At 37.3% G+C, this 566,869-nt stretch overlaps 9 protein-coding genes across 18 annotated transcripts in view; 4 read left to right on the plus strand and 5 right to left on the minus strand.

The window, feature by feature from the left end:
• Window positions 1-8,688, minus strand: part of dcaf13 (ddb1 and cul4 associated factor 13) — a 20,080-nt gene extending 11,392 nt beyond the window's left edge. For both annotated transcript variants that reach the window (XM_030159215.1, XM_030159214.1), the window contains exons 1-9: window positions 8,508-8,688; window positions 6,538-6,737; window positions 6,344-6,451; window positions 6,145-6,234; window positions 4,702-4,857; window positions 4,520-4,597; window positions 4,344-4,426; window positions 2,354-2,518; window positions 394-529 (exon numbers count right to left, since the gene is read on the minus strand). In XM_030159215.1, the coding sequence (XP_030015075.1) occupies window positions 394-529; window positions 2,354-2,518; window positions 4,344-4,426; window positions 4,520-4,597; window positions 4,702-4,857; window positions 6,145-6,234; window positions 6,344-6,451; window positions 6,538-6,737; window positions 8,508-8,577 (1,086 nt within the window). In that variant the 5' untranslated portion in view covers window positions 8,578-8,688. The remainder of the gene's footprint in view (window positions 1-393; window positions 530-2,353; window positions 2,519-4,343; window positions 4,427-4,519; window positions 4,598-4,701; window positions 4,858-6,144; window positions 6,235-6,343; window positions 6,452-6,537; window positions 6,738-8,507) is intronic.
• Window positions 8,689-10,487: 1,799 nt separating this feature from the next.
• Window positions 10,488-28,751, plus strand: LOC115436178 (mitochondrial folate transporter/carrier). The gene is made up of 7 exons (XM_030158941.1): window positions 10,488-10,924; window positions 14,280-14,430; window positions 14,523-14,608; window positions 18,673-18,827; window positions 21,317-21,430; window positions 21,612-21,757; window positions 28,031-28,751. The coding sequence occupies exons 1-7, from the start codon at window positions 10,750-10,752 to the stop codon at window positions 28,155-28,157; spliced, it is 954 nt and encodes a 317-aa protein (XP_030014801.1). The 5' UTR covers window positions 10,488-10,749; the 3' UTR covers window positions 28,158-28,751.
• Window positions 28,752-30,552: 1,801 nt separating this feature from the next.
• On the minus strand, window positions 30,553-42,672 carry LOC115435736 (collagen triple helix repeat-containing protein 1). Of its 2 annotated transcripts, XM_030158336.1 has the most exons (5): window positions 42,466-42,672; window positions 40,845-40,925; window positions 35,787-36,005; window positions 33,290-33,506; window positions 30,553-31,019 (listed from the first exon to the last, which is right to left on the minus strand). In XM_030158336.1, the coding sequence occupies exons 1-5, from the start codon at window positions 42,577-42,579 to the stop codon at window positions 30,877-30,879; spliced, it is 774 nt and encodes a 257-aa protein (XP_030014196.1). In that variant the 5' UTR covers window positions 42,580-42,672; the 3' UTR covers window positions 30,553-30,876. The 2 variants fall into 2 exon arrangements, with proteins under 2 accessions (XP_030014196.1, XP_030014197.1); XM_030158337.1 differs by lacking the exon at window positions 40,845-40,925 and having other exon boundaries at window positions 42,466-42,667.
• Window positions 42,673-42,865: 193 nt separating this feature from the next.
• On the minus strand, window positions 42,866-61,222 carry fzd6 (frizzled class receptor 6). The gene is made up of 8 exons (XM_030158861.1): window positions 61,088-61,222; window positions 58,690-59,133; window positions 51,650-51,846; window positions 50,056-50,641; window positions 48,174-48,593; window positions 46,744-46,892; window positions 45,485-45,904; window positions 42,866-44,457 (listed from the first exon to the last, which is right to left on the minus strand). The coding sequence occupies exons 2-8, from the start codon at window positions 58,873-58,875 to the stop codon at window positions 44,286-44,288; spliced, it is 2,130 nt and encodes a 709-aa protein (XP_030014721.1). The 5' UTR covers window positions 58,876-59,133; window positions 61,088-61,222; the 3' UTR covers window positions 42,866-44,285.
• Window positions 61,223-70,011: 8,789 nt separating this feature from the next.
• On the plus strand, window positions 70,012-122,825 carry klhl32 (kelch-like family member 32). 4 transcript variants are annotated; one of them, XR_003937773.1, is made up of 12 exons: window positions 70,012-70,172; window positions 72,336-72,457; window positions 76,143-76,323; window positions 81,774-81,881; window positions 99,197-99,295; window positions 104,142-104,357; window positions 110,019-110,745; window positions 114,114-114,172; window positions 118,506-118,698; window positions 120,692-120,786; window positions 122,039-122,326; window positions 122,440-122,825. XR_003937773.1 is itself a non-coding variant. In XM_030158803.1 (11 exons), exons 2-11 carry the CDS (start codon window positions 72,435-72,437, stop codon window positions 122,198-122,200), a joined length of 1,863 nt encoding a protein of 620 aa, XP_030014663.1. In that variant the 5' UTR covers window positions 70,012-70,172; window positions 72,265-72,434; the 3' UTR covers window positions 122,201-122,825. The 4 variants fall into 4 exon arrangements, 3 of the variants coding, with proteins under 3 accessions (XP_030014663.1, XP_030014662.1, XP_030014664.1); XM_030158803.1 differs by having other exon boundaries at window positions 72,265-72,457; window positions 122,039-122,825; XM_030158802.1 differs by having other exon boundaries at window positions 122,039-122,825.
• A 2,616-nt stretch (window positions 122,826-125,441) lies between these two features.
• mms22l (MMS22-like, DNA repair protein) lies at window positions 125,442-147,476 on the minus strand. Its single transcript, XM_030157016.1, has 26 exons — window positions 147,396-147,476; window positions 145,927-146,124; window positions 145,664-145,789; window positions 145,394-145,446; window positions 144,874-144,961; window positions 144,554-144,731; window positions 144,324-144,417; window positions 143,533-143,663; window positions 143,062-143,175; window positions 142,799-142,975; window positions 141,760-141,822; window positions 141,527-141,646; window positions 140,933-141,168; window positions 138,657-138,873; window positions 137,498-137,793; window positions 133,268-133,446; window positions 132,534-132,684; window positions 131,504-131,643; window positions 131,209-131,351; window positions 130,745-130,901; window positions 130,319-130,464; window positions 129,922-130,133; window positions 128,739-128,905; window positions 128,431-128,527; window positions 125,960-126,127; window positions 125,442-125,793 (listed from the first exon to the last, which is right to left on the minus strand). The coding sequence occupies exons 2-26, from the start codon at window positions 146,097-146,099 to the stop codon at window positions 125,718-125,720; spliced, it is 3,702 nt and encodes a 1,233-aa protein (XP_030012876.1). The 5' UTR covers window positions 146,100-146,124; window positions 147,396-147,476; the 3' UTR covers window positions 125,442-125,717.
• Window positions 147,477-147,636: 160 nt separating this feature from the next.
• Window positions 147,637-460,922, plus strand: LOC115436361 (endoprotease bli-like). 4 transcript variants are annotated; one of them, XM_030159218.1, is made up of 21 exons: window positions 147,637-147,705; window positions 148,341-148,388; window positions 155,483-155,658; window positions 178,880-178,972; window positions 196,842-196,923; window positions 204,050-204,153; window positions 217,721-217,826; window positions 326,318-326,355; window positions 327,087-327,166; window positions 332,271-332,359; window positions 341,490-341,662; window positions 344,502-344,717; window positions 345,436-345,539; window positions 370,173-370,286; window positions 419,266-419,376; window positions 419,645-419,738; window positions 421,137-421,322; window positions 437,588-437,711; window positions 452,698-452,867; window positions 455,871-455,951; window positions 457,915-460,922. In XM_030159218.1, exons 3-21 carry the CDS (start codon window positions 155,488-155,490, stop codon window positions 458,125-458,127), a joined length of 2,349 nt encoding a protein of 782 aa, XP_030015078.1. In that variant the 5' UTR covers window positions 147,637-147,705; window positions 148,341-148,388; window positions 155,483-155,487; the 3' UTR covers window positions 458,128-460,922. The 4 variants fall into 4 exon arrangements, 3 of the variants coding, with proteins under 3 accessions (XP_030015078.1, XP_030015077.1, XP_030015076.1); XM_030159217.1 differs by lacking the exon at window positions 147,637-147,705 and having other exon boundaries at window positions 148,219-148,388; XR_003937806.1 differs by lacking the exons at window positions 147,637-147,705; window positions 148,341-148,388; window positions 457,915-460,922 and adding exons at window positions 154,359-154,484; window positions 449,727-449,809.
• A 4,596-nt stretch (window positions 460,923-465,518) lies between these two features.
• Window positions 465,519-466,790, plus strand: pou3f2b (POU class 3 homeobox 2b). Its single transcript, XM_030158580.1, has one exon. The coding sequence runs from the start codon at window positions 465,645-465,647 to the stop codon at window positions 466,788-466,790; it is 1,146 nt and encodes a 381-aa protein (XP_030014440.1). The 5' UTR covers window positions 465,519-465,644.
• A 46,289-nt stretch (window positions 466,791-513,079) lies between these two features.
• On the minus strand, window positions 513,080-536,499 carry LOC115436098 (F-box/LRR-repeat protein 4-like). Of its 2 annotated transcripts, none has more exons than XM_030158825.1 (9): window positions 536,196-536,499; window positions 534,008-534,640; window positions 532,374-532,710; window positions 529,130-529,374; window positions 526,473-526,686; window positions 520,871-520,942; window positions 519,624-519,748; window positions 519,060-519,247; window positions 513,080-516,731 (listed from the first exon to the last, which is right to left on the minus strand). In XM_030158825.1, the coding sequence occupies exons 2-9, from the start codon at window positions 534,502-534,504 to the stop codon at window positions 516,568-516,570; spliced, it is 1,842 nt and encodes a 613-aa protein (XP_030014685.1). In that variant the 5' UTR covers window positions 534,505-534,640; window positions 536,196-536,499; the 3' UTR covers window positions 513,080-516,567. The 2 variants fall into 2 exon arrangements, with proteins under 2 accessions (XP_030014685.1, XP_030014684.1); XM_030158824.1 differs by having other exon boundaries at window positions 536,103-536,205.
• Window positions 536,500-566,869: the final 30,370 nt, after the last annotated feature.

The following is a 566,869-nucleotide window of genomic DNA, read 5'->3' on the forward strand; positions in this document are numbered from 1 at the left end:
AAAAACACTAACAGTATTGGCTTTTTTTATTAGTTTATCTTCTGTAGATGATTTGTCCAACAGCTGCACAAGCTTGAGTTTTTTAACTCCCACCTGGCCTTGTGCCGCTGTGCCAGTTGGTACAATGTACTTATTGAGAGTGATTCTACCCTAAGTCAGCATCCATCAGGGCATTTGGCACCAGCAGTTCGCTACCTCCTGGCACCGGCGCCCACTTTCACCCTGCCTATGTGGGCAAAGGGCCACGGCCGTGCTGGAGACTGCAGCTATCTCATAAGATGCAGAGAGATACATTATGTCTGACACATTAAACATACGGAGCTGAACACAACGAGTTAACCGGGCGGTAAACCGGGTCTCGTATCTGCATAGGGACGAATACGAGGGACTCACCACTCCGAGTTTCTCCGATGCGTTGGCTTTCCACAACCGGATGTTCATCTCGTCCGAACCGCTGAGGATGTACTTGTTGTCTGATGACCACTTTATGCAGATGACATGCTGCATGCGTTTGGTGTGGTAGACCTCCCTGATTTAACAAAGATATACATCAGGTGAGGCGTTTAAAAGGCCTGCGTGCAAATTCTGTTTAGTTTCATTATTGTTTTTCAGTAATACAAGGTGCTTGTTCTTTATCCAAATAAAAATTTCTAACTTTTGCCAAACATTTTCAAAACTGCTAATTTTTTCCCCAAGATCTTGACTTTGGCTACATTCTGTAGGCAAATGTGGTCCAAATCCATTTTTTTTTGCCCATAATGTGACTTGTATCCGATCTGTTAAAGACAGTTTGAACAGCACAAATCAGATTTTTTTCAAATCCGACCCAGGCCACTTTCATATGTGGTCCTAAATCCAATACGTATCTGATATTTTGCACTGCAGCTTCAGTCTGAACGGCCAGGTCGCATTTATCCGACCTTTACGTCACAATTCTGCGCCGACACAAGATGCCTCCATATTTACTTCCATTAACACAGTGCGTGCCTGCATGGTCACGTATTACATCAGGACCTCTTTTGCACATGCGGGTCACTTCAGGGTCACATTCAGTACATATTCAAAACTGAGAGAAGTTGCATTTAATGTGTAATATGAATAAGCACACACACAAAATCAGATTTCACCAAAAAATCCAAATTGTACATTAAGACCTGCTGTCTGAACGTAGCCTTTATGTACTTTTATACTTGCGTCCCTACTTTTTTGGTTCAGATTGTACCTGTTGTGTGCAGAAGAAAAGCTCAGTTTAATAAATGTATGAATGAATGAATGAATGAATGCATAATTCATAGTAAATTCTATTTTTACTGACAGAAACTTTTTCAAAACACATGAAAGTCACACTTTTTGTGTAATATTTACTTCCTAGATTCAGACACATGACGAATGACGACCTCCTCAATTTGAGGGTTCATACACATTTTTCAAGGTCAAATTCAAGCACTTTTAAGAGTCATTTTCACCTTATCACTGGGGTAAAATCCATATCGACAGGAATACATATACTCAGGATTATTTTTTTCACTTTTTATCACAATGATGTACATTGTATTATGTTATAAACATTTAAAATGATGTTTCGTAATAGCAAAAAGCTTAGAAATTAAAACGAGGCCGCAAAATTTGATCCAAAAAAAGGGAAGCTACTTGGCATTCTTCAGACACACTCGCACCGAGACAAAGAACAACATAAAAATGTACCTGGAGTTGACCTGAGAACACCCACTAATTTTCTTTTTTGAAATTAAGTTTTATTTTTCTAAATGCATCACTTCTCTGTAAGTAGCTTTGGCTTGGCATCTAACCTGGCAGAGTTAATATTAAAAATAAATAAATAAAATATGTCACAGTTATAATTGCAAGCACTTAAACTAAAATTCAAACCCTTTCCAGACCTTGAAAACACAACATTGAAATTCAAGCATTTTCAAGGATTTCAAGCACCCGTACCAACCCTGTCAAGTTGAACCCGAAGGCTTCACAAGCTTTTATTGGATATCATTCCAGTTCCGACCGGTTAGCCAAATCATATCACATTTTTTATATGTTTCTTCATGTATTTATTATCTTACAAGATTATGTGCCCTTGAATATAGGCCTACACTAAAATTCGACAATGAGAGAAACTTTTTTCCATACTTTATCAAGACTTTCACACAAAATTCCAGACTTTTCAAGGTCTGGAAAACAGCATTTCATAATTCCATACTTTTGAAGACCCTGTAATAGTAATGTGTATCAGTCTAATTCTTGACACATTCCTACACCGATGCTTTTGGGAAACCCCAGTAAATCAGAGTAAATCAGAGTAAACCTGTGTCTGACTGGCAGCTTTAAGGGTCACACTGACCTGCTGTGGCCTCCGTCCTTGGGGAAAATCCGGATGGTCTTGTCAAAACTGGCAGATACAAACTCCTTCCCAGTAGGAGAATAGTCAACATCCAGCACCGCCGAGACGTGGTCCATGTGGACTGTGATTGGCTGGTCAAGGTACCTCATGTCATATGTGTAGAGACTAGCGAGACAAAGGGAGACACAGGTTAAGGTTAAGAAGAGATCACATGATGATACAGTTGATGTTTGGTAATTTGAAAACAGATTATTACTAGGACATTGACTTGAATGCACAAATACTATCATTTCTTTAGTCATGTAACATCTGGTTTTCCTAAAGAACAGGGTTTCTGCAGGTCTGTAAAGGACCTACATGTAAGACTTCTTCAGGTGACGTTCACTGATGGCAGTAGCTGATATTTATCTGTTGTTGTACGAGTTCCCTGTCCGATTACAGCTCAGGTTTTACATCTGACAACAGCTGTGCTCGGTTCTGTTCCAGTATTACCAGGCCCAGATCAATAAGCTTCCGATAGCTGTTGTGTTTCCCCTGAATCACCTGTGGCTCATGTTTTGTGCTCATCTGTGAGCATCTCTAACACTAAGCGTGGAAACTAAAGTAACTAACTAAACTGAATACCTAATTTAAGGGAAGTTCATTGGTACTAACTGTAAATTTAGAACCTCTTAGCCCCTGGCTCTGACAACAAAACAACTTGAAAATACTGAAAACAAACAAAGAAACACCAGGATAAATTTGAGCTTTGGTCAATCTGTATTGGATTCATCCCAGAATTTCCGGATTGGTCTATATTTAACTGAAACAATTTTAACCCATAAAGACCCAGTGCTATTCTGGTGGCAGTTTCCAATTAAATTTTTGTCTCTATTTAACCTTTCTGAAGTGATTTATCATCATTTATTAGAATATTATCCTCTGTATTTAGCGTTTTTTCAGCGTAAATGAGGTATTTTCCTATATTTGTTCCCTTGATCATGTTGATGTTCATTAAAGCTCAGAGTAAATTCAAAGCTTTTCATGTCAGAAACAGAGAAACTGAAGAAAAAGTGTCATTTTCAACAAATATATCAATAACTGAGCATAAAACAAATGTCACCATCCACTGTCATTGATCCAACTCCATGGGTTTTAATGGTGAATCAATGTTGTAGAAGATGACGGTGTTTCCATGGCAACTATGGAGCCTCTGAAAGCCCAAATGGGTCATATCTGATGACCATGAAAAGATGACAAACTGCATTTTGCACCAATTATTTACATGTATTGCATATTGCAATATTTTATATATTATATATTATTTATATTATATCATTATTTATCATATCATCAATATCATCATTATTTATATTATATCAATTGCAATATTACATGGATTCTGTTGGGTTTCTGTAGAATTGACTTAGAGTCTGGTTCTGACCAACTCTATATATAAAATGTCAAGAGATAACTTTCTTGTGATCTGGCGCTATATAAATAAAATTTGATTGATTGAGTGATTTAATTGGTTTTCCCCTGTAAGTCGCTTTGGAAAAAAGCGTCTGCCAAATGCGTAAACATAAACATAAACATAAACATGTATTGATAGGATTAGTGGATCATCAGCAGGTACTAAAGATTTTAGATCAGTAGATGCTTTTGGTTTCCAGTGGCTGTTTGGGTCTTTATGGGTTAAATTAAAGTTTAACAAGATGCCACATTAGCTCACAGCACAAGATGACACTGAGAGTGTTCTGATAAACTATGAGACCAAATTAGCAACTGTAATAATACACATTTACTAAAGTCACATTTGTAATCCGAGTCGTCAAGACCTGTCACAACTGTATGTAAAAAAAATATTGAGGTTGGATTTTTGACAAATAGTTAACAGATAAACACAAAACTTCCATATTTTAACACTCTCCTCAACATTCTATATATCAGAGAATGCTAATGTTTATCTATGTAAAATGAAAACACAGCAGTAACACCAGTTTCAACTCACTTGTAGTCTTCATTTGAACATGTAAAGTGATAGGCTTCCATTGGGTTCCAGCAGACTGTGTTGCTCCTCATTGTCATAATAACCTGAAGCAGAAAGTGAAAACACACATCATATGAAAGCCCTATAAAGATATTAAGAAAAAAACAAAGTGCATAAATGAGCTACTTGTACGTTACCTTTTTAAGTGGGGCTGACTCTCTCATGTCATACAGAACTATACTTCTGTCAGAGGCACAACTTGCAAGAAGCTCAGTCTGTGAATTGTGAAAAACCATCATTAAATCTATCAGTTAGAAAATACTTTACAGTAGTGTTAACATGACAGCTGCTGACAGACTGAGGATGTTCCATGTTTTACCTCCACAGGGTTGAATCGCACGGAGCTGAAGCTGTCTACGCCCCAGGTGAAGGATCGGATGGGGCTGCTCCTCTGCTCGTCCCAGATGTCCACCTGCTGGCCACATGTCGCAAACACACCCTCCTTCTGGTGATGGTCAAGCCCTGTGAACACAGTCTGCAAAAGACAAGAGCATGCACTTCGTTTTAATACGCTCTCATTAGACATAGCGATAAACTGCATTCAGAAATAATTTCAGGACCTCATTGAAAAACTGTTACATTTTTTCTCCACCTTGAACGAAAAATGTAGAATCTACGAAAATGGTTAAAGTCTGAAGCTTATTGGCCAGGCACTGGTTTTTTGATGCTTCTATAATTCATGTTCAGTCTTTGTGCACTGACGTCTTCACGCTTTCACGTTACACTGATACAAGTCACATCTTAGATCAGGACTGGGTCTAAAATCTTTGTAATGTTTTTTTCAATTTAACCGTTATTTAACCAGGTAGGTCAGTTGAGAAGCAGTTCTTATTTACAATGGGGACCAAAAGGCAGCATTATAGGCAGAAAAGTAAAAACAAAACAAAGAAACAAGTTAGGAGCCATAATAGTGCTAAAAGAGAGCAATATGTACAAAATTTACATTGATAGAATGTTACAAATCCTGCTAAGTCCAGCACTTACATTTAGATTTTTGGTGAGAATAGATCAAATGGATACAGATGGATGGGTAGGTGTTAAACTATATAAACCAGTGGTTCCAACCTTTTTTGGTTCGTGACCCCATTTTAACATCACAAATTTCTGGTGACCCCAGACATTCAAAACAGAGACATTTTTTGCTAAAATTAATTTGTTTTGGATCATGTAATTGTTTGCTATACTATGTTGCAAATAAACATTAATTTTAGATGACATTTAGTCTATATAATGTATATTATTATGGATGGAGGCAGAAAAGCCAGGTGTAGATTACTGCACAAAGGGAGAGTTTTATTTTCCTTGGTCAAGATATGTACAGTCAGTCCAGCTTGGATTTACAAGGCTGACAATTAACACTGAACAAACAAGAACTCAAACTATGAATTATGAAAGAGCTGCAGCATCTGAAACCGACCACAGTGAACATTTGACAGATAAACAGAAACACAGTAATTCAGTTTCAGCTTCACAGTTTGTCATGTCTTTTATGTATTGGGATTGTCTCTCTCAACTCACCATATATTTTTTTAATTAGAAGTTGTTGGGGTTTTTTTTATCAATTACTAGAAATTTCAGGTGACCCCATTTGGATCCCAAGTGACCCCAAGGTTGAAAAACACTGATATAAACGCTAAATAACAAAACAATAAATAATTCTATGTAGTGGCAATGAAATATGACAAATGCCTTCCATCTTGTTTCCTACATAGTTCATCATAATTTCATAAAAACTGTATCTAAAAATACCTGTCAAACATACCTTGCCTAAAATAGTGTTTAGCGGCTCCTCTTCCTCTCCGTATCCTGGTGCCTGCATTTTCCATTGTTTTATTGTTTTGTCATCACCAACCTGTCACGGAGAACATGCAATGTTAATAAACAGAAGCTCCTTTTGTGTTGACATATAAAACCCTGATTTATGAAAACAAGTCTCAGGCGTGTTGAGGAACAGCAGTCACCGTAAAGAAGGACGTTCCACAGAAGCGGACAACCATTCCTCGGACAAAACCTTCGTGCGCTTGAAGTGTGCGAACACATTCACGTTTGGTGAGGTTCCATATTTTCACCTGAGGATCAAATTAAACAACCTGTATCAACATCTAGAAAAAGGAAACTGGGCTGTTCCACAGACGACCTCTTCAGTAAACGTTACCTCTCCATCGCAGGAGCCAGACAACAGAGTGGACAGGCTCTTTGTATGCTTTGCCATACAGTTCACCCCATCTCTGTGTCCATCCAGGGAGGCCAGGAAAGGCTTGGCAAACACTCGTTCCAGCTTGGTGGCGTTCAGGGCCCGGGTGTACTCCCTGCTCACCTCAAATGGGTGGAGGTTTGGGTCATAGTTTCTGGGAACTAAAGACAAACAGTAGTCAGTGTCCTGCATTTCATAAATATAACTATCACAACATATTTATAGCTAGTGATGTCTATTCAACACTCACCTTTTAATAGTTTATTTATAGTGGGTTTATTTTATCCTCTGTTAGACTAAAAATCACTGAATATTGAAGAAAAGTTTTACTGACACACTACGAAATATAGGTGATATACCAGAATAAGAGTAACATCAAGGGCCCATGAAGGTATACTTTTTGTCATAACTTTATTCTGCTGTATTTATTTTATCATTCCGATGTTTCATGACTTTCCATCATAAAATGTCTATCACTTATTCCCTAATTAATGCATATGACTCTCTTCTGTTAATATTTTAGTTTGCACTGTTTAAAAGTAAAAAGCCAACAAAGCAAACACTTCCATTTCCACATACCTAATGATAACAAATGAAGCTATTTATTGAGTTTATGGTTGTTATGAGCCCTGATTTAACATATCAGTGTCCGTCATTTTTAAGAAGATGGTCACAATTTTCCTTGTGTGCTCTATCAATAACATTAAATACACATCTTTCAAAGTAAACACAATATTTAACCATTTCATACACGAATTATGAGAACCTTAATCAAAAAATTTTCCTGAGAGTTTTTATTCCTCTATAGGCATGAAAAAAACAATGCAATTGAAAATTTTTTTCTGAAAAATACATTTAAAAAAAATAATAATTTTAAAAATTCAAAAATACATAAAAATAATAATTAAAAAAAAATTCTTATGAACCTATTTTTCATTAAGTTGCAAAAATGTCCACTCAGCAGGACACCACACGTTTAATTTTTGACGCACAGAAACGAGAATTTAGTGATAAATTGTGTGAAAACTATGGGGAGGGCTTGTGATTCTGGGGGTTTATGCTCAGGAGAGATCTACATAAAGTTACCAATTCATGTCAGAAAAGATATGTAGTGTCTTAAAACTTTAATAAAGATATGTGTAAAAAAAAAAACAAAAACGAAAAGAACAATAAAATCCATGAATATATGAGAGAACAGCTATAGAACAGCTGTCCACTGGAGTGACCAGTATGCATGAAAGGGTTAAAATAAAAAATATACAGAATATTACATAAAAGGTTTTTTCTTCATTTAAAGTTAAATGCTTCTATTCTAAAACACAAGACAAGACAGTATAACAGTGTGTCCTGCGTACAACTGTTAGGCTGGAAGAGCATAATCAGAACATAATGTGTGAGGGGGAAAAAGCACAAATTTAGCTACAAAGGGAAGAGGAAATGATGTATAATTTACTTAAAGTATCAGCCACTACATTAATGATGCTTTCAGAGGGAAATAAGACAACATCATGCTGTGAAGATTATAAATAACATTAGTTTTCTCTTATTTGGGCCACAATCTGGTATTAAATATGTTGATAAAATAAGGGTGAAATCAGAATCTACAGGATGCATGCAGGATGACCTGTAACAATTAATATTTTCCGGGCACTTTTTTGCAATAAAGTCACTAGTTCTGTAATTAAATGACAAAATATGAATATGAAATCACTTTTACAGTACTCAATCCCATTTAAGGCTTGAATAAAGTGATGTGAAGCAGCTAACGCAAACATTTTAAGCAGTATGAACTTGATTTAGGGCATGATAATATCTTCTGTTTACAGGTAAACAAACTGGAGCGACATTATCCACGTTTGTGTTTTGCAGATGCTAACAGCTCTACTAGCAAACACCACTTAGCTTAGCAGCGTTTAAAGTTTTCCTCTTACCGCGTTGAATATCGTGTTTTGTCTCCCGGACATAATCATCCGGATTCCTCGATAGGACTTTAACTTTCATTTGGCGGCGGAATGAAAACAGAGCGTTGCTGAAAACTGTTTTAATTTTGTTCAAAACATGTAAATGATCAGTAGGAACGGCGATGAGCACCCATGTGTTGATGAAGAAGACGCTGAACATCAACCGCGGTGCATTGTGGGACGGCCAGTCCTCCAAACGACGTCACTACGATTATAGAAACGAGCGTCAAGTTCTAAAAATAACCACGTTAAACCCGGAAGTTTAGAGAGTTTGTCTACAGAATAAGATACATGAAAAAAGAAAAGCATGGTTTGAAAATTTAAATGAATTTTGTTTAAATTTAGAAAAAATGGAAATAAATGCGGAAAAGCAACTTTAAGAAGCACAGAAACTTGCGAAATCAACACATTCTATCATTTCACTTTGCATTTAAACAAGAGCTGAATGTATATAACATTGACTTTTACATTATAGGAAGTACATATTTGAGCAACTTGTATTGAGTATTTTACATTTTATGAAAATATACTTTTTTACCACTGCATCTTAAAGACAAATGTACTTTTTATCAAGTGCAATGGTTTCAAGTAACATTAGTCATTTATAATTTTGCAAAACCAATATACATATCAATATACAATTAAAAAAAAAAAGTTAGATACAAGAATAAAAATTATACCCAGTATTTCATTATTTAAAGAAAAACATCTCTCACAATACTAACATAACAACTTTTCTTTAACTTTACAATCTTTTCTTACAATTTGCAACTATTATAGAGTCCACCAGCAAGGTGCAAAACTTTGCTCTATTACATATATTTTCTGAACTTATTTATTGTTACCAATTACACTGAGCAGTGGTTTTTATATTTTTGCAAAAGCATTCTATACATTTTATATTTCTTATTTGAATCTGCACTTTTACTATTACTATCGCTATGCTGTTGTAACACAGGAAATTCTTTTCACTCCTTTCATTCATAATGAGGGGCATTCTGCTGAAATTTAAAAAAAAAATAAAAAAATCTTACATTAATTTCTGAACTTATCACTAAGGTTTTATTTTAGTAATAATGAATCTGTATCTCTTCCAATGCTGCTGCAACAATATAAATTCTTCCTGCTTCTTTTCATTCATAATGTGGCCATTCTGTGGTGTCTTTCTTTCTGCTTTTTGTGTTTATTTTAAATAAAACAAAATAAAATAAAATAAAATACAACAAATATCTTGTCTTATCAATGAATCAGTATTTTAAGTGATGCGTATAATTCTGATATACACACTTTTGAAGTATATTTTTTATATTTCCAGTCAAGGTTTCAAATGCATGGCTTTGATCACAAATAGAGTAGTTTCCAAATTTCACATTTTTACATCCAAGACAAACTTTTTTCTTTAAGACTTGTGGGAGTGGGAGTTTTTTTTGTGTAGCTGCATTCCAGTCATGATGCAAACAAATTTCAGTGTTTTTGCTGTTGTACTGCTGTTTGCATCAAAGGTGTGCATGCCCACTGTTGGGTCTCACAAGTGTAATTTCCAAATCTCATAACAGCAAAAAAAAAAAAAATAATAATAATAATAATAATAATAATAATAATCACCAGTCACAAGTGTTTGCTCCTGGAGGATTCTGTTGGGTTTCTGTAAATTGGCTTAGAGTCTGGTTTTGACCAACTCTATATATAAAGTGTCATCAGATAACTTTTTTGTTGCAATCTGGCGCTATATAAATAAAAATTTGATTGATTGAGTGATTTGATTGGTTTTACCCTGTAAGTCGCGTTGGAAAAAAGCATCTGCCAAATGCATAAACATAATAATAATAATAATAATAATAATAATAATAATAATAATAATAATAATAATAACTCACATGTAAACCTGCTCGATATGCTTTTATTTTGAAGGTTTTCCACCGGAAGTGCTTATAACTCCAGAATAACTTCACCTGTTACAAGGTCAGAGTTGCAGTTTGACATTTTGGATACTGCTCTGGGTTTTTTTTTATTTCTGCCTCATGTCCAAAACGTGGCTCCTTCCTCAATGACGCAGTGAAAATGGGAGCCCGTTCTGCAGCGGCTCTTGTTCGGATGTTCTGTTCAGATTGTGCCGCTGCTTCCGCCGGGTGTCATCGGTTCATGTCCGTGAAGGAACCGGAGCGGTGCGTTTAGACGGCGTGTGGAGCTAACTGTTGTAGCCTCCGTAAACATGAGCTCTGCCCCGAACCACGGCTCCGGCTCCGGCTCCGGGCTGACGGTGGTCGGACACATGCGCCAGGTGTTCAGCCACGTGAAGGTGGAGAACCTGCTGGCGGGTCTGAGTGGGGGGGTGGTGTCCACACTGGTTCTGCACCCACTGGACCTGGTCAAAATCAGGTTTGCAGGTAATTACATTACATTACATTTACATTTATGCATTTGGCAGATGCTTTTTTCCAAAGCGACTTACAGGGGAAAAACAAAAGTGAAAGAAAAATACAAGAATAGATTAAAAACATAAAAGAGCTGTACAATTAACAGTGTGTAAAGAAGAATAAAAAGCAAAATAATAGACTAAAATACAAGAATAGATTAAAAACATAAAAGAGCTGTACAATTAACAGTGTGTAAAGAAGAATAAAAAGCAAAATAATAGACTAAAATACAATAGATTAAAAACATAAAACAGTATCGTACAGAAGAATAAAAAGCAAAATAATAGACTAAAATACAATAGATTAAAAACATAAAACAGTATTGTACAGAAGAATAAAAAGCAAAATAATAGACTAAAATACAAGAGTAGATTAAAAACATAAAAGAGCTGTACAGTTAAAACAGTATTGTACAGAAGAATAAAAAACAAAATAATAGACTAAAATACAATAGATTAAAAACATAAAACAGTATTGTACAGAAGAATAAAAAGCAAAATAATAGACTAAAATACAAGACTAGATTAAAAACATAAAAGAGCTGTAGAGTTAAAACAGTATTGTACAGAAGAATAAAAAACAAAATAATAGACTAAAATACAATAGATTAAAAACATAAAACAGTATCGTACAGAAGAATAAAAAGCAAAATAATAGACTAAAATACAATAGATTAAAAACATAAAACAGTATTGTACAGAAGAATAAAAAGCAAAATAATAGACTAAAATACAAGAATAGATTAAAAACTATAAAACAGCTGTATAATTAACAGTGTGTAAAGAAGAATAAAAAGCAAAATAATAGACTAAAATACAAGAATAGATTAAAAACATTAAACAGCTGTACAATTAACACTGTGTAAAGAACAATAAAAAGCAAAATAATAGACTAAAATGCAATAGATTAAAAACATGAAACAGCTGTACAGTTAAAACAGTATCGTACAGAAGAATAAAAAGCAAAATAATAGACTAAAATACAAGAATGGATTAAAAAAATAAAACAGCTGTGCAATTAACAGTGTGTAAAGAAGAATAAAAAGCAAAATAATAGACTAAAATAGAAGAATAGATTAAAAACATTAAACAGCTGTATGATTAACAGTGTGTAAAGAAGAATAAAAAGCAAAATAATAGACTAAAATACAAGAATAGGTTTAAAAAAACATTAAACAGCTGTACACTTAAATAGGGGTGTTAGAAAATATTGGTTCTGCAATATATCACGATATTTCATTTCATAATACTGTATCGATATTAAAAAGTACTGTATCGATATTTTTAGGTATTTATTCAAATGCAGATATGGCGGAGGTTCATTTTTGTTTTTTATTTTTCTTTATTGTTTATATCTTATTTATTATTATTTAACCCTGTTTTATTAAATAATGGTTATTTGAAGCATCCTAAAAGCACTTTTTACTGTTTTTACTGAGAGTGGCAGATGTTAGTTCCTTTGGAAACTAGGAGAATTAGAAAAATGTTGTGATATAGTATTAGATCCTGTTCTGATTAAATAAAAATGTGCTTAGTATTTGTGCATATTTCTGACTTAATTCAATTCTTCCAGGAAATAATCTTAAAAAAAAAGAAAGAAAACAAACAAAAAATTGCCTTTTAAACAGTATCATGATATATTGTGATATATGGTATCGTGACCCTAGTATTGTGATTTGTATCGTAACGCCAGATTGTTGCTGATACACAGCCTTACTAACATCTGCCGCTCTCAGTAAAAAGTGCTTTTAGGATGCTTCAAATAACCATTATTTAGTAAAACAAGGTTGAATAATAATAAATAAGATATAAACAATAAAGAAAAATAAAAAACAAAAATGAACCTCCGCCATATCTGCATTTGAATAAATACCTAAAAATATCGATACAGTACTTTTTAATATCGATACAGTATTATGAAATGAAATATCGTGATATATTGTGATGTGATTGCTTATTTATTATTATTCAACCTTGTTTTACTAAATAATGGTTATTTGAAGCATCCTAAAAGCACTTTTTACTGAGAGCGGCAGATGTTAGTAAGGCTGTGTATCAGCAACAATCTGGCGTTACGATACAAATCACAATACTAGGGTCACGATACCATATATCACAATATATCATGATACTGTTTAAAAGGCAATTTTTTGTTTGTTTTCTTTCTTTTTTTTTAAGATTATTTCCTGGAAGAATTGAATTAAGTCAGAAATATGCACAAATACTAAGCACATTTTTATTTAATCAGAACAGGATCTAATACTATATCACAACATTTTTCTAATTCTCCTAGTTTCCAAAGGAACTAACATCTGCCACTCTCAGTAAAAACAGTAAAAAGTGCTTTTAGGATGCTTCAAATAACCATTATTTAATAAAACAGGGTTAAATAATAATAAATAAGATATAAACAATAAAGAAATATAAAAAACAAAAATGAACCTCCGCCATATCTGCATTTGAATAAATACCTAAAAATATCGATACAGTACTTTTTAATATCGATACACTATTGTGAAATGAAATATCACGATATATTGTGGAACCGATATTTTCTAACACCCCTACATGTTAGTTCTAGTTTTGCCTTATTTTCAAGTTTTGCCTTATTTTTTCACTCAAAAATGCTGAAGCGAGAGTTGGGGATACTTGGATAAAACAGTTTATTTCAGGGGGTACTCCACTGTAAAAAGTTTGAGAACCACTGCCTTATTAAATTCAAATTTTTATAACACAGATGCAAAATATATATCTAAATATATGTAATATGTTAATAATCAGTAAAAATGCTCCATGTAAAATATTGTGACACGTGAAAAGTATTTGTGCACATAATCAAATCTAGAAATATTCGATATATTTTTGCGTACGATTTCAAGACTTTCAGACAAATTAATCATAAACAAGTTAATATTTCTGCCGCATACAAGACTTAAATACATTTTAAATTTAGACATTTACTGTTTACTGTAGTGGCAGTTCACGGATGTTTGAATAGAAGTTTACAGCAGCAATAAAAACAGATGAGATAGTGTAGGTGTGTATCAGTTACTCTGTGCTTCTGTTGCCTTCAGTTTTTGAGTTCAGAAGGTTAATTTAGGTCACAGCAAACGATATTTCCAGCCAGTAAAAGGCAGCGGCAGAACCACGCTGTAATATTTGAACATTTATTATTTCATTCAACACATGCAGCTGTTTGAGATCTACTGAATGTGTAGTAATAACCCAGTTAAAGTATGTCCTGTGTACAGTCAGACACAGGTCATGACTTACTTGGTTGATTTCAGTTAACGAAGTAATTTTATTTAATGTCCTTTTTTCTGCAGTAAGTGACGGTTTGGAGTTGAGGCCTAAATACAGCGGGATCCTCCACTGTATGAGGAGTGTGTGGCAGCAGGAAGGGCTAAGAGGCCTTTATCAAGGAGTGACACCTAACGTCTGGGGGGCCGGAGCATCCTGGGGTCTCTACTTCTTTTTGTGAGTCAGTCCGTTCCCCTCTGTGCTGTTCCAGATACCCACCTCCCTAACGTTTGTATTAATATCTGGTCGTATTTTCTGTCATCCTGCAGCTACAATGCAATCAAAGGGTACACGAAGGAGGGCCGTCAGACTGAGCTGAGTCCTGCAGAGCATCTGGTGTCTGCAGCCCAAGCAGGTTAGCGTCTGTGTGTGTCCGTACCTGCCCTGTTGACACACTTATTAAATCAACAACAGCGGCTTGATAACGCAGCTCTGAGCCAGCTGAGTCCGACACGAGGCCGATGCAAAAAATCTGTTTGAGTCTCACAGTCACATGTTGCTGCCTCATGCTTTTATATTACATTAACCCAGTGTTTCCCAACCTTTTTTGAGCCACGGCACATATTTTGCATTAGAAAAATCACAAGGCACACCACCAAACAAAAATGTCACAGAAAGTATATTTACTGAAATATAATACAAATCTAGTCTCAATGCGGGCGACACGGTGGTGCAGTGGTTAGCACTCGTGCCTCACAGCAAGAAGGTCCTGGGTTCGATTCCAACACCAGTCGACGGGGGGTGGGACCTTTCTGTGTCTGCGTGGGTTCTCTCTGGGTACTCCGGCTTCCTCCCACCATCCAAAGACATGCACTGATAGGTTAATTGGTTAATCTAAATTGCCCATAGGTGTGACTGTGAGAGTGATTGTTTGTCTCTATATGTTCAGCCCTGTGATGAACTGGCAATTTGTCCAGGGTGTACCCCGCCTTCGCCCCTATGTAGCTGGGATAGGCTCCAAGCGACCCCCGTGACCCTAGTGAGGATAAAGCGGGTTCAGAAAATGAATGAATCTAGTCTCAATGTACTTACACAATGTGAAACCTGGGCCTGTTTAGTTGAACACAAAGCTGATATTCTTGCAGGAATTGAAGAAAGACACACAAATCTTCCTCAACAGCTCTCTCTCTTTTTTTCGGGGGTGGGGGGGCACACTGTCACGGAGCGTTTGGAACAAGAAGGCTGAGAGGGGTTCGTCAGCGACTCCTTGGACGAACCCCCATATTGAAGTCCGTTGTGTAATAGTATGGGAGGCATATCCCCCCTGCCCCAACCTGATACCCGGGGTTAGCGGGTAACTCGCTAATCCGTGCGTCACTAGTGAGGGGGGGCTTTATCAGCAGAACGCGCCGCATCGGGGCTGGTTCATTTTCACTTTTATTTTTGTTTTTGCAAAGGGAAACAGGAGACTGTTGAGGTTGAGTGGATCATTAGTGCGTGCAGTCGTATGTATCTGTATCACGCTGCTCTTACAGTACCAGTCAGGTGAAATTGGATAATTTTCCACAGCACACCTGATGATTTCTTGCGGCACACTTACGTGCCACGGCACATTGGTTGGGAAACACTGCATTAACCCATAAAGACCCAAACATCCACCTGCGACCAAAACCATCTACTTATCTAAACTATTGATCCACTAATTCTGTCAATACATGTAAATAATTGATGTAAAATACAGTTTGTCATCTTTTCATGGTCATCGGATATGACCCATTTGGACGTTCAGAGGCTCCGTAGTTACCGTGGAAACACCGTCATCTTCTACAACATTGATTCACCAGTAAAAGCCATGGAGTTGGATCAGTGCCAGTGGATGGAGACATTTGTTTGTTTGTTTTTTTTTTTTGTTTTTTTTTTACACTTTATTTATAAACATTTTAGTTAGGGATGCACGGATACCACTTTTTTCCAGACCGAGTATGAGTACTTACATTTGAGTACTTGCCGATACCGAGTACCGACACAAGTACTTAATAATCCCATTCCAGTTCTTAGTTCCTTTTGTAAATGTGCTTTATTGTCGTTGTCATTAGTCTGACTGGAACCAAGTGCTGCTACTGACATTTAATGTGTTGGAATGAGCATTTCTCAGTTAATCCACCAGGGGGCGCCACTGTTAATTAACCATACTGGACAAATACCACGAAAAAGAGTAAAGTTTTTTGAGAGGAAGAAGAAGAAAGTCAGTAATAACAAACATGGAAATGACAGAGGCAACACCAATGTGATACTAATATTGCAGCGTTTTCTCTAGTAAGGTTTAACAGCTTAGTTTCAGCAGGTAGAGAAAAGAGAAATGAGTGATAAGTTTTGTTTTCTCTTCCGCTGGCGGCGGTCCGCACCGCTCCTTACTCCCAGTGGTATTCTCTGTCTGGGTACGCATCCGCCAGCACCTGGAAAACGGATGGAATGTACGCAGAGGACGGACAGAACGCTGCGTCCATATCTGTCTGTGTCTGTAATGTTACTTACTGTCAGCGTTACTTTTATCACCATCATTTATTTTGAAAAATCTCCACACTCTTCACACTCCTCACACATTATTCCACCGCCGCGTACCTGCTGCACTGAACTGTGAATGTCACACGGCCATAAGTGGTATCGGTGCAGTTGTATCGGATTACTTTTACGAGTATGAGTACACACACTGAGTATCGGAGCCGATGCTGATACTCGTATCAGTATCGGTGCATCCCTAATTTTAGTTATACAAAACAAGAACTTGAAAGTGGGTCTAGGGATGACAGTTATAACATAAACATGCCTACAACATCAGCCATTTTTAATTAGTACTGTCACCGTTTTAGAGCTGCAACCGATTAATCAACTCAGAGTGATCTAAAAATATCATTCAACCACAATTCTCCTCAATCAAAGCTTTGTTTCCTTCATTTCTCTGCTGTTAAACATTGGTTCCACTGTTGTGTTTCACACGGACGCTTATTGGGACGCACAAAGAAGCTTCAATTCAGGAAAACTGGAGTAGAATATTTATGTATATCAATTCGAGTCGATTAATCAAATCATGAATTTTTGCATTCGCTTCAAGCATCTAATCGATTAATTGGTTGCAGCTCCCAAGTCCGCCTGGAACCGCAGGGTGAAAGTCATGCGTTCCATCAGCCTAATGTTTTCTGTAATGCAATGGGGGCAGCCGTGGCCTAGATGGCTGGAGAGGCGGCTTGTGACCAAAGGGTTGTCGGTTCGATTTCCTGGACTGGTGGAGAGTTGTTGGCTGATATGCCCTTGAGCAAGGCACCTAACCCCCCCCCCCCATTTGCTCCCTGGGCGCCTGACATGGCGAACCCACTGCTCCTAGTATAGAGTGTGTGATGCATGATCTAGTGATGGGTTAAAGGCAGAAGACAAATTTCGGTGTGTGGTGCATGTTTATGTGTGTGACAAACTACTACTGACAAAATAAAGATTTGATTCTATTCTATAACATATATAAGGCCCATTGCAGGTGGCTCCTTCTGTAGCCAACATTTTGTTTTGCTTGGGCACACTTGTTTTTACATTTAAATAATTATATATTTGCTGAAAAAGTCACTTTTTTTTCAGTTTTCTCTGTTTTTGATACAATAACCCTCAATTTTAATCTGAGCTTTTATGAACATGTACATGATCTGTGAATTAAATGTAGGAAAATACCTGATTTTCAAAGAAAACGCAAAATACAGAGGATAATATTAGAATTAGTGGTAATAAATTTTAAAAAGTTTAAATACAGTAGATCAATAAATTTAACAAAATATGGGAGCCTGTTTTACACTATGTGAATATGTTACCTGGCCTGGAACTGTAAGTACATTTTAGTTGTTTACATTGCGATTGACCTGTTTGTTTGTTTATTTATTTTCTTTCCTTAAATGTACCAGAATGCACTGTCTTGATTGTTTTGTTATGTGTGTTTTGTTTGTATTCCCTTTTTTTTCCTCTATGGTTTCTGTTTGTTTATCATGTCCAGTGTCAATTTTTGTACGATGAACATATAACTTGAACTAATAAGTGTTATATTTGTTAAACGTTGAAAAGTTCTATAAATGTTGAAAAGCTCTATAAATAAAGTTTAAAAAAAAAAAAAAAAGAAAGAAAGTTTAAATAGAGTGAAAAATTTATTTAGGAATTGCCACAGTGGTAGCACTGGGTCGTTATGGGTTAAACAGGAAACTGAATGAAAACATAAAACTGTTATTTTTATCATTAACACATTTCAAATATTAGTATTTTTGGCTCATATTGAAATCAACTTAAACTCAGTATAAATAAACCATTTCTACTGAAACGTGACCATCCATAATCAGATAATCAGTGTCAGGACAGATCTGCTGTTCCAGTGTCCTCTCCTGCTCATGTGGATCTAATTAAGTGGCTGAACTCACACACTTCCTCTCCACCCTCTGCTCTGTTTAGGTATCCTCACACTCACCATAACAAACCCCATCTGGGTGACCAAGACTCGGCTGGTGCTGCAGTACGACGCCGGTGTTGGCGGTAAACAGTACAAGGGGATGGTGGACGCTCTGGTCAAGATCTACCGCCATGAGGGAGTGGCTGGACTGTACAAGGTCACACATACAGCAATGATTTTTTTTTTTTTTTTTAAATTTCCACTTATACCTTCATATTCTAAATTTTAGTTAAGTTCATTTAGTTATTTATTTATGTATTGCATAAGATAAAAGAAAGACACAGAAAAAGAAAATCTGCTTTTACATGCCGGCAAAGTGGCCAAATTATGAGCAGAAAGAAGAACAATCTTATATTTTTCTGCCTCTAACAAAATAATTATTACTTTTAATACAATATCTGCCATCACTTGCTGCTGTGATTCATCTTTTGCCAAAAAAAAAGGAAGAAATGTTACAAATAGTTCTTTAATTTCTCATTTTCTTTAACAGCCAAGCACTTTAGAAAGACAAAAACTGAACAGAAAAGCTTAAAACAAGCATAAAACATGCAAATAATAAACAAAAATAACATTTCAGATTAATTTTGGCTCCAAGCTTATACATTTCCTCCAAATGTACATCTGTTCTAAATAACGGTCTCTTTGATTACTCATAATCAGTACAAGTCGACCCCAGCGTTGTGTAATACCACAGTCATTGTTGCATCATGTCACTTATGGCTGTTGTGAGGGTGTGTATGTGTTTCCACCACTAGAGCGCAGCAACAGCTTGGTTTAATGGAGAACACAGACGCTCACATCTAAAGCTGCATTGTGAGTGATAAATACATCAGGATTTTTTTTCTTCCTGAACAACAGCCTGCCAATGGGTTGGTTTTTTTTAAATTAATTATTATTTTCAAGTGTCCTCAGATGCTCTGCTGTCTGCCATACTGCAGATGAAAGCATGTTTATTTAAAGCACATCAGAAATCAAACATAAATGTACTGTCAGACATAAATGCACCATTTTTTAGACTTTCAAAGATACACACACTGTTAATACTATTAAAATTCTAAATATTGTGTCTATTAATATACCTTTTATCTATTCTTATTCTATTCTACTTTTAGTTATTTAATTCTTATTTTATTTTGTAAGATGTTATATTCTACTTTCGTATTTTATTTTTTAGTTTTCAGTAAGTTTATATTTGCTCTATTCTTGTTTGCTGATGTATTGTTTTTTTTTTATTATTTATATTGTTTGCAGTGACTGGAGTAGCTCTCTTTCTATTCTTTTTTTTTTTTTCAATTCTCTTTTTATTAGAATTTTCCATGGTTCACATGTTTATTCACATAACAGTTCACCAGTCTCATCCATTCATCTGTAAATTACAACTGAATCACAAAGTAATACACATGTGATTCCACAAACAATACAGATAAGGATGAACGGTCCTTCCTCAGCAATACAAAAGAGGAAATTTATTCAATACAAAATTAAGAATTAAACTCCCCAGAACAGGAATGCTGGGGTGCACATTTGTGATATGAAAAAAAAATATATTGATATAAAAGGGGAAAAAGGGGTGAAATGGACATAAGACATGGCCTTAGATTAATGATGGTCGAACTGGTGTGACAGACCTAATCCATCTTTTCAAAAACAGACCTTGTTGTAGTTTTATTGCAAAAGTGATTCTTTCTATCTTAAAAATGTCATAAATGATGTCAATCTAGTCCTCCACTGTAGGTTTTTCTAGTTTTAGTCACTTCCTTGTTATGGCTATTCTCTTCTACTCTACTCTACTCTACACTACTCTAATCTATTATATTCTTTTCTGTTCTGTTCTACTCCTCTCTATTCTACATTACTCTGTTCTATTCTATTCTATTCTATTCTATTCTATTCTATTCTATTCTTTTCAATTCTATTCCATGTTACTCTGTTCTATTCTACTCTATTTTTTTCTGCTCTATTCTTTTCTGTTCTATTTTATTCTATTCTACACTACTGTATTCTATTGTACTTTAATCTATTCTACTATTCTCTTCTACTCTACTCTATTCTACTCTATTCTATTCTACTCTAATCTACTCTACTCTATTCTTTTCTGTTCTATTCTACTCTATTCTACATTACTCTGTTCTATTCTATTCTATTTTAATCTACTCTATTCTATTCTATTCTATTCTATTCTATTCTATTCTTTTCAATTCTATTCCACGTTACTCTGTTCTATTCAACTCTATTTTTTTCTGTTCTATTCTTTTCTGTTCTATTTTATTCTATTCTATTCTATTCTACACTACTCTATTCTATTCTTTTCTGTTATATTCTATTCTACTCTATTCTACACTACTCTATTCTATTCTACTGTAATCTATTCTACTCTAATCTACTCTAATCTATTCTTTTCTGTTCTATTCTACATTACTCTATTCTATTCTATTCTACTACACTACACTACTCTATTCTACTTTATTCACTTTTCTGTTCTATTCTATTCTGTTCTTTTCTGTTGTTTTGTATTCATTCTATTCTATTCTTTTCTGTTCTATTCTGTTCTATTTTATTCTATTCTATTCTTTTCAGTTCTATTCTAAGTTCTATATTCAGTGTGAATCACTGACAGAGCCTGTGTTTTTTTGTTTTTTTTCTCAGGGTTATATTCCTGGTCTGTTTGGTACGTCTCATGGAGCGCTGCAGTTCATGGCCTACGAAGAACTCAAGAGAGACTACAACAAATACAAGAAAGTGCCTTCAGATGCGAAGCTGGTGAGTCAGTGAGCCCCGGAGCCACAGAGAGTCTGGAACATGTTCAGTGTTTAATGTGACTCCGAACGAGCCCACGGTCGAAAACCAGTATTTAACTCAAACAAGTGACTCATCAGTTTTTCCCACTCTGCTCTTCTCTCCGTCTCCCCCTCTCTCCCTCTCTCCGTATCCGCGACAACAGAATCCTTTGGAATATATCACAATGGCTGCATTATCCAAAATATTTGCTGTGGCTACGACGTATCCCTATCAGGTGGTTCGAGCTCGCCTGCAAGACCAGCACAATAAATACAACGGGGTTATTGATGTTGTCAGACGGACGTGGAGGTATGACCCACTCACACAGACCAGTTTATCTGCACACGAAGAAGAATGTGTTCATGACGTCATAGGCAGCATTCACATTGTAGACTAGGGGTGGCAAACAGAAGGCCCGTGGGCCAAAACCGGCCCGCCAAAGGGTCCAGTCTGACCTGTCGGGTGAATTTGTGAAATGCAAAAATTACACTGATAATATTAACAATTAATGATGTTACTGAAAGGTCTCTGTGTGTGTGTGTGTGTGTGTGTGTGTGTGTATATCTGCACAGTTCTGAGAAATTCAGACATTTTTAACTGGACAATTTGGTACCTACAGTTGAGGAATAGTCCCATGTCCATATTAAATATCTCGGCAAGTTGATAGGACCAATATTTTGGGAGATATTAGTCATTTTGGAGTACAGTAGCCTTATAATCACGTTGCTCAGTTGACCGGAAGCGCAGTACCACACTGCATGATGCGAAATGAAGTTAAAAACAGGAACAACGCATTTACTAACTTCAGTCCCTAGATTATCAGTTTTAACACACTAGTACTATTATAAAAACCTATAAATAATGACGAATCTCTTTGTTTCATTGTAAAAAAAAGTAAAGTTACATGAAAATGTTTCCATTTACAAACTGTCCTTTCACAAAAAATGTCAATAACATGAATGTCCATGAACTACCTGAAACTTCTTAAGAAAAATAAGTGCAATTTTACCAATATTCTGCCTGTTTCTAAATGTTTAGTGTATTTATAGATCCATTGTGATCTGTAAGTTGAAATGAACATGTGTAAATGATGAACTGAGGCAGAATATTGGTACAATTGCACTTTTCTTAAGAAATTTCAGGATGAATGACTGAATTTATTTCGAAAGACTGTGTCTAAAATTGAGAAAAATATATATTAAAAGAACTAATAAAAAAATATATAATATACATATATTGTATATTTATATTGTATATAAATATATACAATTTTATTGTATATAAATATATGCAATTTTTTAAAATCTCACATTAATGCCGTTTTATTATAACTCATTATTCTGCCTCTGCTTGTGTGCGTGTAGCGATTAGCTGGGCAGATAGACAACCGGTTTCCCAAGAAAAGCCGGACGCCGAAAACTTCTCTCCAAATCTTTTACTTGAGACTCACTGTAAAACTGCAACATACGTACAAAATGTGTCTCAGTTCTGTTCATTGCCTTAGTACATTTACATGGCATTATACATTTAAATGAATGGGAAAAAGATCGCTAGCTCGATGCTAACTTGAATGGGAAAATCCATAGACACGATAACGATTAGCATTTACAGATTCACTTAAGATTTACAACGTCTTTTTATCCAGCAACAAAGGTTCACATCAGAGATATTTTATGCTATTCATTCTTACAACAACTGAACATAAAATACTCACAGGCAAACGTTTCTCGGGCCATACAAACAGAGTGACAGAAACGTCTCTGTTAGTTCCTTCTTATGTCCGAACTGACTACGGGAACACCGCAAGGATAAAACATACGTTAGTGCAATTTGTTCCGACCACTACAGGGTCCCATTTGCTTGCTTTGAACAACTGAACATCACATATTATTGGGCTGATTAGTATTATTACTTAATAGTGAGCTTAAGACTCCTGTCAATCACTCACAAGTGGAAATAAACTGGTGTGGACATAAACATGGAGAAAAGTACCGGTCTTTTCCATGGACGTTTTCATTTTAAATGTCTTCAGATGGTGGAGTTGAGAAGGACAAAGTTGTTTGTAAGCACTGCAATGTGGAATTATTTTATCATCACCGGAGTACTTCAAGTCTGAAATATCACTTAAAGGCAATGCCGGCAACCCCCCCTTATAACTATGCGATTAATCGTGATTAATCGCAGAAATCCACGCGATTAATTGCGATTAAAAATTTTAATCGCTGCCCAGCACTAATAATAATATAAGCATCATCAAATCATAATATGAACAAGTTCAAAAAAGGGGGTTGTTTTTGTTACTCATGTTTTTTAAGGATAGTTTGTAGATGTAAACATTTTCATAATTTAATTTGACTTTTTTCACTTTAAAACAGATAAGTTTGGAGTTGACATTATTTATAGGTTATTATGTCATTATTTTACTGGTCTGGTCCACCTGAGATCACCCTATTTCTACTATTTTCTTGTAACGTGGCTCAGAGGATGTGCAAGAATCCTCCAAAGTCTGCCTCAAACAACACTAACAACCTCCAAGCTGCAAATATATGATAAAAGTAGCATCTGGCTCTTTTTATTTGGCATCGTCTTTTGCAGGATTGAGTCATTTTAACACCACCGCTCATGTTTCTACATGCAAATGTTCCACCAAAACAAGTTTCAACCCCAACACTAATTTGTGAAGGTTCTGTTGCTGCATCCTGCATTCGATTACACATGATTCCCTTAAAGAAATACAAGCTACCAAACCAACCAGCCTTAGGTCCCATGGGGCAGAAGGGGGCGGGGCTTCAGCTCTTTATTAAAAACCTCACCTGGCATCAGTTTGCGTTACATTCTTACATAGAAATTTATGTGAAATGCTTTGCTTTACATCAGATAGTGTCAGTTCAACATTTCAAACTGCAAACATATGGTGTTTTCAGGCAGCAGTCAATATTTCTATGAAAACGAATCAGCAAATTGTATCATAGCAATTTAATGTAATTACACTTGGGTCTCCCTTGAGGCAAACAGCTGCTTTCAACTAAATGTATATCCTTATTTCATTTTTGCTCATAGGGAACTGCTGTAGGATACGTGGCATGATTCAGCTGTACCTTAGATGTTAGTTACAAAAGACAAGAAGATGTCTATGATGCATTTTTGGTGTGATTTTTCAGTACATGACAAGATACGTCTAGTGTTGTACCGTGAGATTTGTCAGGTGTTCGTCATTTGGGTATCCATGTTCGACCGCAGACTTTCAGGTTTGTCACCTACTAGAATTTCTTCCAGTATCTTCACTGACAAAACCACTGGTCGGATTCATTTGAAATTTTATATGTAGCTTCCCTGGGACAATGTCTACAGAGTATGCTTACAGTTTTGAGAAATTTAGATTTTTTAAAATTTTTTGGTGAATTTCTGAAATATAAAAAATTTGCAATCAATTACAACAGGCCATATTTTAATGTCTTATAACATATAGATAGTTAGAGATGGCAGTATAGTTACTATTGATAGGAAGGACTGATAGGAGGTCATATATGGACTTTCATTTGGGTCCATGACCTTTAACCTTGAGTGACCTTGAAGGCTCAAACTCAAGGCCACCAATGTCGACATTTCAACAATTTTCTTCTCCAAAACCATCTGTCGGATCCTACTATATAATACAAGTTGTGTTCCATCGATGTTGCAGCACAGGAGGGCGTTTGTACGGATTTTCCTCAGCCTTCACAGGCCCGATCGCCACCAAACTCACCAAATGAATAGAAACATTACCTGACTATCTACTAGGCACAATTTTATGTCCGTATTCAAATGTTGTGAGGTATGCTGGGCAATTTTAGCCTCTCTCTACTTTGAATTCTTCATCCCTGCCACCATTCTCCATTTTCGCCAGTGTTTATGCTGCCGTTCATGAAATTTCTACTGCTAGCAGACAGTGCTACAATGTGAAGGCTGCAGTTCACTACCGCTGTATGAATTTAATCATGCCTGACAGGCCAAACAAATACATGCTCTTCCCTTCATGCCTCACATGTTGGCTCAAATTATTACCTGCACAATGCAAGATTAAATGGTAGTTTACAAATGGATAGTGGTGGCACACAAGTTCTACTTATCATGCTATCGTACAATGGCAGCACGGGTACAATGCCGCTAGTTCATTTCAATTTTTATATGTAGCTTCTTGGGACCAATGCCTACCAAGTTTGTTCACAGTTTTGAGAAATTTTGGTTTTTGAAGTTTTTATGAATTTTTTTAAATATTAAAAATTTGCTCTTTACTTATAATGGTCCATATTTTAATGTTTTATAACATGGAAATTGTTAGAGATATTAATATAGTTACTATTGAGCACTGATAAGAAGTCATGTATGGACTTTCATTTGGGTCCATGACCTTTGACCTTGAGTGACCTTGAAGGGTCAAGATCAAGGTCACAAATGTCTACATTTTAACAATTTTCGTCTCCAAAACCACTGGTCGGATTAATTTCAATTTTTATATGTAGCTTCCTTGGACCAATGTCTACAAAGCTTGTTCATAGTTTTGAGAAATTTTGGTTTTTGAAATTTTTATGAATTTTTTTGAAATATTAAAAATGTGCCTTTACGTATAATAGTCCATATTTTGATGGTTTATAACATGGAAATGGTTAGCGATATCAGTATTGTTACTATTGAGCACGGATAGGAAGTCACATATGAGTCAAAACACAGAAATGTTCTGTCAGAGAGGGAACTTTAACTGATTGCCATTCCAACATTTATTTCAATATAAAGCAGCTTCTTGGTTCGGATAGTGCCTTATGGTCCAACTAAAGCAAAAATGAATTTAAAAGTAAAAATGTGGGTCATTTAGCAACACTAATCTGTCAAATTGTCTCTAAAATGTCCCGTCAGAGAGATTTTGAGTACCGTGTTTTGACCCATAACTCAACTAATTCGAGTGGTGTAGAGGTTAGCACTGTCCGATAATGTCCTGGAACAGGGGTGTCAAACTCATTGTAGTTCAGGGGCCACATTCAGCTAAATTTGATCTGAAGTGGGCCGCACCACTGAAATAAAAACATAATAATATATAAATAATGTCAACTCCAAACTTTTCTCTATGTTTTACAGTGAAAAAAGTAAAAAATACATTATGAAATTGTTTACTTCTACAATCTGTCCTTTCAAACAATGTGAATAATATGAACAAACTGAAAAAAAAATTGTAATTTTAACAATATTATGCCACAGTTTATCATTTCCACATGTACATTATAACTTACAGATCACAGTGGATCTATAAATACACAAAATATTTAGCAACAGGTGGAATATTATTAAAATTGCACTTCTCTTAAGACATTTCAGGTTGTTCTTATTTGTTCAGGTTATTCAGATTTTTTTGTGAAATTATTATACTTTGTTTTGGTCTAAATACATGAAAATATCACTGGTCTACAAGGAAAATGTTTCCAGAATAAAAGTAATGAAATTTTACCACATGAGAGTCACTGATAAAGAAAAATCAAGTAAAAAATGCTGGCTGGTTGAACTTTCCAAGATACAGCCTTGGGTCAAAATGTGAAATTCAAGAATTAATGAGAGAATGGGTTTGACTCAAAAGGAATATTTGTCTCAGAGCTACAAGATCTACTTCAAAACACTGTCTGCACATTAGAATACATTCACTTTACAGGTTCTATTTAGTGGAGGATTTATAAAACTATTATATAAATGTACATAAACCAATATATATGTGCAATAACACTTAATCATATACCTTGAAAACATCAGCAAACCGGCACTTTTGTCATTTATTTTCCAATTAATCTTATTAAAATACGTAACATTTAGCACATTTAATCTCTGAAGCAAATCATTTCTAAAAAATTGTAGACCAGTGTATTTACATTTACAAAGAGAAAAATTTGGAGTTGTGAGTATTTATAGATTATTATGAGATTGAATTGGTCTGAATGTGGAACCTGAAATAAAAGGATTGTTAATATCTTAGTGTAATTTTTGCATTTCATAAATTCATGCCAGGGGCCAGACTGGACCCTTTATTGGGCCGGATTTGGCCCCCAGGCTGCATGTTTGACGCCTGTGTCCTAGAAGGTCCTATCTCTGAGAGAGTGATTGGTTGTTGGTCTCTATATGTCGGCCCTGCAGTGAACTGGCGACTCATCCAGGGTGGACCCCGCCTTCGCCCACAGGTAGCTGGGATAGGCTCCAGCACCCCCCCACGACCCTAGTGGACAGATAAAGCATAGATAAACCTAGGATAAAGCAGGTTCAGAAGATGAGTGAATGGTTGTTTTCTTTTCATTTCTGATTGTGCGTTTGTTATGTTGATATCAAAAATGAAGCATAATGTACCAATCAGGGGATCCACCCACTACCACCACCCACGTCTTTTGGGAGATTGATCTCTTGCTTCCAGACCACAGAACCTGACAACCTCGCAAATTCAACTTGTTATTGATTCTTCTCAGATATAGGGCCATTGGTTCTATATTTGTCATAACAGGTGTGACAGTAGTAGATTTTGGACATTTCCGACACAGCCGTTCATCATCATTTTCCCTTTTTCCTCCACAGAAACGAAGGCGCCATCGGCTTCTACAAAGGCATCATCCCCAACTTGATACGAGTCACTCCCGCCTGCTGCATCACCTTCGTGGTCTATGAAAACGTGTCTCGCTTCCTTCTGGGCCAGAGTCGCTGAGGCCTGGACAACAGCAGGGACTGTGCGCACAATGACACATGGGTGGCATTCACAGATTCACAGAACAAACCGACCCAAACTGGGATTCATCAGCAAGTGAATAATGAACTCAGCGGACAGTACATGGAAATGTGCTCATGTGAGAGGCATTCATTTGCACTAAAAGGAACACGGAGGAGGGGATTTTCCTATAAATACTGTCGGTTAAAACAGTCTGAGTTTGAAGAGACTGATATTAAGTCAGTGTTAGCGTTTCATCTGATGCTTTGTTTACATTATGTTTTTTTTTCTGGCAGCACAAAGAGACAGACGATTAAATGTGAGAAGTTTCTTCATCAACACAAAAATGTGAGATGTAATATTCTCAGGTTTTGCATGTGTTTTTTTTCTTTTAAATTATTGCCTGTTGAAAAGTAACAGTCGGAAAATGCCTTTAGTTAAAATACAGCCACACATTTAGCCCAAAATTTGCTGTTTTGACTACTTAAATTTGAATTATTGCATCATTTTATTATCAGATTTCAACTATGCTTTCATCTGCATTGTCTCATCATGTTCATTGAAATCCATTAAATATTTTACTGGACAACCAAAGAATCAGATTTGAGGATATTTTAATATTAATAAGCCCTTCCACTGTTTTTATGGTGACTTCCAATTGCATTTCTGTCCTCGTTTAAGCCTTCTGAAGTGATTTATCACCATTTATTATAATATTTTCCTCTGTGTTTTGCATTTTTCTATGAAAATTAGGCATTTTTCTGTATTTAATTTACTGATCATGTAGATATCATAGGAAATTCAAAGGTTATTATATAAAAATAGAGAAAAATTTTAACTTTTTGTAGCAATGTATCATTAACTGAGCATAAAAACAAACATTACATCCACTGTCATTGAGTCTGTTTACATAACCATAAAAGTCTGATATCTGGGAGTAATCAGATTATTGTAATAATCAGATCTAACATTTACATGCACTTAAGAAATGCTATAATCGGAAAACCCTGGTTTAGACGTACGTAGTGATAGTAGACTTCCTGTTGTCTTCCGCTCATGTTTGACTACGTAACATCCGCTCTCTACTATTTTTTAATTGTGTTTACACATGCACAGACATAAAAGAACAAAATAAATCAGATAAACTGTATACATGCGTGACGACATTAGAGTATAGGAGAGAAATCCAGGTGTGTTAATCCAATTTCTTATAATCAGATAACTGTCATTATCGGATAAAGCCTATCAGATTATCCTGGTTACATGATCACTTGAATAATCTGATACCTCCAGAAATCGGATAATGATCAGAGTATTGGTGCGCATGTAAACGGACTCATTGATCCAACTCCATGGGTTTTACTGGTGAATCAATGTTGTAGAAGATGACGGTGTTTCTTGGCAACTACAGAGCCTCTGAACGCCCAAATGGGTCATATCTGATGATCATGAAAAGATGACAAACTACATTTTACACGAATTATTTACATGGATTGATAGAATTAGTGGATCAACAGTCAATATGGGTGCTTCTATGAAACCGGTCCTAAAAACAGGACAGAGGGGCTAAAAATTCAAACCAGATGTAGACTGTTATGAAGTACTTTGGGTCTATTTTAAAAATAAATACTTACTGAGATAAAATAAATTATTTTTCAGATAAAACACATTTTTATATGGTTTTACATTATATTCATTACAAAAATCTGCATGTAACACGGTAAAAAGGACACGAAAATTGCGTGCTACTATTTTTTTGAATATCTCTTTATTCTCTCGCAGGTACATTTTGGGAATTGAACTAATTATGCAAGGCAGAGTGTTTCACAAAAATGACCACTGTTACAAAATCATTCGTGATTTTAACGCGTTTAAATGGGCAGGTTCTGCATGTAACACGAGTGGACACGATGGGTTACACGCGAAATCTGGAATGAGACTGAGATTTATGAAAAACCCGCGTGTCTGGATTAGAAATAAAACTAGGATCATCAAATTTAACACGGTGTCTTTATTTATAGCGCTATATAAGACTGTTTCAAGCCATGTTTCCAGATCAAATGCACTGACACCTATAGGTAGTTTTTCATGTCCCAATTTTGGTCCTATTTTATGCCCCAATGTTTTATTAAAAATCATTAATTTTGGGATGGCTCAGAGCAAGAGTATAATTTTTTTTTGTATTTATCTGAGGTCATCATTAGGTACATCCTGGGGGGAAATATGTCTAAATTTCTCTTTTATTATTGGGTCTAAAACAGCTGGTAAAGTGCCAGATACCAAAATAAACCCAGTTTCATAGAAGCACCCATATACATTTTATATATTAGTAGATACTTTTGGTGTCTGTTTAAGTCTTTGAGGGTCAAAGGTCACATTTATTGAGTTCAGTTCCTTACAAAAAAGTTGATTTTATTAACAGTAAATGAACATGAACAGGTCTGTCACGTTATAATGTCTGCACCCACGAGCAGAAACGTTACAGTACACGGGTTGTTTCTGGTACACAGCACAGTATTCTTGTTTATAGGCCTGTCATCTAGTATAGTATTAAAAAAAAAACAAAAAAGAAAAAAGCACATTCAAGTTACCATGAGCGACGCTGGGCCGCCGCCTCAGCCAACCACACCTGATGATTTAGGAAGACCAGATAACACACTGTAACACTACCAGTTCAGGTCCCTCCCTTTCACTGTGTGGACTTCTTTAATTTTAATCTCTATTTGGGCAGTTCCTCGATGATAATCCTAGATACTGAATTCCACCCTGTAGATGCGTCGCCTCTGGGATAGTCGGCGCAGGTCCCCACCCAGACCGCCACATCCACCAGTCCTGATTTGACGCCTTCACACAGCCCTTCAACTGGAAGAAAAAAAAACACAAAAGACAGACTTCAGATGTCAGGAAACACCCAAACTGAGTGACTGCCCAGATGAATTTTATTGTCTTGTTGTCTAACATAGTGGTAAACTTCACAAAACCTAATTGCTTCAAAGTCTCAAATTTGTCAACAAGACTTTCCAGGCTCCAGTTTAGTCAAAGTGGTGGCAGTATTACTCCCATAACTCTGGCTGAATTTTATTTACAGCTGGGTTTCTGTGGGTCCTTAACCCATAAAGATCTAGTGGTGCCTTTGCGTCAGTTCCCAAATGAATTTTTTCTGTCTATTTAATCTTTCTTCAGTAATTTATCACCACTTATTATAATATTATCCTCTGTATTTTGCATTTTTTTTTAGTTAAAGTCTGTTATTTTCTTATATTTAATTCACTGATCATGTAGATGTTCATAAAAGCTCAGATTAAAGTTGACGGTTATTATATCAAAAACAGAAAAAACTGAAGAAAAAGTGACTTTATCAACAAAATATATCATTAACTGAACATAAAAACAAGTGTCTCCATCCGCTGTCATTGATCCAACTCCATGGGTTTTACTGGTGAGTCAATGTTGTAGAAGACGACGGTGTTGCGTATTTTATTCATTTTCTTCAGTTTGTGGCTTATTTTGTAAATGTAACTTATAATTTTGTTGATTTATTATTAATTTTTCTTCATTTTATTTATTACTTTGCCTCTTTTTGTTCATTTTGTTACTTATTTTATCCTTTTTTTTTTTTTTTTCTTTTTTTTTTTTACATTATTTTAGTAATTTTTTTTGGCTTATTTTTTTCCACATTTTTTATTATTTTGTCGTTTTTTTCTTCATTTTTGTTAATTTTATCCACTGTCATTGATCCACCTCCATGGGTTTTACTGGTGAATCAATGTTGTAGAAGATGATGGTGTTTCCATGGTAACTACGGAGCCTCTGAACGTCCAAATGGGTCATATCTGATGACCATGAAAAGATGATAAACTGTATTTTACATCAGTTATTTACATGTATTGATAGGATTAGTGGATCTACAGGTATTAAACAGTTTAAATCATTGGGTGCATTTTGTTACCTATTTTATTGATTTTCTTCAATTTTGCTCAGTTTGTGGCTTATTTTGATAATGTTACTTAGTATTTTGTTGATTTATTATTAATTTTTGTTTATTTTATTTATTACCCTACCTCTTTTTGTTAATTTTGTTGATTATTTTATTCTTTTTACTTTATTCTAGTTATTTCCTTTGCTTATTTTTTCACTTTTTATTATTTTGTAGCTTCTTTATTCATTTTTGTTCATTTCATCCACTGTCATTGATCCAATGCTATATGTTTTACTGGTGAATCAGTGTTGTAGAAGATGACAGTTTTTCCACAGTAACTATGGAGCCTCTGAACGTCCAAATGGGTCATATCTGATGACCATGAAAAGATGACAAACTGCATTTTACACCAATCATTTACATGTATTGATAGGACTAGTGGATCAAAATCTAAACATTTTAGATCATTGGATGAATTTTGTTACCTATTCTATTCATTTTTTTCAATTTTGTTCAGTTTGTGGCTTATTTTGTTAATGTTACTTGTTATTTTGTTGATTTATCATTAATTTTGTTCATTTAATTTATTATTTTGCCTCTTTTTGTTCATTTTATCCTTTTTTTTTTTACATTATTTTATTTTGTTTATTTATTTATCTATTTTTTGCTTATTTTGTTTTTTATTCATTTTTGTTCATTTTATCCTCTGTCATTGATTCAACTCCATGGGTTTTACTGGTGAATCAGTGTTGTAGAAGATGCCATTTTCTTGCCTATTTTATTCATTTTCTTAAATTTTGCTCAGTTTGTGGCTGATTTTGTTAATGTTGCTTATTATTTTGTTGATTTATCATTAATTTTTCTTCATTTTATTTATTACTTTGCCTCTTTTTGTTCATTTTGTTACTTATTTTATTCTTTTTTTTTTTTTTTTTACCTTATTTTGATATTTTTTTGCTTATTTTTTCACATTACTTAATATTTTGTAGGTTGTTTATATATATATATATATATATATATATATATATATATATATATATATATATATATATTTTTTTTTTTTTTTTTTTTTTTCTTTTTTTTTTTGTTAATTTTATCCACTGTCATTGATCCAACTCTATGGGTTTTACTGGTGAATCAGTGTTGTAGAAGATGATGGTGTTTCCATGGTAACTATGGAGCCACACTCTTCGTCTCCTGCTTCCAGTCGTACCTGAGGACGTTCTGTGGATGTTGATGGTTGAGTTGAGTTCTGGACTTCCTTGGTCCAGGTAGATGATGGACTCTATGGGCAGGGGTCCTGTGCACTCGGCTCCGTTGAAGGTGAAGTACCACCGCTGGCAGCATGCGTTCTTACACTTCAGTCTGAGGGAACCGCTGAAGAGGACTCGGAGGGCGCTGTCCGAACGCATCTTGGTGAACGTGCAGTCCTGAAACACAGCAGAACAACCAAATATGTATGGTACTGGTAGAAAAGGGGGGTCAAACATATAGCCCGCAGGCCAAAACCGGCACACAGGATCCAATTTGGCATGTGGGATGAATTTTTGAAATGCAAAAATTACACTGAAGATATTAGCAGATATTGGTCAGGAGTGTTAAAGTCATTTTAGTTCAGGGGCCACAATCTGAAGTGTGTTCAACAAGTAAAATACTATCATAATAAACTATAAATAATGACAACTACAAATTTTCTCTTTGTTTTAGTGCAAAAAAAATAAAATTACATGAAAATGTTTGCATCTACAAAACTGAATAATAACCTGAACAAATATGAACAACCTAAAATGTCTTAATAAATGTCATAATCTGTCAATATTCTGCCTTTTACCAAATGTTTTGTGTATTTGTACTACAAATATGCGGCCCGAGCCGGGCTTTACCACACTTTACCACCCCCACCCCCACCCCCACCCCCCATTAGGGCTTAATAATAATAATGGATTAGATTTCTATAGCGCATCGCCAGACGGAGGCTATTTGCACAGTACAGTGACCGACCAGAGACTCAGACTTGCCCTCATGAATATTCATACAGATATGGTAATTGAAAGCATATAATATATTTCTGAGTCCATGAGAATGATACGATAACCTTGTTTGAACTAAAATTGATTTAATTAAAAGAAAATGTTTTTTTCCAGACTATATTGACCAGATTAAATAGAATGGCATGACTAAAAGGAGACTAAAATAAAATTTTCTTTGACTAAAACAAGACTAAAACGTCATAAATTTTTGTCGACTAAAACTAGATGAAAATAGTCATGTATTATTCTGACTAAAATATGACTAAAATGCTTTGAGTTTTAATCAACTAAAACTTGACTACATAAAAAAAAAACTATGAACGAAACTAAAATTAATAAAGACTGAAATGAGAGTTTGGCACAAAGACTAGACTAAAACTAAAATTAAAACCGGCTGACAAAAACAACACTAATTTGTAGATCCACTGTGATCTGTAAATTGTCGCACACTTGTGTAAATGATATAAACTGAGGCAGAATATTGTTAGAATTTCACTTATTTTTACCCCATCCCTCAGAGGTGAGGCAAGGGGTATTGTTTTTGGTTCCATTTGTTTCTTTGTTTAACATTTTAGCTGCAAAACTCTTGGTTCAATTCATACCAAATTTGGTTCATAAATTGTCAGTGACCCAGAATCAATGTCATTACATTTTGAGAAAAGTAGGTCAAAGTTAAAATTTTTTATGAATTTTTAAAACTTTCCCATTTACTTATAATGGGCAATTTTTTCTTTGTTTGTTTCTTTTTTTTTTTTTTTTCCCTTTAAACTTGTCTTGTCCAGCATCATAACAGCAGAATGGTAGTCTGGCTCCTTTTGGTGCTGAACAAATTTGCTTCGCCAAGGGAAACTTCATAAAGTATATGAGGCTCCCCTTGATATTCTACTGTCTTTATTTTGAGTTTCATTGAACCACATGTTGATGCTGGACCAGACATGAAGGAACAGGGGTAAGGAGAAGAAAGGGGGAGGAGAGAAGGAAAGAGTGAAGGGGAGAGCAAAAGGAAGAAGAAGACGACAAAGACCCTTGTTGTGCCTGGCACCACTTGTTTTTAAGAAACTTCTGGTTGTTCATGTTGTAGGTGTAAATATTTTCATCATTTAATTTTACTTTTCTCACTCTAAATCATAGAGAAAAGTTTGGAGTTGTCATTATTTATAGGTTATTATATTATTACAGGGGTTGGACAAAATAATGGAAACACCTTCACCTCAAGATGATAATGCCCCAATCAATACAGCTAGAATTGTTAAAGAATGGCATGAGGAACATTCTAATGAAGTTGAGCATCTCGTATGGCCGGCACAGTCCCCAGACCTCAACATTATTGAGCATTTATGGTCAGTTTTAGAGATTCAAGTAAGACGTCGATTTCCACCGCCATCGTCTCTAAAAGAGTTGGAGGGTATTCTAACTGAAGAATGGCTTAAAATTCCTTTGGAAACAATTCACAAGTTGTATGAATCAATACCTCGGAGAATTGAGGCTGTAATTGCTGCAAAAGGCGGACCTACACCATATTAAATTATATTTTGTTGATTTTTTAAGGTGTTTCCATTATTTTGTCCAACCCCTGTATATTAATGGTCAAACTGGGCTGTATGTGGCCCCTGAACTAAAACCACTTTGACACTCCTGTGGTAGAAGATGCAGGCGGATGCTCTGAGTTAACGTACTTACCGCTACTTTACCCAAGTCGATCCCATAGTTCAGGGAGTTCCATGCACACTGCTTGTAGTTTGGTCTCCACGGCTCCTCGAAGATCTCGCTTATGCATTCCCCTTTCTCACCTTTGGGCCCATCGCGCCCTGGGATGCCAGGGGTCCCCGGGATGCCGTTGGCTCCAGGGTTACCGTCTCTGCCGGCGGTTCCTGCTGGGCCCTGCAAGCAGCTGCCATACTGCAAGAAACCAGAGGAAAGAGAAGAAAGGTGGAGGTTGATGATGGAATGCATGCAGATTCTACTGTTATCTGACTTCCCGTTTCAGGTTTTCCTCCGTCCCTGTTAGGGCTGCATGCACCCAAGACACCATCCATCCACACTGCAAAAATGTAAATCTGACCAGGTGTATTTTCTTCATTTCTAGTCAAAATATCTCATCACACTTACAATAAGACATAATCACCTGAAGAGTAACTTTTCAATGAGATATAAGAACTTATTTTTAGATAATAGATCTTGAAAATCTTATTTCAAGAAATGTTCTTAAGATAATTTTCACTTGTTCGATTGGCAGTTGTTTTTTTTTTGCTTGAATTAAGCAAAAAAATTCTTGAATTCAGCAAAAAAAAAAAAAAAAAAAAAAAAAATCTTGATATAAGCAAAAAAAATCTTGAATTAAGCAAAAAAAAATTTTGAAATAAGCAAAAAAATTGAATTAAACCAAAAAAAAAAAAAAAATTTCTTGAATTAAACAAAAAAGATCTTGAATTAAGCAAAAAAAAAAAAAAACTGAAATAAGCAAAAAAAAAAAGTCTTGAATTAAGCAAAAAAAAATCTTGAGTTAAGCAAAAATTTAAATAAGCAAAAAAAAAATAAATCTTGAAATATGAAAAAAAAACAATCTTGAATTAAGAAAAAAAAATCTTGAATTAAGCAAAAAAAAATATTGAAATAAGAAAAAAAATATTGAATTAAGCAAAAAAGATCTTGAAATAAGCAAAAAAAATATTGAATAAAACAAAAAAATCTTGAATTAAGCAAAAACAATTGAAATAAGCAAAAAAAAAATCTTGAATTAAGCAAAAACAATTGAAATAAGCAAAAAAAATCTTGAATTAAGCAAAAAAAAATCTTGAATTAAGCAAAACAAGATCTTGAAATAAGCAAAAAAAATCTCGAATTAAACAAAAAAATCCTGAATTAAGCAAAAACAATTGAATTAAGCAAAAAAAAAATCTTGAATTAAGCAAAAAATATCTTGAATTAAGCATAAACTACTGAAATAAGCAAAAAAAAAAAAAAATCTTGAATTAAGCAAAAAATAAATCTGCCAATAGAACAAGTGAAAATTATCTTGGTAAGATTTCTTGAAATCAGATTTTCCAGATCTATTGTCTAAAAATAAGTTCTTTTATCTCACTGAAAAGCTACTCTTTAGGTGATGATGTCTTATTTTAAGTGTGATGAGATGTTTGGACTAGAAATGAGAAAAATACACTTGGTAAGATTTAGATTTTTGCCGTGCATTCAACCATCACACACAAGCAGTCCCATTATACACCATTTACAGGACGCATAAACAAAAACACTGGCTTTGGGCTGATCCTGGTTTATGAGCAGGGATAATTGTGGAAACAGATGTGATCCAAATGGAGGCAAAGCAATAGAACCAGCAGCAGAGTGTGAGCGACAGATAAAGCGTTAATGAGGAACTGAAGGCTCGCTGACAGTCTGAATTAGTAGGTGTCTGGACACACAGCTCTGGGTGTGATTCATTGTCCCGCTTGATCTCCTGCTATGTTTAAACAGATGCCGCATCTTACTCAAGCTGAGTCAAGCTCACACACTGAGGCCGAGGAGGCTGCCAACACCGCCCGACCACAGACGCACACACTGATCTGAGAAAGCAAAGACACAGTTTCACCAAAGGATCACAAAAGCCGTTTTTAGCTGGTTCCGATTGTACTTAGGTGATTTGGAAAATGCCATGGACCCATTCCCTTCAGCTGGGACGGTTATAAACTGACACTAAGGAGTGTGCGTTCGCCCTTAAGCAAACACTGATTTGGCAAAAAGAAAAGGGTTTGGGTCTGTTTTGTGTTGGGTCATTTCTGCACTTTTACTCAGCAGTTACAGGCACACATGGCCAAAACATATTAACCCATGAAGATCCAGTGTTACTTTTCTGGAAGTTCTAAATTAATTTTTGTCTCTATTTAACATTTCTTAAGTGATTTATCATCATTTATTATCATATTATCCACTGTATTTTGCATTTTTCACTGTAAATGATGTATTTTCCTGTATCTAATTTATGTAATTTAGATGTTCATGAAAACTGACAGTAAATTCCAACGTTATTATATCAAAACAGAGAAAACTGAAGAAAAATGTAATTATTCAGCAAAGATATCAACAACTTTTTTTCTTCAATTTTGTTCAGTTGGTGGATTATTTTGTAAATGTTACTTATTATTTGTGTATTTTGTGGTCTGGAATTTCCCCTTATGGGACTAATTAAAGGCATATCTTATCTTATCTTTTTTGTTGATTTATTACTAATTTTTGTTAATTTTATTTCTTTATTTGCCTCTTTGTTAATTTTGTTGGTTATTTTATTCTTTTTTTACTTTATTTTAGTACTTTTTTTTTTTTCATTTTTTCACATTATTTATTCTTTTGTATGTTTTTTATTCATTTTTGCTCATTTTATTCACTGTCATTTATCCAACTCCATGGGTTTTACTGGTGAATCAATGTTGTAGAAGATGATATTTTGTTACCGATTTTACTCTTTTTTCATCAATTTTGTTCAGCTTGTGGCTTATTTTGTTAATGTTACTTATTATTTTGTTGATTTATTGTTAATTTGTTCATTTTATTTATTACTTTGCCTCTTTTTGTTCATGTTGTTGCTTATTTTATTTTATTCTTTTTTCTTTTTTTTTTTTTTTTACTTCATTTTAGATTTTTTTTTTCACATTATTTATTCTTTTGTATGTTTTTTATTCATTTTTGCTCATTTTATTCACCGTCATTGATCCAACTCCATGGGTTTTACTGGTGAATCAATGTTGTAGATGATATTTTGTTGCTGATTTACTCTTTTTTTCATCAATTTTGTTCAGTTTGTAGCTTATTTTGTTAATGTTACTTATTATTTTGTTGATTTATTGTTAATTTGTTCATTTTATTTATTAATTTGCCTCTTTTTGTTCATGTTGTTGCTTATTTTATTCTTTTTTTTTAAACTTTATTTTAGATTTTTTTTCACATTATTTATTCTTTTGTAGGTTTTTTTTTTTTTATTATTAATTTTTGTTGATTCCATCCACTGTCATTGATCCAACTCCATGGGTTTTACTGGTGAATCAATGCTGTAGAAGATGATGGTGTTTCCATGGTAACTATGGAGCCTCTGAGCATCCAAACGGGTCATATCTGATGACCATGAAAAGATGATAAACTGTATTTTACACAGATTATTTCCATGTATTGATAGGATTATTGGATAAACAGGTATTAAACATTTTAGATCATTGGGTGCTTTTGGTTGCCAGTGGTGGTTTGTGTCTTTATGGGTTAAGAAAAAAAAAAAAAAAAAAAGGAAAAGTGCAGAACAAAGAGCTTTTTACCACAACTTCAACATCTTGTCCTGACTTGACTCTCAGGTAAAGTACCAAAGTGATTTCACATAATGAGAATTTGGAAAATGCCTAAATGTAGACACAATTACATTATTTTACAGTCAGCTGCTGAGAAGCAGATGGTTAAGTGACGAGCCTATTTTATTAATTTTCTTCAATTTTGCTCAGTTTGTGGCTTATTTTGTTAATGTTACTTAGTATGTTCCTATATTTAATTCACTGATCATGTTGATGTTCATAAAAACTCAGATTAAAGTTGACAGTTATCATATCAGAAACAGAAAAAAAAACTGAAGAAAAAGTGACTTTATCAACAAAATCTATCATTAACTGAACATAAAAACAAGTGTGTCTGTCCACTGTCACTGATCCAACTCCATGGGTTTTACTGATGAATCAATTTGTAGATTATTGTGTTTCCATGGTAACTACAGAGCCTCTGAATGTCCAACTGGACCATATCTGATGACCATGAAAAGATGACAAACTGTATTTTACACCAATTATTTACATGAATTGATAGGATTAGTGGATCGAAAGGTATTAAACATTTTGAATCATTGGATTCTTTTTGGTTGCCAGTGGTGTTTTGGGTCTTTATGGGTTAGGGTTAGGGTTAAGACAAAAAAAAAAAAAAAAAAAGGAAAAGTTCAGAACAAAGAGCTTTTTACCACAACTTCAACATCTTGTCCTCACTTGACTCTCAGGTAAAGTACAAAAGTGATTTCACATAATGAGAATTTGGAAAATTCCTAAATGTAGACACAATTACATTATTTTACAGTCAGCTGCTGAGAAACAGATGGTTGAGCGACGAGCCCGCAGCCTGTTTTATCCATTAAGTGGCCATTCTGGAGAGATCTGACATCATCTTTATAGGAAAATGAGAAGCCTGTGATCAAACCAGCAGACAGTGGGTTGTAATAGACCTGGAATCTGTTCTCCAGGGAAAAAGCACCTCAACTAATAGGTGGTAAAATGTGGAAATGACGTAAATAGCACAAATTGTTAATGGCTCATTTATGAATGAGAGTTTTAGTGGGTTGGGTTGATATTTAGAAAATGTAGTGTTTTATTAAGGGTTGGATTTTTGGACTGTCCTCAAAGCGGGTTAATGAATGGAACCTCTGTCCACTTTGCTACACAGCTGACTTTTATATTAGCTTCCAGTATAGCGGAGCTGGCTGCCTGCATGAATTACGTTCCAACCCTGCTGAATATTAGTAACACAGTCTTTTACTGTAACTGAAGCATAAAGGCTGCATTCGCCCCACAGTGCTGAGGAACCAGCAGAAGGCTATTTCATGCATTAGTCAACACCAAAGCATGGGCTGAAGCTCTCCTGGAGCATGCACAGCGTGGCACAGCTTAATGCATGGCTTTAGCACATGGGCAGCTTTTTAACCGGATGCAAAAATAAGGGGTTTACCATGTTTTTCAAATAAGCAGATCTTCCCTCCTCAGAGTGTTTAGTACAGTTGTTGGGCTTTTCTGCATCATTTCCAGAGCACTAGATACAGATGGCAACATAACACGCTATTCATTATTTTATTTCACTGTGGGAGGAAAAAAGCTGCAGCTGAGCATTATTATTACTGAAAGGAATCATGAGAAGCAAATGCTGAAGCTCTACTCAAAGTGGGCTGTGCTGGAGTCCCTGAAAGGGGTTCCGCATCAAAAATAAACATTAGATTCATTTTCATTTGACTCCCAGGAGAACGGAGGGACAATATGCTCATTCATTGCCCACCTACAGCACAGGGTTATGTAATTTTGTGCAAATATAATCTAAGGTTAGTGACAGCAACGGATTTAGTAAATTATGAGCAGCTGAGTTGAATCCTGTTGAAGTTATAAATTCAGAAGATTTTACGAACAGTGTAAACGGATCAGACACCAATTTTCAAGCTTAAAATAAATATAGGAAGGAGATTAAACTTTAAAGTGCTTTTTATTGTTGTCAGACAGATATCAAAGCAGAGACACAGACAGTGAGCCAGACCCTAACTTCCTGTTTGGGACTTTTTCTGTCGACTCAGTCTGCTGGAGAGAAGCCAATCCTAGAATAATAGGAAGCCAGCTGACTATACAACAGCTCCAAAATGGCTTTTTCTTATAATCTGCAGCTGGAAACAGGCGGTTTTGGTGGTGACCATGACCTTTGCATTGAAAGACTGCATATGGATGAATCAGCATCTTACTTTTTCATAAATTTCTGTAGAATTCAGTTATTTCATCACAACAACGAAAAGCATTGAGTAAATAAAATATATACAGTAGTGTGCAAAAGTTTTAGGCTAACTTTAGTTTTGTTGTTTCTGTATGGTTGAAATGAAAAATATGTGCACAGCCTTAAAAGACACACAAGAAACTGAACTAAATGTGTTCTAAAGGTTAAAGTCACTATTTAAGGTGACCTCTGACCCCATGACAAGAAGCAGCACAAACAATTAGAAACATCTGACATGTGTAGAACAGGAAATATGTGAACAACCATTAAAAACACACACACACACAAAAAAACTAAATGTGTAGTAAAGGTTAAAGTCAGGAACATCATTGGAAACATCTGACGTGTTGAATAAAACCTGGTGTGAAATATCAGACAATTAATGCCATAAATCTCTTTTTTTTTTTTTTTTTTTTACAAAAAGCTTAAAGACATGTTAAGTGCAAAGGGAGGTCATACTAAATATGACCAGTTTGCTTTAAAGAAGCTGCTTTTTCCCTGAAACTGTTTTTTTTTTTTTTTTTACTGCACATACTTGACATATATCAGATTGGATCTAAATACAGAAACAAATGCATATGTGTGGACATTATAAGTTTACTGAAAAAGGAGGAGAAAGGTGTACAAATAAAAAAAAATGCTATAATATTCAATTAACTTTTAACAGGTATTAAAAAAAGAACACAACGTGCTGTAATTGATAAGTGTAACGGTGGTGCGTTAACGGACGCAACAAAGCGTAAGATTTTTCAGTATGCATCGCTGCTGGACATTTGGAAGTAATTACAGCAGCTACCCGGTTCATTTTAATCTCTCTTACCTTGTCGGCGTCAGGATCCTTTCGGTATCCTCTATTTCTCACCTTTTCCACGCCATAAAGCGGCAAAGCCAAGCAAATGAGCAGCAGCAAACGGGCAACGAGAGGAGACATCATACAAAAATCACACAAAGGAGCAAGTGTGCGTTCACGGACGATCTGAGGAGACAGTTTGACTCCAACTCCAACCACTTTGGAGTCCAGAGGAGGGCAGGACGAGGGGGAAGGAACCAGTCAACGAGCAGGAGCCTGGTGAGGAAAAAAAAAAAAACACTCAGAATATCTCCATATGACTTTCATGTGAAGAGCAGAATCTGCTTTTTCCTACTTTTGACATCTTTACATAGGAAGGATTATGGATGTTCTAATGCCATTTATTAAATAAGCAGTGAAGACACACAACCAAGCATCAATGCACTTTTTTTTATTCAGTATTTTATCAAAATTAAATGGTATTGATACAAAAATTTTGCCAGAAATACAGGCTACAATAAAAACACATTAAAAACAGCTCCATAAAAACTGGTCTTAAACTACACTAGGTCTAGTTTTATCATCAGCAAGATCTCCTCTCAACTGCAGAAGACTAAAAATATTTCCCTTTTGTTTAATTAGTGTTATTGGGGACATCCCGAGACCCTCAAATAGGCCATTTAAAGACTTTTAAGGGAAAAATTCAACCCTTTTTTACAGCAAAACAGATAGTGCAGCATGACAGAGTGTGAAGTAGTCACAGAAGCAGATGTGGAAATACAGAGATATATGGTCCAGAACCCATATGTTAAATAGAAATCCTGAATAAAACCCCAGATATTCAGTCATTAGGACAATTCACACTTAATATTTAGTGGTTTGTGCTTCTGGTGAGAAATAGTGCAAAGCCCATTTGACTGGTTTCCTTATTTAATTGTAAATCTATGAATTTAACACCTACACCTGCAAACCATGTGTAGGTTCACGAGGAAAGGCACATTCTTTAGAAAACTATAAAGCTAAACTTGATCCAGATTCATAGGATGCGTCTTTATGGGGAGCAGACTCTAAATAAAAAAAATAAAATAAAGGCTTGAACAACAGAAAATAGCAGAAAATTGAAATACACAAAATGATAGAGTATTTTCTGTAATAAAATTTTTTTTTTTATCAAAAATCAGCATTTAAAATTATCAAGTTTATGAGCATGCCTTGTTTAAAATAATAAAAAGTACACACGATGTTTTACTAACAACAGACATTCAGATAAAGTTTACCACAGGAAGACTTTTTCCTTAGATTAAATGTTTGGCTTTATCATGACCTTTCTTAAAACCAACAGTGTAACGACTAGTCCAGTGTAAGACTTCACTTCTAAAAAAAAAAAAAAAAAAAAAAAAAAAGAAGAAAAAATGCAGGTTTACATAAATATTGTTTTCTTTCGCCTCTCTACTATGATCTACCAGTCTGAGTAACTGTAGACCTAACATTTGTACTTTAATGCTGTTGGATTTCATATACACATGTGCTGATGAAACATTCACGGTTTGACTGTATGGATATAAGCTCAGTAAAGCTGACAGACACAGGAGTCGCCCAAAGTCAATAATGTCACCCCGTTAAGACTCCACTAAAGCCAACACATTCTGGTCCAAACATACCACATCTGAAATGCATGAGGTACGCTGTATTAAACTGGCAGCATTTAAGACAATCATATACTCAGACACATGCAGCTGATATAATATATGCCAGGAAACACAAAGGGATGCTGGGATTTCAAACAGGCGCCACCATTAAATTCAGGGATGGACGGCTGGTTTAGTGGGAAAACTTTAGGGTCCAACATCTCAGCAGTTGCTGTCTTTTGCCTCCTTGCTCTCCTCAGGTGCCTTGTGCACCAGTTGGTGGGTGGAGTCTTGAATGCTGCTGCTCAGTGATAGGTTTAAAGCTGGATGCTGCTGCTGCTGCTGTCCACTGGAAACCTGCCTGGCTTCGGACAGGTCACTCCTCGGCGTCATCCTGAACCAGCAACAAGACAACAGAGGTTAGAAAAGAAAAGAAAAGAATAGAATATCATCATTGTCACAACAACTACAACGAAATTAAAAGTGGCATCAAATCTTATCACATGTAAAACCAACTACAAAAATACAAATAAAAGCAGCTAAAATAAATATTATTATTAATATTAATAGTGAAGTACAACAACAGAGTCATAATTTCACAAAAGAGAAGAACTGGTGATACAGAGCCTATAGCTTGTTCCATCTGTGTTGCTATGGTAATACTACATGATGCTCGTAGAAATATACACATTTTGTATATTCATGTAACCAGTAGAACATCAGCTCAAAGCTCAATGAAATGCATTTTCGGAAAATAGATTACAACTCAAACAACAAGCACTTAAATGGGAAAAAAATCTACAACAAGCTAACAGTCTGAGACTAGCATATGTCATGAATAATAAAACAACAAACCAATGCGACAAACTTTGCAGCACTAAGCTAACAGTAAGCAGACCCAATAATATAAGTAATATTTCTCTACTGATAAAAATCACTGAAAGAGACAAAGAAAAGCAAAAACAAAGGTCGCGTTATGAAGCGATGATAATGAATTTTGTCTTACATTTGCTGTTTTCTGATCATAACTTGATTTTATACAAATAAAGCTTCTGCTATCGGCTAATCCATTGTTTTGTGTTACATTGGAGGGAACATTACACACCGTTAATATTGTGTCTATTCATATTCTATGTCTATTTTGGTTATATTCTACTTTAGTTCTGTTCTTACTTTACATTCTGTAAAATTTTATATTCTATTTTCTTATTTTACTTTTTAGTTTTTATTTTATTTTTGCTCTATTCTTATTTTCTGAGAAATTGTTTTTTTATTCATATTGACTGGAGTAGCACTCTCAATTTCATTACATAAACAATGATAATAATGGGTATTCTATTCTATTCTATTCTATTCTATTCTATTCTATTCTATTCTAACATTCAGACAAACCCTAATAAAATGTATTGGACATGTCTTACCTCCCATCTGGGACTCTGAGTAAACTCTCCGAGCGGCTGCTGACCTTACTGGAGCTCCCTTTACTGCGTCTCTCTCCCCCTTCCTTCTCCCTCTCCCTCTCCCTGTCTCCCCGCTCTCCCCGCCTGGAGCTCCTGTTCGAGGTCCCACGGTCCAGATGATCCCTGGCCGACACCTCAGACAGGGAGCCTTGTGCGTGAGGCCCGTGATTGGCCAGAGCTGACGTTCCTTGGTTAGAAGCGGTGGTGGTGGAGGCGTTAGTGGGTGCGCCCGCCACCGTGCTCGTGCCCATGGACTTAGAGATGACCTTGAGCTTGTGCGAGTTGGGCTTGTAGTGCTTCTTCTTGTGCTGGACTCGGCTGTTGTGCTTGAGGAAGAACTCGCAGGATTCCTGGAGAACCCGGCGGCTCTCGCTGATGGGACTGAGGGTCAGAAAACATGAGGATTCAGTGAGTTTACACGTTTATGGCTCATGAAACTTAAATGAACTTAACCCTTTAACCCCTGACATGTCTGTGGTGAGCGTTCTGAATGTATGATTTATTTTAAATATTCATCAAAATTCAACCATTTGCTCATTAGGAAAAATTTCAAAACGTGCTAATAGAATAGACCTGGTTTATTCCATAGACATCTGAGGATGCTCAGTACACCCCCCACTGCCTGTGTAATAGAGGGCAAAACACAGAGCAGTGACTGAGACCGACTCACTATAAAAATAGTTTGTTTCATTTTTTTTAAACCATTTACCTTGTTTTTTTTTACTGTTTTTTGCAGCATTGTCATGATTTTCCTTTAACTATTTATTTATTTACAGTGTTTTTACTGAGTTTTGACTGTATAACTACTTTTTACAGTTCAACCAGGTGCCAAAAAGCAGCTGAACTGATTTAGAAAAAGAGCCCAAAACAAAAACGACTGGGCCCAAATTCAAATCCTTGTTGTTTTTCATTGTGTTCCAGTTCACAGTTCATGTTCAACATCCTAAATCTTTTATTGATGTACATTCTGAGTGCCTTATTTGGTCAAAACTTGTCAAACTTCAATTCCTCTCTTTGTCTTTTTCTGTTATTCCACCCTGTTTTGACCCTAAAACACACAGTAAAGCAAAACCACTGAAGAAAAGGAACATGAGCAGCACATACTCACAGCAGCTTTTATGAGCCTGAAACAGAAGCAGATTCACAGCAGAAGTAATGTCTCAGGGGTTAAAGGGTTAAATGAACTTTAACAACCGGGAGGACAAGATTTAGGGTCTTACTCCCTCTTCCGTGTCCTGTTGAAGAAGTAGGCCCACTCGGAGCAGGTCTTTTTGCTGCTGACCCAGAACACGGCGGATATCCCGACAACTAACGTCATCAAGTATTTGACGAGAAACAGGGACAGGTCTGGACGGTTGTTCTCTGTGGTCTGAAAGGAAGAGACAAACACTAACTAAATTCTGATCTGGAATAAATTAACAAATTAGATTTTGTAGCATCAGCTTTTTTGGGACTTAATGTCATTAATGTGTTATATCACAAGTCCACATCCCCTTGTTTTTCACACTGAACCGTGCATTGAATCATCTGTCATTCTGCCATAAATTAAGTTTTACAATCCGGCCTCTTTTCACTTTAAAACACTGTCGACAGAACAGAAGAATGGACTTTCTCACCTTATGCCATATTATTTATTAACATCATACAGTAATAATTAATGGTTTGGTTGTTTTAAATGTCAAGTATTTGTGTTGCATTTCATTAGATTCATGTTTAATCCTTGAAGATGGAAATGTCAGGATAGTGGATGCTTTAAAAAGTCATTTAGTTGATTCATTTAACTTTTTATTACTGCTGACATTCTGATTTGATTGTATTTATGTTTGTCTTTCTGTATTCTTATATCTCTTTTCATGTGAGAACATAAAACTTTCTTGGGATTGTGTGTTTAAATGTGCACACTCTTAGTCATTCTGAGCCAATGACACTACTTTCAGTGTAATTTTTTTCAACACTGTAACCTCATAACTATAATTACACACAGCAATATTTTTGCACACTTATTTATCTACATTTCTTTAGTCATCATATTGATCATCTCTGTCCAGTGCATTGCCGTTCTGTGTTTAATGCAGTGTTTAATATGTATATTTGGTTTATTTATATTTAGAGCTCTATAGATGTGTGAATATTTAGAGCTTAATATATACTAGTGATATTAATACCGATATCTAGATCTATCTAGATATCTTCCCATCAACCATCACGGACTGAAGCTAGTAAATGCAGCGTTCCTGTTTTTAACTAAATTTCCCCATCATACAGCATGGTACTGTGCTTCTGGTGTACCAAGCAACGTGATTGTAAATGACTAATATCTATCAAAGTATTGGTCCTATCAACTTACCGAAATATTAAATGTGGAGATGGGACTATTCCTCAACTGTAGGTACCAAACTGGCCAGTTAAAAACATCTCAATTTCTCAGAACTGTGCAGATACACACACAGACACTCTGAGACCTTCCAGTATTATGATATAGATAGTTTTGTAGTATTGATAATTTCTTTCCTGCTACTTTATTTATACTTGCAGAGTAACTGTAACACACAAGAATTTCCCCTGGTATTAATAAAGTATTCTGATGATTTTCATCTGCCTTCCTCTGGTGTTTCACTCGATTCCTTCTGACTTAACCATCCAGGGCTACCTTATAGGAGCAGGGGATGCTGTACTCCTGACAGCGGTCGTTGATCCAGGTGGTCTCCCAGCTGCTGCGGTGGCTCTGTTCGTAGGTGTAGCAGGCCAACAGGGTGACCAGCGGAACCAGGTAGAGGCAGCTGAACACACCGATGCGGATCATGAACTTCTTGAGCTTCTCCTGGTTGCGCTCGTCGTGTTGAATGACCTGCCTGACGTGGTTGAGGGAGACGATGCCCGCCAGGAGGAGGAAGAGGCCGACTATGACGCCCACGCACAGCGGGGCCAGGACGAAGTAGCGCAGGGCATCCAGGTCGTAGAGTCCCACGAAGCAAACCCCGCTGATGTTGTCCCCTTCCACCTTGTTGAGAGCCAGGAGCATGACCGTTAGCGCCCCGGGGATCCCCCACGCAGCAGAGTGGAACCACACCTAAAGACAGAAGATCAACAAATATTTTCAACAGGGAGCGCCATTGGCAATCCTGCTGCAGTTGACATAGTTTGGAAATTTTACATGAAGTCCCATTAATTAACCCTTTAGGGCACACACACATATACATATGTATAAAACACAGATAGACAGACAGATAGATAGATCATGGATGTTTTTCTCTTTCTACAGTTACAACAGAAACTATCACACAGGCAAAAAATGACTTAAAATAATGATAAATAAGAAGCTATAACATGAAAATAGAATGCTCCAGACAAAACAAAAATGTCTGAGCACATGTAAAATAGTTGAAAGCTTATTTTTTTTAAATGTCATAGATTTTCATTATGAACATTTAGTCCCTTTTTTGTTCTTTGCTATAACACACTGTTGTAAGAATTTCATTCATTCATTCATCATCTGAACCTGCTTTATCCTCACTAGGGTCGCTGGAGTCTAACCCGGCTACTTATGGGCGAAGGCGGGGTACACCCTGGATGAGTCGCCAGTTCATTGCAGGGCTGACACACAGACAAACAAGCAAATCACTCTCACAATTACACCTATGGGCAATTTAGATTAACCAATTAACCTATCAGTGCATGTCTTTGGATGGTGGGAGGAAGACGGAGTACCTGGAGAGAACCCACACAGACATGAGGAGAACATGCAAACTCCACACACAGAAAGGTCCCACCTTAATAATTTACTACATACAATAATGATAATTAATGGCCAGATATTAAAGGTTCTTGGAAAAAATCAAAATCTAAACAAGTGCATTTTTCTCATTTCTTGTCAAAATTATGTCATCACACTTAAAATAAGACATAATCACCTAAAGAGTAACTTTTCAGTGAGATAGAAGAACTTATTTTTAGACAGCAGATCTGGAAAATCTTATATCAAGAAATCTTACCAAGATAATTTTCACTTGTTCCATTGGCAGATTTTTTTTTTTTTTTTTTTGCTTAATTCAAGATTTTTTGGCTTAATTCAAGCGAAAAATCTGCCAATGGAACAAGTAAACTTATCTTGGTAATAATTCTTGAAATAAGATTTTCAAGACCTATTGTCTAAAAATAAGTTCTAATATCTCACTGAAAAGTTACTCTTGAGGTAATTATGCGTTATTTTAAGTGTGATAAGATATTTTGACTAGAAATGAGAAAATACGCTTGGTAAGATTTTGATTTTTTCCAGCGCAGAAAAAAGAAATACTAAAGAATTGCCAAAAAATACATTTTCTGACACTTGTTTTGCAAAAGAAAACAAATAAATGTAGGCAGCTTGTTATAATGGTACTCCTTATGGGGTTAAAGTGAAAAAAACAAAGCTTCTTTTCTCTGCAGTTCTATTTCATTTACATTACTTTTTGTAGTCTATGTAATTTTCACTTTTCTGTTTGTGCTGTCCTGTTATTTTAGTACAAAAAGAAAGAAAGAAAAAAAAAACTCACTGCTTTCTTCTCTATGGCCTCACAGCTCCACTTGGGACCAGCGGCTAGGAACCACGTGATGGTAAGAATGACCCACCAAACGATACCAGCGATGGAGAAGAAGTAGAGCAGCATAAACAGCAGAGTGCATCCTTTACTCTGAGAGCCCAGCACCACAGTGTCCACGCCTGAAGGATGAGCGGCTTTGGTGCAGGCTGCGTTGTTCCCCAGCAGGAAGCCGATAAAGTAAATGAGCGAGACAAAGCTGTAGCAAACGGCGTAGAAGATTATGGGACGCTCTGGGTAGCGGAAACGCTTAACGTCGATGAGGAAGGTGAGGAAGGTGAAAAGCGTGGCTCCCAGGCAGATGATGGAACACACGCCGATGAAGCTCTTTGCAAATTCAATGTCATGGGGTTTGAAATACATGTTAGAACAAGGCGGAGCACAGTCCTGGGCCCCCAGGAACATGGAGCCCAGGCCTGGTCTGGTCTTTAACTGCAGTGGACACCAGAAGCCGAGGTCCCTTTTCGCCGATGATGAGGTCTCGGGGGTTGTTACAGGAGGAGCTGACAAAGAGTTGTCAAACAGGTAGCAGGTCTGCAATCTGGAAAATAAAAACCAGTCAGTAACTAAAACAATCTGCAAAATCCTTTAATAAGGGTTTCACAAATGTAAGACTTTTAAAGACCCCCTTAAGAGCATTATGAACACAGTCAAAGACCTGTTCTGTAATCCTTTTACTGCAATAAACTCCAGATTTAATAGAGCCACCAAATGCCCGCTGACTTTACCTGTTTTAGAAAGCGTTTGCGGTATTTGCAGGGTTCATACACATTCTTCACGGTCAAATTCAAGCACTTCTAAGGCTCATTTTCAAAATTTTCCAGCACAGCACCTTATCACTGGGGTAATATACATATCTACAGGAATGCATATACTCATTATTATTTTTGTCACTTTTTATCACAATGATGTACATTGTATTAGGCCATAAACAACTAAAATTATGTTTCATACTAGCAAAAAGTTTAGAAATTAAAGGAGAACACAAATTTTTATCCAAGAAAAAAGGGAAGCTACTTGGCGTTTTTAAGGCACACTTGCATCGAGACAAAAATGAAGAAAAAAATTTACCTGGAGTCGACCTGAGAGCGCCTGCTACTTTTCTTTTTTGACATAAAGTTTTGTTTTTCTATATGTATCCCCTCTAAGTAGCTTTGGCTTGGCATCTACCCTGGCAAGGTTACTATTAAATATAAATAAACAAATCACATTACAGAGTTATAATTGCAAGCACTTAAACTAAAATTCAAGCACTTTTCAGACCTTGAAAACACAACATTGAAATTCAAGCATTTTCAAGGATTTCAAGCACCAATACCAACCCTATGTTTTACACACACACACACACACACACACACACACACACACACACACAAAAGAATGGGAGAACAAACCTCTTCAATCAAGCACTAAATCCAATAAAATACTTGTCAGTCAAATCATAGAATATGTTAGATTCACATTAATTTACTTTAGACTTTACAGAACTTAACATCTGTATAATAGACTAGTTATGAACCTTTGGAGTGTTTATTTGTGCTTTTCTTACTTGTCACACTGCAGCTCAGGAGGCCAGGTGATACCGAACACTCGGATATCCTCTGCACAGTCCGACAGCACCATCTTACACTCTTCTCGACATGGAAGGATCACGGTTTTTTCCTCGGTGCATTGTGGGATAAAAGCTTGGCACAGGAAGTGGTGGACACTCGGGGAGCAGTGTAGGTTTACCAGGGGCATAAAAGGCTGGAGGTGGACAGAGGAGAGATGGGAGATCACTGGGAGGCTTTGGAAAAGGAACTTTGAGTTTGTTTTTGAGACACACCTTTTTGCTAAACAGGAAGGGGCATGTTCATATTTACATACTCAACACTATGCTGTAACTCAGGGGTGTCAAACTCATTCCACATTCAGCCCAATATGCTCTCATGTAGGTTGGACCAGTAGAATAATATTTTCTTAATTTATTCAACCTTTATTTAACCAGGTAAGTCCTTAAAAACATTCTTATTTGCAATAATGACCTGACAGGAGGAGGGGATCATATAACAACATAAATATGACAAATAACATGACAAAAAAACACAAGGCGATTAAAAAGACACTAAAAAAACAGACATAAAAAGTATGTGTAGCAGCACGTCTGTTAAAATGTCCATTATACTTTTCTTAAATGTAGAAACTGAAATAAAATTGTCCAGTTTCAGTGATTTTAAAGCTCATTCCAATCTTTTGCTGCTGTTTATGAAAAAGATGATCGACCAATGATAGATTTTACCGTGGGTATTTTCAGTGTGAGGAGATGTGATTTAATAACATAATAACCTGCAAATAATGTCAACTTCAAACTTTTCCCAGTTTTAGAGTGGAAAAAAAGCTCAATTACATTATGAAAAGGTTTACTGTACTTTCCAGACTATTGGCTGCACCTGATTATAAACTACACCCACGCTTCACGCTGATGTCTCACCATTGAGTCGTTGATGCCAAGCTTACGTGCAGCAGTTCTATTTCGTTCTTCAACAGCCGGATTGATTGTTAGCCCGTGAAACATAAATTAGCCGCATCATTGTTTGAGCTGCGAATTCACAGCATGTGAAAAAAGTAGCGGCTTATAGACCAAGAAATTATGGTATATCTACAAACTATGTTTTGAAAAATATTAAGAAAATTAATAACCTGAAATATATTAAAGCAGTGTAGGACTTTCATCACAGTTTTTTTTTTTTTTTCAAATTTGTAAAACGCGAGTGATATCCTAATTATCACCAATCCATTAGTCTTTCTGTGCTTTCACACCTGAATTACTTCCCTAATGGTGAACAACTTTGAGGATGACTCCATCATAAACACAGTCTGTTTGTTTACATAACAAACCAAAACATCACTTGGGCTTTTTTGGAAATTTTGTCGCAAAGTGCATTGTGGGAATGCTGACCAAGCAAAAGGGGTTTCTCACAGATTCTGCAAGAAAATGAGCCAAATCGTTACAACGTAAAATTCTCCGGTCCACCAGGGTGCTTTTACAGGATGAGTCTAGTCGGTGGATGGAGGTAAAGGCCACATTTGGATTCAGCATTCACAAAGAGATAGTGAAATTGCTGCTGCATAGAATTGGCATTCCCACAATGCACCACTTCGGGACAAAATTTCCGAAAAGGCTCGAATGACGTTTGGGTTTGTTATGCAAACAAGCGGACTGTGTTTATGATGGAGTCATCTTTGAAGTTGTTCACACTGAGGGAAGTGATTCAGGTGCTGAAGCTTGGAAAAACTAATGGATTGGTGATAATTAGGATATAACTGGAGTTTTACACATTTGAAAAAAAAATTTGTGATCAAAGTCATACACTGCTTTAAGATAAATAAGTGCAATTTTAACAATATTAAGCCTCATCTTATTTACATATACTCATGAACTAAACTGATTTTGACACCACTGACTGTTAATATCCGAGTTTAGTTTTTGCATTTCATAAATTCATCCTCTGGCCCAGATCGGACCCTTTGGTGGGCCGGTTTTGGCCCGTGGACCATATGTTTGACACCCCAGCTGTAACTGATATGTAAATAGTAACTGAGGATGAGAACAGATATGACTCTTTCATAACATGGGTAGTTTCAGTTGTGGAGCTGCAGCGTTCTACAGCGCCACACAAAGGGCCCATTCAGTGGCTGGGAAACATACTCTTCCGTTTCAACAAAATGGTCAAGAAGTGACGACTGAGGAGGGGGATGCAGTAGAGCTGGCAGGAAATGAGTGCATGGACGTTTGGAAACACACAGCGACAGGCCAGGAAGGCTGGAATACACAGAGCTGTTGATGGGTGATGGTGGTCGGGAGACGCCGAATGAATGAGCTTGAAGCGTCAGAGACAGTTTTTTTGTTTGATTGTCCTGATGACGAGAACGTAAGGCTTCTGCTTGGCCTTGAAGTTGAACCTGAGGGAATCTTATTTGTTGCCAATTTTAATCTAGTGTCTAATCACTAAAGCTGTTGTTTTTGACTCCTGTGTTTCAAGCATTTATTTTTAAAGAGGAAAACTCATTCAAATATCTTTTACACTGGCATCCTGGTCTACATAAGCAGCAGCACAATTAACAAGGTTTCAAACCAGGTTGGAGCCGTAAAAACATACATAAACATCATAAGGCATGGAACACAATCAAAGAAAATAAAAAGTAAAGAAGTTAACATGTAAATGAATTTGGTAAAAAATCTACAGCCTGTAAAATCATGTCTACAGAGTTTGAGAGACTAACATTTACTTCATTCCAAACTGAAGTCCATGCAGGTTTAATGCCTTTTTCCCCATTTCAGTGCAAATGTTTGGAACAGACAGAAGGAATAAATCTGGGGACAACAGGCTGTAACTTTTCATACTGGCTCCTTGTTTGCATGACATGAAAACCAAAACAATACTCCTTGTAATAAAACTACATAAAATCATGTTTGTCCTACTGTTATTCATCTATTAATTTTAAATTATTGTACTCTTGACTGTGTCTAAGTCAAATTTATGATTTATTTGTTCACCCACAACTGCTCTGTTTGTTCTTTGACACGGCCAGATGTTTCACCACAGCCCAGGACTTGACTATTATCAAACCGTTTTGTGTGGGCTGACTAATATTTGCTAATATTTGTATAAAACACATATATCCACACCAACAGAGCCCACTGTTGAATGTTTGCTCTTCTCTTCTTTCCTGAAATCCAGTCTGGCAGTGGGCCCACATCTCCGGGGCCTGGACTTGCCCCCTCTGACAGTACAAGTCCTTGTTTCTCTCCTGTGGAGGTCCTGGACTCCTTCTCACTGGTCTCACTCTTGCTCAACAATCTGACCTTTATTTGCTTTATGGCAAAGATACTGTAACAACAACTGCCCCCGTTTCAGAGACCTTCAATTGGGATCAGCAGTCGAGCTGACTGCAGGAAAAAAAATCCTCTTCTCAGAATTTCTACTAAAGTACTTCAGGGATTATAAGAGTCAAAAACATGGTTTGACGCTCGCTTTTAAAACTTCTGCCTTAACTTTAAAGACTCAGAAATTTTCTCCCCGTTACAGTATGTCAGCTACTTTTAGCATTCCCATTGTAGCTTCTAAGTTATTTTTACAAAGTAGCTGGACGAAGCCTGCATCAAGGGCGGGAAAAGGTTATGCCTCTACCGGAAAATCCTACTGATAGGCTGGACGGCACCCAACTAAAGCCAATATTCTGCTTGATTATGGTGTCAGGTCTTTCTGATAAATCCCTGCACGTTTTCTAAGAAAGCAATGCATAGTATGTGATGTTGTATGCAGGCCAGAAAGTGTTATCCTGTTACCTGGGAGACAGGACCGTGGAGGTAAGACTGCACACGGGGGGAAATGAGTGAGTGATTAACAGAAGCAGAATACTCTTTGTGGTATGCAGGCTGGGCTTTGTGTGCGACTGGGTGTGTCCCTCCCCTTCCTCCAGAAATCAAAGGCCTCACACAACAAAGTCCGTGAAGTTGCCTGTGGCCAAGGTTGCTATGAAATAAGAAGCCTTTACCTTTGCCAGATGCCACACAAAAGATTCCTTCCACAGATCAGTGTTCACGCTCAACTCTAGCATCAGAATGTGCGTAATCCAAACCCTGGCCTGCAGGAATGTCAGTTCACAAGAGGCGACGACGACGATAGTGGAAGAAACACAAGAAGATACTCTGAACGCACATCAGGATGAGTATCTGTAGCCGAGGTGAGAGTTTGAGGGGTAAAAATCACCATCACAGCTCTTTAAATACACTATGCTTTTGTGAAACAGTAAATCTGTAAGTAGGGACAAACTGCGAGTACTGTTTATTGGTAATCAAGAAGACTGATATCTGGAGCCAGTATTTGTGTCAACTTTTATCTGATTAATCTGTCAAATCAAAGAAGAAAGTACAGCTCGATGACATTTCTGGACCTGGAGTAAACACTAAATAAATAAATGTTCTCTCCTCATTTCACAGGCTACTGGTCATGACTTGTAACTGAATAGAAAAATGAAACCAACAAAACTAATCTGTTTATTTAACCCATAAAGGCCCAGTGTTATTTTTGTATCAGTTCCAAAATATTTTTTTTTCTCTATCTTCAACTTTTACTAAGTGATTTATCATAATTTATTATGACATAATCCTCTGTAGTTTGTGTTTTTTTTCAGTGAACATCAGGTATTTTCCTATATTTAATTTACTGATCATGTAGATGTTCATGAAAGGTCAGATTAAGGTTGAGGGTTATTATATCCAAAACAGAGAAAACTGAATAAAAAGTGACTTTTTCAACTAAATATATCATTAACTGAACATAAACCCATTGTGTCCATTCACTTTCACAGATCCAACTCCATGGGTTTTACTGGTGAATCAACGTAGAAGATGATGGTGTTTCCATGTTCACTATGGACCCTCTGAACATCCAAATGGGTCATATCTGATGACCATAAAAAGATGACAAACTGCATTTTACATAAATTATTTACATGTATTGAAAGGATTAGTGGATCAACAGGTATTTAACAGTTTAGATCAGTAGATGCTTTTAGTCACTGGTGGCTGTTTGGGTCTTTATGGGTTAATCAGATTAAAAAAACACTGATAGAACCCTCAAAATGTGAAATGATAAGATCTAAGAGTTGCTCATGGCTCATAAGTATAAACTCAAACCACCAAGCATAAAAGACAAAATAAGAGCATTTTCTGCAGCACACGTCCCATCATCGCCCATGATTTCTAGTCCAGACATTCATTAACTCCTTATATCTCACCTTTTGATAACATTTCGATTTACATCTATTGGAATAAAGTGTCTTTCTCAAACAAGCTTCAGTTGCAGAATGATTTAACGCAGCCTAAGCAGCATTCAGACCTGAGAGTATGACCTTCCTGGAAGCAGTGCATTGTTGGCTGTTGCTTCTCTCTTAATGCACTTTTCCTGTTAAAGGAACCTTAATGCATAGTTCCAGTATGAGGGCATCTGTTTTTTCCACACTGTAATTCCCCTAAGCTTTCATTTCTTCATCGTTTCAACATTTTATTCATTAGACAGTGTTCAATAACAATCGGGTGGGATTTGTGGCGGGCACTTTGCGTTTAGTTGTTGATGGCCGTTACAAAATGGTAATTATGGCTCAATCAATATGCGTTTCTAAAGGCTGATAGACAGTGACATTTACAGACTGAAAACACTAATAGCGTTCAGAACAGCACTAATAACAGCCATTGTATTGTGATGATATTCATTATCTACAACTGTGACTTGAATTATAATTTTTTCGCAAGCTACAAACATTTGTTTCACTACAAGCAAAAGTCAATCTAATTACAACTCTCCACAGAAATCGAGACTAATGATATTTTTAAGGTGGGTCAGTGGCTGTTTGGCTCATTAACATGCAATCTGCTTCCAGTGGTTAGTCAAAATAAGCTCTACTGAACGACAAACGTCTCTAATGGATTATCACTAAATTCTGTGTGAACATTCATGGTTTTCTAAACAACATATCGAGCCTCTGTCAATCTCGTGTTCGCACAACCACCACCGTCTTTGCATGAAACGCCGCCATCGTCATGATCAATTATCTTTTTATTGAGCTTTATCATCAGGTTGAAAGGTGTAAAGGTTTATCAGAAAAACATGCAATTTTATTAGAAGCCAGTCAGGGCAACTTTTACATGATGATGTTATGTATCTTGTGTAAAATTCATATCAATGCACTTTGTTTATTTCGTTGTCACAGTCTTTCCGGAAATATGTTACGTCATGTGAATGAAGCAGAGCTGTAAAATGTGCATGAAGGCAATGCAAACAAATATGGAGGAGGGTGAACATAACGTAAATTGGATCAGGAAAAAGATGTGGGAAGGTGGCATTTGTACCTAAAAGAGGGGATACATCTGTTGAATGGATATGTTTTAGATAAAGAAACGTCTTACATTATTGTCAGAAAAACAGACATGTAAGATGATTATATGTATCTTACATAAAATTCATGATCATTGTTGTCCCACACTTTCCATAAATCATGTGGTGCTTTGTATGCAAGCAAAGGTAATGCGAATGAACATAGAGAATGCATGGATGATGCAATGATAAGACATTCATACATAAAAGAGGCGATACTTCTGTTGCATGGAAGTGTTTGGGGAATGAAAAGTGTGACACAGACAAAAAAACTGAAACATGCATACAAGCCAACACGACAGACTCAAAAACCATTAACCTCTGTCACCATTTATGCAAAAATCATGCCAGTGTGTAGAGAGCCACAAAAGTGGAGCTGAGTGATCAAAACAAAGCCTCGACTACAGTGTTGAAGAGGAGCATGAAGCTAGTAGGTGACAACAGCTGCTACTGCAAAGGATTTTCATTTTTCATAACCTATTTACTCACTGAATTATGTGAAATGATGCTATGTCATGATATGTATGATCATCTGGAAATTAAATTACTTATATTGGAATATGAAATTTTGGATCACAGCGAGTACAAGCCAATAACCCACAAGGTCAATACTGGAACGATAGAATAGCAGTGATAAATAATTTTTTGAGGTAATGTAATAAGGACTCACCTCCATATTACTGGCTGCAATGTCCTGGTCATAGTGCTCCATCATGTTGGGAAAGAAGGTCATGTTGTAGGGCATACCCAGACATCGATGTACTTTGATTGGCTCACAGGTAAACAGGCTGTGAGCACTACAGCTTCCTACACATAACAGCGCCAAGCACACCCACAGTGGTCCTGGGATCAGCATGGTGATAGTTGATTGAGTGTCTAGGGTATTTCTTTTTTTGTGTGTGTGTATAAACTAGGAACAGGTTTAATTCTGGCTCAGTGGGAGGATATCTTGGCCCAAATTTCAGATTCCCCTGGCTCACTCTGTCATTCGCGTTCCACTTCTCCTGGGGTCACCTCAGTGAGGCGGGAGGGTGAGGCAGCAGGTAAAATTTTTCCATCAGCTCCCAGTTTGGGTCAGATGTGCCTCAGGGTCAAATACAGGAATCCTACATCCCTGAAAATAAAGAGAGGATACAGTATATTACAGAATTATTTAAAGGCAAGAAGCAACTATTCCTTTTATTCTCAACCGCAGCACACATTTTGTTAAGATTTTCTTCAGAAGCCAAAGTTGAAAAGATAACTATAGCTGATTATTACTGTGTTTCAGAGCAGACGCAGACTGAAGCTCTGTCATCAAAACAGCCTCTCACACAACCTCTCATTTTGCTATCATCTCTACAGTGAAATTAAACTACAGCTCTTTATTTCAGGCAGTCTTACAGGTCCCCTGAGGTCCACAAGCTCCAGCCTGAGAACCACTGTTTTGAGACATATCAGAAAGATGGATTTAAAGGACCAAAACCTGGCCAATCCACATGTAGAATCTCAGTGCAAGCATTAACTTGGGGTGGGGAATGCAGACGTTGAATGAGTCTCAGCTTGTTGATGCACATTAAATTTCATGTGCAAATGCCAGAGTTTCACATAGACACATGCATAGTGACTAAAACACAGAACATGATACTTTCTCAGTGAAAACAAAGACATAGTATCAGCTAGTTTGGGTCTGCTGTTGGTGTACATGACCAGAAACTGGTTTGGTTATTCTAACAGTGTACTCATATCAAATGATTGAGTACTAACGACATACACATACCTACAGTCGTGGAAAAAATTATTAGACTACCCCTTGTTTTTTTCAATTTCTTGTTCATTTTAATGCCTGGTACAACGAAAGGTATGTTTATTTGGACAAATATGATGATGACAACAAAAATAGCTCATAAGAGTTTAATTTAAGAGTTGATATCTAACCATTTTCCATGTTTTTCTAAATAATAACCAAAATCACTTCAGGTCTTCCATCAATATCTATGGCATTGTACTGACAAAAACTGTGCTTTTAGGTATTCCATGGTTTCTTTTCTGTCTGTTTTAGTCACATGATACACACAGGAGTTAGTATTTGATTGCAAAACCATTGTTTCTGATGACTTTGGATGATCTAATAATTTTTCCATAACTGTATATCAGACACTGCCAGTGAATGTGTGTAATGTGTATGTACTCCTTATGAATCAATAAAAATACAATAAAAATGAGAACTGTATAAAACGCTAATCCACCTGTTTCTGTAGATGCACTGATAACATTTATGTAGACAGTTTCTAGTAGCTATTACCTGGTATTTAATTTTGGACAGTTAACTTACTTTTAGCTGTGGTCCCTGTGTGTTAACACATCCATAAAAAGCACATAAAACACAATAATAAAGAGCAACAATACTAAACATGATAAAAGCACACTTCATACACCACATTCCAAAAAGGCAGCTGTACATACAATGTCTAAAAGATATAGGAAGTATTTGCAGCTGTTTGAACAATGTAGTCTTTTACCAACAAAGATATAACCCATTATGATCTAAGTGGGTGATTAAATTCCTGATGATTATTATGCTGATATGTTAGCTGGTGGTAAGTTTATCTACTGTTACCACATCACTGTTTACATGTAAAGAAACCATCACAGATACTATTGTTGGCCTGTAAATTCCTGTAGCTGCTTTAAAGTCATATTGATAACACTATGAAGGATTATTAAAGTTAATAACTGTGTTTTTGCAACTGTTTTAATAGACTGTAAAGTAAAAACAAATGTGACTCAACAAAGAGCAACAAGTTGACACAACCAGATGAGTAAAATATCTTCCCAGGAGTTCACTCACTATAAGACTTAAAACACGTGGAAGTAATCAGATACTAAGTGTTTTTTTACATTATACCAGTCAACCCCCAGCTGTACCGCCCGTGTCCGGAAATAAGACGCCAACTCCGGCCACAGAATACAATCAAGTCCGCTGCTTCGGCCGCCTCCGTGGGACGAGGGCCCGACGTAACTTCAGCACAACAACAGAGTTAGGAAACTACAAAAAAAAAAGACAAAAACGGAACACAAACACTTACCCCCAACGTCCCCGGAGTTCGTGAGACAGCTGGCTACATGGGTAGAGTCTGGTGTGTGTTTTAGTGGGGGTTCTGTGGGGGTTTATTGACGTGTTTCGAGGGAAAGATCCAGATCGGTCCTCCGATCTGTCCCAATGGAGCTACACTGGAACAATGCTGCATTCAAGAGCGGTGGGAAATACCAAAACGTTATTAACGCAGACGAACAGACACTGCTGTATAATTCTGCAATACGATTAAAAAAAGAATATGATACAATATAAAATCCAAAGAAAGCACATTAAGATGATGCAAATCTGAATTATAAATGTTTTTAGATTCAATAAACGGTTGTATTTCTTTTTTAAATATTTTTGTGATTTGCGTTTGATCGCATGCCCATATTTGTTAAAAGTAAACTACGTAGTGCTACCCTATCATATCAGTACATTAGAACGCTAAACTGAAAAACTAACAAACAGACAAAAAAAAAAAAAAGAAACAGTTGGCTGTACTACAAATAATAGTCTGTTTGACGGTGCGCACGTAAACGTAGCACGCTAATGAAAGGATGCGACAATCAAAGCAAGTGTAGAAAGAACCAAATTGAGTTAGTTATATTCAGTTACTTTCATTTTTTATTAATTTAACACGGTTATTGTTGGATTATTTTGCACAGCTTTGGATTCAAACATCAGCAGGTGTAATCATAGAAGATAAGATGCAGGTAATGAAGGGAAATTTTAGTGTAATAATAGTAAGTGCAAACCTGGATTAGCGGAATAAGGTGGGTGTATGTATGTATGTATGTATGTATGTATGTATGTATGTATGTAGCAACTGTCACGGTAGCTACATCAACATTCAAAGGCTATAGCAGTAAACAAACATGATAAATATAGAGCTAGAAAGAAATATTTTACCATTCCAAATCTTCTGTTTTACTGTTGGCTGGAGTTACAAAATACTTTTCACTGTTCATGTGGCAAATTTATCTTATCTTATCTTATCTTATCTTATCTTATCTTATCTTATCTTATCTTATCTTATCTTATACTTAATGCCCATTTACATGTACATTTAGGGGTGTAATGGCTTGATCCTGCACACCTAGGACTCACGAGGGAGAATGTCCAGAGTAAAGAGAACGCAGATGTTATTAATTACATTAATGATGGAAGCCTTCAGGTACACATGTTTAGCATGAGGCACTACACGTTTTCTTTTTCTTTCCTCTTCCTTAGTAGTTCAATTGGACTGGTTTTGCTCTTGAAAACATTTCATCTATCATCCAAGAAACTTAATCAGTTCACACTTCAAAACTTGGCAAAGGAGAACTTACAGACTTCCTTTTGTAATTTGTGTCAAAATGTGATTGAAAAGCAACATGTACATCACAGAAAAAACACTAAAGCCTAAAATGTCATACCTGCTGCCAGACAATAGTCTGGTCTTGTCTGTCTTTTATGTTTTGTTTGTCTCTTCCTGTTTTATTTTGTTAAGTTTTCCCTCATGTGTCTTGTCTGTCGTCTTTACTTCCTGTTCCCCGCTCATCCTGACCTCTGTCCTGATTACCTGTCTCCGCCCTGATTTGCTTCGCCTGTGTCTAGTTGTCTTCCCTCCCTTTTGTGTATTTAAACTCTGTCTTTTCCCCTTGTCAGTCGCCAGTTTGTAACTCCTGTAGTTCAGACCAGCGTTTTTGACCTCGTTTGTTCGTTTGCCTGCCTGTTTTGGATTCGTCGGTTTCTCGTCTTCTGCCTGATCCCTGTCGGTTTTTTTCTGCCTCATCTGATCTGGTTTTGACCTTCTTGCCCTGACTACCGGTACGTGAGTTTGCCTTGTCCTTATGTCCTGTTGCTCAATTGTTAGCCTGCCTGTGTATGACCTGTTTCCGTCCCTGACCTCCCTTTGCTTTTCCCCAGTCGGGGAAAGTACTCCTAACACCGCTCGGGGAGACGGGCTGCTGCCCTCGATCCGGAGGACGAATCAGAGGAGGAAATCTCCAACCATTATCCTCAAGATTCTGTCTCTCATAATATTTTTTCACCTGTGTGTGAATAATAAATCTTTTGGAACTAATTTTTGTTGTCTGAGTTCTGCATTTGGATTCTGTGGTTGTACTAACGTTATCACAGTACAAACTGGCCAAAGTATGAATCCAGCAGAACTCACACAGGTCAAGGAGGCTATTCAGTCCCAGGGGCACAGGCTGGGGGGACATGAGAAGGCGCTACACTCCTTGGTGGATAGGATGACACAGTTAGCCACACAGGTTTCCCAGCTCACCCGTACCCAGGCTGTGGTTGCAGCTGTGTCAGGCGAGAGTCAGGCTGCCAGCCCGCATGTTCAAGACTCGGCTGAGCCGGACATTCCGGCGCCATCCAAGTATTCTGGTAACCCCGACACCTGTCGAGACTTTTTTTACACAGCTTCAGTTAATTTTTGATTCTCAGCCTATTCGTTTTGCTAAAGACTCTGTAAGAATTGCCTATGTGGCTAGCCTGCTGGAGGGTCCCCCTCTCAGTTACTTCAACGCTCTGTTTGAACAAGGTTCTCCTGCTGTTCAGTCTTTTTCGGCTCTGGCATCCGAACTTAAGAGGGTATACGATCACCCGGTTCGGAGCCAGTTCGCTGGTCACCAGATTATGAGGCTCAGACAGGGAGAAAAGCCTATCAGGCAGTATGTGAGTGCATTTCGTTCCTTAGCAGTGGAATCGGGGTGGAATAACCAGGCCCTGATCACTGCTTTTCTGTCCGGCCTTAATTGCTCTGTTGGCCGTGAGATGGCGCTCCGTCAACAACTTCACTCCCTAGACGACGTCATTACCGAGGCCATCCGGGTCGCTGACCAGGAGTCTGTTTGGCAGTCAGTGGAACCAGAGGTCAACTCTCCGTCCTGTAAGGGACCTGGTCGTGAGACGCTACGCCTTCCGGTGGCAGAGACTAAGTGTAACCGGGAGGAACCTATGCAGTTGGGACGAACTCACATATCAGCAGAAGAACGTCGTCGACGCATGACTGAGGGTCTCTGCCTGTACTGCGGACAAAGTGGACACAGAGTTAGTAACTGCACTCTTAGACCTGATGCCAAGACAGGGGAGGGGTCGCTGTTGAGCAGAACTGTGTGTTTATCTACTGTCACTCGCCCGTTTCCTGTGGTTCTTCTGTGTTCTAACTCTCTGTCTCTCCAGCACCCCGTCCTGATCGATTCCGGGTCCGACGCTAACCTTATGGACCAGAACCTGGTTAATAAACTGGGACTCATCTCGACTCCGGTTCAGCGTCCGCTGGAAGCCCGAGCCCTGGACGATCACGTGATTTGCCACATTACTCATTGTACTGAACCAGTTGCTGTGCAGTTCCTGGATGGGCACTCTGAAAGCATTAGCTTTCATGTTTATAATTCTGAGACTCAGCCACTAATTCTGGGTTACCCATGGTTACAGACTCACGAACCATTTATTGATTGGGGCACAGGGGAGGTTATTTCGTGGAGTAAAGATTGTGAGACTCGTTGCAAGTTTGTTGAATTGCCTGTTTGTCCTCCCAAAGTGTCACAAATTTCTGTAGCCCCAGTTAGTGTTCCCTTGGAGGAAAATAAGGATTTTCCTGCACTAGAGAAGGTTCCATTGTGTTACCACGATTTAAAGGAGGTTTTCAGTAAGTCCAAAGCTACGGCCCTGCCTCCTCATCGTCCTTATGACTGCTCCATAGACTTACGCCCTGGTACGTCTCCTCCTAAAGGGAGGTTATATTCTCTGTCTGGACCAGAAAACTTAGCCATGAAAAAGTACATTGATGAGTCCCTGGCTGCTGGGTTAATTAGGCCCTCTTCGTCGCCTGCAGGAGCAGGTTTCTTCTTTGTGGATAAAAAGGACAAGTCACTAAGGCCATGTATTGACTACCGGGGGCTTAATGATATTACAGTCCGCAACAGATACCCTTTGCCACTGATGTCCTCTGCCTTTGAACTATTGCATGGTGCTAAGATCTTCTCCAAATTAGACCTTCATAACGCCTACCATTTAGTTAGAATCAGGGAAGGAGACGAATGGAAGACAGCGTTCAACACCCCTAGTGGCCACTACGAATATCTGGTGATGCCCTTTGGTCTGACCAACGCTCCTGCTATCTTCCAAGCCCTAGTCAATGATGTGCTCAGAGACATGTTGAATGTATTTGTGTTTGTCTATTTGGACGACATTTTGATTTTTTTTCCCCAGACGAGGAAACACACATTCAGCATGTGCGACAGGTGCTCCAAAGACTCCTCGCTAACCAACTGTTCGTCAAGGCGGAGAAATGTGAATTCCATCAGCCTTCGGTGTCATTTTTGGGCTTCATCATTTCTGAAGGAAGCGTTCAGATGGACCCTGAAAAGGTTAGTGCTGTTAGGGAGTGGCCTACTCCAACGTCCCGGAAGGACGTTCAAAGATTTCTAGGATTTGCTAACTTCTACAGGAAGTTTATCCGGGGGTTCAGCAGCGTGGCTGCCCCCCTGCATGCTCTCACTTCTTCTAAGTCTGTGTTCAGGTGGAATCCTGAAGCGGATAAGGCCTTCAACCGCCTTAAGGGGGCGTTCTCCACAGCACCCATCCTGTCCGTCCCCGACCTGGCTCTGCAGTTTGTGGTGGAAGTCGACGCCTCCGACTTGGGTGTGGGGGCGGTTATATCGCAACGCTCTCCTTCTGACAACAGGCTCCACCCCTGTGCTTATTTGTCTAAAAGACTGTCGCCTGCTGAACGGAACTATGATATTGGAAACCGTGAGTTGCTGGCCATCAAAGTGGCGTTGGAGGAGTGGCGCCATTGGTTGGAGGGGACGGACGTGCCGTTTCTCATCTGGACAGACCACAAAAACCTGGAGTACCTGCGCTCAGCTAAACGCCTCAACTCTCGTCAGGCCAGGTGGGCTCTGTTTTTCACTCGTTTTAATTTCACCCTGTCCTACCGTCCTGGCTCTAAGAATGGGAAGCCAGATGCCCTCTCCAGAGTGTTTTCTCCTGACACATCTTTTTCTGAACCTGAGACTATTCTGCCCAGTTCTTGTATGGTGGGGGCTTTTCAGTGGGGTGTTGAGAAGTTGGTCATGGAGGCCCTTAATAATTGTGAAGTTCCGGATGGCGTCCCGCCAGACCGCCTGTTTGTTCCTCCTCACCTCCGTTCTCAGGTGATCCAGTGGGGCCATGCATCTAAGGTGGCGTGCCATCCCGGAGTGAAGAGGACTCTGTTTGTGCTGAAACAGCGCTTCTGGTGGACAGCTATGGAAAAGGACGTCGCTGAATATGTGGCCGCCTGTCCTGTGTGTGCAGTCAGCAAGGTCTCTAATAAGGCTCCGATGGGGGAGTTGCGTCCGTTGCCTGTCCCCAAGAGGCCCTGGTCGGACATCGCCTTGGACTTTGTGACTGGGTTACCTTTATCTAACGGTAACACGGTTGTACTTACGGTAGTGGATAGGTTTTCTAAGATGGTGCATTTCATTCCCCTACCTAAACTGCCTTCGGCTAAGGAAACAGCGGAGGCACTGTTAACCCATGTTTTTCGCCTGCATGGTTTTCCCAGAGACGTGGTCTCTGATAGAGGGCCCCAGTTTACTGCCAGTTTTTGGAAAGCTTTTTGTTCTCTTGTTGGTGCTTCTGTCAGTCTGTCTTCAGGTTTCCACCCTCAGACCAACGGCCAAACGGAGAGGCTGAATCAGGTCCTGGAGGTGGGACTCCGTGTGCTGGCCTCCCAGAACCCTGCCTCCTGGAGCCGCCAGTTGTTATGGGTGGAGTTCGCCCACAATTCTCTGCCCAGTGCATCTTCAGGTTTATCACCTTTTCATGTGGTGTATGGTTACCAGCCGCCATTGTTTCCCTCGCTGGAGAAGGAGGTGGGCGTGCCCTCGGCCCTGGCTCTCATCCATAGATGCAAGAGGACCTGGACTCGAGCTAGACAAGCCCTGCTGAAAGCGTCGGGCCGTTACAAGACCACGGCTGACTCCCGGAGAAGCCCCGCTCCCATTTACCACCCGGACCAGAGGGTTTGGCTGTCGGCTAAGCATCTTCCTCTGCGGATCGAGAGTCGCAAGTTGGCACCCAGGTTCATAGGCCCATTTCCTATCTCAAAAATTATTAATCCTGTTTCTGTACGTTTGAAGTTACCAAGATCTATGAGGATTCATCCCACATTTCACGTCAGTCAAATCAAACCGGTGAAAGAAAGCCATCTGGTTCCGCCCACCCAACCCCCACCTCCTCCATGGATGATTGACGGGGATCCAGCTTACATGGTCCGGCGGTTGATGGCAGCTCGTCGCCGGGGAAGAGGTTTCCAATACCTTGTGGATTGGGAGGGTTATGGTCCTGAGGAGCGTTCCTGGGTGCCTGCGTCCCGTATTCTGGACCCTGACCTGATCCGACAGTTCCATCGCAGTCATTCTGATGTCCCTGGTCCGTCTGGTGCCGTCCCTAGGAGGGGGGGTACTGTCATACCTGCTGCCAGACAATAGTCTGGTCTTGTCTGTCTTTTATGTTTTGCTTGTCTCTTCCTGTTTTATTTTGTTAAGTTTTCCCTCATGTGTCTTGTCTGTCGTCTTTACTTCCTGTTCCCCGCTCATCCTGACCTCTGTCCTGATTACCTGTCTCCGCCCTGATTTGCTTCGCCTGTGTCTAGTTGTCTTCCCTCCCTTTTGTGTATTTAAACTCTGTCTTTTCCCCTTGTCAGTCACCAGTTTGTAACTCCTGTAGTTCAGACCAGCGTTTTTGACCTCGTTTGTTCGTTTGCCTGCCTGTTTTCGACCTGTTTTGGATTCGTCGGTTTCTCGTCTTCTGCCTGATCCCTGTCGGTTTTTTTCTGCCTCATCTGATCTGGTTTTGACCTTCTCGCCCTGACTACCGGTACGTGAGTTTGCCTTGTCCTTATGTCCTGTTGTTCGATTGTTAGCCTGCCTGTGTATGACCTGTTTCCGTCCCTGACCTCCCTTTGCTTTTCCCCAGTCGGGGAAAGTACTCCTAACACCGCTCGGGGAGACGGGCTGCTGCCCTCGATCCGGAGGACGAATCAGAGGAGGAAATCTCCAACCATTATCCTCAAGATTCTGTCTCTCATAATATTTTTTCACCTGTGTGTGAATAATAAATCTTTTGGAACTAATTTTTGTTGTCTGAGTTCTGCATTTGGATTCTGTGGTTGTACTAACGTTATCACATAAAATCTTTCTCCTCAGAGCCTTGACATCCTACTAGGACCCCTGGCAGTGGCGGCACCAGGATTTTAAAAGGGGGGGGGGGGGGGGGGGGGGTCAGCTGGAGGGCAAAGAGAATGTTGGGGGCGGCGGGCAAAAAATTTCGTGCATAGTGCGAAATTAACGCTTTGCGCTTTAGCGGCTGCTATATATATATATATATATATATATATATATATATATATATATATATATATATATATATATATATATATATATGTGTATATATATGTGTATATATATATGTGTATATATATGTGTATATATATGTGTATATATATATGTGTATATATATATGTGTATATATATATGTGTATATATATATGTGTATATATATATATATATAATGTGTGTATATATATATATATAATGTGTGTATATATATATATATATATATATATATATATATATATATAAATATATATAATGTGTGTATATATGTATATATATAATGTGTGTATATATGTATATATATAATGTGTGTATATATATATGTATATATGTATATATATAATGTGTGTATATATATATAATGTATAGCCTATCTGTTACACTTTTTTATAGAAAATTTTTTATAGCAAATTACTTAATGTATTCAAGGTATTTGTTAAAAACTACAGGATGAACAACACAGACTTTCTGTTATGATTATTTAATAGGTACAATCTACTGTCACATATTTCTCTTAACACATTAGAAAAACATGCAGCAAACAAACAGCAATGCTAATGTAAGCAAGTTAATAAATATTGAAAACAAAATAAAACTAATAGCTTAACCAACTAATTAAACAAAACGTATGTATACAATGGCTTCCACTCCATGCACATGTATAGAATCACTGACAACATCTGTAGGCTTCGGTACACTTTCATACCGACCGGTATAATCTTCTAGCAGAAATTTAAATCGAGTGATAAAACAGACCTGAACAGTCAACAGAACTATTTGTAATTAATAGGTGGGTTCAAACATAAAAAAACTAGTCCTTATGCTACTCCTGCTAATTCTTTGCTTTACATTTCTTATGGAGAAGAAAGATGAATGCAATACAAGCAGAAGTATTAATCCATTCCAGAACTGAAGGCACACATATCATTATGAACCTATAACTACATGGTGTCCCATAAGTCTCCATACATAGGAGACATAATACATTCCATACATATATGGTTCTAACATGTATTTCTTTATATTGCTTCTTTATAGTTCTTCAGCAGTGGAGGACATACATTGAAATGTGTTCCTGACAAAATGGCAGTCATATAGAGCATATTATATAAATGAAAATGGTTTATGTCAAGAAACGTTTATTTTTCCTATGTATGGAGACTTATGGGACACCCTGTATATTATTCATAAGAAACAACCTCTGCATGTCTGCCTGGTTGAAGTATAAGTGGATCAAAATGTGTTATGTACGCTTTCATTGACGGATTTTTCATATTTCTTTGTTGCCCGAATTTTCCCAAAGATTTGCCCAAATCTGGGCGGGCAAATGCCCCCCCAGTTGCCCCCCCCTTGGTACCGCCACTGACCCCTGGTGTCCCCGCAGACGCCTGTTGGAGGATCTGCACACGCACACACACACACACACACACACGCAAGCGCATACGCACCGTTCCCTAATTATCCGCGTGGGGGAGCTCTCTCCACTCCACTGTGTCCCTGTTCATGTGACCGCCGTGGAGAGGCGGGGTTAGAATGTAACAATTTAGGTGCTACAGTGAAAACCAATAAAAGTGTCCGTGATAACTGAGCGCATCTCTCCTTCCCCTTTCGCTTCGGATGTGGAGGAGACCGACCTCGGACATCAGATGACATTTGCACCGGAGGCGTCGCGGAAGAGGAGACCACTGACCCACAACACGTTCATATTAGGTACGTAAGCTTGTGTTACATGTTCCAGGCATTACGAGTACATTCTCCCCAAAGCCGTGAGGTGATCCGAACAGAATTTGGTGAGGTTCGTGGGTGCGCTCCTGGAGGATGCAACAGGATTATTGTGCTCGTACGGAGGAGGAGGCTGTTGTTCGTCCCCATAGTTTGTGGACCGGAGGCGCTGGCCTGTTGCTAGGAGACACATTGACAGCTGGGAGCTTTTTGGAAAGTGACAGTTAATGCACTAATGGTGTCTCCTTATCTGGAAACCCAAACCTTTCCTCCTCCCCAGTCCAGTCCAGTCTCCTGCGTTCTGCTGGTGCGTAAATCCTAATTGTCTGTTGCGCGTAATAGACAACATTTACCACCGGGCTTGTTTGCAGTCAGCAGATTACAGTGTTTTGCGGGGAACAATGGCCTACTTGTTGTGATTATCAGCCCCTAAATATAACCACCTTCCGGATATCTGTAATCTTTAGAGAGGTAAAATGATTATACTCCTTATGTCCATACCAGAAGCTGGAAAAAAAAAAAAAAAAACTCTTAACGTGTTGCTGAAATTCCTTAAACTTTAAACACATTCCAACTGCCTCTATTTGCTTTTCACATTTTTTGCCTTTTTTTTTAAAACTTAATATTCTAAGCAAAAAGTCATACCATCACGCTATAAAACTGTATACAAACTAGGGATGTAACAATATGAAAATTTCATATCACGGTTATTGTGACCAAAATTATCATGGTTATCATTGTTATCGTATTATTGTTGAAATTGTGCTCAAAATGTTTAAAAAGTACTTATACACACACTGAAATAATTTAACCAAGTTGTATTTTGAAAAAAACAAAACAAAAACAAATAAAACAATAGGCACAATGTACTTTCTGTTGCAGAAACATTCAAATATTAACCTATTTTGTCCGTTTTTCAGTACTTCTGATTTTGCCTTTATATACTATATAAACAAATGTTTACTATACCCATGTTTGGTATATTTTTTCAGCACAACTTCATCTATATCATCTGCCTTTTATTTTTTTTCACTAACCTACAATATCAACATAAAAGGACAAAAAACACAAAAAAATATAAAATCTGATTTGAAAAATGTATATAATTTATTACGTAAATAACACAAAAATGCTAATGAACCATTTCAAAGACTTTAAAAGTGAATATTGGTTCCAAATATTAGGTGTATAAAATCAAAATTGTAATAAATTAAACTGTACTCAAATATTTGACATAAAAGTGTATCTTTACATAGGCGTTTTCTCCGGAAAACTGCGGTAATCAAACACGGTTATCATGATAATTAGAATTTAAACGGTAATACTAACCGTCTGCAATTTTACCGCAGTTTATCGTTATACCAGTAATCATTACATCTCTAATGCAGACATCAGATGTGTGTTGTGTGTGGAGACTGGGCTACAGTTTAAGCTCCTTCTCTACTTCATCAGTCAGAAGCACTTGCCTGTGGCCATGAAGGTCACTCATGAAAAGATCAATAAAGAGATCTTATGGGGGACTACTCTCAGGAGCAGGCGGTGGTGCATTGAGCCAGACTTACACTTGAGGTGAACTATACATAAATATACATATACACAATACATAAACAAGATTTGCTCTCTATAAAGCCATATGGGGGGACAGGGGACGAATGATTGTGAGTGAGTGAGTGAGAGAGAGAGTGAGTAGTATTTCAATCTACTCAGAGCAGCTTGGATTTCAGATTGCCTCTGTGCTGACCTCTGTTTCTCTCTTGTGCTGCTGGGTATTATTTTGCAGGAGACGGTGGGAGATCATATTCAGGTGTGTAGCACATTATGTCAAGGTTGTAGCTACAGCAGAAGGACTCGGTGTAATTCGGACTCCCAGCTTGTTTTGTGAAGTGTCTATTCCTCGCTCTGAAGTACAGCTGCCTGTAGCTGTCACACTGTGGCGGTTTCTCCACAAAAAGGTTGAAAGAACGGCTTATCCTGTAAGGAAAAGTGGATTGTCAAAGTCAAAACCCGGCGAAAAGCTGAGACAAGGGAGATGTCGGCGTTGAGCTTGACGCGTGGTTGCATCCTTTCACACTTCACACAGGAGGTTGTCACGCTGTAGCCGGGTCAAGTGGATGGACTGAGTAAAGCTGACGTGCTGTTCTGTCCTATCAGGCTGATGTATCTGCCCAGTGAGGAGACTGCAGCCCTCAGGAGCCACATAGCAACTCCACTTCACCCCCACCATCATCTCCTCATCCTTTCCCAAGGGGCATGCCTTCTGAACCCAGCCTCAGGTACGTGACCTTATAGGATACATACACTGCTCAAAGGTCTGTGGTCAAAACCAAGGCTATAATAGTTTTGGATTTTTCATTATAGTTTAGTTTTATTTAGTTTTGACTTTTTTTTCTCTAATTCAGTTAGTTTTAGTTTGTTTTTAGAGCAGGTTTGCTAGTTTTTATTAGTTTTCATGTTTTTCTACATGCTTAGTTTTAGTATTAGTTTTAGTTTTTTCATATCTTTTATCTTCTTCGCCGTCATTTTCAAATAAATCCCAGACAGGACTCTGTTGTTTTCTCCCAACTTTAGTCTCCATGTTTCCAGGTGGGTCAAAGTCACGCGGTTATGTAGGGAGTGCCCGACTACATTTTATACTCTAATTCAAAAAGTATTTAAGCGAGAGACATGAATATTACATCATTTTAAAGGTATTAACTAGTACTTGAAGCTCATAAAAAGAAACAAAAGCTATAGTGCCATCTTTTGCCATAAAAATTTGAAAAACTGCATGGTTATGTAAGGAACAAAAATTAACATCTAAATTTTCCTTTTTTTCTAAACGTTTTAAAAGTGCGGTTGCAAGTGTCTCCTAACTATGAAAATTTGCTGAGATGTTCTTTAAGGTGTCTATTTTGATAAACTATGGATGCATTTTTTATTTTTTGAATGTAACTATGAGTTTTGGCGAGAGTTTTAAAGAATGGAATGGTTATGTAGGGAATTAGGAATTTCGGTTATGTAGGGAAAGAAAAGACAGGTAACAAATTTATACGTTTTTATACATATTTATGACTAGATATACAAAGAGTGGGGACCAGAAGACGACTCTAAACCACAAGTGACCACAAGTGATGGACCGTATGGTGCCGCTAGCTAAAATTTCTAGAGCAAAATAAATCGATTTTGCATCAATCCGACATTAACAAAGACAAAAACAGGGAATTTTATCCATAATTTTTATACGTTTTAGTTTGTTTTGTAAGCACACAATACAGTTTCAGTTAGCTATGGTTTTTTCTTTCGATTGTAGTTTTTATTTATTTCAGTTAACGAAAATGCTTTTACAATTCTAGTTTTGGTCATTTTGTTAGTTTTCGTTAACTATAATAACCTTGGTCAAAACCGGACAGTATTTACTATTATTTACTATTATTTAAGTATTTACTGCATATGACGACAGGTGAACGTGCAGGGCCGTTTCAGTTAGACACAAGCATATGGGGCTGAAAGAACCACTGTATTCCTTTTTTTTTTGACCTGAGGGAGATCTCTGTAAGATCAATATGGTATTCATTAAAGGTGCTCCCAGTGTACGAGCTCTACACAGCCTCTTTAAAACAGCAAATCCATTCAATATTGTTGTTTTCTATGTTTTTAAGAGCGTGTAATAGAGCTTACACTAGGGAAACTCACTTAGAAGACAAGGGCGTATTTCTGATTGTGAATAAATCCCATGATAAACAATGCGATAGTCCTTTTCATATTACTTTGTCTTGTTCCTCCTTTCATTTAGGACGTTTCTGTTAAGGCATTGTGTCTTGTGAGTCCTCTTACTGTATCAAAATGCAAAACTAAACCACTGAAGTACCCTTGTAAATGTGTGATCAGAACGTAATCAGCAGCTTCGTACCAATGAAAGCTGTTGTGCGACATTTTTGTCCTTATATTTTAATGGATTCATCATCTTCATTATCAACACAATCAGGGAATCAGACGTTTACATCCATCCCTCAAGTCCTCGTCTCCCTATCTGGATGGTTTAAGTCTTTCATTTCCTTTCATTCTTATCCAGCGTTTGGATGTTTTGTCTTCTCTCCCATGGCTTTCCTTCCAGCAGAATCTAACTACCAAACAAACAGCCTGACTCATCATTCATTCCACCTCTGGCCCAACCCTCGTACATGCACACACACCCATTATTTCCTCTGTGTTCCGCCCATCACCATGAAGGTGACAGAGCAGGCCTCCTGGCAGACTGCAGCATTTAGAGTGATGGGCCGGACTGGAAGTGGACGGAGATGGATTTGGATAGATACGGATTTTGTGCTGATGTGTGGAGAGGGACTGAGGACAGGATAAGAGAGGGGGCAATTTAGTTTCTATTACGCATGTTTCAACGGGAAAGCATCACTCAGATAGAGACCTGTTTCATGTTTCAGGGATGGGGTGTAATGTAAATGTCATTTGTAGTATAACAATTAGTCTGAATAGTACAGAAACAGTTCATTTAATTATAGATGCCCCAAGAAATTATTACCCCACCCCCTGAAGGAGAGGCAAGGGGTATTGTTTTTGGTTTGGTTTGTTTCTTTGTTAACACTTTAGCAGCAAAACTGTTGGTTAAATTCATACCAAATTGGGTTTATAGATTGCCAGTGACCCAGAATAGATGTGATTACATTTTGGGAAAAGTAGGTCATAGTTAAAATTTAAATTGAATTTTTAATTTTTTTTTTCCTTATTTACTTATACTGGGCCAAATTTCACATGTCTATAAAAACATCGATTTTCTTTCAATTTTCTTCAGACTTGACACATATATAGAGGCAATTGTTATACATCACTCTGACATGAAGCAATGGCATTGGTATTTTTTCACATTTTAGGTACATTTTTTCAAATTTTTTTCCCCCACCATTTACCTAACATTGTAGTACTCGGTCATTATAAAGTACAGGGAAATCAGTCAAATAAAAGCATCCTTAAATTCGTCATTTATAAACAACTACTTCTGAAAAAAAAGTTAACTTGTTTTAATAAATGAATGCCATTGAGGAACTGATTAACACAGACATGATGACTTCCACTGGATCGATGCCAAAATAAGCTACAATAAGTGCGAGGGGCGGGGTTTGTTGTACCTGGCATCACTTGTTTAATTATATTTTTACTAACTGTTGGTTAAATGTAAAATTACATAAATGTGATCAAATTGTGATTAGTTCATGAATTAACTGTTGTTTTGGGGTCTTTTTACATCCATGCTAGCAGTTTTTAGAGCTAAAGGCTAGTCCCAGTATGCTCTATTATAATCGGCCTATATTACATAATATATTCCCCACCACATTTTAGCATTGTGGCTGCAGAGTATTTAGTTTGGTTAAGTTTATTCAGCAGGAACCATGCAACAAAAACAGTTTCATAATTTCATAAGTGACAAGATGCATTGTATCATTTACTTTCTACATGGTTTTCATTTGCAGTCTGTGGGCAGATATGGATAAGAGTAACTATAAAACGTATGCATGTCAAAGGTATTAAACTACAGTTTATAAAGTACAGCCCAACTCCACACTATCATGGATCCGTAAAGTCATTAACACAAATAATTTCCACATAAAACGTGTGTATGATTTCATGAAAACCATCCAGTGATCTGAGATATTTTCGTCTGGACAGTAACCATCCAACAGTGTGACATTAGCATCCTTTGAGCCATGCTGCTGATGGCTTAAAATAATTTTTGGCTGAATCATTGTCCATTTGTCTTGGCAGAAAGAAGGCTAGTGTGTTAAAATGTTCAGTGGTAGTTGTGTTGTAGGCACAGTGGCAGTGGAAGTGAGAGTGAGCACCAGTAGTAGCAAAACTACAAACTGGGGAAGAAGAATTACATTTATCGTCCTTTATTATTGCTGAGCTTTGTCCAGACTTGTGTCTTCATATTTGTACGTTTGTGTATTTGTGTGTGTGAATGTGCAGCAGTAGGGAGATGCTGACAGGACAGAGGCTCTGCCAGTCCAAGTCCCACCAGGACTCGGTCCTTTCTGCCCTCAACCAGCAGAGGAAGGACGGCCTCTTGTGTGATGTCACCCTGGTGGCCGGCGAGCAGAAGTTCCACGCCCACAAAGCCGTCCTGGCAGCGTGCAGCGACTACTTCCGGGTGAGTCACATACTGCATTGTACACAGATAAGATGTAAAACGTCCTGCATTTGAACATCTATGGTGGAAGATCCGGATACTTCAGGTTGGAGATGAAAAAGATGTCAGATTTGTAGTATGGGCTGCAGCACAGTTAGATGGATGTAAAGAAACTTATCAGAGTGATAATGCGTTTCTAAAAAAAGAAGTCAGGCAATTGAGCTTGGTGCTGATGTGACAGCGGTGACAATATGAAGTTATGTAACCCACTTTACAGCTGTGATTGTTAAACCTACTGTCTCATCCCCCTGCTGCCCCACCTGAAAGAACCTCACTAGCACAGAGTGTTAATGCAAGGTGACTTCACCCATTTTCAGTTTAGTATTAGGGCAAACAATCTGACAGGAACCACATTGTGAAAAGTGCATTTTTCCAATTAGCTTCAGTTTAGATCACAGGTGTCAAACATATAGCCTGTGGGACAAAACCGGCCCGCCAAAGGGTCTAATCTGGCCCGAGGGATGAATTACACTGAAGATATCAACAGTCAAAGATGTCAAAATCATTTTAGTTCAGGTTCTGCATACAGACTAATTTGATCTAAAGAGGGTCAGACCAGTAAAATACTATCAGCATAACCTATAAATAATGACAATAAATTCTAACTCTTTGTTTTAGAAACAGAATTGTGTTTACTGTCATGTAAGTAAACAGGTTTCACATTACTAGGAATTAGCTTCAGTGGTTTGGTGCATACATAGAACATGGAGTAAGAAAGAAGCATGCAGTAAAAAATAAAATAAAACAGAATAAAATCAGTAAACAAGTAAGGTAGCGAATAAACAAGTAAGATGAAGTTTCAAAAATATATAATATACAATATACGTAAATTACGCCTTTATTAGTCCCACAAGGGGAAATTCCAGGTTTACAGCAACAAAGCACAAAAGCACACAAGTGCAAAAGAAGTGCAAAATTGAAATAAAGATAAATCAAGAAAGCTTTATATACTATTTACAGCTGTGCACATGCTGATCATGTCACAGGTGTTGGTGTGTATTTATATGTGTGAGCATATATACAGATATTTTATTTTGATTCACCATTGTGAACATGGGCAAGTGTGTATTTTTATGAGTGGGTGTATATATGGGTGGGGAAATATGTATACAGTTATTAAGTATAGAGGGGTATGTTTTTGTGTTTTGTAACGCTTTGTAAAATCTCATTCAATTAAATAAAGGTTATTAAAAAAAAGATAGGAATATACAGTGTGGACAAAACCAATGGGTTTGAGTGAGACTGTAATGATACCGGTTATGGTTCTGTGCAGATAGTGCAGGTAATTAGCAGTGCAATCAGCAGGTGGATAAAGTGACACTGCAGTGTATTTGGTGTTGGTGTTATTTAGAATTCAGGAGTTTAACAGCAGAGGGGAAGAAGCTGTTCCTGTGGTGTGAGGTTCTGGTCCGAATAGATCTGGATGGATGGATGGATGGATTAGTGTAAAATGGTAAAATTACATGAAAATGTTTACATTTACAAACCATCGTTTTACCAAAAATGTGAATAGCATGAACAAATATGAACAACCCGAAATGTCTTAAGAGAAATAAGTGGAATTTTAACAATATTCTGCCTGCTGCTAAATGTTTTGTGTCTTTGTAGATCCATTTTGATTTGTAAATTCTAATGTACATGTGTAAATAATAAACTGAGGCATAATATTGTTAAAATTGCACATATTTTTCAAAAGACATTTCAGGTTGTTCATGTTATTCAGACTTTGATGTAAACCTTTCCTTATGTAATTTTACTTTTTCACTGTTATTACTTTTACCGATCCGGCCCACTTGAGCTCCTATTGGACTGTACATGGAACCTGAACTAAAATGACTTTGACACCCCTGGTTTAGATGTACACATGGCTGGAAATATCAAGCTCTTAAAGCTTGAGGAAATTACAAATGGTGCAGAAGATCATCCTTCACAAGCCCCCCTGGAACGGACCCGAGTGTTCCCCTTCGCATGGTCTCTTCAGTGTGATTCTGGTAAAGCCACAAAGGTAGCTTTAGGTAGACTCCTGCTGTCAGACAGCCAGACAGGAGATTTACGGAGATGGGCTGCAAACAGAAAAGTGCACCGATGAGATTTGATTTGGGGACACTGAGCAGATTAGGAAGAAGAAATTAATCCCTCTTGAAAATGAGAGGCAGATTAAATATGTCCAAGTTTCCTGGGGATTATTCATCCTATGTGAGAGTGTGTGTGTGTGTGTATGTGAAGGTTATTTTTACTTCCCTCCACAGAGAGTTGAGGGTGGGCGAGTCGCACTCTACTCCTCCTTTTGTTCGCCCTCTTCAGTTTTGTTCTCCTTTTGTTCTCCGGCTCCATTTTTAAATGCCGCTTTTTCAAATCCCAGTTGAGCCGAACATCTCTGTTGTTCCAGTACTTGGATTATTAGATCAGCCTGCTTACTGTATGCAAGAAAACTCGGCCTGCTCCCATGTTCCACTGTCGAGGCTTAACAACATTATCTTCAGTTTGTCATCTGACTCCACCGCTGGGTTTCATTTAGTTCATTGACTGAGGAGATGAGGAGCTTCAGAAGGTGCTTTGCTTTTCTTTTTTTTGTCTCGCTGTTCCTCTTCGTTTCACACTCGGTCGGACAAACACCCGTGCACGCACACTGTAGCAGTGATTATAACACATTATCATGCCCAGTGGACATGAGTGATTGTAATGAAATACCTCTTCAAGCGTGAGCTGTTTACCTGGGACTTGTCCTGAATGTGTCACATGCCTCTTCTAATATCGTCATATTACTAAGACGCACGGACAGCTCGAGGAGATGTGGACAAATCGGTCACACCAGCATCAACACAAGAGCACAGCCAGCTCTGCCCTGTTGTGTCTTCAGGCCCTTTATGATGACCACTGTTTCAACATGTTTTGTGACGCGTTTACAGCTCATTGTGTGATTCGATTATTGTGATATATTACACACAAACATACACATATTTTCTACCTTTCCAAATATGTATAACTCATTAAAACACAGCAGCTGAGAGATCAAACTGTCTATAAAGATGTAAAAAATGCACTCTTTCAAAAGAAAACCCCTTATTCTCAGACATGAATCCCAGTCCAGTGAATATCCTAATATTTCTTTGAATGCATCAGTGAGTCACAAGTCATTTCTGGTATGATCACACCGAACAGAGACCCACATTCTGCCAACAGGCATGCTAGCTGCAGCGCTGCGTCCCACTGCAGCATCATGTGAACGGACTGCAGTGAAGCTCAGAGCATCTTTGCGCCGGATCTCTATCCCGGACCGAAGGAGCCATCAGTCACCACCAGGCCTCCCTCGGCGGCTGCACCAATGTCAGGACCATTCACGCTGGAGGCGAACAGCTCTGCAGTCACACACTCAGGATGCCCTCTCCCCACTCGCACTCAAACACACACATTAAAGCAGTGGTTCTCAACCTTTTTTGGCTCGTGACCCCATTTTAACATCACAAATCTCTGGCGACCCCAGACCATTTTTTGCTAAAATTAATTTGTTTTTGGTATGTAATAGTTTGCTATACTATGTTACAAATAAACTTTAATTTTAGATTACATTTAGACTATATAATGTATATTATTATGGACAGAGGTACAAAAGCCAGGTGTAGATTAATGCACAAAGTAAGAATTTGATTTTCCTTGGTCAGGATATGTACAGTCAGTCCAGCGTGTGTTTATGAGGCTGCAAATTAATACTGAACAAACAAGAACTCAAACTATGAATTATGAAAAAGCTGCAGCGTCTTAAACCAGCCACAGTGAACATTTGAAAGATAAACAGTACCACAGTGCTTCAGTTTCAGCTTCAGAGTTTGTCATGTCTTTTATGTATTGTGATTGTCTCTCTCAACTCACTATATATTTTTTATTAGTAAGTTTTTATTTTTATTTTTATCAATGACTAGAAATTTCAGGTGACCTCGTTTGAATTCCATGCGACCTCACGTGGGGTCCAGACCCCAAAGTTGAAAAACACTGCATTAAAGCCTGGATGAAGCCTTGTTCTTCCAGCCTGTATCTCGGTCCAACTTCGTCTGCTTCATGCACAGGCCCACGCTGACCACATCTCAGCCACCAGGACACCCCAGGTCCTCCCACAGGCCTTCCTGTGCTCAGTGGACCAGTTAGTTTTTAATTAGCACAGTGGTGAATCAACGGGGCTCAGCTCTGAGGAGAGATGTGCAAGCTTTGGTTAAAACTCAGCCTGGCCTCAAGTCGACCCTGTCCCGCATGTCACTGCAACAATGCAGAGGCCCGTTAGCAAAAGCAGGCCAGCGGAGCCTGGTCAAAGTTAATGTGTGCTCTTAATCACTGAGAATTGGATGAGTTTTTGTAGCAATGAATGTCTCTGTGATAAAAGGTTGCGCTGTGCTAACTGGACAGCCTGAAGGTCCTGAAGGCTTGTAATGAAGTTACACACCAGTGTCTGAGTGCAGATAGTACGGAGCGACTGGTGCGCCGCTCTACTCTGATGAAAAAGGACACATGAAATCGCAAATTAGCAAGATCACTATCCTGAGGCAAAAGAAACTGCAGGAAATGGATATTTCTACAGCAGCCAGAATGAGTTTTCAGCAGTCATCATCTTTCCCATTCCGAACAGAGAAAAATAGAAACCATTCTTTAACAGACCTTATAACCTTGTTGTCGGTCGTGACAAAGTCGACAGGTAGAGCTGTCCTTCATCATAACCACATTTGACCCACTACCCTCCACTCAGTCTTACCTCCCCCTCTGCTGCGCTCTGCTGGTCGGCTCTGATCGATGGCTCTGTCATCCCCCCATGGTGTGAAACCAGTCAATACCTTTGATTAGCGAGCTCCGAGCTGGACCCGCACACAGCAGGGCCCGACTGCAGACGCCGCGCTCACTGCTTTGATTTCACATGGACCGACGTGTGCACATACGTCTGAGTGTGGGTCTGTGTGCGTGACCGAGGTAGGGAAAGACACAGGGGTTGTGTAACACAGAGTACTGATTGTGCTGTTTATTCCTGCTGACCTCCGGGGCCAAGGCTGGCAAATCAATGAAGGAGGGCTCTAGGATATTGCGTCTGGCAGGTTTTGATTATGGTGCTGTTTTTCCACACACACACACACACACACACACACACACACACACACACACACACACACACACACACACACACACACACACACAGAGCCCATGTCTCAGCCTGTTAATACTGTAACAACTTATATGATCAGAGGAAACCGTAAAAGACTGGAAGTTGGATTGATTTTTCCATCTTTGTCCTCGTTTATCTATTTAAAATACAGTGTCTAGATTGGACTGTCCTTATTTTAACTCAAATTGAATTAAGACGTTTATTTTCTAGCCAGGGACTGAGTGGTGTTCCCTCTGCTGACCCTGCTGCTGTGATTTTGTGTCATCAGGCCATGTTCAGCCTGTGCATGGTGGAGAGCGAGGCAGATGAGGTGACTCTGCAGGGGGTGACCAGCGTTGGACTGAAGCATGCCTTGGACTTCGCCTACACCGGACAGGTGAGTGACACCCCCACACTGGGAACAACGGGTCAAAACCATCTAGACATCTGGATTTTTTTGTTTGTTTTAACCAGTAAAGACCCAAATATACACCAGTGACCAAAAGCATCTTCTGATCTAAAATGTTTAATAACTTTAGAGCCACTAATCCTATCAGTACATGTAAATAATTGGTGTAAAATGGAGTTTTTCATCTTTTCATGGTCATCAGATATGACCCATTTGGACGTTCAGAGGCTCCGTAGTGAAGGTGGAAACACCGTCATCTTCTACAACATTGATTCACCAGTAAAACCTATGGAGCTGGATCAATGACAGTGGATGGAAACACTGGGTTTATATTCAGTTAATGATATATTTTAGAGAAAAAGTCACTTTTTCACAAGTTTTCTCTGTTTTTGGTATGATAACCCTCAAATGGAATCTCAGCATGATGATTTAAGTACATGATCAGTAAAATGAATATAGGAAAATACCCAATTTTTGCTGAAAAAATGCAAAATGGAGAGTATTATATTATGATAAATGGTGATATATCACTTAAGAAAGGTTAAATAGTGAGAAAAATTAATTTGGGTACTGACACAAAAGTAGCTCTGGGTCTTTATGGGTTAAATTTTTGTCCTTTTGTATTGTAACAAGTGGTGTTTTTACTGCACATGCTAAACATAAACATAGGACAGTAAATGTTTGTACTTAGGCAAAAAAAGGACTGTCATTAAGGTGGCTGAGGAGGTAGCGCCAAGACACCTTTCCTCCAGTGTCACTCGCACTGGTGGAGTGTTCGGTAGTCGGAAAACGGATTGGCAGCCATGTTTCCATCAGTCTGCCCCAGGGTATGTGTGTACAGATGTAATTTAACACCAACAGTGTGTGACTGTGGAGTGACTAATTCAATTCAATGTAAAGTGCTGTGAATGCCTGGAACAGCACTATATATATAAATCTATTATTAGTATTACTTTCATTCATGAACAGTGGCAGAGATACGATTGCATAAAATGATGTGAGGAACTCATAAACAAGAGCTGCTTCCAACCAGGTAAATTGTTCACGTTCATATTCATTTTCACTGGAATCGAGTTTTCTCTGTTTGTGCTGCATGAGCACCTGCCCATGCGCCAATGTATCAGCAGGTGTTTGTACTAATACTTAAAGGTTAACTGTGTATATTGTATATGTGAACTAATGCTATGTAATGTGTGGGTGTAGCCTTAATTACCTCCTCCAGGAGGTATTGTGATCACTGTGCTTTGTGTGTTTGTTTGTTTGCGTGTTTGTTTGTTTGTTTGTTAGCAACTTTACGGGAAAACTATTCCAACCATCTTTACCAAATTGTACCCACAGATAGGCCTAGGCCCTAGGACTAACCCATTAAATTTTGGGCCAAGTAGGCCAAAGTTCAAGGTCACAGCAGAGTCACAAAATCTCAAATTTTCTTATCTCTCATCATTGAGCAATTTTTGAAAATTCATTAAAAATTCAAAACGACTCCGATTAGCCTCCAATTTGATAAACCTGTAGCTTATAACAATATCTTGTATCTGGCACAACATTGTCCACACCCACTGTGGAATGCGGACTCTGTGGACATTTCAATTTAACATTAAAAAGCCAATTTATGACACATTTTTCATTATAACTCAACAAATATTCATTGGAATTTAATATAATTTCACATCCACACAACTGGTACCAAGCTTCAACTTTTTCTGCTGTATGGAACAACCTTGAAACTGTTTAATTTAAAAAGAAATAGTTGATCCACACATGCACACTGTTCGGGATGCTTGGCGGAGGTTTGTGATCTCTGAACACTTGTTTTTAAAACGTTTCTAATTTTATGAATGCTGGCACTTTACATCTTACCCAGGGACAACAGTTGAAAAATAGCTTTTTTGCTAATACTGGCACATTTACAGAAATGTTCATTAATGTGTACTGTCCCTGATAGATAGATAGATAGATAGATAGATAGATAGATAGATAGATAGATAGATAGATAGATAGATAGATAGATAGATAGATAGATAGATAGATAGATAGATAGATAGATAATTTTCATTCTACATGGATAAGTATATTTAATGTCCCTAAATGATGCAAAAAGGATAATTTTACTACTATGTATCTTAGAAAACTATGTTCAAAGATCTGTAGCTGTTTCCAGAGTTAAAAGTTCAATATTGTCCTTTGAAATTCAGTTGAGGTCAGAAGTTTTTGTGCACTTTTCTATGCATTTAATATTTAATTTCAATTTACCCAGCCTAGCCAATGGAAAAAAACCCTCCCATTTTCTAATCTTTAACTGGCTTTGATTACATCATACATCCACTAAGGTGTCATTTCATTAACCTTACGCAATATCAAAACAGTGATTTCTTTTTTTCTGGACACAAAACATTGTATATTTAGTCCTGACCTACTGAATCAACCCCAGATCATAACATTGTCCCCATGGGGTTGTACTGTAGGCACTAGGAATCTTCTGCCTCTGGAACAGGGTCAGCCTGGACTCACCAGACCACATGACCTTCTTCCACTGAAACACAGTCCAGTCTTTATTTTCTCTACAAATTAATGGGTGATTAAGAAGTGAGAAGCTCCTCACTGCAGCAGTTAAAGATCTGAAACCTATTAATCACTGCCGTAATTATCCAGTGGAAGGATCCTATTCAATTAGTAAAGTCCAACTGGGGACTTTATCTTGACTAGTGTGTTTTAGTTCAGTTAGCAAAAGTCTTTTATTTTGATGGTGCAGAATTTTTCACACACGCAGTTGTACAGTACGTACCCAAGTCAAACACGTTGACACAAAACACTCTGTTGTTTAGATTACAATCCTCACCTTTATTTTATGTCCAACCATGTGTTTTCCTGTCTCATTGGACCATAGAACATTCCTCTAAAAGGTCTGATCTGTGTGATGTAGGTAGCTCAATCCATGAGGAACAGACTGTCAGATCCCATCTTTAATAATATTAACAATAAATTGCATTTATAAAGCACTTTTCATTCAAGGGAATCTCAAAGTGCTAAAGAGAAAAGAAAGTCCTTGGAGAAATGCTTAAAAAAATGTAATACTACCTGTAAACCAAGACATCATAGTGGGCCGTGAAAACATAAAAGTGTTTAAATGATAAGTTTTTATGAACACAAATATGTTGTGACACGGGGACAGCAGTTTGTCACTTTGATCAATAGTCAGAATAAAAGACAGATGCAAATAAACTTTTATTTAACATAAATATTATAACTGAATTGATATAAATATAGCTAATAGCAGAGCATATTTTACAAATAATTGGATTGTGCATATACAACCTTTCTACATTCTTGAGGATTCTGTTGGGTCTCTGTAAACTTGATTTGATTCTGTTTTGAATTGATAAAGCACTTTGTGACTCTGTCTGTGAAAAATGCTCTATAAATAAAATTTACTTACTTACTTACTTGTACTGTTGAATAATTAGTTCCTACAGATTTACAGACTTAAAATATCACTTATATAAGCAAGAACAAATATTATTAAAGTTAATAGTGCCTTTACATATTTTAGTCCTTTTTATGTTTCATTTTATATTGATTATATCTTTAAATCTTTTTTTTTTCTGCAAGTGATACTGAAATTTTGTAAACAGTCCCATAAAATGGAGTTCTTAACTTCCTAAGACCCACTGTCCACATTTGTGGACAAGAGTTTCACAACTTTATACAAAAAAAAGAAAAGAAAACTGTCCACCACAAAGGACATTCCATAAAAAATTTAAAAACTGCATCTGAAAAAACTGTTGCATCGTGATGTTTCCAGTGTAGGTACTTATTTAATAAAAAACAAAAAAGCTTGTACTTTGCTGATATTTCCTGGGTCTTAGGAGGTTAAGCTAAAGCCATAGCCTATTTGAGGAATGAAAGGTGAAACTTACATTTTTTGACATTGATGTTCACTTTCGCTTGATCTGGCCCCATTTGTAGGTGATGCAAGCTGTCTTATAGTCAGTTCTGGAGGTGATGGGGAGCTAGTGGAGCTTATGGAGAATTAGTGTAATGTGTTCCCGTTTATGGACTCTTGTTAGGACTCTGGCAGCACTGTTTTGGATAGATTGCAGTTTTTGGAGCCGTTTCCTGGGGATCCCATAGAGAAGGGCGTTACAGTAGTCGAGCCTCAGAGGAGACAAAGACGTGGACGAGCTTTTCTGCATCCGAAGCTTACTTTACCAGTTCCTGTTGCATTAAAATATATCCTCCTGAGACTCAGGAAAGTAAATGATTTGGCTTTTTTTACATTAAATAATTGTCTTGATTGGAAAACGCATAATGCAACAGTTTTTCAGTCACAATTTCAATTTTTATTTTACTTTTTTATGGAATGCCCTTTGCAGTGGACAGGATTTTTTTCTAAGTAAAGCTGTGAAACTCTTGTCCCCTACACAGGACAAAAATACAGGAGGATATGTAAAATTAGTTGCTGCTTTTCCAGCGGTGCCAAATATGTCACTATAGAAACTCAGAACATGGATTTCACAGATTATCACTTTAATCTCAGCGGCAGGATGACTGTGTTCAATCTGTGTCCAATTGAAGCGTCCATCTTTCCTGTCTACTGAGCACCATTCTGTGAGACCCAGTGTTATTTCTAGGCTGAAGCAGCACTCCAGTCATGTGAGTGACATCCCCGCCGCTGTTTTGATGTTATTACAAAAGCCTCGCATTTCTCACACCCTGTTAGCGAAGTATGAGCGTGCGATGATTTCTAATAACCTTCCTTGTCCTTTTTTTAAGTGCCAGTGATGCTCAGTCCAATAAGCAGCTGAGCAGCTTATGCAGTACACCGCGAGGCCAGGAACTTTGTAATTACTCCTAATTTTATTTCCACAGTGAGAATGAGCAAAGAGTGACTCGGTTAGGCGGCGTAAGTAGGTCAACAGCAGGCTCGCAAGCCGCCCTGCTTTAGTTGGCTCAGCTCCTGTCTGCCCAGAGGAGATGATAGCAGATGAGATGAGGGCAATATGCTTATCCCCTCACCATAAATAATGACCTACTAAAATCCTTCAGCCACATGTCATAGGCCAGAGGGGTGAGGAGGCGTACGGCCGCAGGATACGCTCCGACAAGACGTGAGTCAGGAAGTTTCACCGGAAGACAACTGTTGACCAACGCAGAGGGTATTCCACAGTGTTGGATTCATTACGCACAGATGTGATGTTTGACAGATCCGTAACTGTGCGTTTTTGCGTGTTTGGTATCAGAGATAGAAGGAGAAGTGATTAGAACACAGGTGTCAAATTGAATCAAATCAAATCAAATCAAATTTTATTTATATAGCGCCAAATCATAACAAAAGTTATCTCATGACACTTTATACAGGGTGGGGAAGCAAATTTACAATATTTTGAGGCAGGGATTGAAAGACAGTGTATGACCAGTTAGTTTATTGAAAGTCATGAGAATTTATTTGCCACAAGAAAATTTACATCATAGAAAATATTTTTATTCTATGTGTCCTCCTTCTTTCTCAATAACTGCCTTCACACGCTTCCTGAAACTTGCGCAAGTGTTCCTCAAATATTCGGGTGACAACTTCTCCCATTCTTCTTTAATAGTATCTTCCAGACTTTCTGGTAATAGTTTTGCTCATAGTCATTCTCTTCTTTCCATTATAAACAGTCTTTATGGACACTCCAACTATTTTTGAAATCTCCTTTGGTGTGACGAGTGCATTCAGCAAATCACACACTCTTTGACGTTTGCTTTCCTGATTACTCATATGGGCAAAAGTTTCTGAAAAGGTATGGATAATAGTGTTAGGTATGATTATGACGTCAATATATGTTTGGTTTCAAAACAATTGACGTAGTGCCTGCTGAGAAAAAACAACTAAATGTTCATTGTAAATTTTGCTTCCCCACCCTGTATATAGAACCGGTCGGAAGCAGATTCTTAAGACAATTTACGGAAACCCAACAGAATCCTCTAGAAGCAAACACTTGTGACTGGTGACAGTGGAAGGAAAAACTTGCTTTTAACAGACAGAAACCTCGAGCAGACCCAGACTCCTGGAGGATGGACATCTGCCTTGACCAGTTGGGGTTAAAGAGAGAGGGTAAAGGAAGAGAAAAAGAGAAAGAGAGAGAGAGAGAGAAAAAGACTGGGGAAGAAGAGGAAGATGGGGAGGAGGGGAGGAAGTAGGGGGAGACACATGGATGCAATTGATGCACAGATAACTGAACTAGAACTGTCAAAAGTAGATCAGCTGGTGGAAGCACAAGCACACCAACCAGAACAAATGTCCATGACAGTTGATACTACTACTACTACTACAAATACAAGTATTAATGCTGGAACGCCAATGGGTCCAGTCTGGCCCATGGGATGAATTTGGTGACTTTATACTGACTATATTAACAATCAAAGGTGTCAAAATCATTTTAGTTCAGGTTCCACATTCAGACCAATTCATTCACAAGTGGATCAGACCCAGACTGATGTCATCAAATCGTTGTTTATGTCACACCAGTTCTTATGGCTTTTGACGTGCTATACATATGAATTTTCATCCTTTAGCGTGTTCTTCAATGCCATTTGATCACGTGTCAATGTATGCCAAGATCTTTGGTTTACATGTCCGTAACCGCTAACCATTGACCCTAACTGCTAACCCTAACTGCTAATCGTGTGGTATTTGTCGCGGCATGAACATACACGCAAAAAGCTTATAATGCGTACACATAACGCATCAATTAAAAGTGGTGTGTTATGTGTACGCAATTCAAGACATCACATTGCATAATAACCTATAAATATTGGCAACTCTGAATTTTTGTCTTTGTTTTAGTGTAAAAAAAGGAAAATTACATGAAAATGTTTACATTTACCAACTTTTCCTTCCCAAAAAATGTGAATAACCTGAACAAATATGAACAACCTGAAGCGTCTTAAGAGAAGGAAGTGCAGTCTTACCAATATTCTGCCACCACTGCCACTCCACTGTGATCTGTAAGTTGTAATGCACATGTATAAATGATAAACTGAGATATAATATTGTTAAATCTGAACTTATTTTTCTTAAGAAATGTCAGGTTGTTTGTGTTATTCACATTTTTTAAAGGAGAGTTAGTAGTTGTAAACATTTTCATAATGTAATTTGACTTTTTTGCACTAAAATAAAGAGGAAAAACTTGAAGTTGTCATTTTTGTAGGTTATTATGTTATTATTTTACTGGTCTGACCCATTTAATATCACATTGGTCTGTGTGGGGCCCCTGAACTAAAATGAGTTTGACATCACTGGATTAGAATCTTGTGGACATGATAGAGATGAGGAGTGACAGAAAATATTAATATTGACAGTAATAATTGGTATTTCATTAATATCTATGTTTTAGTATTTCACAGAATGATTGCTCATGGAGATATAGAAGATCCAATCTGTGTATGTTAGAGGGACATTAAATTAGGATTTTATGCTCTTTTTGGACATTGTCATCTCATTTGTCAAATTCTGCGAAAGTGACACCAGTAAGTACATAAAAATAGTTGTTTTTTTTATCTGTGTTTTTACATCTGTCACGATAACACGGAGCAACAGCAATGAAGGCAAAATATGTGGACTCATCCGGACTCAATCAGGCTGATTCCAAATCTGTATTAGATCAGGGTTTCTCCAGGACATCAGGGTTTTGAGTTATGTGATCATAAAAAAAAAACACAGTTTATCCAATTTTGCGCCAGCGTCTTTTATTGTGTAATTTACAATCTGAAGATTACATGAGCTTAATTTGTCAATTTTTTTCTATGAGCATCAAGGCCGATGAAGAATAAGCCTCATATTCAGAGCCCTTCAGCTCGCCTCTGAATTGTTTTGAATCTTTCAGACACTGTCTCCTGTTCTTGTTGGCTGTGACAGTTTTCTGCAGCAGAACCAACAGTATCACCGTCATGTTTGGACTGAAGCTCCTCAGTGCCTGGTTTCCATTTCAGAAACATCTGGATGAAATCGTCACTTGCATTACACAAACTGGATGAAAAAAATTAAGGTGCGAATGAAGGATGATGGTTGACTGGTATTCTACAGCTGATCTGTTCATACAGATACGTAAAAAATTCTTAAACCACCCCTTGTTTTCTTCAATTTCTTGTTCATTTTAATGCCTGGTACAACTAAAGGTACATTTGTTTGGACAAATATAATGATAACAACAAAAACAGCTCATAGTAGTTTAATTTCAGAGCTGATATCTATCCATTTTTCATGTTTTCTTGATAATAACCAAAATCACTTCAGTTCTTCCATCAATATCTATGGCATTGTACTGACAAAAACAGTGTTTTAAGGCATTCCATGTTTTCTTTTCTGTCTGTTTTAGTCACATGATACACACAGGAGTTAGTACTTGATTGCATAACCATTGTTTTTGATGACTTTTGATGGTCTAATAATTTTTTTCTGCAACTGGATGCTTTTATCAGGTCCTCATTTCGTTAATCAGATGTTGGGGCTCTACGGTAGACCAGTAAATGTTGCAAAACTTGGACACTTAATTCTAAACTTAGCTCTATAGCTGAGTTTTGAGGGGAATATGGGATCTTCAGTGAATTCTCCAATCTGGGTTCATCTTTAACCCACAAAGACCCAAACAACCAAAAACCATCCACTGATCTAAACCGTTTAATACCCTTTGATCCACTAATTCTATCAATGCATGTAAATAATTGGTGTCAAATGCAGTTTGTCATCTTGTCATGGTCATCAGATATGACCCATTTGGACGTTCAGAGGCTCCGTAGTCACCATGGAAACACTGTCATCTTGTACAACATCGATTCACCAGTAAAACCCATGGAGTTGGATCAATGACAGTGGATGAACACACTTGGTTTATTTAAAGCTAATGATAGATTTTGCTGAAAATTTCACTTTTTCTTCAGCTTTCTCTATTTTTGCGTATAATAATCCTCAACTTTACTCTTGAGCTTTTATGAACATCTACATGATTGGTAAATTAAATGTAGATGATCCCTGCTGCACACTGAATTTCCTTTCCTAAGGATAAATAAAGTAGAAAGCAGGAAAATACCTGATTTTCACAGAAAAAAAGACGATATTACAATAAATGGTGACAAATCATTTAAGGACAGTTGAATATAGAGAAAAATGTATTTGGGAACTGACACAAATGTCACATTGGGTCCTTATGGGTTAATGTAATTTACAATTATTTATTTAAAATTCTAAATTAATCCCTGACTAGGCAGGGTATCGGTGAGAAGGAGGAGCAGGGGTATTAGTAAGATCCGCTTAGTTTTTCACTAGTTACATATTAGTTGAAGTTTTATTCAGTTAATGCGATTAATGATGTGTCTTTTTTATTTATTTATTTATTTATTTATTTGACAGGGACAATGCAGCTGATGTGGTGCTTAATAGAGTTTATAGCTAGTGCTAATTCTCAACTCCAGTCCCCGGTTGGGCTCTTCCACAACACTGCAGTACAATATAAAATATACATCCTTTAAAATGATCGTACCATACATAAAAATATAACATATATATAAAATATGTATCATTTAAAACGATCATACCATACACTTCGATAATCCAGTGTTGCGTTTATATATTTTTTATTTTGTTTTTATTTTTATGCCACTGGTGTAACATAAACCTCACAGTGGCTCATTTATCAACACACAGTAGACCTAATGAAGAAGGAAAACATTTATCGGCATTGAACACTGAAACACCTTCATAAAAACTGCATTTCTGTTTGTCCTTTAGGCTTTGCGAACAAGAGCTGCATGAGCAGATTTGACATGAACCTAAAACCTAAAATATGCAAAGAAATTAGTGAAATGAAGTATTGAAATATGACACTTTCGCTAGTTTCATCCAGGTGTTTCTATACACTTGAACAGAGACAGTTATTCCAATTATGCAAAACATTTGGAGTTCGCTCAAATGCGATTATGTAACACTTGTGAGAGGTCGAACTGTGAGACCATACCATCATCCTCCACATCTAACGTTGTTCATTATATCCAAACAGCGTATCAGGAGCAACTCAGTGATCCTCAGCTCTGTCAGACGAATCCCATCATAGGAGTGTCTTCTTTCATTTCGTCTGCTGCCCCAGGTGAAAACTGTCTAGTAGCAAGTGCAATAAACGGCGGTTTACACAAGAGCTTCCCACACTGCAGCGGGCACAGTGTTATAAAAGTGACTGGTGCTGAAGTGCTCTGACTGAGGTGGGCTCTGGAGTGGACAGAGGAGAGCAGGGCATGAGGAATGCTCACTGCACATTTATTGCAGTTATTATTTTGTGTCGACTGCTTCCAGCCTCGATGCTGATTGAGTTAAAGCAGGGCTGTCAAACATACGGTCCATGGGCCAAAACCGGCCCGCCATAGGGTCCAATCAGGACCCCTGGGATGAATTTGTGAAATGCAAAAATTACACTCAACGTATTAACAGTCAAAGATGTAGGGGCGGCTGTGGCTCAGGTGGTAGAGTGGGTCGTCCAATAACCGAAGGGTTGGCGGTTCGAATCTTGCTCTGTCCTAGTCAGTCTGTTGTGTCCTTGGGCAAGACACTTCACCCTCCCTGCCTCCAGTGCCACCCACACTGATGTATGAATGTTTGGTGGTGGTCAGAGTCATGGGTCAATAATGTAAAGTGCTTTGGGTGTCTAGAAAAGCGCTATATAAATCCAATCCATTATTTTAAAAATCATTTTCGCTCAGGGGTCACATACAGAACAATTTGATCTTAAGGGAATCAGACCAGGGAAGTGTATATCCTAATAATGGAAGATCTCAGGGGCGACACGGTGATGCAGTGGGTAGCATTTGTACCTCACAGCAAGAAGGTCCTGGGTTCGATTCCAGCACCAGTCGATGGGGGTGGGAGTTTGCATGTTCTCCCCGTGTCTGCGTGGGTTCTCTCCAGGTACTCCGGCTTCCTCCCACCATCCAAAGACATGCACTGATAGGTTAATTGGTTAATTTAAATTGCCCATAGGTGTGAATGTGAGAGTGGTTGTTTGTCTCTATATGTCAGCCCTGTGATGAACTGGTGACATTTCCAGGGTGTACCCTTACCCATAAGTAGCTGGGATAGGCTCCAAGCGACCTCTGTGACCCAAGTGACGATAAAATGGGTTCAGAAAATGAATGAATGAATGGAAGGTTTCAGAGCGTCTGTGTGAGTGTATCTGCACAGTTCTGACAAATTGAGACATTTTATTTGGTACCTACAATTTAGGAATAGCCCCATCTAAGCAAGTTGATAGGACTAATATTTTGGGAGATATTAGTCATTTTGGAATGCATTACTGGGCCTTACGATGCATGACAGGAAATGAAGTTAAAAACTGGAACGGTGCATTTACTAACTTCAGTCCCTAGATATCAGTGTTAATACGACCCATGGTTCCCCACGGGTCAACATGCTAAAACTATCATAATAATTTATAAAGGACAATAACTCCAATTTTTTGTCTTTGTTTTATTGTAAAACAAGTAAGATTACATGAAAATGTTTACATTTACAAACTATCCTTCCGCAAAAAATGTGAATGACCTTAACAAAATGAAATGTCCTAGGAGAAGTAAGTAGAATTTTAAAAATATTATGCCTTTTATTAAATGTTTTGTGTGTTTGTAGATCCAATCTGATCTGTAAGTTCTAATGTGCGTGTGTAAATGATAAAGGCAGAATATTGTTAAAATTGCACTTATTTTTCTTAAGAAATTTCAGCTTGTTCATCTTGTTTACATTTTTTAAAGGATACTTTGTAGATGTAAACATTTTCATAATGTAATTTTACTTGTTCACTGTTATTATTTTACTGGTCCAGTCCACTTGAGATCATATTTGGTTGAATGTTGCCCCTGAACTAAAATGAGTGTGATACCTCTGAGATAAAGTAAAAATCCACAGTGTCTGATGTTTTGTCACCTGTTTACAGTGTTTTATGTCCATCTAATAAAACCAGGAGTGGAGTTTCCTGTTGAATCCATGCCCAGAACATGTTTATAGTAGAGCTCTCCACTTGTTAATTGTATGGAAGGTCATAGAATGTGTTGGTGGTTCAGTGGAAGGAAATAGATGGATGTGCAAATGCAGCTAATTACAGGAAATAGCTGGTTTTCCATAGAAAATACTGCACTTCATCATGTTAAATTAAATGCTTTATGGCTTCAATAGAACTGGTCCAATGATGTGTGTATTTATATGCAGAAAACACAGTCATTGACTTGAATGTTTTACTGCAGGGGAGTCAAACTCATTCTGGTTCAGATTCCACATTCAGCCCAATTTGATCTCCAGTGGGCCGAACTAGTAAAATAACAACAAAATAACCTGTAAATAATGACAACTCCAAGTTTTTCTCTTTGTTTAAGTGCAATAAAAAACATTAAATTATGAAAATACTCACATTTACAAACTATCTAAACAAAAAAAATGCCAATAACCAGAAAAAAACCGAAATTTCTTAAGAAAAATAAGAGCAATTTTAACAATATCATGCCTCAACATTTGTACATATGCATGTTACACAAACATTTGGTAACATTTTGTCAAAATTTGGAAGGAATTTGGGAGTAAAAGAATTTCTACAATATTATACCTCAGCTTATTAGTAACACATAGTGGATCTACAAATGCACAAAACATTTAGTAACAGGAATAATATTGTTAAAATGGCACTTAATTTTCAGGCTGTTCACATTTTATTGTTATTGTTATTGGGATCACATTGGTCTGTATGTAGAATCTGAACTAAAAGCAGTTTGACATCTTTGACTGTTAATATCTTCAGTGTAATTTTTGCACTTTGTAAATGGGTGCGTCTATGAAACTGGTCCCTAAAAGCAGGACAGAGGGGCTAAAAATTCAAACCAGATATAGACTAATGTTATGAAGCAAGTTTGGAAGCACTTTGGGTCTATTTTAAAATGAATATTTACTGAGATAAAGGAAAGTATTTTTCAGATAAAACACATTTTCGTTTGACGCGTGCGTACAAAAATCTGCATGGAACACTGGAAAAAGGACCCGAAAATTACGCGCTACTGTGTTTTTTGAATATCTTTTTATTGTCTAACAGGTACGCTTTAGGAATTGAAGTGAATATGCAAGGCAGAGTGTTTCACAAAAATGACCGCTGTTGCAAAATCACTTGTGATTTATGTGTGTTTAAATGGGCAGGTTCTGCATGTAACACGAGTGGACATGACAGGTTACACACCAAACCTGGAATGAAAAACCAACGTGTGGATTAGAAAAACACTAGGATCCTCAAATTTAACACAGTGTCTTTATTTATAGTCTATATAAGTCCATTTACAGCCCTGTTTTCCAGATCTAATGCACTGACACCTAGGTAGTTTTTCATGTCCCAATTTTGGTCATATTTTTGACCCCGATATTTTATTAAAAATGCATTAATTTTGGGATGGTTCAGAGCAAGAGAATAATTTTTTTGCATTTATCTGAGGTCATCATTAGGTACATCCTGGGGGGAAATATGCCTAAATTTCTCTTTTGTTATTACGTCTAAAAAGCTGGCAGATACTAAAATAAACCCAGTTTCACGGAAAGACCCAAATTCATCCCACGGGCCAGATTGGACCCTTTGGAGGGCCAGTTTTGGGCCACGGGCCACATGTTTGACCCCCCTGTTTTACTGCATCCGTGAAAAGTAAACAGTTTATTTGACATTTGTATTCTGCTCCATCCAGACGACATGAAAAAGGCGAGCTGCTCCGTCTGTATTACAGAATCATAAATAATGGCCGGGTTTTAGCAAAAAAAACAGCACCCATGAGTGCAGCTAAACAATGTTCAACCCACTACTGTATCAACAGCAGTGAGAGGCGAGGGAGACAACTGATGAAGTCTTTTTTTTTTTTTTTTGCACTTTCTCTACTGATGCAGTCACGGCTCTGTGGTTATGTAGGGCAGAGCCGCTGAATGGATTATCACAGGTTTGTTCCAGTCTTTTAAAACCAAACTACACTGTATTTAAGAGATGGGGACCCCACTGCGGAAGAGCTAATTGAGCTTTTATCCCCGATTTATTTATTGATTTTTTTTTTTTTTTTGCAGTTTTTTTTTAAACTCCACATGGGTCTGCACTCGCTCTCAAAATAGACAAAACAGCAGGGTTTACCTGGCTCCGCTCCTCCGAACTTATAAATACACACTGGCTGCTCTACAGAGCTTTATGCTGCATATGGTCGACTAATATGGAGGAAGCAGAAGGAAGCTTTCAGCAGATAATTTCAGCTGTTGTTCATTGAGCTAAACAGGAAGCATTTATGAGGTAATAATTGCCCGAATATGTTGCTAGGAAGGCGGTAATGGGGAATCAAGCACATTGGAATGGAGCAGTTGTTATTGTGCTTTGCAATCTGTTGCACATACTTGCCGTGTTTTTACTGCTAAAACTGGAAATTAAGTTAAAGGAAAGAGTTGTACTGAACTTATATTCCAAAGAGTCACAGTGGTTTAAAAAAACAAAACAAAACAAAACAGAAAAGAGTCAAAAATAAATGTGGTGAGGTCTGTCTAAGCTTGTGACTTAACCCTTTTTTGACTTTTTAATCATGTGATGATGAATATTCTGCTATTAATCACATTCTGTTTCTTGTTCAGTGCATAGTTTTAACCACATCTTTTGCTAAAATGCGACCATGACCTTCATTTTACACTTGAAAGAACACATATTATCTTACTGTAAATGGTTGAAATAGTTGAAATGCCATTTTCCTATATCTGCTCGGAGTGTATAACTGTTCAGTGTCCACATCCTAATCAGTAAAACAAGTACAGAGTTAGCTTACACATCTTCCTAAAGGCATTCCCAAGAGCTTCAGGCTTCCCCTTCTGTCTGCAATTCACAAACTGGACCAGTTTAATGAGGATTTAATGTTCAGAAAATTTGTCGACTGCTGCTCCTTAACAGGAAACATGTGCAAGGAGGGATTTTCTGACGCTTTTTGGCTTTTTCTGAATCAGTTAGATTTAAAGAAACAGGAAACAGCATCATAACAATAGCACATTTATTGCATTAATCACTTTGTTTTTCATCTGTTCAATTAATCATCAATCAGAAATAATCTACTAATCAGACTGTTTGATGTTTAATACCTGTTGATCTACTAATCCTATCAATACATGTAAATAATTGGTGTAAAATGTAGTTTGTCATCTTTTCACAGTCATCAGATATGACCCATTTGGACCTTCAGAGGCTCTGTAGTTACCATGGAAACACTGTCATCTTCTACAACATTCATTCACCAGTAAAACCCATGGAGTTGGATCAATGACAGTGGAATGACACACATGTTTTATGCTGAGTTCATGATGTATTTTGCTGAAAAAGCCACTTTTGCTCAGGTTTTCTCTGTTTTGATATAATAACCTTTAATTAACTATGCTTTTATGAACATCTACATGATCAGTGAATTAAATATAGGAAAATATCAGATTTTTACTGAAAAATAGTGGCAATAAAACAACAAATAGATTATAAATTCATTTGGAAGTCGCCACATACTGTATATAGCTGTAGGTTTTTAAGGGTTATAAAATAAATTACATGAAGTGGCTAAAGTGAACATCTGGTTCTACAGCTTTAATGTTAATATAAATAAAATATGCACTGTAATGCACCATTGTCTATAAAGTTGACTTCAAAATCACTGTATCTTTCTTTCGAATCCCGCTCTGTCTTAGGCATGTGCCGTTGTGTCCTTGAGCAAGACACTTCACCTTCCTCACCACCTTGTGTGTGTCACTCACACTGGTGTATGAATGTGTGTATGTTTGATGGTGGTCGGAGGGGCCGTTACCACCAGAGAGTGAATGTGAGAGCGAATGAATAATGGATCAATAATGTAAAATGCTTTGGGTGCCTTGAAAAGCGCTACAGAAATCTAATCCACTATTATTTAGGGGCGAGGTCAAGGGCGTCGCGGATGGACCGCCCACTACTTTTTGATTCATAACTGTTGAACCAGACAAGTTTAAGACAAATATTACACATAATTGTAAAGGTCTACATGCCATCTTAAACAGACTCAAAGGGCAAATTTTAGTTTCAGATATTTTTAAATGAAAAATATCAAAAACTACTGCGTCACAGATGGACAAAAAAATCAACGTCTATTTTTTTTTTTTTTTTTGCAAGAATTACAAAGTTGTCAAAAGTGAAGTTCTCATGACATTTTCATCCTAAAGTGTATACCTTAAACCCTCTATTTTACAACCGAATAATTGGTTAGAGGAAAAAAATATTTGATCATACCTAAATAGCAAGAGTTTTGAAAAATGGCAGCGTCACAGATGGGCAACAAAAGTAAATATCAAATTAAACATTTTGTATTTCAATTATCAATATCATATACATTTTTTTTTAAAACAATATTTACAACATACAAATAATATTAACATTATATTCAAAGGTATTTTGCATAGATGTATGCATTTATTAATTTTAAACTCTGTGTGTTTAGAATATGACATGAATTGTATAATCGTCAAATATTAATGTATTTTATAAATGTAGTTTATTTATGAGAGTTTATAAAATGAACCCAGAGTGACAGCACAAAACTTTGTCACCTTCCAAACATTCACAGTCATAAACTCCTTAAATTTTTTTTTTTCACCATTTTTTTTCTCATTTCAAAATATATATTTCCTGAAAATATAAGTAATTACCTACCTTAGTGTTTTAAACAAAAACAAGCTGAGGAATGTTGTTAAACAATTGGCACTGGCTTGAATGACCTTGATCATCTGTATCAAGCCAGAGCCACACAGAGGTTAAAGGTCATTTTGGCAAACCCTCTCCATCCTCTTCATGCAGATTTTCAGCTTCTTTCAGTTAAGAGAAGACACACTTTTTCCCTGCAGAGCCAAACCAAACCGATATGTCAAATCATTTGTCCCATCTGCCGTTAAGTTTTAAATAGCCTGTAGGCTAGCTTTTTGGAAACAATGCACCATTAACTATGATGACTTATTTACTGTATTTATTGTGTTATGTGAGATTGATTTTTTTGATATGTGAGATATGTACACTTCTGTTGCAAATCAAATTGCTTTTCAGGGATGTTAAGGATTTTTCAGTTCAGTTCAATTCAGTACCCAAAAAATATAAGTTTGGTGTAGATGATTGTAATTTAATTTTTTTGACCAGATGTTAACCTTTGCTCGACCTCACCCTTAGGCTGAAGTCCACTTACACTGTACCTGAAGCAGAGCCAGGCCTGGTTTGACCTTGTTTCTCCCCTCCGCTCAGATTCTGCTGGAGCCAGCGGTGATCCAGGACGTCCTGTCTGCAGGCAGCCACCTTCAGCTGCTGGAGCTCCTTGGCCTCTGCTCCCACTACCTCATCCAGGTACGTAGACAATAGCCGAGCGCTGGACAGATACCACGAGGCTAATGGAAATCCTGCAAGATCATGTTATGGTTTAGGGACGTGTGTTGTGTTGCACTCAGGGAATATTAAGGAACATTTACAAAACAGGCATGTAGCATGAAGTGGAGGAGAACCTTACTGTAGAGGGTTTTTAACAAAATACAGATATACACTACATGGACAAAAGTATTGGGACACATTGACCTTAAATTGTTATCTTTGTTTCCACAATGCCTCCGAGATCGTTTTTACTTAATTTCTTTCAACATTTTGTTGTGATTTTGTTTTTTTTATCACAATGACTATGATTTTAAATGTTCTGCCTCTAAATTAACCCATAAGGACCCAGTGTGACCTTAGTGTCAGTTCCCAAATAAATACATTTTTCTCTCTATTTAACCTCTCCTAAGCGAGTCATCACCATTTATTATTATAATATTATTCTATGAATTTTGCATTTTTTCCAGTGAAAATCACCTATTTTCCTATGTTTAATTGACTGATCATGACGATGTTCATAAAAGCTCAGAGTAAAGTCAAAGGTTATTGTATTGAAACAGAAAATAAAAAAAAACTGAAGGAAAGGATTTTTCAGTAAAATCTAGCATTAACTGAACATAAACCCAGTGTCCATCCACTGTCATTGATCCAACTCCATGGGTTTTACTGGTGAATCAGTGTTGTAGAAGACGACGGTGTTTCCACGGTAACTACGGAGCCTCTGAACGTCAAAATGGGTCATATCTGATGACCATGAAAAGATGAATAACTGTATTTTACACCAATTATTTACATGGATTGATAGGATTAGTTGATGAACAGTTTAGATCAGTTGATGCTTTTGGTCGTCGTTCGATGTTTGGGTCTTTATGGGTTAAACTAACCATCTACTTTCAAATCAATTCAATTCAATTTTATTTGTGGAGCCCTATATCACAACAAGGTTGCCTCAGAGGGCTTTACACAATTAGTTGGATATGAAAACAAACAACGGTCAATAAACAGTCGATGAAGGAAATGGATTAATGTCCCAGGTCCTTAGACCCTCCTTCTCAGCAAGGAAAAACTCCAAAAACCCAGTGGGAAAAGAGAAACCTCAGGGAGAACCACAGTGAAGGAGAGATCCACTCCCATGGACGGACAGGCTGTAGATGCACCAGGACTGATGGGCGTCCGTTTGATGATGTAGTTCCAGTCTGTAAAGATGCAGTAGGGTGGGAGTACATGAGGGGGTCCATCTAATCAGATGAGACAGGGGTGTGGGTGAGGGTCACATCTCACTGAGAAAGAAAAATCTCCCATTAAACATAAAGGAAATGTTGATGTTTATATGTCAAATGAACAGGACATCTTACGAGCTGCAGCCATGATGTGTCCCAATATGAATGAATGAATGAATGAATGTTTTTATTATTGTGTTTTGCATAAAAACATGCCCAGCCCTTCCATGGGCTTATAAGACACCAAGAATACAAACCAAAGATCAAATACCAGACAATAGGCACAATAGATAGGAACAAAACAATGTACTGACCTATTTAAACAAACATATCTGCTGCTTTTTCCAGGCTTTACAAACAAATAATGCTAATTTATATACATTTGAACTAAACAACCATTTCATCTTGTCATCATCAGTGCTCCAGAACATATCAGGATGTGTCCTAATATTTTTGTCCATATAGTTTATAAACATACGTTTTAGATCACATTGGGCTGAATGAAGTAAAATGAGTTTGACACCCCTGCTTTATATCATTTTATTTCTGCCCTCTCGGTTATTTGCGTTAACCTTCATTTCTGCAAATGTGTTTAACAACAACAAACACTGATCCTGGTTTCGTCTGGAGAACCTGTAATTAAGTCGTAGCGTTGCGACTTTCCTCCCCGGAGGGAAGCGGAAGGTCGGAGTCAGCAGCAGAAGCTATTGAGCTGCTGCGTTTTCAATCTTTTGCTCAAGGACACTTCAGCGGAGTAAAATCCTGTCAGCTAAGGTGTCCGAGCCCAGACTGGATGTCTGCTGAAGAACTAGGCCACCCCGCTGCTTATTTGCTGTGTTTTATCACTGAGACCAAGATGGATCGGTCGGAATGGTGGCACAGACAGCCGGCCGTCCTCCGGGTGTACGCCAGAAGCTGCAGCAGCGAAAAGCAAATCAGGTTAAGGTTGTTACAGGGCAGATTTCCTGAAGCCGTCTGATGTTTTAGATATGACAGGTTCACCTTCAGAGTACATCCATTTCATGATGCTTTTATTACATAATTACATCATCACATATTATATTTACTGCTATTTTTATTTACATTTTAATCCCTTGCTTGGTGTTCTCAAATCCCCTCACCCAGACTGTAATCTTTTCATACAGTATTTTACAATCAGTCTGAAGTGACAGCACAACCTGAGCTCACGTCTGCCACCTGGTGGTAGGTCTGGGGTTTTTCTAGTGGTCCACATTTATTACCCATGTCTCTAAGAACTAGGGCTGGGCAGTGCATCAAAGTGGACTGATTTGATCTCTGAAATTTGCAAAAAATGTACAAATTGCTAAATTGAGATTACTCCTCTGGTGATCTTTTTCGCTGAACAAATAATCCAAATGCAAGCTGTTTCTTGAAATGTTTTTGCTTTCAAACATGGCATATACAGTCGTGGAAAAAATCATTAGACCATCAAAAGTCATCAAAAACAATGGTTATGCCATCCAGTCTTAACTCCTGTGTGTATCATGTGACTAAAACAGACAGAAAAGAAAACATGGAATGTCTAAAAGCACTGTTTTTGTCAGTACAATGCCAGAGATATTGATGCAAGAACTGAAGTGATTTTGGTTATTACCAAGAAAAACTTGGAAAATGGATAGATATCAGCTCTGAAATTAAACTACTCTGAGCTATTTTCATTGTTATCATTATATTTGTCCAAACAAATGTACCTTTAGTTGTACCAGGCATTAAAATGAACAAGAAATTGAAGAAAACAAGGGGTGGTCTAATAAATTTTTCTGGGACTGTAGTTTTAGTTGAGGAATATTTTTGAGTTATGCTTTGTTCTTAGTTCATGTAGCCAAAAAACAATCTGTAAATCATTCATAACACTTAAAAAAAAAAAAAAAAAAATCATGATTGAATTTTTTGGCCATGTCATCTATCTCTATATCTACCTCCTAAAACAGTATTAGGAGAAAAAAAAGGCCTTTTTTTCCCTTTTTTTTTTTTTTTCTTTTTTTTTCATATCTTAACCTGTAGAACACTCAAACATCTAATCTATCTGTTTATGAAGGTAAAGGAGATTGATTACCACTATTCTCTTCAACAATATTAGCTCTAAAAGTCAAGTATTTGTGCCTGTGAGTAGCATTGTTATTGTAGATATTGATGTGCACAATACAGTCGAATGAAGATATATGTGATCAATATTGCATCGGCTACATATGGAAATCCATTAGAATTTCATTTTAATGAGACATTTTGTCTTGATGCTGTTCTGTTGTTGTTAATGAAGACTTATTTTTATGTTTTAATCCTTATTCAGGTGATTTTCCACTTGCTATTTATGTAAATCACTTTATTTTAAGCATAAAACTCTAATATTGGGATTTTCAGTGCTTATTAACAGCAGAGGAAACAACTGAAATCTTCCTGCTGATGTACAGTCGCTGAATATATTATTAGACCATTAAAAGTCATCAGAAACAATGGTTATGCAATCAAGTACTAACTCCTGTGTGTGTCATGTGACTAAAACAGACAGAAAAGAAAACATGGAATGTCTAAAAGCACTGTTTTTGTCAGTACAATGCCATAGATACTGATGCAAGAACTGAAGTGATTTTGGTTATTATAAAAAAAAACAAAAAAAACATGTTAAATGGATAGATATCAGCTCTGAAATTAAACTACTATGAGCTAATTTTGTTGTTATCATTGTATTTGTCCAAACAAATATACCTTTAGTTGTACCAGGCATTAAAATGAACAAGAAATTGAAGAAAAAAAGAGGTGGTCTAAGAATTTTTCCACAATTGTAGTTTTAGTTAAGGAGTATTTTTGAATTATGCTTTGTTCTTTGTTCATGTAAAAAAAAAAAAAAACAATCTGTAAATCATTCATAACACTAAAAAAAAAAGAAAAAAAAACAAGATGAAATTTTTGGGCCATATCATCCATCTCTATACCTACCTCCTAAAACAGCAGTAGGAGATTAAAAAAAAAAAAAAAAAAGGCCTAATTTTTTTTCATCTCTAAACCTGTAGAACACTCAAACATCTAATCTATCTGTTTATGAAGGTAAAGGTGATTGATTAAAAAAAAAAAAAAATCAAGATGAAATTTTTGGGCCGTATCATCCATCTCTATACCTACCTCCTAAAACAGCATTAGGAGAAAAAAGGCCTAATTTTTATTATTCATCTCTTAACCTCTTAACATTTAAAACACTCCAACATCTAATTTATCTGTTTATAAAGAAAGAAACAGAAGAAAAAAAAGTGAGATGTTCCTACTGATGTAGGTCTATGGTGTCTTTCCTGCAGCAGCCACAAGATGGCAGTCTTATTCCACTTTACAGATATTCTCTTTTCTTTATCATTCACACTTTATTTTCTGTATTAATTTGTCACCTTTTTTTTTTTTTTTTTTACTATTTTGTATTTTTGTCTTTTAATGTATACAATTAACAAATATGTGTAGTCATATACACTGACAATTTAAATTCATGCCTAGAGATAAGAAAAATCTCCTCCAATTTGTAAGAATTAGATCTCACAACAAGCCTTTCAGCTAAAGATAATGGTTTATCTGCGTGTTTGTTCATGTGCTGCTTTCAGGAGCTGAGCAGTGTGAATTACCTGGAGCTGTACCGGGTGGCTGACCTGTTCCACCTCCCCGCCTTAGAGGAGGCTGTGGTGGGCTTCCTGGTCGAGCATCTGTCTGAGCTGAGCCAAAGCCGGCAGGATGAGGCCCTGCAGCTGCCCTACCGCCTCCTCAGGGAGGTACTGAAGAGTGACCGGCTCACCTCCCTCAGCGAGGAGGAGATATGGAAGGTACTGAAAGACACCGCGGGAGGAGAAGCCACAGAGTTGAGGTTTTAAATTGCGGCTTTACGAGAATATTTTGGTGGGGAAAAAGGAGAGTGACAAACTAGCAACACATGCAAATAATGAGGTAGAATTGGAAGCGGTGTGTCATCTTTTCATGTTCAGAGCCTCTGTAGTGAACGTGGAAACAGTCATCTTCTGCAACATTTATTCACCAGTAAAACCCATGTAAACTGACAAACAACAGCGGTTTTATACACCTGTCTTATATCCAGTTGATGTATTTTGCTGAAAAAATGACTTTCGCTCCAGTTTTTTTGTTCCTTTTCTTGTTCAGTGCATAGTTTTAACCTCATACTTTCCCAGCAAGCTACAACGACATATATAATCTCCCACTACGGAATGAAAACGGTTGAAATAGATGAAATGACTCCTTTTTCAGAGTGTACAACTGTTCACAGCATCCACGTTGTAATCAGCAAAATGAGAATAACGTTACACATCTTCCTAGAGGGATTTTCCCAAGAGCTTCAGGCTTCCCCTTCTGTCTGCGATTCACAAACTGGACCAGTTTAATGGGGATTTAATGTTAAGGAAATAGTCGACTGCTGCTCCTTAACAGGAAACGTGTGTGAGGAGGGAGTTTCTGATGCTTTTTGGCTCCTTCTGAGTTCAGTTCAATTGAAGGAAACAGGAACTTCCGTCAAAACAATAGCACATATATTGGATTAATCAATTTGTTGTCATTTTTTAAATCCATTATCACACAGGTGTCAAACATGTGGCCCGGGGGCCAAAACCAGGCCGCCAAAGGTTCCAATCCAGCCCGCCCACAAAATGCAAATTGGGGCATCAAACTCAAAAATAATAACATAATAACCTATAAATAATGACAACACCAATTTTTTTCTCTTTGATTTAGTGCAAAAAACATTAAATTATGAAAATGTTTACATGAACAAACTATCCTTTAACAATAAAATGTGAATAACCTGAACAAATATGAACAACCTGAAATGTCTACAGAAAATTAAGTGCAATTTTTACAATATTCTGCCTGTTATTAAATGTTTTGTGCCTTTGGAGATCTGATCTGTAATGCATATGTATAAAAAATGAGACGTCGAGGCATAATATTGATAAAATTGTACTGATATTTAAATTTCATTTTTTTTCAGGTTATTCACATCTTGTAAATTTCCCTATGGGATGAATAAAGTATCTATCTATCTATCTATCTATCTATCTATCTATCTATCTATCTATCTATCTATCTATCTATCCATCTATCCATCTATCCATCTGTCCATCTATCTATCTATCATTTTGTTTGGATAGTTTGTAAATGTAAATATTGGCATAGCCAAATGTTATTTGTTGCACTAAAACAATTGGGAATCGTCATTATTTATTGGCTATCATGCTATTATTTTACCGGTCCAGCCCACTTCAGATTAAATTGGGCTGAATGTGGCCCACGGAAGAAATTGAGTTTGACACCCATGCATTATCAGATGTAATCAGACTGCATTACACAGAACGGTGAGTATCTTCAGGTTAAGATAATATTTTGGCGCAGGGAAAAAAAAAAAAAAAAAAAAAAAAAAGCCATGAGAAACTCGCACCTCTGCTTGCAAATTTGTGCAAATTGCAGCTTGGCGCCAAACCAGTCAGCATATATAACACACACGTAGAAAATCCATGACACAAAAAGCGGCGCACATAGTAAACAGGCAGACTAATAACCAACAAATTAAACTCCGCCATCTGCAACTCATATGCTGTTTGTTCATATTAACGAGGATATGAAGTAGGAAAGGAGTGAGTTTGAGTTACTGTGAAAGTGTGCGATAGACTCCTGTGTCAGTCCGTGCATCCGTGTGTGTGTGTGTGTGTAGATTGTGGAGTAAAAAGCGGCGGTGCAGGGTGGGGTTTTGACTGTTCATTTGCACCAATCAGCCTCCTCCCCCTTCCTCAGACTCCCTCTCTCTCTCTCTCTCCCTCTCTCTCCCGTGCTCTTTCTGTGTCTTTCTCCCCTTCTTCTCTCTGATTAGGCCCACCGCGGCTCCATCAGGGCCCCAATCCCCCAGCTGTCACTCGGCCGCCCGTCTGATTGAAAACAATCAGGCCTCTGATGGCACAATTACCCTGACCCTTTAGCCAGCCGCCGCCGCCATAATCAGCCTCTGATTAGGCTGCTTTGGGCCTCCTTCACTTCACCCAGAAGGTTAATTTGGCCATCAGACGGAAGCGAACGGCAAACGTCGTCCGAAAATGTGGGGGTGGAGGTGGAGGGGGAGTGGGCACGCCAATACCAGACCGATATAGCTTAGCCGTCAATCATCGTCACTCGGAGTTTTCTTAGACTCTCTCACGCTCTGGAAATCACATTTTCTCCGTCTTTGTTTTTTCCCCCCTCTCTCTCTCTCTCTCTCTCTTCTTTCTCGCCATCCTCTGCTCTGCCTTTCTGTCGCTCTCCTTCCCCCTCCTCCCTATCTCCCTTCTCCGTTCTTTCTTTTGTGGTCTCTCCCTCTCTCCTTTTTTTTTTTTTTTCTTCGCACACATACACTCACACTTTCTCTTTCAGTGCAGAGAGGGGAAGGAGGGAGAAGGAGTTGATTTATTCTGTGCCCTGAGGAAGTTGTGTGATGCAGCGTGACCTTCACAGTCAGCTGCCGTAGCGCACGCACGCACGCATGCATGCACGCACACGCACGCTGTCACTTCAGAGCTACGATGAGGCGAAGGGAGGCGGGTGGGGTGCAGTGGGTGGGGGGAGCGATGGAGAGAGGGAGGCAGAGACAGGAGAGTGGCACAGATACAACAGAAAGCAGAAATCCTGACTTGCATGTTTGTTGCATATTTACACCTTCGGAGCGGATTAGAGGAGAAATAAAGAGAAAGGAACGACGGCTTTGTTTTGGTTTAAAAAAAAAAAAAAAAAAAAATATATATATATATATAAGCAATGAGTATTTATCACACTCCGTCGACTGTGTGAATTCTTTTAGATTTCCTGATCGTCATTTCCTAAAGGCAAACAACTATCACCTGTTAAGTTGCCGGTATTGTACAAGTTCTCAGCCTCTGCACAGATTACGGAGCTTTCCCGCTAATCGTATCTGTGATCTCCAGTCATCTCGCCCACATTCACACCTTGTCGCAGTTAAATAACCTTCCGCTGCTCTCCAGTTCAATTAAATCCCATCCCTGCTCCCCGGTTTGCCTGCATTAAACAAAGGAAGTGTGCCTGTGGATATTTACAGTCTGCATATTGAACACTCCTGATTAATAAACGCTTGCATGTATGGATGTTGTGGACTGCTCCGGTCCTGCCACAGTAGTCTGTGTTTTTATTGTTTTCATCCTCTTATTTGGGTCTGTTTGTACTGATGTGTCGCATTTTATATTTTTGTCTTTTTTACCTGAACGAAACCCTAGATTTGTTTTTCTCACAGGTTCTGTTGCCATCACATTACCGTCTGAGAATCCTGCTTTTGTTGTTTGTCATCTCTGTAATGTGTTTTGTTTTTTTTTAGAGGTGCTATATATGAATCAACTTTGTCAGAATCAGAATCACTTTATCGTCATTGTACAAGTACATCAAAATTGAGGTAGAGCTCATCAGTTTAGAGCAAGAATTTCAAGGCAACAACAAATAACAGTAGGAAGGCACACTTAGTTACATTAGAAAAAATAAAAAATTAAAGTATTGCCACTAGGAATGTTTGTAAAAAAAAAAAAAAAAAAAGTAGGATTAAGTAGTGTATGTAGCATGAGAGTAGGGATGTAACGATATGAAAATTTCATATCATGGTTATTGTGACCAAAATTATCACGGTTATCATTATTATCACGGTATTGTTGAAATGTGCTCAAAATGTTCAAAAAGTACTTGTACACATACTGAAATAATTTAACCAAGTTGTATTTTGAAAAAAAACAAAACAAACAAAAAACATATAAGATAATTGGCACAGTGTACTTTCTGTTGGCAGAAACCTTCAAATATTAACATGTAAACATCAAACATACAAATGTGCATTAAAGATGGAACCTTATGGACATTGTTTGACCACTTTCCATATCAAGTTTGAGTTGTTTTAGTTTCTTTTTCATAGATAGATAGTCTCTCTTTCAAAATGCGGTAATCAAGCACAGTTATCATGATAATTAGAATTTAAACGGTAATACTAACCGTCTGGAATTTTACCACAGCTTATTGTTATACTGGTAATCGTTACATCCCTACATGAGAGTAGTGCAAATGAAATGAGAAAATAAATATTGTGGGATAAATAGTGCGAAAAGATGAAATAATATGGGAGACTGAACATTAGTCTGCGTTTAGTATTGTTATTCATTTTTTAATTTTACCTTTATTTAACCAGGAAGTCCCATTGAGATTAGGAATCTCTTTTGCAAGGAAGACCTGGCCAAGGTAGCATCCATACAAAGTCCAAACAACATAAAACACATACATGATACACACAATGAACAATAAAACACAATGACAACTATTCAACCATAACGGCATCAAGAAAAACTGTGACATTCTGCCTTAACTGCATTCTCCATGATACTTTTAAAATCATTAATAAAAATGAATGTATGTAGTTTTATAGTTTTTTGAAGATTAATGTATCTGTCCAGGAGCAGCTATAATTAGCAGTCTTACATTAATTGTCTAAACCGGTGTTTTCAACCTTGGGGTCGGGACCCCACGTGGGGTCGCCTGAAATTGCTAGTAATTGATAAAAATAAAAAATTTATTAATAAAGAATATATGGTGAGTTGAGAGAGACAATCACAACAGTAGTTATTATTTTGTGTCAACTGCTTCCAGCCTCCATGCTGATTGAGTCAAAGCAGGGGTGTCAAACATGCGGTCCATGGGCCAAAACCAGCCCGCCATAGGGTCCGATCTGACCCCTGGGATGAATTTGTGAAATGCAAAAATTACACTCTACGTATTAACAGTCAAGGATGTCAAAATCATTGTAGCTCAGGGGTCACATACAGAACAATTTGATCTTAACCCTTTAACCCAGTGTTTTTCAACCTTGGGGTCGGGACCCCACATAGGGTTGCCCGGAATTCAAATGGGGTTGCCTGAAATTTCTAGTAATTGATAAAAAAGAACCTTACTGATAAAAAAATATATGTTGATTTGAGAGAGACGGTCACAATACATAAAAGACATAACAAACTGTGAGTCTGAAACTGAAGCACTGTGGTTCTGTTTATCTGTCAAATGTTCATTGTGGTCGGTTTCAGATGCTGCAGCTCTTTCATAATTCATAGTCTGAGTTATTGTTTGTTCAGTATTAATTGTCAGTCTTGTAAATCCAAGTTGGACTGACTGTACATATCCTGACCAAGGAAAATCAAATTCTCCCTTTGTGCAGTAATCTACACCTGGCTTTACTGCCTCCATCCATAATAATATACACTGTATAGACTAAATGTGTCTAAAATCAATATTTATTTCCAACATAGTATAGCAAACTATTACATGATCAAAAACAAATTAATTTTAGAGAAAAAAAATGTCTACGATTTGAATGTCTGGGGTCACCAGAAATTTGTGATGTTAAAATGGGGTCACAAGCCAAAAAAGGTTGGAACCACTGGTCTAAACTTACTCTTGTGTTTCTCTGTTTCTAGTTGGTCGTTCTGTGGCTGGAACACGACTGTCGCTACCAGTACACTGAGGATCTACTGCAACACGTGCGCTATGGCCTGATGGACGTCCCCACGCTGCACCACCTGGCCCGTAACCACCCGCTGGTCCAGTCCAGCCCCACCGCTGCCTCCCTGGTGGAGGAGGCCCTGGACTACCACCACGCCACCTTCGCTCAGCCGCTCCGCCAGTCGGCCCGCACCAGGCCTCGCTTCCAGTCCCTCACCCTGTACATCGCCGGCGGGAGGAAGCGGGAGGTGAGCAGGGTCAGGGAGCTGCGCTATTTCAACCCGGCGGCTCAGGACCATGTGCGGGTGGCAGGCGGGTCGAACTGGAGCGAGCTGGCGCCCATGCCCACCGGACGCAGCCACCACTGCGTGGCAGTAATGGGGAACTTCCTGTTTGTTGTGGGCGGGGAGGTGGAGCACGCCACCGGGAGGACGTGCGCTGTAAGGACTGCCTGTCGGTACGACCCCCGCGGGAACCGGTGGACTGAAATCGCCCCGATGAAAGTCTGCAGAGAACACTTTGTCCTGGGAGCTCTGGGTCAGTACCTGTACGCTGTCGGGGGCAGGAACGAGCTGAGGCAAGTGCTGCCCTCTGTGGAGCGCTACTGTCCCAAGAGGAACAAGTGGATGTTCGTCCAGGCCTTCGACCGCTCACTGTCCTGCCACGCCGGCTGTGTGGCCGACAACCTGCTCTGGGTCTCAGGTAAACACACATTCACACATGCACGGAACACCTGCCTGGACACGTCTCCCAGAATGCACTGCTTCATGTCCAAAAAGTATAGAGGGCTTCTTTTATATTAACCCATAAAGACCCAAATGCCACTTTTGTGCCAGTTCCCAAATGAATTTTTTCTGTAGTTAACCTTTGTTAAGTGGTTTATCCCCATTTATTAAAATATTCTCTTCTGTATTTTGCATTTTTCACTGTAAATCTTGTATTTTCCTATATTTAAATTAGATGTTCATGAAAACTCAGTTAATTCAAAGGGTATTGTATCAAAACACAGAAAACTGAAGAAAAAGTGAGTTTTTCAGTCATATACAGTTGTGGAAAACATTATTAGACCACCTTGTTTTATTCAATTTCTTGTTCATTTTAATGGTAGGTAGGTAGGTAGGTAGGTAGATAGGTAGATAGATAGATACATAGATAGATAGATAGATAGATAGATAGATAGATACTTTATTAATCCCGAGGGAAATATTCAAGTATTCAGCAGCTTTGCATACAGCACAAGAAAAAAAAAACAGACCAAAACAGGTGGGTTTGTAACCAGGTTGACATTAAGGTTAGTATATATACATGAAAAAAACTTGGTAAAGAACTTCCTCTGAAAAAGCTTCCTGTACAATACTGTAAATAAAGACTTCTGATTGTATTTACACATTTCAACACATTACAACTAAGGGTACATTTGTTTGCCAAATATAACGATAACAACAAAAATATCTCATAGTAGTTACATTTCAGAGCTGATATCTATCCATTTTCCATGTTTTCTTGATAATAACCAAAATCACTTCATCAAATCACTTCGGACTGTGCAGTTTGACCACCCGTTGTTTTCTTCAATTTCATGTTCATTTTAATGGCTGGTACAACTAAAGGTACATTTGTTTGGACAAATATAATAATAACAACAAAAATACCTCGTAGTAGTTTAATATCAGAGCTGATATCTAGCCATTTTTCATGTTTTCTTGATAATAACCAAAATCACTTCAGTTCTTCCATCAATATCTATGTCATCGTACTGACAAAAACAGTGCTTTTAGGCATTCCGTGTTTTCTTTTCTGTCTGTTTTAGTCACATGATACACACAGGAGTTAGGACTGGATTGCATAACCATTGTTTTTGATGGTCTAATAATTTTTTCTGCGATTGTACATCATTAACTGAACATAAACCCAGTGTGTCCATCCACTGTCACTGATCCAACTCCATGGGCTTTACTGGTGAATCAATGTTGTAGAAGATGACGTTGTTTCTATGGTAACTACGGAGCCTCTGAACGTCATATACATACATAGTATAATATATAGTATTGAGTATATAGGGGTATAATTACAGTGATCAACAGCAATTGCACAAGTTAATTATTGCCAATAACAGCGTATCATGTCAGGATTTTAGTTCCATAAGTGATCCAAAGTCAACACCTGAGAGAAAAATTTGGTGCAGAGCTTAACCCATTAAGACCCAGTGCTAATTTTGTGGCAGTTCCCAAATGAATTTTTCTCTCCATTTAACATTTCTTAAGTAATTTATCACCGTTTATTATAATATTATCCTCTGTATTTTGTATTTATCACTGTAAATCATGTATTTTCCTATGTTGAATTTCCTATACTTACACTGGTCTGCAAGGAAAATGCTTCCAGAATAAAAGTAAAGAAATTTTACCACATGAGAGTCACTGATAAAGAAAAATCAAGTCAAAAATGCTGGTTGGCTGAAGTTTCCAAGATACAGCCTTGGGTCAAAATGTGAAATTCAAGAATTAACGAGAGAATGGGTTTGACTCAAAAGGAATATTTGCCTCAGAGCTACAAGATCTACTTCAAAACACTGTCTGCACATTAGAATACGTTCACTTTACAGGTTTTATTTAGTGGAAGATTTATAAATCTATTATGTAAACGTACATAAATCAGTACATATGTGTAATAACACTTTATCATATACCTTGAAAACATCAGCAAACCAGCACTTTTGTCATATGTTTTCCAATTAATCTTATTAAAATACGAAACATTTAGCACATTTAATCTCTGAAGCATATAATTTTTCAAAATTTGTAGACCAGTGTTATTGTACTTTCCGGGCTATAAGGCACACCTGACTATAAGCCGCAGGTGTCCACGTTGTGACATGAGATATTTACACAGAAAGCTGGTAAACAGAAAGATTATTTAAATATTTATTTCCAATACCTTAACTGCTTTTTTCCAAACAGTGCCTGTAACACGGCTGTAAAACGACAGGAACACGGCTGGTTCAAAAACCCAGAAAAGTCATTGATCGCTATCTTCATCTTCCTTCTGCTCATTGAAACCACTGCAGTCGTCTTCTTCAGTGTCAGAGTTGAACAGCCTCAGAAAGGCTCCGTCACACACCTTCTACATCTCTCCTCCGTTGTTGCTCAATGGCACTTCCATGCAGCCGCTCTGTTTCCTTCTTAGACAGATGCATCGATTGCTTTTAACCTAAAAGCTGCAAAATATGCATTTCTTCATGTGTTTTCCATGATGAGGGTTTGTGCATGACACGCAAAATGATTGTTGAAAGTGAAGGTTAAAACTTCTCCTCTTCATCACCTCTTCCACCTGTCTGTCTCACTTTTGCGCGTCCTGCTAGAGCGCCCCCTGGTGGCCGTTGGCCTGTAAAAATCTATATTTGAGCTGCATCGCTGTATAAGCCGCAGGGTTCAAAACGAGGAAAAAGTAGCGTCTTATAGTCCGGAAAGTACAGTAATTTAGATGTTCATGAAAACTAAGAGTAAATTCAAAGATTATGATATCAAAACAAAGTAAACTGCAGAGAAAGTGACTTTTTCAGCAAAGATATCAACAACTGAATGTGAAAACAAGTCTCTCCATTCAGTGTCATTGATCCAACTCCATGGGTTTTACTGGTGAATCAATGTTGTAGAAGATGACAGTGTTTCCACGGTAACTACGGAGCCTCTGAATGTCCAAATGGGTCATATCTGGTGACCATGAAAAGATGACAAACTGCATTTTACACTAATTATTTACATGTATTGATAGGATTAGAGGATCAACAGGTATTCAACAGTTTAGTTCAGCAGATGGTTTTGGGTCTTCATGGGTGAAGTCAGTTCTTGTGATGCACCGATATATCGACCGTACATCGCTATTAGCCAGTATCAGTATCACCATATCAGATGTCTTTTTATTGATGGCAGTGTCTTGAGGTTTTTTTCATAAATGTGTATGTTTTCACTCATTCTTCTTCTTGTATTATTCTTGAATGGAGCAGCTGTAACACACAATAATTTCCCTCTTGGAGTAATAAAGTATTCTGATTCTGATTTGTGTTACAGGTGGGGTGACAAACACAGCTCAGTACCAGAACCGTCTGATGGTGTACGACCCAGAACAGGTAACTATGGGCCAGAAGGATTCTCATGGGACTTCAGTGGAAAACATTATTTATAAAAAACCTTTTAGTGATTACTTACAAGGCACTGATGACTTTTTTTTTATCAACTCTCTTCGAATTATCAAACCATCAGAACGCTTATTTCAACCACAGGATTAATGAGGATTAATTTATTAATGCATTTAGAAAATAATCATTCTTGATTAATTAAACCTGTAAGTTCTGACCTATTTTGATAGAGATGGGAAGTGACTGGGGATGCACCAATAGTACAGTTCAGGGCTGATGATTATATTGACTTTACTTTCTGTTTCTATATTTTGTTTTTGTTGTTATTTATCTCCTCTTAACAAAGAATAAATTCTAAATATAAAAATAGTTCCTGTTTTAAAGTATTTTTTATTTGTACATTACAAACAACAATAAGAAAAATAAATAAATTAATTATGCAAGTAAGACCATTGTGCAGGCTCATATAAATACCTCCCCAAAACACACAAAAAAGAAAAAAAAAAACCCAAAATTTGACAAAATAAAAATCACTGAAAATTCCTTGTAAGTGTGAAGCCCTGTACTTAAGAGATATTTCATGTGATAACTGGACTCTGAAAGATAAAAAAAACTGTTGTTAATGCTTTTGGCAGTGAGTAAAAAGACTATCACTAGAAAATGGATAAAGCCTGAAGCACCCACAACTAAAGAATGGATCGATATCGTACAGGACATTTACATTCTGGAGAAGCTGACATTTTGTTTTAAGGGTCAAAGGGAATCTTTTTTCCCTATTTGGTCAAAATGGACAAACTATGTAAAACCCGTAATTGATGTGAATTGAATATATCGGTTATGTGAAAACATTTATATGATATACGTTTCTGTTTGGGTTAGTGTAAACATACACTCCTGAATGTGTCTTATCTTGATGATGAAGAAGCGGAGCAAGCCCTCTCCTCCCGCCCACTTGTTATATTTGTTCTACATTCTACTGGAAAAAAAACAAACAAACTTGGATTAGCAGCTCGCTCTTTTGTTCACATTCGAGGTGTGGACATTGAATTGTACCCGAAAGGGAAGTTTTGTATGATCTGCTTCTCCGAATAAACAAAGAAAATAAATAAATAAATAAATAAATAAAACACTACAATTTTTCATAAATTAGAGTCCTTTTCAGTTGCTTTTAAAAGTATTTCAGTCCTTCATTATATTATCTATGAGTGACCACAGATTAAAACATTTACATTTATGAAAAAACCTCTAATAGAACAAGACATTAATATGATGCTGATACTAATATGTGGTTGATATATCAGTACATTCACTAAATACAGGGTGGGGAAGTAAAATTTACAATATTTTGAGGCAGGGATTGAAAGACAGTGTATGACCAATTAGTTTATTGAAAGTCATGACAATTTATTTGCCACAAGAAAATTTACATCATAGAAAATGTTTTTATTCTATGTGTCCTCCTTCTTTCTCAATAACTACCTTCACACGCTTCCTGAAACTTGCGCAAGTGTTCCTCAAATATTCAGGTGACAACTTCTCCCATTCTTCTTTAATAGTATCTTCCAGACTTTCTGGTAATAGTTTTGCTCATAGTCATTCTCTTCTTTCCATTATAAACAGTCTTTATGGACACTCCAACTATTTTTGAAATCTCCTTTGGTGTGACGAGTGCATTCAGCAAATCACACACTCTTTGACGTTTGCTTTCCTGATTACTCATATGGGCAAAAGTTTCTGAAAAAGTATGGATAATAGTGTTAGGTATGATTATGACATCAATATATGTTTGGTTTCAAAACAATTGACGTAGTGCCTGCTGAGAAAAAACAACTAAATGTTCATTGTAAATTTTGCTTCCCCACCCTGTAACTCAGTATAAAAGGCCCAATACAAAAGATCCAACCTGAGAGCATGTATAAATAGATTACTGACATTTAGGGATGCGCCGATACTGATATCAGTATGGGGTATCAGGTCCGATACTCGGCATGTGTACTTGTTCTTGAACTTGTAAAAATACTCCGATACAACCGCACCGATACCACTTACGGCAGCGTGACGTTCGCAGTTAAGTGCAGCAGGTACACGGCGGTGGTGTAATGTCAGCAGTGTGGAGATTTTTCAAAAAAGACAACAGTGATAAAGTAACGCTGACCGCAAGTAACGTTAAAGACACGGACGGATATGGACGGAGCGTTCTGTCCGTCCTCTGCGTACATTCAGATAGAGGATCTGTTCAAAGAGCCACCGTGTGAGTTAGAGAAAAACTACTGACACATCTAGGACAACTACCCTCATCAATATCTATATCAACATTAGTATCACATTAGTGTTACTTCTGTCGTCTCCGTGTTTATTATTACTGACTTTCTTCTTTTCAAAAAACTTTACTCTTCTTCATGGTATTTGTCCAGTATGGTTAATTAAGAGCAGCGCCCCCTGGTGGGTTGATTGAGAAATGCTCATTCCAACACATTAAATGTCAGTAGCAGCACTTTGTTCCAGTCAGACTAATGACAACGACAATAAAACACATTTTCAAAAGGAACTAACAACTGGAATGGGATTATTAAGAACTCATATCAATACTCGGTATCGGCAAGTACTCAAATGTAAGTACTTGTACTCAGTCTGGAAAAAAGTGGTATCAGTGCATCCCTAATTAAAGTATTTCAGTCCTTCATTATATTATCTTTGAGTGAACAGAGATTAAAACGTATACATTTATGAAAAATCCTTTAATATAACAAGTCATGAATAGGATGCTGATACAGATATGTGGTTGATATATCGGTGCATCCCAAAAAGTGACTCGATATAAAAGATCAAACCTGAGAGCATGTATAATTAGATTACTGACATTTATTAGCTGTACTTTTAACAAATAAAAAGGATAAAAGTAAAATACTACTGTTACATTTGTGATTACTAACTAGTATCAGATTAATTCTCTATGGCTTTAATAAGTTGTTTGTTAACCATTATTAAATTCCAAGTTCTTTATGAAAAAGTGCTGTTATTTATTCCCATCCTTTTGGCTTTCAGTCCCATTTAGTCAATATTTAGGTTCCACTTGGTCACATTATGACTTCTTAAGCGATTTGACTTTATGTTATACAAATTAAAGCTGACCTGGCTCGACTTTGAGCGGAAGGTCTGCTTTATTTCTTCCCTAAGTAATATTAGTGTTTGGAGGCCGCAGGAGGGACAGCAGCCTTTTGTAACATTTTGCACTTAAAACTGCATTAATATGTGACAATAATGGAACTCAGGAAAATTAATGTAGACCTTCTGTTCACTGTGATGGATTACACAACAGGCAGGTGTCAAGAGTCCGCTAATTGATTTTCATACCATATGGAAATTAATAGAAACCAATGGCATCTTTAGAAAAAAAAAAAACAGGGAAAGTACGTGAGAATTTCAGCTTTTGGAATACGACCGGCTGTGTTTTATCTCTAATAGGTGGAGGAATTCTGTACGTTTAGGATTGTTTTAACACATCCGATCCGCGAGTTGTACAAAGAGTGCGTATTTGCATCCGTCACTACAGCGGAATGCGGATCAGGTTTCTGTTTGTGTATGTATATGAGCCAGCTGCTAAAGATGCTCGGATCTTGTTAAGGCTGTATATAATGTGGGGGAGTGCAGTGTGTGTATAGAGTGTATATGTGTAAGGTGTATATCCATATGGGTCTGTGTTTGTACACGTCGGCGTGGAAGCGAGGGAACGAAGAAGCGAGCGGAAAAAAAAAAAAGAGAGGGAGAGTCTCATTTGTATTCACCACGAATCTACATTCACCTGCCAGAGCAACAGCAACCCCCCACCCACTCTACCCTCAACAGATGGCCACCCGTCAGCTCCCAGCAGACGCACACACATACATACACACTCTGATTCTTTGCCTCAATCAAGCACTCGCACACATACACACTCTGACACAGAATAAGCTTCGACACACTTAGTGAAATGAGCAGGGATGCTCAGTGTAAAATGGAGTGGCTGAAACATATGATTAGAAATAGGGAGGGAAGTCATTAGTACAAACCAGAGCTCCAGTGTCACGTTATTTATCTAGCACTGAGCATACATCAATTACCCATGCATGGATATGCTTAAATATTAATCTTCTTATTCATCCTCCTTTCCCTCCTCTTCCCCTGCCACCCCCTCGATTTCTCTCTCCCTCCCTCTCTGCACTACATCTCACCTCCTTCTCATCATTTTCTTCTTTCTATCCTTCCATCTGCTTCCCCTCCTCTATCAATCACTCCCCTCCACCACCTCCACCGTCCTCCCTTTCCTTTCCTCTCCTCTCCTCAGGACCAGTGGTTGGCCCGCAGTCCCATGTTGCAAAGGCGGGTTTACCACGTCATGGCGGCGGTGAGGAGGCAGCTCTACGTGCTCGGGGGGAACGACCTGGACTACAACAACGACCGCATCCTGGTCCGACACATCGACTCCTACAACATGGACCTGGACCAGTGGACCCGGTGCTCCTTCAGCCTCCTCACAGGTCTGAAGCCCAACACATTTTTTCTGGTGAAGACACAAACAGGGCGAATGTATCTGCGAGTAGAACATTCCCATCGAACTGAGCCGCTGTAGAAAACTAGTTCATACAGATCGTGACAAAACAAAATGCATTTTACTCCCAAACATGAGACACTGAGACTCCACATTATGTAACGACTGGGTTATAGTTCACTGCACTGTACTGGTTTTGAGCATCTTTAGCATTTTAGATTAGATTACAGAGAACTTTATAGATCCCTTTGTCAGAGCCCTCAGGAAATTGAAGTTCCAATAGTAGCACAAAACTGAATGTACACATAAGAAATATTACAAGACAATGGTAATAATAATAACTATAAAAACAGGCAATTGCACACTGGAAAATAGAGACGATAAATAATAAAGTAGTAATAATAATAAATAAGTAAATAAAAAATAACTAACTAGAAAAGCACTCGGAGACTGCAGACCTTCGCCAAGGCAGATCAGCCCAACCCCCCCCAATCACCACCAAAATTTAATCATTTGTTCCTTGTGCCAGTATCAACATTTCCTGAAAATGTAATCAAAATCCGTTCCTAACTATTTGAGATATCTTGCTAACAAACAAACAAACCCCAATGAAAACATAACCTCTTAAATAAGGTAATTACATGATCTAATAATATTCACAACATGTATATATGTGCATTTATATATATATATATATATATATATATATATATATATATATATATATATAAATAATTATATGTTACAAGTTATAATGAAGTGATAACAGTAGTAGTAGTTCTAACAAGAAAAGCACTCAGAGAGGGCAGACCTCCACCAAGGCAGATCAGTGGGCCCCCGTGGCCCCCCCACCCACCTCCAATCACCACCAAAATTTAATCATTTCTTCCTTGTGCCAGTATCAACATTTCCTGAAAATTTCACGAAAATCCATCCATAACTTTTTGAGTTATCTTTTGTAACAAACAAACACGCACGCACGCAAACACACAAAGCAAAGTGATCACAATACCTCCTGGCGGAGGTAACAATGATATACAATAGAAGTAATAAGTAATATAAGTATGTAAGCAAGCAATAATAATAATATGCAATAAGAAAAATAATTTAACAATGATAACAAACAAACATTGCACACTGGATACAACAAATAAACACTGCACATCATAAACTGCACAGTCCAAAGTGATTTAATGAAGTGAGTTTGGTTTTTATCAAGAAAACATGGAAAATGGATAGATATCAGCTCTGAAATTAAACTCTTATGAGTTAGTTTTGTTATCATTATATTTGTCCAAACAAATGTACCTTTAGTTGTACCAGGCAATAAAATGAACAAGAAATTGAAGAAAACAAGGGGTGGTCTAATAATTTTTTCCACAACTGTACGTATTTAGTGACGGTAGATTCAACCTTCCTGTTATTGTCCTCTGCTAACATTTGACTATGTAACTTCAGTTTTCAACAGTTTTAATTGTTTTTACACATGCGCAGATGGAAAAGAATGAAATAAATCAGATTAACATGTATACATGCAGGAGGGCATTGGGATTGGCATTTTTTTCCGTGACTGTATATTCAGATTCTTTAACACAAATTTATTCTGAATACTGTGTGACCCAGAGGTTGACTCTAGCTCTCTTCCTCCTTCTATTACATAAGTTTTAGAGGCATGATGTGATATGTTTTTATGATATAACACATATTGTGTCATGCCTCTGATGGTGACAAGACAATATGTTCATCAACACTTACCTACCAAGGACCACTGAGCCCACATTTAGTCCAGGCACTGGCCGCTCTCCTCTAGTTTTATGACCCGTTTCTTCCTATTAAATCTGTAAAAGTTGGACACAAAGTCACACACACACAGTCATCTTTCTCCTCTTGGCTCTGAGTGTCTCGGGGGATGTGGAGCTCATATTGTCAGGATGCCCTCTGCTTGGCTCGCTGCTGCATCATGTCTTCTCTGTCCTCCCCAGGTCAAAACGAGTCCGGAGTGGCCGTCCACGACGACAGGATCTACGTGGTTGGTGGATACTCCATTTGGACCAATGAGCCTCTGGCGTGCATTCAGGTGAGAGGACGCGTTCCCGCTCGGCCTCTGATCTCACACACATCGGAATAATCACGGATAACAGATACGGACACAATGAAGTGAAAACATTTGGACGAAAATATTACTGTGATAGGAGAAGGTCTGACGTTTGGGTTTAACAAATGACTTACACTACATGGACAAAAGTATGTGGACACGTTGAATTCAGGTGTTTCTTTTCTACAAAACAATAATAACAAATGTCAGAATATAGTTTTATACTGGGATAAATATCATTGCGTTGGTTAATTTGGTTTAAATTGTTATCTTTGCTTCCGAAATGCCTCAGAGATGGTTTTTACTTAATTTCTCTCAACATTGATTTTTTTTTTTTTTTAAATCCATAACTATGATTTTAAATGTTCTACCTCTAAATTTCTGAAAATATTTTTCATGCTTTGACTGTAAATAATAATTTTCTACCACAATTAACAATCTACATTCATCACATTTCACTGAGGAGGAAAAACCTAATATTAAACTTTAAGGAAATATTGTGTTATTGTGTTTTAACAAACTGCATCACAATACATTTTGACAAAGCATATTACAGTCAAATTAAAGTAAAGCAAAACCCCCACCCTAAAAACAAAACACAGAGTAACAACATTACATAAATGGGATATTAGAATAGCTTAGCATCATGTAGTAAACATAAAAGTTACACTGACATTCCTTATGAATAAATCACCTTCAAATTTCTGGAGTTTCCCCAAGTTCACAGAGAATGAAAGAAAGGAAATATTGATGTTTTTATATCAAATCAGCATGAACAGGACATCTTACAGCTGTATCCATAATGTGTCCCAATACTTTTGTCCATGTAGTTTATAAACATTAATATTTCCTTAAAGTTTAATGATGTGAAGAAAGTAGATGGTTAGTTGTGGTAGAAAATTATTATTTACAGTCAGAGCATGAAAAATATTTTAGAAATTTAGAGGAAGAGCATTTAAAATCAGTCATGGATAAAAACAAAACAAAACCAGTGTTGAGAGAAATTAAGTTAAAATCATCTCTGAGGCATTTTAGAAGCAAAGATAACAATTTAAACCAAACTAACCAATGCAATGATATTTATCCACAATTTAAAACTATATTCTGACATTAGTCATTATTGTTTTGGATCCCAGACCCCTGTTAGAAAAGAAACACCTGAATTCAACGTGTCCCAATACTTTTGTCCATATAGTGTACATCACTAGTTCTCATATAAATGTTCTTCTTCCAGGTGCTGGATCTGAGCACAGAGGGAAAGGAGGAGGTTTTCTATGGACCGACACTGCCGTTCGCCTCTAACGGAATCGCGACGTGTTTCCTCCCCGCTCCTTATTTCACCTGTCCCAACCTACAGACGCTCCAAGTGCCCCATCACAGAATAGGCGCCGTTTAACCCCAAACTGACGAACAAAACGCCACAAACACGAACCGCCCTCCACTCTGGACCTTCCACCCGGTTCCAGAACCTGGCCTCCCCGTCACATGGTGGAGCAGACTGGGATTTCTTTGAGACCCAAATGTAATAACAATACTTTTCTGATTTAAAACAGCTGTTATTTTGCAAGCTTCTCAGAAACTCCGAAACAAGCAGATGTGACAGTAATCCGTTGTACCTGTTGTATTTCCCCAAAGACTGACGCTCTCTTCCTGATGTCCAGAGAAGACGCAATGAGTAAGGAAAATTACTTCAGAGGAATAATTCCCAAAGAAGAGAAACAGAATCATCGAACCAGCTGACTATGATGATAACTGGTTAAAGAAATGTCATGAAGACCACTGGAGGTTGCACAGACTGTACCTTCGTAGCCTTTGTGGGGCTATAGGAGGTTTTTTTTAGTCCATATCACTCCTTCTATAGTGACGTTGGTGGTGTGGAAAAACAACAAAAAGAATGAAATCAAGATGTAAAAGAGTTTTATGCACTTTAAGCTGGCGGATTGCATCAACTGGTGTCAAAAACCTAAAGCAGAGACGCGCAAGTGCATAAATGACCATGCATTTTTATTTAATTCAAATAAAAACCAGTTACTCGATTTTACTGCATTAGCAGTGACATACTATGAGTGTATGTATCAACCTGTGTAAATGTAGCCTGGTCAGCCATCCGTCTTTCTCAATGAGAAATCCGTCTGGAATCGCAGGGCTTGAATCCAAATATGAAGGCGGGACTAACTGGCGCAGACTAAACCAATCACAGATAAGACAGAAGTGGCGTTTTTGTCGGAGAAACTTCAGAATACAGGGTGTAATCTGTAATTCAGTCCTTATTTTTGAATCAAGTAAACAGCTGACAATAATTGTAAAGAGATTTGCAGACTTGGAACTGACTTTGACTCGCCTGTTAAAAGGAAGTTTTTCCTCGCCTTGAATCCAAATATGAAGGTGGGACTAACAGGCGCAGAGTAAACCAATCACAGATAAGATGGAAGTGACACTTTTGTCAGAGAAACTTGAGAATACAGGGTGTAATCTGTAATTCAATCCTTATTTTTGAATCAAGTAAACAACCAACAACAGTTGTAAAGAGATTTGCAGACTTGGAACTGACTCTGACTTGCCTGTTAGAAGGAAGTTTTTGCTCACCACTGTCACCATTCACAAGTGTTTGCTCCTGGAGGATCCTATTGGGTTTCTGTAAATTGGTTTGAGCGTCTTGTTCCAACCGGCTCTATATGTAAAGTGTCATGAGATGAATTTCGTTATGATTTGGCGCTATATAAAATTTGATTTGATTTGAACAAAAAGAAGTTGGTAAGTATGACGCATTGTGAAACACCCACCCCCCAGACTTGTGATTGGTCAGTATAGAATAGATTGTGCATATTTCACAGCGATTGGCCCAATTTCAGACTGTTTTCTCAGTACTGAATACACTGAGAAAAACGGATGGCTGAACAGGCAAGTGTAAGTGGTTTCAGATTTTTTTTTTTTTTTTTTATATGCTCAGGACCTAAAACTGTTTAAGTTCACATGAATGTGTCTGCTAATTGTCATTCAGAGAATATCTTCTGAATATTCTCCAAAATGTGTAGGATTTAAAAAAAAAAAAAAAAAAGCTGTATTATGCTGATTTTTTTTTTTTTTTCAGTGTTGTTTTACTTTGAAAAAAAGAAGACGTGATCCCTGCACTTCCCTTGTCCGTCCAGAGCTGTGTTATGTGGAAGAATACACAGAAAGATTTCAGAATAAAGATGCTACGTTAATAAATAGCACCAGGATGTACTTATGAAGCTACAGCAGCGCAAAGTAGGTAGAGTGACTCGTGTTCCCTGAGAATTATTTCACTGCTATAGATAATTGAACACTAATTTAAGGCTTCACCTCTGCTACTACCCTTCTGCATGAATTCTCCAGCACCTCTGATAGTGTTGGAGAAAAGGAATGCAGCACAGCAGAAAGCTCAGATGAAGGGATGCATTGCAGTTTGATGAGGCTCGAAAATGACTAGCAATGACAGAAAATGGGGCTGGGTGATTGTGGGAGACAGGAGTGAGACTTCATGTGATTAGGTGCAAACTAAAGTCGGATTGCAAGAGATTGCTGTGACTTGGAAAAGCAAGAGAGAAATGGAACAAACAGTACTCTCTCCTTTACTCCCTTCTTTTTGCTGCTGAACTCTTTGGGTTCGCCCACAACTGTCATCAAATCTGTAATTCGGTGCCAACTGAATAGAGACAGATCCAGCACCTGATGATATAAGCACAAATAGCCTGTACTCGCTGCGGCGCTCACATTCCCTCCTGTCTTGCTATGGAAACTGATATGAAAAGGCGTAAAACCAGTTTGAGCACATTTACTTTCACTATTTATTTTCATTAATAATGCACATCCTGATTTTTTTTTTTTTTTACAAAATGTTCAATATAATACAACTGTGTTATTAGGTATCTAGTCCATGATTAGAGTTAATGGTAGCAAATGTTCTGTTCCAGGTTTTATCATTATAAGGGCTGATACTCACATTTTGTAAAATAATCGTGTAGGCAGCTGTACTTTGACAACCAAATCAAGGAATTTGGCAGAAATAGAAAAAGCTGGGTATGACTAAGAACAGATTCTTGAGACTGACTTCAGGTCCTCGAGTTGATCTTTTTTTTTTTTTCCTCTTTAGTCCTCTTCCAGAGTGGTTATTTCTGCCTGCCCACTTTCGAAACTTGACATGAAAAGGCGTAAAACCAGTTTGAGCACATTTACTTTTAACATTTATTTTCATTAATAATGCACATCCTGATTTTTTTTTTTTTTTTTTACAAAATGTACAATATATACAACTGTGTTATTAGGTATCTAGTCCATGATTAGAGTTAATGGTAGCAAACGTTCTGTTCCAGGTTTTATCATTATTAGGGCTGATACTCACATTTTGTAAAATAATCGCATAGGCAGCTGTACTTTGACAACCAAATCAAGGAATTTGGCAGAAATAGAAAAAGCTGGGTATGACTAAGAACAGATTCTTGAGACTGACTTCAGGTCCTCGAGCTGATCCTTTTTTTTTTTTTTTCCCCTCTTTAGTCCTCTTCCAGAGCGGTTATTTCTGCCTGCCCACTTTTGGAACTGACATGAAAAGGCGTTAAACCAGTTTGAGCACATTTACTTTTAACATTTATTTTCATTAATAATGCACATCCTGATTTTTTTTTTTTTTATAAAATGTACAATATAATACAACTGTGTTATTAGGTATCTAGTCCATGATTAGAGTTAATGGAAGCAAACATTCTGTCCCAGGTTTTATCATTATAAGGGCTGATACTCACATTTTGTAAAATAATCATGTAGGCAGCTGTACTTTGACAACCAAATCAAGGAATTTGGCAGAAATAGAAAAAGCTGGGTATGACTAAGAACAGATTCTTGAGACTGACTTCAGGTCCTCGAGCTGATCCTTCTTTTTTTTTTTCCCTTCTTTAGTCCTCTTCCAGAGCGGTTATTTCTGCCTGCCCACTCTCCCCAAGGAGGCTCAGCAACTTCTTATATGCACTCCTGTTACACACAGAGATTGTAGTCACTTTCAGATTTCACATACAGCCATGGAGAATCTCTGGTTCAGAATGTAACAGCCGCTCAACGTCTAGACAACTTAAAAATAGTTAATGGCGGTGAACGCTGCCTTCGTGGCTTCCAGGATGTGACTCATGTGCTCGCTCACCTTAACGCCGCGTTCTTGCCCAGGCCTCTCTTGTGTTCGGTGTTCCTCAGACTCAGAGACAGGTCGGGAATGAGAGCTCGAACCACAGAGGGATCCAACACAGACACTGACTCCAAGACGCCGTATACCTGCCTGTCGTAGACTCCTGCATTCTTCTCCACAAACGACCTAAGAGGAGCAGAATTATACAGAGTGGGAAAAAATATAGAAGTATTAACTGGTCCTGATAACACTGGTCTACAATTTTGTAGAAATGATCTGCTTCAGAGATTAAATGTGTTAAATGTTATGTATTTTAATAAGATTAATTGGAAAACATGACAAAAGTGCTGATTTGCTGATATTTCAAGGTATCTGATAAAAGTTTATTACACATATTGGTTTATGTACATTTATACAATAGATTTATAAATCGCCCACTAGATACAACCTGTAAAATGAATGTATTTTAATGTGCAGACCAAGGTTATTATCGTTAATGAAAACAACAATTGGAAAAAACATTTTCGTTAACTGAAATAAATAAAAACTATAATTAAAAGAAAAAATTATAATAATGAACGATATGAAATCGATTTATTTCGCTCTAGCAATTTTAGGTGGCGGCACCATATGGTACTTCATGGTCTGTTACTTCTCGTCACTTGTCGTAACTCGTCCCCACTCTACCTGGAAACACTAAGACTAAAGTTTGGAGAAAGCAGCAGAGTCCTCTATAGGATTTATTTGAATACGACAACGAGGAAGATAAAAGATTTGAAAAAAAAAACTAAAACTAAACTAAAACTAAGCATTTAGAAAAAACGAAATCTAATAAAAACTAGCAAACCTGCTCTAAAAACTAATTAAAACTAACTGAATTAAAGAAAAAAATGTCAAAACTAAATAAAACTAAACTATAATGAAAAATCCAAAACTATTATAACCTTGGTACAGACAGTGTTTTGAAGTAGATCTGGTCGATCTGAGTGAAATATTCCTTTGGAGTTAAACCCATTCTCTGGTTAAGTCTTGAATTTCACATTTTGACCCAAGACTGTATCTTGGAAAAAACTTCAGCCAACCAGCATTTTTGACTTGATTTTTCTGTATCAGTGACTCACACATGGTAAAATTTCACTACTTTTATTCTGGAAGCATTTTACTTAGACCAGTAGACCAGTGTAACCTTCAAACAGCATCAGTGTATGAAACATTCTTGTCAGTATGAACAGATTTTGCACCATGCAGGGTTTTTATAGACCAGGGGTGTCAAACTCATTTTAGTTTAGGGGACACATACAGCCCAATTTGATCTCAAGTGGTCCAGACCAGTAAAATAATAACCTATGATTAATAACTTAAATTTTTTTTCTTTGTTTTAGCACAAAAAAAAATCAAAGTGCAAATTATGTGATGAATGCAAACAATATTATTCCTCAGCTTCTTATTTATACATGTGCATTACAATTTACATTTACGGATCTACAAATACACAAAACATTTAGTAACAAACAGAATATTGGTAAAATTCCACTGGTTTTTCTTAACCCATAAAGACCCAAACAGCCCCTGATTCTCAAACCATCTACTGATCTAAAATGTTTAAAAGCTTCTGAACTACTAATCCTATCAATATATGTTAAGTAATTGGTGTAAATTGCAGTTTGTCTTTTCATGGTCAACAGATATGACCCATTTGGACGTTCAGAGGCTCTGTAGTGAATATGGAAACACTGTCATCTTCTACAACATTGATTCACCAGTAAAACACATGGAGTTGGATCAATGACAGTGGACAGAGACACTTGATTTTACATGAAGTTATCGATATATAAAAAAGTCACTTTTTCTTCACTTTTCTACATTTCTGATGTACAATCCCTCAATTTTAATCTGAGCTTTTGTGAACATCTACATGATCAGTAAATGAAATACAGGAAAATACCCGCATTTCACTGGAAAAATGCAAAATACAGGGGATAATATTACAATAAATGGTGATAAATCACTCAAGAAAGGTTCAATAGAGTAGAGAAATAATGAATAAAAAATTCATTTGGGAAGTGACATAAAAGTAGCACTAGGTCTTTATGGGTTAAATTTCAGGTTGTACATGGATGTTCATGTTATTGTCATTTTTTGTGAAAAGAGAGCTTTTTAAATGTAAACCTTTTTTAGTCACCTAAGTTCACTTTTTTTCCCACTAAAACAAAAAAAAGATGGTTATTATGCTATTATTTTACTGGTCTGATCCACTGGAGATCATATAAGTCTATGTGGCACCTGAACTAAAATGGTTTTGACACCATTGATTGTTAATATCTTCAGTGTAAGTTTTACACTTCACAAATTCATCTTGTGGGCCAGATTGGACCCTTAAGCGGGCTGGATTTGGCCCACGGGCTGCATGTTAGACACCGCTGTTCTACATTGCAATGCAGCTCTCACATAGCTACAGACATTTACTGCTAGATGTTATTGTCAATTACCGTAAGACAGTGATCATCTGCTCACATGGTCCCTCTAAAGATGCAGCAGCGCATCGTTCCACCACAAGCTGTAAAGCATCTGTGCTCGTCTTCCTCACTGATCACACACAAAAAATAGAGATATCATTAGACAAACCTTGTTAATTCCTATTATGAAAAACTTGATTGCCATCGTATGTTTTTCCTCTGGTTAAGAAAAACCAGAAGTTCTTTTATATCTTTCCTGGGACTCGATTTTCTAGTCAGCGTGCAGAAAAATGACACTTTGGAAACTTCAGATTGTGTCTGAATGCACGTGGTGATCGTACCCTGCGGCTCATTGACCAGCATCACACAGCGCAGCACAGGGGGGAGTGGCAGAGTGAGGAGGGTGGGGTCTGTGTCACGGTTTCGCCTAAGAAGCTCAAACAGGAACATGAGGACTGATGCCAGGCGAGGAGGAGGGGCGTGACCTTTGAACTGCAGAAAGCTCTCACTGAAAAACAAGAAAAGACACTGAGCCTGTTTACATGACCATAAAAATATGGTAAGTGGGAGTAATCAGATAATTGTAATATTCAGATCTAACATGTTTACAGAAACGCGATAATTGAAAACCCTGGTTTAGATGCTCTAGTATATTATCGGATTTCTTTTGGAGTATGTACAGTCGTGGAAAAAATTATTAGACCATCAAAAGTCATCAAAAACAATGGTTATGCAATCCAGTACTAACTCCTGTGTGTATCATGTGACTAAAACAGACAGAAAAGAAAACATGGAACACCCAAAAGCACTGTTTTTGTCAGTACAATGCCATAGATATTAATGTAAGAACTGAAGTGATTTTGGTTAGTATCAAGAAAACCATGGAAAATGGATAGATATCAGCTCTGAAATTAAACTCTTATGAGCTATTTTTGTTATCATTATGTTCGTCCAAACAAATGTACCTTTAGTTGTACCAGGCATTAAAATGAACATGAAATTGAAGAAAACAAGGGTTAGTCTAATAATTTTTCCACAACTGTATGTACTTAGTGACGGTAGACTCAAACTTCCTGTTTCTGTCTTCTGCTAACATTTAACTATGTAACTTCAGTTTCCTATGATTTTAATTGTTTTTACAAATGCGCCGATGTAAACAAAAAATTAATCAATCAGAGTAACCTGTATACATGCAGGAAGACATCAGAGTATTGGGGAGAAATCCAGGCGTGTTAATCTGATTTCTTTGATAAAGCCGATCAGATTATCCTGTTTACATGATCACTTGAATATTCTGATAACTCCAGAAATCGGATCATGATCGGAGTATTAGTGTGCATGTAAATGGATTCAACTACAAGAACAGTCAGTGTTTCAGAAGCTTTGTTTGAGAATATCTTACTTTAGCAGTGATCAATGGGTATTTGAGGCACTAATGACTGTTCTTATTCACGTTCAGTTTACACTATTATTAAATACAGCCTTCATTGATACCGACAAACCACATCCACGCACTGGACCTACCACAGCACTTCAATGATAGTTCTCCTCAGTGCTACTCCACGGGGGCTTGGACTGGACTCGCAGGCGCCCAGAAGCACTGGGTGATTGGCGATGATGCCCATGGAAGGTGATGCAGGGAGGAAATGGTCCAGATATCTACGAGTAACGGCTTGCAGCTGCTGCTTGAGGTTGGCACCCGAAGACTGAGACACGCTGGAGGCTACCAACAGACCCTGTTTTCAGGAGAATTAAAGTCATACAGGAAACATCACGACAAATAACCAACACACGATGGACCGCAGGGTTTTCATAATTTGGAATTCATGTGAACACTTTGTGCTACGAGCTCCAAGAATCCCAACAGTCCACGACTTATTGTATGTGAGTGTTTTGACATGTGGTAGGTGGTTTTCCTGACCTGTAGATACAGTGGCAGGCTGTCCCTGAGTGCTTTGTCCTGCTGTGTGAGGTGGTGGGGAAGCAGCAGCCCGTTAACAATGTTGAACAGAAGGGTCTGAGCTTTCGAGGTGGCCAACAGGGGGCTCCAGTGCTTCACTATGCAGCCTGGATTACACAGCACGGACAATCACAGAGTCAGCTGGAATGATTCTTTACTCCAGAGGAAGACTTAGACTTCACTCTAAAAATAGTATTTTACTGCAATATCTGTCCTATGTGATGTAATAAGTGCGCACATATTAAATAGAAACTAGTCTGTAAATAAGATACACAGACAAAAAAGCAGTGCTTAAATTAGAGATTACAGATTTCATTCGCTGTTGATTTATTGAAACCATACTCCTGACGTTTTCAGTGTGTTAAAGTGTAAGCGCTCTGCACCCACCAAAAGCCCAATAGGTCAGCTGTAAAGTCTCTTGGTTCTTGCTGACCAAAGAGGGTTTAATGTGTTTCAGGGTATCTCCAATGTAGTCTAGAGCTCTGGAGACCATAGTGGAACGTTCAGAGAGAGTCTGCAGGCCACAGTACATGCTGCCGACAGCCTGACAACAGTAGACGGAAGACGAGGAAAGAAATGTGTGAAAAAAGCAATGCAGAGGATACATCACATCCTACGTATAATAAAAGACCACAGGACTGTATGTCACGCACAAACGGAGGGAAATTAAAGATCTTAAAAACAGATGGTGCAGATCATACAAGTCCTACAGGACCTAATTTCAAACTGTATTGTCTCCCGTCACAGTAAATCCATGGCTAAGGAATATTAAAATAACAAATGTTTAGGGTTTACTTTGTTGACGCCACTAATAAACTAGGCTGCATTTGTCACATGAGAGCATGTGTTACCTTGATAAACATCTCCAGGGCTACACTGGGCTCTAGCTTGTTGGCTGTGGGCTGCAGGCCAGCGTTCTGCAGGAGAGTGTCCACCTCAGGGAGCCTTAACACAAGCCGGGTCAGTTCACACAACTGTTCCTCCACAGTCCTGGCTGGAAAAGGCATACAGACACGAAAGGCTTCAATAATAATAATAATAATGTAGGTTTTCTCTCCGATACCACAAACATGTACAGTGAAATGACATAGTAGTAATCCTGCATTTGTTCATTGTAGGGTGGAGCTGTTGGTTCAGTACTATCACCTGTTCTACTGTCAGATCCATCTGGGTTCTTGTGAAGGTGTTGCTGCAGAACACAGCGGAACCAGGCCCTCACTGACAGACTCTGTGCTGATCCTGGTACAGCAACGCCGGACTCACTACTAAGAGAACTCACCAGCTCACTGGATGAAACAAAAACGGGAATTAAACACAGATATTACTAATGTCTACTGGGTTTACTGGTCTTTATTGCTAATGAAGATATGAAGGTATCAGGTATTTAATATACAAGCTGCAGAGTCACATAATAAAAGATAAATGTGGTTGAGAAAGAAGAAAACGAAAAGATACGACGGTAAGACTGTATCAAAGTTAAAATTCACATTTCATGCCTCATCCTGCTGAAGTGGTGAGTTTTTGATTTCTGGCAGGGAAATGTCTACGTCAACATACCAAGACATAAATCTTGTTAGCAATTTTCATAAAAAAGCCATAAACACTGAAGCCCACTTGTCTTCAAAATAAATAATTCCTGAAGCCTTCCCAACAGATGCATTTAGAGTTGACATATAGATGCGTTGTGTTAATTCTGTTTAATTTACGCTTAAATAAAACCATTACCTCAGTTTATAAATAACATATTGGTAGTGATGTGAACAGCAGTGAAAGGAGCCCTGGCAGCCTGGTACTTATAAACAATAAATTAATAAATAACTGAGTGTCCTTGTTCTGCCTTTAAATTCAGGTACAGCTACTTCATATCACTTGGCAGTGCTTTGAAAGGCCTTTGAGGCTGAAACGCTCACGTTTTCCGTACCCTTGAGCGTATTTTTGAGGATGCACTGTTTTTGTATTCTGCTTAGAGGCATAGGTGGATTTTTTTTATTAAAACATATTTTCATAAACCAAGGACGCTCCCAGTCTTATTTATTAATTAGATGCTTCCCCAAACACCATTTGGAAACTATTTTGTCCATCAACCCCATCTGACCAACCTGATGTTTTCCCATGATGCATTAAAAAAGATGTTTGTAAATGGAGTTGAGCGGTGGTGGCAGATCTCAGAGGATACCTGTTTTGGAGCACATGGGGAAGATAACGTGTTACTAGAAGAGGATGAACCGTGTCATCCCAGCCAAAGATCTGTATGATGGACTGGACCGGGTTGGGCTGGAGGTCCTGAGGGGCGGAGCTGGGCAGGTCGAAGGCCAGCAGGGTGAAGCCTAAGATGGACAGACGGACAGTTGGCTGTTGTGTGAATTACGAGTAAGTTACATTCCAGAAACAGTGCCCTTCTTTTACTGCATCTGTCAGTAGGAGTGAACATTTAGTCACAATATTACTGAAATCTGAAGATAGGGAAGTGTAATATACATGGGAGGAGCTGAAATTTTTGATTAAGGTAAAATGTGCTACAAAATGTTGCTGTTAATTAAGTTTTTGGCTACTTTAGAGATGCTCTAGCCTACAAATCATACATGCTCCAGATGTAAAGAAAAAAATGGTTTGGTATAGTACAATGCAAAAAAAAATACATTACTATTCAAATTTGGACTCATATTGTACTGTCATATCTATATCAGCAAAATAATGACAATGACTTTTTTTGCATATCATTTAGCTCTGTTAGCCAACTTCTATTTCTACACCCTGTCACCCCCTCATAAATTCCCCAATAATCCATAGTAACTATATCAGTTCGCAGTTCTCATTGTGGATCATGAAGGATCCAGTTTGTCCAAAAGTCCTTCTCTCTTTCTGCATCCTTTGATTCTCTCCTCTCTGTGTCTCATCAGTGTTTCTGACCTGCAGCAGCATCTGCCAGCTGTGGCGGAGGGGTCTCATAGAGGCGTCGACTGCGGAGGAAGGGGAAGAAGTGTGCCCACAGAGCTGCTGCTACCGCTAGGTGGCGCTCTTTCATCACATTGGCCTTGGGAGCCCAGCCCAAGGTGGGTGTTAAATGGACACTACGCTGATGGACCCGCCTGGAAGGACACAGACACACAAACACAAAGAAAGCAGATAAACAAATCTATCTGACGCGAAATCCAAACATAGCACTCTCTCTCTCTCTCCTGGGTACAATGCACACACACACACACATACACACACCCTCCAACTCCGCCCTCTACTTTCTCAAATTCTTTTGCTCCCCTGTTCCTCTCTTTCACTTCTTCATGTGTTTTCCCTGTCTTGTCTCCTGGGGGATTACTGGGTGCGGCGGTGCGCTGCAGTGTGGAGCACAGCGGAGTGGAGGTGGAGGTGGGGAAGGAGAGGAGGATATTACAGGCAAAGAGTGGAGCCTAATGCTGATCCCCTGTACACAGACTATACTTTGGCTCTTCTGGCTCATCCCTGGCTCTGGCCCCAGCCGCCACAGCAGCCCCACAGTGGCTGGCATTAGCCCAGATAAGCAGCTGAAGGAGCTGTAATCTCATTTAGACTGGAGATGATCCTCCTGTCCCCCTCATTCGCCCAGATGGGGGTGTGAGGGTTGAGGTGTGCTGTGGAAGGAGGAAAAGATACAGCAACTAGCAACCCCCCCCCCCATCCCCACTCCCAACCCCATCCCATCCTCAGCCATGCTTTCTGTGATGGTACACACACACATAGACGCACACACCTCAGTGGTGCCTTCCCTTCCAGCAAGGTTGCATCTAATCCAGAGAGAGCTGAGACAATCGATTAGAGTCTGAATTCATTAGCCTCGTTACTACTGCGGAATGGGCCTTTCACACCCATCAACCCTCATTGTACAAGACATTGTCAGAGACCCCACTTAATCCTCCTCACTGCAGTGTCTTACAATGTGTACACACAAACACACACTCTCAACGCCAAGACACTGATAGAAACCCTGTTTAACCCTTCCCCCCTGCTGCATCTAACATATACACACAACGGATTGAGACACTTCAAACACAAGTGTAAAACCTGGCTCATATCGGCTCCCTCTGTAATGTTACCATGTTCTCTTTAAATAATAGAGGTGAGACCGTCACTAGCTTCATGATTTCATGTGATTAAGACTCACTGATCAACAATTCAAATGCAGAAATCCTTTATGCGTCACAATGTATCACTTCCCCGTTTTGCTACATTACTGCCCAACCTGCAATTAATACAAGCAGTCAAGTACATCCTTTAACTGAGTGCTTCCAAAATCTGACTATAAAGACTATAATATAAACAGCTGTATCTTTTCAATGCCAGTATCTGTGCAAGTCAATTTAGTGCATAAATATTTAAAAGAACACAGAAATCCCTCTGCAGTGCATTACAGGTAGAGGTTTGAATATTCCCTGGCATCATTAAAATGTGAAATGAAATGGTATAATTACTACCTACTGTCTAATAAACATTGTACAGCTTAGAAAACAAAATAGCAATTGTTGAAAGACAGGCTCAGTGTCAATGTCAAATGAAATGAATCACCATGAGGCATGTGTTTGATCAAACCAAGGAGATTGGGATTAATTGTTTGTGTTGAAAACAGATCCAACATGTTGTGCCAGTGCCAGCTCACCTCATCAACCAGAGGTACCCAAAACCTCCGGCAACAGAGGGTCATGGGAAGGAATAAAACTGAGGAATTATGCCTGGGACTGGCTCCTTGCCTGAGTACCATGGCGATGGCTATCAGTAGTGAATGTTCGAACCCTCCACTGCCTCAGCCATTGGCAGAATAATTCTCTTAATGTGTGCAGATTCCACACGGCTCTTAATAGACATAATGATGCACAGGCTAAATTTGCCAGGCTACATAATTACCCATTAATTGTGTCACAGAAAAGGCATTAATCACAAAGAGATACTGAGAATCGCCAGGCCGAAGAATTATGTTTAATTTGGTGGGACGGATTGGAAAGAGGGAGCATGGTATTTTTTTATTTGGTTAAATGGGTCAGTGTGGTCCGGGCCATAACACACAGGGCCTCTGGGAGTTCTCTTCTCTCTCTCCTTGGCCATTAATGTGCAAATGTGTGCCCTCCAACCCCGAGATCTGAGATGGGAAGTTTGGGAATTAGCAAAGCTAACGAGGTACTGTGTTATGGGAGCCAGCCATTGAAATAAGAGAGGAGTACACTTAGGTTAGTGTTTCACTTTTGGTGTGTGGGAAGGTGTGCAGGTCTGTGTGTGTGTGCAGGTTGGAGAGGATGGAATGTATACTCTGGAGAATTAAAGCAATCACACACCTACATAAATCAGTCAGAGGGCCCGGTAACACTTAACTTTACAATGTCCTTATTCTCACGTTTCAGCTCATTTATTAACCTTTTGTAAGTGGTGTAAGTATAAAGTGTCAGTGGCCGCAATCAGTATTTCTGCAGGTTTCAACAAGTTAAATTTAAGACTTTTTAAGACCATTAGGAAAGCAATTTAAGACCTATTTCATGTCCCGCTGCGCTGGGGCTGGACTTTGGTGATGCTCCCAGTGTGAATACAGAACAATACTGGGTGATGGCTGGCATTTGCTAGGTGGTTTTCATGGCTGCTTTATGCTTTTCTGACTTTTTATGTGACTTTAATGCTTCTATAGCCAAAGTTACTGATTTGAAGGTTTTCTTGCACATTGTGCAATGGGCTTCAAATTTATCATTGTCAAGAGCCTTAAACCAGGCACTAAATCAGTCAGAAATAATAATATGACATGAACACTGATAACATGGATCCTCTTATATTACTGAAAGTATACAAAAATATTCCTGTTCAAAGGAATGTCTGTTGAGACATTCAGACACTGTACATTTCACCTCACTGATAAAAACACATCATAAGCCTGTTATTTTGATAATGCACCAATATTTGCAACATTACATTAGAACTACGTGACCACAAAATAAGCCTGTACAGTATGAGGAAAATGTGTGATGGGCAACATCTTCAATATTGACAATATAATCTAAGTGTGCTCAGGTGCTATGTCTAGATCCCAAAACATCAAAGAGCCTAATTTCAAGAGGGAAATGAAATCCCAACAAACTGGCATTAATTAATCTGACGGTATCAGGTGATTGGATTGGCTGCTTCTTTAGATTGTCTGGATTATGAGAATGCATCCAAGGATACATGTGATGGGTCAAATGTTTGCATGATGGGAGTAAACACATCGCACATGTAAATAAAATGATTTTTCTGGTTCACTGTAGTTCAGCCGGTCTTTTGAGGCATTTATCACATATTTTCATAAGACTCTGATGATGAAAACACAATTTAAATTTATCTTCAGCACCACTGAAGAGCACTTATTTTACATATGTTAAACATCACAACATTCAGTGTCCCACTCTTTCATGTAAGAGTTCAATGTAACTTAAAGGATTATTGCTAAATGCTGGTGACTGAAGTGGCATTTAGTTCTTTAACAGACATTTAACTGACAGGAATCTAGAGACAGATCCTGTGTCATTCTTGTCTCCATAACGTTCCAGTCTCATATGACTTCTCTGTACTGTTCCCTCTGTTCCTGCCTCAGAGTCACCACATAAACAGACACTGTTTCAGCAGAGGCTCTCTGACCTTCAGCTGGGGTCGTTCATGTAACAAACACCCGTGTCCTGCAGCTGAACCTGTCCTGACGCCCTACTGACCATAGTCTCTCAACACACCCAAAGCATCGTCCCCATGACGACAGGAGGGTCCATGGACGGTCCCCTGAGCCAGTAACCCTACTCATGGCTTCACCAGCACCTGGTGAGGGTGACCTGGAGGCCACCAGTCCTCCTGAGACTACCAGGGGCCTCAATGCAACACAAGGTCTTTATAGACACTTGGTGCTGCTGACATTACAATCCTCCTATTGTCAGCAGGAGGAGAGAATGGACTCTGGGCTGGGTTGGGAAAAGTACAGATCCCTCCTCCTGTACTGGAGCCACTTATCAGATTTTAATAACAGCTTAGCGTGGCCTTAGCCGGAGAACATTGGTCTGAATCAGTATCTGTGAGGGAGGAGCTATCGGTGAAAGGAAAGAATGAAAGAGACTGAGAAGAATAAAGAAATACCTGAGCTGGTGAATATTTACACCGCTCTCTCACCTGAGCTGGGCGAGTACAATCTGCAGGAAGCCCAAGGCAGAATTCAGCTCCGACTGGCGGTGGCAGCAGGCAGGCAGTAACCAATCAAAGCCTTCATTAAGCAATTTTTCTTCTGAAAGGCTTAGGCTCGTGCTTGTCTCAAACACTTCTGCCACACCCTCCAGGTACGAGCCAAGGGGCCCCCAGAGGGCTAGTCTGCGAGACACCTCGGTATTCTTATTGTAGAACTCTTTGGCTGTGTCATTAAAGGAAGAAGCAAGCCAGTTAGCCTGGGCCCCAACATCCAGACCTCTCTCCTGGAACAGAGATCAGACCATGTCAAAATGGCAGAACTGGCACAATTTGCACAAAAAAAAAAAAAAAAAAAAAAAAAAATCAGCTCTGTCAGAACTATGTAATATAGTAGATAAAAGTTCAGTATGCAAGATTCTGGCGGATCCATCTGCTGAAATTAATTTTATTTATAATTATGTTTTCACTTAGGTGTTGTGTTTTCATTACATTAGAATGAATTGTTTATATCTACAGAGCAGTGTGATATGATAGGTTTGTATAATGCTGGAATATTGTGTTAAGTTAATATATCTGTGCATTCCTAATTTGGATGCTTTCCTCTGCTTCTTCTTTCCAGATGTTACAGTTGCAGGAAGGGATACATAAACTGCATGTAGGTAAAACGATCAAACACGGAATTTAATTGCAATAATGATTTATTTATAACAATTTATTTGCAACTATACAAGAAAGGTTTGATCTATTTACGTTTTAACACTAATATTTTCGATTTTCTTAAGTGCTTGACTGAAAATTTGGACATTGGCTCTATATTAAAGACAAAGCACAATCAAGTAAGTAAGTAGTTTTGATTAGTTGAGTATATAATTGAAAACACAATAGAAATCAGGCCTCGTGGTCATTTTTTTGAAGACATATTCATTTAATTTACAGAAACTGTGCTGTATTGTGGTATATATTATTTGGAAAAAGCACCACCTCAGAGAGAGCAGATCCTCTTTCATGCGGTCTGCGATGTTACTACAGCAAACATTGGCTCTGGTGACGGTGCTTAATGTTTGTAGCAGCAACCTTAAGTTCTCCTTCTCACCTCGACCTCGACAACCAGCATTCAGATGTTTTATGTTACAACTAACAAGCATACCTGAAACAGTAGGAGTAGTGACAGCTGGCCCCTCCAGACCAGGGTGCGGTGTCCAGGGGGGCAGTTGGAGGGGAGGAAGCCCAGCAGCTCACAGGCTCTGCCGGCCACGTCCTCCAGCTCCACCTGTCGAGCCACCACCAAAAACAGCAGCAGGAAATTCATGAGGCCTGCTTCGGACAGTTCCTGCATCTTCTTTGAGGAGAACTTGGAGTAAATCCTGAAAATACAAACCGACAACATGAGAAGTTTTAAAATGTGGTGAACAGATGAGGAAAAATAGAGAGGGTAACTTCTGCTCTGTGTAGTACCACTTAACTCAAGGGAATACCATGAATTATTTTAAATGTGATTTTGATTATTCCTGTACTTTCACTGTAAACACGATTTGTTCTTCTGCCTCCCCTGACTTTAAATGCTGACTAACTGAACTTTCACCCCCCACTGCACACCCCACCACCTGCCTCCATCACCCTCAGCTCCAGGGGCGAGGCTGTGCTGCCCAGGCTGTGTGTGTTCATGTGTGCATCTGTGTGTGTGCGGGGCTCAGAGAGAAAGAAAAAGCGAGAGAGGGAGTAAGAATAGACAACCACCCAGCACGCTGTTAGATCCTGCGGGCACTGTGGAGAAATGCCTTTAAAGATCATGTTAAATGTCAGAGACACTCAGACACACAGCAGTAGGCGCTTGGTCCCTCTCTCTACAGCCAAACCAATTTACTGCAACACCAGAGAGAGATCAATAAAACCGCACACACACACGCATTGCCACACAACCAGCTTGCTGTTTGCTCGCCAGGCAGGAAAACACAGAAGGCTGGAGTAGCCCACCCCATCGCCTCCACCCCAAACACAGATGCAGCCCACACAGGTGAGTAGAGCTGCTGTTTGGGTCAAAACACAAACAGCGAGCATCCCGAGACAAACTCAGTGTAAGAAGTATGACTGATATAAAGGAGTGGAAAAAATGTGAGAGGAACTGAGAGAGACCAGGTTAACACTGAAATCAGCTTAGTTACACCCACAGAGGACTATAAAAGAAGAGGCCGGCCAAGCATACAGTCAGAGTGTGAGGGGAGGGAGATTTAAATAGATGAATGGGTAATATGTAACAGGGATATAAGCAGCGCACTGGGAGGCAGCAGTAGGGATTTTCTGTGTTCTCCCAACCTGTCTGTCTGTTTGTTTATTCCGGACAGCTTTTTTTTCCGCAGGCGAGCAGATGCTCCTAACTCCCGGCGTTGGAGATCAACATGCTCGCAGTCGATCCCATTAATGCGGCCGTCGCGGGTGTCCCGCAGAGCCCGGCCAGGAGTGGGAATGCTGCCGAAATGTTGTAGCAATACAGACAGCATGCCTCGCACCTCCTATGGGGGAGGAGGTGGTGGTGATAGTTCTGGTGAGGGAGTGGAGGGGGAAATCTGGACCGGTCCCAGCCCAGTCTGCCTCTTGCCAGATTGCCCACCATCCCCCATCTTCCCACCACCCAAGCTCCCCTCTCTATCCGTGTTGGAAACCAACACAGCTTCGTTAAGGCGAATTAACCGCCACGCTCGTTAGCTAATTAGCCCCCATGTCTGTAGAGCTACTGAGCACATTCCAGACAGAGGGAAGTCATTAGGCGGATTTATCTATGGCTGCCTCTCTCTGGCTCCCAGCCGGCCTGGGATATAGGATGGTCCAGCGCTCTGTTCAGATGCACATCAGCATGTGATCCTTCCTCCTTCTGCCTTTTCCCTCACAAAGACACACTTTGCCTCCATCCAATGGTCTCACACACTCTGAAACCATGTCACTGCTCTGGGGAGCAGGTGCAGAGTCTGTGTGTATGTAAATGTATGTGCACATCAGTAGGAGGCTCCTTGGCTCTGGTCTGAGCTGAAGAGCAGGTGGTTGACTCCTGAGACACCTGCTCCACTGGGGGGCCTGAGTAAATATCAAAGACGCACTGGGAGACTGTGGTGCACCTGGCACACACACAAACAAGACTGAAATTCATGACAGTGTGCAAACACACATGCTGTGTGTGTATTCAGGTATGCACACAAATCCAAACAGAACGCTGAACACACCACACCATCACCCAGAAGATCAAGGCAGAAGCCTGATTAGAAATTATTAGAAATGATTTCTCAAAGCCTTCGACCCATGTTTCTCTATATAGTGTACAGTGTATACGGTGCTCAGTGGACTGCCCGGTGTGAGACCTACTTTTCATTGTGGGAATTAAAGTAAAGGAGCAAGAACTACAAAGCCTCCATGACTTCTTTGAATGTTTACCTTCCTTTGATCTGCCTCTGTGGAGCTCCACCAGCCCTGTCCTGGGCGAGGCACAGGGCCAGAACACGCAGGAAGATGTGGAAGGAGTTGGCTGAGCGGTACAGTTGGGTGTGTCCTGAGGAGTGGAGGGGAGAAGGGCAACAACAGCTGCGGGCCTGTTCTAACAGAGCTAGGGGCGTCTTGCACAGAGTGCCCAGTCCAGACACCCCGAGCCACGGCACAGTGAACGAGGCGCTCTGAGGCAAAAAAACAGAACATAATGTACCATAATGTGAAAGACTCAGAGACAGAGAGGAGGAAACTGTACTGCAAAATGTGTCTTGACTGCTGCACGACTAATTACAATGAGTAAGAACTGAAATCTATGATTACATTAAGTTAAGACTGAAAGCAACAAAAATTGGAATTCAATGTACTGTTTAAATATATTCCAAAGTACATCATCTTAAAAGATAGTGACACATTTATATTTCTTATAATAACTGAAGCTGCTCTATTTGTAGTAGATTTGCATAAAATTATTAATATCAGTTTGATATTTGTTTCATACATACGTCATTATCCACAGCATCTTATCGGTTTGTTGTTACTCACCAGATTTTTGCTGTAGTAGTCCCAGAGTGTGGACACAGCGCTGGTGCTGGGTTCCCACAATAAACTAACGCTGAGACAGCAGTGGACATGCATTCTGATCTGCTCCTCTGTCAGACCCCCCTATTATGTGGAAACACAGTATAAATTAAAATACAGGTCACAAAAGAAAACTTCTATATTCTATTTCAATTCATTCATCATTGACAAAAAATGAGGGACTCAATATTACTGACCTTCGGATTACAAGTTAACTTGAGCAACTCTGCCACAAAAGTCCAATTATCCCCCAGAGGTTTCTGTTGATGAATTACACAAGGTAAGTTAATTTGCACAAAAAAAGCACCTAGCTCAATCATTTTATATGCATTTACATGAAAAGAAGAGGACAACAAAATTAATCTACTCTTTAAACTAAATTCCTTTGTGTCAGCCCCATCATCCTATATCAATCTCCTTTGTTTTTTCTTTATTTACTGGTTTTACACTCTCACTGTGAATGACAAAAATAGTATCGACAGATCCTCTTCTGCTCACCTCCTCACCCCACCACCAAAACCAAGCCCCGAACCTGGGGGGACAGAGGTTTTTCTATTGCTGCTCCAACCGTCTGGAACTCCCTCCCTCCTACCATCCAACACTGCTCTGACCTCAACACCTTCAAACCCCTTTTAAAAACTCATTTATTTAAGATTGCTTTCAATGTTTAACTGTTTTATGTGTTTGGTTTCTGTTTTTACCTGCTGTATGTAAAGTGTCTTTGAAGACCACGAAAAGCGCTATACAAATAAAATGTATTATTATAATTATAAATAGTATTGTTAAAACCTGCACTGAGGTATTTGGCTTTAGAAGTCTGGATTCTGTCTGTAACTAACAAATCCTTCAGAAAGCAGCAAGTATCTTGTTTCCTGTGTAAAACTATTTTCTCAGTTGTTCATCTTCTCTGCACTTATTGTAATTTTTGCCCACTTCTTTTTATCCATTTGCTGTTATACATGCCTAGCTAGGAACACCTAGCTTTCTTAATGTTCTGCGTTGTGTAGTTTGTGTATAGTAAGCTGCTCCAAAGAATTAATGATTCATGGGACTAAGTTTTTTGCACTGTATATGATATATAGGATGAATATGAGCATAAATGTGTGAAATGTCTATAGAATATTTCCTATTGAATAATTCAGAAGCATCCTCAGCAACCTGATGTCCAGGGTACTATTTTATGGCATTGGCAACATGCCAAAAAAACATGGCAACATTTTTTTCTCAGTCTCCTACCTCACTTTGGATCGTGCCGTTCCGACTGTATTGTCCTAGCATTGCTAAATGTGTAACCAGCCACCATGTGAATCCCAGAGGGTCTTTACAGTGTGTGGGGAAGCCGCTAAACTGTTCTGTTGCTGGTTTTCCTGAAACCAGAGGCCTCAGCAATGAGTTCATATAGCTCCAGAAAGACTAGAGGGAAACACATATTGGTTAATTTAGGGAAGAGCAGGGTGACATTTTCTGTGTCGATTTGGACATGTGTTTATTTGTGTTACCTGTGTGTGCAATACTTTACTCCTATATTCCAGGAGGTGCATGAGCAGGACCCACAGCTCTTTGGTGCAGGAGCAGAGGTAATGATGGCTGCTCAGAGCCTCCGTAGGCCTCACCTAGAAGCCAACAGTATTTATGCACACTGTGAGTTCACCACTGGGAGTTTGTACTAAAATAACAAAAAGGTATTGCTTTGGGTCTGTTCCTGGCATGAAGATTATATGTGTGTTGCAGCAACAAGGCTTTAATATTATCATCATCCTTCCTTTGCTGGCTTTGTTGTTCTGAGATAGATTTAGGAGATATGAAGGTATATACCATGTGACAGAAGAAATGTGTCTATTAGCAGAAAAATAAGTTACTCCATGCTTGTACAAAATGTGGTATTTTATGCATTTAATATCAGTTTCGTTTTAACGCACCACTGAAAAATCTCAACAGTAAGATATAATGAATTGCAGCCAGCCGCCTACCTTTCCGTATTTGCCAATGGCCAGACCAGTGAGGTCGCACAGCAGACTGCACAGGTGCTCATCAAACAGACTAGTATCGGTCAGGTTCTCTCCAGTCAGATTCACAAACTGGTGGGCGTACACCACCTGGCCTGAAGAGAAAAGCAGGTAAAATTACAAAAAAAAAGTCTGTGCACATGATTATGACTCAGTATGAGCTGAAAGTTAGAAATGATTGCCCAGTGTGCTGGCTGTTAGATCTTGCATACAGTATCAGTCTTTGAATAATCAGTCAAACAACCCTGTGTCAGCTGTATCTAAATGGATTTCACTGAAGCAAATACAATTGGTGTATCTCTAGACTACAACCAGGGTTTCTAGAGGTTACATTTACAACCTGAATACCATTATGAATACAATTTAAGACCTATTTCTCTTCTTGAGCTATATATCAGTGAACATAATAAAACAAAAGTATTGTTAGTAAAAAGACATTTAATATACTATGTATAACCAGCTGATTTTTCGATATGAGCTTAGTCTACATACCACATCACAACACTCTAGTTGGATGGTCTCTATCTTGATAAATTGCAAAAATGCTAAGACCAAACTTTTCCATTTGTGATTACTGGTTCCATGTTGGAATCAGACAAATCCCATTTTTAAGACTGTAAAAATTCAAGCAATTTTAAGGCTTAAAATTAAGATTGTTGTGGACTTGTAAAAGACTCTTCCATTTTGTTCCTTTTTTTAATACAAAATGTTCCCATTTTTTCTGCCTTTACTTTCTCCTTCAAGGACATGCGTACCTTGCATCTTATGACCAAGTATGTGAAGAATCTCCAGTAAAGACCAGTGGATGTCAAGGTGAAGGTGTAACAAATGCCAAGAAGGAGGAAAAATCTGTGGGCGGAATATAGACCTCTTAGTCAAGGCTTATTAAATATACGGTGCTCATAATATATTCATTGCCTGATAGCTGTGCATCACCTGCCTTACATGACATCTGGGGTCAGGACTATCTATCAATTAGCAGTACCTTTCCCTGGTTCTGTATAGTGAAGGCACTCTGAACGTTAACAGGCAGATCTTTGAGACGTCCTATGAGGAGAGTGATGCTGAAAAGTTCCTCAAGAAGTGCAGAGGGGAGCTGAGCTTCCAATTCCTCATAGGGGTGTAAAGGGACTGCCTCTAGTGTGCTGGGAGGCTCCAAGTATCTGAGGAGGAAAAAAAAAGAAATGCATGTATAAAACAGAAGCAACCAAATGAAATAAATACATTAACAACCTTATAGCAGCTATTAATAGCTTTTTAATTAAATTAAATTGGTGTACTGCTGGTAATATCATAATTAATTACCTGTGCAGAAAGACTTTCACATACTGAAGGAATGAAATGCACTGTTGCCTGAGGTCCTCTGCTTCATAGTGGAGGTTGCCTGCTTGACCTTAAACACATCAATTGCGGTTGAATATTATGCAGTAATTACATTTACCACTAAAAACAACCCATTGAAACAGATCTCAAATATGAGTCCGACTTATTGGTTTCTTTCTAATCACAGCTCTTGGAGTGCTGCACTTGCTGCATTTTCCAACATGCTTCCTCCAATTAAAATATGAACCAGCCCATATATATGTACTGCTTTAAACATCTACAGTATATGGTGTTTGGCAAGTTAGCCTCAGGTTACACCCACACATTAGCTTAATTGTTCATAATTTGAAACTGGTTGCATAAGAGAGCTGAGGCAATCACAGTCTATCTTTTAAAGATTATTATGTTTTAGTTCTAGAATGATGTTAAAAACACTACCTGCAAACCCGTTTAGAGTGATATATTATTAGTGAGGTTCCATATTGTGTATATTGAAGCTTACCAAAGTCGTGTGAGCTGGACTGCATCAAGGTCTCCAGCCTGTAAATCTTTTGTCTGAAGAAAATATGACAATGTAAAATAGGTGAATGATTGAACACAAAAACATACCCTACATATGTAGTAAAAATGCCTAATCTCAAACAAATTGTATTTCTAAATCTTTCCTGTAGCGGAAAAGGTTCATTATATTAAGGCAAGAGTCTCATTATAATATGTTTTTAAAAAATATTTTTAAGAACTTGACTGAGATATGTTTTAGATCTGTATTTACCTAAACAGCCCAAAGAGGAGCTTTGTAGATTCCACCAATGCTGTCTCTGTCACCCAAGAGAAGCCAAAGATCTCCACTGTGTCTGTTTCATACTCTGCAGGGGCTGGGTCCAAACGTAAGAGTAACCTATACAATGGACGCAAACACATTCAACAAAATTTGACTTTGTCTTTGGAAAAAAAAAAAAAAAATGCCTAGGGATGTATGTCTCTTAAACCATGTCCCCATTCCTCAGGATAAATGCAGAGGCTTCCTATGACTACCGTTTCAAGGAGCCTCTCGATGCATATCCATCTGCAGAGAGGGCCCTCGTTGGATCCTCCTTTGTGTCACAGCAGCTGAAGCATGGTGGCTGGGCTGGAGTCAAGTCACACAGGCTGTCTGGTGCGAAGGGGGAAACTGGTGGGGTGAGGGACTGGCTGAAGTCGTCTGCCATGTTGCCAGCGCAGAATCACTATGACCTTTAAAAACAAAACACAGTGGGAAGATGGTATAGAGTGGTTAGACAAAACAGAGGTGACCATGGGTCAGTGATAAATGTAGCTCAGCAGCACTCTGCAGTTTCTAAGGGGTACTTACAAAGGAAATCTGGATAAAAGTATGACAAAAAAATTCAAAATACAGCTGTAAATGATCACAACTGCAGTGTCAGCCCATGCAATTATATAACAGCAAAAAGTTTCAATGTAAAGATCCAGTAAGTGCATGATGATGATTTTGGATTCAGTGACAATAAGCAATGGGAGGTTTTAGAGTAAATGAGTGCTAAATGACAGACACTGTATTGGACATAATACTGTCTACAATATTCAGAATACGACTTTTTGATCAAATTGTGTCACCCTACCCGACCTACAACTGTTTAGAAGAAAAAAAACAAAAACAAAAGTAATTTATTTTGCTGATCTTTTGTAATTGTACAATAACTCTCAGTCAGCTGTAAAACATTTCAGCATCACATGTTGCCTGTGAGAGTACATAAAAACTATTTAGTCAGCTGGCAGGGTTAAATGTAATGTATATATTTTTTTCATTTGTACAAAATATAGAGGTAAAATTAAGATTAGATATAGCTGATGTTATATTTAAGGTTACACAATGTCTTATCTGTAATGTTAACCATATTCTGTGTAACTCATGAAGGTTAAGGTGATGCAAGTTATATGTCCTATGTTTTGCAGCACAGTTCATTGCGTATATGTCTTTGCTCATACATCATCTGTGATATATCAACTTTAGTGACCATTTTTGTCTGTTTTAAGACTCAGCACCTCCTTAAAGATCCGCCAAAAAGTACTGTTATTAACTCTTAAATGTTATTTAGAACTAATAAATGCCTATAGTTGGAGTGTTATTCGTTCAGCTCTTACATTACTGCACCATTTCAGCGGTTTATTCTTATCTATTTATTAGTCTTAAATAACTTTTAAGCGTCAACAGTAGTACTTTTGATTGGGTCTATTAAAAAGTCCCTGTGCTTAAAGACTAAATGGTCACTACAGCAGGAACAGATGATATACGACCAAAGACATTATACACACTCTAAACACTGTGTGTGCTACAAAATATTTACAAAACGGCACAAACAACTAGCATTAGCTTAACCTACATGATGTACACAGAATACTGTAACATTACGGATAAGACGTTGTGCAACCTGAAATATTACATCAAATATACCTTTATCGGAAAACTAAACACAGTATAACTCTTGTATTAAACATTTACGAACCTTCTATCGCAGCAACGTATGTAATACAGTGATTAAAGTCCGTGAAAATAACGTAAGTTTGAAGATCACATCTGTCAACATCCGCTGTTTGGGTTTTCAGGTTCTCCCGCGCCTTCACTGTACGCATGCGTACTTCCGGCCTTAGTCCGATGCACTCGATGATTGGTTGGAAGTTTCAATGTGGGCGGGGTGTAGTGCTGATTCCGACGTGCTTCCGGGTTTGTCTCATACTCGGTTCAGATGCAGCTTTGTCAAAAACACATCTTCACAGCGTGTTACTGGGTTTTACATTAATTCCACCGCCAGAAATGTATGTTTTCCATGCGCAATTGTCTTTATTTTCAGTAGAACGAAGCCATAAGTCTAAATTGTTTTGTGCGCATATCCTTCGCATCGCTTTCTCCGTTTAATTTTATCTAACAGTGATGGCTGTTCGCTAAATGTGCACTTATGTTGCATGTAAAATGGGATCAAATGTATTTTTAATTACAAAACGTGATACAAGTCGGCGTTAGTTTTCGATCTGTCACACTCAGTTACTCTGTCTCTCATTCCAACTGCAGATGTCATGCACAAAATAAAGTATTAATGCAGGGGTTTAAGGAGAATTTTATCCACGCTAACCCTAATTTCCATATGCAGATCTGTCTCTCCCAACAGTCCCTCTCGCCATCACACCATTTCTTGCATTCTAATGCATTCTCACATCTTTACAAAATCCCCCCTTCCGCCACACGCCGTGGATGTGCTCGTTTTGTCGTCTTACATTTCGTTATTTCTGCACATTTGGCTTGCCCGGTGAAGAGAGAAGATTCACGGTAGATGCGGGTTTTGCATGGGCTAATTTGTACGCTTTATTACCGGGAGTCATCGGGGACAATAAACATGGGAGCGTCGGGAGATTGCTTTTCTTTAGGATGCATCAACCTCCATGTCTGCTTTCAGCCGGAGTCTGTGTCGCTGAGTGAAGCCTCTGTCGCCAGGATGCGAAAGGTAAAGCCTGTTTTTTTTGTTCCTACGCTACAAACCCATTCAGTCACTGTAGTACAACGGAGGGAGTGAGATTTGAGCCTCTTTCACACCCCCGCCCCCCCCTTTTCACCCTCAGATGTAGTCTATCTTTCCAGGCTTTGATTCACTGGACTTTGCTCAAAAATACTGATAAAATAAACCCTTCATGAATAAAAACATGGGGAAATCTGCACCATTTTGTGAATTCAACTAATAATCCACGCAGAATTTATTAATAAATATGCAAATATTAAATGTGTGTAGGTGGGTAACCTGCTGCTGAAAGTCGAGGCTTCATCACAATAAACTGTGTTAATGTGCAGTAGATTGTCCTCCCTGTGGTAGGACAGACTACACATCCAACAGCTGTCCATATTTTCTGCATTTTATAATAAAATAGTTCAGACACATAAATGCACCCACACAGGTGCTATGATTTGTCATCATTCAGGTCATAGTTGGGTGGAGTTAATGAGCTGAGGACAGTCCAGTGTCTGTTAAACCAAAATGAATAATGTGATTTTGTTACATTTAAATATATTTGTGAGTCAGTACATGGACCATACAGAAGATCTAATCAGAATGTATCCACAGATTAAGTTATTTCTTACTTGTGCAAAAAATAAATATGATGGGAAATTGCAACTTAATGAGGCCACCAAACTGTATCTTATAATTACAGAAGTTACAGCCAGAGCTAAAACAATTAATCACCAATGAATTAGTTTACAGCTATTTAATTACTCACCAACTTTGAAAATTAATGAATCATTTTGAGCAAATAAAAAAAAAAAATCTTAATTTTCTTAACTTTGAGCATCTCCTTGTTTCTTTTCTCATCTTTGACAGTAAAATGAATACCTCTCTCCATAAAAGAAAAAAAAAAGAAAAGAGAGAAAAAAAAAAAAATGAATACCTCTGACTAGTGGACCAAAAAAGACATTTCAACATGTACATTTTGATTATATCCACAATGCTACACAAGTCCACCATGTTGAGAATTCACCAAAAGAAATAATTCCTTGATCGATGGATTCATGTTTCTATCATCAGTTGTTTTAAAGTTACTTGAGGTGGGGTGTAAATGATTCCAGTGCCAGTGCAATATCAGATTCAGTATGAGCATCTATCAAATATGGCAGATTATGCTCTTAGTTCTACATCGTCTTCTAGATGCTGGAAATTGGTAGATATTGTCTTGCAATAACTGCCATCATTTCTGTAAAAATTACAAAAATATCTAAAAGTTTCCTCTTTCAAAAGTGAAGTTTGATTATGAAAACAAAACAAACAAACAAACAAACAAACAAAAAACAGAGCGAAAAAACTATAATCCAGTACCAGATCCAGATCATCTTCAGTAAGATCTGAGATATGGAAGACACCAACTTTGTATAAAATGTTTAAGTTGAAATATGCTGTAGATTTTCAGTTACAGACACACAGACCTGATTACAATACTTGTGTTGGATGAGGGTACCACATAGAAGTTGCAGCCCTAGTTACAGCAGAGTTAATAGGAAAAACAGTGGAGTTAAATGGGTAGTGATAGTTTCTATTTAAGAGTCTCCCAGTCAAAACAACAACCAGAGTTAAAGTAGCCGGTGATGTCCTTAAGTAGTGTTTGATCATTGTAGTTATTGTTTGAAGAAAATCTTCCTGATTTTACTCTTAGATTAGATTAAATTCAACTTTATTGTCATTACACGTGTACAGGTACAAGGTAACAAAATTCAGTTTGGCATCTAGCCAGAAGTGCAATCATTAGACATAAACATACAGGATAGATTGTTGGGGTGATATGAATATACTATACAGATTATTATATACAGATTAATAAACAGATTACAATTTACAGTATTAAAGTACAATGAATGTTAGTAGACATAATGAATATATTTGAATGGTATGGACATAATATACAGATTACGGCTATATTATACAGGTGGATAATTGCATAATATACGGATTGAGGTGATATTAACATACTATAGGCTATAATATAAATACTATGAACATATACGGATGGATGACAGACATATGGATTGTGTGTGCAATGAGTGAATGTGCAATGTAGACAGAAACTAAGGTGTTTGTCTTGAAAATAATAATGATATTTACAGACAAGGTAACATATTAAAGTTTAATTGACAATATATTTGGTATATGACATTACATTTAATCCTATTATGTCATTTATTCTATGAAAATTGTCAGAAATAATGTTAGATAACCATTGACATATACCAAGTGTAGTGCTAAATTATGTGCACATCAACAAAATATGTAACCTAAAACTTTTTATTTATTTTAATGTAGAAATTTTGAAAATGACAGCTTTAATAAATGTGCATACATTCAGGAGAGGAGGCCTATCAACCAAATAGTGTAAATGCAAATAAACTGTCCCCATATTCTAGTCTAAATGGTCTATAGATCCATTATCATCACTGGTCTCCTGCCTGATCCAGTGGTGTGTGAATTAGCAGTTACTGGTTGGGGTGTAATGCCTTGCTCAGCGGCTCTTACTAATATGTAAATTGACCCTTGGGTACTGAGTTAAAGTCCCTCTTGGCTTATTTGACTTTCCAAAATGACCCCCAAGCTGTTTAAAGTTGTGTTACACTATTGGTAGATACTTCATTTCATCCTCGTGCTTAAGTTTGACCTCAAAACAGACATCTGTAAGTTTGGTCAGCGCAATAATCTGGACCTCCTTCTAAAATAATGTTATCCAATGACCGGTAGTTTGACCTCTGGAAATCCTGTATGATACAATTCCACCATTAACACCCCCTCTTAGGAGTATAGTTGGAAAGCCTGTAATGACTTTGCATAATGAGTTAGGCTACATTCTCTTTTTTCATTGGGTCTAGTTCTAAAAGATCTCTGCATTGTACAGGGGAGAGTGCTAGTCCCTTTTATCTCCAGAAAAAAAAACCCTTGTGGCTACAGTTTGATCAATTAAACTCCTGAAAGAGCCCCTCTTTCATTCGTCTGCCTGAGAGGAATATAAAGTTATCAGTCTTCCCAAGCGATATGAGGACGGAAATAAGTAGTTTGTCTATAAAAATGTCCAGGTACTTTATCAGCATCCCAGTAGGCCCCGAGGCCCTGACACTGTTCAATGTGGCTCTCCTGTACTCCATTCTCATGTGCGCTCTCTTTCTCCCTCTCTCTCTTGCTGTCTGCTTTGTCTCCGCCCGAGGCCCCCTTCTCGCTGGGTGGGTGTGTGCTGCTGGCCCCGTACCTCGGTGGGATTGACTGGGGCTCGAGCCCCAAGTGAGCTTATCGATTTCAATCAGTGGTTTGGGAGATTGGAGCTGAATGATGCTGCAGACTTTAAACAGTGGCAAGCTGCACTGTTGATGTTTTGTGGAACAGTTCTGCAGAGGAAGGCACGTGCATTGATGGAGGCAGACACACAAATTAAATTCTACATTTTTATTTCTATTTATTTATTTATCTGTCCAGGGACGGTGCTCATCAATCAGCGATACTGTAAAAGTGCCAGTTTTCAACTTGGCCAGATGTTAAATTAGCCAGTGAAACAACAAAACATTGTAAGTTAGCACAGAGACAGCAGACGGAACATATTAAACTCCTAGTGGAATGACACAGGCAGCATGTAAAGCAAGATCAGGTGAAAAATAAGATTAAAGAATTGGTATAAACACACTATTTTACCAGGTTTAAAGGAATCAGAAAAACTCTATCCAGAGACAATGAAAACAGCTGAGTTAAAGCGCTTCTATGCAGTATTGATATACAAAAGTCTCACCAGCAGTTGTAAATCTGGTACCAGAATGCATTTAGGGCTGCCAAAACCACCGACTAATCAACATTTTGTATTCACAGACTGTATCACTCGCTGAATAAAGTATAAAGTTCATTATTTACATACATCTATATTATAGTATCATGTTTTCTTCTTGAAATTAAAACTCATAGATGCTTATTTTGGCGTTCGCTCAAAATAACACTGTCTTATGATGTTCATGTGCTGCCTCAGCTGATAGTTTACATTATAGCTCTGTTAGCTTAGCTCTGTTTGTAGACAGAAAACTGCCACAGTAAAACCACAAATCACCTCTGTTTTCTGTACGATCTGTTTGGAATCGTCCAAACAAGGCAAGAACTGACATAGTTTAGTCTGAACCGTGGACCAACAAATATTAACTTAGCAAAGAGAAGAACATCCCGTAATAATTTTATACCTTCATAAGCCTCAGAATCAAAGTCACTCACATAGAGGAAATGCTTCCATTTCATTGTCAAACTCCATTCTTTTCATTCACGGCTGAGTCCAGTGGTGAAAACAACAACAGTACTTCTTGCTTTTATCACCAAGTCACTTTCATCGGTTATTAAAATTGTTTCTTTACAGTTCTCATCCCACCTGATCATTTTCTGATGCTTTGGTCAAAGGCCCAGTGGGGTTAGTTTTCCTTACAGACAGAATGACTCACTACTCTCCCTCGTGGTCACATAAATCCCTTGGCCCGTCATTGGAAATAAATTCACTTCATATCTCTATGATCAATACATTGGCATCTTTGGCAGAACTTCACAGATCTTTATTCTAAACACTATAATTATATATTGACTGGTATTTGAAAGTAGAAATACTATATATAGCTCCTTTAATACATAGGGAGGAGGACACAGCACTGATAAACACTGAGAACAGACAAGACATCAGAATCAGAATACTTTATTAATACTTTACTAATCTCAGGTGGAAATTATTGTTTTTTACTCTTACTTACTTACTGTTGCTCCATTCAAGTGTAAAAGTATAAAAGTAGCAGGAAAGAAATTATCAATAAAACAAAAAGACACAAAATAAATAAAAAAAATATATATTTATGAAGCTCTAAATATACAAATATATATATATAAATTTGTAAAATATGTAATAGACAATATATTATCAATATGATAAATAAAGAAATATACATAAACTAGCGCGCTGACGTGGGGGAACCACGGGTCATATTAATACCGATATCTAGGGACTGATGTTAGTATATGCATCATTCCTTTTTTTAAACTTCATTTCCCATCATGCAGCGTGGTAATGCGCTTCCCGTCAACCGTCATGGGCATAGCAATGTGATTGCAAGGCTGTTGTTTTCCAAAATTACTAATATCTCAGAAAATATCGGTCCTATCAACTTGTTGAGATATTTAATGTGAAGATGGGACTATTCCTCAACTCCAGGTACCAAATTGGCCAGTTAAAAAATTCTCAGTTTCTCAGATATGTGCAGATACACACACACATACACACGTTCTGAGACCTTACAGTATTATGATATAAATAAGTGTGCAGAAATATTGTTGTGTAATTCTAATTATGAGGTTATAATGTGTATAATTAAACAGTCAATAATGTGGAATTAAACAGTCATGCATGCAATGATGAGATATGATGACATGTCTTGTAGCCGTTTCACCAAGATTTAAGATTATATGTGAAGGAATGATGAGTCACTGTGTTGTTTCTCTATGTATCAGTTTATCAGAAGTAGGAAGCTCTTACTGTGAAAGATGCCCCTCTTGTTTACAATGCCATTTCTTATTGCATGCAAAGGTAGGGTATTTTGTCGCTAAAATAGTCCAAATAGACCAGTAGGTGCAAAGATCACAGATTAGTGAATGCTGCACACTCAGAGGAACCATTAAGGAGTGGGAGTGAAGGGGCAGGAGCCAGTAATTTGTTCAGTTCCATGTCTTCTGATGGTGCAGAGAATGTTGTATTTTTTTAAATACTGAGAAGTACAGTGACTTTTTTTTTTTTTGTGGCATCATCGTGAGCTGTTCACAGCAAAGTCAAGGCACAAAGAACTGATAAAGTTCCTGTTTTACTTAAAGAGGGAAGTTAGTTCATACAATGAGAGCGCTGCAGCTTCTCTGCTCTCAGAAGCATTTGCATCAAGGCCAGGAGATTAAACGTGTGGGTTGGGAACTGGAGAGAGTGTGTTGTCTCGCTTGGGGCCCCCGATGCCAGAGTTCTAGCTTTCATCGCGCAGGGTGAAAGATTTCTCCTGGACGTTTCACTCTCTGTGGCTACAGGTGGGTGGTTCACATGCTGTAGGTGGCAGCCACTGTGGATTTCATGCAAAAGTACAGAGGAGGTGGCTGTGGGCAAATTGTTTCACAATTGCCAATGCTCAATACTCTGCGCTGAGATGCTGTATCCCACACTCTATAAACTCATTTGTGTAGTTAGATGGAGCTTGGAGTGTTATGATAATATTGAAAATCGTAGGTGTTTGTTTTTTCATAGATGGATATTTTTGTTGTTGGTTTTTAAGAGTTCTTTATAAAGAACTAATGGAAAGAAAGAGCCTGGTGGGAGACATGCTAACTAACTTTATAGGAAGCGCTTTTGAAAATTGGTGAATAATTTGAGGTGTATTTCACGCAAAATAACATAATGGAATACAATATTATTTACCTCACACACTTTGTAAGTTATTTTCTCACAGCCTTGTCGGAAAATATTTGACATATTTCCCTATATTCTTACATTTTACAGACATTAAACAGTTAATCAATATATAAATTGATAATAAAAGCCTTATATTAACACCCAGTTAGCATGTTTTTTTTTTCTAACATAATGCTTACTGTAATAATTTGATTAGTTGTAAAGAAATTCACTAATGATGTGACACTTGTATTAACCCTTAGCGCTGAGACTCTATTAGGTTTTAATCTGTGGTCTTTTTTATCACTGTGTATTGTGTCTTATTGTTTTACGCATATTTATGTTATTTGACTAAACTGTTTCTATCTTATTATTTAATCATGCTTCTAGATGTAAAGCACTTTGGTCTTCTTCATGTTGTCGTAAAGTGCTATATAAATAAACTTTGATTGATTGATTGTATTATTTCAATATGAAACATAGACTATTATGCAATGCAGGAATATGACCAAAAACAGGACATAGAAGTATACATACTCACATAGGAGGCTCAGTAACCTAATTTATTTTCTTTTTTTTTTTTTTTTTTTAATTTTCCTCTGTGATTCTGTACTCTAACTGCTTAATTCTCCCTTTTCAGTCTCCATGTTCAGTGCAGTTGTGTTGGTGCTTGGCTGTTTGCTGCAGAGGAATCCAGCGACCACAGAGGGGCGTCGTGGGACCAACCGCTATGTCTTCTATGCAGTGGAAATGGATGGAGGCACCAGAGCTGCCAGAGCTCTGGCCAAGCAGCACGGACTGGAGTTCATACAACAGGTCAGTGCATGTTCAGAAGCCCTGTTATTACTTCCACCAGTGGGCATGCATTTGCATTTTCTAAAACCAGTTACTGAAGACTTTTCCTTTTTTTTATTTTCAAGTGCTGCCAAAGTGCTGACTTCTATTTCCTATTTGAGGGATATCTGACTTTCATCAAATTACAACAGCGTTTCTGAATATTTTATATCTGATCAAAAGATCCACATATAGAGCGGCGGTTCACATGAAGTGACACACACTCACACTTATGTAAAAACACATACATGCGCCAAAAACGGCACATATTACACACATTGGAACACTTGTTTGCGTGACCAAATGTAAAGTTTATCCTTTGAGAAACTCCTTTATGAGAATATACACCGGCCTCATGTCTTTGCGTCTTTACTTGTTTGCTTGGGTTTTAATCTGTCACGCCGAGATCCCTCTATTTGTCTGAAGACTACATCTGATTTATCCACATCAATACTTTAAAGGTTACTTTGGTTGTTTGGTTGTGTGAAAGTGTGTCAGCTCCCTCAAAAAATGTTCTTGCCTGCAATAAAAAAAATAAGAGCTCCGAGCAGGTCTCGGTTAGGTGGAATAGTTCTGCTTTTTTGTTAGACTGAGTTCAAAGAAGGGTTCGAGGGTATGAGAGATTCTGAAATGAACTTCTTGTGAGTCTCTTTTATGAAACATTCACAGTCAGAAAGATTTAAAAGGTAAGAGCCCTCATGATTTGGAATCCGCTCTTGTTGTGCTCTGTTTTATAGAGGATTCCCTCCCTCAGCTGCTCCTTTCTAATTCAAAGTCTGACAAATCAACATAGATCCTTTGGATAAAGTGTACGACTCAACTGAAAAGACTACATAATTACACTTTAGATATATCCCCCCTTCATTTAATAGGTAAAAATATAGAAATCTAGATAGAAGTTTAAGGAAATAATATTACATCACCGTTGTTTAAAGGAGACGAGCGGTCCCTTTTACGCTTTCCCACTGATTTTGCTTACAGCAGACAATCAGAAGTGTGATTTGTAGTTATTGATGAAGTGTGTGCGTTTTGACATTATTGATAAGAGTTAGGAGAAGTGTCCGCCGGCCTGGCTCTGGGGAACGGTGACGTGAGCTCATTTCAACCTTGGCCCTGCTGCGGCTGCTGCCTGGATCATGAATAAAACATCGCTTTGACCTTTATCAGCGGCATATTGGACAGTCCTCCCCCGTCCCTGTCTTCCTCTCGGCCTGTCTCTCTCTCATTGTCCCTCATGTATAAACACAAACACCTTCACTGCTTCATGCATCATTCTTTGCTGTTTTCTTTTATGTATTGCTGGTAGTCCCTAGATGTAACAAGAGTTTGTAATGGCCCTTTGTGTAAATGAATCTATGCATATTTTCCATTTTGCATAAATGACAATGTATTAATGTAAACGTTATTGTGACAAATTCAAGTATTTGCTTTACTATTAGTGTCGTTCATGTAATTTTTCTGTGTTGGTGTAAATCCATTTCGACACATTAACGTAGCTACATGCATTTAATGTTTGGTGTTAACATAGTGTGTCCAATCCAGCAACACCATATCTTGAGAGGAGCCTCACACAACCCCCAATTTCATGATCCCCCCAGGTCCAATCTGCTGACTGGCTTCTTTTACCTGTCTGTCGCCAGAGGCTGATGCTAAATGTCACTGACACTAAATCGCCTTTGTTAAGTCAAACCTATTTTAATTGTGCCACCTGTGATTTGAGCCTTGCGTGCAGCAATATCAGATATCAAGGAGAAGCCGGCACTTCACAATTTGCTGTGATATAATAATTTTTTTTTTTTTTTTTTTTAAACACTGAAGTGAAATGAAAAGTCTGACAAGCCCAACGCCAGCTTGGGAGGATTGTGATGTCTGCTGGCATTCCAGTGGTAATGCTGCATGAGTGGAATGGGAATCAAATGTCTCCATTCTGGCACTCAACATATTGTTGGTCTCTTTGATTTAGTGTACAGCATCCAGGAAAATGTCACAGCGTCTCTCCATTGTGCAGACTTGACATATCCATTTTGCAACTGTAAAATACAAAGAAAAACAAAGCAAAATACCTGAGATGATGTCTTCATGCCACATGGACAGCTTCACAATGATGCGTTTTATTGCAGATTCTTTGGCTCTTAATTTTGCAGAAATACTGAAGCCTTTTCTGTTGAACTTCCCACATCTGAAATATGTCAGAGACGCTGAGTCGGTTTTCTTTTTCTTCTTTTACATGTTCCTTATTTAAATATGTTTAAATGCAGGTTTGAGTTTGTCAAAATTCCTTTAAATTGGAAGGTAAAATCATGTCATTTGGTGAAAAAAAAAAACAGAAAGAAAAAAGATGAGATGTGGTGAAATCTAACAGACCACCATTTAAATACACAACAAATACAGTGCATCACATAAGCTCTGGCTTGTAATTATTAGCATTGGGCTCGACTGTGTGGCAGTGCAGACGTGGATTCAGAGATTACTGTCATACAATGGTGAGTCTCATCTCCAACCAAGGCTGGGGTGGTGTAATGCAATCAGAGAGAGACAGAGAAAAAGAGATACTCTGACTAGGCAGGTAATGGCAGCCATTACAGGTGCAGGGTTTCACAGACGACAAAGAAAAAACAACCTGATCACCATCTAAAATAGATGATTTTCTGTTTCACTTTATGCCGGCACACAACAACACAGTGACTTGATGTTACACGCTGATAAAAAGAAAAAGAGGAGGAAAAAAAAAAGCTTACAGGCTTACTTACAATACAGCTGACCCAGTTTTAAGTTACATCACATGATACTGCATTGTTTACATGTATTATTTCTTGCTTACTTAAGAGTTTGCAAATCCGATTAGAGCCAGATTAGGTCTATGTGTTGCATTGTTTTTATTTTAGCTGAGATCACTGCTTCTGTTTAAGACGTGTGTTTGTGTGAATGTGTGTGTGTGTGTGTGTGTGGGTGTGGGTGTCTTGGGTTTTTGTCTTGAACTCTGACACCAGGAAGTCCCTGGTCTCCAACCAATGGTGAAAGGCCTCCCAGACTCCCCTTCTTTGCAGTGAGGTGGAATACTGCCGGCAGATTACCATATCATTACCATATCATTAGCATAACATTACTGCGGCACAGCTTGGCTCGCTGTCTGTGGACGCGCTATCGGCTCATCGAGAGATTCAATCCCCAATCCGCCCCGTGCTCCTCACCCCACCCCACCTCACCCCACACCCCATGCTTCCTTTCCTCCCTCCCTCTGTACACTCGAGGTGTGTTTTCCATCTGAGTAAAGCAGATGTAATTGAGGTAGAGCACTGGATTTACCGGCTAAATGAAATCACACAAGCGCTTCACGATCAGTCGGGGCTGCTTTCGTACACATTCAGAGAGCTCCCACTCTGAAACCTTGTACCACTGCACCCGATTCAGAATTTCTAATATCCTCTCAGAAATGGCCTCAGTCAGATGCTAAGCTATGTCAAGCCTTGCGGTGCATGGATGACTCCAGGCTGTTATGCTGAGACCAGGTGTGTTTGTGTGTCCGCTGAAGAAAAAGGGGCTGACGTGCCACATCTTCTCCCTCACCCCATCCTTTCCCTTTTCTGTAGCGAAGGGCACCCAGGGGCACGAAAAGGGACACCAATCCTCTAATGGTCGGGAGCAAGGGCCCATTCCATTAGTCCAGGGGCCCAGAGTTCACTGCCGCACCTCAATGTGAGGAGGGTGAACAGAGAGCGAAATGGAGGCAGATGTTGGCTGGGGGCAACACAGAGGGCAACTATGCACCAGCTGCATGCTGGGAAATGCATCGCCTCCCCCCCATCTCTGCTTTTTCAATGCCTGTTCCTATTTCCTCATGCAAGTACAGTTGCACACACCTTGTGTATATAGGATGCACACACATGCATGGGATGCACACACACTCACACTGACTTCCTATCGCCCGCTTTTGTCCCCAATTTCATTCATTCCAGTAAGCTTTTCTCCATTTTCCTTATCTCTTTCTTTCTCTCTCTCAGCCTCACACGCTCATTCACTCACGCCTATCTCCATCTCTTTCATTTTCGCTCTCTCTCTTTGCTTACCGCCCTGTGTCCCCCTGCCCCCCCGCCTTTCCCCCCCATCCCCGCTCGTACCTCACTCTCATTTGTAAACGGAGGAATGTGGAGAGAGAGGGGAAGGACTTGACTGAGGAATGTGTGGAAAAGATGTGGTTTCCCTCCCAGGTGGGAAACTCTGGCGGGAGATGAAGGCGGAGAAGTAAAAGAAGAAGAGGAGGAAGGAGGAGGAAGAGGGCGAAGAGGAGGAGGAAGGAGGAGGAGGGAGGAGGAGGAGGAGAGTAGAAATGATGCTACAACTGCCTCCCTTTCTCTCCCTCTCTGGGCTGAGATGATGTATGGCTGCAAAGGCCACATGTTGGCCGTGTGATGGATTAAAGCACTTTGTAGGAAAATTACTGAGAGCGCCTCAGCACACCAGAGTCTAGCCCTTAATAAAACTCTCTTCAATATTGAAATGGAGAGAGAGAGAGAGATAAAGAAGATAAAGAAAGATGGTGAATGGGCGCAGAGCAGAGGGGGAAGCACGCAAACATGCTTATACACTATACTGAAGCACTGAGAAATATTGTGTAGCTTTACGGTCGGATTTTACTGTAGGTTTTGTTTGGAGCGGGTTTATAAAAAGAGCTAAGTAAAGCAAAGCAATTTCATGAAGAGCCTGTTTATTATAAGCCAAGTTGAGGGACTTTTACGATGTTTTTTGTCAGTTACTGCTGTCGTTGGGTGTATTTTCAACTTTACTTTTAGCAGTTGACAGTTTTTACCCAAAATAGGGGCTGAGCGCGAGTTAAAGAAAAGCCAACTTATTTCAAATGACAATGGATTCCAGCTATTTTTTTTTTTTTTTTTTAATGAAATTGAGCTTTTTTGTTGCTTGAAGTGGATTTTATTTTTGGCACAGGTTCTTAAGTGAACAGGACTCAAACAGGACAGGAGAACCTGCAGTCATGTAAAATCTAATAACGTAGGTGTGTATAAAAGTTTTATGTTTATTCCATGCTCAAGGTATGCTTAGATAATCAAACTTCTCATTTCACCACAACAACGTATACATTTAAGTAAGTATATGGAAATAATGGGAATAATTTGAATAATTGTATTTACATATTAGGATATATAGAATTAATGTATTAGTTATAAAATGATTAATCAATTTAATAATTTACTTTATCTTATAAGAGTCAGTGTGATTGTAATCATGTTTTTTCATTGATCTATTTAGCTTTTACCAAAGTTTGTTCTAATTTAGCACATGTGTATATTGCCTTCTAAGCTATAGATTAGTGTTATTTCTGTTTTTGTTGCTCTTACAGAGTTTGCTCCACACTGATTGGAAGTGTTTGACTAATTCCATTGTGTTGCCGCTTTGCTTTATTTTTTTTTTGGCCAATTTTTATTCAGAAGTTTTTGCCAAAGTAACCAGACAGCACTGTTTCTACAGAGGTGTGTAATAAGCTGTGATGAGAAGTAGTTCTTCTTCTTTTTTTTTTTTTTCTTTTTTTAGAAAGATTAGCTAGATGGAGCACTTTATTCTAAACTGCCATCTAACACAACGCTGTACAGAATTGGAACCAAAACCTCAGGATCTTTTCAATAGCACTATCACCTCACAGCACAGAGGTCTGGGTTTGGACCAGGACCTCCCTGTGTCTCCATCAGTTCTCTCCAGGTACTTCCTCACCGTCACATGCACTTCAATAGTTGTATTTGCAAATGTGTGAATGAGAGTGAATGAATGTTGATTTCTATACGTCAGCTGTGCAGTGAACTGGTGACAGGTCCAGGGTGAACCCCATTTTCACCTGTAGGTAAATGGGATGGGCTCCAGTACCCAATACCCTCCAGAGGGTTGAACAGATCAGAAAATAAATGTATGAATGAATAAGAGTGAATTATCTCACTTGTTAAGAATGAGTTGTCAGTATGTTCTCAGATGCATACAGTTTACTTGGTTGGTATTATGTTTTTAGCGCTTTAAGATTGATGGCCATAACTATAGGTCCTTTTCTAATGTAGCACTCTGAGATTCAATCAATGAAAAGTGCATTATTAATAAAATTTATTGTTATTATTATTATTATTATTATTATTATTATTATTATTATTATTATTATTATTATTATTATTAACTACATTAACCTTTTTGGCACCAGAGTTAAAAAAAAAAAAAAAAAAAAAAGATTTCAAAAGCTGGGTCTTGGAAGTGGTTAGGGATATTGGGTATGATGGGACTAAATTTACTCACCTAATGTGCATATTGTGATGTCATAGGGTGGCGGCCATGTTGGATTGCTTAACTTTTTGTAAAATTGAACTTTGAACATATTTATATGGAAGTTTTCTATGTGTTTTTGTTTTTCTGTCATCTTATCTTTAAACTAAATGAACTTACACATTAATACAGAGTAACATGCAGTAAGTTTTATTAGCTTTTTATCCAAGAAGCAATGTAGCCAAAGCTGTCCTTATCTATCCAAACTAAAACTAAATAAACTTTACTTACTTACTTACTAAAGCAGCTCAGATCTGTGCCTTTTAAACCGAATTTTCTTCTTCACGTTGAATAGGAACATGCCCTGAAATGCTGTTAGAATTGAAGGGGCACATGTCCGCCATTTATTGGTGGGAGGTGGTAACAAGATTTGGCAACTGTATCTGCAGCTATGGTCTGTTTCATTCAGTTATGTTGGTTGTCGCAATATTGCAACTTTGCTGCTTAAAGAGTTAATGTGTACAACGATGTGAAGCAGAAATGACGTTTGGGGAAGGCTTTCCAAAACACATGGAACTAAATACAGGTTTGGTTTTACTGGATCTGGAACTTTGCTTTTTCATACAGATTAAAAAATTTATGTATTTATTTATTTATTTATTTATTTGCACATCCAGACATAAACTAAAACAAATACATGTACATATCTCTCTTGGTCAAGAGGAGGGTACTAAAATATGCAGGTGAGGTTGGAAACTTGAAAGGCTTATAGAATGACCTCACCTATGTCATTCACTGTCATTTACATGCAACCTGATGCAAGTTGCTGATATGCATGTTGAGATTTAAGTGTTAATATCAGCAGCTTGTGACTCAATCCAAAAGTGAGTCACTTCTAAAGCCCATTCTCTATTTTTACTCTTAGACGGACCATGGATCCCTCACCCCCACTTCACATTTCATTTCCTGCCAATACTGTAACCAACAAGGCTTAACTGCTCACCCCATTTAGCCCCCAGCATCTCCCTCCATCACCCAGGCCTCCTCCCGTCGGCTGCTGCTTCTCCATGGTCGGAGCCGTGGAGGCCGCCGCCCCTGTAGGGCTGTTAGTGTACACACCAGCTGCTATTTCCTCCGTGGGGTGGGCTGCTTCATGTGGATCTCACACACTGCTTCGGTGGCTCTTGATGTCCGTGTTTGTTTTTGTTTATGCCGTACACTTTTCCACGTCTATCCCACTCCACTCTTTTTCTGCCGCTGTCTTCTCTCTCTGAGTATCTGTCGGAAGCAGCAGGACGTGAGTTCTGAGACGACAAGTCAGACTGTTCAACTTCCATGTGAGGATGAGGGAGCCCAGATAGGCAGAGGGGATTTAGGGACATATATTGGAAAAAAAAACAAGCAGAATGAAGTAAATAGTTCACAGTTCAGATATTATCATCTCATGACGTTAGTGGACATGTTATAATTTATGCTCTATTGATCATTTTTGTATTTGTCCCATATTTGGACTTTCATACACTTCTTCTTGTGAGACCTAGACAACTTAAAGATACAGACAGGCAGTGTAGATTCAGTTTACTTTAATTTATTTGCACATTATGTACAACAAGATGATTAAAAAGACATTTCGCCCTTTGGTAGCTGGGATAGGCTTGAACACCCAGCGACCCTCTGGAGGATTCTGCGATTCAGAAAAAGAATGAATGAATAAAAAGTTGGCAGAGGTTTGAAGCTAAAATTAATTAAGCAAATGCATTCCTTTTAAAAAAAATTAAACGATCATATTAAATCATGGAAATTAACTTAAATACAGGCATCAATATAAGATAAGAAAGGATAAAAAGACAATTCAGTTTACATAAATGGGATCTTATACTTAGAAGTTAAAATACAATATCAGGAAAATATGTGTGAGGAGCTAATAGGAATCCCTCATGGATCATAAAAAGCTTCAGATCAAGCCTGTTTTTAGCATTTTTAGTAAACAACAGGACAGTAAAGAACATTCAGTGACACAATAACCACAGCGCTTGTTAAGATTCACAGCACGGCACCTGCTTTTATATTTAACAGAGTTGTTGTGAGTTTGATGCCCGATCCTTTCAGTCTTCTTCTGAGCGGTATGATAATCTGATTCAACCTGAAGAAGGAGAGGAAACCTTTCTTACCCATCAATAATCAGCAAAGAACGACTGAAGCTTCAAAACAAAACATGGGTAAAATATGGAACAGAAACTGTGCAACAGCAGTAAATCAGTACACAGACGACTGATGCATTCAGTGATTTTAGCAAAATACTACCTCACATCACTCTTAAATGTGACTTAAATGAAACTTGACTGATTTTTAAGAGAGTTTTTACTGTTTTAAATGGATTTTATTTTGGCACAGATTTCTAAATGAGTTGGACTCACATAGAAACATAAAGTTATTTATATTATAGCATGAATGTACAATATAGGTTTTATGTATATACCGAGCTCAACCAAATCACATTTAGTCATTAACGTGGTGAATTCAGCATCTTATATCCCATAACCCAATGATTCTGACTCACTGAAGAAGAGATCTTGTACCTTGATGGGATCGTCGTGTAATTAGTAAACAATAAATGACAGGAATGAAAATATTGTTGAGTTAACATAATCTCACACAGGGGACACCAGGTTTGTGGATCTGACTCAGTTATTGACTTAGTTTGTGTCACAGTGGAATAAGAGACTTTTTTCCAACTTAACTACACCAAGTAATACCAATAATAATAATAATAATAATAATAATAATAATAATAATAATAATAATAATAATAATAATAATAATGATAAAATTTATTTTATAGAGCTTTCAATCAGTGTGCTTTAGTTAGGTAGTAATTTATTCGTCCATTTAACAGAACATGATATATACATACATACATACATTTTGGATTTCGATATTAAACATGGGTGAAAAGGTGTAGGCTTATTTATGTCTACCCTATTCACAAGAAGGAAAGTTGCAGAAACAAAACAAGATAGCAAGATGGCACAGTTTTGAAGAATAATATAAATAAAACAATATAATCTAAGCAAAATCTTAGATTCATACTGATAATTGGCTCACTTTATCCTAATAGTTTATATTTATTGAATACCTTAGTTTTAAACATCCTTTTAAATGTAGGGGCTGATGTGCATGTTTTTAATTCTTTATCAAGGTTATTCCATAAATGTACTCCAATTATAGATATGTATTTGCCTTTTGTGTTGGTCCTTGCCTTTGATTTCTTGAACATACAGGTTCCCTTAAGGTTGTACTGGGGGGGCTTTACTGCACAAGAGCAATAAAAGAGTAAGAGCATAATAAAAACAAATTCAATAAAATACATGTAAATAATTCTAAACAAATACAATTCCAACTAGAAGGACTCGGAGAGCGCAGACCTCCGCCAAGGCTGATCAGTGGCCCCCCCTGTGGGCCCCCCCACGCCAAGGAGGTTATGTTTTTGCCAGGGTTTGTTTGTTTGTTTGTTTGTTTGTCTGTCTGTTTGTCTGTCCGTTAGTGTGCAACATAACTCAAAAAGTTATGGACAGATTTTGATTAAATTTTCAGGGTTTGTTGGAAATGGGCCCCCCCGTGGGCCCCCCCACCCCCGTGGGCCCCCCCACCCCCGATCACCACCAAAATTTAATCATTTCTTCCTTATCCCATTTCCAACAAACCCTGAAAATTTCATCAAAATCTGTCCATAACTTTTTGAGTTATGTTGCACACTAACGGACAGACAAACAAACAAACAAACAAACAAACAAACAAACAAACGAACCCTGGCAAAAACATAACCTCCTTGGCGGAGGTAATTAAAAACAAGTAAAGATCAGAGTAACACCGTAAGACTCCATCCAACACACCTCAGAGCTCATATACAACAGCAAACAAGTGGGTCTGTAGATGTACTTTAAGTACCTCTACAGAATATGCCTGTCTGATGTCAAGGGGCAAAATGTTCCACAGAGTTGGTGCATGAAAAAAAAAAAAAGCCCACTCACTGACATTCTTTTTCCTGGACCTTCAGAACACACAAAAGACCAGAGTCCTGGGAACGCAGTGAACGTACTGGAACATGCAATTTCACCAGGTCTGATAAATATGATGGTGCTACATGTCATTGACTATTTTGGAAGTCAGGAGGAGCACCTTAAAGTCTGTGAAACCAGTGAAAAAAGGCAAGCAACGGAGTGATACGTTCAAATGTACTTGTTCCAGTCGGGAGGCGAGTGAGACGATGAAGGATTAAATAAATTACAGTGATTGTCGGAGGTGATGATGCTTTTTCTGGAAGTTGCTTCTGTGCTCTGTTAGCTTTGCATCTGCTCAGTGTGTTTTTTCTTTTAATACAACAAACACCTAGACTATAATCAGTGACAAAAAAGTAACATAAAAAAATAAATACATTATATACATTATAGCAAAATGTGGCTATTTTGAAGAATCCAAAATATAAAACATGTTTTGAGTTATGTCACACTTTTTTAATGACATGATTACCTCCGCCAAGGAACAGTGGGGGTTATGTTTTCATTGGGTTTTGTGTGTTTGTTTGTTTGTTAGCAAGATAACTCAAAAAGTTATGGACAGATTTTCATTAAATTTTCAGGAAATCTTGAAACAGGCACAAGGAACAAATGATTAAATTTTGGTGGTGATTGCGGGGGGGGGGGGGGGCTGATCTGCCTTGGTGGAGGTCTGTGCTCTCCGAGTGCTTTTCTAGTTCCATATGTGTTCATTCATAGTTTTGATGCCTTCAGTGAGAATCTACAATGTAAATAGTCATAAAAATAAAGAAAAAACAGGTGTGTCCAAACTTTTGACTGGAAGTGTGTCAAATATGGTACAAAATTGAAACACATACATGGGAATTGATATTTGAAAAAAATGTTTTTTGGTTGGTCAGAAGGACTAATATAGACTCCAGTTTCAAAGAACTGGAATTTTCTGTCAGTGATTTAATTCAGTAGTTCCCAACCTTTTTTGGCTCATGACCCCATTTTAACATTATAAATTTCTGGTGACCCCAGACATTCCAAATGGAGCCTCTTTTTTTTTTTTTTTTTTTGCTAAAATTAATTTGTTTTTGATCTGGTAATAGTTTACTATACTATGTTGCAAATAAACGTTAATTTTAGTCGACATTTAGTCTATATAATGTACACTAGTCAACATTTGCTAGGGATCAGGACTATAACTTTGCTATATTCGGGGGTGTAATTCTGGAAACTTGACAGTTTATTTTCCCAGTGGAGTACAGCCTGCGGATGCGGATGGTGGCCACACACATTATTGACATCACACCGTATGTGTTTCAGAACATTCTGAGTGGTTTCAGTGAAAACAAAATTGGAAGAGTAATTGTTGTGAACTCTAATTTATAGGGTTGTATCACCCTTTTGCCTGAAAGTGCAATAAAAATTTATGTTTTTTTACCTTTTGGTCCATTTTTCTTTACATGACTAGCCAAAGTACACACATAATATATGAAGTCACCCAAAATATTATACATCAATTATTGTGCAAATATAAAACTGATCCCTAGCAAATGTTGACTAGTATATATTATTCTGGACGGAGGCAGAAAAGCCAGGTGTAGATTACTGCACAAAGGGAGAATTGGATTTTCCTTGGTCAGGATATGTACTGTCAGTCCAGCTTGGATTTACAAGGCTGACAATTAATATTGAACAAACAAGAACTCAAACTATGAATTATGAAAGAGCTGCAGCATCTGAAACTGACCACAATGAACATTTGACAGATAAACAGAACCACAGTGCTGCAGTTTCAGACTCACAGTTTGTCATGTCTTTTATGGATTGTGAGTCTCTCTCTCAACTCACCATATATTTTTTATTAGTAAGTTTTAATTTTTATTTTTATCAATTACTAGAAATTTCAGGCGACCCCATTGGAATTCCAGGTGACCCCCAGTGGGGTCCCGACCCCAAGGTTGAAAAACATTGATTTAGTAGTTCAGACTTTACAGGGTTGAATAATAGAAGTTCACCATGGACTAGAAATGGTTCAGATCTTCAGATGTAACCAGACACATATGACACAGTAGACGTGTGGGCCCGGTTGTCATAGATACCTGATCCAGGTATGAGACTAATATCTAACCCCAGTGTCGGATCAGTGCATCCCTTTGTTCTTCTTCTGTTTCTGGCAACAAACTGGCCAACAAACGTATTTTACAGCTGGTCTGGTTCCTTAGGCGGTGCGTTAGAGAAATGCTAAAACAGGATCAAATTCCCACAATGGGATAATTAAAATTCACTTCTTTAATTGAATAATCTATTTTTCTTCTTTCTAAACACTCTGACTTCCAGCTTGCATAATTGCCAGTGATTTTCAGTTGGGGTGCAAAAAACACAAGTCCAATATTTACCTCTTAAGGGAGTGTTTCATCAGTTGTTTCTCTGAGCTGTAGCTGCAGCCGATCCAAGGAAAGAGTCCTTGTAGATTTTCACACTAAACCATCTACAGCATATTGACAGAGGCAGCTGTCTTTCTTCTGTATCTTCCAGCTTGCTTTTCTTTTTATTTAATCATTGTTTCTTTAATCTTAAAATCCGTTGTATTCATTATCATAAAGGTCATTTTGCTATTGGGTTCAATTTTAACAGATTATTGCTTAAACAAAGAATCAGTCGGTTAGGCGGTTATTCATGATGATGTAGTTTTATCTGTAAAATCGTTTAACTGTATGACCGTTGTAAATCAAATATAGATGACTCATGACCTAAAAGTGTGATTAAATCTCTGTCTATACCCAAATGTTTTGATTTAGCCGATATTATCCTTTGGAGGCTTTGCAGCACTCTTCTGTCAGCTGCAGTACCGTCATGCTAATCACCTCCTCATCAGTACTTTGAAGTGAGGTCATCTGTCTGAGAGATTCAGTTAAGGAATCAAGAGCTACAGAAAAAAAAAAAGCGTTTTGAATAGTCCAGTCTGTCGGCTCGTTCATCTGTCTGGAGTCTGAAGGTCTGGCTGAATGCAGGTGTTGTCCTCAGTCTGAAAAGAGGGCCAAAGGTCAGGGCACCGACTCTCACAAGTACCGCATCATTGCAACATCATCGACTTTCTGTTTTCACTCATTTCTACTCTTGTCCTCAGCTAAATTCTAAACTGATTTTCTGAAGTTAAACGCTATGAATTCTCATCCACTCAGCCTAGATCTGCCCATGACTTTAGCTGACCAGGAAGTCCTTATTTACACTATATGGACATAAGTATTGGGACATGTTGCATTCCGGTGTTTCTTTTCTAACAGGGGTCTGGGATACAAACTTTAAGGGAACATTGATGCTTGTATCTAAAATTAGCATGAACAGGACATCTTATAGTTGTAGACATGATGTGTCCCAATATTTTTGTCCATATACTGTATAAACATCAATATTTCCTTAATGGGAGACTTAATTTCATAAGAGAGATGTGAAGAAAGTTGATGGTTAGTTGTGGTAGAAAATTATTTACAGTCAAAGCACAAAAAATATCTTTGTTTTCAATATCAGATTTGCCTGTGACTTCAGCTGAACGGAAGTCCTGATGTACGCTACATCGACCAAAGTAATGGGATACGTTGAATTCAGGTGTTTCTTTTCTAACAAGGGTCTGGGATACCAAACAATAATAACAAATGCCATGATATAGTTTTATATTGGGATGAATATCATTGCACTGGTTAGTTTGGTGTAAGTTGTTATCTTTGCTTCCAAAATGCCTCAGAGGTGGTTTTTACTTAATTTCTCTCAACACTGTTTTTTTTTATCCATGATTATGATGAAACTTTAAGGAAATATTGATGTTTATAAATTATATGGACAAAAATATTGGGTCACATCATGGCTACAGTTGTAAGATGTCCTGTTCATGCTAATTTGAAACATCAATATTTCTTCAAAATTTAATAGATTTTTTCTTCCAAAGTGAGAAAGTGTTTTGTTTTGATTTAATTTTTTTTTTTTTTTAATTAATTTTATTATTTTCTTTTTTTCTCTTCTGATGTTCACAAATCATCTCTGTATGGTGTATCTGTAAGTTTATACATTTGTGTTTGTTCCTTCAATAAAATGCGCCTTATCTAATTGTAACGAACTGTAGATGTTTGATAAACACCATAAATATCCTGTGAGAGCTTCTGTTAATACAAACAAATCCTTATTAAAAAAAAAAGGGAGATGTGAAGAAAGTAGATGGTTAGTTCTGATAGAAAATATTATTTACAATCAGAGCATGAAAAATATTTTAGCGATTTAGAGGTAGAACATTTAAAATCATAGTCATGGATAAAAAAAAATAAAATAAAATAAAATCAATGTTGAGATAAATTAAGTAAAAACCATCTCTAAGGCATTTTATAAGCAAAGATAACAATTTAAACCAAACCAATGCAATGATTTTTTATCCCAATATAAAACTATATTTTGACATTTATTATTGTTGTTTGGTATCCCAGACCCCTGTTAGAAAAAAAAAATACCTGAATTCAACGTGTCCCAATACTTTTGTCCATATAGTGTATTTTCTGCAGTTAATTAAGCTATGAATTCTCATCCACTGCACTGGAAAAAATCAAAATCTTACCAAGTGTATTTTTCTCATTTCTAGTCCAAATATCTCATCACCCTTAAAATAAGACATCATCACCTAAAGAGTAACTTTTCCGTGAGATATAAGAACTTATTTTTAGACGATAAATCTTGAAACTCTTATTTCAAAAAATCTTCCCAAGATAATTTTCACTTGCTCCACTGGCAGATTTTTTTTGCTTGAATTAAGCAAAAAAAAATCTTGAATTGGAAAAAAAAAAATCTGCCAATGGAACAAGTAAAAATTATCTTGGTAAGATTTCTTGAAATAAGATTTTCAAGATCTGTTGTCTAAAAATAAGTTCTTAAATCTCAATGAAAAGTTACTCTTTAGGTGATTATGTTTTATTTTAAGTGTGATGGGATATTTGGACTAGAAATGAGAAAAAATTTCCAGTGTGAGCCCAGATCTGCCTGTGACTTCAGCTGACCAGGAAGTCCTGATGTACCTCGAGCTGTGTTAGTTGATCATACAATGTCTGGAACATACAGTATCTGTGTGTGTGTGTGTGTGTGTGTGTGTCTGTGCATGTTGGAACACTCATGATTAGCGTTCCCAGTGACTGACTGGCTGATGGGGTTGATTTGTCCGACAGTGCTGTGTGTCAGGCAGGCTCAGCGTCCGCACTGGAGAACATGAGTGAAGGAGCAGATAATTGATAGTGACAAGGCGCTCCCAGCCTTAATTGCTGCTGGTGAATTAGATTACCTTTTCAAAGTGCCTTCATTAGCAGAGGGAGAGCCATACCAATGGTCCCCTGATTGGCCTCATATTGTTTTGCTGTGAACCTGCACTGGCGGGGCATGGAGATGTGTGTGTCTGTGTTTGTGAGGGTGTGTTTGTTTTGGTTGCTGTGAAATTGCTGGCTAATTTTCATGTACAGCTGCAGTTTTACAGTGTGTGTTTAGGCTACACGCATCCTATGTTAAACAACAAAATGACATATTTAGTACAAAGTGTTTCTTCGTTTTCATCAGCCGTAGGTTACTTTAACAATTTTAAAAAAAGATGATTCACATTAACCTGTTTGAATTTTTGTTGAGCAAGAAACGTCTCCAGAATAACAACTTTTTTTTTAGGATTTTCAGACAAGAAAACCTTGATTGTTCGTATTAATTCAGTATATTGTCCAATCTTACATCTATGTAAAAAAAAACAAAACAAAAAAAACAAAAAACATCCTCATAGGGTAAGAATTTAAAACCTAAACCTACCTAAACTGTAAATAATACTTTAAATTTATTAAAACAAGTTAATTAATTATTTTAATTGCAAATTATGTTAGCTAATGTAACCAAATATGAGGTTTTAATCAAATTCATCTATGTAAAAAAAAAAAAACCTCATCGTGTAAGAATTTGAAACCTAAACATACCTAAACTGTAAATAATCCTTTAAATTAATTAAAATAAGTTAATTAATTATTTTAATTTGAAATTATGTTAGTTAATGTAACCAAACATGAGGTTTTAATCAAATTCATTTAAGCTTCTACACATGGGAAAATTAGAAAATGTTTTAATACTTCTAAATTCCTTTACATTGCTCAACATATTGTGTAGACAAGGTTAAAGTTAAAGGTAAAAGGTCGCAGTAATTTGACATACACTACAAACAAAAAGTTAAGGATATTTCTTTTTTTGTCTCTTTTTGGCATTTGTAAATAAAGCTATGTCTGGTCATTAAAAAAAATGTGTTTCAATTCACACAAAAAAGTAAAAAGTGCTGTGCAAGAATCCCAACTAAAAAAATTAGCCCAGAAATTAAAAATATCCTTAACTTTTTGTTTGTAGTGTATGTCCAGTTACTGCCACCTTTTACCTTTAACTTCCACCTTGTCTTCACAAGATGTTGAGCAATGTGAAGGAATTTACAAGCATTAAAACATTTTCTTGTTTTCCCATGTGTAGAAGCCTAAATGAGTTTGATTGTAAGTGTAAGTTATCCGACTATCCTCTGTATTAGAAAGTCAAGGCTCAGCATCGGTCCCTACAGACGCCGGATCAGCACCACGGAGAGCTCTACTGTAAACCACTCAGAGACGGATCACGAATCACAGACATTATTCTCTGTATCTGACACAAATGTGTTTTACATGATCTACAAATCAAAACAAGCTTCATAAATGTGTCTAAAATGCACGTCTGTAATGTATCATACAGTAAATGAAGCAGCTGAGCTAATGAACTTCACATTACCAGAAATCAGGCATATAACAGTACTTTATGATTCAAATCATGCATACAGTAATTAAGCTGACCACTCAGCTTACACTCACTGCAAAGTATGATCCATCTCAATGCCGCACCATTGCTTGCTGCATAATCTGCTTTTTTCCTGCTCTATTATTCCAGCAGATGAAGTCTGCTTCTGACACTGTAATAAAAAACCTCGTACTGTCGTCTGCTAATTAAAACCACATTGACACCATGGTATTCCATATAACAAGCTTGATCAAATATATTGTAATCAGTGGGTGTCATGGTATTTTATCTTGGTGGTAAAATATTGTCATGGTTTCCCTTCTACTCCAGCTTTGTTTTTTGTTTCCTCAGTAGTTTTCCACTTCCTCAACCACTCTTCATTTCACCATCCCAGCCTAAACCCACACTCACCTGTTGCTCTTTTAGTGATCAACACACGATCAGGGTTTTCCTGAGGTTTTTAGGCTTATGTGCTGTCTGAGTTTCAGCATTTTCCTCAAGTTAGTGTAAGATTTATATGCCCTGGTGGAGCGCTGGGGGTCCTCCTTAAAAAGCTCCAGAGTTGAACTTAATTTAGGCCATTATTATTACTATCTGCAAAAATATGGAAATGTAAAAGTAGATAATAAATGAGCACCAGTCTAAAAGCTCAAAAACCAACCTGACACTGTTTACCATGCTTCTCTGAGGTTTATTACCCCTCACCCCAAAGGGGAGGCCAGGAGTATTGTTTTTGGTTTGGTTTGTTTGTTTGTTTAACACTCTAGCAGCAAAGCTATTGGTTTAATTCATACCAAACTGGGTTTATAGATTGCCAGTGACCCAGAATAGATCTGATTACATTTAGGGAAAAGTAGGTCAAAGTTCAAATTCTTTATGAATTTTAAACCCCCCCCCCCCCCATTTACTTATAATGGGTAAAGTTTCAAATGTCTGTAGCAGCAAAACTATTGGTTGAATTCATACCAAATTGGGTTTATAGATTGCCACTGACCCAGATTTTATTTTATTTTTATTTTTATTTTTTTTATTTTATTGCTTTATTTCATAAGGACCATGCATATTTATGAACATTGCTGTATAAAAAATACACCTATGTAAATATGCCAGAATTATTATTATTATTTTGGGAAAAGTAGGTCAAAGTTTAAATTTTTATGCATTTTTTAAATCGTCTTTTTTCCCATTTACTTATAGCTAATGGACAAAATTGCAAATGTCTGTAGCAGCAAAACTGTTGGTTGAACTCATACCAAATTAGGTTTGTAGATTGCCAGTGATCCAGAATAGATGTAGTTGCATTTTGGGAAAAGTAGGTCAAAGTTAAATTTTTTTTAAATGAATTTTTAAGTTGTTTTTTTTTCTCCCATTTACTTATAATAGGTGACATTTCAAATGTCTATACAAACATCAATTTTGTTTCAACTGACTTCAAACTTGGCACATATATAGAGGCAATTGATATGCTGACATCAGCACTTGTATAGATATGATGACATCAGCTGGATCGATGCCAAAAAAAGCTACAATACGTGCAAGTGGCGGGGTTTGTTGTGCCTGGAACCACTTGTTACCAGTTGTAAAGTGTCAACTCACCACTGTGAGTTCTACTCTGAGAAAGGATGGCCACCAGAAGGATTAACCATTGGTACACGTTTATATATAAGGCAATGCTTGGCCTTTTGCCTTTCTACATTTGTACATTAATTGTGAAGAGAAATTCTGATATTTATTCTCTCTGTACAAATGAACATGCATTGCTTTCTTTTCCATACGCCCATACAGAACTGGGTCAAAGGGCTTCTGTTTACTCTGCACTTTATGCATGGAATCAGCTGCACAAAGACTGGAAACTGAGTTCATTTTTTGAGCACTTTTAAGTCCCAACTGAGAGTTCTTGAGGCCAACTCCATAACTTGCACTTGCTTTTTTTTTTTTTTTTTTTTTTTTTTTAATCTTCTTGTCAATACTATTTTTACTAACTCTTTATGGCTAAATGTGTCTCTTATGCATTTTTTGTCATCTTTTATCTATAACAGGCAATTAACATCATTAATGAAAAGAGAGACAGAAAAAATATGTAAACAAGAAAAACACTCGGAGAGCACAGACCTCCGCCAAGACAGATCTGCCCCCCCCCCCCAGATCACCATCAAAATTTAATTATTTCTTCCTTGTGCCAGTATTAACATTTCCTGAAAATTTCATGAAAATCCGTCCATAACTTTTTGAGTTATCTGTCTAACAATCAAACACGCAAACAAACAAACAAGCAAACACACAAAGCAAAGTGATCACAATACCTCCTGGTGTGGGAATAAAAATTAAACATAGCAGACAAAGAAGAGAGAAAAGAAAAAAAAACTTTAAAAAAATTCCACATATCTTAAGATCTCAAGCTTGATCTCAAGCTGTTATATGTGTTTTAACTGCATAATCTTGTATGTGTGTTGTATTTACTGCTGCCTATCTTGGCCAGGACTCCCATGTAAAAGAGGTTCTTAATCTCAATGGGATTTTTCATGGTTAAATAAAGGCTAAATAAACATGAATAAATAGACTATGACCTCACTGAAGGCCGACTCCATCCACAAAACCTGTGAAAAATTATGTGGTTTGTTGTGATGCTCTTTGTATTGATTTTACATTAATTTGCCAGAGATTGTGTCCAGAATGGAACAGAAAACACTTGCTTTATATTACCCCACTTTGTTTTCATCCTTTTGTTCTAATGTGTTTGTACTGAGCCCAAGTCTGTTTTCTCACATGCACTGGTTTCATAATGGCTACCATTTTAGAAATCATGACCTCTTTCAACCTACTTACTTGACCTGATGTTATATGAGGAAACTCTCCCACAGGCGTGAACTTACGGCCCCTGCATCCAAACGTTCATCTAAGAGGTTAAAGTGTTCCCATGTGTGAAAGCACGGTCAAGCTTTCCTTTACGTTGAGATAACGATTCCAATGTAATTTATATTGATACACCTTTTTTTTCTACTTGTGCCTGCATCAGTGTTTACATTTACACTGTACTTCCCGGTTCCAGACCTTAATTACAAATGGGCGCTTCTATGAAACTGGGTTCATTTTGGTATCTTGCACTTTGCCAGCTTTTAAGACCCAATAATAAAAAAGAAATTGAGATATATTTCCCCCCAGGATGTACCTAATGATGACCTTAGATAAATGCAAAAAAAAAAAAATACTCTTGCTCTGAGCCATCCTATAATTAATGAATTTTTAATAAAATATTGGGGCCAAATATAGGACCAAAATCGCGACAGGAAAAGCTACCTAGGTGTCTGTGCATTTGATCTGAAAACATGACTTGAAATGGTCTTATATAGCGCTATAAATAAAGACACTGTGTTAAATGTGACAATCCTAGTGGTTTTTCTAATCCAGACATGCAGATTTTTCATGAATCTCAGTCTCATTCCAGGTTTTGTGTGTAACCCATTGTGTCCACTCGCATTACACGTGGAACCTGCCCATTTAAACACAAATAAATTGTGAGTGATTTTGCAACAGCGACCATTTTTGTGAAACACTCTACCTTGCATAATTAGTTTGGTTCCCAAAATGCGCCTGTGAGAGAATAAAAAGATATTCAACAAAATAGCAGTGTGTAATTTTCGTGTCCTTTTTACTGTGTTACACACAGATTTTGGATTAAAAAAATAGTATTAAAAAATATAAAAATGTGTTTTATCTGAAAAATAGTTTCTCTTTTATCTCAGTATTATTTATTTTTCAAAATAGACCCAACGTGCTTCCAAACTTGCTTCATGACATTGAATTTTTGCCCCTCTGTCCTGCGTTTAGGGACCAGTTTCATAGATTCACCCATATGTCTTTCTGTTTGTGAAGTATGTCACCCTAGCACCTAAACATAACATGCATTTGTGGATTTGAGTCTGTAAAAATCTGACAACTACTCCATAGATACATGTAATAGGAAATCCATGAACCTATACTTGTAGCTTTTCTGCATGTTAAGCTCACTTGGTGCTCGTTACAGTAACATAAATGTCAGGGACAAAGCCTTTGCCATAGAAACTGTCATGCAGATGTTGTTCATAGAGTCAGCATGAAGAAAATAAGATGCTTAAAGTTTGAGCTCAAAATATGTAAAACAATAACAGTCAGTTGCAGTCGTCTCTGAAATATTTAAATAGTTTGGTATTTGTGTAGTGGAACCCACAAATCACTGTTTGTTTCTTTATTTAAATTGTACAGTAAGACATGCTTCATGCTTGCCATGAAGATATGGGTCAAAACCATCCAAAAGAGCATGGTATAAACAAACAGTGTATATAAGCAAGTAGACATCAAAATCCCATCAGAAAGTGTTGAAGAAACCATGCATTATACTCCTCAGGTATTTGGTTTCGTACTCTTGTCCTTCTGTAGTAAAATCAAAGGTCAAGGACTTGTCAAAGAGACTTGAGACTAAAATTATTGCATCAAAAAGAAGTTTCTTTCCCCCCCGATGCCGATATAAAAATAAACACCCATAAAAGCCAGGGGAATATATGGAAGGGATTTGGCAGAGAGCTGACAGGGAAAGTGGGGAGGGGTTATCATTTCATGCAGAGGCAGTGACAAGCACAGCAGAAGAACAAGTTTCTGCCCAAATCAGAAAGTCCACAACCTCAACTCCTCTCCATCCCCTGCAGCTCCAGTTTCACTCCAGCCACCCTTCCTCATCCCATTTCCATATCTGTCTCCAGTCACTGCTCCGTCACCACTCTGCGTTCCATCCACAGCTCCCAGTGCCCCCCCCCCCCATCTCCAAAAACCCACCGGCATCCCTATCCCAGTCTCATACTTCATCCCTGCCCCAGCCAGCCTGCAGCCCCCTGCAGAGTTAAATGGAGTGTGCCGGCGTCAGGGGAGTCGCGTGCACTCAGCTTGGCTCAGCTGGGCTGCCAGTGTTATAAACTTACTGTGTGATTATTGTCAGAGCGAGACTCCTCCACCCAGGAGGTCTGTGTTGATGGTACTGTGTCACCGGGTACAGCCAGCCATGGAGGGTAGGATGCGAGAGCAAAGGAGGCAATGAACAGTGGGTGAAAAAAAAAACTAGGGTGAGGAAAGAAGAGAGTGAAGAAAGAGAAATGCTGTTGGTGAAATGATGGAAGAACTGAATAAGATTAAGGGAAGAGAACAGGCAGGAGGGGAGGGAAACATCAAACGGGAAAAAAAGCTAAGCCGAGCAAGGAAAGACTGATGTATACCTATCGCAGCAGACAAAGACAAGGGGAGACACACGGGGAGTGATATAAAGAAGGAGAAGCTGAAGAATAATGTGCCAGGAGAAGAAAGAGAGGCAGCAGGGAAATCAGCAGAGGAGAGAGAAAGAGGGAGGGACGGGGAGGGCGGGTGGAAAAGGAAGGCAAAAGGAGAAATTAGAGAGAAAATTTTCAAGCGAGTGATGTGTGCTGTGATTGTTTTCTCTCTCTCTTTCCCTCTCTCTCTCTGTCTTGCTCTAAACGGTCGGGATGTGGCCTGTATCTGCCGGCAAGAAGGAACTCAATTTGGGACAATTTACTCGGCAGTCTCAGCCCTGATGCACCTCAGGGACAGAGAATAGAGAGAATGAAAGTGAAGGAAGATAGAATCAGCAAGGCGCATACACACATACACACACACACCCACACACACACACAGTGTGCATCTTGCACACAATTGCCGCCGAGTAGATTTCACTTAGTTAGTTCTAACTCTCCCAGGCGGTCAATACGATTGAGTTTATAAGGCTTGGAAATGAAAAGCCCAGGATAAGGTTAGATAAACTGTGTGCTATTTGATTTCGGTCCACCTCGTACAGAAAACCCACACACGGCAGATGGCCAGAGGGGATCCACAGAAATCATGTTGTGCAAAGGGTCATGTGGGCGATTAAGGCTGAATGTAATATCTTTTTGACCCTCACACTGTAGTACGTTACCTGTAATGATCAAAAGAAAATGCATCTATTTCCATTCTTAATGCAGTCAATGACAGAAACATTTCTATCAAATCTTGTGCCCTGTAACTCTTGATGTCCTCCAGAAGAGGAGTGTTTTCATATCTTGACCGTTATGTTTGTTTCCCATTGACAGGTTGGCAGTCTGGAGGGTGTGTACACACTGAGAGACAGCAGGGGGCGCCCTGACAGAGCCACCTTAGGAAAAAGACTTGCAATCACAGCAGGGGTAAGTGTACTAATAAATTAACACGCGGCTGAATAAAATTCCTCTGACTCGTTAGCATCAAGAGAGTGAATCAAGCTGCAGGCTTCCAAAAGAAGCCACTCTGATGTTATTTTGGCCTTACTAGCACTGTTTGTGTAACTCAGCAGGAAATGGATTTGTAACTACAGCGAATCAGAGCGTTCAGCTACTTAGACGTGACTGTGTGATACGTTTAACACGGCCACGTCAAGATGAATTCACACCCTGGCATTGGTTCTGATTTTACACAGCATGTATATGCAAATGGAAGTTCATTTGGCTGGCTTTGCTGTTTTAATCAGGGTCTAGTGTTGATTAGTGAGAAGGTAAAAAAAAAAAAAAGAAACAGAGCCATGTGGTGAGTAATGGCTCAAAGTTGTTTACCTTGTCTGTTCCACCCGATATCACTTTGTGCCCCCTCCCTCCTCACCTTCAACAAGCCGTTTGTGCATCGGAGTGCACAATACAGCCTCCTCGCTGGGCTTCCGTTGCCAGGGAAACTGTCACCCACAGAGACATCCCATGACAGCGCAGGGTGAGGGAGGTGGGGTCGGAGATGTGGCTTTGGCCCTGTCCTCTCTCTGGGGGGGGCTCCGGACCTCTGGCCCCTCCACGCACTGCGCTCAGAGCAGCCGCCTGCATACACGAAGAAGAAAGGAATATGAGAAGAACAAACATTCAGAAAGTAAAATAGAGACGAACATTCCAAACTTTGTGATTCAGAGTTATCATCTGAATCAGTGTGCGTGTGATTAATTGAAGTAATTTATGAGCAAATCTCCAGTGACTCCATGTATGGTTCATGATTTCATTAAACGGTAACTTTAATTACTTTTCTTCCATCTTAACTTTATGTGAAAATAAATTTGCACCCCCAAAATGCCCCACATTTTATAATGAGACTTAAATTTAATGGATTGCACAAATAATGTTTCAGGATAATGAACAATTGCATTGGTAGACATGGATCCTCTCATCAGCAACTGTTGGATTCCTTAACGCTTTGGGGTGTTTTTTTGTTTTGTTTTTTTCACTGAGGCTTGTGTTCGCTGGCTTCATAAGTGATCTCTACTTAAACCACTTAGGCTAATAGAATCTGTTTTACTCCCTTTTCTTAGACTGAAAAGAGTCAATTTTGTAATAGATTTATAGAAACTGTATGTACGGTGGGTTATGGGTTGCCAAACACAATTACAGTGTGTCAGCTGCAGAGGCTGGCCAGCTGCCAGAGGCTGAGCTCTATTCCTTCCACCCACCTCTGACCAGACCTGTGTCTATAGAAGCTCAGGAGCTGCTTTTCCTTTGTCTTTCATTGCAGGTGGGTTACGTTGTGGACCTCATTAATTTCTGTAACATGCAACGATTTCACGACTCCAAGGGTGAAACAGACCTCATTTTAGCAAAAAGTTTATATACAGTAAGTGAAGGAGGTACACTATATGGACAAACGTATTGGGACAGGTTGAGTTCAGGTGTTTCTTTTCTAACAGGGGTCTGGGATAAAAAACAATAACAAATGTCATTATATAGTTTTATATTGGGATAAATATCATTGCATTGGTTAGTTTTGTTGAAATTGTTATCTTTGCTTCCAAAATGGATCAGAGATAGTTTTTACTTAATTTCTCTAAACACTGATTTTCTTTGTTTTTTTATCCATGACTATGATGTTAAAAGTTCTACCTCTAAATTTCTAAAATATTTTTCATGCTCCGACTGTAAATAATAATTTTCTAGCACAGCTAACCGTCTACTTTCATCACATCTCACTTAGGAAGAAGAATCTCCCATTTAACTTTAAGGAAATATTGATGTTTATAAAACATATGGACAAAAGTATTGAGACACATCATGACTACAGCTGTAAGATGTCCTGTTCATGCTGATTTGAGATAAAAGCATTAATATTTCTTTGAAGTTTAATGGGAGATTTTTCTTTTTAAGTGAGACGTGAAGAAAGTAGATGGTTAGTTGTGGTAGAAAATATTATGTATAGTCAGATCATGAATAATATCTTAGAAATTTAGAGCAAGAACATTTAAAATCATAGTCATGGATAAAAAAATAAAAAAAAACACAACAAAATCATTGCTGAGAGAAATAAAGTAAAAACCATCTGTGAGGCATGCAATGCAATGACATTACATGGGGAGCCTGTGGCTCAGTTGGTAGAGTGGGTTGTCCAATGACTAAAGGGTCGGTGGTTCAAATCCTGGCTCCAACTGTCCACATGTTGAAATGTCTTTGGGCAGGACACTGAACCATGGAGGTGTTGAAAATGCACTATATAAGTTCAATCAACTTACATTGTTTATCTCAGTATAAAACCATTTTATGACATTTTTCAGTACTGTTTTGTATTTCAGACCCCTGTTAGAAAAGAAACACCTGAATCCAACGTGTCCCAATACTTTTGTCTATATAGTGTAATATAGTATACTATTTTTTTTTTTTTTTTTTATTTAACCCTTTTTTACCCAGGTAAGCAATTAAGAAGGGATTCTTATTTACAAATGCAGCCTGGCTTCTTGAGAGGTAGGGGGTGGGCGGGGCTAAAAGTAAAAACGAGGTTATACAATATACAGAAACAAACAGTTAATAAAAAAGTACATTACAACAATAACAGTTAGACATGTGGGAGACAAATACTCAACAGGTGCAACATTCAACTAAAATTTGTTGCAGGTTTTGCTTAAAAACAGTGAGAGATGTGAGAACAGTGAGTTTGAGGGTGTTTTGTAGAGTGTTCCAGTCATTAGCTGCAGCAAATCGGGAGGTGCTGCAACCGAAGACAGTGCAGACTTTGGGGATGGTGAGTTTGATGAGATTACTGGACCTAAGATTGAGGGCAGAATTGGAGAGGTGCAGAAGGGAGGAGAGGTAAAGAGGTACTAGGCACCAGGCACTAGGTTTTACTCTATCAAATACCAATACTCGTATCACGTGAAACACAGAGTTGAAAAAGTCCTCTGAGACGGTGCCGTCATGCATCGGTACTGCTGCACTCATGAGGTATAAATGTTGTTTTGCTTGACTGTTCATTATTTAGAGATACTTTACAGTGAACCTTTGGTATAATCAAGTTTATCTCAGATTTGTACTTAAGTACAGCACATGTAGTTAAAATACAACACACATGAAGTCTGGAAGCACAGTAGAAGAGATGCACTGTTTACTCACTAGTTAAACTCCATGCAATTAGTTTTACCCACAACATCCAATATCATGTACTATGCAATAAAATTAATCATTAAAATACACCATTAGTGTAGGCTAGTGTGCAGGTTACATTGGGGTTTTTCATCTTCTGTATCTGATATTGAATGGTATCTTAGTTTCAGCAGTCCATTGGAGGTTAATTTGTTAATTTGTTAATTTGTTAATTTATTTGCACAAAATAAAACAGCAATAGAAAAAAGAACAACATTCAAACAAATAACAAAATTGTGCAGAAGAGGTTAGAAGCCAAAAAGAAGGCTTATATGAATACCTCCCCCGAAATGAACAATACACGAAAAAAAAGAATTAAAAAATACAATATAACTGAAATAATAAACTAAAGTAAAAACAATAAAAATGTAATCCACATTACAAATCATCAAATACAAATCGAGTGATACACAGCCTTACATTTTTTCATGAATTAAAGTCCTTTTCAGATGCTTAAGGTGAGCTCTGAACCTGAACATTAATACACTTGTTTACAATGAACACATAGAGCACTGCGTAAAAGTCTTATTCCACCTTTATCTGCATTGTTTTTTAGTGATATAGTTCTTGAGACCACGCTTGGTCTTGAGACCGGTCTCAAGACCAATTTTTTGTGCTCTCGGTCTCGTCACGGACTCAACTCATTTGGTCTTGGTCTTGCCTTGGTCTCGATACCCTCCAGTCTCTGCAGTGTCTTGGTCTCCGTCTAGCTGGTCTTGACTACAACACTATTGTTTTTTCATGGACGGAGGCAGTAAAGCCAGGTGTAGATTACTGCACAAAGGGAGAGTTGGATTTTCCTTGGTCAGGATATGTACAGTCAGTCCAGTTTGGATTTACAAGGCTGACAATTAATACTGAACAAACAAGAACTCAAACTATAAATTATGAAAGAGCTGCAGCATCTGAAACTGACCACAATGAACATTTGACAGATAAACAGAACCACAATGCTTCAGTTTCAGCTTCACAGTTTGTCATGCCTTTTATGTGTTGGGATTGTCTCTCTCAACTTTATTAGTAAGTCTTTTTTTTAATTTTTATCATTTGCTAGAAATTTCAGGTGACCCTATTTGAATTCCAGACGACCCCACGTGGGATCCCGACCCCAAGGTTGAAAAACACTGGTGTACATGTTTGTACCAAATAGCAGTATAAGAGCAACCATTGATATAATGTAGCCATTTTCTCAAGTCCTAACATCAGCTAAACCTTAATTTTAATGTTAATTTAAACCAAAGTCTCAAACAACCTTCAAACGTGCCTTTAAAGGGTCATTTTGCAGGTCTGGCCCTCAGCTAAATGCTTAAAAATTCACACAAATGCTCTCACACAACCACATATGGACACGAAAACAGACTCTAAATCCATGGTGGTTTCTCCGAGCAGGTTCTGCCACCGTCTAATCCCGGCCGACGCAACCCTCCGTGAGCAGAGCAACAATCAGCTGTTGTATTAATCACACCCATAATGACATAATTAGCCAGGCTGTGGTAAAACCGCTCAACATAAACATGCGAAGGCTTAGAGACAACACACACGTTATATACACATCACCTTTCATGTGCCGCTCATACCCCCATATACATTCGGAATGAAACAGATACCATTCAAGACACAAACATGGAGCGTAACCCGCTCCACACAGACAAAAGAAGATGTAATACTTTCATCTATCTTCACTCTCCTGCTCGTTCTCATTGTGTCTTTTGTTTACTGTGGGCACCGCCTGCCACCGACCACCCATCCAACTGTCCTAACTATCCTACATCTCGCAGTTTCGCTCTCAAACACACATGCATGTCTCTCTGGCTGAACTCTGCACTGACCTTTTACAAAATGTCTCAGTTACTAACCCCCTGCCAGCCTCTGACATACACACAAGTCCCTGCTATTGTACTACACACATACACTAAACCATTGTTCATAGTGTGTCCCAGTTTTCGGCTTCCCTGTGTGGACACTGCTCATTTCCATGTCTTAATGTTCCTCCATGCAGCTGTTAGGAGGCCATGCCTACTTGTTAGTGCCACTTTGGCAGCAATAGAGTCTCAGTGCAGGGCTTTATTTCTGGAATTTTTCCTCCATTTACTCATGTATCTTTCAATAGCTTTGTGTGATGCTCAGTCTATCTGTTTGATTATACACACAGGCAAATAACTGACTGACATTGCTTAACCCTGTTGAATAGAATACGTTTATTTGTCATATGCACAGAGAACCAAACGGTTGCATCGTACAATGAAATTCTTACTTTGCAGATACCTCTTCGCCGAACATATACAATCTAAGCAAAAGAACCATAACAATTTAACTTAAAATAAGCAGCCTATATAAATACGTCTAAGCATATCCAACAAACTGTAACAAGTCTTAAAAAAACTAAAAAGGGAGTCTAAATAAATATAAATCAGCAAATCTAAAAAAAACTAAGCAAACTAACAACTCTAAATGTAAATGAGTAGCTTAACTAAATAAATAAATAAAACTAAGTACCTAAAACCAACAGTAGTGGTAGCAAATTGAGATGTTTATTAGACCTTTTAACAATATCCAAATAGAATATTTTGCTGTATTATTTTATTTATGATATATTTTTGTTTCACATTTGATGCATTGGGGGTTTTTATAAAGCACCTTATACACCTGCAGTATCAAATTTGATACGCACATTTTTAACACAATTTAACTAGAACCATAAAGAATCAATTATCAGGTATCTGTGTATTGTGTCAGTACATGAAGTACTTATTTTAAAAAATGAATAACAATATAAATGTTCTTCTTAATGTAACTTTTTGAAAATTACTAGTGATGTAGTTCTTGAGACCGGTCTCGAGACCGATTTTTTTGTGCTCTTGGTCTTGTCACGGACTCACCTAATTTGGTCTCAGTCTTGTCTTGGTCTCAGACATAGCAGTTTCGATGGGACTTGTACAAAAGCCGCATCATCACAGAATAGAATCATTATTTTTTACGCATCCTCTTCAAGACATAAGGACAATAAGATAGAAAAGATAACATGAATTTGATTGAACCAGTCATGACACTTTACAGTAATGCCTTTTGCTCTACAGTTGATAAGAGTAATCATGTCATGTCAATTCTAACTCTAGTCTGTTTTTGGTCTTGGTCTTGGACTTGGTCTCGACAAGGCTTGGTCTTGGTCTAGCCGGTCTTGACTACAACACTAAAAATGACCAAATACTTTCCTACAAAAAGTGTGTAATGATTTAATGATAGCAGCCATATTGAAAATGGCCAAAAAAAGTCCTTCCACCACTTTCAGTGGGATGATTATCCACCAGGGGGCAGAAAACATGTATCAGGTCACATACAACTGGATTTTAATGAAAGAATTGATCTTGTTGTTAAGATAGAGGTCTCAGAACCTGGCGTAGCAAATATGATACAAATGGTTTTATAGGGTTAATGTGTTCAATTTATCTACTAAACCCTGAAAACGACATGACAGATGATTGATTAATTGTTGTATTTGATGTAAAGTGTAGCTTAAACAGTGTGCAAGTGAGGTGTTACACATGTAGAATTGTCGAATGTGTTTGCTTACTGTAGTTTTAAGTTTACACCTTATGTAAAAATCTGTTTGTGAACTTAATGGAACGCAAAATACTGTTAGTCATATTCATTACTTTCAGGTATCGGTCCCACGATTCATTCTATGACATGTTAGTGTTGCGTGAACTACTGAGTGTTGATTAGGGAATAGTAAGTATGTGCGAGGGAGCAGATTCGCACACAGTCTCTCACCCTTTATGTTTGCAGTGAAAACTGGGATGAATGTAGCTGTTCGGTGCCATGGGGCTGTCCTATAGGAGGCGGGAGTTTCACACACATATAGAAATGACATGAGCCAATTGTAACATGTTTTGTTTTGGGGTTTTTTACTTCATACAATCACGTTGCTCACATGATGTGTGTCTGAAATGTTGGCAAATACATGTGTGACAAATCAACCAGTATATCCTTGTACAACAGGTGTAAAGGGAAGAGGATTTTTTAAATTTATTTGTTCAATCTGATACTGAGCTGGATTAACATAGAATAGAATAGAATAGAATAGAATAGAATAGAATAGAATAGAATAGAATAGAATAGAATAGAATAGAAAAGGCTTTATTGTCATTACACTAGTTGTGCAACGAAATTGCAGGTGGTCTCTACCAGCAACAGAGCACTTACATCTAAATAACACAAAAAGGTACAGATATATATTAAAAATATATGAAATAGTGTGCAATCAAAATATTATAACCTTTATTTAACGAGGAAAAAAGCTTATTGAGATTAAAAAATCTCTTTTTCAAGAGTGTCCTGGCCAACACAGCAGCAGCAGAAGTTACACAAAATAGAAATCACAGCCAAACATCTGCACAAAAAATATACATAAAACACAATGAAATTCAGTACTAAAAACAAAGTTAAAACTGATAAGAACATACATATAAAACATCACCATTATTTTACAAGGTACTAAAAGTATAACAACAATGTTCCTTAAAAGCAGGGGTCACCAATCCTGGTCCTCAAGGGCCGGTATCCTCCATGTTTTAGATATTTCCCTGTTCCCACACACCTGACAGTCGTTATCAGGCTTCTGCAGAGCTTGATGATAGGCTTATGGTTTGAATCAGGTGTGTTGGAAGCGGGATACATCTAAAACAAGCAGGATACCGGCCCTTGAGGACCAGGATTGGTGACCCCTGCTTTAAAGCATCTCAAAGCCAAACCCAATTCAATCAATTAGAAAAACATCTATACGAAACATATATATAGAAATATGTGCAAATTAGACGTATACTGCACAAAAGGGTAAAATTAAAAAATATATATATAAATGTGGTATAAAAATTTACAAATGTAACAGTGTAAACAGTGCAAATGTAATGGATGGAAGATTCAAGACTGTATCCCTCATGTCCAGGGTCCCTCTGAGGTTGGAGGTGATAATACTGACTCTGGCTCGTCCTCATGTCTTAATGTTTTAATTTCATGGCTTTAATGATGAACAGTAAAGTTCAGTGTCATTATACATCCAATTCCATGAAAGACTTGCCCAAACTGAGTGTCTGCAGCCTCTTTTACAGTCAAGAAAGAAAGAAAAAAATACATCCTCTCTGAATTCTCTGGTTTTGGACGTAATAAAAACTTATCTAGTCCTTATCAGGCTGTAAATTTAGCTTCATGTGTAAAACAACACACGCCAGATTCCACAGTATCATTATTTATGTAGTTTTGCACTTGGTTTTGTTTTAATTTTGTATTATCTTTGGATGTATTTTGTTTAGTTTGTCTGATTTTATACAGTTTGACTTCATAGCTAGTTCTGTAGAGCTAACCATTAAGGCTATTATTATTTAGAAGGGGGCAGGGATATAAGATTTTCTTCATCCTGTTCCTTTTCAAGCATGGGTGTGTACATGTTTGCTCACCTGATGATTATTGAATGTCTGCTGATGAAATGCACATCCATGAATGAAATAAATTAAATGATAAAATGGAAAAAAAAAAAAAAAAGTAAAGATGGCGTCACATTAGACTCTAGAATACTCTGGTCTATGGAGAAATTTTTGGTTGAATCAAATAGTACGAGGTGTCCAGGTCATGTAGCTGCAAAACAAACTCCTCCTATATTCTCCATCACAGTGTTGACAGGTGATATGGCAGTTGTGGTGCTGTGCATTATGGCCAAACATCTCCACTTTTGTTTGTCTGTCCTAGAAATGTTATGTCTTGTTCAGGTGCAACTTTGCTGCCATGTTTTTCAGAAAGAAGGTTTCTCCTGGCCACCCATCCAATAAGCCATACTTATTCCATCCTTATTCCTTTTTCCATCTTCCATCCATGCCAACTGAGGCATGTAGTGCATTTCATGTTTTTTGCGGTCTTAAAAGTTTTCCATTTGCTGCAGCAATTGCTTTTCTAAGCTCATTGCTGATGTCTTTCCTCCTTTGCGTTGCGTTAACATACACTTGAATACTCCTGACCAGAAAACCGCTGAAACTTCGGCTTTAATGGAGGTGGTTACACTTGCTGATGATCAATGCATTAAGAGAATTTGCTCAGCAGCACCTTGGCGCTACTTAGCTTCTTAATTCATATGGAAGCAGTAAGGGTCGACTCAATTTTGGCATAATTATTGTCAAATAAATAATGACCAGTGGAATCTTTTTTGTGTTGTTTCACATTTGAGGTTACATTTTGATGATTGTAGAGCCTGATAAGGACCAGGTGATATTTTTTTATTATTTCCTCATAGGAAATTGTAGAATTCAAATGGGATATTATTTCTTTTTTCTCATGACTGCAAACAAACTACATTGCAATAGTGTTTTATTCTGAATGGGACCCATTCCCCTCTGTGTGACATTATTATATATATATTAAATATTATATCTTCCGAACCCTCCTCTACCAGACTAAAAGACCTATCATACAGTCTGCTTTGGTTTGTAGACTGAGCTAACAGCGTCATTAGCTTAGCCTAGCCTGCAAACTTATTTAAAGGAGTGATATTTTGCTTTTTTAAATGGAATTATGCATTTTCAAACATTTCCCTGTGATCTACATAAACTGTAAATGCTCTGCTTGGGTCTGAATTCTTCATTAATTCAACTCCACTGGTCCATCTTCAACCCTATTTCTGAGTAATGACACCAGAAAAGTGGTTTTGAGCGGTGGCCCTTTAAATGCACATGACCCCACCCCCTTCCAGGTTATTGATTGTGCTGCTCTGTTTTGTTCTGCCACTTGAGTTCGTTAATACAACCAACGACTGAACATTTTAGGTAATTGGCTTGAAGTTCTAACATATTTTCAGTTTTTACTACAACCACTGCTGCTGACAAACAATTACTGCGAGAAATGTTCGTCGGAAGTCTTGACCTTATATGTGAAAATTTCATGACGTAACTAGTTGTAAAACATAACAAATTAAGACGGAATTGAAACAGGTTGTAGAAATCCACTCGGTTTTTGCCGGAATGTTTATGTTTATGTTTACGCATTTGGCAGACGCTTTTTTCCAAAGCGACTTACAGGGGAAAAGCAATTAAATCACTCAATCAATCAAATTTTATTTATATAGTGCCAGATCACAAAAAGTTATCTCTTGACATTTTATATATAGAGTTGGTCAAAACCAGACTCTAAGTCAATTCTACAGAAACCCAACAGAATCCTCCTGGAGCAAACACTTGTGACTGGTGACAGTGGCGAGGAAAAACTTCCCTTTAACAGGCAGAAACCTCGAGCAGACCCAGACTCCTGGAGGATGGCCGTCTGCCTTGACCAGTTGGGGTTAAAGAGAGAGGGTAGAGAAGGGGAAAAAGAGAGAGCGATAGAGATAGGGACTGGGGGAGAGGGGGAGAAGGGGGGAGTAGGGGGAGACACATGGAGGCGGTTGAGGATAAGTGAGTGGTGATGATGAGGGCAGGGAAGAGGCCGGACCACCGCAGCAGGTCCAGAGATAATCGTGAAAGAATCTGTGGTTGTCCTGGGAAAAACCTTATTAGAATATTTAAAATGGAATGTTTGAAAGTGCTAGGACAGGAGGTGCTCTCGGAAGAGCTGGGTCTTCAGGAGCTTCTTGAAGATAGGCAGGGATGACTCTGTTCTTGTAGCACTTGGTAGAGCGTTCCACCAACGTGGAACGACCCATGAAAAGAGCCTGGAATGAATATTAAGATAGCTTTCCAGCACCTGGAGGGTTCAAATTCAAACTTTTTGAACTATTACAGTCCCCAAATACACAAATAAATGTACCAAAGACTAATAAAAGTAGGTTTAGATAAATATGACCCCTTTAACATGTTCAACTGTTGCATGAGGTTAGATGCTTTGGAATGAATCTAATTTACTTTCATTCACTATTGTGGAAACACACAGTATGTAATGTCTGCTTTGAGGGGTGTTTCAGTTAAAACAGTAATAAAAGATGCAGTAGTAGGCTTTGTAGCGTGGATTCCTGGGAGCTGTTTTCACCAGCAGTGCTGATGAAGATCTGACGTGGTGCAGAAATTAGGTGCACAAACAAGGTGATGTAGTAATATTTTATTCACATTACATTTCCATTTATTATTCAGTTGAATATCATGCCATTTTACTGGAAGAGTAGAAGTAGAATAGAGGAAATATTAACCTTAATGTTGGGCAAAAGGGATGTGATGAAAAGCAACTTGTAATCAGAAGGGTCACCAGTTCGATTCCCCTGACTGGTAGAGAAATTGCGGTTTATAGTCCCCTGAGCAAGGCACTTAACCCCTCATTGACTCTCCAGGTGCGTGACATGGCAGCCCACTACTCCTAGTCTGCAGTGTGTGGTGTGTTCCTGCATGTTCAGGTTAAATGCAGAGGGTCAATTTTCGTGTAAAGATAAAGATTCTTATTCTTAAATTGTTAGAAACATTTGCTACAGAAGAGCACATGTCAATAAAAAAACACTAGAGCAAAGGAAATGTACACAATATAAATCTGGTACACATGTTAATGGAGCCTTATGTTAGTAATAGGGTGATTCTCTTTTTGCAGCAACATTTCATGTCCACATGTTTCACTTACCCAGATTTTTTCAAATATGTGCCAAATATTTACAACAAAGTAATTTAATTATGTAAGTGTTTGTCATCATTTAAACATAAATGAAATGCATTTTAAATATTATTTTGTATTTTACACACCTTTTTTGTGGCACACACACTCAGTTTCCTTGTGTCCCACAGTGCCATGTAACCAACTTCCTCCAGAAGTATGTCATAAAATTATAGTTTTTTTTTTTTTTCTTTAATAATTTGATAGACTAGACTAAACTTTATTTTATTATGAAATTGAATCTGGTGAAACTGTATTTCTCATTTACTATTTTCTTCATATTGTACATGTCCTAGTTGTAATTTTCCACCCTGTTATAATGTGCTTAATTTCCTTAAAAAAAGCAATGTAGTTCCATAAAAAAAAAACATTTACAGGAAGTGACATCATTTGTTTTTAGTGGGAATTAAACTAGGGAAACTGAAGTAAGCTTCAACTGTCACTCTCACCTTACTTTTTTTTATATCTTAAACATGTTACACCTGTATGTCTCACCCTTAAAGTTCCACCCTGTAATGAGAAATTATGGGAAATGTTAATTCAGTAGAATCAGTAGAATTAAAAAAAAAAAAAGAAGTTAGATTTAGTTATTAAAGGTGTGTTAATCTAGTGAAGGTTAGCTAGCTAAATTTTGATCAGTTAAAGAGCTACAGCTGGATTAGCCAAAAATAAAAAATAAAAAATCCACCCTGTCATGTTCCATCCTGTTATGTCCATGAACCCAACAGGGTGGAAGTTGCGAAGAGAGAGCAATAATTATTATTATTATCATCATCTTTATTTTTAGAGCACTTTTCAAACAAATACAATTACGATGGTAAAGATGAGAATAAAGGTTAGTAATAATAAAAGTTGAGTAAGCAGTTCAGGATGTTTTGTGGTAAAAGTACTTTATCTGGAGGGAGTTAAAAATCGGTGATTTCCTCATCCTGATTTACCCACTGACAAACTAAAGTGTTACACCTTTTGTTTATTTTATGACTAACTCGGACGTCATATTCCAGTGTTATTATGGACTTGGGTTTTCTGTAGAGGGGCTGTTACATTGATCAGCTTAACAAACAAAACAGGTGACAAACTCTAAAGCCTTACTAAGCTAGTTTTCACTCAGTTCCATCTTGATCCTGCAGATACCCCCCTTCTTGCACTCTCTCCCTCTCTCTCCCTCTCTCTCTCTTTGGTTCTCTATGTCTCTCTATCTTTCTACCACCCACTCTTTTATCCACACGGGATCGAAAAAACATTTGAATTTTCCCTCAATGCTTCCTCACTGCTAAGGCGTTTGTGTGCTTTTTTTTTTTTTCTAACCGTATTTTTCTTCTTTTTTTTATTTTTTTTTTTTAAAGACTCCAGTCACATCCGCAATCCCGCGGCCCTATAAGGAGCTTTCACGCTTTTTGGTTTGCTTTAGATGTTTAATACCCCCTCTCTTTTGTGTCAGGGAGCCGGAGAGGCGTTAAGAAGCGCTGATAAACCCCACTTAGATCCCTTCCTGGCCCGTCACCCCGGCCTGCCGGGCCGCTTTAGCAGGGAACTGATCTGTGACGGCCTGCCACTCAAACTGAGCACTTCTGAAGGCTGACACAATGGAGTGAGCAACACACCAGAGGGCCTGGGGGTGGGTGGGGTGGGGAGGGGACGGAGGGAGTGTGAGGCGGAGGAGGGAGAGGAGGCCAAGAGGTGCCCTAAAAGAAGGCTAGAGGAGGGGCCACAGTGTATCTCTCTGTTATCTTTTTTCCTTTTTTTCCCCCAATTTATGCAATTCCCCCTCCCTCCCTGTGCTGCTCACCACTGTAGAGCATGATATTTATTTATTTTAACATGTCTCTTTGTTGGTTCTTATTTAACTGTTTATCTTCCGGTTGTCAGCAGTACACACTCAAGCCCCCTCTCCTCTGTCTATAGAAGGGACCATCAGTCTGGCAGCTAAAGATGAGAGATTGAATGTAGAAGCAGAGTTAGACTGAGTGGGTTAAGGATCAGATAGTGGATCAGCAGAGCATCGGGGTCCGGGGTGATGCTGCCGCTGCTGCTGCTGCTGCTGGGGGTGGGGGCGGTGGTGGGGGTGATTCATGTGGCATAATGTGTCCACCCAGAGCCGAGGCCGACAGAGTGTCAGAAAGCACAGCGCTGTGATTGACAGGCAAAGGGGATGTGCTGAAGGAGTGAGAGGAGGGAAGGGGTAGGGGGGGTGGGGGGCTGCGACCACTGCCGCTGCCATTGCCATCACTTTCCCAGGGGGCTGTGGGTGGGTAGCGAAGCCCAAAATGTCAGCGCTGATATCTGTGCAGCTCGGCTCGTATCAGACTGCTGCAGCTGCCTGCCATCCACCCCATCCACTCATTCATATAGAGACATGGGAGTATTATGTACACACATCAGCTTGGGGGGTGGGGGGTGGGGGGGTACACACAAACCCACTCACACCCACACTTTTCTTTTCTGTGCTTTCACACTACATTCTACAATCACTCACTGCTGAGGTATAGAGCTAAAGATATAGTCATGCAAAGACATACATCCTCCTTGAGCTGTGTGCAGATATATGTGCACGTACACTCGATATTTATGTTTTCTCATATTCACATCAGGATTCTACCTCATCTGTGCACTTTCTTCTTTTCTTACTGATAATGATTTGTATATTTAATAGCACAGCTTTTTTTTTTTGTCTCTGTAGATTCCTGTTTTTCATTAAGCTTCATGTTTTATTTGTTGCTTAAGTTCCATCTACTCACTTTGTGTTACGACGCGTGTCAAGTAACCCCTAAGACGATGTGATTTCTTATTATTTCATTAATTTAATTTGTCAAATGTGTGTCTTTTGTTTGGTAATGTTACTGTTTGTTCACCCAGTTGTACATATATGTGCGTTCTGTCTCTATACCTGTTGTGTGTGTGTGTGTGTGCGTGCGTGTGTGTGTGTTTGTGTGTGTGGTTCCTATATGTCACAGCAGGATGATGAATGCGCTGACAGTGGAAGGGTCAGTGTCACAGACAGTATGGTCAATTGCCCCTCGTCCCCTGAGTCTAACCTTGAGCAACACTCTCTAAAGAGTCAGAATGCCATTAAAGCCCACGCATACACACACACACACACACATACACCCATACACACACGCACACATACACACACGTTCCCCAGTGAGTGTGTGCCATTAGTAGCTGGCAGGGCCTGGTTTGACAGAGAGCGATTAGCTCCCTATCATGTGTATTGATCACTGTGTTGGCTGCTCCTCTAGGGGGGGGGTTGGAGGGGTTTTACAAGGTAGTTGGTGTATACACACACACACACATATTAAAGCCACATCCCTGTTATCCATGTAGTTATTTCTGCTTTGTCATTTTTTAATATATTCAAATAACAGAAAGAAAAAGTATCTGTGCACCTTCAGATACAGTGTATATACAAGACATAATGTTTAAGTTAAGTTTTATTTAGTATTATTTATATTATGGAAACACATTTTGGATTGATAGGTCCTAAGATGCTACATGGAAACTTTTTTGGAATATGTTGAGCATTACAATTAACAAAATTGTAGACATATGACAGCTGTGAATGGATCTGTGTTATTGTGATTTATTTTTTTGCTAAAACACACACCCTTATGAAGCTGCATGATGTAGGGAGATGGGAGCTGTTAGGACTTGGTAGATCTTGTTAAAATTGAGTTTGCATCTGTATGTATTCAGATTCAGACTACTTTATTATGTATATTACATTGGGTTACAAAAAAAAATGTTTTTTGCAAGTTGTCTAGGTTTTTTCAACTGAATTAGGACCATTTTGCACCGCTAAATCCAAAAATGACATCTGTTTTTCTCAATCAGGTCAGGTTTTTTTGCTAATTTGATTTTGAAAAATTTGATCTTCTCACAAAATATAATAGTTAATACCAAAATAAGACTGGTAAGCACACTTTATGAAACTTGTGACTTGATTCCTGTTAGGTACAATGGTGTATTCACCTCAGATGTAGCAGAATACGTCAGGCTTATTTTTGCAAGATCTTCTAGTCGAAGCCATTTCATTCACCTGTAATATCAAAAAAACCATTAATCATAAATTGGCAAAAGTAAAATCTTCAGAACTTGTTTATTGCAAGAAATATGAAAGAATTTTGTATCATATGATGTGAAAATGCCCATAAATGTAAGCAAAAATGTTAAAAAGCCAATATGTAGCATAGTTCAGAAAGTTGACCTGATTGAGCAAAATTAATGTGATTTTTGGATTCAGCACACCAAAATTATCCAAAATCAGCTCAAAAAACTTAAACAATAAATTTGTTGTTGACCAGTATTATTATTATTGTTTATACTTTATTGCTTCATGTTAGCATCATGGTGCCACTGTACTTCAAAGTTATGGTATATAGTTTTATCACTTTGACTTTCTTTTATTTTATCTAGTCTTTTGATACGCATATACGGTCAGTTTTGCAGTGACACAAATGGACTCTACACAAATGTGATATATTTGCCAATAAAGACTTTGAAACTTTTGAAACTCCAAACCAGACACTGATGTCACTTCTAGACATCTAGACGCTACACGGACACTACACACCATATACAACCTCACTTTCAATCAGTTCCGGTCATACTGTATTTATATAATTACACCGATTTAATTATATCCCGTGTCCTGTTCCGCTTCACAGTTCTTTTCTGTTTAAGGTCTTTTGTGTTCAACACGATGTACGTCGTACAGCGCTAACTGCCTTTAACCCAAACCCATCTTCCAGTGATAGTTTAGACCAGCTCTTGTTAATTGAGTCTAATTAAAGAACATGAAGGGGAATAAAGCAGGCAGGCTTTTAGGACATAAAAGACTGCAGCCGCCTCTCAATAGTATTTATTTTCAACCTCTTCCACTCTGATTTAAGTGTAAGAGGACAATAGTGGCCTGACACTGATATGTGATTGTGTGTGTGTGTGTGTCTGTGATCTGTTGTTTGATTTAGTGCGCCCACCTTCACAAGGATCAGCCTCTTATCAGATCAAAGCGGTCTATGAAAGAACGTGTGTGTGTGTGTCTGTCCGTGATCTTGTGCGTAGTGGAGGATGGAGGCGTAGGTGAGGCGGGGGTGTTTTTGTTGCTTTTAACCCAGGACAATAGGACCGCAAAGGAAAGAGCGAGCGAGTGTTCTTTGAACTAATGAAGAGGAAACCTTTTACTCTCCTCCATAAAAATCCCCAACTCTCCCTCTGCTGTGGATTTCCTTCCCTTTTAAAATAGAACCAGACACCAGGAAATGGAATATTTTTCTTTCTTCATGCTTTTCGCTGGTTTACTGTCCTACTCCTAAATCCACAATGTCACACAAAAAATCATAGAAAGCTCCAAAGGTTCACTGTATGGACAAAAGTATTGGGACACGTTGAATTCGGGTGTTTCTTTTCTAACAGGGGTCTGGGATACAAACCAATAATAATAAGAAATGTCATAATAGTTTTACATTGTGATAAATGTCACTGCATCGCAGTGGTTAGTTTTGTTTTAATTGTTATCTTTGCTTCCAAAATGCTTCAGAGATGTTTTTTTTTTCTCAATTTCTCTCAGTATTCTTTTTTTTTTTTATCCATGACTATGATTTTAAATGTTTTACCTCTAAATTTCTAAAATATTTTTCATGCTCTGACTGTAAATAATAATTTTCTCTCACAATTAACCACCTACTTCCTTCACATCTTTCGTTAAACTCTAAGGAAATATTGATGTTTATACCTAAAATCAGCATGAACAGCACATCTTATGAGCTTTAGCCATGATGTGTCCCAATATCTTTGTCCACATACTTTATATGAATATGAATATTTCCTCAAAGTTTAACATATTTATTCCAATATAAAACTATATTATGACATTTATCATTGTTGTTTTGTAGCCCAGACCCATGTTAGAAAAGAAACACCTGAATTCAACGTGTCCCAATACTTTTGTCCATATAGTGTATTTGGGGCATGGATGTCATTTGTTTATTTATTTTTACATTTAATCCTTAAAAGTAATTTGTTTGTTCAGGTGAAGTGGGTCCAGATGCAGCAGAGTCTCTACAGGGACAAACGGTCTGCAGTGACAGGACGGAACTACAACAGCATGAACAGTGAGTTTGGACATTTTTACATCTTTTTATTCTTACAGTATTACAGGTATTAAAATCCTTTAAACAAAGTCTACATATGAACTAATACTCCACTATCATTCTGAATTTAACAAGTGTTATCTATATTATAGAAGCCAAGTGGCCTCTGTGTGTGTGCGTGTGTGTGTGTCTGGGGATTCGCACGAAATCCGTATAGAGCTGACTGCTGTAGTTTGTCATATTTGTGTATTTTTGGTCATGGAACAGACTAGCAAAAACGGAAAGTTGATAGGACCAAGATTTTGGGAGATATTAGTAATTTTGGAAGACAATAGCTTTACAATCACGTTGCTATACCCAGAACGCTTTGGCGGTGACTGCTGGGCAAATGTGGTACAGCATGCATGAATACATAACAGCATAAAAACTACCACATCTAGAACCCATGGGTCCCCATGGGTCAACGTGGTAGTTGTAATGTATATTGGGCCATTTACCAATTCAGATATGCTGATATTATTCCAGTTTTATGAGGATCCTTTGGACACGTTTACAGTGCATCTGAAAAATGAATCCAATTTGTATATTTTACTGCAGGTTATGACACATGACCTCTGTTTTCAGTCAGTTGGAGTTAAGACAAAGGTCCTTTCTGGTGGACATGGATGCTCCGAAGCAAAGTCCAGATCATCTTTTGTACAATTTTTCTCTGTTTTAATGAAAAAACGTTTGAATTTACTCTGAGCTGTTTTCAATCAGTCGTTCATATTTATTTATTTAGCGCCAAATCATGACAAAAGTTATCTCGTGACACTTCACATATCGAGCCGGTCGAAACCAAACGCTCAAGCCAATTTACAGAAACCCAACAGAATCCTCCAGGAGCGAACACTTGTGACTGGTGACAGTGGTGAGGAAAAACTTCAAAAAACCAAGTGGGGTAAAGGAGGAGAAAGAGAGAGAGAAATAGAGAGAGACTGGGGGAAGGGGGGAGTGGGGAGTGGGAGGAGACGCATGGATGCAGTTGATGCACAGATAACTGAACTAGAACTGTCAAAAGAAGATCAGCTGGTGTTAGTATAATTCCTAAAAACCAGAACAAAGGTCCATAACTGTTAATACTACTACTAGATAACAAGTATTAACAGTGGATATACTGCTACTACAACAGTTAGTACAAATAATGGAAACCTCTACCATCTATGGAACTACATTATAAACACTATCACAACTATATGGATAAATGAGTGATGACGATGAAGGTGAAAATGAAAATAAAACCCATGGAGTTTGATAAATGACTGGATGGAGACACTTAGTTTATGTTCAGTTAGAGATATATTTTGCTGAAAAAGTCAGTTCATCTTCAGTTTTCTGTGTTCTGATATAATAACCGTTGAAGCTTTAATGAATGGCTACATGATCAGTTGATTAAATATTGGAAAATACCGGATTTTCACTGAAAAATGCAAAATGCAGGCAATGATACACTGTAAAAAAAACGACTGTGTAATTAACACCAAAAAGTTGCATGAATTGCAACATGAAAAAACTGTAAGTGACAATACAATGCAAAGTTGTTTATCTGCAAAGATTTTTGGGTTAACGATTAAATCAAATATAGCTGTAGTTTTTACAGGAAGAGTGCGTTAACAAAACCAGATTTGTATGTAGAAATGATGTATTTCTATTGTTTTTTTTTTTAGAAAATAAAATTGGAAATTGAAAAACAATGCGGTGCTGTTTAAATTGCAAGACCATAATGTCAAAATAACAGCATATTTGCTTTTTTTAAATTAAAAAAACGTATTAAAAAAAGTAAACATTTACAATTTAATGTTTTAAACTTGTAAATTAAGGGGTTGGTAGAGTTGGTAGAGTGGCTCGTCCAATAACCAAAGGGTTGGTGGTTCGAATCCTGGTTCCGACTGTCCATATGTCAAAGTGTCCATGGAAGACACTGAACCTTAAATTGTTCCAGTTGGACCTGGTGGCTTTGGAAAGTGCTTTCGACACCATGAAGGTGTAGAAAATGCGCTAAATAAGTGCAATCCATTTACCATTTAAATCCAATGTTCAATCTACGTGTTAAAAATGTTAAATCTACATGTTACTCCATAAATATGTTTACAGTTGGATGTGTTTGTTACTGTATTGTTCTGGTAACCACAGTAAAAACAGGATTTTTTTTTACAGTGTATGATTATAAATGGTGATAAATCAATATAATTTGAAGGTCACCACAAGAATGGTTCTAGGTCTTTAATGGTTAAAACTCTCGATCTAAAGCACTATTTGTGTATTAATGAGAGACACAGAAATGAAGAAGAGAACTGTATATCGTGTCCAAACTATTGCTCAGTCCTGATTGGTGGATTGAAGGACGTGACGAGAGAAGAGAGTAGAACAGCACAAAACCAAAAAACTTCAAAAAACATAAATACAGAAATGACTCACATGTGACCACTGACCTTCCAGAAGAGTCTGTTTTGTACACTACAGGACTCTGAGCTTTATAAGAAACATCTGCATCATTTAAGCATCGTAGGAGTCACGACTGACAGCTTCAGAATCCACACAAATACCCTGGAGCTGTGAGCCTCCAGCAGAGATCAGGATGATGCGTCTCGCTGTGTAGAATCGGCAGAGATCCCCTTTAGGAAACATTTAACCCCTCATCACACTGCACATGTGTACGCCGAGGTGTTTAAGTAAACTGTGGGTGTGGGTGTGACCCAGTAGCATTGTATCAGTGAGGCGGATGCAGAATCACCCTTTGTAATCAATCTTATGAACAATTTCTTGGCTCTAAATTCTCCCTCTTTTATACATACATAGACAGACTGTTCATCAAGTACAGTACGATGCAAAAGTCTAAGGCCACCGTTAGATTTGTTCATCATAATGACCACATGTAAAGATTATTCAACCTATGTATATAGACATAGACTTTGTCATTCAGATTTACATCAAAATAAGATTTTGATGCAATGTCTCAGGGGGCAGGGGAATAAATAAAACAGACACTATATATACACAAGATAAAATAAATATACATATAAAAAGTATGTACCAAGTAAAAAAAGCTATGTTCCAAGTAATAGAAAGTACAATTCAGTAATAAAAACCCTGATTCGAGTAAAATTATACAGAAAGTATACCCGGTATGTCAGCTGGAAGAAATACAACATTTAAAAACATTAAAAGCAAGATTAAATGTAGAAGAAATATGTATATTATAGAAGTTATATGGGATCATCTGGACAGAGAAAATGATAAAAGACAGTGTAAAGAAAATCTCTGGGATGTTCTGCATGAAGCCTGGTTTAATATGTGAGTAAATTATTTAAGAAAACTTCCACATCATCAACTTGAGAGTTTAATATGGAACTCATACTAAATACTGACTTTTACCTGTAGAAGCCAATTAATTTGAATTTATTTACTGTTTAAATACTGTGCACATATTCCGTGCCTTACCTTGTTATGTCTTAACCCATAAAGACCCAGTGCTACTTTTGTGTCAGTTCCCAAAGGAAATTTCCTCTCTATTTAACCTTTCTTAAGTGATTTATCACCATTTATTATAATATTATCCTCTGTACTTTGCATTTTATCAGTATAAATCAGGTATTTTCCTATACTTAATTCACTGACCATGTAGATGTTCATAAAAGCTCAAATTAAAGTTGAGGGTTATTGTATCAAAAACAGAGAAAACTACAGAAAAAAAATCACTTTTTCAGTCAAATCTCTCATTAACTGAACATAAACCAAATGTCTACAACCACTGGTATTGATCCAACTCCATGGGTTTTACTGGTGAATCAAGGCTGTAGAAGATGATGGTGTTTCCACGGTAACTACAGAGCCTCTGAATGTCCAAATGGGTCATAACTGATGACCATGAAAAGATGACAAACTGTATTTTACACCAATTATTTGCATGGATTAATAGGATTAGTAGATCAAAATTTATTAAACAGTTTAGATCAGTAGATGCTTTTGGTCAGTGATGGATGTTTGGGTCTAAAAATGTGCTTTTAACACAACCTTACAAAACCTAGAACGTGTGGTGGCCTTTTGTACAGCACTGTAGTACAATTAGAACTTAATGTTCAAGGCTCAAAATGGCTGAGACGACAAAAATAAAGACTGTGACACATATCATTCAAAGTTTAAGCGTGCATCATACTCAAATTTATTCAGCTGTTTGGTTTTAATGTGTGCTCTGGGCCTCTCTTAACCCATAAAGGCCCAGTGATATGTTTATGTCGGTTCCCAAATGAAATTTTCTCGATATTTAACCTTTTTTTAAGTGATTTATCACTATTTATTTCTAGTATTATCCTCTGTGTTTTGTATTTAATCAGTATAAATCAGGTGTTTTCCTGTATTTAATTTACTGACCATGTAGATGTTCATGAAAACTCAAATTAAAGTTGAGGGTTATTGTGTCAAAAACAGAGAAAACTACAGAAAAAAATCACTTTTGCAGTCAGATCTATCAATATAGATATATAATGGCTGAGAAGACAAAATAAATAGTGAAAAATACACTTATTAGAGACTGTGACACATATCATTCAAAGTGTAAGTGTGCGTCATACTCTAATTTATTCAGCTGTTTGGTTTTAATGTGTGCTCTGTGCTTCTCTTAACCCATAAAGGCCCAGTGCTGTTTGTCAGTTTCCAAATTGAAATTTTCTCTATATTTAACCTTTTTAAAGTGATTTCTCACTATTTATTTATAGTATTAACCTCTGCGTTTTGTATTTAATCAGTATAAATCAGGTGTTTTCCTGTATTTAATTTACTGACCATGTAGATGATCATAAAAACTCAAATTAAAGTTGAGGGTTATTGTGTCAAAAACAGAGAAAACTACAGAAAAAATCACTTTTTCAGACAGATCTATCAATATAGATATATAATGGCTGAGAAGACAAAATAAATAGTGAAAAATACACTTATTAGAGACTGTGACACATATCATTCAAAGTGTAAGTGTGCGTCATACTCTAATTTATTCAGTTGTTTGGTGTTAATGTGTCTGTTCTGTGCTTCTCTTAATATACTAGGGATGCACAGATACTGATACCGGTTTTGGGCATCAGCTCGATACTCAGTGTGTGTACTCGTATTTGTACTCATAAAAGTAATCTGATACAACTGCACCGATACCACTTACGGCTGTGTGACATTCACAGTTCAGTGCAGCAGGTACGAGGAGGTAGAATAATGTGTGTGGAGTGTGTGTGAGTGTGGAGATTTTTCAAAATAAATGACGGTGATAAAAGTAACGCTGACTGCAAGTAACGTTACAGACACAGACGGATACGGACGCAGCGTTCTGTCCGTCCTCTGCGTACATTCCATCCATTTTCCAGGTGTTGGCGGATGCATACCCAGACAGAGAATACCACCGGGAGTAAGGAGCGGTGCAGACCACCGCCAGCGGAAGTGAAAACGAAACTTTTCGCTCATTTCTCTTTTCCCCACCTGCTGAAACTAAGCTTTTAAACCTTACCAGTGAAAACGCTGCAATATTAGTATCACAGTAGTGTTACCTCTGTCGTCTCCATGTTTATTATTACTGACTTTCTTCTTCTCAAAAAACTTTTACTCTTCTTCGTGGTATTTGTCCAGTTTGGGTAATTCAGAGTTGCCCCCCCCCGGTGGATTAATTGAGAAACACTCATTCCAATACATTAAATGTCAGTAGCAGCACTTTGTTCCAGTCAGACTAATGACAACGACAATAAAGCACATTTACAAAAGGAACTAAGAACTGGAATGGGATTATTAAGTACTCATATCAGTACTCGGTATCGGCAAGTACTCAACTATAAGTACTTGTACTCGTACTCGGCCTGGAAAAAAGTGGTGTCAGTGCATCCCTGTAATATAATATACTATATATGTTTTATGAAGCGTACCCTGTTATGTTATGTTCTGATTCCATTTTAATGTATTTTATGTGTGTTTTGTGTTTGTCACTACAACTACCCACTACAGCTGAAAATGTAGAGTATGAGTATTTACAGGGATCTGAAGGAATAAAAACAAATCAGAAAAAAAAACTAACAAAATGCATCACTTGTGAATAAATTACCATGCGTTCACAGCTTTAAAAATACATGTAAATACATTGTGAGTTTCACAGGTGGGTTTCACAGGTTCCAGATAGCTGCAGCCTGAGTGTAACATAACAACTTTTAGCCCGCAGTGTCAGAAAGAAGCAGCTTTCAAGCAAGAGCAGGCAGTACTAAAGCACAAACTGAAAGTGACGCTCAAGTTTTTCAACTTCAGTTCAGCAGTTTAATTTCAACGCAGTCGAGGCTGGTTCATTTGGGAAATACAGTCATACCACTCACAAATGATACAACTGTAAATGACACTGGAGGCACTTTCAGCTCTGTGTTCTCATTTGTATTAGCCGTATCAACAGCATTCTTGTGTATTAGTATACATCCAGGAGCTAATTCTACAATTTATGTTCTACACATACTAAGACATAGACCTCATTAGAGTGTATTAGCCTAATGTGATAGTAATTACTTGGTTCACAGAGAGTACCGAACCACAGAACGTTATGTATGTTCAGGATGAATACGCATACCATTACACCCCCGTGGAATGCTTTATTACACTTGCAGAAAACAGCTTTCTATTAGCAGTAGGTGTGATATAAATGCAGTAAATATCTTATACTATGAAACAACCTGATTCATACTCATTACATCTAACAGAGAAGGGAAAAAAAAAAACAAATGGTAGTGAGATGGCGCTTCATTTCAGGGGTGAAAAATGTGTAAAAAAAGAGGGAGGTGCAGTGAGTGTAACATGTAATGTATCCAGAGAAAGGTGCAGGCCTTGATGAGCTGATAGCACGTCCACAGACAGCCAGCCAAGCTCTGCGGCGGTAATGAGATGCTAATGAGATGCTAATGATATGCTAATCTGCCGGCAGTATTCAGCCTCACTGGAGAGAAGGGGAGTCTGGGAGGCCTTTCACCATTGGTTGGAGACCAGGGACTTCCTGGTGTCAGAGTTCAAGTCAAGCAAATAAAATAAATAAATAAAAAAATCTGTGCACATGAACACACGCACAGGCATGATATGTGTGTATGTGTGTGTTTTGCAGTTTCCCAGAGGATGGATTCTGCTTCTGACAGGCAGCCTGAGGAGAATACGAGTGACCAGTCCCTCACCTTCAATGACCCACTCTGGCCCATGCAGTGGGAACTGGTGGGTGTAATTGTGTGTGTGTTCTCTGGGCTTATCTCGAAGTCTCCCTTCTCTTTCTTTCCCCAACTCTTGTCTTCATGGTGAAGGATGTTCCTCTGACAGGCATAAGTCAGGCCGGCTTTGATGACTGAGGGAGACAAAGGGAGGTGGAGAGATTACAGAGGAGGAGAGGAAAAAAGTGAAAGGGAGAGAGAGGAGAGGTAAAAGGGGTCGTCGGTGTCGAACCGAGGCAGATGTCGGGGATTGATGAGGCTCAGGGCAACGCTAACACACAAATATGGTGCAGAAATGGCACTAGAAGGCAACTAGCTTGCAGGTTTTGACCAATATGTGCTCGTTGACGACTGGACTGAAGCTGCTCATTGATATTACTAGTACTACACACAGCTCTAAATACATTTTCATATCCAAAAGATTGCGCAGCGGTGATTTTATAGAGCAGTTTATTCCATTAATCAGAAGCACAGAGCAGAAAAAAGCCTGTAAACACCTTAATCAGAATGAACGGCCTCATTATGAATGTTTAATCAATTTCAAAGTGAGGTTTTAAATCATTCATAATCAAATCAAATAATAAGTCTTTTAAATGTAAATTCTCACCACTGCTTTATTTTATAATATCCATTCCCTTTGTGCACGTGAGCTAAGTTGGAAAAGACGTTGCCACTTTCTTCTTCATCATTTGGTGTTTTCAGAGTAGTGCTGTGTTTTTCAACCTTGGGGTTGCGACCCCACATGGAATTCAAATGGGGTTGCCTGAAATATCTAGTAATTGATAAAAATCAAAAAATTTAAAATTTAAAACAATAAAACCAATAATAAGTGGTGCCAGGCACAACAACCTCGCCCCTTGTGCATAGCTTATTTTGGCATCGATCCAGCTGATGTCATCATGTCTATGTGTGTGCTGATGTCAATAGACAGCATAGACAGATTTCGCCCATTATAATTAAATGGGGGAAAAAAAAAAGATTTTAAAAATTCATAAAGAACTTGAACTTTGACCTACTTTTCCCAAAAAACGAATCACATCTATTCTGGGTCACTGGCAATCTATAAACCCAGTGTGGTAGGAATTCTACCAATAGTTTTGCTGCTTAAGTGGTGTTTTTCAACCTTGATGTCAGGACCCCACCTGGGGTCGCCTGGAATTCAAATGGGGTTGCCTGAAATTTCTAGTAATTGATAAAAATGTTTAAAAAAACTAAGTGAGTGAAACTGAGTTTTTGTTTGTTCAGTATTAATTGTCAGCCTTGTAAATCCAAGCTGGACTGACTGTACATATCCTGACCAAGGAAAATCCAATTCTCCCTTTGTGCAGTAATCTACACCTGGCTTTTCTGCCTCCGTCCATAATAATATACATTATATAGACTAAATGTCCTCTAAAATGAACCTTTATTTGCAACATAGTATAGCAAACTATTACATGATCAAAAACAAATAAATTTTAGCAAAAAAAATGTCTCCATTTTGAATGTCTGTGATCACCAGGAATTGGTGATGTTAAAATGGGATCCCGAGCCAAAAAAGGTTGGGAAGTAGTGCGTCTCTTTAAAGTTCAGCACTGAAAAAGATGTATTTACTCATCCTGTGATCATAACAGGAATCTAATCTCATAGATGCTGCTCAAGTTCAGCTGTAATAGCGCTAGCAAAATGTTTTTTTGTCTTAATCTATAAATTACGGTAGTTGTGAGTACAATAGTCTTGTTTTGTGTGATTAAAAAGTCAAACATAATGAAAGGCTACGAGTGATAAAGTTAAGTAATCCATGGCTGCATCATGAAGAGAGGATGTCATTATTTTTTTTTTTACTATACAATTAAAGTATTTGTTTGGCACTAATACGAGTATTAAACACTCGCTGTGTGATGCATTGTGTGTGGCGAAAAGAAGAGCCACTCTCTCTGATTGCTTATCGGAAACAAGTACAGAAGACACGTTATACATTCATTTAACTTTACTTTCTATGGAATATGTTTGTGTTTATGCAATTTATATAATTTGATCAGCCATTCTGCTTTAGAGCCTTCAGTAATTCTTAAACATTATACGCAACAGCATCATTTTAGTACATTAGAACTTTTTGATGTTGTCTTCTGTTCTGTCAAATTTTATCTTCCTTACTGCCAAACTTGAGTCAGTCAGTATTCTCTGAAATATATATGTCCATATATAAAAATATGGACCACATTTTTGGAATAATCTACGACCTGAACTTAAATCAACATCTTCTTTATCATTATTTAAAAAGCATCAGAATAGGACTCTAATTTACAAACAAATGTAAGGCTGCATATCATCTGATTTGTATTTCTATTGTTTTTACTTTAGATTATTATTTCAGTTATATCATATTTTTAATTTTTTTTTTTTTTTTCCTGTGTATTGTTTACTTCTGGGGAGGTATTTACATAAGCCTTTTTGGCTTCTATCCTCTCCTGCACAATGGTGTTACTTGCATGAAAATTGTTTTTTATTTTTTTCTCTTGCCGTCTATAATGTGCAAATAAATAAAAAAAAAGAAATCATATTAGTGGTTTTACCAATTATCAACATGCATGTGTTTACACCAAAAGACATGCAGATATGATGCGTTCCCAGCTCCTCACCCTAACCTTAACCATTGCACAGCTTCACCACAGCACCCGGCAACAGACTGATTGACATCTCAGCTCTTGGGGCAAGATAGGGGGGTGTGAGAGTCAGGGTGGGGAGGGAGGTGGAGAAAGAGGAGGGAGGATGGGAGGAAACTGAAGCACGATGGGAAGATTTTTATAGTATGTGAGTGTGATTTGTTACAGTTATCATGTTAAATTTAGACGCTTTATTGACAAGAGGTTTGAAACAGTTTGATATAAATGTAAGGTTAATGTGGGGAATATTGATTAGAATGATTAAATATAACCAAGTTAACTGTTCTACTGAAATAGTCTGAGTTTTTCTTAGTGACCAAACATGAACCAGTTACCTTTATTGTTTGTTTATTTATTTCGAATATAACATTAAAACCAAACCAGAAAAAGATTTGTATAAAAAGAAAGGAAAATGTTCAAAAAAAAGCGTGACGAAGTTTAACTTGTAATTTCCCGCCCCCTTACCCCATCCTTCTACCTATCCTAAATTTCTGTCAGATCCCATAAGTAACTAAAAAAATCTGACATATATCAGACTAAATTCTGACTATGCATAAAACACAAAATGCTATACATATTAAGGATAAACTCTGTCCATTTTGCAACAGCATTTCACATCAAAATAAACTGTCCCTTTTGTGGCAGTAATACGCATATCAAAAACAAAAATAAACTCTGTCCATTTCAATGCACATATTAAAATGCAAAAATAAACTCTGTCCATTTCAATACACATATTAAAAAACAAAAAATAAACTCTGTCCATTTCTTGACAATAATATGCATATCAAAAACACAAATAAACTCTGTCCATTTCATGACAATAATATGCATATCAAAAACACAAATAAACTCTGTCCCTTTCAATACACATATTAAAAAGCAAAAATAAATTCTGTCCATTTAATGACAATAATATGCATATTAAAAACACAAATAAACTGTCCATTTCAATACACATATTAAAAAACAAAAATAGTCTGTCCATTTCTTGACAATAATATGCATATCAAAAACACAAATAAACTCTGTCCATTTCATGACAATAATATGCATATCAAAAACAAAAATAAACGCTGTCCATTTCAATACACATATTAAAAAACAAAAATAAACTCTGTCCATTTCTTGACAATAATATGCATATCAAAAACAAAAATAAACTCTGTCCATTTCATGACAATAATATGCATATCAAAAACACAAATAAACTCTGTCCCTTTCAATACACATATTAAAAAACAAAAATAAACTGTCCATTTCACAACAATAATACACAAATCAGAATAAACTATCTATTTCTTAGCAGTAAGATATATATCAAAAATAAACTCTATCCATTTTATTAGTAGAATTAGGTTTGTGGGGGACTTCAAAATCACCAATTTATTGTTGGATATTATACTATTGCCCTCTGTAATTTGCATTTTTCAGTGAAAATCATGTATTTTCCTGTATCTAATTGACCAATCACGTAGATGTTCATAAAAGCACAGAGTAATTTCAAAGGTTATGATATCGGAACAAAGAAAACTGAGGATAAAGTGATTTTTTTACAGCAAAAATATATAACTAACTGAACATAAAAACAAGCATCCACTGCCATTGTTTGTGAAACTCCATGGGTTTTACTGGTGAATCAATGTTGTAGAAGATGGCGGTGTTTCCAAGTTCACTTCAGAGCCTCTGAACGTCCAAATGGGTCATATGTGATGACCATGAAAAGATGACAAATTGCATTTTTCTTCAATTATTTTCCTGTATTGACAGGAGGTAGTTGACAAGGTCTTTGAGGGTTAAGGGGAAGAACAGTGAAGAATCTATAAAAGTTAGTCACTAAGATGTAAACTACAGAAAACAATGACTTTATATAGAAAACATGAATCACTACCACTACTATAATCTAGGACAGACATCCACCAGCACAAAGTACATACAGTACATTATATATAGTGAAAAATGAAATGTGAAACATAAAATAAAGACACAAATTAGAATAAAACACCACAGGGTTCATTATAGCACAGTGTCCATTATTTCACTTAGTAATGATACAACAAAAATGTCAACACATACTGAATATATAGTGCAATAATAACTGAATGGAGAAGAAAATATGCAAATTGACAAACAAAGCATATAAGACAGGGGTCTGCAACCTGTTGCTCCAGGGGGGGATGGGGGGGGCATACAGTGAAAGTGAAACTAAAGACTCTTTACTAATTCCTCTATTGCCGCATTTCCACTATGTGGAACTAGTTCGACTCTGCTCGTCTCCCGTTGTTGTGCACCTCATTTCCTTTCCCCTACCTTCGGAAACTTGTATTTGAGGGGGTACGACGTTTGTTGCCCGCACCGGAACTGGAACTGGGCCCGGATGACGACCCGGTGTTCACTCTGCCACTACATTCACAAGCGCTGCTAAATAGTGTATCAAATATGTGACATTCCTGTAAATGAATCACATGCTGTGGACAAATGTTTGAACAGATTGGAGGGATTCCACCCTTCTGAAGAAATGGAAGCTTTGCAAGTGTTACAAGTGGACCTGGTGTCGTCTTTTTAGACCGTTTCTGCCTCAGCGCCATGTTGGCTACAGTCTGACCAAAACAATGCAGTACACGTGTGACATCATCGTGCATGCGCAACGAAGGCAGAATCGATAAGTAGAATCGATAAGCAGGCAGGCAAACGATTCCATGGAATCAAGCTCCAGGGATCTGGTTCTCAAAAAGAACTGGTTCTCGATTCCCATCCCTATGTCCATCATTAAAAAAAAAAAGTACAAATCTTGAATGTTTTCTTTCTTGTAGTTGTACAGGGTGGGGAAGCAAAATTTACAATGAACATTTAGTTGTTTTTTCTCAGCAGGCACTACGTCAATTGTTTTGAAACCAAACATATATTGATGTCATAATCATACCTAACACTATTATCCATACCTTTTCAGAAACTTTTGTCCATATGAGTAATCAGGAAAGCAAACGTCAAAGAGTGTGTGATTTGCTGAATGCACTCGTCACACCAAAGGAGATTTCAAAAATAGTTGGAGTGTCCATAAAGACTGTTTATAATGGAAATAAGAGAATGACTATGAGCAAAACTATTACAAGAAAGTCTGGAAGATACTATTAAAGAAGAATGGGAGAAGTTGTCACCCGAATATTTGAGGAACACTTGCGCAAGTTTCAGGAAGCGTGTGAAGGCAGTTATTGAGAAAGAAGGAGGACACATAGAATAAAAAACATTTTCTATTATGTACATTTTCTTGTGGCAAATAAATTCTCATGACTTTCAATAAACTAATTGGTCATACACTGTCTTTCAATCCCTGCCTCAAAATATTGTAAATTTTGCTTCCCCACCCTGTATAATTTCATAAATGCACCAGCCATTGCATTATTGTAATGGAAATACAAAGTTAAATAGCAAACTAATCACAAATAGGCTACAACACAGCAGCCACCTCATGGTAAAATGTAGATGGATTTTTAAAAAATTTGTCATGGCTCCAGTCAGATTTCTTTCATTTTTTTCCGGACAAAAATGGCTCTTTAGGTTGTAAAGGTTGCCAACTTCTGATATAAGAGCTCTGACTGACCAAACGGATAAAATCAGGGGAATGCTGGAGTTGTGTTGGATTTCTGAACACTGGGTTTAGGGAAAAGAAAAGCTGTAAACAAAGGATGTTTGTGAAAGGAGGGGAAGTGGTGATCCCGGTGGTTGGAAGGGGTTAGCGCTTTAGGTGGCGTGGAACGCATCATCTATTAACCTGACGTTTGTGTTCACTGGAGATTCATCCTGTTCCCCTTTTGCTTTTAGACTTTTAGATAGTTAGGTTGATTACATACCCTAAACAAGACATAAAGAACACAATGAGAAGCAAGTAAATAGTAAAGCATAACATAAAATGTGTCCAGAGCTGAGGACTTTCTCTCTCCTCTGCTGCTCTCATTCTGCTGTGTTTAATCAGCCTCTGGTGGACGTGGATATTGATTGAGGGTCAGTAATCTGCTCAGGGTTGGTAGCCTGCCAGGACCAGCCCATTGTACGTGTGTGTATGTGATTGTGTGATGCTGGCTTGACATGTATACGCTCCAAAAGCTGGTGGGTACGTGATGGATGAGCGATATATATATATATATATATATATATATATATATATATATATATATATATATATATATATATATATATATATATATATATATAATATGGACAAACGTATTGGGACGTGTTGAATTCAGGTGTTTCTTTTCTAACAGGTCTGGGATAAAAAACAATAATAACTAATGTCATAATGTAGTTTTATATTGCAAATATAATTGCACATTTCTTCCAAAATGCCTCAGATATGTTTTTTACTTAATTTATCTCAACAATGTTTTTTTGTTTTTTTTATCCATTACTATGATTTTAATTTGTTCTACGTCTAAATTTCAAAAATATTTCTCATGCTCTGACTATATATAAATATTTTCTACCACAACTAGCCATGTACTTTCTTCATATCATTAAACTTAATGGAAATATTGATGTTTATAAACTATATGGACAAAAATATTAGGACGCATCATGTCTACAGCTGTAAGATGTCCTGTTCATGCAGATTTGAGATAAAAACATCAATATTTCCTAAAATTTAATGGAAAATTTTTCTTCCAAAGTGAGATGTGAAGAAAGTAGATAGTTAGTTGTGGTAGAAAATTATTTACAGTCAGAGCACGAAAAAATATCTTAGAAATTTAGAGGATGAACATTTAAAGGAGTGATATTTTGCTTTTTTAAATGGAATTATGCATTTTAAAACATTTCCCTGTGGTCTACATCAACTGGAAATCCTATACTTGGGTCTGAATTCTTCATTCATTCAACTCAACAGGTCCATCTTCAACTTTATTTTCAAGTAATGACACCAGAAAGGTGGTTCGGAGCGCTGGCCCTTTAAATGCACGTGAGACACTTCAGGCCCCACCCCCTCTAGGTTATTGGCTGTGCTGCTCTGTCCTGTTCAACCAACAGATGAACATTTTAGGTAATGGGCTCCAAATTTGGAAATATTTTCAGTTTTTACTACAACCGCTGCTGCTGGTAAACAATTGTCGTACTCAGAGAAATGTTCGATGGAAGTCTGGACCTTATATGTGCAAATGTTGTGATTTAACTAGTAATAAAACATAACAAATTAAGAAGGAATTGAAACAGGTTGTAGAAATGCACTTGATTTTTGCCAAAATTAATATAGATAGTTTTGCAGCACCTGGAGGGTTCAAATTCAAACTGTATGAACTATTAGGGTCTAAATACACAAATAAATGAACCAAAAACTAATAAAAGTGGGTTTAGCTTAACATGACCCCTTTAAATCATAGTCATGGATAAAAAAATCATTGTTCAGAAAAATTAAGTTAAAACCATCTCCGAGGCATTTTGGAAGCAAACATAACAATTTAAACCAAACTAAAAAATGCAATGATATTTATCCCATAATATAAAACTATATTATGACATTTGTTATTATTGTTTTGTATTCCAGACTCCTGTTAGAAAAGAAACACCTGAATTCAACGTGTCCGCATACTTTTGTCCATATGGTCATGTGTTTGTGGTGAATGTTGGAGTGTGTGATTGTGTGTTTGTGGTGTATGTTTGAGTGTGCAATTGTGTATTTGTGGTGTATGTTTGTGTGTGTGATTGTGTGTCTGGTGTATCTGTGGTGTATGTTTGTGCATGCGATTGTGTGTTTGTGGCGTATGTTTGAGTGTGCGATTGTGTGTTTGTAGTGTATCTTTGAGTGTGCGATTGTGTGTTTGTGGTGTATATTTGAGTGTGCGATTGTGTGTCTGTGGTGTATGTTTGTGCATGCGATTGTGTGTTTGTGGTGTATGTTTGAGTGTGTGTCCATGAGTTTGTGGTGTATGTTTGAGTGTGCGATTGTGTGTTTGTGGTGTATGTTTGTGCATACGATTGTGTGTTTGTGGTGTATGTTTGAGTGTGTGTCCATGTGTTTGTGGTGTATGTTTGAGTGTGCGATTGTGTGTTTGTGGTGTATGTTTGTGCATACGATTGTGTGTTTGTGGTGTATGTTTGAGTGTGCGATTGTGTGTTTGTGGTGTATGTTTGAGTGTGTGTCCATGTGTTTGTGTGTGTCCATGTGTTTGTGGTCTATGTTTGATTGTGTGTTTGTGGTGTATGTTTGAGTGTGTGTCCATGTGTTTGTGGTCTATGTTTGATTGTGTGTTTGTGGTCTATGTTTGAGTGTGCAATTGTGTGTTTGTGCTGTATGAGTGCGTTTGTGTGCTTTAGCTGAAGGGCCGCTGAGATGAAGGCGTAGGGAGGCGAGAGGGATTGTTGTCATTTTTTTTTTTGTGTGTGTGTGCTGTGAGTTTTTGTTTGCATGCTTGCCTTGTACATAGGGGAAGTGTGTGCGTTCGTTTGGTGTTGTATAAAGTTTATTTATTTCTGCATTTATTTATGAGAGCTGGTGCATGTGTCTACACGTGTGTTAGAAGAGCGCACCACTGCAGAGTTTCACACAACATTTATGACCCTGTAGATATTTCTGTGTGTGGAGTTATGTGATGTGTTCAAGCTTCTTCTCTCTGGGCTTATATCCATGTTCATAAAGGTGTGTGTCTGTGAGTTTTTTGTTTTTTTTTTGTGTTGTGTTGTTGTACCCTGTCAGTGTGTGTGCAGTTGTGTGTGCATGCTCCCCAGGGCCGATCCTCATGCTCTGGTGGACGTTAGCTTGCTAGCTGCCTCCATTCATCTGCTTTATTCTCACCCACTACAAAGCAGCGCTGCTCCCTGGATGCAACCCCATGAAAACACACACAATCACAGACACACAAACACACACACTGCCCCCCTACTGATCAGTTTTTTTCACATGGTGCTTTCTCTGCCTCTCTCTTTCTCCCTCCTCTCTCTCTTTATCATGATAACAACAACAACAGTTGAAGCCTCTTGAAACACCCACTTTGAATATCAGATGAGTTTGTGTGTCTGTGGGCAGCAGAGTTTAGGGCAATGGCTGACATTTTTACTAAGACTGTATGTTTGTTCTTTACCTTTTTATGTGACTGGCTGGCGTTGTGTACAAGATTATCCAGAAGCATGCCTATGGAGTATTTAACCTGCAAGGTGTGCATATGGATGTGTAGATATGTAGTGCTTTGTGTTTTGTGTTGATGGTCATATTGCAGTGTTAACCCTACAACACCAAACATATCATATTTGATTCATGAGTTTTGAAGCACATTAAATGATCAGTGTGATATTTTTTGTCTTGAAAAACCTGATGTATATAATTAGATACATGCAATACATAGATAATCCACCAGGAGGGAGGAAGTCATTCACCAGAGGCCTTTCCAGTGACACTACAAGACTGTCATTAATGAGGAAGGAGGCAGAACTTTGACAGTTTTGAAAAGGAATTACCAGTTTGTGAGATGTATTTGTGTTATATTATGTTTTTGTTTGTTCGAAAATAATAATAATTGAGCATTGAGACCTGATGTATCAAATATGATACAAAAAATTGAAACTCATACATGGAAATTGATGTTTGAAAAAAAATGTTTTTTGGTGGTTCAGAAGGACCACTAAAGACTTCAGTTTCAAAGAACTGGAATTTTCTGTCAATGCTTTAATGGTTCAGGCTTTACAGAATGACTGACTTTCTAATAAAGGCCTTAGTCTTATTGGAATACACAATTTGTGTGCCTCAGATTATACGTATGCTAAGATTTGACAACAGCAGAACAAAAAACTGCAAGCACATGTGCAATTACATGAGAAAAACACATTAAATACTTGATTCTATGATGTATTTCACAAGACTGTTGCACAAACACTGTGGATGTCAGTATTTCTTTGCACTTCAGTGCATTTGTAAAGAATAAATAGACAGCTATGGAAATATTTATTAGATAAATTAGTGAAAAGTCATAATTGTCATCAAGGTTCACTGAAGTGCTAACTGTAAAATGAAGTCAAATTACAATTAATTAATTAAAATAATAATAAATAAAATGAGGCCCGATGTATCAAATATGATACAAAATTGAAACTCACACATTTATATTTTATATTTATTTATTTAGTTACAGGACAGTGTGTATTGGCATTAGTTACAAAGAACAAGATGCATGCACCAGATTTAGCAGAGAAGCTAATTTTCATCAGTTCTCCTGAATAAACAACTAACAAAACAAACATCACTTAGACTGCAAAGTCATAATATACTATATGGAAATTGATATTTGAAAAAAATTTTTTTTGGTTGTTCAGAAGGACCAATAAAGGCTCCTGTTTCAAAGAACTGGAATTTTCTGCCAGTGATTTAATGGTTCAGGCTTTACAGGGTTAACAGAATCATAAGGATTTCTTGTGGCTGTTGTATGTTTAAGGTTAACTGCAGTAAAGAGATGAGGACTATTAGATAGAGGACTAAATGTGGAGAAGATGTACACTAAGGATACATGTAAGTTAATAATGCATGCTCTGACAGTCCTTTACTTATACATCATAAGAAAGGCAAAAAGGGAGCGTACCTGTGTTCCCCAGTACCTATATTCCCCCTAGACCTGAGGTCTCAAATATGTGTCCCCGGGGCCCAAATCTGGCCCTTCAAAGGGTCCAGTCTAGCCCGTGAGATGAATTTGTGAAATGCAAAAATGACACTGAAGATATTAATCATTTTATTTCAGGTTCCACAAGCAGACCAATTTAATTTCAAGTGGATTGGATCAGTAAAACACTATCACAATAACCTATAAATACTCACAACTACAAATTTTTCTTTTGTAAATGTAAACATTTTCATGTCATTTTACTGTATTTTCATGAAATCAATCAATCAATCAATCAATCAATCAATCAATCTTTATTTCCGACACGGAGGTCCATATAAAAAATAAAACAACATAATATTAAAACAACCACACACATACAATAAAAATTTACAGTAATTTTTTTTTTTTGAATTTACAGTTAGTTTATCTACATCAGCATCATCATCATTTCAGAAAAATGTAAATAACCTGAATAAATATGAACATTTTGAAAAGTCTGAAGTGCAAGTTTACTAATATTCTGTCTGATATTAAATGTTTTGTGTATTTGTTGATCCACTGTGATCTGTACGTTGTAATTTACATGTGTAAATGATGAACTGAAACATGATATTGTTAAAATTGCACTTAGTTTTCTTAGAAGGTTTCATTTCGTTCATGGTATTCACATTGCTTTAAAGGATGGTGGATGTAAACATTTTCATCGCATAAGTCTACTTTTTCTGCTCTAAAACATAGAGGAAAGTTTGGAGTTGACAAATATTTACATATTCTTATGTTATTATTTTACTGGTCCAGCCCACTTGAGATCAAATTTGGCTTAATGTGGCCCCTGAACTAAAATGAGTCTGACACCCCTGCCCTAGACAAAATATTCATCTTTGTGATTACATTTTTAGTACACTGTGCTGTATTCATCAGAGGTGAAGGCCACAGAATATAAGAGTACTGAAAAAACAAAGAATTTGAAGCCAATAATAATTACTCACATTTATAGCTCAAATGTGTTTCTTATATGACAAAGTTTTAATAATAATAATAATAATAATAATAATAATAATAATAATAATAATAATAATAATGCATTTTATTTATTTCAAGACACCCAAGGACACTGTAAAACAAGATAAAGCAAACAATCCATAAAATACAAAGAAATAAACAGATTTAAACAAATAATTACTATATATAGAAATGAAGTTGTAGAATGGAGAGTAGAGCTTATGGGGGGTATGCTATTCTGAAAAGGTGAGTTTTGATCGTTTTGAAAATGAATGTAATTGCAAGAAATATTTTAGACAATGCAGCTTTTAACTTTATTACATATTGAGTTGAATATTTTATTAATAATAATAATAATAATAATAATAATAATAATAATAATAATACATCACACTTATATAGCACTTTTTTGGATACTCGAAAGACGCTTATGTTTAATTTTAATTAAACATAATTTTAGCTTTTTTTTGGAATCTATTTATTTTTCCTCCACCAAGGAGATTATGCTTTCACCAATGTTTGTTTATCTGTTTGTTTGTCGGTCTCAGAAATGTATAAAATTTTGGTGGTAATCGGTCAGTTATTGTACCTTTGGTGAAACTAGTGAAACACCACTGCCTGTGATTATGGTTTAAAGACTTTCGTCTCTACATATGAAACTAAATTCCTATTATGTATGTTGGACTGGGGAACACAGGGCTGACCTCATAAGAAATACATCAATTTACACTTGGTGTTATAAAGTCATTTGGCTATTTTTTCCCCCACATTTAAAATTTGCAAGTGAATAAAGCACAACAATAATCTGTACCAAATTATAAGCAATATATGTAATTTATTTTATTCAAAACATTTTGTATCTTAATCCTCTTAATTCTGCAAAGCCCGTATTTGTGCCGCCATTTTGCATCTAATTTTGTGAGAGATTGTACTTTGCATTAAGTTACCCTTGATATTGTAAGAGAAAAATAATGTAAGAATAGGAAATTTACAAATGCAAACACTAATCCTGTATTTTCTTTGAATACATTGTTCAGAAAAAAAAAAAAAAAACGAATTAATTGTTTTTATCAGCTTCGAAATACTTAAGGAATAGTACAAAGCGCACAATAAAAATAATGAATCACAGGAAGAGGAGAGGACCTAGCATTCCTAGAAATTATTGTCGATTGCACAGATAAGAGGTGCAGTTCCTTTAAAGTGACTTATTATCTGCCCAAGGGGAAGCATACAAGGTGAACAGAACGTAGCTAAGGACACAACCTTAGGGCACCAAACCAGGTTTTCTTGTGTCCTTTAAAAAGTTGAGGTGATAGCCTAATGCATGTGTGTGTCTGTGTGTGTTAAGTTTGCACAGGGCACGTACAACAACAATGGCTTTGACCTGAATGTGATGCCGGTGTGGAGCAACAACATCACCGGCAGAGGGGTGGTGGTCAGCATCATCGATGACGGTGAGTCCGAGCTTTTTGAACACGTATGTTTGTCTCTGCGTTCGGATGTGACTACAGCTGTGTTTCACTGCATAAAATACCACAGATGAGGTTAAAATGTTAAACTACTGTGGGATAAACAGCCATGTTGTTGTTGTTAAGCATTGTTTAAGGAAAAAACCAGCCCATCAAAGGGTCCAATGGAGGCCAGAAGGATGAATTTGTGAATTTACACTGAACATATTAATGATAAATGGTATCAAAATCATTTTAGTTTAACCCTTTCATGCATGAATTATTAGAACCTTTATCAAGATTTTTTTTCCTGAGTGTTTTTATTCTTCTTTAAGCATTAAAAAAAACAATGTGATTGATTTTTTTTTTTAAATCAACCTTTTTTCATGGAGTTACAAAAATGTCCACTCAGCTACACCATGAATTTTATTCTTGAAGCAAAGAAACATGTATTTAAAACTCAATATCATAAAGTGATATGAAAACAGCAAAATGAAACCATGTTTAATGCAGCTAATCTGATGTTTTCTCACATTTTAACATATTCTAATACTAGTTATTACTCACTTCATGGAGATAATATGCAAAAAATAAATATTAACAATTGATTTCCACTCAAGAACCAACCAAGAACAGCAAAGTTACAATAATGGTATGAATTGCAGTTTATGAGATGATGCGTAAGTGTCCACTGTGTTGGTTGATATGGAACTAAAACAACAAAACCCATGAATATACAAGATTAAAGCTGTAGAGTAACTGTCCACTGTAGTGACCACTATGCATGAAAGGGTTAATTTCCACATGGGTGCTTCTATGAAACTGGTCCTACAAACAGGACATGAAGCTAAAAATTCAAACCACATGTAGACTAATGTTATGAAGCAAGTTTGGAAGCACTTTGGGTGTACTTTAAAAATAAATACTGAGATTAAAGAGAAACTATTTTTCAGATGAAACAAATTTTTAGACTATTTTACATTATGTTTAATACAAATATCCACATGTAACACAGTCAAAAGGACACGAAAATTACTATTTTTTTTTATATCTTTTTATTCTCTCACAGGTGAATTTTGGGAATTGAACTAAATATGCAAGGCAGAGGGTTTCACAAAAATGACCAATGTTGCAAAATCATTCACAATTTATATGCGTTTAACTAGGGTTCTGCGTGTAACACAAGTGGACACGATGGGTTGCACACAAAACCTAGAATGAGACTGAGATTCATGAAAAACCCACAGCTGTCCAAATACTTTTGGACCTGAATGTATTATCTAACTCAGTAGATCTTTAGATTGGGATGCATGTATAATTAAATGCTGCATTAATTGTGTAATACTTTGTAATGTATGAAACATCAAAAGTCAGTATTAGTGCATATTCCTGCTTTAATGCAACCATGCACTTTTCGATGTCATTCAGTGTAGGAACAAACTATTGTAATTCAATAATTGCATAACATACAGTATTTGATTTCATGGAGTAATTTGCATCTAATTTAGGTATGCATTATCCCACAAAAAAAAAAAAAAAAAAAAAAAAAAATGTTTGAAGACTCTGCAAGTTTGGTGTGATTCAGCTGAACTCTGTCTGGGCCTAAGTGGAGAGGTTGAATGATTTATGTTAGTGCATCCCCCCCCCCCACCCCCCCACCGTCATCTTCGTCTCAGTCACGCCACAATGAGAATTCATTTCTCTCTGATTGCTGGGATATCTGGCAACAAGGGAAATGAGAGAGCGGCATCTTATGGGCTCATTCATCAAGAACTAATTGAAGCCTCACTAGTCTCAAGTGCTGATAGAGCTGGAGTAGTGTCGGAGTGTGCCGCTTCTTATGTGTGTGTGTTAAAGAGGTTATGTGACACTTTTTTTGCATCTCAGTGTCTGACTCTGCAGTAAATGTGAAACTGGACTAGAAGAAAAAAAAAACACATATATAAAATCAACACCAGTCAAAATGGAGAGAAAAAAAAGTATGTTTGCATGTGCATTTTAATCTTTCTCTATGTACTTATCACTGTTGGGCTTTTCTATTAAAACATCTGAGGGTGGGCTGCTGTAAACACAAGGCCTTCTCCATTTTCCCGTGCATCTCTTTGCATGCAGACGGAGACTGTGTGTGATGTGGGTGCGGGTGGTGATGGGTGGGTGGGGGAGGAGGAGGGTGGTTACAGAATGAGCAAGCAAGAGGGAAAGAGAAAGAAATTAAATAGAGGAAGGATATAGAGGGAAATGTCAGGAGAAAGCAGGAGCAGAAAGGATTCAGAGAGAGGGCGAGCATGTGTGTGTTAATGTAGGTGTGTGTATGAGGCAGAGTATTAGACTTGCACCAGTGAATCTCCTCTCCTCTCAGGCTATTGTACTCTGCTCCACCTCTCTGTATTGATTCCACCGGGCAAGAGCTCCCTCTCTTTCTCCTTCCCTTTCTGTCTCTTTCTTTTCCCTTTCTCTCATTTTCTTGCCTTTTCCTCTTTTTTTTACCTCTGTTCCTTCTTTGTTAACTAGGAGGTGACTTCTTTCCCTCCCCCTTATTTTCTTTTTTTTTTTTCCTCCCGTCTCCTCGTCGTCCCCCTACCCCCCCCATCCTCCCCCTTCCTCTCGGACAGTCTGACTCTCACAGCTGAAGGATCATGTGCACGCTCACCTTTAGCCACCTTTCAATCGATGCCTATTGATTTTGATATCACAATGAAATAAATTATTTTTCTTTGAGTGAAAGTACCCCTCCCTCCCTCCTTCCTCTGCCTGGTCCCCCATCCCCATCCCCATCCTTCAATCCAATCCCTGTGTTTTAGAGGTAATGTAATTGGCATCTGAAGCCGGTCCTCTACGAGCGTTTGAATCACATTCACTGTGCCACCTTCAATTTGTATGCCTGTGTGCAGGTTTACTTGTGACTCCACTCTTTCAAATTATTGTCTCACAGTTGCAGCATTAAATATATTTGCATTAGCTTTCTTCTATTGATCTACTCCATGTACTCCAGTATGTCACTTAAAAAACACAACTCAGTAAGGGGCATCATTTATCAGCCATGCATAAGCACAGATTTGTACTCAAATGATGCTCACGCTCTTTTCTACACATAAAATCCAATATATCACTTTGGCCCGGTGACGAAATAGTTTAGCCATGATTACACTTCATGGGTGAGCCATTTGCTAAATTACACTCACAAAGCCCAACTCTATTAAAAAAGAAAGATTACAATCTCTAATTCTTTAAAAAAAAAAAGTTTTCTTTTCAATAGAAGGTCATTACTGTCTGAAATCAAGGCAATAATACTCCTGTTTTATCTTTTTTTTTCCTCAAGTATTTCATCCCTGATCTCTGGCTTATTAAAAATTAACCAAACAAATTGTTAATACTTGTTCTCTTACAGAAAATTTCACTTACAACACTTTAGTTTCATTAATGCCCCATTCAAACTAATCAGGATATTTTACCAAATACATATTTTTCTCTACATTTGAGACTCTTGTCTGCATGTAAACACTGTTTTAAGTTGGGATGCACCTATACCACTTTTTTCCAGACCGAGTACAAGTACTTACATTTGATTACTTGCCGATACCGAGTACCGATATGAGTACTTAGTAATACCATTACAGTTCTTCGTTACTTTTGAAAATGTGCTTTATTGTCATTGTCATTAGTCTGACTGGAACAAAGTGCTGCTACTGACATTTAATGGATTGGAATGAGCGTTTCTTAATCAATCCACCAGAGGGCGCTGCTCTTAATTAACCATACTTGCCAAATATCATGAAGAAGTGTAAATTTTTTTTGAGATGAAGAAGAAAATAAATAACAACAAACATGGCGATGACAAAAGAGGTGTGTTTGTATCGGAGCACTTTTACAAGTATGAGTAGAAGTACACACGCTCAGTATCGGACCGATACCAGGTACTGGTATCGGCATCGTTGCATCCCTAGTTTTAGGTTACAAATTTAGATCTTTAAAAACTCTTTCCAGACTGTATTTTTCTAAGCTCTGGTTTGTGTGTGTCCTTGTGTTCAAGGAAAATGTAGAGATTGTTAAACGATGGCATCCCACCCCATTTTGTTCAGTTCTATTATTGCTTGCTGTGATGAAGCTGCACCTGAAACATCAAATCCAGGTGTGTAAATCAGTGTATGACCTGCAGTAGATGGAGGTCAGCACTGACACCTTTGGGAGACGAACCAGACCAGCATTACAGACAAATGCACACCATATAAAGAATACACATCCACAACCACAAGCAACACGTAAGCTAATACAAGTTTACAGCTGAACTCCACCTTCATGACAGATACATCTATTATTATCCACAGTATCAGGTTGGACAACAAAAACTAAGGTTTGTTTGAGTGTCTGGACATGTTTGGGCTTATTTTTCCATGGTCATGTGACCGGCATATTTTGTAAAATGAAGGTTAATTGTGCAGAGTTTTCACAGAAAAAAAAAAAACAGATGGAAAAAAATTGTAAAATATTTGTATTTTACTTGTGCTCCAATACACATACACTCACTCACATCATTGTTTAACTCTGTGAGAATGTTCTAGAAGAAATAGCATTGAAGTAAACACCCCTTCTTGATAGTGTCTGTATCTGACAGAGTTTTCTCGCAGACAGAACTGCACCACAATATTGCTGCCTTTCCACTACGTGGAACCGGCTCAACTTGACTCAGGTAGGTACTATCTCTGGAGACCATTTCCATCACTGGATGCTACAGACTTTACAGTACCTGGACGTCATAGCGATGTGGCGCGTTACTTCCATGTCGTCTGCTCAGAGAGTTGCTGATAAACTCGCTCATCTCATGTTGTCTCGTCAAGCTCATGCTGAATTTTTACGTTGGCCACCAAAGACTGAATCTCCTCGACGGACCATGGTGTAGTTTTGCAGACTATCATGTGAATTAACCTACCGCTTTATTTACTGTAAACTTCCGCATCTGTTTTTTTGTAAAACGGTGGGTCACAGACACAACTCTCTGACCAATCAGTGGTCTGCAGTGTTTACACGTCACGTGTTAGTATCTGTTCCCCAGTCCCGGAACCTCGGTGGAGGTGATACCAAAAAACTAGTTCTGGGTACCAGATTCCAGGTCCTTTTTCATAATGGAAATAAAAAAAGGCAGAGTTGAGTCGAGTCAAGTCGGTACTACATAGTGGAAACGTGGCATATGAGTACAACAGACACCGTAAGAGAGTAAAAATAAACTGGAGTTTGTTTTTGTATCATTCTGCATGTGCAGGTTTCTGTTGCACATGGCAGGTAAATACACCAGCACACACCTGTAGGGATCAGTGAGTTATTATGGTGTAAGTCCATCTATTACACACTGTACCTTTAGAAAATCTGAATTCAACTTATATATATGCACAGCTTTTGACCACCTGTGATTTTCTGTTTAGTATAAATTTAGTATAAAAGTCCTTCAAAGTACCTGTTCATATTATGTTTTGGGAATTATTGTAATTAGTTAAATGTAATTTGACTTCATTTTACAGTTAGCACTTCAATGAACCTTGATGACAATTATGACAAATGTTGGCTTTTCACTAATTTATCTAATAAATATCTGCTTAGCTGTTTATTTATTCTTTACAGTTACAGTGAAGTGCAAAGATATACTGACATCCACAGTGTTTGTGCAACAGTCTTGTGAAATACATCATAGAATCAAGTATTTAATGTGTTTTTCTCATGTAATTGCACATGTGCTTGCAGTTTTTTGTTCTGCTGTTGTCAAATCTTAGGATACGTATACTCTGAGGCACACAAATTGAGTATTCCAATAAGACTAAGGCCTTCATTAGAAAGTCAGTCATTCTGTAAAGCCTGAACCATTAAATCATTGACAGAAAATTCCAGTTCTTTGAAACTGGAGCCTTTACTGGTCCTTCTGAACAACCAAAAAACATTTTTTTCAAATATCAATTTCCATGTATGAGTTTCAATTTTGTATCATATTTGATGCATCAGGTCTCAATGCTCGAATATTATCATTTTTGAACAAACAAAAACATAATATAACACAACCATGTCTGATAAACAGAGGTGGGAAGTAACAGAGTACAAGTACTTTGTTACTGTACTTAAGTAGATTTTTTAGGTGTCTGCACTTTACTTGAGTACTTATTTTTATGGCAACTTTTTACTTTTACTCCCTACATTTTTGTATAAATATCTGTACTTTATACTCCTTACATTCTCAGAACGGGCTTGTTGCTTTTTCGAGCTAAACAATACGATACAGATGTGACAGTATTTTACATACTGTCACATACTGTATCATTTAATTTCACCCATGCCCATACCCGTGAAAATTCTTTTTTTACCAGTCCCTTTATGTTTTTGCGGGTTACCTGTCAGGTACTCGACCCAGTGCTGGACTCTGGTCAGTACCATTCTCTGTGGAATTAGAAAACAGAAACTTTTCTCATTTTGCCTTGTTAAATAATTATTGTTTCATTCATGGCAAAAAAAATGCAGTTTTACTTTTTGCTTTTGTACTTCATTACAATTGAGAAGTTGTACTTTTTTACTTGTACTTAAGTAAAGGAATTGAATCAGTACTTCTACTTTTACAAGAGTATTTTTTACATACAAGTAGCTGTACTTTTACTTAAGTACAGAATGTGAGTATTTTTGCCACCTCTGCTAATAAATTGGTAATTCCTTTTCTAAACTGTCCAAGTTCTGCCTCCTTCCTCATTAATGACAGTCTTGTAGTGTCACTGGAAAGGCCTCTGGTGAACGAATTCCTCCCCCGTGGTGGATTATCCGTCTATTCTATGTATCTAATTGTATACATCAGGTTTTTCAAGAAAAAAAATATCACACTGGTCATGTTAAAGAGCTTCAAAACTCATGCATCAAATATGATACATTTAGTGTTACAGGGTTAACAATGGTCTGTGTGTTTCATATAGTTCTAGGGCACCCAATCTGATTGAAGCATTAGAATCTTTTAACTGCAGGAGTAAAAGACACCGTCCCGTGCACCGTCGTCATTCACTGCTGTTGTCCACTGGTTATGACCGCTCAGTGGGTTAAGGATTCAAATTCATCAGTGGAATTGCCCATAAGCCCCCTCCCACCTTGTCCCGTGACAGTCCCACATCACCCTGCTATCAACACCAGGCTCCGTCCCTCCTGACCGAGTGGCCCAAAAGCACTCCCGTATCGATTGGCGCTTACGCCATTGTCATTACATGTCATTGGTACACAGAGAGACAACAGGAGTCAAATTATACTGGGAAATGGAGGTGGAAGGATGGATGAATGGACTGATGGAGAGAGACAAAGGCTGGAGAATTTACACTTAAGAAACCTGAGCAGTAACACTGAACTCAATAAAACAGGTATTTCTATAATGTGAGGTACTTTTATATGAACGCTCTGCAAAGTGCATGGAAGTGGTCCTTTTGAATGTGCTATAATATACTGTACTAACACCATATAGGATATATGCAGGTAAACATCAATTTGAGTCAATCTTGGCTTCTCTTTACTTTTATTCGTGGCACTCTAGCAAATATGGACATTGCACTTTTTAAGGAGTGGGAGAATGCAGCGAGTTCAGGGGTGGCCTTTTATACTTGCACCTTTGAAAAAGCACTTGACTGACAGAATTATAGGAGCCCGGCGTGAATGCAGAGCTGTATTTATGTTGTTGAATGTTGATGTAGGAGGTGTGATAAAACAGTTTATGTCTGATTATGAAGGCTTACGTAGAGGTTCTATGAGGCTCAGCTTTACAACCCCGGCTGATTGACATAATGAGGGGTGTCCATATGAGGAGCATTTATTCCGCACCGTGCTTATATTGTGTGTCGGTGTTGCACCCAGGGGGAGATGGAGAACTACACAAAAATTGTATTATTGTGCTGTTTTAGTACTTCTGCTATTATCATCATTAGGGATGCACCGATACCACTTTTTTCCAGACTGAGTACAAGTACAAGTACTTACATTTGAGTACTTGCTGATACCGAGTACCGATACGAGTACTTAATAATCCCATTCCGGTTGTTAGTTCCTTTTGTAAATGTGCTTTATTGTTGTTGTCATTAGTCTGACTGGAACAAAGTGCTGCTACTGACATTTAATGTGTTGGAATGAGCGTTTCTCAATTAATCCACCAGGAGGCGCCACTCTTAATTAACCATACTGGACAAATACCACGAAGAAAAGTAAAGATTTTTGAGGAGAAGAAAGTCAGTAATAATAAACATGGAGAAGACAGAGGTAACACTAATGTGATACCAATATTGCAGCGTTTTCACTGGTAAGGTTTAACAGCTTAGCTTCAGCAGGTAGAGAAAAGATAACTGAGCAATAAGTTTGGTTTTCACTTCTGCTGGTGGCGGTCCGCACCTCCATAGTATTATCAGTAGGACGGAAACCGGCCCAGCCCTGGGTTGCTGTCATAAATCTGTCAGTAGTTTTTAGCTTACCAGCTGACAGGCCGTAAGCTATTGTCATCATGCGGTGTCCGTCGGCGTCCATCGGCGTCGTCTGTCGTCGTCTGTCGTCGTCTGTCGTTGTCTGTCGTCGTCTGTCGTCCGTTACAAAAATTTCAATCGCCTTCTTCTCCGAAACTACAATTCTGATTGACTTCAAACTTGGTATACAGCTTCTTTATGATGTCAACAAAAGTTAGTGAAATTATTTGGATCTGGATCTGATTCTGGATTTGGTGCAACTTTGAAAAATTTCCCCATTATAAGAGATAGGAAGTGGATCGATACAATAACTCAGTAAATATAAACTATATCAAGTTGAAATTTCTCCAGTCCAGCCCTGATGGGGAGATGACCAAAACATAATGGCCACATGCTGATCAGGATCTTCTTCTGGATCCAGGAACTTACGGAAAATTTAACATGGACTCCTATGGGGAAAAAATCTCAGTCATCTTTTTCTCCGAAGCTACAGTTCTGATTGACTTCAAACTTGGTATACAGCTTCTGTATGATGATGTCAACACAAGGTACTGCAGTTATTATCATCCAGATCTGATTCTGGATTTGGTGCGACTTTGAAAAATTTTCCCGTTATAACAGATAGGAAGTGGATTGATCCAATAAATAAGTATCAATGATATCAAGTGTGAATTTGAATTTTTTACAGATCTGATTGGAATATGACCAAAACGTGGGCTATTTCTGTAATATCATAAATACACATAACTGGGTGATAATAAATGGCATCTGGATACATTTCCCAAAGCTTTTAATTTGGCCGGTAAACTACAGGGCCATTGGTCCTATTTTTCTGTAACTCACACAGTGGCTCTCCGAACAGATCTTCTACCTCCACAGTTCCCAGTGGTATTCTCCATCTGGGTACGCATCTGCCAGCACCTGGAAAACGGAGGAAATGTACTCAGAGGACGGACAGAACACTCCGTCCGTATTCGTCTGTGTCTTTAACGTTACTTGCAGTCAGCGTTACTTTTGTCACCGTCATTTATTTTGAAAAACCTCCACACTCTTCACACTCCCCACACATTATTCCACCGCCACATACCTGCTGCTTTGACCTGTGAATGTCAGGCGGCCATAAGTGGTATCGGTGCAGTTGTATCGGATTACTTTTACGAGTACGAGTACAAGTACACACACTGAGTATCGGAGCCGACACCCGATACTGGTATTGGAATCGGTACATCCCTAATCATCATGATTATTTCAATAGCCAAAATATCCCAAATTCATCTGCTGTTTTAGTGATTACATTCGCTATAACAGCATTAACATACGAACACGTCTTACGGAGCTGATCAGGATCCTAAAGGCTGCACAGCTGTAGTAGTGACTGACTTTAATACACAACACCAGCAGTCATTTCCTTCATCACTTCACATCTTAAAAAGTGTTGCGCACAAATCTCTGAACACACAGTACTGGCTAAATAATAAGAGCAATTATGTGATTATCTTCCACTGTGTCTGTGAAAAGTAGATAAACAAAATGGTTTCTAAGCAACAGGAAGTACCTGTGACTAATGTTTTCAGTGTTCAAGTTAATATGTATTTTACAGAGGATTTAAGTACAGCTGTAACTGTCCTGTTTACAGAGAATAAGTATGTAATGGATCATTCATCTTTTTGGAACTTCTCTCTGAAAAAGAGTTACTGTTTGGTCACTATTTATGCAGTTTTGTAAAAAAAAAAAAAAAAATCTTGAGTCTATATTTTTATGCATAACTTCATTCTATAGCGTGTTACAGCTATGTTGAAAGACACATTAAATGTTTGTGCACAAATGTGGCCAATAAATCTGATTCTGATTTGACAAGAAACTGTCAGTAAAATGTTTCTGCTGTAATTCAGAGCAGGGATGTCGAACTCATTTTATTTCAGGTTCCACATTCAGCCCAATATGATCTCAAGTGAAAGAAGATTTGATTTTAAGTACCAAGTTGCTGGGACTACTTTGAAACAAATGTGTATTTCAGTTGTTGGTGTAAAAATATGGAATTCCCAACTACAGCGTTTAAAAAACTGTACAGATTTTCATCGATTTAAAAAAAAAAAAATTACAAATGCAGAAAGAACTGTCAATATGCACTAGAAACTTAAATTGGATGTTGATCAATTTTTTTGAGCTTGTAAATTTGTGTTATTTTTTTGTTTGTTTTGTTGCTGTTATAATCAGTGTTGCTGGTGTAGGCTGTTGAAAATCAGTTGTGGGTGAAAGCTGACCATTTTTTCTTTTTCTTTTCATTGTTCAATTAGGGGGCATTTCTTAAATATAAGTAATGCTTTCTTCTTGCTGCTCCTTTCCAGTCACGGAGGTGTTGATTTAAGAATGTACTGTGCATGCATTTATGCATAAATTTTGTTGTCCACTATCACAAAAGGAACAAATAGACAAACTAAACTAAATAATAATATAATAAACTATATATGACATCAACCCCAAACTTTATTTGTTTTAGAGTGAAACAAGTAAAACTGCATTATGAAAATGTTTACATCTATACACTATCCTTTAAAAATGTTAACAACCTCAAATTTCTTAAGAAAAGTAAATGTAATTTTAACAATCTTATGCCTTAGCTTCTTATTTACAAATTTTTATTACAACTTAGATCACAGTGGATCTACGAAGGTGCAAAACATTTAGGCAGAATATTGGTAAAATTACACTAACGTCTCTTATTTTGGTCATTTGTTGAGGTTATGCACATTTTTGCAAAATACACTCACTAAAATGAGAGAAAATTCAGAGTTGTCATTATTTAGATCAGGGGTCTCAAACTCATTTTCTTTCAGGTTCCACTTTCAGCCCGATTTGATTTCAAGTGGACCAGACCAGTAAAATAATAGCATAATAACCTATAAATAATGACAACTCCAAATTTTTGTCTTTGTTTTAGTGCAAAAAACCCCAATTAAATAATGAAAATACTTACTTTTATAAACTATCCAAACAAAAATGATGTGAATAACCTGAAAAAACTGAAATTTCTTAAGAAAAATAAGTGCAATGTTAACAATATTATGCCTCATCTTATCATTTCTAGATGTGCATTGTGGATCAACTCTACAAAGACACTAAACACTGAGGAACAGGCAGAAAATAGTTAAAATCGTGCTTAATTTTCTTTAGACATTTCAGGTTGTTCATATTTGTTCAGGTTATTCACATTTTATTGTTACAGGATAGTTTGTAAATGTAAATATTTACATAATTTAATGTTATTTTTGCACTAAAACAAAGAAAAAAAAAATTGAAGTTTGTATTATTTATAGGCATAACATAATATTTTTCTCACATCAAAGCAAGAAGAAAATATGGAGTCATTATTTTTTGTTGGTTATTCTGCTGTTATTATTTGTCTGTAGATCATATTGGTCTGTATGTGGAACGTGAACTAAAATGAGTTCCACAGCCTTGACTGTGGAATTTTTGCGCTTTGCAAATTTATCCCATGGGTCGGATTGGAACCTTTGGCGGGACGCATTTGGCCCCCGGGCTGCATGTTTGAGACCCCTGATTTAGAGGTTATTATAATGTATTTTACTGGTTGATTGAATTTGGCTGTATGTGGCCCCTTAACTTAAATGATTTTGACACTGTTGACTGTAACATCTTCAGTGTGATTTTTGCATTTTATAAATGTATCCCACAGGCTGGATTGGATCTTATGGCAGACCAGATTTTTATATTTGACACCCCTGCTATAGAGTGAAAGCTTTTTTTTTTTTTTAAAGGCCGGAGACTCATGGTTGATACCTCATATATTATAAGATTATCCTCATCTTATGCATCTCTGTGCGTTTTTACATCAGTGTTTTTATGCACGAGGTGTTTTTTTTGCATCCATGCATTAAGGCAGCTTTCTGGCTCAAGTCCAAACAGTGTCAGAAGTCTGTGTGCATGTGTGTGTGGGGTTGTTTGGTAGAAATGACACTGGCCGGCTACGTAAAAGTGTGTGTGACAGGGGGAGCGACGGAGTCAGCGCTTTTTTTCATCCCTCCTCACCCCCCGCTGTTCAATCCATCCAGCTGCTGTCACCACAGGGGAGCAGACAATCTATCAAGGCATCGGGATGCATTCTCCTCACCTGCGCCGCGCCTTTAATGAACAGCCAACATGATCCCGGCTGACAAGCAGGAAATGGATGTAATAAAGATTGTTTCTGCATGCTCTTTGCATCCCTGATAAATCACCTCGCTGTGCAACAGATACGGGAGCCACATGGAAATTTGATTTCACACGGCAAGGGGGAGGAAGGAGAGAGCAGTGGGGGAAAAAGAGAGCTGCTAGTGGCAGGGTCACTCTATTTTATTCCCCTCTTTTCTCCAGCGGAGCAGTGGAGCAAGGTGTGTGGGGGGATGAATGGAGGAACTGTTGTTTTTTCCTTCTTTTTTTTTCTTACTTGATTTCGCTCTGTTGAGCATGGAGCGGGCTGGTGTGGCTGAGAGTCAGACAATGTGTGCAGACGTTTACATCATATGTGGACAGAAGATCAATATGTAAACAAGGAAATGGGACTGAAAACAGGTTGGAATGGTGGAGAGAAACCAGTTTTATTTCAGGAAAATAAACCTAAATAAACATAAAAGGAAGATCTGATGTTCAATGACTATAGATTTTCACATATTAGAACTGAATAAAGCAGGATGGACCAGGGACTGAATTAAAGAATGAAAAAAACTAAACAGAACCGGATATAAAGATGAACTGGTTCTTTACAACTGGTAGTCGAGTCTTTCCTGGAGAACAGTATTAATGTGTGTTGCGATCTTGGTGCATTTTAATTTTATCCATTCCGTGGCACTTTTTATAATAATACAACGTGATATCATGAGTTGCGTACAGATAACACACTGCTTTTAGTTGGTGTGTTACACAGCAAAAATCAAATCTTACCAAGTGTATTTTTCTCATTTCTAGTCAAAATATGATCTTAGTTTGACTTTCTGTGTCCACTTATGTCTTATATAGAACTCGACAACTTGGACAAATAAGAACGTTTACATAATACACTGTAAAAATCTAAATCTTACCAAGTGTATTTTTCTCATTTCTAGTCAAAATATCTCATCGTACTTAAAAAAGGCATAATCACCTAAGGAGTAACTTTTCAGTGAGATATAAAGAATTTATTTTCAGACAATAGATCTTGAAAATCTTATTTCAAGAAATCTTAGCAAGATAATTTTCACTTGTTCCATTGGCAGATTTTTTTTTTGCTTAATTCAAGATTTTTGTTGCTTAATTCAAGCAAAAAATCTGCCTATGGAACAAGTGAAAATTATCTCAGTAAGATTTCTTGAAATAAGATTTTGCAGATCTATTGTCTGAAAATAAGTTCTTATATCTCACTGAAAAGTTCCTCTTGGTGATTCTGTCTTATTTTAAATGTGATGAGATATTTTGACTAGAAATGAGAAAAATACACTTGGTAAGATTTGGATTTTTTTCCAGCTAGGGCTGAAAGACATATCGTTATCGTATTGATATCTAGATATGAACATTCAAGATATTAATATCAAAAAAGCAACGATATAAATGATATAGATTTCCCCCGCGCTCGCCCTGCATGTACAGCTCTGGAAGTCACAACAAATTTCATTTATTCATACTTTATGTTAATGTTGATGACTGGCAGTGAGTTCCTATAAATAAAACTGCTCTTTCAACATTCTTTTGTATCATGATGTTTGTATTTTTCTGAAAAATGCTTGGTTTTCACCGAACCCGTAGTCATATCGTATCGATATCGAGATATCTGGCATGAATATCGCGATATGAAATTTTGTCCATATCGTTCAGCCCTATTTCCAGCATATCTGTACGATTATAAGCTTTCTGTGTGTGTGTTCACGCTGTGTCAAATACCACGCGATTAGCGGGTAGGGGTTAGGGTTACGGACATGTAAACCGGAGATCTTGGCGTACATTGACACGCGATCAAATGGCGTTGAATAACACGCGAAAGGATGAAAATGCGTACGTATAGCACGCCAAATGCTATAAGAACTGGTGTGACATACAACACGATTTCATGAGATCAGTCTAAATGATATGATTCAGAATTAATAGGGGAACTTGAAGAATAGTAGTTCTTGTTTTTTTGATATGTTGAGTCGTTTTTTTTTTTTACTTTTGTGGCAATTGAAATAAATTCCCAGTACCTGAGTCAAGGTTATAATAGTTTTGGATTTTTCATTGTAGTTTAGTTTTGTTTAGTTTTGACTTTTTTTTTTTCTCTAATTCAGTTAGTTTTAAATTAGTTTTTTGAGCAGGTTTGCTAGTTTTTATTAGTTTTTTTTTTCTGAATGCTTAGTTTTAGCATTAGTTTTAGTTTTTCTTCCTCGCCGTCATATTCAAATAAATCCCATACAGGACTCTGCTGCTTTCTCCCAACTTTAGTCTCCATGTTGCCAGGTAATGTTGGGACGAGAAGCCGACTCTAAACAACTAGTGACGAAGAAGTGACAGACCGTGAAGTGCTTGAGCGAAATAAATCCATTTCATATCAATCCGACATTGACAAAGACAAAAACGAAGGGAATTTTCTCCATAATTTGTATACGTTTTAGTTAGTTTTGTAAGCACACAATACAGTTTCAGTTACTTATTGTTTTTTTCTTTCAATTATAGGTTTTATTTATTTCAGTTAACAAAAATGTTTTGTCAGTTCTAGTTTTTGTCATTTCGTTAGTTTTCGTTAACAATAATAACCTTTACCTGAGTGAGACGACACTATATCCAGTGCAATGAAACATTTCTATATTGCTATGGAGTCTGTAAATGTCTATTATGATTTGTCATGTGGCTGAGATGGTTCTGGTTGGATCTGATCCTCTAAACCCATGTGGACTGGACTCGAGAAAGTCAGTCATCCGTACATTTATGTATCTCCTGCTCCTCAGGAAAAAAAAAAAAAAAGACCAAGGGCCCTATTTACAGTTTGTCTTAATGTGACAAGTATTGACATTCATTTCACAGGCCATTGCATTTACACCTTGTATTAATAAGAAAATCCTGTTTGTTAAGGAAGAATTTATGGCGACTTTTACTCCTTATGGCTTTTTCTTGGTGACTGTACCAGTTATCAATACTTGTGCGTGCTGACATCTCGCAATAACTTGTTCTTTGTCATCCAGATGCTTCATTTCGATACCAGCCACATCTTGATTTTCAGTGTAAATGGGATTTAAGAAGCAACAGCCATGAGTCTATAAAGCAGAGCCAAGTATAAAATATCCTCCCGTGTGTGTGTGTTCCTTCAGAAGTTTTTTGTTTTGACTGTGTTTGGTTTGAAAATCAGGTTTCCATTTTCAGGATTATGTTGATGTGAAAGGGTTGAAAATTCTGCAGAAACTGGTGGAGTTGTAAATGTCATTTACTTGTTTTGAGAAAGTAATATTTCCAGGACGGACATGAAAATAGCATCTGCTGTCTACCGCACACACCTAAATACACTATGTGGCCAAAAGTATGTGGACACGTTGAATTCAGGTGTTTCATATCCAACAGGGGTCTGGGATACAAAACAATAATGGTAAATGTCAGAATATACTGTAGTTTATTATAGTATATTGTGATAAATATCATTGTATTGCATTGGTTAGTTTTGTTTAAATTGTTATCCTTGCATCCAGAATGCCTCAGAGATGGTTTTTACTTAATTTCTCTCAACATTGATTTTTTATATCCATAACGATGATTTTTAAATGTTCTACTTCTAAATTTCTAAATATATATATGGACAAAAGTATGTGGACACATTAAATTCAGATGTTTCTTTTCTAACAGGGGTCTGGGATACAAAACAACAATGACAAATGTCATAATATACTGTAGTTTATTGTAGTATATTGTGATAAATATCATTATATTGCATTGGTCAGTTTTGTTTAAATTGTCATACTTGTTTCCAAAATGCTTAAGAAAGGTTTTTTTTTTTTACTTAAGTTCTGTTAATACTGATTTTTTTTTTTTTATATTTCCATGACTATGATCTTTAAATGTTCTACCTATAAATTTCAGGGGTCTGGGATACAAAACAAGAATGATAAATGTTATAATATAGTTTTATATTGTGATACAAATCATGGCATTGGTTAGTTTGGTTTAAATTGTTATTTTTGCTTCCATAATGCATTACAGATTTTTTTTTACTTATTTTCTCTCAACACTGATTTTGTTTTTGTTTTTATTTTATTTTTATCCATGACTCTGATTTTAAATGTTCTACCTCTAAATTTCTACCAATATTTTACATGCGCAGACTATAAATTATCATTTTTTACCACAACTAACCATCTACTTTCTTCACATCTCAGGAAGAAAAATCTCCCATTAAACTTTAAGGAAATACTGATGTCTATATCTCAAATCTTACAGATGTAGACATGATGTTTCCCAATATTTTTGTTCATATAATTTAGAAATAACAATCAATATTTCTTTAAATTTTAATGGGAGATTTTTCCTTGTAAGTGAAATGTGAAGAAAGTAGGTGATTAGTTGTGGTAAAAAAAAAAAAATTATTTACAGTCAGTGCATGACAAAAATTGTAGAAATTTAGAGGTAGAACATTTAAAATCATAGTCATGGATTAAAAAAAAAAATCAAAAATGAGAAAAATTAAGTAAAAACGATCTCTGAGACATTTTGGAAGCTTAATTTTAATGTTTTGTTTTTTTGTTTATTTAATCCATGACTATGATTTTAAATGTTTTACCTCTACATTTCTAACATATTTTTTTGTTCGGACTGTAAATAATAATTTTCTACCACAACTAACCATCTATTTTTTTCACATCTCTGTTTATCCCTATTGATGTTTATATCTAAAATCAGCATGAACAGGACATCATATTTTTGTCTATATAGTTTATAAACATCAATATTTCCTTAAAGTTTAATGGGAGATTTTTCTTCCTAAGTGAGATGTGAAGAAAGTAGATGGTATGGAAATAAAGATAAGAATTTAAACAAAACTAACCAATGCAATACAATGATATTCACAATATAAAACTATACTCTGACATTAGTCATTGTTTTGTATCCCTGTTAGAAAAGAAACATCTGAATTCAACGTGTCCACATACTTTTGGCCATATAATGTATCTTAATGCATCTTTAACCCCACACTCTTCAGCAACCTAGACCAGCAGTAATTCACATCCAGGAGTGTAGTGGCTGATCTCCACTTCCATAAGCAAAGAGGCCCAAAGCACACATAACACCACAGCAGACATCCAACCTATGCCCTGCTGACCAAAAGCACTGTAGTGGTGCTCCAGCGGAGGCATATTGTCGAGTACAGAGTGAGCAGGAGGCGGTGAGGGGGAGGTGGTTGGGGGGTGAAGAAAAAGAGAATAATGATTAGAGCTGGGGAGAAATAATAGTGGAGGAGCAGGAGAAATACATGGGGAATGGAATATAGGAGAATAAAGGGAGAGCGAGATTGAGATAGGGAGAGAACGGGAGAGGGAAGAGTGCGATAGGGAGTGAGGGGGGATGCAGATATGGGGGTGGGTGGGTAATTTATGATTTAATCTAATGCAGTCTGGACCTGCTGTAAGTCACACAGACCTCAGCTGGGAAAGCGAGGGAGGGAAAGGATGGAGAAACTGAGAGAGACATTAACCTTTCCTTGAAGCGAGTGTAGAGACGTTTTATCGGACCTCCGTAAACTCCTGTAAACCTCCTCTGTTCTCCACCTGGTCTTCCCGCTACTTGCTACTTTTCCCGGCCACCGTGTTTACCGAACGCATTACATAATCAACTTTGTTTCCACAGAATAGATTTATACTCCTTGTGGAAACTTAAAGTGTTATTACCTCCACCAGGAGGTATTGTGATCACTTTGTTTTGTGTATTTGTTTGTTTGCATCTTTGTTTGTTTGTTTTTTAGAAACTTTACGGGAAAACTATTCCAACCATCTTTACCAAATTTTACCCACAGATAGGCCTAGGCCCTGGGATAAACCCATTAAATTTTGGGTCAAGTAGGCCAAAGTTCAAGGTCACAGCAAGGTCACAAAATCTCAAATTTTCCTATCTCTCATCATTGAGCAATTTTCAAAAATTCATAAAAAATTCAGAACGACTCCGATTAGCCTCCAATTTGATACACCTGTAGCTTAGAACAATATCTTGTATCTGGCACAAAACTGTCCACATCCACTGTGGAATGTGGACTCTGTGGACATTTCAATTTAACATTGAAAATCCCATTTACCACACATTTTTCATTATAACTCAACAAATATTGGTTGGAATTTAAAATAATTTGACATATACATGACTGGTACCAAGCTTCAGCTTTTTCTGCTGTATGGAACAACCTTAAAACTGTTTAATTTAAAAAGAAATAGTCAATCCACACATGCACACTGTTCGGGGTGCTTGGCGGAGGTTTGCGTTCTCTGAACACTTGTTACCTCCACCAGGAGGTATTGTGATCGCTTTGCTTTGTGTGTTTGCATGTTTGTTTGTTAGCAAGATAACTCAAAAAGTTATGGACAGATTTTCAGGAAATTTTCAGGAAATGTTGATGCTGACACAAGGAAGAAATGATTAAATTTTGGTGGTTATCTATCTATCTATCTATCTATCTATCTATCTATCTATCTATCTATCTATCTATCTATCTATCTATCTATCTATCTATCTATCTATCTATCTATCTATCTATCTATCTATCTATCTATCTATCTATCTATCTATCTATCTATCTATCTATCTATCTATCTATCTCTCTCTCTCTCTCTCTCTCTCTCTCTCTCTCTCTCTCTCTCTCTCTCTCTCTCTCTCTCTCTTGTTCTTACTGATTGGGAGAAACTTACAGTGACTGTTGCCGAGCATTTTTTTTTTGTTGTGGAATAAACACCTGATGCTAGGTAGGTGTTGAGCACAAACAGCCGTGCCTACTCTACTGTATATGTGCTTATAGTTCTCAAGTATTTGCGTCGGATCAAGATTAGGCTGGTAAATACAAGCCTTGACAGCTACAATGGTTTGAGAAAAGAAACTCAAACTTTATCACCAGAAAAAAAAAAAGCCTGAGGAGAGAGCTGTCACAGAACCGCCCACGCAGTTTGACTAAAGGAGTGATTGCTGGGAAGTGAGGAGTAAACACACCAAATACAGAGACAAACTTAAGAAAAAACCATTTACCCATTAAAATGCAGTGTAAGCAGTATCCCACATCATCGTGTACTGCAGTAGGAGGTATATCCAACAGTCAGTCTGCAACATATGCTACTCCAGGAATCACTTGTTGCCACTGGCGTTGCTGTTGGCGATTTAGACAGTTTCGGAATTTTTGTGAAATAAGATCTTAGTTTGACTTTCGATGTCCACATATGTCTTATATAGAATTCAACAACTTGAACAAATAAGAACAGTTACGTAATACACTGCAAAAATCAAAATCTTACCAAGTGTATTTTTCTCATTTCTTGTCAAAATATCTCATCACACTTAAAATAAGACGTAATCACCTAAAGAGTAACTTTTCAGCGAGATATAAGAACTTATTTTTAGACAACAGGTCTGGAAAATCTTATTTCAAGAAGTCTTACTAAGATAATTTTCACTTGTTCCATTGGCACAACTTTTGTAAGAAATACTTTTACAATATCAATGTTGTTAAAACGGAAAAATGATAAATAAAGTTGTTAAAAAAAAAACCAACAATGCTAAATTCAAAGAGTAATATGATAATAATGATGATAAATTACATAGGAAAGGTTAAATAGAGAGAAAAATTAATTTGGAAACTGCCACAAAGGTCACACTGGGTCCTTACGGGTTAACTCATAAAACAGGATAAATAATCTAACACTTCTCAATCTTAAGTTTTGTTTTTTTTGTCTTGCTAAGAACCAAATAATTTGCAGTGTAGATCTCGTCACTCATCCCCTCTCCAGCAGATCCTGGCATTTCACCAAACTATGGTCAAAGGGAGGACAGGGCAGAGGTCTTTGTCTTAGTAGTCCCAGATTTCCCTGTCCAAAATATCCCTCAAACCTAGGATGTGACTCAAAGTCAAGCAATTTATTCCTGCAAGAAGGTGCAAAGAGTTGCAATCATACTGCAGTGATTAACCAGTCCAAACTCAAAGGCCTTATACCCATGGGAGCAAGATAGTTTTGTCTGATGTGATAGTTCAATCAGGAACAGAGGTACCATCACTATATCTCAAGCAAAACACTTTGGGTTGTTTTGTCCATTTAACAAGAGATGAACTTAAGGCCGGAGCCATGACACTGTTTTAAGGACACACACAAAAATGAAAACTGTCTAAATCAGTGGTTCTCACCCTTTTTGTGTACAAACGCCCCTTTACACCATCATGAACCTCTTGCCCCCCCCCCCCCCCCCCCCCCAAAAAAAAAAAAAATTGTTACAGTCACCCGTAGGTAACGACCTCCTAACTTCATCATTTTCCTCTGTGTCACATCCATCCCCCCTCTGTAACAAGTTGTCGAGCGGGGGTAGCATAGGTACTGCCCCCCTCATTACCAGGGGGTGGAGGTGGGGGGGTTTTGCCATTGCCATAACATGCTGCTTGATTTTGATACTTAAAGGTGGGGTCTGGGATGCTTTTCCGGAGCATTTGTTACTATATTACTTAAAATCCCCTTCACACCCCGATGACAACTAATTAATTAAATGCTCTAACAAAAAAATGTAAAAAATTAGTCACCTGTGGAACGGACAGGACTGAAAAAACACCATCCAATCATTTTGAGCGCCCACGCGAAATGATTGAACGGTGATATGTCTATCAAACTCAACTGCCATTCACCCCTCCCCCCTTCCCCCCTCTGCGCGTACCCCTCTTTGAGCATGAATCGCACGTTCCCAGAGGTTAGAAACGCTTGTACAGGAAGTGAAGCCAGTACCTGGCTATATTAGTTCTATTACAGGGTGGGGAAGCAAAATTTACAATATTTTGAGGCAGAGATTGAAAGACAGTGTATGACCAATTAGTTTATTGAAAGTCATGAGAATTTATTTGCCACAAGAAAATTTACATCATAGAAAATGTTTTTATTCTATGTGTCCTCCTTCTTTCTCAATAACTGCCTTCACACGCTTCCTGAAACTTGCACAAGTGTTCCTCAAATATTCGGGTGACAAGTTCTCCCATTCTTCTTTAATAGTATCTTCCAGACTTTCTCGTAATAGTTTTGCTCATAGTCATTCTCTTCTTTCCATTATAAACAGTCTTTATGGACACTCCAACTATTTTTGAAATCTCCTTTGGTGTGACGAGTGCATTCAGCAAATCACACACTCTTTGACGTTTGCTTTTCTGATTACTCATATGGGCAAAAGTTTCTGAAAAGGTATGGATAATAGTGTTAGGTATGATTATGACATCAATATATGTTTGGTTTCAAAACAATTGACATAGTGCCTGCTGAGAAAAAACAACTAAATGTTCATTGTAAATTTTGCTTCCCCACCCTGTAGGATGGAAAGTTCACTGGCAAACTGTTTTGTCACTAACATAAATCAGTAGTAAATGTAACATTAGTCACATAGGTCTGAACTGGGGTTGTTCTGTAAGAGTGGGGGTGTTAGAGGAAACTGAATGAGGTATGCATGGATACGTGAGCTGAAGGCTCAGCCGGGGCTGTAGCCGGCGAGGGAGCCTCAGCCCGTGTAGGAGACGGAGCTGTGGCCGGGGCCGGGGCCGGGCCAGACCGTATACTGCATCGGAGTAAAGCCGGGGACGGAGGCGGGGATGGAGCAGAGCCTCACGGCTAACTGTTGCTGTGCAGCGCTTGTGAACCCCCGGGAACAAGCATTGCGTGTGCCACTACTCTGGAGGCGTGGCTTCAGAAGGACGTCTGAACAAAGGGGTTTGGACTTTTGAATTGAGTATTTTCAAAATGTAGCTAGCTCGAACCGTTTTTCCAAGATCTCAGACCCCACCTTTAAACAGATGATCACCCCCCATTTTGATCTCAGCGCCCTCCTCTCAGGTTTCTTATTCCAAACGCCACGTAACAGTGTCCCAACGCCCCCTGGGGAGCAGTACAGCCCACACTGAGAAACACTGGTCTAAATAAAGTCATGACAATAACATATAATTTTTCTATTTTTGTGTATGTATGTGTCCATGGAATCAGTATTGGTTTTTGTCTTGTCTGGCTTGTCCCATTGTCTTGTCTTACAGGGGTTGAACAAAATAATGGAAACACCTTCACATCAAGATGATAATGCCCCAATCCGTACAGCTAGAATTGTTAAAGAATGGCATGAGGAACATTCTAATGAAGTTGAGCATCTCGTATGGCACAGTCCACAGACCTCAACATTATTAAGCATTTATGGTCAGTTTTAGAGATTCAAGTAAGACGTAGATTTCCACCGCCATCGTCTCTAAAAGAGTTGGAGGGTATTCTAACTGAAGAATGGCTTAAAATTCCTTTGGAAACAATTCACAAGTTGTATGAATCAATACCTCAGAGAATTGAGGCTGTAATTGCCGCAAAAGGCGGACCTACACCATATTAAATTATATTTTGTTGATTTTTTAAGGTGTTTCCATTATTTTGTCCAACCCCTGTATGTCTGTCTTGTCTCTTCCTGTCTCTGTACACTTTGGGCTATATGACCCCGCCCTCTATGTATATGTATACAAGCAAAGAGTAGATGAACATGTGAATATGAAGTTGGAGATTATTTCTTAAACACAAGCTGTAATTAAAAATAAAGTTGTCCTCTGAAGAGGGGTGGTGGTGGCGGGTTTAAGAAAAAAAACAAACAAAAAAACCATATAATTTTTCCAACAACAATAATATCATAGTAATTTAAAGACACTATATGTAGCAGTTCTATATTCCAGATAAATGTCACACTCCAAAACTTGAATTAATTACCAATTGGATTAACTGGCCAGCATCAGATGATATGTTTGTGTATTATTGATTTGTGATTAAAGTGATGTATAATTTATTCATTTTCCCTCATCGTTCACCTCCTGTTTGAACAGTGCTGTGTGTGAAAGAACAATTAAGAAAAGATATTTGTAAATAAATATATAGAGCGTATAAATGACACAAAAGGGAAAGTTGTGTGTGTCGGGACGGTTTGGCTGAAGGGACAAAAGCATCACAGATAATATGAACTTTGAGTTAATTTTATTTATTTATTTATTTGACAGGCACATTGCAGTCAAACATAGTTACAAGTTTGCAGCTGATGTGATGCATATAGAGTTTAATTCTCAACTCCAGTCCTCGGTTGGGCTCTTCCACAACACTGCAGTACAAGTATAAAATATACAACATGTCATTTTTGTTCACATTGATCTGCTTTGTACATGTAGACAGTGTTTTTTTCAGATAAATCACGTCTACAAATACAGATCTTCTTTTTTACATGTGCAAATAGTTTCTCATGTTTTACCACAGTTCATTTTCAACCGAAAACTCCTGAATGTCGCTTCACAAGTCAAAAATCTTATTGTCCTTAAATCAGGCTCATAATCCACTCGCTGTCTTCTGTGGTTTACTTACCATGGTGACAAAGAGAGAGCCAATCAGAGCACAAGCAAACACAAGGGAACCAATAGAATCAGTGGAGGGCCGAACCAGCACTTACAACCTTAGTTTAACTCTGTGTCTGCATCAATAATCTCTCTCCAGAGAGCCATTTGCCTGGATAAATATTGGTTTTGCGTTGGCCCCTGTAATGGCACCCAGTGCAGGCGGCGGGGCCCGTAAGTGACGTTGTCTGTCACGCCGTTGGCAGGCTGGCGTGGGAGTCGTTGGCACATTGTGGGGTCTCTCAAACGCTCATTTGAATTCGCTCGTCCCCAATCATGCCACTACACTCAGCGACTACACACTTCCACACTCCACTCACACACTACTCCTACTACCTGTTTGGGCGCCGGCACTCTCATTTGCATGAAATAAGATGGAAATGGAGCCCTTATTTATGCCAACAGAAATGGAGTGTGTTATTAAGGGCACTATTGTGCAAAAGAGACGGTGGCGGTAAGAATACATTACAGAGGCTATTTCTGGAGTGGCTCGAGTCACGCAGAGGGTAATGCTTTACAGGTCCCTGATGACTTCTACAGTCTGGGCGCCAACACTGTGTACGTTGTTTATGTGCGTTCGTATGTAGATGTGTGTGTGTTTTTTTTTTTTTTTTTGTGTGTGTGAGTCTGTGTGTTATGGCCGTGTTTGATTGTTTGTGTCTGTGTATGTTTACCTGCAGTACTTGCACCCGAGTGTGTGGCTGTATACTTACTTACACCTGGTGGATATGACTGTAGGAGGTGAGCGTTCATATACAGCTCGGTGATGGATGAGTTTCCTGTGATTGGCAGGTCTCCATTCATACCGGATTTATTATGAGTCTGTTTGTGTTGTTCGGTCGCAGGTGGGTGGTGGAGCTCTTGTCAGTCATGCATTGATACAGTGGTTTCAAGAATTCACTGGGTCACTGCTATTTCTTTTTTTAATGGCGGAAATAGGAGGACTAAAAGTATGTAAAAGAATCTGTTGGCCGAATTTTGCGTTGAATTCTGATTATTATTGTTTGGTTTAAGATCAGGTGATTCTGTTGAAGCAGATTGGGATTGTTTTTGGTATTGCAGTTGAATCCTCATGTATTCAGTAAATACTAAATATTCTATTTGGTACGTGCTGTGCCCCCTTAATGGGCTTCTCTACTGGTTTACCCCTTTGAGGCTTTTCCTTGGCACCCAGAGATACATTTTTGGCTCTCCCTGTCCAGCCATGGGTTAGTATCCACCCACTATGCACAACACACCGGCTGCTCATCCCCCTTTTTCAGTCAGACATCTTGATGCGGCACTCAGAAAATCCTCATTACCGTCTGTTGCTGTTGAGGTACTAGATTGAAAGTTTGGAAAGTTTTGTTTGACATAGTCTCCTCTGCGTACTAGGTCTTGAAGATGGAGGCAGGACCTGTCAATTCCTGGTTTTGTCCTCACCATGACGAAAAGGAACATGCACCGTCCACACTAATGCAGATATATTGCAAAATTAGAAAAATGTAGAGATTGTTAATCGATGGCTTCTCATCCAATTTTGTTCATGTTTATTATATATGTTTGTGTAATGAAGCTGCACCTGAAACATCAAATCCAGGTGTATAAATCAGTGTATGGCCCGCAGTAGATGGAGGTCAGCACTGATACGTTTGGGAGACTAGACTGATGTTCTGGACAAATCCACATCATGTAAAGAATACACTTCGACAACTACAACTATCACTTAATGTAACGCAAGATTATAACTGAACTTGTTGGTGCTGCTTCATCATCATGACAGACAAAGGGGCGAGAGCTAATAAGCTATGCTTCTTTTCGCTCCTTTTCGTATATGACTCTTTTTCTCTTTTTTTTTTTTTGAGTATTATTATTTTTTGCTTCCTTGAATTTTCATTTCTATATTATGTTGTGCAAAAAGTCAATTAGTAGCAATCACGAAGCTTGTACCATTTCCATATTTGAAATAAATCAATAATCATAATAATTTTAAAAAAGATTAAAGGGGTCATATTTTGCTAAACCCACATTTATTAGTCTTTGGTTCGTTTATTTATGTATTTGGACCCTAATAGTTCATACAGTTTGAATTTGAACCCTCCAGGTGCTGCAAAACTATCTTTATATTTATTCTTTATTAAAAATCAAGTGGATTTCTACAACCCATTTTAATTCCTGCTTAATTTGTTACGTTTTATAACAAGTTTTGTCACGACATTTGCACATACAGGGTGGGGAAGCAAAATTTACAGTGAACATTTAATTGTTTTTTCTCAGCAGGCACTATGTCAGTTGTTTTGAAACCAAACATATACTGATGTCATAATCATACCTAACACTATTATCCATACCTTTTCAGAAACTTTTGCCCATATGAGTAATCAGGAAAGCAAATGTCAAAGAGTGTGTGATTTGCTGAATGCACTCGTCACACCAAAGGAGATTTCAAAAATAGTTGGAGTGTCCATAAAGACTGTTTATAATGGAAAGAAGAGAATGACTATGAGCAAAACTATTACGAGAAAGTCTGTAAGATACTATTAAAGAAGAATGGGAGAAGTTGTCACCCGAATATTTGAGGAACACGTGTGCAAGTTTCAGGAAGCGTGTGAAGGCAGTTATTGAGAAAGAAGGACACATAGAATAAAAACATTTTCTATGATGTCAATTTTCTTGTGGCAAATAAATTCTCATGACTTTCAATAAACTAATTGGTCATACACTGTCTTTCAATCCCTGCCTCAAAATATTGTAAATTTTGCTTCCCCACCCTGTATAAGGTTAAGACTTTTGACGAAAATTTCTCAGAGTACGACATAATTGTTTGTCAGCAGCAGCAGTTGTAATAAAAATGGGAAATATGTCCAAACTTCAAGTCAGTTACCTAAAATGTTCAGTTGTTGGTTGTATTAATGAACAAAAGTGGCTGAACGGGACAGAAAGCACGGTCAACAACCTCGAGGGGGTGGGGCCTGAAGTGGCTCATTTGCATTTAAAGGGTCAGTGCTCAAAGCCACCTTTCTGGTGTCATTACTCAGAAATAGGGTTGAAGATGGACCTGTGGAGTTGAATTATTGAAGAATTCAGACCCAAACATAGCATTTACAGTTGATGTAGACCACAGGAAAATGTCTGAAAATGCATATTTCCATTTAAAAAAGCAAAATATCACTTCTTTAAAGCCTCTGTGTCTGCTACGTCCAGTATTATCCACGGTGTCCACAGGTTGGACAACACATACTATGGTTTGTCTGAGTGTTTGGACACGTTTGGAGTTAATTTTGGATTGCAATATGGAGAAACACATTTTGTAAAATATCTGTCATGTGGACAAAAAAAAATATCTGTTTACATCTGTTGGGCATCAATCTGTGTAGAAATCCCTTCTGTCTTTCAATGATTTACTGCACATGTCATAATTGTAAGCTGGATCTGGCTGTATCACCAGCTTGAACTGGCTTTTAGATGAGTTTTCGTGACTTCCTTTGTCTTTACCTCAGTTTAGACCACTTTGACGTGTCCACTATAAGTGACAAATTAACTGTTATTCAAAAATATAAAGCGCAGGATTGACTAAAGACAATACATGTTTAAAAGACTAGGATCAATATTGGTAGTTGAGATAAGGACATGATTTACTTGTATCAAAATTAAATATGTATTCTCTACTGTTGTATATCTAGCAATGATAATGTTAAAAGATTTTTTGTTTGTTTTTATGTGGAAACTTTGTGTTAATTGTAAATAGGGTTCGGCAAATTAAGTCTTAACTTCAGCCTAAACCAGGCATGTCCAAAGTCCAGCCCGGGGGCCAATCACGGCCCGCGGTCAGATTTTATACGGCCCCCAGCTTCGGTTTTATACTGTATTATTTATGGCCTGCTTGGACTGTTGATCCGAGTACATGAATCATAAAAGGTTCAAAATGCAGTTTCTCCTGTCACCTCATGGTGGCAGCACCACTCTAACTCTATCTGGCTTTGTGACTTTGCCATGAACCATTTTCGCTAATTTCTAACCATGGCGCCTGTAAATAAAAAAAAACGGAAGTTGACAGTGAGGGCCGCCGCTTCCAGGAGAGATGGGAATTACAAATTTTTTTCACTGAAAATCGAGGTGATTGTGTTTGCCTAATTTGTCAAGAGACCGTTGTCTTGTTTAAGGAATTCAATGTAAAGACACACTAGCAGACAAAACATGCTAACGCATACGACAAGCTAGCAGGGAGTGAGCGTTCTGAAAAAGTGAAGCAAATTCAAGTTGCTTTAAACTCACAACAGTGACTCTTCATGTGAACCTGTGAGTTCAATGAATTCACCACCAAGACAGGCTACCAAGTTGCCAGGTTAGTTGCCTATAATTGCTGGTGTTATGTACTTGTAGATGTGACACAAATATTACTTTCTGAATGATTTTGTGAAAGACAAGAGTAAGAGTCATATGTTTTCATCTTAAACGTTAACAGACTTTACATTACTGAGTAATATATGAGTAATGATTACTCATATAAGTCATGTTTAAAATGAATGTGGGGTTAAGATTTTTATCAACTTTTTGGAAGTTTAAGATACTCTATACAGTTTGTTCTATGTTATCTGACTCCAGATGTGAAAGGAAGGCAGAAATGTTTTTTTTTTTTTTTTTAATTTGTTCACACCTGAGTGGCTTAGATTTGGTTACATTGCCATTTAAAAAAAAATATATTTTGACAATGAAAATAAAGTTGTTTTTAAAATTATCGCTTTTATATGTAATTTTACTGTTTTAAAAAACGTCCGAAGGGATAACTGGCCCCTGTCAATCTCCACATTATCAGATCTGGCCCTCTTTAAAAAAAGTTTGGGCACCCCTGGCCTAAACCCTTTTGGTCGCATTGTATATGGAACAATGGATATGTTGTTTTTGTTTGTGTTGTGCGGATCATGTTGAATGGAAGTTACATGTGTGACTTTAAATCTTGCTCCAAAAAATGTCGGATGAACATCATAAATCATACATCATGAACCAAAATGGAAAAGAAGAAGAAGAAATGTAATGCTATAAGTTGCTTGCTTAATCTTTCCATTACAAGTTCTTTTGCTTGAAGAATCTTTTATTTTTGTAGATCTAAATTGTCATAATCTGATTTAAAATTAACTGTATTTTGTATCCTTATTTGTACTGAAGAGTCAGTGAAAGGTTTGATTCATGTGTGTGTGTGTGTGGGTTTGATGAACTCACATCTGCCTGTGCTGAACTTGGAGAAAAGGTCAATTGCAACGAGAAAGATCTAATTTTATAGCTTTAGAAAGTAGTTGTGGTAAAGAGCGTTGAGCAGAAAAAACAGATTATGAACTAAGGGGATTTTTGTGGTCAAGAAATGCTAGCCTAATAGTGCAGGTGTTAAGCAAGAGCCTTGCACATGCAAAAACATGTGCTTTTCGTAGAATAAGCTTATGGAGTGACTGACATGTTCTGCCTAGTAACTATCATTAACCAATAATAAGCGTATGACGAATGATGTCATTGAATAATGGGAGTCTCCAAGAGTCACTGAAGACCATAAAAAGTAATAAAAGAAACTCTTTTTTGGCTGGCTTTTCTTTTTCTCTCTGTGTTGAAATGTGTGTTTGATGCTAGATTCTTTTGAAACTTTTTCTATTTTTTGCCTGAAGCAATAAATCAAGCTGTTGTTTTAACTTTTTAAAACCTCAAACCTTCTTTTTGGTGAGTTCTTCCTTTTCTCCTGGTTTGGTCCGTCCATCCGAAACATAACTGGTGAGTTAATTTAAATTACGTGACCCCCCTCTGGTAAGCAGCCTAAGTGGAGTAGTTCAGAGCCACCGTTGGTCCAAAAATCTCTAGAACATGCAGCTTTTGTCCAAGATAACCAGAGGTTTTTGGTACCGTGGTGGTTTAAAGATAAAAGAACTGGGGCAGGAGTTCATTAACCGAAATAATTTTTGGTTTTTGAGATTTACTGCTTGTTGTGTGTTTACAGTTGTTTAAAAGTAATTAATGACTGAATAAACTACTACTACTACTACTACTACTACTACTACTCCATTACTGCTGAGCACCCAGATGCAGATTTTTGTGTCATCTTTCGTTAACCTCCCCAGACAGCGAGTCCATTCACCAAACTGACCTGCCCCCGCTGACCTTTTCCTTTCGGTCCAAACCTGAACCTGCTCTGCCACTAACCCTTGTTGGCCTGTGGGTGACCTGTGACCTTTAACCTTTTCAGGTCTGCTGTTCCCATGGAACCTCAATGGAAAAAAGCTCTTGCTGTGTAAATATTATGAGCTGCTCAATTGGCTGAAACCTGCAGCTGCACTTTAACAAAGGAGAGGGGAGAAAGACAGAAAAAACGGCTGCTTATGTATGTGAAATTTAGATTTGTGAAAATAAAATAATAACATTCTGATTCTCTTCATCTGCTGTTTGTAAAATCCATGCCTATTTGCATATGAATTAAGTGTTTTATTTAGTGTATTAGAGACTGTAGTAACTTGTTTGTTTTTTGTTTTTTGTTTTTTGTGTGCACATCTTATAATGGAGTTTATTAGCATGTGCGCAGCAGCCTGGGAGTGTATGTCATCAGTTTTCCTGAAGGGTGGCCATTTTGAAAACCGGATGCTTAAACAAGAAGGGAAAAAAAAAGTTGCCCATTAACTGGAAATCCCCCCTCCCAGGGCTAAATTGGTGTAAATAGTATTGTTCCCCTCTCCGTCAAAGATATATGGAATGTCGTTTCGCTGATGGCTTCAGTAAATGCAGCAGCCAGGCAGGCGTATAGATATAACAGATCTGCTCCAACACTGCATCTAACCACTGGGCTGTGTAACTGGCCTCATACAGCATCTGTCATGTGATGTGTGTGTGTATTTGCGAGTGTGTGCATGTAGAGGCGTGTGCATGTGTGTGTGTGTGTATGTGTGTATTCACAAGCATTTAGGAGATGGAAACAAAGCAGTGGATGCAATCAGAGAGAGAAAAGAGCAAAAAGAGGAAGAAGGGAGAAATGGAGAATGGAGAGAGCCGTTGTTTTGGAAATACACATCAAATAAGCTAATGTCAAGGCCAGTGTGGTCCTATAACTTCTCCATTCAACGAGGGGTCAAACCAGGGTCAAGCTCTATTGATTTCTTTCCCAGCTTTGTGGCAGTATTTCTTTCTACTAATAGCAAGTGCAGGCCTTCAACACGACTGGATGTGACTTCTGTGTAGGACTATTACTGGATTAATGTTGTAAACGTCTCCCTTACATATGAATCTTAAGGAAAAAGCAAAGTTTAATTTTCTCTCCCTTCACTGAATGATGCAAGATAAAAGTTTGAATGTACCATTTGTTTTTGCATGAGTTTTATCTCTGTATATTTATTTTGTGTGTATCTGTTTTTACTCTTTGTATGTTTGTGCGGCTGCAGTCGTATCACTTTGCATGTACTCTGCATCAGTGTGTGTGTATGTGTGTGTGTGTGTGTGTGCGCATGGACATATCGGTGTGTTTCTGTGTTCGCCGGCGTGCAGTGATGGATCGCAGCAGTTCCCTGTTTACCTAGCCTCATGATTTCCTGTGCGTGCATGTAACAAGTGGAGTTTGGCAGGATTAATGAGCACACAGCTTGCTGAATGGGTGTTTGGCTCTGCAAAGCACTCCATCATGGACTGATGCTGCTACCGTACCCCTCCGAAAACACACACGTACACACAAACACATGCGCACGTACACGCCGTGCACTCTGCAACTCACCACTTACCCCTGCTCTTAATTACACATGCTTAGCCAAGTCCCATTAAGCAAGCCCCCCCATGCTAAACAATGTTAAAGCATCCACATTTCTCATAGAGCACAGTGTTTAAATATAGTCTCCACGCTGCAGTGTGTAGGAGGTAAATTGTTCTAATATGTTTGCTACTGAGAGGCTCGGAGGAACAGATACTGATACTTCATAGAAAGTTTCAACTTGCACTGATACTATACACCGAGTTTTTGGTTTTTTTTTTCTATTTCTAGAAACTTCATGAACCTGAGAATTTTTCAGTTTCATGCTATAACTTATGATGCTGTACAATACAATCAAATGTCACACTTTGCTGACAGTAGTTGCTTTTCCATTGACGCTCAAATTGCGTGAATATAACTTGTGCATAAAAATTTATCTAATGGAAAAACGACAATTTTGCCAAAACTCTTGTTTTTCGATTCAAAGTTTTTGCGCTGGCAAGAGGTGGCTTTTTTGGGCGTAGCGCAAACGGTATATCACGCCAAACTGCAATGGAAAGACCTTTTTCCACAACTAGACTCATGTGAATAAAAAAAAAAAAAAAACGGACGTTGACGGACGTTACAAGAGAAGAAGACAAGTTTTAAAAGAAACATGACGTGGTATGTGTGGACCTACCAGGAAACCCAATCATTTTTTAATTTAATTATAATAACTAGAAAAGCAGTCTGAGAGCGCAGACCTCCACCAAGGTTTAATCATTTAATCATTTGTTCCTTGTGCCAGTATCAACATTTCCTTAAAATTTCATCCAAATCCATCCATAACTTTTGAGTTATCTTGCAAACAGACAAACAGACAGACAGACAAACCGCCATTACACTTCGCAGAGGTAATAATAACGGATTCGATTTCTATAGCACTTTTCAAGGCACCCAAAGCGCTTTACATTATTGACCCATTATTCATTCGCTCTCACATTCCCACTCTGGTGGTGTTAAACTACGTTTGTAGCCACAGCTGCCCTGGGGCAGACTGACGAAAGCATGGCCACCTGTTCGCACCAAACGGCCCCTCCCACCACCACCGAACATTCATATGCATTCATACACCAGCGTGAGTGACACTGGAGGCAAGGAGGGTGAAGTGTCTTGCCCAAGGTTACAACAGACTGACTAGGACAGAGCGGGATTCAAACCGCCAACCCTTCGGTCATTGGACAGGGGTAATATAAAATAATAATGAATATACAGGGTGTCCCAAAAAAAATGTATACACACTTTAAATAATTGTAAAGCAGGTGTTTATTAAAGTTCATTTAACTGTCAAAATGTAATAGAATTTACAAACATCATTTTATTGTTTTGTCACCGCCTGTTCTCAAACTGGTGTCCGTTCTGCGGACAGCCAAGGTTATTATTGTTAACGAAAACTAACGAAATGACAAAAACTAGAATTGTAAAAACATTTTTGTTAACTGAAATAAATAAAAACTATAATTAAAAGGAAAAAAATGATAACTAACTGAAACGGTATTGTGTGCTTACAAAACTAATGAAAACGAATAAAAATTATGGATAAAATTCACTTAGTTTTCATCTTTGTCAGTGTTGGATTGATATGAAATCGATTTATTTCCCTCAAGCAATTTTAGCTGCTGGCACCATATGATATTTAACGGTCCGTCACTTCTCGTCACTTGTTGTTTAAAGTTGTCTTTTTGTTCCCACTCTACCTGGAAACATGGAGATTAAAGTTGGGAGAAAGTATCAGAGTCCTGTCTGGGATTTATGTGAATATGACGGCGAAGGAGATAAAAGATATGAAAAAAAACTAAAACTAAGCATTTAGAAAATAACAAAAACTAATAAAAACTAGCACGTCTACTCTAAAAACTAATTAAAACTAACTGAATTAGAGGGGAAAAAGCCAAAACTAAATAAAACTAAACTATAATGAAAAATCCAAAACTATTATAACCTTGCTGACAACGCGAAACAATGGAATGGCACACATCACGAAACAGTTCCCTTGGTATTGGTGTGCATTCACGTTCAATGGCTGCTCTCAATTCAGTGACTGTTGCAAGTCTCGTAGCGTAGACTTTGTCTTTTAGGTATCCACATGTAAAAAAGTCTAGTGGTGTGAGGTCACCTACTTTACAATTATTTAACCCTTTCATGTATACTGGTCACTACAGTGGACACTTATTCTACAGCTGTTCTCTTGTATATTCATGGATTTTGTTGTTTTGTTTTGTTTTTTTACACATATCTTTATTAAAGTTTTAAGACATTACATATCATTTCTGACATGAATTGGTAACATTGTGTAGATCTCCCCTGAGTGTAATAGTTATAGTTTTCCCGCAATTGTCTGTAAATGCATGTTTCTTTGCTTCAAAAATTAAATGCATGGTGTCCAGCTGAGTGGACATTTTTGCAACTTGATGAAAAATAGGTTCCTAAGAATTTTTATTATTATTATTATTATTATTATTATTTATTATTATTATTATTATTATTATTATTATTATTATTATTATTATTATTATTATTATTATTATTTTATTATTATTATTACTATATATATATATATTTTTTTAACTTTTTTAACTCTTTCGGTGCCAGACAGTTAAGGGGCTAATAAGCCTTAAAAGTGCCACAGAATTTGGCCGTTTTTCAGTATTTCGCGTCGTTTTTATAATCAAAGTCTGAATCGTCATCAGAACTCATTTTCTAGCAGATGGGACTGTTTTGACAGATCGCTGTGTTTACGATATTACTACAAAACGGCCATCTAATTTGCATATGATTTCATTCATAAATTCATTCATAAAATTTCCCAAGCAGAAAACGAAACGCGAGCTCTTCCTTGGTCAAAAACCGCTCGGTAACATCTGACCGATTGCTACTTAGATTCAAAATGCACCAGACGCAGCCGATTCATTATTGATCGTAATTTGCAAGAAGATTTGAAAGAACGTCATCGAAATGTGAGAAAGAAATGGGGGTGGATGGTTTGTTTGTACACAAATATGGCGTTTTCTCCAAAGCCGATCTGATCGGCCCGTGGCACTTTAAAGGTTGTATTCGTAAAGCCGATTTAATCGGCCCATGGCATTGAAAGAGTTAAAATTTATTTATTTTTCACATCAAATTTTCAATCGCATTGTTTTTTTCATGTCTAAAGAGGAATAAAAACACTCAGGAAAAAAATCTTGATTAAGGTTCTCATAATTTGTGCATGAAAGGGTTAAAGTGTGTATACATTTTTTGGGACACCCTGTATCTGTAAATCAACACAATATTTACATTCGTTGCCATGTTTATGGAATGACTTCTCGTGTCATCTCGCGGTAAGAAATAAACAAATCATCATATTTGTTATTTAATGGAAAAACAAGCATTACGCTCTTCTGTTTTTTCATCCTTTAGTAAATTTTGGTAAAGTTTTGCACAGATGTCCAATGGAAAAGCCACTACTGACACCACCACATAGATATGAGGACTTTGAAATACAGGCCACATAAGTTTATCATTTAAATTGCGGGGTTTTTGTGGTGCAGAAGCTATAATCTAATGGTTTCCCAGGAAATTTCTTCCTCACCTTCATGTAGTTGTTGCGACAATTTTCACAACGGCGGTTTCTTTCTTAAACTGCCTGCTAAGTGGAAGGCCAACAATGATAGAGCTGGTTTATTATGTAAAATGATGTCACTTTCTGAAGCCGTGGCTCTCAGTGCATTATGGTTCCACAGGACTAATAAGAGGACTGTTAACGACTGCATTTACCAGCGCATTAGACAGTCGCTTTTAATGCACACCCTGGTGTATACATCTATGCTGTATTCACACAGATCTTTCAAGGTGATTCCAGTATGTGCACGTGAGAGAATGTACATGTTAAGTGATTAGAGGCAGGTTTTGCGTTTTTTTTATGGAAGTAAATCTGTCTCATCAGATTGTGAATTATAAAAGCCACTGAATTTCTAGCACTGAATTATTTTTTTTGCACTGAAATTAAGTACCTGAATTTTTTGTCTCTGAATTCAACTATGTTCATAAATTTAGAATAAAAAAAATTCAGCTGCAAAAAAGTCAGATCACACATCACAGATCACTCTTCCTGCATCAGCGTCACATCACCGGCATCTGAATTTTTTGCAGCGGAATTTTTTTATTCTTAATTTATGAACATAGTTAAATTGAGATACAAAAAAATTCAGATATTTAATGTCAGTGCAAAAAAAAATTCAGATACTTAATTTCAGTGCAAAAAAATTCAGATGCAAAAAATTTAGATCACATATCCTGGACACCGAGGATAAGCAATCGATTCTATCTGAAGTTGGACCGACAGCCAGCCAATCGAGTTACATTAGGTTGGTCATGTGATGCTGATGCAGGAAGACGGTCAGCGCGGATGTGTGACCTGACTTTTTTGCATCTGAATTTTTTGCAGCTTTATCTTTTGCATCTGAATTTTTTTTTATTCTAAATTTATGAACATAGTTAAATTGAGATACAAAAAATTAATTTCAGCGCAAAAAAATTCAGATGCAAAAAATTTAGATCACATATCCTGGACACCAAGGATAAGCAATCGATTCTATTTGAAGTTGGACCGACAGCCAGCCAATCGAGTTACGTTAAGTTGGTCATGTGATGCTGATGCAGGAAGATGGATGCGTGGATGTGTGATCTGACTTTTTTGCATCTGAATTTTTTGCAGCTGAATTTTTTTGCTTCTGAATTTTTTTGCATCTGATTTTTTTTATTCTAAATTTATGAACACAGTTAAATTGAGATACAAAAAAATCAGATATTTAATGTCAGTGCAAAAAAATTCAAATGCAAAAAATTTAGATCACATATCCTGGACACCAAGGGTAAGCAATCGATTCTATCTGAAGTCGGACCGACAGCCAGCCAATCGAGTTACGTTAAGATGGTCATGTGACGCTGATGCAGGAAGACGATCAGCGTGGATGTGTGACCTGACTTTTTTGCATCTGAATTTTTTGCAGCTGTATTTTTTGCATCTGAATTTTTTTTTATTCTAAATTTATGAACATAATTAAATTGAGACACAAAAAGTTAATTTCAGCGCAAAAAAATTCAGATGCAAAAAATTTAGATCACATATCCTGGACACCAAGGGTAAGCAATCAATTCTATCTGAAGTCGGACCGACAGCCAGCCAGTCGAGTTACGTTAAGATGGTCATGTGACGCCGATGCAGGAAGACGGTCAGCATGGATGTGTGATCTGAATTTTTTGCAGATGAATTTTTTTTATTCTAAATTTATGAACATAGTTAAATTGAGAGACAAAAAAAATCAGATACTAAATTTCAGTGCAAAAAAAAAAATTCAGTGCCAGAAATTCAATGGCTTTTATAATTCAAAATCTGATGAGACAGATTTACTTCCATAGTTTTTGCGTTAGCTCTTGAGTGCAGTAACAGCGTCTATTTATGCCAATACGTATTTATGTGTCAGAAGAATTGCAAAGAAGTGGAACAGTGCTGCATTTGTATGGGTTTGTTTCTGTGTGTGTGTGGCCAGGAAAAGCGGGGGGGGGCTGGTAGAAAGGAGGACATGAGGGTAGAGCAGAAATCAAATCACTTAATTGCTGCATTTTTCATCTCCATCTTTTGTTTTATGGCGGCTGAGGGCCGGCGAGCGACTGCGGCTGTGATTCATGGACGTCAGGGAGGCCCGTGAGCAGCGCCATCCCTCATCGGCGCCCGGCCGCCCGCGTACCCAAAGCACCCACACAATTACTGTGATGAATATGACTTGTTTTTGTTGTTTGTTTGTTTTTTTTTTTTCTTCCCATTCTTTTACTTCGCTACCTTCATCAGGGTTTAGTGGGAACAGGGTGCTTAATGCAGCCGCTGAGCTGTCAGAAATAAACAATTTACCATTTCAGGTTCATTCCTCCTTCTGCACCCTCCCCTTATGAGAGAGAGCTGAGCGCACTGAGACTGGGAGAGAGCAGATACAGACAGATAGGCAAGCATGGAGAGAGGGAGCGAGAGATCCAGATAAGGAAGAGATAAATATAGGGAGGGGAGAAGAGGGATGCGTTCATAGATGCCGTGAGGAGATGTAGGGAGTGGGGGGGGGGTATCAAAATGGAAAGAGGGAGTGGAGATGTTGTGAAAGCGGAAGAACAGAAAGGTACAGGAAGTTAGTAGGAGATACTAACAGATATTACATGTCTGAGAGAGAGAGAGACGTAGAAGATGAGAAGGAGGTGGATAAGGAGGAGGAGGAGGGAGGGAGGCGAGAGAATGAGAGTAACACCGGAAGGGAAGATAAGGCAAAAAGAGAGCGAGGAGATAGAAGGATGAAATCATAGACAGAACCCTGTAGTAACATGTTGGGTGTGTGACATGTCAATACTGACACAAAAGCAAGAATACCAATGGACCAGCAGACTGGCATTTGTATGGGTCCAGATTGCAGAAAGACGCTTTAAGGGTTCCTTAAAAATAAACTGGGGTGGATTTAAAGTTCTTATTTGATTTGATTTGATTTTTTTATATTTGATTTTATGCAGTCATTTTCTGAACCCAGTTTATCCTCACTAGGGTCAGGGGGGTCACTGGAGCCTATCCCAGCTTCTTATGGGCGAAGGCGGGGTACACCCTGGACATGTCACCAGTTCATCACAGGGCTTTTATTTATTTTATTTTATTTTATTTTATTTCATTTCATTTTGTTTTATTTTATGTTATTTCACTTAATTTTTTAAAATATTTTATTTTCATTCATTCATTTCCTGAACCCGTTTTATCCTCACTAGGGTCAGGGGGGTCACTGGAGCCTATCCCAGCTACTTATGGGCGAAGGCGGGCTACACCCTAGACATGTCACCAGTTCATCACAGGACTTTTATTTTATTTTATTTTATTATTATTTTCTTTTTTCTTTTTTTTTTTCTTTTTTTTACCTTTGTTTAACCAGGAAGTCCCATTGAGATTAGGAATCTCTTTTACAAGGGAGACCTGGCCAAGGTAGCAGCCATACAAAGTCCAAAAAACATAAAACACATACATGATACACAATGAACAATAAAACACAATAACAACTGTTCAACCATAATGGCATCAAGAAAAACAGTGACATTCCTCCTTCACTGCATTCTCCATGATATGTTTAAAATCATTAATAGAAATGAATGTTTTAAAATAAATTTTATTTTATGTTATTTTATTTTGTAAGGAGCACAAACATTATGTCATAACAGCAAAAATAATGTACATTCAATAATAACAAAATTCATGGAAAAAGAGGAAAAACCCTTTTTAAACAGGCACCTAATTTTTGGATTGTTTTTGGTTGTTCAGACTGAAGAAGCTTTACAAGTTTATACATTGATGGATGTTTTAAGTCGTATTTTGGCTAATACTTTTGCCCAAATTCAACAACCTACACTGCAAAAATAAAGATCTGACAAAGTGTATTTTTCTCATTTCTAGTCCAAATATTTCATCACACTTAAAATAAGACATATTCACCTTAAGAGTAACTTTTTAGTGAGATATAAGAACTTATTTTCAGACTATAGATGTTGAAAATCTTATTTCAAGAAATCTTACCAAGATAATTTTCACTTGTTCCATTGGCAGATTTTTTTTGCTTGAATTAAGCAAAAACTAACGTAAACTAACGCTTTAAAAAGTTGCTTTTCAGTCCATTGAGTGCAAGAATAAATTAATGCCTAATACGTATCCAAATATACAAATAACATTAAAGGTATAATAGCTTCTCTTGCCTTATGCACCGTTTTTACTCCTCTTTTTCCCTTAAATAAGCAAAGAACAAACAGCTTTGGTGATAGAAATGATTGTAAATGAGCATAACATGCAGTCAACCATGCTAGTTTGTTTACATCTAGCTCCCACAATTCCTTGCGCCGTGGCAGTTTGGCGTTACTTGCCTTGAATGTTACAATGTCGTGAGTCATGGTTTGAAGTTGTGACTTACAGGCTCAAAAACCGGCCTGGAATGCAACATAAGAGCAGCTTTTATCTGTTTTATTACATTTTCAGAGTTAAAGTGATCTCATCCTCATCCTAACATGTCATATGATCTAATTTACAGAGGCAGTGTACAGATCATTTCATTAAAAAATGAACAAGTGCTGTCAAAACATACCTATGCTAACATTTGTGTAAAATGCCTGTTTATTAGTGTCATTACAGAAAGCGTTGCACAAACCTGTGGGATTATTTCAGTGTTTATAGCAGTGCTTTCACTTCTGTCTGCTTTAAAGTGTTGATTTTCAGTCCATGGGAACTTGTAGAAATTTTGTAACATGTTTTTTTTTTTTTTTTTTTTTTTTTTTTTTTTTTTTTTTTTACTTTTGCTGCTGTTGAAGAAATCATGATGAATTACGATTAGCAAGTCTGATTTGCATAGACGTTTTATACTTATGTGAGGGTGAAAAGTTATTTGATTCATTATACAAATAGTAGGCCACAATCTGGGTAATCGCTTTTTCACTTCAACAGCTTATTATCAAAACATTGTAATAATTTAAAATCAAGCAAACATGCTGTGTTTTAGTCAGATCAAACAAAACACCATCACCCACACACAGAGAAACCTCTAGCAACCACAGAAACAGAATAGAATAGCCTTTATTGTCATTGTGCGTTCAATGAAATTAGGAATGCGTCTCCAGTCAGTGAAATAATATCAATAAAAAAACAATATGTCAGAAAATAAGAATAGAGCTAATATAAAATGACAAAAAAAGCAAAAACTAAAAGTAACATAAGAAAATAGAATATAAAATTTAACACAAGTAAAATAGGAACAGAACTAAAAGAATACAAATAAAAATTAACCTAAAATATGTATAGACACAACAGTATTAACAATATTAATAGTATGTATACAGTTGTGCTCATAAGTTTACATACCCTAGCAGAATTTGTGATTTTTTTGGCCATTTTTCAGAGAATATGAATAATAATAATAACTAGAAGCACTCGGAGAGCGCAGACCACCGCCAAGGCTGATCAGTGGGCCCCCCCACCCCCGATCACCACCAAAATTTAATCATTTCTTCCTTATCCCATTTCCAACAAACCCTGAAAATTTCATCAAAATCTGTCCATAACTTTTTGAGTTATGTTGCACACTAACGGACAGACAAACAGACAGACAGACAAACAAACCCTGGCAAAAACATAACCTCCTTGGCGGAGGTAATAAGGTTGATAATTGCAGCCAAACAGTTCTATTTTTACTTTATTCATCAAATAAACTTAAAAATTACCACCTATATTTGTAGCTATATTAACATAATGAATGTCTTTATACTTATTTTGCACAAATTTAGTATTTTGATACAGTCATGGTAATCAAATTGATAAATATCAGAGGATAAAAAGGACAAATGTGACAATTAGTGCAGCGTTAGCCTTTATTCAGTCGTGTTTCTGTTTCAACCTTCGTCACATTTTTACACCATTGTCCATGTTTATATCCTGCATTAAACAACAACATAAGGGAAGTACCCAAATGTGTTTTTATAGTCCGTACAGAAAAGGTTTTGTGGTCAGATGTGAACCCTTACCACAGCGATCATTTGCAAATTAGTCTTCTTTTTATTTATTTATTTATTTTTGAATAGTAGGCTCCTCCATCCTCCATACAGCGCTCTCTTAAGTGTGCGTTGAGATATTTCTTGCATCGTTTGCATCCTGTATGTTTACCCGTTCCTTGACTGCTGTTCCTGGATGCTGTGATACCAAAATGTGTTGATATTTAGGAGTCGGTCCATGATTTGATCACCGTGGTGTTTATATTTATGCTGTTGTTTGCACAGATAAAAATCCTCTGCTCTTTTGCTCTGAAATCTCATCATTAACTGAACTAACAGGAGGAATCTATATACTGCAGTGAGATGTTTGGAATTGTGAACGACTGAGTTTGACTGTATTAGGCCGTGGTGCATGGAAATAAAATGTTTGCTTATATACTATATGGACAAAAGTATTGGGACACATTGAATTCAGGTGTTTCTTTTCTAATGGGTCTGGGATACAAAACAATAATGACTAATGTCAGAATTTAGTTTTATATTATGGGATAAATATCATTGCATTGGTTAGTTTGATTTAAATTTTTATATTTGCTTCCAAAATGCCTCCAAGATGGTTTTGACTTAATTTCTCTCAACATTGATGTTTTTTTTGTTTTTTTTTAAATCCATGACTATGATTTTAAATGTTCTACCTCTAAATTTCTGAAATATTTTTCATGCTCTGACTGTAAATAATAATTTTCTACATCTACTTTCTTCACATCTCACTTAGGAAGAAATATCTCCTGTTAATCTTTAAAGAAATATTGATGTTTATAAACCATATGGACAAAAGTATCAGGACACATCATGTCTACAGATGTAAGATGTCCTGTTCATGATGATTTGAGATAAAATCATCAATATTTCCTTAAAGTTTAATTTGAAAATTTTCTTTCTCAGTGAGATGTGAAGAAAGTAGATGGTTAGTTGTGGTACAAAATTATTTTATTATTTACAGTCAGAGCAGGAAAAATATTTGTGAAATTTAGAGTAGAACATTTAAAATCAGTCAAGGATAAAAAAAAAACAACAAAAAAACAAAAATCTGAATCAGTGTTGAGAGAAAGTAAGTAAAAAACATTATTTATTTATTTATTACCTCCACCAGGAGGTATTGTGATCACTTTGCTTTGTGTGTTTGCGTGCGTGCGTATTTGTCTGTTTGTTTGTTAGTAAGATAACTCAAAAAGTTATGGACGGATTTTCATGAAATTTTCAGGAAATGCTGATACTGGTGCAAGGAAGAAATGACTAAAATTTTGGTGGTGATCAGGGGGGCAGATCTGTCTTGGTGGAGGTCTGTGCTCTCTGAGTGCTTTTCTTGTTCATTTATTTATTTATTTGACAGGGACAGTGCAGTCAAACATTGTAGCAAGTTTGCAGCTGATGTGATGCATATAGAGTTTAAAGCTAGTGCTAATTCTCAACTCCAGTTCTTGGTTGGGCTCTTTCACAACATGGCAGTACAAGTATAAAATGTACATAATTTAAAACAATCATACCATAAAAAAATATATAATACACTACCAGGCAAAAGTTTGGACTCACCTGGTTTTTCTTTATTTTCATGACTATTTCCATTGTAGATTCTCACTGAAGGCATCAGAACTATGAATGAACACATATGGAATTATGTAGTTTAAAAAGATGTGACAAAACTCAAAGCATGTTTTATATTTTAGATTCTTCAAAATAGCCACATTTTGCTTTTATTACTGCTTTGTGCTTTCTTGGCATTCTGTCGATGAGCTTCATGAGGTAATCACCTGAAATGTTTTCCAAAAGTTTGGAAGGAGTTCCAAATGATGCTGAGCACTTGTTGGCCATCTGTGGTCCATCTCATGTCATTTAAATAAGAAGGTGAGTCCAAACTTTTGCCTGGTAGTGTATGTATAAAATATACATCAGCAGTCGGTTTAATGCATTTTGGAAGCAGAGATAACTAGCAAAGCACTCAGGGAGTCCTCCGCCAAAACAGATCAGTCGTGTTCCCCCCCGATCACCACCAAAATTTTATCATTTGTTCCTTGTGCCAGTATCAGCATTTCCTGAAAATTTTATCCAAATCCGTCCCTAACTTTTTGAATTATCTTGCTAACAGACAGACAGACAGACAAACCCTGATGAAAACATAACCTCTGCCGTTTCACTTGGCGGAGGTAACAATTTAAACCAAACTAACCAATGCAATGATTTTTATCCCAATATAAAACTATATTATGACATTTATTATTATTCTTTTGTATCCCAGACCCCTGTTAGAAAAGAAATACCTGAATTCAAAGTGTCCACATACTTTTGTCCATATAGTGTTTTTCAGTGCTAAACTAAGGGTGAATGTAAAGTCTTTTCCACAGACTCCAGAGCTAAAGGTGCAGACAAACACACATGGACAAACAGATGCTTTGATCACGCACTTGGCGAAGTAAAGCTGCTCTGATGAGGTTTCCTCCTCATCTCCTCCTCATAAAGGAGGGTCTCACACACTGCGCTGAACATAAAGGAACAGACAGAGAAGGAGATGAAACAAAAGCCGAGCCTCAGACGTCACGTCCGCTCATTTCTTACTTTGTCTGTGCGTTTGTTTGCATCCCTCACAGCGGCGGATGGAAGAGGGTTTGAGCACACTGGGTGGAAGAAAAGGGCTGCTGGCAGGGATCGGACGCAGTCGGTAACACAAGATGTGATAGCGGATCGTGTAATGTCCAGAGAAAGATTACAGCTGTTATGATTACTGATATTAGAGGATAAAAAGCCCAAACCTAGCAAAGCAGATGAAAAGGAACCACCAGGATTCTGTCTGTAAATATCCCAGCAGACTGATACTTTCTGTTTGGTGAGTATAGTTCTATGTCCTGGACCAAAAGAGCAGAGACATCCCAAGTCCGAAGCCCAGACACACTCTTTATCCTGAAAACAAAAGTGTCTTGATTGATTTGATTGCAGTGAATCAAGTCGTAGCTCCAGCGTTTCACAGTGTAAACACCACAAACAAACAGCAGATTTTACACATACAGACGTTTGCATTTTGACCAGGGATGCACCGATACCACTTTTTTCCAGACCGAGTACAAGTACAAGTACTTACATTTGAGTACTTGCTGATACCGAGTACCGATATGAGCACTTAATAATCCCTTTCCAGTTGTTAGTTCCTTTTGTAAATTTGCTTTACTGTTGTTGTCATTAGTCTGACTGGAACGAAGTGCTGCTACTGACATTTAATGTGTTGGAATGAACGTTTCTCAATTAATCCACCAGGGGGCGCAACCCTTAATTAATCATACTGGACAAATACCACGAAGAAAAGTAATGTTTTTCGAGAAGAAGAAAGTCATTAATAACACTGGTCAACAACAAATTTATTGTTGAAGTTTTTTGAGCTGATTTAGGATAATTTTGGTGTGCTGAATCCAAAAATCACATTAATTTTGCTCAATCAGGTCAACTTTCTGAACTATGCTACATATTGGCTTTTTAACATTTTTGCTTACATTTATGGGCATTTTCACATCATATGATCCAAAATTCTTTCATATTTCTTGCAATAAACGAGTTCTGAAGATTTTACTTTTCCCAATTTATGATTAATGTTTTTTTAATATTACAGGTGAATGAAACGGCTTCGACTAGAAGATCTTGCAAAAATAAGCCTGACGTATTTTGCTACATCTGCGGTGAATACACCATTGTACCTAACAGGAATCAAGTCACAAGTTTCATAAAGTGTGCTTACCAATCTTATTTTAGTATTAAACTTGGTGACCAAGATAAAGTTTACAAAAATGTAATAAATTTTGTGAGAAGATCAAATTTTTCAAAATTAAATTAGCAAATAAACCTGACCTGATTGAGAAAAACAGATGTCATTTTTAGATTTAGCGGTGCCAAATGGTCCTAATTCAGTTGAAAAAACCTGGACAACTTGCAAAAAATACTTTTTTGTAACCCAGTGTAATAAACATGTAGACAACAGAGGTAACACTGATGTGATACTAATGTTAATACTGATATTGATGAGGGTAGTTGTCCTAAATGTGTCAGTAGTTTTTCTCTAACTCACACAGTGGCTCTTTGAACAGATCCTCTACCTCCACGGTTCCGCTGGTATTCTCCGTCTGGGTACGCATCCACCAGTACCTGGAAAATGGATGAAATGTACACAGAGGACGGACAGAACGCTCCGTCTGTATCCGCCTGTGTCCTTAACGTTACTTGCGGTCAACGTTACTTTTGCCACTGTCATTTATTTAGTTAAATCTCCACACTGCTGACATTACTCCTCCTCTTCGTACCTGCTGCACTTAACTGTGAATGTCACACTGCCGTAAGTGGTATCGGTGCGGTTGTATCGGAGTACTTTTACAGTACGAGTACAAGTGCACATGCTCAGTATTGGACCTGATACCCGATACTGGTATCAGTATCGGTGCATCCCTAATTTTGACTTTATTTTACAGATATTAACTCCATTAAGGAGATTATGATTTGGTTTGTTTGTCTGTTGGTGCCAGGTTTCATGAAACTTGGTTGAATGGTCGGACATGGATAAAGGATAAACCCAGTAGATCAGGGGTGTCAAACATATGGCCTGTGGACCAAAACCAGCCCACCAAAGGGTCAAATCTGGCCTGTGGGATGAATTTGTGAAATGAAACAATTGCACAAAAAATCATTAACAATCAAAAGTGTTGAAATCATTTTAGTTCAGGGGCCACATACAGTAAAATAACAGCATGGTAACCTATAAAATATAATTTATCATATTTTAATTGTATTTTAATTGTACTTTATTGTATTTTTAAATGGTATTTTAATTGTATTTTATTGTATTTCGCACTGTAAAGCATTTTGTGACTCTGTGAAAAGTGCTCTCTATATAAAATTTACTTATTACTTACTTACTTACTAAATATTGGCAACTCCATTTTTTTCTCTTTGTTTTAGTGTAAAATATAAAATTACATGAAAATGTTGAAATTTAGAAATTGTCCTTTCACACAAATGGTGAATAACCTGAACAAATATGAACAACCTCAAATATCTTAAGAAAATAAAGCACAATCTATATTATAAAAGCCAAGCGGCCTCTGTGTGCATGTGTGTGTGTCCAGGGATTCACACAACATCCGTACAAAGCTGACTGCTGCAGTTTGGCTTATTTATGTATTTCTGGTCAAGGAACAGACTAGCAAAAATGGCAAGTTGATAGGACTAATAATTTGGGAGATATTGGTAATTTTGGAATACAATAGCCTTACAATCATGTTGCTATGGACAGAATGCTTTGGCGGTGACTGCTGGACAAATGCGGTACAGCATGCATGAATACACAACAGCATAAAAACTACCACATCTAGAACCTGTGGATCCACATGGGTTAATGCGTTAGTTTTAACAATATTCTGCCCGTTACTAAATGTTTCGTGTACTTGTAGATCCACTGTGATCTGTTGTAGTTATGAACATGTGTAAGTGATAAACTAAGTCATAATGTTGTTAAAATTGCACTCTTCTTTCTTTCTTTCTTTCTTTCTTTCGTGTTCACATTTTAGTTTGTAGAGATTGAGATATTGCACGTGTTATTCTCATTTTAGTGGCTAACTATTATGATTAATAGACTTTCATGCATCTGCTGATTCCCTAAAAACAGCACAGTATTTGCAAATATGTTTTCATGGCAAAATTGGACAGAATTCAGCCGTTTGTCCAGATTCAGAATCAGGTAAATATAAAAACACTGTTGAGTATTGAAAAGAATGTACACTCACTGACATACTTATAGTTCTGCCATTCTATCAATTTTTTTTTTTTTGGCTTCACAACTTAAACAAAAACTTGAAATATACTTGAATACCTGAAATAGTTTACATTATAGAATAGAATAGAATAGAATAGGACTCTATCTATCTATCTATCTATCTATCTATCTATCTATCTATCTATCTATCTATCTATCTATCTATCTATCTATCTATCTATCTATCTATCTATCTATCTATCTATCTATCTGTCTGTCTGTCTGTCTGTCTGTCTGTCTGTCTGTCTGTCTGTCTGTCTGTCTGTCTGTCTGTCTGTCTGTCTGTCTGTCTGTCTGTCTTTAGTTTCTTTTTAGCAGCAAACACTCAAAGTGCAAAAAGACTGTATAAAAAGATCACAAATTATACCAAAAAATATTGACAATATACAAAATTTACAAAGAAACACTAAAATATACAAAAAGCAAACTCTATACGACAGATGGAAGAAATATGTACAACATATAAAAGCATATATACAGATAATATAGGATATATGTAAGATACAATTGAAAACATGGTGCGTGAGTTGTGATTATTGCGTGATTATAAGGGTTTTAAGACATGAACATCGGTCTGAATCTGTCAGTAATTTTGCACCGTTCCCTCTATGGTCATCTCTTCTTTTATACAGTATTTATAGATAGAAGAACCCGAACCGAACAGTCGGTTAATGAGGAAGGCTTGAGTGTGCTGCTGCTGCTGGGGGGCTCACACAGCGGTCTTAGCGTGTGTATATGCACATGCTCATACTTATGCACATATCAGTGTGTCTGAGTGTGTATAGAGTGTAGCCAGCTTTTAAATATTAATCTCAAGGTCAAAGGGAGAGAGCTTTTTGATATTCATGCAGGGTGCTGTACCCTCTGCCTGGTGCCGAAGCCCTCCTCACACTGCTGCTTTTCTCACCGGATCATTACGTCTGCTGCTCTTTCTTCTAGTTCTTTCTCTCATGTGTTGGCACAATATGGAACCTCCTTGTGTAAACTCGCAGACACAGAACATATGCAGCCACGTGAAGGTGCTACACGGATTCTAACGGTTTAACACTGATGAATTAGTCGTAGATTTGAGATTAGCGGCTTCTACGCGCAGCATTTAACATGCTGCTGAGTGGGATGAAACAAGGATTTCTGAAGGACTTCAGTTTTTCTGTCACTGTCAGTTTAGGAGCAATCAATTTCATGTACCGCTATCCATCCATCCATCATCAGATTCTGGGAGGGAGAGGAAACAATCGCACAAATGCTGACCTCAGGGAAGGGGAGTTTGCTTATGTACAGTGCCAAACGTTTTGTTGGTGTCAGAAAATACAGATTCCTTATGAACTGATTTGATGCAGTGAGCAATTTTCTGAAACGGTCTCATATAACAGACTATATACTTTAGTTTTTCAAATGTTAAAAAGGAAATTTAGTCTTCACCAATATTGTAAAACATCTCCATTTACTAGAACAGATGACCTACACAATACGACTTCAGAAAGAACTGAGTGAAGAACTTTGGGAAAAATGGCACATTTATATAACCTGGGAGACAAACTTATAAACCTTCAAGTGTAAAAACTGTGTTGTTTGTCTAAGCAATGTGAGCTTTGTAATTCCTTGACCTCATGACGTGTTTGTCTTGTTTTTTGTTTTTGAATTTGTAAAAAAAAAACAAAAACAAAACTTTCATAAATAAAGAGTTTTAAAAAAAAGGGAAATTTAGGCTCGTTTAACTGGAAAAAAGCCTCATACTATTACTCATCTATAGAAACTTAAACATGCTTATTCTTTTGGGTTTATTCACCAAACAGATGCAGCACAAAGACAGAGGATGATAATGCACTAATACTTGTCTCCAAACTGTAAAAAATCATCTATTCTGAATATCAGAAGCATAATTCCGTGTTTAATCCAGTGGTTTCCAACCTTTTTTGGCTCGTGACCCCATTTTAACATCACAAATTTCTGGCGACCCCAGACATTCAAAACAGAGATATACATATATATACTTTTTTTTTTTTTTTTTTTTGCTAAAATTAATTTGTTTTTGATCATGTAATAGTTTGCTAAACTATGTTGCAAATAAACCTTAATTTTAGAGGACATTTAGTCTATATAATGTATGTTATTATGGACGGAGGCAGTAAATCCAGGTGGAGATTACTGCACAAAGGGAGAATTTTATTTTCGTTGGTCAGGATCTGTACAGTCAGTCTAGCTTGGATTTACAAGGCTGACAATTAATACTGAACAAACAAGAACTCAAACTATGAATTATGAAAGAGCTGCAGCATCTGAAACTGACCACAATGAACATTTGACAGATAAACAGAACCACAGTGCTTCTCTGTCAACTCACCATATATTTTTTATTATTATTATTATTGTTTTTTTGTTTTTTTTTTATCAATTACTAGAAATTTCCAGTGACCCCATTTAAATTCCAGGTGACCCCACGTGGGATCCCGACCCCGAGGCTGAAAAACACAGGTTTAAGTTGAGGTGATCATACGTATAGCTGCTACTTTCTTGCAAACTTATGGAAAAATAAAAAGATGTACCCACTCTAAATCCGTTTCCTTTAATGTGTTTGTTTCAATTTTACCTAATTTCCCAACTTATACATTCATTAAACAGTAATATTGTCTGTAATTATGTATTTTTAAAAACTAAAATCACACTGTAGCTTGAAAATTCTTAATCATAATTGCAAAGTAACATCCAAAACAGAAAAATGAGTTGAATATGAGCGCATATGCATTAATCATTTGGTCACTTTAGAGATGTTTTTAAAGATGAATAATACAATTTTGGATTTGTGATACATTAACTTTAAAGTACAGGCTGTAGAGATTGTGTGCAAAGTAAAAAAACTTATCTAACATGCAATGTGCAATAATTTGTACATTTATTTTATTTTTAATACGTGTGTGTGTGAGACAGTGTTGGTATCGAGGTCTTCATCTAGAAAGCAGAACTACACTGCAGTTAAGTTGAACACTCCTGGGACTCCTCATTATTTAAACCATTTATCAAACTGGCCCTCTCGTCCCTTGTGGTCCAACACATGCATGCTCAAATCAGCAAAGGATATTACGCAAAGGACAGAACAATTTAGACATCTTCCTCTGGCTGGTTAAGTAGAATCGTAACCGTACAGTAAACAGAGTAAAGAGATACAGAAATATACATTAGATTAGAGTAAAAATACAGCGCCGTGGCTCATCTCCATGTCTTCAATGTGAAGGTGTTGCACAGTCATGTTGTGTCATGTTGGGGTTGATAAGGTTCAGTGTGAACATGGCAGACCGTGGACTTAATGAGCTACACGCTTATTTCTGCAAGACAGAAAATGCATACATCATGCTCTCTTCAAAACATATACGTGGTGCTTCATTTACATGCTAGGTGGTGCTAATGTTCACATGTTCTTCAATGTTGGTCTGATTCTTTAACCTATAAAGACCCAGTGACCGAAATCATCTACTTATATAAAAAGTTAAATACCTGTTGATCCATTAATCTTATCAAACCATGTAAATAATTGGTGTAAAATGCAGTTTGTCGTCTTTTCGTGGTCATCAGATATGACCCATTTGGATGTTCAGAGGCTCCGTAGTTACCGTGGAAACACCGTCGTCTTCTGCAACACTGATTCACAAGTAAAACTCATGGAGTTGGATCAATGACAGTGGATAAAATGAACAAAAATGAATAAAAAATAAATAAAATAGTAAATAATGTGAAAAATAAGTTAAAAATTTACTAAAATAAAGTAAAAAAAGAATAAAAAACAACAAAATGAACAAAAATAGATAATGTAAATAATAAAATGAACAAAAATAAATTAATCAACAAAAAAAAAAAAAAAAGCCACAAATTGAACTAAATTGAAGAAAAAAGAATAAAATAGGCAACAAAATGTTATCTACAACATTGGTTCCCCAGTAAAACCCATGGAGATTAATTAATGACAGTGGCTAAAATAAACAAAAATGAGGAAAAAAAAAATCCTACAAAATAATAAATAACGTGAAAAAAATCAGCAAAAAAATTACTAAAATAAAGTAAAAAAGAATAAAATAAGTAACAAAATGAACAAAAAGTTGCAAAGTAATAAATAAAATGAACAAAAATTAATAATAAATCAGCAAAAATAAATAACATTAACTAAATAAGCCACAAACTGAACCAAACTGAAGAAAGAAGAATAAAATAGGCAACAAAATGTCATCTACAACATTGATTCACCAGCAAAGACCATGGAATTTGGTCATTGACAGTGGATGGAGACATGTTGGTGATGGTGGTTTATGTTCAGTTAATGATATATTTGACTGAAAAAAGTCACTTTTTCTTCCATTTTCTCTGTTTTTGATATAATAACCCTCAACTTTAATTTGAGCTTTAATGAATGTCAACATGATCAGTGAATTAAATCTAGGAGAATACCGGATTTTCACTTAAAACTGCAAAACACAGAACTTAATATTAGAACAAACTGAGAGAACAATAGAGAAAAATTCATTTGGGAACTGCCACAAAAATAGCAAAGCACTGGGTCTTCATGTTTGTGTAAATTGCTTAGACATTAAAAAAAAAAAAAAAAAAATTATACATATATATATATATATATATATATATATAAATGAAATGTGTTGTTTCTGTTCTTGAAATAAAGCCCCATCAGGGTCTAAATCAGGCTGGTTCTGAAGTCTGACCTGCTACTGCGATATAAGATTCAGGGTCTATGAAGAAAAGAACCTTTGATGCATTGGACAAGCAGTTGTAACTACAACCTTCATCCGTTTACCGAGGGATTTCTCTGTTAGGGGTTTTGTCAGGTCACAAGGTAATCTTCTAAAGGCAGCTGAAGAGGAGACTCAGTGGTGCAGTCAGAAAATGAAAAGACATCAATTGCATTCCAAAACATTGGAAATCTATTTCATCACAACCACTGAAGTTTTATCTCATATGATGGAATACCTGCAGTGACAGGAGCCGGTGTCAGGCTCAGCTCTCGGTTATTGTTTGGCCGAAAGTTGGGTATATCTCACATGTTTTGATTGAAGTACCGGAGCCTGAACATATCAGACAAAGTTTTGTGAAGTGCCCTCATCTGTTTCATTTCAGCGCAGGTTGTAAGATTGATAACATTAATTACAGCTGATCTCATGATGGTCTTTTCAGGTGAAATCATGAACCACAATCTGAATGTCAATTTTCTTACCTCCTCTAAAATATATTTGAATTACAACCAAAATCCAGCTTGTCCTCTAGTTTCCTCTGGTTTCTGCACTGTAAGACCGGATAAGGTGAGTTTACTTAAAAAATCTCAGGTAACCCGTTGCCTCAAAAAATGTAAGTAATGAGTAATGAAAACTTGAGTGTATTAAACTTAAAAGCATGATTCGAATGGAATTGTTATTTTAAGTACAAGACACTAAATGCCAAGTTAATTTAACTTAAAATTTGTTGCAATGTCAATTACTTTGTATAATCATTAGACTTAATATCATCAGTTCATTGTACTCATTTCCAAGTTGATTTAAATTAAAATCTTTTGCAGTATAAAGTGCTTTATGAAATTATTCAACTTAATATATTGTAGCATGGATAGAAGTTAGCTCAATGTCATTTGCCAGTACAGGAAGTGCTTTTAATTTGCCAAAGCCATTGTTCTTCCTATGGCTCTGACTCATGGTGCATCTCTACAAAAAAACAAACACAAAAAGGCCAATAAACATTGCCATACACACATTAAACACCACGACCCCGGTGAACCCCTGCACAGAAAAATAACACATTTTCAACAACATGCCCAATACCCACAGTGCAATGCAGAGATAAAAAGGTGTGGTCATGACAAAAACTTAGTGATTTAATTCCATTCAGATTAAACTTTTTCGTACTTTCAACTATGTCTACAAATTAGTAGAATATACTTAACATTTTATAGTAACGTAATAAAACTTAAATCAATTAAGTGCATTGTAATTAAAGCATTTTAATAAATACAAATTCTGGGCTTACAGTGCGGAGGTTTAGTCTGTGTGTGATGCTTTGTGTTGTGTCTAACTAAAAACTCTGCATTTTTGTATCTTTTTGGACTATATGATAGTATCTGGATAAAGTAAACACTGGTCTACATTTTCCTCTACATACATCTACAGTAGGGGTGTCAAACTCAATTTAGTTCAGGGGCCATGTACAGCCCAAAGTAATCTCAGGTGGGTCGGACACATAAAACAATAGGCATTATCACCTATAAATAAAAATCAAACCTTTTTTTAGTGTGAAAGTTAAATTACATTATGAAAATGCAAATTTAAACAGCTTTTATGCCATTTAAACAGCATAAAAGCCTTTTAAATAGTTGTTCTTTTTGGTAAAATGGTGCCTAATTTTCCAAATCATAAATTTGTTATTTTATATTTATATTTTGAGTGTTATTATTTATTAGAATATAACATTTTTTTCTTTTTTTTTTCCTTTTGGCTTCACAACTTAAAAACTTGAAATATACCTGAATGCCTGAAATAGTTTACATAATAGAATAGAATAGAATAGAATAGACTTTATTTAGAGTTAATACAATTGTAAATGATGAAATCCTTTTTTTTTTTTTTTTTTTATAGTGCAATTAAAGTAAAACACGACATTGAAGTAATTCTGTTTTATTTGACAATACAAACAGAAATAAAAACCCAGATGACAAAAATATTCATGTTGCAACAACAATAAAATTATATCATGATAATCACAGCTGCTGATCTCCAAGGAGACTCTTAACAATAAAAACACTCTCACAAGATGATTGAAAATATGATTATATTTTTTTCATTGCCCAGCCATGGTGTTCATAACCTTGTGAAAAGACTGAAAAAGAGTATTCAGTTTTCATTTATCCTTTCAATGTTGCAAAGTTTTGGACACTGGTTGCATATGTTGGTTGAAATCAGTGGCGGCTGCTGGTCTTTAAAACAGGGGAAGCTCATCTTAAAAGTCCATCATAAAATTTGTCATATTATAGCAAAACAATAAAAAATAAAAGGAATGCTTAATTGAGGCTGTTATGCTTCATTTATACCAGTGCTTCTCAACCTTTTTTGAACAAACGCCCCCTCACGTCATCATGCACCTTCTGATGGCCCCCCCCAGTGGACCTTTACATGGAAGACTGGGGGGGGCTGGCTGACACAAAAATTCACTTTTGACATAACATGCTGGTTGATATACATACCTGTACATTGTGATGACTAACTGAGACTAACACCCCCCATTTCTGTCTCAGCACCCCCCTTTCAGTTTTCTCATTCCAAATGCCCCCCGACGGTGTCCCAACACCCCCTGGGGGATGGGAAAATGAAGATTGAATAACAGATTACAACACCCTGTCCGTCTGGAATCACGGGGCTTGAATCCAAATATGAAGGCGGGACTAGCAGGCCAAGTAAACCAATCACAGATGAGACTGACATGACGCTTTTGTCACAGAAACCTACGAATACAGGGTGTCATCTGTAATTCAATCCTAATTTTTTAATCAAACAACCGATAACAGCAAAGAGATTTGCGGATTTGGAACTGACTTGAGTCACGACAAAAAGAAGTCAGTGCTTATGCGAAACACCTGCCCCCAAGAGTTGTGATTGGTCCAGTTTAGAATAGATCGGGCATAATTAACAGCAAATGGAGCAGTTCCAGGGACAGGAAAATGAGGATTAAAATACAGAGTACACCCTGTCCGTCTTTCTCAATAAGAAAATCTGTCTGGAATCACGGAGCTTGAATCCAAATATGAAGGCGGGACTAACAGGTGCAGAGTAAACCAATCACAGATAAGATGGACATGACGCTGTTTTTTTTTTTCAGAGAAACTTACGAATACAGGGTGTAATTTGTAATTCAGTGCTTATGTTTTTAATCAAACAACCAACAACAGGAAAAGAGATTTGCGGATTTGGAACTGACTTTGAGTCACGACAAAAAGAAGTCAGTGCTTATGATGCATTGCAAAACACCCGCCCCCAAGACTTGTGATTGGTCCGGTTTAGAATAGATGGGGCATAATTAACAGCAAATGGAGCAGTTCCAGTCTGCTTTCTCAGTATTAAATACACAGAGAAAACCTTCTGGGGGGGGCTGACACAAAAATTCACCTTTGACATAACATGCTGGTTCATATAGATACCTATACATTGTGATGACTGAGACTAACACCCCCCCATTTCTGTCTCACCACCCCCCCTCCCCCCCAGGGAAAATAAGGATGAATTATAGATTACACCTGCTCCGTCTTTGTCAATAAGGAATCCGTCTGGAATCACGGGGCTTGAATCCAAATATGAAGGTGGGACTGACAGGCTGAGTAAACCAATCACAGATAAGATGGATATGACGCTTTTTTTCAGAGAAACTTAAGAATACAGGGTGTAATCTGTAATTCAGTCCTTATTTATGAATCAAACAATGGACAACAGTTGTGAAGAGATTTGCGGACTTTGAACTGATAAGTCGGTGCTTATGACACATTGCGAAACACCCGCCCCCAAGACTTGTGATTGGTCCGGTTTAGAATAGATGGGGCATAATTCACAGCAAATGGAGCAGTTCCAGTCTGTTTTCTCAGTACTGAATACACTGAGAAAACCGTATGGCTGACCAGGCTAACAGAAAACCACTGTCAGCCTCTGAAATATCCATAAGCTTTTTTTAATCTCTTCTGTTCTAGCCATCTTTTCACCCGAATACATTTTCACTCTATATTTACGCTGTTCTACGCATGTGTCACTTTCATGTTCCACATCAGAATTTGTCCATTTCTGTTTCTGCTCAGTCCAAATATTTGGTCTGTCAGCCGGGCCATGTCAGTAGATGTAGCTGTCTGTCATTGTGTTTTAACAGACTAACTCCTGGCTTTACCCGTCAGTGTCAGACTAACACCACAGCTCTGATCCGGAGCTGCACTCAGGTGTGTAACTGACTGCTCTGTTTCCCCATAATTACATTGTGAGCTTGACGTAGTCTCCGTTGGCTGAGTGTGTACTATCTCTGTGTGTGCGAGTGAATGAGTGTGTGTCTCTTCACCCCAGGCGGAAACATGTCATTTCCCGTGCTCCTGTCCTTCTGGTAGACAGATACAATATTAAGAGCCACAAATCTGAGTGTGAGTTGAGAGGAGACATGGGGGTAGGGGTAGGGGGGGATGGGAAGGGGAAGGCAGGAAGAGAAGGGAGATCACAGTAATAATAGCATATAGACAATAGTCAGGGAGAGCGACAGCAATTGAGTGCAGTCGTACAAGTCATGTCAAAAGACAGGATGTGCAGAGAAAAAGGATACCCGGCGTAAGTCTAGGTTGGAGAAGAGAGGAGTTGAATACAGTATTGTCACAGTGTCTTATCTCAGTCACAGCTGGAACTCTCCTATCTGCCGTTGTTACTGTACGCTCAATTATCTTTCACACCACTGCTCTGTTACTGGATATATTTATATTCCTTCATACATTACTGTGGATTTCCCATTATTTTTCTTTCAACTGTTTATGTTTTCATGTTTGGGATGCTTGTGTTGTTGCATTATTTTCTAAATTTCATTGTGCTGGTATCAAAACAGCAGGAGCAACTATCTTTAGCGCTTTAGTCTGTTACTGAAGGGAGTTTAATGGGTAGGTTATAATTAGAATTTATTGTAGATGCTGGATATAGTTTGTAATTATGTCATAAAAGTAAATAACATGAAGAGCAACTTAATGTCCCTTTCATTTACTAGAAAAATACATTATAAGCAGGAGTGCACACTAGCTTACAGTGTTATCACTGCTGTTAAATCACAACTCGACTGAACTGGTCAGAAAGAACACTGCTCCAGAACCTGCCATCCATTGTTTTTATCAGTATCTGTCTGCATCTATCATCATCACTGACATTATGTTACTAAAACTGCCCTCCAATGCTCCCAGTTTCAGTTGCATATGAAGCAACTATGCTGTGAGTCTTTAAGGAGGTTAGAAATGAGCTTTGTTACATCAATAACCACATTTTTGCTGTAAAATCAGCTGAAGTTCAAGCGGTGTTCTGTTGAAATTCACTTTCAGCACCACGGACAGCACCAGTTGCAACCCTGATGAGATTCTGTTACATTTTAGACACAAAACCAAACTGTTCATTCAGAGTAAAAGTACATATTAAGTATCCTCTGATATTAGTCAGAGATTGTACAACTGTTACGTGTTGTTGTGAGTGATCGTGGTGTATTTATAACACAAATAAATGCATACAATCAATCAAGTCAATTTAATATTCTGTTAATTGATTGCATTTCAGACAGTATTCTGTTCAATGTCTGCACTTTTACATTTCTCTGTATTTTTTGTATATGTTCTGCTTCTGTTGAAACAATATTTGGCAATACAAATGTTTAGGATAGGGTTCTGTGCACGTCCTCCAGACATCACCAAATCAGTTGATACTCACCTTCAACTGCAGACTTGAAGAAAAAAGAAGCACACTGATAAACTCAGTGCCTTTTAATAGTGCAAACAGACTGTTTTACTTTGTCTGCTTGAGAGTAAGATGCAAACAGTTTGTAATCAACCTGAATTTGTTAAAAAAAAAAAAAAAAGTACTTGACCTGAAACAATGTCTATTGGTTATTGATAACAAGAAAGCTTATATTTGTCCTGCCAATAAAGCAACCTTTGACATTGTATTTCTGAACATTCACACCTACGGGGAATTTGACTGACCAGTTAACTTATTATGGTGCATGTCTTTGGATAGTGGGAGGAGGGTGAGGGTGAGAGTACACAAATTAGGACTGTGTCTTGGCAAGAATCTGGTGATACGATACATATCACAATACTAGGATCAAGATACGATATATCAGGATGTATCATGATACTGTTAAAAAGGCAATTTTTTTGTTTGTTTGTTTTTTAAAAATGATTATTTCCTGGAAGAATTGAATTACACCCGAAATATGCACAAATACTAAACACATTTTTATTTGATCACAACAGGGTCTAATGCTATATCACAAAATGTTCCTGTGTTCAAACTGAAATTCTGTTTTACAGACATTACAGTTTAAGATCCTGTTCAATTGTTCATATTCTATTAGTTCAGATCAAACATCAGAACATTATTTTTGTCCCAAACAAAGGAACATCTGCCACTCAGACAGTAAAAAGTGTTTTCAGGATGCTTCAAATAACCATTATTTAATAAAACAGCGTTAAATAATAATAAATAAGATGTAAACATTAAAGAAAAACAAAATGAACCTCCGCCATATCTGCATTTGAATAAATACCTAAACATATCAATACAGTACTTTTTAATATTGATACAGTATTGTAAAATGAAATATCGCAGAACCGATATTTTCTAACACCCCTAACACAGAGGGAACACACACGCACACACACACACACACACACACACACACACACACACACACACACACACACACACACACACACACACACACAGGGAACATGCAAATGAACATGCAAACTCTGCACAGAAACACCCAGAACCCAGGACTTTCTAACCACAGCACCACCATGCTGCCCCAACCTTTGACAGTTTGGATTAAATTAGCTGTGACATCATGAAATCGCATTGTATGTCACGTCAGTACTCATGGCATCTGGTGTGCTATGCCTATGCATTTTCATCCTTTCGCTCGTTATTCAACACCATGTGATTGCACGTCAATTTACCGGTTCAATCTCCGGTTCACATAGCCCTAACCCTAATCCTCAGTGCGTGGTAATTGACGCTGCGTGCACATACACGTGGAAAACTTATAACATGTATAGATCACACGCCAATTAAAAGTGGCGTGTATATTTACGCAATTTCATGATATCACGTTATTCTGCTATAAAATCCTTCTTTCCGTAAAATTCACAATACCATGATTCATGTTCCACTTCTATGCTTTATCATTTGCATCTTTGATTGTTGAGATTCATAAAAAAATTAACAACAAATTAACAAGATGAGTGTATACACATTAAGTCCAACTCTCTTTACTTTATAATCTTTCTCATTTCCCAAATGTAAATTGAAATTATTTTATGATTCTAAAAACTGCCCTCTGGAGCAGCTTTAACACACTGCTTTGAAATATGTTGTTCATCCCAGAGCGCGGTCAGAGATTTGTTTAAAAATCTGTTGCGATGAGAGTGGACAGGTGTTTAATTAGCGTTTCGGTACAAGCTCTTAATACAGCACATCTGGTAATTATTGTATGTTACAGTTCTAATGCTACTGTTATGTCCATGTCAGATAAATAAATAAATGTAAAACTGAGCACCTACAGAGTCAGAACCTGCTTTTTTTTCTGTTTTTTTTTGCTCTCCCACTCTGCACATGGTCTGACTCGGTATCTCCGCACCCCTGCCCCTCCTGCTGTGCCCCCAGCCCCACTGCACAGCCAGATTTCTGTTCCATAGGTCACATCAGATGGTTGGCACACACTTGAGCCCAGTTGACAGCCTGTTGTTTACAGTATGTGCAGCCAGCGTGGGGCAGCCACCGCCGATCATGGGCCTGGTGGGAGGTGGATACAGGAGTATGTGTTACATGCAGGTTTGGGGGGCTGGGGTGGAGGCAGCAGCAGTGGAGGTGTAGTGGCGTTCAGGGGGTTGATGTTGGCGGGGGGTCCGGGATACGTTGCTTAGTAGGGAGCCCCTGGTGCGCAGCCCAGCGGTCTTTGATGCTCTCTGGTTCTGAGAGAGGGAGAGGCAGCAGAGGGGGGAGAGGGGGTGGGGTGGGGGGTGAGGAATGAAAGAGAAAAAGGTTACCTGTGGATCAGCCAACCTTCAGCACAGAAGGGCGGGTGGTGTTGGGGGTGGGGGGTGAGGGAGGAAGTGGTCGACTTTGATGTAAGTCCAGGTTGGAGGAGAGCATTGATCGCAGAGGGGATGGGGATGGGGATTGGGGGGTGGGGGGGTGCAAAGGAGTGCGCTCAGGTTCGGATGTGGACGGCCGGAGCTCAGCAACACTTCCACCTTTCAGAGCAGGAGGCTGGAGCGGCGGCTGAGGATGTGAGCTGTTGTAGCCATGATGTGGATAAGGTCGGGGGAAATGTGCTAACCCGGCATGTATTGATAGTTTGCAAGGAGTCAGTGGATGAAGTTTAAGAGATCCATCTTTTTGCTGCTGCTTGCTGAGATTGTGAAAGTCTTTTATCTCTCTCCCATGTGTTTGCAGCAAGAGCATTGGGGAGATTTCTTCCCTCCGAGTGTGTGTTTCTGTGTACCGTGTGTGTCAGGAGCTGCGCTGGTGTGTATTCCTAGCCAACAAAAGGCAGGATCCTGCTGGGGTGCTGTGTATCTATAGATCAGAGGTGTGTGTATTTGCGAAAGTGTGTGTGTGTGTGCATGTGTCTTTCGCACAATCATCGGGACAACACACAGGCACAACACCCGCTGGGCCTACCACTCCCCACAATACACCCTCAGCTCCCACAATGCATCAGTATTTCAAAGCTGTATATCCCAGGAGACTTTGCTCTAACAGTGAGGTCTCTCCTACCAGGAAGTGACACGCCCCCCTGCTGAGACACAACTCCCACAATGCACTGAGGTGGCTCCCATAGAGATACACACAATGTGTTTTGCTCCTGTCGGCGGCTGCTGCCATGCATCTGTCAACCTGCCGCTAACACTATCTATCTCTGTATTTTTTTTTTTTTCCTCGCTTCACTCGCTCCGTTCTTTCTCTCTGCTATTTTAACAGAGTTATTTCATTCCTGAACCTGCAGTCGAGGGTCACTAGATTGTGGTCGAGGGCTGACAGCGAAAACAAGAATACATACACACAGCGGCCCTCGTGTACATCATAAAATGTTCTACAGCCACAAGGAATAAACCGAGGCGAGGTTGACACAGCATTCAATTTCCTTCCACACAGCTCTCTGATCCCTCGGTCAGTTTGTAGTGGATGTAGAATGTGCTTAAATTCTGTAGACAGCTTTCCACAGCGCGCCACTTCAAAGAAAGAGGAGATGATGATGTCCACAGGAATCTGTCACTGATGAAGGGTCGGAGTGGGTGGAAACTCCTCTTGACCTAAATTTAGATTGCTCTGCCTTATTTTGCACAGCAGCACATCTCCGGCTTCACCCTTTAACTGGTATCCACCGCAGGACACCAGCTGTGTTTGTGCATAATCACAAGAAAAGCCCTGATACTTTCAAAAGATGGATCTTAATAAGCTGGAATGAATTTGAGAGCTGTAGTGGATGGATTTGGTGGGAAAAAGTTTCACAGCACTTTACCTGAACAATGAAATGGTGTAAAAGTAAGGTTTTAACCACAATGTGGTCAAAGTAGATTGCACAGATCAGTCTCCCCCGGTGAGATTTTTCACAATGTGAGTCATTTTTTATTAACACAGTTGTCTGTTGCTCAGTATTTTTGCTGACAACTCGCTCATTCCAATCATGTGCAGCTTTGATCTGTTACTGTCTACGGTACATGGTCATATCGCAGGAGGGAGCTCTGATAAGACAAGAGCTCACGAGAAAATATTATTTGTATTTTTTTAAGGGTGATTGTTTCTCTACAGTATTGACTTTATGTCCTTTTTTCTCCTCACCATGATAATCTTTAATTGACCGGTCTCTTTGAATACATTCAAAGTCATTTTACATGAACCAGAAAAGGATAAATGTGGATGTAGATATTTTTCTAACTGATTGTATGTTTTCATTGGGGTCTGTTTGTTTGTCTGTGAGCAAGATAGCTCAAAAAGTAATGGATGGATTTGGCTGGAATTTTCAGGAAATGTTGATACTGGCACAAGGAACAAATGATTAAATTTTGGTGGTGATCAGGGGGGTCTGATCTGCCTTAGCGGAGGTCTGCGCTCTCAGAGTGCTTTTCTAGTTATTATTATTAAATTAAAACATGACTGGGTTTCCTGGTGTGTCCACACATACTGCGCCACGTTTCTTTAACTCTTTCGGTGCCAGACAGTTAAGGGGCTAATAAGCCTTAAAAGTGTCACAGAATTTGGCCGTTCTTCAGTATTCCGCGTCGTTTTTATAATCGAAGTCTGAATCGTCATCAGAACTCATTTTCTAGCAGATGGGACTGTTTTGACAGATCGCTGTGTTTACGATATTACTACAAAATGGCCATCTAATTTGCATATGATTTCATTCATAAATTCATTCATAAAATTTCCCAAGCAGAAAACGAAACGTGAGCTCTTCCTTGGTCAAAAACCGCTCGGTAACATCCAACCGATTGCTACTTAGATTCAAAACGCACCGGACGCAGCCGATTCATTATTGATCATAATTTGCAAGAAGATTTGAAAGAACGTCATCGAAATGTGAGAAAGAAATGGGGGTGGATGGTTTGTTTGTACACAAATATGGCGTGTTCTCCAAAGCCGATTTAATCGGCCCATGGCACTGAAAGAGTTAAAACTCTTCTTCTTCTCTTGTTGTAACGTCTGTCAACGTCCTTTTTTTTTTATTCATGTGACTCTAGTTGCAGAAAAAGGCCTTTTCATTGCAGTTGTGTGTGATATACCAATTGCATTACGCCCAAAAAACCCTGTCTTGCCAGCGCAAAAACTTTTAATCAAAAAACAAGGGTTATGGCGAAATTGTCATTTTTCCATTTGGTAAGTTTTTATGCCCAAGTTATATTCATGCAATTTGAGGGTCAATGGAAAGGCGACTATTGACATTTGATTGTATTGTACAGTATCATAAGTTATAGCATGAAACTGAAAAATTCTCTGGTCTGGGTCTGTTTGTTTGTCTGCTAGCAAGATAGCGCAAAAAATAATGGATGGATTTGGATGAAATTTTCAGGAAATGCTGATACTGGCACAAGGAACAAATGATTAAATTTTGGTGGTGATCGGGGGGGCTGATCTGCCTTGGCGGAGGTCTGCGCTCTCAGAGTGCTTTTCTAGTTATTATTAAATTAAAACATGACTGGGTTTCCTGGTGTGTCCACACATACCACGCTATGTTTCTTTTAACGATGTTTCTTGTAACGTCTATCAACATCCGCTTTTTTTTTTTTAATTCACGTGACTCCTTTTACGGAAAAAGGCCTTTCCATTGCAGTTGTGCGCGATATACCAATTGCACTACGCCCAAAAAACCACCTCTTGCCAGCGCAAAAACTGGCTGATCTACCTTGGCGGAGGTCTGCACTCTCTGAGTGCTTTTCTAGTTTTAGTATGATATGGTTTTAGCACTGAGTTTTATTCTCTGTTTTATGTACATTTTTAGTGCCGGTGTATGGCTGAAATCTCTACTGTCTGTAACTTCTGCTCCTGCTGTCTTGGCCAGAACACTCTTGTGGATTTGATTTAATGATTAGTTTGTAAAAAGGGGTGGGAGTCAATAAGTTATACTTCTTCCCACTCCTTTTTGAATGCAGAAAATTTTTGTTTGACCATGTTGTATGGTTCTTTGTTATCTGATAATTCTTTGTGCTCAAAATAAAACTATACTAACTAACTAACTAACTAACTTACTTACTTACTTACTTACTAACTAACTAACTAACTAATCTCATCGAGTCATTTTTTTCCCCTGGTTAAATAAAGGTCAATAATAGAATAATTTTTAAAAATATATAAAAGGGATATAAAAACAAAAAAAAATACACAAGGGACATTATTTGAAACATGTTTCATCAGATTAGAATGGGAGTGAGTCTGTTTCTTCATTTTTAACGGTACAATAGGCTTTTCTTTGATAAATATATTCAGCTGATTCTAGTTTAGCATAGACACTACAGAAGCAATGTGGAGGAGCATGCTTCTCATAAAACAAGTCAAGAAAACCACCCAGTACCTATAACATTTGAGTATTTTGTATATATGGGAAAAGGGAAAAGGATAAATGTGGATGTAGATGTTTTTCTAACTGATTGTATCAGGTTCTGCTTTGAGATGTGTTTAAGGAACACTGTTGTAGACTTTTAATACCTTTTAAATTATTGGTGGTGTTTTATGTGTCTGTTTTTAGTAGGGTATGGTTTTAGAGTTTTATTCTGGGTTTTATGTATGTTTTTAGTAACCTATGTATGGCTGAAATTCTATTTTTTATAACTTAGGCTGCTGCTGTCTTGGCCAGGACACTCTCGCAAACGACATTTTTTACCTTTTATCGGGCAAGTGACTATTTTTGGTCATTTCTGCATGCATTACAAGACAGTGGCAGCCATGGTTCTAAAATAAATGTTCCTTTCACCTTACATGTGTTTTCATTGTATTTTTATATTTACTTATTGGACTTTTTTTTTTTGCCACTTACAGGTAAGGAACCAAATATGGTAACTTCACTGACCTTGATTTCTTACAAACCAATAAAAAATGTTGAAAATTTTTCAAAAGTAATTAAGTCTAGTTAGGTCCTCCAATAACACACTAAGTATTCTGAGTATTTCTATGAGTGTCCTATAAAGGGTTAATCTCAAGAAGTATTTTTTTTCCTGGTTAAATAAAGCTTTGACATCATTTCATTGTAGTGACATTTTCAAGACTGTGTCACTCATGTTCAGTTCTTTACACTCATCAGATTGTGAGGCATTCATGTTATTTGATAAGAAAAGAATCATGCAACAGCTGTGTGGATAATAGAGGACATGGGATCTCAACTGAGTGTTGGGCAGTGGAAATAATAAAGATGTGAAGAGGCAAGATAAATATAATGTCTGCAAATGGAAACAGGAGCAGGAGAATGAGTTAAAGAAAACAGGTATTTGATCTCTTATAAATATCCAATGCTGCAAATAACAAATCTGCCTAAAGGGGTTTTATCAAATACAACCGCCTCTGTCCTTCACCTGGTGAAACATCAAAAACATAAACCTACTCCTTATGCTGTTTTTTATGTTATAAATGTTTGGCAGAAAGAACTTTGTCAAATCAGTGACGTGAGAAGTAATACATTACCATATGTGTGCTTCTATGAAACTGGTCCTAAAAACAGGACAGAGGGGCTAAAAATTCAAACCAGATGTAGACTAATGTTATGAAGGAAGTTTGGAAGAACTTTGAGTCTATTTTAAAAATAAATACTTACTGAGATAAAAGAGAAACTTTTTTTCAGATAAAACACATTTTTATATTATTTTATATTATATTTAATGCTAAAATCTGTACGTAACACAGTCAAAAGGACACGAAAATTACGCGCTACTATTTTTTAAAAATATCTCTTTATTCTCTCGCAGGTACATTTTGGGAAATGAACTAATTATGCAAGGCAGAATGTTTGACAAAAATGACCGCTGTTGCAAAATCATTTGCGGTTTACTTGTGTTTAAATGGGCAAGTTCTGTATGTAATGCAAGTGGACACGATGGGTTACATACTAAACCTGGAATGAGACTAAGATTCATGAAAAACCCATGTCTGGATTAGAAAAACCACTAGGATCATCATTTTTTTTTAAATTAACTATTTTATTTTTAATTTTATTTATTTGTTTGTTTGTTTGTTTATATAGGATCATCAAATTTAACCAAGTGTCTTTATTTATAGTGGTATATAAGACCATTTACAACCATGTTTTCAAAAATGAAATGCACTGACACCTAGGTAGTTTTTAGTCCTATTTTTGGCCCCAATATTTTATTAAACATTCATTAATTATGGGAAAGGTCAGAGTAAGAGTATTTATTTTTTTGCATTTATCTGAGGTCATCATTAGGTACATCCTGGGGGAAAATATGTTTACATTTCTCCTTTATTAGTGGGTCTAAAAAGCTGGCAAAGTACCATATACCAAAATAAACCCAGTTTCATAGAAACACCCATATACAAACATTATTATGTCACGTTTGGAGTTTTTTTTTTTACACTGAATCCTGGGCTTCATTATGTTTTAAACCCATCTGTCTGCTGATTGTAGTTACAGTCATTAGCCAATCACTGCAATCTTACAAATTGCTAGGGAACAGATTCACCCACATTCAATCAAGATCCAATCACTGGTACTGAAACCTCACGCCGTATGCGACAGAAGATGAGCAAACAAAAAAAGCTGACAGAATACGATCAGCTGCTTCACACACTTAGGCCGGCCCTTCGCTGCCGTCGGCCTGAATGTGTGCTATCCATGCGCACACAACACTCCCAGACCAAGTGCACCGGCTTCACAGGACTTTTGCTCATATTTCTCAAAGCTTAATTGATTTCTCATTGAGGAGCTGCCAAGCAAATCAGAAAATTGCATTCCGTAGCTGAGGTATTAGCCATCGCAAAGCATGTAAGACGTTTTCGGTGATCGTGCTTTGGCAGAGTTTTCTGCCCTGGAGTGGCTTGTATATAATGGACTGCCATGAAATCATAATTGCGTGTTTATGAGCAAACCAGCTGGCTGAGGCAGAGGGTAATTATTTTCTCTGCGTTCTCCTTTCTGCTCGCCACACACTTGCGTCTGATAACGGCGGGAAAAAGAGAGGAATGGAGTTGAAAAGTGAATTCAGTGCAGTGTCAGTCTCTGGGGTTGATGCATTCACATTTTTCTACTCGCTCTTTACTACAAAACTTTACCCGATGACATTTGGTAAAGTTTTTCTGGTCATTCATGTGAGGCTTATTGAGAAAAAAGAGAAACTATTTTTCTGATAAAACACATTTTTATATTATTTTACATTATATTTAATACAAAAATCTGTATGTAACAGGGTGAAAAGGACACAAAAATTACGCGCTACTATTTTTTTTGAATATCTCTTTATTCTCTCACAGGTACATTTTGGGAATTGAACTAATTATGAAAAGGAGTGTGTTTCACAAAAATGACTGCTGTTGCAAAATCATTTGTGATTTACATGTATTTAAATGGGCAGGTTCTGTATGTAACGCAAGTGGACACGATGGATTACATAGAAAACCTGGAATGAGACTGAGATTCGTGAAAAACCCACATGTCTGGATTAGAAAAACCACTAGGATTATCATTTTTTAATTCATTTATTTGTTTATTTTATTGTATTTTTTAAATTTTATCTTTTTTTATTCTATATATATATATATATATATATATATATATATATATATATGGGATCATCAAATTTAAGACAAGTCACACTATATCTTTACTGTACTGGATACATTTTTCTATATAGTTGAAGGTTTTGGGTGAAGAGAAAAAAAGAAATTAGAAAGAGAAATAAGTTTCTGTAGTAATATTTTGATCATATATATACATTTCCTTGCACAAGAGACAAAAAACAAAAACGAAATTCCATGGGTTTTACTGGTGAATCAATGTTGTAGAAGATGACAGTGTTTCCATGGTAACTATGGAGCTTCTGAACGTCCAAATGGGTCATATCTGATGACCATGAAAAGATGAATAACTGTATTTTACATCAATTATTTACATGTATTGATAGGATTAGTGGATCAAAGGTATGAAACAGTTTAAATCAGTAGATGGTTTTGGTTCGATGGTGGATGTTTGGGTCTTTATGGGTTAAAGACATCCGTTTTCTGATCTGAGCACTTTCTTTCATCAAACTGATTTTCTCTAAAAACATTGTCAACTTTCTAATCTCAGTCTTTGTTGGCTTGAACGTGCCTCTAACTCCCAATGCTCAAACTCCAGCCTTTCTCACAGTACATGTGTGACTTTTGCCTCCCACCTCCACACCTGACTGTTATTTGTCTCTTCACGTCACACATGTAAAAAAACTCCGATGTCTCCTTTTTTTGGCATTGTCGTGACTATTGGGATTTCTTGCTCCAAGAGCAGGCATACAGTGTGAGTGTTAAATCACTCACCTTTTTGTGCTTATGATGCTTTGCTTCTTATGTGTTTTTTGTTGTGTAAATGAATCACTATACTTGTTTCTTTTTCTCTCTAAAGCTTAATATATGCTTTATAAGGGGTGATAATTTCTTCTGATTTTAGCGGAGGTGCTCTTTATCATAGGTGAGATCGGGCGCTTCCAGTGTTGCGCTAAACCCTGAAGTGCTCAATACGTGTTAATGAAAAAAGTACAAAAGTTTTATCACAAAGTAGAGATGCATATGTGAACTCAACGCAAGACTCTGACTACGTTTGTATGCGCATTAATATTCCACTTTTTTCTTAATTCTGTAAAAGGCAATATTCCAAGTAAGCCAGGGGTCTCAAACTCATTTTCTTTCAGGGGTCACATTCAACCCGATTTGATCTCCAGTGGGCCGGACCAGTAAAATAATAGCATAATAACGTATGAATAATGACAACTCCAATTTTTTGTTCTTGTTTTAGTGCAAAAAAACCCATTAAATTATGAAAATACTTACTTTTATAAACTATCCAAACAAAAAAGATGTGAATAACTTGAGAAAATTGAAATTTCTTAAGAAAAATAAGTGCAATTTTAACAATATTCTGCCTCAACTTATCATTTCTACATGTGCATTATGGATCGAATCTACAAAGACACGAAACACTTAGTAACAGGCAGAAAATAGTTAAAATTTTGCTTAATTTTCTTTACACATTTTAGGTTGTTCATATTTCTTCATATTTCTTCAGGTCATTCACGTTTTATTGTTACAGGATAGTTTGTAAATGTAAATATTTTCAGAATTTAATGTTAATTTTTGCACTAAAACAAAGACAAAAATTTGAAGTTGTCATTATTTACAGGCATAATGTAATATTTTTTTCACATCAAACTGAGAAGAAAATATGGAGTCATTATTTTTTGTAGGTTATTCTGCTGTTATTATTTGACTGTAGATCATATTGGTCTGTATGTGGAACCTGAACTAAAATGAGTTCCACAGCCTTGACAGTGGAATTTTTGCACTTTGCAAATTCATCCCATGGGCCGCATTGGAACCTTTGGTGGGCTGCATGTTTGAGACCCATGAAATAAGCTGTATATGGTCAAAAAATCTGTCTTTATTATTTCTTTTCTTTCTTTTTTTTTTGTTTGTTTTCTTTTTTGTTGTCTTGTCCAGCATCATAACAGCAGAATGGTAGTATTTCTGCCTTTTTGTGCTGAACAAATTTGCTTTGCCAAGTGGAACTTCATAAAGTATACAAGGCTTCTCACTTTGTGCAGTAATCTACACCTGGCTTTTCTGCCTCCATCCATGATAATATACATTATATAGACTAAATGTCCTCTAAAATTAGTGTTTATTTGCAGTATAGTATAGTAAAGTATTACATGATCAAAAACAAATACATTTTAGCAAAAAAAAAACAAAACAAAAAAACAGTCTCTTTTTTTGAATGTCTGGGGTCACCAGAAATTTGTGATGTTAAAATGGGGTCACGAGCCAAAAAAGTTTGGGAACCACTGGCATAACCATTGTTTTTGATGACTTTTGATGGTCTAAGAATTTTTTCCGCAGCTGTATATGTAATAACACACCATCAGACATATTGAAAACATGCACTTTTGTCATTAATTTTCTGATTCATCTTATTAAAGTATGTAAGATTTAACACATTTAACATCTGAAGCACATATTTTCTAAGAAATTGTACAGCATTGTTATTTTTCTACCTTTGGAAAGCAGCTTTCCTTTTTCTAACCTCTATGCCGCCATGTTTGGGTGTGAGAAACAAAACTAAAATGACTTAGATTTGTTGCTCACAGCCAGCTGTATAGCACACGATTACATGATCAAAAACAAATTAATTTTAGCAAAAAATGAAGTCTCTTTTTTGAATGTCTGGGGTCACCAGAAATTTGTGATGTTAAAATGGGGTCATGAGCCAAAAAAGTTGGGGAACTACTGGCATAACCATTGTTTTTGATGACTTTTGATGGTCTAAGACAGGGGTGTCAAACTCATTTTAGTTCAAGGGCCACATTCAGCTAAATTTGATCTGCAGTGGGCTGAACCAGTAAAATAACAACATAATAATATATAAATAATGTCAACTCCAAAATTTTCTCTATGTATTAGAATAAGTAAAATTAAACAATGAAATTGTTTACATCTACAAACTATCCTTTCAAACAATGTGAATAACCTGAACAAACTGAAAAAACACAAGTGTAATTTTAACAATATTATGCTTCAGTTTATCATTTTGACATGTTCATTATAACTTACAGATCACAGCGGGTCTACAAATACACAAAATATTTAATATCAGGTGGATTATTGTTAAAATTGTACTTACTTCTCATAAAATATTTCAGGTTGTTCATATTTGTTCAGGTTATTCACATTTTTGGGGGAAATTATGCTTTGTTTTAGTGTAAATACATGAAAATATTTACATTTACAGAGAGAAATTTGGAGTTGTGAGTATTTATAGATTATTATGATAGTATTTTACTGGTCCGACCCACTTGAGATTGAATTGGTCTAAATGTGGAACCTGAACTAAAAGGATTGCTAATATGTTAGTGTAATTTTTGCATTTCACAACTTCATCCCAAGGGCCGGACTGGACCCGTTGGCGGGCCGGATTTGGCCCCCGGGCCACATGTTTGACACCTGTGGTCTAAGAATTTTTTCCACAACTGTATATGTAATAACACACCATCAGACAAATTGAAAACATGCACTTTCGTCATTAATTTTCTGATTCATCTTATTAAAGTACGTAAGATTTAACACATTTAACATCTGAAGCAGATATTTTCTAAGAAATTGTACAGCATTGTTATTTTTCTACCTTTGGAAAGCAGCTTTCCTTTTTCTAACCTCTACGCTGCCATGTTTGGGTGTGAGAAACAAACTAAAATGACTTAGATTTGTTGCTCACAGCCAGCAGTAGCTGTTCACGAAACTCTACAAGAAATTTCAAGGCAGAGATCTAACATGGATGTGGAAGAAGGATATTATGTGGAGGTCAGTGACAGCTGACCTGCTCAGGCTGGAACACAGCACAGTTATCCTGTCTCATTACCGAAGCCACTGCTCTCACATTTAGCCTCGTTAGCTGCTCCGAATGAACATCCAGCCGCCCAGTGGGGATTCAAGGGTTAATTGTGGCTCGTGTCAGAACTTGGACCTGGCCGGCTCAATAATGGGCTGCAGTTATTGGCTTCCTGGCTGTGTGTGTGTTTGTGTGGCTGTGTGTATTGTGTGTGTGTGTGTGTGTGTGTGTGCTGCCTGTCTTCAGGTATTGGCTTTGGTGTTGACCCGAGGCCAGCTCCACGTCTCCTTGCTGCCTGTATTGACAGACGTCAGCGTCCAGGCAGGAGTCTGAGGTCTGGGGGGACGCCAGGCCGGACAGGATGTCCACACCTCAACTCAAACCGATACGTAGAAATATTCGCCCAAAAACCCACGAACGCTGTATCTGTGTGATTGCACTCGTCCTGCTCTCATTCACAAACACAAATCATCATCATCAGTCATTCATCATCACTCCTTTGGGAGCGTGTGCCTACCTATTCATCTTTCTATCCGTCTACCTATTGACCGTGATAAATTGACCCAGGACCCCTCCGACCCCTGGAGACGCCCCATGACAGCCCGACCCCATGCTAACCCCAATACCCCCCCGCCCCTTCACCAGTCATGACCTGCCTTGCACTGTCGCACTATTCACTGCCAGCAAACACCCACATGTGATCAATATCGACCCCCTTCCTCTGAGCATGAGGAATACTCCGCAGGGTCAGTGATACAGGATATGATTTGATATCTGCATCATGTGTCGTACAGGGTTAATGAAACTAGCAGAAGCGCTGAACAATTATTTCCCTGAACTGGAATGAAAGTAAATGCACAATAATAATTAAAAACTACAATAAATAATGCAAAACATGCATAAAAAACAGGATTACAGGTTAAGTCAGCTTTGTTCTGTGGTTGAAACAAGAGGAATACAAGAATAAAATGGCTTTCCATGTTTTATTTTCTAAATCGTATTTAGCATAATATCAATTGATGCATGAGATGCTACATTAGTGCATTCCTCATAATACAACAAACACGGTCATTTTCTTCCTTTATCACTTTTTTGCTTTGCTTTTTTCTTATTTTAAAGTAATCTATTTATTTTTCTACCATAGTCATGATCATATTATATTGTTGTTGTGATCATAACATAACACAACACAACACAACACAACACAACACAACACAACACAACACAACACAACACAACACAACATAACATAACATAACATAACATAACATAACACAACACAACATAACATAACAGACAAGAGGCATCAAATAAATCAGTAAAGAGAAGGTAAAAATATAAAAATGTCTTTGTTACATGCATAAGTGACGTGTTATTGCAGTGGTTCCCAACCTTTTTTGAAAACTGGACATGCTTATACCTATGCTGAGAGGATATGTATACTGAAAATGTGTCCTAAAGAAAAGATTATTAAAAAAAAAAAAAAAAAAAGAAATTAGTAAAAAAACAAACAAACAAAAAACCTGGTGTGAATGAGGCCAATGAATGAATGAATGAATGAATGAATGAATTTATTTTTGGTTTTACATCAATCATTGTACTTAGTACATTAATTGTAATAAACATAGAAACCATGAAAGGAATAGGCTAGAAGCAAAAGCTTATTTTTTGGCCTATTCTTTTCATCTAATACACTGCTTACATCAACTTAAATGTGTACAGCATCGAGCATTCACACCGTAAAACAAAAAAAAATCAACAACGAAAACAAATCTACCATCTCAATTCAATATTTCTGAATAATTTTGAACTTAAGGCACTTTTTTTTTATTTTTAACTTTGCCAAACTTCGCCAAATAACTTAAATCCATCATAAGTTCCATTCCATAATTTCACACCCACAATCCCAGTCCATCTAGACTTCACATTTGTCCTCACTTTAATCCACTCACACATATGAAAATCTCTGAAATTCTAATTACTCTCTCATTGTTCGAGATTCCAGAACCAGAACCAGAACCAAGTCTGTCTGGACACCCAGCATGACATTTGGTGCCGGTTATAGTTGTAGGTATGAGCAAAAACCTTTTATCTACCGGATGGGGAAGCAAAATTTACAATGAACATTTAGTTGTTTTTTCTCAGCAGGCACTACGTCAATTGTTTTGAAACCAAACATATACTGATGTCATAATCATACCTAACACTATTATCCATACCTTTTCAGAAACTTTTGCCCATATGAGTAATCAGGAAAGCAAACGTCAAAGAGTGTGTGATTTGCTGAATGCACTCGTCACACCAAAGGAGATTTCAAAAATAGTTGGAGTGTTCATAAAGACTGTTTATAATGGAAAGAAGAGAATGACTATGAGCAAAACTATTACCAGAAAGTCTGGAAGATACTATTAAAGAAGAACGGGAGAAGTTGTCACCCGAATATTTGAGGAACACTTGCGCAAGTTTCAGGAAGCGTGTGAAGGCAGTTATTGAGAAAGAAGGAGGACACATAGAATAAAAACCTTTTCTATGATGTAAATTTTCTTGTGGCAAATAAATTCTCATGACTTTCAATAAACTAATTGGTCATACACTGTCTTTCAATCCCTGCCTCAAAATATTGTAAATTTTGCTTCCCCACCCTGTATATATTTTTATCACATCTTGTATTTAACTTTAGGCACTTTTTGTTGTTGTAAATATGCTATATAAATAAACCTGACCTTGACCTGGACCTAAAACTGACTGACTTTGACTTGATGTTTAAAAAACGAAACCAAAAGTCACAGGATCAGCGTGTGAATCAAAGCCTCCTCTTCATCTCAGTGCATCGGCAGAGATTGGAATCCGTTGGTTTTCTTTCCATCTGCGCCTTCGCTTTGCTGTACTGTGTGTCGCTGTGGCCCTTGAGCTGTGTGTTATGAACAATAGGCCTGGGAACTGTGCTGGAGAGCCGAGAAGAGAGCTGCATGTATTTATGACTCTGCTCTTGCCTTAATGCCGCTTAAAACACTCAGCAGGCTTTTTACTTTAATGAGAGTCGTGCCTCAGCAGCACTGCGCTATGTGTTGCATCTGTGTGTCTTTTTTTTTTTTTTTTTGTGTAACAGATACAAGCTATACATATGAATGTGTGTGCACGTGGAGCGTCTCTTTCTGGCTCTTTTGGAGGAGTCCTAAATGTCGAACTGCAGTCTTAAATGCTACTGGCTTTAACTGAATAAGACGTCTCGGTGCATGTGTGAGACTGTTTGATATCGGGCCTGCGTAGGTGTAAGACCATTGTGCATTTCTTTCTTCTTTCTTACAATATGTTTTCTCAGAATTATCTCCTTTTCTTATCCCACAAAACCACCCACCCACCAACCCACACACACACACACACATACACGCACACACACATACACGCACACACAGTCACATACACCACCACCATCTCTGTTGACAGGGTAAATTGTATGAAAAGCTTTTAAGGCAATTAGTGGATTGAGCTGGAGCCTTTCTTCCCATTCGCACTGTTCATTAGCAGCTCCTCCAGTCTCTGATATTACCATCACTCCAAGCTGGCATCAACACCACTCACTTCTTGTGTGTGTATGTGTGTGCATGCAGATGTGTTTTTGCATGTCTGTCTGTATTTTACACATCTTCCCGCTGAAGCACAATTTCAGAGCACACAATTGTCGGAAAATAGATCCCCGCCGCCCTGCCGTTCCGACTATTTCAATCCATTTGAGTAAAAGCACCCAAAAAAGACAGGAAAAAAAAAAAAAATCCAATGAGACGCACAAAAAATCATTATCGTTACCGTTATTATCATTATCGTTGCGTTTCCTGCTTGATTATTTCTTTATTAGTCATTTATTCTGTTGAAAAATGATCACAATGATTAACTTTTCTATCTGTCGCTGCCGTAAAAAAAAAACAAAAAAAACAGAAGGAGTCGTGTTCGTGCTTTAAATGGCCGTCTTGTACTTCTGTGTGTGAGAAGATTTCAGACAGTTCATTCATTGAATTGCTTAGATTACACACTGCAGAAGCTGTGGTTGACGCAGATTCACGATGTTAAAGAACGTCTAATAAACAAGCTGATATGTAGGAATAAACATGTTTCTAGCATCTGCCACTAATTTCTATAGAGGATGAAAAACATTATGGTGCCAAAGAAACATAGTTGGCTGTTTTTGTATCCCACAATCAGTAATGAACCATCAAAATCAACAATATTGTTTAATTCAGTCATCAATTTGCCTTTTTTATGCCTCTTTTATGCATAATTTTTCCTTCATAGGATAACTATGAATAACTAATAAGATAACACAAAGATATAAGCCCCCGTAACCCAATTTATACACACAATTTCACAATTATTTGTGAAATTATTTATCATTGTTCATAATAAAACATGGCAAAATGACTCAAAGTTTAAAAAATAAATAAATAAATAAATAAAAATTGGACATAAATGTGAAACAAATATGAATAAATAATGAATATTCAAAAGAAGTCAAATAAAGATACATTGAATAAGAATCAGGAGGGAAGAAACTTAAAGTCAGTGTGTAAAGGGTGGAGCAAAACACACTATGAGCTTTATTTTGTCCCTTAATTGATTTTTTTTAAGTATCTATAGTTTGACCAGGACTGTTTGGACTATTTTCAGTTGCCATTGCGTTGATGTAGTGGGTAAATATGTGAGTAAATGTAAATACTAGGGCTGATTACATAAAACATTATGGAGCCAAAGAAACATAGTTGGGTGTTTTTGTTATATGCTACAATCAGTAATGAAGCATCAAAATCAACAATATTGTTTAATTCAGTCATTAATTTGTCTTTTTTATGCCTCTTTTATGCATAATTTTTGCTTCATAGGATAACTATGAATAACTAATAAGTTAACACAAAGATATAAGCCCCCGTAACCCAATTTATACTCACAATTTCACAATTATTTGCAAAATTATTTATTATTGTTCATAATAAAACATGACAAAATGACTCAAAGTAAAAAAAAAAAGAATAAAAAAAGAATAAAAAAAAAAATTGGACATAAATGTGAAACAAATATTAATAAATAATGAATATGCAAAAGAAGTCAAATAAAAAACACACTGAATAAGAATCAGAAGGGAAGAAACTTAAAGTCAGTGTATAAAGGGTGGACCAAAACACACTGTGAGCTTTAGTTTGTCCCTTAATTGATTTTCTAAAGTATCTATAGTTTGACCAGGACTGTTTGGACTATTTTCAGTTGCTGATGTGTTGATGCAGTGGATAAATATGTGAGTAAACGTAAATACCAGGACTGATTAAATGGCATGGACTCAAAATACACTCCGTAGTTTAACCCATGAGGACCCAGTGTGACTTTTGTGGCTGTTCCCAAATGAATTTTTCTCTCTATTTAACTTTTCTTAAGTGATTTATCACTGTTTGTTATAATATTATCCTCTGAATTTTGCATTTTTTCCAATGTTTAATTGACTGATCGTGTAAATGTTCATAAAAGCTCAGAGTAATGTCAAAGGTCATTGTGTCAAAACATTGATAAGCACTGATAAGTAAAAGGATAAATTAAATAAATAAGATCAAATAAATAAAAACAAGACATGAATAAATGACATTCTTGTTCAAATATGTTCTATACATGAAATCGCCTGGTATTACAAAAATGCCATATTTTTCAGTGTAAATTCTGTATTTTCCAATATTTAATTCATTGATTATGTAGATGTTCATAAAAGCTCAGAGCAAATTCAAAGGTTATTATATCAAAACTGGACAAAAACTGAAGAAAAAGTGACTTTTTCCAGTAAAATCTATCATTAACTGAACATAAACCCAGTGAGTCCATCCACTGTCACTGATCCAACTCCATGGGTTTTACTGGTGAATTAATGTTGTAGAAGATGACAGTGTTTCCACGGTAACCACGGAGCCTCTGAACGTTCAAATGGGTCATATCTGATGACCATGAAAAGATGAAAAACTTCATTTTACACCAATTATTTACATGGATTGATAGGATTAGTGGATCAGCAGTTTAGATCAGTAGATGCTTTTGGTCGACGGCGGATGTCTTTATGTTCATATGTTAACCCTCAAAGACCTAAACAGCCACTAGCGGTGAAAAGTATCTACTGTTCTAAAATGTTTGATAATTTCTGAACTCTTAATCCTATCAAGACATGTAAATAATTGGTGCAAAATACAGTTTGTCATCTTTTCATGGTCATCAGATATGACCCATGTGGACGCTCAGAGGCTCCATAGTTACCGTGGAAACACCGTTATCTTCTACAACATTGATTCACTAGTAAAACCCATGGAGTTGGATCAGTGACAGTGGATGGACACACTTGGTTTATGTTCAATTAATGATAGATTTTGTTGAAAAAGTCAGTTTATCTTTAGTTTTCTGTGCTCTGATATAATAACCTTTGAAGCTTCAATGAACGGCTACATGATCAGTAAATTAAATATGGGGAAATACCTGAATTTCACTGAAAAATCTGCAGGATAACATACTAAATAGGGATAAATCACCATAAATATACTTACAACTGTGTAAGGGGTAAAGCTTAGCAGTACAGAGAAATTACTTTAGATGTAAACACTTGATTCTAGGATCAGATTTTCCAGTGAATTTGTTAAAACAGTGAGAAACACAAACTATAAACCCACACTTATTTACATGTAAATTGACTTAAAAAACCAAAGTGAACACACTTTTTACAGACAAAACAAATGATTTGGATTAGTGTTGTTCTACATTCTTCATTTGTTTATTGTAGTGTCAAGCATATATGTTTTTATTTTTTTCATTTTAGTCTGAGATTTTCTCCGGTATTCTTTGGAAATTCTATCACATTTGGACTTTGGATAACAGAGGTCTTAAGCAAAAAGTCCAGCATGATGTTAGACTATGATTAACATTGTTTAGTTTAGTTTAGTTTAGTTTAGATAAGTTTAGTTTAGTTTAGTTTATTTCAAATATGTAACAAAACAAAGTAATCCTACTTAATCTTTACAAATGAAACAGATTATAAGAAAGCAAAAAACAAAAAACAAACAAAAAACAAAAACTTGTACATATACATGAAAACAAAGTATGACTTCATTTGCACATTCGAAAAGGAGGATTGTAATTGGACTACAGTCAAAAAATTGTGTCCAATTTTTTTTTCACAGTGATAATTTATTTTTCTATGTAGATAAAAGTAATTCTAAAGAAGCTATCCTAACTAAAACTATACACTATATATATATATATATATATATATATATATATAATATTGAAAAAAACAACAACAACAACAAAAAAAGCATCATTTACAATGGGATAATGTAGTTATATAATCTCTGAAGGTTGTATATAGGATGTTCTGTGTAAAAAATGCCAAATGAAAGTCACCATATGTTTGCGTATTTTTTTTTTTTAATATTAGTTCAGGATTGTGTGGTTTAGTTGGAAATATCAAAAAGATCAGTGATCCAAACCAGGCGGGTTTAGTCAAAATGAAACTGCAACAATCACAGGAAGAAGTTTGACCAATGCAGTCCTAGTTTATTAGTTAAATACTGCAGCTCAAGACGATGTTGTTTTGGTTGATGGATTTGTTCTTTTTATTTGTTTTATGAAATTATTCTTATGTTGCTTTATTGCACCCATTTTATTTACAGCACTTTATTTTTATCAGTAAAAAGTGCTTTATAAATAAACTTACTTGAAAATTTTAAAAAAAAAACAACCATAAATAGAATGACACACTACTGCTTAGTAAATGATTGAACGAATATATTCACAATATAACACTATTAGGTCTTAATCTGTGGTCTTTTAATCACTGTGTATTGTGTCCTGTTGTTTTATGCATATTTATGGTACTTGACTAACCTGTTTCTATCTTATAATTTAATCATGCTTTTAGATGTAAAGCACTATGGTCTTCTTCATGTGTTATATAAACAAACTTTGATTGATTGATTGACAATATACAATTACGGCAAACAAACAGGTGACTTTTCTGTGTTTTTGCTGAGTTCTCCAGACAAAGCACTACTTTCACTTTTTGCAATATTTAGCATTTTCCACCGTTTTTTGATGGTTTTTCACAGTATTATTGAAATCTGACGCCATCAAACTCATCTTGGAATTGTCCACAGTCCTGAAGTGACGTCACATGCATCACACCACCATGAAATCTTGCCGGTTCGCATCTTCTCCAGAGCAGAAGTGAAATCTGCTGCATTTGAATAATGTAAAAGTCAGATTAAATTCAACATGACCATTCAGATTGAAGTTGCATTGCAAACCATCAGATATGTGTCTGATTTAGGACTACATATGAACTGTCTTGGGTTTATTTTATGTATATTTATGGTACTTGGCTAACCTGTTTTTAGCTTACCAGCCAACAGGCCGTAAGCTATTGTCGTCATCCGGCGTTGTCGTCATCTGTCGTCCGTTACAAAAATTTCAATCGTCTTCTTCTCCGAAACTACAATTCCAATTAACTTCAAACTTGGTATACAGATTCTTTATGATGATGTCAACAAAAATTAGTGAAATTATTTGGATCCGGATCTGATTCTGGATTTGTTGCGACTTTGAAAAATTCCCCCATTATAACAGATAGGAAGTGGATCGATGCAATAACTCAGTAAATATAAATGATATCAAGTGTAAATTTCTCCAGTCCAGCCCTGATGGGGAGATGACCAAAACATATTGGCCACATGCTGATCAGGATCTTCCTCTGGATCCGGGAATTTATGGAAAATTTAACATGGGCTCTTATCGGGAAAAAAATTCAATCGTCTTTTTCTCCCAAACTCCAGTTCTGATTGACTTCAAACTTGGTATACAGCTTCTGTATGATGATGTCAACACAAGGTATTGCAGTTATTTTGATCCAGATGTGATTCTGGATTTAGTGCGACTTTGAAAAAATTTCCCGTTATAACAGATAGGAAGTGGATTGATCCAATAAATCACTAAGTATTAATGATATCAAGTTGGAATTGGACTTTTTTACAGATCTGAATGGAATATGACCAAAACATGGGCTATTTCTGTAATATAATAAATACACATAACTGGGTGATAATAAATGGCATCTGGATACATTTCCCAAAGCTTTTAATTTGGCCGGTAAGCTACAGGGCCATTGGTCCTATTTTTACCTCCGCCAAGGAGGTTATGTTTTTGCCAGGGTTTGTTTGTTTGTTTGTTTGTCTGTCCGTTAGTGTGCAACATAACTCAAAAAGTTATGGACAGATTTTGATGAAATTTTCAGGGTTTGTTGGAAATGGGATAAGGAAGAAATGATTAAATTTTGGTGGTGATCGGGGGTGGGGGGGCCCACGAGGGGGGGCCACTGATCGTTAGTGTGCAACATAACTCAAAAAGTTATGGACAGATTTGGATGAAATTTTCAGGGTTTGTTGGAAATGGGATGAGGAAGAAATGATTAAATTTTGGTGGTGATCGGGGGTGGGGGGGCCCACGAGGGGGGGCCACTGATCGTTAGTGTGCAACATAACTCAAAAAGTTATGGACAGATTTGGATGAAATTTTCTGGGTTTGTTGGAAATGGGATAAGGAAGAAATGATTAAATTTTGGTGGTGATCGGGGGTGGGGGGGCCCACGGGGGGGGCCACTGATCAGCCTTGGCGGAGGTCTGCGCTCTCCGAGTGCTTCTAGTTATCTTATATTTTAATCGTGCTTTTAGATGTAAAGCACTTTGGTCTTCTTCATGTTGTTGTAAAGTGCTATATAAATAAAATTTGATTGGTTGATCGACAATATATAATTACAGCAAACAAACAGGTTAGTTTTCTGTGCTTTTTATTGAGCTCTCCATACAAAGCACTACTTTCACTTTTTGCAATATTTAGCATTTTCCACCATGTTTTTCATAAAGCTGGAACTCGATTCATCTGATTAATCTGATTCACTGCCCAGCACCAATTTGAAGACTCTGTCTCTGCTGGAGTTTTTTGCTGATTTTCTGTCTGTATAGTTTCCTCCTTTAGCTCAGTGTGTGTTTGTGTGTTTGGGAGAGAGAGTTAATTATGTGGAACACTAGCGCGTCACTGGCTTTGAAGAGGGGAGAACCAGGAGCTGTACATTATTGATGAGTGACACACATTGCCGACATCGTCACAAACACAAACACAAGGGCATGCATGCACTGTTCCACACACACAGCCTCACTGCTGAACACACATGCATATAAATACTGTATAATTTGGCAGTGATCCTTCCACCAGCCCCAGAGTATTTAACAGCAGTTGCTGACATACTTACAGTACCTGCTATACATTAGGCTTCCAACATCTTTGTGTCTGGTCCATATGGGACTGTCACTGGCCCTGTGTGCTACATTATTTAGCAGACGGAGTATTTGATCCCGCGGTTAAAGCTGATCTCAGTCCATCATTAATTCTGATTTTGGCTCAAACCGGAGTGCGCTTTCATTGCTGTATTGCTCACACACACACACACACACACACACACACACACACACACACGCATGTGCACGCACTGTATGTACACACACAGATTATGATCTTCTATTTAAGACTCGTTAAATAAATCATAGCCTGTTTATTTCTTCAGTCTAACTGTGCTGGTTTAGTTATGGCAACAAAACAGACTTTCTCCAGCGATTTTTCACTGATTCACATCAGCTGCAGTTTCATCTTCATCATTTGTTTTGCTTTACATCCCTACAACAATGTACTGTCCCTGTGTTTTTCAGTGAAATCTAGTTTTATTTATTTAGTATTAAGGCCAGAAGTGTTGGATGTGAAATGTTTTAAATAATCAACAATAATTAGTTCTTTTTGTTTTTTAGCATGAGCCTTATATAGAAGAAGTGGTTTTGGAAGAAATGTCGCAGCTTGAAGTTCTCACTGAATTCATCCTAAACTAACTTGCAATTTAAAATCTGATCATTCTAAGATTAACCTGTACCAGTGTGTATAGCATAAGTATGTTCACACTGCAGGTCTGGATGCACAATTCTGATTGATTTATTTATTTATTTTTGCTGAAATCCAATTTTTTTTTGTGGTTTTTCACATTATTATTGAAATCTGACGCCATCAAACTCATGTGTGAATTGTCCACAGTCCTCAAGTGACGTCACATGCATCACACCATGATGTAATCTCGCTGGGTCGCGTCTTCTCCAGTGCAGAATTGACATCTGCTGCATTTGAATGATGTAAAGGTCAGATGAAATTCAACATGACCATTCAGACTAAAGTCGCATTGCAAACCATCAGATATGTATCTGATTTAGGACTACATATGAAGTATCTTGGGTCTGATTTTTGCCGTTTCAACTGTCATAAAAAATCAGATATGGGTAACATATGATCAAAAAAAACAGATTTGGGCCACTTTTCTTGCAGTGTGAATGTAGCCAAAGTGAATAGAAGAACCGTGATATCACCCACTTGTTTCTGAAATAGCCAATAGTTTGTGATTAGGCCTCCACCATGTTGGCTATTCGGAGCCGGAAGTGACCATATTTGGACAAATGGGGCAGAACTACAGGAGCTAGAGGGGTCAGAGGTCAGCCAATGCTAAGGGCTAGCTAACTGAGTCAGTAAAACAGTCAAATTCATGTTAGCATCACCTATTAACCACAGCTACAGTGGAGCTGTCAGGTAAAAATATGTTTTATTCAGTAAACCGAAACTTCTGTCAGACCCATAATATCTTCTATTTATCTTCTATCAATGTCTTTTACTTTTTACTCTATATTTTATAGCTTGATTTATACTCCCCTTGTTAACGGTACAGTGTCCTTGAGTGCCAAGAAAGACGCCAGTAAATAAAACGTATTATTATTATTATTATTATTATTATTATTATTATTATTATTATTTGACCTGAGATCTTAATGGAGGATACATTTAAAGATGGAAAACAATGATAGCCTTAGTATTTTTAGTGTAGAATTTCGGTGTAAGTCTGGGGGCGTCAGGGCTTTTTGAAGCAACATCTAGTGGCTGTCAATGGAAATTACAACCATGAGAAAACTTCCATATTTCCTTGGTTGGTTTTATTTGAACTGTGCACACGTGTATGATTAACCCTATTACACCGAACATATCATATTTGATACATGAGTTTTGAAGCCCTCTACATGAACAGTGTGATATTGTTTTTCTTGAAAAACCTGATGTATACACTTAGATACATGCAATATACATTTAATCCACCAGGGGGGAGGAATTCATTCACCAGAGGCCTTTCCAGTGACACTACAAGACTGTCATTAATGAGGAAGGAGGCAGAACTTTGCCAATTTTGAAAAGGAATGACCGATTTGTTAGACATATTAGTGTTACATTATGTTTTTGATTGTTCAAAAATAATAATTGAGCGTTGAGACCCGCTGTGTTAAATATGATACAAAATTGACACTTGTACATGGAAATTAATATTTGAAAAAAAATGTTTTTTGGTTGTTCAGAAGGACCAATAAAGGCTCCAGTTTCAAAGACCTGGAATTTTCTGTCGATGATTAAATGGTTCAGGCTTTACAGGGTTAATATTTGTCTCAGTGTATTTTTCCACTTCAATGGTGCACAACAAAATCTGCATCTTTGAAATTATAGTTACATATCCTCAAATTTTTATGCAAATAAACATTTACTTTACACAGTGTAGAATCATGCTTATTCAAAACTTTCTGTACATAAATAACTACCAGTGGCAGAATATAACTCTTCCACTGAAATCACTTAAATTACTCTTTTTATTTTCAGAATGATGGCAGTCATCAACGCAATGTTGTTTTATTGCACCATTTAAAACCTACAGTTGAGTTGAGGGTTCCAGTTTGAAAATCCACCTTAACCCTTAAGGGTCCATGGTCACGCCCCCGAGACTGAATCACATGACATTTTCAATACGTTGTAGCGTCAGAAGTCGTAGACCACTGGGGACAATTGCATTTGAAAGTGCAGACTTAAAACACTCTCCCATCTTTCATTTGATGTTGATAGAGCAAATACAACCGGACATATAACGTTTTGAAACCGGAGCAAACAAATGTGAATAAAAGTAGGAAAATGAGGTGGGGGGGCGTTAGATTTCTGACCATTTCTTCATCATTTTTTGTCCTTTTTCCAAACGGAAAAAAACTGGCTGAATCTGTGGATTCTAATCTACAGACTGCATTAGCATTACAGGTAAGGGTGAGGATGACCCCCACCTGAACGGGATGTGGAAACCAGGAGGACTGGGGGGGTGAGAAACCGGAGAAAACACCTATGTAAAGATATGACTTTATGTCAAATATTTGAGCATAGTTTTAATTTATTACAATTTGGATTTTATATACCTAATATTTGGAACCAGTATTCACTTTTAAAGACTTTGAAAAGGTTCGTTAAGCATCTTTGTGTTATTTGTGCAATAAATTGTATACATTTTTCAAATCAGATTTTATATTTTTTGTGTGTTTTTTGGCCTTTTGTGTTGCTATAGTAGGTTAAAGTTAAAAAATAATAGGCAGATGAGATAGATGAAGTTGTGCTGAAAAAAGATGCCAAACATGGGTGCAGTAAATATTTCTTTATATAGTATACAAAGGCATGTAGAAGCCAATAATGTAATAACAGCCAATAATGTAATAACAGCTGATAAAGTAATAAATTTGCCATTTTTAAAATGTAATAGGCCAATAATGTAATATCTGGCCAATAATATAATAAAAGTCCTGAACCGATAACGTAATAGCTTTTGGACAATAATGTTATAACTTATTACGTTATTGGCTCAGTTATTACATTTGCAAATAATTTTTTTGTACCAGGCCAATAACGTAATAACCAGCCAATATGTTATAACGTTATTGGCCAAAAGTTATTACATTAGGACTATTCTTACGTAGTTGGCCAGATATTACATTATTGACTTATTACATTTTAAAAATGGGAAATTTACTACATTATCTGCCATTATTACATTATCAGCTGTTATTACATTATTGGCTTCTACAAGGCAAAAGCAAAAGTACTTAAAAACAGCCAAAAAAGGCTCAGACCCCTAAGAGTTAATCCAACAGATTTTGGAGCTTGTGAAAGTGACTTCTAGTCTTGGTGTGGTGGTCTGTTCAGTCGCTGCTCACCCAATCGCTGCAGATCACGGGCTACTTTTTGATGCAGGCATATTACGGTTTTATCAGTGTCAAGGGTCAAGCATGTGTATTCCAGGTTCAGACTGCAGATCAATATATAGAACAGACCAAGGAGAACAAATATTGATTAATGAATACATATAAATCTCACTTCACATAACATTTCTCCCTCCTGCACACAAATGACGACGTCTAAAAATAATCACATATGCAGTATAAATCTCACGCACATACACTTGATATACTGTATGTATGTGCACAGTCCGTTTCAGGCTGAGGCTGGAGCTGGCGGTCATATGTACCCAGTGTTTGTGTGTCTCTGTCTTTGTGGTTACGGGCCATTTCCCAATTCATGTACAGACAGTTAGACTCCAGGGATCACACGGCTACTATTGACCTTTTTCCTCCTGTAGCCAGAGATCACCGGCTCTCTTTCACCACCGACCTTTGGCTTCGTATGAAATTTTTAACTGAAACGAGTCTTTCCTCAGGCCTTCATATCTCCTCAAAAGCAACACCACTTAAATATGACTTGATTATTGTTGTTACATAGTGCATTAGTTTCTCTGATTAATCTGCTTCGGTGACAAATAAGCCCACCTCTGCGTTGTGTAATGTGGTGATGGAGCGGCCATGCGAACACAAACAGCAGATGATTTAAAGATGCTTCTTGTCCCATCTTTAAACATCATTATACCATTAAAAGTGATAACCCGGTGCAATTACTGTAAACAAATGAGGCCATGAAGTGGATGATCAGCGGTCTGTATCTGACTTCATCTTTCAGAGAAAGTCATAACAGTTGCTCATGTTAACTCTAATTTTTCCCACAGGGATGAAAGTTTAGATGTTTGTACAATACTGTCAGTGTTAGTGTTTCTCACATTACAACCAAGACATGTGGTAAACCTCAATGTGAAGCAGTAGAAGTCATTTTAAAGGGATCAGATTTACTGTATCTAAACCCGCTTTTATTAGTCTTTGGTACATTTATTTGTGTATTTGGACCCTAATAGTTCAAAAAGTTTGAATTTAGACCCTCCAGGTGCTGCAAAGTTATCTTTATATTAATTCGGGCAAAAATCGAGTGGATTTCTACAACCCGTTTCAATTCCTGCTTAACTCATAATGACCCAAACATCCACCAGTGACCAAATGCATCTACTGATCTAAAATGTTTAATAACTTTAGAGCCACTAATCCTATCAATACATGTAAATAATTGGTATAAAATACAGTTTGTCATCTTTTCATGGTCATCAGATTTGACCCATTTGGATGTTGAGAGGCTCTGTAGTTACCATGGAAACACTATCATCTTTTACAACATTGATTCACCAGTAAAACCCATGCAGTTGGATCGATGACAGTGGATGTACACACCTGGATTATGTTCAGTTAATGATATATTTTACTGAAAAGTCACTTTTTCTCAAGTTTTCTCTGTTTTTGATATGATAACCCTCAAACGTAATCTCAGCATGATGATTAAAGTACATGATTAAAAATGTAAATTTAGCAAAATATCAGACTTTCACCAAAAAAATGCCAAATGGAGAGGATAATATTATGAAGAAATGGTGATAAATCACTTAAGAAAGGTTAAATAGCGAGAGAAATGTATTTGGGAATTGACACATAAGTAGCACTGGGTCTTTATGGGTTAATTTTTTATGTTTTATAATTAGTTACATCACGACATTTGCATATATAAGGTCCAGACTTCCGACAAACATTTCTCAGAGTACACCATAATTGTTTATCAGCAGCAGCAGTTGAAGTTTATATTGAAAATTAGTGGTGGGGGATTGATCTAAATATATAGATAGTATTGATACCAAGTCGGTATCGGTGTCAGATCGATACTAGCGTGGTGAGAACGATACTTTAGTTTCAGTTTTTCTCTTGCTGCGGTTTCGTCAAAGAGGCAACAGCCAGGTCGCCGGACTCTTCTGTCTTAGTGCGGAGCAGACACACTTTGCTTCTTCTCCCCTTTCTTGTGTTTCGATGTTGTACCGTCACGTGACTCAGCAGTGTAAAGCAAACAAGCAAGGCGCCCGCTCAGGTGTGCCCGCCCACCAGCACACACACAATGTATGAACAGACTGAGACATGGAGCAGGAGAATGGCATGGAAGAGCAATGCTATGTGGTTATATTTTCAGGCCGGAAATGAGACAACAGCAAGCTGAATAATTTGTAAAAAGACTATAAGATACAGATAATTTTGATTTCATTTTTGGATCTCAGTTTTCTGAACATTACCTGAAAAAAATGACAAATGTTAATTTTAATTTGTTTTCCGGTTATAAAAATAAAAACTGAAAAAGACAGTAGTCACTTTTCCATTGACCCTCAAATCGCGCAAATATAACTTGTGCATAAAAACTTACCTAATGGAAAAACAACAATTTTGCCAAAACTCTCCTTTTTCGCTTAAAAGATTTTGTACTTTGTTTTTCAGGCGTAGCACAGTTGGTGTATTGCACAGAACTGCAATGGAAAGAATTTTTTCTGCAACTGGAGTCACTTGAATAAAAAAAAAAAAACAACAAAAAACGGATGGTGACCGATGTTACAACAAGCGAAGAAGAAAAGTTTTAAAAGAAACATGGCGCGGTATGTGTGGGTAATATAGAATCATAATACATATATTCATAAATCAACACCATATTTATGTTCGCCGCCATGTTTATGGAATGACTTCTCGTGTCATCTTGCGATAATAAATAAACAAATCATCACATTTGTGATTTAATGGGAAAAATGACATTACGCACTTTTGTTTTTTCGACATTTAGTAAATATTGGTAAAGTTTTGCGCAGATATCCAATGGAAAAGTGACTACTGTTTGCTGTGGCTCGCCTTGCCGTTGCACTTCAGACACATTTTCATTTACTGCTACACATTACATGTTAACTCACTAGTGCACAAGCTGATTGGCATCAGCAATCAATTATAATCATACAGGTTTACACGGTGACATGACACCAAAGTACATTTATGATTGTAAGGCAAAAAGCAGAGTCCTGTACGATAATCTCAAGTGCAGCCTTTTTTGATTAATGGTTGATTAATGGTCGATACCTTAACTCAGGCCTGAACTTATAAATTAAATTCTACTGGGTTTCCTTGAAGATAAGATGAGGTTATTTATCTTGGAAATTACAATTCCTCATTTATTTGGGAAATACTGTATGTTTACTCACAGAAAATGAGACAACAACATTGCTACTGTATCTTGGTCTTGATACTTTCAGCAGGAAACATTAAAAAACCTCTGAAGACGACAAACGAACATGTTTGTGTTTGTCGAATCTGTGCAAAAACCAAATGTCTAAACAGTGAGTTATTGTTTTAGGATTTAAGTTGAGCTGAAATTATGTTCTGGCTGGACCTCCGGACTTGCTGGAGTTCCCTCTTTTCCTTGCGTTTCCTTGGCAACCAGCAGAGACTCCGGGAACTTTGATCACAGGCTGCTGCCAATCTTCAACTGCATCTGAAAATACTTCTAATTACTATAAAGCGCCTGTATGTGTAAAATGATCATCAAAATATAAAGTAGACTCCAAGGTTATAATAGTTTAGGATTTTTCATTATAGTTTAGTGTTATTTAGTTTTGACTTTTTGTCCTCTAATTCAGTTTGTTTTAATTCATTTTTAGAGCAGGTTTGTTAGTTTTTATTAGTTTTAATTTTTTTGTAAATGCTTGGTTTTAGTTTAGTTTTAGTATTTTAGTTTTGTCGTATCTTTTATCTTCTTTGCCGTCGTATTCAAATAAATCCCATACAGGACTCTGCTGCTGTCTCCCAACTTTAGTCTCCATGTTTCCAGGTAGAGTGGGGACCAGAAGACGACTAAACAACAAGTGACGAGAAGTGACGAGAAGTGACGAGAAGTGTCGTATGGTGCCGCTAGCTAAAATTGCTAGAGCAAAATAAATCGATTTTGTATCAATCCAACATTGACAAAGATGAAAACGAAGGGAATTTTATCCATAATTTTTATACATTTTAGTTTTGTAAGAACACAATACAGTTTCGGTTAGTTTTTTTTTTCTCTTAATTATAGTTTTTATTTATGTCAGTTAACAAAAAATGTTTCTTTCAATTCTAGTTTTCGTCATTTCGTTAGTTTTCGTTAACGATAATAACCTTGGTAGACTCCACTGAAATAACAAAAAATGCTCATAATCTCACAAGGCACTACACTATAGAAATGTGAAAATGAATATTGTGAAACCGCACATCATATTAGTGATGATGCTAAACGATGAGTGGTAAAATCTCACTATATTTTTACCTTCTGGCTCTATTTTCATATTTAACCTACAGATTTAATAGCGCTAAGAGTGTTTCTTTCAAACATATGTCCTGAAATGTGAAAGGTAGTAATTAATTTGCTCTTTTCATGTACTAATTCCCGCACCAAATGTATTTCTTCACGCGCAGAATTATGAGAGGTCAAAATAACGCAACGCACACCTCATGCTAAAATAAATTCCTCATATAGGCTGACACGTGTAACAGCAGGAGATAAAGAAAACTCACTAAGGCTGATATGATCCTTTAATCCGTTCTCCTCAGCTGTAGCCTTTGCCCCATAGCAAGGACAAAATCCCTCTTCTCCTCTGCCTGTTTCACTCTATCAACATGACGACATCGCAACATGCATGTGTGTGTGTGTGTGTGTGTGTGTGCGACAACTATAGTACACAGCTTCTGTTGATTTATTGGAAAAGGAGGCTGACTTCTGAGGGCCCTGTGGTGCGTCTGAAGTTCTCTAAGCTCCTGACCTCCTCACATCCGGAGCTGCTCAGTGGAAGAGATGTTCTTTAGATTCTCTTTCTCTGTCTTTTTACCCTTTTGTTTCAAAACCGAGACCGAGGCTGAGCATAGTGGACGGTATTTAATGCCCTTCGCTCTCTGTCTTTGTCTGGTTGCTCTTTTTATCGCCTGACTATCTCTCACTCTTTCTTGCTGTCACCCATCTCACTAAACCAGGGTGACATGACCATTCTAGGGTTGCTATGGTGACAGTCCCACTGGTATGGCGGCAGCGGCGGCGGTGGCAGTGTTCGACGGGTCTGCATGTGAAAGTGTGTATTTCTGCGTTCCTGTTAACAGGGGTGTGAGTTGCTGAGCTGTGTCGGTGTGTGTTTGCGTAGCTGAATGTGTGTATTCAGGTGTGTGTGTGTGTGTGTGTGCAGGCATGTTACGTTGCGGCCTCCTGCAGATGTTCTCTGGCCCCAGTGCCTCCTGCCAGCTGCTCCGCCCCCACAAAACATGCACACGCACACACACACACACACACACACACACACACACATACACATACACACTCCTCTTAATTAAGAGCCCTGTGCCATGGTGGGCGACTCAACGGGGGCGTGATGGCATACACACAGCACATGCACAAACGCAACCGTGAGATCAGCTCAGCACAGTGTGTGTATTCGCTGTTTTCCTGTGCTGGAACATTTGTGGCGAGTTGATCCACTGGTGTTGCCCTTGAAGCCCTGTGGTCGTCATAGTGGTGGCGCTGGTAGGTAAACAAACAGCTAATCAGGCCTATGGGTCTAATCCACACAAACACAAGCTAACACCCAGGGTATGGCTACTGACACCAACAGACTCTCTCGCAGTGTTCAGCAGGTGCGTAGAATGAACTAGGAGTGAAGATGGGGGTGGGACAGAAGGAAGGAGCTGCCAGCATATGGATGTGGTTGGAGATGGGGTCAAAAGAGAAGAAGGTGGAGAGAGAACGATGGTAGAGGTGGAACCGCGAGAGTAGTCGGAGAAGGGAGTGGGAATTTTTGAGACGGTTCAAATCTGGAGGTTGTTGCTTCAGCCAGTGAGGAGGAGGAGGAGGAAAAGTGAAGAGGCAACAACACACGAGCTGGGTGTTCATCCAAATATCTTTGCAAATTAGGCTGTGGTGTTTCAGTCACAGTAGACAGCTATCTGCTCTTAGTTTCAGTTCCATTACCCTACACCGTAAATTAAACCAGAAACACTCAAGGATCACTAGTGTTTCCTTCTTCCGTCTGTCAATCCTTGTGCGTTTGACGGAATCTTTCTCGATAAGCCGTCTGTCCAACATGTCCTCCACTCATTTATAAATAATAATAATAATAATAATAATAATACATCAGTTTTATTATAAATAATAATGGTAAAGCAGATTTATTTGTATAGCACAATTCATACACACGGCAATTCACAGTGCTTTACAGAAATGGAAAAGAGACAGGTTAAAAACACACAATTACAATTAAAACATAATCAATAGAACATAAATAATAATCAATTAAAACAAAGTAAAAGAGGAGAGTGCAGATAGAACCCTTTCAGTTGCTCTATGCACAGCTGAACAGAGCCGTTTTCAGCCTGGACTTAAACATTGTCACAGTAGAGGCCTGTCTCACATCATCAGGAAGAGTTTAGCTGCATAGAACTGAAACACATAGAACTGAAACGCAGCTTCACTGTGTTTAGTCCTGACTCTGGGGACCAGCAGAAGACCAGTCCCTGAGGTCCTCAGGGTCCCAGATGGTTCATATGAGACCAACATGTCACAAATGGACTTTGATGCTAGACCATGGACCGACTTATAGACCAGCAGAGCTATGTTAAAGTCTATTCTGAGTGACAGGAATAATAATAATAATAATAATAATAATAATAATAATAATAATAATAATAATAATAATAATAATAATAATAATAATAACTTTATTTATATAGCACCTTTAAAAACTGAGTTTACAAAGTGCTTTGACAGACAAAGCAAAAGTGCACAACTGCAGAATAAAAACAGCAAACAACACAAGACAGTAAAAGAGATGAGGACAGCAAACACAAAAACATGACTAACTTTGAATGTATCATAGTGGAGAGGACAGAAATAACATAACATGATGCTGTCAAATGTGAAATGAAGGAGTGGAATAAAACAACATCATGTATGTCAGTATAAATGAATAACCAAAACAGGGTAAAATTAAATATTCAACATTAAAAACATTAAAAAGAGACAAAATCACATGAAGGGAAGTCTATAAAAATGCGTAAATAACCATATACTGTGAGTTGTTTGTCTCTACCCTCCGATACCACTCACTGGAGTGTTTCTTAAATTTGCATCGCAACTGCTGCCGACAAGAGAAATGTCACAAAATGCCAAGTGGCAGTGGCGTAAGTGCACCAGTGGGAGGCAGTCATGCAGCGAACTGTGCCAGTTCTGCTGAAAGGATGAGGACGAAGAAGTGGTAGAAAGCCTCTGCTTGTGTTCTTACTGCCCTATCCATCTTGGATCTGCTTCAGAAACAGTGCAGTAATTACTTTGGTTTTGTTTGGATCAAGGGAAAGCACAGGAGAGAGTAGGGATGGGATGTCAAGTCCAACACTGATCGACACTACATGCACCAGGATTCCACTTTCCACCACAGACTGATTCATTTATTTTTCCATAAGCCGTGTTAATGTTCAATAAGGGACACTAGCTAATATAAAGGCTTCCCTCTAGGGTCCACTCCTAGAATGAATTCAGATGCTTCCACACGTGTCAACTTCCCAGTACAAATGCACAACAAGGGATATTAATATGGTAGGGTTTGCAGTTTGTAAACCCCTCATTCCAGAAACAAGTGCATGTCTATGAAATTAATGATGCAAAAAACCATCTGCACTAGTCTGGAGATGTGAGAAAAAAAAAGTAATATGGTCAGATGAATCATCTTTCACCATATTTTTTGACAAGTGGGCGAGTGTATGTGTGATCTACACTTGCCTTTCCCAAAATTAGGGTCAGGAGTCGCCATTTGGCAGAGTAAAATATTTCACAGTGCTATGATATATGGTAGTTTATGGGGGATATGTTGGATATTTTTTAAATTTTTTTCAAGCCGTGAGCTGTGGAAAATAAACTCACAAAATTATGAGCAAAAACTTGAGTAGGAATGTCCTGAATTTGGAAGAAAAAGTAAAGTTCACATTTATTTTCCCAATAAATATAAAACTTAGCGTAGAACAAACACAAGGAAGACACCTGGGCTCCGATTTTTACCAGTACCTTGGTCTATGGCATCAACAGGAGAATTAACCTAGCATACATACTTTTTTTTTTTTTTTTTTTAAACGTCACACATTAACAACAACAAAAAATTGCAAAGACAAAAAGTAAAGTAAATACTCAAAAAAATTGGATATTCTCTAAAATTTTCCTGTGCAGAAATGAGACTTGACAATGATGGCAGAAAAATGAGTTCTGTGTTGATTTGTTAGTTTTGTCGCGTCAGTATTATGCTAGCTAACGTTACTTGTCAGTGATCAAAATGATTGCAGATGTCTCCATATTAGATGTAACTGATATTCTGACGCCATCTCCGATTTGTGATCTTGTTCCAAATGTAGATTATGCAGAATAATGTGCTTATCCAGTGTTAGATTCAAGTTAGTCATGACTAGTGCAGATGGTCATATTATTTTGGTTTATAATTGTCACATGTTGCATCAGCTGATAGTTTACATTATAGTTCTGTTAGCTTAGCTCTGTTAGCTTAGACAGAAAACAGCCACAGTAAAACCACAAATCACCTCCATTCTAAGAAATAAAATGTTGGACTTAATTAAAAATGTTATGCAACTTGTTGCACTTGATTGCAAAAATAACCTACTAATAAATCCAAAGCAATTGTGCCAATAAATCTAAAATGACATGTTGCTTTAATGCTACAACTTAAGAACTAAATTTTCTAATCACCAGTATTGGTTTTGTAGTGATGGGAAGTCTGATTCTTTTAACTAACTCGATTCTTTCGGTTCATTCGTCTGCTGCGAGTCAATTCCTTTGATCTTTTTACATTTAAATAACCATGTTTTGTGGAACAAGTTGCATAACATTTTTTAATTCATTCCAACATTTTTATTTCTTAGAGTGTCTGTTTTCTGTACGGTTTGTGTTGTCAATAGCTGAACTAAAGATCTGTTTGGAATCCAACAAACTAAAATTCAGCCTAAACTGTCACAATTTAGTCTGAACCGTGGATCAACAAACGGCAACTTAACAAAGACAATAACATCCCATAATTACTTTATATCTTCATAAACCTCAGAATCAAAGTCACTCGTATAGAAAAAACACTGACATTTCAGCATCAAACTCCATTCTTTTCTTTTACAGCTGTGTCCAGCAGGGAAAACAACGGCAATACTTTGTCACTTAAAGTTGTTTCTTTCTGGTTCTCATCCTCATCTCGGCATTGGCATAAGTTTCTGTCGCCATAGGATACCAGAAAAGTGGCTCATTACTCCCTGTAGTAGTCAGATACGTACATGTTTTTCCATGGCTGTGAATAAAACCTGTTAATTTTTCTGGAACACAATCATAACTTTAGTTTTACATCAGAACTCTTTATTCTAAACACTTTAATGATAGTTTTAGGTCATTTTTTTAATATTTCAAATTACTACATGACGCTCCTTTAATGGATATAGGCTAGAGATGGTGTGAATCTTTTTTTTTTTTTTTTTTTTTTTTTTTTTCGATCCAGTGAAACATCAGCCATGTTATGTATCTACAGAGCTCCACACAACATCAAATGAGGGAATATTTTTTTTATTTCAGATATAGCTCGTTCATACCTCGGGTGGAGTTCAGAGACTTGTAGAATCAATGCCAAGGTGTTTTAAAGCCATTCTTACACCTCAGCACACTTCATGTTGAATTTTTCTTTCATTTTTCCCCTGGCTATATATATATATATATATATATATATATATATATATATATAAATTCCATTGATAGCTATTTAAATAAATACTAGTACAATACTTAGTCTATTTTTGTCTAATGTACATGAGTCAAAAGGCATTCAATGATGGTTTTTAAAGGTGATGCCGCGGCATTTGGATGGAGTCATTTCAGCAGAATGAATTTATGTTGCTCTTGAGCAGGGGTCTCAAACATGTGGCCTGGGAGCCAAATGCGGCCCACCAAAGGTTCCAATCCAGCCCGTGGGATGAATTTGCAAAGTGCAAAAATTACACAGTCAAGGCTATCAAACTCATTTTAGTTCAGGTTCCACATACAGACCAATATGATCTTCAGTAAAATAATAGCATAATAACCTACAAAAATAATGACTCTATATTTTCTTTTCAGTTCGATGTGAAAAAAATATTACATTATGTCTATAAATAATGACAACTTCAAATTTTTGTCTTTGTTTTAGTGCAAAAAATAACATTAAATTATGAAAATATTTACAGCTACAAACTATCCTGTAACAATATAATGTGAATAACCTCAACAAATATGAACAACCTGAAATGTCTAAAGAAAATTAAGCACAGTTTTAACAGTTTTTTTTGCCTATTACTAAGTGTTTAGTGTCTTTGTAGATCCGATCCATAATGCACGTGTATAAATGTTAAGTTGAGGAATAATTGTTAAAATTGCACTTATTTTCCTCAAGAAATTTCAGTTTTTTCAGGTTATTCACATCTTTTTGTTTGAATAGTTTATAAAAATATATATTTTCATAATTTAATGGGGGTTTTTTTGCACTAAAGCAAAGACAAAAATTTGGAGTTGTCATTATTTATAGGTTATTATGCTATTATTTTACTGGTCTGGTCCACTTTAGACCTAATCAGTCTGAATGTGGCCATTGAAAGAAAATGAGTTTGAGACCCCTGCTCTTGAGGCTCCCCATGAAACTTTCTTATGTAATATATTTAATTCTAAACGCTGCCCTCATTCTCCATTCATTTTAGCTTCTCTTTAATATTTGTCTTAGTCTCATCTGGAGTTACTATCACTTAGTCCTGCTGCTTTTCACGCTCCTTATGTCTTTTTCTTCACCGTTTTTTTCCCCTCTGGTCCGTTTTACCTCCTCCATTCCTCTGGTTTCTCATCTCTCTCCCCATCATCATCATCATCATCATCGTCATCGTCTCTCTCTCTCTCTCCTCCTCTGCTCTGTCATCTCCTCTCCTCTTTTTCCTAACACACCCGGACACGACAGAACACCACGGATAGTTAATAATTCTCTAATTTCCGCTCTTCACGGTGTGTAGAAGGTGTCGCAGATAACCTGATTTATCAGACGGCTATTAGAATGTGAATCAGGGGTATTAAAGCAATGGACATTAACGTGCACATTGTTTAAACAACGCCGCGGGACTAATGGATTTCAGAATGAATTTGTCAACACCGTTCTCTGTGAATATAATTAGTCAAATGAGAGCAAAGCAGTGGAGGAGAGAAGAGTTGGGAAGTAGTTTAATCGTGCAAAAGGAAGACATATACGCCGTCGCAGCAGCTGTGAATAAAAAACCGATGGAGAAATGCAGTCCTGCTTCTTTGAATATGATGTGTACTGAGTGATGCTGATGGAGACGAATGGGATTACCAGTGAATATGTCAAATGGAGAGAGAGAGAAAATCACCTCCTTTCCCCCCGGAGGGTCCTTCATTTTATGAAAAATAAACAACTTGTTAGACAAGCTGAATAATGCCAATTGTACATCACTGGAGCATTGCCATTAACTTCAAGGACTGACAGTCTATATTGTTGCCAGTCCTTTAATTTTTCAAGATTTGCAGCATCAGAATGAATGAGCAGCAGGAGAGAGGATGATCCTTTCCAAAGGAAGACATTTGTCTGTGACACTTAAACACAACAGAGGACCATCACAGAAAGGAAATGGTCCATAAATTACCTGTAATAAGAGAAGTAGCATAATGGAAGGCTGTTTTTACCTCTGTTAGTCGGTTGAAGGCCTGAAATTTAAAAGAAAAGCACTCCTGCAACTGTGCTGATTTGATGGACTGATGGGCTATGTAATATACTATTAAGTGTCGATTCATCGCAGATACAGACGTAGATTATGATGATTTAGTGATTAAAGCATTACTTTACCCTCATATAAGAAAACTCCATGTGGTGTGGGTGTTTTTATTTACTCCTTCTACAGTTTTAATTACTCCATTGAAAGCTTTATCTTTTTTTTTTTTGAGAATATGAATACGTTATCAATTGCTCTTCGTGGAAAACGAAGCTGTTTTTGTGGACATTTTGTTTATTCGAAAGCAGATCTAATGGAAACCTGAAGTAACTAATCATGCAAAGATGCAGAATGACGTGCGTGCACTGCAATGGGTCAGTGATTCAGAATGGATAGTTAACCTGTTTTCCCATCTTTTCATGACTCAGTACTTTGCTGCGCTGATTCCAGGCAGACTGACAGAGTTTTGTTTCAGCCGTTTACTTTTCTGGCTTTTATTCTCCCCGTGAAATACTCTCTTCGGAGGTAGGCATGTAGAACGTAGCGGACATATAAATGATGGCAAGAAGTTCTCAGTTTGTTGATGAATTCCAGCAAAGAATTACTGTTAATGTAAGAGTTGAAAGCACACCGAGAGCTAAACAACTGATGAAAAAGGCACTTAGTCCAAAGTAGATATCTTCATTGAAGGAGGCGTTTTATGGCCATGTTTCAGACCTGCAATGAACTCAAGTCCCAACACATACACAAGTCCACACTCATGTGCGTCTGAGTCCACCGCAGGAGGAGAGCCGGCCGCTGGGCAGACAGGGCAGCAGCGGGGTGTGGTGGTGGTGGGGGGGTGGGCGGGGGTTGTATGGGTGCAGCTTGAATACTAATATCCCACTTTAGATGTCAACCTCTTCTCCATCCCCACCTCCCCTCTGCTCTCTCCCTGCATCCTCTCCTCACCTTTTCTTCATTTTAGTCTTCTCTTGTCTGCCTTCTTTCATTTCTCCCTTTTTTCTCTCACCTCCGTCTCCTCCGCCGTCGCACTCCTCTCTTCCCTGTGCCAGCCCTTCCATCACATGCTTCCTCTCCATCTTACCATCTGACTTCCCTTGCCTCATTGTTTCTTTGTTGTGTTTTCTTTTGCAGGATTTTAGCCTCTCCACATGCAAATGTTCCACCAAAACTAGTTCTTCCTGATGCTTTTTACAAAGGTATAATTGCTACATCTATGGTTTTCAACCAGCCAAGACTGCAGTAATATAGTTGGAGAAATTCAAACAAACCATAAAGTTTATGTCATGGTTTATTTAGTCAGAGCTTTTCGACCAGGACAGGTATCACTGATATGAAGTGTGGATGCAGATCTGGCAGTCCTAAACAAATGGATGTGTTCAGACCTTCTAATGGATTAATATTAGCCTACTTTTACTGCAGTGTAAAAATGCTCCATTACAAATAAGGTCCACAGTGACATCCTAGTCCAAAGATGTCAAACATACAGCCTGTGGGCCAAAACCAGCCCACCAAAGGGCCCAGTCTGAGATGAATTTACAAAGTGCAAAAGTTACACTGAAGAAATTGACAGACAGGGGTTCACATACATACAGCCCATTTGATCTGAAGTCGGTCAGTCCAGAACCCTGTAAAGCCTGAACCATTAAATCATTGACAGAAAATTCCAGTTCTTTGAAACTGGAGCCTTTATTGGTCCTTCTGAATAACCAAAAAAATGTTTTTTTCAAACATCAATTTCCATGTATGAGTTTCAATTTTGTATCATATTTGATACATCGGGTCTCAATGCCCAAATATTATTATTTTTAAACAAACAAAAACATAATGAAACACAAACATGTCTAACAAATTGGTAATTCATTTTCAAAATTGGCAAAGTTCTGCCTCCTGACAAACTTGTAGTGTCACTGCACTGGAAAGACCTCTGGTGAACAAATTCCTCACCCCTGGTGGATTATCTGTGTATTGCATGTATCTAATTGTATACATCAGGTTTTTCAAGAAAAAAAATGTCACACGGATCATGTAGAGGGCTTCAAAACTCATGTATCAAATATGATACGTTCGACATTATAGGGATGAATAATGTTAAAGCTGCAGTATGTAGGAATTATGTTCTAAGTAACTGTAAAATTGCCTTGACTGTCACCAGACATTAAGGAATCATGTTCATTTCAAATACTGATCTCACTGACAGTAGTAGTCCAGCCAGAATATGTGCAGTTGAAAAGCTCAGTGTCAGCCCTGAAATGATGTTTATGTTGACATTGTGTGTTTGGTCTGAGGCTCCGCCCATCACCTGTCTGCTAATCACAGAGTCAGAAGCCTTTCAGCTCCAGGTTGCCAGAACCCCGTGGGCTGCAGCTGGAACATTTCTGATCACAAATGTCTGACGTTATTAAACCTAAAAGGACTCTTATTATTCCCAAATACATCGTGACAAAGTGAGAAATGAAACAAGGAGATGTATAGGAGATGATTTAGAAACATGGAGACGGCTGAAAGAGGAGAAGGATTTGAAGACTGACGCTGGCCCTGCCTCAGTCTGACCACCGGTAAGAGCCACTCAGAGCCGGGGTCGCGGCCTCTTCACCTGGTCCCTTCTTCCGGGGCCGGGCAGCAGTCTCTTCTCCTGGCCCCGGTGAAGAGACTGCCGGTCCGGGACTGGTGAACAGACGAGGTACCAGTGTAGGACTTGTCTCTTGCCATGGTAGCTCCTTGTAGTTCAGTGTTTTCTGTGGAAGTGACCTGTTCATTTAGCGGTGTGTAATCTGAACGGGTGGGGGGGGGGGTGTTCGGTCCGTGGTTCGGTCGGGGGGTTCGGTTGGTAGTTCGGCGTCTGTGGTTCGGTGTGTGTGGGGGGGATCAGTAGTCCGGAAAGTGGGGGCGGGGTTCGGTAGTTCGGCGTCCGTGGTTCGGTGGGGGGGTTCGGTAGTCCGGTGTCCGTGGTTCGGTGGTGGTGGTGGGGGTGTCGGTAGTTCGGCGTCCGTGGTTCGGTGGTGGTGGTGGTGGGGTTAGACCTCCTGAATCTTCGCAAATTTTCATTTGACTGTGCAGGACGTTTGTTCTGGCCTGTTATATATTAGACTTATGTAGAGTAAGTCTGGTGATGATTTTTTTGTATGAAATTTATGGTGTGGTGGCAAGGATTAGAGGAAACGCTAGTAGTGGATGCTCATGCGGGATCTGGCAACCCCTAGCCTGGGGGGAGGAGGAGAGGATACTACATTCTACAGTATTTTGAATGTAATTGCAGTACCAGTTTTGGCCACAATCCTACATACTGCAGCTTTAACTTCAAATTCCAAACTTCCAAATTATGACAATATTCTGTCTATTATTAAATGTTTTGTGTATTTGTAGATCCATTGTGTTCTATACGTGTGTAAATGATTCAGTCAGACATAATATTGTTAAAATTGCACTTGTTTTCTGAAGAAATTTCAGGTTGTTCAGGTTATTCAAATTTTGTTGTGAAAGGATGCAAACATTTTCATAATATAATTTGACATTTTTACACTAAAACAAACACAGCATTTTAGAGTTGTGATTATTTTTAGGTTATTATGCCATATTTTATTGGTCAGACCTACTTGAGATCACATTGGGCTGAATGTGGCCCCTGAACTAAAATGAGTTGAACACCCCCGTCCTAGTTTGTATGTATTCAAGCATCAGCACTGGTGGATTCTATCTTTAGTTCTGACTACAGTACGTATTTTCTGTAGCTTCTTTTTTAATAACCTTATTCAGTGTCACAGTGTTTATTTCCAATGATGTAACATTGGGCCCTAGATCTGACCAACTTAAGCAACCTCAGACATAACACTGCCCCCACAGGCTTAGACTGTAGGCACTAAGCATGATGGGTAATCACTTCATCCACCTCTGGAACAGGGTAAATCTGAACTCATCAGATCACATGACCTTTTTCCATCGAAACACAGTCCAGTCTTTATGTTCTCTACAAACTGATGATGATTTAAGAAATGAGAAGCACTTCAATGCATCAGATGAAGTGGGGGTGTCAAACTCATTTTAGTTCAGGGGCCAGATTCAGCTAAATTTGATCTGAAGTGGGCCAAACTAGTAAAATAAAAACATAATAATATATAAATAATGTCAACTCCAAACTTTTCTTTATGTTTTAGAGCGAAAAAGGTTAATTTACATTGTGAAAAGGTTTACATCTACAAACTATCCTTTCAAAAGCTGTGAATAACATGAACAAACTGAAAAAAATAAGTGTAATTTTAACAATATTCTGCCTCAGTTTATCATTTACACACACACACACACACACACACACACACACACACATTTTGTTAATATTTTAGTGTAATTTTTGCATTTCACAAATTCATCCTATGGGCCAGGTTGGACCCATTGGTGAGCTGAATTTGGCCCCCGGGCCACATGTTTGACACCTGTGAGTTAAAGGGTTAAAGAACTGAAGTACATTAATCACTGCAGTAATTATCCAATGGAAGGATCTGAAATGTTTGCTTTGTTGAATCCAGGTGGAGACTTTTTTCAGCCAGACAGTGCTTGTGTCACCATCAGATTAATACTGAAGCTTCAGTGTGAAAGCGGGAGGCTAATGTGAACTACTTTATATCCAGTTTTATCCTTCCATCCCTGATTTCTCCCTCTTTTCTCTCATCTTTCAGTCCCTCCCTCCCTCCCTGCGTCTCCTCTGCCTTCTCGCTCTTCTCCTCCCTGTGCCAGGCTTTCCATCACCCACGCTCCCTCTCTATCCTTGTACCAAGCTTCCCTCCCTGTATCACTCATCAAACTCTGTCTCTTCAAACCACACACACATGCACACATAATTCACAAAGCCAGCTAATTACAGGCAAGTGTCCACTCCAGCCCTTCTTAAATACCGAGCTGATTAATGAGATGGGGGTGCAGGGCCAGGAAGTCTCACCCTCAGCGTGTGGTGATACACACTCCTGTCTTTCTGCAGCTACTTCTTCTCACACACATACACACCTTTCCTTTTTGTTTTCACACTTGCAAACGCAAATTATCAGCTACGTGCAGCCTCATTATAGAAATATTGGTATCAGTGTTTTAACCCTCTACAGTGAGAACACCTTTCAGTAGCTGAGGCAGCCTGTTGACTTCTGCTATTTTTTTTGTACAGTAGCTCCTACAGAAAAGAGCTAAGTGGCAGGAGCCTGCCGGGGGGCCCCAGGTGTAGCGGGGGCCTCCTCTGAAGTGATGTCGGCTCATTTTCTCAGCAGCGGCTCAGGCACGACTCACCGTCGGCTCAAAATGGCCTCCGACACATCTCTGTGTCTGATTTGTGTGTGTGTTTGACCCTGAGGACCAGCGTGAATGCTGCGGGAGCAAGGAGATAGAGTGCAGCTGCTGCCGCTGAATGCTGACACACATGCAGAACGGCATATGCACACGCACGCACACACACACACACACAGACACACACACACAGACACCCGCACAATCACAATCTAGACTGGGTCAGCCAGGTTCAAAGCATTTGTATTCATGGAAGGTTTTGCATTGGCTCCACCACCTACAGTGTTCCATCTAACTGTGGGACGTGGATTTCTACTTTCACACTCAGAAGACCTTGGACTGTGCTGGAGTGTGTTTATGGCTGTATTTATGGCAGTGTGGAGCTACCTGAGTGAATGCACCTGACTGAATGCATTTTTCCACTCTGATCATCATTGTAAATACTTGAAGGTGCTGTGTTTTGATGCTCAAATTGACCCCTGTGACATACCTGTTTGAAGCTTACATGTGCTCATGCTGTGCACGTGTCAATTCTCATCCAAACACACATCTATCCCTTTACTCAGAAGAATGCACAAGTACATACATTCACACATACATTCACAACATTTTCTTCCATCCTGCGCTTCCCCCCCGAGCTATGTGACATTAATTCTCAGAGATGTCTCCATCACAAACTTGCCGAAGTGACAGTGGCACCTTTTAAACACTGATGTGTCTCAGTGTGATTGTCTTTGTGACACGATCAGGCTTCTCACAAACACATACTGAAGCACGGGAGCATGTGTGAAGGCGCGCTAAGACGTCTTTATTTAATTGAGTTGAAACTAAGATGAACTCTTAATAAAGCTGCCTCTTTTGCCCCCTGCAGCCAAGCAATTCATCTCACACAACAGCGGTGATCTGCTGTTTGTATGTGCTGCGCAGAGTATTAAGATGAATTCACACCCTTTACTCAAGTAAAAATACCAACAGAGTGACGGAAACAAAATCCAATAGAAGTGAAAGTCATGACAAATGTAAAGTTAGACAAGTAAAATAGCTGGTTTGGTCCCTCTGACGGATATATTATTATGTATGACATTAATTATTGTATATCAGCGTTGTGACAACGTGTTATTGTTATAGCTCCTGGAAGTGGACCGAGATTTAACTACTTTATAAATAGCAACAGCAGATAAATCTGAGGACTCATTAGAAGATTAATGGGAGGACAGAAGAAATAAACACAAAATTTATCACAGTTCTTTGGACTTTCTCTGTTATCTTGAACTTTTGGTGCCATGTCGGACAATTTGAAGACTTAGTAAAATGAAATAATGTGTAAAGTGAAGACGAAAATATATCATTTAATGGTGGAGCTGTTAAGAAATCAGACATCTGATATTTGAGCCTAATGCCAGAAAGGTTGGAAATCACAGGTTTAATTATTAAATAAGTAAGTGATTAATTGTTCAAAATGTTCTTCTTAAAAGTAACAAAGAAATACAGATAACAAATAAATGTAGTAGAGTAGAAAGTACAGTAAGTGGCAACAAATGAAAATGCTGAAGTACAGTAAGAACACTTTAGGAAATGTACTTTGATCTGCACCTATTTTCCAATAAAAAAAAAAGAAGAAGAAGAACAGGAAATGTACTTGGTGCTTCTAGCTGCCGTGCATTCATCTAAACAGATCATTTCATAGACTGGAACATGTTCCATTCTGAAACACTGGGATGATATTTTATTACGTCAAGTCAAGTAACTGAGCCTGTTGAAGTCGATTAATGTCATTGTTAGCTCGTGTCTTCCACCCTTACCAAAATGATAAAAGAAAAAAAACAAAAACACTTTTTCAAATTGTTCTTGACCCACGCAACTGGACGTCTCCTCCCACTTTAACTAACAATGACTCAAGTACCATTTTGACTAATAAACTAATCAGTTACTCATGCCTGTCTCTTGTACAAAGACATTTAGCCTCATATTCAACTTTAAAAACATTTAAAGATTTGAAAAATAGTTGGTCAGATTCTTTATTTTGTCATAAGTAGAAAATATTGAAGAGTTTTGTAGTGTTTTATCATGTAAATTTGGTGGATCTGCACAGGGATAGACTAACAAAGCAGGTGAAAAAGTCGATTTCATGATTTTTGAGGTTACAGTTACTATTATTTTTTAAATGCAGATTTCAGGATTCTTTGTAAAAGCAAGGTTATTTTTTCCATTTTAAGTTTATTGAGGTTTAATTTTAATAAATGTGCATACACCTTGTATCAGGGATGAATATTTCATCAACACAGAGGTTATTCAGTGCATACAGTTGCGGAAAAAATTATTAGACCATCAAAGTCATCAAAAACAATGGTTATGCAATCAAATACTAACTCCTATGTGTATCATGTGGTTAAAACAGACAGAAAGGAAAACATGGAATGTCTAAAAGCACTGTTTTTGTCAGTACAATGCCATAGATATTGATGTAAGACCTGAAGTAATTTTGGTTATTATAAAAAAAAACATTGAAAATGGCTAGATATCAGCTCTGAAATTAAACTACTATGAGCTATTTTTGTTGTTATCATTATATTTGTCCAAACAAATGTACCTTTAGTTGTACCAGGCATTAAAATGAACAAGAAATTGTAGAAATATTGGGGAATGCAGGAAAAACTAGTGTAGATACATTAGTAAAATTACAAAAAAGAGCTATTAGAATTATTAAAGTTGGATATTTTGAAGCAACTAATAATTTATTCAACTTAGTACCTTAAAATTGCTGGATATTGTATATATTAAAATATTAGAGATGATTTATTTAATAAAAAATAATATTGTTCCAAATACCATTCAAGAGTTCTTTAAATTAAGAGAGAATAACTATAATTTAAGAGGTCTTTATAGTTTTGAATGTATGAAAGTGTGGACAAATGGGAAGTCCAGATGTATTTTGGTTGTGGGTGTGAAATTATGGGATGGACTTGATGTTGAATTTAAGTTGTTCTCTGTTAAAGTTTAAGAAATACCTTAAGTATAAGATCATTCAGGAATATTAAGTGGAGATGGTAGATGTGTTTTTGTTTGTTATTGATTCTTTTGTTATAATGACAGTGCTCGATGATGTACACATTTAAATTAATGTAAGTTGTGTGTCAGGTGAAAAGGATAGGCAAAAAAATAAGCTTCTGCTTCTGGCCTATTCCTTTTTTTGGTTTTTGAATTTATTGTGGTTGTTGTACTGTGTGTGGTGCAAGGTAATAATAGTTTTGGATTTTTCATTATAGTTTAGTTTTATTTATTTTGTACTTTTTTTTTCTCTAATTCAGTTAGTTTTAATTTGTTTTTAGAGCAGGTCTGCTAGTTCTTATTAGTTTCCATTTTCTTCTAAATGCTTAGTTTTAGTTAGTTATAGTTTTTTTTCCATATCTTTTATCTTCTCCGTCATATTCACGTAAATCCCAGACAGGATTCTGCTGATTTCTCCCAACTTTAGTCTCCATGTTTCCAGGTAGAGTTGGGACGAGAAGACGACTGTAAACGACAAGCACCGAGAAGTGATGGACTGTGAAGTGTCATATGGTGCCGCTAGCTAAAATTACTAGAGCGAAATAAATCGATTTCAAATCAATCTGACATTGACAAAGATGAAAACGAAGGGAATTTTTTCCATAATTTTTATATGTTTTAGTTAGTTTTATAAGCACACAGTACAGTTTCAGTTAGTTATAGTTTTTTCTTTTAATTATAGTTTTTATTTATTTCAGTTATCGAAAATGTTTCTTCAATTCTACTTTACATCATTTCGTTAGTTTTCGTTAACGATAATAACCTTGGTGTGGTGATTACTGTACAAACCCAAAATAAACCATTCATTCATTCATTCAAAACAAGGGTGGTCTAAAAAATTTTTCCGTGACAGTAGAAGTAGAATGCGGTGTATTCGAACAAAAACCAAACTGCTGTGTTCATAAGTTAAGAGCTATCATAGTGTTTTTCTTCTCATAAATCCTCACATGGTAAAACACTGGCATGTAAAGACAACTGTAGGACAACACTAGGACATGTGAATGACCCTTCAGATTAAAGGTATATAACTGCACATGGCGTCTGGCTCACAGGATGCACTCTGCTGGAATAATCCTACCATTGGGTGACTCATTTTGGCGGTGTTCTCTCCTCTTCTGCTGTCTGCGAAAGAACAATAACAGCCGCCGAGGCAGCATCTACCTCGACACATTTTGACTAAGACATGCATCTTTTTATTTGTCATCTTATTTTTGTGGATTTAATTATGTTAATATGACGGCTCGCTTCTCCACATGCGCCGAAAACCCATTCTCCTCGGCACTGAGCGCTGCCCAAGACGAGTGTGATTTGCTTAAAGACATACAAACCAGCCAGAATGACAGCGGACGGTGCCAGCCCCTTCTCCAGCACTGGCACTGTGCTAATGAGACGACTGCACATGGGTACTTTTGCATCAGTTAATATAAGACGTCAGTTAAATTCATTTTATTTAGACGATTATGAGAGTCTATAACAGGGGTGTCAAACTTATTTTAGTCCAGGGGCCACATTCAGCTGAATTTGATCTGAAGTGGGCCGAACCAGTAAAATAATAACATAATAATATATAAATAATATCAACTCCGAACTTTTCTCTATGTTTTAGAGTGAAAAAAAAGTAAATTTACATGATGAAAAGGTTTATATCTACAAATTATCCTTTCAAAAGATGTGGATAACATGAACAAACTGAAAAAATAAGTGTAATTTTAACAATATTATTCCTCAGTTTATCATTTACACATGTACATTATAAATTACAGATCACAGTGGATCTACAAATACACAAAATATTTAGTAACAGGCAGAATATTGATAAAATAGTACTTATTTCTCTTAAGACATTTCAGGTTGTTCATATTTGTTCAGGTTATTCACATTTTTTGCAAAATTATACTTTGTTTTAGTGTAAATAATGAAAAAATTTACATTTACAAAGACAAAAATTTGGAGTTGTCTTTATTTATATGTTATTATGATAGTATTTTACTGGTCCTGCCCACATGAGATTGAATTAGTCTGAATGTAGAACCTGAACTAAAAGGATTGTTATTATCAGTGTAATTTTTGCATTTCACAAATTCATCCCAAGGGCCGGACTGGACCCTTTGGCGGGCCGGATTTGGGCCCCGGGCCGCATGTTTGACACCTGTGGTCTATAATATAAGATGCATCTGTGTGACCTGTCTCAGTAAATATGGCGTCAGGATTTGATTATAAAATCTGAATTGTGATCTTAAGAATGAACAAGAATAAAATGCTATACATACCTGTGCGCGAAAGGGAATAAAATGCAAAGTGTTGAAAGCGGAGACTTTGAAGCACCGGTGGGTATGTAAAAGACGTAGCAGGTTGACCTGGCATGGCACGGCACGGCACAGCACTGCATGACAGGCTCCAATAAGGCTTCACCCACCCCGGACTCCATCCCGCCTGAGCGCAACACAATCAGGCCTCAGCGGTGAAACCTACTGCAGGTTGCCATGACAACCCCGAGGCACTGCCTGCATGGGACAAAGGCTGGCAGGTCCCGAGTGTGTGCGTGTGATTGAGGGAGAGAGTGAGTGATGTGTGGCAGAGCAGGCTCGGCCCTCCTGGGGCCCTCATTCGTTTGTCTCTCGCTGAGACCACAGGAGCCCTGATGCAGCAGAGATGGAAGGGGGGGGGTTGGGTGAGGAGAGGAGAGGAGAGGAGAGGGGGAGGATGGAATGGAGAGTGGGCAAGTGAAAGAAAAGGCAACTGATGTAGAAAGAAAGGATAATAAAAAAATGCAGAACAAAGGTTTAGAGTGAGGGAAAGAACAAGAAAAAAAAGCAGTAGTAGTATAAAAACATTGAAATTGAGGGGGCTACAGATTATTGTGTCCTTTTGTTCATTCACTCATCCATTAGTCATGTTCTGCACTTCAAACACCAAAGCCTGAATCTTGACAAAACTTCATTAAAAAAAAGAGACTTCACCATTAAACTCTGGCAAATTAATTACACCAATTAGTAGGGCACTCAGAATTCAAAGTTTTAATAACCTGTCTCCCACAACGCAAGATCAAATGACTTGAAACAGCACCTCTTATGCGTCCGCAGAAAATAATGGGTGCACTTAGACATGGGCTCGGTGCACCCTGGCTTTTATCACTGTAAAACATGACGCAGATTTCATTTCTCGTAGCATCAGCTGTCACGATCTTAGTTTGACTTGGGACTAACTTGTCTGTCTTGTCTTTCCTCAGGTGTGGATCACACAAACAAGGACCTGAAGAAAAACTTTGTAAGTGAATCGATCTCAAATTTTGTTGAAAAAGCTTGACTGATATGATTTGTTGCAGCTCCGTTTCGGGTTCACTCGTCTTTTTATGAGATTTTATTGTGCAATGAGTGTTGCTTGGTGATTTAAAGATTTATTTATTTATTAGAACGATGACTATTGACTTTTTTCTACTTCTTTAAACCTGAGACGATAAAGCATTCATATAGTGATAAAGCCTTTTAATTCTGTTAGGCCGGTGTTTCACAGGCGAGCTATAAAGCATATGTGGAGTGGCAGCGTTGTTTGCTCCTGCCTTGTCATTTATAATCCTATAGGCAGTTTGAAGCACACAGGCCAACTTGTACTTTGTCAGAGCAGATTGTCTGGCATGGATAAGCCTGGCTGGATAGGGAGAGAGTGAGAGAAAGATACATAATTGCTCTTGTTCAGTTTGCTGCCAAGACATCCTCCTCCCGTTATGCCTATATACTCTGGCAAATAAGTCATTCAAACATGTTCACTTTTACGAGGCTCACGCATAAACCACACGCTCACATAGACACAGGCGTCTCGTCGGTGACAGCGATTGCTGTCAGTCAGAAGAAATATGTTGACAGACTAATTCGAGTGCCAATATCAGGAGAGTTTTTTATGGGTTTCCCTCATTTCCTGTCATGTCGTTGTGATGTTTTGTGCTGAGAGTTACATTGCCTTACACTGCGCTCCATTTGTTTCCTGTCTGCCTTTTACAGGAGGCCCTCGCCAGCGTCGACCTGAGAGCGACACACGGTCTGTCACATGATCCCATGCCCACTGCGAACAAGGAGAACAGGTAATGAATCAGAATCAGACCCATAAAGACTCAGTGTTATTTTTGTTTCTCTATTGTTTTTTCATTTCTTAAGTGATTACTCACCATTTATTCTAATATTATTCTCTGTATTTTGCATTTTTCAGTGAAAATCTGGTATTTTCCTATATTGAATTCACTGATCATGTAGATGCTCATAAAAGCATAGATTAAAGTTGAGGCTTATTGTATCAAAAACAGAGAAAACTGAAGAAAACGTGATGTTTTCAGTAAAATCTATCACCAACTGAACATAAAAACAAGTGTCTCCATCCCCTGTCATTAATCAAACTCCAAGGGTTTTACCGGTGAATCAATGTTGTAGAAAATGACAGTGTTTCCACGGTAACTACGGAGCCTCTGAACGTCCAAATGGGTCATATCTGATGACCATGAAGAGATGACAAACTGTATTTTACACCAATTATTTGCATGTATTGATAGGATTAGAAGATCAACAGTTAATAACCCATAAGGACCCAGTGTGACTTTTGCGGCAGTTCTAAAATATAATTTTCTCTATACTTAACTTTTCTTAAGGGATTCATCACCATTTATTTATAAGATTACCCTCTGTGTTTTGTGTTTTTTCAGTGAAAATCATATATATTACTAAACTTAATTCACTGATCATGTAGATGTTCATAAAAGCATAGATTAAAGTTGAGGCTTATTATATCAAAAACAGAGAAAACTGAAGAAAATGTGACTTTTTCAGTAAAATCTATCATCAGCCGAACATAAAAACAAGTGTCTCCATCCCTTGTCCTTAATCAAACTCCAAGGGTTTTACTGGTGAATCAATGTTGTAGAACATGACAGTGTTTCCATGGTAACTACAGAACCTCTGAACGTCCAAATGGGTCATATATGATGACCATGAAGAGATGACAAACTGTATTTTACATCAATTATTTACATGTATTGATAGGATTAGAAGATCAACAGGTAATAACCCATAAGGACCCAGTGTGACTTTTGTGGGACTTCTAAAATATAATTTTCTCAATACTTAACTTTTCTTAAGGGATTTATCACCAGTTATTTATAATATTACCCTCTGTGTTTTGTGTTTTTTCAATGAAAATTATGTATATTACTAAATTTAATTCATTGATCATGTAGATGCTCATAAAAGATCAGATTAAAAGTTGAAGGTTATTATATCAAAAACAGAGAAAACTGCTGAAAATGTGACTTTTTCAGTAAAATCTATCATTAACTGAACATAAAAACAAGTGTCTACATCCCTTGTCATTGATCAAACTCCAAGGGTTTTACTGGTGAATCAGTGTTGTAGAAGATGACAGTGTTTCTATGGTAACTACAGAACCTCTGAACGTCCAAATGGGTCATATCTGATGACCATGAAAAGATGAAGGACTGTGTTTTACACCAATTATTTACATGTATTGACAGGATTAGAGGATCAACGGGTAATAACCCATAAGGACCCAGTGTGACTTTTGTGGGACTTCTAAAATATAATTTTCTCTATACTTAACTTTTCTTAAGGGATTTATCACCAGTTATTTATAATATTACCCTCTGTGTTTTGTGTTTTTTCAATGAAAATTATGTATATTACTAAATTTAATTCATTGATCATGTAGATGCTCATAAAAGATCAGATTAAAAGTTGAAGGTTATTATATCAAAAACAGAGAAAACTGCTGAAAATGTGACTTTTTCAGTAAAATTTATCATTAACTGAACATAAAAACAAGTGTCTCCATCCCTTGTCATTGATCAGACTCCAAGGGTTTTACTGGTGAATCAATGTTGTAGAAGATGACAGTGTTTCTATGGTAACTACAGAACCTCTGAACGTCCAAATGGGTCATATCTGATGACCATGGAAAGATGAAGGACTGTGTTTTACACCAATTATTTACATGTATTGACAGGATTAGAGGATCAACGGGTAATAACCCATAAGGACCCAGTGTGACTTTTGTGGCAGTTCTAAAATATAATTTTCTCTATACTTAACTTTTCTTAAGGGATTCATCACCATTTATTTATAATATTACCCTCTGTGTTTTGTTTTTTTTCAATGAAAATCATGTATATTACTAAATTTAAGTCACTGATCATGTAGATGTTCATAAAAGTTCAGATTAAAAGTTGAAGGTTATTATATCAAAAACAGAGAAAACTGCTGAAAATGTGACTTTTTCAGTAAAATCTATCATTAACTGAACATAAAAACAAGTGTCTCCATCCCTTGTCATTGATCAGACTCCATGGGTTTTACTGGTGAATCAATGCTGTAGAACATGACAGTGTTTCCACGGTAACTACAAAGCCTCTGAACGTCCGAATGGGTCACATTAAATTTAGTTCAGTTTTTTGTGTCTTTTAAGGCTGTGTGCATATTTCCTGTATTTTCTTGTTGTATCTGTAGAACAGAAAATGAGAAATTAATATATATGCTCATTTCAACCCCAACACAGATAAAGGTGGAATAAAACCTTTGCTCACTAATGTATGTTTAGATAAAAAATAATGTAAAACAGATACACAGAATGATGTAACTTGGCAAAATGAGCTTAGCACCTCCACTAATATCCTCTCTGGCACTGACTCCAGACTCATCATAGGTTAGACATTCATGGTTCATCAGCAGCTGAACGTGTTTTAAGTCCAACACCATGACTTTACAGCAACAGTAATTACTTAACACAAAGTTCCACAGGGTATTGTGAAAGAAGTTAACACTTTTAGTCCTGATAAACTCCAGGGAATCACTGGAAACAGACTGAAATAAAGCTGTAGGCTGAGCCACAGTAGTCCTGGACCAGTGGACTCAAGATGACCCTCTTTAGCAAAGATAGTTTGTGTGTGACAGATGCACCACTTTCATTTACCTTCAAAGGAAGCCAGACAAAGATTGTCTAGTGGTGACATCTGTAGGAGTACCATATTATTTGGCAATTTAATATGAAGCAAAGTTCAATTATTAAAAACGGATAAAAGCAGAGTAGCTGAAATGTTTGAGTCCAATGTGAACGCTTGCATTGATCATAGATACTGTATATGGATTGAATATGAGTCAGTCTATGGAAGTAAATCTGTGTCATCAGATTTTGAATTATAAAAGACATTGAATTTGTAGCACTGAATTTTTTTTTTTTTTTGCACTGAAATTAAGTATCTGAATTTTTTTGCACTGAAATTAAGTATCTGATTTATTTTTTTTTTTGCACTGTATTAAGTATCTGTATTTTTTTTTGCATTGAAATTATCTGAATTTTTTTTGCACTGAAATTAAGTATCTGAATTTTTTTTTTTGCACTGAAATTATCTGAATTGTTTTTCTCTGAATTCTATGTTCATAAATTTTGAATTAAAACAATTCAGATGCAATAAATTCAGATGCAAACATTCAGGTGCAAAAGTTCAGGTGCAAAAAATTCAGATGCAAAAAATTCAGATACTTAATTTCAGTGCAAAAAAAAAAAAATCAGTGCTAGAAATTCAATGTCTTTTATAATTCAAAATCTGATGAGACAGATTTACTTCCATATCAGTCCTTCTTATAAAATGTGTTCAAGTAGTCTGCTTACAGTGTTTGCTTTAGGTTAAACCAGTGTTTTTCAACCTCAGGGTCGGGACCCCACGTGGGGTTGCCTGAAATTTCTAGTAATTGATAAAAATAAAAATATAAAACTTACTAATCAAAAATATATGGTGAGTTGAGAGCGACAATCATAATACATAAAAAACAAACTGTGAGTCTGAAACTGCAGCACTGTGGTTCTGTTTATCTTTCAAATGTTCATTGTGGTCGGTTTCAGATGCTGCAGCTCTTTCATAATTCATAGTTTGAGTTTTTGTTTGTTCAGTATTAATTGTCAGCCTTGTAAATCCAAGCTGGACTGACTGTACATATCCTGACCAAGGAAAATAAAATTCTCACTTTGTGCAGTAATCTACGCCTGGCTTTTCTGCCTCCGTCCATAATAAAATACATTATGTAGACTAAATGTCATCTAAAATAAACATTGATATGCAACATAGTATAGCAAACTATTACATGACCAAAAACAAATTAATTTTAGCAAAAATTAAAAAAAAGTCTCCATTTTGAATGTCTGGGGTCGCCAGGAATTTGTGATGTTAAAATGGGGTCACGAGCCACAAAAAGGTTGGAAACAAAGACACAACTGTGACTGAAGTTGAATCGATTACTAATTGTCACATGAAGCCCCCATACTGTGGAGAGAAACCAGAACATAGGACGGTTTTAGAGGTTCTGTGAGTTTTAGCTCACCATCCGATTGGCCATGAGCTGTTGTGAAAGTGCTGTGTCTGGCGTCATCAGATTAATTACAGATTTTTTATGTATGTTCCTTGGGACAGTGTCTACAAAGTTTGCTCACGGTTTTGAGAAATTTAGATTTTTGGATTTTTGACGAATTTTTTAAATATTAAAAATGTGCCTTTACTTGTAATGGTCCATATTTTGATGGTTTATAATATGTAAATGGTTTGAGATATCAATATAGTTACCAAGATAATTTTCACTTGTTCCATTGGCAGAGTTTTTTTTGCTTAATTCAAGATGTTTTTTTGCTTAATTCAAGCAAAAAATCTGCCAATGGAACAAGTAAAAATTATCTTGGCAAGATTTCGTTAAATAAGATTTTCATGATCTATTGTCTAAAAAATAAGTTCTTACATCTCAGTGAAAAGTTACTCTTTAGATGATTATGTATTATTTTAAGTGTGATGAGATATTTTGACTAGAAATGACAAAAATACACTTGGTAAGATTTAGATTTTTGCAGTGTTGAATCTCAGAATATTAGAACAGTACATCAGGATGTAAAATGTGCAATTCAGAACAATTCAAACACAATTCCTGTTGACGTGATGAAAACCATTTTAGCAGCCAGAGTAATATCAATAAATGAGCCTTTAATTATTATTGAACTTTTGCAGATGATAAATCACAGTTCAGCTCTGCACACATATCTTATGATGAGGATACAGGATAATATTGGATGTGTTAAGGTTAACACATCCAGAAATAAAACCTGTCCCAGTATGTGGCTGACACCCTCGTCTCCGTCCGTTGCAGTCATGGGACTCGGTGTGCAGGGGAAGTTGCCATGGAGGCCAACAACTCCTACTGCGGTGTGGGCATCGCCTTCAATGCCAGGATCGGAGGTGAGGAAAACAATGCAGCCTTATACAGACGGAGGGAGGCAGTGCATTGTGGGTGTGCTGCGGTGGCCAGGAGTCTGACATGGCATGTAGAGACTAGAGAGAAACATTTTCAAAAGCTATTCAAATAACTCTGCAAGCCTTTATTATAAATCAGACCACATTCTATGATATTGACTAAAAAGGCATTAGGACTATCTACTAATGTCAATCTGACCAAAGATAGTTAGTGGCATGTGATGAAGTTGACCTCGAAGTATGTTAAAAATGCTTTCATACACAGACACACTGCATCCCACAGTGGATTATGGTCATTTCCCACCTCATTTGTTACGATATGTTTGCAAAAAATTATAATTTGCAGCAAAAAATAATGTATAGTGGCAGTTTGAAAACTTGGTATGAGCAAATAAGGTAATTAAACAGTGTTTAAAAATGAAAATTAACCCATAAAAGACCCAGTGCTACTTTTGTGGCAGTTCCCAAATGAATTTTTCTCTCTATTCTTCATCATATATTATATTATCTTATGTATTTTGTGTTTTTTTTAACGTGAAAATCAGGCATTTTCATACATTTAATTCACTGATCGTATAGATGTTCATAAAAGCTGAGATTAAAGTGGAGGGTTACAATATCAGAAACAGAGAAAACTAAAGAAAACGTGACTTTTTCCGCAAAGATATCAGTAAGTGAACATGAAAACAAGTGTCTCCATCCACTGTCATTGATCCAACTCCATGGGTTTTACTGGTGAATCAATGTTGTAGAAGATGACGGTGTTTCCACGGTAACTACGGAGCCTCTGAACCTCCAAATGGGTCATATCTGATGACCATGAAAAGATGAAGAACTGTATTTTACACCAATTATTTACATGTATTGATAGGATTAGTGGATCAACAGGTATTAAACTATAAGGACCCAGTGTGACTTTTGTGGCAGTTTTAAAATAAAAATTTTTCTATACTTAACTTCTCTTAAGGGATTCATCACCATTTATTTATATTACCCTCCATGTTTTGTGTTTTTTCAATGAAAATTATGTATATTCCTAAATTTAATTCACTGATCATGTAGATGTTCATAAATGCTCACACTGCAAAAATCTAAATCTTACCAAGTGTATTTTTCTCATTTCTCATCAAATATCTCATCACACTTAGAATAAGACAATGACCTAAAGAGTAACTTTTCAGTGAGATATAAGAACTGATTTTTAGACAATAGTTCTGGAAAATCTTATTTCAATAAATCTTACCAAGATAATTTTCACTTGTTCCACTGACAGATTTTTTTGCTTGAATTAAGCCAAAAAAAATCTTGAATAAGCAAAAAATAAAAAAAAAAATCTGCTAATGGAAGAAGTGAAAATTATCTTGGTAAAATTTCTTGAAATAAGATTTTCAAGATCTATTGTCTAAAAATAAGTTCTTATATGTCACTGAAAAGTTACTATTTAGGTGATTATGTCTTATTTTAAGTGTGATGAGATATTTTGACTAGAAATGAGAAAAATAGACCGAGGAAGATTTTGATTTATGCAGTGCAGGTTAAAGTTGAGGGTTGTTATACCAAAAACAGAGAAAACTGCTGAAAAAGTGACTTTTTTCAGTAAAATATATCATTAACTGAACATAAACCAAGCATTTCCATCCACTATCATTGATCAAAATCCATGGGTTTTACTAGTGAATCAACACTGTAGAAGATGATGGTGTTTCCACGGTAACTACAGAGCCTCTGAATGTCCAAATGGGTCATATCTGATAACCACGGAAAGATGACAAACTGTATTTTCCACCAATTATTGACATGAATTGATAGGATTAATGGATCAACATTTCAGATCAGTCAACAGTTTTGGTCACCAGTGGATGTTTAGGTCTTTATGGGTTAACATGAAGACACAAAATGTTCTATAAATGCCGACACATTATAGATAAACACATCCCTGTGCTGCTAATTGCTGCAGAAAATGACTTATCATGTGAGGACTTATTCACAGGAGACATAGAGTACTTTACCTCGTGTATCAGAATGCATGTATGATTTTTAAAATGTGGTATATTTGCTCATTCCTCTGATGTGTTAACGCAAAGAAGGCAGGTATGATGAATCACATGGATGAAAAAGAGCATTTTATGTTGTGTTGGTTATGAGAAAGTGTTATATCATTTGGCAGAAAATCATTGAATATATTTATCACACTGGAAGCACTTACCAAGGACTGATACATTTGTATACATTGATGTTTTTAATGCATTTAGTTGTGGTCTGTCACAGTTTGGAGCCTCAGTCGTTGTTTATCTGCACACTTTTAGAAAAATTAACTGACATCAAATTGTCAGGCAGTGTCTGTAATGGGATTTTTGTTTTAGATTCAGGAGAATATGTCATATTTCGAGGTAAATATTGCCTGGGAGTGTATTATACATAAATATACACATGCGAATATTGTGCATTTTGTGTGTCAATTACTGTTGTGTGAGAATATGACACTCTGACTGGATGCTATTGAGCCGTGCTGACCCTAATTTAACAGCTCATTTTTTAGTGGGTGCCTCAGTAATGGCTCTTTTAGTGTTGGTTGTAATATTGGCGAGGGCTAAATGAACCAAATACACAAGATTTTTATAGGATATACTAAGAGTGCTATAAACCACAAGTTAATGAGGAGGACGTGATATGTTTGAATCGAAAAATTTTCCACATCAGTCAAAGATCTGAATGCCTCTACACCGGCGTTATACCGCGGTGTCATTATCATGAAATATGGGCTTCGGGAAGAGGAATCCTTCATTTGAACTTTAACCTTTGAACCCTGCTCCGTGATCTTTAACCCTTAACCCTTCCACATTTATCAGAAGCCGGCGAGAGCTTCTTACAGGACTGACAGAAGAAGAGAGACGAGACCGGGAATGTCTTTTCATTGTTAGTCTTCATTTTACAGAGGCTGGGCCTGTTTTATCCCGACTCATAAACAGAATCTGGTTCACAGGAGACGAAGGGGCAGGACCCGTATGAAAGATGCATGTCCAACTACTCGCCATGGTTGAGACCTGCTCTCGCCGTCTGGCAACGAGCGATGACTGAGCATAGTTTTTATATCTTTGTGTGTGCTTTGGAAATTTACTTGAAGTTGTGAGTGCTTGTTATATTCGCCAGTGTATATATGAACATAATTAAGCCTGTTTAATCAGTTTAATCAGCTTTTGTCTCGCCAAAAAAAAAAAAAAAGGACTGGCATCTTTCATTTGATATTGTGATGCAATGAGAGAGGATTATGACATAATTACAAGTAAAAATCCAAATCAACAGACTCCTCTAAAATGGTTTTGCAGCCTCGTATTAAAATTCTTATATATCATAATAAAAACTCAGTCTAATCTTGTCAATGTGATGGTTTTTTCTTAATAAAAGGGTATAAACTATATAGTAGGGGATGAAAAGAAAGAAAATAACTGTAAGGGAAAGAAAACAGAGGCGGGCAAAAAGACTATTATGAAAACTGTACCTCTGTCAGAAATCAACTGTTTGATGATTTGGGGTTTTATTTGGTTGAGGTGAGACTGCTGGGCTAAATAAGGGAGTTATCTACTGTTTGCAGCAAAGCCAGACCGGTTCAGCAGTTGTAACCACGGAAAATTATACAGCATGTTGCTCTTTCTGTTGTGTTTCTAAAATACCTTTTGCTCCTGTGGGGTTGTTTTCATTTCATTACCTGTCCAGAAGTATTTGGACAGAGGCACGACTACTGTAATTTTGCCTCTGTTCAGCATCACAGTAAATCTGAAATGAAGGAATCATGATGTGATTAAAGAGTGGACTTTCAGCTACAATTTAAGGGGTTTAACAAAAATATTGCATTAACCGTTTAGGAATTACAACCATTTTAAACACAGTCTATCCATTTTCAGAGGCTCAGAAGTAACTGGACACTGACTGACCAGCCGCTTCACGTCCAGATGTGTCCAGTTCCAGGTTATTGTATTACAAATGAAGCAGATGAAAAGTCTGGAGTTGATTCCACATGCTGAATTTAGATTTGGTAGGTGGTCACTAGAATTTTTAACCCTTTAAGCACCAAAGTTGCAATATTGCGACAAGTAATATAAATGAATGAAACAGACCGTAGCTCCAGATAGAGTGGACAAATCCAGTTTGAAAGGCATGGTCCTGAGCTATAAAGTTGATTTCGTACAGGACGGATTTGTCTACTCTGCTGCTTGGATAAAAAAAAAAAAAAAAACTACTGAAACTAACTGCATTCTACTTTCTACTAATGTTTAAGTTAATTTATTTTAAGGATATGATGACAAAAAACCTAAAAACACAAAGAAACCTTACATGTAAATGTGTTCAAAGCTCAATTTTACTAAAAGTTATACAATCCTTTTAAAAGGAAAAAAAGAGAAAAAAAAGTTAAGCAATCCAATATGGTCACCGCCCTGTGATGTCACAATATGCAAATTAGATGAGTACATTTACTCCCATCATTAACTTTGGGTCATACTATATATTTTTTGTCATTTACAGTATGACTTTGTCTCTAAACACTTCCAAGCTACAGCTTTTTGAAATCTTAATCTTAATATTTATTTATTTAGTTTTATTTTTTTATTTTTTTTAAACTCTAGAGCACCTAAAGGGTTAATATCGAATATGGGCCAAAGAGGAGTTAAAGCAAATGAAGAAGGCGTCAGTCAGCTAAAAAACTAAATAAATCCATCAGAGAGACAGAAAAAAGTTAAGGAGTGGACAAATCAACAATTTAGTAGGTTCTTAAAAAGAATAACATCTACCGATGAGTTCATCAACAATGCAATAGTCCCTTCTCCACTGTCGGAATTTATATCATTTAGCTGGGATTTTGGGTCTATGGCGGTATATGGAGTATACTTACTTATTGTTCAGCCAGCATTGCATATACCCACTTCTACATCCCCCTGATGCGCACCATTCAGTAATATCTGCAGCCAAATTGCCCATGGTTTTCCCCAGGATGGTGAAGCCATGACCCGCCCTACTCTGCCTCTAATTGGCTAGTACTCGGTGCCTTCACTGATTAGATTGGTTAACTTTAGGAATGAGGACTGATGAGCCAATCAGAGGCAGAGTAGGGCGGGTCATGCCGAGGAAAATATTGTTAATTTAGCACCAGAGCAAGGGCTCTGCTTAGTGCTGGCCTCCTCTAGAACCTGATTGGACACCAGTGCTATCCCAGTTGATTGACAGGTCACTGCACGTCGTGTTGAAAGGCACGTGATTTTTGGAAATGCGAAAAAGAAAGGTAGATTAACCGTTTTTCAAATGAGTGATACATACTGAGAGAACCTACTTTGATGGAATACATAATTCTGAGGTAAGTTTTAAGGTGGTTTCAGAGTGAGTCACTGTTTTAAACTACTGGATATATGACTGTACATTTAGAGGAGAGATTTTGTCACCATTAGCTAAACTGTGTGAGGAGGCTAACATTATGAAAGGCTAATGTTCTGAAAGGCTAAGTTTATCCTATGTTTGCCTCATACATTTCCATTAGGGATGCACCGATACCACTTTTTTCCAGACCAAGTACGAGTACTTACGTTTGAGTACTTGCCAATACTGAGTACCAATACAAGTACTTAATAATCCCATTCCAGTTCTTAGTTCCTTTTGTAAATGTGCTGTATTGTCGTTGTCATTAGTCTGACTGGAACAAAGTGCTGCTACTGACATTTAATGTGTTGGAATGAGCGTTTCTCAATTAATCCACTAGGGGGCGCCGCTCTGAATTAACCATACTGGACAAATACCATGAAGAAGAGTAAAATTTTCTGAGAAGAAGAAGAAGAAAGTCAGTAATAACAAACATGGAGACAACAGAGGTAACACCAATGTGATACTAGTATTACAGCGTTTTCACTGGTAAGGTTTAAAAGCTTATCTTCAGCAGGTAGAGAAAAGAGAAATGAGCGATAAGTTTCGTTTTCACTTCTGCTGGCGGGGGTCCGCACCGCTCTGTACCCCTTTCCGTCTGGGTACTCATCCACCAGCACCTGGAAAACGGATGGAATGTACGCAGAGGACGGACAGAACACTGCGTCCATATCTGTGTCTGTAATGTTACTTGCAGTCAGCGTTACTTTTATCACCGTCATTTATTTGGTTAAATCACCACACTCTTCACACTCCCCACACATTACTCCACCGATGCGTACGTGCTGCACTGAACTGTGAATGTCACATGGCCGTAAGTGGTATCGGTGCATTTGTATGGGATATCTTTTACGAGTACACACACTGAGTATCGGAGCCAATGCCGATACTCGTATCGGTATCGGAGCATCCCTAATTTCCATTCATGCAGCTGCTTGTGTGACCAGTAAAACCTACAAACTGCTCCTGATCAAGTCATGATAATTTTATAATAGTGAGCAAATACCACAAATGGATTTTTGGGTAAACTAAATAGAGTAGTCTTATATGTCACTGTTTGTAAAATGGCGTTTTTTTGGACTATGTAAAAAAAAAAAAAAAAAACAAAGAGCAGATATTAAGCGTATACCCACTTCTCCAGGGACCACTACACCACAGGCTATAATCATCAACATCCTTCTCTCTTTTTTGTTTTCTCCACATCCTTCTCTGCAGACTCTCCTCCGTCTCTGCAGCGTCACCACGGTGTCGTCATTGTGTTCGACTGAATCACAAGTCGTGCGTCTTTTGACTCCAATAAATTTCTTTGTTTGTCCCACGCTGTGAACGTGAAGAATTCCATAATTTATGTCATGATTTATGTGCATTGCTTTCACCTGCCAAATGGTTCAATCACAGAGTGCAGGGGAAATTATTCCTTTGGCCACTGATGTTGAAATATAACTGCATTCCACTAAGGCTGCTACAGATGATGATAGGGAGAGGATAAATCACTCCCAGGTAGTGTCAGAACTGCATTATTGCAATCCTTATATGTAATGATAACTGATTAGGTTCCTTTTATCGTACAGGATCCTCATAAGTTGTTCAAGCTCTTAATATACTCCCATTGCAAGCCAAGTAAGTTTGTTATTAAAGTTTTTAAAGTGATCTTGTTATTTAGTCATTATGCAAATGGAACAGAATAGAAGATTCTCTTTCTCAAGAAGCATAAAATGAATAAATAGTGTTAAAAGCACCAAATAGCCTGTCTCACCCAGTCTTTAAGTGCATCCAGTATGAATTGCAGGTAAGTGAATAATGAATTGAACAGTCCACAGAAACCAGCACAGAGATTACAATACTGACAACGAAAACGTCTCTATTAGGTGCAGATATGTTTAAAATAGCTGCCAGTGATTTAATACTGCAAAAAGCAGAAGCTCTTACGTCAGTTTAAGTGTCATAATGTGATAGTTTGGTAGTAACTAATTGAACATGAATGGATTAAGTGGATATTTTCATCTCAGAACACAGCTATGGAGAAATTGTAGAGAGATAAAGATTTAGCTGGAGCAAGCAGAGGCACAGACGGTAAAGGATTTCACACAGAAAATAGCAAAAACGCAGACACAAAAGGAAGAAGAGGAGACAGAAAAGCAGAAGTAGCACAAAAGGAGATGCAGAAAACCAGACGCCTCAAGAACAGAAAAAAAGAAAACCTGACTCTGCTTTAGGTCTTCTGATGTGCTGTTTGTACCTTCTACTACAGGGGTGTCAAACATACGGCCCGTGGGCCAAAACTAGCCCGGAAAACGTTCCAATCTGGCCTGCGAGATGATTTGAAAAGTGCAAAAACTACACTGTTGAAGTGTGTTGAACTCATTTTAGTTCAGGATTCATATATACACCAACATGATCTAAAGTAAAATAGTATAATAACCTATAAATAATGACAACTCCAAATTTTACTTCTTGGTTTAATGTGAAAAAATTATATTACATTATGAAAATATTTACATGAACAAACTATCCTTTAACAATACAGTGTGAATAAACTGTACCAATATGAAGGAACAGAAATTTCTGAAGAACATTTGCAGCAAACAGAGCAAACAGACTCAAGAAAAAAGGGAATATGTGTGCACTTAGCATGTTTGTTGCAAGCTGGGCGACGCATTAACTAAAGTGCTAGCAGAACACTGCAAAAATCCAAATCTTACCAAGTGTATTTTTCCTCATTTCTAGTCAAAATATCTCATCACACTTAAAAAAAAAAATATATATATAAATATATATATATATATATATATATATATATATATATATAGACACTCACACACACACACACACGGTCATTTTGACTTGTTCCGTTGGCAGATTTTTTTTGCTTGAATTAAGCAAAAAAAATCTGTCAGTGGAACAAGTGAAAATTATCTTGGTAAGATTTCTTGAAATAAGATTTTCCAGATCTATTGTCTAAAAATAAGTTCTTATATCTCACTGAAAAGTTACTCTTTAGGTAATTATGTCTGATTTTGTGTGATGAGATATTTTGACTAGAAATGAGAAAAATACACTTGGTAAGATTTGGATTTTTGCAGTGAATCCCCGACTAATGTATGCTTCACGTTAATGTGGTATTTGAATCTGGAAGTGCTTCTGTAAAAAGAAAACTCCCTCCTGCAGAGTGGGTCTAGTACTTTTCCATGTTAGGCTTTTTTTTTTTTTTTTTTTTGTTCTCATATTTCCATCCAGAGGGCCAACGTGCTGTTTAGCATCTTCCATCTTTATGGGTTGGTTCTGCTGCCTGTCACTTCTGGATCAACTGACCATTTGTTCATGCGCGACACATACTCTACTTGGACAAACTGACCCAAATGTGTTGCCAGAGACGTTGAGAGTCATTCTGCTGCAGATGGGTTAATTGCGTTAAAATTTTTAATCAGATTAATCATGATGATGAATTAATATGTGTTAATGTGTTCATTTTGACAGCCCTAGGTATTATGTTATTATTTTAATGGTCAGGCCCACAGGAGATCAAATTGGGCTGAATGTGAACCCCTGGAAGAACATTAGTTTAACATCACTGTTGTAGTAAATGGAATATCAGGTCAAATCTTCAAGCAGCACCGAGGTCTAGATTGCTCCTCTTTTTTTGTTCTTTTTGTCTTTTCACAAGCTTCCCTCCGAACTCTGATCTCCGTGACCTTTTCCATCCGTCCAGGTATCCGCATGTTTGATGGTTCTGTCACCGATGCCATGGAGGCCGCGGCCCTGACCTTCAACATCCACCTCATCGACATCTACGTCTGCAGTTGGGGCCCGCGGGACGACGGGGCCAAGATGGACGGGCCGCACCGGCTGACAGAGCAGGCCCTGCGGCTAGGAACTCACAAGGCACGGCTTTAATCCACCGACCCACACCGCTGTCTGTCTGATCTAGAAGACACCCAGATCCTGTCAGTAGAGCTGAGGTTTGAAGGACAGTTTTTGTTTGTAATTAGCTCATCCCTGGACTTCAGCACAGACTTGCTCACTTTGTGAATTCCCACTTTCCACAAGTACAAGGTAGGAGGTTTATATTTGATCAGCGAGCAGAGATCAGAGCTGGAAACCGATCACACTGTTGGAAAACCTTCAATCCAGGCTTCACTCTTGACCTTGTGTGGATAAATTTGAACAAAACAATAGAAAATTCATGTTTCAACTGTATATGGTTGTGCCAGTATGAAAGAGAGTCTAATAAGTCAACCTTGATCTGAGAATATTTCATTGCAACCTGTGATCTTGGTTCTTTTATATTATATTTATATTTATTTCTTCATTTATGGATCTATAAAAACTGCATGATTGTCTTTGAGTAAAAAGAGAATCTATACTAGTCCTACTGTTTCTTCTGTTCTATATGATGATAGAGCAGGGATGTCAAATTCATTTTAGTTCAGGTTTCACATTAAGACCAAGACTATCTAAAGTGGGTCAGACCAGTGAAATAATTACAGTGAAAAAAGTTGAATTAGATTATGAAAATGTTTACATCTACAGCCTATCCTTTAAAAAATGTGAAGCGCATGAACAGCCTGAAAGTTCTTCAGAAAAGTAAGTGCAATTTTCACACAATTATGTCTCAGTTTATCATTTATACATGTACATTATAACTTACAGATGACAGTGGATCTACACATACACAAAATATTTAGTAACAGGCTGAATATTGGTAAAATTACACCTACTTTTCCTAAGACTTTTTAGGTTGTTCATATTTGTTCAGATTATTCACATTTTTTGTGAAAGTGTAGTTTGTCTATGAAACTGGTCCCTAAAATCGAGGCAAAGGGTTTTAAAAATTCAAACCAGATGTAGACTAATGTTATGAAGCAAGTTTGGGAGCACTTTAGGTCTATTTAAGAAATAAATATTTACTGAGATAAAAGAGACACTATTTTTCAGATAAAACACATTTTTGTACTATTTCATATTCTGGATTTCTACAAAAATCTGCATGTAACATGGTAACAAGGACACGAAAACTATGTGCTACTATTTTGTTAAATATGTTTTTGTTGTTGTACATTTTGGGAATCGAAGTAAATATTCAAGGCAGAGTGTTTCACAAAAATGACCGCTGTTGCAAAATCACGTACGATTTATTTGTTTAAATGAGCAGGTTCCGCATGTAACAGGAGTGGACACAATGGGTTACACATAAAACCTGAAATGAGACTGAGATTCATGAAAAACCCACATGTCTGGATAAGAAAAACCATTAGGATCGTCACATTTAACTCAGTGTCTTTATTTATAGCTGTATAGAAGACCATTTACAGCCATGTTTTCAGATCTAATGCACTGACACCTAGGTATTTTTTCATGTCCCAGTTTTGGTCCTATTTTTGGCCCCAATATTTTATTAAAAATTCATTAATTTTGGGATGGCTTAGAGCAAGAGAATAATTTTTTTTGCATTTATCTGAGGTCATCATCAGGTACATCCTGGGGTGTGAATATGACTAAATTTCTCTTTTATTGTTGGGTCTAAAAAGCTGTAAATGTAATTCTACTTTTTTACACTAAAACAACTAGAAAAAAATGACATCATTATTTATGGGTTATTATGATTGCATTTTACTGGTCTGATCTACTTGAAATCGTATTGGTTTGTATGTGGAACCTGAACCAGAATGATTTTAACAGTATTGATTGTTAAAGTCTTCAGCCTAAGTTTTGAATTTCACAAATTCAGTGTTTAACACCCCAGTGATAGTCTACAGCACAGGCGTCAAACATGCAGCCCGGGGGCCAAATCCGGCCCGCCAAAGGATCCAATCTGGCCCTTTAGATGGATTTGTGAAATACAAAAATTACACTGAAAATGTTAACAATTGAGGATGTCAGAATCATTTTAATTCAGATTCCACATACAGACCAATTAGATATCAAGTAGGTCAGACCAGTAAAATACTATCATATTAAACCTATAAATAATGAAAACAGCAATTTTCTTTTTGTTTTAGTGTAAAAAAGTAAAATTAAATGAAAATGTTTACATTAAAAAACGAATTTTACAAAAAATGTGAAAAACCTGAAATGTTTTAAGATAAGTAAATGCAATTTTACCAATATTCTGTCTGTTATTAAATGTTTTGTGTATTTGTAATTGTAATGTAAGTTGTAATGCACATGTGTAAAGGATAAACTGATAATCTGAGGCATAATATTGTTAAAATTGCAGTTGTTTTCGAAAGACGTTTCCAGTTGTTCATGTTATTCCGATTTTTGTAGATGTTAACATTATCATGACATAATTTTACTTTTTTCACTGTTTTTTGACTGGTCCGGCCCGCTTGAGATCATACTGGGCTGAATGTGGCCCCTGAACTAAAATGAGTTTGACACCCCTGGTCTACAGATTTCATCATATTGACACATATACAAAAAGACCTGAATTAATATAAAACAGAAATGTCTTTTACCATGGGAGTATGATCAAAAACAATGCATAAAAGCGTAATATATGAATGTTACTGGCTCAGAAAAAAACAGAAACAGCACAAAATTTACTGAAAAATGTCTGATTTCCTTTTTCCTGCGACTATTCACTGCTGTCTCCTGATGTGATGTACATATACACACTTGATTTCTTCGTATATAAGGCTCTTCTCGCTGTAACTTGAGAACGTTCTTGGTGAAATCCACTCGTTCTTCCCCTCTGACGTCCCTCTGTTTGTGTTTCCAGGGTCGAGGTGGGAAGGGCAGCATCTTTGTGTGGGCGGCAGGTAATGGTGGAATGAACCATGACCACTGCGGTGCAGACGGTTACGTTAACTCTATCTACAACATTGCCATCGGCGCCGTCACTCACACGGGGAAGCCCGCCTACTTTGGCGAGCCTTGCCCTGGGGTTATGGCCGTCACTCTGACAGGGGCCAGCATGGGAGACTCACTACCTCTGGTTAGTGTGCATGTACAGCCTAACACATCTAACAACAGTGTTTATCATTAATGAGAGCGTGTATGTGTGAGTGTGTGCCAGCAGCCTCGCTCTTTGGCTCATGTGCGCTGTGAGAAGCCTGTTAAAGAGCAGCCAGTGGTGTGATATTTATAGAGGCCTGCCAAATGACCTAGGTGACTGCTGGGCACGCACACACACAGACACACACACACAGACACACACAAGCAAACGAGTGTTAATTGGAGGTAAAGTGCGGCTGTACCGACTGAGAAAGGCAGAGGAAGAAGCCGAGGTGTTGATGGCGGAGGTAACAGTGAAGAGCTAGGAAGAAGCACGGTGCTAACTCCAGGGCTACAGAAACAGAAAGGCCAATTTTATCAGTGTCATATCACCTTTGCTGCTGAGATGCCTGCCCTTTTCCAGCTCATATTAGGAGGTGGTCAGACCCGACAAGTCAGTCTTTTAATTACTATCACTGTAAAGTTGTGTTGATCCCTATTAGGACTGAAAAAAACCTGCTGCTGCCACGTTAGCTGTGAACTTCTCTGGATTAATTTGCTGCAAAGCTGAACCGTTTTTTTCAGGAATCTCCCACGTGAATCAGGGGGAATATAATAGTGTAGCTCACATCTGACATGCACACACATTCACTGATAGAATACAGACATCATTTATCTATATGTTGTAATGTAAATGATGTGGTTTGTAATTCCTCCAGATCACTGTTACAAACATGGGCGATGGCTGTGTCACACACTTCTCAGGAACATCCAGCGCTGCTCCAATTGCTGCAGGGATCCTGGCTCTGGTCTTGGAGGCAAAGTGAGTCACTGTATGCTTCATTAAATACAATACGTGGTCTGGTTTGTTGCTCACTGACACTTCAGTGTTATGTACAGTTACTTTTACATCCTTATTTTTGTTGTTTTTTTGTTATTATTGACAATCTTTTCAGCATTTCCCATTATCCCCTTTGCTTCTTAATGCATAATATCACCTCTAAAGCCTCTTCACATTTAGTTTTTATTCTTTATAAATAGACTTACTCTTCTACTACTTCTGCTTCTACTATTCTAAGTTTTAAGTAACTTTTTGATCCTTCCTTTACTGCCTTAAATACATGAACATCTGAAAGTCTCAGTCTTTTGTTCAGTTCTGTAATGCAGACATCTTCCAGTTTTCTGCAGTAAAACAGCATCAGTCTTTCTCTAACTTTAATTTGATAGCACAGTACATAAAATCTATATGTCTACATGGGTCTGTATAAACCAGTGGCATCAAAGGATAATAATAATAATAATAATAATAATAATAATAATAACATAATATCCTATAAATAATTATACATCCAAAATTTTCTCTTGGTTTAGTGTGAAAAAAGTTAAATTACATTATGAAATTATGAACAACTTCATATTTCTCAAGAAAAATAATTGCAATTTTAACAATATTATGTCTCAGCTTATTATTAACACAAGTTACAGATCACATTGGATCTATTATATTGTTCAAATTGCACTTATTTTTCTTAAGACATTTCATGTGGTTCATATTTGTTCAGGTTATATGAAAGGATAGTTTGTAAATGTAAATATTTTCATGTAATTTTACTTTTTTCACATTAAACCAAGGAAAATTTGGGGTTGTTATTAATTATAGGTACATCATATTGGTCTGTATGTGACCCCTTAACTAACATGATTTTGACATCACTGATTGTTAATATCTTAAGTATAATTTTTGCATTTCATAAAGTCATGGGCTCACAAGCCATTTTTGGACCCTTTCGCGGGCTGGTTTTGGCCCACGGACCCTATGTTTGACACCCCTGGTATAAACTATCATATTTTTCTAGCAATGTATAATCATTTAGTAGTCTAATTCTAAATTACATAACACTTTTATGAAGCTAAATCTGCAACGTCCATGTGTTTTTTATTTTTTTTTATCAATGTATTTTTGTTAAGTCTTTCAAACATACAAAAAGTAAGACAAACACTGAGACATATAGCTGAGGTATAAGAGGCCACAAAATAAATTTAAAAAAATAAAGGGTTCCACTACATAATTACCCAATCACTTTGTACACACCACACATTATCCAGGGTTAAGGTGCATTATCAGCTGTTCTACATAAGAAATAAAAAGATGCTATACCACATTAAACTTCCCCATTGATCCTTTCAATGTGTATCAAATCTTTTCAGTTTTAAGGAAAAACATATCCGTCTGCCAAAGGAGGGGGGTTTGTCATTCTTCCAGTTTAAAAGAATGAGTCGCCACACTAAAAGGAAGGAAGTAGGCAATAATATTTAATTGTGGCATTTGTAGAGTAAGATCTTCTAATGGTACGCCAAAAAGTCCGATAAAAGGGCAGGGGTCAATGGTCACACCTGAAATTCCAAGACCAGAATACAGTTAGAGTTGAACATGACCAAGTATTTTTTATTCCAATGACTCTAAACTGTTAATTTTTGCGCTGACTTTAAATATTTGAATAATTCCACGGCCGATTCTCTCGTCTATGGCGTTTAATTTCATTTCTACATTGATATTCTGCCCCTTCCTTCCTCTTCTCCACCTCTTGCTCTTTGTTTGTCTTAAGTCCCTCCTTTAACGTAGATCATCTTCCTCTCCTCGCCTTTTCTTCCTGTCTTTGTCTGAGCCTGCAAATATATCTCTCTCTGCTCTTTCCCCCGCTCTACCTCCTTTGTCTAGTCTTTCTACCATTTCCCAAGCTCCCTTTTTCTTCATCCCTCTTAGCTCGCCAGCTGTCGGTGTGGCCTCGGGCCTGGTGTTTTGTGGTGGTATCAGCGGTGTGTACGTCTCCTTCATGTTATGGATGGTACTAGAGGCTGACTTTACTGCTCCAGCTGTCATGCCACAGCGTCTCAGTCTCAGTCGCTTGGCTGTAAAATGGAGCGCAGGTCCCTTGGGCGAGGCGACTCCCAGGACATTACTGTTAAAGGCTTTGTCGTGACCCACTGCTACTGACTAAACTATATATCACCTCTCTCTGGCGGATCGGCAGCATTCCGCTCACGTCTTTATGGAGCTCGCTTCTCTCTCTCTGTCTGTATATCTTTCTGGCTCTCTCCCTCCTTCTCTGTTTCTCACACTTGCTCATTCTGTGTCTCGCTCTTTCTTCCCACATTTCACACAAATATACACATACATTGCACTATACTCTCAAAGACGCAAAGGAGCTTTTTTTTTTTTCTCCCCTCCCTCTTCATTCATCAGAAAGGAACCGCTTTCCCCATAAATAGCAGCCACAAACACGGTAGCACATCAGTGTTTTACTTGGATCAGGACCCCCATAAGATTACTCCTTCCACCTTCATGCACCCACACAAAGAGAGACAGAGCTCCATTCATGATATTCACAACTTTGTCTTTTTCTTATATGGTGGCTTTACCTGGCAGAGTTTGCATGATATTCTTGAAGGAGTTTCACGTGGAACTTTTTCACGGCTTTAGTTGACTTTACAGATGCTGGTAAAAACAAGGCTAAATATATATTTTAAGACAATCAGTTCAGTTTTTTATGATTAAGTTAATGTTTGAGAATCTACAAACTCTTCACCCAACCATGATGCAGTTATATGTAGTATTGATATTCCATCTCTCACCATTAGGGGGCAGTCTGTTGTTATAACACACTTAGGATTATCAAAACCACCAACGAATTAACACTATGTATCTACAGACTTTATCACTTGCTGAATAAAGTATAAAGCTTATTGTTCCCTCACATTTGTATTATAGGATCATCAAGTTTCTTCTTCAAACCAAAACTCATAGATACTGATTTTAATAGTTGCTCAAAATAACAGTATCTTATTTTATTCATTTATGTATTTATTTATTTATTTATTTGACAGGGACAATGCAATCAAACATAGTTGCAGCTGATGTGATGCATGTAGAGTTTATAGCTTGTGCTAATTCTCAACTTCAGTCCCCGGTTGGGCTCTTCCACAACATTGCAGTACAATATTTCATTCATTCATTCATTTTTATTTATTCATTCCAATCTAAATGATTGGAAAGGAGCAGGATGAAGAAAACTTGCAATACCTGCCCCTTTCTTGAAACATCCGCTTATATCAGATAAATTGCCGTTATAGTTATTACAGCAAAAAGTTTACATGATAGTCAGTGAAAATAAAACAAACCCAAAATCCATAAGTAAAATTATTTCATTACATACTTTTATAAAGCTTCTCTATTCGCTCCTTATATAACCTCTGAAACGGAAAAATATTTGTACAGCTCTTCTCTTCCATTGTGAAGAATTCCACATTCTGACACCAAAATATACAGCATTTAAAACAATCATACCATTCAATAATCCAGTGATGCATTTATATGATATGAGGTATTCATTCATTCACTCACTCTCTCACACAATATACACAATATTTACAGATGAGAACAGTTGTGTTTTGTCTTTAATCAGGTTTTGGTTCTGGTGGTGAAGATCTTAAACTCTGAGATGGATTTTATTTCTGATGGCAGTGAGTTCCACAGTTTAATACTCCTACAGGAGAAGGATGACTGTCCCAAAGTTGTCTTGCAGAATGGGATTTTGCAATTTAGGTTTGAGGAGCTTCTGGTGACTCTGTTACTGTTTTGTCTCTCAACAAATCGACTGAGTGGTTCAGGGGCTGAGTTGTTTGTACAAGTGAAAATTAACTTGCGAAAACATAGCTCACTAAAGCTTTCCAAGCTTAGCAAGTTGTATTTTTTGAGAAAATGGCAGTGGTGGTACCTGACAGTTTTTTTGTTTTGTTTTTTTTTTTAATAATGTTCAAGTGTTGCAACAGCTGGTAGTTTACATTATTTATTTTATTTTATTTATTTAACCTTTATTTACTCAGGCAAGCAATTAAGAACAGATTCTTATTTACAAATCCAGCCTGATCAAAGAGTAATGGCTCCTTGAGGGGTCGGGGTGGGGGTGCTAGAAGTAAAAACAAGGTTATACAATATACAGAAACAAACAGTTAATAAATAAGTACATTGCAACAATAACAGTGAAACATGTGGGAGACACATACTCAACAGATACAACAGCCAGCTGAAATTTGCTGCAGGTTTTGTTTAAAAGCAGTGAGAGATGTGAGGACAGTGAGTTTGACGGTGTTTTGTAGAGTGTTCCAGTCATAGCTAGGGGTGTAAGAAAATATCGGTTCTGCAATATATCGCGATATTTCATTTCACAATACTGTATCGATATTAAAAAGTACTGTATCAATATTTTTAGGTATTTATTCAAATGCAGATATTGTGGACTTTCATTTTTGTTTTTTGTTTTTCTTTTCTGTTTATATTTTATTTATTATAATTTAACACTCTTTTATTAAATAATGTTAGTTCCTTTGTTGGGATTGTACTAAAATAATGTTCTGATGTTAGTTCTGAACTAATAGAATATGAACATTTGAACAGGATCTTAAACTGTAATGTCTGTAAAACATAATTTCCGTTTGAACACAGGAACATTTTGTGATATAGTATTAGATCCTGTTATAATCATATAAAAATGTGTTTAGTATTTGTGCATATTTCTGGTGTAATTCAATTCTTCAAGGAAAGAAATCATTAAAAAAAAAAAAAAAAAAATTGCCTTTTTAACAGTATCATGATATATCGTGATATATCGTATAATGATCCTAGTATTGTGATTTGTATCATATCGTCAGATTCTTGCCAATACACACCCCTAGTCGTAGCTTTGTTAGTTTAGCTCTGTTCGTAGACAGAAAACAGCCACAATAAATCCCTATTTCACTTCTGTTTTCCGTACAGTTTGTGTTTTCAATAGCTGCACTAAAGATCTGTTTGGAATCCAACAATCAAGGTCAGAACTGTCACAGTTTAGTCTGAACCGTGGATCAACAAACAGCAACTTAGCATAGATAAGAACATCCCATAATAACTTTATTCCTTCATAAGCCTTAGAATCAAACTCACCTATGCAGAAGAATAGCTGCCATTTCAGCATCAAACTCCATTCTTCTCATTTCGAGCTGTGTCCAGTGGGGAGAACGATGCTTCTATTTTTTATCATTTCATTTCTGTGACTCTGACAGTTGTTTCGTAGCAGATTCTTATCCCATCTGCACCCATGGCATTAGTTTTCCTCACCATGGGAGACCGGCAGAATGACTCACTACTCCCTGTAGTGGTCACATAAATCCCCCAGCCGCTGGAATTAAATTCTCTTCATATCTCTACAGTCCAAGACACTGGCATCTTTGGCAGAACTTCACAGCTCTTTATTCTAAACACTCAGTAGAAATAATATATATACACCCTTAAACATGTTATGTAGTTTATTTTATTATTATCATGTACAAATTAGTCTCCTCTTGATTAGACAACACCTCTCTGATTAATCTGCCTAGATTAATAAATGTTATGCTCGTAACAAAAAAAATGTTGGTAAAATGGTGCTTAAACTTTTCATTATAAAATATTAAGCAGATTGTAGTTTAACAGGGTTATATGATCACTCACTTAATAGGATTTATGCAAGAAGTACTGCTCTGATTTTCATAAAACTTTGGTGGAAGATTCAGCCATTAAATTTTTAGGCTGAGTTTGTACAAAAGAGGTGGATGCTGGGATTGGTTTGTCACTTTCTGCAACAATGGAAAACCCCAAGTTGATGTAGAAGTTACAATGGGAACAGCAACTTTTTAACACATTAAAGGAGTCATATGTAGGATTGTAGCCAAAACTGGTACTGCAATCACATTCAAAATACTTTAGAGCGTGGTATCCCCTCCCCCTCCCCCCAGACTAGAGGTTGCCAGATCCAGCATGAGCGTTTAATACAAGGAGTTACCATGGCAAGCGAAGAGTCCTACACCGGTATAAATATAGGCAGAGTCTCTTCACCCCGTCCAGGTGGGGTGAGACCGCAGTGCGGGCTGGACTACTACTGTCAGTGATATCAGTATTTGAAATGAACGTGATTCCTTAATGTCTGGTGACATTCAGTGCCATTTTATGATTACTTGGAGCATAATTCTTTCATGCAGCTCCTTTAATTATCAAGACTTCTATTCTGGGTCACTGGCAATATAAACTCAGTTTGGTATGAATTGACCCAATAGTGTTGCTGCTAAAGTGTTAACAAACAAAGAAACATACTGAACCAAAAACCATATCCCTTGCCTCTCCTTCAGAGGGTGGGGTAATAGCTTATGACTAATGTCAATTCCAAACATTTCCCTATGTTTTACAGTGGGAAAAAAAATTAAATGAAAATGTTTACATCTACAAACTATCCTTTAAAAAAATCTGAATATCATAAAGAACCTGAAATCTCTATTACGCAACATTATGCCTTAGCTTATCATTGACACATCTTCATTACAACTTGCAGATCACAGTAGATCTACAAATACACCATACATTTAATAACTAGGGGTGTGTATTGTCAAGAATCTGGCGATACCATACAATTCACAATACTAGGATCACAATACGATATATCACAATATATTATGATACTGTTAAAAAGGCAATATTTTGTTTGTTTCTTTTTTTAAAATGATTATTTCCTGGAAGAATTGAATTACACCAGAAATCTGCACAAATACTAAACACATTTTTATTTGATCACAACAGGATCTAATGCTATATCACAACATTTTCCTGTGTTAAAACTTAAATTACGTTTTACAGACATTACAGTTTAAGATCCTGTTCAAATGTTCACATTCTGTTAGTTCAGAACTACCATCATAACATTATTTTTGTGCAGTCCCACCAAAGGAACTAACATCTGCCTCTCAGACAGTAAAAAGTGCTTTTAGGATGCTTCAAGTAACCATTATTTAATAAAAGAGTGTTAAAGAATAATAAATAAGATATAAGAAAATAAAGAAAAACAAAAAACAAAAATGAACCTCCACCATAGCTGCATTTGAATTAATACCTAAAAATATCGATACAGTACTTTTTAATATTGATACAGCATTGTGAAATGAAATATTGCGATATGTTGCAGAACCCACATTTTCTAACACCCCTGTTAATAACAGGCAGAATAATCTTAAAGTAAGTGTTATGAAAGAAATTCCAGATGGTTCATGGTTGTTCAGTCTTGTAAATGTAAACATTTTCATGTAATTTTGCTTTTTTACACTAAAACAAAGAGGAAGACTTTGGAGTTGTCATTATTTATAGGTTATTATGATAGTATTTTACTAGTACAACCCACTTGAGATCAGAACAGGCCTTTATGTGGCCCCTGAACTAAAATGATTAATATCTGTAATGTAACTTTTGCATTTCACAAATTCATTCCACAGGCCAGGTTAGACCCTTTTTTTGGGGGGTGGGGGGGGGGTGGTTTGGCCCACGGGCTGTATGTTTGACACCCCTGCACTAACTAATGACACCAACTCACAAAAAAAAAAAAAAACTTAGGATGTAGTTGTGTAATAATATTGTAGAACATGAAGCAGCTGTTTCTCTTCTCTCTGAGTGCCCTTTAGTTCACACTGTACAGATCTGAAACTAGTACTTTGTTGCGTTTCTTTCCACAGGAAATAACTGACATGTGCATTATGCTAATAACACAAATTGCAGGGTGTCTATGATTGTACAGTGGGATGTTGTGCGTGTAAAACTCAGTAACCCTCAGCGTTTTACTGCCTTAACGGCATCTTGTTGTCTCTCACATTATGCTGCACTGTCCGTCTGTGTTTCCATCCGTCTTCATCCATCCGTCTTGACGCCTGTCCAGCAGACCGTCAGGATAAATCAATCCTTCACTCGTCCCGTTTGTCAGTCTTTCTGTCTCAGACTGTTTGTTTGTTCACTTTATCACCATGTCAGCCGCTCTGTCACTTTATCTCTGTTTCTCCATGTCCATTCATCAGTCTGTCTATCCATTTGCTCAGAGGGAATTTGAGGTTTCTGTGATTCCGTATTGAATCCTAAGATTTGTACAACTGTATATGTCCTCAACAACACAACATATACTGTTTTTCTGTGTTTTCTGCGTTTATAAACTTTATTCTGTGCCATCACTTTAACACAAAACTGTCTCTCGGTTTTTCAGTTCACCTACATTAAACTTTTACCATGAACTGTCTAAAGGAAAATGTGTTTGCAAATGTAAATTATATAAATATTTGGGCTGTCAAAATTAATGCGTTAACGCGTATTAATCAATCATCCTGATTAATCTGATTAAAAATTTTAATGCAATTAACCCAACTGCTGCGTAGAATGACTCTGAATGTCTCTGCCAATGCATTTCGGGCAGTTTGTCCAAGTAGAGTTAGTGTCGTGCATGTGCAAGTGGGCAGTTGATCCGGTAGTGACAGGCAGCAGAACCAACCCACAAAGATGGAAGATGCTGAACAGCATGTCTGGATGGGAAATATGAGTACCAAAAAAAACAAATGACAGAACAATCGACCGACGTAAAGTATTATACACGCTCTGCAGGAGGGAGTTTTCTATTCACTAAAGCACTTCCAGCTTCAAATACCACATTGACGCGAAGCATACATTAGTCTGGGATTCTGCTAGCACTTCAGCTAACATGTCACCCAACTTATCTGAATCTCTTTATTGTTATTTGTACAAGTACAACAAAATTGAGGTAGAGCTCTCCAGTTTAGTGCAAGAATTACAAGGCACGACAAGTAACAGTAAGAAGGCACACTTATTTACATTAGAAAAAATGTTAAATAAAAGTATAGCAACTAGGAATGTTTGTAAAAATAAAATAAAACTAGAAGCACTCGGAGAGCGCAGACCTCCGCCAAGGCTGATCAGTGGCCCCCCCCGTGGGCCCCCCCACCCCCGATCACCACCAAAATTTTATCATTTCTTCCTTATCCCATTTCCAACAAACCCTGAAAATTTCATCCAAATCTGTCCATAACTTTTTGAGTTATGTTGCACACTAACGATCAGTGCCCCCCCCCGTGGGCCCCCCCACCCCCGATCACCACCAAAATTTTATCATTTCTTCCTCATCCCATTTCCAACAAACCCTGAAAATTTCATCCAAATCTGTCCATAACTTTTTGAGTTATGTTGCACACTAACGATCAGTGGCCCCCCCCGTGGGCCCCCCCACACCCGATCACCACCAAAATTTAATCAGTTCTTCCTTATCCCATTTCCAACAAACCCTGAAAATTTCATCCAAATCTGTCCATAACTTTTTGAGTTATGTTGCACACTAACGGACAGACAAACAAACAGACAGACAAACAAACAAACAAACAAACCCTGGCAAAAACATAACCTCCTTGGCGGAGGTAAAAATCAGAATTAAGTAGTGCAAATTAGCATGAGAGTAGTGCAAATGACATTGGAAATAGTGCAAATGGCATGAGAACATAAATATGGGATAAATAGTGTGAAAAGATAAAATAATATGGAGGACTGTAAACATTAGACAGATATTGCACATGTTATAGGATATGATGAGATTATTGCAGTGAACATCAGTGTTATTGCGGACATCCTGTTGATGTTGTGTTGGGTTATTTATTATGATAGCTTTGGGAAAGACGCTATCTCTCAGTCTGTTTGTCCGAGTTTTATGCTGTGACAAACACATTAAGTGCATATATATTCCCCCTCTTTCTTGAGTCTGTTTGCTCATGCAAAATGAAACACAGTTTATATAGATTAAAAATGAATGATGTTTAATTGTGATTAATCGGAATTAATACACAGCAACCCTGCAATTAATCAGATTAAAAATTATAATCGTTTGACAGCACTTCCTGGGGTCCTCTTTAAAAATAAATAAATAAATAAATAAATAAATAAATAAATAAAGATGATGATAATAATAATAATAATAATAATAATAATAATAATAATAATAATAATAATAATAATAATAATAATAAAGTTCAGGATACAAAATCACAATACACAGAACCAGTTACAATACATACACAGATTTAGTTACAATAAAAAAGAAAGGATAAGAAAAAGAAAGTAAAAATTCCCAAAATGGTTACATAAAAAGGCTAGTAACCCTCAAGCCTGAGTAGTGACTTTACATGTTTTTTAAATACTTTCTTATTTGGAATGTTTCTAATATTTAAAGGAAGATACTTAAACATATATTCTTATCTTTAACTAGTAGTGGTATATGCATGAGCTGGAAACAGTTGCCATTGATCTGTTTGGGGTATTGGTGCATTTTTGTGCCAGAGACAGTCTTCTAGAAACTAAACCACGTATCACTAACTGAATATTTCGTCATTAATTTGACCATTCTAGCTTCAAGGTACGAAACAGCCTACAGGTCGTCTAGCGTATCCTTAGCTGTGCACCCAAACAAATCTTTTCTGTGATAATTTATTTACTTTCCTTCTCCCGCTCTCCTTCTGCATGTATCCACTGAGTGAATAAAGGGAATAGTGTATGTAGCATTCTCTGTGGGGAATAAAGGAGTAATCAGCCGGTCATCTCAGTGAGGAGAGTGCACGGAAAACCGAATCCGCTCCTTCTAATTGGCTTTATCTTACAGCCTCAGACACACACATGCACACGTATATCCTTGATTACGGCGCCTCCTGTGCTAATGTTTGTCACAAACACTCCAGAGGTGGTAAGGGGTTTCAGTTGGCTATGAAACTCACTATTATCACTTTAGGTGATCTTCGCTTCTAACACAGGGAGGAGCTACATTGTTTATTCATCCTAGTTTACTCCTGTACAGCCCTCCCATTTTCAAGGGATTAAATAAATAGATGGGAAATGCACTATTTTCTTATACTGCCTCTAATGCACCACTATAAAACACAATTTCTTGGTCATGTGGTAATCAAGAAGGAAAAGTAAGTCTGTTTTTTTTTTTTATTTTTTTTTTTTTATTCAAATTTTTATTCAGAAGAGTCTCATAAGATATTATATAGGACATCAATGGTACAAAGTACACTGTTCTTTTTTTTTTTTTTTTTTTTTTGAGAAGAAAAGTATTAGTCAGTAGTATCAATAATGCTCACTGAAAGGAAGAAAAAGAAAGAGGAAAAAAGTAATATAAATAAAGTAAACAAGTATGTAAAAAATGGATGATAATAATAATAATGACATTAACAAGTTTGTACAAATAGCCAACCACACTCCTTGGAAATAAGACAAAGAAAATTATGCATAAATACACCAAGAAAGGGAAAAAAAGAGCCTAACATTGCACATGTGCATTCAGTATTTGGATATTCAAAGGTAAGTCTATTTTTAAGTAAATGTATGTGTATATGACCATAAATAATATTGTACAGTAAAAAGGTCCTCTTATTAAGACACTTACAGACATACAGTGCTTTGCAAAAGTCTTATTCCACCTTAAGCTTTGTTGTTTTTGCAGTGTGAAAACGAGCAGATATTTCTCATTCTTTTTTCTTGAGATACAACAAGAACATACAGGAAATATGTGCAGAACCTTAAAAGACACACAAAAATAGATGTAAAACATCAGAAATTTAATGACATAAATCTCATATTGTCTAAACAAAAGGCTTAAAAACGCAGAGGGAGGTCAAATTAACCTGTCTTAGGTGATTTATCACCATTTATAATAACATTATCCTCTGAATTTTACGTTTCTTCAGTTTCTTCAATAAAAATCAGGTATTTTCCCATATTTAATTTACTGATCATGTAGATATTCATAAAAGCTCAGATTAAAGTTAATTGTCATAATATCAGAAGCAGGTAAAAATGACGAAAACGTGACTTTTTCAACAAAGTTTGTCATTAACTGAACATTAACCCAGTGTGTCCATCCGCTGTCATTGATCCAGCTCCATGAGTTTTACTGGTGAATCAATGTTGTAGAAGATGACAGTGTTTCAACGGTAACTACGGAGCCTCTCAATGTCCAAATGGGTCAAATCTGACGACCATGAAAAGATGACAAACTGCATTTTACACCAATTTTTTTTACATGTATTGATAGGTTTAATGGATTAGAAGTTATTAAACATTTAATATCGGTAGATGATTTTAGTTCCCAGTGGCTCTTTGGGTCTTTATGGGTTAAATATGACCACTTTGGTTTATAGAAGCAGTTTTTTCCCTGAAAGTTTTGTTTTTATTACTGTACACACTTCATATATATCCAGACTGGATCTAAATACAGAAACTGACAAATGCATATGTGTGGACATTAGAACTTTACTAAACCAACAAAGCTAAAGATGGCCTAAGACAGGGGTGTCAAACATGCGGCCCAGGGGCCAAATGCGGCCCCCCAAAGGTTCCAGTGTGCCCTGTGGGATGAATTTGCAAAGGGCAAAAATTCCACAGTCAAGGTTGTGGAACTCATTTTAGTTCAGGTTCTACATACAGACCAATATGATCTACAGTCAAATAATAACAGCAGAAAACAACAACTACAAAAAATGACTCCATATTTTCTTCTTGCTTTGATGTGAGAAAAATAACCTTACATTATGCCTATAAATAATACAAACTTCTTTTTTTTCTCTGTTTTTGTGCAAAAAATAACATTAAATTATGGAAGTATTTACATTTACAAACTATCCTGTAACAATAAAATGCAAATAACCTCAACAAATATGAACAACTTGAAATGTCTAAAGAAAATTAAGCATAATTTTAACATTTTTTCTGCCTTTTACTAAGTGTTTAGTGTCTTTATAGATCCAATCCATAATGCACATGTAGAAATAATAAGTTGAGGCATAATATTGTTAAAACTGCACTAAATTTTCTTAATTTTTTAAAATTTAAATTTCAGTTTTTTCAGGTTATTCACTTTTTTTTGATCGTTTATAAAAGTATTTTCATAATTTAATTGGGTTTTTTTGCACTTAAAACAAAGACAACAATTTGGAGTTGTCATTATTTATAGCTTATTATGCTATTATTTGACTCGTTCGGCCCACTGCAGATCAAATTGGGCTGAATGTGGCCCCTGAAAGAAAATGAGTTTGAGACCCCTGGCCTAAGACTTTTACACAGTACTGTATGCAAAATTAAAGGAAAAATCTTTACATTCACAAACTGCCCGCACACACAATGTAAGTGTACGCATGCTCTCATTAACCAGAGAATCAAGGCTGCACTGCTGGAGTGTATTTAAAGGAGATTGCAGGCAGGCATGTAGTTATTGGACTTGGCCTAATTGATAAACCCATTAGTAACACTTGTTCAGATAACATGGGAGGAATCTCAGTCTGCTCACAGTCGCTCCAAATGGGTTCACTTAGGCTTAGAGTGCAGCACATTAAGAAAAGCTTACAGGGTGATGCGGAGCGTCTTACCAGTCCACACCTCACTACTGTGAGATTAATAGAGACAAAATGAGGACAGAGACAAAGGGAACATTGGACTCTGACACTTTCAGGGACATTTGTGTATTTTTGAACCACTGGATGTTTCATGGGTCCACATGAATTTTGCTTTGGTTTTGGATGTTTTGAAACTGCCTAATATGCACATGTGTGATGGATATGGTGGACTTAACCCTATAATGCCAAACGTATCATATTTGATACATGAGTTTTGAAGCTCTCTACATGATCAGTGTGATTTTTTTTTTTTTTTTTTTTACTTAAAAAAACCTGATGTATACAAGGTTCTAATAGTTTTGGATTTTCATTATAGTTTAGTTTTAGTTAGTTTGGACTTTTTTTTCTCTAATTCAGTTTTATTTAGTTTTTAGAGTATGTTTGCTAGTTTTTATTAGTTTCCGTTTTTTTGTAAATGCTTAGTTTTAGTTTAGTTCTAGTATTAGTTTTAGTTTTTTCACAAATTTTCTCTTCCTCGCCATCGTATTCACATAAATCCCATACAGGATTCTGCTGCTTTCTGTCGACTTTAGACTCCATGTTTCCAGGCAGAGTGGGGACCAGAAGACGAGTCTGAATGACAAATGACGACAAGTGATGGACCATAATATTTCTCTGTTTTAGTTAGTTTTGTAAGTACACAATACAGTTTCAGTTAGTTATCGTTTTTTCTTTTAATTATAGTTTTTATTTATTTCAGTTAATGAAAATGTTTTTTCAGTTCCAGTTTTCATCATTTTTTTAGTTTTCGTTAACGATAATAACCTTGGATGTATACAATTAGGTACACGCAATACACAGATAATCCACCAAGGGGGAGGAATTCGTTCACCAGCGGCCTTTCCAGTGACACTACAAGATTGTCATTAATGAGGAAGGAGGCTGAATTTTGACAATTTTGAGAAGGAATTACCAATTTGTTAGACATGTTTGTTATATTATGTTTTAGTTTTTCAAAAATAATAATATTTGAGCATTGAGACCCGATGTATCAAATATGATACAAAAATTGAAACTCATACATGAAAATTGATATTTAAAAAAGAATTTGGGGGGTTGTTCAGAAGGAAAAATAAAGGCTCCGGTTTCAAAGAACTGGTATATTCTGTCAATGATGTAATGGTTCAGGCTTTGCAGGGTTAAATACAAAGTATGATGTGGGGTGTGAACTCTTACTTCTCTTGTAAAAACACATTGAGCCAAAGACACACCAACCCGACTGCCGATAGTCACCAGAAAAGGTAGCCCGACTAATCAGTCATCTCCCGTCTCCCAGATACACTCAAAAAAGTGTGAAGAACACACCAAATCGACAACCGACTTCAGTGTACGTTCTGCGTTTGCGCGAGACGTAAAACCGGAAAATGACGGAACTTCTCTCTAACCGTAGCGCTCGCTGTCATCAGTCATTGTTGTCAGCAGAGAGTGGTGAGTCGTCAAGAGGGGTTGTTGTTGTTGTTGTACTTGTTGAAGGGATAGTTAGTAATAAGGAAGATACTGGCGTTGTCAGCTCTAGGGCTTCTTCTTGTGGAAGAAGAAAGATGTCGCAGACAAAAACTAAAGGAGAAATTGCACTATGCTACCAATGCTAACAGTGTTCACTTCATGGAATGAATGAAGTCCATAGTCAACACTGACTGGCAGTCATTCAGATACGATATGAGCAGTGAATGGACTATTACAGATGACAATAATAGTGTGAAGTACCTTGGCACAGCTGGATTCACATGGAAACTTCTCGTTCAGTGATTCATTAGTTAAGGACTATCCCCTCACTATTCAGATTGGTCCGACTGAACAATGGGTAGTGGCCGATTACACATGTTGAATCGGCTGAAAAGACTGGTGACGGCGTTAATGACGGCCGATCGCAGAGAACACACCAACTAAATTCATGTCACCGACCTCGCCAGACTGCCCGACAACATCCGACCGCTGAAAATCAGGTTGGTGTGTCTTCACCTTTACGTCCTGCTCGCTATCAAGGTTTGCTCTTAGTGATAGGTCCTTAAGTTACTGTCAAAATAAATCAGACGTATTATGCTTGATTAATGAGCATCATAAATATGAACACCATGTCGAACCACAGCTCACTGACCCAAACCTATACCCATCCTAACATCTGAAGGTTTTTTGACAGCACTGCTAAAAATAATAATGTAGATAAACGGCTTATGTGAGTAAGTAAAGTCAGTTCAAGTGCTACAACGACACAACACATTGGTCACTGAGTTTGCTTACAAATATGGAAAATGACAACTGCACTTAAATGCAACTAATAAAAATGACTTTTACTGCCAAATGATTCTTTCAAATCAATACACAGCGCAAACAATAAAAAAATATATAGAAACCACAGCCTGTCTTTGAGCTGCAGCCATAGAATAGTGTCATTATTGGGAAATTGCTCACTGCGTCTTCCTCATGTTGATATTTTCATCTTTGTTTACTACTTATAGAATTTTCAAATGTGCAGCGCATTGTGTTGAAAAGAATTATTTGGCTTACAATCCCTGCAGAATTTCATTTTCGATGGTTGTTTACTAGAAAAAATGTGGAGTGTGATGCTTCTAAATGATTGGGAGCTGACAGTGTTTTCCTCTGGGTCCTGATCTCTCCCTCTTTCTTCAACCCTCTATCTTTCTGTCCCCTCGATTGCTCATCTTTTGCGCTCTCTCCCCTGGGCTGGACACTTTGTCCTTGCACTCCCTGTGTCCTCCTCCTCCTCCTTTCCCTCCTCCTCCTCCTCCTCCTCCTCCTCCTCCTCTTGCTCTCTGCCTAGGCCCAGTGTGAGTGATAAATTATTCGTGGGCATGCTCTGAGGGCCCAGGGCTGCTCATTCCTGCACACAGAGGACTAGCATTGATCCGGCCTGTGGTTCAACTTAATTGGAAACCCAGTTACACCAGCTACAGACACACTTCAACACACACAAACACAATGCGCTCACACATACATGCACGAACGCGCACTTCCGGACATGACATCTACTGTAAAGCTGCGTTAATGCACACATATACACCGTTATACAGCAATACACCAGTGTATAGCCGCTTGGATATTACAAATGTCCACATAATTACACAACAGAAAGGCATGCAATCCCCATATGCTTTCATGCATTAACGTGTTACACAATTAACATCTGCCTGAGTATCAGCTATATATGCTTAATGATTCAGAATAGCTCCTTTATGAACTGTAACATCTTTTCCATGCAGGGACACACACGTCATCACACACCCACTCAGCTTTAAACTCAGAAATCCACACAAGTGCATGATCAGACACACAAGGACAAGTAGATGATCACAAACGTCTACACACACACTCACACACACACTCACTTTATAGTCACTAGGCCTGCATTCTAAGCAGCACTAAAGAGGAGTAACAGTCCACAGTGGAGCAATATGGAGGCCCAGGGTTATCGATTGGACTGAGACACTGACTATCATACAGCTAATAGATTACATCAGACACATCGGAGCGGCCCAGTCAATGAGGCCTGATCCTATTAACTGGGGATTTGTAAACAGTTGTGTGCTCACTGTGACGGCTGCTGTGCTGCTTTGTGAGCCTTGGCGATGGAATGAAGGCTGTACAGATTTGGAGGAGGCTCATATATTGTTACACTCTGCTCCAGCAGATTCCCATGAGCTGCAGCCCAGTCATGTTCATGTGTGCATACAAAGCAGTGGGCTTCCATTTTCTGATGTTTTCTGTGGCACTGATGTCAAATTTTGTTGTTTCCCTATTGCTGTCTGGCCGAAAAATTAAGCTATTTTCTTCAATTTAATTGCAAAATAGAGATTAAAAAAAGAAAAAACAAAAAATCAGCAGTCATCATAACAAGAAACATATTATTTCACCAGGGATTTTCTGTGCCTTGAATCACTGTTGTACTAATAATGTGTGTAATGCTATGGTTTAGATTTGTTTTTTTATATTTTTTTGTTTGTTTTTTTATTAAGATCCTTTATTGTCAGTATACAGTACATTTTAACACACACTGAAATTCAACCTCTGCTCATCTCTAGAATATGCAGGAACACACCACAAATTAGGACCAGTGGGCTTGCCATAGCAGGTGCCCAGGGAGCAAATAGGGGGTTAAGTGCCTTGCTCAAGGGGACATCAGCCAACAACTTTTGCCAGCCCGTGGAATCAAACTGGCGACCCTTCGGTCACAAGCCGACTCTCCAGCCAACTCTCCAGCCCTTTAAATTGAAAGATGTAAACAAAGTCTGCAGGAAATAGGAAACATGACACTATCACCAGCTACATTAAATACAGAGTTTTTATTTTAGAAATTGAACAAAAATGTAAAAATAAAAAATAAATACACAGTTGTTGCATGTATAAGAACACTTAGTAAGACTCCCCTTGGCAGAAATTACAGTAGCTTAAAGTCTTTCACTTTTTGTCCTTGGAAATAGACCAATAGTCTGACAAAAAAAATAATCACCAAATTATGCTGTTTTTCCAGAGGTGCTCACATTGTTGCATACAACTCTAGTTTTGGTGACTAAAAGGATTGTGTCCATGGTTAAAATAATAATCTTTCATGTTCAAATAAGACTAATATCCTTCTCCTGTATCAAATCCCAGTCAGTGATTTTCTAACTAAAGATAAAAGATTCCGATCTCTGGGTGAAACCACATCATGGCCTTGGGGTCTGTGCAGGGACACCAGAGTCTGATCTGAGTCAGTGGAGTCCTATGGGGGAAGTGGATCAGTTCACCAGATAAACAACTATTTATGGAAAAGTGTTGGTTCCATAACAATCAGACCACCTCTGTCATCTTTAACACCTTATCAATAGACAAACAAGTAACCATGAAGAGTGATAAGATCTAACATTTGATAGTTTGTGGTGTTACAACAGATGAGACCATTTATGGCCAAACAACAGACCAAATAGACTTTTTATGTGTCTTTTGTTCTTTGTATCACGAAAACCAAAGGTAAAAATCCTCAAACTCACCAAACATGTCACTAATCTCTACCATCAGAGCCTAAGAAATCCACTTTACCAATCCACCTGATCGTCATAAGCATTAGGAGAAAATTCCTCCACCTCATGGAGCTAGTAAAATTGGCTCATAGTGATACACATAATATAGCCACAGGTTAGGTGTTAAGTTCCCTTTTACTTAAGCAGTAAACCAAAATACTTCAAGCTTGTGTTCTAGGGATGCACGGATACATCAGTCAGATGTCAGTATTAGTATGTAAGATGTCTTTTCACCAATGGCAGTGGCAGATCTCTTTTGTTAAATTAGAGATTTTTTAAAATAATTTTTTTCTGTTTTCATCTGCGTTCATTCAAAGATAATGTGATGAATCAGAATACTTCATTAATCCCAGGGGGAAATTATTGTATGTTACAGTTGCTCCATTCAAGTGGCCTATTATAAAAAGTAGCAGGAAAGAAATTATCATTGACAAAAAAGAAAAAAATACATATATATATATATATATATATATATATATATATATATATATATATATATATAAAGCTCTAAATATGCAAACATGTATATAGCTACTGAAAAAAAAATATTTATATACACTGCCTAGCCAAAAACAAAAGTTGCCATCTGGATTTAACTAAGTAAATAGGTATGAGCCTCCTATTGAATAATTACGGCATGGGCGATTATCTTTCAGCTGGCAACAAGTTAAGGCTAATGACATTTATTTTGTCTTCTGTTAATGTAATTATACTATTCTTTTTTCTCTTGTTCAGACAAGGTATAGTTTTTAGATGTTACCTGCTTGACAGTTTCGACTGTGACTCCAACTGTCAAGCAGGTAACATCTAAAAACTATACTTGGCTTGAACAAAAGAAAAAAAGTAAAGTATAATTAAGGCAACAAATCATTTAACCCCAGTTGATGCAATGAGTAGCTTGTCATTTCTTAAACAACCACACTGAAATACACATTCCGTGGTCGTGGAAAAGATGTTAGTCTGTTTGAGAAGGGTCAAATCAGAGAAAACATATCTAAAAAGATTGCAGAAACTACTAAAATTGGGTTTAGAACTGTCCAACACATGAAAAACTGGAAGAAAAACCATCGTCCTCGAGGAAGAAATGTGGTAAAAAAAAAACATTCTGATTGATCGTGATTGGCAATCACTTAACCTCCTAAGACCCAGCTATGGGTTTTCTGTCCATATTTGTGGACAAGAGTTTCACAACTTTATACAAAAAAGAAAAGAAAACTGTCCACCACAAAGGACATTCCATAGAATTTTTAAAAACTGCATCTAAAAAAACCTGTTGCATCATGATGTTTCCAATATAGGCACTTATTTAACTAGAAGCACTCGGAGAGCGCAGACCTCCGCCAAGGCTGATCAGTGGCCCCCCCCGTGGGCCCCCCCACCCCTGATCACCACCAAAATTCAATCATTTCTTCCTTATCCCATTTCCAACAAACCCTGAAAATTTCATCCAAATCTGTCCATAACTTTTTGAGTTATGTTGCACACTAACGGACAGACAAACAAACAAACCCTGGCAAAAACATAACCTCCTTGGCGGAGGTAATAAAAAAAACAAAAAAGCTTGTACTTTGATGACATTTCCTGGGTCTCAGGAGGTTAAACATTCATTCAAAACAATGCCACAGTGAATGTGTGCCATAATCAAAGCTAAAACTATATATACTTAGCGTCATTAAAAACGCATGGTCCAAAAATGTGGTGTAATTTCCAGAAAATGATTTGCTCAGATGCCTATTTTCTATATGTTGCTCACGAGATGAGTAACACACTTAACAGTTATATTTTTTTCATTCCCGACGTGCATGACGTTGGTGTTTGGACTAATCCCTGAATGTCGGACATTGAGTCGAATCTCTTGTACAGAGTCACGCTTGACTGGTAACTTTAGATGTGGTCAATAGCTGATATAAAGGCAGCAAAGAAAATGCCCAAATGTCTTTGCCAGCTCAAAATGCCATGACTTACGATACAACAGAGAACGTGTCATTGGCATGTTACGAGCAGGTCTGTGTCATGGTGAAGTGGCTCGCCGTCTGCGCTGTCATCGCAGTACAATCAGTCGTCTGAGTGATCGGATCCCTCAGGACAGGATCATGAGATTTAGGTCCATGCGTCGTTGCTGCAGCGTTTGTTTGGAAGCCAGAGGTGGACACACCCCGTATTGAATGATGACACTTTCAGTTTTTGGGTACCTGTATTCAGTGGCTGAATAAATGTGTTAAGTGGATCACAATTTGTCCACAATTCCTTCTCTAATGACCAGTGCTTCCCTCTTTAATATGATGGTAACCTCAAACCAGTTAATTTAATATATCTCCAAATATATGTATTATTCTGACCCATATGTTTTTAACTTCCTAAGACCCAGGAAATGTCAGCAAAGTACAAGCTTATTTTGTTTTATATTAAATAAGTGCCTATATTGGTAATATGATGCAACAGTTTTTTCAGATGCAGATTTGAAAGTTTTTATGGAATGTCCTATGTGGTGGACAGTTTTCTTTTTTTTTTGTATAAAGTTGTGAAACTCTTGTCCACAAATGTGGACAGAAAACCCATAGCTGGGTCTTAGGAGGTTAATGGCGCTAAGTACAGGGGTTGGACAAAATAATGGAAACACCTTCACCTCAAGATCATAATGCCCCAATCCATACAGCTAGAATTGTTAAAGAATGGCATGAGGAACATTCTAATGAAGTTGAGCATCTCGTATGGCCGGCACAGTCCCCAGACCTCAACATTATTGAGCATTTATGGTCAGTTTTAGAGATTCAAATAAGACGTCGATTTCCACCGCCATCGTCTCTAAAAGAGTTGGAGGGTATTCTAACTGAAGAATGGCTTAAAATTCCTTTGGAAACATTTCACGAGTTGTATGAATCAATACCTCGGAGAATTGAGGCTGTAATTGCCGCAAAAGGCGGACCTACACCATATTAAATTATATTTTGTTGATTTTTTAAGGTGTTTCCATTATTTTGTCCAACCCCTGTATATAGATAGAGTATAATATTACAATAAATGTTGATAAATCACTTAAAAAAGGTTAAATATAGAGAAAAAATATTTTGGGAATTGCCACAAAAGTACCACTGGTTCTTTATGGGTTATCATCTTTTCATGGTCATCAGATATGACCCATTTGGATGTTCAGAGGCTCCGTAGTTACTGTGGAAACACCGACATCTTCTACAACATTGATTCACCAGTAAAACCCATGGAGTTGGATCAATGACAGTGGATGGAGACACTTGGTTTATGTTCACTTAATGATCTGTTTGCAGATAAAGTTACATTTTCTTCAGTTTTTTGCATTTCTGACCTAATAATCCTCAGCTTTAATGTGAGTTTTTATGAACATCTTCATGATCAGTGAATTAAATATAGGAAAATAACTGATTTTCACTTCAAAAAAAGGAAAATGCAGAGGATAATTTTGTAAATATGGTGATAAAACACTTAAGGATGGATGGATGGATGGATGGATGGATGGATGGATGGATGGATGGATGGATGGATGGATGGATGGATGGATGGATGGATGGATGGATAGATAGATAGATAGATAGATAGATAGATAGATAGATAGATAGATAGATAGATAGATAGATAGATAGATAGATAGATAGATAGATAGATAGATAGATAGATAGATAGATAGATAGATAGATAGATAGACAGACACAAGGACTGAGACTAAAAATGTATTTGTGAAGGAGAAAAAATAACAGCAAAAACTAATGATCAGTAAATTAAATATAGGAAAATAACTGATTTTCACTTCCAAAAAAGGAAAACGCAGAGGACAATTTTGTAAATATGATGATAAAACACTTAAGAAAGGATAGATAGATAGACAGACAGACAGACAGATAGATAGACAGATAGATACCAAGACACAAGGACTGAGACTAAAAATGTATTTGTGAAGGAGAAAAAAATAACAGCAAAAACTAAATAAAGAAATATAAAGTAACATCTATATTGTTTTCGGCCAAGAATTTTACAATCTGTGCATCTTTAATGTGTCTCATGAGTGTTTCAGAGGGAAACACATGCTACAACACTGATTCACAGCACAAGTGAAAAGAAAAAAAAGTGGCGCCTCGAAGTGAGAGAAACTTCTCGAGTTAACAGCTCAGTTCATCTTAAGTCCATTACAGCAGCGGCATTACTTCTGTTTAACCAGCGCCATGGTAGATGCCGGTCGTGGGGTGTTCAGATTAATTTCGTGGCCTAAACCTATTCACATGTCCCTTCAGGGGCTGTGCAGCTGAGAGGAGTAAAAAAACACTGGGAGAAAGAGTGAGATAGCGGTAAACTGGGTTCTCAGCCAACAGTGTGTTTTTAAGAGCAAAACGACTTTTCCAAAATAAATAGATCTGTGTCGCGGACTGCAAGGAGAGAGAAAAGCCCTCGGTTCAATAATTAATTCCCGAGTCGAGGGTTTTGGAGAGCCGCTGATTGGGCTGATTTTTTTTTTATTCTGTTATGATACAAAGGAGGCCGTTTGAAGTAATTTGTCCCAGAGAGAGCGGCTTGGAATACCATACATGCTTTGATTTAGCAAAGCAAATTTAATTTTGTTTGCTTTATGCAAACCAGCCGGGGCCGCGGGGCTTTCTCTGATTCCACCAGAGGGGTGATGGTGGTGGTGGTGGTGGTGGTGGTGGAGATGATGGAGGTGGGGGTGGTGGTGGTGGGAGGGGTGTACACAACAGAATCACACTGCTGCTGCTAATATATAATACACAACGCACTCATACACACAGACGCATGCAGTGAGCAGCAACAGTTCAAAAGTACAAAGCCTATTCCCTCCTCCCCTACACGCGCATACACTCCTATCCCTTTGAAATCAAAGCTTAAAATAATTGTTTGTGCGTCGTGTTTTGTTTCATTCTATCCGTCTATTATTAGTGTTACTAGTATTATTCCTATCATGTTGTTTTAGCTGCCTGCTCTCGCTGCTTGCCGGGGTTTTGTTTTATGCTGCTAATGAAAGCTTCTCTCCTTTTGTTCTGCTTTGTGTTTTTTTTTTTTTTTTACCAATGCGTGAATGGAATATATATGTTTATATCTGGGTTTCGTATATTCTCAGATATCTAACCCTTAACACCAAAATAATGAAGAGGCTACTTGTGATTTTGTTTGTTTACGGAGGGATTCTCTGCACACGTTGATGCAGACGTCCATTATACGCACATTTACAGCTGCACCTTTACACGTGGCTGAATAGACATATATGATGGATTGCAGTTATGTCATTAATAATGGGGGGGGAATTAACTCTAACTGCGTTGCATACCTATAATTACCTTAGGTCTGTTTGACTCTACTGGAAAAGCTATCTATGCACAGATGCTGAGGCAGACACTGGAGGCATGTGAGGAAAAGCTGCTCAGAATGGGTGGCCGAGAGATTTTCTTATACTTCATTCAAGTCATTTTCTTAGGGAACAATAATGAGTGGATAAAGCAGAAAAACCCAATTTCCTTTATGCTTTTTATATCCTGAAAAAGCCCTCGTTGACGACCCTTTGGTCTTTTGTTATAGAAAACTGAGCTAATATCCTCCAGCTCTCGGCGCAGTTTAAAGGTCTTAATTGGATTCCATTAGTATATTGCTTGACATGACACTTGAGTCCGCTCTATTAGAATTCCCCTGCCTGGGATTAAAAAGAAGACTTTTTCTACATTCGACTCTCTAGGCTCTTTTGTTACAGTCTCAAATATTCTTTGTTGAATTCACAGTTTTTCAGTGACACCATTATTAAAACTGTAAGCTTGACTTAAACATGTTCTTTTATGTCTGGAGGACCTGCAGTAAAAGGTATGGCAGTGTCTCATCGCAGCACAAGCTCAGTTTATGTAGCAATAAACCTTAACATTAATACAGTATGTGCTTTACCATGCATCCCTGACAGAGTGTGCCCCTATAAAACAGTCCTCCATGCCTCTTTCTACACAAGATTTGAGCACATGTTCGACTCCCAGCAGGTTTCTTTTCAGAGTATCATGCAGAGTTGAAGCGTTTCCTCTGTGGTTTTAGTCCGTGTAAAACAACCTAAGGAAGGATGCGTTTGATGTTATTCTGTTTTATGTCTCTTGCCCTAGTCCTGAGCTGACGTGGAGGGATGTTCAGCATCTGATCGCCAAAACAGCAAAGATCCCTGACCCCAAAGAGCCTGGGTGGAACGTTAACGCAGCAGGATACCATGTGCACCACAGGTACTATCACTATCATCACACGGTTTAAGGTACAAAGGCTCATCATATGCCATAATAACTTATATAGACAAACATGACAAATACAGTAGATTCATACAAACGTCTCATAATTTGGTTCACAAGAAGTGTCAAAAAACAACCCCCATATGCCCTTATGTACTTTTTACACTATCCCTGCACTACCGTTCACCAAGGAAACACTGTCTTGGGAAACACAAAAAGGGAATCTGAGAAAAAGAAGTGTGATTTATCTGGCTCAGACTGTCAGACTGCTGAAGACACTGATGCCTGCTGAACTTGAGGGTGCATTTTCACAGAGAAAAGACTGTTGATTTTGCCCTTTTACTCGTATTAATATCACAAGTATTGAATTAAAAGTAAAGTATGTAACATTTTCCTTGAACAGTGCAGTAGCTCTTACAATTTCAGTCATCACTTCTAACCCTCTGTCAGTGTGTGTTGGTATATTTACCAGCATAGACCCTGCCGTCTGCATCTATATTCCTTTTTTTTTTTTTTTTTTTCTTTTTCCCTTCAATTTTTTCCTCTTGTTTTGCTGTGTTCAGGACATTTCCGAGAGTCAGTCATTGGGTAGTGTGTTTTTATCCTTGGCAAATAACAATATTATGCAGCATGAGGACAGAAAAAACATAAAAACGAGGAGATTCTAGTTCAGCTACTCTTTCCTCTCTATGCATCTCACTTCAGTTCTACCTGACAGACAGAACTCTGGGCAAAGCACAAACGTACAGCCTATCACCACTGATGAGCAAAGTGGTCAAAATTTTGATTGTTTCATTAAAGTGTCATGTGTTATTGGTTATAGTTGTTACAATGAATATATTCAGCAGCAAGTGGACATTTAATCGTCAAAGTTGATGTGTTGGAAGCAGCCAAATGTGCAGCGTAAGGATTTGTGTGACTTTGACAAGGGACAAAAAGTAATGGCCAAAGCACTGGGTCAGAGCATATCCAAAACTGCAGGTGTTGTCAGGTGTTTTTGGTCTGCAGTGGTTAGTACTGACCAAAAATGGACTAAGGAAGGACATCCACATCTTAACCCAGTAATGCATCTGTGGGAACATAACATTATCACCTCTTACTTAACTCATAAAGACCCAAACAGCCACTGGCGACCAAATCCATCTACTGATGTGCAATGTTTAATAACTATTGATCCACTAATCCTATCAATACATGCAAATAATTGGTGTAAAATGCAGTTTGTCATCTTTTCACGGTCATCAGATATGACCTATTTCAATTGTCAGAGGCTCTGTAGTTACTGTGGAAACACTGTCATCTTCTACAGCATTGATTCACCAGTAAAATCCATAGAGTTTGATAAATGACAGTGGATGGAGAAATTTGTTTTTATGTTCAGTTAATGATATCTTTGCTGAAAAGTCACTTTTTCTTCAGTTTTCTCCGTTTCTGATATAATAATTCTTACCTTTAATCTGAGCTTTTATGAACATCTACATGATCAGTGAATCAAATATAGGAAAACACATTATTTACACTGGAAAAAAAAACACGAAATAAGAAAGATAATATTACAATCAATGGCGATAAATCACTTGAGAAAGCTTAAATATAGACACAAATTAATTTGGGAACTGCCACAAAACTAGCACTGAGTCTTTATGGGTTAAAATGAATTCTGAATTCTACTGTTCTCTGCTGGTATGATGGTTTTTCCAATCAAGGCATCAATTTTGATGGTGTATTATATAATACACCAAATTATTACATTTCCTTTGAAAAAAAAGTGCTACACCCGCATTTTATTACAAGTCACTTTTTCCTCAGTTTTCTCTGTTTTTGATGTAATAACCCTCAACATTAATCTGAGCTTTTATGATCATTGACATGATCAGTGAATTAAATACAGGAAAATACCTGATTTTTTTACTGTAAAAACACAAAATACAGAGGATAATATTATAATAAATGGTGATAAATCACTTAAGAAACGTTAAATATAGAGAAAAAATTATTTTGGAACTGCCACATAAGTAGCACTGGGTCTTTATGGGTTAATACCATGTAGGTTAAGTCACCCTAAAAGGCCTTGACTCTAAAAGATCTTTGAAGGCACCAGTACATTAGCAGCTGATCCTTTAAGTCTGGTAAAGCGCAACCTGGGGTCTCCATGGATCAGATGAGTTTGTGTAACACATCCCACAGAGGCTCATTTGGCTGAGACAGACTTGTCATTAGTTTGACTAAACTTGGCATCATCCACTTAGACTGTGCCAGCATTTACACATATGGTGTTTGCCAATTTAATGTACAATTTTACAAGCCATGGAAGTTGCAGATTGTGGTAAATATAGTTAAGTAGTATGTAGTTTAGTACGTAACGGCTCAGTGGACTGCATCACTTGTTGCACTGGATACATGTCACCAGTACCACAATAGCTGTTTCACGTTTGTCTTCAGGAAGGAGGTGAAAACATATTAAAATAATTGGAAATTACTACAAGTCTGATCATGCTGAAGCTCACTGCAAATTCAAAATCTTATCGAGTGTATTTTTCTCATTTCTACTCAAAATATCTCATCACACTTAAAATAAGACATAATCACCTAAAGAGTAACTTTTCAGTGAGATACAAGAACTTATTTTTAGACAATAGATCTGGAAAATCTTATTTCGAGAAATCTTACCAAGATAATTTTCACTTGTTCCATTGGCAGATTTTTTTTTGCTTAATTAAAGATTTTTTTTTTTTGTTTAATTCAAGCAAAAAAATCTACCAATGGAACAAGTGAAAATTATCTTGGTAAGATTTCTTGAAATAAGATTTTCCAGATCTATTGATTAAAAATAAGTTCTTACATCTCACTGAAAAGTTACTCTTTAGGTGATTATGTCTTATTTTAAGTGTGATGAAATATTTGGACTAGAAAATGAGAAAAATACACTTGGTAAGATTTAGATTTTTTCCAGTGCTGCAGACATCTTCAGCAATGACATGACCACTGGACTTTTGTGTTGTCTTTGTATTTGCATATTTTCACACTTTAATAATAATAATAATAATAATAATAATAATAATAATAATAATAATAATAATACATTTTATTTGTATAGCGCTTTTCATAGAACTCAAAGACACTTCACATACAGCAGATAAAAACAGAAACCAAACACATTAAAAACAGATAAATAGCAGGTAGACGGTCTAATATCTGATAGTCTAACTGTAACTTTTATTACCTGTAAAATAATGTTTTAAGCTGACGCACATCATATGACAGACAGACAGACAGACAGACAGACTGACTGACTGACTGACTGACTGACTGACTGACTGTCTTTATTTATTTATTTATTTATTTATTTATCAATCCCCAAGGGGAAATTCAAAATACAGTCACCGCTTCACAGAAACAATCATACCACATCAACAATAGATAAATAAATGCAGAGTGTAAATAGCTTAGAATACATTAGATATATGTAAATGCATCATTAAAACAGAACATTAAAAGAAAAATACTAGTCTCTTGCCCATTTTTTTTCTAAAATAAGGCCCCACGGGAACAATCAGAAGGGGCGGGGCTTCTCCTTTCCATAGCTACAGTTTGATGTTGTGTTGGATAATGTGCAACTCTTAGAAAAAATCTAAGATAAAATTAAATGAATTGATAAGCTCTGAGGCATTTCTCAACTGGAACTGGTTCTCAGTCACATCCCTCGGTAATGACGGGAGTGTGAATCATCACTGACCTTATGACTCAGTGATGAGTTCAGTTACGATTCCCAGATAGATGATACAGAGGATGATTCTATGTATTCATATCTAACTGCACACTGACTACTTTCACATAAATCTGACAAGCATTTTATTAAGAAAATGCTTTCAAAATCAGACAATACAATATATTTTGTAGTTTCCAATACAAACAAAGCCTATGTTGATGTGATCCACATCAGCACGTCAGCATCCCCCCCAAAAAAAACTTCATGTAAATGGATCTGCAGGTTACTGACTTTATGATTTGATTCGGTTAAGGTGTCTGTGTCTGCTGTATTTAATGTCCCATGATCCCTTTCAGATATACAATGGTTTAAGTGTCTGACAGGGTCTAAATAAGTGTAAGTCCATCTGTTAAATCACACAGTAGCTATAATGACAAAAAGACATATATGTCAACATATTTACAATATCTGAAAAAAACGATGCCAATGCTACAGTGCAAACTGACGGTATTTCCTCCATATACATAGAACTATATACGACTGAATGGTCTAACAATCTGTATGTGAGACAGTGGTTGTGGCTATTAAATATATGATTACTATAATTATCCCCGTATGATCTCTGACTGTGCTAATTTCAGGTAACTCAAACAGTGTAAAAGTCATTTGTGCTTTAACCACCTTTAGCTCCTTGAAGGCTACAGGAGGACACATTTTCTACTATTGAACTCTTTATTTTCATTGTGTTTTAAAGGTACAACTTGTACATCTGTAGATAAAACTGCTTATTTATTCCTGGCTCATAGTAGATCATTGTTTTTAGCAGCGTTATATTCTTAAATAATGATCCACTCATTAACATCTTCATTTCCACCAGATTACCGGTGATCCACTCACCATTTCGTAATAATCACTAAATATTACTCAATATTTTTTAGTAAATGCATTAAAGTTTATACAATAAAACCTTTGTTAATATGCCTATATTGACAAAAGTTTTATGTTAGAAAGCTTAGATTCTCAGAAATTAAGTTACTAAGTTTATTTGACAGTACTTCTGAGCATGAAAACATAATTAGTGAAAGAATCAGCTGGATAGAGATTGAAATTATGGGACTTTCTATCTGTTTGGTGTCATGAGATCACATGACTGGTTCATTCCATCAGTAAATATGTTTCTGTTCAAAAATGGAAAAAAAAAAACACGAAGGAGGACATTTCCTCCACATACTGTACATAGAACTATATATGATTGAATGGTCTAACAGTCTATATGTGAGACAGTGGTTGTGTCTATTAAATATATGATTACTATAATTATCCCTGTAGGATCTCTGACTGTGCTAATTTCAGCCAACTTAAACAGTGTAAAACTCATTTGTCCTTTAACCACCTTTAGCTCCTTGAAGGCTACAGGAGGACATGCTTTTGACTATTTTCATTGTTTTTTAAAGCCACAACTTGTACATCTGTAGCTAAACCTGGTTATTTATTCCTGGTTCATAGTAGATCATTGTTTTAGCAATGTTATATTCTTAAATAATGATCCGCTCATTAACATCTTCATTTGCACCAGATTGCTGGTGATCCACTCACCATTTTGTATTAAATACTAAATATTACTAAACATTTGAAGTAAATGTATTACAGTTTATATAATTAGAAAGCTTAGATTCTCAGAAATTGAGTTACTAAGTTTATTTGACAGTATTCTAGAGCATCAAAACATAATTAGTGAAAGAATCAGCTGGATAGCAATTGAAGTTAATGGGACTTCCTACCTGTTTGGTGTCATGAGGTCACATGGCTGGTTCGGTTCATTCCATCATTAAATACGTTTCTGTTCAAAAATGGGCAACAAAAACACAAAGGAGGATATTCTTTCATATACATAGAACTCTATACGATTGAATGGTCTAACAATCTATATGTGAGACAGTTGTTGTGGGTATTAAATATATGATTACTATAATTATCCCTGTATGATCTCTGACTGTGCTAATTTCAGCCAACTTAAACAGTGTAAAACTCACTTGTGCTTTAACCACCTTTAGCTCCTTGAAGGCTACAAGAGGACATGCTTTTGACTGTTTTCATTGTGTTTTAAAGGCACAACTTGTACATCTGTAGATAAACCTGGTTATTTATTCCTGGTTCATAGTAGATCACACAAGCAGAGTGATCTTCCGCTCATTCTCCATCGTATTTGACATGCGCACACGCCGCTTTTATGTGCACACGCACGCCGCAGCCTCTCCTCGTATAAACCGCTTCAGCCACAAAAAGCAGCAGCCTGTTTTATGACAGTTGAGACAGGTGATCTTGTCTAGGGAGGAGTGTCATTGTAATCCTCTAATGTTATTATCACACCCACAGCGTGTCTGAGTGTCCGTACCTGCTCTGATTTATACAGACAGCGGATGGAGGAAATTGAGCCTCTCCTTCTGCCTCGTTGTATGAAGCATGAATCCGAGGGAGAGAGAAAGAGAGGGGGGCCCCGTCGCTCCCCCAGACATCGTATAAACGCTTTTACAATGCTTTTACAATGTCAGCCAGGCAATGACATATCTGTAATCAGTCATAGCGTTAGTGCTGTTTTACCTCTGCTCTCACTCACCTTAAAATTTCCTCCTTCATCCTGATTCTAACTCGCTGCCCCTTCTTCTATCTGTGCACTTTCTTCTTTTGCCTTTTCTCACTGTTATTTCCTCCAGCTCCCCTTCCTATTCCTCTCTTCCCTCCCCTCTTTCGCAGCATGCCGTGTCATAAAATAGATTGTAATTACTGTGTTGCTGTGAGAAGAATGGATTAATTAAAATATAATGATGCCGATCACACCAGCGGGCGTCTGTTGAAATCTGTCCATTTAGGGGCTGTGGCAGAGGACTTGTAATGCCCTGATCATACTGCAGCGGCCACACTAATTATGAAGAATGGTTTATAGCATGGGCGAGGACGGATGGACTAGCAGACAATGCAATGAGCACGGGGTCACTTAGCATCAATGAGGTTGTTACAATACATTAAAGATTAGCTATGATATCTGTAATGAGAGGATCCATGTTTAAGAAAATTGGAGATAATGCAGGATGGTTTACGTATAGCAGGGTAGGTATAGAGGAGAGAATGTGTAATAAAACCATCTTTCATTTTGTATTAACAAGTACACACTGTACTATCGAACAAAGGTGGTTCACACAGAGTTACTTATATATGTCTAGTAGTTAATTAAGAAGAAAAAGGAAATAGAACGAATGTATTAAGAAGAACTGGTTGAAGCATCCGATCTAGAAAGCATGCATTTTGATCAAGTTTTAATAATCAAGTGAAAATATACATATTGAGAATAATTCTAGCACAAAAAAAAATACCTTGAAGTCAACTGTCAGTTCAACTACAGAAATTAGTATCCAATCACAGTACATTTCAACAATATTCATTGAGTATGCTCTTTGAACTGATTGGATTCTTAATAAAAAATTTAAAAAAAAAACTAACTAGTAAATGTTCTTATCCTGTTTTGCTTTTGTTACGACTTCAGTCTAGTGTCTAATTAGATGGCGCCAACCAATCCATTTATTTTAGCAAATAGTAATAAATTAATGTAAATATTGGTTTGGATAATCAGTCTATCCCTAGAATGAATAGAATAATTTATTTCTTCACAGTTCTAGAATTTATCTGTTTCTGTTTATGAGATAAATTTAAATGCTAAGTTGAGTATTTTTCTCATTGTTTTAGTAGCATTATTTTCTTAAAGGAGTGATATCTTGCTTTTTAAAATGGAATTATGCATTTTAAAACATTTCCCTGTGGTCTACATAAACTGTAAATGCTCTGCTCGGGAGTGAATTCTTCATTAATTCAACTCCACAGGTCCATCTTTAACCCTATTTCTCACTAATGACACCAGAAAGGTCGTTTTGAGCTCTGGCCCTTTAAATGAAAATGACCCCACCCCCTCCAACAACTGAAAATTTAAGGTAATCGGCTCAAAGTTTGGACATATTTTCAGTATGGACTATAACCACTGATGCTGACAAACAATTATGTCGAACTTGGAGAAATGTTTGTTGGAAGTCTTGACCTTATATGTGCAAATGTTGTGATTTAACTAATTATAAAATGTGCCAAATTAAGCAGGAATTAAAATAGGTTGTAGAAATCCACTTGATTTTGAATGAATATAAAGATAGCTTTGCAGCACCTGGAGGGTTCAAATTCAAACTGTATGAACTATTAGGGTCCAAATACACAAATAAATGAACCACAGACTAATAAAAGTGGGTTTAGATAAATATGACCCCTTTAAATAATGACCGACTCAGTAACATCTTCATTCCCACTAGATCGTTAGTGCTCCAGTTGCCATTTTGCATTAAGTACAATAAAGTTTCTACAATAAAACTTTTGTCAATATGCTAGTATTGGCAAAAGTTTTACTGTGTAAATGCTATTTATTAGAAAGCTTAGATTCTCAGAAATGGAGTTACCAAGGCTGAATCCCAATTCACCTCTTGGCCCTTCCCCCTTCCCCCTTCCCCCTTCCCCCTTACCCCTACCCCTTCGTTTTGCGCATACACGTGAAGGGGTAGTGTTGTCCTGATTCTCAATTAGACGGAGAGGAAGGGCTAAGGCGGAGGGCTGTATAACCCTCGAAATGGAGATTTTTCAGGACAATACTACGAACGAAGGGGTAGGAGAAATTTCCCATAATTCTGTTCAAATTACTGGTAAGATGGAGGTAAACAGCCAAAAAGTACAGCAGTGTGATTAAAGAAACACACAAATGTACGTATTTTCTTCGTAAACAACTTAATCATTTGATTAACCATTTAATGCTGTTTTGATGTGTTATGGATGGGATTTCTGCAGTTCATAGTTGATAGATGCAAAAGACGACCAAAGCCCATGGAACAGAGGTGGTTACAGCTACTGACAGCATGGGGAATACTTTCGGAAACAAAGGTATCGTATCTGTTAATAGCGGCATTGATGACTGCTGATGACGTAACAGGTCGCAAAGGGTTGTCCCCCTTGCAACCCTTGTTGTAACCCTTGCAGCTCCATTTCAAGGGGTAGTACTACGTGCAAGGGCCAAGGTGTAGGGGTAAGGGCCAAGGGGTGAATTGGGATTGGGCCCAAGTTTATTTTACAGTATTCCTGAGTATGAAAACGTAATTAGTGAAAGAATCAACTGGATCAAAGCTAATGCGTCTTCCTACCTGTTCGATGTCATGAGGTCACATGACCTGTCCATTCCATCAATAAATATATTCCTGTTCAAAAATGGGGAAAAAAAAGAAAAAAAGAATCTAAATTTAACCTGATGTAGTTCAAGTTGGTGAAAATCAACATAAATTAAGTGGGATGGAATGGGTTAAATATCAGAAAAAACGATAGATAATAGAATAAAACTCAAACATTGTGTTACGAAGCAGCAGATGCGAACCAGTGAATCACTGACAAACTGGATAACTTTCTGTTGTGTTACTTGAATTCTCAGATGTCCATATAAACACACATCACATGGCTAATTTAATTGTGGTTATTTTCTGCTTTGGAGGAGGTATGTAGGACCAGGAATAGATTCTTAGCAGTAAACCTCCTGAGTGTATTACCCTAAACAGCCTCGCGTTATTGCTTGCAAATGTAACTTTTTACTTGAGGGGGAAAAAAGTATTGTTTCTTCTTTTAAAGGTTACGCAATCCAGCTCTAAATGAGAAAAATCGGCGGAGAAGTGGAGTAGCCTCTCTGTAAAAGTTTCACAGGGAGCATGTGCTTATTGAGGACAGATGGTTTCAATGAAAGCAGCGACTGCACGGCTTTGTTAAAGCTGATAGAAAAATAGCTGCCCTATAGACGCCGGGTTATTCAGCATCGTATGTGTGTGTATGTGTTTGGGGATTTGGGGGGGTTGTCGGGTGGGTGGATGGGGTCGCCCCGCATCCCAGAGTTCCCATCTGTTTGACCTCCATATAGACTGTAGTAACTCTGATCTAAGGGACTACCCCCCCACCACTGCACACCTTCAGCTCCCGCCACCGTGGGGACAATAAACATGTCAGCCGCCACACGCCACAGCAATCTGCAATCAGATTTACTGTGCATGAAATATGGTGCTGCTTTTATTGGTCCAAAGACTTGTCACTCATAATTTATAGGCCGTTGCCAGGCTGGCTGTGATGTCAGCACCCTCTGGAGAATCAGAAAAGAGAGAGTGAAAGAGATAGGAGTGATGAGTAGGAGGAGGGAGGAGGGAGATGGAAGAGTTTGGGGTGAGAGAGGAAAAAGAAAAGAGGAACAAGGAGGAGAAGGAGACAAGTGATGGAGATGAGGAAAGAGGAAAAACATAACAGGCATCCATCGTGTTTCACTCTGTGTGAGTTTATCAGAGTGAAGGAGAGAAAGTGTCACATCTCCACGATCTGGAAATGGATCAGCTTTTCCTTTCTCCTCTCCTCTCCTCTCCTCTCCTCTCCTCTCCTCTCCTCTCCTCTCCTCTCCTCTCCTCTCCTCTCCTCTCCTCTCCTCTCCTCCCCTCCTCTCCTCCCCTCCTGTCCCCTCCTCTCCTCTTCTCCCCTCCTCTCCCATCCCCCCTCCTCTCCCCTCCCCTCCTTTCCTCTCTCCTCTCCCCTCCTCCCCTCCCCTCCTCTCCTCTCCTCTCCTCTCCCCACCCCTCCCCTCCTCTTCTCCCCTCCCCTCCTTTGAACATCAACACCTATTGATCACATGGTCGTCGGTGTAAAGAAATTAATCTGAGTTTCACATCTCCACTTGAAGCCTCTCTGACCCAGAAATAGAAAGTGGTGAGTCTGGTGTTGGCGGCTTTCACCGCAGGGCTGGTGTAAATAGAAAAGAAGCAGAATGTCCAAACAGTCTTAATTTCATTTAATCTCTTCTGATAGCATAGGTGAAACTACAGTAATTATCCTGTGGGAGATTTAGATAGAAAATAACAGCAGAGGAATAGATCAAAGAAACACTGCCCCTCTCTGCAAAGACAAAGTGAGTATCAAGGAGAATTCATGAGTGGTGAAACAGTATCATAAGAAAAAAAAAAAGAAAAGCTGGTGTGGCATTAAAAAATGAGATAAGATTCAATCCCTCTTTTGAAAAATGATGCTGTGTTCACAGAGAACTATTAGAATGTTTACATTTGCGGCATTTTGTTCCATATCAAAATAATTAATTGCCTCCATTTTCAAATTAAAAGTACATTACAACACAATTAAGGATGCAAATGAGTCTGGGCCTGTCGCACAGAGCCAGAAAAAGTGAAAGAGTGACTGTGCTGATGTATGAGGGTTTGCGCGCTTTTTTGTGTATTAGGTGTGTTGCAATGCATCATTGTGCATGAGCCTGCATATTTGTGTGTGTGTATTCAACACAAGCATGTGCATTAGCAGCATGTTTAAAGAATGTCTTGATGCTTTTATTGAATAGGAAAACTCTGTGTTGAAATTACACCAGCGGAGGGAAATAAATCAGTGCTCTGCAGTAATAAACAACAGAGTAATTAGGTCACTCTGCGCTCAGTCGATGTGTTATTCCTATTGTCATAAAGGCCTTTGTCACAGGTTAGAAAATCACGCAACATAAACACAACACCCACTTTTACACACATGTTTCTGGATCTCTGCCTCCCTACCAGAGGCTCTGACCTCCAACAAGCCTGTTCCGTGAAAGATGTCTACATCGTTCTGGAAACTGGGGACGGTAAAACATAATTTTGTCATAACCTTCCCTCTTTGGAGGGAAAACAGATATAAAAGTATATAGCCTGTGGTTTACTGCGAGTCCCCCTCACCCAGCCTGGCAGCAGCACGCAGGGCTGATGGATGCCGGGCGTCGGCCCACTTTTAATTGCTCGTAAATTTTTGATCCAGGGAAAACGCTACATTCTCCTTGTCCCCCAGCGACATGGGTGACGGAACCGCTCAGGAGGGAATAAAAGAGGCTCAGTGAGAAATACAGGGAAGATGGGTGGTAGAGGAGGTGGTCGAGGATACAGTTTCAGAGATGCAGACACATGTGATCAAGTTCTCCACAGTGGAGAAAATAGAAGACTATCTGTAATGAATGTCCCCATATGTGTGTAAACCAGTAAAACCTTTATTAGTGTTATTTTATTTATCTAACATTAATTTTTTCCACTGGTATGTCAGTAATATTCATGAAGTATTCAACATTGAGAAGCAGTTTAGCAATTCAAAAAAACTCCCACATCATCCATCAATGCTTCAGTTGTTGCTGTGAAGACTTCCCACAGTTGTAAAATTCAGAAGTATAATATTATGTTTTGATGTAAATGGACTTATCGCTCAGTCTACTGTGTTGAAGCTGTGACTCTAACAGGCAGCATCCGACAATGACAGACTGAAGACACAAGAAAATCTACTGTTTCCAGAGGTCAAACAGAAGACAAATATGGTGTTCAGTTAGATCAGGGGTGTCGAACTCATTTTAGTTCACGGGCCACATGCAGCCCAATACAATGCCAACTGGACCGGACCAGTAAAATGATAAGAGTGAAAAAACTAAAAATTAGTAACATTACATCTACAAACTATCTTTTGACCCTGTAAAGCCTGAACCATTAAATCACTGACAGAAAATTCCAGTTCTTTGAAACTGGAGCCTTTATTGGTCCTTTTGAACAACCCAAATTGTTTTTTTTTTCTTTTCAAATATCAATTTCATGTATGATTTTCAATTTTGTATCATATTTGATACATCAGGTCTCAATGCTCAAATATTGTTATTTTCGAACAAACAAAAACATAATATAACACAAACATGTCTAACAAATTGGTAATTCCTTTTCAAAACTGTCAAAGTTCTTCCTCCTTCCTCATTAATGACAGTCTTGTAGTGTCACTGGAAAGGCCTCTGGTGAATGAATTCTTCCCCCCTGGTGGATTATCTGTGTATTACATGTATCTAATTGTATACATCAGGTTTTTCAAAAAAAAGGTATCACACTGATCATGTAGAGGGCTTCAAAACTCATGTATCAAATATGATACATTTGGCGTTATAGGGTTAAAAATGTGAATAACATGAACAACCATGAACAACTGGAAATTGCATAAGAAAAATTTGTGCAATTTTAACAATATTATGCCTCCTCTTATCATTTACACATGTGCATTAAAACTTTCAGATCACAGTTTATCTATAAAACATTTGGTAAAAGGCAGAATATTGTTAACAATGCACTTACTTCTCTTGATACATCTCAGGTTGTACATATTTGTTCATGTTAACCATTTTTTTCTGAAAGGATCATTTGCGAAAGTAAACATTTTTACACCAAAACAAGGAGAGTCATTATAACCAAGGCTCATATTCATACTGATATCTAGGGAGTGAAGTTAGTAAATGTGTCGTTCCTGTTTTTAACTTCATTTCCCATCATGCAGCATGGTACTGCACTTCCTATCAACCATCATGGGCATGGCAACGTGATTGTAAGGCTGTAGTCTTCCAGAATTACTAATATCTCCCAAACTATTAGTCCTATCAACTTGCCGAGATATTTAATGTGGAGATGGGACTATTCCTCAGCTGTAGGTAGCAAATTGGCCAGTTAAAAACGTTTTAATTTCTCAGAACTGTACAGATACACACACAAACACACACACCTTGCAGTATTATGATATTAATTTTTTCTGATGCGACCCACTTGAGATCCAGTTGGGGTGTAAGTGACCCCTGAATTTATAGGAGTTTGACACTGTTGATTGTTACTATCCTCAGTGTAATTTTTATCTCATTGGCCGATTGACCATGAGCTGTTATGAAGGAGCTTCGTTAGCAATGTCTTCAGACATCTTCTCTGATGAAACCACTGCTTGGATTCATTTTCAAATTTTATATGTATCTTCTTTGGGACAATGTCTGCAAAACCTGTTCACAGTTTTAAAATATTTAGATTTTTGAATTTTTGACAATTTTTTTAAAATATTAAACATTTGCCTTTACTTATCATGGTCCATATTTTGATGGTTTATAACATGGAGATGTTTAGAGATATCAATATAGTTCCTATTGATCACTGATAGGAAGTCATATATGGATTTGATTAGTTGAGTTCTGCTCCAGTGAAAGTACCGCCCACTTATATTGGGAGATTGATCTCCTGCGTCAAGACCACAGGACTGGAACATAGAGACAGAACCTGACATCCTCACAAATTCAACTGGTATTGATTCTCGGTAGAACATACCGGTGAGCTATTTCTGTATTTCACAAACAGTTCAGTTGTGTGGCACCATCCACCAAATTAAGCTAGTTTGAGGTGACCCATGATGGGGGAATACACAATCCAATCCAACTTTATTTACAAAGCACTTTAAAACAACTGCATGGGACCAAAGTGTTGTACAGAAGAATAAATAAAAACCAAAATAAAAGAATAAAATACAAGAATAGATTTTTTTTTTTAAAAACATAAGAAGCTGTACAATTTAAAAAAAACAATAAAAAAGTAAAAACAATAGACGAATACCAGTTAAAATAATAGTGTTTTCTTTTATATATATTAATAGTATTTTAAGGCTCACTCCCTCTGTTTAATTTCCATCAAAGGCTGATCAGTTGATCTTAGTGGTAAGACATAGATAGTGTTTTAATTATAAAGAACAAGCGGCAACCTCAAAAGGGAGAAGTTTTTCCTCCATCACTCCTGTTGGAAAAATGCTACACAAATTGTACGTGTCACGCACTTAGTGAATCATCTAAGAGAAGCTTTATCTCCAACACTAACAGGGTGAAAAAGTGAGGCGCACTAGGCCACATTTGCATATATATGTTCTTTTTTCTTATGTGGAATATTCCTTTAAGTGCCGGTACAGGGCTGACACTAATGGAGATGAGATTGAAAAATGGGGTTTAAAAACCGTCTCTGCAGACTTGTGACTGTTGCCAAGCCTAACAGATGCTCATCTGATCAATTTCTTACCCCGTTTGTGTTCCTCCTCAGATGAAAGGAAGAGGAGATAAATACAGGTTTATTCCCCCATTTGCTTGTTCATTGCGCTGAGGTCCGACGTACTGCCAAGGGTTTTGATTATTTCCTTGTTGTGCATCAGACTCGGTGTAGCCTTAGATCTCTGTCACAATTTTCTACTTTTTTTCCTCTCTCTAATTCTCCTCTGTTGCTTTTTTCCCTCCTCCCCCCCTGCTGTTTGTGTTGTTCCAGTCTCATTTGGTGGTGTTTCTGCTCACCAGGTTTGGCCTATTCTGATCTCTTCTCTCTTCGATCGATCCTACCTCCTGTTCCCCCATACCGGCTGAATCCAGACACACACACACACGATCATCCATAGGTCACAGTCTGGGCCAGAGGTCAAAGGGAGCTGACCTGTGTCTTCTTCACCTCTGTTTGTACGTGTTGGTGTTAAATAGAAACAAGATGTCTGATGAGAACCCAGTATAATAACCAAAGACAAAGAATCTCTCAAATCTCCACACTGCTGACATTACTCCTCCTGCTGCACTTAACTGCGAATGTCACGCTGCCTTAAGTGGTATCAGTGCGGTTGTATCGGAGTACTTTTATGAGTACAAGTACACACACTGAGTATCGGATCCGATATTGGTTTCAAGTTTCAAGTTTATTTGACATGTGCATTCAGGGTACAAGTACCATGGCAATGAAACACAGTGTGCCCTGGCTCTCTCTCTCTGCCCAATATTGAAAAATAAATAACAAACAAATAACAATAACAATCACAGCAACAATAAAAAAAATACTTAACAATAAATAGCACTAGCCCTCCTATTGCAATGTAAAAACACTAAATAAATAAATACAACTAGAAGCACTCGGAGAGCGCAGACCTCCGCCAAGGCTGATCAGTGGCCCCCCCCTGTGGGCCCCCCCACGCCAAGGAGGTTATGTTTTTGCCAGGGTTTGTTTGTCTGTCTGTCTGTCTGTCTGTCTGTCTGTCTGTCTGTCTGTTTGTCCGTTAGTGTGCAACATAACTCAAAAAGTTATGGACAGATTTTGATGAAATTTTCTGGTCTGCGCCCCCCCCATGGGCCCCCCCACCCCCGATCACCACCAAAATTTAATCATTTCTTCCTTATCCCTTTTCCAACAAACCCTGAAAATTTCATCCAAATCTGTCCATAACTTTTTGAGTTATGTTGCACACTAACGGACAGACAAACAGACAGACAGACAGACAGACAAACAGACAGACAGACAAACAAACCCTGGCAAAAACATAACCTCCTTGGCGGAGGTAATAATTATAAAAACTGAAAGTCAGGCTCCAGGTTCCCAGCTACCTCCTTCTGGCTGAGCTGCTGTTCAGCAACCGTGTAGCCTGAGGAAAAAAACTGTCTCTGAAGCGAGTGGTCCAGGTTTTGATACTTTGTAAACATTTTCCTGACGGTAGATAATAAAAGAGTCTGTGTGCGGGGTGATTGGTATCAGTATTGGTACATCCCTAATTGTCAGTAAATAAAATTTAGGAAAATACTATATTTTCACTGAAAAATACAGAATGCAGAGGATAACATTATGCTAACTGGGGATAAATTACTTAAAGAAAGTTTAAATGTAGAGAAAAATCCATTTAGAAGTCACAAAAATAGTTCATATATCATTCTATTCATACCTGAAAAAGCATTTTCACTAGTATCACGTGGCTCATGCTGATATATTTCTATTCATTTATTACTTTTTGTTGTCTTTTTGGTAATAATTCCACCATATGTCATCGGGAAAAATGCAGAAATCACCATTTTAAGCTGCTCACATAATATCTTTGAATGAGAATGTATGCAATTAGACAAACATGTGAACCAAGCTTTAATGAAACAGACAGATAAGCATCAGCCACTGACATCAGTGAAGGTCGTCTTATTGACAGAGAGTTTAGCTGATGTACCCGTGCATGCGTACTATAGAATATAAATGACGCTTTCATTTACAGAGCTGAACTGTTGAATCCAAGCTAATAAGTAGGTGTGAGTTATACAAATAAAGTTTAACCCTTTGACTATTTTAGGTCATTTCCACAAACATTAAATATGGGGCCAATCCCGTGGCTCAATGAACTTAAGAAGCATGTTGGTTTTTAAAACACTATTCAGTGATTCAGAGAGATTTTATAGACATTTTGAAACTGTGAATAGTGAATATGAGTGATTTTTGTCAGTTTATGACCTTATAACCATTGTTTTATTGTATGTGTTTACTTTTTAGCAAGTGCTGCTTGGATATTTTTTGGCAAGAGGAGGGAGATGATGATGTCCAATAACATACAAAGGTTGAAATTTTATAATTTCAGAGTATTTCAATGAGTGAACTATAAAGGGCTAAATCAGGGGTGTTAAACATATGGACTGTGGGCCAACCCCCCAAATGGTCCAGTCCAGCCTGCAAGATGAATTTGTGCAAAAAATGACACAACATTGAACAGCAAGGATGTTGAACTCTGTTTAGTTCAAAGGTCTGATGTGATCTCAAGTAAAATGGTAGCATAACTTATAAATAATGACAGCTCCAAATGTTCTCCTTGGTTTAATGTGAAAAAAGTAAAATTACATTATGAACATGTTTACGTTTTTTTTCTTTTTTTTTTTCTTTTTTTTTTTTTTTACAATAAAATGTGAATAACCTGAACAAATATGAACAGCCTGAAATTTCTAAAGAAAAATCTGTGCAATTTTACAAATTTTCTGCCTGTTACTAAATGTTTTGTCCATTTATAGACTCACTATGATCTCTAAGTTTTGTTAATAATAAGCTGAGACATAATATTGTTAAATCTGCACTTATTTTTCTGAAGAAATTTCAGGTTGTACATGATAGTTCAGCTTAGTCATATTTTCATAATGGAATTTTACTTGTTTTTGCTGCTGTAGCACTGCATTATTTAATAACGGTGCAATATGTAATAATGTAATAATATTCACCTCATTATGTAATAACATGCTGCATTCTGTAATGAAATTCTTGAATGCATTTTGTAATAAACTTTTCTGCATTTTGTTATAGCTTATTACATGTTGCAACAGTTATTACAAAATGGAGGTGTAGCACTTTTTTTCAAAGGAAATGTAATAATTTGGTGCATTATGTAATACACCATCCAAATTGATCCCTTGATCGGAAAACCCATCATACCAGCAGAATAACATAAAGCATTCCAGCTTAATTAGAATTCAGTTTAACCCATAAAGACCCTGTGCTACTTTTGTGGCTGTTCCCAAATGAATTTTTGTCTATATTTATGCTTTCTCAAGTGATTTATCACTATTGATTGTAATATTATCGTCCTTATTTTGTGTTTTTTTCAGTGTAAATAATGTGTTTTCATATATATAATTTGCTGATCATGTAGGTGTTCATAAAGTTGAGATTAAAGATAAGAATTATTACATCAAAAACAGAAAACTGAAGAAAAAGGGACTTTTTCAGCAAAGATGTCATTAACTGAACATAAAAACAAGTGTGTCCATGTCAGATTTTGATGAAATTTTCAGGAAATGTTGATACTGGGGCAAGGAACAAATTATTACATTTTGGTGGTGATCGGGGGGGGGGGGGCACTGACATGCCTTGGCGGAGGTCTGCGCTTCTTGTTTGTTTGTTTGCCTGTTAGCAAGATAACTCAAAGTTATGGACGGATTTTGATGAAATTTTCAGGAAATGTTGATACTGGCACAAGGAACAAATTATTTCATTTTGATGGTGATTGGGGGGGGGGGGGGTCTGATCTGCCTTGGCGGAGGTCTGCACCGTTATTACATAATACGGCGCTACAGCCTCTAAAAAAGTTATTAGACTATTTATTGGTTAATATGCCTATTATTTTACTGAGGAAATGAGGAAATCTTTATTGTGCTGAACTCTAAGAAACAGCAGAGGAAAGAGGAAATCAAATGCACTTCTTTGGCAGCTTCCTTGATATCAGTGTACGTGTACTGAAAGGCTCCTGATGCTGGAAACTGACCGACACACACCCACAACTCGCTTCCACTGGGCACAAAGGGAGAGAGATGGGTGAGCCTGATCAACCCCAGCAGTGTCAACCCAATTACTCATTCTCTTAAAGGGCTATTAAAACATAATTGCCCGCCGATTTACATCCAAGTTAACGTGGCCCCGAGATAATTTATTATTTTCCATAAGCCCTCTCTTTTGTGTGCCGACTGAAAGAGTGTGGGGGGGGGGAGGCGAGGGAGACTGTAATTTCCTGAGTCATGAAGAAAGGCATGTTGGCAGCTCAGTGTAATTGTTTAAACCCCACTCTCAGACACCTTCCAGTCACCCCCTTTTAATCCTCGTTATCGCTCTCATTAGCCCGGGGTCAGGGGTCGGCCAGCTCCCCCTAGAAACACAAACACAGCACTGGGAGAGGAAGGGATGGATGGTGGGCAGGATGAGGGGGACTGGAGGGCTGGGATCGGCCTGGAGATAGACCTCCTCTCACTGTCAGCACCATCTGTCTCTGGTTTACACACCTTTTTAGCTGGAGCATAAAGTTACTTGAAGAGCTTTGGGCAAAATCATTATAGTCCATATGTGTATTTTTGGATTTAGTGCAAATATAATAGAATGAAACTGAGTTAAGTGACTCATAAATGTGTCAGGGATGAAGTGTTTCAAGTTGTGGAGCGCTAACAGGGTACTTTAAACCCTTAGATGCACAAGTAGGGCAAAAAGGAGATTGTTTACTGCAATATCTTTGTAATGAAGAGTTGTTATTTCATATTCCAGATATTCCTCAAACGTGTAATTGACATCACGCCATTTAAATTTTTAACTTATCTTTTATTTATGTCCCATAACTTTTATTTAAGCAATATTAATATAATATACTTATATTAAGTCGTAATGTGGGGGAAGGGAGGGTTTGGGGGTTAGGATATATGGTATGTAATCTACAAAGAAAAAAAAATGTGTGAGTGACTCATAAATGTGTCAGGGATGAAGTGTTTCAAGTTGTGGAGAGCTAACAGGGTACTTTTAACCCTTAGATGCACAAATGGGGCAAAAAGGAGGTTTATTGCAATATCTTTGTAAAGAAAAGTTATTATTTCACATTCCAGATATTCCTCAAACATGTATTACTGACATTGTGCTATTTAAATTTTTTTTACTTATCATTCATTCATTCATTCATTTATTCATTTATTTATTTATCTATCTATCTATTTATTTATTTATTTATTTATTTATTTATTTATTTATTTCCCTTAACCTTTATTTAAGTAACAGCAATATAATACTTTTAACCCTTAGACGCACAAGTGGGGCAAAAAGGAGGTTTATTGCAATATCTTTGTAATGAAATGTTGTTATTATTTCATGTTCCAGGTATTCCTCAAACACATATTACTGACATGGTGCTATTTTATTTTTTTTTTACTTATCATTCATTCATTCATTCATTCATATATTTATTTATTTATTTACCTTAACCTTTATTTAAGTAACACCAATATAATACTTTTAACCCCTAGATGCACAAATGGGGCAAAAAGGAGGTTTACTGCAATATCTTTGTAATGAAAAGTTGTTCCAGATATTCATAAACACGTGTTACTGACATCATATCATTTAAATTTTTAACTTATCTGTTATTTATTTATTTATTTATTTATTTATTTATTTATTTTTCTCCATAACCTTTATTTAAGCGACACCAAGTGACAAGGAAACTTATGTACAATAATATACAATATTTATATTAAGTCATCGTAATGTGGGGGAAGGGAGGGGTTTGGGGGTTAAGATATATGGCATGTAATGTACAAAGAAAAAAAATGTGTGACTGACTCATAAATGTGTCAGGGATGAGGTGTTTCAAGTTGTGGAGAGCTAACAGGGTACTTTGAACCCTTAGATGCACAAGTGGGGCAAAAAGGAGGTTGTTCTTTGCAATGTCTTTGTAATGAAAAGTTGTTATTATTTCATATTCCAGATATTCCTCAAACACGTGTTATTGATATCATACCATTTAAATTTTTAATTTATCTTTTTTAAAATGTATTTTTTTATTTCCCATAACCTTTATTTAAGCAACACCAATAGAATATACTTATAATAAGTCATCATAATGTGGGGGAAGGGAGGAGTTTGGAGGTTAGGATATATGGCATGTAATGTACAAAAGAAAAAAAAATGTGTGACTGACCAGGCAGTATAAATCAATGTCCTGTCTTGGTTGTGTAAATGTTTTGTGTGTGATGAAGTGTGTAAGATGTGTATGTGGTGTGACTGTTGTGATGTGGGGTTGTCAAAAAAGTCAGGGATATGACCAAAGATAATCATTAACTAACTGAAACTAAGTAAGAAGAAAAGAAAGGAAAGAGAGAGAGAGAGAAAAGGAGGAAAATGGGGGGTGATAAAATAAATAAGTAAATAAAGAAATGATAGTAACCAAATGAGATTACAAGTACAATTTATCTAAATATGATGCCATCAGTGTTAACAACAACAAAACAAGCGTCCTGCCCCCTCAAATTAAAGTTTCCAAAAGGTAGGGAAAAGGAAAAATTAGCTGCACAACAGCGGGAGGCTAAGAGGAATTAGTAAAGCGTCTGTAAGTTTCACTTTCACTTTATGGTCTTCACATGCTCATTATGAGGTACGTACGATAGTGATGCATGAATCAGGTTTTTTTTTTCATCCCTCAGGGCTTTTATGGAATTATTTGATCCAACCCGCCCCACAAATAAACTGACATTCTTTTGTCCTGCGAGTTACCTGCTCAATCCATGCATCACTAATGTATGGCACAGAACACACCCCCTTATAATATTTGGACATATTTGGCCCACAGTATGAATTTGGAAAGTGCAAAAATTATACTAAAGTTAGTAAGAGTCAAAGGTGTCATACTTGTTTCAGTTCAGGTTCCACATTCAGCCCAATTGTGATCTCAAGTAAAATAATAGTATAATAACCTATAAATAATGACGCCAAATTTAAATCAAAATTTCTTTGTAAAAAGTCGGTATCGGCAAAACTAATCCTAAAAACATCGGATCGGAAGCAAAAAAATCCATGATGGGAACATCACTAATGACTTTGCAGATTATTGTACTTGAAAATGCAACTTTGGCAACTTCAGACTCTGAATTCCTGCTGATAACTGATAATTACAGCAAATTACAGGTGTTGTCAGGGAACTGCAGAGGGTCTATACATGGTTATAAAGTCAGAACTCCATCAAATACCGCTCACACAGGTTCCTATTAGTGCGTGGACTGACACCTCAACATTTATCTTTATACTCAGTCTTTACATACGAGTGAGGAAAGAGATGCAGAACTAAATGTTCTTTCACGTTCTGGTGTTTTATTGTCCTGACTTTCCCACATACTATAGCTTTGAGGACAGTGCTACATGCTAAAATACTGTTAGCATTACGTCATGGTCATGTGACCTACCTCTCAGCTGCAGATGCACGGCCCCTTATCTGCAATGTTTCTTAATCACTTGTTTTTGTTTTTTTTTTTGTTTTTTCTCTCCTTCCTTTTTTTCCCTGTGATCCTGCTCACCTCTTCTGCTCTGTCTGTAGGAATCACAACCTTGTTTTCCCCCCAGTGTCCCTCCCTAATTGAAGCTAATAAAGATCAATTAAAGTCATTATGGCCTTTTCTTGAATAGGGGCTTGCTGCTAAATGCATTAGCAGTCTCTGTCTCTCTCGGCGTACACTGTATACGTCTCTCTCCTCTTATTTTACATGCACAAAGGCCTGTTGGGGTCTGAGAGGGCAGAGTGAAAATCCAGGGTCACATCAATAAACCGTACACTTAGCAGTTCAGGTATTTGCAGCTCAGTACAATACCAGAGTGTTCAGACTAATTCCACCGATACCTGCTACTTCTGCTGACATGTTTTAACAGATAATAGGATCTTTTGATGTATATTTATTTCATATACAACCTAGAACCTGGTTAAAAAAAAAAAAAAGCAAGAATACACATTATCTCTTATGCTTCTGAAGCAAAAATACATACTATTTCAGTCTTTCTTCAATGCATATCCATGGTGTACCCAACCTCGCTGCAAATTATTTGGTTCTTAAAAGATAAAAGAAAAAAAACAACTTAGATTTAGAAGTATTAGATCATTTATCTTGTTTTAAGAGTTTGTTTGTTTATTTTGGTGAAATAAAAGTCAGTACAGTACAGGGTTCATCAGTGTAACACCAATGCAATAGCAAAACAGGAGAGAAAATCATATTTTTAAAAAAAACTGAAAAGAAACAAAAAACAAAAACATCTATCTTTGTGTCTTGGAGTTAATTTCTTATTTTAACCTACCTCTTGTGTTAGAGTTGGCACCAACCCATTTTAGGTTTTAAATGCATAAATGAACCACATAGAAACTGTTTATTGCATTAAGGCTTTTTGACTCTGTCAGGACCCTCTATTTCAACAAAATAAAAAAAAAAAATTAAAAAAAAGTTTCACTAAATTATGAAAAGCTCTGGTTGCGATTATGACCTTTGTGTTTTTAGGGTCAGTTTCAACGCAATTATAAAAATAAGATTATAAAGCAATAAATAGAGCCAAAACTGAAATTGTAAGCACACTGTCAGTCAACACACTGACAGCCAGCTCCTCTCACTGGAAAAAATCAAAATCTTACCAAGTGTATTTTTCTCATTTCTAGACAAAATATCTCATCACACTTAAAATAAAACATAATCACCTAAAGAGTAACTTTTCAGTGAGATATAAGTGAAAATGACCCTGCCCCCTCCAGGTTGTTGGCTGTGCTGCTCTTTCCTGTTCAACAAACAGCTGAATATTTTAGGTAATCGGCTCAAAGTTTGGACATATTTTCAATATGGACTACAACCGCTGCTGCTGATAAACAATTATGTCGTACTCTGAGAAATGTTCGTCTGGACCTTATATGTGCAAATGTCATGATGTAACTAGTTATAAAACATAACAAATTAAGAAGAAATTGAAACTGGTTGTAGAAATCCACTTGATTTTTGCCAGAATGAACATAAAGATATCTTTGCAGCACCTGGAGGGTTCAAATTCAAACTTTATGAACTATTAGGGTCCAAATACACAAATAAATGAACCAAAGACTAATAAAAGTGGGTTTAGTAAAATATGAACCTTTTAAATAATGACCCACTCATTAACATCATGAGATCGTTGGTGCTCCAGTCGCCATTTTGTATTAAATACAATAAAGTTTCTACATTAAAACTTTTGTCAATATGCCTGTATTGACAAAAGTTTTACTGAATAAATGCTATACCTTATTAGATTAGACTCTCAGAAATGGAGTTACACTGCAAAAATCTGAATCTTGCCACGTGTATTTTTTTTTCCATTTCTAATCAAAATATCTCATCACACATAAATAAGATATAATCACCTAAAGAGTAACTTTCCAGTGAGATATAACAACTTATTTTTAGACAATAGATCTTGAAAATTCTATTTCAAGAAATATTACCAAGATAATTTTCACTGGTCCCATTGGCAGATTTTTTTTGCTTGAATTAAGCAAAAAAAAATCTTGAATTAATCAAAAAAAAAAAAAATCTGCCAGTGGAACCAGTAAAAAATTATCTTGATAAGATTTCTTGAAATAAGATTTTCAACATCTATTGCCTTAAAATAAGTTCTTATATCTCACTGAAAAGTTTCTTTTTAGGTGATTATGTCTTCTTTTAAGTATGATGAGATATTTTGACTAGAAATGAGAAAAATACACTTGGTAAGATTTTGATTTTTTCCAGTGCTCCCAATCATGTGAGCTTTTGGGGATTCTCATTTTGCCTTGTTATCCAGTTTACCTGCACAAAAATAAAACAAGCAAAGACGGGCTTGTCCACACATGTGGGGTCAGTTCAGTGTAGAGTTGGTGACTTGCACATCGAGGGGTATAGTGACAAAAAAAAGGCCCAGAGGCTCACACCAAAAATATCAAAAACAATATTTTCATGGATAACAAGGTAACCAAGACATGAGAAACAAATTGGATGATAGTGAATTTAATGAAAGTTTTTAGTATATTTTAGTTGATTTAAAACATGCGTCAAAACCAACCCATTAACACAAGAGATGGTAACAGAAAGCGAACACAAGAGGAAGGTTAAGTGTTCATACATCTGTAGACATGCTTATTTCTAGACTTAAAAATCTTAATTCATGAAATCTTGTCAAGTGAAATTATCTAGCTGCATGGACAGATATTTCGCTTGTTTTGTACCTTTTTCCTCAGATTTAGTGTTTTTATCTTGTTTTTAGACACCCTTTTTTGCAGTGTACTTGTGTTTCTTCAATGGGAAGAAGTGGTTGGAGTTAAAGGTAGATCTATAGTGGAACTGGGTGGAGTTGGAGCATTTTTACTTATATGGGTTTATGTATATGTTTTTCTGTTTTTGTGATGTTGGATTTTTTTTTCTTACTCTTACTTTTTTTTCTTAGGATCAAACGTAGAAATGGGGAATCTGGGAAAAAGACCTTTTGTAGTAGAATCATAATCCACGATTTGAATCAGACTGTAAGATTTAATTTCCTCTGGTTTCTGGGGGTTTAGTCGGTGCATGATGCTTTTTGTCTTATCTGACTAGAGATGTTTTGGACTGACTTTATTATAATACTGACAATATACAGATGAGATAAACACTAGTGCACATCATCATGTAACTACAGCTGTATTGTTTCCATTAATTACTTAGACTGTGGCAGCCTATTTTTGTCCTGAGTAGGAAAGTTTTGACAACACAGTCATTTCTTTTTTAATGATACGATCTCTCTCCCTCTCTCTCCCTCTCTCTCCCTCTCTCTCTCTCTCTCTCTCTCTCTCTCTCTCTCTCTCTCTCTCTCTCTGTGAGTACTCCAGCTTCCATCCACCGTGCAAAAACACAAACCTTAATAGGTGAATTGATCAGCCTAAACCATCCATATAGTATGTGAATGTGAATATGAGTGAGTGGTTGTTCATCTGTATATGTCATAGGCTACCGTGACCAAGTGGTTCAGAAAAAGAATGAATGAATGAATGCATGAATGACACAATCTGTGCAGCCCGTCTGACTAGTAAATCATTTGACAAAATCCACCTCAATCATGGTCTAAGATCAATAGGTCACTGAGCCCTAGTCAAAGGACACTGAGAAACACTATATGGACAAAAGTATGTGGACACACTGAATTCAGATGTTTCTTTTCTAACAGGGGTCTGGGATACAAAACAATAATGACTAATGTCAGCATATAGTTTTATATTGGGATAAATATCATTGCATTGGTTAGCTTTGTTTAAATTATCTTTGCTTCCAAAATGCCTCAGAGATAGTTTTTACTTAATTTCTCTCGTTTTTTTTTTTTTTTTTTTTTAATACATGACTATCATTTTAAATGTCCTACCTCTAAATTTCTAAAGTATTTTTCCTGCTCTAACTGTAAATTATAATTTTCTACCACACCTAAACCATCTACTTTTTTCACATTTCACTTAGGAAGAATCGGAATCAGAATTTATTTTATTTGTCATTGCACAGCAGTACAAGGAGATTAAAAGCTAACCTTAAAGTGTGATCATATAAAACAATAAAAGTAGCAATAGACAATACAGTAACAAGAAACAATTTGAGTAAAGTGACAGTGCATGTGCGTGATGGCGAATAAATAGTAATAAATAAAACTCTGTATGTAATGAGTACAATCAATTCATATTTGCATTCAGTGTTGTGATGGCTTTGGGATAGAAGCTGTTTTTTAATCTGTTTGGTTTGGCCATGATGCACCTGTAGGGCCGTCTGGAGGGAAGCAGGTTGAACAGAAAGATCTCCCATTAATTTTTAAGAAAATATTGATGTTTTTATCTCAAATCATCATGAGCAGGACATCTTACAGCTGTAGACATGATGTGTCCCAATATTTTTGTCTATATAGTTTGACTAACTTCTCAGACACAGCTGAAAAGTGGCATGAATGGATAAAACACTATAATGTTTATATACACATATGTAGAAATGTAGATACGAAGCATATTTTTGGCTTAGAAATGTTGAAATTGTACATATCTGTGTTTGGCAGAAACATAAAATAATAGCATTTTAACAGCATTATGTTTTTAAAGTTTGATTTTTGGTTTCTCTACATGGAGTTACGCCTGGTGCTATTTATATTTTACTCAACGTTGATTTTTTTTTTTTTAACCATGACTATGATTTTAAATGTTCTACCTCTAAATTTCTAAAATATTTTTCCTGGTCTAAGTGCAAAAAATAATTTTCTACCACAACTAACCACCTACTTTTTTCACATCTCACTTAGGAAGAAAAATCCCCTATTAATTTTTAAAGAAATATTGATGTTTATATCTTAAATCAGCATGAGCAGGACCTCTTACAGCTGTAGACATGATGTGTCCCAATATTTTTGTCTATATAGTTTATGACTGTAACTTCTCAGAGACACAGCTGAAAAGTGGCATGAATGGATGAAACACTATAATGTTTATATACACATATGTAGAAATGTTGATACGAAGCATATGTTTGTCTTAGAAATGTTGAAATTGTACATATCTGTGTTTGCCAGAAACATAAAATAACAGCATTTTAACAGCATTACATTTTTAAAGTTAGATTTTTGGTTTCTGTACATGGAGTTACACCTGGTGCTATTTATATTTTACTCAACGTTGATTTTTTTTTATCCATAACTATGATTTTAAAAGTTCTACCTCCAGATTTCTAGAATATTTTTCATGCTCTAACAGTAAAAAATATTTTTCTACCACAACTAACCATCTACTTTTTTCACATCCCACTTAGGAAGAAAAATCCCCTATTAATTTTGAAGGAAATATTGATGTTTATGTCTAAAATAAGCATGAGCAGGACCTCTTACAGTTGTAGACATGATGTGTCCCAATATTTTTGTCCATATACTGTAGTTTATCACTCTAACTTCTCATACACAGTTGAAAAGTGGCATAAATGGATAAAACACCATAATGTTTATATACACATATGTAGAAATGTAGATATGAAGCATATTTTTGGCTTAGAAATGTTAAAATTGTACATATCTGCATTTGGCAGAAACATAAAATAACAGCATTTTTTGGTTTCATCTTTGATTTTTGGTTTCTCTACACAGAGTTAGGCCTGGTGCTGTTTATATTTTACTGCGTCATCATTCACCCGTCACTGAACCACCGAGAATCCAGCATCGCTAAAGCTGGGGTCAGAGCGTTACTGCACTTTATAACTGCTTTAGCACTAGAACACTGTTCTGACTCCAGATGAAACAGAAAACAGGCAATGTGAGCGTGTGATAAGAGAGATGAAGGAGAAGGAGAAGTGACCCATTGGTGGGACAGCAGGGAGCCTGATGGTGCCACCATGAGCTGACAGGACTGTCAACACACTTTGTACAGCTGACTGTGTGGTTCAGTGTGTACGAAGAAAATCTATGCATGTATATGACATGTCCTCTATGTGCAAAATACAGTATGCGTGTAGGAGTCGTCAACATATCTGAGTGTGTGTATGAAGCCGTGCATGTGTGAGTGTGCTTTGCTTCATGCAGGATTGTGTAAATGTGTGTTTGCTTGTATATGTGCATGTTTGTGTGCAAGTGAGAGACTGCTGATGAGTGAGTGTGTGCATGTGCTGTGGCTAAATTAAATCCTATCACGCGCCACTTTTGCATCTATGTGTGTATGGCATGTTGTGCGTGCAGAATGTGTTTCATTAGTGGAGCTGTTCCGTGTGCTTGTCTGCAGCCTCGGTACAGTATCGCAGCCAGTCTGGTGCAGGGACGAGGCGGGAAGCTCCCGATCATTCAGCCTGGGATCTGCTTCCTTCTCCATATGGCCACCAGAAAACCTCCGCTGCCTCCCCGGGCCTCTGCCACGACGAAAAGCAATTGTGTGGAATATGTAGGAATTAAGTATCCCATCATTCAGCGCAGACATGCAATTAAAAGAGCTGCAGCCATCACTAGGAGTAGACATCACATGTCAAGTCACTGTAAGTCAACACTGCCAATTTTTTTTGCCGTTCTGTCCGCAACACAAACACTTCATAGTCAGATGAAGTCAAACACTCACATATGTACATTTAAGAGAGTTAGTGGTGGCTGTAATCACCCCCCCTGCTGGGTTTTGCCATCTAGAGATTCCTTTTTAGCTCTGCTCCGCTGTAATAGATCAGGGACAAAATCCACCATCCTAATTAGTTACAAAAAAAAAAAAAAAAAGTTGGACTGCTGAAATTTAAGCTGAAATTACCCATCTGTGTTGAAATATTCCTCTTTGCAACTCTGCATGGAAATAATTGTGGGAAGAAATTCTATACTAAAACTCAAGCAGATCATTAAAGACACATATGCACTGTACGTCCATTTGTATAGTCACGGAAAAAATTCTTAGACCACCCCTTGTTTTCTTCAATTTCTTGTTCATTTTAATGCCTGGTACAACTAAAGGTACATTTGTTTGGACTAATATAATGATAACAACAAAAATAGCTCATAGTAGTTTAATTTCAGAGCTGATATCTATCCATTTTCCATGTTTTCTTGAAAATAACCAAAATCACTTCAGTTCTTACATCAATATCTATGGCATTGTACTGACAAAAACAGTGCTTTTAGACATTCCATGTTTTCTTTTCTGTCTGTTTTAGTCACATGATACACACAGGAGTTAGTACTGGATTGCATAACCATTGTTTTTGATGACTTTTGATGGTCTGATAATTTTTTCCACAACTGTATTATTGGTTATTTTTTAAGTTATTGCCGGACCTCCTTGAGCTCAGAATGTTCTCACAAAGCAGCTGCAGTGTAAGAACATGGAACTTATTTAATGTGAACTGTGCAAAAAGAAAATATAGACTTGCATGTTTTGAAGGTCTAGAGCAGGGGTCTGCAACCTGTGGCTCCAGGGCCACATAAAGTATGGCATTTTAGCATTTCTCTATGGCTCCTCTGGTCAAAAAACATAAGGAATATTTTGAAATGAACTGAATGAGTCATTACTTTTTAACATTGTTATAGGCCTAAATCTATTCTAACTTTGTCCATCTGCAAAAAGGTGCAGGGCTTTACACAGAATGAAATAATTTTTTGACAGCATAAAAACCAAAATGAAGTATTTTCTTGCCAAATTCAATACAAGATGATCAATTTGCATTTGTTCGTAGTTTGTAAGTAAGCAACTATGCATGAAAGTTGCACTTTTTCTCCATTACACAACGTAATTATGTTTTGGAAATAGTGTCCATCATTAAAAAAATTGTTCAAATCTTGAATGTTTTCTTTCTTGTAGTTGTATAATTTCATAAATGCACCAGACATTGCATTATTGTAATGGAAATACAAAGTTAAATAGCAAACTAATCACAAATAGGCTACAACAGAACAGCCACCTCATGGTAAAATGTAGATGGGTTTAGAAAAAATTGTTATGGCTCTAGTCAGATTTCTTTCTTTTTTTCCAGACAAAATGGCTCTTTAGGTTGTAAAGGTTGCCAACCCCTGGTCTAGAGTGTGAAATTTAGTGGCATCTAGTGGTGAAGTAGCAGAATACAACCAACAGAGTACCCATCGCTACACCCTGTGGTGGCCACTAAAACGCAAAAAAAGTAGGCCCTTTCCAGAGCAGGGGTTTAGTTTGTTGTTATTAGGCTTTTTTGATCACAGAGACAATAAATCCAGCGTATTAGGTGCAGGTAATGCATCTTAAGTCTTGATTCCTTAAAAAATAAACTCTAGAGTACTGTAATGTGGTGGACTGCTTCCTGTGTGGGTGTAAACAGCTGTAGGCAAAGAAAACACATTAAGTATCAAAGTATCATTTTTAGCTATAAAAACATAATTAGGATTATTATATTTATTTTCTGCACTTTTACCCCTTTAAATCTGACCCACTGAACCTTTAAATGAGATGATTTGGTATCTAACGGGTGGAAATGACAGGAAATATGGACGTTTGTGCTTATAAAAAGTTATGTTCAAAGATGCTAACCATACTAATTGCACAATAACACTGACTGCCAACAACACAAAAGTTTAGAAAACACAAAAGAGACATTTTATTCCCAGCCCTTACTTACATTGGAGTCATGCTAGGAGGAAATTGCTTCAGAGGCAGTATGGAGGAATGGTTACAGCTACCAATTATTCTTTGAGAATATGTGTGTGTTTGTCTGCGACAGAAAAATACATGAAATTTGTCCACACACACACTTTGGCATACAGATAAATATAAGTGTGTGAGTGTGTGCATAGCTTACATTAAAAGGTAAGAGACGGCAATTATAACAATGTGACATTCAAAGAATGTGAAGGTCATACAGATAACATTAAAATAATAGATGTTTACGAGCAAAGTGGATGGATTTGATGGTGGTATATTTTGTGTTTTAGTACAGCGCCATATTATGGACTTTACATTTTAGCTGTGATGTTGAATGGCAGAAAAACACACTGTAAGGTTTTATTTTTATTTTATAGTTTAACCACTGGAGAAACATTGCGGTGATGATTGAGTCCAAATAGCACATACTACATGAGCTCTTACTGAGACCCCGAATGACCTTAAACAAAAAATAAATTAAATCTCCAAAGTGAACCCCAGGGCTCGCAGCTTCACTGAAAGCATATTGAAAACCCCCTCCTTCTACAGTACGAACACAAAGATATAGTCTAGTGCTAGTCTGTGTCTCCAGTTTGTTTCTATCTCCTCTGATAGCTCATATCAGTCTGCTCACAGAGCTAAGCTTGAGTGGGCAACAGTGTAAATATCCCAGACCTATTATTACTCCAACAAAATGTTCCTTGCTGTTGTCAAGCCACTAAGTACAAAATGGTGAATTGCAGACAGGAAGAGAGATAATTGCCACTCACGCTGGAAATTTGGCAAGCGCCTTCCCCACGAGACCCGGATGAAATGGTGCTTCAACCCCCGAAACTGTCATTCTTAATGAAATGGTAATTACAAACCCAGCGGAACAGCTGAGGGGCCTGCCGGGGCCCACGGAGCCCAACTACCAGAATAAACCTGCTACAACAACCTGCAGAGAGGAGAGGAAGGGAGGGGCGGCGGGGGGGGGGGGGGGGGGGGGGGGGGGGGTGGAGGGGAGGAGGGGGGAGAGCAGGACGACATAAAGCAGGAGAGAGGTACAGGTAGGCAGGAACACCAGGAATCTGAGATTTATTTCAATTGTGAAATGTAATACACACTCCAGGTTGGAGTGTGTTGTACACCGGGACCCTCATCAATAACACCGGCTGTGTGGAAGGCAGTAGGGGAGGTTGGTTAAAAGCGCCCACACAGCCTGGGTAATTGATTGCTTTGTAAGTGAACGTGTCTTTAACCTTTGGGAGGTCAGGCCCAGTCGGACACCATCAGTCCTGCCTGGGGTTGAACCGCTTCCAGCCGTTTGTCTTCCGCTGCTCCCTCGTCTCAGGGCCGATTTGTCAAGCATGAGATGTTTTGGGTGTTTAGATTACAGGCGAGATGGGAAAACAAAGGCAAAATGCCACCCCAAACAAAAGGCCTGAGCCTGGATCTCCCACTGATCTGCAGGCCGGGCAGGAGGCCAGCTACCTGGGGTGCTGAAACTGAAAGAGGGAAAGGGTGGGTAGGGAGGGGGGAGGAGGAGGGAGGGGGGCGACTCTGCTGAAACAGAGCCACAATGAAGCCCACGAAACACAGCCACTGTGGAGCTTGAACCGGAGCCAGAATGGAGGCTGAACAGGAGCCAGTGTGAGAATTGAACAACAGCCAGAACGGTGACATGAGATAGAGCCGGAATAGTGCCTTGAGACGCAGCCAAAATGGCAGCCAGAGACTCAGGAGGATAGCAGGGAGCTCAGGGCAACTAACTGTGTTCTTCACAGCAATACTCCTCATCACTGGAGATTTTAAAGTGTCCCTTTGCCACCCTCCCAGGTACTTAGGCCTGTCTGTCTGTCAGACTGTTAGAGAGTGACTAAAGATGATTTATCTTCTAGATTATCAGGGCCAGTAGCTACACCGTCGCTCATTCGATGGCCTGGAGAGACAGGTCAGAAAGAGACAACAGCCTCCAGGTCCTAAACTCTGACACTTCTGTCTCGTAGGGAATCTCACTGGAAAAGAGCCATTTATACCTGACCTGCACGTTTTAACACACTGACAGGAGAAAGTCAAGCTCACATTTGTTTAACACGCGTGGATTATGTGTTTATTTTCAGATGTGATATTTCTTCACCCGAAGGTAAAAGCAGCTTGTTCTTGTGCGCTTGTGTCAGTCTGTTTTTGTATGAACACTTGTGCGCTCACATACAAAAGTACGTGTGTGTGTGTTTGTGTCAAAGCACAAGGTGCTGTGTGTGCCTGCCAGTTCCATCTGCTGTTCTATTACCATAGACTTGATGTACCTGCCACTTCTCTCCTCAGCCGAGGTGTGTGTGTGTGTTGTATTCTTCCATCCTGTTGTTAGATCTGACAACCACTAACACAGGCTTATGGTGAAAAAGAGGAAAGATGCTCTCAAGTTCCAGATCCCACCCTGAGTCTGACAGACAAACTGTCTGAGTCTGTGGAAGCTACACTCTTCTCTTACCTTCTAGTCTTATAGTCTCTGTCTTCTGCCAGGATTGAAGCAAGCAAGTCTAGTCAGGTCTATTTTGACACCGCTCTTTAAAGTGGAGGATATTCTCAGTATACTATGTTCCCTTTACACGTGGTTCCTAAATATGTTTCAACAGGACTACATAATATTTGCCACATTAGACGTTTAGGTGATCCTTTGTTCTCTCTTATTCTAAATATCAGGTCACTCCAGTAAAGCCTGGCATAAATGAAACCTGGTGTGTATTTGTTTAATTAATTTGTATTTATTTCATTTGACAGGGACAATACAGATGGCAATGTATAAAAGATTTCTAATTGTAGCTAATTTGCATATAGCATATAAAGATTGCATATAAAGATTTCTAAATGTAGCTAATTTGCATATAACTCTATTTTTGTGCAAGTATTTCTACCTAAAATACTCTGAAATTGACTTGATACTTGATGCAGTTTAATCTGATTAAATCATAAAGCCTATTTTTGATCGATAGCTGCAGGAACTCCGGAACCACAGGGCAAGACTCAGGAATTAACAACAAAAAAAATAGGGTCTAAAAGTTGTTTCTTGTGCATCTACTGCATCCGAAGAACCATAAAACTAGGACAAATATAGTCCAGTAATGGATTTAAACACAGGTGAAATATGAAGAAGCAGCAGAAGTGTGTCTTTGTTGTATGGGTTGTGCAGCTCTAAAATGTGAGTAGAAGTAATACATGGTAAAGGAGAAAGTAAAAGTAGAAACCCAGGAGCAGGGACTAGTTTCTGAACCATGTTTCAGTCAATACGGAGCCAAAAAAAAAAAGTTCAATACCTGGCCTTAATCAGCAAAAGCTAGAGGCAAACCAAAAACAACAAAAAGAACAAAAAGAACATTTTTCAGCGCAAAGAAGAAAACCAGGAGTGTCAGCAATTTATTTCATCTGTACAGTTTTCCCACATTTATAGCTGTAAATAAACCTATGTAATCTCATTAGGAAAATATGATGAGAGCAGTGTGGCGTGTTTCCATTTGTGCATCTGCGAATTGACCAAAGATCAATATTCTTGCAACTGTGCATGCTCCATAAATCTAGGTCTGTATGTGGAGAGCATGTTTATGTGAGCGCATGTGTGCAAACGTTAGGAGCTGTGCAATCAGGATATGTGTGTTTGTGTGTTAAATAACGAGGGGAATATGCACCTAATGCGTTCAGGCAAGCCATTTCCATTTAATACAGCGGCCATACATTGTCTTTGGGTCTCTCTCGTTCTCTCTCTCCCTTCCCTCGGTCTCCCTGGTGGGGTTGTAAAACTGGCCTCGCGTCTCTGCCCCAGCCAGATAGATTAATTAATTATCCAGACCTCCTCTTTTTCATTGCTCAGCCAATTACTCTGTGACTGAGCCTGTGGACTATATACATGTGTTTTAGGTGAGCGGAAGAGAGTGTGAGCGGGCCGGATAATTAAAGATATAGCTCATCCACTGACTAACAATCCTGCTATCACTTAATATTAGAGGAGCTGGGCAATGATATTGTTTCCTGCAAAAGGAGAGTAGATCTATGTGTGGGTAATTGTTGGGTAATTGAGAGGAAATAGAGGATCCTTATATGTGTATGTGTGTGTGTCTTCATGTTGATTAGGATTCTTAATGAGGAGAAGGATGAAGATGTAAAGTCTGGGTAGGCTACGCGCTGTTGAACCTTGACCTTGAATCATTATTGGTTATTTAGACATGATAGGTTTGTTTGGACACAAACAGCTCTGCATCTCAGCTTTCAGCTCTCCCCCTCGTTCTAATTATCCTCCTGTTTTTTGTTTTTTTGTTTTTTTTTTTTGTTTTTTTTAATAAGGCTTGGCTAAAACAGATACTTGCCAGCTTGAAGTGTTGCTAAACTCCAATTTTACACAAAGAGACAAAATGTTGACGGGTGTTGTGTGTGTGCATTTGATTGATGGGTCAGTAGATAAACTGGGCTGAATGTGCCAAGTGTGTGTGACATACAGCGACTCGCCCTAAGGGACAGGGGAAGCGGAGCGCTGCACCTCCTGCAGGGGGTGCCGTGTCTCTCGGCAGGGGGGTGCAGCAGGCAAACAGAGGGGAGCCTGTTCACCCCCCAACCCCACCCCCCTCACCCCAAAACCAACCCCTCCCAAAAACCCAAACATACATACACACCACCCTGTTCTTCCCTACTGAGCTACATGAAGGGTGGGGTGGGGGGGTGTAGGGACCCTGCGCTCTTCTAAATCTCCACTTATGCATTATTCATGTACAAGTAGTAATTTTGATATTTCGCTGGGGGTGGAGGGTAGTGAAACAGTAGAAATTTCAAAATAAAGTTCCATTCCATTCTGCATGCTCATCCTCCTCAGCTCACTTTTTAGATAAATTCTTTCTCACCAACATTAGCCGACAGCGAAATGTTGGTAAAGCAACTCTGCATTGAGTTTAGAGTTTTGCACAAACGATGTCCAAATCCAATGTGAAAAAAACAAAAAACAATTGCAAAACAATTTTTGACTGACTATAATTTATAAAAAAAAAAATCTATTTTAAGGTGTTTTCCTACTTTATTTGATGGAGAGTGAAAGCAGACAGGAAGTGCAGGAGAAAAGGAAGTCTTGCTTTTAGAATAGAATTAGAATCTTTATTTTGTCAGTAGTAGTTTTTGTCACACACATAAACATGCACCACACACCGACATTTGTCTACTGCTTTTTACCCAGTGTTTTTCAACCTTGGGGTTGGGACCACACGTGGGGTCACCTGGAATTCAAATGGGGTCACCTGAAATTTCTAGTAAATGATTGAAAAAAAAAAAACAACAACTTACAAATAAAAATATATGGTGAGTTGACAGAGACAATCCCAGTACATAAAAGACATGACAAACTATGAAGCTGAAACTGAAGCGCTGTGGTTCTGGTTATCTGTCAAATGTTCTTTGTGGTCAGTTTCAGATGCTGCAGCTCTTTCATAATTCATAGTTTGAGTTCTTGTTTGTTCAGTATTAATTGTCAGCCTTGTAAATCCAAGCTGGACTGACTGTACATATCCTGACAAAGGAAAATAAAATTCTCCCTTTGTGCAGTAATCTGCCTCCGTCCATAATAATATACATTATATAGCCTAAATGTCGTCTAAAATTAAAGTTTATTTGCAACATAGTATAGCAAACTATTACATGATGAAAAACAAACTAATTTTAACAAAAAAAAAAAAAAGTCTCGGTTTTGAGTGTCTGGGGTGGCCAGAAATTTGTGATGTTAAAATGGGGTCACGAGCCAAAAAAGGTTGGGAACCACTGCTTTAACCCATCACTATATCTTGCATCACACACGCTGCATGCTGGGGGTGGTGGGCTTGGGTGGATTGGGGGGGGGGTTTGAGTGCCTTGCTCAAGGGCACATCAGCCAAAAACTCTCCCCCAGTCCAGGGAATTGAACTGGCAAACCTTCGGTCATAAGCCGACTCTCCAGCCATCTAGGCCATGGCTGCCCCCAATTTTAATGGTGATATTTGTTATTCAGGTGAATCTTATTCATATTGCACCAAATCACAATATCCCAGGATGAACACTTAGTAAGAGAAGAAGTTTGAGAAACCCGACACATTCTCCTTAAACAGTTAGAGGCAGTGAGAAGGAAAAAACACCTTTAAACAGGAAGAATTCTGAGACAGAACCAGACTTAGGTCGGGCGGCCATCTGCCTCCGCCGGGTGGAGAGAAAAGAGGAAGAAGAAACAACAAACAGACACTGGGCAGGTTCATGGGGTCAGGAACAACACGAGCACGAAAACCTGCAGAAAGGTATGTGGAGAGGAAAAGGCAGAGCGACAGGAGAAGAAGAACCAGGCAAGATGAATGGACTGATCTGGTGTCTATGGGATGTAAACAAAAAAAAATATCTATTTAGAGTTGGGAAAATTGATTACTTATGCATGTTTGCACCTTAAGTCTTGTGTTTTATTATTAATACAAATTTCTTTCTTACATTTTGTTTCATTTATTTATTCATTTTTACCAATTCGTCTATACTTATGTTTGATTGTGTATTTACACCTCCTTTGTCTCACCTATAACTAAACTAGGGCTGCATGATATTGGAAAAAATTAACATTGCAATTTGTTGTAACCTTGCGATATATATTACGATATGAAAAAATACTCAGGAGGATATAATAGCTGTGTGGTGCTGACATAAATGGTCAAACAAATTAGTTGTGTTTCCTCTTGTGCCAACAGGTGCAAGGCACTGTCGACACAGAGCATGTGTTTCAGTATCATCCTTCTTGTAGCCGAAATAATTCCAGATAACTGACATTACTTTTCTTTTTGGCACCAAGTCTTCATTTTCAGTGATTTTCTCTTGTTCGTTGCTCATTTTTCAATGTTGTTACCAGCGACTCACTCCAAACTGATTAAGAACGATTGTGATTGGTGGATCGCTGCGTGCAGTGTGTGTCATGTACCCTTGAAATTAGATGAAAACACGTTGAGTTCATTTGCCTCCTACATTGCAGGACCTGCGATATGACTATTGCGCACACGTACGTCGCGATGACGATGCTCAAATGATACATCGTACAGTTCTAAACAGTCCTCATATTCATGTTAGTTCATATGTGGTAATACATTGGATTACAGACTTTTGTGTGTGTTTTTTCAGAGGCAGTAAAAGAGAATAGCAGGAGAAAACAGACTCAGAGTTGACTCATTGTGTGATATAAATGCAGAAGTGTTCAGTGCATCATGACTCCGGCCTCAGCCTGTAGCAGAACATTAATGTCCCAGTCAAACTGCGCAATTTTTCTAAGCACTGATGGTTTTTGCTGGTTACGATGCTCAGTTTGTCCAGTTGTGGAGTCATATACTTGAGTGATGTGACAGATTATACATTGTATGTTCGTTTATGATAGACACAAAGGTTCCTGTGACTGAAAAAGGAAATACATATGGTCTCTGTCTATATATCTTTGTCAAATATGAAGCAGAACATATAATACGGTGTAGATGACAAACAGGAAGAAAACTCCAAGGCACTCTCTTTAAGCATTAAAATGTCTTTATTCTCATGGCATGGTCACATATAAACAGTCTATAGCAGTGTTTCTCAAAGTGTGTGTGTGGGGGGGGCAGCGCGAAGGTGTGCCGAGGGGGCATGGGATCTCTTCTGGGTGGTTGGTTTTTTTTTCTCCTTCAGGTTAGCACATGTAGCAGATGGAACTAATATTTTAGTGTTGGAACACCCTGGACTCATTTTAGGGACATACAACAAACAAATCTACAGCCATGGTGATCTGTCACTAGACTAGACCAAGAGTTTAGGTTTAGTGAATGGACAAGGATTGGACTGGAAAACAAAAATGTGACAAGTTTCTGTTTTTGAACAGTTTGCACTTTAATGTTCTGAGATGTGAAATGGAAATGGGCTCATTGCAGCCACTGATATTGTTAAAATGTTCATCTTTATTACCAAAATTTGTTTGTTGTTCTAAAAAAAAGTAACTTTATTGTCATAGTTGTAAGATAATTGTGCATTTCCAGTCTTTATTTGGAAGAATATTGTCTTGGAGCAGTCTTGTTGAGTTCATTTGTACTGTTCAAGCAAAAATCTAAGTTATTTTTAATTTGAACAACAAATTATTCAAGGAAAAGCAAAAAGTATTGTTACAATATTGACGTTTCTTTCAAAAAGTTATAATTGCACCATTGTTATGATGTTGCTGGGGTTGGGGGGGCCTTGAGATTTTTCGTCTTCCAAAGGGGGGCCCGACAGAAAAAGATTGAGAACCGCTAGTCAATAGATAGTCTATATATGACCATGCCATGAGAATAAAGGCATTTTAATGCTTAAAGAGAGTGCCTTGGAGTTTTCTTGCTGTTTGTCATCTACTTTATGAATCCCTTTTTCCAAAGAGCACCTTGAACAAACTCTTTTTTTGGGTCCTAGAAGCATTTCTTCCCATGATTTTTTTTATATAATACAGTGTCTTGAATGCAAAATAGCCTCAATAGTATTATTTTTGATCTTTCATAATAATGGGCACAGTTCCTAATTTCTGATTTTATAAACACTGGTATCAGAAACCGACATAACTTCAGCTATGATACTCTACAAAAAAGTTAAAAACTGTTAACTCGGTTTATTATCCCCATAAGGAAACGTATTCTCTGCCTTTTACCCATAATACACACAGTGGCAAACATTAGCAGTTAGCATTAGCACATCACACACATTAGGAGCAGTGTGTTGTCACTGAAGGTGCTTGGGGACCAACTCCAGATCTACGTCAGCACTGTGGTCAGGGACAGGAGAATGAACCTGTATGTACCTGTTTTTAATAACCAGGGTACACTAAAGAACAAATGTCTGTCTATGCTTACATCCACTCCATATCATGTGTCCCCCTTGTTCCTCCCTATGTGTCTATGATAGATTTTGTTTGTTTTCTTTACTTATTTATTTCGAATATTGCATTAAAATCAAACAACAAAAGAATTATATAAAAGAAAGTCAAACATTTGAAAAGTAGTGGGTTGAAGTTTAACATATAATCTCCCGCCCCCTTACCCCATCCTTCACCTACCCTAAATTCCTATGTCAGATTCCCTAAGCAACTCAAAACTCCTCACATATCATGCCCTTAACAACTCCATATCACATACTTAACAATGTATGGCGTATGTTTTAGTTTTGTATTTGTGTATAAATAACGCACTTTATATTCATGCACTTTGTTCAAGTGAGTGTCAGTTGATCTACGGGGGCACCTGTTTTTTTATTACTCTTATTCATGTAACTTTTCATTGTTTTTTTTACCTTCTGCTGTCTCTTATGTATTTTTATGCTGAGCTCTTGCAACCCATTTTCCAATGCAGTTTTTCTGCAAATGGCAAATAAACTGATTGAGATTCTGATATCAAATTAAATTCTGATGTCAATTCACACGTCAAGGATAGACTGTCCATTTTGCAACAGCATTTCACATTAAAATAAACTCTGTCCTTTTCATGACAATAATAATACGTGTGTAATATGTATTGTACATTTATGTAATACGTACGTAATAATATGCGTGCCTTAACCTGCTCTTAATATGTATGTCTAAATCTAATGTTACTTGATGTCTGTCTATCTGTTTAATATATCTAAGGGACAATAAACTAACTAACTAACTTACTAACTAACTAACTAACTAACCTGTGTAACATTGAAAAAACAGGTAAACCCAACAGAAAAGCTCCGGTCTGACAAAGAATCAAACCTGGAACTTTTTAGTTGTGATGCAGAACACAAAATCAACAATCTTGATACAAACTAACCCCCAACCTCAGCCAGATTATCATATGAAAACCAGATAAAGTGATGGTTTAGGGTCAGCCCTACTTCTAAGCTTCATCAAAAAACAAAGTCGTCAAAAGTGCTGATAGTTTCTGCTTCCTGAACCCAAACTGTGAAGCTCCAAACTCAAGGAGCCACAATTAAACCTCAACTTTGCGAGCCAAATTTCCTTCCATCTGCATGAGGTACGACAGATCTTTAACATGAAGGGATTTTTCTGTAATGAATACGATAATAAATCATATTCTGTATTTTACAAGAAGCTAATATAGAAGAAGAATGATCCATTTTGGAAGTTCCATGTCTCTAATCTCACTGCAGCATTTTTACAGCTACTGGGACATTCTGGTAGTAAAGAAATAAAGTAGTCCAACTGAGAAAGAAAAACTGCATGGACTAGTTTTTCAGCATCACTTTAAAACAGGATGTTCCTAATTTAGGAAATATTACACTGGTGAAACAGGCAGTCCTGACTTAAAGGACACATCTTGGTCCAAAATAACTCTGGGGTTCATCACGATGTTACTGGAGGCCAGAACAATGCCATCCAGAGGGTGGATGGGTAGTTTCTAAGGTTATCCAGAGTTAATGAAGACTGTACCGCTGCTGTTTCCTTCATGGGCAACAACAGTGGAATATACCTCAGACTGACCCATTTTGTAAAGTGAACTAAACTTTCTATGACTCCCCAGATGGAATCCTGCAGCAGATGTCCTACTGTTCAATAAACACATAAAAAAACATCTTGTTTTTGATCACTACATTTTGTCTGCTCTGTCATATTTAGTGACACGCCATCAGAAAGGATAACCCTTTGAAGATGCAAACAAAGGCTCCTCGTTCAGTGTTTGCCTTGTCCAGAGTGAAAGGAAAGCACCCGGGACTCAGAAGGGAATCTTACGCCAGGCTTGTAGCTCGGAGCTCTCTCTATTCCACCTCTCTCTCTCTCTCTCTTTCCCCACAAGGGCAGAGACATCTAAAAGGACTGTACCTTGGTGTGCGTCCAACAAAAGCTCTCTGCTGAATTTCATCCTCTTCTGAATTTGTGTTTGAATAACACTCAAGCTACAAATCAAAATATGTTGGACACTAAGAGTGAGGTCATGGGGTGTAGATCATTGTGGCTTCTAGAGAAGTCTCCTTGTGTAAGCGGAGGGGACAGGTGGCTGCTACTTTGACTGATGGCTGTAGAAACTATGGGCCGTTTGGTGCCCGTTCTCCTGAGACTAAATCCACACTGGTGCCAAACCTTTCATTTTCCTCCGTGCGGTAGATTTCATTAAACTTTTAGCTCTTTGCAAGTTAAATCATTTGACATTTTGACAGCGTGCTGTTGGTCGCCCTTAAGCATCTGTAATTTTTTGTCCGATATTTGTCAAGTACAGTACAAAAATACGTTGCTTAATCTTCTTTTTTGGTCGTCTTTTTTTTTTTTTTTTTTCCTCATGCACTCAAAACACTTAAATGGATGAAATTGTACAACATCCAAACCAACAAAGCTGAGCAGTGCAGCACAGCATTTCATGGTTACAGCCGTGCAGGTCCCAGTGGCGCAGATATAATTAAGACCTCTTCTTAATTACTTAATAAGCCTAATTAGTAACATTTCTAAACAGCAGATTTGGCTGTAAGAGCGATGAAAATCAGAAGAATGGTAAGTCCGTTTGTTATTTTATTTAAATCCTGATGTTAATGAAATTAGCGCATTATGTTGTAATAGAAACCAAGCACACTGGGAATGACCATAGGGTAATACACTTTTTAATGCAGCTGATAAACATTTAATTAAGGGCTACAAAAGGACGAGAAAATCCATCTTTGTTGTTCTTCATTAGTGCATGGCCAGATGTGGTGGAGAGGTGCGTGAAAGTGACCGGGGTCTGCTATGTTGTCATCAGGATAAGTAAGGCAGGCCCACCAATCATGCGAGGGAACTGCTACTGCATTCCTGGCTGCTTAATTAGAAGTTGTTGGTACCACAGAAGGTGTCACCAACCTTTTCAGGCGCTGAACAGATGGTGTCCCCTCTTTTTGAGGTCCTGCCAATGCCCACTCTGTGGCTCCTGGGAAAATGACCTAACTCACAGGCAGCTGCTTAGTGCGGCTTGAGTGATTCTTTATAGCCACTTCTCTTTGGGGGGACTTAGCAGGACGTACCACTGCAAACAAGGGGTGAAACTGCCGTAGCTGGGCCTCTGTTTGGCTGCTGACTGTTGGGGGAAAAAAAAAAAATCTGTTGTGGTTGCAGCGCACCAGTTGTTAGAAGTGTGTTTTAACGCCATGCGCAAAGACGAAGCCAACGCCTCGACCCTGGAGATCTGGGTGTCGCAGTGTTGGTTGAGTTTGTGTGCACCTTCCTCCGCTGCTGGCAGATGGTGTGAATATCAACAGAGAAAGGACCTGGGAAGGCCCGCAAAACAAAAAAGTGAAAAGGCTTCCTCGACAGTTACAAAGAGGCCCCATGGAGAGGTGGGGAGGAGTGGCCTTCATCCTAATGGATAAAAAAGAAGGAGGGAGTAGAGTTTGCGGGGGCATTCGCCGTCGAGGAGTGAAAGTGGATGGAGAAAATGCGAGGGCCGCAGATTCGATATGTGCGGAGGCGGGGGGTCGGGGGTTTAACATGCTTCGTGCTGCGTGGACAGAAGATCGGCTGTCACTCAGTAGTCGGCTTGGCTCAACCTCCCTCCGACCACGCAGGAGGTGGAGAGAGAACAAGTTGAAAATTGGACGACTGTGATTTCTGACTAATTGCTTGATATGCATTACATTAAGATGGCTTTGTCCCGACAGCATTCTAATCCTTACCATCCTTTTGTGGTGTACATTCAGAAGTATTAATCACATCCAAGAGAATTTCCGAGCGCTGCGATTACACTGCAGCGTCACCGCAGATATGACTCCTGTTCTGCACACGTTCCTAAAAATTCTCCGAGTCTTCCCTCTTTCGTTCTTTGCTTCTGATGATGAGATGGCTGAATAGGCCAGGGGAGTCTTCTTGAAAAGCAGCTCAGCTCAGCGGTGGTGTTTCATTGACATAGCAGGGGACATAAAATCTGTCATTTTCATCATGTTCTATCGTAGGTAAACCTGTTTCCTGCAGCTTTCTCTGTCAGATATATGTCTGAGCGCGTTTATGGCCACGGAGCCGGGGCTGACCCGATCGATCTGTGGAAGCTATAGGATTTAATGGGTGCATCGGACTCGCTAAGGTGTGTGGGGCGGGGAGGGGGTATTTAATCACTTAGAGGGAGCACGGTGGCACGCCCCGGTCGCCAACAGTTTCAGTTTTATGAGAAGTCAGGGTATCAGTTTTCCCATAATGTAAAAACTCTGGGTGATCTATTGTTAGTGCTGTGTTTTTACTACACTTCTATATCACAGGTAGGCAAATCAGAAAATGAAACCAGAGTATGTTCGTAGTAGAAATGATGTACGCATAAGTATTGTCCAATAATTCCTGGTGTCTATGTTTAAAGACCCCAGAAGGATGTATGATTGAATACCTTGAATATAGTCTAATGGTGACAAATGTATCAAGAGCAAATAAAGTGGCAAAAATGAATCCAGTTTTTTTTCTCTATTACCATAACATGAGGTTTATCAGGTAATATTGACCACAGTCGGTTCAAATGCCTCTTGTTTGTTCTTGACATGTGTCCAGTTATAATGTAGTGTTAAACCTATTTGATCAATAAAGACAGGTTGTCATTTTTGTAAAAGGTTAAGTAATTCACTAAAGCAGCTGGGCATGGTGGCTTTTAGCCAGTGTTATTAGTTAAGGACTGTATTATCATGGATTTTACAGTGTACGAGGCAGCAGGGCAGTGTAGACAGTATTCACCCACACTATTCTTTGGAAAAGTAAGCATGCTGTCAGCTTTTTTTTTTAACTCTATAGCAAACAGGAATTATACTTAAATTCAGCCCAGACCGTAAACTACTATATTTTGAGTTTTATTCCAGGTCCAAGAGGGGTTTTTTTGCAAATCATTCAGGTTTATCTCTCTACTCACCTATCTTTTATTTACTGTCCTGAAGAAATTAAGATACAAAAAGCCCAAAGACACCAAAATACACGCATATGACATAATACTTGTTCTAAATCACTGTTAATCATCATGTCTCCATGGGATTTGAAGATTTCAGACCTCTTCTGCTGCCCCGGTTTGATTCCTCTAATGGGCTTTTATGACACACCTCACATTTCCTGTTCTCTTCAGAATTTAAGGCAAAGATGTCACCTCTAATAAGAGTCTGAGAGTCATTAAAGTTTATCTTTTGGGTTTTATTAAGGATGTAGTGTGAATCTCCAGTTGAATTTGTGACTTAGTTTTGTATAAATGAAACAGACCCTTTCCAGAAAACAGTGAGTATAGTTAAACGTATAATACGGACATTTTTCTGTAAATGACTGGGTGTATGTTATTGATTTGTGTATTTATGCTATATTGATTGTTACTGAGAGCTGTTAAACTCTGCAATTTTATTCTCATTATTTCACCTAACTTGTTGCCACTAACTAGGGATGTGCAAAAACACTCGATTAGTCATTTAGAGAAAACTGTAAGCATAGTCGACTTCATTTTTCAAGAGTCGACAAATTTTTGGTCAAGCTGGGAGTAGATTTATATTTTACTTCATAGAAATGCAAAGTAAAGCCTAAAAAACTGTTTAAAGTGGTCTACTTGTAGTTCATCCATACTTTGTTTGGTCATGTTTTTTTATTGGTTTGGGGGGAGGGCATGTGTTAGCCATGATGTCACAACCAATCAACTTAAATTGGATTGATTGTTCAACTTCAAAAAGTAATTAAAATGTCCATCCCTAGTATTAACATTAAGGTATTTCACACACTATTGTGAGTAAATCTTAATGCGTTACCTGTTTGAGTTACATTGGGATTCTCATCAGATTCTCAACGGCGTGATCCAATGCTAGTTCAGGATGTCTACTTCTACACCTTTTATTATTGTTTCAATTGAGAGATCCCTAGCGGCAAAATTCAGAAATTGCACGATGCATGAAATATGGGCAACATTTTGGATCACAGTCATTTTACATTCTAGAACAACCATGCATCATACAATGTATAGGCCAAATATTTTTGGGCCTAAAGCCGGATGAATTTGTGCAAAAAATGCAAAAATTACCTGAAGATATTAACAGTCAAGGGGTCATTTTAGTTCCAAACTCCAAATTCTAAACTCTGAAATTTTACCAGTATCCTGCCTGTTTCTAAATGTTTTGTGTATTTGTAGATCCACTGTGATCTGTAAGCTGTAATGCATGTGTGTAAATGATAAGTTGTGGCATAGTTTTGTTAAAATTGCACCTATTTTTCTTGAGAAATTTCAGGTCTTTCAGGTTATTCACATTTTTATGAAAAGATAGTTTGTGCATGTGAACATTTCCAGAATTTCATTTTACTTTTTTGCACTAAAACTTAGAGGAAAATTTGGAGTTTTGGAGTTTATTTATAAGTTATCATGCTATTATTTTACTGGTGTGGCCCACTAGAGATCAAATTGAGCTGTACGTGGTAGGGATGTCCCAATCTGATTTACAGATTGGTATCGGCAGCCGATCTGGGATTTTTTAGAAGATCGGATCCGATTTAGTCACGAGATCGGGCCGATTAAAGTTTCCGGAAGTGGGGAAAAGCTGCACAACAGCGGGAGGCTTAGAGGACTTCGTAAAGCATCTATAAGTATCACTTTCATTCTGCGCTTGTACTCATTATGAGGTCCAGTAGTGATGCCCAAGTCTGTTTTTTTTTTTCAACCCATGGGGCTTCTGTGGAATTATTTGACCCGACCCAACCCGCCCTGCAAATAAACTGACATTCTTTTGACCCACCCCAACCCGACCTGCCAGTAACCTGCTTCACATCACTAATGCACGGCACCGAACACACCCCCATATAATACCTGGACAGACCTGTCCATAGACACACTACAGCAGTGGAAAATATATGGTTCTAATTTGTCCCACAGTATGAATTTGGAAAGCACAAAAACTATACTAAAGTTATTAAGAGTCAAAGGTGTCATACTTGTTTTAGTTCAGGTTCTACATTCAGCCCAATTGTGATCTCAAGTAAAATAATATCATAATAACATATAAATAATGACTCCAAATTTAAATCGAAATTTCATTGTAAAAAGTCTGTATCGGATCGTATTGGATCAGTATTGGCAAAACTATTCCCCAAAAAAATCAGATTGGATCAGAAGCAAAAAAATCCAGATTGGGACATCAGCATCCGTAATAGCTAATGTCTCACTAGTATCAGTACATTCACCCGTCGTCATCAGTGTTTTCGTCGAACTCTTCCTATCTTCCCCTGGAATGACCTTGAACTTGGGCGAGCGCACCTCGACCCCGCGCACCCGTCCGCCTAATGCTATTACGCTCAGGCCTACATGCTAAAAGTCATTGGTGGTGATAGCAGCTGATTAGATTGTGTCCATTGATCGCTCGGCGTGCTGTTAGGACGGGGACGGTGTGTGCTGCCGCTTGTGCCTCCTCTGCTCAGACACACTGACGGTCTGAGACAGAGGAGATGGAGCCCCATGCAGGGCGGCAGATTGAGTTATTGATCAGCTCTCTCCTTCCCCCTGTCTCTATCTCTCTCTCTGCTGCTCCGAGAGACCCCGTCATCAGGATAATGAATTTCACTTATTGCAGATTAACAGCATAAGGTCTGTATGGTAATAATGGCAGAAATTAGCTCTTTGTCACCCCCTCTGGATTTCTACAAGGCAGGAGGGGGGTTGGTTCGTAAGGATGAAGGTTGTCGCTGCTGTTCGTCGGAGGACTGTGATTTTAACAAGAGAGAAGTGAAAGGCAAAAGTGCAAGAAAATTAAAGATTTGAGGCAGAATCAAAGTGAGACGTATAAGGACTGTGATTACAACATCACTGAAGCAGCAGAGGAGAGTTCTGATGCAAGAAATTCAGGTTTGATGGAGGAGAGTGAAGGACAAGTTTGAGAGGGAAAGAACACTGAATAGCAGGCCTGCACTGTTAGGAAGAGCAACCGGGGGGAAAAAACGATTCAAAAGAGACATTAAGAGATGGTGAAGCAGGAGCGTGAAAGTGAAGGAGAGGGAGAGGGAGATAGGCAGGAGGAGACAGAAAGTACTGTAGTGGTCATACAGTCACCAGGCAGCACGGACGCTCAAGGGCCGGCCATTGTGTCTCCAGCACCCAGATTGGGGTGGTAAAGAATGAATAATGAGGCTTGATTACAGTCCGTGAGATGGCACATTGTTCAGAATCAATCCTCCAGGCAATTACAGGCGGCACAAGCAGCAGCCCTCAGCATCAGACCAGACAGAGCGGGAAGTGATTGTGTCAGAGGACAACATCATCTTCGTCAATGACTTGTTGCCTCCTCATGTCGGAGCCATTAGCACTTACTATGCTCCTGCAGCACATTCAGCCACCCACGTAAAAAGCCTCCGATCCGCATGTGTCTAAGCATAGAAGCCCAACACATAGGGATGGGAATTGAGAACCGGTTCTTTTGGAGAACCAGATCCCAGTAGCTCAATTCCTTGGAATCGTTTGCCTGCCTGCTTAACGATTCTGCTTATCGATTCCGCTTTCGTTGCACATACACGATGACGTCACGCGTATGCTGCATTGTTTTGGTCAGAGCGTAGCCAACATGGCGTTGAGGCAGAAACGGTCTAAAAAGACGACACCAGGTCCAGTTGAACACTGTCAAAGCTTTCATTTCTTCAAAAGGGTGGAATCCCTCCACTATGCTCAAACATTTGTCTACAGCATGTGATTCATTTGATTCACTACTTAGCAGCGCTTGTGAATCTAGCAGCAGAGTGAACACCAGGCCATCATCCAGGCCCAGTTCTGGTTCTGGTGCAGGCAACAAACATCGTACCCCCTCAAATACAGTTTTCCGAAGGTAGGGGAAAGGAAATGAGGTGCACAACAACGGGAGACAGGCAGAATCGAACCGGTTCCACATGGTGGAAATGCATCAATAGAGGAATTAGTAAAGAGTCTTTAGTTTCACTTTCACTGTACGAGCCCCCAGGCCCCCCCCAAAAAAAAGAGAAAACGGGCCCGGCATCATCTGTTATTATTATTTGTACATACTGAATATGTTCTATTTTCTGTGCAGAGATGGAAATATAAAAGACAATTAATGCAAACACCCATTTGTACTCTTTTATTCCCTCACCCAATGAGAATCGATAAGAGAATCGGATCGATAAGCAAAATCGATAATGGAATCGGAATCGTTAAATTCTTATCGATTCCCATCCCTACTGACACGTATACATAAACACAGGTACGCTCCCTTCTTTTTCAGGTATGGCTTCGGAGTGTTGGATGCAGGGCTCATGGTGCAGCAGGCCGCACGTTTCCAAACCGCCGCTCCTCAGAGAACGTGCTCACAAAACGCAAATCTGCATCCAAACAGGTAACTGCTGCTGCGTTCTGACTGCGTTTAATTTAATGTGTGTATAGTCTAATATCTGCTCTCAGATTGTGTTTTCTGTGCTGTATTTCATCATTTTATAAGCCTCAATAAGCAGTTTTCCCACAGGAATCAATCATCTTTTATCTTATCTTCTTGTCGTTTCACTGTGTGTGTATTAGAATTAGGGAAAGTACATGTTTGAGCGTTTAATAAGCTCACAAGGAGGAAGTTTGGCACTTGATTGATGTGATGATGTTTTATTGGTCAGGATTATTTCTCCTGGAGGCGTGGCCAGTGTAAACATCCAATCAGATGCATGCCACGGACAGACTAATGAGATCAACACTCTGGAGCATGTTCAGGTTTGGAAGTGATTTTTGAACAAATAAAACTGCACGAACATTTTTTTTCTTCTTTCCAACATGAAAATATGCTAAATTTGGGGATATTTCTACTTCAGCTTGCACCTTCAGTTTTAAATAAATATGCTCTTTATGCACTGTGATTCTGCTTATTTACAGCTTTTCTTTCATAGCCTTCATAGTGCATCCAAAATGTAACTTCTGCCAACAACCAGGGAAGCTTGAGCATTTCATACAAATTGTTTTCAGGTTTCTGTGTCATGTGTTTTATCTTGACATAGAAGAGATTAAAAAGAATCATACTGCGATGCGTAATGTGTTGGCTGTGTCATTTGCAGAAAATGGCAAAACTCTGTTTTCTTGAGTACAGGCACATCCATGTAAATGTGTTTATGTTTGACTCTGTCAGCGCCATAACTACTGTACGTGTGTGTGTGTACGTGCACACTCAGGTTTATGTGAGTTATCTGGGTGTGTGTGTGTGTGTGTGTGTGTGTGTGTGTGTACTTGTGAAATAGCAAGGAGACGGAGAGAGAGCGGGAGTGTGTCAGCATGTAAATTGAAAAGGCTTCATCTTTGCGGCTCTGCTCCCTGGCAGAAAGCGTGGGTCAGGCCATCGCTGCGAGGTGTGATTGATGGACGTGTTGCCGTGGTAACACGCCGTAAACAGTAGCGGGCTGTCAGTCTTTTTGCAGCTTGGCGGCTCTCTCTGCGATGTGCCATTGTCACACCAGATGTGCTGCTTGTGATGAACAGGGACAGGGAGAGTGTTTACTGAGTGGGAATCGGGGGGGTGGGGGGTACATGTGCTTATTTAAATCATTTAGCTAATACTCCTCTCAGCCATTTTTGTCACCGTTTCTTATCTTTCTCGTCCGTGTTTTTCTTTGTCTTCATCTTTGGGAGGTTATGGACAGATGAGCGTCATGTCCATCTGTCTAGCACCGGCAGTCTCAGATAATACTGATTGGATTTTGTTTTGAACTTAGAAGACAATGCAGCACTGTTACTGCAGCAGTTTCCTACTACTGTCAGAATGACACATCCGTAATCAGAGGCTGGTACCTTGATCGTGTCATAAGTGTTATCCACTAGTTATGATACATGTGATGGCAATTCTATGTATTTTATTGAATTTCAATAAAGGTTGATGCAGCAGTTGAGTCGTCAGGGCGTGTACCGCATGGCCACTTCATTAGCTTCATTTCAGTTCCTCATTCATTCTCAATCTTAATATTGTCACCTGATATTGAAATCACATGTGTTCGCTGTCAGTCACACTCACTGAGAGGACATCACGTTTACCCACTGCTCCTCCTTTGACATCCTTCCATCCTCCTTCACATTTACACCTCCCTGTTTTATTTTTTATATGCTTTGCCACCTGTCTCTCACCAGGTGAAGGTAAGCATCAACGCCCTGTGCCGTGGCGACCTTTCCGTGAGCCTCGAGTCTCCAGGAGGCACCGTGTCACTGCTGTTGGACACCCGGCCCAACGACGCCTCCACTGCCGGACTAAAAAACTGGACCCTGATGACGGTCCACTGCTGGGGGGAGCATCCGCGGGGCCTCTGGACCCTGCAGGTAAAAGATGAAAGCACTTCTTTTGCTTTTGCAACTTTTTATTTTTGCTGTTTCTTCAGTTCGAAAACATGGAAAATAAGCGAAAACTTCCTTTGCACTCTGATGGACTTTGATATGACTTTCAGACCAGGGACAAATTTCTAAAACTGATCCTAAATGCACCAAAAACAGCATCTAAGCAGAACTTATATACTACTTTTCATACTCTCCTGGAAACCCTATTGCATATGCCTTCTCTCGTGATATAGAAATGATTTGCTCTGGTTCACATTGTCCTCTTCCAGTAGCCGGGGTGTATAGAAGTTTAAAAATAGCCCAGCACAGCATAGCTCAGCTCAGCTTGGTTCAGTTCATTTTGCCATAGCAATGTGAATCATCCTCTACTTTCATCTCCGAGCTTCAGCCAAGCATGGCAATCTTCATTTTCCTCCCCGCACTCTTCTTTTCCTTTTTTTTTTTTTTTTTTCTTATAGATGTGCTGATGTTTGATATGGAGGAAGAAGCTAAAATGGAAGGGAAATTAAGACTGGAAGGTTAAGTAACCTTGGCCGGGTTTGACAGACACAATACTGCAGACGTCTGATTAGAATCCATACTCACAGACAGTAGCGCGCTGAGGTCATTTACTGTATATACGTGTGGGTGGTAGCAGCAGAGGTGGTGGTGGTGGTGGGGGCTCTCTCTGTGTATGTATGTGTACGTGTATGTGTGCAAATAGGCATCAGTCCTTGTAAACAGTCGGAGGTTTATAGAGAAAAAGCTGTGAAGATGAAAGACACCCACCCTCTGTCCTCTATCACCTACCTTTTCCTGCAAACACACACACATACACGCTCCTTCTGGCTCTCCGTCTCTGTGTCTCTCCCACGTCCTCGTGCAGATTTACTGTCCCCTCTGTGACCAATTACCAAGGCCCAGTGTGTCGCAGAGACGGGGAGGAAACACCGTGAAGCCGAGCCACATAACGGCGCCGTTGCTCATTACCGGAGGACCGAGACGAGTAACCGTGATGCTCGCAACACGAATTAACACTCGCATCTGACGTGCCGCATGCCATCGCACCTCGCTAATCAGTGCACACACACACACACACACACACACACACACACATATATATATATATATATATATATATACGCCGCCTGGTTTTACAGTCTTAATCTAGATCGGAGGGAGGCGTACACAAATCTGGGGATAACTATTGCAATGCTTGACACTGATTAGCATTTGGGTTACGATGCGATTTATTGATTGATTGTTAAGTTTTAGCGTGTTTATTGTGATTGAACCTGGTGGCCTTGAGGTTTAGACGCTGATGCAACACAATATCCCAGCATGCAACGCTCCATCTTCCCATCCCTCTGCTGCCTGTTATCTAATAGAATCACAAGATGCTTAAATCTTCTGTTATCTGACTACAAAACTGTGTCTCGTCGTGGATCACAGGATAACAACATTTCCACCTATGTTGATATTTGATGATTCTGGACGTTTTCTGAAGGGCTCCAAAAATAAAAATCTCCTCTGACAAGCAGCCGGGCCAATTAAATCTCAAAATGATTCATAGAGAGAAACAAAAGGACAAGACGAGAGAGGACAGGCAGGACTATTAAAAAAAAAAAAAAGAAAGACACAAGGAGGGATGGGAGAAACAGGAAACTGTAAAAAAAAAATATTGGCCCTGGGAAGAGCCTGTAACTGGACTATCTGCTGCTGGATCAGTTTTTAAAAACTCAAGGGCAGCAGAGTGGGGAGGAGGGTCTGTGGAGAGTCTGTATTGATTCGTCATGATGACAATTGTCAAAGAGCGGTGTGGTGCTGCTGGAATAAAAGCGGGACTGAAGAGAAAAGGGGGCGAGTGTTATGGCTCGAGGCGCGGCTGACCTTCCAGCGCTGTGAAGGAGACAAGACCGCAGGGCTGGAAATATACACTCGCTCTCTCTCTCTTTCTGTCTCTCTCTCTCTCTTATTTCTCATGTCTGCTGTCCACAGTGCTCGCTCTACCGCCATCTGTGGTGCCTCAGCTCAGCTCAGTGATTTTAATGTTTATCAGTGACAATATTGCCAGCAATATTGCACACTACAATGTGCTTATTCCATAGTGTGTGCATCTAAACCACAACAGGCTGGATCATTTACTGAATTCGACAAAAAATATATAATGCCTACTACTATGTGAGAGTTATTAGATAGAATATGAATGAATGAATGAATGAATGAATGAATTACTATTTTTATTTCAGTTATGTACAAAAACACATACATATAAAAATAAAAAATATGTAATAACTACTACTGTGTGAGAGTTATTAGATAGAATATGAATAAATGAATGAATGAATATTTTTATTTCAGTTATGTACAAAAACATGTACATATAAAAATAAAAAATGTGTAAAACTTACTACTGTGTGAGAGTTATTAGATAGAACAAGAATGAACGAATGAATGTTTTTATTTCACTTACGTACAAAAACACAGACATATAAAAAAATATATATACCTACTACTATGTGAGAGTTATTAGCTGGAATATGAATGAATGAATGACTGATTTTCATTTTAGTTATGTACAAAAACGCATACATATAAAAAAAATATGTAATACCTACTACTATGTGAGAGATATTAGATAGAATATGAATGAAAGATTGAATGAATGAATGAATGAATGGTTTTATTTCAGTTATGTACAAAAGCATACATATAAAAATAAAAATGTATAAAACCTACTACTATGTGAGAGTTATTAGATAGAATATGAATGAATGAATGAATGAATATTTTTATTTCAGTTATGTACAAAAACACATACATATAAAAATAAAAAATATATATAATACCTACTACTATGTGAGACTTATTAGACAGAATATGAATTAGTGAATGAATGAATATTTTTATTTCAGTTATGTACAAAAACACATACATATTAAAAAAAAACACATAAAATTAACACAATTGCTAACTGTACAAGGAAGAAGCTGATTTCTGCTTCTCCTACTCCCATCCTTACTCCAACTCCAACAACAACAAATAGTCTATACTCAGTTTCACTTAGAGATCATTTTACTTCCATAGCCCTTGAGAATTTGACAACTTCAAGCTTTTTTAAAACTCGACAGCGAGCTACACAATTTCACTTCATCCTTCAGTTGGTTCCATAGTTTGACACCAATAACAGAAACACAGTGATATTTATTTTAACATTTGTTCTTACTTTACATGTTTCAAACACAAACATCCCTCTTAAATTATAATTTCCTTCTCTTAACTTAAAATTTTTCCGAATACAAACAGGAAGACTTTTGCTTTTAGTGCGAAACATAATTCTTTTTAAATTCACAATATCAAAAAATTTACAAAAAATGGATTTACTTGATTGATATTCATAGAGAGATCATTATTTTGACCCTGATCTTTACCTGATCACTCCTGTTTCAGCTGTACTCTTCTTTTTCACCTCTCTTTTATTCTTACACTCAACTTATATCTGTGTATTTTTGTTATGTCTTCTTCAGGTTGTGCATTTAAAAGGATGTATAAATCCACTCTAATAGCAAAATATAGAACATTATCTGAATAAGTGTATATCTAGTTATAATATAGAAGAATGCAGAAAACAAGATATTACTGTAATGAATTAATACAGACCATCATGATTAGGAGGTATTATCACATTTATTAATGATTGTATTTATAGTAAATTTTTGAAGTGCATATAAATATTATAGTTTATATTAAAAACGGTTGATTATGCGAATCTGATTGTTTGTGAGGTGACTAAAAAAAAGTGTATGTGAATGGTTTGTATGGATATTTTTGTGTTGTTGGAAAAATATACAGAAAAAAAAAGTGTGTTAACAAAGCAAAGGAAGCAGAATTAATTTAATTATTAGTTCGTAAAAAGGGGTGGGAGTTTATAAGTTATACTTCTTCCCACTCCTTTTCAAGTGCCGAAAAATTTTGTTTGACCATGTTGTATGGTCCTTTGTTATCTGATGATTCTATGTGCCCGAAATAAAACTAAACTAACTCACTAACTAAAATGTTTTCTCATTATGCAGCACTAAAATATAGGATATATGATCGTATAATTATTTTTATCCAGTCACAACACACAGAAATTTAAAGGGTCACTTTGGTGATGCAAATGAATGAAATTAGTTTTGTTCGTTTTATTTGAATCCACCAACATTTTAACTTAGTTTTCCTCAAAGTAATTATATGTTTTCAGTGTCTCAAAGTAAAATTCTTAAAAATATAACACTTCAGGGTTTTTGGCTGAATGAAGAAACCCTAAAAACCCAAACAAACAAAACTAATCCTGCCTGCACAGCTAATTTTTAATGTGATAAATCCATTGAACTGTAGCTGCAAATGGCATTGTTGAAAGCAGTAGAAGTAAAAGAAAACAGTAAAGTTATTGGTTAAAGCTCAAAGCATCTGAAACGGCACTGGTTCATCACTTTGTTCCCAATCCAAAATGAATATCTGTAACTAGTTATAGTATGACCATGCAAAGAAGAGACAGTTATTTTTCTTTAAAGCAGTAGATTTTTTTAAAAAGGGATTACTTTATTATTCCTTCTGGGATTTAAAAACTTACGAATTTACTGAGAGGATTCGTTCCAAATCAACAATTTGGGCTATAGAATAAAACAAAGTATCCTACTATGAAACAGTAAATTCACATAACTTTCGTCTTTGTTCTCTGGTTTTTACTCTATCTTGATGCTGTGGAAATTAAATATCGAAGAAAAACTGGATCTTAATTGTTCCTGACAAAACAACACACTGCTTTTGTGTATGCATTTCTACATTATGTAACAGGATTGTACAGTAGTTTTAAGATATAATATATAATAACCTTTGAATTTACTCCGACTGTTTACATGATCAGTAAGTTCAATATATGAAAATATTTGATTTTAACGGAAAAATGCAAAAGACGGAGGTTGATATTAGAATGACTAGTGATAAATGTGGAGACAAATGATTTTGGAAGCACCGCAAAAATAGTTCTGGGTCTTTAACAGTTAAATGAAGTGAAAAATTTAGATTAGTGTAAAAATCCAAATGCATTTTGTTTGTGATTGTCTCTCAACTCACCATATATTTTTATTAGTAAGTTTTTGTTGTTATCAATTACTAGAAATTTCAGGCGACCCCATTTGAATTCCAGGCGACCCCACGTGGAATCCCAACCCCAAGGTTGAAAAACACAGGTTTAACCCTATAACGCCAAACGTATCATATTTGATACATGAGTTTTGAAGCCCTCTACATGATCAGTGTGATATTTTTTTTCTTGAAAAACCTGATGTGTACAATTAGATACATGCAATACACAGATAATCCACCAGGGGGAGGAATTCATTCACCAGAGGCCTTTCCAGTGACACTACAAGACTGTTATTAATGAGGAAGGAGGAAGAACTTTGTTAGACATGTTTGTGTTATATTATGTTTTTGTTTGTTAAAAAATAAGAATATTGAGCATTGAGACCCGATGTATCAAATATACAAAATTGAAAATCATACATACAAAACTGACATTTGAAAAAAAATGTTTTTGATTGTTCAGAAGGGCCGATAAAGGCTCCAGTTTCAAAGAACTGGAATTTTCTGTCAGTGATTTAATGGTTCGGGCTTTACAGGGTTAATGGCTCAAGAATGACTTTTAATGTAATGTATCTTACGAATGTGTTTTCTACTGCTGTATATATTCATGTCTACTGTACAAGTAGGTTTTTAATCTATAGTATCTAAAATGTGTTTGTAATGGGAATGGAAATAACACAAATTCCATTTAACTGCATGTGTTGTAATCTGTTTTGAAGTAACCCCCCAGCACTGTTTGTTGGTATAAAAATATCTATTACTGAAGCTTTAAGTTAGTGTGAATCATGTGTGTACAATAACATAGTGATTTGGCTGCTAACTCTGACTGACAGCGTACTTCCTTCCTTTAGCTGCACAACACAAAGGGATTTCAAAGACTAAGTCGTGAGGGAGCTGTAGTATCGGAGAAGCCCTTGTCCCACACAGACATGCAGCTTATACACACACAGAAAAACACACTGGAATATACAGTAAACACACATACGTTGCTCCCTTCGAGCCCACCTGATTCCATGCTGCCGTGCCCGGGGGGGTTGGTGTGTATGTGTGTATGTGTGTGTGTTTGTGTGTGTGTGTGTAGCAGGGTGGCTTTGAGCAGAGACATCGCTGATTCCCAGCGGACTTTGAGACTCCAGCTGACTGTGACTAGCGCTGCTGTAGAAATATAATGGCACTATTTAGCCTGCAGCACTGTGGCTATACACACACTGGAACACACACACACAAACAGCCACCGTTACCGGCCATGACTGACAGCATATATATTTACCATCATCAGCCCCACCGCTTTGTCTGCAGACAGTCCTGCTCCTCCCTGCTTGTCTCCTCAGTAAACTACAAAAACCAAACACAGCCGGTGATGAACAGATAACCAGATAACCACGGTTTGACCAGTGTCTGCAGACAAAACACTAAGTTAGGATTAGTCCCTTTGATAGATGTGTTTCAGATTGTTTGACTGCATCTGAATTGAAGTAGAGATCGGTGCTTTTATTCAAGAAATTAACCTGAAAAAAAGTTGGAAAAAGCACTTGTACTTCCTGCACTTTAGTTTAGTTTTAGATAGATAGATAGATAGATAGATAGATAGATAGATAGATAGATAGATAGATAGATTGATAGATAGATAGATAGATAGATAGATAGATAGATAGATAGATAGATAGATAGATAGATAGATAGATAGATAGATAGATAGATAGATAGATAGATAGATAGATAGATAGGAGATCTTGTTTAAGCAGGCATTTTAAATCCAAACTGGCTCAGAGCTGCTACAAACCGATTACACTTAATATATTTATTACATTTTAACTATATTTTAACTGTGTTTTAATTGCATTTTAAATTGTATTTTAAACAGTATTTTAATTTTCTTGCACTGTAAAGCACTTTGTGACTCCCTGTCTGTGAAAAGCGCTCTATAAAGAAACTTTTCTCACTTACTTACATAGATAGATAGATAGATAGATAGATAGATAGATAGATATTCCATAAGTCATATTACTTTTTCGATATAATATTAGATAAAGAATACATTAATTAATTTAATTAATGTCAGGGAGAAAAGATGTGTTGCATAAAATCCATCCAAAACATCTACAGATCCAAAGTTGAAGTTGGAAATACATTTTGGGAAGTCAAACATTTGTGCACGTCTGACCATACCATGACCCCCCACACACATATACACCCCTCAGATACATTCACATACATTTTGATATGAAAATTATCACATAGAACCAAAAACTGTGCCACTTATGTAAGAATCATGTGAAGTAGTGCAGAGACAGTCTTGTTTATTTCCCGCAATAACCGGCAGAGTTTTCTATTTACCTTTTTTTTTTTCATTATGTGCATTAATGTTTTAGAATTTGTTCCACATGTGCTCTAAACAAAAGTGAATTAGAATCTACAATTTATGGGGTCAGTGTATATTAAGTATTTATTATGGACTTATGTTAAAGGTAATACAAGCATGAGTTAGGCAAAAACGTGCATTTAGATTTAATCTTTGGAAGAAGTAGATTCAGTTTTATTACTTTTCAGATTCATTTGATGCACCACTTGTAACACACTAAAGGATTTGTCGCTGGTAAACAAGTGTAAAAACAACATCTCCACACTTTAATGTAACAACACATGACTACACACACACACACACACACACACACACACACGGCATCAAGTTTGGCAGACACACTGTCAAAGTCTCGGCAGTGGAAACAGTCGCACACAATCTCACAAACATGTACTTTCACCCACAACAACACACACACACACACACCCTCTCACTCTCTCTGGCCCAAGGTGGATTTCTAGAGGTGCATATATTTGCATATATCTGCATGTTTAATGAGTTTTGGGAGATCAAGCGATCCAAGCAGCCCTTTGTGGGTATTTCTTTTTTTTTTTCCCTTTTTATTTTTTATGTGTATGTGTGTTTGGGGGGGGGGGGGGGGGGGGGGCATCTCCATGTAAATATCACCCACTGTGTGTTGGCACCCGTCACAGATGGTCGGGGGCGAGGGCACCCTGTGGGCACAGGATACCTATTTCTGTTTGTCTGTGTGCTTTGTGTGAGACCAGGAGGCAGAAGGAGTGTGACTCTTAGTGCACGTGCCTGAGTGTGTAAGTCTGAACTGTAAGTGTGTGCACGTGGCATCTTGTGTCGTGCACGCTCATCTTCATCTGCAGGTTTTTATGTGCGTTCATGTTTCACTTCATAACTGTGTTCGTGCCTCTACATAAACGTTATGTTACCGCAGCACCTCATGTGTTTGTTGTTGTGTGTGTTTGCTTCAGTGCACGTTGCATGTGTGTGTTTGTGTGTGCGTGCTCGTCTCCCAGCATGCCGTGTGGTCATGATGGCCCTGTTTTGGATGATTGATGTGTTGGAGGGAGCAGAGAGGAGCTCAGGTTGGGACGGAGCCTCAGTCTGACACGCTGCTGCTTCCCTGCTGCTTTACATATGTAGACGCAGCAAGACTCCTCCCCCCTCCCATCTGACAGCCTCCCCCCTGACACGGGCAAACACACACTCCTTCCTTTTTGGGGGTTTTATTTTTATTCTGTTTACTCCACAAGAACAGACAAGAGCGCTGTATTCTCTTCTCGACTTCCTGTTTCGTATTTTATACCTGTCAGCTGCGTTATGACTAAACCTATTACTTATTAACCTTCCCTGCCAACATAATATCATTTGCTCCTGGGATTTGAACCAGCAACTGTCAATGCACAAGACCCTTTCATACTTTAATTCCTTAATTTTCTTTGCTAGAGGTGGGTTGCTAGACAACGAGCAAATATAAAAAAGTGATTCTTGGCAAATTGTCCAGCATATGACCCCTAGTAAACTGGCACATTGTCAATTTTAGATTTGTTTTTATACAAATTAACATACTAAAAGCAGAGTGTTAATTAGAGAGCTTTAACAGTGCTGCTTTGCACATTTTGTTATGACTGGACAGAGCCAGGCGGTTTCTTCTGTTTTCAGTATTTGCGAGTTAATCAGATGTAGTTTCAGATGCAGTTTAACCCGTAAGGACCCGAACATCCACCATCGACCAAAATAATTTACTGATGTAAAATGTTTGATATCTTCTCAACCACTAAACCTATAAATAAGTGTGAATAATTGGTGTAAAATGCAGTTTGTCATCTTTTCATGGTCATCAGATATCCTCCTGAGACCCAGCAATGGATTTTTGTCCTCTGTAGGGGGCAAAGTTTTCACAGTTTCACTTAAAAAATGCTGTCCATTGCAAACGACATTCCATCAAAGTAAATAAATAAATAAATAAATAAATAATTTTTTAAAAATGTATCTGAAAAAACTTGCATTATGCCGTTTCCAATCAAGACAATTGTTTAATGAAACAAAGCCAAAACTTTCAATTTCCTGGGTCTCAGGAGGATATGACCCATTTGGATGTTCAGAGGCTCTGTAGTTACCGTGGAAACACCATCATCTGCTACAGCATTGATTCACCAGTAAAACCCATGGAGTTGGATCAATGACAGTGGATGGACACACTAGGTTTATGTTCAGTTAATGGTATATTTTACCGAAAAAGTCACTTTTTCTTGAGTTTTTTTTCTATTTTTGATATAACCCTCAACTTTCATTTGAGCTTTTATGAGCATCTACATGATCAGTGAATTAAATGTAGGAAAATACCTGATTTTCACAAAAAAAAGCAAAATAAAGAAAATAATACTACAATAAATGCTGATAAATCACTTAAGAAAGGTTAAATAAAGAGGAAAAAATAATTTGGTAGCTGCCAAAAAAGGTCTTCATGGGTTAAAACTGATCATCTCATCTAACTCTTGGCCCAAATAACCCTTTCATCAAACTATTCCTTTGCAAAAATTAGAATCAGAATCTGAAAAAAAAACATTTATACATGAAGGACAAGTATGGAGTTTATAATAACACAGACATGACACTTGAAACACAAACAAGCAGAGTAAAAAAAGCCTATTAAAATCTCACACTTAAAGATGAGCGATAAATATAAGCCGCTGCCGTTTATGGGGACACTTGGGGATGAACCGTTGGAGAAGTTCTGGGCCAAATCCAGTCCTGATGTAAATAATCTGGCTGATATCCAGTACCATAAAGGATGGAGTTGTTTTTGTGTCTTTTGTTTTTGTGTCTTGTCCCAGTTAACCAAAGACATTTTCATTATAAAAACGATGTGAGCTCTTTTAAAGTCTCTCTGCACTTTTCAACACTGTGTCTTTGAATACGCATCAATACAAATCTGAAGTTTTAACCCATAAAGACACAAACAGCCACTGGCAACCAAAACCATCTACTGATCTGAACTGTTTAATACCTGTTGGTCCACTAATCCTATCAATACATGTAAATAATCGGTGTAAAATACAGTTCTTCATCTGTTCATGGTCATCAGATATGACCCATTTGGACATTCAGAGGCTCTGTAGTTGCCGTGGAAACACCGTTATCTTCTACAACATTGATTCACCAGTAAAACTCATGGAGTTGGATCAATGACAGTGGATGGACACACTGGGTTTATGTTCAGTTAATGATATATTTGTTGGAAAAAGTCACTTTTGTTCAGTTTTCTCGGTTTCTAATATAATAATTCTCAACTTTAATCTGAGCTTTTATGAACACCTACATGATCAATGAATTAAATACAGGAAAATACTTGATTATTACTGAAAAAAATGCAAAATACAGATGATAATATAATAATAAATGGTCATCAATCACTTAAGAAAAGTTACAAAAAAAAAAAAATATTTTGGAATTGCCACAAAAGTAGCACTGGGTCTTTATGGGTTAATAAAACACAACAGATACCATAGACCAGGGGTGTCACACTCATTTTAGTTCAGTGACCACATCCTCCTAATATAATCTTGAAGTGGGCCAGACCAGTAAAATAATAACATAATAATATATAAATAATATCAATTCCAAACTTGTCTCTTGGTTTTAAAAAAAATTACAAGATGAAAACTTTTGCATCTTCAAACGATCCTTTAAAAAAAATGTGAATAACGTGGACAACCCTGAAAAAACTGAAATTTATTAAGAAAAATCGGTGCAATTTTAACAATATTATGCCTCAGTTTATCATTTCCACATGTGTATTAGAACTTACAGACCACAGTGGATCTACAAATACATCACTCTTCAAAATCACTCTTCATTCAATACGTTTCAGATTGTTCACATTTTTTGTGAAAACACAGGTTGTAAATGTAAACATTTTCATGTAATTTTGCTTTTTTCACACTAAAACAAAGAGAAGAAGTTGGAGTTGTCAGTATTTGTAGTTATTATGATAGTATTTTACTGGTCTGACAAACTTGAGATCAAATTGATCTGTATGTGGAACCTGAACTAAAGTGATTGTTAATATCTACAGGATCAAAACACAGTAATGTCCTGTCAGAGAGTGAACTTTAACTGATTGCCATTCCAACATTTATTTCAGTATGAAGTAGCTCCTTGTTTTGGATAATCCCTTATGGTCCATCTAAATCAAAAATGAACTTAAAAGCAAAAATGTGGGTCACTGAGCAACACTAATCTGTCAAATTGTCTCTAAAATTTCCCGTCAGAGAGATTTTGAATAGTGTGTTTTGACCCTTCAGTGTAATTTTTGCATTTCACAAATTCATCCTGCGGGCCGGTTTTGGCTCGCGGGGCTGTATGTTTGACACCTCTGCCATAGACGCTAAGAATAATAATACAAATCATAGCATGAATTTTTAAAATGTCTTATTTTCTTTCTTCTTCCCTGGTTTTCACATGATTATAGCCTTCCTGTGTGTCTCAGTATCTTCTTATCTCCTTCCTCTTCTCGTGACTGTCGAGGTGTTCCCCTTCTCTCCGTCCATCATTCCTCCTTCTCCTCCTCTATCTGTTCTCGACCCCCTCTTTCTTTTCAGACTCGTCCTCCATCACCGGTCTCACTTTCGTCTCCCTGACACTCACCCGTTTCCATATCCTGCCATCTCTCACCCATCACTAATCCCTCCACCTCTCTTTTTCTTCATCTCTGTAGTTTCTCTCTCCGGCTTTGAAATCCTTCGCCTTTGCTTTCTGTTCCTCTGCTTCTGTTAATCCTCTCCATTGTTTAAAAGTCAGTTTAATTTCTCTTTCCTTTATGCATTGTTTTCACATCTTCTTGGGGTGATTTCTATCGTGCAAGTGATATAAGAAGAGCGCTTGATTTCCATTTTACCTCTAAGATAATTTGCATTTTCTATGATCTTTTTTTGATTTCATCAGCAGTAATTTAGAGTGCTGTGCTGAAGTCCCATTCCAACATTACATTTGTTGGTTTGATAACATTCTAATGACTACACATATACCTTTGTCAGTCTCTGTATTAAGGTCTAATCTGGATATACTATGTGAAGTATGTATAACAGAAAAAAACTAACGTTTCAGAGGGAAAAAAACAGCTTCTATAAACTGAAGTGGTCATATTTAGTGTGACCTGTTTGTTTGTACTGACTCTTAAAAAATGAAAAAATGAACAGAATTAAAAAAAAAAAAAAAAGTGGGCAAGCGAGCAAAATAATCAACAAAATGAAGAAAAATGAACAAACTGAATAAAATACCAACAAAATCAAACAAAATAATCAACAAAATGAGCAAAATAATTAACAAAATTTACAAAGTAACCAAGAAAGAGAACAAAATAATCAACAAATTGAACAAAAAATAGCAAAATAATCAACAAAATGAAAAATGAACAAACTGAATAAAATACCAACAAAATTAAACAAAATGACCAAAATAATCAACAATATAATAAACAAATTGAACAAAAATTAGCAAAATAATCTGGTTTCATTCAACATATGTTTCTAATTGTTTGTGTTGCTTCTTGTCATGGGGTCAGGGGTCACATGAAATAGAAAAAATGAACAGAATTAAACAAAAAAAAAAAAAAGTGGGCAAATTAGTAAGAAAATTACCAAAATAATCAACAAAATTTACAAAGTAATCAACAAAAAGAACAAATTAATCAACAAATTTAAAAAAAAAAAAAAAAAAGCAAAATAATCAACAAAATGAAGAAAAATGAACAAACTGAATTTTAAAAAAAACAACAAAATAAACAAACTCAAACAAAATAATCAACAAAATGACCAAAATATTTAACAAAAATTTACAAAGTAATCAGTAAAAAGAACAAATTAATCAACAAGTTCCACAAAAATTAGCAAACTAATCAACAAAATGAAGAAAAAAATTAACAAACTGAATAAAACACCAACAAAATTAAACAAAATCAAACAAAAATAATCAACAAAATGACCAAAATAATCAACAAAATGAAACAAAATATTCAACAGATTGAACAAAAATGAACAAAATAATCTGGTTTCATTCATCACGTTTCTAATTGTTTGTGCTGCTTCTTGTCATGGGGTCAGAGGTCACACTAAATAGTGATTTTAACCTTTACAACCCATTTAGTACAGTTTTTCTGTGTCTTTTAATGATGTGCACATATTTTCGGTAATTTCTTGTTGTATCTAAAGAAAAGAGAAAGAGAAATAAATATGTACGCTCATTTCAACCGTGCAAAAACATCAAATATAAAGGTGGAATGAGACTTTTGTACAGTACTGCATCATACAGTATGTTAACATTTCATTAAAACGGTTTCCAGTATTTTGTTGCACACCTGTATGAATTTTCATCGATTCACGAGTCAAAAGAATGACTTTTTTGTTTAAAATTAACTTCAGCTCAATTAAGAAAATAATCAAGCAGCTCCAAATTATTTGACTCGTGACGTCTCCAAATGACAGCGGGGTCACAGCTCCTCAGAGAGCCGTGTCGACCCAGCAGAAAGGCATGCTGGGAGGCTGGGAGGCATGCGAGAAGTATCGATCCACCTGTAGCATCCAGCTGTTTGTTTACCAACAACAAATCGATGCGGCGCTCAGCTGGGGGCCGCCATGCCTGGCCTCCGGTCGGCTCGCTGCACTCACACATGCACTTTAACACACACACACACACAGATAGACGGACAAACTGAGAGGTGGATGGACAGACTCTGCAGCTGCCGAGGCAGACGACGGCAGTTTATGTGGTGAAGTGTGTGTCGGACCAGCTCTGGATTACATGGCTCCTGTTTGGATAAGACAGAGCGTCGCTGCCTGTGTAAACAATCCAACCTGAGACTGAAACTGTGGTTTTTGTGCCGAAAAGATCAATTACATTCACAAATCAATTAAAGTGGCATCAAATATTTCAGATCCACTCCAGTCAGACTCAAGTTTGACTCAAATCTTTAAGCTTTGTAAGCTGTCCTACTTACGTTATGAAGATGGATTGAATTTGTAGATGTAGACCCAACTAATTTCAGATCATGTATTTGATTTTGGATTGAGACTGTTTCAGCTGAGTATCAGTCTGATCCAACAGACGGAGATCTGAGGGTCCGGCTCAACAGTTGTTTAGCATTGTTGGAGACATATCAGTGAGACAGAATCAAATCCAGTTTTTTTTTTGGGGGGGGGCATTTCTTTGTCTTTACTTCACCTACTTTGACACATATCTCACCAGTTTCAGCTTCACTCCATTGGTTGCCAGTGCATTTTAGAGTTGATTTTTAAAATTCTTCTATTTGCTTTTAAATGCTTGAGTGGCCTTGCCCCCTCTCACCTGTCTGACGTGATCCACCCCTACCACCCCTTGTGCTCTCAGGTCAGCAGATCAGCTGCAGCTTGTGGTTCCAAAAACTAAAAGGAAGCTTCACGTGGACCATGCCTTTTTCTGGTGTTGCAGCAAAGCTGTGCAACCAGTTGCCCTTAGATGTTAGACAGGCTCAGTCTCTACCTGTATTTAAATCACATCTAAAAACACACTTTTTCTCATTGGCTTTTAATCAATGAGTGAGATGTTTTGTTTTTTGTGGATTTTTTTGTTTTTGTTTTTTTTTTTTGGCTGTTTTTATCAGATTTTAATTTGTCTTTGTTTTTATAATGGTTGTATTTTGTTGTTCTTAGCCATTTAATTCCTTGTTTTATGATTCGTGTACGGCACTTTGGCCAGCTGTAAAGTTCTTCTTTTTTTTCAAACTTTTGTTTATTTGGAGTTTTGTAGAAATTGGGCAATACAAACACTGTATCATATGTGACACATCAATCAAAAATAAATTGTTGCACAATTTCCATTTTTTTTACATGCAAACAAACCCTAGAACAAGTACACCAACCTTCTCCATTAACAACAAGAAAAGCACTTGGAGAGCGCAGACCTCTGCCAAGGCAGATCAGTGGGCCCCTGTGCCCCCCCACCCCACCCCCAATCACCACCAAAATTTAATCATTTCTTCCTTGTCCCAGTATCAACATTTCCTGAAAATTTCATGAAAATCCATCCATAACTTTTTGAGTTATCTGGCTAACAAACACACAAACACACAAACACGCAAACAAACAAACAAACATTCACGCACGCATGCAAACACACAAAGCAAAGCGATCACAATACCTCCTGGCAGAGGTAAAAACTTAAAAAAAAAAAAAAAAAAGATAAAAGGACTTGAAAGGTTCACATTTAGAATATCGATGCATTATGTGTTACACAAGGTACATTACTGAATAGAAAAAACAAAGAAGAGGACCAGGCGGAAAAATTACCATAAAGGTCAATCTGGAACAAAGGGGAAATTTGTTTTCTTGACTACTTGGCCAGCTGTAAAGTTCCTAAAGTACTTTATAAATAAAGTTGGTATGGTATGGTATGGTATGGTACATATGATCTATAACACAGGTGTCAAACATATGGCTTTGTTGCAAAGATTGATTGGAAAGTCATGTGTAAAGTTAGTTTGTATATCTCAAAATCTATAATGGAGTCATGGCATGTCACCACTTTATTCACGATCAAGCACAGTCATCAAGTAACAAAACGACCATTTGCCGTAAGAAATCCCAACACATTTAACACGTTTTCTCTTCTTTTCCCTTTATTTTTGTTTCAGGTTTGTATCAGTAGAACCATATTTCTGTCACTGATAGTCATGCGTCTACTATTTAAAATGTACATTTTCCTGCACAAACTTTTCAACATCATCCAGGTTTTTTGGCGAAATGACGCCCTTGCTTATGTTTATTTCCAGGTGGCTGATCACAAAGGCACGGTGAGGAGTTGTAGGAGGCCGACTGAAGAGGAGGCATCCGGAGCCTTGTTCAGCGTTACACTCATCCTCTACGGCACCTACCGCCCACTCTGGACCACGCACGGTATGTGGAAAGTGTCGGCAGCTCGCGTCACTTTGAACTCATGCAAACTGAGGTGAGCACGGAGGGTCACGGTAGAGGCTGGACACACCGACCACTTCAAGAGGAGCGTAATAAACAACACCCACAGAAAGGCAAATTAATCGATACGCGAGTTAATTAAAAAGCAGGAAATTGACAAATAAACAAATTTACCTGGAAAGAAGGTTTTAAATGCACTTTTGTAAGTTTTCCACAAGTCCAAAGCAAAAAAAAAAGTTGTGGCAGTGCTTCATTTCCTTCTGCCATCTTTGGCTGAAGCAGAGTAGTCAGAAGAAGTCGGTCAGGCCGCTGACCACAGGGACTGTGATGTGTAATTACAGCATGACCCCCTGGCTGCCCCACCCCTCCCCCTCCACTGCAAAATAATAACAAAAAAAAAAAAAGGAGAAAAATGAACAAACTGAATGAACAAAAACAACAGCAAAATTAAACAAAATCAAACCAAATAATCAACAAAATTAAACAAAATAATCAACAAATTGAACAATAATAAGAACTGTTGATAGTAATCAACAAAATGAAGACAAATGAACAAACTGAATAAAATACCAACAAAACTGAAGAAAATCAAACAAACTGAGCAAAATAATCAACAAAATTTACAAAGTAATCAACCAAAAGAACAAATTCAGCAAAAATTTGCAAAATAATCAACAAAATGAAGAAAAATCAACAAACTGAATAAACAAAAACAACAACAATATTGAAGAAAATCAAACAAAATAGTCAACAAATTGAACAAAAATGAACAAAATAATCTGGTTTCATTCAACGTATGTTTCTAATTGTTTCCGCTGCTTCTTGTCATGGGGTCAGAGGTCACATTAAATAGAAAAAAATAAACTTTTTTTTTTTTTTTTTTTTTTTTTTAAAGTGAACAAATTTGTAACAAAATTACCAAAATAATTAACAAAGTTTGCAAAGTAATCAACAAAAAGAACAAATTAATCAACATATTCAGCAAAAATTTGCAAAATAATCAACAAAATGAAGAAAAATGAACAAACTGAATAAAATACCAACAAAATTAAACAAAATAATCAACAAATTGAACAAAAATGAACAAAATAATCTGGTTTCATTCATCACATGTTTCTAGCATGAATTTTCTTCCTTTTTTTTATACTTTATTTTTAACAGATTTTACATTTTTTAACAAACAGACAGTAAAACAAAAAAGCAAAGACATACGAAACAAGAGATGTTAACAAGCACAGACGGGGCAGTATCAAAATTTAACATACAGCGATAAAGAAATGAGTCAGTGAGTCACAATATTATCCCATCATGATAAGAGGGTTGAGTTAGTTTGGGTATTGTCCTGTTTCAGTCCATGTCAGATCATTCAGATATATTCTCATGTTGCATCAGATCATGTCCCGTAAACCTGCTGACATAATTACATCCATCATTCTCATAAACATTTGTGCACATTTTCCTGGAATGCATATTTACACGTTGATAGTAAAACACACAGATGTTAAAATATTTGTGTATTTCTCATGAGAAAAACAAAGTGTTGTCCTATTGGGGCATCATATCTTCTGGGTTAAATGTCCATTTTAGCCAATAACACTGGTCTACAAGGAAAATGCTTCCAGAATAAAAGTAATGAAATTTTACCACTTGAGAGTCACTGATAAAGAAAAATCAAGTAAAAAAAATGCTGGTTGGCTGAACTTTCCAAGATACAGCCTTGGGTCAAAATGTGAAATTCAAGAATTAACGAGAATGGGTTTGACTCAAAAGGAATATTTGTCTCAAAGCTACAAGATCTACTTCAAAACACTGTCTGCACATTAGAATACATTCACTTTACAGGTTCTATTTAGTGGAAGATTTATAAAACTATTATATAAATGTACATAAACCAATATATATGCGTAATAACACTTAATCATATACCTTGAAAACATCAGCAAACCGGCACTTTTGTCATTTATTTTCCAATTAATCTTATTAAAATACGTAACATTTAGCACATTTAATCTCTGAAGCAAATCATTTCTAAAAAATTGTAGACCAGTGTAATTTGTAAATTTGTCCAAATTATGGTTCAAGGAGAAACCAGCATGAATTTTCATCGATTCACGAGTCCAAAGAATTTACTGGATTTAAATTTAATTGGAAAGAAGGTTTTAAATGCACTTTTGTAAGTTTTCCACAAGTCCAAAGCAAAAAAAAAAAAAAAATTTGCGGCAGTGCTTCGTTTCCTTCTGCCATCTTTGCCTGTAAACGGTGTAGTCAGAAGAAGTCGGTCGGGCCACTGACCACAGGGACTGTGATGTGTAATTACAGCGTGACCCCTGGCTGCCCCCCCTCCTCCTCCACTGTGGGTGTCAGCTCCCCGATGCCCACGACCCCCAGCACACTCACACTCACCACACCACACCTCGTTAGCCTCACCGGCACGAAGCCACAGCCCGTCCTCCGTGTCCCTGTCGGGGTTTTTTGGGTTGTTAAAATCACCGAGGCATGCTGGGAGAGAGACATTTAACCAGACTTTCCCGTTGATCTCTGTCAATGGGGTTCCCACCGGTCATGGAGGTCCCTGAATATCATGGATGTTTGAAAGGTAGTCAGGAAAAGTCAAAAACTTTAAGAAATACCGCTGCTAAAATACAGGCGTTTAGCACAAGCTGGTATTAGGAGTCACAGAGGAGGATTTGTTTCTATTTTAGATATTTTTAATCGTATTTTAGAGGAACTTTAGTGGAATCTGAGTGTAGGGGAAAAGAGGAAGAGCATTTGAGGGCATGAATTTATTCCTTCTTGGTTCAGGAAACATTGAAACTGATGGGAAAGTTAGTGCAATTTCACCTGAGGGCCACAGTGGGAACCCTCACAGTGGATGTGTGTGTTTTGCTCTGTTGCTCTCTCGTCTCTCTCTGTCAAGATGCTGATCTCTCTGTTGAGAAATCAATGGCTCTCCCCCTGCTCGTCGTCCTCCTCCCTCTCCATCCATCCATGTATCCCTCCCCGAGCTCCTGGATCTAACCCAAGTTCAAGCTGTTAGTCATCTGCTGTCCACACACACACTGACGCCACTCATTCACAGGTTCCTATAATGTTGCCGTTCCCTACTTTATCCCCAATGACGACATCCTGTTTTCATTTTTTTCCTCTCTTTTTTTTTTCTTTACGCTCTGCTGTGAAATGTAACCACAGCTGTAATCTCCAGATACACCTCTATGAATGCAATATGGAGATTTCATGCTTAAAATGTACAGTATGGTAAGAGATTAGTGCCTGAACTTAAAGGATATTATGTGTATTTACAGCTGAAACTGTTTTAAATCATGTACAATTTGCAGTACATGTACAGTCAATTTGTTACAGAGTTCAATGAGAAATTAAGTATTTTAACCCTTTCATGCACGAATTATGAGAACCTTAATCAAAATTTTTTCCTGAGTGTTTTTATTCCTCTTTAGAGATGAAAAAAAACAATGCAATTGAAACTTTTCTTCTGAAAAATAAATAAAAAATGAATAAATAAATAAAAATTATTTTAAAAATGTAGAAAAAAATACATACAAAAAATAACAATGAACAAAAAAAAAATTCTTATGAACCTATTTTTCATGAAGTTGCAAAAATGTCCACTCAGCTGGACACCACACGTTTAATTTTTGACGCGCAGAAACATGTATTTACTGATAAATTGTGTGAAAACTCTGGAGAGGGCTTGTGATTCTGGGGGTTTATACTCAGGAGAGATCTACATAATGTTACTTATTCATGTCAGAAAAGATATGTAGTGTCTTAAAACTTTAATAAAGGTATGTGTAAAAAAAAAAAACAATGAAAAGAACAACAAAATCCATGAATATACAAGAGGACAGCTGTAGAAGAGCTGTCCACTGGAGTGACCACTGTGCATGAAAGGGTTAATATGCTTATGCTAAATAATATGATAAAATCCTGCAAGTTAAGTAAGAAAACCTTTTGCACAGATTAGAAAACAAGATATTAGAGGCAACATTGGCAGATCTTATTGGTCAAAATCATTCCTGTTGCTAAGCTAAGCTAACCTTTCCTGCCATTAGAGTTATGTTTAGCAAAAAGAGCTTGAACTATTGTCTCACTTATCCAGATATACCTACAGTTGCAGAAAAAATGATTAGACCACCCCTGGTTTTCTTTAATTTTTTGTTCATTTTAATGCCTGGTACAACTAAAGGTACATTTGTTTGGACCAATATAATGATAACAACAAAATAGCTCATAAGAGTTTAATTTCAGAGCTGATATCTGTCCATTTTCCATGGTTTTCTTGATAATAACCAAAATCCCTCAAGTTATTCTTAAATCCGATTTCTGGAGTTATCACATTATTCAAGTGATCGTGTAAACAGAATAATCTGATCGGCTTTATCAGAGAAATCAGATTAACACGCCTGGATTTCTCTCCAATACTTTTTCCCAATGCTTTCCTGCATGTACATGTTAATCTGATTTATTTCGTTCTTTTACATCTACGCATGTATATAAACAATTCAGATTGTAGGAAACTGAAGTTACATAGTCAACTGTTAGCCGAAGATGATAACAGGAAGGTTGAATCTACCGTCACTAAATATGTACAGTTGCAGAAAAAATGATTAGACCACCCTTATTTTCTTCAATTTCTTGTTCATTTTAATGCCTGGTACAACTAAAGGTACATTTGTTTGGACCAATATAATGATAACAACAAAAATAGCTCATAAGAGTTTAATTTCAGAGCTGATATCTATCCATTTTCCATGTTTTCGTGATAAAAACCAAAATCACTTCAGTTCTTACATCAATATCTATGGCATTGTACTGACAAAAACAATGCTTTTAGGCATTCTGTGTTTTCTTTTCTGTCTGTTTTAGTCACATGACATACACAGGAGTTAGTACTTGATTGCATAACCATTGTTTTTGATGACTTTTGATGGTCTAATAATTTCTTCCGTGACTGTATCTCTACATTTTAGTGCGATAGATCGGTCTGACATCTTCTATTATCTTTCTGAAATGGTGGTAGAAGTTCTTTTCTACTTTTCTTTTTTTTTCTTTTGTCCAGACAAGGTATAGTTTGTCATTTATCAGCTTTTAATCATCAGATCGTCGGATGACGCTTCTGAGGAAGACTGGAGTCACAGTCGAAACTGTCAAGCAGGTAACATCTAAAAACTATACCTTGTCTGAACAAAAGAAAAAAGAAAAGTATAATTACATTAACAGAAGACAAAATGAACGTCATTAGCCTTATTCATGAGAAGTTCTCTTAGTCGTTTGGTGAGTTTTGTAAGAATGCATGTGTAAAGTACCGTCAGTAGAAACACTGATTTAGTGGAACATGCACATCAACAAGCATGTTGTGGTGTTAAAATGGCTAAATTTCTACAAAATTAAACACATAAACAGATATGTCTTTGTTAAAACTGGCCTTTTTCAGGTTGTAGCTTTAGCTCAGAGGTTGTAGTTCAAGGAAGGAAGGAGAACAACAATCCTGACACTGCATGATGGGACTATTCACCAGTATTTCTGCACAGTATTTCCATAAGGTCAACCAATAGTGGATTTTAGAGCAGGGAAAAGCTAATAAATCAGATAATATTACATTCTCATCATCTGATACATGAGTAAACTGGTATCATTGAACAGTATACTCTAAGTAATGAAACAATAATTCTGAAAATGAACTTTAACCTGACCAGAGAAGTCTTCTTTAGTGATTTTTTTCCCCCTTAATTCCAGTTAAGAAGCCTCACATTAGCCATCGGACACCAACAAAACCAGATTATTTCTAAACTGATCTCTGGTATCAAACATCTTGTCCAATTCACAAGGAAAACTCTAATGATATATCATTTCATAGACTACCAGTCAAAAGTTTGGACTCACCTTCTCATTCAAATGACATGAGATGGACCACAGATGTCCAACCAGTGCTCAGCATCACTGGGAACTCCTTCAAGACTTTTGGAAAACATTTCAGGTGACTACCTCATGAAGCTCATCCAGAGAATGCCGAGAATGTGCAAAGCAGTAATAAAAGCAAAATGTGGCTATTTTGAAGAATCTAAAATATAAAACGTGCTTTGAGTTATGTCACACTTTTTTAAACTACAGGGTGTCCCATAAGTCTCCATACGTAGGAAAAATAAACGTTTCTTGACATAAACCATTTTTATTTATATAATATGCTCTATATGACTGCCATTTTGTCGGGAACAAATTGATCCAAAACACTTCCTGTTTTTTTGAATTTGACACTAAGTTTTGCCACAGTGTCTTGTGTGATACTCGTCCCATGTTTTCTGTTAAATGCGCTTGCAACCATACGACTGCTTGCTGAACCGGCCATCAGGATGATTTCAATTCGTTGCTCTTTATTCAAATGCATTCTTTGGGTTATCTGAAATATAAAGAAATACATGTTAGAACCATATATGTATGGCATGTATTATGTCTCCTATGTATGGAGACTTATGGGACACCCTGTACATAATTCCATATGTGTTCAGTCATATCTGAATGCCTTCAGTGAAAATCTACAATGTAAATAGTCATAAAAATAAAGAAAAAAAAGGTGAGTCGAAACTTTTGACTGGTTGTGTGGATCTCTACTTGTGCACTCTTCTGAAAAATACACTTTAGAAATAGACTATCTCTCAAACATTTACATTTACATTTACATTTGTGCATTTGGCAGACGCTTTTTTTCCAAAACGACTGACAGCGACTAACAGTAACAGTAACAAACAGTACACACAAGTGCACTAAAGACAGTTTTTATCCATTTTTTTGACCATATAATACGGTTTAATCTGATCTGTCCACATCTAAAAGAGAATTTTATGTGTTTTATATTGATTTCTGTCCTGTTGCAAGTGAACTTTGTGATTATTATAGGAATAGAAATCAGAAAGCAACAAATATATAGTGATTTTTTCCATGGACCTCTGGATGTAATAAATGCACTTAAATCAAACATGTCTGTACACTTGAAGGAACAGTTTTAGTCTCTGAATTAAGATGCTTTTTTTGTAGAACAATCTGTGCGCATTAATGTTTGTCAAAGATCTGATTACAAATATTAATGCCAGTCCAGTCTGTGTTTTCCAGTAAAATACATGGAGCTTTTGGTCCAATTGGTAATTTTAATGTCTTCACTTATTTGTAAGGAAGACTAAGCTTCATCTCACAGAAACTACTTAAGAGTCGAGGTTTTACGTTACAGTACGAGCTCCATTGTAAGTTGTTTCTGTCTAATAATCCTCCATTAAAGGGCATGTTTGTAAAAGTAATTGCTTTTAGAACTACAGTGAAGCAGCAGTCCACTTAAATTGAATTCAGCCAACATCCTCCATGTCTATTTTGTGCCAGTTATCCGGCTCATACCACATGGAGTGCTTTACACACTTAATGTGTAGGATGAAGCTGCAGCTCCAGCCTGGTTTGTCTTTTGTGTGCTTGCCCCCGTGCGTGTTTGTTTGGTGTCTGTGCAGAAACTGAAGGTAAATTGCTGTGATTATGTGGCAGTAATTGAACAGGGATGGTGTGTTTAATTGAGTTGTTGTTTCCTGATGTTTCTCTGTAGTAGCAGGAGCCGCCGCTGACAGGTGCCTCGTCTCGCCTCGCTGAGATGAGAGTTTTTATACTGTCACGTAGGCTTTGTTGTGTCTTTTTTAGCCTTGTTTCTGTGTGTTTTGGCTTAATGGTGTTTGTTTGGCGGAGGGATGTGTGTGGGTTTACTGTTTCAGCAGGTAGATGGAAGCGTGGGGTTTTGGAAGATTGTTCTCCGAGCTCTGACAAGTTAAATGCAAAAAAGCTTGGATAGATGTATAGTTTTAAATGTAGACGTCGCAGCATGTCCACCTGTCTGTCAAACTGTGTAGGTGTACGCATGCATGGTATCTGTGTCCATATGTCTGTCAGAACCACGCACGATACAAGGGAAAACTGCAATATGCTTTTGTTCTGTATCATGATGACAGTATGACTTTGAATAAGGCTGGAGTTTGAAGAAACTAACACCAGATACATGTAGAGAATCCCAGTTTTCGCATTCATTTTGTTGTATTTTGTGATGTGTATCTTGTGTGTTCATATAATGATGATGATTAAAACTGTGATTTGTCAGTCAGCACTATGGACAATATGGCCAAAACTTTAAATCTTGATTTGTTAAAAAAAAAAAAAAAAAAAATCCATAAATCAACAAATAACAATAAAAATCCGAACTTGAAATATAGTAGTATTTGTTTAAAAAAAAAAAAAAAAAAAGTTAAACTAAAGTGCCACTGGCAACAACTGGAGAAACATATTCATAACAAACAAATAAGCTACATTTGGATTTTTACACTCATCTCAATTTTTCACATCATTTAGCTCTTAAAGACTCAGAACTATTTTTGCTGTGCTTCCAAAATCATTTTTCTCCACATTTATCACCAGTCATTCTAATATTATCCTCTGTATTTTGCATTTTTTAGTTAAAATCAGGTATTTTCATATATTAGACTTATTAATCATGTAAACGATCAGAGTAAATTCAAAGGTTATTATATCAGAACCAAGAAAAGTGATGGAAAACTGGCCTTTCCAACAAAATATATCATTAACTGAACCTAAAGTCATCATCTACGTCCACTTTCATTTGTCAAACTCCATATGTTTCAGTGTTACTGTTAGAGTCTCAGCGGAGCCTCTGAACATCCAAATGGGTCATGTCTGATTCTGATGAAAACCCAATAAACTGCATTTTACCTGAATTATTTAATTTATTGATAGGATTAATCCAGTGTTTTTCAACCTTGGGGTCGGGACCCCACGTGGGGTCGCCTGGAATTCAAATAGGGTCGCCTGAAATTTCTAGTAATTGATAAAAATAAAAAAAAACCTTACTAATAAAAAATATATGGTGAGCTGAGAGACAATCACAAATAAGCTGCATTTGGATTTTTACACTAATCTCAATTTTTTCACAGCATTTAACTCTTAAAGACCCAAATCTGTTTTTGCGGTGCTTCCAAAATCATTTTTCTCCACATTTATCACCAGTCATTTTAATATTATCCTCTGTATTTTGCATTTTGTAGTTAAAATCAGGTATTTTCATATATTAAACTTACTGATTGTGTAAACAGTCAGAGTAAACTCAAAGGTTATTATATCCGAACAGAGAAAAGTGATGGAAAACTGGCCTTTCCAACAAACTATTACATTAACTGAACCTAATGTCATCGTCTACATCCTCTTTCATTTGTCAAACTCCATATGTCTTTACTGTTGAATCAGTGTTACTGTTAGAGTCACTATGGAGCCTCTGAACATCCAAATGGGTCATATCTGATTCAGATGAAAACCCAATAAACTGCATTTTACCTGAATTATTTAATCTGTTGATAGGATTAATCCAGTGTTTTTCAACCTTGGGATCAGGACCCCACATGGGGTCACCTGAAATTTCTAGTAATTGATAAAAATAAAAATAAAAAAAACTTACTAATAAAAATATATGGTGAGTTGAGAGAGACAATCACAAACAAACTGTATTTGGATTTTTACACTAATCTCAATTTTTCACATCATTTAACTCTTAAAGACCCAAATCTGCTTTTGCGGTGCTTCCAAAATCATTTTTCTCCACATTTATCACCAGTCATTCTAATATTATCCTCTGTATTTTGCATTTTTTAGTATAATCAGGTATTTTCATATATTAAACTTACTGATCATGTAAACTGTCAGAGTAAATTCAAAGGTTATTATATCTGAACAAAGAAAAGTGATGAAAAATTTGCCTTTCCAACAAACTATATCCTTAACTGAGCCTAATGTCATCATCTATGTCCACTTTCATTTGTCAAACTCCATATGTTTTTACTGTTGAATCAGTGTTACTGTTAGAGTCACTATGGAGCCTCTGAATGTCCAAATGGGTCATATCTGATTCAGATGAAAACCCAATAAACTGCATTTTACCTGAATTATTTAATTTATTGATAGGATTAATCCAGTGTTTTTCAACCTTGGGGTCGGGACCCCACATGGGGTTGCCCGAATTTTCTAGTAATTGATAAAAAAAATAAAAAAAATTAAAACTTACTAATAGAAAATATATGGTGATCTGAGAGACAATCACAAATAAGCTGCATTTGGATTTTTACACTAATCTCAATTTTTTCACATCATTTAACTCTTAAAGACCCAGATCTGTTTTTGCGGTGCTTCCAAAATCATTTTTCTCCACATTTATCACCAGTCATTCTAATATTATCCTCTGTATTTTGCATTTTTCAGTTAAAATCAGGTATTTTCATATATTAAACTTACTGATCATGTAAACAGTCAGAGGAAATTCAAAGGTTATTATATCAGAAAAGAAAAAAGTGATGAAAAACTGGCCTTTTCAGCAAAATATATCATTACCTGAACCTAAAGTCATCGTCTACATCAGAGGCGTCAAACATACGGCCCGGGGGCCAATTCCAGCCCGCCAAAGGGTCCAATCCGGCCCGCGGGATAAATTTGTGAAATGCAAAAATTACACTGAAGATATTAACAATCAATGGTGTCAAAATCCTTTTAATTCAGGTTCCACATACAGACACATACAGTCCAATTAGAGTTCAAGTGGGTCAGACCAGTAAAATATGATCATAATGACCTATAAATAATGACAACCCCAAATTTTCTTTGTTTTTTTGGTGTAAAAAAGTAAAATTACATGAACGTGTTTACATTACCAAACTATACTTTTACAAAAAATGTGAATAACCTGAAGAAATATGAACAAACGGAACTGTCTTTAGAAAAGTAAATGCAATTTTACCAATATTCTGCCTGATACTAAACGTTTTGTGCGATTGTACTGCACATGTGTAAATGATAAACTGATAAACCAAGGCATAATATTGTTAAAATTGTACTTGTTTTTCTTAAGACGATTCAAGATGTTCATGTTATTCAGATTTTTAAGGAAACTTTGTAGATGTAAACCTGATCATATTATAATTTTACTTTTTTCACAGTTATCATTTTACTGGTCCGGCCCACTTGAGATCAAATTGGGCTGAATGTGGCCCCTGAACTAAAATGAATTTGACACCCCTGGTCTACATGCTCTTTCATTTGTCAAACTCCATATGTTTCAATGTTTCTGTTAGAGTCACTGCGGAGCCTCTGAACGTCCAAATGGGTCATGTCTGATTCTGATGAAAACCCAACGAACTGCATTTTACCTGAATTATTTAATCTGTTGATAGGATTAATCCAGTGTTTTTCAACCTTGGGGTCGGGACCCCATGTGGGGTCACCTGGAATTCAAATGGGGTCGCCTGAAATTTCTAGTAATTGATAAAAATAAAATTACTAATAAAAAAACATATGAGTTGACAGAGACAATCCCAACCCGTAAAAGACTTGATAAACTCTGAAGCTGAAACTGAAGCACTGTGGTTCTGTTTATCTGTCAAATGTTCATTGTGGTCGGTTTCAGATGCTGCAGCTCTTTCATAATTCATAGTTTGAGTTATTGTTTGTTCAGTATTTATTTGCAGCCTTGTAAATCCAAGATGGACTGACTGTACATATCCTGATGAAGGAAAATAAAATTCTCACTTTATGCAGTAATCTACACCTGGCTTTTCTGCCTCCGTCCACAATAATATGCATTATATAGACTAAATGTCCTCTAAAATTAGCATTTATTTGCAACATAGTATAGCAAACTATTACATGATCAAAAATAAATAAATTTAAGCCAAAAAACAAGTTTCTGTTTGAAATGTCTGGGGTCACCAGAAATTTGTGATGTTAAAATGAGGTCATGAGTCAGAAAAGGTTGGGAACCACTGGACTAATGGGTCAACAGTTATTAAACATTTTTGATCAGTAGATGCTCACTGTTGCCTGTTAAAGTCTCAAAAACTCAGATTAATGGGTTTTATTGCTCATCCCTGATCCGAGTGCCTCCTCATGTGTTGCTTATAGGTCTGTTGGTTCATATTAAGGTTGTGTGGATTCATGTGACTCCATCAGATCTGCCTCCTGGGCTCTATGGCCTAAATCAAATGGTAGGAAACATCAATTTCCCGGTCCCAGCTCCTCCTCCTTTCTCCTCTCTCCTTGTGTAATTTCTCCTCTTGTCTTTCCCCCCTCTCCCCTCCCTTCCAAACCTCCCCTCCTCAGCATCTTGCTCTCTGTGGAGGTGTGATTACGTTCCTCCTCTGAACACCACTGATCTCAGGATTCGATGTGTGTGTGTGTGTGCATCTGTGTGTGTTTGGTGACTGGTTGGTGATCTGAGCAGCCCGGCGCTGGGTATTGTGCGCCGCAATTCACGGACAACGTCTCCAGATGAATGCCTCCATTCACAATTACAGCCTCTCCATTAGCTGCAGCCCTCACCACAGCTTGTTGTTGTCTTTTCTTCCTCTCTGCAAAAAAAAAAAAAAAGCAATTAAAGAAGGACAAAAACAAGCTAGAACACAAGCGGTGTACCTGGAAAAAGAAAAACTGCAAGTGAAAGGGTGTGGGAGAGCGTGATAGGAAGTGATGCTATCTCTGTAGAAAAGCCTCCTGGATTTATTTGCACATTCACGCATGAATGCAATCTCCTCTGCGAGACTCGCAAATACAGTATATGCAATGTCAAATATACGTTTTTGATTTCTCTGTTGTATTAGAAGTGTGCCTGTCTAATAGTTAAAGTGTCAGATTTACTTGCATGAAAGTTAAGGGGAAATCCTGCAAAATGAAGATGCTAAGGTGCAATTGATGATATAGAGCAGGGCTGTCAAACTCATTTTAGTTCAAGGGCCACATTCAGCTAAATTTGATTTAAAGTGGGCTGAACCAGTAAAATAATAACATAATAATATATAAATAATGTCAACTCCAAAATTTTCTCTATTAGATTAAGTAAAATTAAACAATGAAAATATTACATCTACAAACTATCCTTTCAAACAATGTGAATAACGTGAACAAACTGAAAAAAATAAGTGTAATTTTAACAATATTATGCTTCAGTTTATCATTTTGACATGTTCATTATAACTTACAGATCACAGCAGGTCTACAAATACACAAAATATTTAATATCAGGCGGATTATTGTTAAAATTGTACTTACTTCTCATAAAATATTTCAGGTTGTTCATATTTGTTCAGGTTATTCACATTTTTGGGGGAAATTATACTTTGTTTTAGTGTAAATACATGAAAATATTTACATTTACAGAGAGAAATTTGGAGTTGTGAGTATTTTAGATCATTATGATAGTATTTTACCGGTCCGACCCACTTGAGATTGAATTGGTCTAAATGTGGGACCTGAAATAAAAGGATTGTTAATATCTTAGTGTAATTTTGGCATTTCACAACTTCATCCCAAGGGCCGGACTGGACCCTTTGGCGGGCCAGATTTGGCCCCCGGGCCGCATGTTTGACACCTGTGTTATAGAGAGTAGTTTAAGATTTTTATGATGGTTAAAAGTCTTAGTTTATATGTGCATCTGTGTTACATTATCAGTATTTTCTTCAAGATCAAATTGTGGTTTTAAAAATTGGGGATTTTTAATGATTTAAGACTTAAAAGTTTTCATTTTACCCCAGTTTTCTTTATATTTCAGAATATTTTCAATACTTTTTAGAGATTTTTGCTAATTTTTTAATGTGATTTTCCAAAACATTTAATTCCCCTTTAGAAACATTTGATCTGCTTGTTACATTCACGCATGAATGCAATCTCCTCTGTGAGACTCACAAATACAGTATATTCAGTATCAAATATATGTTTTTGATTTCTCTGCTGTATTAGAACTGTGCCTGTCTAATAGTTAAAGCGTCACATTGACTCGCAGTCGGGATGAAAGTTAAGGGGAAATCCTGCAAAATGAAGATGCTAAGGTGCAACTGATGTTATAGAGAGTAGTTTAAGATTTTTATAATGCTTAGTTTATATGTGCATTTGTGTTACTGTATCATTATTTTCCTCAAGATCAAACTGTGGTTTTAAAAATTGGAGATTTTTAATGATTTAAGACTTAAATGCATTCATTTTTCTATGTATTTTAGAATATTTTCAATACTTTTGAGAGATTTTTGCTAATTTCTTAATGTGATTATCCCAAACATTTAATTCCCCTTTACAAACATTTGATCTGCTCGTTTATTTTACACCTTACATTAAGCAAAACTATCATTCCCATCACAGCTGAACAGCATTGATAAAGTTAATCACATAAATACTTTGCTCAACATGTTATAAAACAGACTAAAACTTCAGTACTTTCTGATGTTTCTGATGTACAGTATATTCCCCCAAAAGCTTAACCTCTTTCGCAAATGTAAAATCCATTTCTGCCCATGACTGAAAAATCTACATTCTCTTAATATGCAAATACTGTTCATTTTCCAACTCAAACACATTTTCGGGTTCCCTAAAAGTCCATTTTTCAGTGTATGAGCAGTGATTTGTTCGAGTCTTCATGTTCCACTTGTAAAAGTTTCCCACTAGATCACGACCGGCTCCGGAATACTTGTGACGCCGTAGACACGAGCTTTAAAAATCCAACTTCCAGTGAGCAGAGAAACTCTCCACCTTCAGAGGAAAATCCTGAGAGTGTCAGAATCTGCACAAAGACGAGAGAACAAATGATGAGGAATGTTTTCAATGGAAGGGGGTTTTAAGTATTCCAAACCGCCGTCATTAAATAGTCCGTGTCCAAAATAATAACCGCAGATTCCACCAGATTTCGAGGACGTCTTCCTGTTTTTATCTGTGTTTTTTTTTTTTTTTCCTTCTGTCCCGTGGATGTTTATAGAGACCCCGAGCCTTTTAATTCCAGCCTGGTTTCAAACAGTTGCACAAAATTGACTTGACATTTGGATGGAAATGTAGCTAGTGAGTTCGACAGCACTTTAACAGTAGTTTCATGCCTTTCTCTTCTCCACCTCAGAGGGACCCCTGCGGAGCTTTGTGTCCATGGGGTCGCGTCACCCCATCCCTCAGAGGGGGGTGTACCGGAGGAGCCGTTACCCCCCTCTGGACCTGATTGAATGGGCCTACCAAACAGAGCGAGACAGGAAGGTTCGGGCTGCTGACATCACCGTCCCTGACAGACACCGGGTACTGTACATAGAACACACACATTTCACACATCACACACACTGTGATTTACTATTCCAATAAATCACTGGCACCGCCTAATTTCCTATGGATTTCAATTTCCCCCTGGACATATCTGCATTGATCAACTTCAGGTGTAAGGATGTGCCAGGCGTCGCTCACTGTGACACTGAAGAATGGCTCGCAGATCTGGCGTATGTGTGTGCGACTCGGTGTGTGTGCGCGCCGAGGGTTACACGGAGATTTGTGCACATGCAGCGTTTCTGTTCAACGCCGCCGTCACTGTCGAGGCTTTAGGATACAAATCCTTGAGTCTGAGTAATAACATCTGAAAATGTCAGAATCATACAGACACAGATAGGGATCAGACAGTTGAATCGGGACTTGAGATATTGTTATTCTGATCCTATCTCTTCGCACACTGAGTCTAAGCCTGATTATGAGGAACAATTAAATTTGATTCTGGCTTTTTTAACAACTGTACTGAAGAGAAAGAAAAAAAAAAAGACTCCTTTAAGTCTCCTTTGAAACTAGAGCACATTTTTCGCTCTTCGTAATCATCTTTCAGCTCAGTGTTTGAACTTAAACAAACATAATTCTCCTCCAGACTAAATCTGCATTATCCTCTCAGGATCATTAAGGCCTTTTATGTGTTTCCTTTCTTTTTGCATCTGTATTATTAGGCCAGTTACAGACCGGAGTGTGCAGCCACAACAAAAGGTAGAGCTGTTTGTGTGCGTGCCGCCACCGCCCGACATGTCCTTGCAGAGGTACATGGTCCTCGGGCCTGTAGATGAGTTTAGAGCCGGTGTTAGGAGGAAACGGCGGAGGCTTGACAACGTCTTTACCCCGAGTTCCTCCCCTAGAGGCAGATCTGAATGTATCGTAGAGGCAAGGAGGAGAAATAAATTGGAGAAAAGGATAAATCGATGCTTGGCGGAGAGGCAAACAGACCTTCCAACCCCCGGCCCAGATACACACACATATACACACACACACATGTACCACGGCATGGCTTTTTTTCCTTGGGCTGTATTGGATTGGTATGCAGAGCTGAGGAGAGAGACGCTCAGAAAAAGACTTGGCCTACAAATGATGTCCTTTGTTTGATCCATTAGGTGGAGGGGGGGGTGGGGGGCTCTGATGGGGGATTGGAGGGTGGGTGGATGGGGAGGGTCGTCCCACGGAGACAGTGGAAGGGCTGGGAAACAAACATCTCTGTCTGTGAGCCTCCCTCTCCCTCTCCCTCTCCCTCTCCCTCTCCCTCTCTCCCCCTCACCAGAGCTCATCTAGAGGAAGACAGAGAAAGAGATCAGCTCCAGGAAAAGCTGGTTGTCGTCTGCTTCTGTTGATGAGTTAGAGGGCAGACAGGATGAAGGTGCGTGCGCATTTTATTGCTCGAACGTATGGGAAATCTGCCAATCTGCAAGCTTTCAGTCTGAAGGACTTTAAAGGATAATTGCTGGTATTTTATGTAGCTTTGGCCCTCCTTGGATTGGAAAGAAAAACCCTTTGGAATGTGGGAACACTGCAGCATCTCTAAAAAATAAAAAAAAAAAACTCATCTCATAGGGCAAGAAACAACACTGCAACCATTAGAAATGATATGAAAACAGGAGCCAAGTTTTATTAAATTAGGTTTGACTCCACTGGTAGAACTCCAAACTCAAGTTGCACGCTATCAAATCCAAACTTCAACCTCGTTCCAGTTATTTATTATGATTATTATTATTATTTCTGGGGTTTTTTTGCCCATCTCTGCTCCTCCTATCACTCCACAACACTGGTTCTATTGCTCCTGTTTCAGAGACATACACTATTTTAGGTTCAACACCAGCAACGGCATCCATCGGCGTTTATTTTAGCTTGGGAGTTCTCTTTTCACTCTGCGTCTTTTTATAGTTTTGTCGTTCTTACTGTACTCCCCGCTGTGCTTCTATTTTCATGAATGCTGTGAGAAATAATTGAAAGCGCCGTCTTTTGCAGCGCTCCCACTTCCTTCTTGCCTTGTAAATACTGTATCACTGAAACCCCGCTGCACACCACCGGCTCGGGATTCCTCACAACTCGGAGACGTCAACACTCACTGAAAACTTGAGCCAAGATCAAATTGTAAGATGAGTCTGGATGTCGCTCCCGTGGACGGAGACGTTTTGTGATCGATCTCGAATTCAGCGGTTTTGTCCTTGTCTTCTTCTTTAAGATAACCAGGTTAAATAAGATCTCTCTCTCTCTCTCTCTCTCTCTCTCTCTCTCTCTCTCTCTCTCTCTCTCTCCTCTCTCTCTCTCTCTCTCTCTCTCTCTCTCCTCTCTCTCTCTCTCTCTCTCTCTCTCTCTCTCCTCTCTCTCTCTCTCTCTCTCCTCTCTCTCTCTCTCTCTCTCTCTCTCTCTCTCTCTCTCTCTCTCTCTCTCTCTCTCTCTCTCTCTGTCTGAAGGGCTGGTGTCCTGTTTATTTTGTGTTTCCTTCAAATGTTTTGCCTCACAACATTTATGAGGAGTGGGAAAAGGATGTCAGAGGAGTCCCAGCCCCTTCTGCAAGTGCTGGTGTGAAGTGCAACAGACGGAAGATGTCAAGGAGCCTTAACAAGAACAAATAATGTACCACAACAACTATAAATTACATTTTCGCATATTAGAAGCAGATTTTATCCATATTAAAGGCCCTCGACACTGATTTCGCACTTAAATATCAGTTTACCAGTGATGGAAAGTACATCTCTTCATGTAAAAACATCATCTCCAAAGGCGGCGATGAAGACGATGCCAGCTTCAAAACATGAATGCAAACAGTACATGAAGTAAAACACTGGAAAACGGCCTTTGCTAATGTTTTTGAGAAAGGAAATGCAGTCAAAAGGATTGCAGAAGCACTTTTATTTTACACATCGCAGTGACTCCTGAAAACTGCTTTTTTTATCATCATGAGAAAAAACATAAATACACCGTACTAAACTATCACACATTCCCACATCTTTAACTCCAAACATCTGTTTTGTTAAACAGGTGCAGAAAAAAAGTCCCGAAGACGCCACGCTGGGTAACCAGTCTCTCTCCAACACCTTGATGTCTACTATGGCTTTTCAGGTAAACAACACTTCCACACAGACTGTTTGTGTTGCGCTGCTTTGTGTTTTCATGCCTGTCGACCATGAGGGTTACACACCGTGTTTAACAAAGGGGTAAAAACAAAGTCAGATGCAATATTTGAATAGAATTATCAATACAGCAATGGAAAAATAATCTGAAAAAAGTCTGCTTAAACTCCAATACATGAAAGTACTTAAGTCCCTCTGACATCATTAGATTATTATTATTGAAGCATTAGTATCCGAGCTGCATGATGCTGTTGGAGCTACTTGAAATCCAGGTTTATGAATAGATTAATGTTTATCATCACATGATTAATGCAAAAAAAAGAAGGAATAAACTCCTATCAGTTTTTGGGTTTGTTCTCTAATCCTTGATTTGTGGCATTAGATTGAATAAAAAGAAACCATGTGAAAAGTTTATAGATAAAAATAGGTAAATGTGATCCTGATGACACAGTTTTTTAAGATGTTACAAACCAATAATGTTGGAAAACACTGGTTTAATCTTAAACCTGTTCCTTCCTACCTAAATTGTCCTCATTTTTGCATATTTACCACATTCCAAAGCTGATACACAGGAAATTTTCCTGAGTAAAATGTACTCAAAGTGAAGAAAATTTTACTCTTTTACCCTCTCTAAAAAGAGTGAAAGTTACTCTTTGGGTAGAGCTCTCCAAACTCAATATAGAGCCAAATTTACTCAATATAGAGTCAAATTTACTCAATATGGAGTCAAAGTTACTCAGTATAGAGCCAAATGTACTCAATATAGAGTCAAATTCACTCAGTATAGAGCCTAATTTACTCTTTTTGAGGAAAATACTTTTGACTTTGGAAAAAATGCTCAGTAATTTTTCCTGTGCAACTGAAGAACCATGAGGCCAAAATGAATCAATGACACCTCATTTGAAAGGAAATAACCTCTAGTTTTCAAAAATTCTCCTTTTAGTATGTGGACAAAATACAACCTGAACTACATACACTAGTTCCATTAACTTTGATCGTTATGCAGGTGATTCTTTGACTAATTAAGTTTTGTTGCTCAGGAATACTGTAAAATAAAGTAAGTAACTCAGTTGCAGAGAGTCTAAGATATCTAACAATGTATAGCTCATCTATATTGACAAAAGTTTTATTGTATAAATAATAGAATAGAATGGATTTTGTGGCACAACTGGTGTAATGACAATAAAGCCTATTCTATTCTATTCTATTTGTGATGGTATATCATCCATAGTGTCAAATCTTTATATTAACCCTTAAAGATCCAAACAGCCAAACCCATCTACTGATCTAAACTGTTTAATACTTGTTGATCCACTAATCCTATCAATACAAGTAAATAATTGGTGTAAAATACAGTTATTCATATTTTCACGGTCATCAGATATGACCCATTTGGACGTTCAGAGGCTCCGTAGTGAACACAGAAACACATCATCTTCTACATCATTGATTCACCAGTAAAACTCATGGAGTTAGATCAGTATTTATGTTCAGTTGATGAAAAAGTCACTTTTTCGTCATTTTTTTTTAAATTTGATCTAATAACCTTTGAATTTCCCCTGTGCTTCTATGAACGTCTACATGATCAGTGAAGTAAATATAGAAAAATGCATGATTTACACTGAAAAATGCAAAATACAGAGGATAATATTATAACAAATGGTAATAAATTGCTTTAAAAAAAAAGGTTAAATAGAGAGAAAAATTCCTTTGAGAACTACCACAGAAGTAGTATTGGGTCTTTATTTCATGGCTTAAAAGTGACTAAGCTGTCAAGTACTTTTAGTGGTGTAGAAACTGTAATTTGCTTCAGAGATATAGTAGAGTGTTTATATTGAAAAACTGTAAATGTACTTATTAAGTTTAGATCATCAAAACATGTTGATTTAATTGGAAAGGTGACTTTACTCTTTTGTTTCCTCATGTCGTACTTCATCCAACTGTTACATCAGACAGAGCAAACGTCCTCAACAGGATTGAGGTCTGATACTTTGAAGGTGCTTCATGAGAAGAAGAGCAGTGGTGATGATCTGGACATAAAGAGCAGCTCCTTACCATCACATCTTCACCTGGATCGGGTCCTGGAGGTGCAGCCGCTGAACGCCTCCGAGGACCGGACGTCTGAAACTGAACAGAAAACCAAGAGAGGAGAGAAACAAATATGAACTGTAGTTACAGAAAGAATTTGCACTCTGTTCCTCAGAGGTATGAGACGATTGATCACAGATTAATTCCATGTACAGGCTCTGTGATGGCAGACAGTATTTATTGCAGATTCCGATCTTCCTTTAAACTCAATCACACCCCAACGTATAAATTATAACCTAAACAAATTGTTTCAGGGGAAGGTCTCGGCACTCATCTCCCCTCCTCGTTTACCTCCGGAAAGGTTCGTGAAAGATATGTTTGTCTTTTTCCACTTCATTGAAGGGTGAACTCTGCTCAGTGCAATAAGAAATGGATTACCCATTCATTAAAGGGGCTGTGTCACTCCTCATTGAGTTGGACAAATAACAAATTAATTTCTAGCCGCCTAATTTCTCTCTGTTCTCCACTGAATTTCCGATAACGTCAAATTACTGATCACAGCCATGTGAACTCCCTCAACTTTTTATCAATTCATTAAAAATGGGCCACAGTGGAGATGCTAGAGAGGAAATTCTCCCCTTTTCTCTGCATGCTTCCTTTACTACCACTGCACTGTAAACAAACACAAACCGACTGAAGCGAAGTGCCGGAAAAAGTTAGTTTGCTGTTGTTTTTGGGTTCAACGTCAAACTTTTTCGCGAGTTCATCTGAAAGCCGTGCCTCACATGAATGTAATACGAGAGTAACGACTGCTTTTTCCCAGTCAAGTGCAGGTCTGGAGGTAGTGGTGTGTTGTAAAGTAGCAGTAGTGTATTGACAGGGCAGTATTGATGTTTCAATTAGAGCAGCGTTACATAGTGCCGCAGCATGGTAACACGGTGCGTCTCCTGCCATCTGCTCTGCCTCTACGTCTGACGAACGAGGCACGTGGGGCTAATTGAGCCGCACATGAGCGATGGGACCGCGAGATCTATCCCACGCACACATACAGACACACACTCATCCTATACGCACGTCCTTATGCAGGAAAAACGGGGGGGAAGGACGAGGGGAAGCTCCTCAGACCTGCTGTTTAAGCAGCCTTCAGAAAACCTGCCATTCCTTCCCCTTCTCCCTTCACGCGGCCCACAGGAGCAGCCGGCAGGTTATTTCTCTGACATGAAACACACAAACACACCAGTTAAAAATCTTTAAACCCTCATCTGAAGGAAAGACAAAAAAAAAGGGAAGCGCATGTGCCAGGTTTCCTCGTGCTGGGACGCTCTGAAATAACAGTGTGCATTATGCCTGGCGTTATTGCCTGCCAAACCACACGAATCAAAGACCTCATTGTGTGGATTACCTTGTTAATCTGTTGATGCCATTGAGCAGTATTGCAGGTGTTAATGTGCCAGTTTTTTTTTCTCCCTCTCCCTCTCTCTTTCTCTTCTCTTATTGGGGAGGTGTAGCGTTAGGTTGGTAATCTGCTTTAAATGCTTTCTGGGGAATGAGACATGTTGAAACCCAGCCAAGAGAACTCTGCTATCGTGAAGAGCTTTCTCTTAATACAGCCCACGGAGAGAGGACTGACTGAGGCTGCGGCGCTGATGCCAGTGGGGATGAACCGGCGAGCTACACGCCCCACGCCACTTGTTGAAATATATGACTGTATGAATAATGAAAGAGGAAGGGGAAAGTGATATTTCTAAACCAGTCCCCGCTATGACATTCATCATAGCCGCTCTTCTTCTGTTTCCCTCTTGCAAAAAATGCCAAGTTTGCGTGTCGTTTGGAAGAGCTAACCACAGCCGATAGAGGTGAACTCCTAAATGGAGAGAAAGAGAGGAAGATAAAGAGGGAGAGACAGAGGGAAAGGGGACAGAAAAAGAGGTAATCCTCCCTTTTTTCTGCTCCCCGGGGTGGTCTCTTCATCCAGGGCCTCAAAGAGGGACAGAATACACCTCCCTGCTACAATGAAGGGGACCCACAGGGGCTGTTGCTATCTAAGGGTGTGTGTGTGCGTGTGTGTGTGTGTGTGTGTGTGTGTGTGTGTGTGTGTGTGTGTGTGTGTGTGTGTGGTGGGGGTGCAGCTTTAAGCAGGCCTTTGAGTGGCCTAATTGCATTGGAATACAGCAGTCTGAGAGCTGGCTCAGATCACGGCGGGCTGCTGGAGGGGTGAGCGCCCGCACCTCGACAGCCACACTCAGCAAAAGAGCTCGGCACAATGCGCACAATTAATGCTCTCCCTCTCGTTAACTCTCTCCCCACTTTTTGTCCTCTCCAACTTTTTCTCTCATTCTTCCCCTTCTCACCCCGTATCTCACCCCCCCCACACACACACACCCCACCCCCAACCCCCCATCCTCTACCTCTTCTGTTCCTCCTCCATCCCGACTCAGTATGTCGTCACTCACCCACTGTATTAATCCTCCCATACAGCCTGTCAATCTAACCGCTCTTTGATGCGCACAACAATTACAGTACGGATGAAAGGCGTGGGCTGGTTGGCTCTCGTTACGTAAGAAAAGCAGGCCTCGACGAGATTTATTGATCTGAAATGAAACCTGGACATCTCTGCTGGAAAAATACGGAAAGTTTTGCCTCATACTATAAACAGAGGGGTGACAAAATAAAGGAAAATTGAGCAGAAAGGACCAGATTAGATGTGATAAACACTATTTTTCTTGAAGATATTCCCTCATTTGGTGTTTTTGTGTCCTATATGTTGGTCTGAAATCTCCTGGAGACACTCAGTTTTGGAAATGTGTTCACTCTTTTATTTTAGGGAGAGAGGGTGGGATTAAATAAGTTGCACTTCTTCCCACCCCTTTTCGGGCATGTAAATGGAACTGTTGTGCTGTTCTACTATCTAAGATTGTTATGATTCTTGATATTTGTATTATTACATATGTTTTGCTAGTTTGCATATATGTTAAATTTCATTGCGTGCTTGGAATAAATCACTGAATCTCACAAAAAAAAAAAAAAAAAAAATCACAAAAAAATCACTCTTAACACCATATCCTCCTGAGACCCAGCAATGCATTTTTGTCCTCTGTAATGGATAAGAGTTTCACAGCTTTACTTTAAAATAAAAAAATTACATAATGTCCACTGAAAAGGACATTATATTTAAAAAATAAATAAAATAAAAAATGTATCTGAAAAAACTGTTGCGTCATGCTGTTTCCAATTAAGGCAATTATTTCATGTAAAATGGCGAAAATGTTTACTTAGTGGGTGTCAGGAGGATATAATTCAGTGACACCTCATGGAGGCATTACCATCCTGAAACAGACCCCTCCCATCAGTGTTTCTCCTTTACTTTCCATCAGTATTCTATAGACTTTCGCTTTAAATAATCATTATGCATCAGCTGCTGTTGCTTCCGTTTGTTTGTCTCTGCACTAGCAAGTCAACTATGCACAAAATAAGGAAATATCCATTTAGTGAGGATCGTTCCCTAAAGATGAGACTGTAATAAACCAATAATGTTCCAAATGGGACAGTTTTTCACTCTGTAGCACTTAATACTAAGCTGTTAAACATCTTATTGTATTCCATTGGATTTTATCACTTATGCTAATAGCCAAGAGATATCATGTAGTATCCAGTAGGGGCTTTTAAACCCACTAATTCTGCAGTTATTTTCTAGAGGATGTTTAGAAAAGTTATCTTCCTCCCACTGTGACGTAGTATTGTAGTGGTGATGGAGACCCCCCTGGCCTCAGACCTGGACCTGACTCTCTTCTGGACTCAGTGTTCCATCTACGCATGAAACAATCAATGACTTTAAAAACATATCATATTTAACCAGCCCCTCCCTTGATTTTCTTTATTACGCGAGCCGTGTCTTAATAAAATCTAATTATTTCCGCTTGCAGGATGCTTTCTGGTGAGAAATTGGCAGAGGGATGTGAGCTGATGTACTGTATGGGGAGACAGTCGCCTAATTAGAGCGTTAGAAATTGAATCTTTACAGCACACGGGTCATATAATTATCCTACTGTTAATTTAACGCTTACATTCTCTGCTGTTCATTTTTATTCCCTTAAATGTAGTTTGGCAGCAGCCCTCGGTGCTCGGCGTTGGGTTTCAGTGTAGGAGAAGGAGGCAGCGGTGGCCCTAACATTGGCCCCTTTGAGTGATTGAATAACTGAGGACCCTGCAGTCCAAATAACAAGGCTCGCATCATTTATGCATTGTTAAGCCATGTAATTGAAACGAGCCATAGTTTGCATATTACACCATTAAAATAATGTGCTTTGCGTTTCTCCCAACACGACTATTTAAGCCTGTGTGGCGATATGGTAATTCCTTGAATTACAGCCTAATTACCACAATGTTCTTTTGATTTGGTCGATTTCAATGTTACGCCACAATAATGTTCAATATTACCAGAATGAATTACTGAACCGTGCCTGGAAACTTTTGCTCCTATGACTTAAATCCTGCCAGCGTCATGTGTTGTCAGTGCAGCTGGATTCACAACCATAAAGGATTATTAGCCTATGAAATGAGATCCATTAAAGGCCCACTCAGTGATACTACATCCTAATTGAAGAGCTGGAGTTATGGAAGGAAAATCAGCACTTTATGTTTCTCTTCTGGTCCTTACATGTCTGGTTTTTACCTTCATTACAGATGTAAACAGACTAACAACATCAGAAAACAACACAGATTTACAGAAACAGTCACTGTCATCCTTTAACAATGTCATAAACTTGTTTCCAATTCATATAAAAACAATGTAATCGGTGCTATTTAAATGTTATATTTGTTAAAAAAATATATAGATCTGAAATGAAAATGTCAATATTTTGTCCATAAACTCAACATAAATACAAAAAGAAAAGTTGTAGAACTGTTCAAATCATTGCCTTAAAATAAAATCCTACCACTGGGTTTCTGTGTCTGTGTGGCTCATACACCCACGTGTCCTTATGTGAACCTGTAGAATAAATTAATTTTGCCATGATTTGTGGGCGTGCATATTCAGTATGTAGACTTTTTTTGTTTTTACTGCATTAAAATACATGCAGATTACAGTTAGAATATTTTCAGAAAATATTTCCCTGATAATTGCTTTTTTTATTGCTGTTTAATTTTACTGCTGGGTCCAGGTTATTATATAAAATGTTTAATTACAGTTTAAGTCATTTGCATAGTTTAGAAGTTATAAATTGTGGATATTGAAGATCTGTCGTCACTGATATATAGCTTTAATTTGTGGCCGGTATGTGCTGCTCTGTTTCTGGTGGATTGAATTGTTGCAGGCCATACAGCTAACTTAAAGCGCTTTTTAATTACATACTACACAGGAGAAATTATTAATGCCCAGTAATGTTCCATTTAAGGGATTTCCTGGAAAGTTTCAAAGTTGGAGAACACTTTAGCCTTGTGAAATGTTGTGTTTTTTAGTGGCTGTTTATTTTTTCATAGTGTGCTTTATCTGGCTGTGGTTTGAGGAGCAGCTTTGAGGACAGACAGAGGCTTTCTAATCTCTCTCATCTTTTTCAGTTTTTAGCCCTTTCTCCCTCTCAGGGCCCTGTTCGCTTTACTCCTCCCTCCTTTATCCCTGCGAAAGGCTTTGTCCCTGCAGCAGAGAGCCTCTCTAAATAGAGGTCTTTAGATAGTCCAGAAGCAGGGGGGAGCAGCAGCGACACGACTGCTGTTGTTTCATTTACCTCTCCCTATGGCAACCAGCAGTGGTCGGCCAGGAATGTCCCCTCTCTGGACAAAGTCCTGGTCCCTGAAGCTAACACCAGGGGGACGACAGCTGGGACGGGATGGAACCCTGCCCTCCCTGCCCTGGACTGGACTGGAGGCCTGAGTCTGGACTTAATCCGCCTCTTCACTTGTGTCTGTCCTCACTTTTAGTGGATGATGAGCTGCCGGAGGAGCTTTTCACACACTATTCACTCTGAAATAGTCATAAAGAAGACCTGAAAATAATTTCTGAATCTGTGTTGGTATGTAAAGAATCCTGGAAGCCTCTCATCACTGTGGCATCACACTCCAGTGCCCTTCCATGGATCCTTTACAGTGCTGTAAACAACTATTTAGAAGCACATAAATGCTCCAAACAAGATTCATAAAAGCAAGAAAGCATTAAGCTTATTTTATATCAAAGTAAATATACCTTTAAAATCATTAGAGCTTATGTAGAAGCTCAACTTGAGTCTTGAAAATAGTTTCCAGTGTGCAGCCACTCCTACGTCTGCAGGCCTGTAAAGTCACTTTACAGCCTGACTGGACACAAATGTTTATTTGTAGACTTTATAGTCTGTCAGATTTAAGTCAAGTTATGAAAGATAGTTTTTACGAGGCTTCATCTGGAAAAGGCTCCAAGTTACACTTTGTCAAACATTCATTAGTGCTTGAAAAAGAACACATGATTGTTCCATCATCAGCTTTGAGGAGCAGGAGTTTTTAAATGCATCCACATTAACAGGACAGTTCTACATTTTACTTTATGACAGCAGGTGTGGATGTTGGGTTTTGTACAGGGAAAAAAACTGAAATGTACTATTAAACATTAATGTTGTAAACACTAAAACTTCATCAACTATTTTATATTTTCCACCAAAATCAATTTAGTCTGAATTTGTTAGAGGTTTTTCTTTGACGTGTATTTAATTCAGTGTAATATTTGTTCCATTCTAATCCAAACAGCACCGTGCGTTTAGTCATGATCTTAATACAACAGTATTTACACAATCCGATTTCATATTTAAAACCAACATACACTGACATTTTAACTGAATAAAATAGACTACAACTACAAACGCACGGTTTGCTTAAACAGTAAAAAAAAAACAAAACACACATTGTACTTTTTGGGCTTAAAAACACCATCCACATATTTCTCTGATCCAAACACAACGCGATGCACAAAGAACACAGATTCTATCTGTTAGATGGATCCGACTGAACAGAATCCTGCAACATAAATCCATAAAACCCTGTCAACAGGCCTCCTTATCTGACATGTGAAATTTACATGACTATGAGATTTCAAAATGACAAAACCTAAGACAGTGGCAATGAATTTGTTGCTCTGAAAAGTTTCCATAAGATGCTGCGCAAACGCTCACACACACGCATTAAATCATAAAAGCTGTTTCTGAATAACAGTCAACAGTTCATAAAATATGAACTGAACCTGGATAAACATTTGTAAAGCCCCTCATAACAGAGCCTTTGGTTTAATCTGTGCAATAGATAACAGCCTGGTCTCCCAGCCTCGCCCTTCATAGAACATGATTATCAAAGTAAATCAACTGTATCTTACAGTTGCACTGCTGATCCCGGTGCTCCGTCTCCCCATGCTGCACTCCGGCTCTCCGCTTCCACGGGAGCCTCAAACTCGCACCTCTCCAACAAAAGAGAGTAGTGTTTGTTGAGACTTCCCCGCAGCCAATCGCCGCGCCGTTGCCCTTGGTAACCACGTCCATCATCCTCCCGCGCCCAATGAGCGACGGGGGGCGGAGCGGAGTCCAGGTGCGCCTCGGCGTCCACTTGGCAGAGCGCCTGGGAGCCGCCTGTGGGCAGGAGAGGATCTGTCAAATGCGAGGTTCCTTTAATAAGAGCGACCAGTCCGGCTCCGAGAGTCATGGCGACCGCAGCGTCTAACCACTACAGCATCCTCACCTCCAGCGCATCCATCGTGCACTCGGAGCCCGGCAGCATGCAGCAAGCCACGGCGTACCGGGACGCGCAGAGCCTGTTGCAGAGCGACTACCCACTGCAGAGCAACAGCCACACGCTCAGCCACGCACACCAGTGGATCACGGCGCTGTCCCACGGAGAGGCAGCCCCGTGGTCCTCCAGCCCGCTCGGCGCAGAGCAGGACATCAAACCCGCGGTGCAGGGCGCCCGGGACGAGATGCACAACTCCAGCAGCAACCTGCAGCACCAGTCTCGGCCGCCCCACCTGGTGCACCAGGCGCACGGGAACCACCACGACGGCCGGGCGTGGAGAACCACCACCGCGGCGCACATACCGAGCATGGCGACGACGAACGGCCAAAGCCTTATTTACTCCCAGCCGGGTTTCAGCGTTAACGGGCTGATCCCGGGCAGCGGGCAGGGCATGCACCACCACAACCTAAGAGACAGTCATGACGACCACCACAGCCCGCACCTCAGCGAACACGGCCACCCCCCGTCCCAGCATCAGCACCAGCACCGGCCGCAGAGCCACCACGACCACTCGGACGAGGATACGCCGACCTCGGACGACCTGGAGCAGTTCGCCAAACAGTTCAAGCAGCGGAGGATCAAGCTGGGCTTTACGCAGGCGGACGTGGGACTCGCCCTGGGAACTCTGTACGGAAATGTGTTTTCCCAGACCACCATATGCAGGTTTGAGGCCCTGCAGCTCAGCTTCAAAAACATGTGCAAGCTGAAGCCTCTGTTGAACAAGTGGCTGGAGGAGGCGGACTCCACCTCTGGAAGCCCCACCAGCCTGGACAAAATCGCTGCGCAAGGGAGGAAAAGGAAAAAACGGACTTCAATCGAGGTAAGCGTAAAAGGAGCTTTGGAGAGCCATTTTCTGAAGTGCCCTAAACCGGCAGCGTCGGAAATAATCAGCCTGGCGGACAGTCTTCACCTGGAGAAAGAAGTGGTGAGGGTTTGGTTTTGTAACAGGAGACAGAAGGAAAAACGCATGACCCCTCCCGGAGGAGCTCTGCCGGGGAGCGAGGATGTGTACGGGGACACGCCGCCGCACCACGGGGTCCAGACCCCGGTCCAATGAACTCTGCTGGACCGCTCCTCCAGGACTTGTTTCTCCTTTTTATTTATCCCCAAGGTTATATATAAATCACTGGACTATGAAACGAAATAGTGGGTGTTTTATGTATAATAGATTGCAGTGAGTACCTAAACAATATCTGCAGTGAATATCTGACAAATGGAACATGAGAAGAGGGGAGGACAGGACATTTTTTTTTCCTCTCCCAGAGCTTAAGGAACATAAGCCTGTGTTGTGTTCTCCGAGGATACATGCCCAGCACTGTGACTCCAGTCGACGCAGTTTCAAGGTGTAGCCCCTATTGTGTATTGAAATTATACTTGACAAAAAAAAAAAAGAGGGAGGGGGAAGGGGGTATGTGGATATTAGACGAAAAGACACCGAGGTTCTTAGTTTGAATGGTCTCCATTCGCCACTTTTTCTACCAAACCCACACTTTTTCCTGTGCGTAAAAGTAAAAGCAAAAGGCAGAGGCGTTTAGTTTTGTAGCTGGGAATTGTGCGTCCAGCGGTGACTGACGGACGGACGGACGGACGGACGGGCGGGTGGGTGGGTAGGTGGGTGGTGCAGAGGGGGTCAAAAAGAGCTGCGTTAATGGAGTAAAACCTTAGGCCGGTGGAGGCTGCAGTCCGGTGGGTCCAGCTGAGGGAGAAACACCGCCGGAGTCCCGTCTGTCACCGGGGACGCGCCTGGTCCCGTAGGCCGATCAAATGAGAAACGAAACACACATTATTATTATTATTATTATTATTATTATTATTATTATTATTATTATTATTGGTGCAGCTCGTTGGCCTGGCCTTAACAGCAGTGATGGGGTAAATAAAAGTGTGTAACCTATGGCCTCTATCATAAGTCAAACAAACAAAAACACCATTATATTTCCACAACACAAGCCCCCCCCTCCCCTCCCCTCCCCTTCAGACGGGCTCCCAGGTCCTGGAAGGGCTCCATGGCGATTGATTGGATTATCTGGCACTTTTCCACAACAGGATGGGCTCTATAGATATATAGATATCTACAAATATATGTCACCAACTCTCACAGAGCATTTGGATCCACTTTTGTAAATATTGTATAACTTTAAAAGTCATGGCTTCATTCCTTTTTGTTTTTCTTTCACTGGGGCACTTTTTTGGATTTATCTTTTTTTTTCCCTTTTTTTTTTTTTTAAAGACAAACATTTTTTTTCTAAACTCATTTTCCATGCACAACCCACTGCCACGTAGCCTATTTGTTTCCTATTTAACGTCTATTTAGTTGCGGGGGAAAAAACGTTAAGTTGAAATATTTCTGTGACGCATTTCACTTTATGTCTAAGTATTTTTTTTTTTTAATTAATGTGAAAACATTTTAATCTGTTTACATCTTCTTGACCTTTTTACTATTTCCTCTCCTCTATATGACATTACATTAGAATGTGTTTCCAATCAAATTAGAGCTGAAATGCTTTAAGGACTGAATTCAGATTAATCGATATTATTATTATTATTATTATTATTATTATTATTATTATTATTATTATTATTATTATTGGAAGATTGTCCAGAAATAAATCAAATTCAGAGAGGAGACAGACATAACATAACATATGATCAATGTCTTAAAAATATAGTAATAATAATAATAATAATAACAACAATAATAAGGCCTTGAAATTAATCTAAAAACACATTTTAGTGACGTTCCAAAAATACAGCATATGATCAAAATTATTATTATTATTATTATTATTATTGTTATTTTGTTTTCAGGTGGTTGCCATGCATTACATTTCAGCCATTTTGTTCATCTTCTTCTGTGTTGCTTTATAACTGGGAGAATTTTCTCGTAGACATTCTATTTTATTTTTCAGTTTTTTTGTTATTGAGATTGTAATTTATTCTATGATGGCTTTTTATAGATGACACAAAGTGCGAAATATATATGAAATGGCACCGAGAATGCTTTTGTAGAGCAGAGAGACATATTTTTATTTGATTCTTTTAGCGGGATTGCCACAGCCTGGAACCGTCACAGCTAATTGTAAATACATCTTTTCTCCGGAGCTTTTTTTTTTTTTTTTTTTTTTTTCCTTTGGTTTTTATTTTTTGTTTTATGCAAAGACAAATATCCAGGGACTGTTGTTATTGTTGTTGTTGTTGTTTTCCTCCTTCTCATATGGAAACAGCTTTCTTTTTCTTCCTCTTCTGAATTTATTTTATTATTTTTTATTTTTTTATTTTTTGTTCCAGCACAAACACACAAACAACAAAACGACCATGGCATTGAAATAATTCCACAGTAGCTTTAATTAGTCGATCCAAGTCATAATTCACTGGAAATTCAAGTTATGGGATGTAGACCTGTAGCAATCCGACGCTGTGTTCACTCCTTTTTCTTTTTGGTTTTTGCTTGTTAAACCAGTTGTTTTTGGTTTTTTGGGGGGATATAGGCTCTATGTCATATTCACTGGATGAACTTGGGGTAGATAAAGCAGAGGTGATAAATGCCTGTAGGTGTTTCATCACTCGCCACATGAACAAACGGACTTGCACATTTTTAATGATGGGGTTGATATTAAACAGCTTTTTTCCAACGTGGAGGCTAAATGTATTTTTTTCTTCCTTTTATATTCCATGCTGCTGCTGCAAAAACTGAAACCCTGCGTCCTGCTCGACAGCTGTGGTGTTAAGAACATGCATTTCGCTTTGAGCCCATTCGTTTTGGGGGGGAATTAATGGCTGAGAGAAAATCAGGGGCTGATGAATGGAAGATTGTGAGCCGATGATGTGTTGTTTCTGCCCCAGGCTGCTTTTACAGACCTGGCATTGGCTGGGAAATCGTAGCTCTCTCTCTTTCTCTCTCTCTCTCTCTTTTTTTTTTTTCGACTGGGTTAAATTAGGGCTTCCCAAACTGGGGTCCGAGGACCACCTCTGGTCCTTTGGAGGTGTTTATAATATGGTCCAAATGACTTTAATTTTCATGTCAGTCTAAATTTAACTGTAGCTGCTATTTTCACACTAAACTTTAAAAAGAAAAGTGGAAATTCACAAAATATTTCTCATTATCTTTTCAAAATAACACCCCAAAATCGTCTGCAAAATGTAATAGATTGCTTCCTTATGTAATTTGTGACCTCTAAATATTTTTTTCTTTAATTGTTTTGGTTATTTCTGTTGTGTCCCTGAACGCATCATTGGTCCCACTATTAGAATAACTGATCAAATAAAAAATGATGCAATTATTTCCCAGAAATACAGCACTTAAAATAGCTTTTAAAAGACTAAATACACCTTATTATTTCTTCAGGGACTTTCAGTGACTATATAGTGTTGACCCTGATGATATTTCTTCCTCCCTTGTCGTGTGTAATATTTTCATTTTCACCTTGAGCGTGAAATGCATCGTCTTAATTCAACCACATGATCAAAGTTGGTATTTTCCAGCCACATTCTGCTTTTCTATAAAATGGTGTTGCTTCTAGTGATGTAATTTCTGCTTTATATAATGAGTCTGGCAGTTAAAATATATGGATGGGGGAGATTTTTTTTTTTTTTTTTTTTTTTTTTTTTTTACACATAAGCTTTGAGAGAATCAGTATTTGATGGCGTTGACCACCACGAAACCTCATGTCACTCTTAAAACAGCCTTTTTTTTTTCTTTTTTTTTTTTTTTAAATACAATTAGACCTTTAGGGATTATTATCTAAACATGTATGTGAAGTGTAAAGACAGCAGAGGATGCTTAAAGTTAATACTTATACATTTCAAGAGGTAGTAGCCAATGGTTAAAGGTTTCCTTACAGATTTTTTAATTTAATCATGACATTATGATAAAGGAATTCAAGTGCAGATGATTTATTCCTGTGAAATAGGTGTATTTGCTGCAGGATTAGTCCTCCCTGGGGTTTTTTGCGCAGGATGTGTTTTGTGTGAGATGCTTCTCTCCGCATCATCAGCCCGTTTGACCTGCCATTTGGATGCTTGGCATGAAATGACACCCGGAAATAAAGCCCCTGTGTGATCCTTGGAGTAGACTTTGTGCAGCCCGGTAATCAAAAAGTGCGCACTCCTGCCCTTCATCCGCTCTCTAGCAGATGCAATTAATAGCGCGTCGCGTTAATTACACCTTCCTTTTTATTTAGGTGACTCGAAATTTCCCATTAGGCTCCACAGAGAAGGAGAAGAGAGAGAGAGAAAGAGAGAGAGAGAGAAAATCCACTGTTATGGTTCTGAGCTGTGGAGAGAGAGAGAGAGAGAGAGAGAGAGAGAGAGAGAGAGAGATGGAGGATAGTCGGTACTCTAGCGCCATCTAGCGACACCATGTGACCCAAGGGTGAGTGGAAGCTGTCTGATGATAACACTGGTCTACAATTTAAAAAGAAAAAAAAAGAAAAAATTCTGCCTCTGAGATTAAATGTCTTAAATCTTACATCCTTTAATAAGATGAAGTAAAAAATAAATAAATAAATAAATAAATAAAATGTTGGTTTGCTGATGTTTCCGATGCAAATGATAAAGTGTTATTACACATATATATTGATTTATGTCCATTTATCTAATAGATTTTTAAATGTTCCAGTATAAATAACATGTAAAGTGAATGTATTGTCATGTGCAGACAGTTTTGAAGTACATCAGGTCGCTCTGACACAAACTTTCCAATAGAATTAAACTCATTCTCTTATTAATTCACATTATTTCACATTTAGACCTTATACTGTATCTGTAAAACTACAGCCAACCAGCATTTGGACTGATTTTTTTTTTTTATTTTAATGATTCAGACTTGGTAAACATTCACTACTTTTATTCTGGAGGCATTTAACTTGTAGACCAATGTTGTTGAAGTGGATGATGAGGCAAAAATAAAGTGTAAACATAACAATTTAATATTAGTATAGAGCAACAAAAGTATAAATTAGGTCTTCTGCAGTAAAAAAAAAAAAAAAAAAGAAAGAAAAAAGAAAAAAAAAGACAAGTTTCTGATAAAAATGTATGAGTGTAAGATGGTAGGAGGTTATAAACACTGATCCTATGAATAAAATAATAAAATGCAATATTAGATTATTTTTAAAAATCCAACAAACCAGTATTAATCATTTTAAGCTTCCTGATGTAAATGTCATTTTATTTTCTTAGTGTTCGATTATCTATTTAACTAAATAATCAATGGGTTCAATCAAAAAAAAAAAGTATCAAAATCAACATAAAACGAAGCAAAAATGGCAAATATTCTGATTCCAGCTCCTCACATTTGACATTTTTTCACATTTATTTCTTTTATAAGGTTGTAAATTTAATATTTTTATATTTTTAACAGATCTCCTCTTCTCCTTATTAGAGAATTATGTAAAATGTCATATCTTTACTTAAGATTTTTCTGATTTTCTTAGTTTTTAATAATCTCATCAACTGAATAAACAATAGGTTAATTCACGTAAAATCAATCAGCATCAATATAGAACAAATCGATGGTGAATCGTGACAAAATATAGACTGTCTGCCTTGTTTAATTGTTTTCTCTGTTTATTCATTATGTAATGTTGTAAATTGAATATTTTAATATTTTAACTGAAGCTTGAAAATCCTCCTTCCGTTCCTGACATCATTTTGTAAAATGTTGTATCTTCACATATAGTTTTTATCATTTTATTAGTTATTTAATAATGTAATTAACAGAATAATCTATAGATTCATTATCAGAAAATTAATCAGCATCAGGATAAAACAAATCAATGGTGACTTGAAAAATCAAAAATGTAAACCTCGCTCCAGATTTGACCTTTTAACCAGTTAATTTCTTGTAAAAGGAATGTTTTAATTCATTTAGTTGAAAACCTCCATCTGCTTCTGAGAATATTATGTGGTGTTTTACTAGAAAATCCCCAAACAAATGCAGAAATAGTCAAGAGTGATTATAAAAAGATTTGAAACCTCAGCTTCAACAAGATGACAGGGAGGAGAATCACTGGAGTCTGTGGATCTATTTAGTGGTTTTACACACTTTTAACCCTGAGACATCCCTCAAAAGTCAAGATGTCGATGCCACAGCATCGTTTATGAGTCTGTCAGGGTCATTTAATCTTATTGTCTTCATTTATAGTGTCAACTCTAATATGAACATGTTAAAACACTCAAAGATCGAAACAGCCAAAAGCATCTACTGATCTAAACTGTTTAATACCTGTTGATCCACTCATTTTATCAACACATAGAAATCATTGGTGTAAAATTCAGTTATTCATCTTTTCATGGTCATCAGATATGACCCATTTGGACGTTCAGAGGCTCTGTAGTTACCGTGGAAACACCATCATCTTCTACAACATTGATTCATCAGTAAAACCCATGGACAGTGGATGGACACAATGGGTTTATGATAAATGATTAAAAAAAAAAAAAAAAAGAACAAAAATTAATAAAAAAATTTACAAAATAATAAGTAACATGAAAAACAAGACAAAAATGTACAAAAAAAATCAATAAAATGAACAAAAATGACTAATAAATCAACTAAATAATAAATAACATGGACAAAATAAGCCACAAATTGAACAAAAGTGAACAAAAAATAATAAGAGGCAACAAAATGTAGAAAAATAAACAAAATGTGTGACAAGATAAGCAAATAAACTGCTAAATAAAATTAATAAAAATGGACAAAATGAATAAAAAATTTACAAAACAGAGGCTCTGTAGTGACTGTGGAAACACCGTCATCTTCTACAACATTGATTCACCAGTAAAACCCATGGAGTTGGATCAATGACGGTGGAGAAAATGAACAAAAATAACCAAAAAAATGTACTAAATAATAAGTAATGTAAAAAAAAAAGAAAAAGAAAAAAAACCCAAAAAATCAATAACATGAACAAAAATTAATAATAAACCAACTAAATAATAAGTAACATGGACAAAATAAGCCACAAACTGAACAAAAAATAATAAGAGGTAACAAAATGTAGACAAATAAACAAAATATTACAAGATAAGCAAATAAAATGCTGAATAAAATGAATAAAAATGGACAAAATTAATGAAAAGATTTACAAAACAGAGGTTCTGTAGTTACTGTGGAAACACCGTCATCTTCTACAACACTGATTCACCAGTAAAACCCATGGAGTTGGATCAATGACAGTGGATGGACACACTGGGTTTATGTTCAGTTAATGAGAGATTTGACTGAAAATGTCCCTTTTTTTCTGTTTAGATATAATAACCTTTGAATTTACTCATGAACATTTACATGATTAGTGAAAAATGCAAAATGCAGATGATAACATTATCATATAAAAGGTGACAAATCACTTAGGAAAAGTTAAATGTGGAGGAAAAAACTCATTTGGAAGTCACCACGAAAATGAACGTGGAAACACCATCATCTTCTACAACATTTGAGACACTTGATTTATGTTCAGGTAATGATAATTAAAAAATAAATAAAAAGAAGAAGAAGGCAGTTTTCTCAGTTTTGATTTGGTAAACTTTGAATTTACTCAGAGATTTTATGAACATCTACATCAGTGTCAAACATACGTCTCACAGGCCAAAACCAGCCCATGGGATGAAAGTTTGAGGTGCAAAATTACACTGAAGATATTAACAGTAATAGAAGTCATTTTAGTTCAGGGGCCACATACAGACTAATGTGATTTCAAGTGGATCGGACCAGTAAAATAATAGCAATAATAACTTAATAATGATAACTCTAAATTTTTCTCTATTTTGTCTTAGTGTGGAAAAAAGTTTTTAAAAAAATTACATGATAAAAATGTTTACAGTTATAAACCATCCTTTCACAAAAAAAAGTGAATAATCTAAACAACCATAAACAATAAAACTGTTCATGAAAAATAAATGCAATTTCAACAATATTCTGCCTGTTACTAAATGTTTTGTGCATCTGTAGATCCACTGTGATCTATAATGCACGTGTGTAAATGATAAACTGAGGTATAATCTTGTCAAAATTGCACTTTTACTTTAACAAAGCTAAAATTAACACAAAAAATTGATGTTATTATTCATAGGTTATCTATATTATAAAAGCCTCTGTGGCCTCTGTGTGCATGAGTGTGTGTGTGTGTGTGTGTCTTGGGAATCACATAAAATCCGTACAGAGCTGACTGCTGCAGTTTGACACAATTATGTATTTTTGGTTAAGGAAGACAGTAACGAAAACGGCAAGTTGATAGGACAAATATTTTGGGAGATATTAGTAATTTTAGAATACAATAGCCTTACAATTACGTTGCTATGGCCAGAATGCTTTGGTGGTGACTGCTGGACAAATGCGGTACAGCATGCAAAAATACACAACAGCATAACAAAAAAAAAAAACACACGAAGAAGGCAAGTTTATTTGTTTAGCACAATTCATGAACAGGACAATTTGCTTGTTTTATACTCTCCTGTTTTACTGTATGGTGTCCTTGAGTGCCAAGGAAGGCGCCTATAAATAAAATTTATTATTATTATTATTATTATTATTATTATTATTATTATTATTATTATTATTATTATTATTATTATTATTATTATTATTATTATTATTTCAAAGTGCTTTACATAAAACATAAAAGCATCACAGGAAAGGAAAAAAAAAAAAAATTTAAGATGAGAGAAATTAAAGTGTAAGAACATCAGGGGTCTTAAACTCATTTTCTTTCAGGTTCCACATTCAGACCCATTTGATCTCCAGTGGACCAGACCAGTAAAATAATAACATAATAACATATAAATAATGAAAACTCCAGATTTTGTCTTTGTTTTAGTGCAACCCCCCCCCCCCCCCCCATTAAATTATGAAAATACTTACTTTATAAACTATTCAAACAAAAACGATGTGAATAACCTGAAAAAAACAGAAATTTCTTCAGAAAAATAAGTGCAATTTTAATAATATTATGTCCCATCTTATCATTTCTACATGTGCATTATGGATCAGATTTACAAAGACACTTAACACTTCATAACAGGCAGAAAACAGTTAAAATTGTGCTTAATTTTCTTTAGACATTTCAGGTTGTCCATATTTGTTCAGGTTATTCACATGTTATTGTTACAGGATAGTTTGTGTATGTAAATATTTTTATAATTTAATGTTAGTTTTTGCTCTAAAACAAAGACAAAAATTTGAAGTTGTCATTATTTATAGACACTAGCGGCATTTTACCTGTGGTGCCATTGTACGATAGCGCCCTCCCATAGTGCAATAGCTGCACTGCACCCGTATGCCTCCCGTGCTGCAACATCGGGACACGTGTCGGACAAACATGCGTCGGACACAGAAATGTCCATTATAGCATGTATATATGTAAGATTTTTTTCACATTAAAAGGAGAAGAAAATATATAGTCATTCATTTTTGTCGGTTCTTCTGCTGTTATTATTTGACTGTAGATCATATTGGTCTGTATGTGGAACCTGAACTAAAATGAGTTCCACAGCCTTGACTGTGGAATTTTTGCACTTTGTAAATTCATCCCATGGGCTGAACTGGAACCTTTGGAGGGCCGTGTTTGGCCCCTGAGCCGTATGTTTGAAACCTCTGAAGTACGTTAACATTAAAATTAAAATAGACATTAAAATCATCAGCGATAAACTGTGATTTTAAACCTGAGGATCTCCATGAATCAATGCACTGGTCATGTTATAATTCTACTGGTCGGTCCCACCTGAGATCAAACTAACCCCTGAACTAAAAGTCTGACACCCCTGAACTACATCTGCAATGAATTAAATACAGGAAAATACCTGAATAAATGCAAAATGCAGGGAATAAAATTATAACAAGTGTTCAGAGAACGCAAACCTCCGCCAAGCACCCCGAACAGTGTGCATGTGTGGATCGACTATTTCTTTTTAAATTAAACAGTTTCCAGGTTGTTCCATACAGCAGAAAAAGCTGAAGCTTGGTACCAGTCATGTGTATGTCAAATTACATTAAATTCCAATCAATATTTGTTGAGTTATAATGAAAAATGTGTGGTAAATGGGATTTACAGTGTTAAACTGAAATGTCCACAGAGTCCACATTCCACAATGGATGTGGACAATTTTGTGCCAGATACAAGATATTGTTATAAGCTATGGGTGGATCAAATTGGAGGCTAATTGAAATCATTTTGAATTTCTTATGAATTTTTGAAAATTGCTCAATGATGAGAGATAGGAAAATTATAGATTTTGTGACCTTGCTGTGACCTTGAACTTTGGCCTACTTGGCCCAAAATTTAATGGGTTGGTCCCAGGGCCTAGGCCTGTCTGTGGGTACAGTTTGGTAAAGATGGTTGGAATAGTTTACCTGTAAATTTGCTAACAAACAAACAAACAAACAAACAAACACACACGCAAACAAACAAACACAAAGCAAAGTGATCACAATACCTCCTGGCAGAGGTAATAATAAATGGTGATGAATGACTTATATGAGATGAACCCTTTCATGCATGAATTATGAAAATAAGTAAATCTTTTTCTTTTTTTTTTAAAGATTGATTTTATTACATAAAATTAGGCTAAAGTTGGAATGGATTTAGATTTTTTTTTAAAAATGGTTTTATTAAGAAGATATTTTACCCTCCTGAGAACCAGGAACCTGGCTTTTTTTTTTTAAATTTAAATATTTGCCATCATGATGCAACAGTTTTTTCAAATGCATTTTTTTTTTTTTTTTTTTATGAAATGTCCTTTGTGGTGGACAGTTATTTATTTATTTGTTTGTTTGTTTGTTTGTTTTATTTTATCATACGCTGATATTAGTTATTACTCATTTCATGGAGATAATATCCTCCTGAGACCCAGGAAATTGACAGTTTTAGCTGTTTTACATTTAAAAAATTGTCTCGATTGGAAACTGCATAATGCAACAGTTTTTTCAGATACATTTTTAAAATTATTTTTGTTTATTGATTGATTTTTTAATGGAATGTCCTTTGCAAATCACAGCATTTTTAAAGTAAAACTGTCAAACTTTTGTCCCCTACAGAGGACAAAATGCATTGCTGGGTTTCAGGTGGATACGCAAAAAAAACAAACAAAAAAAAAAACAAAACTTTTTGTTCCAGAAAACTGTTAATTACAGTCAAATAACAATTAGCAATTGATTTACACTAAAACATGTTGCTGCAGATCAGGTTTATCAAGAGAAAAAGATTTGGTTGTTTGAAATTGGTTGTTTGTTTGTTTGTTTGTTTGTTTATACATAAAGCAGTGAAACTCTTGTCCACATACATAAACAGAAAACCCATAGCTGGGTCTTAGGAGGTAAACTGTATGAGATCACAGACCAGTCCAAATTCGAAAACTAAGATGATTATTGCTTAGGGTCTATAGAGACCGTGGTTTGGAGAATATTGCCTTCTAACCCTTTTGGAAAGTGAACTTAAACTATGTGTCCACAAATGTGGACGTCATGCATGAAAGGGTTAAATGTAGAGAAAAATTCATCTGGAAGTCACCGCAACATTTGTAGATCTTTAAGGGTTACATCGTGTTGAATCATAAGAAAAAGACCAGAAATTAAACACAGAGAAGCGAAAGCCGTGTTTCCTGTTGTCAAGACAGAGAAAATAAGCCATACTGCCACAACGCTGATAATTAAAAAATAGACATTTTATTTGTAATTAACAGATCCAGCAGCTTGTTGAGGAAGTGTAAATCAAAGGAGGATTGAACAGACGGCACATACAGTCCAATATGGGAGAGAAAACACAAATCACATTAGGCCATATAACATTGTGTGAAACAGCATAATGTTTCAGTATGATTTCCTGGGGCCTAATTATTGTTGAAAATAAATGCTTTTGTGACTAACTTTATTTACCCCCCTAGAGATCTTAATCTAATGTCTGTCTACAAAGTTTCCTTGTCAAACATCATGTCCACTTTGGAATCGTGTGAAGATGAATCAGCCTTCGATATCAATCACTCATTCAATCTGTCTTTGTGTCTTTGCTCACACCAACAAACCACTCCACTCCCCCCTCCTCCTCCTCCTCCCCCTCCCCCCCCACCCTCCTCCTCCTCCTCAGCACGAAGATAACAGTGATACAAGCTCACGAGCTCAACATAATTCCACCATTTGACATTGTTGTTCTTCAATCTCACTCAGATGCATCGCAGCTAATTACACTTTGCACACTTAAGTACACAAATGCGCGTGTGCGTTCATTTGTAAACGAGTTATTGTTTAATTATAACTTCACATGAACTTTGCTGATCAGTGGGGCGAATCGTGTCTCCCCTTCAGCGCATAATTTTTCAGGCTATAATTGCTCGGCCTGTTTGTGAAACATGCTCATCTCCAGGCGAGGCCGACTCACACAGCTGCCACAACGTCTTTGAAAAAAAAAAAAAAAACCCACCAGGGCTCTAAACGGTTCTGCTGCAGACCGGTCAGCTCCAGACGGACACCGGTCTACGAGTGACCGAAGGTTTGTCCTGTTAAGGTTCTGCTTCTGGAGTCTCAAACTCATTTTCTTTCAGGGGCCACATTCAGCCCCATTTGATCTCCAGTGGGTCAGACCAGTAAAAGAATAACAGAATAACCTATAAATAATGACAACTCCAAATTGTTGTCTTTGTTTTAGTGCACCCCCCGCCCCAATTAAATTATGAAAATGCTTACATTTATAAACTATCCAAACAAAAAAGATGTGAATCACCTGAAAAAAATAAGAAACTTTTTAGAAACACTTTTAGCCCTTTCATGCATACACTCCAGTGGACACTTATTCTACCGCTGTTCTATTGTTTATTCATGTGTTTTGTTGTTTTAGTTCCATATCAGCCAAAATAGTGGAGCTTATACATCATCCCAAACACTGCAAGTTATACAATTACTGTAACTTTGCTGCTCTTGATAAATCTGATCTGCAGCAACATGTTTTAGTGTAAATCAATTGCTAATTGTTATTTGACTGTAATTAACAGTTTTCTGGAACAAAAAGTTTTTTTTTTTTGTTTTCTTTTTTTTGTGTATCCACCTGAAACCCAGCAATGCATTTTGTCCTCTGTAGGGGACAAAAAATTGGCAGTTTTACTTTAAAAATGCTGTGATTTGCAAAGGAATTTCCATAAAAAAAAATCAATCAATAAATAAAAATAATTTTAAAAATGAATCTGAAAAAACTGTTGCATTATGCAGTTTCCAATCAAGACATGTTTTTAATGTAAAAAGCTAAAACTGTCCATTTCCTGGGTCTCAGGAGGATATTATCTCCATGAAATGAGTAATAACTAACATCAGTGTATGATAAAATGTGAGAAAACATTAACAATTTAGCAATTAGTGGCATTAAAAATGTTTTTATTTACACAGTATATCACTTTCTGATGATGAGTTTTGAATACAGGTTTCTTTGCTTCAAAAATTAAATGCATGGTGTCCAGTTGAGCGGACATTTTTGTAACTCCATGAAAAATAGGTTCATAAAAAAAAAAAACAATTGCATTGTTTTTTTCATGCCTAAAGACGAATAAAAACTCATAATTCATGCATGAAAGGGTTAACAATATTCTACCTCAACTAAAAAAAAACTCATTAAATTATGAAAATACTTACTTTTATTAACGATCCAAACAAAAAAGATGTGTATCACCTGAAAAAACTGAAATTTCTTAAGAAAAATAAGTACACTTTTAACCCTTTCATGCATACTGGTCACTCCAGTGGACACTTATTCTACCGCTGTTCTATTGTTTAGTCATGTGTTTTGTTGTTTTAGTTCCATATCAGCCAAAATAGTGGAGCTTATACATCATCCCAAACACTGCAAGTTATAGAATTACTGTAACTTTGCTGCTCTTGATAAATCTGATCTGCAGCAACATGTTTTAGTGTAAATCAATTGCTAATTGTTATTTGACTGTAATTAACAGTTTTCTGGAACAAAAAGGTTTTGTTTTGTTTTTTTTTTTTTTTTTTTTTTTTGCGTATCCACCTGAAACCCAGCAATGCATTTTGTCCTCTGTAGGGGACAAAAAATTGATAGTTTTACTTTAAAAATGCTGTGATTTGCAAAGGACATTCCATTAAAAAATCAATCAATAAATAAAAATAATTTTAAAAATGAATCTGAAAAAACTGTTGCATTATGCATTTTCCAATTGAGACAATTTTTCAATGTAAAAAAGCTAAAACTGTCCATTTCCTGGGTCTCAGGAGGATATTATCTCCATGAAATGAGTAATAACTAACATCAGCGTATGATAAAAGGTGAGCAAACATTAGCAATTTAGCAATTAGCGGCATTAAAAATGTTTTTGTTTCATAGTTTTCACACAGTATGTCACTTTCTGATGATGAGTTTTAAATACATGTTTCTTTGCTTCAAAAATTAAATGCGTGGTGTCCAGTTGAGCGGACATTTTTGTAACTCCATGAAAAATAGGTTCATACAAAAAAAGAAAAATTCAATTGCATTGTTTTTTTCATGCCTAAGTGAGGAACAAAAACCTCATAATTCATGCATGAAAGGGTTAACAATATTCTGCCTCAACTAAAAAAAAAACCTCATTAAATTATGAAAATACTTACTTTTATAAACTATCCAAACAAAAACAATGTGAATAACCTGAAAAAAACTGAAATTTCTTAAGAAAAATAAGTGCAATTTTAACAATATTATGCCCCATCTTATCATTTCTACATGTGTGTTATGGATCAGATCTACAAAGACACTAAACACTTAGTAACAGGCAGAAAATAGTTACAATTGTGTTTAATTTTCTTTAGACATTTCAGGTTGTTCATATTTGTTCAGGTTATTCACATTTTATTGTTACAGGATAGTTTGTGTATGTAAATACTTTTATAATTTTATTTTATTTCTTGCTCTAAAACAAAGACAAAAATTTGAAGTTGTCATTACTTATAGGCGCTAGCGGCATTTTACCCATGGTGCCATTGTACGATAGCGCCCTCCCGTGGTGCATTTTCATGTTTTATTGTAAATGTTAATATTTTCATCATTTAATGTTATTTTTTGCACTAAAATAGACACTGATCTGCCTTGGCGGAGGTCTGCGCTCTACGAGTGCTTTTCTAGAAAAGATGGATGGATTTTATTTGATATTTTTCTGTTATGTTGTTCATTTTGTGGATTATTTTGGTCATTTTCTTGGTTGTTGGTTTGTTTTTCTGTTATTTTTGCTTCATATTGTTTTTTTTGTTTTTTTTTTTTTCAATTTATGGATTTGTTTGTCATGATTCAATCATCTTGCCTGAATCTGTGAGTTGAGACGTTACTATGAACTTACAAAAATTGAGTGTTTTCTTGTCTTGTATAAATTATACAATAAAATGTATAAAATATATATGAATTATTACAATATAAAGACTGTAAGATGGGGTATATAACAATAAGAGGGATTCTGTCCATCTTTCTATCTGTCAGTCCGTCCTTGGTCTGGTCATAGTGTAGTATGATATAAAAAAATAGCTATATCATATATAGTATCAAATATAGAATCACCTGAGGCTGAATGTCAATAAGACCAGAGAGATGGTGATTGACTTCAGGAAGAAGAGAATGGGGGAGGAGGTGGAGGACAAGAATAGGATGAGCAGATGTGATCCTTCAACGTATGCAAGAAGATGTTGGAGATATCTGACCAGTCTGTTGTGGCCGGTACTGTCTTCTTTGCTACTGTGTGTTGGATAAACGGTCTCAGAACCAGCGACATCTACAGACATGATATCTGAACTGGAAAAAACCTAAATCTTCCCAAATGTATTTTTCTCATTTCTAGTCCAAATATCTCATCACCCTTAACATAAGACATAATCACCTAAAGAGTAACTTTCCAGTGACATATAAGAACTTATGTTTAGACAATAGATCTTAAAAATCTTATTTCAAGAAATCTTACCAGGATAATTTTCACTTGTTCCATTTGTAGATTTTTGTGCTTGAATTGAGCAAAAAAAAAAAAAAAAAGAAAGATGTACAACTGGACATAGTATAGTATGATATAAAAATGGTCATAGTATAGTATGATATAAAAATGGTCATAGTTTAGTATGGTGTTAAAAACAGTCATAGTATAGTATGATAGAAAAATGGTCATGGTATAGTTTGATATAAAAATGGTCATAGTATAGTTTGATATAAAAATGGTCATAGTATAGTATGATATAAAAATGGTCATAGTTTAGTATGATAAAAAAAAATGGTCATAGTATAGTGTGGTGTTAAAAACAGTCATAGTATAGTTTGATATAAAAATGGTCATAGTATAGTATGATATAAAAATGGTCATAGTTTAGTATGATAAAAAAAATGGTCATAGTATAGTATGGTGTTAAAAATGGTCATCGTATAGTATGATGTAAAAACGGGCACAGTATAGTATGATATAAAAATGATCCTAGTATAGTTTTATGTAAAAATGGTCATAGTATAGTTTGATATAAAAATGGTCATAGTATAGTATGATGTAAAAACGGTCATAGTATAGTATGATATAAAAATGGTCATAGTATAGTATGATGTAAAAATGGTCATAGTATTGTATGATATAAAAATGGTCATAGTATAGTTTGATACAAAAATGGTCATAGTATAGTATGATATAAAAATGGTCATAGTATAGTATGATATAAAAATGGTCATAGTATAGTATGATATAAAAATGGTCATAGTTTAGTATGATACAAAAAAAATGGTCATAGTATAGTATGATATAAAAATGGTCATAGTATAGTATGATATAAAAATGGTCATAGTATTGTATGATATAAAAATGGTCATAGTATAGTATGATGTAAAAATGGTCATAGTATAGTATGATATAAAAATGGTCATAGTATAGTATGATGTAAAAATGGTCATAGTATAGTTTGATATAAAAATGGTCATAGTATAGTATGATGTAAAAATGGTCATAGTATTGTATGATATAAAAATGGTCATAGTATAGTTTGATGTAAAAATGGTCATAGTATAGTATGATATAAAAATGGTCATAGTTTAGTATGATATAAAAATGGTCATACTATAGTATGATATAAAAACGGTCATAGTGTAGTATGATATAAAATGGTCATAGTATAGTATGATATAAAAACGGTCATAGTATAGTATGGTGTTAAAAATGGTCATAGTATAGTATGATGTAAAAACGGTCATAGTATTGTATGATATAAAAATGGTCATTGAATAGTATGATATAAAAATGGTCATAGTATAGGATGATATAAAAATGGTCATAGTATAGTATGATGTAAAAATGGTCATAGTATAGTACGGTGTTAAAAACAGCCAGAGTATAGCATGATATAAAAATGGTCAAAGTATAGTATGATGCAAAAACGGTCATAGTATTGTATGATATAAAAATGGTCACAGTATTGTATTGTGTTAAAAATGGTCATAGTATAGCATGATATAAAAATGGTCAAAGTATAGTATCATATAAATATGGTCATAGTATAGTATGATGTAAAAATGGTCATAGTAAAGTATGATATAAAAATGGTCATAGTATAGTATGATATAAAAATGGTCAAAGTATAGTATGATATAAAAATGGTCATAGTATTGTATGATATAAAAATGGTCATAGTTTAGTATGATATAAAAATGGTCATAGTATAGTATTGTGTTAAAAATGGTCATAGTATAGTATGGTGTTAAAAATGGTCATAGTATAGTATGATATAAAAATGGTCATTGTATAGTATGATATAAAAACGGTCATAGTATAGTATGGTGTTAAAAATGGTCCTAGTATAATATGTAATAAAAATGGTCATTGTATAGTATGATATAAAAATGGTCATAGTATAGTATGATATAAAAACGATCATAGTACAGTATTGTGTTAAAAATTGTCATAGTATTGTATGATATAAAAATGGTCATAGTATAGTATCATATAAATATGGTCATAGTATAGTATGATGTAAAAATGGTCATAGTATAGTATCATATAAATATGGTCATAGTATAGTATGGTGTTAAAAATGGTCATAGTATAGCATGATATAAAAATGGTCATAGTATTGTATGATATAAAAACGGTCATAGTGTAGTATAATATAAAAATGGTCATAGTATAGTATGATGTAAAAATGGTCATAGTATTGTATGATATAAAAACGGTCATTGTATAGTATGATGTAAAAATGGTCATAGTATAGTATGATGTAAAAATGGTCATAGTATGCTATGGTGTTAAAAACGGTTATAGTATAGTATGGTGTTAAAAACAGCCATAGTATAGTATGATATAAAAATGGTCATAGTATAGTATCATATAAAAACGGTCATAGTATTGTATGATATAAAAACGGTCATTGTATAGTATCATATAAAAATGGTCATAGTATAGTATGATATAAAAATGGTCATAGTATAGTATCATATAAAAATGGTCATAGTATAGTATGATGTAAAAATGGTCATAGTATAGTATGATATAAAAATGGTCATAGTATAGTATGATGTAAAAATGGTCATAGTATAGTATGATGTAAAAATGGTCATAGTATGCTATGGTGTTAAAAACGGTTATAGTATAGTATGTTGTTAAAAACAGCCATAGTATAGCATGATATAAAAATGGTCATAGTATAGTATGTTGTTAAAAACAGCCATAGTATAGTATGATATAAAAATGGTCATAGTATAGTATGGTGTTAAAAACGGTCATAGTATTGTATGATATAAAAATGGTCATAGTATAGTATGATGTAAAAATGGTCATAGTATAGTATGATATAAAAATGGTCATAGTATAGTATAATATAAAAATGGTCATAGTATAGCATGATATAAAAATGGTCATGGTATAGTATGATATAAAAATGGTCATAGTATAGTATGATGTAAAAATGGTCATAGTATTGTATGATATAAAAACGGTCATTGTATAGTATGATATAAAAATGGTCATAGTATAGTATGATGTAAAAATGGTCATAGTATGCTATGGTGTTAAAAACGCTTATAGTATAGTATGTTGTTAAAAACAGCCATAGTATAGTATGATATAAAAATGGTCATAGTATAGTATGATGCAAAAACGGTCATAGTATTGTATGATATAAAAACGGTCATTGTATAGTATCATATAAAAATGGTCATAGTATAGTATGATGTAAAAATGGTCATAGTATAGTATTGTGTTAAAAATGGTCATAGTATAGTATGATATAAAAATGATCATAGTATAGTATGATATAAAAATGGTCATAGTATAGTATGATGTAAAAATGGTCATAGTATTGTATGATATAAAAACGGTCATTGTATAGTATGATGTAAAAATGGTCATAGTATGCTATGGTGTTAAAACGGTTATAGTATAGTATGTTGTTAAAAACAGCCAGAGTATAGCATGATATAAAAATGGTCAAAGTATAGTATGATGCAAAAACGGTCATAGTATAGTATCATATAAAAATGGTCATAGTATAGTATGGTGTTAGAAATGGTCATAGTATAGTATGGTGTTAAAAACAGTCATAGTATAGCATGATATAAAAATGGTCATAGTATAGTATGGTGTTAAAAATGGTCATAGTATAGTATGATATAAAAATGGTCATAGTGTAGTATGATATAAAAACGGTCATAGTATAGTATGGTGTTAAAACGGTCATAGTATAGTACGCTATAAAAATGGTCATAGTATAGTATGATGTAAAAACGGTCATAGTATAGTACGCTATAAAAATGGTCATAGTATAGTATGATATAAAAATGGTCATAGTATAGTATGATATAAAAATGGTCATAGTATAGTATGAAATAAAAATGGTCATAGTATAGTATGATGTAAAAACGGTCATAGTATTGTATGATATAAAAATGGTCATAGTATAGTATGATATAAAAATGGTCATAGTATAGTATGATGTAAAAACGGTCATAGTATTGTATGATATAAAAATGGTCATAGTATAGTATGGTGTTAAAAACAGTCATAGTATAGTATGGTGTTAAAAACGGTCATAGTATAGTATGATATAAAAATGGTCATAGTATAGTATGATATAAAAATGGTCATTGTATAGTATGATGTTAAAAACAGTCATAGTATAGTATGATATAAAAATGGTCATTGTATAGTATGATATAAAAATGGTCATTGTATAGTATGATGTAAAAATGGTCATAGTATAGTATGATATAAAAATGGTCATAGTGTAGTATGATATAAAAACGGTCATAGTATAGTATGGTGTTAAAAACGGTCATAGTATAGTACGCTATAAAAATGGTCATAGTATAGTATGATGTAAAAACGGTCATAGTATAGTACGCTATAAAAATGGTCATAGTATAGTATGATATAAAATGGTCATAGTATAGTATGATATAAAAATGGTCATAGTATAGTATGAAATAAAAATGGTCATAGTATAGTATGATGTAAAAACGGTCATAGTATTGTATGATATAAAAATGGTCATAGTATAGTATGATATAAAAATGGTCATAGTATAGTATGATGTAAAAACGGTCATAGTATTGTATGATATAAAAATGGTCATAGTATAGTATGGTGTTAAAAACAGTCATAGTATAGTATGGTGTTAAAAACGGTCATAGTATAGTATGATATAAAAATGGTCATAGTATAGTATGATATAAAAATGGTCATTGTATAGTATGATGTTAAAAACAGTCATAGTATAGTATGATATAAAAATGGTCATTGTATAGTATGATATAAAAATGGTCATTGTATAGTATGATGTTAAAAACAGTCATAGTATAGTATGATATAAAAATGGTCATTGTATAGTATGATGTTAAAAACAGTCATAGTATAGTATGATATAAAAATGGTCATAGTATTGTATGATATAAAAATGGTCATAGTATAGTATGCTATAAAAATGGTCATAGTATAGTATGATGTAAAAACGGTCATAGTATTGTATGATATAAAAATGGTCATAGTATAGTATGGTGTTAAAAACAGTCATAGTATAGTATGGTGTTAAAAACGGTCATAGTATAGTATGATATAAAAATGGTCATAGTATAGTATGATATAAAAATGGTCATTGTATAGTATGATGTTAAAAACAGTCATAGTATAGTATGATATAAAAATGGTCATTGTATAGTATGATGTTAAAAACAGTCATAGTATAGTATGATATAAAAATGGTCATAGTATAGTATGGTATAAAAATGGTCATAGTATAGTACGATATAAAAATGGTCATAGTATAGTATGAAGTAAAAATGGTCATAGTATAGTATAATATAAAAATAGTCATTGTATAGTATGATGTAAAAATGGTCATAGTATAGTATGATATAAAAATGGTCATAGTATAGTATGGTGTTAAAAACAGTCATAGTATAGTATGATATAGAAATGGTCACAGTATAGTATGATGTAAAAATGGTCATAGTATAGTTTGATGTAAAAATGGTCATAGTATAGTATGATATAAAAATGGTCAAAGTATAGTATGATATAAAAACAGTCATAGTATAGTATGGTGTTAAAAATGGTCATAGTATAGTATGATATAAAAATGGTCATAGTATAGTATGATATAAAACGGTCATAGTATAGTATGGTGTTTAAAAACAGTCATAGTATAGTATGATATAGAAATGGTCACAGTATAGTATGATGTAAAAATGGTCATAGTATAGTATGATATAAAAACGGTCATAGTATAGTATGGTGTTAAAAATGGTCATAGTATAGTATGATATAAAAATGGTCATAGTATAGTATGATATAAAAATGGTCATAGTATAGTATGGTGTTAAAAACAGTCATAGTATAGTATGATATAGAAATGGTCACGGTATAGTATGATGTAAAAATGGTCATAGTATAGCATGATGTAAAAATGGTCATAGTATAGTATGATATAAAAATGGTCATAGTATAGTATGATATAAAAACGGTCATAGTATAGTATGATATAAAAACGGTCATAGTATAGTATGGTGTTAAAAATGGTCATAGTATAGTATGATATAAAAATGGTCATAGTATAGTATGATATAAAAACGGTCATAGTATAGTATGGTGTTAAAAACGGTCATAGTATTGTATGATATAAAAATGGTCATAGTATAGGATGAGGTAAAAATGGTCCCAGTATAGTATGATGTAAAAATGGTCATAGTATAGTTTGATGTAAAAATGGTCATAGTATAGTATGATATAAAAATGGTCATAGTATAGTTCTTTTCATTCATTCATTCACTTTCTGAACCCGCTTTATCCTCACTAGGGTCACGGGGGTCGCTTGGAACCTATCCCAGCTACATAGGGGCGAAGGCGGGGTACACCCTGGACATTTCGCCAGTTCATCTCAGGGCTAACGGTCATTGTATAGAATAATGTAAAAATGGTCATAGTATAGTATGGTGTTAAAAACAGTCATAGTATAGTATTGTGTTTAAAATGGTCATTGTATAGTATGATGTTAAAAACGGTCATTGTATAGTATGATAAAAAAAAAACGGTCATAGTATAGTGTGATATAAAAATGGTCATAGTATAGTATGATATAAAAACAGTCATAGTGTAGTTTGATGTAAAAATGGTGATAGTATAGTATGGTGTTAAAAAATTTCATAGTATAGCAAGATATAAAAATGGTCATAGTACAGTATGATGTAAAAATGGTCATAGTATCGTATGGTGTTAAAAACGGTCATAGTATAGTATGATATAAAAAGGGTCATAGTATAGTATGACATAAAAATGGTCATAGTATAGTATTGTGTTAAAAATGGTCATAGTATAGTATGATATAAAAAGGGTCATAGTATAGTATGATGTAAAAATGGTCATAGTATCGTATGGTGTTAAAAACGGTCATAGTATAGTATGATATAAAAAGGGTCATAGTATAGTATGATATAAAAATGGTGAGAGTATAGTTCTTTTCAGTCATTCATTCACTTTCTGAACCCGCTTTATCCTCACTAGGGTCACGGGGGTCGCTTGGAGCCTATCCCAGCTACATAGGGGCGAAGACGGGGTACACCCTGGACATTTCGCCAGTTCATCTCAGGGCTAACGGTCATAGTATAGTATGATGTAAAAATGGTCATAGTATAGTATGGTGTTAAAAACAGTCATAGTATAGTATGATGTAAAAATGGTCATAGTATAGTTTGATGTAAAAATGGTCATAGTATAGTATGATATAAAAATGGTCATAGTATAGTTCTTTTCATTCATTCATTCACTTTCTGAACCCGCTTTATCCTCACTAGGGTCACGGGGGTCGCTTGGAACCTATCCCAGCTACATAGGGGCGAAGGCGGGGTACACCCTGGACATTTCGCCAGTTCATCTCAGGGCTAACGGTCATTGTATAGAATAATGTAAAAATGGTCATAGTATAGTATGGTGTTAAAAACAGTCATAGTATAGTATTGTGTTTAAAATGGTCATTGTATAGTATGATGTTAAAAACGGTCATTGTATAGTATGATAAAAAAAAAACGGTCATAGTATAGTGTGATATAAAAATGGTCATAGTATAGTATGATATAAAAACAGTCATAGTGTAGTTTGATGTAAAAATGGTGATAGTATAGTATGGTGTTAAAAAATTTCATAGTATAGCAAGATATAAAAATGGTCATAGTACAGTATGATGTAAAAATGGTCATAGTATTCTATGGTGTTAAAAACGGTCATAGTATAGTATGATATAAAAATGGTCATAGTATAGTATGATATAAAAATGGTCATAGTATAGTATTGTGTTAAAAATGGTCATAGTATAGTATGATATAAAAATGGTCATAGTATAGTATGATGTAAAAATGGTCATAGTATAGTATGGTGTTAAAAACGGTCATAGTATAGTATGATATAAAAAGGGTCATAGTATAGTATGATATAAAAATGGTGAGAGTATAGTTCTTTTCAGTCATTCATTCACTTTCTGAACCCGCTTTATCCTCACTAGGGTCACGGGGGTCGCTTGGAGCCTATCCCAGCTACATAGGGGCGAAGACGGGGTACACCCTGGACATTTCGCCAGTTCATCTCAGGGCTAACGGTCATAGTATAGTATGATGTAAAAATGGTCATAGTATAGTATGATATAAAAACAGTCATAGTATAGTATGATATAAAAATGGTCATAGTATAGTATGATATAAAAACAGTCATAGTATAGTATTGTGTTAAAAATGGTCATTGTATAGTATGATAAAAAAAACGGTCATAGTATAGTGTGATATAAAAAAGGTCATAGTATAGTATGATATAAAAATGGTCATAGTATAGTACAATATAAAAACGATCATAGAGTAGTATGATATAAAAACGATCATAGAGTAGTATGATTTTAAAAAATGGTCATAGTATTGTATGATATAAAAATGGTCATAGTGTAGTATAATATAAAAACGGTCATAGTATAGTATGATATAAAAATGGTCATAGTATAGTATGATATAAAAACGGTCATAGTATAGTATTGTGTTAAAAATGGTCATAGTATAGTATGATATAAAAATGGTCATAGTATAGTATGATATAAAAACGGTCATAGTATAGTATTGTGTTAAAAATGGTCATAGTATAGTATGATATAAAAATGGTCATAGTATAGTATGACGTAAAAACAGTCATAGTATAGTATGATATAAAAATGGTCATAGAGTAGTATGATTTAAAAAATGGTCATAGTATAGTATGATATAAAAACCGTCATAGTATAGCATGATAAAAAAACGGTCATGGTATAGTATGATATAAAAATGGTCATAGCATAGTATGATATAAAAATGGTCATAGTATAGCATGATAAAAAAACGGTCATGGTATAGTATGATATAAAAATGGTCATAGTATAGTATGGTGTTAAAAATGGTCATTGTATAGTATGGTGTTAAAAACGGTCATTGTATAGTATGATAAAAAAACGGTCATAGTATAGAATGATATAAAATTGGTCATTGTATAGTATGATATAAAAACGGTCATAGTATAGTATGATAAAAAAAACGGTCATAGTATAGTATGATATAAAAATGGTCATAGAGTAGTATGATAAAAAAAATGGTCATAGTATAGTATGATATAAAAACGGTCATAGTATAGTATTGTGTTAAAAACGGTCATAGTATAGCATGGTGTTAAAAACGGTCATAGTATAGTATGATATAAAAATGGTCATAGTATAGTATGATGCAAAAACAGTCATAGTATAGTATGATAAAAAAAAAAAAGGTCATAGCATAGTATGATATAAAAACGGTCATAGAGTAGTATGATTTTAAAAAATGGTCATAGTATAGTATGATAGAAAAATAGTCATAGTATAGTATAGTGTTAAAAATGGTCATAGTATAGTATGATTTTGATTTGACAAAGCACTTTGTGACTGTCTGTGAAAAGTGCTCTATAAATAAAATTTACTTACTTTCTAGTATGATATAAAAACAGTCATAGTATAGTATGATATAAAAACGGTCATGGTATAGTATAAAATAAAAACGGTCATAGTATAGTATGATATAAAAACGGTCATAGTATAGTATGATATAAAAATGGTCATAGTATAGTATGATATAAAAATAGTCATAGTATAGTATGATATAAAAAATAGTCATAGTATAGTATGATTTTGATTTGATTTGATAAAGCACTTTGTGACTGTGAAAAGTGCTCTATAAATAACATTTACTTACTTACTTACCCGTATGATATAAAAATGGTCATAGTATAGTATGATATAAAAACGGTCATAGTATAGTACGATATAAAAATGGTCATAGTATAGTATGATATAAAAACGGTCATAGTATAGTATGGTGTTAAAAACGGTCATAGTATTGTATGATATAAAAATGGTCATAGTATAGTATGATATAAAAATGGTCACAGTATAGTATGATATAAAAACGGTCATAGTATAGTATGGTGTTAAAAACGGTCATAGTATTGTATGATATAAAAATGGTCATAGTATAGTATGATGTAAAAATGGTCCCAGTATAGTATGATGTAAAAATGGTCATAGTATAGTTTGATGTAAACATGGTCATAGTATAGTATGGTGTTAAAAAATTTCATAGTATTGCATGATATAAAAATGGTCATAGTATAGTATGATGTAAAAATGGTCATAGTATAGTATAATATAAAAACGGTCATAGTATTGTATGATATAAAAATGGTCATAGTATAGTATGATATAAAAATGGTCATAGTATGATATAAAAACGGTCATAGTATAGTATGATTTTTAAAAAAAATGGTCATAGTATTGTATGATATAAAAATGGTCATAGTGTAGTATAATATAAAAATGGTCATAGTATAGTATGATATAAAAACGGTCATAGTATAGTATTGTGTTAAAAATGGTCATAGTATAGTATGGTGTTAAAAACAGTCATAGTATAGTATGATATAAAAATGGCCATAGTATAGTATGATATAAAAACAGTCATAGTATTGTATTGTGTTAAAAATGGTCATTGTATAGTATGGTGTTAAAATGGTCATTGTATAGTATGATAAAAAAAATAACGGTCATAGTATAGTATGATATAAAAATGGTCATAGAGTAGTATAATAAAAAAAAAATGGTCATAGTATAGTATGGTGTTAAAAACGGTCATAGTATAGTATGATATAAAATAGTCATAGTATAGTATGATAAAAAAAATGGTCATAGTATAGTATGATATAAAATAGTCATAGTATAGTATGATAAAAAAAAAAGGTCATAGTATAGTATGATTTTTAAAAAATGGTCATAGTATAGTATAATATATAAACGGTCATAGTATAGTATGATATAAAAACGGTCATAGTATAGTATTGTGTTAAAAATGGTCATAGTATAGCATGGTGTTAAGAACGGTCATAGTATAGTATGATATAAAATAGTCATAGTATAGTATGATAAAAAAAATGGTCATAGTATAGTATGATGTAAAAACAGTCATAGTATAGTATGATATAAAAACGGTCATAGTATAGCATGGTGTTAAAAACGGTCATAGTATAGTATGATATAAAAATGGTCATAGTATAGTATGGTGTTAAAAACGGTCATTGTATAGTATGGTGTTAAAAACGGTCATTGTATAGTATGATAAAAAAAACGGTCATAGTATAGTATGATATAAAAATGGTGTTAGAGTAGTATGATAAAAAAATGGTCATAGTATAGTATAATATAAAAACGGTCATAGAGTAGTATGATAAAAAAAAAGGTCATAGTATAGTACGATATAAAAACGGTCATAGTATAGTATTGTGTTAAAAACAGTCATAGTATAGTATGATAAAAAAAAAAAAAGTCATAGTATAGTATGATATAAAAACGGTCATAGAGTAGTATGATATAAAAATGGTCATAGTATAGTATGATGCAAAAACAGTCATAGTATAGTATGATAAAAAAAAAAAAAAGTCATAGTATAGTATGATATAAAAACGGTCATAGAGTAGTATGATTTTAAAAAATGGTCATAGTATAGTATGATAGAAAAATAGTCATAGTATAGTATAGTGTTAAAAATGGTCATAGTATAGTATGATTTTGATTTGATTTGACAAAGCACTTTGTGACTGTCTGTGAAAAGTGCTCTATAAATAAAATTTACTTACTTACTAGTATGATATAAAAACAGTCATAGTATAGTATGATATAAAAACGGTCATAGTATAGTATGATATAAAAATGGTCATGGTATAGTATGATATAAAAAATAGTCATACTATAGTATGATATAAAAACGGTCGTGGTATAGTATGATATAAAAACGGTCATAGTATAGAATGATATAAAAACGGTCATAGTATAGTATGATATAAAAATAGTCATTCTATAGTATGATATAAAAAATAGTCATAGTATAGTATGATTTTGATTTGATTTGACAAAGCACTTTGTGACTGTGAAAAGTGCTCTATAAATAACATTTACTTACTTACTTACTAGTATGATATAAAAATGGTCATAGTATAGTATGATATAAAAACGGTCATAGTATAGTATGGTGTTAAAAACGGTCATAGTATTGTATGATATAAAAATGGTCCCAGTATAGTATGATGTAAAAATGGTCATAGTATGGTTTGATGTAAAAATGGTCATAGTATAGTATGGTTTTAAAAAATTTCATAGTATAGCATGATATAAAAATGGTCATAGTATAGTATGATATAAAAACGGTCATAGTATTGTATGATATAAAAATGGTCATAGTATAGTATGGTGTTAAAAACAGTCATAGTATAGTATGATATAAAAACAGTCATAGTATAGTATTGTGTTAAAAATGGTGATTGTATAGTATGGTGTTAAAAACGGTCATTGTATAGTATGATAAAAACAACGGTCATAGTATAGTATGATATAAAAACGGTCATAGTATAGTATGATATAAAAATGGTCATAGTATAGTATGATATAAAAATGGTCATAGTATGATAAAAAAAACGGTCATAGTATAGTATGATGCAAAAACAGTCATAGTATAGTATGATACAAAAAAAAAGGTCATAGTATAGTACAATATAAAAATGGTCATAGAGTAGTATGATATAAAAACGGTCATAGTATGATATAAAAACGGTCATAGAGTAGTATGATTTAAAAATGATCATAGTATTGTATGATATATATAAATGGTCATAGTGTAGTATAATATAAAAATGGTCATAGTATAGTATGATATAAAAACGGTCATAGTATAGTATTATGTTAAAAATGGTCATAGTATAGTATGATATAAAAATGGTCATAGTATAGTATGATATAAAAATGGTCATAGTATAGTATGATATAAAAACGGTCTTAGTACAGTATGATATAAAAATGAGTCATAGTATGTTATGATATAAAAATGGTTATAGTTAGACTACCAGTCAAAAGTCTGGACTCACCTTCTTATTTAAATGACATGAGATGGACCACAGATGACCAACCAGTCCTCAGCATCACTGGGAACTTCTTCAAGACTTTCGGAAAACATTTTAGGTGAATACCTCATGAAGCTCATCCAGAGAATGCCAAGAATGTGCAAAGCAGTAATAAAAGCAAAATGTGGCTATTTTGAAGAATCTAAAATACAAAACATGCTTTGAGTTTTGTCACACTTTTTTTATACTACATATTCTACATGTGTTCATTCATAGTTTTGATGCCTTCAGTGAGAATCTACAATTTTTTTTTGTTTTTTTTTGTTTAACCTTTATTTAACCAGGAAAAGGATCTCACTGAGATTAAGAACCTCTTTTTCAAGGGAGTCCTTGCCAAGAGACAGCATGAAATACAACACATAGTTACAACATACAATTACCTCACACAGTTACAACAAACAATAATTTACAGGACAATTCAACCTATGGAAAACACATGCAAGTCATTGAGTTCTTCTCCAGCACTTAGAGTTTGGATTTAAAAGCATTCAGGGAGATCAATTCAGAGAGTTTCCAGTCTTTTAGCAACATATTCCATGTGGACGGAGCAGAGTACACAAATGTCCTTTTTCCCAGCTCTGTACGGGCAAATGGCACAAAGAGGAACAAATGCTCGTTCGATCTCAGACAGTAAGAATCAACACTTCTTCTCGTAATCAAACCACAGATATAGGAAGGCAGTAGCCCAAGTATGGCTTTATAAATGAAGGTGTACCAGTGTCCCAGCCTCCTAGTGGACAGGGCAGGCCAGCCCACTCTGGAATACAAGTCACAATGATGTGTCATGGTTTTAGAATTTGTAATAAACCTCAGAGAAGCATGATAGACTGTGTCAATCATTTGAAGATACGTAGATGATGCGTTCATATAAAGTACATCTGCATAATCTAACACTGACAAAAAAAGTGGCAGTGACAAGGCGCTTTTTTACATCAAAAGAAAAACACAACTTGTTTTGAAAGTAAAAGCCCAGTTTAAGCTTTAACTTCTTTACCAGGCTTTCAATGTGGGGTCTGAAAGTGAGGGAGTCATCAATCAGGACACCAAGATACTTATACACATGAACTATCTCTATGACTTTTCCCTCTAAAGTAGACACTACTGGGATAGTTTTAGGCCACTTCTTAGAGTTTGAGAATAATAAACAATGGAAATAGTAATGAAAATGAAGAAAAACCAGGTGAGTCCAAACTGTGGACTGGTACTGTATAGTATGACATAAAAAATTTGTCACAGTATAGCCTAGTATTACAATACGAAAGCATGACTATGTAAAGGCATGCTTTTATGAGAAATACTTGCATATAATTTGATCTGATCACTATTTTAACTTTACACACCTAATATTTGGAACCTATGTTCACTTTTTTAGTTTTTGAAAAGATTCAGTAAATATGTTTGTTTTATTTGTGAAATATAATTTTTCAAATCATATTTTATACTTTTGGTGGGTTTTTTGGCCCTGTATGTTGATATAGTACATAAAAGTCAAGCATTCAAAGTAGGCTCAGACGCCTGAGGTTTAAAAAATGCTCTTAAGCAAAATGAATTGTACATTACTCTTTATGTACTGTGTATAAAATCTCCAAAGCCTGAATTGTCACAGTTTTTCTCCACTTCTGTTGTTTTAAGTGACTCTAAGGTGTCGTAAAGTTTATTGTGCCTTTTCACACAACATCTCAAAGGTACATTTAAGCATCACTCAGAAAGCATCGGTGCAGAAGTAAAACATGATCACAATTCACAACCATAAACCGTTACCAGTTCTGTCTTTATTGACAACTTTCATCCACGTGGATCTAAAAGAATAACTCCATCCCCACTGCCTCCGAAACGAACCGACGGATTATGGCATTTAGGCGGATTTGTAAAAAACCTGCATCGACATTTGTGATATCCTCCGAAACAAAACCAAACTAACAGCAGTGTGAGGACTGACAGGGATATCTTCATTATTAGAGTCGAAGCTCCGAAACTAGAGAAGGAGCACCAAGCCACATAATGATGGGTATCACAGCGAGGCCTCCCTCAGGCAGGTCTGAGGCCTGTCGAGTCCCAGCCCCAGGACTCGGGCTCAGAGCAGGCAGACCACAGTCCTCTGCAGACATGTCTCACTAACACACGACTATTACTGCACCGGCGGGGGCGCTGCCATGTTGTCAGGGTACAGGATGTTCCGAGATCACTCATGTGGTTTGGCGCAAGCTTATTATCCTTAACGAAAACTAACGAAATGACAAAAACTAGAATTGAAGAAACATTTTCGTTAACTGAAATAAATAAAAACTATAATTTAAAGAAAAAAAACGATAATTGAAACTCAAATCAAATCAAATTTTATTTATTTAGCACCAAATCATAACAAAAGTTATCTCATGACACTTTACATGTAGAGTTGGTCAAAACCAGACTCTAAGCCAATTTACAGAAACCCAACAGAAACTGTATTGTGTGCTTACAAAACTAAATAAAACACATAAAAATTATGGATAAAATTCCCTTCGCTTTCATCTTTGTCAACATCAGGTTGATACGAAAGTGATTTATTTCACACTAGCAATTTTAGCTAGCGGCACAATCACCTCTCGTCACTTGTGGTTTAGACTCGTCTTCTCGTCTCCACTCTACCGGGAAACATGGAGACTAAAGTTGGGAGAAAGCTGCAGAGTCCTGTCTGGGATTTATTTGAATACGACAGCAAAAAAGATAAAAGATACGACAAAACTAAAATTAATACTAAAATGGTCTGAACTTATTATATAGCACATTTTCTACACCTTAATGGTTCCCAAAGTGCTTTACAATTCCTCACATTCACCCATTCATACACCAGTAGGCGGTGGCTCTACTTGGAACAATTTAGGGTTCAGTGTCTTGCCCAAGGACACTTTGACACGTGGAAAGTCAGAGTCAGGATTTGAACCGTTGATCCTTTGGTCAAAGGATGACCCGCTCTACCAACTGAGCCACGGCCTCCCAAAAATTAAAACTGAGCATTTGGGAAAAAAATTAAAACTAATAAAAACTAGCAAACCTGCTCTAAAAACTAATCAAAACTAACTGAAAAAGAGAAAAAAAAGGTCCAAACTACATAAAACTAAACTGTAATGAAAAATCCAAAACTATTATAACCTTGGTTGGATCATGGGTGTCAACTCATTTTACTTCAGGTTCCACATTCAGTCCAGTTTGATCTGAAACGGGCCTGACATGTAAAATAATAACATAAAATAGCCTATAAATAATGACAACTCTAAATTTTTGTCTTTGTTTTAGTGCAAATAATAATAATAATAATAATAATAATAATAATAATAATAATAATAATAATAATAATAATAATGACACATTTTATTTAAAGGCACCTTTCAGGACACTCAAGGTCACTGTACAAAGTTGTTAAAAATAACTAAAACACAATTAAAATTATACACATACATATATAAAACACATAGGTACGTAAAATGGCAGCAGATAAAAGTGAAATTATGGAATTAAGTAGGCCTGTCTGAATAGATAAGTAAGAAAATGCGAGAGAAAGAGAGAGAAAAAGAGCGTAACGTCACAGAATGCCAGCCAATCAGAGCAGAGCGTCACAGAACGTCAGCCAATGAGAGGGCAGCGTCACAGAACGCCAGCCAATCAGAGCGCAGCGTCACAGAATGCCAGTCAATGAGAACGCAGCATAACAGAATGTCAGCCAATGAGAACATAGTGTCACAGAACACCAGCCAATCAGAGCAGACGTCACAGAACATCAGCCAATAAGAGGGCAGCATCAGAGAACGTCAGCCAATGAGAGCGCAGCGTCACAGAATATCAGCCAATAAGAGCATAACGTCACAGAACGTCAGCAAATGAGACTGCAGTGTCACAGAACGCCAGCCAATCAGACCGCAGCGTCACAGAACATCAGCCAATAAGAGCATAGTGTAAAAGAACGCCAGCCAATCAGAGCGCAGCATCACAGAATGTCAGTCAATGAGAGCGCAGCATCACAGAATGTCAGTCAATGAGAGCGCAGTGTCACAAAACATCAACCAATCAGAGCGCAGTGTCACAGAACGTCAGCCAATGGGAACGTAGTGTCACAGAATGCCAGCCAATCAGAGCAGAGCGTCACAGAACATCAACCAATGAGAGCGCAGCGTCACAGAACATCAACCAATGAGAGGGCAGCATCACAGAACGTCAGCAAATGAGACTGCAGCGTCACGGAACGTCAGCCAATGAGAGTGCAGCGTCACAGAGCATCAACCAATGAGAGGGCAGCGTCACAGAACGCCAGCCAATGAGAGTGTAACATCACAGAACGCTACCCAATGAGCATGTAGTGTCACAGAATGTCAGCGAATGAGAGCGCAGCGTCACAAAACATCAGCCAATGAGAGCGCAGCGTCACAGAACGTCAGCCAATGAGAGCGCAGCGTCACAGAACGTCAACCACTCAGACCGCAGCGTCACAGAACGCCAGCCAATGAGAACGCAGTGTCACAGAACATCAGCCAATGAGAGCGCAGCGTCACAGAACATCAGCCAATAAGAGCGTAGTGTCACAGAACGTCAGCCAATGAGAAGGCAGTGTCACAGAACACCAGCCAATGAGAGCACAGCATCACAGAACGTCAGCAAATGAGACTGCAGCGTCACAGAATGCCAGCCAATGAGAGCATGGCGTTACAGAACGTCTGCCAATGAGAGCACAGCGTGACAGAACATCAGCCAATGAGAACGTAGTGTCACGGAACATAAGCCAATGAGAGCGCAGCGTCACAGAACACCAGCCAATGAGAGAGCAGCTTCACAGAACGTCAGCCAATGAGAGTGCAGCGTCACAGAACATCAGCCAATGAGAGCACTGTGTCACAGAATACCAGCCAATGAGAGTGCAGCGTAACAGAGCATCAGCCAATGAGAGGGCAGCGTCACAGAACGCCAGCCAATGACAGTGTAACGTTACAGAACGCTAGCCAATGAGAACGTAGTGTCACAGAATGTCAGCCAATGAGAGCACAGCGTCACAGAACGTCAGCCAATGAGAGGGCAGCATCACAGAACATCAACCAGTCAGACCGCAGCGTCACAGAACGCCAGCCAATGAGAGCGCAGTGTCACAGAACGTCAGCCAATAAGAGCGTAGTGTCACAGAACGTCAGCCAATAAGAGCGTAGTGTCACAGAACATCAGCCAATGAGAAGGCAGCGTAACAGAACACCAGCCAATGAGAGCGCAGCATCACAGAACATCAGCAAATGAGACTGCAGCGTCACAGAACGCCAGCCAATGAGAGCGTAGTGTCACAGAACATCAGCCAATGAGAGTGCAGTGTCACAGAATACCAGCCAGTCAGAGCAGAGCGTCACAGAACGTCAGCCAATGAGAAGGCAGCGTCACAGAACACCAGCCAATGAGAGCGCAGCATCACAGAACGTCAGCAAATGAGACTGCAGCGTCACAGAATGCCAGCCAATGAGAGCACGGCGTCACAGAACGTCAGCCAATGAGAGCACAGCGTAACAGAATGTCAGCCAATGAGAACGTAGCGTCACAGAACGTAAGCCAATGAGAGCGCAGCGTCACAGAAAGCCAGCCAATCAGAGCAGAGCGTCACAGAACATCAGCCAATGAGAGCATAATGTCACAGAACGCCAGCCAATCAGAGGAGAGTGTCACAGAACGCCAGCCAGTGAGAGTGTAGTGTCAAAGAACGTCAGCCAATCAGAGCAGAGCGTCATAGAACGTCAGCCAATGAGAGCGCAGCATCACAGAATGCCAGCCAATGAGAGAGTAGCATTACAGAACGTCAGCCAATGAGAGGGCAGTGTCACAGAATGCCAGCCAATGAGAGAGCAGCATCACAGAACGTCAGCCAATGAGAGCGCAGTGTCACAGAATACCAGCCAATGAGAGCGCAGCATAACAGAGCATCAGCCAATGAGAATATAGTGTCACGGAACGTAAGCCAATGAGAGCGCAGCGTCACAGAACGTCAGCCAATGAGAGCGCAGCGTCACAGAAAGCCAGCCAATCAGAGCAGAGCGTCACAGAAAGTCAGCCAATGAGAGGGCAGCGTCACAGAACACCAGCCAATGAGAGCGCAGTGTCACAGAATGTCAGCCAATGAGAGCACAGCGTCACAGAACATCAACCAGTCAGAGCGCAGCGTCACAGAACGCCAGCCAATGAGAGCGTAGCATCACAGAACATCAGCCAATGAGAGTGCAGTGTCACAGAATACCAGCCAATGAGAGTGCAGCGCCATAGAACATCAGCCAATGAGAGCACAGTGTCACAGAAGGCCAGCCAATGAGAGCGCAGCGTCACAGAACGTCAACCAGTGAGAGTGGAGCATCACAGAACATCAGCCAATAAGAGCGTAATGTCACACGCCATCCAATCAGAGCAGAGCGTCACAGAACATCAGCCAATGAGAGGGCAGCGTCTCAGAACGCCAGTCAATGAGAGCACAGGGTCACAGAAGGTCAGCCAATGAGAGCGCAGCGTCACAGAACGCCTGCCAATGAGAGCACAGGGTCACAGAACGCCAGCCAATGAGAGTGCAGCGTCACAGATCATCAACCAATCAGAGCGCAGCGTCACAGAACATCAACCAGTCAGAGCGCAGCGTCACAGAACGCCAGCCAGTGAGAGTGTAGTGTCAAAGAACGTCAGCCAATCAGAGCAGAGCGTCATAGAACGTCAGCCAATGAGAGCGCAGCGTCACAGAATGCCAGCCAATGAGAGAGTAGCGTCACAGAACGTCAGCCAATGAGAGGGCAGTGTCACAGAATGCCAGCCAATGAGAGAGCAGCATCACAGAACGTCAGCCAATGAGAGTGCAGCGTCACAGAACATCAGCCAATGAGAGCGCAGTGTCACAGAATACCAGCCAATGAGAGCGCAGCATAACAGAGCATCAGCCAATGAGAATATAGTGTCATGGAACGTAAGCCAATGAGAGCGCAGCGTCACAGAACGTCAGCCAATGAGAGCGCAGCGTCACAGAAAGCCAGCCAATCAGAGCAGAGCGTCACAGAAAGTCAGCCAATGAGAGGGCAGCGTCACAGAACACCAGCCAATGAGAGCACAGTGTCACAGAACATCAACCAGTCAGAGCGCAGCGTCTCAGAACGCCAGCCAATGAGAGCGTAGCATCACAGAACGCCAGCCAATGAGAGTGCAGTGTCACAGAATACCAGCCAATGAGAGTGCAGCGTCACAGAACATCAGCCAATGAGAGCACAGTGTCACAGAAGGCCAGCCAATGAGAGCGCAACGTCACAGAACGTCAACCAGTGAGAGTGGAGCATCACAGAACATCAGCCAATAAGAGCGTAATGTCACACGCCATCCAATCAGAGCAGAGCGTCACAGAACATCAGCCAATGAGAGGGCAGCGTCACAGAACGCCAGTCAATGACAGCGCAGCATCACAGAAGGTCAGCCAATGAGAGCGCAGCGTCACAGAACGCCTGCCAATGAGAGCACAGGGTCACAGAACGCCAGCCAATGAGAATGCAGCGTCACAGATCATCAACCAATCAGAGCGCAGCGTCACAGAACATCAGCCAATGAGAGCATAGGGTCACACAACCTGAGAGTAGTTTTTTTTTTCTAGTAGTTTTTCTCTTTCCTGTTGTGCTTTTACACAGTTATAACAAACAGTTTTTGTAATAAATAACTTATATATACAAATGCAATGCAGAACAACATCACTTTCATCCAAATACATGCAGTATGTTATTAATCAGTCCCTCCAGGATTTCGCGGTATTTTTTATTTTTTTTTTGATTGTTGCGGCCTAAAATGCCTGATTTTGCAGCAGCTTTTCCCAAAACTTGTGGTGAAAGTTGTGATGATTTGAGGCTTCTTTTATTAAAGTCACAGGAACATAGGCATTTGCAAATTACCTACAACAGTCTTTTTTGAGTGTTTAGCCTTAAAAAGCACCAGGAAGCCATGATTTTAAACAAAGCAGGCTTTTTTCATTCATTCATTCATTTGTTTTGAGTAAAAGAAAAACTTAAACATTTTTTGTGTACAAGGAACTAATATCAGAGCGAATACATTAATAAAGATGATCAAGACAAAACAACACTTGCCATGTACACTAGTAATAACAAAATAAATTCAATATGTACTGCTCAAAAAGGAGTGGGAAGAAGAAAACTTATTAAATCCCACCCCCATCTCACATTTATACAACACAACACATGACTTTTGCTTCCTTAATGATATAGTAGTGTAGTTAGGGTTAGGGTTAGATGGGTTACATGCACACACAGAGACACACACACACATACACATACACACACACACACACACACACATACACACACACACACACACACAGACAGGCACACAGTGCAGCCAAACTTGGGTTGCTTTCTTTCTAACACATTAGAGGAAACATAAATATTAACACCAAGTTTAATGACTATTTTCGTTTGTGAGCTCGTTTTTTAACTCCACACACAGACTCACGCTCGCACTCCCTCACGCACACATACACATACACACACACACATGCACAATACACAAAGGAAAGCATGCCTATATAGTATAGTATGATTTTGTTTATATTTTATTTAGTATTATTATTTCACACTCTTTTATTAAATAATGTTAGTTCCTTTGTTGTTATCGCACAAAAGTAATGTTCTGATGTTAGTTCTGAACTAATAGAATATGAACATTTGAACAGGATCTTAAACTGTAATGTCTGTAAAACAGAATTTCAGTTTGAACACAGAGCATTTTGTGATATAGTATTAGATCCTGTTCAGATCAAATAAAAATGTGTTTAGTATTTGTGCATATTTCTGGTGCAATTCAATTATTCAAGGAAATAAATCATTCAAACAAAAAAAGAAACAAAAAACTGCCTTTTTAACAGTATCATGATATATAGTAATATATCGTATCGTGATCCTAGTATTGTCATTTGTATTGTATCGTCAGATTCTTGCCAATACACACCCCTAATTATGATACTATTTTACTAGCCTGACCCAGTTGAGACTAAATTGGGCTGTGACCAATGAACAAAAATGACTTTGACATCCTTGATTGTTAACGTCTTCAGTATTTTTGCATTTCACCAAGTCATCCACGGGCCAGACTAGACACTTTTGGGGGGGGGGGGGGGGGGGGGGGTTGGACCACGGACCACATGTTTACCGCCCCTGTTTTAGTGTTAGATCATGTGTCAAACTCATTTTAGTCCTAGATGTCAACTGGGCCAGACCAGTCAAATAATAACATTGGAAAAATCTAAATTACATAATGACAATGTCCCCATTTACATAGTATGCTTTAAAAAACGTGAATAACATGAACCACAAACAACCTGAAATTTTGCAAGAAAAATAAGCACAATTTTAACAATATTATAATGTCTTATTTTCAGTGGATTTACAAAGGCACAAAACATTTACTAACAGACAGAATATTGGTAAAATTGCTCTTATTTCTCTAAAAACATTTCAGGTTGTACATATTTGCTCAGGTTAGGTCCTATTTTCATGTAATTGTACTTTATTTTTTTTACACTAAAACAAGGAGAACATTTTGGAGTTGTCAGTATTTATAGGTTATTATGATCAGTATTGGGCAAATTACTTTTAAAAAGTAATTAATTATACTTACTAGTTACTTTCCCAAAAAAGTAACTGGATTAGTAACGGAATTACTCTTTCATAAATGTAATTAGATGAAGCATGAAGGCAGCGTGGGCAATTTGAATATAAGAATGGCACGTAAACGAATGGCTCGTGATGAATCAGTTCTTATCATTCACTTAAAAGAGCCGTTCAAAAGACTCGATTTGTCTGCGAACGTCACATCTTTTGTGCCTGGCTGAGCGAGCCAGGACGGATAACAGCTGTTATATCAGTGCAAAGCAACGCGTTCTAACGTTTCAACTAGTAATTCATTAGATTATCCGTTACTGGAAAACAATGACGACGTTATTTTTAACGCTGTTATTCCCAACACTGATTATGATACTATTTTACTAATTATACTTTTTCTTTTTTTCTTTTGTTCAAACAAGGTATAGTTTTTAGCTTACCGGCCAACAGGCTGTAAGCTATTGTCGTCATGCGGCGTCCGTCATTGTCGTCCGTTACAAAAATTTCAGCCGTCTTCTTCTCCGAAACTACAATTCCAATTGACTTCAAACTTGGTATACAGCTTCTTTATGATGATGTCAACAAAAATTAGTGAAATTATTTGGATCCGGATCTGATTCTGGATTTGGTGCGACTTTGAAAAATGTCCCCATTATAAGAGATAGGAAGTGGATCGATGCAATAACTCAGTAAATATAAATGATATCCAGTGTAAATTTCTACAGTCCAGCCCTGATGGGGAGATGACCAAAACATAATGTCCACATGCTGATCAGGATCTTCTTCTGGATCCGGGAACTTACGGAAAATTTCACATGGGCTCTTATGGGAAAAAAATGTCAATCGTCTTTTTCTCCCAAACTCCAGTTCTGATTGACTTCAAACTTGGTATACAGCTTCTGTATGATGATGTCAACACAAGGTATTGAAATTATTTCGATCCAGATCTGATTCTGGATTTGGTGTGACTTTGAAAAATGTTCCCATTATAACAGATAGGAAGTGGATTGATGCAATAAATCAGTAAGTATCAATGATATCGAGTTGGAATTTGAATTTTTTACACATCTGATCAGAATATGACCAAAACATGGGCTATTTCTGCAATACAATAAATACACATAACTGGGTGATAATAAATGGCATCTGGATACATTTCCCAAAGCTTTCAATTTGGCTGGTAAGCTACAGGGCCATTGGTCCTATTTTTTTTTTTTTTTTTAGATGTTTTCGATGTTGCAAGAAAAAGTATAATTACATAAACAGAAGACAAAATGAACACCATTAGCCTCACTATTTTACTAGTTTGACCCACTTGAGACTAAATTGGGCTGTGACCAATGAACAAAATGACTTTGACATCCTTGTTTGTTAACGTCTTCAGTATTTTTGCATTTCACCAAGTCATCTACAGGCCAGACTGGACTCTGTGGCGGACTGGTTTTGGCCCACGGACCATACATTTGACACCCCTGCATTAGATTCATCATTCAGGAGCAGCATTTCCATCCATATATTTATTCCCCCTGCAGATTCATCAGCCTATGTCTGTGTAAGCTCTTGAAAGACAAATAAAAAGCTGAACTAATTGCTGTGGATCCCCTCTGGAAATATCAGCCTCATAGAGGAGCGTGACAGCAAGAAATCAAGCCGTAGAGCAGAGCGGAAAGCCTAATATGAATCACGTTTGCATCTGTACTGGTGGTGTTGGTGTTGGTGGCTGAGGAATAATCATTGGGGAGGCAGTCCAAATTAATACTTCAGCCGAGGCCGCCCCGTTCTCCGTCATTAGGGCACATTACAGGGCCACAATATACATCATTAAACCAGGCATAAACAATTCATTAAAAGGCCGTTAAGAAGACAAGCTAATGTCACTTCTCCCTGTGGTATTAATAGACTGTAAAATGGCAGAGGGTTAAGGAAAAAAAGGATCATTCTGCAACAACTACCCAGTCAGTCATCCTGACTAATAGCCTCGCTAGTTGTGAACTGAGTCGACAACCCAGCGCCGTCACATGCTCCCACATCTGAGGCCTCATCAGAATACGCTAACATCATTTACATTTGTTTTGTCAGCGACGGTGTACTGCTCACTGAAGCTGAAGAAAAAGAAAAAGTGTAATATTAGCAGCCTAATATATTTACAGCAATGCAGACTTTATGTCTTTGTAGTGTCACATTCCCGATAATATATCCGTTGTATTTACAGAATCAGAGCCCAGCAGTGGAATCAGTCATCAGCCGCACAGGTTTATTTGGAATCTGGTGGAAAAGTGAAGCAGAGGCACAATCTTTTCACAAAACACTTCCACAGACGTTCGTCCAGTGGCACAAAGGCCGATCGCACATCCACAACAGATCATGCATTTTATGGAAGTAAATCTGTCTCATCAGATTTGGAATTATAAAAGACATTGAATTTCTAGCACTGAATTTTTTTGCACTGAAATTAAGTATCTGAATGTTTTTTTTGCACTGAAATTAACCTCCTAAGACCCAGAAAATGTCAGCAAAGTACAAACTTTTTTTGTTTTTTATTAAATAAGCGCCTACATTGGAAACATCATGATGCATCAGTTTTTTCAGATGCAGTTTTTTAAAATTTTTATGGAATGTCCTTTGTGGTGGACAGTTTTCTTTTCTTTTCTTTTCTTTTTTTTTTTTTTTTTGTATAAAGTTTTGAAATTCTAGTCCACAACTGTGGACAGAAAACCCATAGCTGGGTCTGAGGAGGTTAAGTATCTGAATTTTTTGTCTGTTCATAAATTTAGAATAAAAAAAATTTCAGATGCAAAAAAATTCAGAAGTAAAAAAATCAGATGTAAAAATTTCAGAAGCAAAAAATTCAGAAGGAAAAAATTCAGATGTAAAAAATTCAGAAGCAAAAAATTCAGAAGTAAAAAATTCAGATGTAAAAATTTCAGAAGCAAAAAATTCAGAAGCAAAAAATTCAGAAGCAAAAAATTCAGATGCAAAAAATTCAGAAGCTAAAAATTCTGAAGTAAAAAATTCAAATGCAAAAAAATTCAGAAGCAAAAAATTCAGACGCAAAAAAATTTAGATCAAACATCCGGGACACCAGGGATCAGCAAGTGATTCTATCTGAAGTCAAACCGCCAGCCAGCCAATCGAGTTACGTTAGGTTGGTCATGTGATGCCGATGCAGGAAGATGGTCAGCGCGGATGCGTGATCTGAATTTTTTGCTTCTGAATTTTTTGCACCTGAATTTTTTGCTTCTGAATTTTTGCCCTCTGAATTTTTTTATTCTAAATTTATGAACATAGTTGAAATCAGAGACAAAAAAATTCAGATACTTAATTTCAGTGTATAAAAAATTCAGTGCTAGAAATTCAATGGCTTTTGTAATTCAAAATGTGATTAGACAGATTTACTTCCATAGAATTTTCACATTTTTACTCCACACAAACATTGAGCATTTAAAGAGCAAGAAGCTGGTGTTTATTCTAGAATAAATGGGTCTGATCGTCGCTGTACATGTAGTAAAGTCGGTGTGTTTGTGTTGCTGTTTGATAGGTTATCATCTTCAGCTGTATTGCAGATTACTCCCAGTATACTCCCATAAATGTGCTGTGTGCACATTTTGGCTTCCACTCAGCCTGTTAGAATATGATGGCTTTCAGCTGCAGATACTTAATTTCCACTCACTGAAGTAATATTTGCATCATCTGAATGGGAGGGCGGCTGTGGGTTTCACACTGTTACCACACCCACCCCGCTTTCAAACACACCTCAGACTGAAAACTAACTGGAAAATATTCGCTTCGACTGAGATTTGAGTGTGAGCCGTCTTCACCCTTTATCGGGCAAGTGACTATTTTTGGTCATTTCCACACATATTACTAGACAGTAGTTGCTTTTCCATTGGACATAAGCGCAAACTTCACAGATATTTACTAAATGTCAAAAAAACAGAAGTGCGTAATGTCACTTTTTCCATTAAATCACAAATGCGATGATTTATTTTTCCATTGGACATATGCGCAAAACTTTACCGATATGTGCTAAATGTCGAAAAAACAGAAATACGTAATGTCGCTTTTTCCAGTAAATCACAAATGTGATGATTTGTTTATTTTTCCGTTGGACATCTGCGCAAAACTTTACCGATATTTACTAAATGTCGAAAACACAGAAGTGCATAATGTTGTTTTTTCCATTAAATCAAAAATGCGATGATTTGTTTATTTTTCCATTGGGTATCTGCGCAAAACTTTACCGATATTTACTAAATGTTGGAAAAACCGAAGTGCGTAATGTTTTTTTTCATTAAATCTAAAATGTGATGATTTGTTAATTTATTTTCGCAAGATGTCACAAGATGTCATTCCATAAACATGGCGACGAACGTAAATATGGTGTTGATTTACAGATATAGTCATTATCATTATCTATTACCCCTCTATCCTGTGCTAAATTAAAAAATGATAGGGTTTCCTGGTGTGTCCACACATACCGCGCCATGTTTGTTTTAAAACTCTTCTTCGCTTGTTATAACATCCGTCAACATCCGTTTTTTTTTTTTGTTCATGTGACTCTAGTTACACAAAAAGGTCTTTCTATTCCAGTTTTGTACAATATACCAATTCCGCTATGCTCGAAAAACCACCTCTTGCAAGCACAAACACTTTTCATTTAAAAACGAGTTTCGGCAAAATTGCAGTTTTTCCATGAGACAAATTTTTACGTGCAAGTTATATTCGCGCAATTTGAGAGTCAATGGAAAAGTGACTAGTGGCAGCAACAGTTCCAATGTGTATAGTGAGTCAACAATCTGAGGTCCAATGTGGTCTCCAGGGTCTGTAAGGTCCACCTCTGTATGAATGTGAGTGGACCTGCTTTGTTAGGTACCATGAGGTAATGGTACTAATGTAAGGGGTGATGTTCAAAGGGATCATGTGGATGTGGACAGGGGTCTGGATCAGCACTTAAGTTGATCTAACGTTCTAAAATACATTTTCCTTCTATGTCACATGTATTTTTCTTGTATTTTTAGCCCGCCCCCCGACAGGGAGAGAAGTGGTTTTTGGTTCAGTTTGTTTCTTTGTTAACACTCCAGCAGCAAAACTTATTGGTTGGATTCATACCAAATTGGGATTATAGATTGCCAGTGACCCAGAATAAATGTGATTAAATTTTGGGAACAGTAGTTTAAAGTTCAAATTTTTTATGAATTTTTAAAATCTTTTTTTTCCCCCATTTTCTTATAATGGGTGAAAATTCAAATGTCTCTAGCAGCAAAACTATTTGGCGAATTCATACCAAATTGGGTTTATAGATTGCCAGTGACCCAGAATAGATGTCAATATATTTTGGGAAAAATAGGTCAAAATTTAAATTTTTAATGAATTTTTAAAATCTTTTTTTCTCCATTTACTTACAATAGGCAAAATTTCACATTTGTAGCAGCAAAACTATTGGTTGGATTCGTACCAAATTGGGTTTATAGATTGCTAGTGACCCAGAATAGATGTGGTTACATTTCGGGAAAAGTAGGTCAAAGTTCAAATTTTTAATGAATTTTTAAAATCTTTTCTCTTCTCCCATTTACTTATAATGGCCGAAATTTCAAATGTCTGTAAAAACATCAATTTTGTTTCAATTTACTTCAAACTAGGTACATATATAGTGACAATAGATGTGCTGACATCAGCACATGCATAGACATGATGACATCAGCTGGATCGATGCCAAAATAACCTACAATACGTGGGAGGGGCAGGGTTTGTTGTACCTGTTTATATGTTGTACTTGTTTATGTGTACGTCTTGTATTTTTTAAATTTTTGCCGATTACGGGCAAGAAGCCAAATATGGTAACTTCACTGAGCTGGATTTTCGACATGACAATACAATTTTTTGACAAGTTACACAAATGTAATAATGTCTTTTCATGTCCTGCAATAACACACTAAGGTTGAAATTTAGAATTTCAGAGTATTTTTGTGAGTGAACTATAAAGGGTTAAAGGAGCAGTCGGGCATCTTTAGGAACATGTGGGTTCTATGTTCAATCCCAGATGGATCCATTTGGTTTGTGCTCTGGGACATGTTTATCATGGCTTAGCACAAATACAGAAGACAAGACAAACTGCTTGGATGAAACTTCATTATCTCAGCTCACATGTTGTATTTAAGGGGCATCACACTGTGTCTGAAATCACCCAGATGAAGATGAAACTTACTTTACAGACTTAACATGGACAATTCAACATTCTGAGAGATGAATGAACAGTGAAAATAGTGGTTAAAGTAGTGAATATGAAACTGTGAGACTCCCTCCTGTGAACAGTCTTCTTCTATATGGCAGTGCTGCACCTCCTTACATCAGTTTTCTCAAACAAAACCATAAAACAATGGAACAAGCTCCACTCAGCTGAAGGCCACTACAACTTTAAGAGACTTCTCCACCAAGACAAAACTAGATTTTAAGAAACCAAGGCTGCCAGCATTGACTCTTCCCTTCAATTGTATTCGACACCTTAAGGGCATGTGACGCTTTTCTTTATAATTCTCTTGTACAATTTGTCTTTTTAACCCATAAAGATCCAAACAGCCACCGGCGACCAAAAGCATTTACTGATCTAAACTATTAAATAACTTCTGATCCACTAATCCTATGAGTATGTTGAAATAATTAGAGTACAATACAGTTTATCATCTTTTCACAGTCATCAGATATGACCCATTTGGACGTTCAGAGGCTCCGTAGTTACCGTGGAAACACCATCATCTTCTACAACATTGATTCACCAGTAAAAACCCATGGAGTTGGATCAATGACAGTGGATGGACACACTGGGTTTATGATCAGTTATTGACATATTTTACTGAAAAAGTCACTTCTTCAGTTTTCTGTTTTTGATATAATAAGCCTCAACTCTAATCTGATCTTTTATGAACATCTATATAATCGCTGAATTAAATACAAGAAAATTCCCGATTTTCACTGAAAAAAATGCAAAATACAAAGGATAATATTATTTTTAAAAATAGTGATAAATCACTTAAAAATAACTTCAAAAACTGACATAAAACTATAGACGTTTCGTGGTCAGAATGTGTTGTATAAATCACCCCATTAAGGCCAGATTAAACTTAACGAGTTGTATTTGTACTGGATGAATGTAATGGAGTCAAAACTTGTGTGGATTTTGAAATAATAGTGAAAATAAGGGGGAAATGTGACATGTTTTGGTTCTAATGTACATAATTTAATAAAATATAACAAAAAAAAGGGGGGGAGGGCAGAGAACTTATATGGAATGTGTTTATGTTAAATGTTTTACCATTGCTGATTTTTCAAACATGATATACAAATGTGCTCAGTTGTTTTTTGTCTTGTTTTACTCTGTTGTAAAGTATTTTCCCAAATGAAAAAACTAAATTATAAAAAAAAAAAAAAAAAATCACTTAAAAATAGGGGAAAAAAAATATTTTGGAACTGTCACTAAAGTAGCGCTGGGTCTTTATGGGTTAATTTCTTTCTTGCCTGCTACAGGGACTACACATGGAAATTAATGAGAACAATATAATGTTGTCCACAGCATCTCTACTCTGTGTTTAATGTTTTGTGCACATGGCCCCTGCCAAATAAACTAATAAACTAAACTAATCCCACAATGCAATGCATCCCATGTGTTTACAGATATCCTCCTGAGACCCAGGAAAGGACAAATTTTGGCTTTTTTTTTCACATTAAATTTAACATTATTTAATTGTCTTGATTGGAAACAGCAGTTTTTTCAGATAGATTTTTGTTTTTAAATTTATGGAATGTCCTTTGCAGTGGACAGCGTTTTTTTTTGTTTGTTGATTGGTTTTTGTTTTAAATAAAGGAGTGATTTTAGACACATATTTAGTAACACGAATATGAGACTTTTTGTCAACAGCACAAAATACCAGCTGTAAAGTGGTAAAACTGTATCTTGTATAAAAATCACTTAAAATCTTAACTTTTCAGCATTTATGTGATTAATAGAAATGTGAAATCTTGCTCCTTCTGTGGAAAAAAAATCCACTATATGGACAAAAGTATTGGGACAGATTGAGGCGATTCATTGGTAACGGGCCAGTTCTAAACCTGTAATGACAAATATTACAATACACTTTCATACTGAGATAAATACCATTGCAACAAGTGCTGTTCTTTATCTTTACAGTTAATTTTGTTTAGAGTGTCATCTACACTCACAAAATGATTCAGAGCTGATATTTTTTTCTTTTTTTTTTTTAAATTGCAATTGTTGCGAAAGGCCTGTCTGTAGATTTCTGAAACATTTATCAGGTGCTGATCATAAATAATCATTTACATTTACACTATAAGTTAATTTGTGGTTTCTTCAATTCTCAATCTGGAATAAAAATCTAACTTTCATTTCTTGATAACTGGCATGAATATTTATATCCTGATAATATTTCACTGCAGGAATAGAAAGTCATAAAAATTGTAAATGCGACATCACAATATTTTTTTCTATATTGTGTATTTATGGCAGTCACTGGCATCCTAATTGAATTTTTTTTTTTTTTTAATATTATTTACATATATGATGTTTGTCATTCTAAAAGTTAAGTTACCATTTAGTTTTGTCTCAGTGGACCAAATCTCTCTTCTCACATGATAAGCATCACCTTGACACGTTTCACCTCCTCCTTCCAGACCTGCAGAGACATTTTCAGCAGCTCTGGAAGTTTGAGGATATTATTTATAAAGACTCTGCAGCCATTCTAGGGGCATATTTTCAGTTCAGTACTTCTTCCATTTGGACAACAAACTGATTTTCTGGAAAAAATTCTAATAAAACTGACTGTTGTACAAGTTTTTTTTTGTTCCTGAAGTCGAATACACATCTGATGTACAATTATCTGTGTGCTAACGATGGCTAAAGCTAACCGACTGATGTAACAGCAACAGCACTTCTCTGATTCTGGGTCAGAAAACCAAAATCTGAGAGATTGTACATTATTGTTATTATTGATAATTTAAATAACTTAACAATTTCATCACACAGATCTATAAATAAGCATCATTTTGCATATAGTCACATGGCTGATTTACAGTCGCTAAATGGCAAACAAACCAGTAAACAGTTGTTAAAATTAAAAAAAAAAAAAAAAAAAAAGAACAGGTTTCATTATACTTTGGTTGAAGGTCATAGAAACGAAGCTCTTCACTATGGTTTATACCACATGGACACCACACCACATTCAGACAGGAGTATAAGGCACAAATATCTCTTCAATATCGACTACTAGCATGTGCTAAAAAGAAAAGTTCAAGTTTTTGCAAAAAGGAAATGCTCTTTACCACACTCCATCTGTGGCTTTGTACGTTACAAAAACTAAATAATTAGAAAAAAACCACGTCTTCACAATCACAGAATTACAACATTCAACACCCAAAGATTGTGAGGGTTTTTTTTTTTTCAGTTCATCAGCGTCTTCTGTGTTTTCTGTGTAAATGTGACACCAACAGCAGGTAAACTCAAAACTTGACCCAGTCCGGTGTTCTGTGCTGGTTTCAGGATTAAAATAAAAACAGAAAAATTAAAACAAGATGAAATTATCGCTGCCCTGAGTTTACAACAAAAACCAAGGTCACATACAGCGTTTGTAGCGTGTGTCAGCAAACAATCTTCAGCTTCGTTTACCTTTGAATCAGGATATCGTTACAGTTCATAACAGAATGGAGTCAGAGTCAAAGCGTTACCGACAGAACAATCCACTCCATTGATTATTCCTTTAAAAGAAAAACAGATTCCTAACACAATAAATGAACTCTTGTAACAGAAAAGACTCTAGTTTAATGTGCCTTGTATAGGTTCAGTTGAAAAAAGGCACCAGTTCATTATATATTATCACACCAAAAATAATCAAATAAAACATGATCAAATAATAAATAGGCACAAAAGTAAGTGTCTGGAAACATCAACATTTACTCTTTTTTAACGATTCTTCTTTAACTGACAGAAAAATCACTTTTTTTTTTGCCATTCTAAGTGTATTTTTTCTTTTGGTTTACAACAAAACAGCAGGACCTGGGTGATTAGGTTTACTACTTTCGGATCCTTCATTTACTAAAATTTACCAAAAATTAAACAAACGTACCGATAACCCACTTGTCAAGTTAAAAATGGCTTTTTAATGCACGTCTCTGGTCTGGTCTGTCCACTCCGGCGCTGTTTGACGCTTTTCTTTCACTGAGACACTTTGTCTGTTGTTGATTTGACGCCTTGGATGTTGTGTCTGCTTCTGCATTTATAGGTTATGTAAATTTTAAACAATTCTTTTCCATTCTTCTTCTTCACAGGCTCTCACATGTAGGGTGTTTTTGTTGAAAACACCTTGTCAGTCACGAGGACACCTGATAGTGTTTTTCACTTCGACATGAGATCCGTGTATGGAATTGTGCGCTCGTTTTAAAGACACATAAAAGAGACATAAATTAAGTGGTGATGCTTGCCCATTTGGGTTTGGATTAATGCTATCCCCAGAGCAGCGTGTGAAATAAAGCTGCTTTCACACCTTTGTTTTCACCTTTAAAGCTCCTGGTACGCTGGAACACAACAGCACCAGTGTGTGATTTCTTGTAATTGTATTCAACCAGCTTGGTGTTGACACATGCCTCCAGAATGGAATAGTAACTCAGAGCTGACCCTCATGAATTAAGGTTAATGATTGTTGCAGATTCTGACAAGGCACCATCCGAGGCTCTGATCTTTGTTTCTGTAACCAGCGAGATTATGAGAACAGCGAGACTTACTGTAGCTCCTCCAATTAGGGTGTGCTTTCACGCATTTCTGTTTTCTTTTCGTGGTCCTAACAAGACGTTGAAAAGAGGACTGCTCAAAAAACGTTGTTTTTTGTGTCTTGCATTCAGCATCGAGGCATATTTTCGAAACCTTGTGTTGCTTGTCATTACATAAGTGGTGATTCATATTCTGGGAAGAAGTAGCAGATTTACTGCATGACCCTGATTTCAAGTGTCCAAAGAAAACACAACATAAAAAAAAAAACAAAAAAAAAAACTTTTTAAATCCTGTGAGTGGGATCCAGCGAGTTATCCATGGAACTGGAAAAACAAGATCTGGTCTCTGATGCAGGTGCAGATTCATCTCAGGTGTTGACCAGCGTCCGTCCTGCGTCCATCCTGCCTCCGTCTGGCTTCAGGGCAGTGTCTGCTGGGGAGCACCGTCCTCCACTGGCCTCGTCCGGACAGGGGGGAATCCTGGGATCACTGTGTGAAACTCTTCTTAAGGGCCACATTGGGGAAGAGGCCTGAGAGCTCCTGGACCACCCTCATGTCGATCTGGGAGCAGAAGGACACGTCTAGGAGGACCAGCTTCGGACAAGACTGGAGGAGCTTCTTCAGGGAGGCACCGCTCACCAGACGTGTACCTGGACGCCAGATAAGAGGAAAATGACGATAAGATAAAACACATGTACAAAATATGACTTAATATATGAACAAAATATGACAGATATTCAGGACAAACATAACAATGTACTATTAGAGGTTCATACTGGACAGAATCTGGACATATGGTATGAATTATAATGTGTAAGACAATATTATGATTTTTTTGTTTTTTGCAATTTCAGATGGGCTTCATGGTCAAAAAATTAAATATTTTACCTTAAAGATTTTTTTTCTATGTTATATATTGTTTGCTGGTTGTAAGAACTGAACACAAAAGTGATTCAGAAATCCTCTTTCTAAAATAAAACTGTATTTCATAACAAACCAGTGAAACACATTCACAATAAATATATTATAAGAAATAAACAGGTTGTATTTAGCATTTTTGTTGAGCAAAAAAAGTCTCCAGATAAATAATCTCAGGAATTTTTGACAGTTTTCAGGAAGAAAAACCTTGAAGAACTGAATTAATTCGATATATTCCTCAGCTGTAATTGGAATACTGTAAACATTGTTGATTAACATATTAATATATCTAATTTCAGAAAAACTGTGATTTAAAACACATAGTTAACCATTATCTGCCATAAACCTGCATGTAAACTATTAACTAAGAATCGATGCAGAACAGCACAAAGTCATAAAAATTAATGCCGTGAAACTTCAGTGCATGGATATTTTCTTACATCTCAATGAATAAGGTTTTCTGAGGACACACTGTTCAGATCAGTTATTGTAAAGCTGAATCAATGGGCAGGAACGAGACACGTTTACCCCAGTGTTCATGCTGAATGCATGATTTACTGTTTATTTACAGCTAATACATATTATTGACCCAGTCCAGGCCTGAATAACATGCTTTATGCGTCTGCTCCTCCTCAGCTTTCAGACCCGACAAAATACTCAGGCAACCTTGTAATGGCCGTAGAAGTGATACATCAGCACAGCTAGCCTGATGAACATTTGTCATGCTACTCTGCTGTCAGGCCTGTCAACTTATGCAACTGGAACTTTTGTGTTAGTGCACAGCAATTACCGCTGGAGGGCTGCTGTTGCAACTTTGCTTGGTGAGCAATATTTTATTCAGATTTATATTAGGCATATTATGCGCATTCTGTTGGCACTTAATGTGGGAGTTTTTTGTTTTGTTTTGTTTTTTTCCCAGAATTTCTCAAATGCAAAGATTGGGCTTTCTTTAACCATGGCCATGCAAATTACGACCATGCAATCTCACAAAAGCAGGCCTAAAACTCTCACTTTTCATGGTAAGTATTAATAACCATACCAACTGTGATGCTCAGTCACATCAGACTGTCCTTAACTGGCAACAGGTTCTTATTATTAACTAGGGATGCACCGATCCGATACCAGTATTAGGCATCGGCTCCAATACTCAGTGTGAGTACTTGTACTCATACTCGTAAAAGTAATCCAATACAAATACATCGATACCACTTACGGCCTTGTGACATTCACAGTTCAGTGCAGCAGGTACGAGGAGGAGGAATAATGTGTGGAGAGTGTGGAGATTTTTCAAAATAAATGGTGATAAAAGTAACGCTGACTGCAAGTAACGTTACAGACTCAGACAGATACGGATGCAGCGTTCAGTTTGTCCTCTGCGTACATTCCATCCATTTTCCAGGTGCTGGTGGATTCGTACCCAGACGGAGAATACCAGCGGGAACTGTGGAGGTAGAGGATCTGTTCAAAGAGCCACTGTGTGAGTTAGAGAAAAATTACTGACACATTTAGGACGACTATCCAGGGCTGGGCCGGGGGTAAAGAGTGGTGCAGACCACCGCCAGCAGAAGTGAAAACAAAACTTATCTGTCATTTCTCTTTTCTCTACCTGCTGAAACTAAGCTTTTAAACCTTACCAGCAAAAACGCTGCAATATTAGTATCACATCAATGTTGCCTCTGTCATCTCCATGTTTGTTATTACTGACTTTCTTCTTCTCAGAAACTTTACTCTTCTTCGTGGTATTTGTCCAGTATGGTTAATTAAGAGCGGCGCCCCCTTGTGGATTAATTGAGAAACACTCATTCCAACACATTAAATGTCAGTAGCAGCACCTTGTTACAGTCAGACTAATGACAACGACAATAAAGCACATTTGCAAAAGGAACTAAGAACTGGAATGGGATTATTAAGTACTCGTATGGGTACTCGGTATCGGCAAGTACTCAAATGTAAGTACTTGTACTCGGTCTGGAAAAACCTGGTATCGGTGCATCCCTATTATTAGCCCATAAAAGTGAGAAAACCCTTGCATTTGTGCGTTGCGTAGGCGGAGGTTTTACCCAGTATGTCGAGGTGCTGAAGCGAGGGGCAGCTGGACGCCAGCTCCTCGATGTCTGAGTCACGCACGGTGCGATTGGCAGTGAGGAAGAGCTTGCGCAGGCGCGGCAGGTTGCGAGCGAGGTGTTGGAAACATCCGGTGCTGCTTTGCAATGTGGGACACCAGCCCAGGTCCAACTCCTCCAGCATCCTGAGAAAAAAAAAACACACACCGAGCAAAACAGGAAAAACTGAGGTGATTCAGTTCACCCACATACTGACAAACTCATCAGCTCTGATCTGATCTGTATTTAGAGTCGCACATTAGAGATCTGGCTCCGTGGATGGGGTTGTTTTAGCGTTCATCCTGTGTTAACTATGTCTGAGAGTGCACTATCAATATTAATACCGCTATGTTCTGTCTTTTACAAACTGATAACTGTAATGTGATAATGATTTAGCAAAAACAAGGTGTATGCTGAAAATACTGGCAGCATTTACTGTTCTCTCTACTGAATTTTTTAGCCGAATTGCTTTATGACACAAACCCCCCCCCAAAAAAAAGAATGAGAAGTGTCGTTGCCTACTTGCAGCCAGAAACAAGTTCAGCCAGTCCTCTGTCTGTCAGGTTTCTGCAGCGCCAAAGGTCCAGAGAGCAGAGTGAGCGGCAGCGAGCGGCCAGCATACTGGCAACAACGTCATAGTCCTCAATCTTCAGCAGAGAAAGGTAGCAATTAAAATTTCTGTGCTCTATACAGGACTGACAAAATTATGCTTTAAGGAAAAAAAAAAATGAAGCGGTAAGTAACTCAGTCAGACACTTCAGCCATTTTCCACCAACTTCTGTCTTGTGTTTTATGAGCAAACTTTTGAAATGCAGTGATTATAAAAGCTGATTAACTGCACTGGCTGGTTGGAGGCACATAACCCCGCTTCCTGAAGAGAGAACAAAGCTCCGACAGAAAATACCTCCACCAGAAAAAAAAAAAAAAAAAAAAAAAAAAAGGAATAGTCTTTCAAGACCTGATTTGTGTTTGCGAAGCTGTTATTGTTCTTTGGTGTCAGGTAATGTTGGCCATATTTCATGCTTTCATCCAAAGATGAAAGGAGAGAAATGCAATTTAACAGCCAAACAGCCGGTGCAGGCACCTTACCCATGGAAATGACAGCATGCACAGCATTAACAGAGGATGGATATTAAAACTTTAGATGCAAGAAACATTGACATTATGCATTTTTATTGCCACATGTTGCAAACTTCTTCTTCTTTACTGCTGATGACACTGCGAGAAATATACGGAATCCTGCATCCTGTAACACTGTGGTTCATGTATGTATAAATTTTCCACAAACATCTGCAGGGTTTTGTAGAAACTTACATTTCATCATTTTTAATCAATTTTGCAGATCAATTTACACAGAATTTAAGTGAATTTCAAACAAATAATCATCTTCTCATTCAAGCGTTGCAGGTAAATCTAAAGATAAATAATTTATATGCTGTGGAAAGGTACGTTTTACATAGACTATTAGAGGTAGATCATCTTAGATTTTGTCAACAGGTAAGTTTAAAAATACAATGTTAAGTTCGGTGGTGGAATTTCAAGCAAAAGAGCCTGATATACACAAAAAACAAATTAAAATATAGATAAATCAAATCAGATAAAATGTTTTTAAGACCTCAGATGATGCTACTCCTCTGATTTCTCTGCCATCATCTGGACAAGCTGCTCTGCACCAACGAGCAAGGCCTCATGGGAAACTGACCAGTTACAGGCTCTATTAACAATGTGGACTTCTTTCTTTCCTCCTTTGTATGCGTTTGCAAACTCACCCTCACACAGCTGCCCAAGTTGAGATGCCTTAACTCTATACAGAAGGTCAGAATGCTCAGGATAGCAGTTTGCTGTAACAGAAACAAGGAAAAAGACAAAACAGATGAAGCGTTTCTACTTACATCATGACTCAAGTACAGTTTTTACGCACAAGTGGTTAAATATACCACTTAAATGTACCCAGTCAAATGGACAATGTAATACTCAGCCTAACTCTGTACAATAATCACACCCATGCACCTTGGTTTTTAATTTTACCTTGCGTATAACTAAGTAAGTGAGTACATTTTATTTATAGAGCACTTTTCACAGACAGGGAGTCACAAAGTGCTTTACAGTGCAAAACAATTAAAATACCATTTAAAATGCAATTAAAATACAGTTAGAATACAATTAAAATGCGATAAATACATAAAGTGCAATCAGTTTGTAGCGGCCCCTAGCCAGTTGGATTTAAAATGCTTGCTATATATCCTTTATTGCCTGTAAATATCCTTATGTGTTGTACATATGTCTTATCTGTAGTAGAGTTACCTTTTGTATATTTTAGTAGTCTCTGTACAATTAAAATTTTATCTTTGCAGTTTTTGTACATTGCCAATATTTTCCAGTATTTTGTGTGATATTTTGATGCAGTCTTTTACATTTTAAGTGTTTGCTGCCAACAGAACCAGAGTTGCTAAATGGATTTTCATTGTTCCTGTAGCAATAACAATAAAAAATAAAGATCTACTCTACTCTAGAGCATATATATCAAGCACAGATATTTGTCCAAACAGACATTTTCTTCCTTCATTTTACTAAATATCTCTGTCCACATAAAAAAGCAAAATCGACTCCAAACATCTTCAAACTCTCAGACAAACCACAATTGTTGTCATCCAACCTGTGGACATCGTGGATAATACTGGATGTAACAGATGTAGAGGCTTTAATCTGTCATGAAGGTGTACTACAGAGATAAACTTGCATTTCCTTAAGTGATGGCTGTGGAAGTGTATTCTTTATGTGATGTGGATTTGTCCATAATGTCTGTCCGGTCCGTCTCCAAAAGGTATCGGTGCTGACCTCCATCTACTGCAGGTCATACACTGATGTATACACCTGGATTTGATGTTTCAGGTTCAGCTTCATTACACTAATCAATAAGAGACATGAGCAGAATGGGGTGTGATGCCGTCGTTTAACAATCTGTATGTTTTCCATGAACGCACAGATACACACAAACCAGAGTTCAGAAAATCTAAACTTCAGAGAGCTTTTAAAAATCTCTTTTTTTTTAGGTGCTCTGTTTCTTCTGCTAATCATATTTTTCATGTTTTTCTTGTGTTTAAAGTTGGATTTATTTTGGTCCTCTTTCTATGACACACTATCAAGAGCTCTCAATCGTCCTCTGACTCCCAGACTTGCGATGTCCACTTTTGGTGTTCCTGAAGTCCTTGGTTGTTTCACTAGCAGGGAAATAAACGTCATTGTTTTTGCTTCCCTTGTGGCTCGTAGATATATTTTACTTCATTGGAAAGACTCAAAATCTCCTCCATCTAACTCTTGTTTGAAAGATCTAATGTCTTTTCTTTATTTCAAGAAAATTAAAGACACTGTAAGAAAACAGTCTGATCTCTTTAACAAAACCTGGGGTCCTTTTCTCTCCTTTGTTAACTCTATCTAGTCTTTGGACGACTAACAACCAATCAGACGGTTTCATGGAGCAAGCTTGGACTATTGTTTTCATGACTAAGGTGATCATTATTATTTTATTATTTAAAAATTATTATTATTTTCATTTTCATTTTATTCATTTATCTATTTGTATATGGTTATCTATATATGTATGCACATTTTCTTTTTCTTTTTACTGATTTTGTATTTGACATATACATATAGACACACATCCAACAAACATTTAGGAGATGTATAACATGTACAGCTTCCTTTGCTTCACACCATCTCAAATTCATGTTCCCTTTTTTTCCATGGACTACGTCTTTGTGAGTGACAGTCAGTAGCTTATACTTAAATAGCATAGTTCTCATAGTCCATTCTTCAAGTGCTGTACACATAAAAAGCTTAAAAAGAGAGAAAGGAAAAAAGAAAAAAGAAAAAAAAAAAACAAGACAGAAAAAAAAGACAAACTAGTGTGTACATTTTCATTTTGATCAGTACTTATGTGTTTTAATTTGTGACATTTGAAATGCCCAATGTGGTATTTTGTTCATCTATTCATTTATATGTTTATATAAAACAAAAAAAGGTGCATCCTATTTTTTATATTGCATTGGTTTATAAGTTTGAAGGAAACTAAGTAAAAAACATGTGAAAAAAATAAATTAAAAAATCTCTGTTTTTGCAACCTAATACGTTTATGTGTGGACAAAAGATATACAGTATATCAGGAAAAAATCTGCCTTAATGTGGACAGGGCATTCAACATCCCTGTGATTTGGACATTATTAAATAATAGAAAATGTGGACAAAGCAAAAACAGTGTATTTGGATCTCTGAATAAACGCCTAAATGCCGTATCTGACTGTAAATCTAACGAGTATACAAACGAACAATATAGGTTTAAATAACAGTCACGGGTTCAGTCATGTAACTCAGAGTTCCTGCTAAGTGATTTCCTGTCTTGTGCGTGGTACAGCAAGGTAACACTTATTTAAGGGAATTTAATACTCCACAACAGACTGTTTCCACATCTCCTCAGACTCCACCATACCGAGGACACAAACCTCTCCAGTGGCACTGCAGCTTGGATAGAGATATGGGAATCCAACACTGCGACTGCCAACACGTGTACCTCAGCGGCAGGAGAAAGTGTCAGACATGAAAGTGAAAGGCTCTTGTGTGCATGCGTGTTTGTTGTGCGTGTGCTCGACTCTGTCGCTGGCATCTTTATAAACGCCTCTCTCCGGCGAGCTAGCCATTTAATTAGAGCAGTGACAGGGTAATGACAGCTGAGATGTCAGGGGCTCAAACAGACACACAGCTCGCTCTGTCTGCCTCAGTATAAACAACCTGCAGAGCGCTGCCTGGCTCCACCGCAGAAACTCGACACTACCTCCTGCCCACACCGCCGGTCTGAAACATGACAAACACTGGAGAAATGCTGAGGTGCGACGCAAACAACACGAGACGGCGGTTTAACGCGTTAGACTAGTCTGAACCTGAACGTGTCTTTAAGAACCCTTCAGTGCAGAGTTGACTCAGTTCAGGCTTAAAAGACAATAACAAAACATGCGCCATCAAATACGCAGCGGGTCATGTAAACACCGGCTCTTGAGCAATTAGATGACACCGCACTTGTTTTAATCATGCTAATAAACCGTATGAAGTCATTAATGTTGAATATATGAAGGACCAGCAAAGAAATTCAACCAAACCAAACTGTTTTGTTGTCGTTATGATTCAGCATATTTAATTATTTATGGTTCATTTTTATTTGAGTTGACGTGTTCTGCTTATTATTTACCTTTTTCAGCTGTGAGACTTTGATTTCTACAAGACTGTCCGTGTTTTTAGACTCTTGTTTGTGCAGACAATAACATGAAAAGATAGAGATCCATCATGCTAATAAACCGTATGAAGTCATTAATGTTGAATATATGAAGGACCACTGAAGAAATTCAACCAAACCAAACTGTTTTGCTGTCGTTATGATTCAGCATATTTAATTATTTATGGTTCATTTTTATTTGGGTTGACTTGTTCTGCTTATCATTTACCTTTTTCAGCTGTGAGACTTTGATTTCTACAAGATTGTCAATGTTTTTAGACTCTGTGCAGACAAAAACATGAACAGATAGAGATGCACCATGTTAATAAACCGAATGAAGTCATTAATGTTGAATATATGACGGACCACCGAAGAAATTCAACCAAAACCAAACTGTTTGTTGTCGTTATGATTCAGCATATTTAATTATTTATGGTTCATTTTTATTTGGGTTGACTTGTTCTGCTTATCATTTACCTTTATCAGCTGTGAGACTTTGATTTCTACAAAATTGTCAATGTTTTTAGACTCTTCTCTGTGCAGACAATAACATGAAAAGATAGAGATGCACCATGTTAATAAACCGAATGAAGTCATTAATGTTGAATATATGACGGACCAGCGAAGAAATTCAACTAAACCAAACTGTTTTGTTGTTATGATTCAGCATATTTCATTATTTATGGTTCATTTTTATTTGAGTTGAATTGTTCTGCTTATCATTTACCTTTTTCAGCTGAGACTTTAATTTCTACGAGACTGTCGCTGTTTTTAGACTCTTGTCTGGGCAGAAAATAACATGAAAAGATAGAGATCCATCATGCTAATAAACCGTATGAAGTCATTAATGTTGAATATATGACGGACCAGCGAAGAAATTCAACCAAACTGTTTTGTTGTTATGATTCAGCATATTTAATTATTCATGGTTCATTTTTACTTGAGTTGACTTGTTCTGCATATCAATTACCTTTTTCAGCTGTGAGACTTTGATTTCTATAAGGCTGTTGATGTTTTTAGACTCTTCTCTGTGCAGACAATAACATAAAAAGATAGAGATCCATCATGCTAATAAACCGTATGATGTCATTAATGTTGAATATATGAAGGATCAGCGAAGAAATTCAACTAAACCAAACTGTTTTGTTGTGTTTTGCCATTGTGACTCAGAATATTTCATTATTTATGATTATTTTTTTATATGAGTTGACTTGTTCTGTTTACCATTTACCTTTTTCAGCTGTGAGACTTTAATTTCTACGAGGGTGTCAATGTTTTTAGACTATTCCCTCTGCAGAAAATAACATGAAAAGATAAAGATGCTACTTTAAATGCGCTGTAAATCTGTCAGATCATGGAATTAATTCACAAATGCATTTGACTGTGCAGATAAGGTGCAACTTTTTGCTTTATCCATCTAACTTATGTGTCTCCGTATGTTGAGACTTTAAAGCTGGGATTGCTATAAAATAACCTGTAAAGACATTCTGCTCATTATGCTCATTCCACAACAATGTTAACAAATTGGTGCAATAATAGAGAATAAAGATAAAAACAGGGATTAATGGCATTTCTGATAATGACATCCATGTCTTTTCTGTATTTTAGATATCATCTTGTTTGTTTTTCTCACACCTGTACATCACATAGGGTTTATTGACATGTCTGCTCAATAATATATTTGACTCTCTTTATATATAAATGAATAGAAACAGCTTTAAGCACAAACCTGCTCAAACAGATGATATATGACACCCCTGATTTCAGTCCAGGCTGTAATCAAAGCTGAGAAGTAACATAACAAATACACTGCTGCTATCGTGCCAAGCTTTTATATTAACACAAGCTATTAACGCTGCTTTTCAAACCTCTAAATTAACAGTGAATGGAAAACAACATGTACGTTAGCATTTCTTTTGAGTAACTATGCAACCTGCGAATTTCCATGTTATAAACAGTTAAGCAAAACATTAGAGATAAAAAAAAAAAAAACACATAATTAACCAAGCGGCAGTCGGCCTGCTGTGTTTGGACAGCTCACCTTTATGTCCACAGGTAAAATGTCATTGTGATTGTGGTTGCCCAGCTACAGTGTTGACCGTCCCTACCTCTATCTTGGTGCGGTAGAGAACCAGCCTCCGGAGCCGGGCGAGTTTGGAGATGTGTGTGAAGGCCTGTGGGTTGAGTCGGTCGCAGGAGGACAGGTTGAGCTCCTGCAGGCCCGGGCAGGTCTGGGAAACGACCTCCAGACAGGCTTCAGTCAGGAAGTGGCAGCACGACAGCTCCAGACACACCAGACTCGGACCGCAGGCCTTCAGGAAGCTGAGGGGTCAAGGAGACAAAGAAGTTCATCATGCACTGGACTGGGACCCTCCTGGTCTGGGTGGTTGTTTTTTGTTTTGTTTTGTTTTTTTTACACTTTATTTTTATCTCCATATTTTATAATAATGAATATAAAACAGTTAAACATTAAAAGCAATCTTAAATAAGGGAGTTTTTAAAAGGGATTTGAAGGTCTTGAGGTCGAAGCAGTGTTGGATGGTAGGTGGGAGAGAGTTCCAGAGGGTTGGGGCAGCAATAGAAAAAGCTCTGTCCCCCCAGGTTCGGTGCTTGGTTTTAATGGTGGGGCGAGGAGGTGAGCAGAGGAGGATCGGAGGGTGCGGGAGGGGGCATGGGGCTGAAGATATGATGTTTATATAATAAGATATTTATTTATGAAAGGCAAAATAAACAAACCCCCCCCCCAAAAAAAAAAAAACAGACCACAACAGTTAGAGCATCCAGGTTTAAACTCCAGACAAACAAAATACAAACAGGTTCAGGACAAATTAGGATAAGATTATACAAGTTCAAGGATTCCTTTGATTAACATACACATTCCATTTTACCCAGTATTTTTTTACATTTATCAGTAGTGAGTCTTAATGAGAAGGTCAGTCTTTCCATGTCATAAATTTCATTCCCAACAGTTGTCTAGTCTGGGTGGTTGTTTTAATGCTGTTTTATGTGGCTCAATCAACCTATCAAATTGTATTTATATAGCGCTACATCATAACAAAAGTTATCTCATGAAATTTTACATATAGAGCTGATCTAAACCGGACTCTTATGCCAATTCACAGACACCAACAGAATCCTCCAGGAGTAAACACTTGGTGACAGTGATGAAGGAAAAACTTCCTTTTAACAAACAGAAACCTGGAGTAGACCCAGGCTCATGGTGGTCACCTGCTTTGACCAGTTGGGGTTAAAGAGAGAGGGTTGAAGAGAGAGAGATAGAGAGAGAGAGATGGGGGGAGGGGGGGTAGAAGGGGGACGATAGGGGGAGACACATGGATGCACAGCAAACTGAACTAGAACTGTTAAAAACTATTGCTAGTATAACTACCAGTAACTAGTACAAATACCTATAACTACTATGACTACTACTCCAAATACAAGTACTAACAGTGGATATACTACTACTGTGGCTGTGGCCGAAAGTGTGATGGATCAGGATGTGTGAGTGTAAGGAACGTCTGGAAAGTCTTTCAGCAAATCTGGCAAAAATGTCCACCTGGATCTAAGGACAAACTATTAAAGGTTAACGGTAAAAGTTGCTCTGACCTCGGAATATGCTTTTAGCTAATAATGACAAAATTTCACATAAATGTGTAAGTTGGGATAAAATTATGACATGATTACATTTTATATCCAAAAGGTCAAAGGTCAAGTTTACAGCAACATCATAATATTCTGTAAAAACACAGCCTTCGTGGCTGTGAAGGCTTTTTATGTTGTCATTTGACTAAAAACTATGCATATTTTACACAAGTTACTTCCCATTGATGAAGTCAACACAATATCCCAGTTTTGTGAATAATAGCTTATCATGTTTCTAGGTTATTTCAAAAAACATGGTCTATTCAGGGCTGATGTGGTATATTTTCTGATATAAGTGGAGGAAAAATCTTAATGTTTCTGTTTCCTCAGATTAGGACGATAGAATTAATCAATGGCATGATATATATTTAATTTATGTAGTATTTCAGTTTCACCAACAAACACTTCCTACAGTTCTTTATTACATGTATTATGTTCATCTGGAGCGACATGGATGAAACTTTTAGCTAATAATGACAAAATTTCACATAAAAGTGTAAATCGGGATAAAATTATGATGTGATTACATCTTATAGCCAAAAGGCCAAAGGTCAAGTTTACAGCAACATCATAATATCCTGTAAAAACACAGCCTTCGTTGATGTGAAGGCTTTTTATCTTGTTATTTGACTAAAAACTATGCATATTTTACGTGGTTTTCTTCCCATTGATGAAGTCAACACAACATCCCAATTTTATGAACAATAGCTAATCGTGTTTCTAGGTTATTTCCAAAAACATGGTCTATTCAGGGCTGATGTGGTACATTTTCTCATTTAAGTGGTGGAGAAATGTCAATGTTGCTGTTTCCTCAGATTAGGAAGTTGGAATTATTCAGTGGCATCATATACATTCAATTTATATAGTACTTCAGTTTCACCAACAAACACTTCCTACAGTTACATGTATTTTACATGTATCTGGACAGATATGGATGAAACTGTAGTCTGACGGACTGGTGAAGGCTGCTAAAAAGTTATTTTTTTTAAATGATGCTACCTTTGCTTTTCCTCATGTCACATTCTCCCTTCTCTTAAAATGAACGAATATGTTTGTATTTGTGTGACAGTTTTCCAAGGTTATTTCTGTCCTTCTAGCTCGTGTGGCGTGCTGGCAGCCTGACCTGCTGAAGCCGGTCAGGGTGAGCGCTCCGCGGTTGCCCGTCCAGGACAGGTTGAGCCTCTGGAGGAGGGTGCAGCGGCTCTGCAGGTGTCCGAGGGAGGCGTCACTCAGCCGGGCCCAGTACGGCTGCAGACTCAGCTGGGTGTACTGCAGCGGGTCGCAGCAGTGCTGGTGCAGCAGCTTACAGCTCTGGGCCAGACGGCACAGGTCTGGCAGGGTCAGGTGACTCAGGATCAGCTGGATGAGCTACGGCGAGATGATGGGGAGACGGTTAGAAACGTGAAAGTGAGGTGAGAAGAAAGGAGAAGATACAAAGGAAGGCAGAAAGGGAAGGGAAAAAAAGTAGGAAAGTCGAGCCTAGAACCTAGCAGAGACTAGAGAACAGCAGAGTAGAGAATGATAATTGCGTCCCCTATGTCAGGCAGATCTAAATAGTCGTTATCTGGGACACAAAGCACTGATAGCGGGATCAGTGCGGAGGTGAGCCGGCTTGTTTTGCACCGTGTTTCTGAGCCTCTCAAAGAGAAAGAATGACTGTGCTTGTGTGAGTGTTTGTTGCGGTGAATTAACAATACGCTGTGTTCAAGCGGGTATCAGCTGACAGATAATAGCTATATTGTGTTTCTGAAACAAACACACGGCGCTTGTGAAGACCGCTGTTAATGGCAGCGGTTTGGAGAGGAGATAAGAGAACGAATATCAGGAGTATTGCTGGTGTTTTGAAGCTCAGCTCAGACAACATGATACGTCTGTGTGGCATGAAAATGACTCTGTGTCTGTGAGTACGAGCTGGATCAGGTGTCAGAGAGGGTCCAAGCCACAATGTTCATATATTTGTTATATTCGTAAATACTGAGAACATATACACAACAACAGGGCAGCTAAGGTTAGATTTTTAACACTGGTGGCTGTAAATGATTTTATTGTTTGATGTGACTGGACATCCCACGTTTTTCACACAACATCTGACTGATGTTAAATTCACATGACGACAATCAGAATCTTAATTTTTATGATGCAGTATTATTTGGTATTTTAAATGGGAAGAACTAAAGAATGACAGAGGGGAGCCTTTTCCATTTTACTATTTCACTATTTCTTTGTCACAAAGACAACAAAGGGTTTGGCAGGAAAACTCTTCCAATCCATCTGGGGTTCTGTTCAATTCAAGCCTTTTTAAAACCGTTAATACAATATAATACAATTTAATAATTATTACACACATAATGTCAAAACAAGAACAAAGGATATGATGGAGGACCAGAGTTACTTGGAGCGGTCTGCTGGTGGTTTGGCTTCATGCTTTTCTAACTCTAACACAATTAAAGCTCCTAATCTGAACAGTTTTCATATTTGTCATTGTGGACAGGATTCAGCCAAACACGAGCTGTACTTTTCTCATGATGAAAGTAACATTGACAGCAACAATTTAACTTTTTTAAAGATTGAAAATGTGAGGCAGTGGAGGGAAACATAGAGGATAGTGGAGGACTGACATGAAGAAAATGTTTTTGTCAATTGCTGCATGTCATTCCTGTTGGGGAATCGAACTACAGACTAAAACTCTAGAGTGTTTAACCCATGTGGGGGGTGTCCAAGTCATGAAGAGATGCCACATTAGCTGTGCTGATTTACTCCAATAAATACAGCCATAGTGTTTTTTTAAAGGTCTACACATGACCATGCTATGGGAATAAAGGCATTTTAAAGGAGTGATATTTTGCTTTTTTAAATGGAATTATGCATTTTAAAACCTTTTCCTGTGGTCTACATAAACTGTAAATGCTCTGCTTGGGTCTGAATTCTTCATTAACTCAACTCCACAGGTCCATCTTCAACCCTATTTCTGAGTAATGACACCAGAAAGGTGGTTTGGAGCGCTGGCCCTTTAAATGCACATGAGCCACTTCAGGCTCCACCCCCTCCAGGTTGTTGGCTGTGCTGCTCTGTCCTGTTCAACCAACAACTGAACATTTTAGGTAATGGGCTCCAAGTTTGGACAACAACCGCCGCTGCTGACAAACAATTATGTCGTACTCGGAGAAATGTTCGTCTGAACTCTGGACCTTATATGTGCAAATGTCGTGACAAAACTAGTTATAAAATGTAACAAATTAAGAAGGAATTAAAACGAGTTGTAGAAATCCACTCGATTTTTGCCAAAATGAAAATAAAGATAGCTTTGCCGCACCTGGAGGGTTCAAATTCAAATTTTATGAACTATCAGGGTCCAAATACACAAATTAATGAACCAAAGACTAATAAAAGTGGGTTTAAATAAATATAACCCCTTTAATACTTAAAGAGAGTGCCTTAGAGTTTTCTTTCTGTTTGTCAAATACAACCATCATTTTTGACTTGGATGCACAGTTTGTATTACACATTATTGGCTTCATGTTTTGTTTTGTAAATTTGTTTCATGGTTTCGTGGTCAATGCAAATATTCCCAAAACCACATTTAAAACTGAGATAAAAGCTAATCCAAACCCATAAAATTAACGTTGGCTTCATAACACCATTTGTCAAAATCCTGTTGGAGATAGTCTAAAGCAAGGGTGTCAAACACAGGGCCTGTGGGCCAAAACTGACCCACCAACAGGGTCTAATCCGGCCCGTGGGATGAATATGTAAAATACAAAAATTACACTGAAGACATTACCAGTCAGTGGGTCAAACTCATTTTAGTTCAGGGGTCACATTCAGACCAATTTAATCTCAAGTGGGTTGGACCAGTAAAATACTATCACAATGACCTATAAAGAATGACAACTCCAAAATTTTCTCTTTGTTTTAGAATAAAAAAGTTAAATTACATAAAAACCTTACATTTACAAACTATTGTTTCACAAAAAACATGAATGACCTGAACAAATATGGACAAAATGACATGTCCTAAGAGAAGTAAGTGTAATTTTAACAATATTCTGCCTGTTATTAAATGTTTTGTGTCTTTGTAGACCCACTGTGATCTGTAAGTTGAAATGCAAATGTGTAAATGATAACATAAGGGATAATATTGTTAAAATCGCACTTATTTTTCTTAATAAATTTCAGGTTGTTCAGGTTATTCACATTTTCACAAGGATAATTTGTAAATGTAAAATTTTCCTAATATAATTGAACTTTTTTCACTCTACAACAACATAGACAAAAGTTTGGAGTTGACATTATTAGTAAGTTATTATTTTTCTGGTCTGATCCAGTTTGACACTCCTGTTCCTACTATATGTATCACGGAGAATCACCTCATAGGGCAGTTTGTCAAAGTAACCGTTTCCTGTCCTCTGGTGCTTGCCGTCACTCCCTTGCCTAAACGGACCTCCCACATCAGAAAGCTCCTCCTCGCTGTCACTCAGGTCATTAATGTCAATAACAGGCATCTTATAGAGCGCCAGCATCGGCCTCTCTTTCACCCCACGCAGGATGACGGCATCCAGCTCGGTGTAGTAGTCCAGCAGAGAGCTGTTGACCTCCAGACGCAGCAGGTTGGTTGGGAAGCTGATGTGCTTGATGTTGGGGGAAAACTGGCGTGCTTGGGGTGTCAGCACCTTGGTGGGCTCCCCAGACCACAACACCTCCCACCTGGAAAAAAGACAAGGTGGAGAAAACTATTAGAAAGGACCATCTACAGAAAGAATATTTATAACTACCTGATATTATAGAAGGGAAGAGAAGGATCTTTGTTTACAATATCTAAGACACAGATAGTTTGGAGAACAGATTAAAGGCCAAGAATGTAACATTTTTTCACTTGTGTATGTAAAAGAAGAGCTGAAAGAGCACCATGTGACCAGAGTCGCTTAGTGCTTGTACGAGGGCCGTTCAATAAGTTCATGGCCTCACCCAGAACAGAACAACACAGACTGATAATTTATATTTTATTTTTCAACATAATCTCCATTTACAGCAATGCACTTGGTCCATCGATGTTCAAGCATCAAAATCCCATCACGAAAGAATGTAACATCCTGTATTATAACAACCAGTATTTCTGGGTGAGGCCATGAACTTATTGAACAGCCCTCGTATTCTGCTGCAGATGCTATTTTTGGTTGAAGCCTGAGGGTCAAAGCCCAGAAATGACCCGTAAACAGTCAAACAAAGAAGGACGTTTATTGTATGAGCTTATATCATATAAATAAAGCTTTCTGTGCAGTAAAATTAATGTCTTTCTCAATTGAGTCTGATGGGTTTGAAGAGAGCTCTACAAATCTTTCCTTGCCAATTCCCTTGTACTAGTCATGGATAAATGAAAAAAAATAAAAATAAAAATCAGCTTAATGTCTATTAAAGAAAAATCCTGCAGCTCTACTCAAAATACTTTTTTCAATTTTTGCTTTAAATGTGTAGACTAGAAATTGTTTATGTTTACTGGATTGAGTTAAAATGTATATTAGACACCCATGAAACCAACAGAACGTACAACTCCTTTTTAATAACTGGTGCCGAATGTTCATGTTAATGTTTTTATTTCTCTGTACTATTATTGGAGTAGTTATTTGGTCCTGCAAAAGAAAAAAATGCTGCTGCCACAGAAAACAGTAAATGTGGCTACAGATCTGAAAATCCACTTCTTAAGATGTTTCCCCTGTTAACGTTTTTCCATGAGGATTATTTGAATTTGCTTGAAACTTTTTTATAATGTTATTGTTCATTGCCAACCAGCTTGGAGATTCTGTTATTTGATTTGCTGGAGTGGCAACTCAAGTCACAACTCCCGCAAATGTGTCATTAATTATGTGGCAGAAACCCAATATATAACCTTAGTCAAGTGACACTGCCTGGTGTCCTTAGTGTTCTAGAAGCTGTTACTGGCTGGTTTAGGTGTAAAACTAAGGATGCCCATAATCTTAGTCCAACGTTAGGTAACTGTCTTTACCTGACATCAGTGGGTGGACTCTGGGAGAACGGGTTGTGAGAGCAGGCCAGAATCTGGACAATAGCTCCAGGATAATAAGTCTCAAGCACCTCCACTGCTGTGGGATACACAGGCTCCTCAAAGGCCAGCTCAATATAATCCTGGCTGTGGAAGCCTTTAGGGGTGCGGCGGAAAGGTGGTGGAGCACTGGCACATTGTTCCCACCAAGTCCCGTAAGCTCTGAAAACAGCTGTCTGAGTAAAGTCCCCGGAGCTGGGGTACACGTTGGGAACTCCAGCCAGGTTCCACATGGTGTAGGACATGCTATTCTCACTGCCATAGTGGGAGCTGAAGTCCAGAACCTCTTTGGCATACTGCTCCACCTCCACGCTGACCGGCAGCACTGCCCGCTGGCCAGACTCCACAGCCCGACGACTGGTCAGTGCTTCGCCACGAGTCCCACTCCTGGAGCGTCGCCGCAGACAAATATAGTAAAACATGCTCAAGAGGGTTAACATAGGGAAGTTTTGTGGCAGATGGAGGCAGTGGGGAGAAATGGAGGCTAGAGGGAGGAAGAGCCTCCACCTACTGGAAGCACAGTGGTAGGGATGGGGAGGACAAAGCGCAGGCTAGACGCCCGGGTGCATGCATGACCTGTGGGTTAGGCAGAAACAAACACATACAAGAGTGAGAGCAGAACGGCGGGAGACACACTGTAGAAAGTTATTTTTCCTCCAAATGAAAAAACAAAAGGGACAAATGTGTGACATATAAACCACATCATCTGTGGATTCAATCAGTGGATCACTAAACCGGTTAACTCTGAACAAAAGCTTTATATTTAAATACACATTTCTTGCCCTAATTCATTAAGAGGGCTATGGACAACGGCATCTCATGTATTATGGAAAATACCTGCAATAAACCTGGGTTATTTTAAGATGAATATTAAAATAGGTTTAACAAACTAAATAATGAGAAAGCTCTGGTCTGGATACATCACCTATTCTTAAATTATTATCCTGCAGTTTGTTCCTCCTTTATTGTTACTTCACAGAAATAAAGGGTAAAAATTAACCTTAAAGCAGTGAACCATGATCCTAAATGTCACTCACTGTTACCACTTCTCACATATAACAATATTAACCCTACATAGTTACCACACCACAAATTGAGACCTTCCCAAACATGCTGCAGAGGAAACTAAAAACTTTTTGCATTTTAACCTGAGTACATAACCTCTATGTTGCAGTCATGCAAATGTGAAAGCTCTACAATGTTGTCCAACTACAGGTTAAAACAGGTCACAGGCTAACTCCCAAATGGATTCACAGGCTGTTAAACTCCAGACTAAGGACTACCAGCCCAGGAGTCTAGAATCAGCTGTTAATGTCATAGTGTTAAGGAAACAGAATTAACAGCCTATCAGGTAAACTTACAGAATTAAAGAAAAATGGCCAAATGTTTTTATAAGCGTATTACAGCTTCCTTAAACTGCAGTCTAGAGTTGTACTCTGAACCCTGTTATATTCAGAAAACTATAATTCTTTAATATACAACTTGAAATCCTCAATCTTTCCTGCTGCCTGCACTGTTTACAACCTGAGAAACACATATGGCTCAAGTGAGTGCAACTCGTGATGGAAATGCAGGCTAGCACTGGGGCTATAACGTTACAGTTACGGGACAAACACCAAACCACAAGCTGTGTCTGTAATCAGTTAGCTGGATTATTAACACTGATGAGAAACAGCATTCTTAAAGGCAACCTGTTCATGTAAATCATTCATATGAACTTGGAGAACATCACATCAATACATCACAACACAATGAATATAAGCCAACTGACAAAGACAAGCTAGGTAATGCAAATCTATAGGTCTGCCTACTGAATATATGACTTATTATGTTAGTAAAGTTACGTATCGGTTTGAGTCTCCGTTTTAGTCTGAACACGTTGTTAACGTCTATTTGAACTAAAAAGCTGCTGTTAGTATCTGCTCAGTGTTAGTGTTAGCTAGCCAACACACCCAGCCTGTCAAAACAAAGCTAACGCTGTTAGCTACCGCAGCAGCAATAATAAACATCTACGTGGAGAAGACAGAATTTAAATTACGGCATCTGTAGATCTATATATCCATTCATGAGGAGCAATCCTCTTCTTTTCATGAGTTTTTTTCGGCCACCAAAGCACATTCCTGACCTTTACCTTGTGATGCCTTCCGGGACAGTGGGAAAAACGTAGCACGAGCGTGAAAAATATAAATTCGACTATTAATACTCAGGAAATAATTGACTTAGGTACAACACCTACGCGTTTATTTATTTTTTTAAATTTGAAAAAAATCGTATTTTCAATAATGGTTGCTTTCTAAGTTGAGAATTAAAGTGTAGTTCCTGTTTATTTTTCCGGCTTGTCAGAACATTCGTCGTACAAAAGAAAGACATGTAGCATCGATGTCAAAAGATCACACCAAAAAAAAAGATTAAACATGTAAAAACTGACACATAAGTAAAAGTATACATAAAAAAAACAAAAAAAACAAACATGATTTAAAATTCAATAAGGAAAACCCGTGAAAGCCGCATCAGTTCCGTAACAAAAAATTATCAACATCCGGTCAACGTTCATGTGAGGCAAAGCACTCTGGGAAACGTAGTTTTTCATCATTTCCATGTAGACGAGTGGGTCTGAAGAGCAGGTGGTTCTGGGCTTCTCTGCTTCATTCAGACGAGGGGTTTCAAACTCATTTTAGTTCAGGGCCCACATACAGCCTAAAGTGGGACAGACTAGTAAAATATAACAACATAATAACTTACAAATAATGTCACCGCAGAACTTTTCTCTCTGTTAGAGTAAAAAAAAATTCAAGTTAAATTATGGAAATGTTTACACATACAAACTATCCTTTAAAAAATGTGAATAACACGAGCAACCTGAAATTTCTGAAAAAAAATAAGAGCAGCCCTGCGATGAACTGGCAAAATGTCCAGGGTGTACCCCACCTTCGCCCGTAAGTAGCTGGGATAGGCTCCAAGCGACCCCTGTGACCCTTGTGAGGATAAAGCGGGTTCAGAAGATGAATGAAAATAAGTGCAGTTTTAACAATATTATGCCTCAGTTGATCATTTACACATGTGCTTTACAACTTACAGATCACAGTGGATCTACAAATACACAAAACATTTAGGAACAGGCATAGTATTGATAAAACTGCATGAATTCTTCCTAAGAAATTTCAGGTTGTACATGGTTATTCAGGTATTCACTTTTTTTTTTTTTTGCAATAGTTTGTGCATGTAAACATTTTCATGTGATTTTACTTTTTTACACTAAAAGAGAAAAATTTGGAATTCTCATTATTTATAGGTTATAATGATAGTATTTTACTTGAAATCACACTGGTCTGTATGAGGCCCCTGAACTAAAAGGAAATATCTTCAGTGTAATTTTTGCATTGCACAAATTCATCCAACGGGCCAGACTGGACCCTTTGCTGGGTCGGTTTTGACCAGTGGGCTACATGTTTGACACCCCTGATCTAGACCTTTCTACAGCAGAGAGTTCAGCAGATGACATGATCTGCTGGAGGACCCGTTGGTTCTGTGTTTTCAGATGAGCGACGTCTTCAGGATCTGTTACATTTGTCTGTTTCCTGTATACACTGGACCAGGGGTGTCAAACTCATTTTAGTTCAGGGGCCATATTCAGCTAAATTTGATCTGCAGTGGGCTGGACCAGAAAAATAATAACATAATAACCTATAAATAATGACAACTCCAAATTTTTTTGTCTTGGTTTCAGTGTAAAAAAAAACCAAAACATTAAATTATGAAAATACTTACTTTTATAAACTATCAAAAAAAAAAAAAAAAAAAAAGAAAAAACTGAAATTTAAATTAAAAAACGTAAGAAAATTTAGTGCAGTTTTAGCAATATTATTCCTCAACTTCTCATTTGTCCATGTGCATTATGGATCAGATCTACAAAGACACTAAACACTGAGGAACAGGAAGAAAAGAGTTCAAATTGTGCTGAATTTTCTTTAGATATTTCAGATTATACATATGTGTTCAGGTTATTCACATTTTAGTGTTACAGGATAGTTTGTAAATGTAAATATTTTCCTAATTTAATGTTATTTTTTGCACTAAAACAAAGAAAAAAATTAAGTTGTTAATTCTAGATTTTTTTTTGGCTTAATTCAAGATTTTTTTTTTTACTTAATTGAAGTTTTTTGGGGTTTTTTTTTTGGCTTAATTCAAGATTTTTTTCCTTAATTCAAGCTAAAAATTTTTTTGCTTAATTCAATTCAAGACTGTGGAATTTTTGCACTTGGCAAAAACATCCCAGGGGCCGAACTGGACCCTTTGGCGGGCCGCATTTGGCCCCCAGGCCACATGTTTGACACCCCTGCACTGGACCATTTTATCCATGGTGAAACATCCTGGTCACATATCTGGAGACCCAGTCCAGAACAGCTGGTTTTACCCAAACACCCATTTCACTGAGGTGCTGGGAAGGTCTGTTGGGTTAGGTGTAGACAGGCAGAAGCCCTCCACCACTTTTGGAACTACTTCCATCACAACCCCTCCTGGGTAGAGAAGTCTGGACCTGGGAGTCTCCTGATGCTGCTTTGACAGGTTCTTGGCATATATGTCTGAGCCAGATTTACCAACTTGGGAAGTCTGTAATTTATAGTTTATTTCAAATCACTCAAATTCTAACTGACACCTCACAACCACTGCTCTTTAACTCTTAATAAAGGTGTAAAATGTGGGTCACTGAACACCAGGACAGGAGCATTTTGGCTTCGACCTCAGCATCCCTCATTTTGAGACTATTAATCACCCTTCAAACCTGTTACAAGAAGTGAGATACAATGAGCGCATTCAATATAATTACATTTTGACCATAAAAATCTAGTGCTACTTTTATGGCAGTTCCCAAATGAATTTTTCTCACAATTTAAGCTTTCTTAAGTATTTATCATCATTTATTATAACATTATCTTTAGTATTTTGTGATTTTAAGTGAAAATCAGGTATGTTCCAATATTTTATTTACTGATCATAAAAAAGCTTAGATTAAAGTTGAGGGTTATTATATCAGAAACAGAGAGAACTCAAGAAAAAGTTACTTTTTCAGCAAAATATGTCATTAATTGAATTTAATCAAGTGTGTTCAGCCACTGTCATTGATTCAACTCCATGGGTTTTACTGGTGAATCAATGTTGTAGAAGATGATGGTGTTTCCACAGTAACTACAGAGCCTCTGAACATCCAAATGGGTCATATCTGATGACCATGAAAAGATGACAAACAGTATTTTACACCAATTATTTACATGTATTGATAGGATTAGTGGATCAACAGGTATTAAACCTTTTGGATCAGTACATATTTTTGTCAGTGGTGGATATTTGGATGTTTATGGGTTAATACACTAATGAAATGTAAAACCTGACAGTTTATTAAAGTCAGACCTTTGGAGGATTCTGGTCTTACTAGTTTAAGAGGAGGCGGGTTAATAGTGTCATCAAAGTCCTGTAGGTCAAACTTCCAGAACCTTCAGACAGAAACAAAAACAACACAAGCTGACACCGGTTTTACCTTTACTATTCATCTTATTCCCATTAGGAACAGATCAGTGTGATAAGAAGTGGGTTAAGATCATAATAATTAAGGACAGGATCCTCAGATTTTGCTAAAAAGTCTGTCATATCTTCAACAATTCTCTCAGATGGATGCAGGTTTTCTGCTGAAGCCCTCAAAGTTCAGCTGCCTTTGCAGAATTAACAACACAGAAGAGACTAGAACGTCTGTCTGTATGACTACACTGAACAATGTATGTATTATCATGAACATGAACACTATGAAGCAGATCTTACCTGGGATAACATGTGCCAACAGATCCACAGAGTCCGTTCATACATGAGGGTGTCAAACAACACCTGGGATGGTGATGAGATGTTTGTCTTCAGTTTCTTTTTCAGACGTGTAAGCGTGTCTGAAAATGTAAAAACAGACAGAACTTTCATATACCCTGGTGGGTCTGTAAATGGGTTATTCTCTGTAATAAAAGAAATCATTCACTGTATGAATCCTATTTAGCTGCCTGAATAAATCATTATTATGTCCATGGTTCAGTTTCAGTAGATTAAAAGTAAATACATTTACTAAGTACGCTTCCAATTATTTCCACAGTTTTACTACTTTATATTTATTAATTATTACTTTATATTTATATTTTATATAGTACTTACATCCCAATATTAAAGGCAAGTATCAAAAGTTTTAGTTTCTAATGAAAATTACTAAATTATCATGTAAAACAGACATAATAGGCATAAACAAAAACATTGCATTAGTCATCTACTAGTTGCAACATTAAGCTGACTGACATGCATTACAACAACCCTTTTAGTTTTAATATTTTCATCATATTTTGATGCAAAGTAATGCTTCTGCTTTACAAACCTTAGAAAACATGACCCATTAGTAACATAATATTCAGCACTGTGGCCACACCTGGTTAGATCAGGTAAAATAGTGTTATGTATTTATGTGGTTTGATGGAGTTGCACCAAGATGTTCTGCAGAGTTTACCAACAAAGGGAATCTTTTCAAAGAATTAAGGGTTTTACATACTTATTTGGACTGATATGTACCTTAAAAACACCAAAAACCTCAAACATGCCCTGTATAATCACATTTTAGAGCTGTGCAGTAATTCCTTCTCCCTGGTTTTAATAGATGCAGAATATCACACATTTAGAAAATACTTGCAAAATTATCCACTAAATATTTTTGCCAATTTTCATATTATTCAAGAGTAGAGGTGTGATTTGCAGTCACGAAGTGATGCTAATATAATCCAAATGTGATCTTTGTAATGTCTAGAGGTGCTTGATGTTTAATGAATGTAAACATTAATATTCCAGACTTTTAGAGTAGTTAAGAAAAGCTTGTTAAGCATATTTATCATGGATGTGGAATGTGCTAAAAGCCTCTTCTGTGCAGAGACGCCTCTGACCTCTGTTTGTGGTTCCGTTTCAGCCGAAGCCTCCAGTCACAGCAGACAAAGAAGTCACGATATCTACAAGTAAAGAATAGTTGTACTTTTCACTCAAAAAAACCCTCCATGTGTTTATAGACAAACTGTTACATCACAGTTTGTCACTTCATCTCTAGGTGTGTGTTCACATGCATAGCAATGGGAGTGATCATATACTAATATTATTATCATCTCTAAAAAAGAAGCTGCAGTAGAGCTTGTATGAGCTGCTAAAAACCCTGTTTGTCATAGGAATAAAAAAAAAAATTAGAAATGTCTTTGTCTGGGAAACACGCCAATAGCCACAAATACAAGAAGCCAAAGTCACAGCTGTGTCCTGCAAAGGTTAAAGCAATCAGTGGTGAGTTAATGTGCTTTCACAAATATTTTACTTTGATATAGGTTTACATCACAAAATGACTGCATTAGTCTGTGTCAGGACATGTCAGCAGCTGCTACTATTAAAGGAAACGTGTACATTTTTATAGTATTAAAACACTGGTCAGTTGCCAAATGAGCTCTGCTGTGCTGATCATTCCTCTGCAATGCCATTAGAAAAACATGTCCTGATGCGTTACAGAGCGAACATCCCTGATCATCACTTTCACTCCCATTGACAAGGTCATATTGCTCTGAAAGGGAAAATCAAGACCATGTTGTTGCAAAAAAAAACCTACATTAGAGTTTATCTAAAGTTAACCCATAAAGACCCAAAAAGCCACTGACGACCAAACCATCTGCTGATCTAAAACGCTAATAACAATTCATCCACTACTCCTATCAATACATATAATAATTGGTGTAAAATACAGTTATTCATCTTTTCATGGTCATCAGATATGACCCATTTGGACGTTCAGAGGCTCCGTAGTTACCATGGAAACACGTCATCTTCTACAACATTGATTCACCAGTAAAACCCATGGGGTTGGATCAGTGATAGTGGATGGACACACTGGGTTTATACTCAGTTAACCCCCATAACACCAAAAGTATCATATTTGATACATGAGTTTTGAAGCCCTCTTCATGATCAGTGTGATTATTTTTTTTCCTGAAAAACGTGATGTATACAATTAGATACATGTAATACACAGATAATTCACCAGGGGGGAGAAATTCGTTCACCAGAGGCCTTTCCAGTGACACTACAAGACTGTCATTAATGAGGAAGGAGGCAGAACTTTGCCAAATTTTGAAAAGGAATTACCAATTTGTTAGACATGTTAGTGTTATATCATGTTTTTGTTTGTTTCAAATATAATTATAATAATCTAGCATTGAGACCGATGTATCTAATATGATACAAAACTGAAAGTCATACATGAAAATTGATATTTGAAAAAATGTTCTTTGGTTGTTCAGAAGGACTGACAAACCCTTCAGTTTCAAAGAACTGGAATTTTCTGTCAATGATTTAATGGTTCAGGCTTTACAGAGTTAATGATATAGTTAGCTGAAAAAGTCACTTTTTCTTCAGATAAATGGTGATAAATCATTTAGAAAAAGTTAAATATAGAGAAAAAAATATTTGGAAGTGCCATAAAAGTAGCACTAGGTCTTCATGCGTTAATACGTCAACAGTACGGACCAACTTTATTTATCTTTAAGGGGAAATTACTAAACAAAAAACAAGTAGATGTGTGGAAAGATGTGGGTTTTTTTTTACTAGAAAGATCATACTTTCTGTTTCCCAGCTGAAACGATGTAAAAATTCTGTAGTTTAGGATCATCTGTTTGGTTTATATTGAATGGTACATGAAAAATATGTCATTGTCTAGAGATGAAGTAAGTTGCTGATGACTGTTACTAAAAGTGCATTAAATAAGACCATTATTAAACTGAAAAACTGTGATTTCTGCTGCTACAGGAATCTCAATCCATACATGGATCAGCTTAACAGTAACAACACAATGCCTTAAAATAATACAAGTCTCACCCCGTATGTCCCCATAACATGAATAAAACCCAAGCAAACACACAAACCCTGCTGCGTCCCCTGATATTTAAGATTGTCATGAATCCTGTGTACCGTGTGGGTCACATTTTGGCTGGCATTTGCATAGATGAATGACTTGTCCAGTCACTCTGTCTCTTCTGTGTACCGAGACTCTATTGTCACAACCAAAAGAGCCGAGTGTCTCCACAGACCTGCAGGCAACCAATCACGGGTCCAGCTCTCATTAGCAGGCGTCCATTGTGGGTGACAAGAAGAGATAATTACCTTTGACTGCACGAGCGCTTTGCTCTTTCTTTCCCAGTGGCAACAATGCTTGGCCTCTCATAAAGACCCTTGGACCAGTTTAGAGATAAAAATAAAACCCAGTGACTAAATCTGTTTCTCTTTTCGATAGGAGACATTTCTGTGTCCTGTGAGGAGCTTTGATTGTAATACCTAATGGTTATTGGACGTGAATAATCAGTTATGTGCTGGAGTTACTTTCACATTGTGTATTGTGTCGGCCTTGGCCACAATTTTACCAAAAAATGGATTAACTCGTAGCATGTTTCTTAGCAATGCTTGTACCAGTTTTTCATCACTTTGTCTTGGATTGATCCTCTGTCTGAAACAAATCCATGAGCCGAAACTGTTACACAAAAGCCCATTACAGAGAAGGATGCTACCCTTCTCACTCTAACACACACAAAGACACACACACACACCCACACAGTGCATAAACAGTACCCAGCCAGATTTAGAGTTAACAAGATGGGATGATGTGAATAAGGGCTAGTGGGCATGCTCGGTGATTGACAGGCCGGGCCGCTGTCAGCTCCTCCAGGCAGGCAATCAGCGAGCAGCAGTCCTGCTACTGTCAGAGCTCTGTTCTGGTCCACTGTGCCACACATACATATGCACATGGCCGAGCACACACAGATGCAAATGTGAGGACGGACACACACATAAAAGTGCACACATAGATACATGTGTACGCACACATACACGTGCACGCATTCATTCCCTTATCTTCATGTCATTCACACACATACACACACACACACACACACACACATCCATGCACTCGTGCACGCTCCGTCCCTGTGCTATGCCCCAGCTGTCAAAAGCCAGTTAAATAACGAGTCTGCTGCTCTTCTTCCTCTTTGCATGGAGGCTGAGAAGCTGGATATTGCTTGTATGGAACAGTATATTTGTGCTTTTCTCCCAGCTGTATCACTGTGAATCCACATGGGGAAAAAAGCCCCATGAGGCCTAGAGAATACCCAGGCATGCCTGCCCATCTCTGTTTAGATTGAGGCGTTGATAGAAAGCCTTGCACTGCAGCTAACCTCTTACTTTAATGCACTTCCCCAGAAAAAAAAAAAAAAAAAACACGAATTATTATATGCTATTGTCCTACTTTATGTGCATTGGTCTCAAGTCTACTGTAAGGAGCTGCACAGTAGGAGCTGCTGATTTACAAAGAGTTCTTAATATGTTATAGTACGGCATAATTTATCTCAGACAGGTCTGCGGTCAGTGCTATTATAAACGTGACTGCCAGATGGCGGGCATTTATTATCACATACATTTAAATATATCCGACACCTCAACATGTTTTATGCATTTAAGTGTGTCACCACGGCAAAACTTGTACAGGCAGTTAAAATGGGGAGTACCTGGGATTGAGGGGGAGTTCCTGTGATTGACAACAGAAAGGAGGTGCAGTGCAGTTACCCCCATGAAAATCTTTACTTTGCTGTATATCATTCGGTGGTGGAGTCACGAGGTTAGTGTCGTAATTGTAAAAGGGAATAGAAAAGGTATATACTGCAAAGATGCATTAAAGGTAATAATAAACACCACATTCAAAGATTCACTTGAAAAATACTGTATCTTATTAGGCTCAAAAAGAGAAAAGAAAAAAAAAATCATGAAGTCAACTGGCATTTTGAACAGAGCTCTTTCATTGATAAATCATTCTTGTTTCTTGACTTTTTATTATTGCTTAATTTATCCTTACATTATTTATTGCAATACTGTTTGGGTGGCAACCTGTCCCATGTATCTCAATAAGATTCTCTTAATTCAAAAGAAATTTTTAAGAATGATCAGTTTTTCTAAGAAACTCGACTCATCTGCTCCTCTTTCAAAAAAAATTCAATCTTTCTCTCAGTTTTTGATGTGAACGTTTACCAGCCTGTGTCTTCATGTACAAATATGTTCACTTAACTCATATTCTTCCTAAAGTTTTTCAGATTTCTTTGTGTTGTCTTCTGTTATTCCCAACTTTCCGACACGATTTTCAAGCAAATTTTTATCTTCCGTACTGCCGAACTTCAGTCTGTCAGTATTCTCTGAAATATTGTGGACGAAAATCTGTGGAATAATCTAAGACCTGAACTTCATCAACATCTACTTTTCATGTTTAAAAAGCATCTGAAAAGGACTTTAATTCATGAAAAAATGTAAGGCTGTGTATTACTTGATTTGTATTTGATGATTGTAATGTGGATTACATTTTATTGTTTTCACTTTAGTTTATTTCAGTTATATTGTATTTTTTAATTCTTTTTTTGTGTGTGGTATTGTTCTTTTCAGGGAGGTATTCATATAAGCCTTCTGTTTGGCTTCTAACCTCTCTGCACAGTTTTGTTACTTGTTTGAATGTTGTTGTTTTTTCTATTGCTGTTTTTCTTTGTGCCAATAAATTAAATTAAATATGTTATATTGACAAGCATGTATTTATCTAATGCAGAGGTGTCAAACTCATTTTAGTTCAGGGGCCACTACAGCCTAATATGATATAGAGTGGGCCGGACCTGTAAAATATATAAATAATAGGATAAGAACTTTTGAGTAAAAAAAGTAAATTCCATAATGAAAATTGTTTACATCTACAAATTGTACTTGAACATAGCATGAACAATATGAACAACCTGAAAATTCTTTAGTAAATAAGTGCAATGTTAACAATATTACAGCTTAGTTTATCATTTATACATGTGAATCACTACTTAGAGGTCCACAGTGGATCTACCATTACCCAAAACAGTAATACAGCGAGAATATTATTAAATTCCACATACTTCTCTTAAGACGTTTCAGATATTCACACTTTTTGTAAAAGGCTAGTCTGTAAATGTAAACATTTTTGTGCAATTTACTTTTTTTTTTACACTAAAACAAACAGACAAATTTACAGTTTCATATTATAGGTTATTATGATAGTATTTACTGGTCTGATTCACTTTAGACTGAGATGACCTAAAATGATTTTAACATCCTTGATTGTTAATATCTTCAGTGTAATTTTTTAAATTTTTATATTCACAAATTCATCCCAGGGGCAGGATTGAACCCTTTTCGGCGGGCCGGATTTGGCCCCCGGGCCGCATGTTTGACACCTGTGATCTAATGGTTAAGGACATATTTCACATGATTCCCAAGAAAACATCAGTATATAAACAATGCACCTAATGAATAAGCGACAATAGATGTAACACTATGAAATAAAGTTATGAATGGATTGTGGAAGTTAATGAAGTATCAAAAAATCACTTACAAAGCCTTATAAGCATTGTAAAACTGTCTTTTTGCTCACACATAAATGCCAAAAGGATGGGGGTTAAAGTTAGGCTTCAACCCTGACCTTTGCATTTAAGTCCGTATGATTAATTTCTACTTTCCAGATCACGTCTACTCATCGTTTGACTCTTCACACACATCTGACCTCCAATCACAATCTTCGACATCTGTTTCCAAGTCCCGATAATGCCATTTAAACAGGGCGTTATTTTTTTTATATTTCCGTCTGATTGCAAAACTTCACCGGCTTTTAGTCTAATGACAGAATCTGCAAATATAATTACTGCTGCAAGAAAACCAACCAGAGATAGCGGGGAGAAGCTGTCATCTGCTATTGTTTCCAGCCATGTCCTCCAACTGAACTTCACCGACCGACAGTTTACTTGGTTTCAGGGAACGAGTGTGAAGAGGAGTCATGACCTTGATCTTCTCCCCTGATAAATGTTTTATTGTATTTTTTTTGAACAACTACATGCAAATATGGGGTGTGTGTGTGTATGTGGTTCATAGTTTGAGTGCGGGTAAACAGATACAGCTTGTCTCATTTATTGGTGTTTTAGTGGCTGATTACAGGCCTAATTAAATACAGTGTTAGTGAGTTCAGAGGCAAACAGAGGAGACACTGACCCTGCGACTTCTAATGCACCCTGGGATCATCTGAACAAAGAGTAGATGCACACAGGCTGATAGAGGAACATGCATTCAGAGACTTTGAACAAACAAGCATCATCAGACCTTTTTATCACCACAACCTGTCCTTAATTCACTCTTCACCTTGCATGATAAATATTAATAAGAGGGCAGGGGAAATTAAGCAAAACTAAACATTATCTCGTGGTACTGACGGCTTAAGTTCACACCTGCAAGCTAAAAAGCACAACGCTGCAAACACTCAGTACAGAAGCACGAGGAGAAGATGTCACAACCTTTGCAGCGTAATGAAACTAAGCGTCCTGAAAGTACAAACTAAATGTGAAAGTGACAGTTGGAGAGTAGAAAAACAGATGTGTGTGCATCAAAAAGTGGCAATTATGTGATTATCAGCCAAGCTCCCTTAACTGTCTTTGCCTTTGTCGGGAATATTTTAACAAATTTAACCTATAAAGACCCAAATAGTCACCAGCAACCGACAGCATCACCCGATCTAATATATTAATACTTCTGATCCACTAATCCTATCAATACATGTATAATTGGTGTAAAATACAGTATTCATCTTTTCATGGTCATCAGATATGACCCATTTGGACGTTCAGAGGTTCCGGAGGTGAACGTGGAAACACCGTCATCTTCTACAGCATTGATTTACCAGTAAAACCCATGAAGTTGATCAATGACAGAATAGAATAGAATAGAATAGAATAGAATAGAGATAGAATAGAATAGAATAGAATAGAATAGAATAGAATAGCCTGATTACATTGTACTCCAAGTTACAACCAAATTGGTTCAGGATGCCCTTACCAAAGTGTAACCAAATAAAAAAATAAATAGCCGTAAGTGTGGATGGAAACACTTGTTTTTATGTTCAGTGACTGATATCTGTTGCTGAAAAAGTCAATTTTCTTCAGTTTTCTCTGTTCCTGATATAATAATCCTCAACTTTAATCCTGAGCTTTTATGAACATCTACATGATCAGTGAATTAAATACAGAAAAATATATGATATTCACTGAAAAAACAAAAAACAAATGCAAACTAAGGAGGATAATATTACAATCAATGTGTGATAATCAGAATCAAGAAGGTTCAGTATAGAGAAAAATGTATTTGGATCTACCACAAAAGTAGCCCTGGGTCTTTATGGGTTACTATTCACATCTGTGAGCAGTGATTGTTGGGGTGAATTTACAGCTGCTTTCTAACTGTGGATGAATATAAGGAATTAGTTGTAGAACCTACACTGGCTTCTTAAGTAGCTAGTAGTAGTAGTAGCAGTAGTAGTAGTAGTTTATTCGGTTGTTAATTACTTTAAACAAACAAAAACAACATATCAATTGTTCCATGCACAATGTGACCGAAAGGGTTTAGCGAAGTTAAGACTTATTTGCCTAACCCTATTTACACTTAACATCAATGTTTCCACAAGACAAAAAACAATGAAAAAAAAATGTTGTTCAGTGTAATCATTATTAAATATACAACATAAGAGAAGACATATTTACTTTATTCAGGTAAATCATGTCCTTATCTCAACTACCCAATCTTGATCCTAGTCTTTTTAAACAAGTATTTTCTTTAGTCAATGCTGAGCTCTATATTTTTTTTGAATTATAGTTCATTTGTACATCTTTTTAAAAAGTTTTAATTGTTTTAGACTGTTTGAATCGATCTTCCAGGCCGTTCCAAAGATAACCCCTCTAACAGAAATACATCTACTTTTTTTTTATTTGTTCTTTGCCTTGGTTCCTCTGAGGCTATACTGACTTTTCCTACATTCAAACATCTCCTTTAAACTCAATGAGAGGTAATAGGAGTCTAGTGTTGGTGCATTAATGCTAACTCATCAAATGGCCTTTTTGTAATCTCTAACTAAAAATGTGCTGGAAATGTAGGATTTTCTGTTAAAACTACAGCGGCTTCTATAACATCACTCTAGCGGTCCCCACTGTCAAGTAAAATAATCACAATTAAAAATAAAAGTATTGCCAGAAATAATAAGTTTGGTAACTTTATGTAATGTTTTTGGTATTTTATCATAATGTGCTTTAAACTTCTTTGGCCATGAAAAGATATATTTTTGTGCGAGTTAGGTTCGTTACTATGACATTACGGCTAGAACAAGTTAATTAGCAATAAATGCCTTGTTAAAAGATGAAAGTTTATATCTAAGGGTAATATCAACCAACAGCCAGAATTTAATGAACTGAAAAAAGAGATGGATTAATTGTTAATTGAGCTCTTTAGGGACAAATTCTCACTCTAAACTTGGCAAAGGCCAAGTTTCTGGAGACTTATCAACTGTTTGGCAGCTGTTTTTACTGAAAACAAGCAACAAAACCTCTCAATGCAACGGCTGAAAAGCTGATGGGACAAGTCAGATGTGAAGCATGACCGCGTGTCTGTAAATGCATCTGAAACACAACCAAAAAAATGAACCGATCCAGAGCAGGTTGTGGTTGAATTAATTAATAGTAGTTAAATAAAACAAATCAGCTGTGAAATAATAACCTTCTACTGTTCTAGAAGCTATACAGCGATATGAAATACATTCTGATAATATAAAACTTTAATTATCCTTAGGGGTGTTTTTGCAGATTTAAAAGGGTTAGAATAGAGGAAACAAATGTAGTATATGGCAGAATATTCTAATATGATGAATGGGAATTGCATAAACACGTTAAAGAGGTTTAATTAGAAATATGTGAGTGAAAATTTGACAGAAAAAGTATGGATTATTTCATTATGTATGAGTACAAAGTGCATTATTCAGTTTGGACTTTACATGACCCTGAAACACATTCAACGTAAACTGCCGGGACTTTACATGGGATTCATGTTAACAATTTCTGAGTTAGAAATGAAGACGTGTGCTGTAAGAACACTTAGTTGCGGTTCAGTCACAGTAGATGGTTACGTTCATATGCAGCCTGTGCTTTGGAGGCGATAAAACGATAAAATGTGAACAGTGAGAGTGCAGAGAACAAGTGCATGGAGGAAATAGTTAAAAATGAGCCAAAATTTCACTGCGGAGGCCAAACCTTTGATTTCCATTTAGCTCATGTTCCTCCTGAGGTCTGTGAAGGCTATTTCACATGCAAACCCCCTGCGCAACCAACCCCCCAACCCCCCCTCTTTATTCCCCAACCCTCTCATCCCCTCTCCACCCCATTGGTGCCAACAATACCCCTCTCACCGCACCGCCCCTCTCTCAACAGGCTTCTGTGGAATTTATTCAAATATTTTGACATTTCGCCTCCCCTCACTTCCCGAGCAGAAATGATTTGTGACAGCTGGAGATGGGCTCGGTCGAAGGAGCTTCCTCCAACACCCTGCTTTCTTTTTTCCCCCCCCGTCCTTCTTTGTAGAAAGGCCGATTTTTCTCTTTCGACTCCCATCTTTTTTTTTTTTCCCTCCTCCTTTATTCACCGCTGCTCCTCCTGTCAGCTGGCGAAGGCCTTGAAAGCTCCCTCTCCCAGTTTTTTTTTCATGTGACTCCACGGTGTGATAGACAAACTGGGTGATATTCCTCTATTTGTTGATATTTTGTGCTTGCTGTCTTTTTTGTGCCTTTTGCTCAGTGCCCACCTGCTGTTTGATCCTGTGCTGACACCATGTATTGGCAGCTCAGAGGGTAATCCTATGAAACAGAGTCCTCTAAAGCAGTGCAACAGTGCAACAAAATGATGCCTTTTTCCAGTATTAATTGCAGGGCCCATATTGGCTGATCACAAGCAGGAGGGTGTGAAGGCAGTACAGTAAAACTGAACTCACCAACACTTTCAAGGTGCCTTATTTTACTTCATGCATTCCAATAGGTGATAAACTGATAGAGCATCAAAATGAGGAAGTGGTGCATCAGACGCCGCCTGTGACAGCAGTGTGCGGACTACAGCGCACTACGCTGACAACAAAGACTCCATTTGAATAATGCTGCTCATTAGTTGGGGGACAGGGCCTTTTTCTGTTGGCGCCTGTCCCTGGTCACTTTGCACCGCTGCGATAGACAAACACACACACTCAACACCAAGGTTGTCATCCATCACTGCGCTGAGAGAAAGGTACGAGCCGCAGAAGACAAATGCGTCTTTCTCCTTTTTATTTCCTCTGCAATGATTAGACATTTTCTCTCGTGGAGCATCACAGCATCTGCATAGAGAGAATAAAGCGATGCCAGCTCCCTCGTACTGTACATGGAGAAATCTGAAAGGAGCTATTGAAGAAAGATCTGAAAATGCAGAAGAGACCTGAGCTGCTGGAAAACATCAGCACAGTGAACATTAATGAACGTGATGACTCACCAGCAGTCAACAGACAAAAATACTCACGGTGAGGACGGGTTGGCATCCAAATATGTTGTTTCTTGTGGGTGGCAGCCAAAAAGTGGACTCTCAATTAGAGTCTCTCTGCCCCTGAGCTTTTCTTCTCTTTGCCATATTTAACTACTTGGGATGTGAATGTATGTCAACACTATAGGCAGCAGCTTCTCAGATCAGACTGATCCATCTACAAGAATGTACCAGAGCAGATCTCTAAAACAATTTAATTATCCGAGAGCTAATCTGATATGCAAATAAAATTGTGAAAATAATTCAGTTTAAAAAGAATACAGAAATGCCATTGTTTGAACAGACCTGAGAAAAATCCAACTGTAGCTCGATAAAAGGAGGGAATCAGTCATCTGCCAAGGACAGCCGGAGCTAATAAGTGTGTAACATGATAGAAAAGAAAATTAGTTCATAGCTGTCATCTTCTTGATGAAGAGGCAATCAAAATCAAAGTGAATCATTCCATGAGGAGGATTGTGTTTTGGAATTCAAACGGGCAATGCTTCAATGACAAATCAGCCGGTGTGGTGCATGTTGATTGATTCCATCCATGAAAACCTAATAGATTTAGCCCTCTGTGAATTTGGCTCTCATTAACCTCGCAGCGTTTTCATATGAGAATGTATTGGAGCCATTTTATCCACCACTCAAAGGCAATTCACTGGTGATAAATCCTTTGGCTTATCTGGCTGCAGGTGACAGCACAGCAGAGCACTGAGGCTGGCTGGGGCACAAACACACACAGAAACACACTGCAAAAATGCATGGACGCACACAGATTCACAGTCCTCCTGCACACATAAACACGCACAACAACGTTCTTTTAAGGCTCACACACACACACACTTTCTTGAAGGGGTCGCCATGGTGATCCTTGAGCGGAAAAAACCTTGTGATCCGACCGGAACCAAAGACATGCCCCTCGACCCGAGCGACCAGCCGCAACAGAAAAATCTTCCTCTCGGCTCCTTGAAAAGAAGAAGAAGAAGAGAGGAAGAAGAAGGGGGAAAAAAAACAGAATTCAATTACACAGTCGAAACCCACTCCTTGCCCTCCGGGAGTGATATCAGCGCCATTTAAAAGTCTGATTACTCACAAAACCAATAACATTTTGACTCCTTGGTAATGGACCAGTAGATTAGAAAATTTAGATTACATTTAACTGCCTGTAGATTCTCATTAAAACGCCACCAACTAGTTAGAAACAATAGGTAATTAAGAGTGTAATGAAGCGCAGTACCGTTAGCACACGTCGGCTGTATGCTACTCTAGTGGGACCCAGCCTTACTTTGCACTTATCCTGCAGCAAAGCCATACCAGCGTCTCATTTGGGCAATACGACATATTTAATTAGATTAATGAATTTCAGTGGAGTCTCCGCGGGATGGTTGTGCTCCTTGCGGTGACAGTATAACAACAGATTAATATTAGGGGAGGCCTAGTGAGCTGCAGGCAGGCCGGGACAGGTTGGTCCCTCGACATGTGACGGTTTGGGTGGAACCTGTCTCAGGTTCACTCCTGCTAAATTGTCAAATGCAAATGATCATAAGCAAATGTGCGCTGATTAAACACAAACTCTTATCCAAAACTCCAGATTTGATTTAGCAAAGTGAGCAATATTGAATTAAACATGATTGATTGTAACGCTGGAAGAACACAAACGGAGGCGAGAAAGCCCAAGGTGATAAATGGGTCTGTGCCCATGTTTGGCTTTAAGCTAGTCTCTTTGGCTCAGGCTGGCCACAAGTAAATGTTTCTGCACAGAGTGAAGACCAAAGAAAATGAAACAGGGCATGAGTCTCTAAGGCTGACACCGGCTCACTCCAAATACTTTAAAAGTGCAAACTGCAGCTGCCACAGCAACGCACTTTCATTAAGTTTTGGGAAATGAGGTAGTGTCTGAAATGCAGATCAGATGCAGAGTTAACCACCACTGCACCATAACCCCTGGCCCACTCTAAACAGATTATATTTTGGGTTGAGTTATACATATATATGCTTTTCTGAGAACTTGTTGGGTGCTGATGACAGAAAAAGACTGTAGGAAAGACTAGGAGTAGAACATCCCAGGTGACTGCACACTTAAGGGTGATGATAGTTTAGCAAGTATATGAAGAGGTGATCAACACGCACACCAGAAAATGGGAGGTGTGTGGGGTCCCAAAAAATTTGATGAAAAAAAATAAAGGACGGTCTGCACAACCTGTGAGCTCCCAAAGAATTTTTTAGACAACGTGACATTTCGGGCCAAAGCCCTTCATCAAGGGCCTTGGCCTAAATGTCACATTGTTTAATAAATTCTTTGGGAGCTCACAGTTTAGCAAGTTTAGCCTTAAATGTATTGATTCGCCTCGTGTTGTGATTACAATGATTTCAATCTAGACTTAAATGAAGTTAAACTTTTGCTCTCTATGTTCGGAGTGTGTACAGAAATTTTAGCAACAGTTACCTTAGTGTATAAGCATGCTAAACCCGTTATTGATCATATACTTTATTGTTATATATTAGTACCAAACTTGTACATCTGTGCATCCATGGCTCAGTTTGAACTCATGCCTTCCAGTATGACTTATTTTAAGCAGTATAACACTGCCCTCTGTAGGCCTGGATCCTAACTGCACCAGATTTATCAACAGCACTGAGACACTCATTCCAGGCATAAACCCTCTCCTGTTGTTTTCACAGCACTCCACAGATCTACAATTCAACACACAGAGAACAGCATTTTGTCGAGAAGCTTTTTAGCAATATTTTCTTCGGATGAGCTTTGTTATACTGGAAGTGACGGCGGTATAACTTTTGCACTGATTTTAGTGACAGGCACAGATGTTGCACTCACTATGTGTATAACACAGACTGTAAGTGAATCACAAGGGGGATATGTCAAGAAAACACACACATGCGCACACACACATACACATACGCACACACACAGCTCCAACCTGGCAAGGTGTTTGTGCTTGTAAACACTTGAATAATTGAGCCAGATTCACACGCACTGTCTTTCCAAAAAGGAGTCATGGAGGAGGTGGAGGAGGAAGAAGGGGAGCAGATGGCCCAGTGCAGATAGACTCAGAGACTGGGAGCGAGGACTGTTCTCTGAAGGACGAGGTCTTGTATTGTTGTGGCTGCGAGGGCCGCTCTGTCACACAGCGTACCAGGGGTCCCCAAAGAGCCAGGGTCTTATGGTGTCAGTGCCCCCCTCCCCAGTCCTCATCCCCAGCTCTGGCCTATTGTCATTCCTGTTTTTTAATTTCTCAAACGCAATCAAGTGTGACACAAACTGTTTACCTAGCGTGTCTGCCACAAACCAGGAAGAGAAGGAAGAGGGGGGGAAAAAAACAGACACACAAGCCAGGATCTCGGCACAAAATAATCCTCCATAATACCAGAGAGTTTAAAGAGGCTTTGCCAACACCTCCACCACCCCCCCCCACCTCACCCCACCTCTTCTCTCTCCACCTCTCTTTGCTCTTATGAAAAAGGAGGGGGAGATAAAGAAAAAAGGGGGGAAAAAATCACATCAAGAAAGCTGTTAAATTCGCCCTCAGTCTCGTTTGGGATTGCTAATTATTGTTTTTAGAGCACAACAATTGGGGTATTAGGGAATAAGCGGCTGGAGATAAAATCCAGAGGAAGGCGAGGGGAGGGAAAGGGGAAGAGGAGCAGGGGGAGGCAGATAATGGGCCAACAGAAGGGGAGCCATGATAGGGTCTGGTCCATCGTGGTGTCTCTGTTACAACACACCTCAGTATCAGGAGATTCACTGACTCACTCTGTCTCCAAGGATCTTAGAAAGTAAAGGAAAACTTCTGAATATCCTTCATTTTTTTTTTTTTTAAACTGACAGAAATCGCAAAAAGGGTAGAAGTTACAGGAAACACCAAGGGTAGAATATTCCTCATATCTCTTCTGTTTCATTCATTTCATCCTCTTAGGACTGCTGGCAAGTGTACACAAACTTATGGATCATCTAACATTTTTTTTCTCCTAAAAAAAATAAACACCTGCCAAAATATCGGAGAAAAAAACCCATAAGAACAGTAAAAGGCAGGTGATGGCTTGTGTCCCACATCCACACATACTGGCTCCTTTTGTCACTGAGCGGTTCAGCCAAAGTCATCTGGAAGCCTCCACATGCCAATGAATAAATAAAGCTGTAATTAGTAAAGAAAACAGCGCCACCTGTTGGTGTCCAACCCCTGTGAACTCAGACCATTACAGAGAGCTGTGGGAAACACCTGAGCCTGCAGAAGCTGTTGGCGTGTGTGTGTGTGTGTGTGTGTGGGTGTGTGTGTGTGTGTGTGTGTGTGTGCGATGGTACAGAGTAAGTTTTTGTCATGTGGGCACCTGTGTAATCATGTGTGTTGCAGGGCTAACGTTTGTAAAGCAGCTTACGGAGCATATGTGTGTATTGTAAAGTGTGTGTGTGTGTGTGTGTGTGTGTGTGTGTGTGTGTTGTGTGTGTTCTGTTTGCACATGTGTGTGAGACGGGGGTCCAACTGTGTGTCCTGGGGCCCACCTGGCAGCGCTGTGCACATTCTGGGGCCGGAGCAGCTGGCCTGGGGGTGGCTGAGGGTGTTCAGTGGTGGTGGCGGTGGGGGTCTGCAGGGTGCGGGGGGTCTTCCATGGCCCCTGTCCCACCAGACCCAGACAGTAGGAGGCAGATGGACAGGCCACGGCCGCTGCCAGAGGGCCAGAGGGGCCACGGGGCCGAGGGACAGGGCCAGCCAAATGCAAGTGAGCTCACACACACGATGTAAACAATCCCTGACAAAATGGAAACTGAAACTGTGTTTATACCAACACCAACATGTAACCTCAGCTTTTAGCTACAGAACAGATACATTAGTATTAGATACATAAGCATACATTCACATTAATATGGAAGAGGCATTTCATAAAATACAAAATTAGTGAAAAATACTAAAGCTCTCTCCTCTCTGTCCACATCAGAAATATACAGGGTGTCACATAAGTCTCCATACATAGGAGACATAATACATTCCATACATATATGGTTCTAACATGTATTTCTTCATATTTCTTCTTTATAGTTCTTCAGCAGACATGCATTGAAATGTGTTCCCGACAAAATGGCAGTCATATAGAGCATATTATAAAAAAAATGGTTTATGTCAAGAAACGTTTATTTTTCCTATGTATGGAGACTTATGGGACACCCTGTAGAATTACTAGCGCGTTGACTCATGGGGGACCAGGGGTTCTAGATCCTCTGATCCAGTTCATTCCTTTATTTTCACAGCAAAAATCAAAATCTTACCAAGCATATTTTTCTCATTTCTTGTCAAAATATCTCATCACACTTAAAATAAGACAAAATCACCTACTTGTGATAATTTTAACTTGTTCCATTGGCACATTTTTTTTGCTTAATTCAAGCAAAAGAAAAAAAAAAAAATCTGCCAATGGAACAAGTGAAAATTTTCTCGGTAAGATTTCTTCAAATAGGATTTTCGAGACCTACTGTCTAAGTTCTTATATCTCACTGAAAAGTTACTCTTTAGGTGATTATGTCTTATTTTAAGTGCGATGAGATATTTTGACTGGAAATGAGAAAAATACACTTTGTAACATTTAGATATTTTTCTTGAGTTCTTGGTAAATTCAAACGGCATTTTCAGTTGAATAACCTCTCAGCTGGCATGTCTGTTTCTGCACATGAAATTTGACACCATGGCAACATGGTCCTATTGTTTATTTGTTGCTAGGTAACCCACTTCAATGATGATTTTATGATTCTGGGCATAGCAACACGATTGGCAATTGGGAGGCTATTGTATTCCAAAATTACTAATATCTCCCCAAAATATTGGTCCTATCAACTTGCTGTTTTCGTTAGTCTCTTCCTTGACCAAAAATACATAAATATGCCGAACTGCAGCAGTCAGCTCTGTATGGATTTTGTGTGATGCCCGAGACACACATACAGTCAACCTCCCTTTTATAATATAGGATGCATTACCTGATGCTGCAGTGGAAAAGTGAAGGCGCCTTTTCCAGCTTCTCTGGGACCACGTGACTTATAAGCTGAAAGGAAATTAGAGAAAAAATATTGCACATTGAAGGTTTTATATTAACAACAAAGGTGTTAATCAGTTAAGGGTCTTTACATGATATCTATGAGATGGATAAATGACGGAGATTTATGTAAAAAAAAAACAAAAAAAAAAACCCTCAGTTCATTGTTATGATTTTTGTGTCTTTTGTCAAACAATACAGGATGGTTAGAAATAACACCATCAACAAGTGCACCCTTGTTCCTTCTACATCCACTTCTTCACAGAATCTTTTAAAAAATCTGTCCTATTCTGAGAAAAATGTACTTCTGTGCAGCATTATAGTTGTGTTCTGTGTGAAAGACAAAAACAGTTGAAGCCATCAAAGCTCTCTCAGAGGTGGAAGCTACTGTCTTTGTGATCCAACTGGTTGGGTTTCCACTTTTAGTCGTATGTGTCGACAATTATTGGATCAAAAACCATGGAATTTGGTTATCGGAGGACAGATCTGACAAAAATAATGTCTAACGTTTCATTTGAGGCAGCTGGCAGGTCTGTTTTCATCTCTAACTTCTACATTGTAAATGGTGATGTTTACTACTAGTCCCTCTGATATGAATTATTGTGCATCAGAACTGTAAAACTTTGTCACTAAATACCTCAACGACCAAAAGCATCCGCTGATCTATGACATTTAATAACTTTTCAACTGCTAATCCTATCAATACATGCAAACAATTGGTGTAAAATGTAGTTTGTCATCTTTTCATGGTCATCAGATATGACCCATTTGGACGTTCAGAGGCTCTGTAGTTACCGTGGAAACACTGTCATCTTCTACAACACTGATTTAACAGTAAAACCCATGGAGATGGATCAGTGACAGTGAATGGACTCACTGGGTTTATGTTTAGTTAATGATTTATTTTGCTGAAAAAGTCACTTTTTCTTTGGTTTTCTTCGGTTTATTTTTCATATAATAACCCTCAACTTTAATCTCAGCTTTTATGAACATTCATATGATCAGTGAATTAAATATAGGAAAAATAAATGACAGAGGCTAATGATGCTCAGTTAATGATTAATTTGTTAAAAAGTGAATTTTTCCTTCAGTTTCCCCTTTTTTTATGTAATATCCTTTGAATTTACTCTGAGCTTTTATCAGTATCTATATGATCATTAAATTAAATTAGGAAAATACCTGATTTTCACTGAAAAATGCAAAATGCAGAGGGTAGTATGTTAATAAATGGTGATAAATCACATATGAAAGGTTAAATCAGTGTTTTTCAACCTTGGGGTCGGGACCCCACGTGGGGTCACCAGGAATTCAAATGGGGTTGCCAGAAATTTGTACTAATTGATAAAAATAAAAACTTACTAATAAAAAAATATATGGTGAGTTCACAGAGACACTCATAATACATATAAGATATGACAAACTGTGAAGATGAAACTGCAGCACTGTGGTTCTGTTTATCTGTCAAATGTTCATTGTGGTCGGTTTCAGATGCTGCAGTTCTTTCATAATTCATAGTTTGAGTTCTTGTTTGTTCAGTATTAATTGTCAGCCTTGTAAATCCAAGCTGGACTGACTGTACATATCCTGACCAAGGAAAATAAAATTCTAAGTCTGTGCAGTAATCTACACCTGGCTTTTCTGCCTCCGTCCACAATAATATACATTATATAGACTAAATGTCCGCTAAAATTAGTGTTTATTTGCAACATAGTATAACAAACTATTACATGATCAAGAACAAATTAATTTTAGCAAGAAAAATGTCTCCATTTTGAATGTCTGGGGTCGCCAGAAATTTGTGATGTTAAAATGGGGTCACGAGCCAAAAAAGGTTGAGAATCACTGGGTTAAATGTAGAGTAAAAATTATTTGGAAGTTGCCAAAAAAAAGTTCTGGGTTTCTAAGGGTTAAAACAGACCAGTTCCATCTGTGCTCTGTATTTAGTGCTAATATGTGATGAGTGTAGTAGGCAGTGTACACACATATGTTTGGCAAACATGCACTTACAGAGTCCACTTTGTCATTTCTGCAATTGGTACAAATCGTGCAAAAGAATAAAGATGCATCTGAACAGAAGGTCTAGAATAATTCTTAAAAAGACACAGTGGCAGTGATTTGGTTGGATGTGTTTGTGTGATGGATTGACAGAGTTTCTTTCAGACATGTATAGTAGGTGGTGCTGATGGTGTGGGAGGTAGCCACCGGCTCCAGTCGTCCAGAGAGCCACAGATGCTCCACTGTTTGTGTGTGACTCTCTGTAATTTGTTTGCTCTAATTTGTTTTGCTGCGCCAGGGGAGTTCCGATTTTAATTTTGCTCTGTGTGTGTTTACCCCTCTTTGTGGATCGCTGATCTGTTAAGCACAGAGAGAGAGAGAGAGAGAGGTTGGAGTGGAGGGTGGGCTGTTCACAGAGCCAAATTAAAAAGGAGCAGTGCAGATTGTTTTAAGCTCTGGCAGCCCGGTCAGGCCCAAAGGCCTTGCGCAGCCTGCACCTGCTCCGTCCCCCGGGAGCCCGGTTCCTGATCTGTGGCCCCGGCTCCTCGTACCCGGTCCCAGTCTCCTCTCCTCTCATCTCTCCTCTATGGGGTTAATTTGTTTCTTTAATCTGAAATCAAATAAAAACAGATTTCAGAGCAAAACTTTCCATCAAAACAAACCGCACTGCAAGCAAAAATCGAAACTATTTACAGTCGAAAACACTGGCGGTCAAATATGGTTTGAAATCTATTTTATTTTTAATCAAAACATCACAAAACACTTTTCCATTTACTTAGTGCATTTTCATTTTTGGCTGTACTAATCAGAATCTTTTACTCATGTCTGAAACAATCCCATTTCTTCCTTATATGTCAGCTTTTATTATTATTATCTTAGGCACCTTTATGTGTTCTGCTTTACATTGGCATTAGAGCCAGCTCCACTGCCAGCCTCACTCTTCTATATGTTTAGCTCCAGGGCTGTGAATCATCCATCAGGTTTGTTAACCTGTGATGTACGCAGTAGTATTTGCAGATCAGATATATTTGTGGATCAACAATGTTATAGTAAACGGTAAATATGTACGGTAATCATGCAACCAAAGTATCCAGAGTGAACTGCGTGGATTATGTTCCACCTCCTTAACATCCATACAAATCACAGATCACTACTGGAGATGAATTAAATGCATTTTTCACAAATACATATCTCATCTGGATACAGAGGAATAGGTGGAAATAATCTGTTCGTAAATCTGTAAACCGTGGACTTCCAGTCTAGACCTCAGCTTTAAAGGAAAGCCAATGTGGAGATATGGTAAAATATGAACTGTCACTAAATGCTCCCTCCAAAATGGCAAAGTAACACAAGTAATGCCAAAATATCCACAGATTTAAACTGTTCTATAAACAGATAGTCTGGTCCCAGTATACAGATAGAGGGTCCTAATACTGACGTGACATCAACATTCTGTCTTAAATGTTAATGCACTGTAAGCCTGGATAAGTAGAGTTTACTCAAAAAATTTGAGGCAAGTGATTGCACTTAAATGATTTGAGTAATGATCGACTAATCAATTGGTTTAAGTAGGTTCAACTTTAATGCTGAAAGTACTGAACTTAAACTATTAAGTACAAAACACTAAAAGACAAGTTATTTGTGCTTTCAATCTGTTGTAAAATCAACCCCATTATCCAACCATTCAATTCAGCATTTTAGCTTACACTGATTAATTTTCTCAAATACAGTCAGATGAATTTATCATTAATTAAACAACTTTTTTTTAAGTTCTTCTAATTCAAAATTCAATTCCTGACCAGAATAGTTACAAAATTATTCAACATCATACCATAAATGGAAATCAGCACAAAGTCATTTATAAGTAAGGTAAGTTCTATTACTTTGATGAGATATTGTTAATTTTATTGTGCATTAATAATCAGAGATGAACAGGAAAGCTACTGTTCTTCCTATGGCTCTGACTCATGGTGCAGCTCTACAAAATACAAAAACAAACACAAAAAGGCCAATAAACACTACCGTACACACATTAAATCCAAATTAACACTAACACCACAACCCCACTGAACCCCTGCACAGAAAAATAAAACATTTTCAACAACATGCCCTATACCCACAATGCAATGCGAAGATAAAAAGGTGTGGTCATGACTAAATCTTAGAGATTTAACTCCATTCAACTTAAACTTTTTCGTACTTTCGACTATGTCTACAAATTAGTAGAATATACTAAACATTTTATAGTAATGTAATAAAACTTAAATCATTTAAGTACATTGTAATTAAAGCATTTAGTAAATACAAATTCCGGGCTTACAGTGTGTGTGCTTGTTGTTCCTCATCTAGTTGGTACACTGTAAGCCCAGACGTATTTTCTAAAATGCTTTAATTACAATGTACTTAAATGATTTAAGTTTTATTACATTACTATAAAATGTTTAGTATATTCTACTAATTTGTAGACATAGTTGAAAGTATGAAAAAGTTTAAGTTGGATTTAAATCACTAAGTTTTAGTCATGACCACACCTTTTTATCTCCGCATTGCATTGTAGGTATTGGGCATGTTGTTGAAAATGTGTTCTTTTTCTGTGCAGGGGTTCAGCGGGGTTGTGGTGTTAGTGTTCATTTGGACTTAATGTGTGTATGACAATGTTTATTGGCCTTTTTGTGTTTGTTTTTGTATTTTTTGTAGAGCTGCACCATGAGTCAGAGCCATAGGAAGAACAATAGGTTTCCTGTTCATCTGATATTGCTTTCTTACTATAGAAACTTTATGTTTTGCCAAATTGTCAGCACTTCCTGTACTAGCAACTTACATCTAACTCCCTGCCCAATTTTAATGCACACTATTTATTAAGTTGAATAATTATTAAAAAAAAAAAAAAAAAAAAGCCATATATTGCAAAAGATTTTAATTTAAATCAACTTGGAATTGAGTACAATGATCTGATGATATTAAGTCTAACGATTATACAAAACAATTGACAATGCAACAAATTTTAAGTTAAATTAACTTGGCATTTAGTGTGTTGTACTAAAAAAAGCAATTCCATTCAAATCAAGCATTTAAGTTTAATACACTCAAGTTTTCATTACTCATTACTTACATTTTTTAAGGCAACAAGTAAATATATGTAAGTTGACGGTTAACTGTTACCTGTGCTAACACCACCAGGAAGGTACTTTGTTTCTATTTTTCACACACATTTTGCTTTTATAATGTAAATACTGTCAAATGAGTTCATTCTAATTTGGTTTAGGCCTATTTTGTGCGTTGTTCTGGCTTGAAGTCAAAGGAGTGACAGGAATGAGTACCGTTATTATGTTAAATTATTTGATGATGAGAATGGGGGGTGGGATTAAATAAGTTTTTCTTCTTCTCACTCCTTTTCGAGTAAATGAATGATTCTGGAATTTTGAATTTTCATGTATTCTGTAAATGCTCGAAATAAACAAACAAATGAAATGAAATGAACTGTTTCCTTTTAATTCTTGCTATGCTAATACCATGGTGTTAGTATTTCTTTATGTTCTGTTCTATATCGTCTTCATTTCAAAATTCTTGTGCTAACTTTCCGGGCTCTACATGGCCAGGCCCCTGCATACATTGCTTCCCTGATCCAGCCCTACAGCTCGACTCGTAGCTTGAGGTCTTCAGGACAGCACCTGCTGATGGTTCCACGGACCTGTTTTAGCACACGGTGACAGGTCTTTTAAAGCTGTGGCACCACGTCTATGGAATGACCTGCCTCTACACCTACGGTCCATGGACTCTGTAGAGAGCTTTAAGAAACACCTCAAAACCCTCCTGTTCAAAAAGGCTTTTAGTCTCCCACCTGACCCAGGACCACCACAGACTGATTACACTCTATGTATTCATCATAACGTACTCCATGTGTCACCCCCCCCCAGTCTCTATATCTCTATCGCTCTCTCTTTCTTCCTTTACTCTCTCTCTCTCTTTAACCCCAACTGGTCAAGGCAGACAGCCATCCTTCAGGAGTCTGGGTCTGCTCGAGGTTTCTGCCCGTTGAAGGGAAGTTTTTCCTCGCCACTGTCACCAATCACAAGTGTTTGCTCCTGAAGGATTCTGTTGGGTCTCTGTAAACTTAATTTGATTCTGATGTGAATTGATAAAGCACTTTGTGACTCTGTCTGTGAAAAGTGCTCTATAAATAAAATTTACTTTACTTTACTTTACTTACTTTATTCTCTGAAGTTCATTGAGGGTTATGCTCATGTTATTATTGGTATAGTATTTATTTTACTCCAATGATTCCAAGGTCGTGTCTTTCTGAAATGTGTTTTTTTTTTGGGTTTTTACAGACTACTCTCATCCCACTGAGGGACTAAGTGATTTATCAGCATTTATTATAATATGATCCTCTGTATTTTGGCTTTTTTCAGTGAAAATCATGTATTTTCCGATATTTAATTTACTGATCATGTAGATTAGGTGTTCCTTAAAGTGGACTACACGTACCCCCAGGGATACGTGGAAGAACAAGACTCACTGTCCTCACTGGAACTGTTGCTGTCACTGTCTTGTAATGTATGCAGAAATTACCAAAAATAGTCACTTGCCCGATAAAATGTTAAGAATTTTCAAGTTGTTCACATTTTTTTGGAGATGTAAACACTTCATTATGTAATTTCACTTTTTTCACTCAGAAACACAGAGAAAAGTTTAGAGTTGACATTATTTCTAGGTTTTATGTTATTTTACTGATCCGGTTCACTTGAGATCATACTGAGCTGTACGTGGCCCCTGAACTAAAATGAGTTTGACAGCCCTGGTGTAGAGGGATTATACATTTTTGCAGCTCCAGAAAGATTATTTCTTTCTTTAGAGTCAATAATTGGCTCATTTTATCGTAAAAGTTGATAACCCCTGGATCAGAGTATATTAAATAAAACCAAGAGTAAAAATTATACTCATGAAATATGGATTTTTCTGTATTTTGGTGCTAAATTTTTGCCCTTAAATGTCATTTTGCACCTTCTCACTCTGAATATTGCAGCTTGTTTTGCTCCTTACAGTTTTATTTTGGCATATTACAGTTATTATCCAGGTTCTTTACCCAGATCTTTTTTGAACTTCTAATTTATTATGGATAGTGTTTGCACTTGTTTGTTTTGTTTTTTTTTATTGAGTCATGCTGCTGGTATTATTAAGTACATCTGTCTATACTATCTCTCTATTATATCTATCTATCTATCTATCTATCATCTATCTATCTATCTATCTATCTATCTATCTATCTATCACTATCTATCTATCTATCTATCTATCTATCTATCTATCTATCTATCTATCTCTATCTATCTATCATCATCCATCCATCCATCCATCCATCCATCCATCCATCCATCCATCCATCCATCCATCCGTCCTTTTTGTTCATCGTACTGCTTATTGTGTTCATTTATGTTTTTGTCCATTTTCTTGCCTATTTTGTTTGTTTTTCATTAATTTTGTCTCATTTTATTCATTTTTCAGCTTATTTTTTGTCTTTTCATTTTGATGCCGATGTTTGTCTATTTTTTTCCTATTTTGTTAACTTTTCAATAATTTTTAATTTTGTTCATTTTCTATCTATCTATCTATCTATCTATCTATCTATCTATCTATCTATCTATCTATCTATCTATCTATCTATCTATCTGCCATGGTGCCTCTGATGGGAGTATGTCAGACATTTCACAGTATTTTACTGTTAAATATGGATCCGCAGACCCAAAAACACGACTGAGTATTATAACACACTTTCCAATTTGCTGTGTGGCCTCTTTATCACCCCCCTCCTCTTCACCACCTGCTCCTTATTCCTCCTCCTCCTCCTGATTTCTTTCTCCCAGTGTTCTCCCCTTTAGCCCTGGCTCAGCTTCCTCCTTTCTCCTCTCCTGAACCTACCCCGTCAGCTTCCCCTCATCCAGTCCTCATCTCCTGTTTAGCCTCCAGTGACTGGCAGAGTCTTAATCATCTCCCTTCGATCTGAATGATGAGATAGAAAATACAACCCACATGTAAAATACAATCACAGATATGACCATGTAACATGATCTATGGGTAATTAATGTGTAGAATACATACAGTATGCAACTCCAAGAAGATTCATCCTGTTATTAACCTCGAGTCACATGATAAGATGGAAATTAGAAGAAATGCACCTATACCACTTTTTTCCAGACCGACAAGTACTTACATTTGAGTACTTGCTGATACCGAGTACCGATATGAGTACTTAATAATCCCATTCCAGTTCTTAGTTCCTTTTGTAAATACGTTTTATTGTCGTTGTCATTAGTCTGACTGGAACAAAGTGCTGCTACTGACATTTAATATGTTGGAATGAGCGTTTCTCAATTACCACCAGAGGGCGCTGCTCTTAATTAATCGTACAGGACAAATACAACAGAGAAGAGGAAAGTTTTTTGAGAAGAAGAAAGTCAGTAATAATAAATATGGAGACGACAGAGGTAACACTAATGTGGATACTAATGTTGATATTGATGAGAGTAGCTGTCATAAATACGTCAGTAGTTTATCACTAACTCACATACACTGTAAGACCGGATAAGTTGAGTTTACTTAAAAAATTTGTGTAAACTGGTTGCCTTAAAAAGTTTAAGTAATGAGTAAGGAAAACTTGAGTGTATTAAATTTAAATGCTTGATTTGAATGGAATTGCTATTTTAAGTACAACACACTAAATGCCAAGTTAATGTAACTTAAAATTTGTTGCAATGTCAATTACTTTGTATAATCATTACCTCCGCCTGGACGTATTGTGATCACTTAGCTTTGTGTTTGTTTGTTTGTTTGTTAGATAACTCAAAAAGTTAAGGACGGATTTTCATAAAATTTTCAGGAACTATTGATACTGGCACAAGGAAGAAATGATTCAATTTTGGTGGTGAGGGGGGCGGGGTCTGTCTTAGCAGAGATCTGCGCTCTCCGCGTGCTTTTCTCATTAGACTTAATATCATCAGTTCATGTACCCGTTTCCAGTTTGGTGTAGATTAAAATGTTTCACAATATAAATCTCAGTGTGAGATTATTTAATTTAATGTATTGTACCATGGACAGAAGTTAGGTAGGAAGATAGCCCAGCATTATTTGCTATCACAAGAAAATCTTTCAATTTGTGTAGTGTTAAAGTTTATCTGAAACATAACTGTATTCTGAGATGAACAGGAAAGTTTCTGTTCTTCCTATGGTTCTGACTTATGGTGCAGCTGTACAAAAATACAAAAACAAACAAAAA

Source organism: Sphaeramia orbicularis, chromosome 16, assembly GCF_902148855.1.
Source record: "Sphaeramia orbicularis chromosome 16, fSphaOr1.1, whole genome shotgun sequence".
NCBI lineage: Eukaryota > Metazoa > Chordata > Actinopteri > Kurtiformes > Apogonidae > Sphaeramia > Sphaeramia orbicularis.

Excerpts from the sequence above, each read along its gene's own strand:
- mms22l (XM_030157016.1), bottom strand. The coding sequence starts at position 146,099 with ATGGCAGACGACTTCAGCCAGTCCCTCACCCCACCAGTTTCCCCCTTC. Across the intron at positions 144,732-144,873 it reads GTGAAAGTCTTTCTGCACAG|ATACTTGGAGCCTCCCAGCA; the intron begins GTAATTAATTAT and ends TTTCCTCCTCAG. Across the intron at positions 128,528-128,738 it reads GCTGGTCAATGAGCCGCAGG|TGAGGAAGACGAGCACAGAT; the intron begins GTACGATCACCA and ends GTGTGTGATCAG.
- LOC115436178 (XM_030158941.1), top strand. The coding sequence starts at position 10,750 with ATGAGCTCTGCCCCGAACCACGGCTCCGGCTCCGGCTCCGGGCTGACG. Across the intron at positions 21,431-21,611 it reads TGCCTTCAGATGCGAAGCTG|AATCCTTTGGAATATATCAC; the intron begins GTGAGTCAGTGA and ends CCGCGACAACAG. Across the intron at positions 21,758-28,030 it reads GTTGTCAGACGGACGTGGAG|AAACGAAGGCGCCATCGGCT; the intron begins GTATGACCCACT and ends TTTCCTCCACAG.
- klhl32 (XM_030158803.1), top strand. The coding sequence starts at position 72,435 with ATGCCTTCTGAACCCAGCCTCAG. Across the intron at positions 76,324-81,773 it reads CGTGCAGCGACTACTTCCGG|GCCATGTTCAGCCTGTGCAT; the intron begins GTGAGTCACATA and ends TTGTGTCATCAG. Across the intron at positions 104,358-110,018 it reads GCGAGGAGGAGATATGGAAG|TTGGTCGTTCTGTGGCTGGA; the intron begins GTACTGAAAGAC and ends CTCTGTTTCTAG.
- LOC115436361 (XM_030159218.1), top strand. The coding sequence starts at position 155,488 with ATGTTCAGTGCAGTTGTGTTGGTGCTTGGCTGTTTGCTGCAGAGGAAT. Across the intron at positions 326,356-327,086 it reads AGGACCTGAAGAAAAACTTT|GAGGCCCTCGCCAGCGTCGA; the intron begins GTAAGTGAATCG and ends TGCCTTTTACAG. Across the intron at positions 452,868-455,870 it reads CCGTCCCTGACAGACACCGG|GTGCAGAAAAAAAGTCCCGA; the intron begins GTACTGTACATA and ends TTTGTTAAACAG.
- LOC115435736 (XM_030158336.1), bottom strand. The coding sequence starts at position 42,579 with ATGATGTCTCCTCTCGTTGCCCGTTTGCTGCTGCTCATTTGCTTGGCT. Across the intron at positions 36,006-40,844 it reads CTGCTTATTTGAAAAACATG|TATGGCAGCTGCTTGCAGGG; the intron begins GTAAACCCCTTA and ends GGTTTCTTGCAG. Across the intron at positions 33,507-35,786 it reads TCGACTTGGGTAAAGTAGCG|GACTGCACGTTCACCAAGAT; the intron begins GTAAGTACGTTA and ends GCTGTGTTTCAG.
- LOC115436098 (XM_030158825.1), bottom strand. The coding sequence starts at position 534,504 with ATGTTAACCCTCTTGAGCATGTTTTACTATATTTGTCTGCGGCGACGC. Across the intron at positions 532,711-534,007 it reads AGTCCACCCACTGATGTCAG|GTGGGAGGTGTTGTGGTCTG; the intron begins GTAAAGACAGTT and ends TCTTTTTTCCAG. Across the intron at positions 516,732-519,059 it reads TCAGCACCTCGACATACTGG|GTACACGTCTGGTGAGCGGT; the intron begins GTAAAACCTCCG and ends TCTGGCGTCCAG.
- pou3f2b (XM_030158580.1), top strand. The coding sequence starts at position 465,645 with ATGGCGACCGCAGCGTCTAACCACTACAGCATCCTCACCTCCAGCGCA.
- fzd6 (XM_030158861.1), bottom strand. The coding sequence starts at position 58,875 with ATGCTGATCCCAGGACCACTGTGGGTGTGCTTGGCGCTGTTATGTGTA. Across the intron at positions 50,642-51,649 it reads CCTGAGCTGCAGTGTGACAA|ATTGCAGACCTGCTACCTGT; the intron begins GTAAGAAAAGCA and ends TTTATTTTCCAG. Across the intron at positions 48,594-50,055 it reads AGGCCATAGAGAAGAAAGCA|GTGTGGTTCCACTCTGCTGC; the intron begins GTGAGTTTTTTT and ends TTCTGTCTTTAG.